Below are 567,697 nucleotides of genomic sequence, written 5' to 3'. Positions count from 1 at the left end.
GGTTAGAACAATAATGACATTGCTAAAATTTTGTTTCAAAATAATAACAAATATATAAGATTTGTCAAATTGACAAGTAAAAGACAGGTAAAATTCCATTCCCGTTTATTCTGAAGCCAACTGTATCATACATGTTTTTTTATATTTTAAGATGAAATCGACAAAGTAGCGGTCTCTCCGAGAAATTGCGTTAATAAACAGAGTATAGTATATTATACAGGGTGTTTCTTTCATTTGATACAAACTAAACCTGTTAGTTCTTTGAGAAAATTTGTATCATTTTAAAAGATCTATCTTATTTTTTTATGGTACACAAGGTATATTTTTTCATAAGTGGAAATTTATTCACATAAGTGATATTTTAAAATGATACAAATTTGCTCACTATGGTTATCTGTAAAAATAAAACAGTTACAGGGGTTGTATCAAATAAAACAAACACTATACAGGGTGAGTCACTAAGCGCGTGTTTCTCGATATCTCAATAATTATTGAAAATAGAACAATAACTTACGTACTAAACAAAATTGTACCGTTTTTGAGTATCATACAGTGAAATTATTTGCAACTATACATAGTGTTCTGTTTTTGAGACATAACACAGAGCAGAACTGAGTTTTTTTTTAAATAGAAGACCCTATATATTTTTTAATATTTTTATTTGCGTTTTTCTAGGCTTTAAGACTATAGTTTAGTTTTGAAACTCCGATGCCATGTTGCCACGTTATTCCAATTTTTTCGAAATTTTTTGCAATGGAATGCCATAAGTTGAGTTAAAAAAAACTGCATTAGAATATTTTATGGAGAAATAAACAAAGGTACGTGCTTTGTTGTGGTCTAAATTATATTGAGTCTTAATATACAGAGTGTTTATAAAAAAGAAAAATATTACAATTTTCTAATATCGATATATCAGTTTTTTTTTTAAAAAAAAACATCCTGTATTTTTGTGAAGTTGTTCTGTATCTAAAGTTAATAGTTTTTTGCGACTTTTTACTTCTTTAAAAGAATTAGTATTAAACTAAATTATAATTTAAAAATTTTTTATAATCACTCGGTATATTAAAATTCAAAATAACTAATACTATAACGAAGCAAGTACCTCTGTTAACTTCTCCATAAAATACTGTAACACACATTTTAAAAATAATCCAACGATTTTACTGTATTTTAATAAAATATTTAAAAATTAAAAATAAAAAACAAATAATACATTTTTTGACCACGTACGTAGCATAGTGCTTAATTATTTTAAATTTCAAAAGTCTCAAGACCAAAATGAGAAAATTTTAATTTATAAAAATTTTGTTTTTTTTTCTTATTAATGCATTTTCTAATGAATTTTAAATAAAAAATTGATGTTTTTTTTTTAATTTAACATACCTCGTATTTTTTACAGTTTCTAAGGTTACAATAAGTTTGAAAATTTTGTATGATTTGATTAAAAAATACGTCTTTTTACGGGCTGGAAATACTAGTAACTCAGATGCCGTTATTTGCAACTGTGGGGTTTGTCAAAAATTTTAAGCAGTTAAAGCTTCTCACTGCTACACTTTTATAAGTAAAATACTGTGCGTTTATTGCAGTTTTCTATTATTTTATATAATTGTTAAACAGCTGTAATGCTAACATCATTATTTAAAACTAAATTTCATGGCCCACTAGATTTGTTTTCGATCTTATTGTAAATATTCTTAAAAATTGGTACGCCAGTAGTAAAACCAATAAAAGGAAATATATACAAGATTTTCGCGTATTAACTACACATTTGACGTTTGTAATCGTAAATTCAGTTCACTGTAGACCGAAATGATGATCGATTTTTCTAGATAAATAATTCCAAGTCAGCACAAAATACATATTACACAATGACATTACATTATGGTGTTTCATTTTCCACTTTACCTTCAGGAAAATAAATAAATTGGACATACCTGTTATTACATTGAACATAGTAATTTGAGTGTGTGCGTCACAAATTGCCATGGACAGAAGAAAACGTACGATAAAGTTGAGATTTTCGATGGATAAAAACGAGTGTATTACCAGTTTTTAATGTCAATAGATAATCACTATTACGCACGACTTTTTTTCTTAGGTAAGTACTGCATTGATTAGGGTTAGTTTAAACAGGCTTAGTGTCGCCATAATTTCGAGACAAATTCACTTCTAATCCAATTCATTTGCCATTACGACAAATATTACCATCATTTAAAAGACGCCAGTTAATTTGTAATTATTATATAAGTATGAGACGCAGTAGGTAAGTATACAACGAGTTCTTTTATTGGCTGTATGTTAGACTTTCTTTTCGTGTAGGTGTCAATTAAACACTTAAAAAATCAATATCAACCATAGTAAATATCCACCCCGAGCACAAAAATCATTTCCACCCAATAAGAAAAACAAACACTCTAAAACAAAACTCCCATTACGTGTCGACCACTTTGACCCATTTCATGTCCATTTCATATCGCACTCTAATTACACCTCGCTACATTCTAATCTCTCAGAAATAATTATCCCTTTGTACTTTTCCTTTGACAACTGAAAAGTATTACAGCTATAAATGTTTTGATCAATATTAGTCCAACCATTGTGATAGCTTTCATTGAAACTGTAATTGCAAGCGGCAATTTATCAAGTTTCGTTTGCTGCGTGATGTTGGTGATATTATCAAGCGCGGCCGATGTGTTAGCTGTCAACTTGCTTCCTAATGAACGGCCTCGATATTGCCATTGTAATTACCATTACAAAATGATAGCGCTTTGTACTTTGATATGGCGGCGCAAATGCGTCACATCAAAGTATAGTTCTTGGCGATTAATAAATAGTGCTTGATTGATGGTTGTTCCGCGAAGCATGGAAAATGGGGCGATGTGAGTTTTCACGGCATGCAAAGATTTTCGGGATTTTCATAGCCAGAAGAGACACGTTTTTCTTTTACTTTTCCACTTTCATTTTTTGACTTATTTCTTTTTCATTCACTTTTTTTCAGTCATATTCTTCACTTACATAAATTTTTGTACAAAAAAATCGGTTAATATAGGTATTGCAAGAAAATAATTTGCTTCGATTGATTCAGTTGTTATTCAGTTTATATTCGTGTGTTTTATATGTCAAATAGGCGTTGTAAAGTAGAGTCCGCCAAATACTGAACATTGACTTTGTGTCGATTGGAAACCGCCAATAAATCGCTTAGGATTATGGTAACGATAATTTACAGCGAGGTCACACCTTAAAAGTTTATTGGACGCTTCTAATAAGCACTTTTGGAAACAGGAAGTCAATGTTCACTATTTGGTGGGCCCTACTTTAACTATACATTTGAAATAGACATATGTATTTGTTTTAACAAATACTAAAGTTATGTACGGTCTGTTCATAAAAATTCTTTAAAAAAAATTGAATCTAACTATACAAGGTGTTCATAAAAAATTCTAAAATCTCACTATTTTCGTTTTTTGTCTAATAGTACAGTACACTTGAATTTAATTACTACATATCGGTCTGCTTTTTAATTTTTTTTTCAACATATTTTGCATGTTGAGAAATGAAAAAGACGAAGAATAAAGACACTAAAAGATAGTAAAAAAATGTATGTGAAAAAAGCTAAAATATGCAAATAAATATACTATTATTGTTTTAGTGTGATTTTTTTGTGGAATTTCAAAAATATAACGCACGGGAGTTTTTTAACAGTGCATTGTCATATTTTTAGTTTAATTTTGGTAAAATTTCTTGTAGATAATTTTAAAAAATCAATATCTCAATTATTTATCGAAGTTTCGGAACGCGGTGCTCACCACATTGTGTGGATTTGTGTGGATTTTTTTGTCGCAAGTGAGACACAGTTGAAAGCAGCTTCTTAGGCACAATTTGCTTTAACTGGATTTCATCTTCAAAAAAAAGTCGATAACGTTTTTAATACGATTTATAGTTTTTATAAGCTGAAAACAAGGGTGAAAATCGCGTTCCGAAATTTCCATAAATAATTGGGACATTGATTTTTAAATATATGTACCTACATGATGAAAAATTTCCCCAAAATTAAAAAAAGGCGATAAATTAAAAAAAAAATGTATTGGCAACGCCATCAAGGCATTTCAAATTATCTAAAATGTTGGATTCAATTTAGATTTTTCAACAAATGCAAAGTAGAGATTTTTCCATTATTAACCGACTTATTCTTATAAAATTTTAAATATAACTTGGCCACAACTTTCTCTATTTAATACAGTGCGTTATCATGTACTTTTTAAAATTCTGGTGAAATGTTTCGTGACACATTTTTAAAATCAATATTTCAATTATTTAAGACAATTTTGGAACGCGGTTTTCACCACTGTTTTCAGTTTATAAAATTTTGAAAATCGTACTAAAAAAATTGACGATTTGATTGTCGGAAATGAGGCGGAGTAAAAAGCAGTGTTTGACACAACCAGCTTTTACTGTATTTTATTTCCGAAACAAGTCCACAATGTTTTTAGCACGATTTATAGAGTTTGTTAAGCTGAAAATGGTGGTGAAAACCGCGTTCCGAAATTTCAATAAATAATCGAGTTATTGATTTTTAAAAAAACGAGATGAAAAATTTCACCAACATTAAAAAAAATTATGATAATAGAAAAAAAATTGGTCGAAAGCTGTTTCGACAGAACTTCTCTCGCACCTAAACTACAGTGAAATATATACTTTTTGAGTTGAGTTTTTAAGATTAATAGGGACAAAATCAGTTTTATCTTAACAAATACTAGGCCCGCCCACCCGCCCCCTATTTTCCCAGAGGATGTCATTTGCCGAAATAAGTCTTATCTTAGCCCTGTCTACTCACCCTTTACTTTCTTGGAGGGTATATCATTTGCCAAAATTAGTCTTATCTTACTAAGTACTAGCCCCACCCACCCGCCCGCTATTTTCTCAGAGAATATGTGATTTGCCAAAATAAGACTTATCTTACCAAGTACTAGCCCCGCCCACCCGCCCGCTATTTTCTCAGAGGATATAGCGTCTGCCAAAATTGCTCTTATGTTATCAAGTACTAACCCCGCCCACCCGCCCATTTTTTTCTCATAGGGGAGTACTTGCTAGTACTTGCTAAGATATGTCTTATTTTGGCAAATGACATATCCTCTGAAAAAACAGGGGCGGATGGGTGGGGTTAACACTTGCTCCGATAAGAATGATTATGGCAAACGCCATACTCTCTAAGAAAATGGAGGGCGGGTGGGCGGGGCTAGTACTTGCCAAGATAAGAGTGATTTTGGCAGACGCCATATCCTCTGAGAAAATAGAGGGTGGGAGGGCGGGGCTAGTATTTGATAACATAAGAGTGATTTTGGCAGACCCCATATCCTCTGAGAAAATAGAGGGTGGGCGGGCGGAGCTAGTACTTGCGAAGATAAGAGTGATTTTGGCAGACGCCATATCCTTTGAGAAAATAGAGGGTGGGTGGGCGGGGCTAGTACTTGATAACATAAGAGTGATTTTGGCAGACGCCATACCTTCTGAGAAAATAGAGGGTGGGTGGGCGGGGCTAGTACTTGATAACGTAAGAGTGATTTTGGCAGACGCCATATCCTCTGAGAAAATAGAGGGTGGACGGGCGGGGCTAGTACTTGATAAAATAAGACTGATTTTGGCAGACGCCATACCTTCGGAGAAAATAGAGGGTGGGTGGGCGGGGCTAGTACTTGATAACATAAGACTGATTTTGGCATACGTCATATCCTCTGAGAAAATAGAGGGTAGTTGGGCGGGGCTAGTACTTGATAACATAGGAGTGATTTTGGCAGACGCCATACCTTCTGAGAAAATAGAGAGTGGGTGGGCGGGGCTAGTACTTGATAACATAAGAGTGATTTTGGCAGACGCCATATCCTCTGAGAAAATAGAGGGTGGGTGGGCGGGGCTAGTACTTGATAAGATAAGACTGATTTTGGCAGACGCCATACCTTCTGAGAAAATAGAGGGCGGGTGGGGGGAGCTAGCACTTGTTAAGATAACACCGATTTTGCCCCTATTAAACTCGTAAAAACTTGTTAAATTTAAAAGGTGTTAAATTTCATATTTCCATAGTAACGAGTTAAATTCTAAATCTGATTGGTTATTTATTTTTTAACAACTCAGTCATTAATTTTTCTGAGACACACAATTAAAACCCATTTTTTATGTAAAATTTTGAAATGACGTCATCACATTATTGGTGAAGATGATTAGACAAAGTTTGGTTAGTGTTTTACCATCTACATGATATTCCTAATATAAATACAAAATTTGACAACAATCGGCCCAGTACTTTCGGAGATTATCTCTCTAATAAAAATCAGGACGGCAGACAGACGGACAGAGGGACAAATAGACAGAAACGGAAGACCTACTTCTTCGTACTCTAGGACGCATGAAAGATCGAGAAAACGTAAAAGTAGAGAGTCGGCCGACGGGTTCGATTACAATACTTCCTTCGCTTACGCTCGGAAAGTAATAAAATTTTCTTTACATTAGATTTAAAAAATTAAAACAATATTAATTGCCGGGTGATTATTTAAAACTTCTGATCTAGTTTTCGCTGTCTATTACGTCACCAAATTACGTAGGTCGTCTTTTAAAACATACAACTTATGTTGTGACAAGTTCACGTCTGAATACAACTTAAATTGAGATCTGTTTTAAAGAAATTCTTGGGCAACTAGATCAGAAATTATTATTACATTTATTTGTTAAATAGATAGGTCTAATATACAAAAAAAAAACGATAACTAAATACTGCGAAATCAATAAATAACAATCAAAGACAGCCAAAAATTGTTGAAAGTTTGTCTTTTATCGTAGAATTTGCAGCTCAAACTTTCAAACTGACGTTAATCTAACATGACGAAAATTCTATAAAAAACAAATTTTCACATTTTCCCAAATTCATGGCTGCCTTTGATTTTTATTACTCTTTCGATATAAATCCTACAGAACAGAAAAAATTAAAATACACATATAAAAAAAAAATAAAGTAGTACTTGCTAAGAAAATACCTACCTACTGATTTTTCTAAATGACATCCCCTAAAAAAATAAAGGGCGGGTGGGCGAGGCTAGTACTTGCCAAAATAAGACTGATTTTGGGAAATAACCTACTTTCTAAGAAAATAAAGGGTGGGTGGGCGGGGCTAGCACTTGCTAAGATAAGACTAGTTTTGTGAAATAAATAAACAAAACAAAACTGATAGAACGACTAGAATAATACGAATCCGATAATTAAATCTCACATATTCCTGTAGAATCTGATAACAGAGCATTTACTATTTTATACAGGTGACTCGCTAAGCGCGTTCTTCGAAAAAAAGTTTAAGACTAAAGTTGTACGGTTCTTTGAAGACTAGGTATGTTCTAAAATTATTTGTAACTATTCTGTTTGTGAGGCGTTACACAACTTACTTTTGTTTTAATGAAACAGCCTATATATTTTTACATATTTCGATTGACTTTTTTTAGCTTTACTAAGGGTTCACAAAAGATCGCAATAGGGTTATTTTTAAAATCTGTGTTGCGATATTTTGAAGAGGGATAAATAAAGCTAACGAATTTTTCTGTGATATAAATAGATATATTTTTATTTAAACTATGAGTCAATTGGTTTACAATGGAATTTGTGTGTCTGAAAAATTGACTATTACGTTTATATACAGGGTGAGCCACTAAGCGCGATATTTTTAACTATACAGAGTATTCTGTTTTTAAAGCATAATACACAATTCAGTTTTTTTACATGGAACATCCGCAAGTAGACGTTATACTATAAATATCTTCCGCACTTTATAACTGTCGAAATTTCCCTAACAACTATTTCATTTCCGAAATTACCTTAATGTTTCGAAATTTGCGAAAAAAACAAGGTCAAAATGCGTGAATTCGTCCATCGTGGCGCCGATCTGTGTAAATTAGTACACGTAAAAGCTCGCATTTTTGTTAATGCCCCACACCTGGTCAAAGCAGCTGTCCCTTTTCACCCAAAGTGTTATTGTAAGTAAATGTATTTTATCTCTTATGTTTATCTAACACCTCAAACCACTCCGAGCCCGCAACATGTTCTTAATAACAGCGTTCCCCCTGCAATTCATCTACGATAGATTTAATTAATATATTCACCACATTAAAAGTCAATATATCTCTCCTCTCCGTTGCTGGAAAAGCAATTCAATCAAGCCCAAAACCAACGTCCATCACAGTCCGCTGCCCTAATCCTCCCAACCTCAGACAAATCGGCTACTGTTCTCACCTATCGTTGGTATCTCTCCAGAACCCATTCCCCACAATGGACCCGTTCAGAAGAGAAAAAAGTCGAGGTGTCACTAACGCTTCACCTGAAGAACCCGAGAAGCATTAAGAAGATTCAAGATACCGAGCTAATGTGGCTGTCAATGGATAGCCCCGATAAGGAGGATGATGTTTAGAAGAATGTTGCTGCTTCATTGTTTAGTTTTATTTGACTTGTTGTTCTAGCGAGTGGTTTGGAAACCTCTTTAGCCCGAAAACAAACGCAGCACCGGCGAAAAACCGAAACCGGTTTCCGGCGCGGGTTTTCCTCGAAACGGGTTTATTCCGACAGGTTTTGCTCGGCTAAATCGGAAATTGATCTTCGGGTGTGTCTCACTATCCGCGGTCTTGCGCCGGCCGCGAAGCCAACCGAGGTATCAGTTTCATTGGGTGCTAAACTAGGATCGTGATTGGCCCTTGCTGTTGAATACGTCACGCCCCTGTTTGTCATCACTCACGGAGGAATTCACAACGGGTTACTTAACTAGATTAGTTAAACTCTATTTGCTCCAATTAGGTTAACCGGCGGTTAATTGCGCTCAATTATTTTTTCGGGCAGATTTCCACTATGGGAATGGATCGTGTCCTAGGAGAATTCGAGACCAGTTTTTACGAGTTAATTTAAATAAATAATAAAAAAATAAAATAAAAGCATTCACACAATCATCATTAGACTACTTAAGTTTCCTTAACGATAAAACATTATTTCCACTAATTGGAAATGTATTTTTAATCTGATAAATTTACTTTTAACTTAAAACTGAAAAACAATAATATTGTACTGGTTGCCAAAGAAAATAACACTCTTGTTTTGTAAGAGAAATTTAAATGCATTGGACTGGGACAGGAACACGGAATGGGACTATCTGGCGCGGCCGACTTGGCGCGGCCAACTTGGCGCGGCCGACTTGGCGCGAGCCATTTTGGCGCAAAGCCAACTTGGCGCAGGGACACTTTGGCGCAAGCCATCTTGGCGCGAGCCATCTTGGCGCGAGTACGTCTGTATATAATATAAAAAATCGTTATTGTTCGTACTGTGGTTGGCACCCCGTTATTTATGTCAAGTGTAGGGAACCAAATACACAGTTTCATCCGCACAAATTCCAATAACTAAATGATCCACGGAGCAAGAAGTTCCACGTTTAGGAGTATGTTTATAATGGGGTGCCGGGCGCGAAGCGCCCGTGTGTCCATTAAAAAGTCGACATTACCCCTCCACGCGTTGGTGACTATAAAAATTAGGTTATGCTAACAACGGATGCAATTTTTGTATATTTATATCTATTTTTCTTGGTGCGAGTTCATTCGCGCCAAGATGGCCCGCGCCAAGATGGCTTGCGCCAAAGTGTCCCTGCGCCAAGTTGGCTTTGCGCCAAAATGTCTCGCGCCAAGTCGGCCGCGCCAAGTTGGCCGCGCCAAGTCGGCCGCGCCAAATTGTCCTAGACCGACAGGAACAGTATTACAATGGTTTTCTTAAGCAATCGTACTCAAATCCTAATTGTAAGACGAGAAAAATCTAAGCCAACTGTGAATACTTACTCTCAGAGTTCCACAAGGAAGTGTCCTTGGCCCATTGATTTTCCTCTTGTATGTTAATGACATAATTAAATATTAATTGCGACTTTCTAATTTTATTCGTTGATGATACGTTGTTGGCTTTTTTACCTACTTTAAAATTAATATAATTTAAAAATTATTAAAATTTCACGAAGTTATATAAACGTTTATTTTTTTTGGAAATATGAGTTTGCATATTAGTCATTAATTTTTAAGCTACAGTATTATGTGCAATTTTTACCCGTGTTCTAGATTTTATACTTTTATATTGTAATTCCTCCAAAATTTTTGAATTTCGTAAATGACCATATTTGTGAAGATTTTAAATTGACATTTTAATGCATCCTCGTATTTTTATGCAAATAATTTGATTTCACACGAAAAAAAAAATACGGGGAACCTTTAGAACACACAATACGTAACTATTTGAATAATTTTAATCTTAATTTAATTTGTTAAATATAGATTGGCTAGAAATATTCAAAAATTAGTCTAAAGTTATTTAGACAGAACTTGAAAAACAGTTTTTTGACTTTGAGAAACATTCAACGAATATGAAGACAACTTTTCTTAACAAAAATATGATATTAAGTATTAAATTATTAGAAAGAGAACATAATATACGTATCTACAAATCTGAATAGCTACAGTCTAATACTTAATACCTAATAAGTAATAACAGCACCGTATTCCCAAAATTTCTGAAAAATTGGAGCAACCGTTACTGATTAATTAATAATTTTTATTGAATAAACTGTCTCATTCATTAATTTTTTGTGTCATCGTGTATAAGCAATTCTAAAACTATTCGTCGAAGGCTATTTCGACAGAACTTCCCTTGTCCCTGAAGTACAACAAAACCCATCCCGCTTTTTCGAAATTCTCAATATAGGATTTATTAAGCACAATTTTGAAATCACGTCATCAATTTTTTGGAGGGGATAAGCAGATACATTTTGATTACTATAATGTGTACGATCACTTTAAAATGTCTGCAAGATTTCAAAGCATTCGGTTTTGCGGATTAAATTAAATTCAAAATGTTGTTATATATCGACAATTTTGATTTTTTTCGAAAAATTTTGATGTCTTGGTTAAAAAACTAAAAACTCAACACGGATTCATAAACTACACGTGTATGAGTATGTTATTTTATATAATTTGAAACCCATTTAATTAGTATGTACAATTTTGAGGTGACGTCATCACATTGTTGTTGCCTAACAAAAATCGACACAAAAGCGAACCTATTTTTTCGTACCCTAAGGGTCATGATACATCGACAAAATAGGAAATTAGTCAGTCGCCCGATGGACTAGATTACAATACTTCCTTAATTTACGCAAGGGAAGTAAAATCTAACAACTACAATTTGGATGTGTATGGTAAAAATCAAGGCGAATTCATAAGACACAAGTACAAGAATATGTTATTTTATGACATTTAAGTAGCATTTATTATGCAAAGTTTTGAGATGACGTCATCAAATTGAACCATAGATACACAACGGTACGCGCTTTATTAAATGATCATTAGATTGAATATAGTAGTATACAGAGTGTTTATAAAAAATATGAAAATTATAATTATGTTACCCTTTTTTTGTGAATCTGCGTTGTCAAAATTTTGAGGAAATTGGGAATAACTTGACAACAGAGTGTCGGAATTTCAAAAATAAAATATGTGAAGAAATTTAAAAATCTGTGGTGTTAGATTTAAAAAATTTACTGTATGTTATGGTAGAAAAAACAAAACACTCTATAGTTGAATATAATTAATTGATTATTAACAAAATATAAATTATAAGTTGCAAAACACAAGCACTTAAATTTTTTCTTAATATGTGTAGTCATCTTTTCACAACAAGAAATTTAAAACATGTCTAAAATGATAAATTTGTATAAGGAAATATCAATTTTGCAATTAGACTCCGCCCCTAGGTCTGACAACGAATAAAAAAATCATTAGAATGGAGGTAGGGCGGTTGGGTGGTGCCCATGTTTTACCTTTTTTTCTTAATATACACAGCCATCTTTTCACAACAAGAAACTAAGAACATTATTGAAATGGTAGATTTTTGCAAGGAAACATAGATTTTGGAATTATGGGGCGGAGCCTAAATGCAAAATTGATATTTCCTTATACAAATTTTCCATTTTAAACATATTTTAAGTGTCATGTTATGAAAAGAATTCTACACATATTAAAATAAAAAGGCAAAATGTCAGCCCGCCCACCCGCCCTATCTCTATTCAGATTATTTTTCTTATTTGCCTTGAACATTTTAGTCCTTATTACATGTATGTATGAAATAGCGAGGTCTAAAAAGAAACAAAAATTAAACCCTACCCACCCGCCTCGATCTCAATTGTGATTTGATGTTCATTTCTAATCAGACCGAAGGGCGGAGTTTAATTGCAAAATCCTCATTTCTGTACAAGAAATTCCCATATGAAATATTTTTTACATCAATATTTCTCTAAAAAATTCTACCCTTTTAAAAACATTTCATATGGCAATTTCTTGTAGAGAAATGAGGATGTTTCAAACTAAACTTCGCCCTTCAGCCCATGATGAATAAAACATTCATAACAATTGAGAAGGGGTGGGTGGGCGGGGCTTATATTTGTCCATTTTTTTCTTAATATACGAAGACTTCTTTTCCCAACAAGAAACTGAAAACATGTTTAACTTTCCTGTTGTTGAAAGAAATATATATATATGTATTTAAAAAGAACGGATAATTAGCCAAGTTCTGGCTAGCATTTAACCGTCTACATGATATTTCTAACATACAAACAAAATTTGACAACACTCGGTCCAGCAGTTTTGGAGATTAGGTGTCTAATAAAAATGGATACAGACAGACAGACAGACAGACAGACAGACAAACAGACGGACGAACGGAAACGGGAGACTACTTCTTTCGTACTCTAGGGGTCATAAAACGTCGAGAAAACATAAAACCGGCAATTCGTCCGATGGACTCGATTACAATACTTCCTTAGCTTACGCTCGGTAAGTAAAAAACGAAAAAACAACAAAACAATAAATAAAAACCAATTAAAAAACGACAACGTATTGACAAAAAAGTTACCAAAAAAGGGAACAAAAAAAAACGAAAAAATGCGTTAAAAAATATTAAAACACTGATCAACCACAAAAATCTAGTAAATACAGTTTTCTGTAAAATTTATCTTCATTGTTTATACAATAAATACCGTCAAAATCAAGCAACCTTACACCGGATCGGTCATGAAACTAACTGAAACGTCTATAGGAAGATTCAAACAAAAACCACAACTAAATTGAGAAAACTCGGTAATTTTCCATTAGATTTTCGAGAGATTTAGGTAACAAAATAAAGCAAAAAGTCGAAAAAGAGACGAGAAAGGGTGGAAAAAACGACAGTGTGCCTGAAAGGAATGAAATAAAAAAAATGAGGGAAAGCCACAAAAAAGGTGAGGAAAAAAGTCACTGGAAAAAGGGAATCAAAAATGCTGAAATAAAGCGACAAAACGTTAAACAAAAAAAAAATCAAAAAAACAGACAAAATGCTTTAAAAAGACAACAAAGTCACAATTGGGATAGGGCGGGTGGGTGGGGCTTATATTTTGCGTTTTTTTTTTCTTAATATACATAACCATCTTTTCGCAACAAGATACCTAAAACATGGTTAAAATGGTACATTTTTGTAAGGAAATATGGATTGTGGAGTGGAACTTAATTACAAAATCGATATTTCCGTATACAAATTTTACATTTTATACATATTTTAACTTTCATGTTGTGAAAATAAGTCTTCACATATTAAAACAAAAAACCAAAATGTCAGCCCGCCCACCCGCCCTATCTCAATTCTGATTATTTTTCTTATTTGCCTTGAACATTTTAGTTCTTATTACATGTATTTATGAAATAGCGAGGTCTATTTACGAAATACCGAAAGTGCAATAAAATTAAAATAAAAGTGTAAAATGTTGTTATACAACTGTTATTTTTTTCCCAAAAATCTGAATGTCTAAGGTAAAAAATCGAGGCGGATTCATAAATCACAAGTACAGGAATATATTATTTTATCGAATTTGATAGTGTTTTGTATGGAATGGTTTGAGATGACGTTATCAAATTGTTGGTGGGGAGGATCAGACAAATTTTGGTTACCGTTTCATCTTCTTAAAATATATACATATAAAATTTAACAACAATCAATCTAGTAGTTTCGAAGATTGTCTGTCCAATAGATCACCAACAGGTAGACGGAACCTTGCACACATATTTTTTCATACAATAATTTCACAGCTGACATAAATGAATAAAGATATACATCATATGCTTGGTCATAGGTTACCTAGACAGAACTTCCCTCACGCCTGAAATGCAGTTCAACAAATCCAGTTATACTTAAAAAATGATAAAATTTTATTTATTTTAAAGCTATAAGTACGTTAAAAAATATCGATAAAACCAGTCGCAATTTAAGCAAAAAACCAAGGCGGATTCATAAATCACAATTATAGAAGTAAGGTATTTTATAAAATTTAAATAGCATTTACAACAGGGAGACTTCTGACTCAAAAAATTGATGAAGCACATTATACTGGGTGTCTGTAGATTACGAAAAAAACGTTATTTTATAAAAGTAAAGTTGGCAACACTGCGCGCACTTAATGCTTACTTCCTGATATCTTCAGTACTTGCTAAGATAAAACTGATTTTGGTAACGACATATCCTCTAAGAGTAGAGAGGGTGGGTGGGCGTGGCTAGTACCTGCTAAGATAAGCCTGATTTTGGCAAATGAAGTACCCTCTAAGAAAAGAGAGGACAAAAAAATCCCAAAATTAACTCAAAATCAGGTCAAGTCAAAATTTTCCAAAAATAGAACACCAAAGTCCTCCAAAATTATTTTAAATAATTTACAAAAAAAAAATCTCCATGGACTCAAAATAATACATCATGGTTACCCAACAGTCTCTCGAATTAAAAAAAAAAACACAAATTTTGCAAAAAAGCGGTTTTGCTACAATTGGGTATAGCGGCAGGATGCGGCAGGTCTTTTGGATAAGGAGTTGTGGTTATGTGTTGTCCCTGCGAATAGCGTAAATTATCGAGGGGTGATAGACCAGAATTCCAACAAAAAACTTTGAGATGACTTCATCAAATTGATCGTAGTTTCGGAGATTATCTGACAGGCAGATAGACAAAAACGGAGGACCTATTTTTTCATACTATAGGAATCACGAAATGTCGAGAAAACATATTAATATTAGCCATTCTATACGTTTATTTTTAATTAAGGCATAACTGTAAAATTTATCACCCCTTGAAAAAGCTTCATTATAATTAGTGATAGAATTATACAGTGTGTTTTAAATTTTCAGTAACACTTTATTAGTTCAGATATATCGTTATATGTTAAAAGTTAATTTTAATAAAAAGTCAATTGAAAAAAAAAACAATATACCTAGTATTTTTGTTCAACGATAAAAATCACATTAATTTTTTTGGTAAATTATCTGTATTGTTGCTTTCTAACTTTTTATAACGCTGCGAGAGGAATGTAAAGGCAGATTTAAATTATTTTTTTATATTTTGTTTTTCTTTGCTCAGACAACGCTGTATAAAATCACCAAAAATCTTTAAATGGCTATTATTACTAATCTTTTTCAAAATACCTACTAAGTCAAGTTTTATTTGTAACTGAAAAAAAAAGAAACAGGGTTGGATAATATGGTTTTCAGCAGTATTTAGTTTTGTAAATGTCATGTGTACGAACGTGGAGGCTGAAGTTTGTTGTCAAAAATGTGAAACAGTCTTAAACTCACAGTTGAATGACGGTCTGAAACGACCTTTACAATGCAGAGTTGTTAGCAGTAACTATAATTTGCTTTTTTCCAGACAATAAAAATAAATTTGTCATGTCACACTAACAGACCCGAATTACTAATCCATTTAAATTTAATAAAATTTAAACTCCCATAAATTAAGAAACGTTATTAAAAGTTTCGACTGACGTGAAAACCTCGAACATAAAAACATCCTCTCTCCTGTGTGCAATCTCTAATACGAGTATAAAATCCGCAAATCCCATTGTGCAAAATCAGCCAATTCCCTGCATCTCTCATGCCGTGTATATTACAGAGGACAATATATGGAACACCTTTATGGCGTATAATAGGCATGAGTCGATCTAGTGCGGGTCTGTTTGAGTCTGTTGGTAGAGATATTGTGTTAATGGAGGCTGCAGTTGTCATCCATTTCAGTATATCGACATATCGGTGGTTAGGTAAACAGTGATTATGCAGAGGCAATGTGCCGTACATAATCCATCCTAATGCCATTGCTGAACGGATTAGGACCACAGTTCGCACCTCCGAAGGTAGACTGAATGAACGCGAATAATGGACTGGTCTTGACAATGCAGGACCGGAAGAGGTTTAGCTATGGTAATTTGTGTTTTGTGGATTGTTAGTGGTAAAGTACTGAAAACGAGTATCGCTTTTGGAAAGCAAAACGGGTGATTAGAGGATGTCGGAATTCTGGTTTTTTAACAAGTGGAAACGTAACGGACGTTTACCAATCCTCAAACTAAATTTGTTTCATTTTTTAAATAAAATTTTGTTTATTTGTTACCGTAATTTTTTCTTCGTTCTTCGTGTCTTACTTTATTATAATATTCCAATTTATCATTTCGGATATTTTTGGAAAAACTGTATAATTAGCGAAGAAATGATGGCGTGTGAACCTTCTAGAACTTAAAATTACTATGGTAAGTTTTTTTGGTAATTTTTGACGGTGCTCGGGAAAAGTAAAAATTTGAATACCGGTCTAAAAAATTTTAATTTTGTCAAAGTTGCTCAAACATGGACAAAAAAGTCTGGGAGATAGATTTCTACGAGTTGAATAGAATAATGGCATATTTAATGATAGTCTCCGATCAAAATTGCAAGCGAAAATCGAAAATTCCAGAGTAATACTAGCATATTTAGTAAAATTTTGAATAAACTTGGAGGTCAAAAAATATGACAAAATCGTGTTTGTGAAAGAATACATTTTTGGAAATTTTAGACGGGATTCGAAGAACTGTCAAATATTTTCAACTGAAAATTTGAACTTGAGGTAAAGTTAGCTAAAAATACCCAAAAAATTTTAGAGATACCTAGATTCGAGAAAAATAGTATTTGTGAAAGAATGATATTTGACTCCAAATTAAAAATTTTTAGTAATTAGAGAAAAAGTGATGACGTAGAAAACTTCTGGAAGTTCAAACTAACAAGGGTAAATTTTTGGAAATTTTAGAGGATGCTTGAAGAATAGTCAAAAATTTGCAACTGAAAATTTGAGCTTGAGGCAAACTTTAAAGACATAGGTACTTACGGCAATTTTTGGAAAAACTTGATGGTCAAAAATTATGGAAAAAATAGTATTTGTGAAAGAATGAATCATTTACGTGGAAAAATAATCCAAAGTTCATCCGACAACTGATTCTCGAGATATTTGACTCCAAATTAAAATTTTTTAACAATCTCAAAATTTGTCATATTTTATTTTTTTTTTAGAGAAAAAGTGATGACGTAGAAAACTTCTGGAAGTGCAAACTAACAAGGGTACATTTTTGTAAATTTTAGAGGGTGCTTGAAGAATAGTCAAAAATTTTCAACTGAAAATTTGAGCTTGAAGCAAAGTTGTCTAAAAATCCCCAAAAAATTCTGAACGATAGATTTGGAATTCTTGAATCGATAAACATACCGTGTTGATGGTTCTGGAACAAGATTACCAGTGGACATCAAAAAGCCCGGAACAATCGTTGTAATTTTGTTATAGACACACTTTGGGCAATTTTGGAAAAACTTGGAAGTTAAAAATTATGAAAAAAATTGTGCTTATGAAGAAATGATACGTCTATCAGGAAAAATATTCCAAAGTCGATACGACAACTGGTTTCCTTGAAGTTCGGCTTTAAATTCGAGATTTTAATCAATTTCAAAATTTGTTACATTTCATTTGGGCTATTATGGAAAAATGTTAGCAATTAGAGAAAAAATGATGATCTAGAAAATTTCTGCATAGTTAAACTAATAAGAGTACAATTTTGGAAATTTTAGAAGGTGCTTGAAGAAAGTCAAAAATTTCGAACTGAAAATTTGAGCTTGAGGTGAAGTTGATTAAAAATCTCCAAAAATTCTGAGAGATATATTTGGAAAACTTGAATCGAAAAACATAGTGGTTGTTGGTCCTGGAACAATATTGCCAGTGGATATCAAAAACCCCAGAACAATTGTTGCATTTTTATTAAGGAGATACTTAGGGCAATTTTGGAAAAACTTCGTGGTCAAAAATTAAGAAAAAAATAATATTTGTGAAAGAATGAATCATCTATCTGGAAAAATAATCCAAAGTTCATATGACAACCGATTCTCGAGATATTTGACTCCAAATTAAAATTTTTTACAATCTCAAAATTTGTCATATTTTATTTGGGTGATTCTGGGAAAATGGTAGTAATTAGAGAAAAAGTGATGACGTAGAAAACTTTTGGAAGTTCAAACTAACAAGTGGAAATTTTTGGAAATTTTAGATGATGCTTCAAACGGAAAATTTTTGCTTGAGGCAAAGTTGCCCAAAAATCCGGAAAAAATTCTGAGAGATAGACTTGGATACATTGAATAGAAAAACACAGTGTGTTGATGGTCCTGGAATAAGATTCCCAGTGAACATCAAAAACCCGGAACAATCAATCGTTGTATTTTTATTAAGTACATGCTTAAGGCAATTTTGGAAAACCTTGAAAGTCAAAAATCATGAAAAAAATCGTGCTTATTAAAAAATGATACATCTATCAGGAAAATTAAAACAAAGATGATACCGCAACTGGTTCTCGAGATATTTGATTGCAAATTAAAATTTTTAAACAATCTGAAAATTTGTCACATTTTATTTGAGCTATTATGGAAAAATGTTAGCAATTAGAGAAAAAATAATGACGCAAAGAACTTCTGTAGGTTCAAACTAACAAGGGTAAATTTTTGGAAAATTTGGACAGTGCTTGAAGAATAGTAAAAAATTTCGAGCTGCAGTGAATTTGATTGTGAAGTCAAGTTGCCTAAAAATCCCCAAAAAATTCTGAGAGATAGATTTGGAAAACTTAAGTCGAAAAACATAGCATGTCGTATTTTATTTCGGTGATTCTGGAAAAATGGTACAATCAGAGAAGAAATGATGATGTAGAAAACTTCTGGAGGTTCAAACTAATACGGGTAAATTTTTGGAAATTTTAGACGGTACTTGAATAATAGTAAAAAATTTCCTACTAAAATTTGAGCTTGAGGCGAAGTTGCCTAAAAATTCACAAGAAATTCTGAGACATAGATTCGGAAAACTTGGTGATCAAAAATTATGAAAAAAATCGTGCTCGTGAAAGAATGACGCATCTATCGGGAAAAATAATCCAAAGTTGATATCACAACTGGTTCTCGAAATAATTGGCTTCAATTTAAAATGTTTAAACAATTTCAAAATTTGTCCCATTTTATTTGGGTGATTCTGGAAAAATGGTAGTAATTAGAGAAAAAATGATAACTTAGAAAACTTCTGGAGGTTCAAAGTAACAATGGTAAATTTTTTGAAAATTTTAGACGAATAGTCAAAAGTTTCGATCTAAAAATTTGAAGTTGAGGCGAAATGGCCAAAAAATCTCCAAAAAATTCTGAGAAATAGATTTGGAAAAATTAAATCTAAAAACATAGCGTGTTTATAGTCCTGGACCAAGATCTCCAGTGCACATCAAGAACCCCGGAGCAATTGTTGTATTTGTATTAAGGACATACTTAGGGTAATTTTGAAAAAACTTGGGGGTCAAACATTATGAAAAAAATTGTGCTTCTGAAAGAATGAGATATCTATCATAAAAAATTATCCAAAGTTAATATGACAACTAGTTCTCGGAATCTTTGGCTTCAAATTGAAATTATTAAGAATCTCAAAATTTGTCATATTTTATTTGGGTAATTCTGGGAAAATGATAACAATTAGAGAAAAAATATTGACGTAAAAAACTTGTGGTAGTTCAAGTTAACAAGAGTACACTTTTGGAAATTTCAGAAGGCGCTTGAAGAATTGTCAAAAATTTCGAATTTAAAAATTGCCAAAAAATTCTAAGAGATAAATTCGGAACACTTAAATCGAAAAACACCGAACGTTGGGTCCTGGAACAAAATTATCAATGAACATCAAAAACCCCGGAACAATCTTTGGATTTTTGTTAAGTACATATTTTTGTAGATACTTAAGACAATTTTTGAAAAACTTGGAGGTCAAAAATTATGAAAAAAATCGTGCTTGTGAAAAAATAATACATCTATCAGGAAAAATAATCCAAAGTTGATACAACAACTGGTTTCCGAGCAATTCGGCTTTAAATTCAAAATTTTAAGCAATTTCAAAATTTGTCACATTTCATTTGGGCTATTATGGAAAAATGACGACGAAAAACTTCTGGATGTTCAAACTAACAAGAGTAAATTTTTGGAAATTTTAGATGGTGATTAAAAGATAATCAAAAATTTCGAACTGAAAATTTGAGCTTGAGGCGAAGTTGCCTCAAAAAATTTTGAGATAAAATTAAATCGAAAAACATAACTTGTTGATGGTCCTGGAATAAGATTGTCCATGGATATCAAAAACCCCGCTACACTCGTATTTTTGTTAAGGACACACTTTGGACAATTTTAGAAAAACTTGATTGATTTTTTAAACAATCTCAAAATTTGTCATATTTTATTTGAGTGATTCTGGAAAAATGGTAGTAATTAGATAAAAAGTATTGATATAGAAAACTTCTCGAGATTCAAACTAACAAGCGTAAATTTTTAGAAATTTTAGACGGTGTTCGAAGTATAATTGTCAAAATTTTCGAATTGAAAATTTGAGCTTAATGCGAAGTTGCCTAAAAATCTACAAAAAATTCTGAGACATACATTTTGAAAACTTGGATCGAAAAATATAGCCTCTTGATGGTCATGGAACAAGATTACCAGTGAACATATAAAACCCGGGAACAATAGTCCGATTTTTGTTAAGGACATACTTAGGGCAATTTTGGAAAAAATTGGTGGTCAAAAATTATTAAAAAAATCGTACTCGTGAAAGAATGATACATCTAGCAGAAAAAATAATCCAAAGTTGATACGACAACTGGTTCTCGAGATATTTGGGTTCAAATTAGAATTTTTATACAATCTCAAAATTTGTCACAACTTATTTGGAAAAACTTACAGATCAAAAATTAAGAAAAAAATCTTGTTTGGCAAAGAATGATAGATTTGTCAAGAAAAATAATCCAAAGTTGATACAAGAATTGGTTCTTGAGTTATTTGGCCTCAAATTGAAAATTTCAAACAATGTCAAAATTTGTGACATTTTATTTGGATGCTTCTGGAAAAATGGTAGAATTAGAGAATAAATGATGGCGTAGAAAACTTCTGGATGTTCAAACTAACAAGGGTAAAAGATGCTTAAAAATCCACAAAAAGTTCTGGAGCATAGATTTCCTAAAGCTGAATCGAAAAACATAGGATGTTGATGGTCCTGAACCAAAATCGACGGTAACCATAAAAAATTCGGAACAATCTTTTTTTAAGGAGATAAATATGTATTTAGTGTAGTTATGGAATTATGGAAAAATCGTGGTTGTTTAGAAATAATACGTCTATCAATAAAACCAAATAAAACTAATCCAAAGTCAATATGACAGCTACGTTTTGGCGATAATCGGCTTTGAATTCCAGTTTTTCAATAATCTCAAAATTTGTCACATTTCATTTGGACTATTCTGGAAAAATGGTAGGAGTTAGAGAAGAAATGAGGACGTAGAAAACTTCTGGTGTGGAAACTAACAAGAGTAATTTTTTGGAAATTTTCAACCCTGTTTGGAAAATAATCAAAAATTTCGAATTAAAAATTGAGCTTTTGGTGAAGTTGCTTAAGAATCCACAAAACTTATGGGATTTGGATTTCAACGATCCATGTTGTTATGTTGACCATTCCGGAGCAAAACTGGAGGCAATTATCAAAGTGTTAATTTAGTGTTAAGGCCATATTTTTCTTTGATACATTTATATTTATTTTCTGAGAAATGGAAATAAATGTCTTAATGCCGTGTTTTTTTATTATGAAAATCTTCTCTCTACCAATTCCTTGACCGACCCACACTTTGGGAACCGCTGTCTTAGAATACAGCAATTCGCATCAGTTTTGACTGATTCCCTCCTCGAAATCCGCCCGATCTCCTGAGAACCACATGCGCTTAAGCAACATCTACTTAAATATGTTGAAAGCCCCAACAGAAACAACTAAATGAACATAATTAGCTTTCAGGTTGTAATGTCAAAGGTCAGCCAGAAGCATTATCGGCAGCTCACATACGGTAATTAGTTCTCAGTGTGATACATCTGTGACGTGATAGACAAGCATTAAGATCTACCCACGATTTGTTATTTCATGGGCTTATTAATGACCACGAGGTCCAAAAGTCGGCACCTAAACAATACCGTGGAATTAAAACCAAAAGGTTTCATTTCAAATTTGAAAAATTCACGCCGACTGTAATCTAAGCTGAAGAATCTGTGACCTAATGACAGCGGGAAGCCCCCCATGGACCTGTCCATTGCTCATTAGAACAACTCTATTACATGGGCTGATTCCAGCATTGTGGGCAGCAGCAGGGGGCGCGGATTACAACATACTTACACCGAACTTTTACCATCACGGAAATCGCCTCGAAAGAGTTATTTTCGTAGCGAAAGCCAAAAAAATACCGAACAGTTTTATTTTAATCATGATTTTGTCAATTTACGGCGAAATTTTCCGGTCACGGGGACACCTCGAAGCATTTTTCCGTGCATTCTAAATTTATCACAGTACAACAATACACCCTGGGCGTGCCTGAGCCGGATTGGTTGTAGTGACCGGATCCTCCGGATCAATATCACAGCGCCCGGACTCTCCCGGATATCAACTTACCGCAATACAGGATCACTGATTTTCTGCACGATTAAAAATGTTAATTTAAAATTGCAGTCATCCGCTTAAGCTTTTAAATTCGTTAGCTTTTGTTGGCCGCTTTTTCTCTCTATTCGTCGAATCGGTGTAAATATAATTTAAAAATTTATCTTCATTAAAGCACATTAGAGGCGCAAGTGAACAACAATGCTTTTGTTGTTGAATTAAAAATGCTTTCCGAGAATCGCGCATTCCTCTTTGTTGGGAGGATTTAATAATGTTGGGATAATAATAATAATCATCATAATATATCATCATGTCCGTTTGCTCATTCATCGGGTTTTATTCTAAATAAAAAATAAAAGAAAAGAAAATGGAAATAATAAGTGGCGGACTGTAAATGATGGTAATTATGATATTTGCTTAAAGTGTGGAACAGGCAGTTGTGTGGGTTTGTATGCAAATTAATAATAATAATTATTGAAGAATGACGGTGCACACTGGAAAGTAACTACGGTTTAAGAAAACGCGACTAAAAACATGTTATTAGTAATTATTTATAGGAAGTTGGTGATTGTTCGTTGACAACAAATAAAAATTTATGCATTGCTGTCGTAAAAGTTGTTGCGTAAGAAATTTGTATGTTTTAATGCGAATAAAAATAATTTCGGAGTAGATATTTCAGTCGTTTTAAATTATTTCAGAAGATATGAATGCTCAATTAAAGTTAAATTTAATGATATGCTAAGGTCATTAAACTCACAATTTCTACTCAACTTGATAATGTAAACAAGGATCATAAAATAACATAATTGTTATGTATGAAACACTATTTTATAATGTAATCATCTACTTAGTTATTTCAGTAAAGAAATCTGCACTTTCATTGGTAGATCTCAACTGGCTGGTCGCAACCAATAACAATAGGCTAGTACTCATTACGTCAAAAAGTGCGAATTTTAAAATAGAGTTTATTTGTTCCTAACGTAGGTAAGCTTGGGTGGCTTCCTCGATGTACAAATTTCCTTAAAAAAAAAAAAATGTAAACAATGCTTCCTATGTCATTATATGATTATATTATAATTTACATCCTAGTTTTTATTTTCAACTACCTTGATATAACCCACTAGGGGCAAGTCTTTAGATCTATGTTTCTGATGACAAGTTTCTTCATGCTGACCACTACATTACAAAGTCAGATCATACAGATTTAATCAGGTCAAGGCAGACGTAGTCAAGTCAGGTCAGGTATGATCAGGTTAGCTCAAGTACGACTAGTCATGTCAGGGCAGTTCAAGGTAGGTATATATTTTTGGTCATATTTTTCTGTGTGATTACCATTACATTACAAAGTTTGGTCAAAACTGATTAAGTCAACTTAAGTCAGGCAAGGTCAAGACAAGGCAGGTCAGATCACGTCGGTTCAGTTCACTTCAGGGCAGGTCAATTAAGGCGAGGCCACATCAGCCAGGTTTGGTCAGGTCAGGTCAGGTCAGGTCAGGTCAGGTCAGGTTTTATACTGGGTGTGATTTTTTCTCTTTTAGATCGTTCAAGTAAATATCCTCTTGCTGTGTCAGGAGGTCCCTAGAGAATCGGGAGATAAGAACCGAGGTTCCGCAGGGCTCAGTCCTTGGTCCGCTTCTCTGGATCATCTTCAAGATTTCCCTCACTTATTGGTATTCAGTGTCTATATTACAAAAAGAATAAAATTATCATCCTGTATACCGCCAACAGCGCACTTAATAGAGTGGTTAAAGGGATGGAAGAAAGGAAACTGGAATTTGTTTATCAGAAAACAAAGGGTCTAATCCTGAGTGGTCCTAGTTAAAGAAATGACGAGCCCTCTAGGGACCTTCTGACACAGCAAGAGGATACCTACTTGAACGATCTAAGCGAGAAAAGATCACACCCAGTATAAAACCTGACCTGACCTGATCTGACCTGACCTGACCTGACTTGATCTGTATGTAACAAATGGGAGTCCAGAAAGGAGGTAAAAATTAGTATCAGAACAAAAATAAATTGTGATAATATAACGGAAACAATGTTGGCATCTGAGGAAAATGCGGAAAACAGTTCCGGAGGACTCGAGAGAATGGAGAGGAGTTTTAGTGAGATAAAAAGGGATTTCAAAAATTCCGAAGATTTCACAGATTCCAAATATTTAAAAATTGAAAAGATGATAAAAATCCTAAAGATCTAAAAATATTTAAAATTCTAGAAATACTGGAGTATCTAAAAATAATGGAAATCTGAAAGCTCTAAAGATTATAGAAATTCTAGTAATTCTAGTTTCTAGAGATTCTAAAGATTCCAAAATTTCCAGTGGTTTGAAAGATTCAAAAAGGAAAAAAGGTTTCACGGATTACATATACTAGGGAAAATGTTAATTGTAAGATTCTAAATAAAGTAAAGTTCTAATGTTCTAAATATAAAAAAGATTCAACAAAATCTTAAACATTTTAAAGAACCTGGGGTTACTAATGATCCTACGAATTGCAGAAATTTTAGGTTTTATAAAACTCCTAGTAATTCCGAAAGTGTTCAAAATTTTCATAGATTGGAAAGGTTCTAAAGGGTCTAAAGACTCTAAGAACTCTAAGCGGTCAAAAGCTAAAATTCTGTTTCGAATACATACTTCAAAGATTCTAAAAGTTCTACAGAAATTCCAAAAAGCCAAAATTTCTAAAATTCGTAAAAATCGCGTGAACTCAAAGATTTTAAAAATTCCAAAGCCTTTAAAGAAAACAAAAATCTCAAAGACGTAAAAATCGTAAAGATCGAAAAAATACTTTCTTCAATTTTTATAAATCCTAAAAGCATTGAAGGCCTTGAACACCCTAATTATTATCTTATAAATCTTGGAGACTGTAAAGATTCCAGAGATTCCAAAAATTCCACAGATTCCAAATATTTAAAAATTGAAAAAAATCCTAAAGATCTAAAAATATTTAAAATTCTAGAAATACTGAAGTATCTAAAAATAATAGAAAACTGAAAGCTCTAAAGATTATAGAAATTCTAGTAATTCTAGTTTCTAGAGATTCTAAAGATTCCAAAATTTCCAGTGGTTTGAAAGATTCAAAAAGGAAAAAAGGTTTCACGGATTACATATACTATAGAAATTGCTAATTGTAAGATTCTAAATAAAGTAAAGTTCTAGTGTTCTAAATATAAAAAAGATCCAACAAAATCTTAAACATTTTAAAGAACCTGGGGTTACTAATGATCCTACGAATTGCAGAAATTTTAGGTTTTATAAAACTCCTAGTAATTCCCAAAGTGTTCAAAATTTCCATAGATTGGAAAGGTTCTAAAGGGTCTAACGACTCTAAGGACTCTAAGGGGTCAAAAGCTAAAATTCTGTTTCGAATACTTGAAAGATTCTAAAAGTTCTATAGAAATTCCAAAAAGCCAAAATTTCTAAAATTTGTAAAAATCGCGTGAACTCAAAGATTTTAAAAAATCCAAAGACTTTAAAGAAAACAAAAATTTCAAAGACGTAAAAATCGTAAAGATCGAAAAAATACTTTCTTCAATTTTTATAAATCCTAAAAGCATTGAAGGCCTTGAACACCCTAATTATTATCTTATAAATCTTGGAGACTGTAAAGATTCCAGAGATTCCAAAAATTCCACAGATTCCAAATATTTAAAAATTGAAAAAAATCCTAAAGATCTAAAAATGTTTAAAATTCTAGAAATACTGAAGTATCTAAAAATAATGGAAATCTGAAAGCTCTAAAGATTATAGAAATTCTAGTAATTCTAGTTTCTAGAGATTCTAAAGATTCCAGAATTTCCAGTGGTTTGAAAGATTCAAAAAGGAAAAAAGGTTTCACGGATTACATATACTATAGAAATTGCTAATTGTAAGATTCTAAATAAAGTAAAGTTCTAGTGTTCTAAATATAAAAAAGATCCAACAAAATCTTAAACATTTTAAAGAACCTGGGGTTACTAATGATCCTACGAATTGCAGAAATTTTAGGTTTTATAAAACTCCTAGTAATTCCCAAAGTGTTCAAAATTTCCATAGATTGGAAAGGTTCTAAAGGGTCTAACGACTCTAAGGACTCTAAGGGGTCAAAAGCTAAAATTCTGTTTCGAATACTTGAAAGATTCTAAAAGTTCTATAGAAATTCCAAAAAGCCAAAATTTCTAAAATTTGTAAAAATCGCGTGAACTCAAAGATTTTAAAAAATCCAAAGACTTTAAAGAAAACAAAAATTTCAAAGACCTAAAAATCGTAAAGATCGAAAAAATACTTTCTTCAATTTTTATAAATCCTAAAAGCATTGAAGGCCTTGAACACCCTAATTATTATCTTATAAATCTTGGAGACTGTAAAGATTCCAGAGATTCCAAAAATTCCACAGATTCCAAATATTTAAAAATTGAAAAAAATCCTAAAGATCTAAAAATATTTAAAATTCTAGAAATACTGAAGTATCTAAAAATAATGGAAATCTGAAAGCTCTAAAGATTATAGAAATTCTAGTAATTCTAGTTTCTAGAGATTCTAAAGATTCAAAAATTTCCAGTGGTTTGAAAGATTCATAAAGGGAAAAAGGTTTCACGGATTACATATACTATAGAAATTGCTAATTGTAAGATTCTAAATAAAGTAAAGTTCTAATGTTCTAAATATAAAAAAGATCCAACAAAATCTTAAACATTTTAAAGAACCTGGGGTTACTAATGATCCTACGAATTGCAGAAATTTTAGGTTTTATAAAACTCCTAGTAATTCCCAAAGTGTTCAAAATTTCCATAGATTGGAAAGGTTCTAAAGGGTCTAAAGACTCTAAGGACTCTAAGGGGTCAAAAGCTAAAATTCTGTTTCGAATACTTGAAAGATTCTAAAAGTTCTATAGAAATTCCAAAAAGCCAAAATTTCTAAAATTCGTAAAAATCTCGTGAACTAAAAGATTTTAAAAATTCCAAAGACCTTAAAGAAAACAAAAAAATTAAAGGCCTAAAAACCGTAAAGATCGAAAAAATGCTTTCTTCAATTTTTATAAATCCTTAAAGCACTGAAGACCTCGAACACCCTAATTATTATCTTATAAATCTTGGAGATTGTAAAGATTCCAGAGATTCCAAAAATTCCCAAGATTTAGACTCTTGAGATCTATAAATTTTAGAAAATCTATAAAAATTTAGAAAGTGCAAAAAATGTGGCAGACCAAGAAATTTTGAAAATATTAGAAAAGGTTGAATTTCAAAATTCTGGCACAACTGGAGCGTGATAATTTTAGAAATTTTGGAAAATGTGGAAATTCTGGTCATTTTGTTTACTTTGGAAAATTTGAAAAATTGGGCGAATCTAGAAAATCTGAAAATTCTGAACATTTTGAAAATTTAGCAAATTACGAAAATTTCCAAAAATTAAGAGAAAATAAAAAAATATTAAATTTCAAAATTTCAAAAGTTTGCACAATCTTAAGATTGTACATATTCTAAAAATTGCAAAGTTTCCAAATGTTTGAAATCTTTAAAAGGTTTCAAACCTTTCAAAAATTCTAAAGACTCCACACATTCTAAAAATCTCAAAGTTTTCATACACTGGAATTTGCGAATTGTAAAGACACTATAAAGACGCTAAATAAACTAAAGTTTTAGGTTCTAAATAGATGAAACATCCAACAAAATCTTAGAAATTCTAAAGATCTTGGAAGTATTAATGTTCTTAGAAATTATAAAAAGTCTAAACTTTATAAAATTTCTAATAATTCTGAAGTATCCAAAATTTACAAAGATGGTTAAGACTCCAAGGACTCAAACGTTAAAAAGGTTTTTAAAATTCTGTTCCAAATAAACACTTAACATGATAAAAATTTTAAAGATTCCAAAGACTCTAAACAAAACAAAATCCTAAAAATCTAAAAATCGTCAAAATCTGAAGAATGCTTTCTTTAATTTTTATAAATCCTAGAAGTATTTGGGGTCTGGAACACCACCATAATGATTATCTTATACATCTCAGAGATTCTAAAGATTCCAGAGATGTCAAATATTTCAAAGCTTTAAAGACTCTTGGAGTCTATTAATTTTAGAAAATCTGGAAATATTTAGAAAGTGTGAAAAATCTAGAAGATATAAAAATCTTGGAAACTGAGGAAAATGTTGAATTCTGGCACATCCGAAGACTGATATTTTTTTAACATTTAGAAAATCTGGAACTTTGGAAATTTCAAAAATTTACTCAAATATAAATTCTAAACAAATTACCGAATTTGTGAAAAAATACTTTGAAAGTTCAAAATTTTCTCTAAATTTTAAAGATTTCGAGGATTCTAAGGGTGCCAAAAGTTGAAGGAGTCTATTAATACTAAATTGATATATGTGCCTTTGGTAAAATCTTATTGACAATATAAAAACAAAATTACATGGAAAAACTGACTATAAAGATGCAGAAAAAAAGAATTCTTAAAGTTAAAGTTGATAACAATTTTTCGAAGTTGTATTTGTTCGACTGTACTTTAGGGGCTAGGGAAGTTCTGTCGAAACAACTTTCAACCAATTTTTGTTGTTGGCATTACTTTCCTTAAGTGCAACTCACGCATTTATCAACAAATCTAACGTTAAACTAAACTTTATACTTATTAAAAAACTAACAATCCTCTCGAATTTTTCGGCACAGTTCTCCCGATTGCCCCTTCTCGGAAGGACCGAAACCTGTTCTCCCAAATCCGCTGTTTGTTGAGCAAATCACTAATTGATTTTTTGAACTCCCAGCGGTGTTTGGACAGCCCTATAATGTGCACCGTCTCACGGCTCAGATACACGATCCGATATACTCGAATAATCGATTCGTGTTAAATTTCTGCTAGTCATTGGACAGCTACATGCCGAGGTGAATGTTACAACATTATATGTCAGCCCTGCTTGGTTCTTAGGCATGATGACTTAATCTACCAATCCCGGCATGTTTAAGAATTAATGACGTGGTCAAGATTGATAGGCTCTTCGTACAGTTTAACGTGTACCTGAAACTGTAAAAAATCCAACCACTGAAAAATTTGTCGAGTTTGTAGCTGCAAAAAGGCATTCTTGAAAACTCCACAGACATTTAAAGATATCAAAAATAAGAGCTCATTAAACTACAACTAACAAAAATGTTGCTTTGTCGTATGTTAATTACAAACAGAGTTAAGTTGTGTCAGGTTACGTCAGTTATGTCAGTGAACTTTTAAAACGAAAACCAGACAGGAAAAAGTACGCACTAATGCGCCTCGTAAATGTAATGTTTTTTCCTGGAGGCATAAACATACTTCATTGCTTTAAATAAGTGTTCAAATTTAAAAAAAGGTTAGTGGCATTCAAAATTCGTGTATCATCTTCACCTATTCTTGCAGATATTAATCTTTGCAGAGAAATTATCACCAAAGGAAAATTGTTTGGGAGAAAAGCCGGCCACCACCCCGTCACCTAATTAAATTAGTCGCTTTCATTATCTTAACGATAGTTTAATGACACCACAGGTGTCATTAGTTAGTTCCTGTGCCAAATTTCTGCCTCGTGCTAAAACTCGGGTAAAAATATCGAATCAATCATATACTTGTCACGTTCTAGAGTAGTTCGTAAATTTCCATTAATAAACTGGCAGCACGCGACCTAAACCATCCTTTTGTTCCCCAGACATAATCCACTTGCGCGTTTTTTCATCAAAACCGACCGATAGCTAACACAGACGACGTTTTATTAATTAGTCGATTTATTAAAAAAAAAGACAACTCACCAAGAACAGCCGTTGGAGAGGATTATTAATGTGTTTTCGCTGCGCTCGCACACAAAAAACATATTAGTTCCTGCCACGCGTTGATATCTCGGAGAAAATAATTTCAAATTTATTTCTTAGAGATAGGATCGCCGTGTCGTTTACTGATTTATCAACAGGGGCTACACCCTTGAGACTACTCAGTATTTTTTGAAGTAATGGATTGGTTATCTAGACTTCGACTCGAAGATCTAAGAAGACTTGTTTGCACATGCTAAAAATAAAGAGCTTGTCGTGACCAAAAACTATGAACAGTCAATGGAAATACGCCTTTACAATTCTAGTAAACTTTGAAACATAAATTTAAATTAGTTGCACAAACAAAATGGTGTTAAACTGTGCTTTAAATGAGAAGCTAATATTTATCAAACTGACAGCGTCTTTTGTAAATTTTACAAGTTTAAATGTGATTTCTACCCCCCTATTATTAATACCAATTTTGTGGCATATTATGTTCTGAAGTGGTATTCATCTTCCAAAAGGGTTCGTCTCAACGTGTATAGAAGGAGAATAGAGTGAAAATACTACGAGAAGGTCATGTCGAATCACACTTCTCACCAAATTCGCAAGTGGACTCGTCTGGATGATTTGACGTCTACTACGGTGTTTCATTAGTATTAGTATTTCCACTCTAGTGGCCCGAGATGGCATTTTTTACACAAAAATGTACTTACTTCCTTTTGAGGCAGATGTTCCCACAGAAACAAAGTTATAATTACAACTAATTATCATTTTATTAAAAAGAATTAACAGGTAAATAGTATTGATAAAAAATGCCCGCTCTCTAGGTGGTCTGTTCTCTTTAGGTTCAACTCGAAACCCAGAAATATCAGCAGTGTCAACATATTTCACAAAGTGGCAAAACTTTGGACAGATGTTTTCTAGTTAAAACCATAGTTGGACAAATAGAAATTTAACAACAGAGGTCTGGTTAGGTCACGTCACGACAAGAGGATCAGGTTAGGTCAGATTCAATAAATTATGTTTTATTCACAAAAAAAAAAGAATTACAGGATTTTCTTTATAATTTTTGCACACTCAGTAAATTCGGAATTGCCTTAAATAAGTATTTAACAAAAATGCTACGATTGTTATACACAGCTACGTTTTTCGACGTAGCACCACCTCCAATAAAATTTGGACCCTTTCTGTGACATTGAAAATTATCAAAAGAATTTTATCTATTGATTTCTACCCCTGCAAGTTTTTACAGCTTCATTTCTTTTAAAATCCTCCCATTTTCCAGAATCGCCAAACGAAATATGACGAATTTTGGGTTTTTTTAGGCTTTGTCGAAAATTGCCAAAGGAGTTTCTTTTGTTCATTTGGATTTTAAAAATTTCTTTAGGCTTAATTTCTTCAAAAATATTTTGCAGAATCTCCAAAATGAAGAATGACAAATTCTGAAATATTCTGAAAATCTGAATTTGAATTCGATTATTTCGAAGTCCCCGTCGCGTCGTAGGGATTTGTTTTTTTTTTTGCAAACTTTCTCCGTAAATAAGATGGTTTTTTGTCCTAATGTTTTGTCATTCAGTTTTTCTAAAACCTCCAAGAACCATCAACCCTGTATTTTTTTTGATTCAGCTTGTCGAAATCTATGTCCCAGAACTTTTTGTGGATGTTTGGGCAACTTTGTCAAACATTTAATTGGTGAAATTTTTGACTTTTTCTCGAGCACTGTCGACAATTGCGAAGAGAATTTTTTATCGATTGGGCGTAAAAAAATATTTTTGGGCTTCGTTTCTTCAAAAATTGTTACCATTTTTTCAGGGTCGCCAAAATAAAGCCTGAAAAATTTGGAAATATTTTGAAAATTTGAGTTTAAACTCGGTTATTTCGGAAAGGAGTCGTCATACCAACTTTGGTTTCTTTTTTTTTTTGATGACGTATCATAAACATGGAGTTTTATTTATGTTTTGTCATCCATTTTTCCAATATGTCCTTAATAAAATTACAACGATTTCTTCGGAATTTTTAATGTTCGATTGTAATCTTAGTTCAGAACTGTGAATATTTTTCGGTTCATCTCATGAAAATCTTTGTCCCAGAATTTTGTATACATTTTTTAGCCAACTTCATAAAAGTCTTAAATTGTCCGTATGAATTTTTTTCGTTTTCTCAAGACAAAATTGCCAATATACTATTGTCGATTTGAACATACAAACATTTTTGGACTTCTTTTCTTGCCATTTTTTCAGAATTGCCAAATTTTGAAATAAGTATTTTGAAAATCTGAATTTGGATTATATTATTTCGAAAAGCAGTCGTCAGCGTCGTACCGACTTTGGTTGCTTTTCTTTGATAAACTTCCTCCATAAACAAGATTATTTTTTTGTCTTAATGTTTCGTCGTGCAGTTTTTCCAATATGTCTTAAAGAAGAATGCTACAATTTCCCGGAATTTTCGCTGTACACCTACAATCTTCAACCCTCTATTTTTTCCATTCAGCTCGTCGAAATCTCTCCCGGTTTTTTTACTGAATTTTTAAGCAACTTCCCTAAAGATTTAATTTGTGGAATTTTTGTCCCTTTTTTGAGCACAGCCCACAATTGCGAAGAGAATTTTTTAACGATTTAGATCTAAACAATTTTCTTGGGCTTCAGTTCTTCAAAGATGTTTACCATTTTTCCCGGATCGCCAAAATAAAACCTGAAAAATTTGTAAATATTTTGAAAAATTGAATTTAAACTTTGTTATTTCGAAAACGAGTCGTCGTACCGACTTTAGTTTCTTTTCCTTGATAGACGTAAATATGATGATTTTTTCTTTCATGCGTTGTCATCCAGTTCTCGAACACATACATCCTTAAAAAAATTATAACGATTTTTCCGGAATTTTTGATGTTTCTTTGCAATCTTAAGTCCAGAACCATGAATCCGCTATGCTTTTCGATTCAGAACATCAAATTCTTTCACCCTGAATGTTTTAGTGGTTTTTAGACAACTTCACCAAAGTCTTAAATTTTCAGTATGAAATTTTTTACCTTTTCCCAATCGAAAATTACCAAAAGATTTTTTTTTGTCGATTTGGACGTAAACAAATTTTTGGGTTTTCTTTCTTCGACAATAATTCTTACCACAATCGACAAATTTTGAGATATTTTGAGAATCTAAATCGTCCAGTTTTTCCAATATGACTTAAAGAAAATTGCTACATCTCTCCGAAACTTCGCTGTTCGTATGGAACCTTGCTACAGAATCATTAACCCTCTATATTTTTTTTATTCACTTTATCGAAATCTGTCTTCCAGATTTTTTTGTGGATTTTTAGCCAAAGACTTAATTTGTGAAATTTTTTACCTTTTCTCGATCACTATCCACAATTGTGAAGAGAATAATTTTTTAGCGATTTGGATATACTTACAACATTATTTTGGGTCTCATTTTTTCAAAAATTCTTACCATTTTTTTTAAGATCGCCAAAATAAAGCCCGAAAAATTGGGAAGTATCTTGAAAATTTGAATTTAAACTCGATTATTTCGAAAACGAATCGTCATACTGACTTTGGTTTCTTTTAATTGACGTAAACATGGTGTTTTTTTTCGTGTTTTGTCATCCAGTTTTCCAATATGTCCTTAATAAGACATTTCTCAGGAATTTTTGATGTTCCCTTGCAATTTCAGTCCAGAATTATGAACTCGCTATTCAGCTCATCAAAATCTTTTTCCCAGAATTTTTATGGACTTTTAGGCAACTTCGCCAAAGTTTCAAATTTTCACTAAGAAATTTTTTACCTTTTCCCGAAAATTGACAAAAGAATTGTTTTGTCGATTTGGATGTAAAACATTTTTGGATTTTGATTCGTCGACAATTATAATTTTTGCCATTTTTCCAAAATCACCAAAATGAAGAATGACAAATTATGAAGTATTTTGAATCTGAATTTGGATTCGATTATTTCTACCTGTTTAGTTGTTTCAAAAGTGTCTTTAAGAAAAATGTTACTAGTGCCCCGAAATTTTTAATATTCGTCTATAGGTAATCTTAACGCAGGAACATCAACTCTCCATATTTTTTGAAATCTATCTCTCAGAATTTTTTTTTTGATTTTTTGACACTTCGCCAAAGACTCAATTTTTCAATATGAAAGTTCTATACTTTTTCAGTATGGAATTGTTTATCTTTTCCCGATCATTGTCGAAAATTGCCAAAAGATTTTTTTGTCGATTTGGACGTAAAACATTTTTGGATTTTGATTCGTCGACAATTATAATTTTTGCCATTTTTCCAGAATCGCCAAAATGAAGAAAGATAAATTTTGAAATATTTTGAAAATCTGAATTTGGACTCGATTATTTCGAAAAACAACAGTCGTACCGACTTTGGTTTCTTTTCCTTGACAAACTTTCTTCGTGAACAAGATGATTTTTTTGTCCCAATGTTTTGTCGTCCAGTTTTTCCCATATGCCCCAAAGAAGAATACTAGGATTGCCTGGAATTTTCACTGTCTGCTTATAATCTTGAGATAGGACTTTCAACCTTCTACTTTTTTCCAATCAGCTCGTCGAAATCCATTTCCCAGATTTTTTAAAGGATTTTTAGGCACCTTCAATAAACAAAATTTGTGAAATTTTTTACCTTTTCGGCTTCATTTCCCCAAAAATTATTACCATTTTTTCAGAATCGGCAAAATAAAGCCTGAAAAATTTTGAAATATTTTGAAAATTTTAATTTAAACTCGTCATTTCTAAAACTAGTTGTCATACTGACTTTGGTTCCTTTTCGTTGATAGACATAACATTCCTTCGTCAACATGGGTTTTTTTTATGTTTTGTCATTCAGGTTTCCAATATGTCCTTAATAAAATTTGATTTTTTTTTGTCGATTTGAACGTAAAAACATTTTTGGGCTTCATTTCTTCGACAATATTTTTTCTTTTTTCAGAATCGCCAAATTTTGAAATATTTTGAAAATTTGAATTTCGACTCTGTTATGTTAAAAGTAGTAGCCGTACCGACTTTGGTTTCTTTTCATTGATAAACTTCCTCCGTTAACAAGATGATTTTTTTGTCCTAATGTTTTGTCCAGTTTTTCCAATATATCCTAAAGAAGAATGGTAGGATATGTATGGAAACCTCTATTTTTTTCGATTTAGCTTGTCGAAATCTACCTCTCGGATTTTTTTATAAATTTTTAGGCAACTTCGCCAAAGACTTAATTTGTGAGATTTTTGACCTTTTTTCGAGCACTGTCCAAAATAAGGAAGAAATTTTTTTATCGATTTGGAAGTAGAAAAACTGTTTGGGCTTCATTTCTTCAAAAATTCTTTCCAGTTTTTCAGGATCGCCAAAATAAATAATGAATAATTTTGAAATGCATATTTTACAAATTTGAATTCAAACCCGGTTATTTCGAACACGAGTCCTCGTATCAATTTTGATGTTTTTTGTTATGCTTTGTCATCCAGTTTTCCAATAAGTCCTTAATAAAATTACATATATTTTTCGATTCAGCTTGTCAAAATCGTTCGCCCAGAATTTTTAATGGATTTTTAGGCAACTTCGTCAAAGACTCATCTTTTTAATATGAAATTTTTTACCTCTTCCTGATGACTGTCGAAAATTGCCAAAAGAATGTTTTTGATGATTCGAACCTAAAAACATTTTGGGGCCTCATTTATTCGACAATAATTTTTTTGTCATTTTTCCAGAACCGCCAAAATGAAGAATGACAAAGTTTGAAGTATTTTGAAAATCTAAATTTGTTGTTTTTTTTTGATAAACTTCCTCTGTAAATAAAATGGCTCTTTGTTGTAATGTTTTGTCGTCCAGTTTTTCCAGTATGTCCTAAAGCAAAATGCTACAATTTTCCCTGCACTGTTGAGATAGAAACTTCAATCTTCTATTTTGTGCGATTCAGTCCGTCAAAATCTATCTCTCCGATTTTTTTGTGGATTTTTAGGCAAGTTCGCCAGACTTAATTTGTGAAATTTTTTACTTTTTCTGGAGCACTGTCTACAATTGCGAAGAGAATTTTGTATCGATTTGGATGCAAACAATTTTTTTGGGCTTTATTTCTTCAAAAATTTTTAACATATTTTAGGATTAGCAAGGGTGAAAATTTGGATGCCTATATGTATCTTCAAAATTTGAATCTGAACTTGATTATTTCGAAAAGGAGCCGTCGTACCGACTTTGGTTTCTTGCCCTTGATACATGCATCATTTCCTCGTAAACCTGATGATTTTTTTTTCATGTGTTGTCATCCAGTTTTTCAATATGTCCTTAACAAAAATTACAACGAGTTCTCTGGAATGTTTGATGTTGCCTTGCAATCTTAGTCCACGACCATGAACCCGCTTTATTTTTCGATTAGCAACTTCGCTAAAGAGTAAATTTTTCAATATGGAATTTTTTACCTTTTCCAGATCACTGTCGAAAGTTGCCAAAGGAAACATAAAAACATTTTTGAGATTCGATTTTTCGACAAGAATTCTTGCCATTTTTCCAGAATATCCAAAATGAAGAATGACAAATTTTGAAATATTTTGAAAATCTGAATTTGGACTCGATTATTTCGAAACGCAGTCTCTCTCTGAATTTGGTTTCTTTTCTTTGGCAAACTTCCTCCCTAAAAATGTAAGATGGTTTTTTGTCTTAATGTTTACGATTGTTCCTGAATTTTTGCTCTTCGTCTGGAACCTTGATGCAGAACCATCGACCCTCTATTTTTTTTTTATTCAGTTTATCGAAATTTTTGATGTTCCCTTGTAATCTCAGTACAAGACCATGAAACTCACTATATTTTTCGATTCAACTCATCAAAATCTTTTTCTCAACATTTTTTATAGATTTTTAGGCAACTTCGCCAAAGTCTTAAATTTTCAGTATGAAATGTTTTAACTTTTCACAATCGAAAATTGTCAAAAATTTTTTTTTGTCGTTTTGGACGTAAATACATCTTTGGGTGTTTCCAATATGGCCTAAAGAAGAATGGTAGGATTGCTACGGAATTTTCAATCTATCTCCCAGAATTTTTTGTGGATTTTTAGGCAACTTCGCTAAAGACCTGATTTGCGAAATTTTTGACCTTTTCTCGAGCACTGTCTATAATTGCGAAGAAAAGTTTTTTGGGCTTCAATTCGTCAAAAATTCTTACCAGCTCTTCAGGATCGTCAAAATATAGCATGAAAAATTTTGAGATATTTTAAAAATATGAATTTGAATCCGGAAACATGATGGTTTTTTTTTTCATGTTTTGTCATCTAGTTTTCCAATATGTCCTTAATAAAATTACAACGATTTATCCGGAATTTTTTATGTTCCCTTACAATTTTAGTTCAGAACCATTAACCCGCTATATTTTTCGTTTCAGCTCATCAAAATCTTTCTCCCAGAATTTTATATGGATTTTTAGGCTACTTCACCAGTCTTAAATTTTCAATATGACATTTTTTACCTTTTCCCAATCGAAAATTGACAAAAGATTCTTTTTGTCGATTTGTACATAAAAACATTATTGGGTTTCATTTCGTCGACAATAATTCTTCCCATTTATTCCAAAATCGCCAAATTTTGAAATATTTTGAAAATCTGAACTTGAACTCGATTATCTCTCTCTAATGTTTTGTCATTCGACTTTTTCAATATGTCCTATAGAAAAATGCTATGATTGCTCCGGAATTTTCCTTGTCCTCTTCAATCTTGAGGTAACCATCAATCTCCCATGACTGATGACTGTCGAAAATTGCCAAACGAATTTTTTTTGATGATTTGGACCTAAAAACATTTTTGGATCTCATTTATTCGACAATAATTTTTGTTATTTTTCCAAAAACGCCAAAATGAAGAATGACCAAGTTTGAAGTATTTTGAAAATCTAAATTTGTTTTTTTTTTATATAAACTTCCTCTGTAAATAAAATAGCTCTTTCTCCTAATGTTTTGTCGTCCAGTTTTTCCAATATGTCCTAAAGGAAAATGCTACAATTGATCCGGAATTTTCGTTGTTTCCCTGCAATCTTGAGTTAGAAACTTCAATTCTCTATTTTGTTCGATTCAGCCCGTCGAAATCTATCTCCCAGATTTTTTTATGCAATTTTAGACAACTTCGTCAGACTTAATTTGTGAAATTTAACTTTTCTGGAGCACTGTCTACAATTGCGAAGAGAATTTTTTATCGATTTGGATGCAAACAATTTTTTTGGCCTTCAGTTCTTCAAAAATTCTTACCATATTTTAGGATCCTCAAAATAAAAGGTGAAGATTTGGAGGTATCTTGAAAATTTGAATCTGAACTTGGTTATTTCGAAAATGAGCCGTCGTATCGACTTTGGTTTCTTTTCCTCCGTAAACCTGATGTTTTTTTTCGTGTTTTGCCATCCAGTTTTCCAAGAATTTTTGATGTTCCCGTGTAATCATAGTCCAATACCATCAACCCGTTATATTTTTCGAATCAGCCCACCAAAATCTTTCTCCAAAAATTTTTAATGGATTTTTAGGCAATTTCACCAAAGATTCAGGTTTTTCACTATTTTTGTCTTTTCCTGATCACTGTCGAAAGAAATTTTTTTGTCGATTTGGACCCAAAAACATTTTTGGGCTTCGATTCTTGGAAAATAATTCTCATCATTTTTACAGAATCGCCAAAATGAAGCCTGGTAAATTTTGAAATAATTTGAATTTTGGTTTCTTTTCCTCTTGAAAAACTTCCTGCGTAAACAAGATGATTTTTTATCCTAATGTTTTGTCGTTCAGTTTTTCCAAAATGTCCTAAAGAAAAATGCTACGATTGCTTCGGAATTTTCGCTGTTCGCCTATAATCTTGAGATCGGACCTTAATTTTCAATTTTATCAAACATTTAATTTGTGAAATTTTTGCCCTTCGCAAAAATTTTTTGTGGACTTCATTTCTTTAACAAATTCTTGCATTTTTTCAAGATCGCCAAAATCAAGCATGAAAAATTTGGAAATATTTTGAAAATTTGAACTGAAACTCCACAGGATTGTTTTGTCGATTTGGACGTAAAAACATTTTCGGACTTCATTTCTTCGACAATAATTCTTGCCATTTTTCGAAATCACTAAGAACGATAAATTTTGAAATATTTTGACTCTGAATTTGGATTCGATTATTGCTCTTTCTCATACCGACTTTGATTTTTTTCCTCCCGTTTTCCCATATGTCTTAGAGAAGATTCCTACGATTGCTCCGAAATTTTCACTGTTCACCTACAATCTTGAGGTAAGTAGGACCGAGATAGGACCTCCAACACTGTATTTTTTCGATTCAGCTCGTCGAAATCTATCTCCCAGAATTTTTGTGGATTTTTAGGCAACTTCGTACACTTAATAATAATAAATTTTTGACCTTTTCTCGACCACTGTCGACAATTGCGAAGAGAATTAGGCGATTTGGATATACAAAATTTTTTTGGGTTTCATTTTTTCAAGAATTCTTACCAGAATTTTAAGGATTTTGAAAATCTGAATTTGGATTCGATTATTTCGGAAAGCAGAGGTCCTACCGACTTTGGTTTTTTTCCTTGATAAATTTCTTCTATAAACAAGATGATTTTTTTGTCCTAATGTTTAATACTACGATTGCTCCAGAATTTTTGATGTTCGTCTCCAATGTTGAACAGAAGCTTTAACCCTCTATTTTTTCGATTCAGCTCGTCGAAATCTATCTTCCAGATTTTTTTGTGGATTTTTTGGCAAACACTTATTTTGTGAAATTTTTTATCTTTTCTCGGCCACTGTCACTTCAAAAATTCTTACCGGTTTTTCAGGATCGTCAAAATAAAGCATAAAAAATTTAGAGATATTTTGGAAATTTGAATTTAAATTCTGTTATTTCAAAAACCAGCCATGGTACAGACTTTGGTTTCTTTTCCTTGTTCTTTTCGATGTTCCCCTGCAATCTTGAAACAGGACCAACAAAATGTTTCAATTCAACTTATCAAAATCTAGCTCTCAGATTTTTTTGTGGATTTTTCTTACCACTGTTCAATTTTTTTTTTCTTTTGCTGATTTGGGTCAAATGTTTTTGGGTTTCATTTCTTCGATAATTCTCAGCATTTTTCAGAATCGCCAAAATAAAGAATGACAAATTTTGAGATATTTTGACGACCTGGATTTGAACTCGGGTATTTCGAAAACTATCCGCCGCATAGGTAGACTTGTGATAGTTTTTACTGCTAGACGTTAGCATGATTTTAGTTCTTTGGAATAATCTTTAACTGGTCATTTTTACTTTGCAATCGTACGCTGAAAAAATACTGTAATTTCATGTTTTCTCGACCTTTGCCAGCTTATAGAGAACGAAACTGTTGGTCCTCCGTTTCCGTCTGTCTGTCACTTATTGCAGACAAATCATTTTCGGAACTATTCAACTAATCACTCTGAAATTTCAGAAGTTTTATTAATCTTAAAATCTTGTCGCCTTGATGGTAAAATGCTAAGCAAGTATAAATCCCGGTTGAAATTTATATTATGACATGCGTCTCTTTATATAATTAGTTTTATAACGTATCGATATTTTTAAAATTATGTCTACATGTTATGGTGAAAAAAAGAGAAATAATTTTTTTTTATTTTGCTAAGGTAATTACTTTAAAATAATATAGTGAATAAATTACAGGGCACCAATTAAAATTTATTTATTCATTTTCTCCAGAAAATTAAAGATTAATTAACGAAGAACCTAGAAATAACTTTGGACCAATTTTTTGAGAACAAAACTTTTTTTTTTTAATTATCATTATTTTTACGCAGGTTTTACGAAATATTGCACATTGTTCAGTAATAACGAGATCTGCAATATTTTACCGAATTCCGGCAACGGAAGATTTCTTAACACCCCTATTTTATATTCCAATAAAGTTGTGTCAAATGATTCAATTAGATTAGATTGGATTAGGAATTCCTCTAATGCAATCGTAATGGACATATTTGCAATAGTTGAGATAACTTCTACAATTTAACGGCTGAAATTGGTGGCAATTAATTTGAGTTTGGCAGTGAAATCACACTGTCCGCAATTTATGGAAGCGGTTAGCCTCTCGGTGAAAAGCACTCGACTTTCCGGGTAGAACTGCCTTGTCATCCACTCGAAGAGTTGGCGCCACGTCTAGGACTACACCTCACGGTAAAACACTAGGAGACACTGAAACAATGCTTAAATATGCTCCAAACTGCACTTATTCGGGATTTCGAAGAAGAGCAAATAATCGAATTGACGGTTTTCAAACAAGCATCGGCCACTCGAGTACTTGTTTGCTCCGGAATAAATGCCACCGCTGAATGGAAGCTTTTAGGTATGGCGAGCTTTAGAAATTGCTCTATAGGTGGAAATTTAACTCTATGTTAGCACACTTTCAGGTGCTTTAATAGATTTACTTAGCTCGCAAAGGGGCATTTTTGTCACCCCGCATTAAACTAGATTCGTCGATTGATGTTAAACCAGTTTAATGGAGCGGATGCTGCTTTGACGATGACCATGGACCCGATGCAACTCTTTCATTCAGCTGTCATTTATTTTTTCAGGTGATCTTACTGGAAAATGAATGGATTGTTCGAATTATGTAAACATTATTGCCGGACGCGTTGCGCAAAATTACGCATCTGCCGGTTGCGGGTAATAGAATTTTTAGATGATTAAAATAATAAGGAACGGGCACTGGAATTGATACAGGCTTTACAATGACGAACCATAAATCATCTAAAATAAAAATTCGATTTAATTTCAAATTGCATTCATTGCCACCTGACTAAAAAACTCATTCGTCTCCGCCAACAATTTGATGACGTCATTTTCAAAATTTACAACAGTAAATTTGTTCTTATTTTTATAAAATAAGATACTCTTGCACTTGCTGTGTATGAATCCGTATTGAGTTTTCCCCCTAGACAGACAGATTTTTGGAAAAAAAATCGAAATTGTTTAACAATGCTCTGATATCTTGTAAACGTTTTAAGGTTATCGCCAATCAAAACTGGTTTCTTTACCCCCTCCAAAAAATTGATGACGTTATCTCAAAATTTTGCGGAATAAATTCCATATGAAATATGTAGAATATTATGACTATATCTGTGGTTTATGAATGCACTCAGAGTTTTAGAATCGCATATACAGGTGACTCAAAAAAATTAAGGAATGAGGCAAAGTATTGTATTGATATTGTATATAATTAAGAACGACTCACTCCATTTTCCCAAAAATTTGGAAATATAGTACTGTTATTACTAGTATTACTTTGCGTCTAGCAAAATTTATATTGTATATGTCCTTGCAAACACGTTAATGACGTACCTATCCATAAAATTGTGTTATGGAAAAACTCACTTGAAACAAACGCATTTTATGTTTCTTTACATTTACTTTAACATTACAAATATACAAATATTAACTTATATAATCAAAAATTAAAGTTTCTAAAATCAAATCTTAATAGTTTTTGGAGAAATCTGGATTTATTTACCTTAGACCAATTTTTTTGATTTCACAATTTTTCGTTTTTTCCTTTTTGTTAGTTTTTAAAATTTTTCCATTTTTCAGTATTTCGGTTTCATTTGCAATTTTGCAATTTTTCGATATAGAATTTTTGATTTTTCGATTTTTCAATTTTTCATTGCCTCAGTTTTTCAAGTGTTTGATTTTTATTTTCCATTTTCTCGATTTTTTAATCTTTGTTTTCTCGATTTTATGTCACTGTTTTTTGTTTTTTTCATTTTCTTTATTTGTTCAATGTTTCTTGCGATTTTATAATTTTCGTTTACTCAGTTCATGTTTTCAAAAAGTTCTGCAATTTTGCAATTTTTGGATTTCTCATTTATCCGACTTTCCGATTTCTTTAATTTTCAATATTCCGATTTTACAATATTTCGTTTTTTCGATTTAGCACTTTTTTGATTTTTGAGTTTCTCAATCTTTAATCAATCGTTCCATTTTTCAATTTTTTGTTTCTTCAATGTCATGTTAGTTATTTCCAATTTTTAGATTTTTCGAACTTTCATTTTATACGTTTTTTTTTCATTTTTGGTTTTTCAATTTCATACTTACACAATTTTCCATTTTAAGTTAAAAAATCGAAAAATTGCATGCCAAAGAACACTAAAAATTGAGAAACTTAAAAATCGAACAAATTAGTGAATCGAAAAATTGGAAAAAAGAAAAAAACAAATCGAACTGAAAACTTGGAATATCCAAAAATTATAAAATCGGAAAATTATAGGGTCGTCAAAATTTTAAAATCGAAAAGCTGTATCATTGCAAGGTTTAAAAATTAAAAAAATTAATATCGAAAAATTGAAAAATTAAGAAATGGAAAACTGAAATATCGAATGAGTAACAAAGTTTTAAATTCCAATAATTGAAAAATTTAAAGATTCTGAAATCGTAAAATTGAAAAAGTGAAAAATTTTAAGTTATTTTTTTACACACATATTTAAAATGAAAACTAGAAACATTACAAATCAAAAATTGAAGAAACAAAAACTCCAAAACCGAAAAATTGCAAATCGAAAAGTTGGAAAATCTCCAACTGAAGAAACAAAAGTAAAAACTGAAGTAACAAAAAATTCAAAAAATGAAAATTGAAAAAACAAAAAATCATAAAATCTGAACATTAAAAAGCTGAATAGTTGAGAAAATAAAGAAAATAAAAAACCGAACCGAAAAATTGCAAATTGAGAAATTGAAAAATCCAAAAATTGAAAAATTTCACATTGAAAAAAAGAAAAATTATAAAACCAGAACCTTGAAACATCGAATAATTGAAAAAATTAAGGAAACAAAAAATTGAAATCACTAATTTCAAAACAAAAAATTGAAAAATATAAAAATCGAAAAAGTGAAAGCTGAAGCTTGAGAAATTGTTAATCTAAAAATTGTTAAATTTAAAAATTGAAGTATCCAAAATTTGGAGAATCGAAAAACTGAAACATTTGGAAATGAAAATCCGAAGAATTTTATATCGTAAAATTGAAGAAACAAAAAAATGAAAAACTGAAAAAATGCAAATCGAAAATTCGAAGAAATGGAAAATGTATAAAATTGAAACTGAAAAAACAAAAAATGATAAAAACAGAACACTGTGAAATTGAAACATTGTGAAATTCATGAAAAGAAAAAAACCGAAACGAAAAATTCCAAATCGAAAATTTGAAGAAATGAAAAAATAAAGAATTGAAAAGTTGAAAAACGAAAATTGAAAAGTGGTGAAATTTTAAATCGAAAAATTGCAAAATCTAAAACTGAAGAAACAAAAAATGAAAATAAAAAAATCACAAAGAGAAAACTGAAGAAAACGAAAATTTGAAGAAACGAAAAATCGAAAAAATATAAAAATTGGAAAATTGAAAAAGTGAAAAATGAAAAATTGAAAACTCGAGAAATTTTAAACGGTAAAATTGCAAAATATAAAATTGAAGAAACAAAAAAAAATGAAAAATGGAAAATCACAAAGAGAAATCTGAAAAACAAAAAATTAATAAAATTAAAATTGAAATTACAAATTTCAAATCGAAAAATTGAAAACTATAAAAATCGAAAAATTAAAAAATTTGAAGAAAAGAAAAATTGAAAAAATCGAATCTGAAATCAAAAATGATGAAATCAGAACCTTGAAAAATAGAAAAATTGTAAAAATCATGAAAATAAAAAATCGAAACGAAAAATTACAAATTGAAAATTTGAAGAAATGAAAAATTAATAAATCGAAAAACTAAAACGTGAAGAATTGAAAAGTAGAGAAATTTTAAATCGAAAAATTGCAAATTGAGAAATTGAAAAATTCAAAAATTGAAAAATTTCACATTGAAAAAAATAAAAATGATAAAATCAGAACATTGAAAAACCGAAAAATTTAAAAAAACAAGGAAACAAAAAATCGAAATTACAAATTTCAAATCGAAAAATCGAAGAAACATAAATTTAAAGAAAATAAAAAACCGAAACGAAAATTTGAAGAAATGAAAAATCTAAGAATCAAAAAATTCAAAAATCAAAATTCAAAACTCCAGAAATTTTAAATCGAAAAATCGAATCGAAAAATTGGAAAATCCAAAAATTGTAAAATCCAAAGATTGTAGAATCGTCAAAATTGTAAATTTGAAAAACTGTGATATTGGAAGATCGAAAAATTAAATTAAATATCGAGAAATTGAAGGACCAAAAATGAAAAACTGAAAAATCGAAAAATTGAAAAGTGAAAAATTTTAGAAGTTACAATTTTTTACACACATATTTAAAATGAAAACTAGAAACATTACAAATCAAAAACTGAAGAAAGAACAGTTGTAAAATCGAGAATAAGAAAAATCTAAAATTGAAAAAAACCAAAAAAAATCTAAAAACTGAAAACCTAAAAATTGCAAATCGAAAAACTGAGAAGTTTCACATTGAAAATACGTAAAATCAGAAATTGAAAAATTGCAAATCGGAAAATTGAAGAAACGAAAATTAAAAAACACGACATTGAAAAATCGAAAAATCGTCAAAATTGTAGAGCTGAAAAATTGTAACATTGGAGGATCGAAAAATTGAAAAATTAAATATCGAGAAATTGAAAAATCGAAAAGTTGAAGAAGTGAAAATTGTTTAAAAATATAGTTATTATACATACATCAGCAAATCAAAAAATGAAGAAACGAACAGTTGAAAGATCAAGAATGTAAAAAATCTGAATTTGAAAATCCAAAAAAATCTAAAAGTTGGAAAATCGAAAAACTGAAAACTGAAAATTTAAAAAATCAGAAAATTGAAAAATTATGTAATCAGAATATTGGAAGATTGAAAAAATAAAGAAAACAAAAAATCGCAAATAAAAATTGCAAAACGAAAAATTGCAAAATTTAAAAATTGGAACATCTAGAAGTTGGAAAATTTTTAAATGAAACCTAGAAGTTGCATATTGTGAAATTGAAGAAACAAAAAAAAATAGAAAAATCTAAAAGTGGCAAATCGAAAAATCGAAGAAATAAAAAATTCAATAAAATTGAGAATGAAAAAATTAAAAAAACTATAAAATAGCAACATTGAAAGAATGAAAAATTGTAAAAATAATGAAAATAAAAAACTCAAAACGAAAAACTGTCAACCGAAAATTTGAAGAAATGAAAAATTACAGAATCGAAAAATTGCAAATTCTAAAATTGAAGAAACAAAAAATATGGAAACTGAAAAATCGCAAAGCGAAAAAATGAAGAAACGAACAATTGAAGAAACGAAAAATTGAATAAACGAAAAAATGAAGAGACGAAAAATTGAAGAAGTTAAAATTGAAAAAACAAAAAATTATTAAACTGGATTATTGAAAAATCCAATTTTTAAAAAAATTAACAAAATAAAAAACCCAAACGAAAAATTGTGAACGAAAAATTGAAAAATGAAAAATTCGAAACTTGAGAAATTTTAAATCGAAAAATTGCAAAATCTAAAATTGAAGAAATAAAAAATATGAAAATTGAAAAATCGTTAGGTGAAAAATTGAAGATAAACGAAAAATTGATGAAACGAAAAATTGAAGAAACGAAAAATAAAGAAACGAAAAATTTAAGAAATTAAAATTGAAAAAACAAAAAATTATTATTAAATTGGAACATTGAAAAATCCAATATTTAAAAAAATAAAGAAAGTAAAAAGCCCAAACGAAAAATTGCAGATCGAAAAATTGAAAAATTAAAAACTGAAACATCGCGAAACTCAAATCGAAAAATTACAAAATCTAGAAATTAAAAAATTGAAAAATTTAATATTGAAAATTCGAAAAATTGCAAATCGAAAAACTGAAGAACAATAAAAAGAAAGAGAACATTGAAGAATTGCAAAAAAAAAACTGTCTATGTAGAGGTTATCAAAAAACGAAAATCGCCAAATCTTTTTATCATTTTTCAAGGACGCGGGATTTATTGGGCTGCACTTCAGGGGTAAGGGATGTTCCGTTAAAATAACCTTCGACCATTTTTTTAGTTTACTATTCACAGCAATAAAAATTTGATGACGCCATCTTAAAATCGTGCTAAGTAATAATTTTTGAATGCGTGTTTATTTTTCCCAGCGTGTGCAAAACACTTCCCAGAACCCCAAAATTCCTCCGATAAACAATAAGTCCATAAGTAGCGGTAACAAAGCGTCGAATTGAATTACACAGTGATTAACCTCTCGATTTTCGCCGCCAAAGTCCTCGGCGCAAAGAATTCAAAGAAATAATTACAGGGAAAAATTAGTTGCGGGTTGTGTTCATGGCGGAATTGAATTAACATTCGGCCATTTAGTGGACGGTTTAATAGTTTGAATAACTGCCCACAGGATGATCCAATCATGATATTGTCGAGGAGGCGAGACAAAGCATATTGCCAGCGACTGTCGTTTATAAAAGACCACAAATGACGTGTTCCTATTTCGGAACCATTGGGGAATTTAAATGAGCCTACACATTGATTAGTTGATGAAAAAATTCATTCTTTTAATGGAACGGGATGGTGGGGAGGAAGCCAGCAATGTGACGCAGAGACTTTTTTCTTACACTGATGCCATTTTAAAATTTCGCTCGGTGTATCACATCAATAAATTTTACTGTCATCAAGTGATCAAACAAACTGTTCTAACGCAGCAATAGCGAACCCAGCAGGAGTTAAATAATACTTTCATAAATTAATATGAAGAAATGATTAATGCTGATATGAGCATTATATTAAAAATCTCTTCCTGATAGCATCAGGATTCTGACATACACTAACTAAGTGATCTCCAGGCTGTTACTTCATTCTGAAGGAATTCCAGCGGATGAACAAAACATTGTCAATGTAGCACCTCAACCTCCGGCTGTTAATAACATTAGTCAGTCGAGCTTAATTACCGTATACATACCTGAAAAAAAAACAAACAACCACTTTATGCAACAAGTCATATCTAGCTTAATATAATTTCCACATTAATTATTAATGATATTAAAACAAGCCTCGAGTCATGATCTATACACAAGTTAATTAATTTTTTCTGTTTGTTCTTGTGAACTGGTACAGTTGAGCAAAGTCATTTCCGTCGAACGTTTCAATTTCCGTACTAAAATCGAGCAAAGAGCGAGTTTTCTTTACAGGGAGAGATGATTAGATGAGTTTTATTCATGCAGGCATTCATTGATAGGTACTTCACACGTTCGAAAAACATTCTGCATTTTAATATAGTGGTTTGACGGGAAACTGGTCCGTTTTGTTGACGTCCAGTGGACTAATACGACTCATTATTAGACTTGACGGTTGCAAATGCCCCTTGTGAAAACATTCAATGAGCGGTAAATAGAAGGGTGGTAGAGGGTAGACCGAAACTCGAATTTCACCCATTTTAAGGGAGATGGATTCTGGCAAATTTTGCTAAAAATGTGTTTGCTAGACTAAGTTAAAAAATTAAATCTGTTTCATTTTTTCCGTCGTAAATTTTTGTTGTGGTGAATTTTGATGCATATTTATTAATAAATATTTTTCAGGTTGTTGTAATAATGAGAATTTCGTGTCCGTGCAAGGACGAATTATGTAAAGTAAGGAGGGATTTCATTCAAGATAAGAATTCTGTAATAATAATGAACACATCAAATTAAAATGTACCTTCCGTTTACAGTAGAGTAATTCCGCGTAACACAAGTAGTTTGTTGTTTCAGTATTTTTTGATTCGTTATGGTATCGGACAGTTCATGTTTTTGGACATGATTTGAAATTCCATGTACTTAACAATGACTTTTTTCATTTCAATCCATATGATATTACTAAATAAAATCTTCAACTTATGATTTTAAAATAATTAAAGTCATAAAAGTGTTCAATATTTCATCAATACTTATTATTAGAAAAAGAAAAAAACCAAAAGTGCCGTTGACAAGCAAAATCTTTTTGATAGGTATTTGAACTCCACCTTTCCTGAATATGACGGTACCAATTTTTATAACCTCAAAACCACTGTCATAAGTCATAACTAATTATTTTTCTGTATGGTTGCACAAAAAACGTTGTATGTACCTCGGCCAAAGAGAATTCTCGGCTACGGCTCCGCCTCAAACTTCAGATTATGGTCTTGATACAGAACTAACTATGAGAGGTCGAAATCTACAAACAAATTTTTTAGGTGATTTTCAAAGGTGCTCAAAATAAAGTAAAAAATTTCGTACTAACAAATTGAGAAATCTTTTTTTAATCCTAAAAATTACAATATTTCATTTGGGAGTTCTAGAAATAAATATTGTAGGAAATTTCAAAGAAATGAAAGCAGAAATGACTTCCGGAAGTTGAAATCTACAAAAAATCTCTTTAGGTGATTTCGAAGGGACTCGAAAAAACGTCAAAAATTTCATAAGGCGGAAAGTATTAAGAATTTGAATTTTTAAGAAAGTACATAAAAAATAATTGAAATTTTAGAAGAAGTAAAACCGAAAAACACTTGAGAAGGTCAGCAAAATATACTCTTTCCGTAATTTTCAAAATGCTCGGGAAAATATTGAAAATATTAGGAAAATTGACTAACAATCCACAAAAAAATCTGAAACATATACCTACTTATTTTGAGAAGTTGATTCCAAAAATATAGCACATTGACGATCCCGAACCAAGATTTTAAAAATACGCAGTTTCAAAGTCGAATTTTTAGAATATCTCAAGAATAATTTTTTTTGACGATTCTGGAAAAATTATTGAAATTTTCGCAGAAATGAAACCGAAAAACACTTGACGAGACGAAATCAGCAATATGAACTCCTGCAATAATTTTCAAAAATACTCGTGAAAGTGTCAAAAATTTCGTACAGGAGGGTGGATTTTGAAAACTTGAATTTTTCGAAAAATTTGACCAAAAAATTTGGGAAATATTAGATTTCAAAGTCAAATTTTTTAAATATCTCAAACAACGTGATACTTCATTTTGACAATTCTGAAGAATAGTTGAAATTTTAGACGAAATATAAAGCCAGAAAACACTTAAGGAAGTCGAAATTTTGAAAAGGAGCTCTTTCGGCAATTTTCGAAGCTGCTCGGAGAAACGTCAAAAATTTCATAGGTACTGGAGAGTATTGAAAAATTGAATTTTTAGGAGAATTGACTAAAAATCCACAAAAAAATGTGAGACATAGATTTTGAGAAGTCCAATTGAAAAATATAGAATATTGACGATCCCGAAACAATATTTTCAAAATATGCAATTTCAAAGTCGAATTTGTAGAATGTGTATCTCAAGAATTAAGATTTTTTGTTTATTTTGACGCATCTTGAAAAATTATTGAAAATTTCCCTGAAATGAAGTCGAAAAACACTTGTGGAGGTCGAAATCACCAAAATGAACTCCTTCTATAATTTTCAAAAATACTCGGGAAAATGTCAAAAATTTCATACAGGAGAGTTTAGATTTTGAAAAGATGAATTTTTCGAAAAATTTGACCAAAAAATCTGGGGAAGATTCGATTTCTTCAAAGTCAAATTTTTAAAATATCTCAAAAATCGTATTATTTTATTGTGACAATTCTGGAAGAACAATTGAGGTTTTAGACGAAATATAAAACCAAAAAAGACTTAAGGGAGTCGAAATTTGGAAAATGATACTCGGAGAAACGTCAAAAAAGGTACTGGAGAGTATTGAAAAATTTAACTTTTAAGAGAATTGACTAAAAATCCACAAAAAAATCTGATACATAGATTTTGAGTAGTTGAATGGAATAATATAGCATATTGACGATCCTGAACCAAGGTTTTCAAAATATGGAATTTTTAGAATATCTCAAGAATTATAATTTTTCATTTTGACGATTCTGGAAAATTGAAGAAATAAAGAAAACAAAAACCGCAACTACAAATTACATATTGTGAAATTGAAGAAACAAAAAAGTGGAAAACTGAAAAATTGTAAATCGAAAAGTCGAGGAAACGAAAAATTCAAAAACAGAACATAGAAAAATCCAAAATATATAAAAATAAAGAAATAAAAAAACCGAAACGAAAACTGCAAATCGAAAATTTAAAGAAACGAAAAATTTAAGTACCGAAAAATTGAAAAATGAAAAATCCAAAACTCGATAAATTTGAAATCGAAAAATCGATTCGAAAATTGGGACATCCAAAAATTATAAAACTGAAAAATTGTAGAATCGTCAAAGTTATAAATTCGAAAAACTATAACATTGTAACATCGAAAAATTGGAAAATTAAATATCGAGAAATTGAAGAATTAAAAATTGAAAAATTGAAAAATCGAAAAATTCTGAAATCGTAAAAATGAAGAAGTGCAACATTTTTAAAATTATAGTTATTATTAAGTGCATATACATTTAAAATTAGAAACATTGCAAAACAAAAACTGAAGAAGCAAACAGTTGACAAATCGAGAATGTAAAAAATCTGAAACTGAAAAAAAACAAAAAAAAATCGAAAAACCGAAAAAATGAAAAATCAAAACATTGAAAAATCTCAAAATTGAAAAAATAAAGAAAACAAATAACTTCAAACCTCAACTGAAATTTACAAATCGAAAAAATCTGGGAAAGATTCGATTTCATCAAAGTCAAATTTTTAAAATATCTCAAAAATCGTATTATTTTATTGGGACAATTCTGGAATAACAATTGAGATTTTAGACGAAATATAAAACCAAAAAATACTTAAGGAAGTCAAAATTTGGACAATGAGCTCTTTCGGTAATTTTCGAAGATAGTCGGAGAAACGTCAAAAATTTTATAGGTACTGGAGAGTATTGAAAAATTTAACTTTTGAGAGAATTGACTAAAAACCCACAAAAAAAATCTGATACATAGATTTTGAGTAGTTGAATCGAATAATATAGCATATTGACGATCCTGAACCAAGGTTTTCAAAATATGGAGTTTCAAACTCGAATTTTTAGAATATCTCAAGAATTATAATTTTTTATTTTGACGATTCTGGAAAAATAAATGAAATTTTTGCAGAAATGAAGCCGAAAAACACTTGAGGAGGTCGACGTCAGCCAAACGAGCTTTTTAGGTTATTGTCGAAAAAACCTACTATGGAAAATGTCAAAAATTTCATACAAGAGGGTATTGAAAAATTTAATTTTTCGAAAAATGTGCCTAAAATCTAGGAAATAAATATTCGATTTCGAAGTCAAATTTTTAAAATATCTCAAAAAACGTGATATTTCATGTTGACGGTTGTGGAGCAATAATTGAAATTTTAAACGAAATATAAATCCAAAAAACACTTAAGGATGTCGAAATTTCGAAAAGAGCTCTTTCGGTAATTTTCGAAACTACTCGGAGGAACGTCAAAAGAGTATTAAAAAATTGAACTTTTAGGAAAATTGACTAAAAATCCACAAAAAAATCTGAGACATGGATTTTAAGAAGTTGAATCGAAAATAGCATATTGGCGATTCCGAACCAAAATTTTCCAAATATGCAGTTTCAAAGTGGAATTTTTAGAATATATAAAGATTTATAATTTTTGATTTTGACGATTCTGGAAAAATTGTTGAAATTTTCACGAAATGAAGCCGAAAAATACTTGAAGAGGTCGAAATTGGCAAAACAAGTTCTTTAGGTAATTATCGAAAACACCTACTGGGGAAAATGTCAAAAATTTCATACACGAAAAATTGCGTTTTTGGGAAAATTGGGAAAAATAGATTTCGATAAGCTGATTGAAAAACGTACCGTGTTTATGGTCCCGAAATACACTTGAACTATACTTGAAACATTCGGTTTGAAAAAAAAAAATATTTTTTTTTATTCTTAAAAATTGCTAATTTTCATTTAGCGATTCTAGAAAAACGGTAGCTATTATTCAAAGATATAAAGCCGGAATTTCTGAAAATCGAAATCTACAAAAAAATGTCTTTCGATGATTTTCAAAGGTGCTCGAAAAAAGATCAAAAATTCTCTCAACGGCAAAAAAGATTTGAAAAATTTAACTTTTAGGAGAATTGACTAAAAATCCACAAAAAAACCGAAACATAGATATTGAGAAGTTGAATTGAAAGTATAGCATATTGACGATCCCGAACCAAGATTTTCAAAATAAGAGTTTCAAAGTCAAAAAGTTAGAATATCTCGAGAATTACAATTTTTCATTTTGACGATTCTGGAAAAATGGTTGAAATGTTTGCAGAAATGAAGTTGAAAAACACTTAAAGAAGGCGAAATCGGTAAAAGAAGCTCTTTAGTTAATTATCGAAAACACGTAGTCGCGAAAATGTCAATAATTTCATACAAATTGGGAAAATTCTGGAGTATAGATTTCGACAACCTGATTGAAAAACATAGCGTGTTTATGGTCCCGAAATAGTGAAATTGAAATATTCGGTTTGAAAATATATATATTTTTAATCCCAAAAATGTCAGCTGTATTTTCAAAAATATAAAACTCGAGCTAACTTCTGGAAGTCCAGATATAAAAAAAATGACTTCAGAAGATTTTCGAAGGTGCTCAAAAAAAGATAAAAAATTTCATCAGGGGAAAAGTATTGAAAAATTGAATTTTTCGCAGACTACATAAAAAATGGTTGAAATTTTAGAAGAAATAAAACCGAAAAAAACTTGGGAAGGTCGACATCAGCAAAATTAACTCATTCGGTAATTTTCAAAAATGCTCGGGGAAATGTTAAAAATTCCATACAAGACGGTGTTCACAAATAAAATTTTTCGAAAATTTTGCCTAAAAATCTGGGAAATATTCTGTTTCAAGTCAGATTTTTAAAATATGTCAAAAAACGTAATAAGCATTTCATTTTGACGATTCTGGAAGAATAGTTGAAATTTTAGACGAAATATAAAGCCAAAAACTTATGGAAGTCGAAATCAAAAATTTCATAGACACTGGAGCGTACTGAAAGCTTGAACTTTGAGGAGAATTCACTAAATTTCCATAAAAAAAAATCTGGAACATGGATTTAGAGAAGTTGAATCGAACAATATAGAATATTGACAATTCCGAACCCCGATTTTCAAAATATGCAGTTTCCAAGCCGAATATTTAGAATATATCAAGAATTACAATTTTTCAATTTGTCGATTCTGGAAAAATGCAATAATTTTCAAAATTTCAATAAATTTTCGCACAAATGAAGCCGAAAAATACATGAGGAGGTCGAAATCGGCAAAAGGAGCTTTTTAGGTAATTATCGAAGATACTCGAGAAAATGTCGAAAATTTCATACAGGAGGTATTTAAAAATTGAGCTTTTGGGAAAATTGGAAAATTTCTAGGGTATAGATTTCGACAAGCTCATATAGGTATAGCCCGTTTATAGTCCCGAAATACTATTTAATATTTTTTTTTTATCCTAAAAATTATCATATTTCATTTACCGATTCTAGAAAAATGTCTTTAGATGATTTTCGAAGGTGCTCGAAAAAAGCAAAAAATTTCCTGAAGTGGGAAAAAAATCTGAAACCTGAATTTTTCGCAAAATACTGAAACATAGATCTCGATGTGTTCAAGCGAAAAACATAGGTCCCGGACTAAGATTTTTTAAATATTCGGTTTTAATCTCATTTTTTAAATCCTAGAAATTGCCAAAAACAGTCAATATGAATCGTTTATTTTTATATTCGTGCTATCTTATCTCTTTAAGAAAAACATCACTCCCATACTAATTTAAATCTCTGTCTCCAGTCTCCACAGACGTATAAAATGTAAGACTGAGTAACGTATTCCTGCTATTGAGTATAGCGAGTAGTGTGTTAATCTGATGCATAATAAAATAAGAAAAACCGGTCGAAATTTATTTCGACGGAACTTCTTTCCCGTCTTTGAAAAATTATAAAATTACATTTTGCTATGTTTGTTTTGCGATATAAACAAGCACTTCAAATTGCTTACTTTTTCGTACTGTAGGGGTCATGAAACGTCGAGAAAATATAGAAGTGACCATTCGTCTGAGGGACTCGATTACTATTCTTCCTTAGCGTACGCTCGGGAAGCAATAATACTTAATACATACATAATCAAGAGTCAGAGTTTAATTGTAAAGTATAGTTTATAGTGTTATCATAAAATATCCCTTGTGTAAGAATATATTAGCTGATTATTGACCTCTCCGTCGATAAAAGCGCCCAACTTCCTACACTTAAAAAAAATCATTTCGCCCAAGTCCGGCGATGCCGCTTCGGGATAGATCCCCGGCAGAAAGGGAATGATTAAACAAAATGCTAATTAAAGACAATATGCAGCGTACATAAATATGTATGAGATGTAGCCGGGTTTAATCCATCATCGGTCTGAGTTAGCGTCAAAAGTCACGAAGGAGGCGGTGAAATGACTAGCGATCTGTCCATGAGATGTTTTCATTATGGGTTCCATGACTTGTCAAATATTACCTGGCCTTCATAAATCATTGCTCCTTTTTCTCGAACCCTACCACGGATGAAACAACCATCGCATTTATTAATATCATCGTGGTCAATTATCGAAAGAACACAAGCAAGGGAAGAGAGAGGAAGGCAAAAAGCGAGCATCGACGGGATCGTCATGCACAAAAACTACAACTAATAATAAACGTTTATGACAGGAGCATCAAAACAGTTGAATGACAATTTCCGGCTGCAGTTATGACAGTCTCTGATTGAAGCAAATGAGCACGGAGGATCCAACAAATGTCGGACACAACGTACTGAGCACACGCTTTGTTTGTTTTCACAATGTGCGGGTAAATTATTATCCAATGAAATTTGATTCGACACATCATAACATCTAGACTTGGGTTAATCAACATGAGGGCTCTAAATAATGTGAATACATGTGGTTTAATTGCGTTACGCAGATGGATTCGACACAAATAGGAGCTCCCGGTTATTAAAAATTTCGGGCCCCGATGAGATTTATTTACGAGAGGGAGTTTTTAATATCTCACTCTAAATACATAGCTGTCTCACGATACTACTGTTGAGAAATGTTACAACTAACACTGGTGAGTAAAGAGCGGATTTTAGGCTCAAAAAAGTCAAAATAATCCCTAAAGTAGGAGAAAAAAATTGGTCCAAGGTTACTTCGACAGAACTTCCCTCGCCATTAAAGTACAGTCAAACAAAATCCGCCTTCAAAAATTATAGAAAATTTATGTTTTCTGATAACCCTTTTACAATGAAAACCGGTGGTATCAATGACACCTCGAACCCCCTGCGCAGACAAGATGAAATGTATGCAAAGCAAATAACCAACGGAAAAAAGTGTATTATTATCACTGTACATGCTTAACTTCGATTGTTTATGTTTATACATCGAAAGAATGTCACGTAGAAATTTGTTTAATTTGAATAAGTTGTCTCCTCAAAACAGAAGACTAAAATTATTAATTAAGCGACAATGGTACAAAATGTTTTGAATATAATTATTATTATTCTTATTTCATTACAATTAAACAAAACGTGGATATTCTCATTCTCACATATTCTAGAAAATTTGATCAATAAAAAATTGTTCGAAGGATATAAGTACAATCCGACATATCCAACTCTTTAAAAATTTTACGATTTTCGTTTTATGATAACCGCTGTAAAGTAAAAACGAGAGGCATAAATAACACCCCTTGTCCTTCAGCACTAGGTAATAGCAATCTGAAGCTCAAATGTTTATTTATGTTTATACATCTAAAGAATTTCGCATAGAAATTAATTTAATTTTAATGAGTTTGTATTCTCAAAAGAGGACTAAAATTGTTAATTAAACTACAATCGAAAAAAATGTTCTTACTATTATAATTCTTATTTTATCATTTTCGAGAAAATGGGGTAACTCGTTTTTAATTTGAGTAATAAAAATTTGTAATGACGCCAACAACATGGATAATTCTAGTCACAGCACAAAATAAAAGTAGTCGCAGCATTATACCAGTGCAAGACAAAAAAAGGAAAGGACCAAGTTAGGCATTGAACCCACAATCCAGTCCCGTTCTCTCCGATACACCCACTGCGTCACGGAGACGTACAAACCATGTTGGGAATAAAACGTTATTATACCTTGCAAATGATTTTTCTAAATACCAAAAGTTATTTTCTACAAGCAAAAACGTAATGTATCACAGTAATAAGCAGAGAAATAAAAAAATGATCTAAATTTATATCCTTCCTCGCCCCTGAAGTACAGACGAACAAACACAGACTCTTCGAAAAAGTATAATATTCATTTTTGCGAATTTTATTATTTTTGTTATGATAACCAATATAAGTTAAAAAAAAGATAGGTGTGATATGTTAAAGTACATGTAAAGAAATGTGATATGGGTGTATTTGAAAACAAAATTTTGTGATAACGTGACAAGGACACGTAAATCAATTTGAACAGGTGGAATTTAATATGTACTATGTACTGATAATAATAATACTGTATACTGAAATTATCGGAAAAATGAGGTGAGCCGTTCTTGACTTATCAGTAAAATAGATGTTTTTATTCATTAATTTTTTGAATCATCCTGTATAAGTAATTCTAAAAATTATAAATGCTAAACCACAAATACAACATGATCATATTTTGCACATTTTAAGTAAGATTTATTTGGAAAATTTTGATATGACGTCATCACTTTGTTGGAGAGGATAAGCTGATAAATTTTAACTCACGCTTTCCACGCTTCCGATAACCTTAAAACGTTTGCAAAATTTGAGACCGTTTGGTTTGGAGTTTCAAAATTATTAAAATGTGTAATGTTGTTATACAATTATTATACTTATATGTCAAGGGAAAAACTCAACACGGATTCATAAACTACAAGTATCTGATTTTATAAAATTTAAATAAGATTTATTATTCTAATTCTGGAGATATGTATAAATAATAAATATATATATAAAATAAATATAATATAATATAAATACGTAATAAAATTCCAGACAAACGAGAGGTGATAGACCAATATTTTCGTACTTTAGGGCTCATAAAAAAATCGAGAAAACATTAAAGTAGTCAGTCGCCCGGTAACTCGGTTAAATATTGTCTGGCTTACGTTCGAGAAGCAAAAATACCACAAAAAGACAACAAGTAAAGGACAAAAAACCCACAAAAAGTGACCAAAAATAAGGAAATAGAGGACAAAACAAATCCATAAAAAATGAGAAAAAAAGTCACTACTAAAAAAATGTCACAAAAAGAATATAAAACCGACAAAAAAATCAACAAAAAAGGAGTCACAAAAGTCTAAAAAAAAATAAGAAAAACACAAGAAAAAGGGACCAGAAAAAAGCGAAACAAAAAGACAACAAAAGAGCAGCTCTACAAAAAAGTGGCAGAAAAAAAAAGCCAAAAAAAAGGAATGAAAAACGAACAAAAAGTATGAAAATACAGCAAAATAATAAACAAAAAGTGAAAAAAGGTCACCACAAAAAGTTGCTAAAAAGAGGGGAAAGAAAAACATAACAAAATTACGATCAGAAGAAGTAAGTTAAAGAAAAAAGACAAAAAAGATCACAAAAATGGCGACAAAAAAAATAGGGCAAAACAAGGAAAAACCGACAAAAACTTCACAAAAAAAGCTACAAATAGGGAAAAAGAATAGAATACAAAAAAAGCGAATGCAAAAAGTGACAAAAAAAAGACGACACAAAAAAGGCAACAAGAAACAGTAACAAAAAATTTCACATAAAAAATACAACAAAAATAATCGTACTAAGAAAATAAAAAAATGTTACTACAAGAAACGGCTACAAAAGCGTCAACAATGTCTCAAAAATGACAACAAAACAAAAAGGTAGGTATAGAAGTACGTTATTTTAAGAAATTTAAATAAGACTTACTGTGCAAAATTTTCAAGTGACGTCATCTATCAAATTGTTGGTGGGGATAAACATTGATCAGATAAATTTTGGTTATAAAATACATATACAATTTGACAACAATCAGCCCGGCAGCTTCGGTGAGAAAAATCGACAGAAATAGACAAAGAGCTAGACAGACAGACAGACATACGACAGATAATGGAAATGGAAGACCACTTTTTTCATATTCTAAGAGTCATGAAACGTTGAGAAAACATAAAAGCTAGCTTGCACCCGGGAAGTAAAAATTTGTGAACTTTGATATTGTTCTTCATATTGTTAAGAAAAAACCCATACGCCGCCCCCGTACGACGCCTATAGTTCTATTATGTACGGCGATGATGACTCATCGTCGGTGACGGCGGCCGGTTCACTAAAGAAAAGCCTGGAAGCGGAATTCGCGATGGGTATTGCAGAAAAACCCCGATTGCCGGACATCTAGAAGGAAGTATGGGTTTAAATAGAGGCCATTTTTGGAAACGATGATTATTCAGGCAACGAGTTGAGTTCAGTGCCGAAATTATTTTGTACATAATCGCTGCGCAATTAGTAGTGTAAATTTTGAGTTACTAAGAATAAGAAATAAATTGTTGAGTTTTACCCACGCCGATTTTTAAATTACCGAATATTTTTAAATTACGGTAACTCTAATCTTGAAGTAGCTATCTAACTTGACTTAGCCTGACTTGACTTGACCTGACTTAACCGGACTTGACCTGGTTTGATCTGACCTGACCTGACTCGACTTAACCTGACTTGACTTGACCTGATCCGATTCAATCCGACCTGGCTTGAGTCGATCGTCTAAAGCAGTTTAGTTTTTAATCCGAAACGATGACAGCTTCGACACTTTATTGAAAGTTTACTATCGTGAAACATCTAAACACCATGTAAGGATGTAAGGATACTCAGGGGATCTCACAGCGTGATAATCTGTAGCAATCTCGACATCGAAAATTTTATGTCGTTCTGATAATCTCCTGTCCAGTAAGTTAAAAAATAAAACTGTAAATTCGTCTATTCCCTGTCGAATTTTCCCGAAGCGACTTAACCCCTAGGGATCAAATTCGTGTATCGGGGTTGTTCCATAAAACAAACAGCTTCCGATAATGCGAACTCTTTGATATTCCAGTGTATTCCAAAGCGCTGGGAACATCCAGGTGTCTACAAACGGAGTTAATACTAAACCATAACATCATACGCGAACTCTACTTTTATAATCAGATTTAGCTGGATTATTTGAATATTTATATACATAAAATGTGAATAGTCCGCCGCCTGATGCATTAACAACTTTTCAAACAGATTTTGTAATGGAAATATGCATCCAACTTTTACATACCCGTCGAATGCACAATTAATGATACGCAAACAGAGGATTTTCGGATTAGCGGTTTACGTAAAGTTTAAACTTAAAATGTGCTTCCACTTCGGCATAAGAAGCGTCGATCTCGTTGGACGTGTGAGAAATTAATCACGGGCTTATGACACACATCCTATTCAGAAATGTGAACGCTCCTAACACAGAGCAGGATACAAAAAATTCTTTTCAAAATATTCTATTCACACGGATTCCGGTAGCCAATTAGCCGCAGACTATCCTTCAATTAAAGAATTCCAGAAGGCTCAATATTGTCTTGCCTGAAGTTGCTTACGATCTGCTTGTTGTGACAGTTAGATAAAGCACACTGACGAATCTTAAAAGTGCAAGTCAACACTGCGCCACTGGAGAATATTGTTTATGTTCGATAATAATAAGTATTGTTTGAGAGGATAGAAAAAACACGTGGGAATACACTCGGTTTACAAATCAAACTAAAACTTACTTAACGTGAAGATAAATCCTAATTTGTCACTTGCACAATTTATTTCAAACCTGAGTGCAAATCTGCACACTAACGACCTCTTTTTGCTGAATTCAGCTACTCACCGTCTTACAAAATAACAAGAAACAGGATACACAATTACAAAAGTGCATACGATTATATGAAGGATCATTAGTTTTCAACGACAAAGCTCCAAACATCAACGTCGTTTAGTATTTCAGGTGTTTTATTCGTTCTTTTCATGGACTCATTTGAAGACATTATAATGAATGGTGTAAAATACTGCCGCCTTTCAAACCTGACGGTGAGAAATATTGCCGACTTTTTTACGTTTAATGATAACAGGTGAAAATAAACGTGTTTTTTTCGTCGCGTTATTCCGAAGCAACAGACGTGAATGTCTCATTATATTTGTGATTATCCGTAGACTGTGAAAAAGTAGGTCCTCCTTTTCCGTTTGTCAAAAATCGCATGACCTCACAGTTATTTTTTTTTAATTCAATCTAGGTGTGACTTTGACTTGAACTTTCCCATCTCCATTTGTCTCTATTGAGCGCCTTCCATCCAAGTCCCTTTGTTGGTCCCATTCCAGCGGGAGTCAAAATACCATCGCTGGTATTCCTAACGCGTACATGAATACGAAATTAATTTCCATGACGGTTGTTGTATAGAGAGGGAGGGGATGGGTTATGATACGACTGCAGAGGTGTCATTATAAAACTGCTGGTCATGTCAGCAAATGGCTTCAACCTGCTACTTAGCCAGTAGCCAGTCAGTCGGACTCTAACTATTGTTAGTCTATTAACAATAATTCTTCACAGAAATCCAGCCGTCTCTATCTCGTCCACAGAAAAGTCCTGTCACCGTGTCCGAAAAAAAGAACAGATAAAGACGAGGCCTTTTTAACGACCTAGAAGACAGAATAAATAAAAATATAAATCCGCAGCAGATATTTATGTCTTTGTTAAAAAGAATACTTTTCGTATCCGGTAGCACGATAATGGGATACCGTGTGTGCATGTAGGTACAGTTAACAGTATTCAAAAGTTATTGCTCTTGGAGATAAATGAGCCTCATTAGATCTTTTTGAGCAATTGACCTCAAAATGGACGCTGAGTGCTACAATTATAAAGCACGAAAAAAGTAGGCGGACTTTCACTATGCGAGCGAAATTTTTTATTAAAGCGCAGTGGAGTCTAAATCCAATGTACCTTTATCATGACTAATGAAAAAAATTAAATAGTGTTGAAAATGATCCACAATACGGAATACTCAACTTCTGAATAATAGTAACAGTAGTTATATAATGAGGTTTCTGGCTCACTTTTGATTTCGTGCGCATGCTTGGCTTAACCAAACTCTGATGACGATAATAATATAATAGAAACATAACATCGCTCATCAATAAGACAATTTCATGTTAATAAATCTGATGGTGGAAGTTTTCTAATTGATCTTAGTATAAAATTCAAATTTCAGCTGGTACCATTTTTTCCTTGTTGTTTTGTATATAGGTACCCCCGAATTTATCATCTAATGACTTTGAAATTTTCTTTGAAGCACTTGAAATGTTTCTTGCTAGTAAATCAACTATGTGCACAAAAATGTTTGTGAAGTAACTGTGATAAAAATCAAGGCAGACTCCTAAACCACGAATATAGGAGTATGTTATGGTATAAAGTGCAAATATGAGTTACTGAACACTGCATTATGCATATAAACTAATCTCGTAATGTTTCCAAATTTTTTGAAATACTTGCTAAGATAAAACTGATTTTAGCAATGACATAGCCTCTAAGAAAAGAGAGGGTGGGTGGGCGGGCTTGGTACCTGCTAAGATAAAACTGATTTTGGCAAATGATATACCCTCTAAGAGAAGAGAGGGTGGGTGGGCGGGGCTAGTATCGGTTAAACAAAAATGATTTTAGCAAATGACGTATCCTCTAAGAAATTTAATTAAATTATTATAAGAAAAGATACTAGGGGCTCCAAACCACTTTCAAATTCTTTCCAAACAGGAATACCTAGAACCTCAAGATTGTTTTGATTTTTTCAAGAGAAAAAAACGGGGTCCCAAAATTAATCCAAAAACAGGTCAGGTCAGAAATAGTACACAAAGTCTCGTAAAATTGTTTTAAATAATAATGTACAAAAAAAAAATTGCATGGGTTTCCAAAATAATACACCAAGAGTCTCTCGAATTAAAAAAACACCGCGGATTTCTAGGCTTTTTCAAATTCGTAAAAAATAAAACACTAAAAGTTGAAAAGATTTTTTTGCCTAATAAGTCTATTACGATAGGCAATCGCTACTAATAATGAAATAAAAAATATTTTCTGCCAACTGTCGTGAAAATAACCACATTTTGAATTTGCTGCGCTTTTATGAAAAAGGGGCAAAGTGCAAAAAATACTGTATGATACTCGTTTATAAGACATTTTGTCGAAATCGGCCGCTTATCCTAAGCCTTTCTTAGAAGTATTTGAACCGGGCTTGACAATTCGTGCAACTGTCATTATACTTTAATAAGGGACTCGTATAAGGTTAGGTAAGTTTTAAGTAATCCTGGTGCAACTGGCCATAAGCCGCCGAAATCGGCCGATTATCTTAAGCCTTTCTTAGAAGTATTTGAGCCGGGCTTGACAGTTCATGAAACTGTCATTCCACTTTAAGGAACTCTCATTCCTTTGCATTTATCCCAAAATAAAACACCGGGGGTCCTAAAATTAACTCGGAACATTTTAAATGTAGGGTTTGGAAACTTTGACAATTTGTCAAATGGAATTTTATCAAATTATTACAAAAACAACACAACCATATCTTTGTACATTCTATCTGAAATGGTGATTAAACATGGGAGAGAAAAATATTAACTAACCGTTTTATTACTACCTAGTTATTGTAATAATGAATGGGTTATTTAGTTGTTAAACGTAGCAAAAGAACTAATTTTAAAATCATTATAACTTCACGAAAATGTGAGAAGGAATTTTTTTACCATTTTTCCCAGACTCACCAGTTGATTGTAAAGAGCGTGGCGGAAAGTTAATCCGCCATTTTTAGACACCCGGTATAATGAAAAGAATGATAAATCGTCATTTCTTTCCCCTGCATGAAAAATCGAAAGGAAAAAATTGTCTGAACATACGCACATAAGAAAAAGAGTGCGTTAAAAATAGAATAAACTGCAAAATATGTAATAAAAAGATGTCAAAAAATTTTTGATAAAACAAAAATAAGACAAAATTATCGATCAAACTAACTTCTTGGGTACCCATGGTGTATTATTTTGGGAACCCATGGAATGTCTTTTCTTATAATAATTTAATTAAATTTGTTAGAGGATACGTCATTTGCTAAAATCAGTTTTATCTTAGCAGGTACTAGCCCCACCCACCCACCCTCTTTTTTTTATAGGGTATCTCATGTGCCCAAAATCAATCTTATCTTAGTAGCTACCAGCCCCGCCCGCCCACCCTCTCTTATCTTAGAGAGTATATCAAAAAATGATCAAAATTTGTTGGTTATACTGCGTGCAGTGTTGCCAATTTTACTTTTATAAAATTACGTTTTTTTTTTGTAATTTACATCATAAGGAATTTTTTATTTATTTTTTATTTGGAAAAACGGCCCAAGATTCTCTTGATTAAAAAAATTCGACGGACAGTCAAAATTGTCAATTTAAAAAATACCCAAGACTCTCAAGATTCTATTAATTCAAGAGAAAATACTAGAGGCTATCAGGATTCTTTGAAATCATCAGACGCCCTTAAGACTTTTTCAGTTTTCAAAAATAAAACACCTAGAGCTCTTCAAAATCTTTCAATTAAAAAACATGCCAGAGACTCTCAAGATTTTTTCAGGTTTTACGAAAATAAAACACTTCAAGACTGTTTTGATTAAAATACCTCAACATTCTTTTAAAATATCAAAGATTCTATCAATTAAAAATAAAACACCAAAGGTTATCAAGATTCTTTCAAAACATCAAAGGTGCTTAAAATGTTTTCAACTGTTACGAAAATAAAATAATAAAGAATCTTTCAATTAAAATATAAAATACTAGAGGCCTCCAAGATTGTCAATTTAAGAAAAACACCAAAGACCCTCCAGATTGTCTCAGTTAAAAAGATAACACTAAAAACCATCAGGATTCTTTCGCGACATCAGAGGTCCTTAAGATTATTTTCAGTTATTTTCAGAAACAAAATATTCCAGGTGTTTTGTTTTTGAAGGCTCTTGAAGATTATTTCAGCTGTTACGAAAATAAAACACTAGGGGTTCTTCAAGATACTTTCAATTAAAAAAAGAAAAAACACCATGGCTCCCAAGAATATTTCAATTAATTAATAATAAAACACTAGCCGCCCTTAAGATTGTTTTCAGTTTTCGAAAACAAAACACCTAGTGCTCTTCAAAATTCATTCAATTAAAAAACAAACCAGAAGCTCTCAAGATTCTTTCAGGTTTTACGAAAATAAAACACTTGGGGTCCTCCAATATACATTAAATTAAAAAAAAAACAGAAGCTTTCAAGATTGTTTCCATCCAATTCAACATTCTTTTAAAATACCAAGGATTTTATCAATTAAAAATAAAACACCAAAGGCCATCAAAATTCTTTCAAAACATCAAAGGTGCTTAAAATATTTCCAACTGTTACGAGAATAAAATAATAAAGAATCTTTCAATTAAAATATAAAACACTAGCGGCCATCAAGATTCGCATGATTAAAAAGATCCCATGGGTCACCAAGACTCTTTTAAAATACTAGAGGTCCCCAAGATTGTCAATTTAAGAAAAGCACCAAAGACCCTCCAGATTCTCTCAGTTAAAAAGAAAACACTAAAAACCATCAGGATTCTTTCGCGACATCACAAGTCTTTAAGATTGTTTTCAGTTATTTTCTGAAACAAAACCCTCCAGGTGTTTTATTTTTGAAGGCTCTTCAAGATTATTTCAGCTGTTACGAAAATAAAACACTAGGGGTCCTCCAAGATACTTTCAATTAAAAAAAGAAAAATCACCAGGGCCCCAAAGATTCTTTCAATTAATTAATAATAAAACACCAGCCGCCCTTAAGATTTTTTTCAGTTTTCAAAAACAAAACACCTAGAACTCTTCAAAATTCATTCAATTAAAAAACACACCAGAAGCTCTCAAGATTCTTTCAGGTTTTACGAAAATAAAACACTTGGGGTCTTCCAAAATATGTTCATTAAATTTAAAAAAAAAACACCAGAAGTCTTCAAGATTGTTTCCATTCAATTCAACATTCTTTTAAAATACCAAGGATTTTATCAATTAAAAATAAAACACCAAAAGCCATCAAGATTCTTTCAATACATCAAAGGTGCTTAAAATGTTATCAACTGTTCCGAAAATAAAATAATAAAGAATCTTTCAATTAAAATATAAAACACTAGCGGCCCTCAAGATTCGCATGATTGAAAAGATCCCACGGGCCACCAAGACTCTTTTAAAATACTAGAGGCCCCCAAGATTGTCAATTTAAGAAAAGCACCAGAGACCCTCCAGATTGTCTCAGTTAAAAAGAAAACACTAAAAATCGTCAGGGTTCTTTCGCGATATCAGAGGTCCTTAAGATTGTTTTCAGTTATTTTCAGAAACAAAACACTCCAGGTATTTTATTTTTGAAGGCTCTTCAAGATTCTTTCAGCTGTTGCGAAAATAAAACGCTAGGGTTCTCCAAGATACTTTCAATTAAAAAAAGAAAAAACACCAGGTCTCCCAAGATTCTTTTGAATTAATTAATAATAAAACACCAGCCGCCCTTAAGATTTTTTCAGTTTTCAAAAACAGAACACCTAGAGCTCTTCAAAATTCTTTCAATTAAAAAACACACCAGAAGCTCTCAAAATTCTTTCAGGTATTACGAAAATAAAACACTTGGGGTCATCCAATATACATTAAATTAAAAAAAAGGAAAAAACAGAAGCCTTCAAGATTGTTTCCATTCAATTCAACATTCTTTTAAAATACCAAGTATTTTATCAATTAAAAATAAAACACTAAAGGCCATCAAGATTCTTTCAAAACATCAAAGGTGCTTAAAATGTTTTCAACTGTTCCGAAAATAATATAATAAAGAATCTTTTGATTAAAATATAAAACACTAGCGGCCCTCAAGATTCGCATGATTAAAAAGATCCCACGGGCCACCAATACTCTTTTAAAATACTAGAGGCTCCCAAGATTGTCAGTTTAAGAAAAACACCAAAGACCTTCCAGATTCTATCAGTTAAAAAGAAAACACTAAAAACCATCAGGATTCTTTCGCGATATCAGAGGTCCTTAAGATTGTTTTCAGTTATTTTCAGAAACAAAACACTCCAGGTGTTTTATTTTTGAAGGCTCTTCAAGATTCTTTCAGCTGTTACGAAAATAAAACACTAGGGTTCTCCAAGATACTTTCAATTAAAAAAAGAAAAAACACCAGGGCCCTCAAGAATCTTACAATTAATTAATAATAAAACACCAGCCGCCCTTACGATTTTTTCAGTTTTCAAAAAGAAAACACCTAGAGCTTTTCAAAATTCATTCAATTAAAAAACACACCAGAAGCTCTCAAGATTCTTTCAGGTTTTACGAAAATAAAACACTTGGAGTCCTCCAGTATACATTAAATTATAAAAAAAAAGAAGCCTTCAAGATTATTTCCATTCAGTTCAACATTCTTTTAAAATACCAAGGGTTTTATCAATTGAAAATAAAACATCAAAGGCCATCAAGATTCTTTCAAAACATCAAAGGTGCTTAAAATGTTTTCAACTGTTCCGAAAATAAAATAGTAAAGTATCTTTCAATCAAAATATAATACACTAGCGGCCTTCAAAATTCGCATGATTAAAAAGATCCCACGGGCCACCAAGACTCTTTTAAAATACTAGAGGCCCCCAAGATTGTCAATTTAAGAAAAACACCACAGACCCTCCAGATTGTCTCAGTTAAAAAGAAAACACTAAAAACCCTCAGGATTCTTTCGCGATATCAGAGGTCCTTAAGATTGTTTTCAGTTATTTTCTGAAACAAAACACTCCAGGTGTTTTGTTTTTGAAGGCTCTTCAAGATTCTCTCAGCTGTTACGAAAATAAAACACTAGGGATTCTCCAAGATACTTTCAATTAAAAAAAGAAAAAACACCAGGGCCCCCAAGAATCTTTCAATTAAATAATAATAAAACACCAGCTGCCCTTAAGATTTTTTGCAGTTTTCAAAAACAAAACACCTAGAGCTCTTCAAAATTCTTTCAATTAAAAAACACACCAGAAGCTCTCAAGATTCTTTCAGGTATTACAAAAATAAAACACTTGGGGTCCTCCAATATACATTAAATTAAAAAAAAACAGAAGCCTTCAAGATTGTTTCCATTCAATTCAACATTCTTTTAAAATACCAAGGATCTTATCAATTAAAATTAAAACACCAAAGGCCATCAAGATTATTTCAAAACATCAAAGGTGCTTAAAATATTTTCAATTGTTACGAAAATAAAATAATAAAGAATCTTTCAAATAAAATATAAAACACTAGCGGCCCTCAAGATTTGCATGATTAAAAAAATCCCATCACGGGCCACCAAGACTCTTTTAAAATACTAGAGGCCCCCAAGATTGTCAATTTAAGAAAAACACCAGAGACCCTCCAGATTCTATCAGTTAAAAAGAAAACACTAAAAACGATCAGGATTTTTTCGCGATATCAGAGGTCCTTAAGATTGTTTTCAGTTATTTTCTGAAACAAAACACTCCAGGTGTTTTATTTTTCAAGGGTCTTCAAGATTCTTTCAGCTGTTGCGAAAATAAAACACTAGGGGTTCTCTCTAAAATACTTTCAATTAAAAAAAGAAAAAACACCAGGGCCCCTAAGATTCTTTCAATTAATTAATAATAAAACACCAGCCCCCCTCAAGATTTGTTTGATTAAAAAAAAAACACCAGTGCCATCAAGATTCTTTCAGTTGTTGCGTAAATATAACATCACGGGTCCTAAAGATTCTTTCAATTTAAAAAAAAGCACCAGAGGCTACCGAGACTCTCTTGATTAAAAAATCACCAGATACCATCAAGATTCTTTGGACTTGACTTGACCTTACCATCAGGGTACATTTAATTTCAAAAGTACATACATACAGGAATTTTCAAAAATATATAAAATTCAAAATCTCCCGGTGCTTCCAAAATAAACTTATTTGAGAAATTTCATTATGTTAAGACAGATCTACATCAAGGAATTTTTTGGAAAAATTTTGGAAGATTCAAAATCTAAAACGAAATTCGAGAACACAAAAGTAGGTAACAACATTTGGATCTCAGAGCGGGAACTGCTGTTAGAGAGGAATTTTTTCACCATTTCTGCCAAAATACTCATGTGAAATATATTCATACAGAGTGTTCCAACGGTGAAAAAATTCTTCAACACAGTCTAAATAATAAAGCTGTAATTTAAATGTATCCTCAAACATATAGAGTGTTCCCTTTCACTTATACAATAAAGTATGTTTACTTTCGGAACGTAAGTTAGAAAAGTATTGTTATAGAATCCATTTGGCTACTTTCATGTTTTATCAACGTTTCATAATCATAACACCCAGAATATAAAAAATTGGTCGATTGTTTATTGTTAAAAATTTTGACGGGATGGCATCACATGGTAGGTGGGGATGATTAGACAAATTTGACAACAATCGTTCCGGTAGTTTTCGAATATTACGTGTCTATCTTTAACCATTACATAGAACGGATGTAGGTAACGCTAAATCAAAACTTTATTTTACCTTTGTGAGAAGACAATAAAAAGTTCCCTTTCAACTGTCACCTGTCAAGTTAAAATTTGGCAACACCACAACCGTATCACAGGCTGGCGTCTTCGCTAAAAATAAAATCATTTTCCACAAAGCGATGATTTCAAGTCCTCGGATTAGATTTGCGGATAAGGTAAACTCAAGTTAGAACCAAATGGGGTAGATACAGGGTAGAAACGCCGGCTCTTGTTAATATTCATCAAGCGTCCATATGCAAAACGTCTGCTGATTCGCTTCCGTCCAAGATCGATTCACACAGGAGCACGCCATTCTGTTCCAAATTAGACCATTCCCGCAATTCCCCATTCTCCAGATCCACGACCCAGTACCATCTGGACACCACCCACGCACAATGTAAGTCGCCGCCGCTGAAACCGCCGTGTCCGACTTCCAAAAAACTCCCTCTACGTGTGCTAGGTTTGACTAAAGTGCGTATTGTTTTTAAGAGTGAGGGTAGTTTTTTGGTTGTTGTGGCGGTTATGGGATGGCCTTTTAGTGGTGTGAATCCGGCGGTGGCGGCGCTGCGGCCGTGGATCACTTAATTCCGGCAGCGCGGTGCTGTGTCAACTGTGCGCCCGCTGATTACTTATGTAAACATGATCTCGGGGGTGTAATTGGGCATGCAATCAATGGCGTTTGCAGCCCGGCCACGTTTAGCATCACAAATGAACTGCAATCACACCGACGAAACTCACCACCGAACCGCAACGACACCAAAAACGGATAAGCTAAGGGAAAAAATGGTTCGGGAATTTCGGATTTGCTGATCTATACGAAAGGAGAGTTTACTGATTCGGTTTATTTTTGTCTGAGACATTCTAGGCACATACTTTAGTATTAAGAGAATAATACACTGTAAATATATAAGTTAAAAATTATTTCTCGTTTTTGTTCTTTTGTTGTATTTTTTCTTGTACCGAGAATTTCTTGTCCTCTGCGTTCATTTCTGTTGTTCGTTTCTTTCGACCTCAGGTTTCAGTATCATTTGTTCCCATAGTTCTGTTATTAAGATTATTAAATATGTCTTGTATGATTCAGGCAACAACAAAAGTTATATTTGGGGTATTTTATTTTTGAACACATTTGAAAGACTCCCTCAGTCCCTTCTGTTTAACAGAGTTTTGTGTTTTACTTTAAAAATGTGAAAAAATCTTCGAGGTCTCCTATGGCTTTTATTTTTGAATGAATTTGAAAACATCCTTCGTGTTTTGTTTTTGAAAGAATTTGCACAAATCTCTAGGGTTTTTTTTGTTGACAAAGTTTGAAAGAATCTGTAGAGCTCCTTGAGTTTTGTTTGAATTTGAAAACATTTGATTCTGAAAAATTTTCAGTAGCCTCTGTTGTTTGGCTTTTGAAAGAAGTTGAAAAAATCTCGGAACCCCTAGTGTTTTGATTTTGAAAGATATTGAAAAAATTTCCAGAGTAACTTAAGCTTTGTGTGAATTTGAAAAATTCTCTGGTATTTTTAAAAAAGTTGCAAAAATATTGAGCGTACCTAGTGGCTTTTTTTAATTAGTAAAAGACTATTGGTGTTTAGTTTTAGAAAGAGTTTGAAAAAAGTTAGGGGTCAATTGTAAGGAATTTTTGAAACTCCTGGTGTTTTATGTTTGAAAGATATTGAATAAAGTTGGGGCCAGTTAGGTCATATTTTTGAAAGAATTTGAAAAAATCTCTGGGACTCCTTTTGTTTTGTTTTTGAAAGAGTTTGAAAGAATCTCTAGAACTCCATGAGCTTTGCTTGAATAAAAAAAAAAAGAAATTTACTTTCAGAAAGGATTTGAAAAAAATCTCGGGGACCTCTATTGTTTTTTGAAAAAATCTTTAGAGCTCCTCGAGATTTGTTTAAATTTCAAAAAATTTGGTAGTCTCTGGTGTTTGGCTTTTGAAAGAATTTGAAAAATCTCGGAGACCCCTAGTGGTTTGATTTTGAAAGAGATTGAAAGAATCTTTAGAGTTACTTGAGTTTTGTTTGAATTTGAAAAATTCTCTGGTGTTTTTGAAAAGATTTGCAAAAATATTGAGCGTATCTCGTGTCTTTTTTTTAATAAAAAGACTGTTGGTGTTTAGATTTGGAAAAAGTTTGAATAAAATGAGGAACCAATTACGAAAAAAATCTTGAAGACCCCCTGATGTTTTATGTTTGAAAGAGTTTGAATAAAGTTGGGGACAGTTTTGTCATATTTTTGAAAGAGTTTGAAGGAATCTCCAGAACTCCTTGAGCTTTGTTTGAATAAAAAAAGAAAAAAAAAAATTTGGTTTCCGAAAAAATTTGAAAAAATGTCGGGGACTTCTAGTGTTATTGTGTTTGAAAGAGTCTGAAAGAATGTCTAGAGCTCCTCGAGTTCTGAAAAATTCTCGAGGGCCTTTGGTGTTAGGTTTTTGAAAAAGTTTACACAAATATTGAGAGTATATATTGTTCTTTTTTAATATGTGAGATACTCTTGGTATTTTGTTTTTGAAAGAGTTTGAAAAAAATTAGAAGCCAATTGTGAATTGTGTTGGATATTTAAACGAATTTGAAAAAAATCTCAGAGACACTTAGTTTCTTGTCCCTGAAAAAATTTGAAAGAATCTTTGGAGCTCCCTGATTTTTATTTGAATTTGAAAAACATTCAATTTTATTTTTGAAAGAATTTGGAAAAATCTCGGAAACCCTTGGTGTTTCATTTTTTAAAGAGTTTAAAAACATCTCTAAAACTCCTTGAGATTTGTTTGAGTTAAAAAAAAAATGGCCTCTGGTGTTTGATTTCTGAAACAATTTGAAAAAATCTCAGAGACCTCTAGTGTTTTATTTTTGAAACAATTTGAAAGAATCTTTAGAGCTCATTGAGTTTTGTTTGAATTTGAAAAAAAATGGATTTAAAAAATTCTCGAGGACCTGTGGTGTTCGGTTTTTGAAAGAGTTTGAAAAAAATTAGAGACCAATTGTGTTGGATTTTTAAACGTATTTGAAAAGATCTCAGGGATAACTATTTTCCTGTTCTTGAAAAAGTTGTAAAGAATCTTTGGAATTCCTTAAGTTTTATTTGAATGGTGTTTTATATTTAAAAGAATTTGAAAAGGTCTGGGGAACCCCTGGTGTTTTGTATTTGAAAGAATTTGAAAAGAAATTCTAGAACTTCTTGAGCTTTGTTCGAAATTAAAAAATAAAAAACTTGAAAAACTCTCGATCGGTTTTGATGTTTCGGTTTCTGAAAGATTTTGAAAAAATCTCGGGGATCTGTAGTGTTTTGGTTTTGAAAGAATTTGAAATAATTTTTAGAGCTCCTCGAATTTTGCTTGAATTTGAAAAAAACTGAATTTGAAAAATTCTCCAGGGGTCTGGTGTTTGATTTTTGAAAGAATTTGAAAGAATCTCGGGAACCTTTATTGTTTTGTTTTTGAAAGAATTGGAAAGAATCTCTAGAAGTTCTTGAGCTTTGTTTAAATTAAAAAATTAAATTTGAAAAGCTCTCGATGGCTTCTTGTATTTTAGTTTCTGAAAAAATTTGGAAGAATTTTGGGACCTCTAGTGTTTTGTTTTTGAAAGAGTTTGAAAGAATCTAAAACTCTAAAGATTTAGAGCTCCTCTAGTTTCTCTGAATTTGAAAAAATTTAAACTTGAAAAATTCTCGAGGGCTTCTGGTGTTGGCTTTTTAAACAAATTTGAAAAAATATCAGGGACACCTTGTATCTCATTCTTGAAAGAATCTTTGGAGCTTTTTTACTTTTATTTGAATTTGAAAAAAAATTAATGGTGTTTTATTTTTGAAAGAATTTGAAAGAATCTCTAGAACTCCTTGAGCTTTGTTGAAATTTAAAAAAAATTGCACATTTAAAAAAACTCTCAATGGCCTCAGGTGTTTGATTTTCGAAAAAAATTTAAAAAAAAACTCGTGGACTTCTAGTATTTTTGTTTTTGGAAGAATTTAAGCGAATCTTCAAAGCTCCTCGAGTTTTGTTTAAATTTGAAAAAAATTTAATCTGAAAAATTTTCGAGGACCTCTGGTGTTTGGTTTTTGAAAGAGTTAGCACAAATTTCTAGGGTACTTGGTGTTTTGGTGTTTTTTCTTAATATGTGAGATACTCTTGGTGTTTGGTTTTTGAAAGAGTTTGAAAAAAATTAAGAGGTCAATTGTGTTGAATTTTTAGTTGCATTTGAAAAAATCTCAGGGGCACCTAGTCTCTTGTTGAAAAAGTTTGAAAGAATATTTGCAGCTCCTTAACTTTCATTTGAATTTGAAAAAATTTGAAAGAAATTGTGGATTTTGTTGTACTGCTTTTTGGTTTTTTAAGAATATGAAAAAATTGTTTAAGTTTCTGGTGTCTTTATATCTTTAAAGAATATGAAAGAATCTTAGAAGAGCTCTCTTGTGTTTAGTTTTTGAAACGATTTCAATAATCTTAGGGTCTTAGATTAGATGCCTTATTTTTGAAATAGTTTGAACAAGTTTTAAGAACCCTTCGTTTTATTTTCAAAAATGTAAATCTTGAAGGACCCTGATGTCTTTTTTTAATATGAAATAACTTTTGACATTCCACGTGTTTTGTTTATGAAAGAATTTGAAAAAAAATTATCTTATGCCTTTTTTAAGAGCATGAAAAAATCTTGGAGGCTTCTTGGGTTTAGTTTTTAAAACGGTTTAAAGTGATCTTGAAGGCTCCTATGTTTTGTTCTTGAAAGTGTTTGAAAAAATATCTTAAAGATTCCTAGTGTCTTTTTTAGTGATTGATTTTATCCGATCTGAATCAAATAAATGATCTTATACTTAACATAAGTAAAATTAGTCCTTAGAATTAGAAGAGGTGGGGGGCTAGTACTTACTAAGATAAGGCTGATTTTGGCAAATCAAATACCTTCCAAAAAAACAGAGGGTGGGTGGGCGGGGCTAATATTTGATGAGATAAAACTGAGGTTAAAAAAGGAAATTTTTATTAATTTTTGTTTGACAAAATACAATTACTTTAAGAATGTATTTTGTGGTTTTTATAGGTATTTTCACAGAAATGTTTAAAATTTGTTTGTTTATTTAAGAGAATAGAGAAGTCAGGACAAGTCAGGTCATGTTAGGTCAAGTCAAGTCAGATGCATGATACATAGAAGAAATAAATTTTATAACAAATAGTATAACAAAAAAAAATACGATTAGCGTTTTTTTTTTACTTTTTTCATTCGACTATTCTAGATTCTATTACTAGTTTCCAGTCCCACTCGACTGAAGAACATAACTAGCCCCGCCCACCCGCCCTGCCTCTTTTACAGTGATTGATATTATCCGATCTGAATCAAATAAATGATCTTATACTGTACAGAAGTAAAATTAGTCCTTAGAATTAGAAGAGGGGGGGGGGGTAGTACTTACTAAGATCAGGCTGATTTTGGCAAATCAAATATCTTGCAAAAAAACAAAGGGTGGGTGGGCGGGGCTAATATTTGATGAGATAAAACTGATTTTGGCACTTTTGACATTTCAGACTATTTTTCTAACTAGAAGAGGTCAGGTGACGGTAGGTCAAGTCTGGTCAGATGCATGAAATAAGAAATAAATTTTATAGCAAATAGTAGGTATAACAAAAGAAGTTATAGTTTAGCAATTTTATTACTTTTCACATCCTAGATTTTATTATTAGTTTCCACTACCACTCGACAGAAAAAGATAATTAGCCCCGCCCACCCACCCGGGCTCCATTTCGGTGACTGCTTTTGTCCGCTCTGAATGGGTGGAATGATCTTATACTGAAGAGAAATAAAATTAGTCGTTAGAATGAAAAGAGTGGGTGGGCGGGCAGGGCCAATATTTGCCAAGATAAGACAGATTTTGGCAAATGACATACCCTGCAAGAAAATAGAGGGTGGGTGGGCGGGGCTAGTATTTGATAAGATAAGACTGATTTTGGCACTTTTGACATATTCGTAAAAAAAGTTACAATTAGCATTTTTTTACTTTTTCACATTCTACATTCTATTATCAGTTTCCACTCCCACTCGGCAGAAGAACATCATTAGTTTTTGAAACGAGAGTTTTTCAAATTTTTTATTTTTTAATTTCATGATTTTGAAAGAATTTGAAAAAAAATAGAGACTAATTGTGTTGGATTTTTAAACCAATGTGAAAAAATCTCAGTTTCTTATTCTTAAAAGAAACTGTGCATTTAAATTTTTAAGGAGGGTGGAAGAATCTCGAGAGTCTCTAGTATGTTTTTTTTATCGGAAAGAATTTTGGGGCCCCTTATGTTTTGCTCTTCATAGTATTTGAAAGAGCCTTAGGGAGCACTTCCGTTTTTTTACGAATGTAAGAGAATATTCTGGACTTCTTTTGTTTTTTTTTTTTTTTTTGAAAGAGTTGAAAGGAGTTTCTAAGATTTTTTTAACGTGGAAAAATCTAGGAATTCTGATGTTTTTAAATTTTTTAAACATATGAAACAATTCCTAATGCATTTGTTTAAGAATGAAAAAGAATTTAGGGGGCTCTTGACGCTTTTATTATTATTATTTTATTGTGAAAAAATCTTGGGGTTTCTGATGATTTTTTAAGAGTTTGAAATACTCTTGAGACTTTCTGGTAGCTTTTTCTTTTTAAAGAAAACGAAAGCATCTTGAAAGTTTCTGGTGTCTTCATTTTTTTTTTTTAAATATAAAAGAATCTTAGGGGCTCCTTATGCCGTATTTTTGAAACAGTTTAAAAGAGTAAATTCAACCCTCGGCCTCGCCTCGGGTAAAACTAACATTTGCTCCACATGAGAAAATAAAAATTAATTTTCTCTTTAAGTCAATGTTTCCCACAATGTAACTATTTTGGATCGAAATTAGACTCTACAATTAAGAAATTTCCTCTCTAGGCAAAGCTGAGAGTTGAAGAATATGTAATTACCGGACAGATATTTTTAATTTTTGCTATTACTGGATGATTAAATTCAACGCTCGGCTTCGCCTCGGGTGAAATTAAGACTTACATTCCTAAGAAGATAAAAAATAATTTTTTTTCGTATCATAATTATTGTTTTAAATCGAAATTATACAAGAAATTTTCAGGCGAGGCGAAGCCGAGAATTCCAGATTGTGAATTATATAGTTTTTAGAGCCCATTTTTTATTCAAAAATATGTATATGATAACCCTAAAATACAAGATCGAAAAATGTTTCAGTAATTTTCCTATGAATCTCAGTTTTGGGAGCAAATATTTATATTATCCAAGTCACTAAGTAAGTTCAACCCTCGGCTTCGCCTCGGGTAAAATTAAAATTACGTACTAAATGTAAGAATATGAAAAATATTTTTTTTAAGTAAATATTTCCGCACTTCAACTCATTTAGAACGAATTTAGAGTTCTTTAGACAAGAAATTTCTACGCGAGGCGTAGGCGAGAGTTGTGGAATATGCAATATTTTTCAACATATCAATTTTTCAATAATTTTCTTATAATTCAGTAAATGCTTTGAAGTTATCCTAACAAAGTCACTGAGTAAATTCATTCTTCGACTTCGTTGCTAACTATAAATATAAAAATATAAAAATAGAGTTCTATAGTCAAAAACTTTCACTCGAGGCAAAGCCAAGAGCTAAAAATATGCAATACACACGTTTTTTCACAAAAATCGTTTTTATAAAAAAAATAGAATTAAAATAGGTAGAAGATGAAACTAATTTTTCAATAGTTCTCTAATCATACAATCAAAATTTAAACCCCGCCCACCCACCCTGTCTCAATTCTGATGATTTTCTTTATTCGTCGTAAATTACCATGTGAAATATGATCTTAAGTAATCGTGTTATACAAAGAAAGCTAAATGCATTAATTAAAAAAAAAAAAAAAACAAAAGAAGCCCCACCTATCCGTCTCGATCTCAATCGTATTGAAGTTTCCATTCGTTGTCAGACCGAGGGGCGGAGCCTAACTGCTAAATCGATATTTCCCTACACGAAGTCTACACATATCAAAACAAAGAGGCAAAATATATAGTATTTTCCTTTTTTATTTCTTAATGTACATAGTATTCTTTGAACAACACGAACTCAAAAACATGTTTATAATTTCTTGTAAAGAAATAAGTATTTAGCAGTTAAGCTCCGCCCCCGAGGTTCACGGCGAAAAAAAAATCATCAGAATTGCGATAGGGCGGGTGGGCGGGGTTTATATTTTCCTTTTTTTTATGTACATAGAATTCTTTGAACAACACGAACTCAAAAACATGTTTATAATTTCTGGTAAAGAAATTAGTATTTTGCAGTTAAAAATCATCACAATTGAGATAGGGCGGGTGGGCGGGCCTACATTTTGTCTTTTTGTTTTAATATGTGTAGACTTCTTTTCACAATATGAAACTTAAAACACGTTAAAATGGAAAATTTGTATAAGGAAACATCGATTTTACAATTAGACTCGGCCTCATAATTGCAAAATCCATATTTCCTTGCAAAAATGTAAATGTCTGTTTTTACGAATATGAATTAATCTTTGAAATCTCATGTGTTCGTTTTTGAAAAAATTTGAAAAAACCTTGTGTCTTTTTTAAAAGCATGAAAAAATCTTGGAGGCTTCTATGTTTTGTTCATGAAAGCGTTTGAAAGTGTCTTGAAAACTCCTAGTGCTTTTTTAGGAATGTGAATGTGTGAGATCATAGTGTCACTTTTTACTGAGATGTGAAAATCTGCGAAGAAAATAGTGATGAGAAGGAAACCATCTCTAATGAATAATCTAAAAGAGATTCAAGAAATTAGGCGTAAATTGAGAGGAGTGACTATAATGACAAAAAAGTCGGAATGTTAACGATGTTATGAAAAAAAAAAGTAATTTTTAGTTTGTTATACGCACCATAGAACATCGACGGTCAGCCACTCTTCGAAATAAAAAGGCTGAAAAAATTGTTTAGGTTTCTGATATCTTTATCTCTTTAAAGAATATGAAAGAAACTTAGAAGAGGTTTTTGTGTTTAGTTTTTGAACGATTTCTTAGGATCTGATTGAAGAGTGGGTGGGCGGGCGGGGTTAATATTTGCCAAGGTAAGACAGAATTTGGCAAATGACATATCCTACAAGAAAATAGAGGGTGAGTGGGCGGGGCTAATATTTGATAAGATAAGACTGATTTTGGCACTTTTGACATATTCGTAAAAAAATTTACAATTAGCACTTTTTTTTACTTTTTTCACATTCTAGATTCGATTAGTTTCCAGTCTCACTCGACAGAAGAACATAATTAGCCCCGCCCACCCACCCGGGCTCTATTTCGGTGATTGGGTTTATCCGCTCTGAATGGGTGGAATGATCTTATACTGAACAAAAATAAAATTAGTCATTAGAATGCGAAGAGGGGGTGGGCGAGCGGGACTAGTATTTGATAATATAAAACTAATTTTGCCAAATTGCATACTCTGTAAGAAAATAAAGGGCGGGTGAGCGGGGCTAATACTTGGCAATATAAGACTGATTTCGGCAAAAGATGTACTTTCTAAGAAAATAGAGGGTGGGTGGGTGCTACTAGTCTTCTCCCACTCGGGAGAAGAACATCATTAGTTTTTGAAACCAGAGGTTTTCAAATTTTTTATTTTTTAATTTCATGATTTTGAAAGAATTTGAAAAAAATTAGAGGCTAATTGTGTTGGATTTTTAAACCAATTTGAAAAAATCTCAGTTTCTTATTCTTGAAAAAGTTTGAAAGAATCTTTGGATCTCCTTACCTTTTATTTGAATTTGAAAAAAAAATTAAAGAAACTGTGCATTTAAATTTTTAAAGAGGGTGGAAGAATCTCGAGAGTCTCTAGTATGTTTTTCTTATCGGAATGAATTTTGGGGCCCCTTATGATTAGCTTTTCAAAGTATTTGAAAGACCCTTAGAGAGCACTTCCATTTTTTTACGAATGTAAGAGAATATTCTGGACTTCTTTTGTTTTTTTTTTTTGAAAGATTTGAAAATAGTTTCAAAGATTTTTTTAACGTGGAAAAATCTAGGAATTCTGATGTTTTTAAATTTTTTAAACATATGAAACAATTCCTAATGTATTTGTTTAAGAATGGAAAAGAATTTAGGCCCTTTTATTATTATTAATATTTTATTGTGAAAAAATCTTGGGGTTTCTGATGATTTTTTAAGAGTTTAAAGAAAACGAAAGCATCTTGAAAATTTCCGGTGTCTTCATCTTTTTAAAAAATATGAAAGAATCTTAGGGGCTCTTAACGCCGTATTTTTGAAACAGTTTGAGAGAGTCTTAAGAATCCTTCGTATTATTTTCAAAAATGTAGATCTGGAAGGACCCCAATGTGTTTTTACGAATATGAAATAATTTTTGAAATCCTATGTGTTTTGTTTTTGAAAAAATTTGAAAAAACCTTGTGTCTTTTTTAAAAGCATGAAAAATTCTTGGGGGCTTCTATGTTTTGTTTATGAAAGCTTTTGAAAGTGTCTTGAAAACTCCTAGTGGTTTTTTAGTAATGTGAATGTGTGAGATCATAGTGTCACTTTTTACTCAGATGTGAAGATCTGGGAAGAAAATAGTGATGAGAAGAAAACCATCTCTAACAATCTAAAAGAGATTCAAGAAATTAGGCGTAAATTGAGAGGAGTGACTATACTTACAAAAAAGCCGGAATGTTAACTATGTTATAAAAAAAAGTAATTTTTAGTTTGTTATACGCACCATAGAACATCGACGGTCAGCTACTCTTCGAAATAAAAACACAGAAAAAATGAAACAAGTACTTGAAAACAAAACCAGCAGTAAAATCTCGCTTTTTTAACGTCGAAACCGCAACATTTGGACAGTTGTTACGCTACACCGCAATAAAAATTTCCAATTAGAATTTCGCATACCTTGGCAAAGGATTGATGATCTTCTTCAATTTATGGCACCACTAGCAACCTGGCATATCTCCTTCAGTGCATCTGCCGCGATTCGTCTCGGACATTAGTAGAGTGAAAGGCAACCTGTCCCGTATACAAGATGTGTATTTTTTCCCATTCCTTGATTACTTCAATAAAAGTCATTTATTGAGTTAACGATAATCCCTGGCCGAATAGCGGTCAAGCGTCCGAAAAGGTCAAGAGCATCTCGCTTTTGGCACCTGTAGGGATTTAATTGAAGCAATAGCGACTTAATTTCCTTAATTACCGCGTTGTATCGTCTACCTACAAATAAAAGAGTTTTTTATGGACGGACCTCACTCTGATTGAAATACTGACCAAAAAGCTCGCTACTATATAATTGCTACCGTGCACTGGGCAGTTCCACACCTCTAATAGCCCTGTCACGATGCTTTTATCCGCCTCGGATGAGTCCCATTGTGGGAAATCACCAAGTTCCTGACGCAGCCTCGTTACGCCACAATCGAATTTACAAAAATAATTTCAATACTCGCTGTCGAAAAAACCGAGACGCCGCCAGGCTATCATTAAAACAATCTAGCAACATTTAGATGTCTGCTAGTCATTGTTACCGCAGTCAGTTGTTTATTCAGGGCCAACTGCCAGTCATCGGTAAGCGAGAGCTTAATTTGGCCTCTTCATCCGACGATGATTCCAGCTGAAACTGACAACGGTATTTAACGTCGTTGTTTCCATAATGCAAATTGAAAGTTTTGCTACCGATATCGAGAAGAAAGCGTCGATGAATTGCAGAATGGATGCAGCATTTGGAACACGCCGTAAATTATAGTCGTCACGGGTCGAGACGTGATACTTATCAGATCAAGCCAAATCTGGATATGTATGGGTTTCAAAGAAATGCTAAATTAATTAATGTGTGTAATCTCTCGGAGGTGTTAAAGCGATTTCTATTTCACGAGGCTATTGTGTTGGGTATTAATTTACTAGCGGAAACTGTCTTGTTATAGTTTTAATACTTAACCAAGCATGTATTGCCGTCTACCTTCATTTAGGAAATGACTAGCTGTAATATTTCAGTGCCATTAATAATTAGAAACCGTTGGCCAACTGTCAAAGGTAAATAATTCAAGTGCCGGATAGCTGTTTATGGATCGTTTACTCGACTCTTGGAATACTTATAACACCAACAATAACAACAGATCTACGATTTTGACGAAATTGTTACCACATTCAAACATTTTAACAATTTTCTTCCTTCAAAATTTGTCAAGTGCTTACTTTTGTAAAATCCTTTCCTCTGTATTTTTAAAATTATATTGTAAGGTGCACTTTGATAAAGAAGATTTCGTCTACGACCTAAAGTTAAAAGAAAACGTTTTCCCTAAATATTTTCGTGTTCAAGATTTTAAAGTTGATTAAAATTGTTAATCGGGAACAAACAATTAATGAATAAAATATCAAAATTCAAAATTTAATAGCCACTGAAAAAGAGTCATTAGCGCAAATCGAGTGTTTAGGAAAGTACTAGCAAAATTTGTTGCAGCAGAAAGAAGAGGAAAGTTGTTGTTCAAAAGAAAAAATTAACATTTTGAATTTTAAAAAATTAAAAATTAATTACAAACTGGTGATTGCACGTAAATTTGGAGTAAACAAAGAAGTAATTACAAATGCACTTAAAGAAAAAAATTGAGGAGGTGCAGTCTCGAGGCTGTAGAAAAAGCACTGGCCATTAAATTTTCTTGTATTTATTGCCATCTTTGCGTACATTACGTCGGAAAATACAGCATTTCAAATTCTACCCAGGTATATTACACGAAATTTTTTATTATTTAAATTTAAAAGTTAAAGATTTTATAGACAATGAAAAAGACTGTTGTTGATATTTAGATGAGCTTCTAGCGAGCTTTTAGGATATGAAACCCTGGAAAACTTTTCATAAATAACAAGTAATGAGGTTAACATTAAATTCATTGAGGCCTTTGCGGAATTTCAAAAAAAATTCGAATTACAATTAGCACCAAAATTAAGTGTAATCTGTACAATCTGAATCATTTCATCAAAATGAAAGTTTCTTTGGCATGTAATTTAATAAATTTTGATGTGAGTGCGGGGCTCGAATTTTTGTGTAACACAAACGTAGCTATTGTTGACCGTGATGCTTATACTACTGCTTGGTTTATCAAAAATGTATGTTTGTAGTCCCTATGTGACATTTCGGCTGTTAGCAAATACATATAATTTCCGTGAATACAAAAACACTTTGAAATTTTTGCAAGAAATTATTGTTTTATTTAAAAATATGAATATTGGGAAGGGGGTTATTGGAAACCAGTACAAACAGATTTAATTTTGTCAACAAAAACTATTTTTTCTACCGCGCACGTTTTTTGGTTTTCTAATAGAGCTATTAAAGCACCCAAATGACGTCAAAGCGGTTCGTTAATAGTGGAAAGGGGTTCTGAAAATAGATCTGGTGTAATTTAGATCGGTAAGATTGGTAGCCATGACGAGAAATGCCAGGTGAATGTCAGTGGCAAATGTCAAATTAAAATTTCCCGTATTTCGGGAGGCGTAAGGACTTCACTAACTTCTTCACAAGACATTTTAACCAATTTTAACTTACAAAAACTCCAATTGATTCGAATTACAGTTGTTGTTGCGAAAATTCGAACTTCAAATATTTCGTGGTTAGTGTCAGACGTTGATCTGACCACGACAACCACGACAAAATTCCTCAGATTTAAAAAAACACAAATTTCAATTAAATTTTGCGAAAAAACGTGCCCGTAGAAAAAATAGTATAAATAACTAGTTCATAAGGCTATTGTGGTATACTATTAGATGTTTAGGAATACTTTTTAAATGTTAGAGGTTATAAATTTTTGTGTACATCAAGATTTTCACAAGATGCGTTAGAAAACATTTTTAGTCGAATAAGTCTAAGACAAGAAATACGAAATGCACGTCAGTTTAGGTCACTTCTTAAAAATGTATGTGTAATTCAATGCCTCAAAAGTACCTACAGTACCGCGGAAGTTATACAGTATCAAATGATCAAAATTTATTAGGGATAAGAGACAAGCTTCAAGTAATGCCGTTACTTGTGCAATCTTTGTATTGTGACACAAAATTGTTTGTATAAAGTTGCTGGCTACATTTTGGTAAGAATTAGACGAAATTTAAAGTGTGTTAATTGTTTACAAGCAATTATTACCAACAATTTTTCTAGACCTTATACGAAATTCGTTTGTTTAAGAGAATTTAAAGTTAATTCGTTAACATATCCAACATAACTTGTATTTAACTTGTTTTTAACTATAGAAAAATTTTTTGAAAATTTAAAGAAGGTAATTCCTGAACAAAATGTTGATTTAAAAACTCTGGATTTACAGGAAATGAAGCTTGATCACCAAATAATGAGCAGACCAAATTTTGTACACTGACACGATTTCTCCGCATAATTATTTAAAACTATTTGAAGACTTCCTCATAAATGTAAAACATGATTTTCATAATGATTTATCACTACATATTTAATTGAAACCTGAAAGTTGATGTATAATTTTGTTTTTCGGTAACATAATCTACTGGTTCATGCCTTAAAACATAGAACTGGAGCATAATTTGAAACTCGTATCTCTTACCAGTCATTCACAGGGTCAACCTAGTTTAGTGACGAAGTTATTCCCAATCATTTTCATTGTACGTACCGCCACTGAAAATTTGGCTGACAGAGACAGAAAACTAAAATCTATATCTATACTCTTCTCAAGGCTAGCAAAGGAAGTCATGTCCACACTCTTAAAAACGACATATTCTTTTAAGGCACTCTAGGCCCACCCAATCACCCTCTCTTTTCTTAGAGGTTACTCATTTGCCAAAATTAGTTTTATCTTAGCAGGTGCTAGGCCCGCCCACCCACCCTCTCTTTTCTTAGAGGGTATGTTATGTGCCAAAATCAATTTTATCTTAGCAGGTACTAGGCCCACCCACCCACCCTCTCTTTTCTTAGAGAGTATGTTATGTGCCAAAATCAGTTCTATCTTAGCAGGTACTAGGGCCACCCACCCACCCCCTCTTTTCTTAGAGGGTATGTTATGTGCCAAAATCAGTCTTATCTTATCAAATACTAGCCCCGCCCACCCACCCTCTCTTTTCTTAGAGGGTATGTTATGTGCCAAAATCAGTTTTATCTTAGCAGGTACTAGGGCCGCCCACCCACCCCCTCTTTTCTTAGAGGGTATGTTATGTGCCAAAATCAGTCTTATCTTATCAAATACCAGCCCCGCCCACCCACCCTCTCTTTTCTTAGAGGGTATGTTATGTGCCAAAATCAGTTTTATCTTAGCAGGTACTAGGCCCGCCCACCCACCCTCTCTTTTCTTAGAGGGTATGTTATGTGCCAAAATCAGTCTTATCTTATCAAATACTAGCCCCGCCCACCCACCCTCTCTTTTCTTAGCGGGTATGTTATGTGCCAAAATCAATTTTATCTTAGCAGGTACTAGGCCCGCTCACCCACCCTCTCTTTTCTTAGAGGGTATGTTATGTGCCAAAATCAGTCTTATGTTATCAAATACTAGCCCCGCACACCCACCCTCTCTTTTCTTAGAGGGTATGTTATGTGCCAAAATCAATGTTATCTTAGCAGGTACTAGGCCCACCCACCCACCCTCTCTTTTCTTAGAGAGTATGTTATGTGCCAAAATCAGTTCTATCTTAGCAGGTACTAGGGCCGCCCACCCACCCCCTCTTTTCTTAGAGGGTATGTTATGTGCCAAAATCAGTCTTATCTTATCAAATACTAGCCCCGCCCACCCACCCTCTCTTTTCTTAGAGGGTATGTTATGTGCCAAAATCAGTTTTATCTTAGCAGGTACTAGGCCCGCCCACCCACCCTCTCTTTTCTTAGGGGATATGTTATTTGCCAAAATCAGTCTAATCTTAGCAGTTAACATTTTTATCTTAGCAAGTACTGATGACCAACTTTTACAACAGATGATCAAAATTTGGAAACATTACGAGCTTACTATATTTTTGTTTATAATTTATAATTGTCTTATTAATTTTTTTTTGTTTATTTATTAGTGAAAAATAACAACTTGTTTTATTAATAATAATGCACAACGATTAATGGTTACTGATTGTTACAGTTATTGACCTAAAAAAAATAAAGCGTGGATTTCAGTCGTCATCGTTATTAAGACATTAGATGCGTGCAGTGTTGACAATTTTACTTCTATAAAATTACGTTTTTTTCGTAATCTACATTATAAAGATTTTTTTATTATGTTTTTGGGACTCCCGAAACCCCCGTACATAACGTGCTGAGGAGTTAATCCGCCATTTTCTAGACACCCGGTATAGCAGGACCCATTGATAAGGTGAATTTGAATTTTTTTCTTAAAGTTTGGATTGATAATAGTTCTTCTGATATCGAAGATTCGGTTTTGCATTGATACAAACGCATTATTCTAAGAAACCATAAATTCAGAACAGGAAGCTGAGACGGTCTTCGGTCGCAATATACCTACGATTGTTTCAGTTTGTTTGATATCTTGCCTAATTTTTGTAATGTGAAAAAAATATTTCTTAGCATTTTCTAATTAAAGAAACACGAGATCTTCATAACAGAAAAAAGTTGGCCCGATGTTATTTAACCCCCTGGAGTTCAGTCCAACACATTTAGCTTTTTCCAAAAATAAAGAAAAGAAAATCTGGATAGGTCAAGTTGGTTTCGTAAAATTTAGATAACGTTAACTACGCAAAATGATGGGGAGGACGTCATCAAATTCTTGGTGGGGATGACTAGAGAAATATTGGTTGGCATTTTATCGTCTACACGATATTCCTAAAACATGTGAATGTATCTATAAAATTTGACAACAAATAAGTCCGTTAGCTACCGAGATCATTGTCTAATAAAAAAAAACTCGGACCACGGAGACCCAAAGATGCAACATACTATGTAAGAAAGTGTGTACTAAATTAAATTTCACCCTGGCTAAAAGCAATGGTGTTTACAGAATTTGAATATCTATGATCGCTCTTAAGATATATACGGCCGCGAGGTTTTATCTGGCACAGCCTCTATATTAATTTTTTTAATTACCCTACCGTGTTTGTCGTACCTACTTTAGAGCCAAATAAAGATTTTACTTTTTTTTTTATTCTCGAAATGATGGTTGAGGGAAACACATATTACACAAGATTATTTCGACGAATGTCTTATTAAATAGATTATTGCACTCACATGTCACATGATGTCAACTGACCAATCAAACGCGTCAATATTTGTAAATTCAACCAATCAGCATACAATTACGTGATAATTGCACACTGTGCAATTACCACTACCGATAATTATCACTAGCCAGATGTGCCAACTATAAGATAAGCAAGTACCAGTTAATTGCAAAAAAAAACAAGAGGTTACTAACCAAATATTTAATTATGAAACTAAGAATTGTAATTAATTATGGTACAGTTGTAGTAATTTACAGGGGTTTGTGTGCTTGGTGAAGTAGTAACTATATTTTTAGACATTTGTACCAAAGCAGACGGTGCGCAATTTGTGGATTTGTTATTAGACTCTTCCATAGCCGTTGAGTTGGCGCGTAATTTGTCAATCATTTGATAATGATGATCTCCATCGAGCTGAAGGTATGGTTTGATGGAGAAAGTATTGGCATGACCGGTAATCTTTATAAGCTGTTCTTCACCGACTCCCGCTTTTGCAAGTTGCGACACTGCAGTTGACCGTAATGAATGATTACTAATCTTCTTTTTCTTTATGTCGATGCCTATTTCTTCTGCGGCGGTTCTTGTCCATTTCCCCATTTCATTCCTTCCAACGGGTGAATTTTTGAACCATCCTACAGAACTAGGTTCTCTCCATGCAGGATTTGGCGTTAAAAATAAACGATCGGTGGTTATATGTTTACCTCTCTTGCTCAGCATTTTTTTGTAGAGCCTTAAATAATAAAATAATTATTATTTTGTATTTGAAACAGTATTTAATTACCTAACAGGGCAAATTCTAGGATCTGTGGTGTTTGTTGCAAGCCATTTGCTGTCTGTTAATTTATGGCTACCTCCTTGAGCTGTTTTGGAAAAAATACAATTGTATTCTATTCGCCCCGTAGGCAAACCACAATTATCACTTTCTTCCTTAAAATGTTTGATAGTAACGTTAACACCTTCACATCCCCTCCAAGCTAATTCTAATCCAGCCACATAAAAAAACATTTTCTGTAAACCATCTGGCGTGTCTTCGTTATAAATCTTTAGAATCTTGTTGTATTCTTCTAGAGTCAAAATTGAGGAACTAGTTTTGCGTTTTTCCGGTTGTATTTGTAGGTTCCGGCGTTTTGCGTCGCGTGCATTTCTACTACCCTTGAATTCCAGGTCAACAAAAGGATCAAACTTTATACCAAATTTATTGAAATACAGTTCTTGCAACTGCTTTGCCGTTACATTCCACATCGTTTTTATTACTGCTTCTTTGTAGTCATTACCATCGACTTTTTTCATATTGTACCCCCAATCTTTGAGGATGAATGCTAGTTTTTCCGTGGAAGTGTTTCCATCAAAAACATATTTGCGTTCACCGCAAAACTTCTCAAATTGCCTCTAGATTGAATTTCGTGAGTTCTTCGTATTTAGCGGCGTAATGTTTGTAATAGAATCATCAATTTCTTTTGGCGTGTTACGACCAAAACGAAAATTGGACATGGTTTTTTAAACCCACACAAATTTTGCAAAATGGCTGTTCTTATTTACTTGCGTCGCCATAGTATCGCACACCAAACTACTTCGTAAATCATTATAAAATTATTTTTAAAATGTTTGTTCTTGCAATAATCTGTTGAATATATTGCGTGCATCACAATGAAATCGATAATTTTGAACAACAATAATCTCTCATGCTTGTTGCCTAAGAAAAATGCACTCGTGCTAAAGCACTCGTGCGTTTTCAATGCAACAAGCATTCGAGTTATTGTTGCTCAAAATTATCGATAACATTGCGATGCACTTAATATATTATAACTGATAATTTCTAAAACTACTGAACCGATCTCCTCAAAATTTTAGATGTTTTAGTATTATTTTGAAAATAGGTGAACACAACTTTTTCATCCATTTCAAGTCAAATTCAACTGAAATATATACAAGCTACTTTAAAAAAATGCCGACCATTAAATTTTATAGTTTATATAAGAATAATAAAAAATTTTGAAATATTTCTTTGGAGCTCCTTAACTTTTACATATTTGAATTTGAAAAAATTTTAACGAATCTTGTGTATTTTGTGTATTTCTGAACAACTTTTTCAAAAATTAAATTTTCCCTTTTGCAAATTTTGACCAATTTCCGACCATTTTCGAAATTTAACTACATACATTTTCTTGTTGATTTACGGCCGCAGAAGTCAGTTCCGGCCTCATTTCTTCGATGACTCCAAGCGTTTCTCCAGAATCGCCCATTGAAATATCACAATTTTTAAAAATTTCAAAAAATTTAAATTCACTCAGAATTTTTCGAAAATGTTACTCAGTGACCCTAAACACGCTATATTTTTAGAATTGAATTTTTCACTGTGTACTTACACAACAATATTAGGAGTAGTCTCTGGAAAAATCAAACTTAGCCCCGCCCGCCCCCTGTTTTTTATTTTTTTCTTCTGAAATAAAAAATAAATCTTATAGCAGATAGTATACCGTAAAAATTACGATTAGCACCGATTAGAGATTTTCATTTTTTTTTTTAACAGCCTACGTTCTATTAGTTCCCTTTCCCACTATACAAAAGAACATATAATTAATCCCGTCCACCCTCCTGGTCTCCATTTCAGTGATTCATTTTATCTAGTCTGAATGAAAGGTGGTCTTATAGTAAACAGAAATAAAATCGTTATAATAAGAACAGGGTGGGTGGGCGGTGCTAGTACTTGCTAAGATAAGAGCGATTGTGGCAAATGACCTACCCTCTAAGAAAATAGAGGAAGGGTGGTTGGAGGGCGTAGTACTTGGTAAAATAAGACTAATTTTGGTAAATGATATATACCTTCTAAGAAAATATGGGCGGGTGGGCGGGGCTGCAACTTGCTAGTGTAAAACCAAAGACGCTATATTTTTAGAATCAGCACTTTAAGATCTATAACTTTAAATTTTTTAAGAATTTTTAGACGACTTTTTCAGGAATGAAAATTTTCACTATGAATAATGCAAATTTCGACCCATTTTCGACGATTTGCGAATTTAACTAATCACATTTTTTTCTAAATTTCGGGCCCTAGAAGTCACCCCCTCCCTCATTTCTTTGATAACTCCAACCATTTTTTCACATTTGCACTTTAAAATACAGCAATTTTTAAAAATTTCTAAAAATTCGAATTTTAGTACGAATATTTCGAAAATATTGTTCGATGACCCTAAACACGCTATATTTTTCAATCAGCACGTCAAAATCTATCTTTGAATTTTTTGGGAATTTTTAGATGAGTTTTTAAAAATTAAATTTTCCAGTATACAAATTTTGACCCATTTTTGACGATTTTCGAAATTTAACTAATTCCACTTGCTTGTAGATTTCGGGCCGCAGAAGTCACTTCCGGCCTCATTTCTCCGATAACTCCAATCGTTTTTTCAGAATCGCCCATTGAAATATCGCAATTTTAAAAAATTTCAAAAAATTCGAATTTTTCGATAAATATTGCGCGGTGACCCTAAACACGCTATACTTTTGAAATCAGGACGTCAAAATTTATAACGCTAAATAGCAAGTCGAAAATTTACTCTTCAAAATGTGAAAAATAATTTTTTTCGGACATTTAATTTTTTGCAGAATCGTCGGTCACCCCTTTAAAATATAATTCGTCATATTAACATGATCTGCAACAAATGATAACTGTTGGTAATTACTATTTATATACAAGTAATTTAATTAAATGTCATGGCCGCCACTAATAAAATAACTACCGTCTTTTTTAAATATTGTTCTAACAGAAAATTAAATCCTTTTTGATCAGTTTTTGCAGAATGATTATAAAGTAAAAGGCAAAAATTCTCTGCAATTAATTAACTTACAATTTTTATTTACTTACAAATAGATTATTTATTTGTTCTTTTTGCTTCGATGACGATACATCATTTTCAATTTTTATTTGTAGTCCAGTGTTTACATAAATGCCAAGTTTAATCATAGAAAACTGGCTTTAATGTGAACATTATTCCGACAACGTATGTAATAATATTTGATGGGTTTATTCAATATCCAGACAAGCCTATCAGAAATCCTTCGTTCATATTCACTATTTCAAAACAGGAATTATACAGTTATACAGCAACGCACAGTTTTATTTTTTATTGTATCTGCCGAACTGTTTTATTCATTTATTATTAATTTAACCCTTACTACTTTAAAAATTAACATAAATTTTGCCAAAAAATGTACTTTATAATCACACGCCATGAACAGCAAGTTTCTTAACTAAGCCCCCATCTAATAAAACATAACTTGAGAACGGTACCTCAAGAAACCCCATAAAGAAGGAACAAACCATGGATAAAATAATTACAGCTTGTCAATCCTCGAACAGTGAATTAATATCACCCACTATGTAGATACAGCACACTCCTGACAAATTAATTAGATAAGTATATAGGAAATTATCGAGTGTTACTAATGAGACCGGCTCACAATCCATGCTACAAATTATATTTATTCTATCACTTTTAACGTATTATGATATTCACATGCGTTCACGGTTCGCTTATTCAATAACAACCAGCAGGTGTCAAATTTATTTAAGGGCATTTCCCACCTATCAAGCCTCCTAAGAGACAGCTAAGAGGTACAAATTACAATTAAATTAACATTATGGCGATTTAAGACGGGAAGTCGCACAAAAGCGCCTCGAAATGTTTATGCTGGGGCGATGCTCCACAGATGGCACGAAAAAACAAGGTTTTATTTTGAGAGGGAAAAAGAACACCCGAAAATTATTATTTTTTGAATAGTTGAAAGTATCGGTTACGCTGTTATTAAACGGAGAAGTGGTTTCTGCTCGCTTGGTCCACCATCAGCTTGGCTCGTCTGGTCCACAGCGCGCTAGTTCTGTTATCCGCTATATCGACCGTCAGGATAATGATAAGTGTTTAATGGCCTCCAGATAAACAGATACGCACAGTAGGAATGTCCGTACCACAATACAATTTCCCCAGCATCCCTCCGACCTCTGGTAATAAACTAGCAATTAAAATTGCAAGGTAATTTCGGGTTGCGAGGATAATATAACTCCATGTTGTCATCTTAAGTTTATCGTTCTTTAATTTAGTGTCTGTAATTGGGGGAATCAGGAGTACTCTCGCCCCCGAGGTGTGAACCGAACCAACGTACACCAGTGATACATTGATATTTTAGTATAATTATTTCAGTCACACCCATTTAACACTCGATTCTGTTGAGATACCGCACTAATAACCGGTAAGGAAATCTCGCCATAATAAATTTTTTATTTATGCACATATTAATTCCGAGAGGATACTGCGGAGACGACAAAGCTCCGAAAGCCGAGGCCACCGGGAGTACTGTAATTATATGAAAGTTATATTTTGGGGTGGGAAACAAACGGTTGGATTTTTGCTAACACTCCAAATGAATATATCATAATCGGTTTTTGAGAGGTGGAGTTGTTTTGGCAATTTTATTATGCAGATAATTTTCTGAACTACCGGACCGATTGTTGTCAAATTTGTATGTGCATTAAGAATATTCTACAGATGCAACCCTTATTTGATCATGCCCACCAACAGTGTGATTACGTCACCTCCAAATTGTACATAGAAAATGAGAATTTTATAAAACAAAATACTCCTACACGTGTAGTTTATGAATCCGTGCTGACTTTTTAGTTGAGACATCAATATTTTTATATAAAAAAATGAAATATAATAACGTTTTGCAATTTAATTTTGATACTACAAAAACAATGTTTCGATTTCTCAATTGTCCGATTTTTCAGTTGTTTGATATTTAAATTTTAGAATTTTGTGGTTTCAAAATTTTTCGATGTTTCAATTTTTGATTGTACAGTTATCAGATTTTTCAATTTCTTGATTTTTTAAATTAATGATATTTTCGCTTCCACAATTACCGATTTTCTATTCTTCCAATTTTACAAATTTACAATTTTTTCAATTTTAATTTTTCAAAATTTCAAAATTTTTTATAATTGTTTGAAAAATTAAACACCGACTGTTTCCGAGATTCTTCAAAATTATATCAAAAATAGCACATCCGGACTACTAAGATTCCTTCAAATTTATTCTAAAACAAAAAACCAAGTACCGCTAAAATGTTTTCAAACTCAAAAACAAAACACCTGGGTCTACCAAAATTCCTTCAATAAAAAGAAAAACTCCAGGGCTCCAAAATCTTTTCAGTTTCGTTCTATTATAAAACATTGTGCCACTGAGATTCTTTCAAGTTCGTTCAAAAATAAAACACTGAGATCCCCTAAATCTTTTCAAATTCGATGAAAATAAATCCAAATATGCCGCCGAAATTTGTTCACACAGATAATTTTTTGTGGAATTTTAAGCAACTTTTTTTACAGTTCAGTTTTTCAATACTTTCTCTACTTAATCAAACTTCGACCTATTTTAAACCACTTTCGAAAATTATAGAAAGATTTTTTTTTTATGAAATGTGGCAATTTTTATAATTAAAAAAAAATAAGTTTCAAACCGAATATGTATTTATAAAATCCTGTTTAGTCTAAAATTTGATCTATACATTCATGGTAAGTATAAGTTTAAGTTTTTCATTTTTCAGTTTAATTATTTTACAATTTTTCGCTTTTAAAGGTATCCGATTTTTCAATTTTTAATTTTTTTATTATTTTAATTTCATTGTGTTTTTTGATTTATAATGCATATTTCAAAGTTTAGATTACCAATTTTCCACTTCAATTTCATCATTTTACATTTTTACAGTTTAAAATATTCGAGTTTACAATTATCAAATTTTTCACTTTTGTAATTTTAGAGTTTTTTAATTTTTCGATTTTTAATTGTCGAAAATTTCAATTTTAATCATCCAGGTTTATGATTTTTCAGTTTAATTATTTTACAAGTTTTTCTTTTTTTAATGTACCTATTCGATTTTTCAACTTTTCAGTTTTACACTTTTTAGATTTATCAATTTTACATTTTTATAATTTTCGGTTTTTCTCAATTTTTGATTTTATAATTCTTCGTTTTTAAAATTGTCGTTTTTTAATTATTCAGTTATCCGAATTTCATTGTTTAGAGTTTCAAATTTTTGATTTTTACTTTTTCAAAACTTCAGTTCTCAGTTCTTCAAGTTTTTAATTTTTCAGTTTCATAATTTTGCAATTTTTCGATTTTTCAATTATGTAATCTTTTCAATTTTAAAACTGTTTGATTTTCAATTTTATTTTTTGCGATTTTTCAGATTTACAGTTTAATCAGTTTTCAATTTTAGAATTGTTCAATTTTTCAAATATGTAATTTTTTTTTCAGTGTTATATTTTTACAAAATTTTGATTTCTCAATTGCTCGATTTTTAATGATTAACTTTTCAACTTTTGAATTTATAATTCTTCGTTTTGAAAATTTTTCGTTTTTTCAATTATTCAATTTTTGATTCCTCAATTATCCGAATTTCAACGTTTCGATTTTCCAATTTTTGATCTTTAATTTTTCAAAATTTAATTTTCTATTTTGCAATTTTTCAGATTTTACAGTTTAATAATGTTCGATTTTGCTATTTTTCTTTTCTTCAGTTTTTCGATTTTTCAACTTTTTCCAATCTTTTAGTTTGTCGATTTTTCAATTTTTCGATTTGTAATACCTCGATTTTTCAATTTTTTGTTTTTCAATTTTTTAAAAATTTTCCAAAAACTGGTTAAAATTGATTCAATCGACTGAAAATTCCAGATAATTCTCCTCCAATTATAAATCCAAAATCACCTTCGCGACATCTATTGCTATAAAGGCAAATTATGATTTCAAAATTTTCAAAATTTTTCAAAAAAATGGTTAAAATTGGCTCAATCCACTGAAAATTTGTACCAAATTGTTGACCATCTTTCGTCAGTTACAAATCTGAAATCGCCGTCACGATATCTGGTTCAATTAAAACGAAAAGTGAATTCAAAATTTCCAAAAATTTTCCAAAAAAATGATTTAAATTGCTTCACTCGACCGAAAACTGGTTTTAAATTGTAGATAATCCTTTTTCAGTTACAAGCCCGAAATCACCTTCATGACATCTTTTGAAAAAAAGTCAAATATGATTCCAACATTTTTAAAAATTTTCCAAAAAAATGGTTAAAGTTGGTTCCTTCGACTAAAAATTGGTACCAAATTGTAGATAACGTTTCGCCATTAATAAATCTGACTTCGCCGTCAGGATATCTATTCCAATTAACACGAAAAATGAATTCAAAATTTCCAAAAACTTTCCAAAAAATGGCTAAAATTGGTTTAATCGACCGAAAATTGGTGTCAAATTGTAGAAACTCTTCCGTCAATCACAGATCCGAAACTGTCTTTACATCTATTCAAAAAAAGTAAAAATCTGATTCCAAAATTTTCTAATATTTTTCAAAAAAATATTTAAAATTTGCTCAATCCACTAAAAATTGGTGTCAAAATGAGGATAATCTTCCGCCAGTTACAAATCTAGAATCGCCTTCACGATATCTGTTCTAATAAGCACGAAAAGTGAATTCAAAATTTCGAAAAATTTTCCGAAAAAATGATTAAAATTGGTTCAATCGACCGAAAATTGGTTCAATCGACTGAAAATTGGTGTCAAATTGTAGATAATTTTCCGCTAGTTACGAATCTGAAATCGCCGTCACGATATCTGTTCCAATAAACACGAAAAGTGAATTCAATGTTTCCAAAAATTTTTCAAAAAAAAGGTTAAAGTTGGTTCAATCAACCGAACATTGGCTTCAAAGTGTAGACAATTTCTCTCTAGTAATTAATTTGAAAGCGCCGTTACGATATCTGTTCCAATAAACATGAAAAGTGAATTCAAAATTTCCAAAAATTTTCCAAAAAAGTGGTTAAAATTGGTTCAATCGATCGAAAATTGGTGTCAAATTGTAGATAACCTTCCGTTAGTTACAAATCTGAAATCACCGTCACGATATCCATTTCAATAAACACGAAAAGTGAGTCCAAAATTTCCAAAAATTTTCCAAAAAAGTGGTTAAAATTGGTTCAATCAACCGAAAATCGGTGTCAAATTGGAGACAATTTCCCACTAATTACGAATTTGAAATCACCGTCACGATATCTATTCCAATAAGCACGAAAAGTGAATTCAAAGTTTCCAAAAATTTTCCAAAAAAGTGGTTTAAATTGGTTCAATCGACCGAAAATTGTTGTCAAATTGTAGACAATTTCACGCAAGTTACGAATCTGAAATCGCCGTCACGATATCTGTTCCTATAAACACGAAAAATGACTTAAAAATTTCCAAAAATTTTCCAAAAAAAGTGGTTAAAATTGGTTCAATCAACCGAAAATTGGTGTCAAATTGTAGATAATCTTCCCGTACTTACGAATCTGAAATCGCCGTCACGATATCTGTTCCAATAAACACGAAAAGTGAATTTAAAGTTTCCAAAAATTTTCCAAAAAAGTGGTTAAAATTGGATCAATCGACCGAAAATTGGTGCCAACTTCTAGACAATTTCCCGCTAATTACGAATCTAAAATCGCCGTCCTGATATCTGTTCAAATAAACACGTAGAGTGAATCAAAAATTTTTAAAAATTTTCCAAAAAAGTGGTTAAAATTGGTTCAATCGACCGAAGATTGGTGTCAAATTGTAGATAATCTTCCGTTAGTTACGAATCTGAAATCGCCGTCGCGATATCTGTTCCAATAAACACGAAAAATTAATCCAAAATTTCCAAAAAGGGGCTAGAATTTGTTCAATCGACCGAAAATTGGTGTCAAACTGTAGACAATTTCCCGTTGGTTACGAATCTGAAATCGTCGTCCGGATATCTGTTCCAATAAACACGAAAAGTGAGTACAAAATTTCCAAAAATTTTTCAAAAAAATGGTTAAAATTGTTTCATTCGACCGAAAACTGGTTTTAAATTGTAGATAATCCTCCGCCAGTTGCAAGCCCGAAATCACCTTCACGACATCTTTTGAAAAAAAGTAAAATTAGATTCCAAAATTTTTTAAAATTTTCCAAAAAAATGGTTAAACTTGGTTTCTTCGACTAAATATTGGTGCCAAATTGTAGATAACGTTTCGCCAGTTATAAATCTGACCTCACCGTCAGGATATCTGTTCCAATAAACACGAAAAGTGAATTCAAAATTTAAAAAAAAAAATCCAAAAAATGGCTAAAATGGGTTCAATCGACCGAAAATTGGTGCCAAATTATAGAAACTCTTCCATCAATTACAAATCCGAAACCGTCTTCACATCTATTAAAAAAAAAAGTAAAAATTTGATTCCAAAATTTTCTAAAATTTTTCAAAACAATGGTTAAAATTTGCTCAATCCACTGAAAATTGGTGTCAAATTGTAGATAATCTTCCGCCAGTTATAAATCTGGAATCACCATCACGATATCTGTTCCAATAAGCACGAAAAGTGAATTCAAAATTTCGAAAAATTTTCCAAAAAAAATTGAAATTTTAGCGAAGAAAGGAGTATATTTTTGTATAACATTAAAAAATCATTTTAAAAAACGGTTCATTGAAATTTACATGATACTTCTACAAAAATGGGTACAGACAGACAGACAGACAGGCAGAACAGACGAAAACCAGAGACTACTTTTTTCGTACTCTGGAGGTCATGAAAGGTCGAGAAAACATAAAAGTGGCAATTCGTCCAATGGACTCGATTACAATACTTCCTTAGCTTACTCTCGGGAAGCAAAAAGGCACTAGTGCTCGAACGACTCTTCCAAACTCTTTTAAAATATTATGACTCCCCAAGATCTTTTCAAATTCTTTCAAAATTAAATCATAGAGACCCCCAAGACTCTTTCACACTCGTTCAAAAAACAATTCACATTGGACATCAAAAACTTTTTTAAGCTTTTTCAGGAGCCCTCAAGATTCTCTCAAAGCGTTTGAAAAATTAAACAGGAAATTTGTTTATATTCTTTAAAAAGATAAAACGCAAGATTCCTTTTATATTCTCTAAGTCATGTTAAAAAAAAAGGTAGTCGGGATTCCCACGATTCATTCAAACTTTTTCAAAAACAAAACACACGAACTCTTCAGATCTTTTTTCAAAAAGAAAATATAGGGCATTCACCTGAGACGTCAAAGACTCTTTCAAACTTTTTCAGGAACTCTTCCAAGATTTGTATTGATCAAGCTTCCATAACATTTTTTAGCCTCAAAATTCGCTTATCAGGGCGGATTAATAAACCACAAGTATACAAACATGTCATTTTGTACAACTGCTAGCGTATATCTACGTTCGGGAAGTGGAAATATTGAAAATTGTTAAATAAAAATAAATTAATAAATAAAAAATCGTCGACGTTCGTATTTAAAATAAGTTTAAGCAGAAAGCGCAGTGCGGATTTTATTTGTGTTGAGCGATGATGCGGCGATTTCCTGTACTATCCAGGCCAGACTGGGTGGTTCTTTCCATAAAAATGTAAATCTCCCCGCTTGTTCAATCAGATAGGAAGAACATAAAACTGGCAGGCGAGTAAGTTCTGTACATCTTATAATTTGATTCCTTTTCGCGCTACCGTGATAATAATGTTAATGCAGCGTTAGATGATCGAAGCGGCAGATCCTCCAGTAATCCAATCAAACAACTCCAATAGCTTCTCAGATGCTTCCGATTTTTCAGCTGTTTGCTTCGGATTTACAATTTAATGCACATGAAAAATGTATTCTTGCAAAATTTCTGTTCGCCAAACAAAAATTCGCCGCTCCTTTAACTCCCTCTTTGCTTTTTCACACATAGAGAAGCGAAGGGAAAACCCTAATTGGAATTTTCGCCCTGCACAAAGCCGATTTTTAATTGGCAAAGTTCAATTACCGAACAGGCGCCGGCTCTGACATCGATTTCAGTTTTCAACAGCTCAGTTTTCAGAGACGTGTAGGTGCAATTAAACTTGGGATCGGAGTGAATGTGGAGGAAATTAAAGGGTGTAGGTAGAGGAGAGGTGTAGCTCGTAGCAGCCAGTTAGACGCGATACGACAGATTACAGGGTTGCAGCACGTGCTGATCACAGATCAGAAAACACCCTTCGAGAGAGAATTTTGCCAAGAAGTGGAAGAACGACGGGGATTTCACGTATAATACACGTCGACGATTATAGAGACGGCACGGCACGGTTATTACAAACTGACAAATCTAAAGATCAGGCTCAGACAGAGGGAAATTAAAGCTAAAATAGTTAGAAATAAAACAAACAGACGATATAAAAATTGGTCTCCTTCACTTTTGAAATACAGTCGAACTAATTCCTCTGGTTTTTAGCGAATTTTTATTTATAATAAAGTCTCTATACATTAAAACAAATATAGACAATACCAGTAACAGTGTAAGAATCTAAATGAACCTATAAATGAGTCTGACAAATCATTTTTTATTTGTCTACGACCGAGAAGTTGAAAAATCCAGAAATTTGGAAGCTATATATAATCTAAAAATTTTGAGAATGAAAATATCCTATAATTTAATTACCGAGCCACTGAAAAATGAAAATACGAAAAACTGGAAAATCTGATAATTGGGAAAATTTGATATTGGAAATGTAAATTCGGAAAACGATTTAATTGTAAAACTGAAAAATTGGATAAATCGAAAATTGAAAGTAGAATAAATTTAAAAATCGAAAATTTGAAATATATTTGTGACATAGAAAAATTACAAAATTGAAAAATCGAAAAATTGCAAAAAACTATAAAATTCAAAAATTAAAGTGAAAATCGAGATTTTAAAAACTTAAAAAATCGAAAATCAAATACCTGGGAAATAGAAACAATGAAATTCGGACAAATGAGGAATCAAAAACTGAATATGTAATTAGAAAAACGTAACGTTTTAAAAACGAAGAATTATAAAATTGAAAATTGACAAAATTGATTGATTACAAAGCAGACAATTGAAAATTCGAAAAATTGTAAAAATATAAAAGTGAAAAATCAAGAATTGCAAAATTGGAAATCCGAAAAATTGGATAATTGTGAAATCGGAAAATTATTAATTTGAAAAATTACAGAAATATAAAATTGAAAATCGAACAATTAAAAAAAAAGCGTCTTAGAGGCCTTTCCTTTATATTTTTAAAGACATGGAAGAATTCATGGGGTCTTTGCTTTTTAAAAATGTAAAAAAATTTGAAAACTTCTGGTGTCTTGTTTTTAAACTTTTTGAAACACTTCTTAGAGGTTTCTGATGATTTAATTGTGAAAGAGTTTTTTAAGAGTCTTAGTGACCCTTTGTGTTTTTTCAAAAATGTAAAAGAATCTTGAGGGACTCTGGTGCCTCTTTTTTTAAAATATGAGAACATTTTGAGGGTTCCTTTTTTAAAAGAGTTTGATTTTTCAAATAACTTAAAAATATCTTAAAATTTCCTTTGTTTTTGTTTTTGAAAGAGTTTGAAAGATCTCAGGCCCCCCTAGTGTTTCTTTTAATGAGAAAAATTTAGCTGACTTTCGATGACTTTTTATTTTCATAGAATATGAAAGAATCTTATGGACCCCTAGTGTTTTTTTTTTAAGAATATAAAATAATTTTGAGGATTTCTCGTGCTTTATCTGTTTAAAGAACAAAGAAGAACCTAGGGGCACTTGGTGTTCTTTTTGAAAGAATCTTAGAGCCATATGATATCTTCTTTTTTTTTTAAGAATAAGAAAGAACCTTGGAGACTTCTGGTGTCTTTATGAAAACATTTTGAAAGTTTCTTTTTTAAAAGAATTTGATTTTTGAAATACTTTAAAAACATCTTAAAATATCTTAATGTTCTGTTTTTGAAAGAGTTTGAAAGAATCTCAGGGTCCCCTAGTGTTTTTTTAATGCGAAAAATTTAGCTGACTTCCGGTGACTTTTTATATTTTGATAGATCATGAAACAATCTTTTGGACCCCTAGTGTTTTTTTTAAGAACATAAAATAATTTTGAGTTTTTCTCGTGCTTTATCTGTTTAAATAACAAAGAAGAATCTAGGTGCATTTGATGTTTTTTTTTGAAAGAATCTTAGAGGTATCTGATATCTTCTTTTTTTTTAAGAATAAGAACGAATCTTGGGGACTTCTGTTATTTATGATTTTAAAGAAAATGAAAAAAAAATCTTGAAATACCCTTGCATTTAGTTTTTGAAACGCTTTGAGTTTGAAAGAGTCTTATTAGGGACCTTGGTGTCTTTTTCATAAATGTAGTAAAATCTTGAGGGACTCTGATGCCCCTTTTTTAAAATATGAAAACACTTTGAGGGTTTCTTTTTTAAAAGACTTTGATTTTTAAAATAGTTTAAAAAGATCTTAAAATCTCTTAATTTTCTGTTTTTGAAAGACTTTGAAAGAATCTCAGGGACCCTAGTGTTTTTTTAATGCGAAAAATTTAGCTGACTCCCGGTGAGTTTTTATTTTGAAAGAATATCAAAGAATCTATTGGACCCCTAGTGTTTTTTTAAGAACATAAAATAATTTTGAGAATTTCTCTTGCTTTATATGTTTAAATAACAAAGTAGAATCTAGGGGCACTTGGTGTTCTTTTTGAAAGAATCTTAGTGGTATCTGAAATCTCCTTTTTTTTTAAAGAATAAGAACCAATCTTGGGTAGTTCTGTTGTGTTTATGATTATAAAGAATATGAAAAATAAATCTTGAAATGCCCTTGTATTTAGTTTTTGAAACGCTTTGGGTTTGAAAGTGTCTTATTAGGAACCTCAGTGTCTTTTTCACAAATGTGGTACAATCTTGAGGGACTCTGGTGCCTCTTTTTTTAAAATATGAAAATATTTTTAGGGTTTCTTTTCTAAAAGAATTTGATTTTTGAACTAGTTTAAAAAGATCTTAAAATCTCTAAATGTTCTGTTTTTGAAAGAGTTTGAAAGAATGTCAGGGTCCCCTAATGTATTTCTTAATGCGAAAAATTTAGCTGATTCCCGGCGAATTTTTATTTTGATAGAACCTGAAAGAATCTTATGGACGCCTAGTGTTTTTTTTTAAGAAGAATCTAGGGACACTTGGTGTTCTTTTTGAAAGAATCTTAGAAGTATCTGATATCTTCTTTATTTTAAAGAATAAGAACGAATCTTGGGGAGTTCTGTTGTCTTTATGATTATAAAGAATATGAAAAAAGTCTTAGTGTCTTTTTCACAAATGTGGTAGAATCTTGAAGGACTCTGGTGCCTCTTTTTTAACATATGTAGACATTTTGAAGGTTTCTTTTTTAAAAGAGTTTGATTTTTGAAATAGTTTAAAAAGATCTTAAAATCTCTGAATGTTTTGTTCTTGACAGAGTTTGAAAGAATCTCAAGGCTCCCTAGGATTTTTTTTAATGTGAAAAATTTAGCTGACTCCCGGTGACATTTTATTTTGAAAGAATATGAAAAACTCTAATGCATCCCTGGTGTTTTTTTAAGGACGTAAAATAATTTTGAGGGTTTGTCGTGCTATAATATATTTAAAGAACAAAAAATAATCTAGGAGCTCTTGGTGTTCTTCCTTTTAAAGGATATGAAAGAATCTTAGAGGCATCTGATATCTTCTTTTTTTTAAGAATAAGGAAGAATCTTGGAGACTTCTCGTATCTTTATTATTTAAAGAATATGAAAAAGGTCTTGAAATGCCTTTGTATTTAGTTTTTGAAACGCTTTGAGTTTGAAAGAATCTTATTAGCCACCTTAGTGTCTTTTTCACAAATGTGATAGAATCTTGAAGGACTCTGGTGCCTCTTTTTTGAAATATGAAGACATTTTGAAGGTTTCTTTTTTAAAAGAGTTTGATTTTTGAAATAGTTCAAAAAGATCTTAAAATCTCTTAAGATTTTGTTTTTGAAATAGTTTGAAAGAATCCCAGGGCCTCCTAGGATTTTTTTAATGTGAAAGATTTAGTTGACTCCCGGTGACATTTGATTTTGAAAGAATATGAAAAAATCTAATGAATCCCTGGTGTTTTTTTAAGGACGTAAAATAATTTTGAGGATTTCTCGTGCTTTAATATATTTAAAGAACAAAAAATAATCTAGGAGCTCTTGGTATTCTTTCTTTTAAAGGATATGAAAGAATCTTAGAGGCATCTGATATCTTCCTTTTTTTTTTAAGAATAAGAAAGAATCTTGGGGACTTCTCGTATCTTTATTATTTAAAGAATATGAAAAAGGTCTTGAAATGCCTTTGTATTTAGTTTTTGGAACGCTTTGAGTTTGAAAGAATCTTAGTAGCGACCTTAGTGTCTTTTTCACAAATGTGGTAGAATCTTGAAGAACTCTGGTGCCTCTTTTTTGAAATATGAAGACATTTTGAAGGTTTCTTTTTTAAAAGAGTTCGATTTTTGAAATAGTTTAAAAAGATCTTAAAATCTCTTAATGTTTTGTTTTTGAAAGAGTAAGAAAGAATCTCAGGCCCTCCTGGGATTTTTTTTTAATGTGAAAGATTTAGCTGACTCCCGGTGACATTTTATTTTAATAGAATATGAAAAAATCTAATGAATCCCTGGTGTTTTTTTAAGGACTTAAAATAATTTTGAGGGTTTCTCGTACTTTAATATATTTAAAGAACAAAAGATAATCTAGGAGCTCTTGGTGTTCTTCCTTTTAAAGGATATGAAAGAATCTTAGAGGCATCTGATATCTTCTTTTTTTTTAAGAATAAGGAAGAATCTTGGGGACTTCTCGTATCCTTATGATTTAAAGAATATGAAAAAGGTCTTGAAATGCTTTTGTATTTAATTTTTGAACCGCTTTGAGTTTGAAAGTGTTTTATTAGCGACCTTAGTGTCTTTTTCACAAATGTAATAGAATCTTGAGGGACTCTGGTACCTCTTTTTTGAAATATGAAGACATTTTGAAGGTTTCTTTTTTAAAGGAGTTTGATTTTTGAATTAGTTTAAAAAGATCTTAAAATCTCTTAATGTTTTGTTTTTGAAAGGGTTTGAAAGAATGTCAGGGCCCCCTAGGATTTTTTTTAATGTGAAAGATTTAGTTGACTCCCGGTGACATTTTATTTTGAAAGAATATGAAAAACTCTAATGAATCTCTGGTGTTTTTTTAAGGACGTAAAATAATTTTGAGGGTTTCTCGTGCTTTAATATATTTAAAGAACAAAAAAGAATCTAGGAGCTCTTGGTGTTCTTCCTTTTAAATGATATGAAAGAATCTTAGAGGCATCTGATTTCTTCTTTTTTTTTAAGAATAAGGAAGCATCTTGGGGATTTCTCGTATCTTTATTATTTAAAGAATATGAAAAAGGTCTTGAAATGACTTTGTATTTAGTTTTTGAAACGCTTTGAGTTTGCAAGAGTCTTATAAGCGACCTTAGTGTCTTTTTCACAAACGTGATAGAATCTTGAAGGACTCTGGTGCCTCTTTTTTGAAATATGAAGAAATTTTGAAGGTTTCTTTTTTAAAAGAGTTTGATTTTTGAAATAGTTTAAAAAGATCTTAAAATCTCTAAATGTTCTGTTTTCTGAAAGAGTTTGAAAGAATCTCAGGGTCCCCTAGTGTTTTTTTAATGCGAAAAATTTAGCTGACTCCCGGTGCCTTTTTATTTTCATAGTATATAAAAGAATCTTATGGACCCCTGGGGTTTTTTTGAAAGAATCTTAGAGGCATCTGATATCTTCTTTTTTTTAAGAATAAGAAAGAACCTTGGGGAGTTCTGTTGTCTTTATGATTATAAAGAATATGAAAATGTGGTAGAATCTTGAAGGACTCTGGTGCTTCTTTTTTAAAGCGTATAAAAGAATCTTTGAAATCTCAAGTGTTTTGTTTTTGAAAGAATTTGAAAATCCTGGGTAAAATCCTGTTGTGCTTTTTTAAATATGAAAATATTTTGAGGGTTTAAAAAAATCTGCCAAACTCCTGATGTTTTGAGTTTTAAAGAAAGACCCTAGAGTTTTTTTCTTTTAATGTGAAAGATTCTAGTTGACTCCTCGTGGCTACTGGTGTCTTTATCTTTTTAAAGAATATGAAAAAAATCTTGAGGAGTCCTTGTGTTTTGTTTTTGACACGCTTTGAAGGAATCTTAGGAACTCCTGATGGCTTATTTTTGAAAAAGTTTGAAAGAGTCTTAGGATCTCCTAGGGTATTTTTACAATGTCAAAGAATCTTGAGAGCTCCTGATGTTAATTTCTGAAGGAGTTTGAAGGAATCTTACGCAATCTTTTTTTAAAGAATTTGAAAGAATATTGGGGCTTCTTGTGATTTTTTTTTTTGAAAGAGTTTGAAATGATCTTGAAGCCTTCATTCAAATGTTCATTTCTGAAAGAATTTGAAGGCGTCTTAGGGGTCCCTAGTGGATTTTTAGAATGTGAAAGAATCTAGGGGACCCTTGTTTTTTTTAAGAATATGGTAGAATATTGGGGTCTTTGGTCTCTTTTTACATTAACTTATAGAAATATTCATATATTAAAAAATAAAATTCAAATAATCAAAAATGTGAAAGAAGCTTGAGGGACCCAGTTGCCTTTTTTTTAAGGATAATATTCCTATTTCTTCTTTTTATATGAAAAAATCTTGAGGGCTTTTTATTCTAAACAGGTTCGTTTTTGAAAAGGTTTGAAACTACTTTTTTAAATGATTAAACAAATTTTTTTCAACTATAATCAAAATATGTTCAAAAACATTGCTGAAGGAACTGACGTAAATCCAAAATTTGGTCTAAAGCTATTTGGACAGAACTTTCCTAGCATCTGAAGCACAATATATCTAGTTTCTTAGATAAATTATAAAATTTTATTCGTCAAATTTTATTTTTTGCTAACTGCTTACATTGAATTAAAAAATTATGCCGTGTTCAAAAATTTTGGAAAAATTAGTTGAACTATTCTTGACTCAAATCAACTTTTTTAATTGAAAATTTTTGCGATGACATCATTAACTTTCTACAGAGTGTAAATAAAAAAGTCATAATCGAAAATTAATAAAAAAATTTAATCGGTTGCGGTAATAAAAACTTAAATCTCAATCTTCTATATTATCCTGTTCTTTTAATTACACCCGACTTACAGCCGTGTTGCTACCAACCCGACAAAAATTAATTAAAACCGACCACTTTTCCTCGGACTGTGCGCACCTGTCTGTCCAAGTCAAATATACTTAGCCAAAATAATTACACGTTATTACCAATCCAGCGCACTATAACGATCCTCGGCGATACTTAACTCCATTTTCCACATTATTACTTAACATTTGAAGTAACATATGAAGAGTGAATAAGCGCCAAATGAGCAAATTAAATTAGTCGAATTCAGATTAATCGCTGTCATTATCTAAATCGCACTTGAAAGTATACATACGAGGAGAAGAAATGAAGCAATCACGTGTGACCCCGGCAAATTAAAAGATTATAACATCAATCAGAAAGGACGTAGATGTACTGCGAGGCAGGAGTGTCGGCGGTCAGCGGCGGTCTACCGACACATCAGTCAATGTCGCCCTGGGGGCCCTGTGACAGACACGAACACGGCGATAATGGATCACCACCGTTAGCCCACCGGCAATACTTAATTTCATTTTTTAATCCAGTAACTGCACTCCTTTTCTCACATGGAACATTATACTGGATGAGATTGCCATCAACAGCCTACGTTTGATTACGTTTTTGGGTAATTTAATTAAAGGAATCTGTAAGGTGAGACGGCGGCGGTGCCTTAGGGCTCATACTGGCAGTAGTATTTTCCATTTTCTCGTGTCAGACTTGATTTCACACTAAACAGCAAGTCTTGGATGGCCAACTCAATCTAGCTCCGCTGGGCTTCATGCAGCCGTGACAAAATGGGTTATAATTAAAAAATAAATAGATACCTAATAATTTTCTCTTGTTAAAAATTTTAGATGTAGCTGTAGATTTTGACGAATAAATCTTATTTAAATTTACTGGAATAATATACATTTGCACTTGTGGTTTATAGATACGTGTTGAGTTCTTACGCTAGAGATCCAGATTTCTGGAAAAAAAACTTAAAATTGTGTAACAATATTTTTATACTCCTGTAGTTGTGGTTTATGAGCCTGTGTTCAGTATTTGCCTTTGGCATCCAGAATTTTCGAAAAAGAAATCAAAACTATATAGCAACATTTGATTAAATTTAACTTTGAAATTGCAAAACCCAATGCTCTGGAATCTTACAAACGGTTTAAAGGTAAACAGAAACAGGGTAAATTGTTCAACAAAATTTTCATGAGAAAAAAATCATGTTCCCCTATGAAACAAACTTGTTTTAGACGAGAGCATTGGCAAAAAAAAATCGCTAAAAAAATTTCTCGAAAATTGGAGGAAGTTCTGTAAAATTCAAAACTCTCCTCACAGTCCTCACCCAATAAATTTCGCTTTTCTGAGAAATTATAAAAAAAAATTGCAATTTTTGTTTTCTGATAATCTCTATAAAGTAAAAATCGGTGGCTTAAATAACATTCTCACATTTATCAATTCTTTTTTTATTTATTTTTCTTTTGTTTTTTCGGTGTTTCTATTTGCAATTTTTTGAATTTCCAACATTTAAATTTTTCAGTTTTTGGATTTAGTAATTTTTTGTTTTGGCTCTTTATTTTCTTTATTTTTTGTCAAATATTCCGTGTTTCAATGATTTTTGTTTTCTCAATTTCAATTGTTGCGGTTTTTCTGTTTTTCATGTTTTTTTCTTTAATTTTACGGTATGCAACTCTTCGAGTTTTCAGTTTTAAATTTACAGTTTTTCTGTTTCCCTTGCGTTTGAGTTCTTCTGAATCTTTATTTTTTCGGTTTTTCAGTGTTCTGATTTTATAATTTTTCTTTTGTCCAATGTGGAAATTTTAAATTTTTGTATTTTTCAGTGTTTCAATTTGCAGTTTTTCGGTTTTCAATTTTTCGATTTTTCAGTTTTTTATTTGCAAATTTTCAAGTTCTAAATATGTAATAATAAGAGTTTTAAAAAAATTTTTGTTTTTCAATTTTACGATTTTAGAATTTTTCCATTTGTATGATTTTTAATTTTTCAATTTATCGTTATTTAATTTTTCAATTTTTGATCTTTCGATCTTACAATTTCTCAACTTTACAATTTTGACAATTCTATAATTTTTAAATTTTACAATTTGTGAGTTTTCGAATTTTTCGCTTCCGCGCTTTTTTTTCTTTCCAATTTTTCTATTCATTTTTTTCGATTTTTAAGTTTCTTGATTTTTAGTTTTTCAAAATTTACAAATTTTCGATATCCACTTTTTCGATTTTGCAATTTTTGGTTTTTCAATTTTTCGATTATCCAACTTTTCGAAAAAAAATTGAAAAATTGCAAAACGGTAAATTCAAAGATAGAAAATCTGAAAAGCTGAACAAACTAAAATTTACAAAATCTAAAGAAACACTGGAAAAATAAAGGAAATTTAAAAACGAAAAATTTTAATACGTAATCGAAAAAATAAAAATTCGAAAATCGGGAAAATGAAAAATTGTAATATCGAAAAATTGCAAATGGCGAAATTGAAGAAATGACAAACTGAAAAATTTGGAAGCCGAGAAAAAAGAAAAACTATAAAACTGAAACACTAAAATTCCAAAATCTGAAAAAAATTGAGAAAATGAAAAATTGAAAATCAAAAAATTGAAAAAAAATTACGAAAAACAAGATGAAGACTTTGTAGAAACGAAAAAAGAAAATTCGAGAAAAAAATAGAGAATCTAAAAAATCGAGAAACGAAAAAACCAAAAAATTTTTGGATTTTTTCAATTTTTAATATTTCAGTTTTTAAATTTTTCGTTTTTTGAATTTTTCGATTTGCAATTTTTGATTTCGGTTTTTCGATTTATTATTTTTTGAGTTTTTCGATTTTCAGTGTTCTGATTTTATAATTTTTTTTTATCGATGTGACTTTTTTAATTTTTCGATTTTTTTCAATATTAAATTTTTCAGCTACTGGATTTTTCAATTTTTCATTTGTTTAATTGGTGACTTGTAATGTTTCTAATTTTCATTTTAAATATGTATCTAGTAATAATTAAAGTTTTAAAATTGTTCAATTTTACAACATTACGATTTTAGAATTTTTCGATTTTTCAATTTTTTGATCTTTATTTTTCAATTTTTCGATCTTTCAGTGTTACAGTTTTTCATTTTAAAATTTTTGGGGGTTTTATAATTTTCGATTTTCTAATTTTTGGATTTTCCAATTTTTCGATTCGATTCGTTTTTTCTTGTTTCCAATTTTTCGATTCATATTTTTTTTCGACTTTAAATTGTCTCGATTTTTAGGTTTTCAGTTTTTCGGTTTTACAATTTTTCGTCTTTTTAATTTTTAGATTTTTCGATTTTTTAACTTTTCGAACCATAAAATTGTAAAAATTGCACAAATGTAAAATTAAAAATGAAAAACGAATAAACATTTACAATTTTTGGGTTTTCCAATTATTCGCTTTCGCGTGTTTTCTTCTTTCCAATTTTTTTCCGATTTTTAAATTTCTCCATTTTTTGTTTTTCTATATTTCAATTTTTCCTTTCTTCGGTTCTTGGATTTACAATTTTTCCATTGTCCACTTTTTCGATTTTGCAATTTTTCGATTTTCCAATTTTTCGAATAAAAAAAATTGAAAAAATGCGAATTGTAAAATTGAAAAATGAAAAAGTATAAAATGAAAACTTGGAAAAATCTAAAAACTGAAGATACGAAAAACTGAAAAATAGAAAGAAAGAAGAAAATTTGAAAAACTTAGAAATCGAAAAAAACGAAATATTGCAAAATCGAAATATTGGACTTAAAGAAATCGGAAAATCGGAAAATTGAAAGTCTGAAAAACTGAACAAACGTAAAATTACAGAATGGGAAGAAACATTGGAAAAATAAAGGAAATGAAAATACGAAAAATTTTGATACATTATTGAGAAAATAAAAATTTATAAATCGGGAAAATGAAAAATTGTAATATCGAAAAAGTGCAAATGGAAAAATTGAAAAAACGAAAATCTGAAAAATTGGAAGACAAGAAACTGAAAAATTCGAAAAATTATAGTTGAAAAAGTTGAAAAAAGTATAAGAAAAAGTATGAACCCAAAAATGAAAAAAGAAAAACTGTAATAACAAAAAATTATAAAATCGAAAAATTGAAAAAAAATTGAGAAAATGAAAAATTCAAAAATCAAAAAATTGGAAAATTGAGAAATTCAACAGTCACGAAATCGAAAAATAAAAATTCAAGAACTTGAAAAATTGGACGAACGAAAAAAGTAAAATCGAAAAATTAAAAATTAAGGAGCTAAAAAATCGAAAAAATTTTGGAGTGTTTCGATTTGCATTTCCACGAGTTTTTAGTTTTTAAAATTTCAATTTTAAAATTTTTCAATTCTTCAATTTTTTGATTTACAATTTTTTGTTTCAGTTTTTGTATTCTTTATTTTTTCAATTTTTCGATTTTTCAATGTTCTGATTTTATAATTTTTCTTTTTCAATGTGAAATTTTTTAAATTTCGATTAGCAATTTTTCGGTTTTCAATTTTTCGTTTTTTTTTCAATAATAAATTTTTCAGCTTCTTGATCTTTCAATTTTTTTAATTTTTGATTGGTAATATTTTCATTTTAAATATATATCTGGTAATAATTAAGTATAATTTTTAAAATTGTTCACTTTTACAATTTTATGATTTTAGAATTTTTCGATTTTTCAATTTTCCGATCGTTTTTCTACTTTGAAATTTTTAAGGATTCTATAATTTTTCGATTTCACAATTTTTGTATTTTCCAGTTTTTCGATTTGATTCGTTTTTTCTTGTTTCCAGTTTTTAGATTCTTTTTTTTTCAATTTTTAGTTCTTTCAATGTTTCAGTTGTTCGTTTCTTCAGTTCTTCGATTTGCAATTTTTCGATTTTCCACAAAAGTATAAAATGAAAACTTTGAAATATCTACAAACTGGAATCAGGAACATAAGAGATTGAAAAAACGAAAAACTGAAAAATCGAATGATAAAAAATTAAGAAACCTAAAAATCGAAAAAGGGCAAAATTAAAAAACAAAGTATTATAAAATCGAAATATTGTAAATTAAAGAAACCGGAAAGTCGGATAATTGGGAAATCCAAAAATTGCAAAATGGAAAAATTTAAATGTTCGAAAATCGAAGTATTGAAAAATCAGAAATTAAAAATTTGAAAAATTCAATAAATCAAAAATTGTAAAATCGAAATGAACATGAAAACATAAATAAAATGAAAAAATGAAACATTGTAATATAAATCGAGGAAATGAAAATTAAAAATCAAGAACTTGAATTAAAAATTGATAGATTGTAATAAGGAAAAATAGCAAATTTGAAAAATTGCAAATCGAAAAATTGAAAAAATGAAAAATTATGAAACCGAAACATTGAAAACAAATTTACTATTGTAAATTTTGAAAATGACGTCATTGTTGGTGGGAATGATTAACCAAAAAAGATAGGTAGATAGGTATAATTTATGATTATTTTGGTGATTTTACTGTTTATTATGTTCATTCAAATTATATATTTTTTGACAGACGTCTCTAAAACGTCAGTCAAAATTATACGAACTTTTATCGATAGATGGAGTCAATCACCGTACAAATTTTTGAGGTTAGCACTATCACTATCACCTTCAATTTCAACAATGAAAACGATAGAGTTGGCCATGCTCTTTGTTGGTTACCTGCGCCATCTGTCATCACATAACTCAATTTCTTTCTATATATTATACAACACAACCTCTCTCCCATTGACCGAAAAAACAAAGAAAGCTAGAAAAATAGAAAAAGAAAGGATAACCCATCCAAGTATATTCCATACCCAAGAAACCGCATCTTAGTTTTGCTTACGCCTCGTCCGACATCTGCTGCATTATCACCAGCCGTTGTAATGACGTTTTTATTACGTCATTAAGAACTAAACAGCGACAGTTTAATTAAAACCGTCGCCTTTGTGTTACAGCGTAACCTGCACCACGATATTTACTGTAAAACATTAAAATAAAACAAAAAGTTCCGTTTCTGTGCTAGAAAGACCCATTAGCCCATCACGCCTTCACTCGCCTCATTACGACCACCGAAAAATTAACCCAACCCCAAAATTATCCTCTTGTCAGTCGACATCTTTAGAAACTATTAATCAATTCATTAGTATCCGTATTTACAGTAGCGTGGCATGGAGGGATAAACCGTCGTTCCAGTCGTTATATTACAAAGTTAGGGGTGTATTATTGGTAACGTTATAAACTCAAGTGCGAACTTAGCTAAAAGCTCCTACTTGAGAAGCTGGCGGTATTGAAGGTAATTACATTACCGACCGATCCGTCAGCTCCACAAACTCCGGGTTATGGGATCTGGACTCGAGGGGAGTTTTTCATTTTTTCTTTTCCTGATTCAGATTGAAAATTTATACTTTATATCCGGGTTTAAAGGCCTCCGGCGGATTTGTGTGCATATGCAAAGATTTTTAACTTAGTCTAAACCTAGTAGAATTTTGCATCACTTGATTTTCCAGAGGTTGAATAGTGTGATGTTCCCCAAAAAAATAGGTTTACACTTGACCCTTCCGAATACCTACTATCGTTTTTATCCACCAGATATCGGACCCTTCTTAATAATAGATAGCTGAAAGGAATAGTATTCTGCGCGTCTAACTAATAATTATAACCCTTCTGTTGCCGAGGGCTCTCTGACGAAGAGATTCTCTGTTTGAACATGGTCTTATAGTAATCCCTGTTCGCAGTTGCTAATCAAATACTGCTGACAGGTTAGGTCCTTGACATTGTCTGGAATATGTGCTTCGAGATTTTATTTTCTGGTTGGGCTTTCGATTCGAAAAAAAAATTTAACAATATAAAATTTCAAAGCAAAGCAGTGTTTTATTTCTCGAAGAATTTGTTTATCGTTTATATAAAAAACAATTTATTAGCAAATTGTACCGTTCTTAAGCCAGATTTTTTCCAGATTTATAAATAAACATTTTAATGGTGTTGTTACGTCTAGCTTCTTTTTGTGTTGTGGATTCTCAGTAATAGTACATTTTTATTAAAATTATTACCATATTTTTTTGTACGTGCTCCATAAAGTTAAATTTAACAATGAGAAACGTTAAACATATAAGTCTTTGAATCCAGTTTTTAAATGTCCTGATGATGCTAACCTTTTCAGCAAAGGATCTCTTTTTTGTCACATTTCAGTAATCCAGTAAACAAAATTTTATACTGAATCCTTTTGGAATACATAAATTTGCATAAATAAATAAGAAATACTGTTAAGAATTTATTGGCGTTGTTGACTTGAGTTTTTTTTTTCAAAAGTATAAAAAATACGAGCTATTGATAGTTTAGCAAAATATTTTACTGATTAAAATTGAATAGAATATAGTGTCAGATTCAAGCGCCATAGGCATCTCTTGCGATGTAAATGCCTACATTATAGACAGTGGAATTCTTATAATTATAAATATAATATAAATAATTATATAAATTTTCAGTATTTTTTACTTTACATATTTCCATCTTTACTTCCCGAGCGTAAGGGAAGGCAGTATTGTAATAGAGTCCGTTGTCCGACTCTCTACTTTTACGTTTTTTCGGCCCCAAGAGTACAAAGAAATAGATTGCCCATTTCCGTCTGTCTGTCTGTACGTCTCTCTGTCGTTCTGTCTGCCGTCCTGCATTTCATTAGACAGGATAATCTCCGAAAGTACTGGACCGATTGTTGTCAAATTTTGAATTTATATGAGGAATATTATGTGGATGGTTAAAATGGTAAATTCTTGTAGACAAATATGAATTTTGCAATTATGCTCCGCCCCTGGATCTGACAACGAATGAAAAATTCATCACGATTGAGATCGAGACGGATAGGTGGGGCTTCTCTTTTGTTTTTTTTTTTTTTTTTTAAATTAATAGCTACGATTACTTAAGAACATATCTCATATAGTAATTTCTAGTAGAAAAATAAGGATTTTACAATTAAGCTCCTCCCCTCGGCTTACGACGAATAAAAAAAATCATCAAGATTGAGACAGGGCGGGTGGACGGGGCTTATATTTTACCTTTTTTTTCTTAATATACATAATCATCTTTTCCCAACAAGAAACTTAAAACATGCTTAAAATGGTTTTTTAAAGGAAATATGGATTTTGTATAAGGAAACATCGATTTTGCAATTAGGCTCCGCCCCATAATTGCAAAATCGATGTTTCCTTATACAAAATTTACATTTTAAACATGTTTTTAGTTTGATGTTGTGAAAAGAAGTCTACACATATTAAAACAAAAAGGCAAAATGTAAGCCCGCCCGCCCGCCCTGTCTCTATTGTAATGATTTTTTTTATTCGCATTCACATACATAGTCACTGGTGAGATCTTTTGATGTAAAACTAACTTACCTCAAAAATGTCAATATACACACTTGAACAAGCAAAATTTTGAGGTAATGTCATCAGACTGGTGGTGGGGATAATCAAACAAATTTTAGTTTTAGCGTTTTAGAATCTACATGTGTTACTAAAATTTGACAACAATCAATTCAATAGTTTCAGAGATTATTTGTCGACGAACGACAAACGCCAGACTAACACAAATTTACACGTAATAACAGGGTAATAAAAGAGGCGAGTTCTTAAAAAAAAAATGCTTTCCACAACTAAGAATGATAATTTTATATTACTTTAATAAGTCAAAGTAAACGTAACCCAGATTTTATTAACATTTAGCAATCCTAAAATCCGTATAATACTGAGCATACATGTCCACATTCCGCTGGAGGCACCGAAGTTTCATTGCACCTCCGGATGAGTGGCGGAGGTTGAGCAAATTAAATGTTACAAAATACATAAATCATCCTCAACAAAATAAGTGACATTTATTGAATATGACAACGGCAGTTCCATACAAAGTAAAAACAAAGTTTCATTAATATCCTCAAAACGGTTAAACTACGTCTGTAAAAAGCCTATTATAATGGTTATGTCTTTGCCTATTACATCCGCACTTACTCGCCCGCTAAACGCCCATACAACCTCGAAAAAAATTCAATTTCGACATATAATTGCCCCAAGAAAATAAATTTAAGCATACCGTAATTTCAGGTCGGGTTCAGCTGCATTACGGCTTAAGAATTTATTTAAGTCGAATCACATTACACGAACCACCTAACATGTCATATTATGGTAGTAAAATGATGGATGCACTTTGTTTTTATAGCGGAAAGCTGCAGCAGGTTTATATATCTCATAATTAAGGTGCGCATGTTTTATGTACAAATTAATGACCTAAGTGGACGTAACATAAAACTGGTCGTTGTCTGAGCAGAGCTACCTTTCATTGATTGTTTCGCAGAGAAGGCTGTAAAGGTTTTGCGCAAATTGCTGGATAATTTCTGTGTTTCGAGCTTTTACCGCTTTCAACCGTGTAAATAGTATTTTTAAAAATAAACTTTGCAAATTTTATTGTTAAATGTTGCGCTGTGACAAAAAAGCCGAATTACAGTTGGCTATAACTATAAAGTGATGTTGCAATTTTGTTACAGTATGGTTATGAATGAAATTTGAATTTAAAGGATTAAAAATGTGTCGAAAATAAATATAATACTCACGTCTAGTATACATATGTATTTAACACCAGCTTAATACTTTCAAGATACTTCGTTTAACAATAACTGATCTATTTTCTCAGCAACGGTTATTAAATGGATTTGCCTAAGATTCTAATAAAATAATAATGTTGTCATTCATGAACAGTATTAAAAATAGTCACTAGAACGAAAAGGGGGTGGGTGGGCGAGTTACAGTTAGCCCCGCCCGCCCACCCGTCCGTTCTCTTTTTTTCTTCTGAAATAAGAAATAAATTATGATTAGCGCTTTTTTTGAGTTTTCACATTCTAGGGTCTATTAGTTTCCACTCCCATTTTTTTTTAAATATACGCAGTCCTCTTTTCCCACCAAGAAATATAAAACATGTTTAAAAAGGTAAATTTTGTAGTGAAATATGGATTTTGCAGTTGAGGTCTGCCCCTGATTCACGACGAATAGAAAAATATCATTCCAATTGAGACCGGGTGGGTGGGCGGGGCTATATTTTGTTTCTGCCTTTTTAATAATATACGTAGTCTTCTTTTCACAAGAATAAACTTAAAACATGTTCAAGATGGTAAACACTCCTCGGTCTGACAGTTACAGTTGCACATTGACAGGATCGAGATGATTAAAAGAAATGTATTTCTTTTATTTACTGGTTATTACTTAACGCTTGTAAGGACAACTACCCTAAATTATTTTGGTTTGTTACTTACTTAAAACTAAGAAGGTCATATCTTGCCTTATGTTTTGTTTTTAAAGCCTTAAATAATCTGATAGATTATATTTAAATTCCAAGTACCTATGTATATACATAACGCTGCAGCCCGCTTAATATCACAGTTGTTAAAATGCTTTACTAATACCGTGAAGGTCGGGGATTCGAGCCCCTCATAGTTCACTTTTTTTTTCTTATACTGTGACAGGTACTTACTATTTTTTCCCAAAAAAAAAGAATTCGTTTGATTGTATTTCAGGGGTGACGTCGGTTAACACTTCTTTTTTTAATATCATATTTGTGTTCTAAAAATTTTGTTTGGATTATTAAAAGGTACTTTGGGCGGACGTTTTTGGTCCCTTGTTTTTGTCGCCTCTTGTGTCGTTTTTTTTTTCGTTGATTTTTATCTTTTTGTCATCCTTTTTTTGGTGATATTATTGTCTTTTATTTAGCTTTTTTATCGTCATTTTTTTGTCGATTTTTCTTCAATTTATTTTGAGTTTCTTCTTCTCTTCCCTGTCCTCTTTTCTTATCGTCCATTTTTGTTTCCTTGTTTGTTTATTTTTGTTGTTTTTTGGCTGCTTTTTTGGGTTTTGTAGCCGTTTTTTGTCGTCTTTTTTGTACCCTTTCCCCTACCCGTGGTTTATGAATCCTCTTTGCTTTTTATTCCAGGAATCCAGATTTTGGCAAAATTGTATTAGACTACATTCTATATTAATATGTATGACGTTGAAACCCGCTTACTATTTCAGTTGGTAGAACATTCTACTAATACCGCTAAGGTTGTGGGTTCGAACTCCTCTTGGGCAACCTTTTTTTTCTTACACTCTGACTGGTACTTTTTTTCCCAAAAAACTGAATTTATTTGTTTGTATTTCAGGAGTTCTGTCTAATAACGGGAGACCAATTTTTTTAAATCTTAATTTTTTCAAGTCTGGAAGCCAGATTCAAACGAAAATTTGTTCATTTGTTCACTGAAGAAATTGTAGACATCTGTTAACAGTGTACTTCTATTTTTTTTTTATACTTATATTATTATATTAAAAGTTTTATTTGGATTATTAAAATCTACCTTACGAAGACTTTTTTCATTCGTTGGGAGTGTTTTAAGTTTCTAACAATAAAAAAAATCATCACAATTAAGAAAGGGTGGGTCGGCGGTGTGTATATTTTGCCTTTTTTTTTCTTAATATACAATGTACTCGTATTCTTTGAATAACACGATACTCAAAAATATGTTTATAATTTCCTGTAAAAAAATTAGTGTTTTGTAGTTAAGCTCCGTCCCCTTGGTTCACGGTGAATAAAAAAAATCATCACATTTGAGATAGGGAGGGTGGGCGGGCTTACATTTTGTTTTTTTGTTTTAATATGTGTAGACTTCTTTTCACAACATGACACTTGAAACATAGTTTAAAATGGAAATTTTGTATTAGGAAATATGGATTTTGCAATTAGGCTCTGCCCCATAAAATCCATATTTCCTTGGAAAAATCGTTTTAACCATGTTTCAAGTCTCCTGTTATGAAAAAATGACTATGTATATTAAGAAAATAGAGGCAAAATATAAACCCCGCCCACCCACCCTATCTCAATTGTGATGATTTTTTTTATTCATCGTAGTCAAGAGGGCGGAACTTAACTGCAAAATCCTTATTTCTCTACAAGAATTTGAAAATATGTTTTTGAACCTCGTATTGTTCAAAGATGCTATGTATATTAAGAATAAAATAAAGCCAAAGATTAAACCCCACCCTGCCCTGATCTAAATAATAATGCAGTTTTCATTTGTTTGCAGTGTTTTAAGTTTCTAACAATAAAAAAATCATCACAATTGAGAAAGGGTGGGTGGGCGGTGTGTATATTTTGCTTTTTTCTTCTTAACATACATAGTACTCGTATTCTTTGAATAACACGATACTCAAAAACGTGTTTTAACTTCCTGTAAAAAATAAGTATTTTATAGTTAAGCTCCATCCCCTTGATTCACGGCGAATAAAAAAAATCATCACAATAGAGATAGGGCGGGTGGGCGGGCTTACATTTTGCCTTTTTGTTTTAATATGAATAGACTTCTTTTCACAGCATTAAACTTAAAACATGATTTAAAATTAAAATTTTGTGTAAGTAAATATCGATTTTGCAATTAGGCTCCGCCCCATAATTACAAATTCCATATTTCCTTGGAAAAACCATTTTAACCATGTTTTAAGTTTTGTGTTATGAAAGATGGATATCTACATATATTAAGAAAAAAGAGGCAAAATATAAGCCCCACCCACCCGCCCTGTCTCAATTGTGATGATTTTTTTAATTCGTCGTAAGCCGAGGGGAGCAGCTTATTGTAAAATCCTTGTTTTTCTACTAGAAATTACTATGTGAGATGTGTTCTTAAGTAATCGTATTATACAAAGAAGTAATTGTACTTATTAATTAAAAAAAAAATTCCAAAGAGAAGCCCCACCTATCCGTCTCGATCTCAATCGTGACGAGTTTTTCATTAGTTGACACATCCAGGGGCGGGGCGTAATTGCAAGATCCTTGTATATTAAGAAAAAATTAAAGCCAAAGATTAAGCCCCACCCATACCTGTCCTGATCTAAATAGTAATGAAATTTTTATTGGTTGACACTGTTTTAAGTTTCTAACAATAAAAAAAAATCATCACAATTGAGATAGGGTTAGTGGACGGGGTGTATATTTTGCTTTTTTTTCTTGATATAAGTACATAGTATTCTTTGAACAACACGATACTCAAAAACATGTTTTTAATTTCCTCTAAAAAATAAATATTTTGTAGTTAAGCTCCCTCCCTTTGGTTCACGGTGAATAAAAATAATCATCACATTTGAGATAGGGTGGGTGGGCGGGCTTACATTATGCCTTTTTGTTTTAATATGTGTAGACTTCTTTTCACAACATGAAAGTTTAAAATGGAAATTTTGTATAAGTAAATATCGATTTTGCAATTAGGCTCCGCCCTATAATTGCAACATTCATATTTCCTTGGAAAAAACATTTTAACCATATTTTAAGTTTCTTGTTATGAAAAGATGGCTATGTATACTAAGAAAAAAGAGGTAAAATATAAACCCCACCCACCCACCCTGTCTCAACTCTGATGATTTTTTTTATTCGTAGTAAGTCGTGGGGAGGAGCTTAATTGTAAAATCCTTATTTTTCTACTGGAAATTACTACATGAAATATGTTCTTAAGTGCCTAATCGTATTATACAAAGAAGTAAATGTACTTATTAATAAAAAAAAACAAAAACAAAACAGAAGCCCCACCTATCCGTCTCGATCTCAATCGTGATGAATTTTTCATTAGTTGACAGACAAAGATTAAGCCCCACCCATACCTCCCTGATCTAAATAGTAATGAAATTTTTATTGGTTGGCAGTGTTTTAAGTTTCTAACAATAAAAAAAAAATCATCACAATTGAGATAGGGTGGGTGGGCGGGGTGTATATTTTGTTTTATTTTCTTCATATACATAGTATTCTTTGAACAACACGATGTTCAAAAACATGTTTTTAATTCCCTGTAAAAAATAAGTATTTTGTAGTTAAGCTCCGTCCCCTTGGTTCACGGTGAATAAAAAAAATCATCACATTTGAGATAGGGCGGGTGGGCGGGCTTATATTTTGCCTTTTTGTTTTAATATATGTAGACTTCTTTTCACAACATGACACTTGAAACAGTTTAAAATGGAAATTTTGTATAAGGAAATATCGAATAAGCGACCTTTCATGACCACCCCTAGAGTACGAAGAAATAGGTCTTCCGTTTACGTCTGTCTGTCTGTCTGTCTGTCTATCTGTCTGTCCCGATTTTTTTTGTATGTTTTTGCAGAGTGGTTCTTCTGTAAATATTCTCAAGCTGTGCAAGTGACTTGTTGTTGTCACCCCTTGGTGGTTGGTACTCGGACTGAACTGCCCCCACCGCCCCCTCTTTACGCCGCCACTGATCATTAGGGGTATCAAGACAAAATAATAAACTAGTTGTGCTAACCTATTCTGATTAACATGATCAGACTGTTCGCCAAAATTATATATAATGTGACATGTTTACAACAGAACAGCGTTTTCTATTATTGGCCACTAAGTTTCTTGAATGATTGTTATTGTTGTTATGTTAAGAAATTATAAACAAAATAGTTCAAATTTACAACCAGGACCAAATGAGTTTTTAAAAGATCTTTTTTTTGTATAAAATGAATGTTTGTATTTTCAAAGGATGATATCTGATCTTGAAAATTAATTAAAGCAAAAAAATGTACACTTTTCTCTACTGCATAATTTATTTCACACGCAGCCGGCAATTTCGACATAATTTTCTCCTTCAGTTAGAATGGAACACCCGACACGTACACACTGTTTCAACTTGAAGGATTAATTTGCATGTAAAACATGAAGAAAGCGTCATTATCCCACTCAAACAGAAAATTATGCACGATTTACTATAACTAAGTAAAAATTTTCCATCTGCTAGCGACTGAAGCAAAAACAACTCCAAAAAATCCATCCTCATTAACTTTACCGTTCCATCGATTTTTTCGATTTCCACTCTTTCTCACCACCTCCATTCCGCTCAAATTATAAAACCATCGCACAGAGGAAATGTGCACAAACCAAACGAGCCCACATCATTTTCAATTGTCCAGATCTTACATTAATAATAATTATTATCCCATTATTACAATATCATTTCAGTACAGTTTTTATCGTGCAGGTGTCCGTAAGACATCCAACACCGAAGCAATTCGTCACACAGAAAACAATTTCGAACGAATCATCAACAAAGCAACAAAAATACCGTTGTTTCCGAACGCTCTGTATATTCAATAAGTCCGTCTGGAGATTGTTAAATCTTACCCGACAAAGAACAAATCTGTCTGCTGGAAAGAGCAGAATTCTCGGCGGGTACTAAATTCGGTAACACGGATCTAGCCGGCCACGAGATGAATCACTCTATCAAATCAACCTGACAGCTGACAGCTCGTCTCGCACTCACACTAGCTGAGGTAAGGAAAATCTTATTTTATTTGCGAGGAGAAACGCTTCGTTTCACGGGGAAAATGATAAAATGTGAGTTGTATTTTGCGGATTTGGCGACGGTGGCGCATTTTAATCTAGTCTCCCCTAGTGTGGTAATTCCAGTTATCGGAATTATAATTATGCACTTAAGTCTAGTTGTTGTTGTCGAAGCGGCACATTTATTTGTTGTTATTTCTGGCCAAATAAAGTTGAAGAGCTAATCTAGAACTCTAATTACCATCCTTAAATATTTATGACTCGAAATGAGCAGTAGCTTTAAAACATACATTCCATTAGCACTTTGACGTATGCACCTCTGTAATAACAAGGGTAGCTCCCTCTACCCGACACTACCCTGCATTTATATAAAGCTTGCACAAAAAATAACGAGCAAAGCAAACAACACTTGTACATTTTACAAGCTAGCTAAGTGATAATTCCATTACGTCGTTCCAGGGAACACAAAACTTTGTCTGGAGGTGTTTTATTGGAAATGTTTTTACATGGAACACAGGACGGTCTGTCTGGTTTAATGTGTTTAAAAGTACGAGTTTAATGGTGTGTTGTATCGATTGTTTCGATTTTCTAGACTCAACGGATAATAAATGCATTAGGACAGTGTACGATGTTTAACTACATTGCATATTCTGTCATAGCATTAAAACAGTGCGATCAGACTGTAATATTAACAGCACCAACAGTAAGCCGAAATAAAGAAAAAATGGAAGCGCAAAAACAACTGTTTCTTATTCAGGTTTCGAGTGTTTTGAGCGTTCACCCGATTTCCCCGCATTCCGCGCCAGACCAAAAATAAACAAGTTAAAAAGGGTGTGTTTCCGTAACATAATGCATTCCAGTCAAAGGCAGTGGCGAATTGTGAGTGATAAAAATATGATACATTAATGAATTCAGAAAACTCCAAAAATTTTTTAAAAAATACAAACAGCTAAAATGACAAAGTTTTCGTAGTAAATTTCCATCAAGCGTACTTTTTAGATTATTGGAAATTTTGTTATAAAAAATGTTGTTACAGCAAATTTTAAAAAGTGGTAAAAATGTGAAAATTGTCGTATTTTAATATGAATTACAATTTTGTTGTCAATTTTGTGCTCAAATTTGTTGATTATAAATTTTTGCAAATAAAAAAATTGTTTTTATCATTATTATTTTATTTTCTTATTTTTTGTTAAAATATTTTGTGTGTATGATTTTATATTTTCTTGTCATACGCAGTCATTTAATTTCTTATAGGCAATATACAATACAGTTGTGCGTTATTGATGATCTAATCGACCATAAAGTCGGTAATTTACCCGCATCGTTAAATTTCATTCAGTAAAATAACTAATTAATTAATCAATTAAAACCTCATATACATAAAAGACTTTTACAAATCGGGGCCATTAATTCTTTATCTACATTAAGCTCTAGGGGACAATATTTTACACTGACTTTAATTTGTATAACACTAAATATGAATTACTGTGTCGTTGAAATATCCGATCAATTGATAACATATTTTATCAAAAATATCAAAAAATCAAATCATACATCATTTTCTTAAGGCATCTTTTGCAAGCAGTTTTTAAAAATTGAAGCATTTTACTGATTTTCACTGTAAATTTTTCGGTCAAGGTTTAAGAAATTTTTGACTATGACGTTATTAACTTTTTTTTGGAAATAACTAAAAATTTTCCTCATATTCCTCAATACAATCAGAATTTTAAACCAGAATTTAATTAATTTTCGAAATCAGGTCATTAATGGATACTTTTATTTGTTCATTTTTACATTTCCAACAGACGACAAATGAAAAAATAGACAGACAAACTGAAATAAATGGAAAGCCTACAATTTTGGTATTTTCTCGAGAAACATGAAATTAAATACTTGTCAAAGTGACCCGGCTACATAAGAATGTCCGGCTTCATTTCTTCGAAAATTCCAACAATTTTTTCCGGAATCGACTAAAAGAAAATGACAATTTTCGAAATATAAAAAAAATCAAACCGAATTTTTCAAAAATCTTGCACCGGAACCATTAACACGTTATTCGAATCAGTTTATCGATTCCAGGATTTTTTGAAGATTTTTAGTAAATTTTTCAAAATTCTCAATTTTTCAAGTAGGAATTTTTTTACTATTTTTTGAGCATCATTCTAAAATTATCTAAAGACATTTTCTTGTAGATTTCGACTCGTGGAAGTTATTTTCGCCTCCGTTTCTTGGAATTTTGCAACAATTTTTACAAAATCAATAAAATGAAAAATGACAATTTTCGAAATACTAAAAAAAACATTTTCGGACTACTTTTTCTAAAATCTTGGTCCGACACCATTTTTTTAGGTTTTTTAAGCAACTTTTCAACACCCCCTGTGAGTTTTTTACAATTTTGGAGCACCACTGGAAATTTTACAAATGACATTTTGTTGTATGTAGAAACAAATTTCGTCAAAATCAATAAAATGAAAAATGACATCACAATTTTTGAGATAAGTCTGGTATTTGAAAAATTTTATTATCAAACCGAATTTTTCAAAAATCTTGACGGGGAACATTAACACGTTATGTTTTTCGAATCAGCTCGATATTTAGGCCACTTTTCAAAAATCTGAATTTTTTAATGCCCACCGAAAATTACTCAGAGGCAGTTTCTTGTAGATTTCGACTAGTATTAGCTATTTTCGGCTTCAGTTTTTAGAATATTGTAACAAGTTTTGCAGAATCGATTTAATGAAAAAATTACAATTTTCAGAATATTAAACTCTGTAGTAGAGTTGTAAGCTAGCAATTATATTTTTCTGGTGGAAATTTAAAGTTAAAATCTGAATTATTCATTCCTTATATTTTATAAACAAACCACATTTTTCCAAGTGTCGTTAAAACTTGTGGAGGTTCGTGTCTCATCGGTCCTAATGTCAATAATAAGAGAACAAGACGCAGGATACGAGATAAACATTTTCGTATTTTGTCGAAAAATTAGACACGCCTGAAACTGACCTTACAGAAGTTATGTTCGGTGTCATTTTTTCGAAAATTCCGACAGTTTTTCCAAAATCGGTAAAATGAAACATGACTATTTTAGAAATATAAAAAAATATTTTCAAACTAAATTTTTCGAAAATCTTGTCTGGAACGATTAATTTGTATGTTTTTCCAATTGGCTCGTGGAAATCTTCATCCCAGAATTTTTTGAGGATTTTTCAAAACATTTCAATTTTTCCCGTATGATTTTTTTGACCGTTATCAAAGACATTTTCATGTAGATTTCGAGTTTTAGCCATTATTTTTGCTTAATTTTTTCGAAAATTCCAACATTTTTTTTCAGACTCTACAAAATGAAAAATGATAATTTTCGAAATATAAAAAAAATCAAACCGAATTATTTTTAAATCTTGCTTCTGAACTATTATCACGTTAACGTTTTTCGAATCAGTTTATCGAAATCTATATTCCAGAATTTTTTGAAGATTTTTAACTAATTTTTTAAAAATCTGAATTTTTCAGTAATAGTGTGAATTAATATTTTTTGAGCATTATTCGAAAATTATCTAAAGACATTTTCTTGTAGATTTCAAGTTGTAGAAGTTATTTTCGCTTTGGTTTCTAAAAATTTTTTAACAATTTTTCAAATCGATAAAATGAAAACGACAATTTTCGAGACTGAATTTTTCGAAAAACTATCAATTTTTTAATACCCCCTATGAATTTTTTAGTTTTAGTTATAGAGCACCATTCGAAAATTTCCTATAGACATTTTCCTGTATGTAAAAATAATTTTCGCCAAAATCGATAAAACGAAAAATGACATGACAATTTTTGAGATAGATCTGGTATTCGAAAAATTTTATTATCAAACAAGATTTTCCGAAAATCTTGACAGGGGACCATTAACACCTTGTTTTTCGAATCAGCTTGTGCAGAATTTTTTAAAGATTTTAAAGCCTCTTTTCAAAAATTTGAATTTTTTATTGACCACCGAAATTTTTCACCGCTTTTCGAGCACAATTCGAAAATTATCAGATACATTTTCTTGTAGATTTCGACTTCTAACAGTTATTTCCTGCTTCATTTTTTCAAAATTCTAACAATTTTTGCAGAATCGATCAAATAAAAAATTACTATTTCCGAAATATATATAAAAAAACATTTTCAAACTAAATTTTTCGAAAATATTGTCCGGATTTACTAGCTTGTATGTTTTACCAATTAAGTCGTGGAAATCTTCATCCTAGAATTTTTTGAGGATTTTTAAGCATTTTTCAAAATTTCAGTTTTTTTCGTATGAATTTTTTGACCGTTATCAAAGACATTTTCATGTAGATTTCGAGTTGTAGACATTAATTTTGGGTTCATTTTTTCGAAAATTCCAACATTTTTTCCAGAATCGGCAAAATGAAAAATATTAATTTTCGAAATATAAAAAAATATCAAACCGAATTTTTACCGTTAACATGTTATGTTTTTCGAATCAGTTTATCGAAATCTATATCCTAGAATTTTTTGAAGATATTTAGGCAATTTTTTTTAAATCTCAATTTTTCAGTAATAAGTGTCATTTTTTTTACTATTTTTTGAGCATTGTTGGAAAATTATCTAAAGACATTTTCTTGTAGATTTCGACTTGTGGAAGTTGTTTTCGCCTTGGTTTCTACAAATGTTCTAGCAATTTTTTCAAATCGATAAAATGAAAAACGACAATTTTCGAGATATTAAAAAAAGCCATCTTCGGACTGAATTTTGGTCCGGGATCATTCTTTCAAAAATATCAATTTTCAATCCCCCTATGAATTTTTTAGTTTTACTTTAGAGCACCATTCAAAAATTTCCTAAAGACATTTTCCGGTATGAAGAAATAATTTTCGCCAAAATCGATAAAATGAAAAATGACATGACAATTTTTGAGGTTGAAAAATTTTATTATCAAACCGGTTTTTCGAAAATTTTGACACGTGGCTATTAACACGTCGTTTTTCGAATCAAAAATCTGAATTTTTTAGTGACCACCGAAATTTTTGACCGCTTTTCGAGCACCATTCGAAAATTATCAAATACATTTTCTTGTAGATTTCGACTTGTAGAGGTTATTTTCGCCTTCGATTTTCAAAATCGATAAAATGAAAAATGACAATTTTCAAAAAAAAAAATTATTTTCGAACTGAATTTTTCGAAAATCTTGGTCCGGGACCGTTATGTAAATTTTTCCAATCAGTTCGTCGAGATCTTCATCCCAGAGTTTCTTGAGGATTTTTACACAACTTTTCAACTAAACTAAAAAAAAATTATATTTTTGAAAATCTATCAAATTTTTCAGTTTTGGAGCATCATTCAAAAATTTCTCTAAGACATTTGCTTGTACATATGTGGAAGTAATTTTCGCTAAAATCTAAAAAATGAATCGAGATAGGTCAGAATTTTTTAAGGATTTTTAGGCCAGTTTTCCAAAATCTGAATTTTTGAGTTTCCACCGAAATTTTTAACCGCTTTTCGAGTATCATTCGAAAACTACTCAGACATTTTCTTGTAGATTTTGACTTGAAAGAATTATTTCTGGCTTCGTTTTTTCGAAAATTGTAATAATTTTTGCAGAATCGATAAAATGAAAAAATTACAATTTTCAGAATTATAAATTGGGTACACTAGCGATTATATTTTTCTTGCGAATATTTAAAATCTGAATACATTCATTATATTTTACAAACAAACCACATTTTTGTAAGTTTAGTCAAAACGTGTGGATGTTCGAGCCTCGTTGGTCCTAATGTCAATAATAAGAGAACAAGGCGCACGATACGAGATACAAATTTTCGTATTTTGTCACAAAATTAGACAGAAGTTGTGTTCGGCTTTTTTTTTTGGAAAATTCCAACAGAAAATTCCAGAATCGATAAAATAACAAATTAAAATTTTCGAAACATAATAAAAATCATTTTCAAACTAAACTTTTAGAAAATCTTGGTCCGGGACCATTAACACGTATGTTTTTCTAATCAGCTGGTCGAAATCTTCATCCAACTTTTCAAAAAGCTCAGATCTTCCCCTATGAATCTTTTTTCCGTTACCGAAGAGATTTTCATGTAGATTTCGAGTTGTAGACTATTTTCGGATTTATTTTTTCGAAAATTCCAACAATTTTTCCAGAATCGATAAAATAAAAAATGACAACTATCAGGCATATATCAATATATTTATTTTTTATTTATCACTCGCAAAGAAATATATTCCAGTAATTATATTTTTCTGGTGAAAATTAAAAATTAAAATTTGAATTCATTCGCGCTATCTCTTATAAACAAACAGTATTTTTCCAAGTGTCATAAAATCTTGACGATGTTCCTGTCTCATCGATCCTAATATCAATAATAGGTAAGTCAACACATTATCATTTTTCTTGCGGTAATAATAATTTCTCTAGTAAAAATTCTATATGAATATGACCAATATATTAAACCAAAAATCATGGTGTCACTTTGAAAATTTTAAAACCCGAAAACCAAAATTTCGCAAAAGTATTTTTGCTTGTATGGAGAACGATATTTGTGTTAGACCAATAGGTATTGTTAAATTTTCATCCCATTTTTTTTAATAGATTTTTCCCGTGTGTAATTTCTTTATAAAATAATTACTACAATAAAAAAGTGGATACCTACCTATTTATTTTCATTTCGCGGTGAATTCCAACTGCGCCGAATAAAATAATTTACCTAATGACGAGAGCTAAACTGCGCCGCTAGGAGCCTTGTAGTTTTATAAGCTCGACAGAACAAATACTTACAATGAAAATCAAAAATATAATTTAAAAGAAACATACCAAACTTCTTTTTGCACAAATTAGATTATAAAAATTTGAAAGATTCTGGCCATAGCTGCTAAATTATGACGTCAGTATTATATCCAAGAAAACAAGAAAATATTTTATTTGGAAAACCAAGTTTGAAATAAAATTATGCCAATCAGTATGTTAAAAAAAATCGGCAGATTCTGATTTAATAATAACAATAATAATAGTAATAATAATTTATTCGTGTTAATATTATACAAGATTTACACAAGTCAGATCTACAGATTTAACAATTAACGACTTTTTTAGACGCCACCAATAAACCTCTGCGGACTAGGGTATTAATAGTCCACAGCCCTGACCTCCTCTCCGATTATTTGCTCGAAAGGAATAAAGGTTCTATGAATCAGATGTACTTGAACACATTTTAGGTTATAATGGTCCGATTCGCAAAACTTTTATCTATCGGTCGTGTGTGTCGACATTTTCAGTCTTAGAAACTACTGGACCGATTGTTATCAAATTTTATGTGGATTTCAGGAATATAGGACGAAAACACGCTAACTAAAATTTATCTTATCATGCTATCAACAATTTGATGACGTCACGTCAAAATTTTGCATTGTAGGTGCTAATTACAACTTTACAGAATAATATATTCCTGTACTTGCGGCTTATGAATCCGCCTTGCTTTTTTATCCTAGGCATCCTTATTTTTGGAAAAAAAATCAAAATTGCATAATAGTGTCACACTAATAACGCGAAAACTGCCGATTCGATCTCTTTATGGGCCATTTTTTCTGACATTGTAACTGGTATTATCTTTTTTTTTTTCTAAAAATGTTATTTAGGAGCCTCGCTCGTTCTTTTTAAAGTTACTTGTTTTATGGTTTTATAGTATAATTAGACTTTTTTTTTCTTAAATTGGTACCAGAATGCAAAAACACAAAATGAACTTCATCTGCTTAAACAAATAAACGTTTGAACAACCGAAAACCAACATTTTGGTTGCCTCTGTTTAAATCAGTGCCAGCGAAGCAGCCAGCGGTAAAATTTAACATGTGGATTACATCGCACCAATTAGTTAAGTCACGTTTAATCTTGCGTGCACCTAAATATGTACGTATTTGTGTATTTTGCATTTTGTTCCATCCAGCCGGAGACGGAAGTGGAAGTAGAGTCGTAATTGCCGAGATATTTTTAAATTAAATTTAGGTTCCATCTCCACCGTAATTCCATTACATTGTTCCCGTTGCACCTGCTCGGACATCGGCGCTCCAGAATTTTAGATAATAAGCCGCGATTTCGTGCGGTTGGCTTGGTCGAAAGCTAAAAATAAAATGTGTTGAATAAATTTTGGCGTATGGGAGCCCCTATAAACTTCAAAGCGAATTTTCCCACTGCGTCTGTGTGTTCGAAGGAAACGTCTACGCTTTTCTTTGATGTGATTTACTTTGATATGAAAAGTACGAAACATGAATATTCCACTTTAAATAAAACAAAATCACTCGCAGCTTTGCAGTGGTAAGCTGGGATGAAGTAGACCATACTCGGGAGAGTTTAAATCAATATGAGAAATCAAAACACGACTAGACGAGCTTTCGGTGCCAAAGCACCCTGATACGTGCATTAACACCGCTTCGCGACGTCTTATTTACCGATTTTTTCACCAGTTCGCGTTTTTTTCTCTACATCTATTTGAACAAAACGACTTTAAAAATTTTTTTTCAGCTACAGGAAAAAATGTTCAAAACGCGAAATAAAAAGTATGATTTACTAATTCACACTTTATTGTGAAGTTTGGAAGATCGCGCGAGCTAAAGCTTCTGCCATCTGTGTGCCAAAGCTCGAACTGTTTGGCGGGGGGCGTGCACGGTTTAAGCTCCTCCCGTTTCCCCTCCAGAAAAGAGCTTTCAGGGATAGAAGAGGTGGAGATTTATTACAAATTAGCATAGTGGGGGGAGTGTAATGGCTGCCGAGCTCTGTCAGATATTGAGACAGATAATAAGAGATATCTTATTATCCTTGAGCTCCTGGTTTAGTAATGCTTCTAATTTGATCCCATGGGAAGTTGATTTGAACAGTCGACTTGATGTGTGCAATGTACGGATTTAGCGATGCTCTCTCCTCAATATAACAAAAAATAAAAGCTGAGGGTTTTATTGTTTTTGTGTTTCTTTTTTAAGGCGGAGATTTTATTTTGGTAGGAATTGTAGGGTATGGTAATTCTTCTTTGTACGATTCGGAGGAATGAGGGAATAAATATTTATTTATTTTTTGTTGTTATCATTTAGAAGAAATAAAACCTAATTGTGTAGTAAAATATTTCCATATATATTTTTTTTAATTCGTGTTCATATCGTTTATAACTTTTTATCATTTTTCAAACCGTATTTAAGTTTTATAAATAATTTTGTCTAGTTTTTTTTTTTAATTGTTTCACTTACCTAAATTGTATTTCATTTTCTCTGTTTGGCAAAATGGCCATCAAATAACGAAGGGGAAATACAATTTAAGTACATAGTTTGACTAAAAATATGAAGACGTCCGCCGAGTTAGCAGAAACGTCGTTTTGGAAGCAAATGTGTTTGATTTCGTTGACTGTACTGAAGCTAGTGACATCTAACGATGATTAATGCAATAAAAGACGTTTGTTCTTCCACTGCTCATCTGAATAACAGCAGTTCCCAGTTCTATTGCAATAATCTTATTGAATTTACCTAAATTAAAATTAAACTTTTCTTGCATGTTTTTACTTTTCTTGTGGCTTATACATAAACATAAATTAAAACTTTTCTGGCGTAATTGTGTACGTTCACGCCACAAATACCAAGATTTATCAATTATCAGCAACAGTGTGATTATTTTGGCTTAACTTTGTATTAATTTTAAAATAATAAATAAATACAGAAGATGGTACTTTAACCTTTCTTAATTATTTACATCATGAAACAAAAATTTGTAAATTTTTGTCTTTGCTATCTTGTAATCGAAAATACTTTAAAATAGGCAGTTCTTGTTTGTATTTTTTTTTAATTCTTTAGAAACTTCTTCTAAGAAAAAGAACTAATGCAGAGAAAAGTTTTTTATGCACTAGACACACAAAAATCTCCTTATTATATTTCTATTATTTTTTTAATGAACTACGTTTTTTGAAGAACGAAACTATTTTAATATCATATTTATGTTGTTAAAGATAACAAATTCCCCTATAAATAGATAAAGTTATATCTATTATACATTATGTATGAATGTCTTTTTTCTATAAAAAGGATTGGTCGAAATTTAGTTTTAAGAATGTTTTGTTTGTTTTTAAGATGACCTCTATAAGCTAAAATAAATATATGCATGCTGTTAAAGTGCAGGGAAAGAAGCATCGTATGCTATCTTTCTAGTGAGTTTTTCCATATTAAAATTTTTTATGACGTCGCCAACATTTTAGCAATATTATCAATTTTAATAGTGCAGTATAATACTAAATATTAATAACAATATTGTATCTTTAAATGTTTATGAAAATAGGATGGATAATAAAACATGTCTCCACATTCATTAATTTTTTGAATCACCTTGTATAAGCAATTAAAAAAAAATATGAATGCTCTGATAATTCAACAACTACAGACTCTTAGTATTGTGCACACCTTAGATTTATCAACAAAAGTTTGAAATTACATCACCATTTTTTTTGGGAATGGGATAAACTGATAAATTTTGATTAACGATTTACCATGCTTACGATAACCGTTAAACGTTTGCAAGATTTCAAAATTAAACGTAAAATGTTGTTATACAATTTTTATAAAAATCTAGGTGCCTAGGGTAAAAACTCAGCATGGATGCATAAACTACAAGGAGTATGTTATTTTATAAAATTTAAGTAACGTTGTTATATATAGTTATAGTCTTCAAAAATAAAAGCTTTTTATGCATTAAGTACGTTCAGCGTTGCCAAATTTTTAAAAATATAATTTTCTTGTAATTGACATCGAAACAAATACATTTTTTTACTATTTTTTAGTACCTAAGGGTGTTCATGACATTCCGGATAGTCTGTATTTCTTAGCATTATGTACCTACTACCAAAATGCAGTTCACTATGTTTATAACTAATGTAGAGCGCTTTTGTATGATGCAATTAAATAAAACAAAAATATTTAGAACTATGGAAAGAAAACCGCAAAATTATGATACAAGGTGCTGTATTTCTTTTAAATATAGCATCAACAATTTCTCCATATAAAGACAATTTTTGTTTTTAAAATTACAATTCCCTTTTCCTATTTTTCTATGTAAAATAAGATTATTTTCTAATGATAATATCTATAACAAGAAAAATTCCGTTCTTTTTTCGCAGGAACAATAATTAATGTAGATACTAAAATTGCTCCTGCAAATGATGTAAATTTTATATTATTGTTTTTTTTTTCTCAAAAAACATTAATATTCTATATTAACATTAAAATATGTATAGTTTTGGAAATTTCATTCTATCCTATAAAATTTTATTGGTAATAACGAGAGGGACAGTAGTACAATTAGCAAGAGATATTTACAACTTAAAATTGTCGCGTGCCGGTAATCTCCAGATGTTGGAAAGCAAAATAATCCAGGGTCGGACAGGGATCATCGTTGCGAAATATCATTATTTTATGAGCACAACTAGCTGCTAAATGTTCTCCGACAATTTCGGGTAAACTGGTGTGAGCCATAAATATTTCTTACCATTGTATTAGTGTCCGTGTCGTTATTGTCAATAAAATTTTATAGGCTAGAATGAAATTTCCAAAACTATACATTCATACATACATTATCAAACAAAACTGAAATGTTTGGCGTATTCCAAGTTCATATATGTATACGTCATTTGCTAAAATCAGTCTTATTTTAGCAGGTACTAGCCCCGCCCACCCACCCTCTGTTTTCTTAGAAGGTATGTCATTTGCCAAAACCGGTCTTATTTTAGCAGGTACTAGCTATTACTATCCTTCATTGGTTACTACAGAGAAATAAAAAAAATAGGATCAAAGAAAAACAAATGGTACTGGATGCTTTTCAAAGAGTATTATGTACCTAATAATTATAATATATAAGTATAAAATTTTGCGATTTTTGTTTTGTAATAATCCGTATAAAATAGAAACCAGTGCAGTGCCGTAAATAACAAACCCGCAGCACAAGTGCGAAAAATGTGAAATATATTTTAAAACATATAACCAACTGGAAAAAATATATTATCAGTACATGCTTAACTTGGATTGTGTATGATTAATTCTGCATTGCGTGACTACATTACGTAGGTGGTTTCTTAGAACATACAACTTGTGTTGTAGTTGGATTGCCTTATGCTAAATTGTGCTTTATTTCCATTTTCTGTGTGTCATTACGACTTATTTTTCGCCTAAATTTGTTGTGGCTTCAAAATCGGAATTTAAAAAAATAGCCGTTACTTAAAAACATAATGTGTTGCCTAATTTTCTAATTATTAATTAAAACACCACTTACTTAGTGTTATTATGATGATTCTTATTTTAGTATTATTAAATATAAGCCAGCGCAATATTACTGTATTCTCAAATTTTCCAGAAAATCGGGTGAACTTTTTTATTAATAAAAACAACTGTGACCCGTAAGTCAATCGAACCAGCGACCTTAACGTTCGTTGGTAATTCAACATTTTTATATCGCGAGCACCAAATTCGGATTTTTTTTTGCGAAAATTTGAAGAGTAAAAATCAGGATGGATTCATAAACCACCAGTACAATGGTTATATGTTGTATTGTAAAATTTAAATGGCGCTAATTAAATTAACTAGCTACTAGTAGCTAGTACCTACTAAAATAAGACCGATTTTGGCAAATGACATACTTTCTAGGAAAAGAGAAGGTGAGTGGGCGAGGCTAGTACCTGCTAAGATAAGAGGTATTTTGGCAAATGAGATACCCTCTAAGAAAAGAGACAGCGGGTGGGCGGGGCTAGTACCTGCTAAGATAAAACTGATTTTGGCAAATGAGACACCCTCTAAGAAAAGAGAAGGCGGGTGGGCGGGACTAGTACCTGGTAAGACAAAACTGATTTTGGCAAATAACATACACTCTAAGAAAAGAGAGGGCGGGTGGGTGGGGCTAGTACCTGCTAAGATAAGACTGATGTTAGCAAATGACGTATCCTCTAAGAAATTTAATTAAATTATTATAAGAAAAGACAACAGAGGCTCCAAAAATAGAACACTAAAGTCCCCAAAATAATTGTTCTAAATAATTTACAAAAAAATCTCCATTGGCCCTCAAAATAATACACCATGGGTACCCAAGAGTCTCCCGAATTAAAAAAAAAACATTGCGGCACACAAGATTTTTCACCTAGTAAAAAATAAAACACGAAAAGCTCAAAACAAAACACCAGATTCCTTTAAATTTATTCGAAAATAAATCACCAGGGGACCTAAAATTAACTGCGAAGATTTTAAACGTAGGGTTTTGAAAACTTTTTAACTCAGTTGATTGTTAAGATTGTTAATTCGCCATTTTTCAGACACCCAGTATAGCTATGATTGCGAAAACCAAAAATAATTCTAAAGAAAAAGAATGTGCTTCAAAAGTATACTAAAATTCGAAGAAATACAGAATATAATATTTAAGAGCAATTTAGAATGTTTGTCATAAAAATATATTGGTAAAGCAGCTGCAACCTAAAGTAATTTGATAGGTCATCGGTTTAAAATAATAGTTAGGACGAACTGAGCGTTAACGAATACAAGAAACTTTCTTGGAATAATAGTGAAACTGCCAAAAAAACTTTATTGAAATATAGGTATAATTTCTTATTTCTAAAGAAATACAAATTGTCTTCCAAGTGCCACCAATATACACATAACAAGAAATTAATTTGTTTTATGTTTTATTTCATTAATTTAAAATTAAATACACCCACTTAAAGCAGAATCCTTTTAATTTTGGCAAGATGTTGTAAAACGGCTTATATTTTGCCATTTTTTCTTAATATACATATAACATGGTTAAAATGGTACATTTTTGCAAGGAAATATGGATTGTAATTAGGGTAAATGTGTACAAGAGTGCGAATATGTATAAGAGTACGCACTAATGATTTCTGCTTATTAGTGCCATCTGGGTAAGATGAAGTTATACCATTCAGAATTTAATGCTAAACCTGAGATAAAGGTGCAAAAGTGACCTGAATATAGTTTATAGTTTGGTCGTACTGACGATTTTATGTGCACACGTTGTGTGGATGTAATTTTTACCGCTCATAGTTTTAGTTTTTTGTAATGTACGTACCAGTTCTTTTATTTTACAGTAATAATTTTCATTAGTTGTAACGTTTAAGGTCTCGTTATACACTAACAGTTTTATACTTTCTATCCATCAAAAGCTTTTAACTTTGAAAACATTAGGTTATGTACAAATGTACAAGAGTGCGCATCGAGGTATTGTATAAGAGTGCGCATTGCTTGCGATACATAGTCAAATAGTCTTGGAGATACATATCATACGATAATGAATTATTTAACTGTACTACTTTGTACTGCTTCTCAAGTTGTGCGGTGGTGGTTATTGTGATCTTTTTTTTATTTTTACTTCCTGAGTGTGTTGTAATCGAGTCCGTCCACCGACTCTCTATTTTTACGTTTTCTAGACTTTTCAAAACCCCTAGAGTACGAAGAAATAGGTCTTTCGTTTTATGTGTAGTCTGTAGTCACTTATTCCCATTTATTTTCACCTTAGAAACAAATATTTTTTCATAAAATGTAATGCGCACTCATAAGCGTTCAAATGCGCACTCTTGTGCAATGAACTGTCTAAGAGTGCGCATTTACACATCTTGACAAAAATTGAAATTACTCTTAAAATATAGTGGTCTTGAGACGTACAATTAAATATATCTGATCTCTAAACATGTATACAACGAACGCATATCATAAAATTTGTCGATCCAAAAAAATTAAAAAGTTATTGACAGTTTTACACTAAGTGCGTACTCTTGTACACATTTACCCTATGGGGCGAAGCCTAATTGCAAAATCGATATTTTTTAGACAAACTTTCCATTTTAAACTTGTTTTAAGTTTCATGTTGTAAAAAGAAATCGACATATATTGAAAGAAAAAGGCAAAATGTAAGCCCGCCCACCCGCCCAATCTCAATTGTGACGATTTTTTTATTCGCCGTGAACCAGGAAGGCGGAGATTTACTGAAAAATACTTATTTCTTTACAAAAAATTAAAAACATGTTTTTGAGGATCGGGTTGTTCAAAGAATACTATGCATACCTATTAAGAAAAAAAAGGCAAAATATAAACCCCGCCCACCCACCCCATCTCGATTGTGATGATTTTTTATTTTCAGAAAGTTAAAAGACGTTTAAAATGGTAAATTTTTGTATAGAAATATGGATTTTGCAATTAGGCTCCGCCCCTAGGTTTGCCAACGAATGAAAACTTTATTAAGAAATAATAAGGATTTTGCAATTAAATTCGGCTCCTTTGGCTCTCGATGATTAACAAAAAATCATCACGATTGAGACAGGGTGGGTGGGCGGGGCTTAAATTTTGCCTTTTTCTTAATATACGTACTCGTCTTTTCAGAACAAGAAACTTAAAACTTGTTGCAATTAAACCCCACCCCTCGATCTGAGAACGAATGAATCACAATTGAGAATTGAGATCGGGGCGTGTATGGATAGGGCCTAATCTTAAATACTTAGAAACATGTTTTTAAGTTCTCGTAGAAAAATAAGGATTTTGCAATTAAGCTCCGCCTTCTTGACCCACGACGAATAAAAAAAACATTACAATTGAGATAGGGCGGGTGGGCGGGGCTAAATTTTGTTTTGTTTTTTTTTTAATATATGTAGACTTATTTGCTGATTTCGACAAGAAACTTAAAACATGTCTAAAATGGTAAATTTTTGTGGTACCTAATCAACTTAAATAACCTATTTATGTTTCTGTTTTAACCGAAATACTCTATTCACGCAGAATACGTTTCCGTACCTGTGTAAATACAGTGTGTCGGAGGAAGACAAAAAAAATTATAGCAAACGTCGAAATTGGTACATTTTTACAACACTTTGCCAAAATTAAAAGAATTCTACCGTAATTAATTCCTATTCGTATTAAAACACTGTTTTATACTTATCTAAAAATTTGTAAAATCTGGACAATGACAAATAATAACTAACAAAATTCTGTAATATTATTAATACCTACTTACATAACTTAGCTTATTCACAATCACTATCGCTATCACACGCACCTCAAGAAAGATTTTTTTCAGTACAGATTTATATATTTCTACCAGGTGACGATGACGTCAGCAACTTTTTGCAGGAGATAAATATATAAAATTTTGATATACTTTTGTCTACAGCGTAACGCTCTCTGAATACTATTCACGTATTGTGAAAAGAAATTATGAAAATTATACCGGGTGTCCCACGTAACACTTTCGGGCGCAATAACTCAGCTATTTTTGATGGGATTTTTTTGAAATTTAAAACAGGTGTAATAAGTATAATAGGTAAAGATTAGGCTGATAACAAAAAAACTATTTTATCGTACAAAAAACGAATTTTACCTCAGCTTCCTGTTGTTAAAAATTATTCAAAATTGTGTTATAACTTTAAGCAACTAAAATAACGCCTGTGAGCGAAAAATTAATGAAATCATGTAATGTTTTTGTTTAAAAGAATTACGTTAATACGCAAAAATTAATTAATTTGTTTTTTTAATTTTAATAGTGCTGTCGGTGCAAAACAATTGCCTGCGTCGCCGAGTTTAATTTTGTACAACCCTGACATTTTTGTCAAAATCTGACAAGTTATTGAAAATGGTTCTATTTTCTTTAATTATTAAAACAGAAATCATTTTAACCTACGGAGAATGCCGTACAGACCTAGATGAAACAATCAGGACTGTTATCGAACGGTGACGAATTTACTAAATTCAAATCACAGAGAATAATAAAATTATTTGAAGATACGGGAAATCTACAAAACCTAAAACGAGTGAAAAAAAGAAGATCTTAAATACACCTAACAAAATTATTTCAATTCAAGTTAGAATTAATTCCTGAACCTAAAGCAATTTTGCGCCTTCGAAAAGGTTGTAGCCGAGCAACTGCAAATTAGTATTTCCTTCAAATTCATAAAATAACGCTTGGCAAACAGGTATCAAATTCCCGCAAGGGTGTCCAAAATGCGAGGAATGCAGTTTTTTGTTTCATAGCTACTTATCCTTAAATACTTTTTGGAATTATTTGCGCAATAATTGATCGTTTTTTGTCTAACCAGACGTATTTCGGAGATGCATTTTTGCATACAGTATTTATTTTTCATATTTAATCAAGTGATGGAAAATTTACTTTTTTAAGATAATGATTATTTTCACCGGTTCATATTAATCCTCACCTATCAAAATACCTACACGTCAAATTTCATAACAATCCGTTCAAAAATACCTGAGTTATTGCGCCCCAAAGTGTTACGTGGTACACCCGGTATACCTAATGAATAAAACAGACTGGAACTGATATGTAAGCAATTTCACAAATTTTTAAATGTTTGGCGATGTTTTTTTTTTTTTAATAGATATACTAACTTTTTAAGTTAACAATTTTCTGGACAGCTTGATGAAATAAAATTTAAGCAATGGCTGCAATAATTGAACTAAAGCTAGTGCTTTACCAAAATTTTAAAAACTCCGATAAGCTGTCAGTGGTAATTTCATTACTATTTTATTTTTTAGTGAACTGTTTTTCTAAAGCAAAAATGGGAAAATGGCTTTTGTTTTTTTTTTAAGAATTTCGATAAATTCGCGACTTAAATCTGCAAATAGGGTAGCAAATTTATGGCTTCAAACCATTGTACATCTGGCAAATGGCAAAATTTTTTTTCGCCGGTTGGAAAAAACATTTGGAAAATTTATAATACGAAATTATTTATTCTCTTTATAACAGTTCATTATCATCTTTTCTTAAATTTGAAGATGTGTCTTCATCTGTCATCTTGTAATAGCTTTAAATTGAAGTAAGCCTAGTTCTTTTGGTGATTATAGCTTTGTAAACAACCCTTACACATTTTCATAATAACATATCTTGGAATTTTATATAAATTTAAACTTGCAGCAACACTCCACCTATTTATTAGTGAACAAATTATTACCTAACCCCAAATGTCTATAATTTAATTCACAAAAGCATCAGCATATCCTATATATCAGTAATTTTATCTTGGAACTGTCCAACAGTAGCAAACTCTGAACAAACAGAAGAAAACAGATAATATCACATTTCCTCAGAAACACTCAGCAAATGTTCTGCCTGCTTTGTCCGGTTATAACAATATAATGACACGCCAGCCTGTCTCAAGTGGAAGAAGACGCCATTCATCCGAATGTTTCGATACCACACTACACTGTAAAAAAGCATTATCAACTTATAACCAACGAACAAACGTCGGTATCGACTAAAAATGCACATGACAAAACAACTAAAACACTAGTAATTATCACATTCAGACCAGAAACTCATAACGAACTAGAATACAAATCGCAAAAGCGACATTTTTGCCTAAAATCATATTTCGACTCTTAGTGAATGTCTCCCGAAACCACACATCTCTGTTAACAGCGTACAGGAATGAACAATAGGAGCTAATAAGAGCCAAAACTGTGACTTGAAAGATCCAAACATCAAACTCGTTATGACAAGTGATTCAGCATTCTACATGGATCTCGACGAGAGAAATTAGCCATTAAAATAATATTTAGACATGGAGGATGTAGATGATATTTAAGCCAATTGCTATGCAATTCAGTATTTTCAGCAGCTTTCAGATGAAAACGTGTGACGTCATTTCCGCGAGGTGCACAATTCAAATTGTTACGGGTATATGCAGCGTGACCGGAGTTGTTGGTAATTGGTCGCATTGAGTTGTAACGAGTTTGCCAACACCAGAATAATAACATACGATGGAACATAAAAAGGAGATTATTTTACTTATTTATTTATTTATTTATTCTTGTTGAAATTAACGAAGAATTAAAATTTTTACATAATTATTATAGATCCAAGGAAATGAAATAAGAACGTTCTTTGTAGTATAAGAAATAAACAAGAATAAACCTCATTTTAATTAAACGAGAGTGAAAAGCAACAAAATTACGTGTTTACCACGATCAGAATATATCTAATCCAATTCTCATTAATTAAATAAAAGCTGAGGTTATATTTCTGTCGCCGTTTTATAAACGTATGTATACGTCAGGTAAATAACACTCCTTCACACAACCCGTATGTTATGTGAAGCCCATTCATCGAAAATTCACAGGGCCTCACATTGGAATTGCACAAAGCACCCTTGTAAAGTCAAGGGCGGTCCTGTACGACTGATTGGCTAGAAGTTAGGAGGGTGTCGTTGCATAACGGCCTTTCGATGTTATGTTACCCTTCTCTAGAGTCGCATGTTATACTTCAATTTATACTTTAATTATTTCTGAATTGGAATGGAACACATCCAGCGCCATTGTTAGTTACGTGAAATGAAAGGGAAACGGAATATTGATCCTTTGGAATAATGTTATTATTGTGAAAAGGATATTACATATGCGCCACTCGAGCACAGACCAGGATAATAGGCAATATGGCGGTAAGGCAAGAACGAAATAATTTTAAACTGAATGGGTTCGTGAAAGAAATATTGTGTATTGTGTGTACAGACGCAAATAAGCGGTTAGAAGGTTATTCTATCAGTTGTTATTAGCTTTTCAAAAATTGTATCGATTCTGTTTCGAAAATAATTTCCCATGGGCTGTGAAAACCGCGTTTAATGGGATTACACTTCCATTGTGCAAATAATCGGTAAAACTACACAATTCATTCTGCTGATGATGTAGGGAAATGAATCTGGATGAATTGTTGTTGGCAGGGTTGTCAAAGCTCGAATGTAACCGAATTTTTTCGATTAGAGTGTGTTCAGCGTGTGGTGTGATAAAACTACCCCGGTCTTCTAGCAACAATATTTTACAGAGCTCTCATGGGTTTAATTTCTTATTTTTAGGATACGATTTCTTCCTGGGATTTACACCGTTCGAGTTCTTGAAGTTTTGTAATCCCGACTAATCAAACCAAAATTTAAAAACAATTCAAGAAACTGCGGAGATATTTCTTGAAGTTGAATTTTTGTTATGAAAGTTCAAATTAGTAAAAAGAGCAGTTTTGAAAAAGATAATGAATAGATCACTGAAACGAGATATTTTGACATGTTCGAAATACTGAAATTTTCCGTTTTCATTTATTGAAAGGGCATAAGTCTAAAAGGTATTTAGACTACGGCTTGGTGTTTACCCCGTTCGATTTCTTGCAGTTTTCTAGTTCCGCTAGTAAGTTTTTAGGCCGGAGAATCAATCCATTCAATCTTAAGAAACGAATATATAATTTTCCGGAATAATGGACCACTCAAAAATTAAACAGAAACATGAGGGAGAAACCACTAAAAAAAGATACATTGATATTTTCGAAATGTTGAAATTTTACATTTCCATTAATTAAAACGGCATAACTCCAAAACCGCTTTAGACTCAGTGTTGAGATTTACACCGTTTGATTCCCTGAAGTTTTTTAGTTCGGCAGTAAATTGTCAGGTCAGATAATAATCGATCGGTTTAGTATCAAAAAACAGATATAATGAGGTGGTGCCATTTTCCGTAATAATGGACCATTCAAAAATTAAAAAAAAAATCAGGAAACTGTGGAGACATTTCTTGAGGTCGAATTCCTGTTGCGAAAGTTCCAATTAGTAAAGAGAGAAGTTTTCAGAAAGATGAGGAAAAGATCACTGAAACGAGATATTTTGACTTGTTCGAAACACTGAAATTTTCCATTTTCACTTATTTAAAGCGTATAATTCCAAAGGGGATTTAGGCTAGACCATCGGGTTTATTTTTAATACATTATTCGATTCCTTATGTCCTTTTCCGAAAAAGTCAACCACTCAAAAATCTAAAAAAAAAAATTGGTCGCAAGTCATTTATAGAAATATTCAAACAAATTCAATGTGCTACAAAAAAAAAACGTAGACAAGGATGCGATCGAACTAAAGCGAACAGAGTTCTAAGAAATCAAACGTCCACCGGCAGGCAGTTGTTATGCACGTAACCCAAATATCTGCTATGCGCACAAAAAAATTTCTAAAGTAATTGTGATAAAAATCAGGGCAGACTCATAAACCACCAATTACTACAAAAAAAAAAGAGTTTAGGTCATTTAATTATTGATGATTAGATAAAGTTCGGTTAGCACGATATTCTTAACTAAATAAGGCAATTTATTTTATTGATTAAATCAAATTGATATGTGTCTTTGCAAAAATGTTGATGACATCATCACAAACTTTTGCACTGGAAAAACTCACTTTTAAATATTTAACATATATCTAGCACCTTTTTTACATTTACTTATCACTGCATCCATATCTTTATTTTGACCTATAAAGAAATAAGATTCGCAAAATGAAATTTTGTAAATTTTCGAAAAAGCTAGGTATTTTTATATTTTATTGTATCTCAGGGGCGAAGAAATAATAATACCAGAGAGGAAAAAATAGATAATAAAATTCTTCCCTTAATTTATTAACTAATAAAAAAGAAATATCTTTTATTATTATATTTTATTTATCATATTTATGAAATAAGATTTTTTATTAAAGATAAAAAAATGTGTTAAAATTTGGACCCCAGAGCAGGTATTAATGTGGAGACAAAAATGGAATAATTCAAGAAACGAAATTTTCTGGAAAATTGAATTCCAAAACGAGTTTATCCTAAAAAAGGATACCAGATTGGCGTTTAAATAAAAAAAAAAGAAAACCGTTAGTTGTAGATTGTGCACAGAATCAAACACTAATTAAAACGGTTTATAAACAATAACATAAAATTTAAATATCCTTGAGAAAAAAATTAAAAAAAACGTCATTTTCTCCTGCACGAAAAATCGAAAGGAAAAAATATCCTGAACTTACGCACATATGAAAAAGGGTGCATGAAAAATAAAATAAAATACTTACAAAATATACCGGGTGTCTGGAAAATGGCGGATTAACTCTCCGCTACACCCCTAACAATCCACTGGTGAGTCTCGGAAAATTGGGAAAAAAAATCCTTCTCATATTTTGGTGGAGTTATAATGATTTTAAAATTGTTTTTTTTTGCTACTTTTAACAACTAAATAACACATGCATTACTAGGATCAGGACATAAATTTCAAATTCACTCACTTTGTTAATATTATTTCTCATTATATTCAGTTATGTTTTCCAGAAAAAAAAAATAAAAAAAAAGTTAATCAAAACTGTATAAAATGGTTTGATAATGACCTTAAAAAACTGCAAGAAGCTTTACAACATATACAAAATAACATTTTATAAAAAAAGTTATACAGAAGTAAATTAAAAGAAAAACAAATTTATTATAACAAAAAAATTATTGATAATGCCTGTAATAAAAGAAGCTTATTTTCTCAGGTATCTAGTATATCACTTCGAGATTTAATTAACAAGTTAAAGAACAACAATATCATGGACACTTATAATATATTAATGTAAATATCTTAAAATTTGTAATTGATATAATAATAATTAGTCCACTACTTGTAAAATTAATAAACTTGTGTATTTCATTGTCATGTAATTCCAGTCCATAAAAACGGTTCCAAAAACGATGTGAACAATTATCGGCCAATCTCTATCTTACCGATTTTCTCAAATATTTTTGAGAAGATTTTACATTTTTATTATTTATTTATTGCCGCAATGTTCCTAGACCTATCAAAAGCATTCGATTGTGTTTCCCGTAGCATCCTGATTAGGAAGCTGGAAAAATATCATTTAAATCAGCCGACAGTTGCGATCCTTTTTAGAGAATAGGTGTCAGTTTGTAGACTGGAAAAAGTTAAACTCAAAAATTCTGCCCTTACATCATAGAGTGTCACAAGGTTCAGTCTTGGGGCCTCTTCTCTTTCTAGTGTATATAAATGAGTTTTCCTCGAATGTATCCTGACTTGTGTAAAACATGTTTTATGTAATATATGTAAAGTTCAATTCATTCAATTCAATTCAATTCAATACTTTTTACGAATTTGAAAAAGTCTTGAGTGCTCCAGTGTTTGGGTACCCATGGTGTATTATTTTGGAAGCCCATGGAGATTTTTTTTGTAAATTAAGTATTTAAAAAGATTTCAGGGGACTTTGGTGTTTTATTTTTGGAAAATTCTGACCTGACCTGTTTTTGAGTTAATTTTGGGACCCCCTTTTTTTTTGAAAAATTAAAAAAATGTTTGAGGTTCTAAGTATTCCTGTTTGGAAAGAATTTGAAAGTGCTTTGAGCCTCTAGTGTCTTTTCTTACAATAATTTAATTAAATTTCTTAGAGAATACGTCATTTGCCAAAATCGGTCTTATCTTAGCAGCTACTAGCCCCGCCCATCCACCCTCTCTTTTTTTAGAGGGTATGTAATTTGCCAAAATTAGTTTTTATCTTAGCAACTACTAGCCCCACCCACCCACCCTCTCTTTTCTTAGAGGGTGTCATTTGCTAAAATCAGTTTTATTTTAGGAAGCACTGATTAAGTGATTACTAACTTTTATAAAAAATCATCAAAATTTGGAAACATTACAAGGTCACTTATATGCACAAGGCAGAAATTTTGAACATCTCTTCCAGTGTTTAGTTGATTATGCTTTAATGGATTTTTCTTTTGTTAGTTTTGTTTTTGTTTATAATTTATAAATGCCTTATTAAATGTTTTTTTGGTTTATTTATTAATGAAAAATATACGTAGTTTTCTTTCAACAATTTTTTGGCGCAAAGAAGAAGAGATATTATAATAAAAAACATTAAGTCAATCTATTATTCAAATATTTTGGACTGTACTCCTACTGTAAGTCACCTAGAATAACTTGTACTTTCTCGTTTTTCTCGAAAAACTGAAGGAATGAAAAACTTCAAATTCTAAAATTTTAAACGTTCAAAAGTTGGAAAATCGGAAAACAGGAAAATTTAAAAATGAAAACTTTACGAGACATCGTAAAATTAAAGAAAAAAAAACGAAAAATTGAAAGATTGCAAATCGAAAAACTGATGAAAGGAATAATTGAAAAAAAGTGAAACTGAAAAACAAACAATTATAAAATCGGAACATTGAAAAACTGTAAAACTAAAAAAAAATAAAAATTGGAACGAAAAATTGCCAATAGAAAAATTAAAAATTGAAAACTCGAGAAACTCAAATCGAAAAATTGCAAAATCTAGAAGTTGAATGGAAAAGTTGAAAAATTGAAAAATTTAAACTTGAAAACTCGAAAAAATTAAGGAACAAAAAAAAATGAAAAATTGAAGAAAAAATTCAAGTCAAATAAACTGTGGGAGCGTTATTTACGCCACTGGTTTTTACTTTATAGAGGTTATCAGAAAACAAAAAAAAAAAAACGAAGATAATTTGGCTGTACTTTAGGGGTGAGGGAAGTTCTGCTGAAATAACCTTGGACCAATTTTTTTATTAAAAAATCTAAAAGATTATGGTGTTTTATTTCTCTTCGTATTTGTTTTAAGATTTGCAACCAATTTTGGAGCCCCCGGTGTTTTTTTATTAAAAAATCTGGATGAATATTTAGGTTTCTGGTAGTTTATTTCTGAACAAAATGAAAGATTTTTTATGGCCACCCGTGTTTTTTTAAAGAATTCAGTACATTCCTGGACGCCAACAGCTGATTTATTTTTGACAAAATTTGAAAAAATTTTGAGACCTCTCGGGGTTTTTTAAGATTTTTAAATAATTTAAAGACTCGAGGAATATCTTAGTGCTTTTTACTACAGTATCTGAAAGATTCTTAAAGATCCTTGCTGTTTTATTTCCAAAAGAATTGAAAGGTTCTTGGGAGTCCCTTGTTTTTCTTTTAAGAGTTTGATACTTTTCTGAAGGTCGTCTGCTGTTTTATTTTTGAAAACATTTCAAAGAGTCTCAAGTTCTCTTCGTGTTTTTTTTTAAGATTTTAAAATAATTTTGGAGTCCGTTGTAGTTTTTTCTATGAATTTGTAAGAATCCTGGGGACCCCTGCTGGTCTTTTATTAAAAAGTCTGAAAGAACTTTGAGGGTTCAGGTATTTTATTTGTTTTTGGAGGCCCTCTGCTGATTTATTTTTGAAAAAATTGGGAAGATTTCTGAGGTATGAAATATGTATTTTGCAATTACGCTCCGCCCCTCGGTCTAACAAAGACTGAAAAATTCATCACAATTGAGATCGGGGTGGGTGGGTGGGGTTTAATCTTTGTTTTTTAATATAACAGAGTTTTCTTTTAAGAACAGGATAGTTAAACATGTTTTCAGTTTCTTGTTGGTAAAACAAGACTTCGTATATTAAGAAAAAATGGACAGAATATAGCAAAAAGACGTCAACAAATTTTTGATAAAACAAAAATAAGACAAAATTACCTATCAAAACAGCCTTCATAAAAGAAAATGTAAAAAATAACACCCAATTTAAAATTAATGCAAAATTCTAACCTTTAGGCTTCTTCTTCTGCTACAATTTAGCGAATCCTCTCATCTTCATTTACGAACCCACTGCAACAAAAAACACATGAAATTTTTGTAAACATAACCAAACAATTCAACATCATACATTATTATAACAAACAAAAGTATAAAACATAGTAGACAAGATTTAAAAAATACTAATCAGAAAAAGTTTTGAAATCACAATATAAATACTAAGCAAAATTTTACATTAACATCATGCGATTCTTGGTGAAGATAAACAGAAAAAAAATCTACAAATCAGACTCAAAATACACCAAAATAAAAGAGTTTCAGGGAATATTTGTCTAAAAATTCGCTAACAAACAGATAGACGAAAACGGAAAATTGATGTTTTCACTCCATAAACTGGGAAATGTTCAGAAAACAAGAAATGAAAGTAAACAGTTGTAGTTAAATATGTCCCAAATACAAAAATATTTTCAAAGCAATTCTGAAATTTAAAAAAAGAATAACGATAATTGCAATGAATAATACTTAGATATTAATTGCAGTGATGCGTAAAACGTAAAGACCGTCCGTAATGAGATAAAAATCAAAATGGGATTAATTTTTAAATAATTAAATAAGATAAAAACCTATTAGATAGGTATTCCGACTTATTTCAGCCGAAAAGGCCAGTTTTAAAGAATAAATATCTGACGAGGAATTAACGTTTGAGTTCTTGTTCAAACAAACATATTTATTAAGTCGTTAAGTAACGATTTGTACAATACAACTACTTCACCCTTAACATCCGTATTTTTATATCAATTCAAAATCAAAGAACTGAAGAAATAAGACACAATACATTGAATAATAGACCGATATATAAAGCCTTATAAAAACACTTACCCTTTAAATCCTGATTTGTTTTCCTTCCGCGCCGATCCTTGCAGACTCCTTCCTCATGGACACATCACAACACTCACCTTTCACATTAAGCGCGAAACCAAATTATTTTTAACAAAATAAACCACTGAAACAAACTAATTTACTGACTGCACACGCGTCCAACAAAGACAAAACCGACAGAACTCCTTTGCATGCGTAACACGAAAAACGAGCAAAAAATTCTCGCCGACACCTTATCAGACATTTTTTGCAGAGTTTTTTTTCGTCGATGCATCGCACAGTAAATGAATGAATTAAAATACTGCAACATTTTTCATTTTAGCAGAACATAATTTTCGCGCTGTGTGAATGACTGTGTGAATTGTATGAAGAAATTACGAATTTTACATACAATTCGCCAAAAACAAATTCAAAAATGCGTCTTTCGAAAATATTTTATTTTTCGACAGTTGACACAATTCATCAACAACTGCCAGTTATAAATATAAACATAAAATTCAATTTGCAAACAATAAAGCTGCAATAAAGGTGACAATAAAATAAGTATGAAATTTTTAATAGTTGCTTGTGCTAAGACAGCGAAGAGCAGTTTTTATTACAAATTAAGTATTACTTACTAAAGCGACGCCAAGCGAATAAGTATCAATAAAAAATCTTTAGTGACTTCTTCACATTAATTTTTTTTTTAATCTGCGGAATCTACACAAAATTTACCACATCGACGAAGAAAAAATCCAACAATAAATCCAGTGAATCTACTAGTTAGAACTAATATGTTTGTGGTGTGTAAAACCAGAGCTCATTGTTCCAAAAATGCAAATTTTCGTTATCCCGAATGCCCCTAAAGCAGCCACGCCAGCAACATGGCTGCCAACTGCCATAAAACAATTTCCTCCTTTGTCGCATTCGCATTTGAGTCACGTTTCTCGATGACATACACAAAATTGAGCCCAGAGAATAGAGTATGAAATGTGCCGTCCCCTCGTGTTCGTGTTAGAGAGCGTTAACGCCTCTATGAATCTTTGCGTAGGGTCCCTTTTGTGTCCGTGCAGCTACATAACGATATAACGTGGGGATTATTCTATGATATTATGTGCAGAAACTGGAGCCATTCCACAAGGTGTAAATTCGGGAAAGATTTCCCTTTGTGTTGGCTTTTGAAATAGGTGAGGTTTTGTGATACACTTACACTGTTATATTTGTCTGGGAATCAAATTACATCCCTCTCATTTAGGACACGATTTGGGTTCCATTAAAATGAGAGGCAGCTGAGAAAAGGATCTTGTCTTGGAGGGCTTTCATACAAATTACATGTTAAAACGATATTCGGATTTTGGGATCGTTGTTTCATACAACAACAAATATAAGCTTGTTTTTGCGATATATTTTTTAAGGAAAAGTTTCAGTTTAACTAAAATAGAATATAAGTCCAAATAATAACCATAAGAATTTATAATTTTTGCTAATTCACCGTACACTAAGAAAAATATTTTCACGTTGTACCAAATTAATTTCTAGATATTTGTTTTGATATGTTTTAAATTCTAATATTTATTTACTACTTACGATTTTATCCAGTTGAGCCATATATATTTTTTAAATTGTAATACCTGCCCAGTAAAATTACAGGATATATCATATACTTCAGTCTGCATCTAAAATGCAATCTTGCTTCTAATAGAAGTGGATCCAGTCAAAAGTCAAAAATAAAGTCTAACAGAAATATGAGCTGATTTTTTAAAACGGACATACAAAAAAGTAAAACTTTAGATTTGATTGTCAAAATTAAAATGTCACTATATTTTTTACTGAGAATAACATTTTTTAGTCCACGTTTAAAAAAATGTGTATATATTTATGTGCACAGTGTTGTATATTTCCTTATTTTCTGAATAAATTTTTTTGATGACGTCATCAAATTTTTAGTGGGGACAGATTTATCAATTTTAGTGCTTACAGACATGGTAACTCACTACACTTTGGACATTTGTCCTTTAAACCTTAAAAGCGCATTCCTATGAGAGTAATAATAATTATGATCGTGTGTTTTTCTTCTTTTTTTGTTTTCTTTCTCTTTTTCTCCGTTTTCTTTATCTTTTTAGCGTAAGTTAGCCACTTTTAACTGCTTTCTTCTTTCTTTTTTTAACCGTTGATCTACCAAGAGAGCAATAAAAAGTACGATCAAAGACAGCAGTGGATTTGTAAAGATTTATCTTGGATCGCTGTATTTTCAAGTCAAACTTTCAGATTGACGGTAATCTGACAAAACGAAAATTGTATCAAAAACAAATTCCCAAAAATCCATGGCTATCTTTGATTTGTGCTTTAATTTCAGAGTAATCTATTGTGTAGTTTTAAGATAAATTCTAAAGTTATTTGTTAAAATTTAATAATTTTTTCCCAAAAAAACCATATCCATGGTGTCAAAAATTAGGGTGGATCAATGAACGACTAAGCATTACTTGGTATTTTACGTTTCATTTCTTTTTGAGAAATAACAGATATATTTTAGTTAGTGTTTTGCCTCTAGAATTTTATAGTTCGAATATTACTCATTTAATAAAATCGCCAAGAGACGGACAAAATACTTTCAAGAGATGGAAGCAAATGGAAAACCTGAATTTTTGTACTCCATGAGTTGTGGAACTTCCAGAACAAGGTATTTCAAATGTTGCTCGGAAAGTTAAAAATTTTATCTTTGTTTTTAAAATGAACGTAAAAAAAATTAACCCTCATGTTAATGTATGAGGAAAATAATCTAATATAAACAATACGAATATAAAAATGGGAATAAAAGTGGAAAGAAAATAAAAAGTTAATTTCCATATTAAAAATTGGTTTAGAATTATTAGACATTTAGATTTCTTAAAAAAAAAAATTATAAAATAAAATTTGATTTAATCAATAAAATAAATTGCTTTCAATTTTTTAATTTATTCAATCATCCTGTATAAACAACTGTGAAAAATAAGAGTGGAAACAACATGCACATGGACATGCCGGCATACTATGTTACACATTTCAAGAGAGATTTATGTCGCAAAATTTTCAAGTGACGTCATGAAATTTTTGGAAGAAATGAACAGATTAATTTCTAATTAGTGACTTATAATGTTTGTAATACAATAACATTAAACTGGCTACAAAAATTTCGTGTATTCTTTGTTAGTTTCTGAGAAATTCTCAACCATATAGGTACTAGTTTTGTTAAAAAAATTTAAAAAATAATATTTATATTAACAAACTTACATATGGGTGAAAATAAGAACAAATTATTAAATCACAGATCTTGAATGATTTTTAAAGCTTTAAACAGGATTTACTCAGCAAAATTTTGAGATGACGTCATCAAAATTGTAGTAAGGATAAACAGTCAAATTCTGGCTAGGTTTTTCCAGTCACACGGTAGTCTTAAAGTACACGTAGGATTCTACAATGATTTGTTGAGTAGTTCTGATGATAATTTTTCTATTGAAAGTATATACATATAAGTATAAATATTTTCATGCCCTATTTTATTTATTTTTAAATTAAAATACAAAAATAATAAAACAAAATGACCTACAGACAGACGAAAAAGGGAGAGCTAATTTTTAACATTCTATGAAGAAAGTGCTATGAAACTTCTATCTCTGGAAGAAAACTTAACGAAATTAAATTTTACAACCACAAAAGGGGAAAAATTGCATACACAGGATTTTTAATATACGAATAAATGTTGAAAAAAACTGTATTTCAATAAAAAATTGGTCTAAGGTTATTTAGACAGAACTTCCCTCGTCCCTGAAGTGCAGTCCATTAAATCCAGCTTCTTAAAAAAATTATAAAATTTATTTTTGCGAAATTTTAATTATTTTATGATAACCCCTACGAATTAAAACATATAGATAACACCAGTTGGCCCATAAATGGATCGAACCCGCAAACTTCGCGTCACGGGCTGAGCTAGTTAACCATTGTTCCTCTTACACTGTTATAAAATTTGGATGCCTAGGAGGATTCATAGACCACAAATACAGGAATCTGTTATCTTATAACATTTAATAGCACGGTAGTCTTAGAATACACATACAATTTGTTCAGTACTTTTAATTATTTTTCTAAAGAAATTAAATGTTTTCATGGCCGACTTAACTTTTCAATAAAATAAATAAAGCGTCAGACAGACGAAAATGGGCGAGCTAATTTTTCATATTTAATAAAAAATATGCTATGAAACCGCGAAGAAGCATTCAAAATCTCGAGAAATGAATAGCGAAATTTACCATTCATTAAAAGGAGTATCGGGAAGTAAAAACTGCTACAAAATAAACAACGTAATTATAATTGTACAGAAAATTTTTTAGTTATAAATATTGAAAGAGATTTGAATTTAACAGAAAAAAATTCGTCCAAGGTTATTTAGACAAAACTTTCCTCGCCCCTGAAGTAAATCCATCAAACCCAGCTCATTATAGACTTCAAAAAATTATAAAAATTATTTTTCCGAAATATTATTTATTTTTGATAACCTCTATAAGTTATCGCCATCTTTATTTCAAGATCTGACTCCACTATTGCCTGTATTTCTCTTATACTTTTAAAAAAATATTATACAATTTGTTTTCTTTCTGCGAAAATTTGAAAGCCTAAAATAAAAAATCAAGGCGGATTCATAAACCAAAAGTACAGAAGTAAGTTATTTTATAAAATTGAAGTAGCATTTATCATGAAAATTTTGAGATGACGTCATCAAATTTGTGGTGAGTATGAACAAAAAAATTCTGAAGTGTTTTACCATTTCCACGGTAGTCTTAAAATACTTCTAGAATTTCGCAATGATTTGTTCAGTTAATATTGATTGTTTTTCTAAAGAAACTACTTAAATGTTTTCATGGCCGACTACATTTTTAGACAAAAATAAGTAGACCGACAGACAAATGCAAAATGGGAAAAAAAATGAAAAATATGCTATGAAGGCTCGAAGAAACATTCTAAATCTCGAGAAGTAAAAAATGTTATACAACTACAAAATAAACAACGTAATTAGAGTTTTATAGGAAAATTTTTAAATGGAAATATTGAAAGGTCTTTCACTTCAGTTGAAAAATTGATCTAAGGTTGTTTAGACGGAACTTTCCTCATCGCTGAAGTAAGTTCATCAAGTCCAGCTTCTTCAAAAAAATACAAAATTTATTTTTGCGAAATTTTGCTTATTTTATGATATAAGTTAAAAAATATAGATATTACCTGTCACAGTCTAAGAAATAAAGTGGCCCATAAAAGGGATCGAACACGTGCTGTTTATTTCAAGAACTGATCTAGTCGACCATTGCATGTATTTCTCTTATACTTTTAGAAAAATATTATACAATTTGTTTTCTTCTTGCGAAAATTTGAAAGCCTAAAATAAAAAATCAAGGCGGATTCATAAACCACAAGTACAGAAGTAAGTTATTTTATAAAATTGAAGTAGCATTTACCATGAAAATTTTAAGATGACGTCATCAAATTTGTGATGGCTATGAACACACAAATTCTGAAGTGTTTTACCATTTGCACGGCAGTCTTAAAATACTCCTAAAATTTCGCAATTATTTGTTCAGTAGTTTTGAATGTTTTTCTAAGGAAATTAAATGTTTTCATGGCCGACTTCATTTTTAAATAAAAATAACTAGACCGACAGACAGACGAAAATGGGAGGGTTAATTTTTCATATTCTATGAAAAAAATGCTATGAAACCTAGAAGTTTCGAAAATTCCAAATTTTTAGAAAACAATAAAGAAATTTACCATTCATTAACAACTAGCCTTGGGAAGAAAAACCTAATTAAAATTTTACAATCACAAAACGAGAAAAATTGAGTAATATTATATCTCAATAAAAAAAAATAGGTCTAAGGTTATTTAGACAGAACTTCCCTCCCCCCTGAAGTACAGGCCATCAAATCCGGTTCCTTCAAAAAATTATACTTAAAATTTAGTATTGCAATTTTTTTTATTATAATCTCTATAACTCACAAAAAATATAGATAATACCGGTCACAGGTTAAGAAAAAAAGTTACCCATGAAAGGGATCAAACCTGCGATATTTAATTCAAGAACTTATCTAGTCGGTCACTGTTCTATTTCTCTTATACTGCTAGGAAATATTTATTATACAATTTATTTTCCTTTTGCGAAAATTTAAATGCCCAAGATAACCAATCAAGGTGCATTCATAAACCACAAGTATAAAACTACGTTATTTTATAAAATTGAAATAGCATTTAGCATGAAAAATTTTGAAATGACGGTATCAAATTTGTGGTGAGAATAAACCGAAAAATTCCGAAGTGGTTTACGGTTTTACGATAGTCTTAAAATACATCTAGAATTTAGCAATTCAGTGGTTTTGATTATTTTTTTAATGAAACTAAATGTTTTCATGGCCGACTTCATTTTTAAATAAAAATAACTAGACCGCCACACAGACGAAAATGGGGGAGCTAATTTTTCATATTCTATGAAGAAAATGTTATGAAACCTCGAAGTTCCCAAAAATTCTAAATCTTTAGAAAACAATAATGAAATTTACCATTCATTAACGAGTCTCAGGAAGAAAAATTAACGTAAATAAAATTTTACAATCACTAAAGGAGAAAAATTGAGCACACAATACATATTTTAGATGTCCCCGTTTTTTTTTTTAATGTACAAGTAAATATTGAAAGTGACTTTATTTCAATAAAAAAAAAATAGATCTAAGGTTATTTAGACAGAACTTCCCTCATCCCTCAAGTAGAGTCAATCAAATCCAGCAGGCTTCTTCAAAAAATTATACTTAAAATTTATTTTTGCGTTTATTTTTACTTCCCGAACGTAAGTGAAGGAAGTATTGTAATCGAATCCGTTGGCCGACTCTCTACTTTTACGTTTTCTCGGCCTTTCATGACCCCTACAGGACGAAAAAATAGGTATCTCGTTTCCGTCTGTCTGTCCGTCTGTCTGCTGTCACGGATTTTTATTACATCCCCACCACAAATGCGATGACGTCACTTCAAAATTGTACATAGCAAATGGGTTTTGAATTGTATAAAATAACAGTCCTAAACATGTAGTGTTTGACTCCGAATAGAGTTTTTACCCGAAACGTCCAGATTTTTGGAAAAAAAATCAAAATTATAAAACAACATTTTGCAATTTAATTTTGAATCTGCTAAACCGAATGCTTTCAAATATTGCAGATGTTTTAAGGTTATAAAGAGCAAAATAAATTTTAAGTCAAAATATATTTGCCTATCCGCTCCAAAAAATTAATGGGTTCAGCTCAAAAGTTTGCCGAATAAATCATATCTAAAATGTAGAAAATGTGATGAGTCTGTACTTGTAATTTATCATTCCATTCATATTTTTTTGATTTCTATATACCTACAGGGTGACTCAAAAAAATTAATGATTAAAATTTATTTTATTGATTTAATCAGAAACTACAAAACCGAATCCTTTGAAATCTTGGAGATGTTTTAAAGTTATGATAAGCATGGTAAATTTTGGATCAAAATGTTGCTCATCCTCCCTAAAAAATTGATGACGTCACTCCAAAATTTTGCTGAATAAATCCTATCTAAAATGTAGAAAATATGATCAGTCTGTATTTGTGATTTATCGTTCATTTAATATTTTTTGGATTTGAGTATACAGGGTAGCTCAAAAAAATTATCATTGTATTTCAGGAGCGAGAGAAGTTCTGTCGAAACAACTTAATCATAATAATAATAATAATAGGACTTTATTAAATAATAATAGGCGAAGTCTAACCATAGGCTATTCCACTTAACCTTAGATTTACAAGAAAATAAAACTAACCAAACAGTTTGTACAGAAAAACGGATTAAATATCTAGATAGGATTCAGCTAGGTAATGATCAAATTAAACAAATTAAACTAATTAAATCTAAATTAAATAATCCATAATTAGAAACTAAATTTATACAAATAATAATAATAATAATAACAAAAAATTAACAACAAGCAAGAGAACCACAATAATAAACTTAAACCTAAGTATTAACCAAACATTTTTTAATTTTTTTCCTAAAACAATTAATGGAAGAACTTGAATTAAACTATAATAAAAATTTATTTTAAACTTTGATAATATTGTACGTGAAAGATCTCTGAAAGATAGATGTATAATGCTTTGGCATTGACAGTTCTTTAAGATTCCTTAATGGAAGACTTGAGTTTAACATACTTTTTCTTGTATGAAATTTACAACGCAAGTACGGCGGAGAGTTAAAAGAAAATAACTTGAAAGCAAAGATAGATAAGTGATACTGAAACAATTTGTCAATTTTCATCCAACCGAGCTCACAGATTTTCTGAGACACATGATCAAATTTCCTTAAACCAAAAATGAAACGACAACAATTATTTTGGATTTTTTGAAGACGGTATTTATCAATACTATCAAGACATGGGTAATATATTACTAGGCAATAATTTATATATGACAAGACAAGAGAATCACATAATTTCTTCCTCAATTTAAAATTGAGTAAAAGGTAATTTGAATGAAGAAGTTTTAATGCTACATAAGATTTTTTAGTAATGTTAGAAATATGGGTCTTAAAACGAATATCGTCATCAATCACCAATCCCAAATTTCTTACAGTATGTAAAACTGGTAATTTTATATTATCAAATTTAACATTAATATTGTCAAAAAGAACATTTTTAAATTTTCGGGGAGCGAAGCAAATAACTTTGCATTTATTCACTTGCGACTATTTTTTTTATTTTATGATAACCTCAATAACTAAAAACAAAAAAAATATAGATAATATTTGAATGCCCAAAATAAGCAATCAAGGTGCATTCATAATCTACAAGTATATATAGAAGTACGCCATTTTATAAAATTGAAATAGCATTTAGCACGCAAAATTTTGAAGTAACGTCTTCAAATTTGTGGTGAGGATGAACCGAAAAATTCTAAAGTGGTTTACGGTAGTCTTAAAATACATACATCTAGAATTTAACAATTATTTATTAAGTGGTTTTGATTATTTTTCTAAAAAAAACTAAATGTTTGGATGGCCGACTTTATTTTGAAAGAAAAATAACTAGACCGACAAACAGACGAAAATGGGAGAGGTAATTCTTCATATTCTATAAAAAATATTCTATAAAAACAATAACAAAATTTACTATTCATTACAATGAGTATCGGGATGAAAAAATTGTTGTACAAAATAAACAACTTAATTACAATTTTACGGTAAGCCAAGGAGACAGATTTTTAAATATGTATATAAATTGAAAGTTTTCAATTCAATAAAAAAAAAACTTAATCGAAGGTTTCTTTTATTTATTTTATAACAATATCTGTAAAGTAAACAATACAGACAATAGCAGTCGCAGTGTAAGAAATAAAGTAACCCATGAAAGGGATTAAATTCTATTTTCCTTGCGAAAATCTGGGTAAGCAAGGTAAACAATCAAGGCGCATTCATAAACCACATGTACAGGAGTTCTTTTATAAAACTTAAATAACATTTACTATGCAAAATTTTGAGGTGACATCATCAAATTGTTGGTAAGGACGATCAAGCAAATTTTTATTAGTGTTTTACCATTTACCTACACAGACGACAGACAGACAAACAAAAATGGGAGACACTATTTTTTCATTAAATGTCGAAAAAACATTCTCGAACAGCTTTAAAAGCTCTAAATTTTTCGACTTTCCAGATGTTTTAAACTTGGCATAAGAACATTAAAGCAGCTTTTATAGATTTACCGACATTAGAAAAATCAAATCTCTCTTATCCCTAGAGAGAAGAATTTAAATATTTCAGCCAGCAACAAGCAATTTATTTTAAATAAAACTTGAATTTTCAACAAGAGGAGCCAGAATTTCATTAACCTAAAATTCAAGTGAAACTAAAATCCTTATGAAGTGGCATACAATTTTGCTATATAAAAATAATAACAATAATAATAATAACACAATTGTCGTTTGGACGTTAATTTTGTAACAACTCTTCATTAACATCCGGTTTTTTTGTAATAAAAAGTCCACTTCACGTAGAGACACAAATTTATTTCAATTCCAAGCGAGTGAATTCCCCGTCAAAATCAAATAATGAACTTTGATTGTAATTTAGAAGCAGGGTTGGTGGCTGGGTAGGTGGTAGACGAGCTGCTCCAAGTGATGAAAAGTCAAACCAGCGAATTCATCAAACAAATGATCGGCACGTTTCAAGAGCCTCTTCATGTAGTCAAGAGCTTGGAGGGCTCGCGAAATACAACTCGGATGAGAGTTGGGGTAAAATAACAGTACAAACCATTGACACTACGGTGCGGGCACCTCTATTATCAAACACGAGTGTGGCACCAACAATTTTAAAACCTATTCATCACCGACGACACTGTTGTCAAACTACGAAAAAAAATCGGGCGACACTTCCAAAACACATCAAAACAAAAGCATAATTTTGCATCCCGAGTGTTTCGTAATTGGCTCATTTTCGACGACTTCGTTCCGGTGTTTTCTTTCGTGTGCTGCCAGAAACAAAAAACTGGAGTTATAGTGGAATCTTGATCGTGAGCCGTTTCGTGGTTGGAGTGGTACGAATTACTCTCAATGTTCCGGAGTTGAAGTCTCATCCGGATTGTTCCGGAGTTGCAAGATGTCAGCTGCCACTCAGTTCACTCGAGAGGATTGTGTAGAATTCAAGATTGTAAAAGATAAAGCACGATAATACATATTCTGAACGGTCTAGACGGAATTTGTGAATGCTATGAAGCCAGTAATTGAGAGCTGGGGGAATCAATAAAATCACTAAATTGTAAGTGTGTTTAAATAAACACACACTAGCGCAAAAAATTACGACTTTTACAATTAAAATTGAAGAGTGTACACAAGATTTTAATTATCCACCTCGGCTTTGGTGAAAACATAGATACCAAGAAAGATAAGACAAAAATCGATAATTAGAAAAGATGACTTAACGAAACATTGAAATAACTTCTAACTGTGTTTAGGTTATTTACACAGCAGCAAGTCAAAAGGTATCATTATGGTTTCTTAAGTATAGCTATTTCACATCTCGTCTAAAGTTTATTTACACCTGCCTCTGTAATTGCCGCAACATTTACATTCATTTTCTAGTCTATAAACATTTCAGCGCATACAAACAATGGCTTCTTTTCTTTATCTTCATCGCGATAACCCGACTATTGATAATTCGAAAGCAAACATTAAGAATGGGTGATAAAATTTCGGCGATAACTCGTCACGAGTGACATTTATTCATTGTCGTCTAATGAACGAATAATTGGAAAAAATATAACGTGCATTATTAGGTTATTCTCTAACTCATTTATCGATTCTCCATAAACGACTTTATTAAAATTCTGGGGTGTGTTAGCGTTGATAGCAGATTATATTGCTCGTGACAGACGCGTTTTCATTCACTCTCCCCTTGCATAATACGTTGTAAAAACCCCACTGACATCGCTCCCTCTAGACTCATTTTGAACAAAGGAAGACTGGATATTTCACTATCGGCCATCTTGTTGACACATGTTACGTTTAGCTCAAAATGAAACGCTAGATGGGCGGAATTATTAACTTATAATTTGTATGTAAAGTAAGCGTTCATTATTTATGAGAAAATGCATAGCGGGCAGACAGACACAGACAGTGCTTTTAATTATTTAGAGAGATTTTGATCTAGGAAAACTTCCGGGTTTGTGAGTTTGTTAGCGTAAATAAACTGTAGGATCGTTTTCGCACTAACAAAAGAAAACATAAAAAAAATGGAATCTCTGAATCAGAAATGTTTCTGCTTTTTAAATAAATCGTATTACCACGGGACGACGTAGTAGATTAATTGGCATTTCCGTAAAAAATATATAATAATGCGGTTTAACATATGAGAAACTAATAGTAGTAAGTAAAAGTACTAGATTAATTAAACTGCTACTCAGTATTTTCTTTAAACTATTCGTGATATCGCAAACCATGAGATACCAAGATTTTTTTTCAAGAGGTGATTTGTTAAGAACAACAAAACAAGAAAAGAAGGTTATAAATATGCTGAATTATTAATAAGAATGCAAAAATAAAAAACTCTAAAGGAAAGAAAAAAATTTCTAGATATGTTTTGGACAGAACATTTTATTCAGAAGTACAACAGTATTTTTGTAACAAAAATGATTTATGTAATTATTAGATAAATTAAATTTCTTAATAACATTATACTGGTAGGTATATTTATTAAGCTGTCAGACAATGGAAATGTGCTATCTCTAACATTGTTGCAACCTCTTAAAAAAAATAAATTACCAGTAGCTCCCGAGATTCTTAATAAAAACAACGCCAGCAGTTCTCAAAATTCTCTGGACTTCTTTAAGAAAATAATTGACCATCAGGGGTTCCCGAGATTTTTTCGACTTGTTTAAAAATATCAGGAATCCCCGAGATTATTTGGACTTTTTAAAAAAAACATTTTTTGAGGTTCTTAAAAAAATAATAAAAGACCAAGGATTCCCGATATTCTTCGGACTTCTTTAAAAATAAAATATCAGCAACCTCCGAGACTCTTTCGGCTTTTTAAAAAAAATAAAGCACCTGGAGTTCCCGAGATTCTTTGGAATTTATTGAAAAAATAAAATATCAGGAATTCTAGAGATTCTTTCAAGTTCTTTAAAAATAAATAAATAAAAAATCACCAGAGTCAAGAGTATTTTCAGTTCGTTATACAAATGAAACGATACGGATCCTCGAGCTTTTTTGGCTTTTTTAAAGAAATAAATCTCAAGGAATTCCTAAGATCCTTTCAATTTCTTTAAAAGAAAACGATTCTTTCAAGTTCCGAAAAAAATTAAACAACAAGGATTCCCGAGATACTTTGGACTTTTTTAACAATATAAAATATCAGGGATCCCAGGGACTATTTCGGTTTCTTTAAAAAAATAAGTCACCAGGAGTTCCAGAAATTCTCTCAAGTTCTTTAAAGAAAAACACCAGGGATCTTCGAGAGTTGACTTATACAAAGAAATAAAGCACCAAGTGTCCCCGAGATTCTTTCCACGTCTTTAAAAAAATAATACATCAGGTATCCTTGAGATTCCTTCGGTTTCTTTAATAAAATAAATCACCAAGGGTTCCTGACACTCCTTGGACTTCTTTAAAAAGTGAAACACAACAAGTTTCTTTAGACTTCTTTACAAAAATAAAACACCAGGAGTTTCCAAAACTCTTTCGGCTTTTTAAAGAAAAATACAATATCCTGGATTCCCGAGATTATTTGGAATTTATTGAAAAAATAAAATATTAGGAATTCTAGAGATTCTTTCAAGTTCTTTAAAAATAAATAAATAAAAAATCACCAGAGTCAAGAGTATTTCCAGTTCGTTATACAAATGAAACGATACGGATTCTCGAGCTTCTTTTGGCTTTTTTAAAAAAATAAATCTCAAGGAATTTCTAAGATCCTTTCAATTTCTTTAAAAGAAAACGATTATTTCAAGTTCCAAAAAAAATTAAACAACAAGGATTCCCGAGATACTTTGGACTTCTTTAAAAATATAAAATATCAGGGATCCCAGGGACTATTTCGGTTTCTCTAAAAAAATAAGTCACCAGGAGTTCCCGAAATTCTTTCAAGTTCTTTAAAGAAAAACACCAGGGATCTTTAAGAGTTGACTTATACAAAGAAATAAAGCACCATGTGTCTCCGAGATTCTTTCCACGTCTTAAAAAATATAATATATCAGGTATCCTTGAGATTCCTTCGGTTTCTTTAATAAAATAAATCACCAAGGGTTCCTGACACTCTTTGGACTTCTTTAAAAAGTGAAACACAACAAGTTTCTTTAGACTTCTTTACAAAAATAAAACACCAGGAGTTTCCAAAACTCTTTCGGCTTTTTAAAGAAAAATACAATATTCTGGATTCCCGAGATTATTTGGAATTTATTGAAAAAATAAAATATCAGGAATTCTAGAGATTCTTTCAAGTTCTTTAAAAATAAATAAATAAATAAATCACCAGAGTCAAGAGTATTTCCAGTTCGTTATACAAATGAAACGATACGGATCCTCGAGCTTCTTTTGGCTTTTTCAAAGAAATAAATCTCAAGGAATTCCTAAGATTCTTTCAATTTCTTTAAAAGAAAACGATTCTTTCAAGTTCCGAAAAAAATTAAACAACAAGGATTCCCGAGATACTTTGGACTTCTTTAAAAATATAAAATATCAGGGATCCCAGGGACTATTTCGGTTTCTTTAAAAAAATAATTCACCAGGAGTTCCCGAAATTCTCTCAAGTTCTTTAAAGAAAAACACCAGGGATCTTCGAGAGTTGACTTATACAAAGAAATAAAGCACCAAGTGTCCCCGAGATTCTTTCCTTTCTTTAAAAAATAATATATCAGGTATCCTTGAAATTTCTTCGGTTTCTTTAATAAAATAAATCACCAAGGGTTCCTGACACTCCTTGGACTTCTTTAAAAAGTGAAACACAACAAGTTTCTTTAAACTTCTTTACAAAAATAAAACACCAGGAGTTTCCAAAACTCTTTCGGCTTTTTAAAGAAAAACACAATATCCTGGATTTCCGAGATTATTTGGAATTTATTGAAAAAATAAAATATCAGGAATTCTAGGGATTCTTTCAAGTTCTTTAAAAATAAATAAATAAAAAATCACCAGAGTCAAGAGTATTTACAGTTCGTTATACAAGTCAAACGATACGGATCCTCGAGCTTCTTTTGGCTTTTTTAAACAAATAAATCTCAAGGAATTTCTAAGATCCGTTCAATTTCTTTAAAAGAAAACGATTCTTTCAAGTTCCGAAAAAAATTAAACAACAAGGATTCCCGAGATACTTTGGACTTCTTTAAAAATATAAAATATCAGGGATCCCAGGGACTATTTCGGTTTCTTTAAAAAAATAAGTCACCAGAAGTTCCCGAAATTTTTTCAAGTTCTTTAAAGAAAAACACCAGGGATCTTCTAGAGTTGACTTATACAAAGAAATAAAGCACCAAGTGTCCCCGAGATTCTTTCCACATCTTTAAAAAAATAATATATCAGGTATCCTTGAGATTCCTTCGGTTTCTTTAATAAAATAAATCACCAAGGGTTCCTGACACTCTTTGGACTTCTTTAAAAAGTGAAACACAACAAGTTTCTTTAGACTTCTTTACAAAAATAAAACACCAGAAGTTTCCAAAACTCTTTCGGCTTTTTAAAGAAAAATACAATATCATGGATCCCTGAGATTATTTGGACTTATTTAAAAGTATAGGACATCAGAAACCCTCAAACTTTTTGTACTTCTTTAAAAAAAATTAAATAACAGGAATTCTCGAGTTTCTATTAAGTTCTTTAAAAAAAATAAAATAAAATACCAGAGGCCGTCAAGATTATTTCCGGTTCGTTATATAAATAAAACACCGATGATTCTTGAGATTGTTTTGACTTCTTTAAAGAAATAAAATTTTAGGAATCCCCAAAATTCTTGGAAGTTCTCAAAAAAATAAAACACCAAAAATTCTCGAAATTCTTTAGAGTTCTTTAAAAATATAAAATATCAGGGATCTCAAAGACTCTTTCTTTAAAAAAATAAGTCACCAGAGGTCTCCGGGATTCGTTCAAGTTCTTAAAGAGAAAACACTAGGGATCTTCGAGATTCTGTTGAGTTATGTAAAGAACTAAAACACCATACATCCCCAATATTCTTTGGACTTCTTTAAAAAATAAATTATCAGGGATCCCTGAGATTCCTTCGGTTTCTTTAATAAAATAAATCACCAGAGGTTCCCGAGATTCTTTTAAGTGCTTAAAAAAACACCGAGGATTCCCGAGATTATTTCGGGTTTGTTTAAAAAAATAATAATAATAATAAAATATCAAGGATTCCCAAAATTCTTTCAAGTTCTTAAAGAAATAAAACATCAGGGATTCCCTAGTTTTTGTGGACTTCTTTAAAAAAATAAAGCACAACACGTCTCCAAAATTTTTTCCAGGTCTTTAAACAAATTAAAACACCAGTAATCCTGGAAATTCTTTGGAATTCTTTAAAAAATTAAATATCAAAGAGCCCCGAGAATGTTACAAGTTCTTAAAAAAATGAAACACTAGGGATTCCGGAGGTTCTTTAGATTTCTTTAAAAAAAATAATAATATAAACCCCAAGACTCTTTCAAGTTTTTAAAATATAATCAGACATCAAGGATTCCCGAGATTTTTTGAAATTCTTTGAAAAAATAAATATCGTGGATCCCCTAGATAATTTGGAGTTCTGTAAAAATATAAAACACCAGGGATCTCCAAGGTTCTTTAGACTCCTTTCAAAAATAAAATGTAATCCCTGCGACTTTTTTGGGTTATTTAACAAAATAAGTCACCAGGTTTTTCCGAGATTCTTTGGACTTCTTTGAAATTATAAAACACCAGGGACGCCTATTTCTTTTGACTTCTTTAGAAAAATATTAGAAATTCCTGAGATTCCTTTGGCTTCTTTAATAAAATAAATCCCTGAGACTATTTCAAGTTCTTAAAAAAATAATAACACATCAAGGATTCCCGAGATTTTTTGAACTTCTGTAAAAAAATAAAAACAACATGCCCTAGATAAATTTGGACTTCTTTAAAAACACAAGACACCAGGGATCCCTAAGTTTTTTTGGACTTCTATAAAATAATTAAGTAAATAGAAGAGATCCCCGAGACTCTTTCGGCTTGTTTAATTAAACAAGTCCATAGGTGTTCCCGCAATGCTTTCAAGTTCTTAAAAAAAAAAAAAATTAAACACCGGGAGTCCCTGAGATTCTTTCGAGTTCTTTCAACCAGGGATCCCTGAAATTCTTCTGAAAATATCAAGAATCCGTGAGATTCTTTGCAATTCTTTAAAAAATAAAATATGAAGGATCAGCGAGATTCTTTTGAGTTCTTGAAAGTAATAAAACACCATTGGTCTCCGAGATTTCTTCGACTTCTTTAAAAAATAAAAAGATTCTTTCCAATTATTGAAAAAACAATAAAACACCAGGGATTCCCAAAATTCTTTCAAGTTCTTAAAAAAATAAAACACTATGGATTCCCACGATTCTGTAGACTTCTTTCAAAAATAAAACATCATGGATCCCGAGATAATTTGGAATTCTTTAAAAATATAAAATACCAGGGATTTCCAAGGTTCTTTAGATTTCTTTCAAAAATAAAATGTAAGGGATTCCTGAGACTTTTTTGGCTTATTTAACAAAATAAGTCACCAGGTGTTTCCGAGATTCTTTCGACTTCCCTAAAAAAATAAAACACCAAATATTTTCGAGATTCTTTGGACTTCTTTGAAATTATAAAACACCAGAGACGCCTGTTACTTTTGACTTCTTTGGAAAAATATCAGAAACTCCTGAGATTCCTTCGGCTTCTTTAATACAATGAATCCCTAAGATTATTTCAAGTTCTTAAAAAAATAAAACACCAGATATTCTGGAAGTTCTTTAAATTCCCTTTAAAAAAATTAACTCCACAGATTCTTTCAAGTTCTTAAAAAAATAATAAAACATCAAGGATTCCCGACATTTTTTGAACTTCTGTGAAAAAATAAAAACATCATACCCTGGATAAATTTGGACTTCATTAAAAATATAAGACACCAGGGATCCCTAAGGTTTTTTGGACTTCTATAAAATAATTAAGTAAATATAAGAGATCCCCGAGACTCTTTCGGTTTGTTTAATAAAATAAGCCCATAGGTGTTCCCACAATGCTTTCAAGTTCTTAAAAAAAAATAAACCACCGGGAGTAATAAAACACCATTTGTCTCCGAGATTCTTTCGACTTCTTTAAAAAATAAAAAGATTCTTTCCAATTATTAAAAAAAAATCACCAGAGATTCCTGCAATTCTTCCGAATTCTTTAAAAAATAAAAAGATTCTTTCCAGTCATTGAAAAAAAACAATAAAACATCAAGGATTCTCAAAATTTTTCCAAGTTCTTAAAAAAATAAAACATCATGAATCCCGAGACAATTTGGACTTCTTTAAAAATAAAAGATTCTTTCCAATTATTAAAAAAAAATAAATCACCAGAGATTCCTGAAATTCTTTCGAATTCTTTAAAAAATAAAAATATTCTTTCCAGTTATTGAAAAAACAACAAAACACCAGGGATTCCCAAAGTTCTTTCAAGTTCTTAAAAAAATAAAACATTAGGGATTCCCAAGATTCTGTGAACTTCTTTCAAAAATAAAACATTATGGATCCCGAGATAATTTGGACTTCTTTAAAAATATAAAATACCAGAGATCCTAAGGTTCTTTACACTTCTTTAAAAAAATAAAATATAAGGGATCCCTGAGACTCTTTTGGTTGATTTAATAAAAAGTGTTCCCGAAATTCTTTCAAGTTCTTAAAAAAATAAAACACCAGGAGTCTCCGACATTCTTGCGACTTCCCTAAAAAAAATAAAACACCAAATATTTCCGAGATTCTTTGGACTTCTTAAAAAAATATTTTATATCAGGGATCCTTGAGATTTTTTTTGGCTTCTTTAATGAAAGATTCTTTTAGCTTCTTTAATAAAATAAATCTCAAAGATTCTTTTAAGTTCTTATAAAAAACACATAGGGAGTCTTCGAGATTCCTTAGACTTCTTTTAAAAAAAGTAAAACAAAGTAGGTCCCCAACATTATTTCAAGTTTAAAAAAAAATTACACATCAAAAATTTTCATGATTCTTTAGACTTCTTTGAAATTATAAAAAACCAGGGACGCCCATTCCTTTGGACTTCTTAAAAGATATATCAGAGATCCGTGAGATTCTTTTGGCTTCTTTAATAAAATAAACCCCCAAGATTCTTTCAAATTCTCAAAAAAAAAAAATAGAATATCAAGTAACCCTGAAATTCTTTTGAAAATATCAAAAATCCGTGAATATTTTCTTTTTGGCTTCTTTAATGAAATAAATCACCAAAAATTTCCGAGATTCTTTGGACTTTGTTAAAATCTCAAGCACCAGGAACCCCAAGATTCTTTGGAAATCTTAAAAAAAAAGCACCAGAAGTCTCTGAGATTCTTTCGACTTCTTGCAAAAATAATAAAACAGCAAGGATTTCCGAGATACTTTGGACTCCTTTGAAAAATATAAAACACCAGGGATCCCCAAGATTATTTTATTAAAAAAAAAAATTATAAAACATAAGGGATCTTCGAAACTCTTTCGGCTTGTGTAATAAAATGAGTCACCAGGTGTTCCCGAGATTCTTTCAAAAAAAAATAAAACACAATAGATCCTAAAGATCCTTTCAAGTTAAAAAAAATACCAAATATTTCCGAGATTCTTTGGAGTTCTTTGAAAATATAAAACATCAAGGACGTCCGTTTTTTGGACTTCTTAAAAAATATATCAGGGAGCCCTGAGATTTTTCTGGCTTCTTTAATAAAATAAATCACCAAGGATTCCCGAGATTCTTTGAACTTTTTTAAAATATAAAGTATCAATGGTCCCAAATTTCTTTGAAATTCTTGAAAAAATAAAAAAAAACAGAAGCCCCCATATTTTCACTGGTTCTTAAAAAAAATAAAACACCAGGCATTCTCGAGATTCTATGCACTTCTTGAAAGCAATAAAACACTAGAGGCCTCCGAGATTCATTCTCTTTCTTTAAAAAAATTAACTCCCAATATTCTTAAAAAATAAAACACCAGGAGTCCCCGAGATTCTTTTGACTTCTCTAAAAACAAAAAAATAAAACACCATAGGTCCCCAAGATTTTTTCAAGCTCTTAAAAAATAAAACACCAAATATTTCTGCGATTCTTTCGACTTCTTTGAAAAATATAACACATCAGGGATTCCCAAGATTCTTTGGATTTCTTAATAGTATATTAAAGAACGAGTTTCATAAGGCAAATATTGAGGCACGAATCCAAGTTTATAGAACGAGCGGCGAAGCCGCGAGTTATATAAAGGATGAGTGCCTCAATGGCCTTATGAACGAGTTATTTATACTATTTTTTTTACCGCACACGTTTTTTCCCAAAATTTAATTGAAATTTGCATTTTTTTTAATCTGGGGACTTTTGTCGTGGTTGGTGATGAGTTGGTCTGACACTAACCACGAAATATTTGAGGTTCGAATTTTCACAACAACAATTGTAATTCGAATCAATTCGAGTTTTTGTAATTTAAAATTGGTTAAAATGTCTTGCGAAGAAGTTACGCGTCCGGAAACGTGGGAAATTTTAAGTTTAGATTTGCCACTGACATTCACCTGACATTTCTTGTCATTGCTACCAATCTTACCGATCTAAATTACACCAGATCTATTAAAGAACTCCTTTCCGCTATTAACGAACTGCTGTGACGTCATTTGCGTGCGTTAATAGCTCTATTAGAAAACCAAAAAACGTGGGCTGTAGAAAAAAAAAATTAATCACCACAGGTTTCCAAAATTCTTTCGGCGTCTTTAAAAACAAAAAAATAAAACACCATAGGTCCGCAAGATTTTTTCAAGCTCTTAAAAAATAAAACACAAAAGATTTCCGAGATTCTTTGGACTTCTTTGAAAATGTAAAACAACAAGGAGACGCAAGGTGCTCTGAAATTCTTAAAAACAATAGAAAATCAAGGATCCCTAAGACTCTTTGGACTTCTTAAAAATAATAAAACACCAGGAATCTCTGAGATTCATTCGATTTCTTGAAAAAATAATAAATTAGCAAGAATTTCCGCGATTCTTTGGACTTCTTTGAAAAATATAACACATCAGGGATCCCCAAGATTCTTTGGACTTTAAAAAAAATAAAATATCTGAGATCATCAAGATTATTTCGACTTGTTTAATAAAATAAGCACCAGGTGTTACCGAGATTCTTTCTAATTAAAAAAATAAATAAATAAAACACCAAAGATTTCCCAGATTCTTTGGATTTCTTAAAAAAAAAATTAATCACCACAGGTTTCCAAAATTCTTTCGGATTCTTAAAAAACAAAAAATAAAACACCATAGGTCCCCAAGATTTTTTCAAGCTCTTAAAAAATAAAACACCAAGTACCGCCAAGCTTCTTTCCAATTAAAAAAAAAATACCGGGGTCCCTAAGATTCTAAAAAAATAAATCACCAGAGGCCGTCAAGATTCTTTTCAGTTTTTTTTAATAAAACACCATGCGCCTCCAATATTCTTTCCAAGTGTTAAAAAATTATAAAACATCAAGGATTCCGGACATTCCTTGAATTTCTTTGAAAAAATAGAACACCAGGAACCCCCATAATTCTTACGGTTTCTTTAAAAAAATAAAATAGCAGGGAGTCCCGAGATTCTCTGGCCTTCTTTAAAAATGTTAAAAAAAGAAGATACTGGTTCTATAGTTGAATATGTATATATAAATGAAATAGTTCTCCGCTTTTCACTCTGGAAAACATCAATGTGTTCATTTCTTTCACTCAAAATAAAGATTCGAATAGATTCAGTATCGACGAAAGAATATTCAAGAAAAAAATGTTCACGTTATGTTGCCTTTTAGACAAAAATATTTTAAATGAGATTGAGAATACACTTATTAAAGATTAAGAATTCAAATGGTAAAAAAATGCCTTTAGTATTATGTATCGGGGGCGCCATATCCTCCTAATAGGATCAAACTGACACATCCACAATCACTTGAATCTGATAGGTAAGCCACACCTTTTCAAAGTGCATTAAACACACTACATCTCCTATTAATCCCCTAATGGTTCCCTGTGGAAGTCACGCACACAAACAAAAGCTTCAGTAAGCTATTAGGGAGTTATGTTAATCTGACCATCATCTAAAACTCTTCCACATCTTTCAACCTGTCAATATATTCCGATCTCCAGATAACACAAATTCGGAGAATCCTCCAATTTCCACGAAACCCATCACGAAGAAAGCCCACCCTTATTCGGAAACACACACTTTCAAAAATTATCAAAAAAAAAAAAACGCAAAGGATTTAGTAAGAGATTATAAATATGTACATTTTGTGTGCTAGCCCTACTCCAGCGCAATTTTTCCGAAGGTACCTCGCACATCTCGCGTAGGTAAGACCTTCTAATTTGCGAAAGTCTTGTTTTGTTCCATTGTTTCTGTCGCCATGACAGGCTCGGCCAATCAGGAGCCAGCGTAAGGGTGTATTGTTATTGTGATGAAAAGGACCCTCGCATTGTGTCGCCCCCTTTGTGAGCCAGATTATTCTGTCGTTTTTTACGTCATTTTAATGGAACGTCAGGGGTGCATAAGCCAACGCGCTGATTGGAGTATGTTTTGTTAAAACATGGCTCCAGGGAACGTGCGAAAAATTCACTTTTTTAATTAGCATTCAGAGTAGCTTCCAGACTTATTTGGGTTCAATCGATCGGGTGTGTTTTTACTTTTCGGGGATGAAATTGCGACGCAGAGGTGTTTTTAACAGCTGCAGCGGACAGGAAACTACGTTTCTAATTTAGGGGCTTTGTTGGGATTTGACAGAGCTTAGACTGATATGTAGATTATGGTCGGAGGACGGGATTGGATGTAATGTGACAAAGTCGGGGTGTATTATACACAATTTGGGAAGAATTGTGGGGAGATTATTTGATAGGAATCTGTGGTGAGTGTAAGGTGAGACTTGACCGAAATCCTATTATGAGGTATCAAAAAGGTGCACTTTTAGTGTAGGTAGTAACAGATTTTTAGAAATGTGGTGATGGATTTAACCAACAACATAAAATATGATCCCACATAGGTATTTTGCGGGTTTTCAGTTTTGTTCTCTGATAGATGCTATTTGTAGTATTTCAAAATTTGTATTTTAATTCATTTTAATAAATGGCGCCTATGAGGTAGACAACCAGTAATTCGTATTCTAGAAAAATGGATATTACTACTATTTTTAAAAAGCAACAATTTTTCATTGCGGCATTTTTAGAACCCACTTGATATATTAACGTTTCTTTTTCTTTTCTACAATATTTTTTTATAAAGTTATTGTTTCCGCAGTAAAAAATTACAGTATATGTTACATAACAAAATTTTCGAACACCAATTAACAATGACTCATGTGAAGATACATAAGAGCAAAAAAAAACAAAAATATGCACTATATAAAGCAAAAAAAAAAACACTTGGCAGCGGTGGGATTCGAACCCACGCCTCCGAAGAGACTGGTGCCTTAAACCAGCGCCTTAGACCGCTCGGCCACGCTACCTGTTGTTCTCTGTGGGGTTCTATATCGTTATCCTGTCACAACAATGAGATAAATTTATAATTATTTCATATTTTCCTTATCAGTAGATATTGACAATAAATTTTTTCTCTAGGATATCCTCGGCACAAAGGGCAAAAATTACATCAATAAGGATCTTTTTATCGCAAGTAAAAATAAGTTAAAAAACAAAATACTCATGTGATAAGAAATGTGGCATGTAGTAATGTAGCAATCACTGAATCACTGAATGCAAAGTCAAATATAGTTCTAATCTTAAAAAAGTAATCACATGGAATACTGGAATTCGTAAATATTTAGAGATCACTCCAATTTTTTTTCATAGTTTATCACAGAACTAAATAAATTTGGTATCTACGGTGGCGGCGATTGTGGTTGTAGTCAGAGTCAGAGGCGAATAGAACTAGTGTACATACTTAAATTAGAAAATATAGAAATAAAAGTAGGGCAAATGATGACACATAACGGCAATTTATTATTCAAAATTCCGTCCAGCAAATGTAAAAAAAACAAAGCAAATTCGCGTATTTCTCATACTCCTGACAACATAACCAGTACAATTGTAAAACGCGTTTTTTAGCTCTTCTAGAAAGTTCTATTCTATTTACGTTCCATTCCGAAAATTTCTTACGTCAATTTGTCGATCAGATAAAAAAGAAAACATCGATTATATCTGTCTATAACTTACTTTTTGTTTGTCCTTTTTTTCACTCTTTTATTGTTGTTTTTTGTCGTCTTTGTTGGTCGCTTTTTGAGCCTCTTTTTATTATCCTTCCTTTTATATTTTGACGCCTTTTTTGTTTGTCCACTATTTTTGTCATTTCTCGTCGCTTTTTTTAAGTTGTATCGCTTTTTTCGATCACTTTATTTGTTTGTTGCTAGTTTTCTCCCTGTTGTGGCGGTTTTTCTGGAACTTTTCTCGGCGTTTTTTGACGCCTTTTTCGTTGGTTTTCTTTTTTTTCGCTCTTTTTGTTTTTTGTCATCTTTTTGGTCGCATATCCGCTTTTTTGGACCTTTTTTTTAAATGACAATTTTCATCTTTTTTTTTTATTATTTTTCGCCTTTTTGTTTTTTCGCATTCTTTTTACCTTCCTTTTTTTTTGGCATTTTTTTTGTCGTCTTCTTTTCCACCACTTTTTTAATGTTTATTAATTTAAAAGAATCTGTTTTTGGCGAATTGTAATGATTCTCGGAAGACTCTTACGGGTTTTTTTTAAGAATTTCTTTAAAAATTCTCTGAGGGAATCCAAGTGTTTTTTAAAGAATTTAAATGAATCGTGGGAGCCCTATTGGTTTTTTTTTTTTTTTTGAAGACTTTACAAGAACCTCCAGACCCTCCTGATTTTTTTAATCAAAATGAATCTCCTAACCCTGTTTTTCAATAATTTAAAAAAAAGTTTCTTTTTTATTATTATTTAAAGAATGTCGAGGGACTATTTAGTGTTTTTTTTTTTGAAGAATTTTGAAGAATCTGAAAGAATCCTTATGTTTTTTAAGCATTTAAAAAAATCCCCGGGACTCCCTAGTGATTCTTTAATTTAAAAAAATCTGTTTTTGGAGAATTGTAAAGAATCTCGGAGGATTCTGGAGGTTTTTTGTAAGCATTTTGAAGAATTTACAAGAATCTCCGGGACTCCCTAGTGATTATTTAATTTAAAAGAATCTGTTTTTGGAGAATTGTAAAGAATGTCGGAGGATTCTTAAGTTTTTTTAGAATTTATAAAAAATCTGAGGAATCTATTTTTTTTCTTTTTTTGAAGAATTTACAAGAATCTCCGGATCTTCCTACTAATTTTTTTTAAATCTAAATGAATCTCGTAACCCCTTAATTTTTTTTAATAATTTAAAAGAAGTTCGGGAGTCCCTAGTCTTTTTTTTATAGAATGTCGGGGGACTCTTGTTTTTAAGAATTTTGAAGAATATGAGGGAAATTTCGTGTTTTTTTTTCTGAAGCATTTAAAAAAATCTCCGGGTCTCCCTAGTGATTTTTTTAATTTAAAACTATCTGTTTTTGGAGAATTGTAAAGAATCTCGAAGGATTCCTAAGGTTTTTTTTTAAGAATTTTTAAAGAATCTGGTGGAATCCAAATGTTTTTGAAGAATTGAAATGAATCTCGGGGGACCCTAATATACTTTTTTTTGAAGGATTGACAAGAATGTCCGGACCCTACTCCTGATTTTTTTCAATCTAAATGAATTTCGTAACCCCTTAGTGTCTTTTTATTTTTTAATAATCATTTAAAAAAAGTTCGGGCGTTCCCATTTTTTTTTTATTATTTAAAATAATGTCAGGGGACTCATTAAATGTTTTTTTTTTAAGAATTTTGAAGAATCTGAGGGAATCCTCGTATTTTTTTTAAGCTTTTAAAAGAATCTCCAGAGTCTCCTTGTGACTTTTTAATTTCAAAGAATCTGTCTTTGGAGAATTGTAAAGAATTTCGGAGGATTCTTAAGGTTTTTTTTAAGAATTTTAAAGAATCTGAGGGAATCTAAGTGTTTTTTAAAGAATTTAAATGCATCTCGAGGGATCCTAATGTTTTTTTTTTGAAGAATTTACAAGAATATGCAGTGTTTTTTTATTATTTGAAAGAATATCTGGGGACTCCCTAGTGATTTTTTAATTTAAAACAATCTGTTTTTGGAGAATTGTAAAGAATCTCGAAGGATCATAAAGTTTTTTTTTTAAGAATTTTAAAGAATCTGGTGGAATCTAAATGTTTTCAAAGAATTTAAATGAATATCGGGGGACCCTAATATACTTTTTTTTTGAAGGATTGACAAGAATCTTCGGACCCTACTTCTGATTTTTTTCAATCTAAATGAATCTCGTAACCCCTTAGTGTTTTTTAATTTTTAATAATTTAAAAGAAGTTCGGGCGTTCCCAGTGTTTTTTTTTTATTATTTAAAAGAATGTCGGGGGACTCTTAAGTGTTTTTTTTAAGACTTTTGAAGAATCTGAGGGAATCGTCGTATTTTTTTAAGCATTTAAAAGAATCTCCTGAGTCTCCTTGTGACTTTTTAATTTCATAGAATCTATCTTTGGAGAATTGTAAAGAATTTCGGAGGATTCTTAAGGTTTTTTTTAAGAATTTTAAAGAATCTGGGGGACTCTAAGTGTTTTTTAAAGAATTTAAATGCATCTCGAGGGCTAATAATAATAATAGGACTTTATTAAATAATAACACAGGCCTGCGATGGTTTTCCCCCAACAAAATCAAGTAGTAATTTCGGTAGGTCTTAGATACTCATGTATAAAAAAAAATGCAAAAATTTCTATCACGTACAGTTTCTGCAAAAAATATTTTTTTCAATTTTGTTCTTAGTACCATAAAAATTAACTTCTAGATTTTGTGGTAATAATATGTATGGATAATGGTGTTGATATTTCATTTGCTGTTTAGCTTAGTAAGAGTTATTTGTGTCGACTATGCGTTTACTACCCTGAATTTAAACAAAAATTACTAATGTCTTCTCGGAAATGGATTAATTCTTCACATAACTTCTGTTACATTTGTAGAAGTTATTTAATCAAAAAACAACAACAAATAATTTCTAAATTTATCGAACAACTATGCGAAAGTTATTTTAAAGTTAATATAAAAAACCAAGACAAAAAATGGGTGCCTCATAAAATGTGTCCATGCACCTCGCAAATGGTCAAAAGGAAAAAAAAAATCTTTAAGTTTGCTGACACCAATGATGTGGATGGAGCCACAAAATCATACAAACGATTGTTACTTTTGCTGTTCAAATATAAAAAGATATAATGCGAAAAATGTAACAGCAATAACATATCCTATCGTGAATACAAGAAAAAACGCTTAAATCAGAGCTTTGAAGAAAGAAAAAAAGAAGCTTCTTAATTTATTTGTTTTTTTAAGTCTTGTTTATAACTAATTTAGTTCATTTAATAAATAAATATTCAATTTTATATTTTTTATATTTTATTTTTTCATAAAAATTGTTTGAAAAACTATGAATATTTAGGCCTACATAAAAATAAATCCCGATGTGCTACAAAAAAACTAGAGTTATATTTTAATTCGGCATACATAAATACCTAAAAAAAAACAATATTATTTAAAAGGGAAATTAAAAGTTATATTTCGCAGGCCTGTGTAATAGGCAAAGTCTAGCCATAGGGATCCTAATGTTTTTTTTTTTTTTTTGAAGAATTTACAAGAATCTGCAGTGTTTTTTTATTGTTTGAAAGAATGTGGGGGGACTCTTAAGTGTTTTTTTTTTTTAATTTTGAAAATCGGAGGGAATCCTGGTGTTGTTTTTTTTAAGCATTTAAAGAATCTGTTTTTTGGAGAATTGTAAAGAATCTCGGGGGATTCTGAAGATTTTTTTTTAAGAATTTTGAAGTATCTTGGGAATCCAAGTGTTTTTTACAGAATTTAAATGTATCTCGAGAAACCCTGGTGTTTTTTTTTTTGTGAAGAATTGACAAGAATTTTCGGACTCTTCGCCTGATTTTTTTTTTTTTACTTTAAATGAATGTCGTAAAACCTTAGAGTTTTCTTAATACTTTAAAAGAATTTCGAGTGTCCCTAGTGTTTTATTTTATTATATTTAAAATGTCGGGGGACTCCCTAGTGATTTTGTAATTTAAAATAATCTGTTTTTGGAGAATTGTAAAGAATCTCGAAGGATTCCTAAGGTTTTTTTTTTAAGAATTTTAAGAATCTGGTGGAATCCAAATGTTTTTGAGAATTTAAATGAATCTCGGGGGACCCTAATATACTTTTTTTTTTGAAGGATTGACAAAAATCTTCGGACCCTACTTCTGATTTTTTTCAATCCAAATTAAAGTCGTAACGCCTTAGTGTTTTTCAATTTTTAATAATTTAAAAGAAGTTCGGGAGTGCCCAGTGTTTTTTTTTTATTATTTAAAAGAATGTTGGGGGACTCTTAAGTGTTTTTTTTAAGAATTTTGAAGAATTTGAGGGAATCCTAGTATTTATTTAAGCATTTAAAAGAATCTCCGGAGTCTCCTTGTGATTTTTTAATTTCAAAGAATCTATCTTTGGAGAATTGTAAAGAATTTCGGAGGATTCTTAAGGTTTTTTTAAGAATTTTAAAGAATCTGGGGAATCTAAGTGTTTTTTAAAGAATTTGAATGCATCTCGGGGGATCCTAATGTTTTTTTTTTTGAAGAATTTACAAGAATCTCCAGCGTTTTTTTATTATTTGAAAGAATGTCGGGGGACTCTTAAGTGTTTTTTTTTTAACAATTTTGAAGAATCTGAGGGAACCGTCGTATTTATTTAAGCATTTAAAAGAATCTTCGGAGTCTCCTTGTGATTTTTTAATTTCAAAGAATCTATCTTTGGAGAATTGTAAAGAATTTCGGAGGATTCTTAAGGTTTTTTTTAAGAATTTTAAAGAATCTGGGGAATCTAAGTGTTTTTTAAAGAATTTAAATGCATCTCGGGGGATCCTAATGTTTTTTTTTTTTTGAAGAATTTACAAGAATCTCCAGTGTTTTTTATTATTTTAAAGAATATTGGGGGACTCTTTAGTGTTTTTTTTTTTTGAAAAATTTTGAAAATCCTGGTGTTTTTTTTAGGCATTTAAAAGAATCTCCGGAGTCTCGTAGTGATTTTTTAATTTAAAACAATCCGTTTTTGGAGAATTGTAAAGAATCTCGGGGGGCTATAAAGATTTTTTTTAAGGAATTTCAAAGACTCTGGAGGAATCCAAGTGATTTTTACAGAATTTAAATGTATCTCGAGAAATCCTGTATCTGGTTTTTGAAGAAATTCGAAAACATCTCGAAGACCTCTTATGTTTTGTTTTTGAAGTAGCTTGAAAGAATCTCGGGGAGCCCTTGTCTTGTTTTTCAAGTAGTTGGAAAGAATCACGGGGACCCCTTATGTATTATTTTTGAAGTACCTATTTTGAAATAATCTCAAGATTCCCTTTCTTGTTTTTGAAATAATTTGAAAGAATCTCAGAAACCCCTTATGTTTTATTTTTGAAGTACCTAGTTTGAAAGAATCTCGGGATCCCCTTCTTGTTTTTAAAGTAAATCACATAACCACATGTTCACAATTTTGTTATATTTTACATAGATGATGAATGATGATCATTTACTTTTTCAAACAAGTCGGTGAAAATAAGAACAGTGTTCAAGTTGGTATAAAATTTTATTTAAGTAGCAAATTAATAAAAAACGATGTAACATATAAATAAACTTAGCACATAATATTAAAGCAGACATGAAGATCACAACATCTAAACAAATTTTTTTCAAAAACTGTGAGTACACCGGTTACATTCTAAAATATTCATACTATAGGAACTACAGAATCTCACTTTCATTCTTCGTCTATTTTTTATTATCGTAGATGTTTCAAAATTTTTGACAAACCATAAACAACCACAATAATAAAAAAAGAAACAAAACAATTTAAAAATATAACATATACATGCAAGTTCCATGTTTGATGATACAGTATATTCAGTCTTGATTTTATATGGAACATTCAGCACGAAATAGAACACCAAAGGGAAGTACATAATTATTACCAGATCTATGTTAAAGGGATAAAAGTTTAAGTCCTACCCTTACAACAAAACTACTGTTATAAAATATCACTGGATTAACCACGAAATCCACTTTACACTACCTTCATTACAGAAATCAACCCTCACCGTGCTCGTAAATGTGAGTATAGTTTAAAATATTCATGCTAGGTATACTCCCAACCACCCCATTAGTCCTTTTATGGACACTATCCAGCACAGAATTCCCGTATTTGACAGTGTTACTGACAGCCCCAAACATCCTATTCATAATACCTCTCCCAGCCGACTTATCCAAATCCCTCTCACTTATAACATGTTTCTTCTTGACTAAATGCTTCAAAAGAATCTCGTTAAACTGCCCGTGTCTCTCTTGGTGCGGAAAATGCCTAGCCCCATCCACGATCTTCACATGAAACTTCTCACAATAGTCCGTCGACTTGACAATATTCTCCAACTTGACACACTTATCCTGATCCCCCGTTATCAAAACCACCGGACTCTGAATAGTCCTGCTACTCCCAGCCACCTCCACATACAACAAGTTACGAAAATAGTTCAAAGGACCAGTCCAGTCCTCCTTGCGACAAAACGCATACTTATACCCTTCCAAATACCTGTCATCTGATTGCAAATGCTTGTGAAACCTACTCACAATCTGCACGTCTTCTCTCAAAGCATCCAGCTCTGGAAAGTACGGCAGTTGGACAAAACTCAACCAGCGGTAGTACGACGACGTGTATCTAGTGGTTTTACAGACGTTGGGGTGGGGGCAGGAAACTGCCACTAGTTTGTCCACGACTTGTGGGTACTGGTGAGCGAGGTACCACCCGAGGAGGGCTCCGATGTCGTGCCCTACCACAATGCAGCTGGAAACCCCCAAGGAGATGATCAGTTGGTGGAGTTCCTCCAGGATCATGTCGATCTTGTAGGTTTTGCGAGATGATGGTTTGTCCGAGTCGCCGAAACCTTTGAGGTCGAGGGCCACCACGCGGAAGTGCTCGGAGAGCACGGGGATTTGGTACCTCCAGCTGAGCCAGCAGTCGGGGAAGCCGTGGAGGAGGAGGACGAGGGGTTTATCCTTCGAGCCGGATTCGACGTAGTGGAATTTGACACCCTAAAATTTAAAAAAGATGAAGATATAGGTCATTAATTATGGACTTCGGTTTTTTAAAGCCATTGGGTCATAATAATTAACAGTAAACATTTTTGTTTACAGTCTGGTGGAAATGTACAACGAGTAAAATGCTCTTAACCAGACTATAAAGATAAAATAGCTTGTAATTATAATGTCTCTTGTAATTAATTGCTATTGACTAGAATAAACAATAGATGTACCGGATATAGTTGGAGGTCTTTCTTTTTTTTGTAAGAAATATTTTTATCAATAAATTAATGATTTTTACAAATTTGGTGTGATTTACAAGTTCAAGCAATTAGATGTAACCTCAACTTGTACAAATATTCGATTTAAAAGAGTTGACGATAATAATTGACCTTTCTATTGTAACTTATTGATAAACGATCATAAGCAGACACTCATGACTAATAGTACCAAAGTACCTAACCACCAGCTATCTATCTATAACGTATGTAAAAAAAATTGTAAACAATTTCCTCTCCTACACGACTTGACCCAAATACCTTTTCAAAAATCATTTTTTTGGTACTAAGCAACAACACTTTCTCCTAACACACTACATCTCAAACACTAATAACCCTACTTTTTTTTTATGGATCTACAAATCAAAACCCTTTAACACCACATATCAAAAAATATACTGACCTTCAACTTTACGTATTTGTGTTGACCTAGGGCAGAATCGACAAGAAACGCCGGTGGACTGTCACGCTGTTGCACTGTGACAAAACTTTTGGGGTCCCAGATCCACTTCACCAACATCTTGCAGATAATCCAGACGCCGAAAATGAAGGTAAAAAAGTGTATTTTTACGACTTCCCACAAAGGGACGTTCACAATCCGGATGTCTTTGGCCATCTTCATCGTGCATCACGTACGTGTGCTGTGGTTGTACTGAATCGGATATCAGAGAAATCCAAGGATAGTGGAGATAGAAACCGTACGAACAAAGGTCATCATACGATATAGATTAGGGCACGCACCAGGTTATCGGAGCACATTTAGGGAAATGCCGTAGGTGAGCATTAGTCACCTGTTTGACGAAGCTTAATCAGGGGTTTTTGTGAAGATTGGTAAGTGGTTCCGGTGAAAGGTGACTGAGAACGGAACTAAGAATGATGAGGAAAAATTTTGATTTTTCTTTTAGCTTGTAATATTGTGGGTAATGTAATAATGGTGCTGTTACATAATGCATGCATAATTCCAGACACCTATGTTATCAAATGATAATGAAGTGACCTTATCAATTTGGTTATTTTTATGAGTGCACGTTTTTTGATTTGAAAGTGTTGTAGAAGTGCGAAATTCAAACCTAGAAGTAAACATCGTCTCACGGGTCCAAGGTTTTAAATTGTAAATTTCTGGTTTCCGTTGGTTTGTCTGTCGGAAACTGTGAATCGTGTATGTATGACGTAACAGATCGTAATTTTAAGTCCTAGGAAACAATGACCTCTTTAAAAATTTCCGGTCACACTATAAGTGAGTCATAAACTCAAATATAAAAATATAAATACCACAAAATTCGCAACCTAATTAATTTTAATGTGTAATATTATCACACTAACCATAATAATGATTAGACGATTATGGACTATTGAATTTTGAATTTAATTAACGCCGATAATGTACTTATACTAACTACAAGAAAAGCAAAAGTGAAGAATTTTTCAAGGAAGATCACGAAAATATCTTCAGAAACTTTTAGTTTTACCCGCAGTTAATGAGTGTGTAGGCCACATTTTTTGTTTTGGCGGAAAATCAAGTAACAAAATGAAACTCTTTAAATCTGCTGAAATTAAGTTTCCAAGCCAATTTTGGATTTCAGAATTTATTTCTACCATAGTTGTTGAATATTGTTACGAAAGAAACCCGTACGCCACCCCGGTACGACGCCTATGGGCCGTCGAGAGCTTTCTCGTGACAGGTGATTCATCGTTGATGACGCGGCCGAGCGGCGTTCGAAAAGCCTGGAAGTGGAAGTCGCGATGGGTATTCGAGAAAGACCTCGCTGCAGAAGCATGGGTTTAAATAGAGGCCAGCGAGTGTCGAGAAAATCCAAACAAGTTACGCCGGAATTATTGTGTACATAGTCGCTCTGTAATTAGTCGTGTAAATTGGAGTTGCTGAGAAATAAAATTGTTGAATTTTACCCACGTCGATTTTATTCATCCGCTCAACGTAACAATATTAATTCGATTTCAACTGAAATCGCGTTTTAGTTAATCTCAAAAATATTTTTCGCGATTTCAAAATGGTTCAAGATTCCGACTTCCCGTTCCTACCATTCAATTCCTTGTAGTTTTTAGTAGCAGCAAATGGTTGTTGGGACTTTGTGAGTTAGCCATTCGGGCCTGAGAGACCGAAACAGTGCAATATCAGGTTATTAACGACTTTCTAATCTGACATGAATAACTTTGACTATTCCATCAACACGTATTATGTTTGTTTTATTTGTAAATTAAATTTAACTACAATCAAGTAAATGTTCATATAAAAACACGTGACGGAAATTCACTTATTCAGCCCCAATTAATTTTTTTGGAATGATGTGTAATTGTCCACACTTCTTAACTTCTCACTCGAGAGCTAAAATGGTTCTTTTATGACATTTTGAGAGAAAGTTATCATTAATTAAATTAATGTCATTGTGGATTCGAAATGGGACGCGCACTTATCTTTATCTTGCATTAATGTGTTATTTTCTTACATTCGTTTTATTTTATTAATCTTACGGCTTGAATTTGAGCATTTATTCCCGAATTATTATTTTGATTGATTTAATCTGTGCCTTATTCTGTTTACTTCATGTACGCTTTATTTTACGTTGTGTGAACTCTTGAGTTCACATATAACCTTGTTGACCTCGTTCTTGATTTAATTTGCTACAGTGTGGCGTAACGAAGATTAATACGGTCACCTAGTCACCTAAAAGGGATGTCGACGCGACAACCAACTTCTCAACTCAGCAACCAACAATAACAATGTGAACAAGTTGAAGTTCATCAGATTTTTAGCGAAAGTTATCCAGCCATAACGACGAAAACTGAGGAACTCGATCGCCTTGATTAGAGCCATCGATCCTATAAGCGTGATCAATAAGTTGGACTCTCATTCAATACCATCCATTTATTTTATTCAAAATTTCTCTTTTTGTGTGTTTAAATATGTGATATTTAAATATTTGTATCGATCGTAACATTTGATTTCATTTTTAAAAACTGGAGATGGTTTTTGCAGCTAGTTTCCAGATTTTCCTTCTTCAAAATGGAGAAATAAACGATTTGTCTTGCATATTTTGCATTCTGATTTAAGGACGCTTTTCCAACTTTGGGTTCACTATAGCATTTGAACATAATCGGCGATTAAAAACTAACAAGACAAAAAATACGACGTAGGGTTCCATTTTGTTTGAAAATTTTGGGCATATTTCTCAATTTTGTCGGGATGTTCATGTCACCACTTACCAACCTGATTTTTTTCGTAAATCGCATAAAACACTTAGCGAAAAAAAAATGAATAACTAAAAATAACTTGACTATTCCCTGAACACGTGTAATTTTTATTTAATTCAGTAACAATAATGGAAAATGTTCCTGTAAAACACGTGGCAAGACATTCACTTATTCAAACTTAATTTTTTTTATAACGATAGATAAAGTACTGGTTGTTTTTACTTAAGTTATTACATTATCTACACTTAAAACTTCTCACTCGAGATTAAAACTAGTTCATTTATGACATTTAAACTAATCTTCAACGTTGGTCTAGTTTGAATTTGAAAATTATCATCAGTTAAATTAATATCATCCTAAATTAGATATGACGATATGAGATGCGTATTTATGTTTACATTGTTACCAAATAAACCCATACGGCGCCTATGGGTCTTCTAGTAGGTATGCGTTTCTTCTAGTGTGTAGTATGACTCATCGATGACAGCGGCCGGCGCTCGCTAGAGAAAGGCTTGGAAACGGAAGTCGCGATGGATTCCAGAAAGACCTGGATCACGAAACTTCTAGAGGAGAGTCTGGCTTTAAATAGAGGCCACCGTCGGGAACGGGATCCTTCAGTCGAACCCCGAGTCCAGCGAATGTTAAGAAGAGCGTCCACTGAAATTCGCCGGAATAATTTTTGTAGTTGTGTAAGTACGAGTTATTAAGAAATAAATTATTGAGTTTACCCACACCAGTTTTATTCGCCCCTACAACGTAACAATATTGTCCTATATCAATGTGTTATTTTCTTACAGCTAATTTAATTCATTTGTTAGTATATAAATTTAACAATATTTTGTTGTTTAAACTAGTAATATTATATTGAAAGTTGACACGCCGTTGGGCTACTAATATTAAGCCATTTAATCACCTGTTCACCGAAACCTTCATATTTTATTTTAAACAGCTGCCACCATTTTCTACACTGTAGCTTTCTGTCAGTACCTTCTTATTTATGAATTGTTAAAGACAGTTCTCGAGGTTTAAATCAATAAATTTGTTGCTATTCGTCTCAAAAACAGATTAGGTATTATAACTACAAGCGCTTACATTTTGCCCCTTTTCGTAATATGTGTAAGGTAAAACATATTTAAAATAGTATATTTTTGTAGGAAAGTATCGATTCTGCAATTAGGCTCCGCCCCTCGGTCTGACAACGAATGAAAAATTCATCACAATTGAGCTTGGAATGGATATGGGTAGGGCTTCATTTTTGGCTTATTTGTTTCTTAATATACATAGTATTCTTTGAATAAATGATACTCAAAAGCGTGTTTTTTATTTACAATAAAAATTTTGCAATTAAGCTCCACCCCTCTGACTCACGACGAAAAAAAATCATCACAATTGAGATAGGGTGCGTGGGCGAATCTTACATTTTGCCTTTTTTTTCTTAATATGGGTAGTCATCTTTTCATAACAAGAAACTTAAAACATGTTTAAAATGGCAAATTTATATAGGGAAATATCAATTTTGCAATTCCGCTCCGCCCCTCGATGTGACAACGAATGAAAAATTCATCACGATTGAGACCGAGACGGGTGGGTGGGGCTTCTCCTTTGGTTTTCTTTATTAATTAATACGTTTAGTTTTCTTTGTATAGCATGATTACTTAAGAACATATTTCACATGGTAATTTCTCGTAGAAAAATAAGGATTTTACAATAAGCACCGCACCTAGGTTTACGACGAATAAAAAAAATCATCAGAATTGAGATAGGGCGGGTGGGCGGGGCTTATATCTTGCCTTTTTTTTCTTAATATACATAGCCATCTTGTCACAACAAGGAACTTAAAACATGGCTAAAATGGTACATTTTTGCAAGGAAATATGGATTTTGCAATTATGGGGCTGAGCCGATTTACAAAATCGATATTTCCTTACAAAAATTTTCCATTTTAAACATGTTTTAAGTTAAAAAGTCAAAATGTCAGCCCGCCCACCCACCCTCTGTCAATTGTGATGTTTTTTTTATTCGCCGTGAACCAAGGAGGCGGAGCGTAACTGCAAAATACTTATTTCTCTGCGAGAAATTAAAAACATGTTTTTGAGTATCGTGTAGTTCAAAGAACACTATGTATATTAAGAAAAAAAAAATAGGGTGAATCTTTGTTATTAATAAGAACAGTTGTAATCTATGTGTCAATTGAACCAACGATCTTAGCGTTAGTAATTCAACATTTTGATATTTTACTAGATGTCAGCTTCTCCTGTTACCAATACAGATATGATGAGGATTTTTTTTGCGAAAATTTGAAAGGTAAAAATCAGAGCGAATTCATAAACCACTAGTATAGAAGTATGTTATATTATAAGATTTAAATGGCGTTAACTAAATTAACTAGTAGCTAGTACCTGCTAAAATAAGACCGATTTTGGCAAATGACATACCTTCCAAGAAAAGTGAGGGTGGGTGGGCGGGGCTCTAGTGCCTGCTAAGATAAGAGTGATTTTGTCAGATGAGATACCCTCTAAGAAAAGAGAGGGCGGGGGGCAGACACCCAGTATAGATATGATTGTGAAAATCAAAAATAATTCTAAATAAAAAGAATATGCTTCAAAAGAATACTAAAATTTTCAAGAAATATAAAATATAATATTGAGGAACAACTGTAGAATGTTGTCAGAAGAATATATTTAAAAAAAAATACCTACGACATATAAAAGCAGCGAGCAACCTAAAATAATTTGATAAGTCATCGGTTTGGCTAGCGGAAAAATATCCGCACATTTAAAATTTCAAAATATATAATAGTTGGGACGAACTGACAGTTAATGAATACAAGAAACCTTTTTGGAATAATAGTGAAACTGCCAAAAACACATTATTGAAATATAGGTATAATTTGTTATTTTTCAAGAAGTAGAAATGTCTTCTAAATGGTATTAGGTATACACATAACAAGAAATTAATTTGTTTTACATTTTATTTCCTTAATTTAAAATTAAATACAACCACTTATGGCAGAATCCTTTTAATTTTGACAAGATGTTGTAAAACGCCTTATATGTTGCCTTTTTTTTTAGTATACATGGCCATCTTTTCAAAACAAGAAGCTTAAAACATGGTTAAAATGGTACATTTTTGCAAGGAAATATGGATTTTGCAATTATGGGGCGGAGCCTAACTCCAAAATCGATATTTTCTTATACAAATTTTCGTTTTTAAACATGTCTTAAGTTTTATATTGTGAAAATTAGTCTACATATATTAAAACAAAAAGGCAACATGTGAGCCCGCCCACCCACCCTCTCTCAATTGTGATGATTTTTTTTTATTCGCCATGAATCGAGGGGGCGAAGCGTAACTGTAAAATTCTTATTTCTTTACAAGATATTAAAATCATGTTTTTTAGTATCGTGTTGTTCAAAGAATAAGGTATATTAAGAAAAAAAGGCAAAATATAAAACCCGCCCACCCACCCTATCTCAATTGTGATGACGTTTTTTTTTTTTTAGAAACTTAAGACACGTTTAAAATGGTAAATTTTTGTAAGGAAATATGAATTTTGCAATTAGGCTCCGCCCCTAGGCCTGTCAACGAATCAAAACTTTATTATTATTTAAATCAGGGCAGGTATGGGTGGGCCTTAATCTTTGGCTTTAATTTTTTCTTAATTACACAGTATTCTTTGAATAACATAATACTCAAAAACATATCTTGCATTTTATTATTTTATGTATTGATTTTGCTTAGTTTCTGAATTTGTAAGTTAATTTCTTGTAGAGAAATAATAACGATTTTGCAATTAAATTCCGCTCCTTTGGCTCTCAAAGATTAAAAAAAAATCATCGCAATTGAGGTAGGGTGGGTGGGCGGGGCTTATATTTTATCTTTTTTCTTAATATACATAGTCGTCTTTTCAGAACACGAAACTTAAAACATGTTTCAAAAGGTAAATTCTTGTAGATAAATATGGATCTTGCAATTAAGTCCCGCCCCTCGATCTGACAACGAATGAAAAATCCATGACAATTGAGAATTGAGATCGGGGCGGGTATGAGTGGAACCTAATCTTGTGTTGATGTTTTTAAGTTCTCGAAGAGAAATAAGAATGTTGCAGTTAAGCTCCGCCTTCTTGGCTCACGACGAATAAAAAAAATCATCATAATTGAGACAGGGTGGGTGGGCGGGGCTACATTTTGCCTCTTTTTCTTAATGTGTAGACTTATTTAGACAACAAGAAACTTAAAACATGTCCAAAATGGTAAACTACGGTAAAAGTTGAACATCAAAGTTCTTTATTTATTAAATCCCTTAAGAATAAATAAAAGAACGCCAACTCGGATCTTAAAATTGCGAATCTATTAGAAACTCGGATTCCGTAGCTACTCAGAATTTTCAGAGTTTAAAAATATAAATAAAAAATAAGAAAATACGTATGGAAATTAGTTACCTACCTTTTTGTTAGCAAAACAGCAACACTGTCCTGGACTTCATTAGTTTACACAAAAATATGACTAAAACGTTAATTTAAACACAATATGATGAAACAAAAAATTAAAAAGCACCAACACCGGAATGTTTTCGTTTGCAAAATCGCAAACCAAAAACAAAACACAACAACAATAAATCTAGCACAAAATAAATCGAATTTAGTGCAAACGCCAAGGCAACCGATAGAGTTGCAACCTCAGCTTTTTCACCATCTTATTTAAACGTTGCAGTTTTAATTAGAACGAAAGTAACATCAGTGCGATATGTACACCAAAAACGTATTTTTCTGGCTGTTATTATTATTTTTCTTAGGTAAGTAGGTATTCGTGTTTGTACTACAACCACTATATTGTTTTTTAGGCCAAAGTTTCCCCCACATTGTAGAAAAAAATGTCACCGAATCCGACTGCGAAAATATTTGTAAAGCATGGCAAACCCAAAATGAATTTAACGCAGACACGAAAACATGTAAATGCTTTTTACCTAAATACTTAGACGGTAAGATAACAATCACAACAGTACGCACTAAATTTAATTATTAATTTTTAGCTGTAGACCTCACTCTTTTAACCAAAAACGCTAAACTCTTAGAACTGTCAGTAAATAACGAAACAAAAATGATTAGAAAAAGGGACACTTCTGAAGTGACCACTCAAGCAGTGGAAACCCCTGAAGAACTTGGTACCACCGTAACTGTAGCCACCGACATCAATACAACACCACCCGTAAACCCCGAAGGAATCGTCGGTCAAGCGGCCCCTCCTAGACGCGGCCTCCCACGCCCCTCACCATCCAGACGCCCACGAGAACCCAGACCCATCTCGCCGGAACAACAGCGCCTAATCACCCAACAAATCAACGACCATTTGGACCGCCTCAACCTAATTTCTGATTCAAGAATGCGAGATAGAGAAATAGAAGCCATCAGACTCAATCTGCGACAAATAATGCACACTACTTTAGCCCAAATTCCAAGATCGCGGATGCGAACCGTCGTTGAAGAAACCAGAAGGCGCCAAAGTAGACCCAGAACGCTGCACTCTCGCGTCGTTGGGGCCCCTTTTCCCAACTTCAACGAAAACTCTAGCGAAAAAAACGAAGTAGAGAGCGCAATGAAGGAAATTTTCAGGGGGAAAAAGCACCGTTTTGACGTCGTCACGCAAGACCCTAGCTTAATTGATGAGTAATTCAACGTTTTGTATTTTTTATTTTGGTCAATACTTTTTGTTACATATAAAAAAAAAATCAACTCTTATAGTACGAAATTTCACCTCTATCTTCGCCCCTTGCCCTTTCCTTTACCCTTGCCGGAACTGGGGTTGGACTGCGGCTGCTCTCCCCCTGATTTATTTTGTCGTGTCTTCAGTTTGGGAATCATCTCACATAAGTGCAACATCACGCTATCCCTAGTTGGAATGTCTTTGTTAATTGGGGTGCCGTCATTATTTTTTAGCTGGACGCGTAATCGACCTCTGTATAAAAGCTCCTTGCTTCGTTCCCTGCTGTAAAGTTTGTTCTCGACTCCTACCTTAAAACCAGCAGCTACGAGAACGTCACGCATTTCTTGGTAAGTGGGGTTTTCGACACATTTTTCTTTGGCGATTCGTCTGCCCTGTGCAACGGTCTTTTTGTTGTTAATGTATGCCGGATACACGCAAATCCAACTAAAATAGTAAAATGGAAACATATGTCAAAGTTAGGTTATGTTGTACCGTTCAGCGTCGGAGTGCTTTTTGTCGGGGCTCCACTGTAAAAGCGGGGCGCTGCTTGAAGACTGCATTACGTGAAAACCGTTTTTTGGAAACTCGTGCACGTTTTCAGTATATTCTTATTTACAAAAATTACAACTTGACAGTTGTTTCTGTCAACTGTCAAAATTAGTAATCATAGAATAACATAAACATAAACGTGTACTGCCACTGCATGTTTTGTTGGACACAGAATAACACAAACACGATCATTCTAGTGCTGCCACTTTACAGAAATCTGTACAATAAAATTAATAAATCTCGCGGCGCCAAATTTAATTTAATAATTATATAACCAAATACTAAACAGGTACATATATTTTACTCGTAGAATATCACATCTCTATTGTTAGCATTCTGCACAGGCCTTGTGTTAGTCAATATGGGTCCACAGAAACCCATCAGTTTACGAAACTGGCGAACTTGATAGACGCTCACAGACAACGGTTCTGGTTGGATAATCCACCGCACCCCTTCAGTACAAGGTGGATGTGTAAGAGACCCCAAATACGAAAAATATCTCCTAGTGAACATAGGAGCAATCAAGCTAATTGGTAGCGGTTTCATGCTGTAGCTCTTGCAAGGGGTTTGAATGTACCTCAGCGCGTACATGATCGTTTCAAGAAAAGGGTTGTCGGCGTTCGTTATCTAAACAAACTTATTAGATGAAGTAACACCCACGCAGTTACCTTTTTTACCTCAAACATGTAACTTATTATCACCACAGCACAGCTACGAACCGACTTGGATATATCAGTGCATCTACAAGAACACTTGTTGAAAGTGACTTGCAACTCCATTGCGTATCGTCGCATGTCTATCATGTGTTCGGAACCTTCTTCGTCGTTGGGACCCCAGCGGAACCTCATACTAAATAATTTGTACTCGTCACATAAAGGACCTCCACATATAATGGGCTTTCGGCCACCGCTCCACGAGCTATATATAACAACTAAAAACGAGCATTAAATCGTTGTATAAGCTACATTCAGAGTAGTACCAGTGTGGCCATCGTTCACAATTTTCATCTCCTGAGGAGTGGTGTGGTACTCCACGGTGAAATCCAAGGGAGCCACGGTTTCGGAAGGTATGACGATTGAACACACGGATAAAATGTTTATGGGCGACTGGTTTTCGCCTCGGATTTGGAAGCGGTATTTCCAAGTGTGGGGACCTGAAATTAATGCGTTAGTGGTTTGGGTAACACGATTGGGGGATTCTTGCCGTCAGTATCGCCATAGGTGTACGAACAGTACTGTTTTTCGTTAGTGTTACATCGACAAAACCAGTTAAAAAAAAAGTATATTAGGATTGCTAACAAAAGGACAAATATAATTTCGGGGAGATAATTTTCCAACATAATTTACTTTATTACTGACATTTTTCTTAACTGAAGTCAAATGACAAGCGACGGATCTGTCATTGCTAGGTGACTATTGCTGTAGAGACCTAGGGAAAATTCGAAAATACCACATAGTCCATCTTGTGAGGTAAGCATTAGTAGAAAACTCCCTTTATTAGTATGACTGAAGCATTATTTTTTTTTAAAGACATGTCACATATCAGTATTTAACTCTGTAATAACTAAATGAAGAAAAAAACTGTTTAAAGTTATCATATCAAACTAAAATGTTGGACAGTGAGAAATATTTTGCTTCAACGAGCTTTCACTATTCTTTCACTTTAACAAGAAATGTGGCACTCTAAAAACGAAAAATCTAAAAATATAAGTTTTTTTGAAAAATAAAATAAAAAATACACTAAGATTCTTCCACATTCTTAATCAAATGAAAATGGAGGCCCCCAAGATTACTCAAAAATCGTGACTTTAGTTCATACAACTAATATTTTTTCAGTCAAATCAGGTCAGGTCAAGTCAGATTAAGACACTTTAACAAATAAAACAGCAGAGGCCCCCAAGTCTTTTTCATCATATTGATTCAAAACGAAAACACAAAGAATCGCCAAAATTCTCCCACATTTCAAAGATTACACCAATTATTTTTAAAACCCTTTCAAACACTGTCACGCACAAAATACCAGAGCCCTTAAGACTTTTTCAAATTGTTTCAAAACCAATACATCGTCTAGAGTTCTAGACTCTTTATCACATAAAAAAGAAACACCAAGAGGCCCTAAAACCCCTTCAAAGTCTTTCACAAACGAACGAAAATACGAGAAATCCCCTAGATTCTTTCACATTACAAAAACACCAGGGATAGGAATTATTTCAAATTTTCAATTCTAAAATCCCTAAGACCCCTTGAAACTCTTTCACAAACAAAATACCAGATGTCTCTAAGACTTTTTCAAATTACTGCAGAACAAAAACACGAGGAATCGCTTAGATTTGTTCACATTACAAAAAACACCAGAGGTCCTTAAGATCCCATCACACTCTTTCACAACCAAAATACCAGAGACCCTCAAGACTCTTTTCAAATTTTTTTCAGGACCAAAACGTAAGGAATCGTTAAGATTCTTTTACATTTCAAAAAAAGAAAAAGAAAAAACACCAAGGGTACCTAAAACTCTTTGAAACTCTTTCACAAACAATATCTGAGACTCTCAACCACCAGATTATCGGCAGTTTTCGTCTTAACCATCAGTTGAAATACGCGTTTTGATATTTAACTACAGGTTACTGCCTAACCTTTAGTTAACCATCAATTAAAAAACCGGGCCTCAAAGGCATTCCAAGACTTTTCCACATACTTTGAAACGATTATTCCTAATTTTAAACTCTAAAGTCCAAAATACCAGAGACTTTCAAGACTTTTTCAAGTTGTTTCAGAACGAGAACATAACCAATCAACAAGATTCTTTCACATTTCAAAAAAAAGGCTCTAAGATCCTTTCAAACTCTTTCATAAACAAAGTACCAGAGGTCCCCAAGATCATTTTCCAATTGTTTCAAAACCAAAACACAAGGAATCTCAAAGATTCTTCCACATTAAGAAAACACCAGTGGTCCTTAAGACTCCATCAAACTATTTCACAAAACAAAATACCAGAAATCTTTAAGGCTTTATTAAATTGTTTCAAAACGAAAACAAAAAACACCATCAAGGGTTCCTAAGATCCAAAGGCCCCTATGATCCCATCAAACTCTTTCACAACCAAACTACCAGAGACTTTTAAGACTCTTTTCAAATTGTTTCAGGACCATAACACAAGGAATCGCTAAGATTTTTTTACATTTCAAAAAATATATACAATAATAACACCAAGGATACTTAAAACCCTTTGAAATTCTTTTACAAACAATATCAGAAACTCTCAAAGGAACCCCAAGACTCTTCCATAGTATTTGAAAAGGTTACTCCAAAATTTAAAGTCTAAAGTCCCTAAAGCACCTTGAAACTTTTTCACAAACAAAATACCAGAGACTCTCAAGACTTTTTCAAGTTGTTTCAGAACGAGTTCACAACGAATCACCAAGACATTTCAAAAAAAGACTCTAAGATACTTTTAAAGTTTTTCATAAACAAAGTACTAGAGGTCCCCAAGATTATTTTCCAATTATTTCAACACCAAAACACAAGGAATTTCAAATTTTCTTCCAAATTAAAAAAACGCCAGGAATCCTTAAGACCATATCAAACTCTTTCACAAACAAAATACCAGAGATCTTTAAGATTTTATCAAAGTGTTTCAGAACAAAAACACAAGAAATCGCCTAAATTTCTTCACATTAAAAAAAACACCAGGAGTCCCTAAGATCCCATCAAACTCTTTAATAACCAAAATGCTAGAGGCTCTCAAGACTCTTTTTAACTTTTTTCAGGACCAAAATACAGAGGATTATCAAGATTCTTCTACATTTCAAAAAAAAAAAAACACCAAGGGTAACTAAAACCCTTTGAAACTATTTCTCAAACAAAATCAGAGACTCTCAAAGGGACCCCAAGACTCTTCCACATTCTTTGAAAAGATTACTCCTAATTTATTTTAAACTCTAAAGTCCCTAGACCTCTTGAAACTCTTTCACAAACAAAATACCAAAAACCCTCAAAACTCTTCTCAAACTGTTTCAGAACCAAAACACAAGAAATCATCAAGATTCTTTTACATTAAAAAAACACACCTGGGGTACCTAAAATCCTTTGAAATACTTTCATAAACAATACCAGAGATTCTCGAAGGGACCCCAAGGCGTTTCCACATTCTTTGAAAAGATTATTCGAAATTTTAATTTTTAAAATCCCTAAGACCCCTTGAAATTCTTTCACAAACAAAATACCAGAGACTTCCAAGATTTTTTTTCAAATTATTTCAGAAGGAGAACATAACGAATCACCAAGAGTAAGATCCTTTCAAAGTCTTTCATAAACAAAGTATCAGAGGTCCCCAAGATTATTTCCCAATTGTTTCAAAACCAAAACACAAGGAATCTCAAAGATTCTTCCATATTAAAAAAACATCACGGGTCCCTAAGACACCATCAAAGTCTTTCACAAACAAAATACCAGAGATCTTTAAGACTCTTTTCAAATTTTTTCAGGACCAAAACACAAAGAATCATCAAAATTCTTTTACATAAAAAAAAAAGAAAAAATACCAACGGTACCTGAAACCCATTGAAACTCTTTCAAAAACAAGACCAGAGACTCTCAAAGGGATTTCAAGACTCTTCCACATTCTTTGAAAAGATTATTCCTAATTTTAAAGTCTAAAGTCCCTAAGACCCCTTGAAATTCTTTCACAAACAAAATACCAGAGACTCTCAAGATTTTTTTCCAATTCTTTCAAAACCAAAACACAAGGAATCTCAAAGATTCTTCTACATTAAAAAAACACCAGGAGTCCCTAAGATCCAAGGGTCCCTAACATCCCATCGTACTCTTTCACAGCCAAAATACCAGAAACCCTCAAAACTCTTCTCAAATTGTTTCAAAACCAAAACACAAGGAATCGTCAAGATTCTTTTACATTAAAAAAACACGCCAGGGGTACCTAAAATCCTTTGAAATACTTTCATAAACAATACCAGAGATTCTCGAAGGGTATTGTTTCCGTTTCCACATTCTTTGAAAAGTTTATTCCAAATTTTAAATTCTAAAATCCCTAAAACCACTTGAAACTCTTTCACAAACAAAATACCAGAGACTCTCAAGATTTTTTCAAATTGTTTCAGAACGAGAACATAACGAATCACCAAGAGTATTTCACGTTTCAAAATGACACTAAGAGCCTCTCAAAGTCTTTCATAAACAAAGTACTAGAGATCCCCAAGATTTTTTTCCAATTGTTTCAAAACCAAAATACTCAAAATCTCCAAGATACTTCCACATATGGCAGCACGGTAATAGGTTAGTAAGCGAAGAAAGATACGGCGCTCTGTAGTCTAGTGGTCAGGGCACCTGCCCGGCAAGCGGGAAATGTGTGGTTCGATTCCCACCGGGGCACCAACATTTTTCTTCGCTTACCTACACACATAAAAAAACACCAAGGGTCCCTAAGATCCCATCACACTTTTTAACAAATAAAATACAAAAAGCCCTTAAGACTCTTTTTAAATTGTTTCAAAACCAAAACACAAGGAATGGTCAAGTTTCTTCACCATTCAAAAAAACATCAAGGGTCTCTAAGGCCCTTTCAAACTCTTTTGCAAGCATAATATCCTCAAAACTTTTTCAAGTTGTTTCAAAGAGAAAACACAAAGAATCGCTAAGATTCATTCGCATTAAAAAAAAAACACCAGGGGTCCTTAAGATCATCAAACTCTTTCACAAACACCCTTTTTAAATTGTTTCAAAACCAAAACACAAAGAATGGCCAAGATTCTTTCACATTTCAAAAAAGACATCAATTATCTTTAAGACTCTTCCAAATTCTTTCATAAACAAAATATCAGTGGCCCTCAAGACTTTGTCAAATTATTTCAGAACGAGTTCAAAACGAGATTTAAAAAAACACCAAGGGTCCCTATGACCATCAAATTCTTTCATTCACAAACACTTCTTCTTTCATATTCCAAAAAAAGATCCTTTCAAACTCTTTCACAAACAAAATACCAGAGACCCTCAAAACTTTTTCAAATTGTTTCCAAATAAAACACAAAGGGACCACAAGACTCTTCCACATTCTTTGAATAGATTATTCAAAAAATTAAAGTCTAAAGTCCCTAAGACCCCTTGAAACTCTTTCACAAACAAAATATCAAAGACTTTCAAGACTTTTCCAAATTCTTTCAGAACGAATTCACAAAAATCAACAAGATTTTTTTACATTAAAAAAAAAGACATCAGAGATCCCCAAGATTATTTTCCAGTTGTTTGAAAACCAAAACACAAGGAATCTCCAAGATTCTTCCGCATTAAAAAAAAAACTAGAATACCAGATGTCTTTAAGACCTTTTTTAAATTGTTTCAAAACCGAAACACAAGGAATAGCCAAGATTTTATCACATTTCAAAAAAAAGCCACCAAGGGTCCCTAAAGCCCTTTCAGAACGAGTTCACAATGAAATTAAAAAAAAAAAAAACACCAAGGGTCCCTAGGACCATAAAACTCTTTCATTGACAAACACTTCTTCTTTCATATTTCAAAAAAAAGACCCTTTCAAACCTTTTCATGAATAAAATACCAGAGACCCTCAAGACTCTTCCAAATGGTTTCAAAGCACACAACAACCCCAAGATTCTTCCATATTCTTTGAAAAAATGTTTCTAAAGTTATTCCGGAAGAACTTTCTTTGCTTCTACAGCACAAATAAACAAATCCAGATTATAACACAAATTATAAAATTTGTCACACAAGGGAACATAACGTCCATATGTATGAAGTAAAATTTTCGCAACAAAATTTTGAGATGATGTCATCACGTTTTTGGAGGGGTTTAACCAATGAACTCTAATTGACATGTTAGCATAATGTGTTTAAGTTTCTAAGTTAAATCGAAAAATGTTATTATACAATTCTGATTCTTTCTAAAAATCTAGAAGATTAAATCATAAGTTTTATAAAGTATGGATATTACCATACGTGTCTGATTAAATCGCTTACAGACGACCAACAGCCGGAACAGGGACCTACTTTTTCGTGTTCTAGAAATTACGAAACGTCGAGAAATTAGCTAGTCGTCAAATGGACCCTACCTTCCAAACAAAAAATAAAAATGGTAATCTTGGGAATCAATAAATGTTAAGCTGAGATAAAGTAAGATAGTCTGAGCCTTATCTTTTAAAGAAACATGTAGAATCGAAAAATTACAAAAATCACAATAAATAAATAAAATTTCGAATTTAAGACAAACTTTGAAAAAATAAAACAAACAAAAAATGAGGCGACAAATTATTTTCTAATGACGTAACAAGAATTTATCCACACTCTGTATTATAAAAATAAACACTGTAATTATCTACCCACCACATATATTTATGACAATATTAATAACTTACACGACCATTATCATTAGACAAAACGTATTATGAGTACTGAAATACATATCTCCTTGGTTTATTTTCAGAATAAGCGCATGAAATGTGGGGCAATTTAGGTTATTTTCTCTTTAAAAAAAATTTCTTCACCTGTTAAATTTTCCGCTTCAAAACCCCAGTTTCCACAATTATTCCACTCGGATTCTCAGAAGTCTCGGAAAATTTTATAAGCTATAATCTATATAAAATCATGACATCTAGACAAACAAATTAGCTATTTCACACAAGTTTATTTTGCAGAATGTTTTTAAAAATTAACTTAACGCCATAAATTACTGGGGTACGTAAAACTCCACGTACACATTTTATTTGTTTTGTAATTTTTTTAAGCCTCCAGGATTTTCTCGAGATAGTTAAATAACGACCAGATAAAAGTTTTAGGCGGCGACTGAATAATTTACAACCGGCAATGGACACATATAATTTCATTTTATCGATTGATAGCATTAGTTTCCGTTGTACTAAGTCGAGAAACAACACACACTGAGCAAACACTACTCGGAAATAAAATGTCGAAATCCACCGTGAGTAATGTAAATAAAGTGTCACTTAAAAGTAGGCAGATACGTAAGAAAAGAAAAACAGTGATTCATGTACCGGGTGAGTATTAATTTAGTCTAGCAAGATGATAATAATGATACAAAAAAAGCTGAAAGAAGCAACTGTGAAATCTTAGCGGTTTTCCTCAATTAACTTTTCTCTCATTAGAGGAACGAACTTTGCATAGTCTTATTGTTCGTTATTAATTTGGCTAATAACAAGTTGCTACGCTTCATTTAATATTCCGCTTAACACCATTCGTACGACTTTTTAACCTTCAGTTTTCAAAGTTATTACAATTTATTAATATCAGTGTTTCCCGTGTCACGTGAATCTACTTAGTTGCAAAATATCTATTATATAATTTCCGCGTGTTGTTAGAGACTACATTAATTCTATGATTCATCTAATAACACGTGTCGTACTTTAACACCAGCTTTTTAAAACGCGCTTTTAAAATAATCATTATTGTTGTTGATAAATAAACATTACCAAGCCGTCCTTCAAAACCTTATCTCTGTGATAGAAAAAGCAATACATATAAATAATAGTTCCACCGCTCCTTAGCTTCATTTTTTAGTTAAAATATTTTCTACCAAAACAAAATTATTTACTGTAGGGTATGTGTAAGTGTTTGCATGCGTCTGTTTAAGTAATAATGTAAAAACTAATTTGAACAGTGATAATTGTTCCAAATTTTTACGCAAAATCGTAATCACCGTTATGCCTGTCTCAGATTTGAAAAACCAAATATTTGCCAAGTTTATTGGTGTCTTTTTTACCGGCATGCCAACTTGAACCCAAACACCTACAGGATCTTCACGATTGCGTAAATACCACGTAATTTTGTTTATTTATTAATCCGCGGCATTTGCAAACGTACGAAGTAAATCTGTTTATCTGAATCTTATTGCTCTAATAAATCTGGTTTTTATTTGGTTTATTTACTGCAAAAATGCGGTGGTTAGTGCGCAGACGCGACTAAGCGTGGCGACGGCTTATAAAACTCAACTTTGTAGTGGTCAGTGTAGAGTTAAGCCTGACATTAGTGTGCACATTTTTTTACCACAAAGTTGTCTTGGTTACTTATAATGACCGGTCCCATGGTTGCAGGTTTGTCCAAAAGCGAGTGCCTCTGTGAGCCCCCAGCAGACACCAATGTTAATCAAAATGGTAATTATTTCATGCTTTTTGGTCTCATTTTAATTGACGCACGCTATGATTTCTTACGTCAGAACGATAGAGTTTTTTTTTAAATTGTAAGTAGCGTAACGATGTCTAGTAGAGCTTTTCGTATAAGTTTCAAATTATCATTATTATTTACCATATTCATAAAATTTATCGTATCTTTTCATGAACACATGCATTTGTTGATACTTTTTTTATTGATACATTTATGAATATGCGACAACGTAAATAAACCGTTGTACCGATACTTTGATAATGTTATCAAAGATAAAAAACTTATGTGGGTGCCGACAATTTACATGACAATTCGTTCAAGAGACGCAGTCTGCTTTTTATCGTGTTTTCAGTTTCATTTTATGATCACAATCATTTAATCGATTATTTTAATGGTGATTGTCCAAGGATAATATTTTTAGTGGCACTTGGAACATTACCTACGTTTGCTATACATATATACAGGTGTCCCTAAACATTCTAGCGACTACATGTTTTTAGAAATTTAGATTCCTTTGATTTGATAGAAAAAAGCAGTTCCCCTAATTTTTTTGTGTCACCCTGTATAAGTAATATTAAAAACTATGATAAACCACGAGTGAAGAGTCCTAATATTTTAAGCATTCTAGATAAGATTTATTCAGATAAATTTTGAGATGACGTCAGCGATTTTTTTGGAGATTTGGAATTTTGATTACGGATTCACCATGTTTACGTCAACTGTAACATCTAGATTTCAGATAATTCGGTTTTGCAATTTCAAAGTTTTAAATCGTAAAACGTTGTTATACGACAATTGTGATTTTTTCCAAAAATTTACATGTCTAGGACAATATCTCAACACATATTCATAAATTACACATCAAGGAGCACGTTGCTACATAAAATTTATTCGGCAAAATTGCAAGATGACTCATCATTTTTGGGGAGGGTTAAAAGGGATACGTTTGATTAATTATTAATAAATTCCGAGAAAGAAAAACTACGAATTTATGTACAAAGGACACATTTTTCAATAGATCTGTTAAAAATTTTCGGAATGATCTAAAATATTTGATGAGCATGCTGATTTTGTTGTGTACAATGTAACACTAATTATACAGGGTGCTGAACAAATGGTGTACCAACTCTATGACACGTGGTTGAGGACTGTTTACAGAACAGAGAAAAAATAATTTAAAAAATTCTTGGCCCCAAATGTAGAAAATATAGCCCTTCAAAATTTAACTTTCATTTTCAAAATTTTTAATTTTGGTGGTATCTTGTTTTCATTCACAGTTTTCTTCATTTTATAATGTAACAAAAAACTTAAAAATTATTTAGGATGAATTGGACAAGTGTGGGTAATTTTCACAATTTTTTAATTTATCAGTCTAAATCCATATTTTGGTTCTGTAAGTAAACGTCAAATTGACGTAAGGAATTTTTTTAATGATTTTTTCTGAACTTAAACTTGTGAACTTAATAATGTACCGTTGAGTTGGAGCGCTATTTTTCAGCACCCTGTATACAGGTGTTCTAACATTCTGGCGGCGGAAGATTAGACATTTTTTAAATGTAACGCCTATATGTCTTTCAAAATTTGGATTGCGTTAAAAAAATGTTCCAAGGTTAGATAGACAAAATTTTTCTTTGTTCCCTAATTCATTAATTATTTTGTGTCACCCTGTGTAAGTAATATTAAAGACTATGATAACCCACCTGTGAAAAGTCCTAATATTTTAAGCATTTCAGATAAGATTTATTCAGCTTGATTTCAGAGCTTGGAAGAGCAGAAAGATTGGAAAAATCAAAAATTTAAAAATTTGGAAAATTGAAAAATTGAAATATGCATAACTCGAGAACTCGAAAATTTTAAAAATTGAAAACTTGAAAAATTGAGAAATCGAAGTATAAAATAGTCGAAAAATTGAAAAATGTAAAGTTGAAAAAACGAAAAATTGAAAATCCAAAAAGTAAAAAGTCGAAAAATCGCAAAATCCAGAACTCGAAAAATCGAAAAGTCGAAATACTAAAAAATCCCAAAATTGAAATATCGAAAAATGTATCACACGAAATATCCAAAAATTGGGAAATTAAAAAATTGAAAAATTTGAAAATCGAAAAGTCAAAAAAACAAAGTCGAAAAATCGCAAAATTAAAAAATCGAAAAAGTGAAGGATCAAAAACACTGAAAAATCGAAACTTTGGGAAATCGAGAAATGGGAAAATCAAAAAATAGATTAATTGGGAATGCGGAAAACTGAAAGTTCGGAAACGTCAAAATTTGAAAAATTAAAGTACATTGAAGACCTGAAAAATCTAAAATTTAAAACACTGAAAAATTAAAATATCGTAAAATTGAAAAATGAGGAAATCCAAACATCAAAAAATCAAAAAAATAAAATTTCGAAAATCCAAAATTTAAAAATCGAAAAACTGAAAGATCAACAAATCGAGAAATCGAAAATCGAAAAGTGAAAAAAACCGGAAAATTGAAAAATCGGATAATTCAAAAATCGAAAAATCGAAACATCGAAAAATTAAAAAACTGAAACATCGAGAAATCGAAAAATCAAAAGATCGAGAAATCGAGGAGTCGAACAGTCGAGAAGTCAAAACATCGAAAAAAAAACAAGAAACCGAAATAGGCCTAAATCGAAAAATTCAAAAGTTAAAAATCGAAAAATTGATAAATCGAGAGATTGAACAATCAAAACATCCGAATCTCGATAAATCGAGATCTCAAAAAATTGAAAAATCGAAGATTTAAAAATTCGGACAATTGAAACATTAAAATATCCAAAAATTGAAAAATTGAGAAATCGAAATATGAAACAGTCGAAAAATTGAAAAATCTAAAGTTTAAAAAACGAAAAACTGAAAATCCAAAATATAAAAAATCGAAAAATCCGGAAGTGGAAAAATCGAAAAGTCGGAGAATGAAAATATTGGAAAATCTCAAAACTGAAAGAAATATCAAAAAATTGAGAAATTAAAAAACTGAAAAATTGAAAAATTGAAAAATCGAAAAACCAAAAAAGCAAAGTTGAAAAATCAAAGAATTGAAAAACTGAAAGGCGAAACTTCGAGAAGTCCAGAAATTGCAAAATCAAAAATAGATTAATTGAGAAATCAGGAAACTGAAAATTTAGCAACGTCAAAATTTGAAAAATTGAAAAATAGAAATACCAAAGAACTGAAAGTCGAAAAATCGAAAAGTCGGAGAATTAAAATATTGGAAAATCCCAAAACTGAAAGAAATATTCAAAAATTGAGAACTTAAAAAACTGAAAAATTGAGAAATCGAAAAAACAAAAAAGCAAAATCGAAAAATCAAAGAATTGAAGAACTAAAGTCGAAGATTCGAGATGTCGAGAAATGGGAAAATCAAAAATAGATCAACTGATAAATCGGAAAACTGAAAATTTAGCAGCGTCAAAAATTGAAAAATTGAAAAATAAGAAATACCGAAGAACTGAAAAATCAAAAAATCGCCAAATCGAGAAATCGAAACTCCAGAATTTAAAAAATTGAAACATCGAAGAATTGGAAAATCGAAAAATTGAAAAGCCCAAAAGTAAAAAATTGAAAAACTGAGAAACAAAAAATTCAAAAACTGAGACATGGAGAAATCGAAAAATCGGAGGATCGAGAAATCGAGGAGTGGAAAGCCGAGAAGAAAAGTTAAAAGTTGAAAAATTGATAAATCAAGAATTCGAACAATCAAATCATCGAAACATCTGAATTCGATAAATCGAGAAATCAGAAAATTGAAAAATGGGAAAATTTTAAAAATGAAAGATTGGAAAAACGAAAATTTAAAAATTCGGAAAATTGAAAAAAGAATTCAAAACTCGAGAAATCGAAAGACCTAGAATTTTAAAAATTGAAAAATTAAAACATCGTAAAGTTGAAAAATTGAGAAATCGAAAAACAGTCAAAATTGAAAAGTCTACATTCTAACGAAAAATTGACAATTCTAAAAATAAAAAATCGAAAATTCAAAGAATCTAGGAGACCAAAAATATTGAAAAATCCCAAAACTGAAAGAAATATAAAAAAAATTGGAAAAGTGAGAATCGAAAAACTAAAAGATCGAAAAATTGAAAAGTCAAAGACCTGAAAAATTGAAAAATCAAAAACCTGAAAAATCGAAAAATTGAAGAATTGAAGAAGCGAAAAATCGAAACTTTGGGAAGTCGAGAAGTGGGAAAATAAAAAAAATAGAAATAGAAATCGGAAAACCGAAAATTTAAAAAGGCCAAAATTTGAAAAATTGAAAAATCGAAATATTTAAAAATCGTGAAATCGAAGGAGACAAAAATTTAAAAATTCTATAATTGAAACATCGGAAAATTCAGAAATGGAAAAATAAAAAAATCGAGAAATCGAAAATTTGAAGAACGGAAAAATTTTAAAAACCCATAAAATCATTATTTAACCTAACGATACGATCAGTACGGTTTTTTCGCCTTAGATTCATAAATGGACATTTCTACATCGACTGATCATTTCATCAGAGTATCCTTCTCCCAGTATTTCCACTCTATGCCATATTCTTGAAATGGAATAAATAAAAAGTTCGTCGTTTTATTGAGATTAAGTTAATCACGCACTTAATGAGGCATTTAGCGACGTCTGGTACTTTAATGCCTCATTAAGAATTTAATTACAACCAAATATTGAATTGAGCTTCTATAAATCCGCACTTAAACTACAGATAAATAAAAACGTATGTTATACTTTAAAAATAAGTTTCACTCATCCCACAGATTTTAAAACACTGTTTATCATTTTTCTGAAGATAAAAAACACGCGATTTCATTTAAAATTTCATTTTTGACTTTAAATTTTAAATACTCCTAAAGTCAATAAAGTGCAATGTCAAAATGTTGCTGGCTAAAAAAACTAAAAATATTAAAAACTGATTTTAAACATGATTGTTAAGCTAACAAATTGTAAACAACTACAGTTTTAAGCATTTAAGAAATTAAGGAAATAAAAAGCGCTAAAACCCATACAACTGCCAGTACTATTAGTCATTAATTACCATACAGTGTGGTGAAATAACACACCCATACAATAACCGATTTATGACCAATGATAACAAGAAATGATGAAAACAACTTCAAATTACAATTTTTTTTCTCGTTTCTCATTTCATAGACGAGGAAGATGCGCACATCACTGTCCCCGAATGGCGATTACATAAAGTCCAATCTCCCATTGTCCTCAAACATGACGAAACCAATCAATACGACCACTTCGAGCCTTTGGAATTCCACGGCCATTGGGACGAAGGCGGCGACGCCACGTTAAGCAACAATGGATTTACCGGTACTCACCGATTACCCAACCCGACAAACCATTAATTTTCCCATTTCGCAGCTACGCTTCGCTTCCAAAATCGCGAACCCCCAGTACTACTCGGCGGCCCGCTCCACGACGACCAGTATGTTTTCGAACAATTGCACTTCCACTGGGGCGGCGACGACCACAGCGGATGTGAGCACATTTTCGAAGGACAAGCGTGAGTATAAAAAGCAGACAATGCCGACTATGAATAATGGATAATAGGTACTCGATGGAAGCGCATGCAGTTCATTTCAACAAAAAGTACGCCAGTTTCAAGGCCGCGGCGGACAAGCACGACGGACTGGCGGTGGTTGCGTTCTTCTTGAAGGCGACTGATGACGATGAACATCCGTGTTTTAATAAGATGACGGAGGCGGTGAAGAAGATCGTCAAAGTTGACAGCACGACGAGCGTACCGAGTGGTACTGGAGATATTTTTAGTTGAGTTGAGGTGTGGTAACGTTGTGGTTGCAGACTGTCTGACTTGGATCAAGGAGGAGGCGCAGTGTAAAGGGTACTACACGTACCAAGGGTCGTTAACCACGGAGCCGTACACCGAGAGCGTCACGTGGATTCTTTACACCACGCCGATACACGTGTCCAGGCAGCAGGTACTACTCAATTCTAGTACGAATAGATGTGGAACTACTTGGTGTTTATGTAGGTTTCAGAATTCCGGAATATGAAATCGACAGCTTGCGAGCAACACAACATCGTTAAAAACGTACGACCAATCCAGACACCCCCAGTCCATAAAAAACTTGATATCATCTACGCCAGATCGCACCGAAAATCCAGCGAATAAAATTTCGCTACTTATCTATATTTACAATAAAACACAAGTTTTTATTTATTTATTACAGCTGTAAAAAATATGATGAAATACATATAAAACAATAAACACTATACCCTGTTTATTTGACTTCTTTTCGTTCCACAAGATCTTCAATCTTTGGTGGTTCGCCACCACAAGATTCTGTTTCTGGTTTTTTGACCGGCTCTGGACCGTCGTGTGGAAACTGGGATTGGATAACATCTATGGTAGGATACGGTACCACGCATTCGAAAGATTCCAAGGTGTCGACAAGAGCATCTACCGCATGCCCCAAACACGAGTAAACTATAAGGTACTGATTATACTGGTAATCTTCCTCTTCTGCCTTCAACAGAACCACGTCTTCACCTGGTTTGAACTCCTCCTCCGGTTCATTCTCCGCAACATATTGAAAATCCTCACCATATGGGTTAAAACTCACGATGGACACTTCCTTCCTGACCAACTTTTCTTTCGACTGTTTGCCCTTCTTCCCGGAGGGTATCGAGCTTTTTTTACTAGATTTAGACTTTTTGTCGTCTTTTTTCTTCTTTTTACCTTTGTCACCTTTCTTCTTCTTTTTATCCCCTGTGTCGCTCTTTTTCGGCAGCGGCTTGTTGAAATAAGCGACATAAGTAGCCTCCACGTCCTCGCTCGGGATGTCCCTCAACTTCTTCGGTTTCTTCTTCGTTTCGAACGGGTAATAGTCGTCATACTCGTGCGCAGGAACGTAGTTCTGCTCGAAGTATTCGTAGACCTTGCGCTCCGGGTACGCACTTAAATGAACTAGTTTATTTTTGGCAACTGGATAAAAACTCGTTTTTGGAATATTTTTTCGGATTTCGAGATCACTCAACTCGTGACACATTTTGTTAAAGTAGGCGCCCAGTACGTGGAAACAAGCGGCGAATTTTTCCCGGTCCGTGTTAATAATGACGGGGGAGTCGAATTTTCGCAACGTGTTTTGAAGTTGTAGCTGGTTGGAGTACTCGTATGGCTGTTCAGGTCTAAGCTCTTTGGGTTCTGTTATTTCAGGCTCTTTTTCAGACGACTCGCTTTTTTTCGCCTTTTTGTCCTTTTTTGACTTACTGCTCTTTGACGACTTGCTGCCTTTCTTCTCTTCCTTCGACTGCTTGGTCGCACCCGCAGGCTTCTCTTTTAGTTCCTTTTCTATTCTTAGTAGCTTGTCTAATATAGCAGACAGGATTTTCTCGCCGTACATCGTCACGTCTTTCTCATGGGTTAACATCTGCAGCTGCTTGATGGAATAATTCCACCCACAAGCGCAATCGTCAATCTTCACACTATCATAAATGAGTTTCATATAAAACAGTCGATAAATCGAAAAACCTAGAGTTTAAAAAACGAAAAATTGGAAATCCAAAAAGTAAAAAGTCGAAAAATCGAAAAGTCAAAATACCAAAAAATCCCAAAATTGAAATATCGAAAAATTCAAAAATAGAAGAAAAATTGAAGAATCGAAAAACTGAAAAATTACAAAATGTATCACACGAAATATCCAAAAATTGGGAAATTAAAAAATTAAAAAATTGAAAAATTGGGAAATGGAAAAGTCAAAAAATCAAAGTCGAAAAATCGTAAAGAAGAACTGAAGAACTGAAAAATCGAAACTTTGGGAAGTCGAGAAATGGAAAAATCAAAAAATAGATTAATTGAGAAATCGGAAAACTGAAAATTCGGGAACGTGAAAATTTGAAAAATTAAAATATATTGAAGAACTGAAAAATGTAAAATTTAAAACAGTGAAAAATTAAAATATCGTAAAATTGAAAAATGGAGAAATCCAAACATCAAAAAATCAAAAAAATAAAAATTCGAAAATCTAAAATTTAAAAATCGAAAAACTGAAAAATCATCAAATTCAATTGGAAAATTGAAAAATCGGATAATTCAAAAATCGAAACATGGAAAAATCGAAAAGCCAAATAGTAAAAAATGGAAAAACCGACAAATCAAAAAATCGAAACATCGAAAAATTCAACAACTGAGACATGGAGAAATTGAAAAATCAAGATATCGAGAAATTGAAGAGTCGAGAAGTCGAGAAGTCGAAATAGGCCAAAGTCGAAGAACTAATAAGTCGAAACTTCGAGAAGTCGAGAAATGGGAAAATCAAAAATAGATTAAATGAGAAATCGGAAAACTGAAAATTTAGCAGCGTCAAAATTTGAAAAATTGAAAAATAGAAAGACTGAACAACTGGAATCGAAAAATCTAAAATTTAAAACATCAAAAAATCAAAAAATAAAATTTCGAAAATCTAAAAGTTAAAAATCGAAAAACTAAAAAATCGCCAAATCGAGAAATCCAAACTCCAGAATTTAAAGAATTGAAAAATTGAAAAATCGCATAACTGAAAAATCGAAATATCCAAAAATTGGTAAATCGAAAAATTGAAAAGCCCGAAAGTAAAAAATAAAAAAACCGAGAAATCCAAAAATCGAAACATCGAAAAATTCTAAAACTGAGGTGATGATGATGATGGAGAGAAATCGAAAAATCAGAGGATCGAAAAATCGAGGAGTGGAAAGTCTAGAAGAAAAGTTAATAATTGAAAAATTAATAAATCGAGAAATTTTAAAAAAGAAAGATTGGAAAAATCAAAAATTGAAAAATTTGGAAAATTGAAAACTTGAAAAATTGAGAAATCGAAGTATAAAACAGTCGAAAAATTGAAAAATGTAAAGTTGAAAAAACGAAAAATTGAAAATCCAAAAAGTAAAAGTCGAAATACTAAAAAATCCCAAAACTGAAATATCGAAAAATGTATCACACGAAATATCCAAAAATTGGGAAATTAAAAAATTGAAAAATTGGAAAATCGAAAAGTCAAAAAAGCAAAGTCGAAAAATCGCAAACTTAAAAAATCGAAAAAGTGAAGAATCAAGAACACTGAAAAAGCGAAACTTGGGAAATCGAGAAATGGGAAAATCAAAAAATAGAAACCCATTACTGCCCACCGTATGATTTTTCATACCATATGAACGGGACTGTTTGAGGTTAGGTACTTAAAACAAAAGACAACGAACCGGCTTTTGAAATATATCAAACTCTACCTTTTTTAATGGTCTTTCGAGTGCTTATTCATTGGAGATTGTTTAAAACAAAGTTACATTATCATATTGGTTTTTGCAAAACGGTGTCCTTCATTTTTTGCAGAATGAGTAAGAGGTAAGTTTACAATTTTTTATTTTTTCTACAAGAGAAAAATCCATGCATGTTTCTTGCGATATATATAAAATAAAGTCTTTAGATTTTGTTTATGATTTTTTTTCACATGTTTTGCATTTTTTTTTACCTAAAATTGAATTCAATATCTTGCGTATGAAAAATCATACCTTGGGCGGTAGAAGGTAAGACAGTTTTTTTTTTACGGTTTATCTAGATAACTTTTTTAATTCCCTTTCATTGCTCCATAATCTTCGAGCTTATGATATAAATTGCGTTGGTACAATTCGAGCAGACAGAATTGATAAAGCGCCTCTCAAAGATCTGAAGAAAGAAAAACGTGGAAGTTCTTATGTGTTACAAGAAAAGGAAGGTAGTATTACACTGGTGAGATGGCATGATAATAATCAAGTTAATATAGCAACAAACCTAATCAACAATGACATATGCTTATCTAAGGGTTCGTGCAAGCGATGGTCTAGAAAGGATAAAAGTACAGTGTCAATTGAACAACCATCTTTGGTCAGCATATATAACCAAGGAATGGGGGGAGTTGATTTGTTTGATAAAATGAGAGGCTTATATCGCATTCGCATACGTTCCAAAAAGTGGTATTGGCCATATGTAAGATTTTGTTTTAACAGAGCAGTTGTAAATATGTGGATGCTGTATAGATTTGCACATCCAAAAGTTGGTTTACTAGAATTCGTTCGCAGAATAGTTTTAGCTTTGCTTTCATCGCCTCCACATTTGGGTGGACCAAAACTAAAATGTACTAGAGCCGTTTTGCCCGAAATTAGATACGATGGCGTGGATCACCTGGTAGATAGCAACAGTACTCAACGAAAATGCGGCTTTTGTGGGAAATGTGCTAAGTTTGTATCTGTTAAGTGCAATGTAGGCCTCCATCCAGCACATTGTTTTAGAGCCTACCACACACCATAATAAATATTTTGTGAAAAAAGTAGTATTTTTTTATTAATTTTTCAATAAAAGTTTTTTACACATACACTCTTTTGACCAGCGTATGAAATATCATACGATAAAATAAACATAGTTAACAAAAAAAAAAGTTGTTTTTTTTGGTAGTTTGTGTTTAGAAGGGCTACTGCATTAAGTTTTGCAAATTTTTATCAAAATAATAATAAAAAAATTACTCGGGCATTAATGGGTTAATTGGGAAAGCGGAAAACTGAAAGTTCGGAAACGTCAAAATTTGAAAAATTAAAATACATTGAAGACCTGAAAAATCTAAAATTTAAAACACTGAAAAATTAAAATATCGTAAAATTGAAAAATGGAAAAATCCAAACATCAAAAAATCAAAAAAATAAAAATTCGAAAATCTAAAATTTAAAACTCGAAAAACTGAAAGATCAACAAATCGAGAAATCGAAACTCGAAAAGTGAAAAAAATTGGAAAATTGAAAAATCGGATAATTCAAAATTGAAAACTCGGATAATTCAAAATTCGAAAAATCGAAACATCGAAAAATTCAAAAACTGAAACATCGAAAAATCAAAAAATCGAGAAATCAAGGAGTAGAAAAGTCGAGAAGTCAAAATATCGAAAAAAAAAACAAGAAACTGAAATAGGCCAAAACCGAAAAATTCAAAAGTTACAAATGGAAAAATTGATAAATGGAGAGATTGAACAATCAAAACATCCGAATCTCGATAAATCGAGATCTCAAAAAATTTAAAAATTCGGGCAATTGAAAAATTAAAATATAGAAGAACTGAAAATCCAAAAAATTAAAATTCGAAAAATCGAAAAATCCGGAAGTCGAAAAGTCGGAGAATCAAAATATTGGAAAATCCCAAAACTGAAAGAAATATCCAAAAATTGAGAAATTAAAAACCTAAAAAATTGAGAAATAGAAAAAACAAAAAAATCAAAGTCGAAAAATCAAAGAATTGATGAACTGAAAAATCGAAACTTCGAGAAGTCGAGAAATCGGAAAATCAAAAATAGATTAATTGAGAAATCGGAAAACTGAAAATTTAGCAACGTCAAAATTTAAAAAATTGGAAAATATAAATACTGAAAAACTGAAAAATCAAAACATCGCCAAATTGAGAAATCGAAAGTCCAGAATTTAAAAAATTGAAAAATCGAAAAGTCGCACAACTGAAAAATCAGAGCATCGGAGAATTGGAAAATTGGAAAATCGAAAAATTGAAAAGCCCAAAAGTAAAAAATCGAAAAACCGAGAAATCCAAAAATCGAAAGAATGAAAAATTCAAAAATTGAGACATTGAAAAATTGAAAAATCAGAGGATCGAGAAATCGAGGAATGGAAAGCCGTGAAGAAAAATTAAAAATTGAAAAATTGATAAATCGAGAAACTGAACAATCAAAACATCGAAACATCTGAATTCGATAAATCGAGAAATCAGAAAATTTTAAAAAAGAGAGATTGGAAAAATCGAAAATTTAAAAATTCGGAACATTGAAAAAAGAACTGAAAATTCGAGAAATCGAAAAACCTAGAATTTTAAAAATTGAAAAATTAAAGCATCGTAAAGTTGAAAAATTGAGAAATCGAAGTATAAAACAGTCGAAATTGAAAAATCTAAATTCTAACGAAAAATTTACAATTCTAAAAATAAAAAATCGAGAATTCAAAGAATCCAGGAGTCCAAAAATATTGAAAAATCCCAAAACTGAAAGAAATATCAAAAAAATTGGAAAAGTGAGAATCGAAAAACTAAAAGATCGAAAAATTGAAAAGTCAAAGACCTGAAAAATTGAACTGATGACGATGAACATCCGTGTTTTAATAAGATGACGGAGGCGGTGAAGAAGATCGTCAAAGTTGACACCACGACGAGCGTACCGAGTGATACTAGAGATATTTTTAGTTGAGTTGAGGTGTGGTAACGTTGTGGTTGCAGACTGTCTGACTTGGATCAAGGAGGAGGCGCAGTGTAAAGGGTACTACACGTACATACCAGGGGTCCTTAACCACGGAGCCGTACACCGAGAGCGTCACGTGGATTCTTTACACCACGCCGATACACGTGTCCAGGCAGCAGGTACTACTCAATTCTAGTACGAATAGATGTGGAACTACTTGGTGTTTATGTAGGTTTCAGAATTCCGGAATATGAAATCAACAGCTTGCGAGCAACACAACATCGTTAAAAACGTACGACCAATTCAGACACCCCCAGTCCATAAAAAACTCGATATCATCTACGCCAGATCGCACCGAAAATCCAGCGAATGAAATGTTGCTACTTATCTATATTTACAATAGAACACAAGTTTTTATTTATTTATTACAGCTGTAAAAATATGATGACATACATATAAAACAATAAACACTATATCCTGTTTATGTGACTTCTTTTCGTTCCACTAGATCTTCAATCTTTGGTGGTTCGCCACCACAAGATTCTGTTTCTGGTTTTTTGACCGGTTCTGGACCGTCGTGTGGAAACTGGGATTGGATAACATCTATGGTAGGATATGGTACCACGCACTCGAAAGATTCCAAGGTGTCAACAAGAGCATCTACCGCATGCCCCAAACACGAATAAACTATAAGGTACTGATTATACTGCTAATCTTCCTCTTCTGCCTTCAACAGAACCACATCTTCACCTGGTTTGAACTCCTCCTCCAGTTCATTCTCCGCAACATATTGAAAATCCTCACCATATGGGTTAAAACTCACGATGGACACTTCCTTCCTGACCAACTTTTCTTTAGACTGCTTGCCCTTCTTCCCGGAGGGTGTCGAGCTTTTTTTACTAGATTTAGACTTTTTGTCGTCTTTTTTCTTCTTTTTACCTTTGTCACCTTTCTTCTTCGTTTTATCCTCTTTGTCGACCTTTTTCCGCAGCGGCTTGTTGAAATAAGCGACGTAAGTAGCTTCCACGTCCTCGCTCGGGATATCTCTCAACTTCTTCGGTTTCTTATTCGTTTCAAACGGGTAATAGTCGTCATACTCGTGAACAGGAACGTAGTTGTGCTCGAAGTATTCGTAGACTTTGCGCTCCGGCTACGCACTTAAATGAACTAGTTTATTTTTGGCAACTGGATAAAATCTCGTTTTTGCGATATTTTTGCGGATTTCGAGATCACTCAACTCGTGACACATTTTGTTAAAGTAGGCGCCCAGTACGTGGAAACAAGCGGCGAATTTTTCCCGGTCCGTGTTAATAATGACGGGGGAGTCGAATTTTCGCAACGTGTTTTGAAGTTGTAATTGATTCGAGTATTCGTATGGCTGTTCAGGTCTAATTTCTTTGGTTTCTGTTATTTCAGGCTCTTTTTCAGACGACTCGCTTTTTTTCGCCTTTTTGCCCTTTTTTGATTTACTGCTCTTTGACGACTTGCTGCCTTTCTTCTCTTCCTTCGACTGCTTGGTCGCACCCGCAGGCTTCTCTTTTAGTTCCTTTTCTATTCTTAGTAGCTTGTCAAATATAGCAGACAGGATTTTCTCGCCATACATCGTCACGTCTTTCTCATGGGTTAACATCTGCAGCTGCTTGATGGAATAATTCCACCCACAAGCGCAATCGTCAATCTTCACACTATCATAAATGAGTTTCATATAAAACAGTCGATAAATTGAAAAACCTAGAGTTTAAAAAACGAAAAATTGGAAATCCTAAAAGTAAAAAGTCGAAAAATCGAAAAGTCAAAATACTAAAAAATCCCAAAATTGAAATATCGAAAAATTCAAAAATAGAAGAAAAATTGAAGAATCGAAAAACTGAAAAATTACAAAATGTATCACACGAAATATCCAAAAATTGGGAAATTAAAAAATTAAAAAATTGAAAAATTGGGAAATGGAAAAGTCAAAAAATCAAAGTCGAAAAATCGTAAAGAAGAACTGAAGAACTGAAAAATCGAAACTTTGGGAAGTCGAGAAATGGAAAAATCAAAAAATAGATTAATTGAGAAATCGGAAAACTGAAAATTCGGGAACGTGAAAATTTGAAAAATTAAAATACATAAACTGGTCGAAATAAGTTAAGGATATTATTTAATTTTTTTTTCCACTGGCGAAAAAGTATCAAAGGTAGCGTGGATATGTGTCTTATGGCTTTGTGTAACACCTCCGTGAGTAATAAAGTTTTTGGACGAATGCGTAAAAAGTTATCGAAGAAATTACAAAATTATCACAAGAGGCAGTACATTCAAATGTTTATTTCCTTGCATTTTGGTGACAGTATAGCGAGTAATTGTCAAAATTAAGCTTTCTAAAATGCAAAGAAGACATTTATCACCAGATGCTGCCAATAGAGCCATAGGAATGTTAGAAGCTGGTGCCCGCCAAGTAGATGTGGCTCAAATGTTAAATGTGAGTCAAAGTGTGGTCTCACGATTAAGTAATCGGTACCAAGAAACTGGATCTGTAATTGAACGACAAAGGCAAGGTAGACCCAGGGCTACAACAATACGTGAAGATCGTTTATTGATTCGAGAAGCCCGGAGAAATCCCAGATCTCACTGTACTTTACTCAGGCAGGAGCTTTTACACGCCACTGGTTTTTTGTAACGCCAAGAACTGTTCTGAATCGAATCAATGAGACAGAGTTACGATGTAGGAGACCTTTAAGAACGGTTCCTTTAACTCATGAACATAAACGTGCCAGATTGGCATGGTGTGAAGAAAGGCTAAATTGGCAAAATGAATGGTCAACTGTAATGTTTACAGATGAGAGCAGAATTGGTCTTTATAGCGACCGACGTACTGTTCGAGTATGGAGAGCCCCAGGCAGACGAGTTGATGACCGGTATGTCCAAGAAGTACATCCCTTTAAAGGGGGAACAATTATGGTATGGGGAGGCATTTTTCTTGGAGGTCGTACGGAGCTGTACGTTTGCGAACGCAATATGACGTCCCAAATTTATGAGGCTGACATTATAGACGATATTGTTGACAATTATCGCTATAATTTGGAGCCCCATTTTCGATTTCTGGACGATAACGCAACTCCACATCGAGCCCGCCGTGTGACGCAGCGCCTGCAGACTCTCGATATTGAACGTTTACCGCTTCCAGCACGTTCACCAGATCTTAACCCTATCGAACATGCTTGGGATATGCTTGGCCGAGCATTCATTGAGCACCAACCACCTCCTGGTCACTTAAGAGATATGCGTCCTCTTCTTCCCACATTATGGGACAATTTAGATCAAGAGATGTTGGATCGCTTGATACTCAGTATGCCCAGACGTGTACAGGAGTGTGCCCAAAATCGCGGTGGTGTAACACATTATTAAGGCCCTGATTAAGGCTATTTTACGCCTACCTGTTTGCCCGGTGGTGTTAGGATTTTGCTTTCTTTTTAATTCTTGTGGTGTTGCAGATATATTTTTCGAATAAAACCTTATAAACATACTCAACATACCGCTCTTCATTAATTTATGTTATAAAATCGCCAGATTTTTTTTTGGATTAGTTGACTTTTTAATATCCTTAACTTATTTCGACCAGTTTATATTGAAGAACTGAAAAATGTAAAATTTAAAACAGTGAAAAATTAAAATATCGTAAAATTGAAAAATGGAGAAATCCAAACATCAAAAAATCAAAAAAATAAAAATTCGAAAATCTAAAATTTAAAAATCGAAAAACTGAAAAATCATCAAATTCAATTGGAAAATTGAAAAATCGGATAATTCAAAAATCGAAACATGGAAAAGTCGAAAAGCCAAATAGTAAAAAATGGAAAAACCGACAAATCAAAAAATCGAAACATCGAAAAATTCAACAACTGAGACATGGAGAAATTGAAAAATCAAGATATCGAGAAATCGAGGAGTCGAGAAGTCGAGAAGTCGAAATAGGCCAAAGTCGAAGAGCTAATAAGTCGAAACTTCGAGAAGTCGAGAAATGGGAAAATCAAAAATAGATTAAATGAGAAATCGGAAAACTGAAAATTTAGCAGCGTCAAAATTTGAAAAATTGAAAAATAGAAAGACTGAACAACTGGAATCGAAAAATCTAAAATTTAAAACATCAAAAAATCAAAAAATAAAATTTCGAAAATCTAAAAGTTAAAAATCGAAAAACTAAAAAATCGCCAAATCGAGAAATCCAAACTCCAGAATTTAAAGAATTGAAAAATTGAAAAATCGCATAACTGAAAAATCGAAATATCCAAAAATTGGTAAATCGAAAAATTGAAAAGCCCGAAAGTAAAAAATAAAAAAACCGAGAAATCCAAAAATCGAAACATCGAAAAATTCTAAAACTGAGGTGATGATGATGATGGAGAGAAATCGAAAAATCAGAGGATCGAAAAATCGAGGAGTGGAAAGTCTAGAAGAAAAGTTAATAACTGAAAAATTAATAAATCGAGAAATTTTAAAAAAGAAAGATTGGAAAAATCAAAAATTTCAAAATTTGGAAAATTGAAAAATTGAAATATGTATAGAAGAACCGAAAACTCGAGAAATCGAAAATTTTAAAAATTGAAAACTTGAAAAATTGAGAAATCGATGTATAAAACAGTCGAAAAATTGAAAAATGTAAAGTTGGAAAAACGAAAAATTGAAAATCCAAAAAGTAAAAAGTCGAAATACTAAAAAATCCCAAAACTGAAATATCGAAAAATGTATCACACGAAATATCCAAAAATTGGGAAATTAAAAAATTGACAAATTGGAAAATCGAAGTCAAAAAAGCAAAGTCGAAAAATCGCAAACTTAAAAAATCGAAAAAGTGAAGAATCAAGAACACTGAAAAATCGAAACTTGGGAAAATCGAGAAATGGGAAAATCAAAAAATAGATTAATTGGGAAAGCGGAAAACTGAAAGTTCGGAAACGTCAAAATTTGAAAAATTAAAATACATTGAAGACCTGAAAAATCTAAAATTTAAAACACTGAAAAATTAAAATATCGTAAAATTGAAAAATGGAAAAATCGAAAAACTGAAAGATCAACAAATCGAGAAATCGAAACTCGAAAAGTGAAAAAAATTGGAAAATTGAAAATCGGATAATTCAAAATTCGAAAAATCGAAACATCGAAAAATTCAAAAACTGAAACATCGAAAAATCAAAAAATCGAGAAATCAAGGAGTAGAAAAGTCGAGAAGTCAAAATATCGAAAAAAAAAACAAGAAACCGAAATAGGCCAAAACCGAAAAATTCAAAAGTTACAAATGGAAAAATTGATAAATGGAGAGATTGAACAATCAAAACATCCGAATCTCGATAAATCGAGATCTCAAAAAATTTAAAAATTCGGGCAATTGAAAAATTAAAATATAGAAGAACTGAAAATCCAAAAAATTAAAATTCGAAAAATCGAAAAATCCGGAAGTCGAAAAGTCGGAGAATCAAAATATTGGAAAATCCCAAAACTGAAAGAAATATCCAAAAATTGAGAAATTAAAAACCTAAAAAATTGAGAAATAGAAAAAACAAAAAAATCAAAGTCGAAAAATCAAAGAATTGATGAACTGAAAAATCGAAATTTCGAGAAGTCGAGAAATCGGAAAATCAAAAATAAATTAATTGAGAAATCGGAAAACTGAAAATTTAGCAACGTCAAAATTTGAAAAATTGAAAAATATAAATACTGAAAAACTGAAAAATCAAAAAATCGCCAAATTGAGAAATCCAAAGTCCAGAATTTAAAAAATTGAAAAATCGAAAAGTCGCACAACTGAAAAATCAGAGCATCGGAGAATTGGAAAATCGAAAAATTGAAAAGCCCAAAAGTAAAAAATCGAAAAACCGAGAAATCCAAAAATCGAAAGAACGAAAAATTCAAAAATTGAGACATTGAAAATTTGAAAAATCAGAGGATCGAGAAATCGAGGAATGGAAAGCCGTGAAGAAAAGTTAAAAATTGAAAAATTGATAAATCCAGAAACTGAACAATCAAAACATCGAAACATCTGAATTCGATAAATCGAGAAATCAGAAAATTTTAAAAAAGAGAGATTGGAAAAATCGAAAATTTAAAAATTCGGAACATTGAAAAAAGAACTGAAAATTCGAGAAATCGAAAAACCTAGAATTTTAAAAATTGAAAAATTAAAGCATCGTGAAGTTGAAAAATTGAGAAATCGAAGTATAAAACAGTCGAAATTGAAAAATCTAAATTCTAACGAAAAATTGACAATTTTAAAAATAAAAAATCGAGAATTCAAAGAATCCAGGAGTCCAAAAATATTGAAAAATCTCAAAACTGAAAGAAATATCAAAAAAATTGGAAAAGTGAGAATCGAAAAACTAAAAGATTGAAAAATTGAAAAGTCAAAGACCTGAAAAATTGAACTGATGACGATGAACATCCGTGTTTTAATAAGATGACGGAGGCGGTGAAGAAGATCGTCAAAGTTGACACCACGACGAGCGTACCAAGTGGTACTGGAGATATTTTTAGTTGAATTGAGGTGTGGTAACGTTGTGGTTGCAGACTGTCTGACTTGGATCAAGGAGGAGGCGCAGCGTAAAGGGTACTACACGTACCAGGGGTCGTTAAACACGGAGCCGTACACCGAGAGCGTCACGTGGATTCTTTACACCACGCCGATACACGTGTCCAGGCAGCAGGTACTACTCAATTCTAGTACGAATAGATGTGGAACTACTTGGTGTTTATGTAGGTTTCAGAATTCCGAAATATGAAATCAACAGCTTGCGAGCAACACAACATCGTGAAAAACGTACGACCAATCCAGACACCTCCAGTCCATAAAAAACTTGATATCATCTACGCCAGATCGCACCGAAAATCCAGCGAATAAAATTTCGCTACTTATCTATATTTACAATAAAACACAAGTTTTTATTTATTTATTACAGCTGTAAAAAATATGATGACACATATAAAAGAATAAACACTATATCCTGTTTATTTGACTTCTTTTCGTTCTACAAGATCTTCTATCTTTGGTGGTTCGCCACCACAAGATTCTGTTTCTGGTTTTTTGACCGGTTCTGGACCGTCGTGTGGAAACTGGGATTGGATAACATCTACGGTAGGATACGGTACCACGCACTCGAAAGATTCCAAGGTGTCGACAAGAGCATCTACCGCATGCCCCAAACACGAGTAAACTATAAGGTACTGATTATATTGGTAATCTTCCTCTTCTGCCTTCAACAGAACCACATCTTCACCTGGTTTGAACTCCTCATCCGGTTCATTCTCCGCAACATATTGAAAATCCTCACCATATGGGTTAAAACTCACGATGGACACTTCTTTCCTGACCAACTTTTCTTTAGACTGTTTGCTCCTCTTCCCGGAGGGTATCGAGCTTTTTTTACTAGATTTAGACTTTTTGTCGTCTTTTTTCTTCTTTTTACCTTTGTCACCTTTCTTCTTCGTTTTATCCTCTTTGTCGCCCTTTTTCGGCAGCGGCTTGTTGAAATAAGCGACGTAAGTAGCCTCCACGTCCTCGCTCGGGATATCTCTCAACTTCTTCGGTTTCTTATTCGTTTCAAACGGGTAAAAGTCGTCATACTCGTGCGCAGGAACGTAGTTGTGCTCGAAGTATTCGTAGACCTTGCGCTCCGGGTACGCACTTAAAGCAACTAGTTTATTTTTGGCAACTGGATAAAAACTCGTTTTTGGAATATTTTTTCGGATTTCGAGATCACTCAACTCGTGACACATTTTGTTAAAGTAGGCGCCCAGTACGTGGAAACAAGCGGCGAATTTTTCCCGGTTCGTGTTAATAATGACGCGGGAGTCGAATTTTCGCAACGTTTGAAGTTGTAGCTGGTTGGAGTACTCGTATGGTTGTTCAGGTCTAAGCTCTTTGGTTTCTGTTATTTCAGGCTCTTTTTCAGACGACTCGCTTTTTTTCGCCTTTTTGCCCTTTTTTGACTTACTGCTCTTTGACGACTTGTTGCCTTTCTTCTCTTCCTTCGACTGCTTGGTCGCACCCGCAGGCTTCTCTTTTAGTTCCTTTTCTATTCTTAGTAGCTTGTCTAATATAGCAGACAGGATTTTCTCGCCGTACATCGTCACGTCTTTCTCATGGGTCAACATCTGCAGCTGCTTGATGGAATAATTCCACCCACAAGCGCAATCGTCAATCTTCACACTATCATAAATGAGTTTCATATAAAACAGTCGATAAATTGAAAAACCTAGAGAAAAATTGGAAATCCAAAAAGTAAAAAGTCGAAAAATCGAAAAGTCAAAATACTAAAAAATCCCAAAATTGAAATATCGAAAAATTCAAAAATTGAAGAAAAATTGAAGAATCGAAAAACTGAAAAATTACAAAATGTATCACACGAAATATCCAAAAATTGGGAAATTAAAAAATTAAAAAATTGAAAAATTGGGAAATGGAAAAATCAAAAAATCAAAGTCGAAAAATCGTAAAGAAGAACTGAAGAACTGAAAAATCGAAACTTTGGGAAGTCGAGAAATGGAAAAATCAAAAAATAGATTAATTGAGAAATCGGAAAACTGAAAATTCGGGAACGTGAAAATTTGAAACATTAAAATATATTGAAGAACTGAAAAATATAAAATTTAAAACAGTGAAAAATTAAAATATCGTAAAATTGAAAAATGGAGAAATCCAAACATCAAAAAGTCAAAAAAATAAAAATTCGAAAATAAAATTTAAAAATCGAAAAACTGAAAAATCATCAAATTCAATTGGAAAATTGAAAAATCGGATAATTCAAAAATCGAAACATGGAAAAATCGAAAAGCCAAATAGTAAAAAATGGAAAAACCGACAAATCAAAAAATCGAAACATCGAAAAATTCAACAACTGAGACATGGAGAAATTGAAAAATCAAGATATCGAGAAATCGAGGAGTCGAGAAGTCGAGAAGTCGAAATAGGCCAAAGTCGAAGAACTAATAAGTCGAAACTTCGAGAAGTCGAGAAATGGAAAAATTAAAAATAGATTAAATGAGAAATCGGAAAACTGAAAATTTAGCAGCGTCAAAATTTGAAAAATTGAAAAATAGAAAGACTGAACAACTGGAATCGAAAAATCTAAAATTTAAAACATCAAAAAATCAAAAAATAAAATTTCGAAAATCTAAAAGTTAAAAATCGAAAAACTAAAAAATCGCCAAATCGAGAAATCCAAACTTCAGACTTTAAAAAATTGAAAAATTGAAAAATCGCATAACTGAAAAATCGAAATATCCAAAAATTGGTAAATCGAAAAATTGAAAAGCCCGAAAGTAAAAAATAAAAAAACCGAGAAATCCAAAAATCGAAACATCGAAAAATTCTAAAACTGAGGTGATGATGATGATGGAGAGAAATCGAAAAATCAGAGGATCGAAAAATCCAGGAGTGGAAAGTCTAGAAGAAAAGTTAATAACTGAAAAATTAATAAATCGAGAAATTTTAAAAAAGAAAGATTGGAAAAATCAAAAATTTCAAAATTTGGAAAATTGAAAAATTGAAATATGTATAGAAGAACCGAAAACTCGAGAAATCGAAAATTTTAAAAATTGAAAAATGTAAAGTTGAAAAAACGAAAAATTGAAAATCCAAAAAGTAAAAAGTCGAAATACTAAAAAATCCCAAAACTGAAATATCGAAAAATGTATCACACGAAATATCCAAAAATTGGGAAATTAAAAAATTGACAAATTGGAAAATCGAAAAGTCAAAAAAGCAAAGTCGAAAAATCGCAAACTTAAAAAATCGAGAAAGTGAAGAATCAAGAACACTGAAAAATCGAAACTTGGGAAAATCGAGAAATGGGAAAATCAAAAAATAGATTAATTGGGAAAGCGGAAAACTGAAAGTTCGGAAACGTCAAAATTTGAAAAATTAAAATACATTGAAGACCTGAAAAATCTAAAATTTAAAACACTGAAAAATTAAAATATCGTAAAATGGAAAAATGGAAAAATCCAAACATCAAAAAATCAAAAAAATAAAAATTCGAAAATCTAAAATTTAAAAATCGAAAAACTGAAAGAACAACAAATCGAGAAATCGAAACTCGAAAAGTGAAAAAAATTGGAAAATTGAAAAATCGGATAATTCAAAATTCGAAAAATCGAAACATCGAAAAATTCAAAAACTGAAACATCGAAAAATCAAAAAATCGAGAAATCAAGGAGTAGAAAAGTCGAGAAGTCAAAATATCGAAAAAAAAAACAAGAAACCGAAATAGGCCAAAACCGAAAAATTCAAAAGTTACAAATGGAAAAATTGATAAATGGAGAGACTGAACAATCAAAACATCCGAATCTCGATAAATCGAGATCTCAAAAAATTTAAAAATTCGGGCAATTGAAAAATTAAAATATAGAAGAACTGAAAATCCAAAAAATTAAAATTCGAAAAATCGAAAAATCCGGAAGTCGAAAAGTCGAAAAGTCGGAGAATCAAAATATTGGAAAATCCCAAAACTGAAAGAAATATCCAAAAATTGAGAAATTAAAAAACTGGAAAATTGAGAAATAGAAAAAACAAAAAAATCAAAGTCGAAAAATCAAAGAATTGATGAACTGAAAAATCGAAACTTCGAGAAGTCGAGAAATGGGAAAATCAAAAATAGATTAATTGACAAATCGGAAAACTGAAAATTTAGCAACGTCAAAATTTGAAAAATTGAAAAATATAAATACTGAAAAACTGAAAAATCAAAAAATCGCCAAATTGAGAAATCGAAAGTCCAGAATTTAAAAAATTGAAAAATCGAAAAGTCGCACAACTGAAAAATCAGAGCATCGAAGAATTGGAAAATCGAAAAATTGAAAAGCCCAAAAGTAAAAAATCGAAAAACCGAGAAATCCAAAAATCGAAAGAACGAAAAATTCAAAAATTGAGACATTGAAAAATTGAAAAATCAGAGGATCGAGAAATCGAGGAGTGGAAAGCCGTGAAGAAAAGTTAAAAATTGAAAAATTGATAAATCGAGAAACTGAACAATCAAAACATCGAAACATCTGAATTCGATAAATCGAGAAATCAGAAAATTTTAAAAAAGAGAGATTGGAAAAATCGAAAATTTAAAAATTCGGAACATTGAAAAAAGAACTGAAAATTCGAGAAATCGAAAACCTAGAATTTTAAAAATTGAAAAATTAAAGCATCGTGAAGTTGAAAAATTGAGAAATCGAAGTATAAAACAGTCGAAATTGAAAAATCTAAATTCTAACGAAAAATTGACAATTCTAAAAATAAAAAATCGAGAATTCAAAGAATCCAGGAGTCCAAAAATATTGAAAAATCCCAAAACTGAAAGAAATATCAAAAAAATTGGAAAAGTGAGAATCGAAAAACTAAAAGATCGAAAAATTGAAAAGTCAAAGACCTGAAAAATTGAACTGATGACGATGAACATCCGTGTTTTAATAAGATGACGGAGGCGATGAAGAAGATCGTCAAAGTTGACACCACGACGAGCGTACCGAGTGATACTAGAGATATTTTTAGTTGAGTTGAGGTGTGGTAACGTTGTGGTTGCAGACTGTCTGACTTGGATCAAAGAGGAGGCGCAGTGTAAAGGGTACTACACGTACCAGGGGTCGTTAACCACGGAGCCGTACACCGAGAGCGTCACGTGGATTCTTTACACCACGCCGATACACGTGTCCAGGCAGCAGGTACTACTCAATTCTAGCACGAATAGATATGGAACTACTTGGTGTTTACGTAGGTTTCAGAATTCCGGAAGATGAAATCAACGGCTTGCGAGCAACACAACATCGTTAAAAACGTACGACCAATCCAGACACCCCCAGTCCATAAAAAACTCGATATCATCTACGCCAGATCGCACCGAAAATCCAGCGAATAAAATTTCGCTATTTATCTATATTTACAATAAAACACAAGTTTTTATTTATTTATTATTTATACAGCTGTAAAAAATATGATGAAATACATATAAAACAATAAACACTATATCCTGTTTATTTGACTTCTTTTCGTTCTACAAGATCTTCAATCTTTGGTGGTTCGCCACCACAAGATTCTGTTTCTGTTTTTTTGACCGGTTCTGGACCGTCGTGTGGAAACTGGGATTGGATAACATCTATGGTAGGATACGGTACCACGCACTCGAAAGATTCTAAGGTGTCGACAAGAGCATCTACCGCATGCCCCAAACACGAGTAAACTATAAGGTACTGATTATACTGGTAATCTTCCTCTTCTGCCTTCAACAGAACCACATCTTCACCTGGTTTGAACTCCTCCTCCGGTTCATTCTCCGCAACATATTGAAAATCCTCAGCATATGGGTTAAAACTCACGATGGACACTTCCTTCCTGACCAATTTTTCTTTAGACTGTTTGCCCTTCTTCCCGGAGGGTATCGAGCTTTTTTTACTAGATTTAGACTTTTTGTCGTCTTTTTTCTTCTTTTTACCTTTGTCACCTTTCTTCTTCGTTTTATCCTCTTTGTCGCCCTTTTTCGGCAGCGGCTTGTTGAAATAAGCGACGTAAGTAGCTTCCACGTCCTCGCTCGGGATATCTCTCAACTTCTTCGGTTTCTTATTCGTTTCAAACGGGTAATAGTCGTCATACTCGTGAGCAGGAACGTAGTTGTGCTCGAAGTATTCGTAGACCTTGCGCTCCGGGTACGCACTTAAATGAACTAGTTTATTTTTTGCAGCTGGATAAAAACTCGTTTTTGGAATATTTTTGCGGATTTCGAGATCACTCAACTCGTGACACATTTTGTTAAAGTAGGCGCCCAGTACGTGGAAACAAGCGGCGAATTTTTCCCGGTCCGTGTTAATAATGACGGGGGAGTCGAATTTTCGCAACGTGTTTTGAAGTTGTAATTGATTCGAGTATTCGTATGGCTGTTCAGGTCTAAGTTCTTTGGTTTCTGTTATTTCAGGCTCTTTTTCAGACGACTCGCTTTTTTTCGCCTTTTTGCCCTTTTTTGACTTACTGCTCTTTGACGACTTGCTGCCTTTCTTGTCTTCCTTCGACTGCTTAGTCGCACCCGCAGGCTTCTCTTTTAGTTCCTTTTCTATTCTTAGTAGCTTGTCTAATATAGCAGACAGGATTTTCTCGCCGTACATCGTCACGTCTTTCTCATGGGTCAACATCTGCAGCTGCTTGATGGAATAATTCCAACCACAAGTGCAATCGTCAATCTTCACACTGTCATAAATGAGCTTCAACTCTTCGACCATTTTTTCGTTGAACAGAAATAAAGGTCGCCCGTTGACTAAATTAGCAATTTCGAACAAGTGCGGTTCTCCATAATAGCACGTCACAGTTGGCGTTTCCGTGTACTTTACACTCTCCAACAACTCGTCTAAGATATCTTTCATGACGATATTTTTCGCCTCCATGTCTATATACTTGACAATCAAATCCACCTCCTTTTGGAGATTTTTGAAGTACGCGTAACTCTCCAGCACCAATATCACTTGATAGTCTTCACTCCACATTCTAGGAGCGGTAACCAACTCCCAGCTCTCCGAATAGTTTCCAGCATTTCTAGTTTTGAACCAGAAGGGAAGATTAACTCTAGTTCCAGGCAGCAGTACCAACTCCTGTCTGCTGAAGTAAAATCCGTGCTGTTCCCAGGGTTCGTTCGTGAAGTTTCGGAACAGTCGGAATTTTTCCAGTTTTTTCCAAGAGATTCTCAATGTGGCGGTACCGCGGTTTTCAAAATTGAGGAAGTCCACCATTATGTCGGAGGAGCAAATGTCGTACTCGAAGAAGAGTCGGAATTTCTTGATGCCTTCATGTTCGCAGAACTCCATCGGGATCCCGTTTATGTCCAGGCTTAATTTGTACTGGTGGAATAAACCGGAAGATGAACTCTGGATTTTTAATCGGTCTTCAACGGATGCCGCCTTTTCTGGTTCTTTTTGGTCGGGTTCTTGGGGTTCGCTGATTTTCGTGCCCACGACTGCTAGGTGTTCCATGTTTGGCCAGTGGGGTACGATGTTTTTGATTTGGTGGGACCATTTGTGCATTTGTTGTTGACGGTATTTGCCCTGTTGCCACTTCTTGTAGATGTTCCTGTGTAATGAAATTAGCACCTTAGTTAACTTTAGGTTTGGATTTTTAGCCACTTTTCTATATTGGTACCTAACCTTGAAGTATTCTTTTTCATTAACATATATTCATTTCAAGTGTCACGCGTCTATTATTTGACTGCAAATTGACCCCAGTTTAGGTCATCAAAACCGGCATACAAATTCATGTCTGAAGCCAACTTCAACCACATTATTAAAAAAATTTACGATTCTAATTTCTTATATTAGTTTTCATTATGCCAATTAAGAATAAACCGCAGTCAGGTGATTTAAATTCATGAAGTAATTTATTTGTACGTGATCGCAGCAAAAGTTATGTATTTCGTTGACTGTCAAACCATAAGATTCGATGAAAAACGGTGTAATCGAAAATGAATTAAATTAGAGTTGGCGTTGTCTCTATTAACATAATGGTAATTTCGACACAATTTTAAATTTTCTCAGTTAAAAACTCACTTTCTTAATTTAACTATGAAATTTTATTCTGGATTTTTTTTTTAATTGTAACCTCCAAAGTGTAGGCTATTTCTATCGGTCCACTTAATAATAAGTAAGGTTGGTTACACTGCTCTGCTTGCGTTTTTTGCTGAATACGGTTGACAGCGTCCAGATTTCATTAAAGTGTTTATAGGAAAAAATAAAAAAAAAAAACAATTTTACTTAAGGTTACTATGTACTTAAGTAACCCTGATTTTTACGTGTCATTGCATTCTAACCTCACTCAAGTTTTTGCCAGTGATTTTTAATTATTTTTTTTTCCTTTTTAATTTTTGAGTTTCTCATTTTTTAATATTTCGATTTACAATTTTTATCAATTCGACTTGCAAATTGTCGCGTTTTCAGATTTAAATTTTTCAGTTTTTCCATTTTTTTTAATTTTTTGATTTTATAATTCTTCAATTTTTCGTTAGTTATATATTTTAGTTCTTCATTTTTTTCTTTTTTCTGATTTATCAGTTTCTCAGTTTTTTATTTTTTGAATCTTGTTACAATTTTTGGATTTGCAATTTTTCGGGTTTTTAATTTTCCCATTTTCCAGCTTTTGAATTTTTCGATGTTCTGATGTTTCGTTTCTTTAATTTTTAGATTTTTTAGTTTCCCAAATTTGAATATTTGAGCCTTTCTATTTGCAATTTTTAATTTTTAATTTTTAGTTTTACAATTTTCCCATTTTTAGATATTTTAAATTTTTGTTTTTTCAATGCTTCAGTGTTTCAGTTTTTCGATTTTTTATGTTTGGACTTCTTTTCAATTTTTTGATGTTCTACTTTTTCATTTATTTAAATTTTCCATTTCTCAGTTTCTCACTTTATTTTTTGATTTTTCATTCTTCAACTTTCCGTTTTCCAATTTTTTGATCTTTCAAATTTTCTCGATTTTTTATTGTTTAACTTTTCAATTTTATAATTTTTAGAATTTTCAGATTCTTAATTTTGAATTTTTCGCTTCTTTCTTTTCTTTTTTTGGTTTACAATTTTTCATTTTTTCATTTCAATTTTTCGATCTTTCAACTTTTCAATTTTTCGTTTCCTCAATTTTTTGATTTCCAAATTTTCGATTTTTCAGTTTCTCGATTTTCAATTGTTTAACTTTTCAATTTTTCGATTTTTCAGTTTCTCAGTTTTTGATTTTTTGATTTGCAATTTTTCGATTTTTCAGTTTTTTGGTTTTTAATTTTTCAATTTTACGATTTACAATTTTCAATTTAATTTTTCGGCTTCACAATTTTTCTATATGTCAATTTTTGTGTATTTTAATTTTTTTTTCAATGTTTCAATTTTTCAATTTTTCCATTGCTTAATTTTTAAATATTTTAATCTTTCGTTTCTTCAATTTCTCTGTTTGCACTTTTTAGATTTTACCATTTTTCGAAGCGCTACTTTTTGTGTTTTTAAGTTTTCGCTTTTTCAATATTTCGATTTTTAATTTTTCGATTTTTCAATTTTTCGCTTTATCAGTTTTTAATATATTTTTTTTCGTTTCTTTAATTTTTCGATATGTAATTTGTCTGCTTTACAATTTGATAATTTTCGAGTTTCCCTTTTCGAAATTTTTCACATTCGCGATTTTACAATTTTTGAATTTTTCATTCAATTTTTTGGAAATTCAACTCTTCAATTTTCAAATTTTCTGCTTCTTCAATCTTGCGATTTGTAATTTTTCTATTTTCCAGTTTCTCAATTCTTAATTTTTCGTTTCTACAATATTTTCATTTTTAAATTTTACAATTTTACGTCTTTGCAATTTTTCGATACGTATTTTTTCTGTTTTACACACTTATTGAGTTTTTATTTTTGAGATTTTTCGATTTTTAGGTATTTTAATTTTTGCGTTATTCTAAATTTTTTCATTTTTGAATTTTTCATTAAATTTTTCGATTCCTCAGTTTTGCTTTTTTCAATTTTTGGATAATTCAAGTTTCTAATTTTCAAATTTTTTTATTCTTCAATTTTTAGATTTGCAATTTTTCGATTATTCAATTTTTAGATATTTTAATTTTTGGGTTAGTTCATTTTTTCGATTTTTCAGTTCTCGATTTTTAATTTTTCAGTTTTCAATTTTTCAAACAACAAATTTTGAATTCTCCATTCAATTTTTTGTTTTTTAAATTATTATTGATATTTTGAGGATTTTGGCGTTTTGAGGATTTGAGAATATTGGTGTTTTGAGAATTTGAGAATTTTGATGTTCTGAGGATTTGAGAATTATGGTGTTTTGAGGATATGAATATTATGGTGTATTGAGGATTTGAGGATTATTATGTATTGGGGATTTGAGGATTATGGCGTTCTGAAAATTTGCGTATTACGATGTTTTGAGGATTTGAAGATTTGAGGATTTAGGTGTTTTAAGAATTTGAGGATTTTGGTGTTCTGAGGACTTGAGGTTTATTATGTTTGAGTATTTGAGAATTATGGTGTTTTGAGATTTGAGGATTATGTTTTGAGGATTTGAGGAGAATGGGGTCTGAGGATTTGAGGATTATGGTGTTCTAAGGATTTGGAGATTATGGTGTTCTGAGGATTCAAGGATTATAGTGTTTTGAGAATTTAAGTATTACGGTGTTCTGAGGGTTTGAGGATTATGGTGTTTTGAGGATTCGAGGATTATGGTGTATTGAGGATTACCGTGTTCTAAGAATTTGAGTATTATGGTGTTTTGAGAAGGGGGAAATTGTTGTGTATTGAGGATTTGAGGATAACGGTGTTTTGAGGATTTCAGGATTATGGTTATTCGAGAATTTGAGTATTACGGTGTTTTGAGGATCTGAGGATTTTGGTGTTTTGAGAATTTGAGAATTATTGTGTTTTGAGGATTATGGTGTTTTGCGGATTTGAGGATTTTGATGTTTTGAGAATTTGAGGATTTTGGTGTTCTGAGAATTTGAGGGTTATGATGTTTTGAGGATTATGATGTTCTGAGGATTTGAAGATTATGGTGTTCTGAGAATTTGAATATTACGGTGTTTTGAGGATTTTAGGATTTTGGTGTTTTGAGGATTTGAGGATTATGGTGTATTGAGGATTATCGTGTTCTAAGAATTTGAGTATTATGGTGTTTTGAGAAGATGGGGATTGTTGTGTATTGAGGATTTGAGGATAACGGTGTTTTGAGCATTTCAGGATTATGGTTATCTGAGAATTTGAGTATTACGGTGTTTTGAGGATTTGAGGATTTTGGTGTTTTGAGAATTTGAGAATTATTATGTTTTGAGGATTATGGTGTTTTGCGGATTTGAGGATTTTGATGTTTTGAGAATTTGAGGATTTTGGTGTTCTGAGGATTTGAGGATTATGATGTTTTGAGGATTAGGGGATTTAGGTGTTTTGAGAATTTGCGGATTTTGAGGATCAGAGGATATTGTGTATGTGAGGATTTGGGGATTATGGTGTATTGAGGATTAGAAGATTATGGTATTCTGAGGATTTGAGGATTATGGTGCTCTGAGGATTTAAGGATTATGGTGTTCTGAGGATTCAAGGATCACGGTGTTCTGAGGATTTGAATATTTTGGTATATTGAGGGTTTGAGGATTATGGTGTTCTGAGGATTTGAGAATTATGATGTTTGGTTAAATTTTTTGCTTCTTCAGTTTTTCGATTTTTCAGTTTTTCGATTTGTGAGGTTCACAATTTTCTTTTTTCGTTGTTATATATTTTTATTTTTTAAATTATTGTTTTTTATTTTCCAATTTTTCCTATTTTCCTTTTTTCACTTTTTTGAGCAATTTTTGCAATACAACTTTTGATTTTCAATTTTTTGTTTTTAGTTTTATATTTTTCAAATTTTCGGTTTTTCAGTTTTGAATATCGCAAACACGGAGATTTTAAATTATTTTGGCTGATAACACTGCATTTCTACGCAAATATAATATTGCTCTGATATATTATAATACGTTCTATCGTCGAAACAAAAAATTGTAGATCAAAAAATTGAAAAATTTTGAAAATGAAAACTCGGAGAATGGCAAATAAAAGAAAAAGTAAAAACAAAAAATTAAAATATCAATCAAAAATTTGAAACGGTAAAAGTTTGAAAAATTAAAATTCAAAAATAGAACAATAATTGAAAAATTGTAAAATCCAAAATTTCAGTTCGAAAACTGAAAAAACGACAAATCAAAATATAAAAAAAATGAGAAACTGAAAAATCGAAAAACTCAAAAATGTAAATTAAAATGATCTAAAAATCGAAAAATCGACAAATTTTAAAACCAAAAATTTGAAAAATCAAAAATTGAAAAATATAAAGCTGAAAACGCGAGAAATTGCAAATCGAAGAATGATAAAATAAAAAAATTACATATCGAAAGATTGACTAACTGAAAAATCAAAAAAATGAAAAAACCAAAAACTGAAATATCTAAAAATTGAAAAATACTAAATCAATCGATAAACACACAACAAGCTAAGACAATATTATTTTAACAATCACCTGCTTCCATTCAAAATGTTCTTCCCATCCCGAACCGCGTCTGGTGTTCCCACCAACCGGACTTCCGGAACAACAAACTGTTCCGGTTTGCTTTTCACAAAGAAATACGTCGGCTCATTGCTGTAGCAGCAACACTTGACTTTCTTCACCTTCCTTCCACAATAACACTGACACCTCGCTTCCTCCTTCGCACAACACTCCATCCACCGTTTAGGCAAAGCCTCTGGAAGCTCGAAGAAGTCGGGCTTCCCCCGATACTTATCAAACTCGGTAGGTATCTTCACATACTCCAAAACCTCCTTCTCCTCCACCACTTGCCGAATCCCCTCCGCATAATTCATGACGAGATCCCCCGGCTTCCGGTCCAATTTCTGCCCAATCCGCCCTTGAACCTTCTCCCATTCCTTCTCCCACGTCGTCCATCCTTTCAGCACCCCTTCCTTGTCGCAAAAATCCGCGTTTTTGTCTCCTGACATGTCGCACTAGTGACAGCGTCACTCTGACTGGACTCACACTCACCAAATTTACCGTTTATCTCGATCAATGGCCAGCGGCTCCCCAGGATGTAAGTCCAAGTGTTCCCAACCGCAACTTGTAACCGTTATTTCAGTAGTGCCGTCCGCTCAAGAGGCCGCCCGATACATCCAGAACCTCGCAGACACCGAGCCCGTCTACGAATCCCCGATTAACATAAACATCGCGAAAACCATCGAGATCGAGCTGCCGCCACTAATCTGGCACAACCTGGAACTGCCCCCGAAAAAAATGAAAATCACTAACACGGGATACACATGTAAAGAAATGGGGTTGTTAACCGATGTATTATTTTTTCATAGGTTGCCCTCTTAGTAATACTGAGCGCCAAATGGCACCAGGAAAGGCCGTATATTTCCGAAGGACCGCTGCTTGGGAATTATGTTTTTTCACAGTTGCACTTTCACTGGGGGAAGAACGACTCGGAGGGGAGTGAGCACACGATTGATGGGGCGAAGTACCCGGTGGAAATGCACGCTGTGTTTTTTAAGGCTAATTATTTGACACAAGAGTCGGCCCTGAAGGAGAAGGACGGGATTGTGGTGCTGGTTTACATTTTTAAGGTTAGTTAGCTACAGGGTTTGAACTCCTACAGCCATATGTTTGCTAAAAATGCTAAAGATATATTTTTTTCAAGTTGTAGCATTAATATTAAAACACTAAAACTGTTTTTCCGGAATCGGCCCTTGAAATATCGAAATTTTTAGAAATTTTCAAAAATTCGCATTTCGTACCGATTCTTTCGAAAATTTTGTTCCGTGACCATCAACACGCTGTATTTTTGGAATCAGCAAGTCGAGATCTACGTTCCTGAATTTTTTCACAATTTTTAGAGAACTTTTTTAAAAGTGACATTTTTTCAATGGTCCCCCCTTCTTTAAATTTCGGCTAATTTTTGACATTTTCGAAAGTTAATGAAATACATTCTCTTGTAGATTTCGAACTCTAGAACGGGCTCGATTCTTTGCCAGCTGCAACCGTTTTTCCGGAATCGACCGCTGAAATATCGATATTTTTAGATATTTTCAAAAATTAGCGTTTCGTACCGATTCTTTCGAAAATTTTGCTTCGTGACCATCAACACGCTATATTTTTGGAATCAACATGTCGAGATCTACGTCCCTGAATTTTTTCACAATTTTTAGACAACTTTTTTAAAACTGAAATTTATTTCAATGGTCAATCAAATTTCGGCCAATTTTTGACATTTTCGAAACTTAACTAAATACATTTTCTTGTGGATTTCGGGTTCTAGAACTCACTTCCAACATCGTTTTTTTGATAAGTGCAACCGTTTTTCCAGAATGGACCGTTGAAATATCGAAATTTTTAGAAATTTTCAAAAATTCGGATTTCGTACCAATTCTTTCGAAAATGTTGCTCCGTGACCATCAACACGCTATATTTTTGGAATCAGCATGTCGAGATCTACGTTAATGATTTTTTTCACAATTTTTAAACAACTTTTTTAAAAGTGCCTTCTTCAAATTTCAGCCAATTTTTGACATTTTTGAAACTTTACTAAATTTATTTTTTTGCAGATTTCGAGTCTAGAACTCACTTCGGGTCGGTTTTTAAAATAGTTTGAAAGAATCTCGGGGGGCACTTATTGCTGGTTTTTGAAGTAGTTTGAAAAAAATTTAAGAACCCCTAATTTTGTTTTTGAAGTAGGTAGTTCGAAAGAATCTTAGGTATCCCTTGTACCTCGTTTTTGAAACAGTTTGAAAGAAAATTTGGGACTTCTTGTGTCTGATTTTTTAAGTAGTTTGAAAAAATTTTAAGGACTCCAGGTTTTGTTTTTGAAGTACACAGTAGTTCTAAAGAATCTTGGGATTCCATTGTCTTGTTTCTGAACTACTTTAAAAGAATTTTACGGATCCCTTGTGCCTGGATTTTGAAGTTTTTTGAAAGAATTTACAGGATCGCTTGTATTTTCTTTTTGAAGTAGTTTGAAAAAAATCTCGGGGATTCCTTGTGTCGGATATTTGAAGTAGTTCTCAAGAATGTTGGGGACCTGTTTCGTTTTTTAAGTACTTTGAAAGATTCTCAGTGACCTCTTGTGCTTGTTTTATGAAGTACTTTAAAAGAATCTCGGGGAGTCCTTTCATTTGGTTGTGAAGTAGTAGTAGTAGTAGAAATAATAATCTCAGGGAATCCTTATGCTTGGTTTTTGAAGTAGTTTGAAAAAATCTGTAGGACTTCTTGTATTTTGTTTTTGAAGTAGTTTGAAAGGATTTCAGGGACTTGTTTTGTTTTGCTTTTCAAGTAGTTTGAAGGAATTTCGGAGTCCTCTTATGTCCGATTTTTGAAATAGTTTGATAAAATCTCTGGGAGCATGTATGTCTGGTTTTGAAGCAGTTTGAAAAAATTATAAGGACCCCTGGTTTTGTTTATGAAGTAATTCTAAAGAATCATAGGATTCCCTTGTTTTTTTTTTAACTACTTTGAAAGAATTTTACGAATCCCTTTGTGTTTTGTTTTTGAAGTAGTTCTCAAGAATGTTGGGGACATGTTTTGTTTTGTGTATGAAGTACTTCGAAAGAATCTCAGGGATCTCTTGTGCTTGGTTTTTGAAATAGTTTGAAAGAATCACGGGGACCCCTTTTCTTTTGGTTTTGAAGTAATCTGAAATACTCTCGGGGATGCCTTATGCCTAGTTTTTGAAGTGGTTTGAAAGAACTGATTCCATGTACCTGGTTTTTGCAGTACAAAGTTGGAAAAAATATGAAAGACTTCTTGTGTCTGATTTTTGAAGTAGTTTGAAAGAATACCTGGAACCCATTTTGTTTAGGTTTTGAAATAATTTTTAAAAATCTCTACTACAAGTGTTTTGTTTTTGAAGTAATTTGAAAGAATTTCAGGAACTTGTCTTGTTTTGCTTTTCAAGTAGTTTGAAAGAGTTTCGGAGTCTACTTATGTCCGGTTTTTGAAATAGTTTGAAAGAATCTCGGGGAGCACTTATTTCTGATTTTTGAAGTACTTTTTTACGAATCCTTTGTGCCTGGTTTTTGAATTAGTTTGAAAGAATCTCGGGGATACCTTTTGTTTGGTTTTTGAAGTAGTTCTCAAGAATGTTGGGGACCTGCTTTATTTTGTTTTTGAAGTACTTTAAAAGAATTCTCTCTCCTTTCTTTTGGTTCTGAAGTAGTCTCAAAGAAGGGATTCCTTGTACCTGGTTTTTGAACTAGATAGTTTGAAAAAATCTGGAGGACCTATTGTGTTTTGTTTTTGAAGTAGTTTGAAAGGATTTCAGGGACCTGTTTTGTTTTGATTTTCAAGCAGTTTGAAGAAATTTCGGGGTCCTTTTATGTCCGGTTTTTGCAATAGTTTGAAAGAATCTCAGGGAGCATTTATGTCTGGTTTTTGAAGTAGTTTGAAAAAATTTTGAGGACCTCTAGTTTTATTTTTGAAGTAGGCAGTTCGAAATAATCTTGGATATCTCTTGTGCCTGGTTTTTGAAACAGTTTGAAAGAAAATCTGGGACTTCTTGTGTCTGATTGTTGAAGTAGTTTGAAAAAATTTTGAGCACCCCAGGTTTTGTTTTTGAAGTACAGAGCTCTAAAGAATCTTGGGATTCTATTGTCTTGATTTTGAACTACTTTAAAAGGAATTTTACGGATCATTTGTGCCTGGTTTTTGAAGTTGTCTGAAAGAATTTACAGGATCGCATATGTGTTTTGTTTTTGAAGTAGTTTGAAAGAATCTCGGGTATCCCTTTTGTTTTGTTTTTGAAGTACTTTGAACCCGGGGACTCCTTTCTTTTGGTTCTGAAGTAGTCTGAAATAATAACCCCGGGGACTCCTTATGCCTAGTTTTTGAAGTTGTTTGAAAGAAGGGATTCCTTGTACCTGGTTTTTGAACTAGATAGTTTGAAAAAATCTGGAGGACCTCTTGTCCTTTGTTTTTTGAAATAGTTTGAATGAATTTCAGGGATCTGTTTTGTTTTCTTTTCAAGTAGTTTGAAGAAATTTCGGAGTCCTCTTACGTCCGGTTTTTGGAATAGTTTGGAAGAATCTCAGGAAGCACTAATGTCTGGTTTTTGAGGACCTCTAGTTTTATTTTTGAAGTAGGCAGTTCGAAAGAATCTTGGGTATTCCTTGTGCCTGGTTTTTGAAACAGTTTGAAAGAAAACATGGGACTTCTTGTGTCCGGTTTTTGAAGTAGTTTGCAAAAATTTTGAGGACCCTAGGTTTAGTTTCTGAAGTTCACAGTTCTAAAGAATCTTGGGATTCCCTTGTCTTGTTTCTGAACTACACTAAAAGAATTTTACGGATCCTTTGTGGCTGGTTTTTGAAGTTGTTTGAAAGAATTTACAGGATCGCTTGTGATTTGTTTTTGAAGTAGTTTGAAAGAATCTCGGCGATCCCTTTTGTTTTTGTTTTTGTAGTAGTTCTCAATTTTGAAGTACTTTGAAAGAATCTCAGGGACGTCTTGTGCTTTATTTTTGAAGTAGTGTGAAAAAATCCCCGAGACTCCTTTTCTTTGGTTCTGAAGTAATCTGAAATAATCTCGGGAATTCCCTATGCTTAGTTTTTGAAGCAGTTTGAAAGAAGGGATTCCTTGTACCTGGTTTTTGTAGTAGTTTGAAAGTATCTCGGGAACCACTAGTGTTCTGTTTTTGAAGTAATTTGAAAGGATTTCAGGGACTTGTCTTGTTTTGCTTTTCAAGTAGTTTGAAAGAATTTCGGGGTCCTCTTATGTCCGGTTTTTGAAATAGTTTGAAAGAATCTCGGGGAGCACTTATCTCCGGTTTTTGAAGTAGAATCTAGGGGTATCCCTCATGCCTGGTTCTTCGAAACAGTTTGAAAGAAAATCCGGGGCTTCTTGTGTTTGGTTTTTGAAGTATTTTGGAAAAACTTTGAGGACCCCAGGTTTTGTTTTTAAAGTACACATATCTAAAGAATCTTGGGATTCCATTGTCTGGTTTTTGAACTACTTTAAAAGAATTTTATGGATCCTTTATGCCTGTTTTTTGAAGTTATTTGAAAGAATTTACAGGATCGCTTTTGTTTATGAAGTACTTTTAAAGAATCTCAGGGACCTTTTGTGCTTTGTTTTTGAAGTACTGTGAAAGAAATATTTCTTTTGGTTCTGAAGTAATTTGAAATAACAATCTCGGGGACTCCTTATGCCTAGTTTTTGAAGTAGTTTGAAAGAAGGGATTCCTTGTACTTGGTTTTTGAACCAGATAGTTTGAAAAAATCTGGAGGACCTCTTGTGTTTTGTTTTTGAAGTAGTTTGAAATGATTTCAAGGATCTGTTTTGTTTTGCTTTTCAAGTAGTTTGAAGGAATTTCGGGGTTCTGTTATGTCCGGTGTTTGAAATAGTTTGAAAGAATCTGAGAGAGCACGTCTGGTTTTTGAAGTAGTTTGAAAAATTTTTGAGAAATCCTGGTTCTGTTTTTGAAGTAGTTCTAAAGAATCTTGAGATTCCATTGTCTTGTGTTTGAACTTCTTTAAAAGAATTTTACGGCTCTTTTATGTCTGGTGTTTGAAGTAGTCTGAAAGAATCTCGGGAATCCCTTTAATTTATTTTTTTTGAAGTAGTTCTCAAGAATGTTGGGGACTTGTTTTGTTTTTAAAGTACTTTCAAAGAATCTCAGGGACCTCTTGTGCTTGATTTTTGAAATAGTTTGGAAGAATCCCTGAGATTCCTTTTTTTTTATTCTAAAGTAATCTGAAATAGTCTCGAGGATTCCTTATGCCTCTTATGTCCGGTTTTTGAAATAGTTTGAAAGAATCTCGGGGAGCACTTATCTCCGGTTTTTGAAGTAGTTTGAAAGAATTTCGCGAGTCATTTGTGTCTGGTTTTTGAAATAGTTTGATAGAATCTTGGGGACACTTTATGCCTGTTTTTTTCAAATAATTTGTAAGAATCTCGGGGACCCCTTTTGTTTTGGTTTTAAAGTAGTTTGAAAGAATTTTAGGTTTTTGAAGTACCTACCTAATTTGAAAAAATCTCGGGGACATCTTTTATTTTATTTTTGAAGTAGTAGAAGAATTTCGGAGATCGCTTGTCTAGTTTTTGAGGTAATTTGAAAAAATCTCAGAGTCCCGTAATCTATAGAATTTTTAGATGTATCAAAGGGATGGAAAAATATTGTTTGTGGTGTGGTGGTGTGGAGGGTGGGAAATTTTTTAACCTTTGCAACATTTCATTTCATTGTATTAAGTATTATGTACAGTGTGTCTCACTTCAAATAACAACGACTTTTTTTCTGTTAATAAAATTTCTTCATATTTCTAACCAAAAAAAAAACTCAAATTTATTTAGACAAAATTTCCCATACAATTCCTAAAACAAGTTCGGTTTTTCGCACAAATTACAAAATTTGACGTTCATTTCTATAAGATAAAATAAAAGTAAGAGTGAATGATTGAAACTGCAGGGAAAATAGAGTGCTTAAACCACTGTAGTGGATGTAGGTACAATTCCCGTCATAACTTCTACAAAATTAATTACAATTTGTGACATCTGGTACTTTAACGTTACACACATACCTTTATTTTTACTTGGAAGAGTTGTGGTAAAAAAAATAAAAATCGCAAAATCTAATCTTATAATTTTTCGCAAAATCTGGTTTCATTGTACTTCAGAGACGAAGGAAGTTCTGTCCAAATAACCTATTCGAATATTTTATTTACGTTTCAATACATGATATTACTGAGTCAAGGTTTCGAGACGAAAAAGTCGCCAGGACAATTATTTTGTCAGGTTGGCACCATATTTAAAATTTTGTGGTGGCACACCTACCTGTCAAATTGAAACCACGTTACCGTGCACGTTATCAAAACTGACAACCTTGAACTGTCACAGTAGCACTGCTGCCAATAACTTAGAACTGCCAACACTCAATCATTAATAGTCACTTACTTACCCCACCCAGCTGCAGAGCGGCAAAAACTCCGCCTTCCAAGTCCTCATCAATGACGTGCTCTCCGTCCAGAAAGCCCACTCGTCCCTAAAAATGAACCCTTTGCCCCTCCACCACTTCATGAAGAAATTCGAAAAAGACTACTTCCTATACTGGGGCTCAGTCACCACCACCGTCTGCCTGCACTACGTCCTGTGGCTGGTCTCCCGAGAACCTGTCGGGATTTCCACCGAACAGGTAACCCCAGCTCCCGGAATTCGCTCCCTAAATCTGTTTTAGGTGGAGGAGCTGCGCTCCATGCTGGACGCCAACGACGAACCCCTCCAGGGTAACTTCCGGGACGTCCAAACCGAACCCAGGAAAGTCTTTCACGCCTGTCCCTCGGGTTCAAAGTACGCGACTCTGCTAGCTTTGCCGTGAATGAAGACCGTTTAAACTGTATTTATCTCTCTTTATTTAGACATGTGTAAATTCTCTAATATGAAGTCTAATATATACACTATATTGCATTATACAATTCCTTTTTTGTACATAAATAAAGATTACATTAATCAGGTAGTGCTTCTCTTTTAAATACAAATTATGCTACATAGTAAGTGATTGTCACCTTCCTAATTTATAAACCGACGAACGCTAAAAAAATTGCAACAATAACCGGTGTACAATCCAAATCAATATTGCATTTCTAGTGGTAGTGTAGAACCAAATAAATCCAACATCAAACTTTTATTGTCCTAGTATCTCTTTTAATTACAAAAATCATTTTCACATTTGCAGATTAGAAAATATATACAAAAAAAAAAACATTAAATAGTAAAGTAACAACAATAGACTTATAGTCCCAATAAAAGTAACTACAATCTGTAATTTACAATGCGTCAAATTAAAAAAAATAATAATAAAGTAAGCGCACACAAGATGCTTCAAACTCATTCATATTGCACGGCAATCTAAAGAATATAAATACACGCAGCGAATACGTGCGAAGAAAATAATCACAGTTTGAAGTGACGACAATGTCATTATTCTCCCCGCAGACCGACTCTAGTTGCTGCAAAATTATAACTTACCTTAATGAATAAATTAATCTAACGACTTAATAAACGAACAACAATCTTCTATACAATAAATAATGCGAAATTAATTCTTCAAGCAAGATAAACTCGGATAAAATCGCTCAATTACCAAACACAGTGGATCATGATGAAAATAAAACGAATAAATTATCTTTTTGATCTACGTATGTACAAAAATTTTCTATAAGGTCGGGGAAACAACGGTATCAATTTGGTCCCTAACCCTAAGCCACTGTCCTCATTACGACACTATGTAACAAAATATATAAATGCACATTTATCCTACGTTATTCAAAGGTTATAGCTTATCAAACATAAAACTATGGAATGTATTTTTATAAAATGTGAGATAGGTAATGGCACTGCAAACAGTCTGCTTTAGTTCTGTTTTCTGTCAACGGTAAACAATATGTACATAAGAAACAGATTACCACCCAAATACACAAATGCTAAATAAATTAATTCATCCACTTTCGGCAATTCGGGGCTCCACACATGCAAGATATTTTGTGTTGGTCGTCTTCTATGTCGAACTTGTAGTCGTACGCCAGCTAAAACAAAATCGCGTTGTAGCACCCTCTCACTCCCACGATCGAAAACGTTTTGGCTCAGAGTTGGCCACAAAAACGTTTTCGCGCAAATCTCACCTCTTCGCCTCTTTGGATTCGTCGTTTCGCAAAAATAATGATGCGACAATCTCTGTCAACCTCGACGGTTTCTGCGACACAATTCGGATTGCAAGAGTGGTTGATGTACCTCGCTAAGCCTCCACAAAGAGTCGCATCAACCACTCGCTCTTCGTCTAATCTGAACATGTAAATCCCTCGGTTCTGCAAATAATTAAAAATATATCTACATCCGTTTCTCCGGCTCTAAGAAACACACCTTTGCTTCGTATTTTTTCTCTCGAGTTTCAGCGAGCTCAGTCCTAATTATTTCCCCAATATACTCAATAACCATAGTGTGTTTTTCTAAATCGCGCGCTGCGTACAAGCCTAGGCCTTGTATTTTTGACCTAAAATACATCTTTTTTTCAAAATAGCGGTACGCTTGATGTGTCTCATGTTTGTCACACCAGCACGACATGCTTAAATCGTACTTTTTCCAGAAATTAATCATATTGTGTCATGTTGTGCTCGTGCTGCGACATGGACGAAGGTACTTAAAGCATGCTATTATTTACTGCAAGAGCAGGTAGAAACCCCTCCGGACGAAGCTATCACCGACACGAAAAGTAGTTCACCGAAAAGTTCTACGTTTTAATCTTTATTTTTTTAATTAGATTTACATGTTTTTCAAAACAATAAAAAAATGGTTAGTAGAAAAAATCTATACTCACATGCATATATTTTGTTCAATCTGTTTTATAACAAACCGATCGGATTTTATTGAAACGTACTGTATTAAAATATTTTTCACTTTCGCATTTCAATTAGTTCAAAGTAAAAAAAATATACAGAATGTCCCACATCCCTCACGGCCGACCCGAACATATATTTTATTTTCAAATTAAACTTTAGCAAACTTTCCAAGGTCTACTGGATGCATTAAGTGTGTTATTTTTGTCGCAGTAAGAATGGTGTGCTAGATAGTTTTTAAATAGTAAATAATGAAAATAAGCGAAAAAGAAATACAACTTCATACATATTAACATAACCTAAAATATAAATTGTCATCACAGGATCTCGATTTTTTCCTAGTAACAGCTCCTTCGATCCCACAATAATTGCCACCAAAATAAATATACAATAATCATATACAACCGAAAATTGTGTAAAAGAATGTCAAAATAAGCTACCGAAGACAAATAATACGATGCAAATCTACACAGGCATTATTCGAGGAGTACTGACCTGGCCAAATAAACGTTATTCCGCCACTCCTGCTTCATTTTCTTGTATTGGGAACTTTTTGAGTGCACGAACTGCTTGGTATAGGGACAAGCGCCCTCTGCTAGCGTGTTATTATTAGTCATGGCCGGGGTTGGCCCGAAAAGGGGTCTAACGGACGACCCGCTTGTACGCTGCGTGTGCGGTCTTTTCCAGTGGAGTTGGCTTCTGGATCTTGGTTCGGTTCTCGCGGATCCCGAGGGATTTATCGCTAATGGAAGTTCCAATAGTGGATTTCTGCCGTACTTGAATTTGTAGTCAGTCAAAGTTTCGATTCCTGGAAATTGAGCGTTAGATGGTGGTGCGTGGAATTTTCGCGGGGGCCCACACTCAAGTTTGACGAAAAAGTAGGGAAAGTGGGGATAGAAATGGGTGAAATGAGGGATAGAGTGTTGAATGCAGATGCTCGTCCTAATTAGACTACAAAACGTTATAGCACTCTATCGTTGCGAAATAGAAAGTGTTACGAGTAAGATTGATAGATAAATAGATTAAAATTTTTGAGTATTTTTTAAATTTTAGGATTTCTCAGTTTTTTTAATTTACCAATGTTTAATTTTTCAAAGAAACAGCGTGTTATAATGTTTACGCAGGCGGTGGTCCAAAATACTGGATCAACTTGAAAAATTTATGTTTTTTACAATTTGTCAAAATTTTGGCTGTAATAAATTTATTTTTGTCGAAAAATTGAAAACATGAAATAATCAAACTCGAAAATTTGCAAAACTGAAAAAACGAAATACTGGAGAATGGAAAAATTAAAAGGAAAAAATAAAAAATTGAAAAGTCCAAAAATTATAAAAGTGAAAAATCGAAAATCTACAATTTGAAAATTTAGAAAAATTGAGGAAATGATGAACTGAATAATCGAAAAATTGAACAAATGAGAAGGTAAACAATTCAAAAGTTGAAAATTCGAAGAAACGGAAATGTGAAAAGTCGAAAAATTGCAAACTGAAAAATTCTAAAGTTAAAAAATCGAAAATAAAAACGGCAAACCCGAAAAATTGAAGAAAAGAAAAAATTAAAAATTTTAAAACTTAAAATTGGGAAACTGAAAAATGGAAAAAATGAAAAACAAGTGAAAAACGGTAAAATTGAAATTAAAAATTGGAAAACTGAAAAATGTGAATGAAACGAAACGAAAAACAGGAAAATAAAAAAAAAATTAAACGAAAAAGTAAAAAATCAGTAGAATTGAAGAAACAGAAAATTGAAAAATTGAAGAAACGATAAACTGAAGAAATAAAAAACCGAAAATGGAAAAATAAAGGTAAAACGCGAAAAATTGGAAATCGACAAGTTGAAGAATTGAAGATACGAACATTTGAAAAATCGAAAAATTGAAACGCTAAATTGAATAATAGAAAAATTGAAGAAACAAAAAAGTGGAAAATTCAAAAGTTGAAAAATTGTAGAAATGAAAAAATGAAAATCCGAAAAATTGCAAATCGAAAAATTAAAAATTGAGAAACTGAAAAATTAGACACTAAAAAATGAAAAAATTAAAAAGTGAAAACTGAAAATTGCAAATCGCCAAACTGAAGAAAAGCTTAAAATTGAAAAAATTGAAGGATTGAAAAATTGAAGCAACGAAAATAGGAAAAATTTAAAAGTAAAAACTCGATAAATTCAAAATCGACAAAGAAGAAACGAAAAATTCAAAGGAAAAAGTGAAAATTTCACGTTTAAAAAATGGAAATGAAAAAAAAAATGGAAAACTCCAAATTAACCAAGAAACGAAACACTGGAAAATGGAACTTGAAAAAATCGGAACACTTTAGATGGAAAAACTTCACGCCATAAAAGCAGAAAAATTTTAGAAACGAAAAATGGACAAATTTGAAAGTGAAATGTAAAAAAAAGGAAATCGACAAATTGAAAACCCGAAAATCTGAAGAAACAAAAAAGTGAAAGTCAAAATCTGAAGAACTAAGGACGAAAAATGGAAACATTTAATGGTGAAAATGGGAAAAATCGGAAATCAACAAATTGAAAAAACGGAGAATTGAAAAATCGAAAAGTTGAAGAAACATCGAAAAGAAAATAAAAACGAAAAAGTGAAAAATTTTCAAGTTGAAAAATCACAAAAATGGAAGAAACAAAAAACTAAAAATTGAGAAACCAAAAAGTCGAATAATTGAGAAATTGAAAAATGAAAAAGTAAAAAACGGAAAAATTGAAATTTCAAAAAATTAAAAAATTGGGAAACTGAAAAATTGAAGAAACGATAAACTGAAGAAACGAAAAATTGAAGAAATGAAAACTTGAAAAACCGAAAAATGGAAATGATAATTTGAATAATCGACCTACTAAACAATTGAAAAAGTGAAAAATTCAGAAGTTAAAAAATTGAAAGTAACGAAAATAAAAAATTTAGGAAACGAAAAATTGAAAAAAATTAAAAGTGAATCTCGAAAAAATTGGCAATCAACAAATTGAAGAAACAAAAATGGAAAACTTAAAAGTGAAAATTCGAAAAATCGGAAATCAACAAACTGAAGAAACGAAAATTTGAAAAGAAGCAATGAAAATTGGGAAATTTGAAAATTGAAACGAAAAAGTGAAAAATTTGAAGGTCGAAAAATCACAAAAATTGAAGAAACAAAAAGTAAAAATTTAGAAACCGAAACATCGAAAAAATGAAAAATGAATAAACTGAAAATTCGAAAAATGAAAAACTGAGAAATTGAAAAATCGAAAAAGTAAAAAACGGAAACATTGGAAATTCAAAAAAACTAAAAATTGGGAAATTGAAAAATCTGAACGAAATGAAACAAAAACTGGAAAGTAAAAAATTTTAAAGGGAAGACTGAAAATGGTAGAAATGGTAAAATCAGTAGAATTGAACAAACGAAAAACTGAAGAATTGAAAAAACGATAAACTAAAGAAACGAAAAATTGAAGAAATCAAAGAGCTGAAAACTTGAAAAACCGAAAATGTACAAAAAAAAAAACAACCGAAAAACTCGAAAATTTGAAAATGAAAATTACAAATTTAGAAAGCGAAAAATTGAAAAAAATTAGAAATCCACAAACCTAAGAAACAAAAAAGTGAAATCCAAAATCCGAAAAACTGAAGAAAGAAAAATAGAAACATTCAAAGGTGAAAATTCGAAAACCGCAAACTGATGAAAAATGGAAGAAACGAAAAATTTAAAAGAAAATAAAAATTGAGAAATGAAAAATTGAAACCCAAAAGTGAAAAATTTTAAAGTTGAACATTCACAAAAATTGACGAAACAAAAAAGTAAAAGTTTGAGAAACCGAAAAATCGAAAGAATGAAAAACGGATAAACCGAAAATTAGAAAAATGAAAAACGAAAAAAATTGAAAATTTTAAAAATTAAAAAATGGGAATCTGAAAAATCTGAACGAAACGAAACACTGAAAAATAAAAAATTTTAAACGAAAAAGTGAAAAACAAGGTAGAAATCATAAAATCAGTAGAAAAATTAAAAAGTAAAAAATGCGAGAAATTGGAAATCGAGAAGTTGAAGAAATGATAAACTGAATAACCGAAAAACGGGAAAATTTGAAAAATCAAAAAATTAAAGAAATGAAACTGAAAAATTCAAAAGATGAAAAATTGAAGAAATGACAAATTGAAAAATTGCAAATCGATACAGTGAAGATACGAAAATTAAAAATTTAGAAACCGAAAAATGGAAAAAATAATAAGGAAATGAACAAATTGAAAGAACAAAAATTGAAAAAAAAACTATTCAAGAAACGAAAAATTGAATAATCAAAATATTGAATAAACAAAAATATGAAAAATTAAAAAGCTGAAAAACAAAAAATTGCAAAACAATAAATTGAAGACCCGAAAAATTGAACAATCGAAAAATTAAAGCGAAAAAGAGAAAAATTTTAAAGTCAAAAATTACAAAAATTGAAGAAACAAAAAAATAAAAATTGAGAAACCGAAAAATCGCAAAAATGAATAACGGATAAACTGAAAATTCAAAAAGTGAAAGACCGAAAAATTGAAAATTCAAAAAATTTAAAAACTAGGTAGAAATCGTAAAATCAATAGAATTGAAGAAACGAAAAACTGCAACATTGAAGAAACGAAAAATTGAAGAAATGAAAAAGCTCAAAGCTTGAAAACCGAAAAATTAAAAATAAAATATCCGAAAAATTGGAAAAATTGAAAATTTGAAACGATAATTTAAATAATCGAAAAATTGAAAAATGAAAAAGTGAAAAATTCAGAAGTTGAAAAATTGAAGATACAAAAATTAAATATGTATTTAGAAAGCTAAAATTGAAAAAATTAAAAGTGAAATCTCGATACAATTGGAAATTAACAAATTGAAGAAACATAAAAGTGAAAAAATTTGAAAAACTGAAGAAAGAAAAATGGAAACATTTAAGAGTGGAAATTAGAAAAATCGGAAATCCACAAATTGAAAAAATGGAGAATTGAAAAACCGAAAAATTAAGACGGAAAAGTGAAAAATCACAAAAATTAAAGAACCAAAAAAAGTAAAAATTGAAAAACGGATAAACTGAAAATTGGAAAAATGAGAAACGAAAAACTGAAAATTTTAAAAGTTAACAATTGGGAAACTTAAAATCTGAACGAAACGCAAAACTGGAAAATAAAAAAATTTAAACGAAAAAGTGAGAAATTGAAGAAACGAAAAATTGAAGAATAAAAACGGTGAAAACCGAAAATGGAAGAATTAAAAAGTGAAAAAACCGAAAAATTGAAGAAATGAAAATGTGAAAAATTCAAAGTTGAAAAATTGAAGATACGAAAATTAAAAATTTAGAAAGCGAAAAATTGAAAATAATTAAAAGTGAAATCTCGAAAAACTTGAAAATCAACAAACTGAAGAAACAAAAATTGAAAACAAAAAATAGAAGAACCGAAAATTTGAATAATTCAAAAATTTAAGAAATAAACATGTGAAAAATTCAAAAGTTGAAAAACGAAAAATTGCAAAACGATAAATCGAAGAAGCGAAAAATGGAAAAATCCAAAATTTAAAAATTGAGAAACTAAAAAATTGCAAAAATGAAAAACGGATAAACTGAAAATTCAAAAAGTGAAATACCGAAAAATTGAAAATTCAAAAAATTTAAAAACTAGGTAGAAATCGTAAATCAATAGAATTGAAGAAACGAAAAATCTCAAAGCTTGAAAACCGAAAAATTAAAAATAAAATATCCGAAAAATTGGAAAATTTGAAAAATCGAAAAATTGAAACGATAATTTGAAAAATCGAAAAATTGAAAAATGAAAGTGAAAAATTCAGAAGTTGAAAAATTGAAGATACAAAAATTAAATATGTATTTAGAAAGCTAAAATTGAAAAAAATTAAAAGTGAAATCTCGATAAAATTGGAAATCACCAATTTAAGAAACAAAAAAGTGAAATTAAAAATCTGAAAAACTGAAGAAAGGAAAATGGAAACATTTCAAGGTGGAAATTAGAAAAATCGGAAATCCACAAATTGAAAAAATGGAGAATTGAAAAACCGAAAAATTAAGACGGAAAAGTGAAAAATTTTAAAGTTGAAAAATCACAAAAATTGTAGAACCAAGAAAAGTAAAAATTGTAAAACGGACAAACTGAAAATTTAAAAAATTAAAAATTGGGAAACTGAAAAATCTGAACGAAACGAAAAACTGGAAAAATTTAAATGAAAAATTGAGAAATTGAAGAAACGAAAATTAAAAATTTAGAAAGCGAAAAATTGAAAATAATCAAAAGTGAAATCTCGAAAAACTTGAAAATCAACAAACTGAAGAAACAACAATTGAAAACAAAAAATAGAAGAACCGAAAATTTGAATAATCCAAAAATTTAAGAAATGAAAATGTGAAAAATTCAAAAGTTGAAAAACGAAAAATTGCAAAACGATAAATTGAAGAACCGAAAAATAGAAAAATCTAAAAATTAAAAAAATCGAAAAATAGAAAAAACGAAAAATGGAAAAAATCGAAAAAGTGAAGAAAAGGAAAAAATACAAAATTAATTTGAATATTCGAAAAATTGAAAGTCAAAAATGAAAAAAGTCGAAAAACTGAGAAATCGTAAAACCGAAAAAATGAATCGTTTAAAAATCCAAAAATCGGTGGTAATTAAAAAAAAGACGACAACCGCAGATAAACAAGACGAAAATAATGATATTCAAATTTGCGCCAGTTTAAATTTTCACATCGAGAAGCTTTGTTTTGATTGGTTGATAACTCTTTATGTCAATATGTATACATTTTTACATTTTTCAACGCGTTGTTTTTTGTTGCACACTTACATTAATGTAACACTTATAAAAATCCTTAAACAAAATTAGTGTGGGCCCCCGCCTCCCCCGACTCACCTGGAAGACTCTCTAGCACCCTCACGACCGCCGGCTCGGTCAACCCAAACAAATCCTCCCCGCTGACGAACTGCGGGAAAACCTGCACGCACTGATTCTCGCGCCTCATCGACGCAATCTGGTCCAAAATCCTGTGCCACAGCGCCTTCGGACTGCTATCCTTGAACTCCACATCATCGTCGACGCCCTCCTGGATCACAACCCGGAACTCCGGCTTGCCGAACGACTCGTGAATCGAACATATATATTTACACCGCTTATTCAAATGGCGCATGCTCCAATAAAACCGAATGATCTTGTACCCAATCGGATAAATAAAGTTTTGATTATGGAAATTTTGCAGTTGGTGCGGAAGCAGCTGCCCCACGCTCAGGAAAATCAAACTACCCACCCTCAACAGGTTATTCGTGTCCGAGTGGTGCATCACAGCCGCGACTTGCCGATTTTCGTCCCTATTGACGTACACCCGCCGGGACACCGAAAGTGTCGTCAGTTCGTTGTCTTTCTCGTTCTTAGGGACGTGCACCGTACAATAAGTGGTCTTGTTCTTGTAGAAGACGCAGCCGTCTTTCACTGCGCAAGTCAAGTGGTAGACGTTAGAGCACCGGGTTTTGAAGCACCGAATCGTGGCACCCAACTTATTGCAATGGACGCAGATCTGGGTGAGGCTCTGCTGGATGGCGTTTTCCAAATTCATGAGGGCCCCATTCACGGTTTCGTACACCCCATCGGACCACAAACCGCAATTCAAATGCACCCATTTGTCCACGTCGAAGTTCAACAACCGCGCAGGACCATCAGCCACCCCATCCCCAATTCCTTGACAGAACATACACCTGCGGAAATCCTCAGGCATTTTAATCGGGGTTACCGTGATCCCCATCCTGTACAACAACTCCATGGTCTCTTTATCGGTGGGCTTCTTGTGTTTGTGCGGGGGTTGCAGACACCCCGGCGTCCAACTCTTATACCTAACCCCCTTCCACACCCTCGGCGTCAAATGGGAGTCGTCGAACCTCTTCAACTTGATGGTTTCCCCCTGTTTCGTGAACAGCGAGTACGCTCTGATTTCGTTCACGTCCATGGGTTCGACTTCTCGCTTGAAATGGCGCAGATCCAAGTCGACGCCGTCCATGAAGTTCTTTTTGTGGTCGAGGGAGTCGATGAGGGGGCGCTTGCCTTTGAGGTCGTGCTTGTCTTTGTGGCAGAGGTGGTCGATGATGGCGGCGGCTTTGTCTTCGGGGATGGAGGGCGAGCGGTGCATTAGGGCGAACTGCATGTAGCAGGTCGTGCTGCAGAAGAAGAGCTCGTCGCCGTCGCTTAGGAGTTCGGAGTCTTTGGAGAGGAACGGGAGTTCGGAGACTTTCTTGCGTATCATGTTGTTGAGGATGACGACGTCGCAGTGCTTGCAGAATTTGGCGGCGCCGTTGAGGATGCTCTGGATGTCGATTGGAGCTGGAAAAAATTGGTTTGTTATTTGGGGGATTTTTGTTTTGTTTTGTTGACGGTGATGTTGGCTGCTCAGTTTTTAGTGATTTACAAAAAAATTCGGTCCAAATATACAAAATACCTCGTTTTAATAAAGAACACAAAGAAAAAATATCGAAAATTTACTCCCTTAATTATATTTATTGGTCTCAACATTTTCCTATTTTCACAAAATTTTAAAACGACGTATTCTATTAACCCAACAAACACCATAAAGGCATCTCTTTACTCAACATTCTTCGGTACCAAGTATACAAATTGTGGAAAAGATCCACAACCCGAAAAACAAATTCTAAAATATGCAAAATATTGCAGATATTAAAGTGCAAAAAAATTTTTGAAATATTTATGAAAAAAATGATCAAGTTCACTCGACAGTACTGTTTTTTTCTTTTAATTATGAAAAAAATTTCACTATTTTTTAAGCACAACTGAAAAATCAAGAACTTGAAAATTAAAAAAAAAAAAAATGGAATTTCAAAAGTTGAAAATTCGAAAAAATTAAAATTGCAACTTGGAAAAATTGAAAATTCGAAAAAGTACAAATTGAGAACCTGAAAAATCGAAAAAATTAAAAATCCCAAAGTTCAAAATATTAAAAATTCAAATGAAAGTGAAAAATTCGAAAATTAAAGAAGTCGAAAAAATACAAAAGAATGAAAAGGAAAAATTTTAAAGTGAAATTTCGAAAAATTGGAAATCGATACATTAAAGAAACGAAAAATAGAAGAAGCCAAAGATTTAAAATTCGAAATATGAAAAATTGAGACACTGAAAAATCTAAAAAACCAAAACTGGAAAAATCTTAAGCTGAAAATATTAAAAACTGAAAAAGTGGAAAATCGAAAAAATGAAAGACAAAAAAACTGAAGAAAAAAAAAGTGAAAAACTAAAAAATCGGAAAATGACAAAATCGAAAAAAAAACAGAAAAATGGAAGAAACAAAACACTGAAAAATGTAAAAAACCGAAATCTCGAAAAATTGGAAATCGATATTTTGAAGAAACGCAAAAGTGAAAAATTCCAATTTTGAATAATCGAAAAACTGAAAATTCGAAAAATTGAAAGCTTTAAAAATTGCAGACACAAAACACTGAACAACTGAAAATCAAAAACTGAGAAGCTACAAAATTGAAAAAACGAAAAGTGAAGAAACGATAAATAAAAAAATGTCGAAAAATGGCAAATCAATAAATTGAAGAATCAAAAAGTGATACATCCAAAAAATGAAAAATCAAAAAATTGAGGAAACAAAAATTGAAATCTCGGAAAATTGAAGAAACAAAGTGGAAGACGAAAATGTAAAAGACTCAAAAGTTGAAAAATAGGACAATGTATAATCGAAAAATTGCAAATCGAGAAACTAAATCGAAATGAAAAAATCAAGAAACAACAAAGTGAAAAATTGGAGAAAAGAAAAATTGAAAAATTCAAAAGGTGAAAAATTGAACGACTGAAAAATTGTAAAATTGAAAAAGAAAACAGAAAAATTGAAGAAACAAAACACTGAAAAATTTAGAACTGAAATTTCCGAAATTTGGAAATCGAAATTTTAAAGTAACGCAAAAGTGAAAAATTCAAATTTTGAATAATCGAAAAACTGCAAAATTGAAAAAACAAAAATTGAAAACTTTAAAAATTAAGAGGCGATAAACGGAACACTGAACAACTAAAAATTAAAAATTGTGAAACTGAAAAATCGAAAAAACCAAAAATAAAAAAGGGAAATTTGGAAAAATTAAAAATTGAACAGTCGAAAAAGTAAACATCGAAAAACTGAAAATCGAAAAATCCACACATTCAATGAAAAATTGAAGCTAAAAGTGGAAAATTCAAAAATTGAAGAACTGAAAAATCGTAAAATTGAAAAAAACAAAAATTAAAGTAACAAACACAGAAAAATTTAAAACCTGAATTTCTAAAAAAAATCAAAGATTGAGATACTGAAAAATCGAAAAAACCAAGAATGGAAAAATCGTAAGTTGGAAAAATTAAAAACTGAAAAAGTGGAAAATCGAAAAAGGGAATAACGAAAAACTGAAGACAAAAAAAGTGAAAAATTCAAAAGTTGAAAAATTGAAAAATCGGAAAATGTCAAAATCGAACAATTAAAAATTGGGAAATTGAAGAAACGGAAATTTGAACACTCGAAAAAGTAGAAATTGAGAAACTGAAAATCGACCAATTCAATCATGTAAAATTGAAGAAAAGGAAAAGTGGAAAATTCAAAACGTGAAAAATCGAAAAATTTGAAAATGGAAAAATCGAAAAATTAAAGCGAAAAAGTGGAAAATTCAAAAATTCAAGAACTAGAAAATTACAAATACAAAAGAAAAAACAAAAAAAAAAACTGAAGAAACGAAAGACAGAAAAATTTAAAACTTAATAAAAACTGGAAATTTTGAAGAAAAGCAAATGCGGAAAATTCAAGTTTTGAATACTCGAAAAGCTAAAAAAAACAAAAATTGGAAAGTTCAAAAATTAAGAGTCGATAAATTGAAGAAACTGAAAAATTGAAAAAAAAAAATGGAAAAATCTTAAATTGGAAAAATTGAAAATTGTTAAAAATTAAAAAATCGAAAAATGGTAAAATCGAAAATTGAAGCGAAAAAGTGGAAAATTAAAAAATTGAAGAATTGGAAAATTGTAAAATCGAAAAAAAGCAGAAACGTTGAAGAAACGAAACACTGAACAACTAAAAATTAAAAATTGAGAAGCTGAAAAATTGAAAAATCGAAAAGTGAAGAAACGAAAAAGTAATAAATTCAAAACATGAAAAATAAAAAAAAATGAGGAAACAAAAATTGAAAAATCGGAAAATTGAAGAAATAAACTGGAAAACTTAAACATTGAAATGAAAATGTGAAAGACCCAAAAGTTAAAAAATTGGAAAATGTAGAATCGGAAAACTGAAAAAACGAAAAATCGACAAGTTCAATGATAAAAAATTTAAGAAAAAAAGTGAAAAATTCAAATGGTGAAAAATTGACGAATCGGAAAGTGGTATAATCGAAAAATTGAAGCGAAAAGTGGAAAATTAAAAAATTGAACTGAAAAATTTAATGCTGAAATTTCGAAAAATTGGAAATCGATGATTTGAAGAAACGCAAAAGTGAAGAATTCGAATTTTGAATAATCGAAAAATTGAAAAATCAAAAAGTGAAGAAACGATAAATAAAAAAAAAAAAGTGAAAAAGTCGAAAATGGCAAATCAATAAACTGAAGAATCGAAAAAGTGATAAATGCAAAAGATGAAAAATTCAAAAATTAAGGAAGCAAAAATTTTAAAAATAGGAAAACGTGAAATCGAAAAACTGAATGAAAAAGTGGATATTTGAAACGAAAAAGTGAAAAATTAAAAAAATTAAAAACCGACAAATTCAATGATGAAAAATTGTAGAAAAGAAGGACAGAAAAATTCAAAAGGTGAAAAACTGAAAAATCAGAAAACGGTAAAATAACAAAATTGGAAAGAAAAGTGGAAAATTCAAATGTCGAAAAAGTGGAGACTTGTAAAATCGAAAAGAAAAAACAGCATAACTGAAGAAACAAAACACTGAAAAATTTAGAATTTGAATAATCCAAAAATTGAAAACTTAAACTTAAAAATTAAGAGTCGATAAATTGAAGAAGCGAAACACTGAACAACCAAGAATCAAAAATTCAGACGCTGAAAAACCGAAACAGTAAAAAATGGAAAAAAACGAAAAATTGGAAGATCTGAAAATTAAAAATTGAAAAATCAGAAAACTGAAGACATTAACTGAAAAACCTAAAAATTGAATAATCGAAATGAAAAAATGGAAAATTGAAACAAAAAAGTAAAAAATTATAAAAACGAAAAATGATAAAATCGAAAAATTGTAAGATCCGAAAATCAAAAATTGAAGATACGAAAAACTGAAAAATTCACAAGTTGAAAAATCGGACTATTAAAAAAAGAGAAAAATCGAAAAATCTAGGAAGAGAAAATAAAAAAAAAATTAAAAGTGAAAAGTGAAGAATTGAAAAATTGAAAAACAAAAATTGAATAATCGAAAAAGTGAAAAATTCAAGCTCAAAAATCGAAAAACTGGAGAAATGAAAAATTCAAAGTTGGAAATTCGATACATTAAAGAAAAAGCGAAAAATCGAAAAACGAAAGGAACGAAAAATGGAAAAATTTAAAAGTTAAAAACTTCAAAAATTGGAAATGAAAAATTGAAGAAACGAAAAATTGAATAATTGAGAAATTGAAGAAACGAAAAGCTGAAAAATTGTAAAACCGAAACAATGTAGAAACGGAAAAGTGAAACAATCAAAAGTTGAAAATGGAATAACTGGAAAAAAATTGAAAAATGTACAAGAGAAAAGTTGAGAAATTGCAAATCGATGAACTGAAGAAAAGAAAAATTGAAAAATGGGAAAATCTAAAGACTGTAAAAACGAAAAATGAGATATTTTTGAACACCAAAAGGATTATGTATTATCATTTGAAAAAAATCTTTTAAAGATGAATATTTTTTTCCGTTAATAAACATTATTATTAAGACCCACCACTGACCCGGAAATGACGGCATTCAGGCAAGACTTCTATCATTACGGGTACTAAGACCAAGTAATGATATGCATTGTTTATTATTAATAGAAAAAAGAAAGTTGTATTAACTTTTATTACAATTATTATGTTGATATGAGGAAAAGAAAAAAATCAAGAACCTGAAAATTCTAAATTCAAAAAAATTTAAAAATATATACATACAATCAAAAGTTGAAAAAATTGTATTATTACGTTATACTCAATCATGTTTTTTATATTTTGGTAACCTAAACGTTTACTATTTGAAAACATTTTTTTCAGAAATAAAAAATGAAAACGGAAGATAATTTACTAAAACTCTTTTTTTATTATTGTTATTTCATGACATTCTCACTATTGTTTGTTAACACCTTACTTACAACAATTTAATTATTTTAAACGTACTAAAGTGATTATACTTTTGTAAACTATTTTGTATCTGAAAAATAACTGTATTCATGATTCAACTGCAAAATTTTATTGCAAGATTAATTTCATCGTTAAATTGGATTATAATCGTTAATTTGTTTTTTTTTTGTCAATAGATTATTGTTTGTTTTTGGTATTTATTTTAATTTTTCTATGGTCATTTCTGTAAAAATTCTGATTTTATCATTATTTCTTATTAACTGTTGGGCGAAAACCATTGAACGAAAATCGAGCAATATACCAACATACCCTTAAGCAAAAACCAAATGGCGCAACTCACTCAGTTCAAACGAACCTCACAGTTTAGCTACTCATCACGCCATCAACTCACCTCCTTCCTTCCCATCTTTGCCCTTCGTCCTATACAGCCCCAATTTCTGACTCGGCGGAGTACTCGTCCGCTCCACAATCTGGTAACTCGTAGGAGCCGGAATATGCAAAATGTTAGCCAAATCGCGCAAAACACCCATTATATCTTCAGCAGCCGACGACGTCAACGTTAACGTAACCGTCACATTCCCGGAATCCTTCAATGGTGCAGCAGACGTAGACCCAAATTTCGACTTCAAGCAAACCTCACGTCCCACGTTTTCTTTATCCTGAAAACACACACAGAGAAATCAGAAAAATCATACAACTCGTGTTTACCATAATCGCTACAACTTTCGTCAACTCGATTAAGCATTTATCAGTTTTTTTTTATGTTTTACGATAATGTGGCAAAAACTCACCTCTGTGTAATCCTTCAAGTACGGCCCCGTCGGCTTCAACCTGATCGGTATTGGCGCGACAATCGGAACAACCGGCGACAACCTCATCTTCGACATATCGTCGTCTTCCTCGTCATCATCCTCGTTAATCAGCTTAAGCCCTAGGAACTTATGAGGAGGTTCAGTAACGGGACATTCAGGAGAGGAACTACTAATGATAGAATCGGGGGAGTCCTCACGGCAGAACATATCGAACCTCTTCTCTTCCTCTGCGTCAAACTTAATGAGTGGAAACTCCTGGTCGTAGAAACCTCGTTGTGTGGACGCCGGCGGCTTCTCGGGCAGCGGCTCGTGGTCTCCGTACGGCTGCGTATTATAGAAATCGGAGTACCCAGGCATGTACGCATTCCCGTACTCCCCCTTCAGCTCCCCGAAGCGAGAATCGTAGTCGTTCGCCGCTAGCTTGCTCATGTCGCTCCCGAAAACCGGACATATGTTAAAATTGCGGTTCAACACGGGCTCGGAAACCACCATCGGGGGTAGCGTTCGCAACTGAGCCAACACCCCGTCGATGTAAGTATCGTAGTCTTCGTCAACTTTCGAGCTTTTCCGTGGCCGCTTCTTCGGCTGACCCACCGCTTCTTTGTTCATGATTTGGTTCTGGCGACGTTTTTGTTGGTACATCCGACGTTTCTGTTTTTTTAGTTCCTCTTTGTCTAGGAGCATCTTCTCGGTGATGGGGTCCAACGAATCGATTTCTTCTTTCATGGGTACGTCGGAACGACTCTGATCTGACACTTCCGAGTGCTGCGACGTCTCATCGACGATTTCTTTTTTGACTTCTTGTTGCAGGAGTGGTTGTTGGGGTTCTTTTTTAATGAGAGGGGGTGTCTGCAGGCTGGAGTCTTGGCTGCATGATGAGCGTGGAGTGGGGGGTGATAGTAAGTCGTCTCTGCTCGGGGTGCGGCTCGGTGGTAGGCACTTTTTAATATCGATGTGCAGCTGTTGGGTGGGCACTGGAGTGGGGGGTTGTTGGATCACGGGGCTTGACACAAACGACGTTTCGCGGCTCATTATAGGCGCCCTAGGTGGCGCTTTGGTTTGTGGTGGGGTCACCGATTCTTTGACTACTGGAGACAATATAGACGCTTTTAGTTGGTTTTCGAGACTAGAAGGGAACTGAGTTGACGACGCTACGGTTATGGAAGATGGCGCTGAAGTCGGCGGTGGCGTCTGGGTACTAGCACAAGCCGTATTTTGCAGCAGTTTCTTTAAGAGTGCATTCTGCGAATCGTCGTTTCTGCTAATAGGTGGCGTGGGGATCGTCGAGAACTTACACCCCGACTGCGACTGACCCGGTTCGGTTTTAATTTTATCCTCGCTAATTTCCATTGGTTCTACTTTCTCTTCCTTGATAGTTTCACTCAAAGTCTCTTCCAAACTCTTGTGTCGAATGACTTTGGTCAATTGGGTGTGCAACAAGTTAGTACCCGACGTCACAGTTTTAAAAACCGACGTACTAACCGAACTTGTCGTGTGTCCAAAAGTACTAGTTTGTAACATCGTTGTGGTCACCGGTGACACAACAACATTGGGTTGTGCTTGCACAAGCGACGTACTAAACCCAGATCGCGACAAACTAATCGAAGTACCCAATAAACTCGCCGCCGTGATCGTATCAGCACTGGTTTTAGTACTCGGTACTGCGGCCGGATGCGACTGTAACATCTCCGTCAAAGAACACGTCGTCTTCCGGGTTGTAGTTTCCGTAGTCTCGGACGTCGTAGTCACCGCTGGCTTTTGCACCGTATTCGTGGGCGTTAAAGTCACCGACGTCGCCGTCGAATTGACCGCAGTCACTCTCGGCAACTTCGGGTGTTCCGGCATTAACTGTATCCCTCCACTCCGCGCCGGCAAGAAATTAATCCCCGACGTCGTAATCTGCACACTCTGCGCCACCGTGCTCTGAATCGTAGTACTTTGGGTACGAATCGGCGGCACCACGGTCTTCGGTTTCACATTGGGTACTATCACAGTACTGGAACTGGCTTGTTGGATGACCCGTGACGTGACCACAGGCGCCGGCGTCACGACGGACCCAGTACTCACAACCTTGCTTTTTACGACGCTCTCCACGTTATTCGAGCTCGTCGCAGTCGTGGTATGCAACGACAACAAAGTTCGAAGTTGTTGCGACGCATTGGCCATGTTCGTCGTCAGGTCCGTGGGCTGAGAAAGCGGTGACAGTTGCGGAACGACCGACGGCTTTGTAATTTTAGTTTCGATTTTCGTCACAGGCACGCTCTCTTTAGTCGGTTCGGGTTCCACGCGACTGACTTTAGTAGTTTTTTGATAATCGGGAGCGTCATTAATTTTATCTTTGATGTTATCTTCGAGGACTGCGGGCGGTTCGGCCGTGATGTTTTCGATCATGTCGAGGACGTCTTCGAACGACTCGAACTCCCCGGGCATGCCGTTTCCGTCGCGACGACGATTCTCAAAAGCTTGAAGGGCTATATTATCTAGGATTTGTTCTTGCGATGGGGTTGGCGACGGTATTGAAATGACCACGGATTTCGTGTCGTCGCCTGTAGCACCCTCGAAGCCGTCTACGGTTTCGGCGCGAGCGGTGATCTGAATACCCGATTGTGGCTCTTGAATGACCTGCGCAGTCATTTTTAACTCCGGGGTACTATGAATAATCACAGGTGACGTGGTTTTCGCTATAATCGGGCTAGGCACTCTTTGGTTGTGTACTTTAATGCTAGTGACGTGCACGTTTTCGACTTTCTTAACGTCTGATTCGCTAGTCGTTTGTACTTTGACTTCCTCCTTGGTGGTTTCGTTCGAAGGGGCGGCTACCTCAGACACGGTTTTCACGGGCTCTTCGACAGGCACTCGCGTCGGTTCCGAAACCAACTTCAACGGACTCTGCTTGACGAAATCGGCAGGTGGAGAATCCGTCTTCGACTTTTCGTCCGACGAGTCCTTAGACTTGTCGTCTTCGCAGTTCGAACTATCCGGCGACACTGAGTCGTCTTCGAAGATCTTTTTGGGTAAGCAGGTGTCGTGCGTGGTTAACGAAATCGACGACGACGGTTTATCTATGACTTTGACGTTGGGTAGTTGTCTGACGGCGCTTGCGCTGATCACCGGCACGGTGAACCCTGAAGGCAAAATCGAAGCGATGGGTGACGTGTTGGCACTGACTATGGTAATCGCAGGAGACCCGCTGGTCACGAGTTTCGGCACACTCAGAACGTTGCTGCGCACCGCATTGTGTAGAATGATGTTAGTCAGCTTGGAGGTGGCAGTCGTGTTCACGAGTTTCGTGGTCTGGGCGACCACATCGGTCGACTTTTGTGCGTCGGTTCGTGAAATAGTCATCACTGGGGTGGTAATGAGTGAAAATTTCGGACCCAATTTTGAGGTTATCAAATTGGTGACCCTCGTGTTTGAGGCAGACGTTTCCGTTTTCGGCGGGAAACTATAAACATTTGCGGCGTATTTATGGATTTCGTTGATGTGTTTAGCCGTGATTACTTCCTGCTTCAACATTTTGTCCTTCCGGGACCCTTCGTCAATCAACTCTTCGAAATCTTCTTTGGTGGAAATCTGTTCATCGGGCGATTTAATCGAAGGGTCGATGATCACGATTTCTGATTCTTCGTAGTTGCTTATGGCGTCTTCGTCGCCTGCGTCGGGTGACGGGTCGGTGTGCATTTCCTCACCTTCGGGCGAATCCGTAGCTTCTAGAAGATGATTCGACGGTAATCGTCTGATATTGTACTTTTTTCCTTTGTTCTGCATGATGAACTCGTCGTCGCTGGTCGTGGGGCTTCGGATCACCACGTGCATGTTCTCCCCTCCGTAGTCTTCTTCTTCCGCTTCCTCTTTATCTGAATAATGAGTTTCGCCGTCCCCAGAAAGGTCCACGACCATGTTACCCGGGAAAAGTAAATACTCGTCTGCGATTTGGTCCGATTCGAGTGGACTAGACATAGCTTCCCCCAAATCGCTCTGCGAAAACGTCTCCATGACCCCGACGTCGTCCACATCGTTCTGCTGCGCAGCCGAACTCAACGACACCTCCCCCGAAATCACAGTATTGTTATCATCATCGTAGTCCATAATATCGTCACAGCGCAGTTGTTTTTCGTCCGGACTGTGCACTATAAGTACCTCTTTATTTTCCTCGGGGATTTTTTTCCCGATGGTTTTTTGCACGGCCGCCACTCGACTCGTCGACGTTAGGGCCATCGGGGGCGGCGTGACCGGGGGCGTGCACGAACTATCATCGAACTCGTTATAGTCGCTACTAACCAAAGATCCGACTTTACTCATCGCTAGTGATTGCAAATTCGTCTTCGCCGGCGACTTCCTCTTCAAAATCGAAACTTTACTCAAATGTGACTCTTTCTTTGGCTTGATCGGATTCGAAGATGTCGAAGATTCGGCTTTTTCGAGTTCTTTATTCGCTCCTGGGGGCGTCGGGATTCTCTTAGCACCTCGACCGAAGCTCCACATGGGCGAGCCGCCCCTCAAACCTAGCTTAAAGTAGCCGAAGCGTCCGAAATTCGGCGGTAGCGGTATAGGGTTATTCGGATTATGCGGATTACCACCACCTTGATCCATCATCGAGGAATTATCGACGCTATTTTGACTCGAAAACGATCTCGAGTGGTTTTCGACGCTTCTGGGTCGATCGGGCATCGCCGGACTACTAGGTGGTCTCCTCATCCCCATGGGTGATTGAATCATGGGGCTCCTAGGCATCGGAGAGCTCGGAGGCTGGTATTGCGAATGGGTCATCGGACTCGGTGGTTGGTTAAAATTTCTCGTGACGGGAGAATTCGGAGTCTGATTGCCACTAAACGACATCATGGGACTCTTGGGGGGCATCGGACTCGGAGGCATCGAATGCGGCGACATGATATGCTGACCGATCAACGGACTCTTCGGAGGCATCGGTGACGCAGGAGCCGCATTCTGCTGTTGACTCAACCGTTGTTGTTGAGCCTGCAGCTGCGCTTGCATTTGCGCTATCTGCAACTGCTGTTGCTTAGCCAACTGTTGTTGTTGTTGCACCATCATCTGGTGTTGTTGAGGCGTGAGCGGCGGCGGCTGCGCCACCCCTTGCTGTTGTTGTTGTTGCCTCACCAGATTCCTCTGTTGTATCAACTGAGCGGCCCTCGCTGAGTTCAAAATCGACTCTGGCCCCTCCTGTAGCTGTTTCTGTATCAACTGTTGGTTGATGACCATGGCTTGCGGCGGTGGACTACTCAGAGGTGACGGGGTTCCCGGTTTCTGTTGGTACGCCGCCATGGGTGACGACAGACGCCGCTGCAACCCCCCTCCATGGTCCATGGGTGTTCGTACGAACCTCATCTGCGGAGTCCCTGGTCTCAAATCAGCCGTGTATCCCACAGGACTGGTGACGACTCTCTTGTGCTGCGGCGACGTCATTCTCGGAGCTGGGGGCGGTAAGCATACTTGTGACGGCGAAGGGGCCGGGCCTGGACTGCTGTCACCCTGCGAGTGCGGCGTCCCGATGCGCGGTGACGGTTGCATCGGTGACATCCCGTTGGGACTCTGCAGGATGTTGGTGACCGAGCCTGGACCGGGAGAATGGGATATCATGGGACTGGGACTGTGCAATGGTGAGCTGTGTTGGGTGAGGGGCGATGCCGACGGTGACATCATGGGTGACTGAGACGTGTTTGAGTGGTGGATTGGTGAAGACGAGGGTGGTCCCAGTGGTGAGTGGTTTTGTTGGAGTAAAAGGGGCGATTGAACCGGCCGCTGTTTCGCCTGTTGTTTGTTCCGGTATTCCTTCATATAGACCAATTGGGGTAATACAAAATTATATAATATAATAATAATTTATTATAGACATTGCTACTTTTTTGCCACAAATAGCTACCAATCTACAATGTGCCGTTTGTAAAGATTTGTCGGTGTATGTGTGTGTGTGGGTTTGTTTGGCTGAACACCGTGTATTGATTGGCACACACAGAGAAAGAAACTATTAAGCAAAAACACATTTTATATCTTAAAAATCAAAAGCGATTTTGGACTTCGAGATCGGTTAATTATCTCCACTGAATTTCAAATCGGTTTAGTTTTTAAAATGTGTTGGTAGATGCACACACAGTCTAACAACGTGCTTTGTCTCGTCGGTCTAGAACTGATTTGCTAGATAGACCAGCGCGGTGGTAAGCAATTTTCGCCTCTCAGCGTACGATTAGTAAACACGAACATCAGTAATTGTTACACAAAAAAAAAATGTCGAAGGTTATTTCGATAGAACTTTCCTCGCCCCTGAAGTGCACCTCAGCAAATCGTGCTTCTTTGGAAAATTATAAAAAAATGTGATTTTTTTTTCTGATAACCTCTATAAAGTAAAAAGTGGCGTAAATAACATTCCCGTAGCTTTTTTGACTTGAATTGTTCAATGCATTTTTTCGAGTTTTCAAGTTCAAATTTTTAAGTTTTTCAACTTTCCAATTTTTGAATCTTTCAATTTTTACATTTTGCAAATTTTTGGTTTTGCTTTTTCTTTATTTTTTCAAATTTAGTTTTTCCAACTCTCCGTTTCTCCCGTTTTTTGATTTACAATTTTTCAATTTTTAATTTTTCGTTTCTTCAAACTTTCGATTTGCACTTTTTCGTTTCGGTTTATTTTATTATTTTTACAATTTTCGATTTTTCAGTTTCTCTGATGTATTCAATTTTTCCATTTGTAATTTTTGGTTTTGGTTTTTTATTTTCTTTATTTTTCTAATTTTTCGGTTTTCCAATGTTCTGATTTTATTTATAATTTTATTAATTTTGCTTTTTCTTAATGTGAGACTTTTAAAATTTTCGATTTTTCAGTTTCATGATTTTTCAGTTTTTCATTTCTTCATTTTCTGATTTGCAATGTTTCTAGTTTTCATTTTAAATACGTAATAACTACAATTTTAAAAATTTTTCACTTTTTCAATTTCAAGAATTTAGAATTTTTCTATTTTTCAATAATTGGATTTTAAAACTTTTTCATTTATTCCGCTTTTCAATTTTTCTATTTTTAATTATTGGATTCTAATTTTTTTAATTGTTCATCTTTCGGAATTAAAAAAAAGGAAACATTGCAAAATTGTAAAATCAAAAATGAAAAATTATAAAAAGAAAAATCTAAGAACTGGAAATCAAGAACTTCAAAAATTGAAGAAATTTTGTTTTTTCAATGTGAGATTTTTAAATTTTTCGATTTTTCAGTTTCATGATTTTTAAGTTTTTCATTTTTCCATTTTCTGATTTACACTTTTTCTAGTTTTCATTTTAAATTGTAATAACTACAGTTTTAAAAATGTTTCACTTTTTCAATTTCACGAATTTAGAATTTTTCCATTTTTCAATTATTGGCTTTTAAAACTTTTTCATTTATTCTGCTTTTCAATTTTTCTATTTTCAATTATTAGATTCTAATTTTTTTAATTGTTCATCTTTTGGAATTAAAAAAAGGGACTATTGCAAAATTGTAAAATTGAAAAATCAAAAATGAAAAATCATAAAAAGAAAAATCTAAAAATTGGAATTCAAGAACTTCAAAAATTGAAGAAATTTTGTTTTTTCAACGTGACATTTTGAAATTTTTCGATTTTTCAAATTTTCAGTTTGCAATTTTTGCGTTTTCAATTTTAGATTTTTCAGTTTCATGATTTTTAAGTTTTTCATTTTTCCATTTTCTGATTTGCATTTTTTCTAGTTTTCATTTTAAATATGTAATAACTACAATTTAAAAAAATTTTCACTTTTTCAATTTCAAGAATTTAGAATTTTTCCATTTTTCAATTATTGGCTTTTAAAACTTTTTCATTTATTCCGCTTTTCAATTTTTCAATTTTTAATTATTAGATTCTAAATTTTTTAATTGTTCATCTTTTGGAATTAAAAAAAAAGGAATCATTGCAAAATTGTAAAATCAAAAATGAAAAATTATAAAAAGAAAAATCTAAAAATTGGAATTCAAGAACTTCAAAAATTGAAGAAATTTTGTTTTTTCAACGTGACATTTTGAAATTTTTCGATTTTTCAAATTATCGGTTTGCAATTTTTGCGTTTTCAATTTTAGATTTTTCAGTTTCATGATTTTTAAGTTTTTCATTTTTCCATTTTCTGATTTGCATATTTTCTAGTTTTAATTTTAAATATGTAATTACTACAATTTTAAAAATTTTTCACTTTTTCAATTTCACGAATTTAGAATTTCTCCATTTTTCAATTATTGGATTTTAAAACTTTTTCATTTATTCCACTTTTCAATTTTTCTATTTTTAATTATTGGACTCTTATTTTTTTTAATTGTTCATCTTTTGGAATAAAAAAAGGAAACATTGCAAAATTGTAAAATTATAAAAAGAAAAATCTAAAAATTGGAAATAAAGAACTTCAAAAATTGAAGAAATTTTGTTTTTTCAATGTAAGATCTTTAAATTTTTCGATTTTTAAGTTTTTCGTTTCTACATTTTCTGATTAGCAATTTTACTAGTTTTCATTTTCAATATGTAATTAAATTTTTCACTTTTTCAATTTAACGATTTTAGAATTTTTTCATTTTTCAATTATTGGATTTTAACACTTTTTTTGTCCTGTTTTTCAATTATGCTATTATTTATTATTGGATTCTTAATTATTGAACTTTTAGAATTAAAAAAAATGAAAAAATTGCAAAATTGTAAAATTGAAAAATCAGAAATCAAAAATTACAAAATGATAACTTCGGAAAATCTAAAAATTGGAAATCAAGAACTTCAATATTGAAGAATTTTTGTTTTCAATGTGAGATTTTTAAATTTTCGAATTGCAATTTTTGGGTTTTCAATTTTAGATTTTTCAGTTTCATGATTTTTCAATTTTTCGTTTCTTCATTTACAATTTAAATTTTTTTTCACTTTTTCAATTTCACGATTTTAGGATTTTTCCATTTTTCAATTATTGGTTTTTAAAACTTTCATTTATTCCTCTTTTAAATATTTCTATTTTTAATTATTGTATTCTTAATTTTTTAATTTTTCAACTTTTAGAATTGAAAAAAATGGAAAAATTGCAAAATTGTAAAATCAAAAATGAAAAAGTATAAATTGAAAACTTTGAAAAATCTAAAAATTGGAAATCAAGAACTTCAAAAATTTCTTTAGATTTGCAATTTTTGGGTTTTCAATTCTTCATTTTCTGATTTGCAAATTTTCTAGTTTTCATTTTAAATATGTAATAACTACAATTTTTAAAAATTTTCAATTTTTCAATTTGTATTGGATTTTAAACCTTTTCATTTATTCCATTTTTCAATTTTTCTATTTTTAATTATTGGACTCTTATTTTTTTTAATTGTTCATCTTTTGGAATAAAAAAAGGAAACATTGCAAAATTGTAAAATTATAAAAAGAAAAATCTAAAAATTGGAAATAAAGAACTTCAAAAATTGAAGAAATTTTGTTTTTTCAATGTAAGATCTTTAAATTTTTCGATTTTTAAGTTTTTCGTTTCTACATTTTCTGATTAGCAATTTTACTAGTTTTCATTTTCAATATGTAATTAAATTTTTCACTTTTTCAATTTAACGATTTTAGAATTTTTTCATTTTTCAATTATTGGATTTTAACACTTTTTTTGTCCTGTTTTTCAATTATGCTATTATTTATTATTGGATTCTTAATTATTGAACTTTTAGAATTAAAAAAAATGAAAAAATTGCAAAATTGTAAAATTGAAAAATCAGAAATCAAAAATTACAAAATGATAACTTCGGAAAATCTAAAAATTGGAAATCAAGAACTTCAATATTGAAGAATTTTTGTTTTCAATGTGAGATTTTTAAATTTTCGAATTGCAATTTTTGGGTTTTCAATTTTAGATTTTTCAGTTTCATGATTTTTCAATTTTTCGTTTCTTCATTTACAATTTAAATTTTTTTTCACTTTTTCAATTTCACGATTTTAGGATTTTTCCATTTTTCAATTATTGGTTTTTAAAACTTTCATTTATTCCTCTTTTAAATATTTCTATTTTTAATTATTGTATTCTTAATTTTTTAATTTTTCAACTTTTAGAATTGAAAAAAATGGAAAAATTGCAAAATTGTAAAATCAAAAATGAAAAAGTATAAATTGAAAACTTTGAAAAATCTAAAAATTGGAAATCAAGAACTTCAAAAATTTCTTTAGATTTGCAATTTTTGGGTTTTCAATTCTTCATTTTCTGATTTGCAAATTTTCTAGTTTTCATTTTAAATATGTAATAACTACAATTTTTAAAAATTTTCAATTTTTCAATTTGTATTGGATTTTAAACCTTTTCATTTATTCCATTTTTCAATTTTTCTATTTTTAATTATTGCATTCTTATTAATTTTTTTATTTTTCAACTTTTAGAATAAAAAAAAAATGAAAAAATTGCAAAATTGAAAAAACAAAAATGAAAAGGAATAAAATAAAAACTTTGAAAAATCTAAAAATTGGAAATCAAGTACTTCAAAATTTGAAGAAAAAAAAATGAAAAATCGAAAAATGTATTTTAAAATCGAAATATTGAAAATTAAACAACTCGGAAAAATCGGACAATTGAGAATCCAAAAAGTGCAAAGTTGAAAAATTTTAAAAATGGAAAATCGAGGAATTAAAAAATTGAAAATTTGGAAAATTGAATAAACGGAAAATTGTGTTATAAAATCAAGAAAATGAAAATTAAAAAATCGGGAAAATGAAAAATAAAAATCAAGAACTTGAAAAATTGAGTAAGCAAAAAATTGGTCGAAGGTAATTAAATGCAATTTTTTGAAAAACTGTAAGATTTGATTTTGCGAATTTTATTTTTTTATAACCCTTATAAGTTAAAATAAAGACTTTATATACATATCATTCATTTTTTTTAAGTCACCTGTATAAGCAATTCTAAAACTATGAGTACAATAACAATAGAGTCATAATGTTTTGCATATTTCAGGGAGGATTTAAATATTAAGCAAAATTTTGATATGACGTCATCAATTGTTTGAGAGATAAAGAATAAATTTTTATTTACCATGATTACAATAACCTTAAAACGTTTGCAAGATTTCAGAGCATTAGGTTTTGCAGTTTCAAAAAATAAAAATCAAACAGAAGATTCGTTTATAAACATAGTGCACGAGATCTAAACATAACAAAGAAACAAAATCTAAATTTAAAGTTTAAAGTTACTAACATCATAAAACTGACCGTGAAAATAAAAATGTGTAAACAACATTGTACTGACCAGATACAAATTCCAGTTTCATAAAAATTAGAGGGAAAAATTGCTTACCGCCGCGCCGGTCCACGCGTCAAACCGATTCCAGAACGACGACTAAAAAGAGCAGTGCCTATAAATTTATAGATAGATACCTGCACTAATAATCCGTGCTGGCGACTCAACTTCCGACTGGACTCCAAGTGCTTCTGGAAAATCGCCTGCTCCGCGGTGATCCGCTGCAACTCATTGGCATCAGCATCGGACAACTGACCCCCGGTTTTCCTCAGCTGCCTCTGTTTACTATTCAACGATTTCCGCATCTTCCTCAACTTATTCACTTCGGTTTCGTAATATTTCAGTTGCTGATTGAGCGTAGTTTCCTGATGACTGAGCCACTGCTCGTACACCAACTGTTTTTGTTTATCTTGCTCCGTGACTATGTTTTCGGGCGGCAGAGGCGGAGGTGTCAATAAATTGGCGTTGAAAGTTTGCACTCGGATTTCGGTCGGCGGCTGAGGTGTCGGTGTCGGTTTGGGTCTGTTCTGGGTTTGCTGCCACGTTACTTGAGACGTCGTGGTTGTCGCTACTGAATATTTTTATTAATGACTTATTTCTGTCGTTACTTAAGTCGACTTACCTTGAGCCTGTCTTGCGTTGGCGTTGATACCGACAGCGGGCGCACCTAATACATCTGTGATTCTTTCAAAGTCCTGGTCTGTGAGTAAAGGTGCCGATTCTTGCTCAGTGTTAGAAGACGTCGATGATGCGATTTCTTGATTCACCACCGTCTGACTATTCTGATTTTGTTTCTCTTGTTCGCGCTTCTCTTGCTCTAGTAAATCTTCCAGCAACAAAGGCTGCTCCTGCACGTAACGACACATAGCTAGCTTTTTAATTTTCGAAAAAATATCAATGAAAACGACCGTGCAAATAAAAATATCTAGGTTTGAGAATGAGGAAAGACTAACTCTGGTTTGGAAACAAATCTATATCTATATGTAACTTCTCTGAAGGATTCAAGCATGACAAAAATAAGCGTAAATAGGTGTTACATTAGTGTAAGCTCGTAGTAACGATGGAGGTCACATGTGAGGATTGACACCGACGTGACATGCGAATAAATGGAAGCTACGAGGTATAAAAATGAGTGACTAGGTGAGAATCCTCATTAAGTTAACAAATCTACATGTGAAGACGTTAACTACGTACTCGATTCCACCGAGTGAAATCTCGTGATGTTTTTAGTTTATGTCAAGGGAAGTGTGACAGGTACGTTTCTTAAGGGTTTTAATCTCACCTCCAACAATAAAGGTCTTCGTTGCAAGTGTGGATGCAAAGGCAAACCCTGCGGTCGCATAGGATGTATGTGTCCCAGCGGAAGATGAACAGGCCCCATTCTCAATCCCATCTACCACACACATGCAAGCAACAACACCGTACCTCAACCAAAGTTAGTACTACCAATCCCGATAATAAGAATAAGAACGCCGGTTCATCATTTATAACACTACTAGAATTTCCATCGAGCGTAAGGTCTACAAACAGCGCCAACTCGAACCAAAAAACTTAAAAAAAGCACGTTTTACTCTTGAAGGTAACATTAAAACCCCATTTTTTTATTCTAGACAAAATCACTAACAAAAATCGAAAAGAGCAACGACGTCAGAATCCTTGAGGAACACCTACACAAACACAAAAGCAGGAATTGAAAAAACATAAACACGAGTTCGGTATTGAGGATAAATAAAATAAAAACGCTGTGCTTGTAGACCTTAGACTCCCGCTACCACCGATCCAAATTTCAGAAAAATTAAGAGCGCTGTTAAATAAAATGTACATCCAAAAACTGAACCAAATAAAACCATGCTAGCAAATTAAAAACCTTCGTACCTGCTGTTGTGGGGTCGCTGAGCCGGGGTAAGGCGGCGGCGGTCCGGGGTAAGGAGGCGGCGGTGGGGGCGGCGCTGCTAATCTCGGACCGGCGTTCAAGCCCACGGGTGTGTTATGTATGGCTTGCTGTACCGGAGCGACCGACATTATCCGGGGTACGTTTTGGCCCAAACGCATTTGTAGTTTTTGGTTATTGTGCACTATAAAATAATAACAAAAAATTCAATTTTGTATATCATGGTGTAACATATATAAAACCTAAAGATGATGACACATCAAATTCATCGAAATATGACCTAGCACGTATTTATAATTTACAAAATACCAACCCACAAAGAATGTTATGTCAACAAGACTTCTCGTTTCTTTGAAAAATTATTTAAAAAAATCTCTAAACATTGAAACACAAGATCGAAAATGTTGTTTGTCAACGACCAAGCCGTTGAAAAATCAAAAACTTCGAAACTCGGATAATCTAAAAATTTTGGAAACGAAAAAATTCTATAATTTAAATTTCGAATTGAAAAATAAAAAATCGAAAAATTGAAAACAGAATAATTTTGAAATCGAAAAGTTGAAATATAATTATGAAATAGAAAAATTACAAAACTGAAAAATGGAAAAATTGCAAAATTCAAAAACTTGAAAAATTGAAAATCGATATTTTGAAAAATTAAAAATTGAATAATGCTATAAAACGAGACATTTCAAACACTAAGAATTATAAAATAGAAAAATTGATTCATTAAAAAGCGGATAATTGGTAAGTCGAAAATTGTAATCATATAAAAATGAAAAATTGTAAAACTCCATATAAAACTGAGAAATCAGATAATTGTAAAATGGAAAAATTACAGAATTTAAAAATCGAAAAACTAGAAAATTGTGAAATTCAAAAATCAAAACATTGGAAAATCGAAACAGCGAAATTCGGATAATTGGGAAATCAAAAATCGATTAATTGAAAAAATGAAAAATTTTAAAAACGAAAGTATAAAATTGAAAATTGAAAAATTAATTTATTAAAAACCGGACAACTGGGAAATCGAAAAATTGTAAAAATCTAAAACAGAAACATAAAAAAATTTGCAAAATTACAAATTTGAAAAATTGGATAATTGGAAAGTCGAAAAATTGAAAATGAGATAATTTAAAATACAAAATTACAAAATTTAAAAATCGAAAATCTGCGAAATTATGAAATGCAAAAATCAAACACTTGATAAACTGAAAACCGAAATTTTGAGAAATTAAAAATTGAATAATTGGATAATACGAAAAATTTTCAAAACGAAGAATTATTCAAATGAAAAATTGATTCTTCAAAAAGTGGAAAATTGAGAAAACGAAAAATTGTAAAAATATAGAAATGAGAAATTAAAAAAAAATGTAAAATTACATACTTGGATAATTGTAAAATCGAAGAGTTTTGAAATCGAAAAATTGAAAAATTAGATCATTGTAAAATGGAAAAATTATAAAACTCAAAAATCGAAAAACTGCGAAATTATGAAGGTAAAAAATCAAGAACTTGAAAAACTGAAAATCCAAATTTTGAAAAATTAAAAATAAAAAATGGAAAATCGAAACAATGAAATTCGGATAATTAAGAAATCAAAAATTGAAAATTGAGATCAAAAATTGTGACAACGTAAAATTGAAAAATCGAAAAGTTAAAAAAAAAACGTAAATTATAAAATAACCGAACTGAAAAATCAAAAACTGGGAAAATTACAATTGAAATTTTGAACAATTAAAAATCATAAAATTGAAAAATTACAAAATTGAGCAATTGGATAATTGTAAACTCGAAAATTTCTGAAGCTCTAAAAATGAAAAATTGCAAAATTATTAAATTCAAAAATCAAAAACTTAACTGAAAATGGAAGTTTTAAAAAATGAAAAATTGATTCTTTAAAAAGTCGACAATCGAGCAAACGAAAAATTGTAAAAATATAAAAATGAATAATTAAAATAAAAATGTAAAATTACACAATTGGATAATTGTAAAATCGAAAAATTATTAAACTATAAATCTGAAAAACTGCAAAAATACTTCCATATAAAATTGAAAATAGGACAGTTTTGAAATCAAAAAATTGAAAAATTAGATCATCGTAAAATTGAAAAATTATAAAATTCAAAAATCGAAAAACTGAAAAATTATGAAATTCAAAAATTAAAACATTGGAAAATCGTAACAACGAAATTCGGATAATCGGTAAATCAATAACAGAATATATAATATGGAAAAATGGAAACATTTTGAAAACGAAGAAGGAAAGGAAAAACTGATTCATTAAAAAGCGGACAATTGAGAAATCGAAAATTGTAAAATGATAAAAATAAAAAATTAAGAAATTGCAAAATTAGAAAATTGAAAAATTTGATAATTGGAAATGAGGTAATATGTTTAAAAGACAAAAATTACAAAATTTAAAAATCGAAAATTTGCGAAATTATGAAATCAAATCAAAAATCAAAAATTTTTAACTGAAAATCGAAATTTTGAAAAAGTAAAAATTGAATTATTGGATAATATGAAAAATTTTAAAGACGAACAAGTATTCAAATGAAAAACTGATTTTTTAAAAAGTCGACAATTAAGAAAACGAAAAATTGTAAAAATATAAAAATGGAAAATTAAAAAAAAATGTATGATTACATACTTGATAATTGTAAAACCGAAAAATTATTAAACTGTTAATCTGAAAAACTGCAAAAATACTTACATATAAATTTGAAAATCGAACAGTTTTGAAATCCAAAAATCGAAAAACTGCGAAATTATGAAATTAAAAAATCCAAAACTTGAAAAACTGAAAATCCAAATTTTGAAAAATTAAAAATGAAAAATCGAAACAATGAAATTCGAATAATTAAGAAATCAAAAATTGAATAATTGAAAAGATGAATATTTAAAAAATCGACGAATATAAAATTGAAAATTGAGATCTCCAAAAATTGTGACAAGGTAAAATTGAAAAAGCAAAAATGCGTAAAGTCAAAAAGTTAAAAAATAGGATAAAAACGGGATATAATATCAAACACTTGGAAAATTGAAACTGAAATTTTGAATAATTATAAATCATAAAATTGAAAAATTGTAAAATTACAAAATTGAACAATTGGATAATTGTAAACAGGAAAATTTCTTAAACTCTAAAAACGAAAAATTGCAAAATTATTAAATTGAAAAATCGAACAATTGGAAAATGAAATCGAAGGATTCCAAAATCAAAAATTGAAAAATTAAGAAATTGGAAAATCTGTTAATTGAAAAACGGATTCAATAAAAACTGAACAATCCAGAATTTGAAAAATTGTAAAAATATAAAACTAAAAAATCAAAAAATTGCAAAATGAGACAATTCTAAAATAAACAATCACAAAATTAAAAAATGGAAACACTGCAAAATTATGAAACTGAAAAATCAAAAACTTTTAAAATATGAAATCGACATTTTGAAATTAGAAAAATAAAAAAATTAGAAAATCCAAACAATGAAAAATTGTAAAATACATAATTCAACTGAAAAATTAAAATAGAAATTTTTTCGAAAAATTGAAAACTGTAAAATCGAAAATTGGGAAATGTAAAAATTTTGAAACCGAAAAAACTCTAAAATTAAACAAATGAAAAATGAAAAAATCAAAAAATGGAAAATCGAAACAACGAAATTCGGATAATTAAGAAATCAAAAATTGAATAACTGAAAAGATGACAATTTTAAAAAGCGAAGAATTATAAAATTGAGATATTCATTAATTAAAAACTCAATTATAGAGATCAGAAAAAATTGTAAAAATATAAAATTAAAAAATCAAAAACACGTAAAATGGAAAACTTTAAAAATAGGATAACTTTAAAAACGGAAAATCGTAAAATAATTAAACTTAAAAAGCACAAACTTGGAAAAATAAAATTGCCATTTTGAACAATTATAAACCATAAAATTGAAAAATTGTTCAATTGAAAAATCGAACAAGTGAAAAGTCGGATTCCAAAATTGTGAAAAATCGAGAAATTGGAAATTGAATAATTAATTCATTAAAAACTGAACAATCGCGACATTGAAAAAATGACAAAACTGAAAAATTCTATCATTTTAAAATTGAAAAATGGGACAATTGTAAAATAAAAAATTACAAAATTGAAAAATCAAAACACTGCAAAATTATGAAATTGAAAAATCAAAAACTTAGAAAATTGGAAATCGACATTTTGAAATAAGAAAAATCAAGAAATTAGAAAATCGAAACAATGAACTTCCGATAATTGAAAAATAAAAAAAAAATGAAAAATCGGATACCTTTAAAAATGAAAATTTGTAAAATAATTAAACTTCAAAATAAAAAAAATGGAAATTTGTAAAAGTCCAAAATTGAAAGATTGGATAATAACTAGACAGCGGATTTCTGTCGGGCTACGTCACGATTATAGGTCCGGACGCGCTGGATCGCTGGGACTCAGTAGCGGGTGATAGAGAATCACTAAATTAAATCGTCACTTATTCCATAAATACAATTAACGATTTATTAATCAAACGGCTAAGTAAATGAGAGCTGGAATTAACAGCAGAGTGCAACGAAGCAGCGTTATTCTGATCTCAAATAAACGTAGTGCAGCCTGTAATTGCAATGAATTCCCATCCCGTACGAGCCGTACCGAGTTTGGCCTTGCCTAGCCCGACAGAAATCCGCTCTCTAATAATAACAGTACAATCGAATAACGGTAAAATCGAAAAATTGAAACACTGCGTTGAAAAATCTGATAACTGTAAAATCAAAAATTGATCTGATAATTAAATAATTTTGATAGAAAGATATCCTGTTGTTTGTCAGTTTCTCGAACACTCTGATCATGTGATTTTAAAATCAAATCATGAATTTTGACGCACTGTGAAATCAGAAGGTACTTACACTGAGTCACTAGTAATCTTTGGTGGTAACCCTGCGGTAACTGCAACTGTACGTTATTGTTGGGGGTAACAATTCCGACGAACCCATCGGGTGTTTGTAGTCTGGAACCCGGCGGCATGGGTTTCCCATGGGCGGCCGCTTGCTGCACCTGATGCAACATCTGTTGGTGGATTTGCTGCGGAGTTAAATGCGTAGTGATGCCAGTACCCAACGGATGGTTAGTCTGAGCTTGAGAAATAGCAAGAGGCGGCGGATGAATATTATTAGCTAACGACTGTGGTGCCGAAATGACGGAGGTAACCGGAGGCACCGCTTCCTTTTTCAGTTGATTAGCAATGTTGGGTTTGCCGGGCGCTTTTGGTAACTCTACTTTGACTTTCTTTTCGTTCTTGATGGGTTCTTCTTCTAATTCTATATCCAAAATGTTGGTTTTCTCGCCTGGTAGAGCTTCCGGGTCTGCGTACTCCAGAATGTTGAAGTCGGCACCCATTTCAGCTACGAGAAATATATACACACAATAATAACAAACTCAAGTTATAAAAGGGAAAAAGTACCTAGAAGCTCGTCGTCGTCGTCACCTAGCCCTCCTAGAATATCTCCAACACCCTGCAGCTCCGCCATCGTCCCAGTTTCCTGTTCCAGCTTTTCAAGCTCAGCGGTCACATTATCCGGGATTTCTTGATCACTAACGGCATTCTCAGCCTGATTGGTGGCTGGAGCAGAAACGGCCGGAGTTTGACTCAACGGTGGCCTCTGGATATTCGCGATCTGACTAACAGGCAATCGAGGTGGACCCTGTGGATCGGCGGCTCTTGGTTGAAAAGTAGGCTGTTGTCTTGGCAACAGCTGCTCGTACTGCTCAACACTAGTAGGTCGCACTATACTTGTAAATCGAACCGTACCACCGGAGAACACTTGTGGAGGCGGTTGCGCAGACTGCGTCTGTTGCTGCTGTTGTTGTTGCTGCTGCTGCTGATTTACCACTGTTTGTTGTAGTATTCTCTGCACGACAAAAATGATAATTGATAACATATTAAAATTTTTTTAACTCCACTTACTTGTTGCTGCTGTTGCAGAAGCAACCTCATCCTCGGGTCCAACCCTTGTATTCTCGGATCCAGCTGCATTCGCAGCCCCAGGTGGCTCCCCGGTTGTCTCGGAATCCCTGACACCGGCACCGGCATCCTCGGCCGCACTATACTCGGCGGCAGCGGCTGCCTGAACGTCGCATCTCCCGTGCTCACCGAGTTCGTCGAGACCACTGGAGTCTCCACCTCTTGACTAGCTTCCGTCGGCGGCCAGACGCGCTGCTGCCCCTTGCCCGCCAACAACTGATCGTCCAACTTCTTGAATTGCTGCCTCTGCAGCAAATCCCTCAGCTGCCTGTTCAGCTCCGGGGCTTCAGCAGCCCGGACCGGAGCACTCAGGGCCTGCAAAGGAGGACGAATTTGGAACTGGGGTCTAGGAGTAGAAGGTTGGTGGGCGTAAGGATCTGCCGGTAACCTGTTGTTTTGGAAAGTGGGTTGTGGTAACTTTGGCGTCGACGGGGCTTTAGCGTAGGGGTCGCTGTCGGGTGTACTGAAGTCTAGAGGTGCCTGTGTTGGAGGAATCGGGCGCATAGGCGCCGGCTGCGCTGGGTGTGTGAAAGTGGGTGATTTTATACCCATCGAGAGGATCTGTCGGGGATTCGGGGAAGGTGAGGCGACGGGACTGAGTTCCTGCGGGGTTTGTTCCTGTTGGAACGAAAACGGCGTAGGGTCGGAGATTTGTCTCTGCACACGTGCTATAGCTGAAAAAACATACGAGATTATGTTGTTGTGGAAGTTGGGGGTTGAGGATTTACTACATTGGACGCGCTGCTCGTGGATGATGTTTTGTTGTTGTTGGGCTTGCTGCTGTCGAGTGGCTTGAAGCTGTTTCCACTGACGCTCCTGTTCGGCTTCACGGGCTGATTTATGCTGATGCGCGACTTTTTCTTGGTCCTAAAATAAATCGGGGATGTTAGAAGTGAAAAGATCAGGGTGTTCGAAATGTGAAAGTACGAACTACATTGAAACGATACAACAACGTGACAAAACAACAAAGAAAAGCCATGCTAATCAAAAGAATAAAATTGTTAAATAGAAAGACAACTATCACATTATGTACGTTTTTTTAAGTACCTAATCTACTCGATTACGATTAGAATCAAAACAGCAACATTAATTACCATCACCACAATTGGTTTTATTCACGTTTTTAGTTATTAAATACTACGTTGCTCTGATACTTATCCGTGTAATTTAGGACTAGGAGAAGCGGGACTTTTGGACTGGACGAACACTTTTTCAATAAAGATTTGTTAATTCGATTAACAAGTCTGAATTACAAAAATGCTAAAAATGACAGTTTTATAAACTGAGTGGTACCCTTATAAAATTATTTCGTGTGAAATTTATTTCAGTCGTGCATGCGTTAACACAATGACGTTCCTCAATAAAATGCGGTTGAATGTAATGCAATCGAAAGTGAAAAGAATTCTAATCTGATAATTTTCATTGCAGAAAATTTGTATTACGAGTTGGTGATTATAACACAATGTGGCACTTTTTAGTTTAGCACACTTGAAGTACACTGTTTAATTTTTACTTCCTGTTGTTTGTTTAAACTTGAAACTTAACTAAAGCAATAAAAACAGCAGCACAACTGGCAGGAAATTGTAATCATAAAATCTGAAAAGTGAAAGTTGTTAAAATTTTATTGAATTATTTAGGTGGCCTATACTAGAAAATCAACATACGAAAAAATTAAATCGAACTTTCCTCGCCCCTGAAGCATAAACAATACTGCGTGTATGGCAATTCGAATTTTTAATTTTTAATAGGGATTTTTTTAAGTTTTTCAATCGCACTTGATACGTAATGCGTTTAACTTAATGCTTAAAAAAATAGATCGTACGTGTTTCTAACAGATATACCGAAATTTTCGAATTTTACACACATTTTTTAAAAACATCATTGGCTTTTACGAAAATCAAAAGATCTATTTCTGAAAAAAAAAAAAAACAACTAGTTCATACAAGTACCAGTAAAATGATCATATATTTTTAATATATTTTTAATGACGTCATCAATTTTTTATAAGGGATGAATAATAAAGTTTTGTTAATGTTCTGTAATCACTACAACAATTTTAGTCACTTACCATAAATAAAAAAAAAAGTCCATTATGTAGTTCCTGAGATAAATTGTAACATTTGATCTCTATTCTTTATCTTCGTTTACATATTCCTTGCATATTAAATAAAAAAAAATGGTAGCAAATTATTACGAGAAAACTTCCCTCGCCCCGGACGTATAGTAAAACATCTAGCTTTTTCGAAAATTATAAAATTTGATTTTTTTTTTTTTTTAGAAGCCCCCTATAAGTTAAAATAAATATATGTATGTAATGTTAAAGTAAATGCAAATAAGCGTGCTATGGGTATGTTTAAAATAAACACTGGATATGTCGAGTAAAACTCAAAACGGATTCATAAACTAAACGTGTAGGACTGTTATCTTTACAATTTTGGGGTGACGTCATCACATTGTTGGTAAGGATGTTTAGGAAAATTTTGGTTAGCGTTTCACTATCTACATGATATTCATAATTATAATACACACATATAATTTGACAACAATCGGTTCGGAAGTTTCCAAGATCATCTGTCTAACAAAAACCGGCACAGACCGCGGCGGGCAGACAGACAGACGGAAACGGAAGACCTGTGTTTTTGTACTCTAGGGGTACTGACACGTCGTGAAAATATGAAACTAACCAGTTCCCCGATTGACTCGATTACAATACTTCCATAGCTATGACCGGAAAGTGATTATTAAAGTATCCCAAAATTTAATTATGTCGCAAATAAATAAAAGCTTCAAAAACATCTGCATTATTAAAACCTGAAATCAGAATCAGTCCTGACAACATACAAGCTTTTCACGTTCTATGAAAAAAAAAGGGCCTAGGGATGTCTATATTTAACAAATTGCATGCTGTTTTCGTGTGCGTTTTAAAATTCTCTATTATTACAGTGGGTAGTATTTACTTTTATTTTTATCTTGTTTATGTGCCTTTTGTTAACAAAATCAACCAGTAATTATCAAATTATACCATACACATAACAAAAACATCTAAACTGTGCATGCTAAAATAAGTTTAAAAATTTACATTCTCTGCCAACTGTAACCCCAAATTTTCCGATAGCATTCTCAAAAAATTATATACATTTTTTTTAAAATCCGACTCTCCAAGCGCATTTCGAAACTCAGCAACAAGAGACAACACAGACCAAACAAAACGACGTAAAAACAAAAAAACGCATATGAATCACCATAAAACAAAAAAGTAGTAAAAAATAGGAAACTGAAAAAAGCTGGATAAAATCGTCCACACTGAATACAGGTTCTCACCGGCGGTTGAGGTTCATAGTTTTCCTGACAGAGGGAGGGAAGAGTGCGCATGATCTCTGAGGGAGTCAAGACGCGGATCTGTTGGTCGCTTGCGGGTGGTGTGGTGGTTTGTTGTTGGATATTATTGGTCCTTAGTAACGGGAGGGTGGGACTCTGCTCATTAACGACATTCGGTTGGTAGAGCGGATTGACCGTGACATTCGGGGCGGGGCCGCAGTGGTCGCCCGGCCCGAGGAACTGACCGTGCACGGTGAACTGTTGCTGGGTGGAGGGCGAGGGCGTCAGTGAGGGGGGGCAGGGCGTTAGTGAGGTGGGGCGGGGTGTTACTGGTGGGGAGACAGACACAGAGCTAGTGGAAGCGGTGGTTAGTGGTGGCGCAGGCCGCGACTGTTGGGTGCACACCTCTGACACTGGAGCGACGATGGCGGGGACCTGGGTTGAGGGAATGACGTTGTTGCTGACGGGGGCGGCTGCGGGAGGCGGCGCCTTCGTCGTCGTTGCCGACGTCGCGCTCGATGCTTCCTTGCTTATCTGTGACTGGGAGGTAAACACACATACAGAACTAGCGGGCGGCGGTGGTTCGGACTACTAGCAAGCAATGCTATGTCACGGAGGCGGACACAGAGTACATTGATTTGGAACGCATACGGTTAGTCACAACCCACAGCACCGGTTTATGCTGAAGCGTGGAGAATCAAAATCGATAAATAATGGGTTTTTAAGGGCGACACTCGGACCACGGTTGCTTTGGTTCTTGCCATAGTCCGGAACTAACGTGATTGACGTATAATATTAACTATAAACAACTAAATTTGAGACTGAAGTTATGTATTATATGGAAAACAAAAGTCGACATTACGAATATTTGTCAAAACTTTCTACTTAAAATACAAGTATAAGTTGATATATAGTGTGTTCATCAAATCTAAGATAAATTTAGGAACAAAATTTGACAAAAACGCTCGAACAGATTATTTAGCACTACATGGACCATATGTCTTTGCACTTTTCGTTTTATAAAGATATACATTATTTTAGTTTTACCTAGTAAACTATTTTATTAATAATAACAAATAAAAAAAATGGACAAGATGAGTTTTTAATAAAATAGTACCTACTTTATTACTCGTTCAAGATGTTTTTAGACAAAAGTGAGCCAAAATTAGTAAAAGTGAAGGATCAAGATTTACAATTCCACAAGCAGGAAGTCGATTTGGGTTTTTAGATTGTTGTAAATTTTTATTAAATTCGAAATACAATGATAGAGATTATTACGAAACAATGGACAGGACACTTTTTCAAAATTATTCCTGCTTTGGCTAAGTTGAACAAAAAATGTGTAGTGTTTATGGACAACGCATCATATCATCAGTCCAGTTGGAAGCCAGTAATATTTTCTAGTGAAAAAATTAATTTAATTTAATTTAAAAAAACACTTGGGTCCCCCCACAAGGTTTCGCCTTCTTTAAAAAAGGACAATTGGTACCCCCGACAAGGTTTCATATTCTTAAAAAAAAGACATTTGGGGCCCCCGAGAAGCTTTTACATTAAAAAAAAACAGTTTGAACCCCCGAGAAGGTTTTCCATTATTAAAAAGAGATTTGGCACCCCTGAGAAGGTTTTACATTTTTAAAAAAGACAGTTGGGATCCCCGAGAAGGTTTTACATTTTTAAAAAAGACAGTTAAGATCCCTGAGAGGGTTTTACATTTTTAAAAAAGACACTTGGCGCCCCCGAGAAGGTTTTACATTTTTAAAAAAGACAGTTGGGACCCCCGAGTAAGTTTTACATTTTTAAAAAAGGCAATTGAGACCCCCGAGAAGGTTTCATCTTCTTAAAAAAAGACATTTGGGGACCCCGAGAAGGTTTTTATATTTTTAAAAAAAGACAGTTGGAACCCCCGAGAAGGTTTCATACTCTTAAAAAAAGATACTTGGCGTCCCCGAGAAGGTTTTACATTTTTAAAAGATAGTTGGGACCCTCGAGAAGGTATCACATTCTAAAAAAAAACATTTGGCGCCCCCGAGAAGGTTTTAGATTTTTAAAAAAGGCAATTGGGACCTTCGAGAAGGTTTCATCTTCTTAAAAAAAAAAAATTTGCGACCCCCGAGAAAGTTTTACATTTTTAAAAAAGACAGTTGGGACCCCCGAGAAGGTTTAGATCCTTAAAAAAAGACACTTGGCGCTCCTGAGAAGATTTTACATTTTTAAAAAAGACAGTTGGGACCCCCGAGAAGGTTTTACATTTTAAAAAAAGACAGTTGGGACCCCCGAGAAGGTTTTACATTTTTAAAAAAGACAGTTGAGATCCCTGAGAAGGTTTTACATTTTTAAAAAAGATAGTTGGGACCCCTGAGACGGTTTAGTTTCTAAAAAAAGACACTTGGCGGCCCCGAGGTTTTACATCTAAAAAAAAAAGACAGTTGGGGCCCCCGAGGTTTTACATTTTTAAAACGAACAGTTGGGACCCCCGAGAAGGTTTTACATTTTTAAAAAAGATAGTTGGGACCCCCGAGAAGGTTTTATATTTTTAAAAAAGACAGTTGGGACCCCCGAGAAGGTTTTACATTTTTAAAAGACAGTTGGGACCCCCCAGAATGTTTCATATTCTTAAAAAAAGACATTTGGGGCTCCCGAGAAGGTTTTACATTTTTAAAAAAGACAATTGAGACCCCCGAGAAGGTTTTACATCTTTAAAAAAGACAGTTGGGACCTCCGAGGTTTTATATTTTTAAAAAAGATAGTTGGGACTCCCGAGGTTTTACATTAAAAAAAAAGAACAGTTGGGACCCCCGAGGTTTTACATTTTTAAAAAAGACAGTTGGGACCCCCGAGAAGGTTTCATATTCTTAAAAAAAAGACATTTGGGGCTCCCGACAAGGTTTTACATTCTTAAAAAGACACTTGGCGCCCCCGAGACGGTTTTACATTTTTAAAAGACAGTTGGGACCCCCGAGAGTTTTACATTAAAAAAAAAAAAAAACAATTGGGACCCCCGAGAAGGTTTTTACATTTTTAAATAAAGAGGGGCGTATTCTCACCTTTTCAAGAACGGGGGGTAATGTCATCAATACAATATTATTTTGTTATGACGCCATAAACATAGATAATCCACAATGCGAGAGAAAGAGATAAAAAAAAACAAAAAAAGCGATAGGCCAAGTTTGGAATCGAACGCGCGACTTCCGGTCTCCATTCCTGACTCGTAACGACTAGACCACGACCGGGATCCCTTACGCTTATGGTAAACTGTTATTATAGGGTGCATTGTTTTTACAAAAATTTGAATGGTTAGGGAAAAACTCAAAGCGGATTCGTACACCACATTTACAGGTCCATATTGTTGTATAACAGTTAAATCTAATAAACATAGAATTCTTTGAAATGACGCCATCAAATTGTTGGTGGGGATGATTAGCAAAATTTTGGTTAGCATTTAACCATCTACATCTACAGAAAAATGGGTACAGACACCAGACAGACAAACGGAAACGGGAGACTACTTTTTTCGTACTCTAGGGTCATGAAAAGTCCGATGGACTCGATTACTGTACTTCCTTAGCTCAGGAAGCAAATTTTTTTGATTATATTGACTATGCTTTAAAGTCTGAAATAATAATTGTCACTTCAGTGCTTTAAATCGTACTTATGGAATGGAAAATAGAAAGTGTAAAATTACTGGCAACAGTGTCAAATTTTCTAACCTTACATTAAAAATAACTTAACCTAATCTGATAAATTCGATTTTTCATTAGGGATTTTTGCATATACGAAATTGGTTACCAACAAAATTACTAGATTTACATGGCCTACTTTGCCTAAAAACATCTGGAACAGTAAATAGCTACACTAGTTTTACCCAAACCCGGCGCTATTAAAGATTCTCCACAAAACAATAAAAAAAATGTTTCGTGCTGAGGTGTGATATAAACCGTATTACAAAATATTACACAATAACTTGACCGGTAAAATTCGATACGAGAATGAATCTACCTGGAATGAAAACGTAAAAAGATACAAATTCCTCTGACGCTATCACGTAATTAAAGAATTTACGTATTAATGACATCTCGACAATGTCAAATCGGTTGTTCTAAATCCAGAAATATCCCAGACAGTAGAATATTGATTTTTTTAATAACAGCTAAATCGTGGATTCCAAAAACACGGTAGCATTAAACACCCGATTCAAATAAAACAATTCATTCACCGCGCACCTTTTGTTTTCCATAACTTCCTCCAGCCTCAAACTTAGCCTCCTATAAACCAAACACGTTAAACCCGGACCACAATATCAACAAAAAATAACGAAAAACACGCCCCAAAATAACCGCCCCAACGACTACATACCTGCTGCTGCTTCTTCATCCTCAAAGCAGACCTATTATCCCTAGCTTGCTGCAAATACGGCGCCTTCTGCTCCGAGCTAAGCGTCCTCCACTTCTTCAGTATCTGCTTATACCTGTCGCTCCAATTCGGGAACTCCGTCTTCCACTCCGGTTGGTTTATATTCGCGTACAACACAGCGGAGATCGTGGCGCCGTTGCCCAGACCCTCGTCCGCCTTCATTTTTTCCGACGATCTTTGGTTATAGGTTGACTGAGCCCCAGCCGGAGGCGTGTCCATGTCGGCGTTGTCGTTGACCGACACCCAAGGACTAGGAGGTTCGGAGAACGCCGGACTAAACTGTGGGCTACTGTAAAACGGGGTTAGAGGCAACAGTCGAATTCGGCGACGAATAACGTACTTGCTGTACTCTGACTGGTATGGGGACGGCGGAGGGAAGTTCAACGGAGAGTTTAAGTTGCTCTGGTTGACCGCTGGTAGAGCTGTCGGGCGTACAGGTGGCGCTGTAACGGGGTGTGGAGGTATGGTTTGAGGTGTGGTGGTGTTGAATGAGTTGGGGTTTTGGATGGGGAAAACGTTGCTTTCTTGAGATTCCTGAGAATCGTCGGTTAACACTCCCTGTAATTGTAACTTTTAACAACAATTTTACACGTTGTTGATAACTTACTTTAAATATGTCCTCCACGTCCTTACTATTAATACTTGGCATGGTTTCGAGGTTAAAATTGGGTCCCAATATATCGGTAAGTTCATCTTTGGTATCTTTGGAAGTACTTGCGCTTGCTAATGTGTTAGTTATATCAGTTTCGTCAGCTAAATTGGTGGCTACAAGAAAAGTGGCGATTTGTATCTGTAGTAGGTCTTGTAGGTATTAGTAAGCGGTATAAATTCGTGAGCAAAATTCTGATTAGTGATTGTAGACGACGTAATCATTCTGATTTTTTTAGTTTTGTGTACATTTTTCTTAAATATGTCAACACAATTTTCAGATTCTTCGTTATAAACCATGTTGTCTGGTTGTCAGTACTGTACAACAAAATACAATTTACTTTAGCGACTAATTCGATTTTTAACACAATTCAACAGTATTTTTTTTAAATTGAGTTAAGACCTCGATTACAGTGAAACTTTCTGAATTAATAACAATAACAATTTGCAGACAATGCGTATTAGCTATGTTCAATTTTTCCGTTGAAAAATACATTTTCTTCTAAAACTACATTGAAACGATGATACTATAAATCAATGGAATCATAGTTGTCAAGTCAAGAGTATTACGACATATCTTTCTACGAATTCTAGATTAAATTTTTTAATTTAATACCAACAAAAATAGCAAGTAATTATTTTCAATTGTGCGATAAATCGAACGTAAAAATGCACTTTGGCACTAAAAGTGTGTCCATTACTCACTCTTTATTCGACAGGATTTAAGTGTCACTTTTAATACAACTGGGATTAAAAAGTAAATTTAATCCTCCTAGTCAGTCGAAGACACAAATAAACAAACGCTACTACAATAACATGTTTTCTTTTATTTTGTTGCAACGTCAACATTTGTATGGACAATGGGGAAATTGTCGATATGAATAAACAATGTGTTCAATTTTCTATTTGTTGTAAAATATTATCGTATATAAATTGAGTTTTTATGTTAAAAAGATTTGAAGATAAATTCATTAACTGATCAATAAAAAGTTGAATTCAGACAAGTTATCTTTGTACCACGCATTATTTGTTTTTTTTTCCTACATCCGAACTCCGTCTGCTCTGTATTGGATTGTGCATAGGAAAATGGATGAAACAATATTGAATTTTGAAAAAAAAAACCTGAAAAATGATGTGGACGTTGATTTTAAGTTAAATATTTATAAAATAACGCGTAATTTTTCTAGTCCAGAAGCGGCTGAGGATTACGAAATAATTTTATAAGTTACCCAAAGCGTACTTAATACTTGGTAACATCCCAATGCTAAGTAATGAACCTTGTGATTTTTTTTTTTTTTTGATTTGTGACCTAGTTTTCGTTTATTATTTTTACAATTTTCGACAAAAATCAGTCTTTTTAAAGACTATTCCTTTATTTCGGAGTGAATTATCACGATCCAGGTGTGTTTTGACACAGAAGAAAAATTTTCACCCCAAGAAAAATGTTGCCGGATTTCTGAAAAAATGTCTAAAAATCTTCCAAAGATTCGAGAATATAGAAGTTGACAAGCTGATTCGAAAAACAGATCAATTGTCCCCGAACAAAATTTTCTAAAAATTCGGTTTGATTTTTTTTTAATATCTGTAAAACTCGAAACAGGTCAAAAAATTCGTGGAGGGCATTGAAAAATTGAGATATTTGAAAAACTGGCCTAAAAGTCCTCAAAAAATTTGACAGAAAAACAAATTGTTAGTGGTCCCTAAGAAGATTTTCGAAAACTTCGGCTTAAAGCAAAATTTTTTCAGTAAAAAAATTTATATGAAGGCTACTTATTTTTTTTTGAAAATTTGCCTAAAAATCTCAATATATGTAGATACTACATAGTGTTTTTGTGAACAACACAATAGTTCAGCATGTTTTCAGTTTCTTGTTGGGAAAAGAAGACTTCGTTTATTAAGAAAAAATGTACAAAATATAAGCCCCGCCCACCCACCCTCTCTCAATTGTGATGATTTTTTTATTCATCGTGAGCCGAGGGCGGAGCTTAGTTGCAAAATCCTCATTTCTCTACAAGAAATTACCATGTGAAATATGTATTTTGCAATTAAACTCCGGCGCTGGGTCTGCCAACGAATAAAAAAAATCATTACACCTGAGACAGGGTGGGTGGGTGGGGCTTAAATTCTGCTCTTACTTTTTAATATACGTAGTCTTCTTAAAAAAAAAATCATTACAACTGAGACAGGGTGGGTGGGTGGGGCTTATATTCTGCTCTTACTTCTTAATATACGTAACGACAACGAATAAAAAATTCATAATAATTGAGATCGGGACTTTTTTTTAGTTACTTAAGTTTTAATTGAACAACACGATAGTTAAAGGTTTTAGTTTCTTGTTGGGAAAAGAAGATTTCGTTTAAAAAAAAAAATACAAAATATAAAAATGTTCCTCGTTCAAGATTTTCTAAAACTCCGATTTCAAATCCAGAAAGGACGGAGGCATTAAAAAATTGAGATTTTTGAAAAGTTGCCAAAAAGTCTTTAAAAAATTTGATAGAAAAATGAATTGTTGTGGTCCCCTGACAAGATTTTCGAAAACTTCGGCTTATTTAAAATTTTTTGAAAAGTTGCCTAAAAATGTTCAAAAAATTCTGCTACATAGAGTTGATTCGAAACATGTAACATATAGTCCCTGATCAAGATATTCGGAAAATTTGGTCTGAAAATATTTGTTTTTTAAATCTCCAAAACTCGAAAAATTGTCAAAAAGTTCGGTGATATAGATCTCGACGAGCTGAAAAACATAAAAATGGTCCTTGTTCAAGAATTTCATGAGGGTTATTTAAAATTTTTTGAAAAGTTGCCTAAAAATGTTCAAAAAATTCTGCTACATAGAGTTGGTTCGAAACACGTAACGTATTAGTCCCTGCTGATCAAGACACTCGGAAAATTTGGTCTGAAAATATTTGTTTTTTAAATATCGAAAACTCGAAAAATGGTCAAAAAATTCGGTGAAATAAATCTCGACGAGCTGAAAAACGTATAAATGGTTCTTGTTCTAGAATTTCTAAAACGCCGATTTCAAATCCTGAGAAGAGGGCATTAAAAATTGAGATTTTTGAAAACTTGCCAAAAAGTCCTCAAAAAATTTGCTAGAAAAATAAATTGTTAGTGATCCTCTGACAAGATTTTCGAAAACTTCGGCTTGAATAAAAATTTTTTCAGTATCGCTAGAGCTCGAAAAACTATCAAAAATTGCATATGAGGGTTATTTAAAATTTTTTGAAAAGTTGCCTAAAAATGTTCAAAAAATTCTGCTACACAGAGTTGATTCGAAACATGTAACACATAGTCCCTGCTGATCAAGATACTCGGAAAAGTTGGTCTGAAAATATTTTTTTTTAAATCTCGAAAACTCAAAAAATTCGGTGAAATAAATCTCGACAAGCTGAAAAACATAAAAATGGTCCTTGTCCAAGAATTTCTAAAACGCCGATTTCAAATCCGGGGAGGAGGGCAATAAAAAATTGAGATTTTGAAAACTTGCCAAAAAGTCCTCAAAAAATTTGATAGAAAAATAAATTCTAAGTGGTCCCCTGACAAGATTTTCGAAAACTTCGGCTTCAAGTAAAATGTTTTCAGTATCTCTAGAGCGCGAAAAACGATTAAAAAATTCATATGAGGGCTATTTAAATTTTTTTCAAAAGTTGCCTAAAAATGTTCAAAAAATTCTGCTACACAGAGTTGATTCGAAACATGTAACACATAGTCCCTGCTGATCAAGATACTCGGAAAAGTTGGTCTGAAAATATTTTTTTTTAAATCTCGAAAACTCAAAAAATTCGGTGAAATAAATCTCGACAAGCTGAAAAACATAAAAATGGTCCTTGTCCAAGAATTTCTAAAACGCCGATTTCAAATCCGGGGAGGAGGGCAATAAAAAATTGAGATTTTGAAAACTTGCCAAAAAGTCCTCAAAAAATTTGATAGAAAAATAAATTCTAAGTGGTCCCCTGACAAGATTTTCGAAAACTTCGGCTTCAAGTAAAATGTTTTCAGTATCTCTAGAGCGCGAAAAACGATTAAAAAATTCATATGAGGGCTATTTAAAATTTTTTCAAAAGTTGCCTAAAAATGTTCAAAAAATTCTGCTACATAAAGTTGATTCGAAAACATATAGTCCCTACTGGTCAAGATACTCGGAAAATTTGGTCTGAAAATATTTTTTTTTAATCTCGAAACCTCGAAAAATGGTCAAAAAATTCGTTGATATAGATCTCGACGAGCTGTAAAATATGATGAGGAAGAAAAATTGAAGTTTGGGCCCATTTTCTTCGAGGAATCAGTTACAACTGCGAGGTATCGGGACATGCTGCAGGAATTTAATGACCAGCTTGATCCTAAAGAATTGCAGAATGGATATTTTCAACATGACGGCGCAACAGCTCATACAAGTTTGAACTTTCTAAGAGAATTTTATGACAACCGTGTAATTAACACACAGACTATATCTACCCACCTCGATCACCTGATTTGACACGTTTAGATTTCTTGTTGCCGACTTTAAAAAACACTATTTTACATTTTTTTTAAATTAAACTGTATCAAGTTACAACCTATTTTTTGATCCAATTTCTGAAGTAACTAGATTACAAATCAAAAATCACCCGGTCATTCAATTATTCACTTTTATTTACTTAATTATATTCAAGTTAATTTTAAATCAAATCTCTCAATCAAAACAAAAAAACAACAAATAGTACTTCGAATACCATTTGATTTAGAATTTTAACACCAGACCTTTCATGGTCGTGTTGTATTTTTTTAAATTAATACGAGTAAAGTATATTTTAAAAAATGAGATAACACCTTCACCATTCTTATTATTATTACTTAAGCCGGCTACTTAATTAAAAATTAAACCAGTTACAGAGGTTATTTAAAACCATAAAAATATTAACTTTAATAATATATTTAAAAATTTAATATTCGTAAACAAAAAAAAATCCTTCCACGAATGAGACTCGCCAAAAAAATCTTATCTTGACTACGAAAAAATCGCACATCATCTTCCAGATCGATTACAATTAAGGAATTTCTGGATGATAAATTGGTCTAAATATTTTATTAATTTTTCAGTGTGTAAGACGTAGTTATTGTGACGTGTGCAAAACATGTGATATTGTTAGCATTATTAAAAGTATTAGTATTATTAGTTAGATGGAAAAATAATAAAAAATAATGTGATCGATATTTAGCCATAGGTCGTAATTGAAAATTATTAAAAACTTTTGTGGACAACTTCACAGTTCTATAGACAGAAAAACACCTCAACTTAAAAAAATCCGAACCTTGCCACTATTTCTCTCACCCTGTATTAAATTAAAAAATCATAAAAAAACGGCCAATTACATCACAAGCTCCGTCGTCTACAACCAATACGTAATATACCGCCCACTACACCTTAAATCGGACGTACTTAAAACCAACCCACCTGTGAGAGCATCAAGCGACTCCGCATTCTTATTAAGCTCCGCATCGCCTTCGTTCATGATCGTATTAACGAGCTCCGTATCGAGAAGATCCCCGGGGATAGCCAAAACGTCTTTCAAATCCTCCGTGTTCTCCTCCTCCTCTTCCTCCTTAGGCACAATCGGCGCCTTACTCTTATCCAGCGTGTGTTTCCCGTCACCCCCTTCATGTTTCCCGCTCACCGCCGCCACCGCCTTAATCTCATCCTGCGTCAACTGGATAGTCTTATCCATATCCGAGTACCCCTTTTCTTCGTCACTACTAGAACTATCGACCTCTTTGGTCGAATCCAGGAGCTCCTTCCCGAAAAAAGCCTCCTGCAGATACGGCGGAAACGTCTCAGCTAGTTTACTCTTCGGTTTCCTCCTCACCGGTTTCCGTCTCGGTTTTTCGCCCTCAGGTGGTACCAAAGGGATTTGCATCTCGGAGCTGGTGGGAAGAAGCTGACCCGGAAGCACGTCGATGTCGTCGTTGTCTTGGCCAGTTCTCACACCACGCATGCGCACTAAAAATCCACCGATTCCGAGTTTCTGGAGGTTGCGTTGGCGCTTCCTGCGCAAGACGCTGACGCCGTTTTCCATGGTAAAGAGGGTGAAGCCTTCAGGTGGTGGTCCGTCTTCTTTCATCCATATCATCCCCTCTTTGTAGATTTCTTGGGGTTCCTCTTTGACGTCGACGAGCTCGAGCTTGGCGCTGTCCTCTAGCATGTTGTCGGTGCTTCCACCGGCCACCACGCTCTCTATAGTGGCCATGATCCCGGCTTCCTTGTCTTGAACCGTGGCGATTTTCTTGCGCTTTTTTCGCGTACCGTTTTGTTCGACTGATAGGGATTTGATTAGGTTGAAACCGACTTCGCTGAGGTAGACGCCGTCGACGTAGTAGTTGTTGTTTGATTTGACTTCGGGGCTTTTAGTAGGTGTGGGGGGCTTAAGGGTGGTGGCCGACGGTATGAGGTGTGGTGGGGGGACGTCCCGCGGTCTGCACAGCAGACAGTTATAGCCTTCCTCGGCACACTTTTCTGCGTCATCTTCGGTTTTGATTGCGTCACAGGTTCCATGCAGCCACCTTTCACACTGTACACATTGGATGATTAAGTCACCTTCGCTATAGGGTTCCGAGCAACTTGGACACGTCACGTGCGACGCACAAGGCCCACACACCGTGAAACTGTTCATCCACGTGCAGTTAAACCCAGGGTCCGTGGCCCCACACGACTGACAAATCGCACACCACTTACACTTCCAATTGCCATGTGGTACGTAATCCAGAGGTGGATCCATACAATAAATATGATATGATATATCACAATCGTCACAGAGTATCAGTCTGGCTTCATCATTCCTCTGCCCGCACCCCTCGCACACCGTACAGTCCAAACACCGCCACCCCTTCTGCAGTATGACCTTGGTGACTTTCACGTTGACGCAGTACGGGTGGTAGCACTGGCCGCACTGCACGCAAGCTATCAAACACCCCTCCTGATCCGTCCCCAGGGCGCCGCACATGACGCAGATGTCCTGCGTCAGGACGAACTTGTCCTTCGCCGAGCACAGGACGAGTCGGTTCTCGACGCCCGGCTCCTCGTCGTTCTTCCCGTCGGAGACTGGCCGCTGGAGGCCGACGCCCGGGACGCCGAAGACGCCTCGCATCTTCGCCTTGGCGCCGCGCTTCCGACCGAAGTCGGTGAGACGTTGGCGCTTCATGAAGCCCACCTTGCCGGGGACGCCCTTGCCTACCCCCTTGGGGCGGCCGGAGGCGCCCACGCTGCCCAGGCCGAGCCGCTTCTTCGCGATCTTACTGGCGCTGTAGGGCTTGCCCTTACCCAGGCCCATGTTGCGGATGGCGTCCACAGGGTAGGGGCTGTCGAACTCGGCATTTTCATCGTAGGGGGACTCCTGGGGAGGCGCCACGCATTCGCTCGGATCGTCGAGACCTGCGACGGAAAGAGCTTACTTTTCGGTTTGGATACACATATTGGGTTTTCTACTATGTATGTATAATACGAGGGTAACTCGAAAATTACATTTCGTAAATGTCTCAGCATCTCAGTTTCTTACTGCGCATGCACGGTTTATTTCTCTATGCACTCAAACACGAATACATTAAAATTTGATTGTGTGTTTTTTTATACTCAACGTTAAACTTGCTGATGTCACAGAGTCATCGTGAAAGTGTCAAGTTTAATAACGTGATAAATGAGATCTATTTTAAAACTTTTTTAAAATACTTCTTTTGTAATACGTTTAGAAACTATATGAAAATAAAACTAATGCCCTGCTGAACTTGAAAAATTGCAGACAGATATCATCGTATTTTTCATTTGCACATTTGCATAAACAGTTATAAATTTACAAACACTGGACGTAATTTGAGAGGCAGTTACAGATATTTGACCCTAAATACCATAATGACCATGTAAAAATTGTAATGCGTACTTTAACGTATAAATATATTGATAAAGCAGACGTCGTAAGATTATGCAATTCATTCAAGCCAAAACTTTTCTGTACTATAAAAAAATCAAGTTCCATCCTTGACCCAATTAAAGGAAAACTTGCGAAATTCAATGACGATCTTAGCTTTAATATTTCATGTCTTCGTGATTCTAGAACGAAACACAATTAATCCAAAAAACTCTATGCAGTATCAGTTACAATATCTTCTCAAGTGATTCCATAGAATTACTTTTTATTTTATTAACTTGTAGACACTAAATCTTTCCCTTTTTTTTAAATACTGTCACATTTTTATCAGTATTATTATATTGCGATATTCGCTATTATTAATATTGATAATATACGTATCAACAACATTAACGTCGACATGATAATCACGTAAATATTAGCTGTTCCTACCGACTTTTTTGATACACGTAAAAGCAAACAGCCACTAGGTAATTAGTTATCATAAACCATATAGATCCACCCGAGCTGGAAATAGTCATAGGTTATGTCATATTCGTAGTTCAAAAGTCATCAATATTTACAAGCTATTATTAAATAATTGTACGTCGAGTTATCAAATTAAAAAATTATAATAAATTACGAGATTATTAAGGTCACATTTCTTCAGGAAAATAGCGACCTTTGTAGCTGTGTTGAAACAGGCTCTAAAAAATTAATCAAACTCTGAACAGCCAATTGAAATTTCGATCTGGAAATTTTCGTATGGTTATAATTTTGAAACCAGGAGTTCATCGGCTCCTGATTTATATTTATATATTATATCACACATATTTTTAGTTGTTTAACAAACATCCAAACAAATGCATGTAAACACCTGCTTGATAAAAGTCAGATAACTTTGGTTTGAAGGCTCTTATCTGTCGAAATCACTTTCCTACGTCAATGTTGCAAAATGCAAAAAAAATGACCGTCGATTGTTGGGTTTTTCTAGTTATAAAATACTTTCAGCTATGGTTTTGTTCAACTCCACGATGTCAAAATGAATTATTATTTTGAATATCGCGCGCCTTTTTCGAACATCGACTCAGCGCAGGCTGTTCATGCGACTTTCACGTGATCGACAATTCTAGTCTGGTAATTTTATCCAAATAGTGGCACTTGAATAAGCGGATTATTCAATAGTTTGGTCGTGGAACAAGGCCACGGTAATAACTATCAATATAATATTGATACATTTTTAAGGGATCCTATTGTTTAGTGATAAACATGGTATTACTAGGCATTAACTGATACGAGAAATTCAATTTTCACATAAATCATTCTTACGTTAACAGTCTAGCATTTTTCTGATTAAACTTACGTAATTAACCTAGAAGCTATATATATCTGAACTTTAAGCCATGAGTGTTTCTACCTTATTTCTATGACTTGATAACAATTGCAGACATATATTTGTGTTCTTGTACTATTTTTAATTTCCTATGATGAATATATAGAAACGATTGAAAAAAAGTCGTCTGGTATTGTATGACATTGAACAAATGAGTGAATAGTATTAGATGGTACAAATTAGGGATACTTCGTAATGTTAGCTTATCAATTTTTTATGGAAAGCGTAATAGTCATGCAATAGGAATTGTCAGTGAGTGTTAAAAAAGAAATGCCTGTTAATATCTATTGTGAAAAGACTACGAACATTTAAGCACAGAAATAAGGAACGCTACAACTTTCGAGAAAATTTTGTTCGTATTTTTTATTTACATTCTGAAAAATCATACAGAATCAATTCCAACAATACGTTGCCGACGACCTGATCAAATATACAGGATGTTCCATTTAAAGTTCAACCCCGAATCAGTATTTTTTAAGCGGAACACCTATATATTTTTACAGATTCAGACTATTTATGAAGAGAACAAAAACGTTATTTGACATAAGAGTTTTTTAATCAACAGTTTTCAAGAAATTTGCATTTTTATACATAAGAAAAATAGTCATATTGAAAAATTCACAGCTCCGCCATTTCTAAAGACGAATATTTAGAAAGAACTTGATGCAGTTGACCTTATTTGACCTGTCTTAGAACCCTTTGGACCTGTATTAGGACCCCATCATTTTCTTGTCGATCAATTTGATCTGGCTTATATTTTTTGTCGACTAGTTTGACCCGTCTTAGAACCGACATCACTTTCGGTCGACCATTTAGACGTGTTTTAGAACCCCCATCATTTTTTGTCGATCAATTTTGACCTGACTTAGGACCCCCTTCATTTTTTGTCAATCAATTTGATCTGTCTTAGGACTGCCATAATTTTCTGTCGACTAATTTGGCTTGTCTCAGAAACAGCATCATTTTCTGTAGACCATTTGGACCTGTCTTAGGACCCCATAATTTTTTGTCGATCAATTTGACCTGGCTTAGGATAGTCAGTATTTTTGTCGACTAGTTTGACCCGCGTTAGAACTGAGTTCATTTTCGGTCGACCATTTAGACCTGCTTTAGGACCACTATCATTTTTGTCGATCAATTTTGACCTGTCTTAGGACCCCATCATTTTTTGTCGATCAATTTGGTCCTGTCTTAGGTAGTATCGATCAATTTGACGTGGCTTAGGACCACCATTATTTTTTGTCGACTAGTTTGGCCTGTCTTAGAAACAGCATCATTTTATGTCGACAATTTGGACCTGTCTTAAGACCCCATCATTTTTTATCGACCAATTTGACCTGACTTAGAACCCCAATCATTTTTTGTCAATCAATTTGACCTGTCCTAGAAACGACATCATTCTCTGTAGACTACTTGGTCCTGTCTTAGGACCCGATCATTTTTTATCGACCATTTACGCTATCTTAAAACCTGTATCACTTTTTGTCAACCAATCTGACTTGTCTTAGGACCCCATCACTTTTTGTCGATCAATTTGGCCGATCTTAGAACCCACATCATTTTTTATTGAGTCAAAGCAGTCAACAGAAAAACAAAAAAAAACCGGTATCGTATCATATAAATTAAACAATTATATATACAGGGTGATTAAATTTGCAAATTGTCAAGTTTTCAAATGTTTTTCAAATGCAACACCTCAATTTTTTTATAGAGAGTACGTCATTTGAGAAAATCAGTCGTATCTTAGCAAGTACTTGCCCCATCCACCCGCTCTTTATTTTCTTGGAAAGTATGTCATTTGCCGAAATTAGTCTTATCTTAGCAAGTCCTAGCCCCGCCCACCCGCCCTTTATTTTTTTGGAAGGTATGTCATTTGCCAAAACCAGTCTTATCTTAGTAGGTACAAGCCCCTCCCACCCACCCTTTACTTCTTGGAGAATATGTCATTTGCCGAAATCAGTCTTATCTTAGCAGGTACTTTAGAATTTTCCAAAAACTCTGTAGTCATCTAACCTTAACATTCAGATAACAAGTTGAATAAGATTTAAACTTTTACAAAGTGGTGGAATTTGCGAATTGTCAGTTTTGTCATGTTTTCGAAATGGGACACCTGAATTTTTATATTTTCGAACTTATTTCCAAGTAGGCTGTCTTTTGATATCAGGTTTATTCAGGTTTATCCTATCAATAATTCCAAGAAGCTATTAGGATAAATCTACACAAAATTGGTATCAAAGCAAGCTTACCTACAGATAAGCCCGAAAATGTTTTAATACCTCAGGGTGTTCCTTTTTAAATATGAGAAAATTTCCACTAAACACACTTAAAAATCAGATAAAATACTCAATACCTAAAGAATTCTGCAAAAAATTCCAGGCCTCCATCTTTAATATGGCGAAGTTTTACATCAAAATACGATGTTGAATGTTGAAAACTCTTGATGAAAAAACAAAAACTATTGTAACTTTGTTAAAATATACTGGGTGTTCCAGTTTAGCGTTTCCACTTTAATAATTGAGAAATCATTTAAAAAGACCGAAGTTTAAAATTCCGACTGGTTAATTCACCCACAGAAATCTATAAAATGAAATATATCACCTTCGATTTTTTACGGAAATGACATCAACTTTCACAACGTGTTTTTAAGTTAAAAAAAAAATCAAATCACGGCATTCTTTTCGACTTGTTCAACTCAATACCTCACAGTATGTGAAAAAAAAAATAGAACCTTGAAAATTGCAACCGTTAATTGAGAAAAAAACTACAAGTGGCTATATCGGAGTATTATACAGGGTGTTTCCCCCCCCTGTAGCTTCTTTACTCTTAAAGATAAACCAGTAGACATCGTGCACTCTAAGATCGACGCAGCTGTAAAACTGTGTTATCGTTTGCGATTAAAAAAAAATAATTCAAAAAACCACCCCCTTCTGAAGTGTTATTGTTACGCTACTGACTGACACTCCGTTGTCAGATTCTGATCACTCACCATGTTGAACTGAAAATAATCGATCTCTAGTTCTTTGAGTAAATTTGTATCATTTTAAAAGATCTATGTGATGGCAACCTCGCATTTTTATTATCACTTCCCGTAGAACCGGAAATAACGTCAACTTTATTTTTTTTATGAAATACTAAGTATTTTTTCATAAATGGAAAGATTGTTTTTTTTCGAAAAAAACAACCAATATTCTAAAATCAATACTTAAAAAGTTATTCAATAAAATAGGCGAAAAATTCATATTTATTGATGACAAACTATAGCTTGAAAAATTTGCACTCATGTCATTTATTCATACAAGTGATCTTTTAAAATGACACAAATTTGGTCAAAGAACTGTAATTATGTTTATCTTTAAAAATAAAAAAGTTACTGAGGTTCTATCAAATAAAAGAAACATGTGGTATACGTCATGTTTTTTCTGAAAATGAAATCAACTTTTTATTTCAAATAAAACCGGAAACGTTTTTTAAATGTTGCATTTTTTATGAGTAATTTAGCACCTTCCTGAGATGTTATTTATTCATTTGTAAATAATTTAAATTGTAGAAGATTAGTAATTTAGTAAGAAAATGATTGCTGTTTAAAGACAGAACCTCCCTCGCCTCTGAAGTACAATCAAACAAATCCAATTTCTTTTTTGGGAATTTTATACATTTTGTTTACTATAACCCTCATAAATTTAAATAATCCGCTATTAAAACTAGTTAAAGAAACTTGCTATGCGTATGTTTTAAGTGAGTTATTTAATAATTTTGGCAATTCTAAAAAATATGAATGCATTGATAAATTACAAGTATAGACTCAACATTTTAGATAGACTTAATCGAGCAAAATTTTGAGGTGACGTCATCGAGTTTTAGAGGGGATAAACAGATAAATTTTGGAAAGCATTCAGTTTTATAGTTTTTAATTTAAATTGTAAAATACCATTTTAAAAGTAGAAAATGAGGACGGAGTTGTAAACTTCAAGCCTGAAAGTGTGTTATTGTACGTATTTATCTAAATCAGCAACTAGACTACAGACAGACGGAAACGGTGGACCTAATTTTTCATATTGTAAGAGTTGTGAAACGTCGAGAAAATTGAGATGAGAAATATGTTATAAACAAATTGAAAACATTGTAAGTACAATTAAAAATTATTACCACTGATGATATATTTTTTTTTTATTCAATAATGCTCCTATAACCTCATTTCTAGCACTTTTGAGTGCTTCCTTTGGCCATTATGTGTTGTTTAATTATTAATATTTTGCGATAAGAAAAATTTTTCGTGGCGATAATTATGGTAGAATTGACTTGCAAACTATCGTGAGAAGTAATAAAAACGTTCGAGGTGGGTACTCATGTCCGGTCAACCCGTCTCTACGCCCACGCAAACCAAACATAACCTCAACAAGCCATCCCATGACTTAAGTCAGAAAGTGCCACCAGCGCCACAACATCATTCCCCCCCAAAGAAAGGTCTTCTCATGCAGGAAACAAACCACTCCAAACTCAGTTTCGCAACAATCAATTATCTCAATCGCACTTACTGTTTCGTTTCGAAAGTAATGCCGCCGGCTGCGTCAAATTCTTGCACATCAAACAAGCATACTCGTACTCCGGATGAGCCTCCTTCCTCTGGTGATATGTAACAAGATCAGCTTCGGGGTCGCACGTTCCATGGACGAACCTGCAACAGACATGTCCCCTCACAAATTTGACAGCTCGACTGTCAAATCGCGGCTCGTTTTACGACGCGTTTATCTTATCAGCACTCGTCCGCATTTTTGCCGTCGTTTTACGATCGATCGAAAAGGTAAAAAACCAGTCTATTTATACTGACTTGCGACATAAGGTGCACTGCACCATCTCCCTGTGTGCATGAGCGCGGTAGGCGCGGTGGCAGAGCGGGCAGGAGAACCCCTTGTTGCGCTGCTGATAGCAGGAATCACAAACGGTGTAGTGAGCGTGCCAGCGCGAGGACAGGCCAGCACCGGGAGTCCGCGAGCCGCAGTCGCCGCAGACCCTGCAACACTGAGACGGGGATTAGCTTAAGAAAACGGTGAGTTTTGCGCTCCTACTCTGCACTTCCAGCCGTACTTGGGGATGGAGGTGACGATGGGCCGCTGACATGTCGAATGGTAGATCTTATCGCATTGTTCGCATGTCATCAGCTTGGTCTCGTCGCCGGTCATCCGACATACTTGGCAGATGCGGCATTTTCTGCACTGCCATCCGGCTCGGACGCCTGAAAATTTAGTAGAGGTTGGGACACCGACCCTTGCGACCATTCATAATCGTAAAGTACATTGTGTGGCTTTCATCACTGTGATAAGATTTTTCATTTGCGGACTTAACTACTAGGTAAATATTTCGTGGTATTTAAACGAAAACGTACAAATAATTATAATGCTAAGGTCAACATGAGTGGTTCGTTTTGTAATGTTCACTAAACAGCTTGTTTGTTGCGTAATTTGTTTACCGATTGTCAATCATTAAGTTGGCTTTTGGAGAATCACTCGCTATTGAAAACAATGGTAATTAACAGCGATATTTGAGAAGTTGAATAAACAATTCTAAGAACTCGAAAACGTCTACAAGTAAGTAAATAAAGACACTCATTGGTTTTACTATCGGAAGTCGTAAATTACTGCACGATTTTCCTATCATTAATGAGATACTGTTCACACAAATGAAAAACGATAAACAGTTTTAAGTCACGTTAAAAACCAACTTTTTTAGTCGAAAAACTTTATCTGACCTAATTATTAAATACATAAATACAACTTTTACTTTCGGATAGGCTAAAGAGATAAAGGCAAATTTTTTGCTCTCATTCTCGAAACTTGTAAGTCGCTACTATTTTTACTTTAGCTTTTTTCACCAAGTTCGACAATTTCTTATTTATAAAGGTTTTTTTCCGCAAAAAATGCATAATACTGTAATTAAAAGTGAAAACAGATTCCCAACTAACTTCAGTTCCAACACCGACAACGTCATCTCAATTGACGTCATCAAATTTGTGGGAGGGATGAATATGTAAATTCTGATCTTTTAAAAAATCGTCCTTCAGACATATTAATTGTGCCATCGTATGCAACAATTTCATGTTAATACAAAATTTTGGAATACAAAAAGCACGTTTAAAATTTATTTTCAAGAAAAATATTTAGCTGATTTGATGACAAATCTCGAGTTCTTTGATTTCTTACAAGCTGGATTTTCAACATTTTCTATTTTGATTTTTTTTACTACAAAATTCCGTTTATGAATAAAATAATAAATCTTTGTTGACAAATCTGGAAAACCGAAATATCACATTTGGTAAACATATTTTTTTAATGTTTACTATTTTTATCTCTTATATCAAACATCATACACAATTTAAAATGAACTATTACACTGACGATAGTTTTAATTAAGAGTTCAGGGTTTTTCATACCTTGTCAGGAATTAATTAAAACGTCATCGTGTGAAGTAGGTCGTTTTAATTTTTAATTTTATAATGTTAATTATCTGTCATACAGATTAAAAAATTGGTCGAAGGTTATTTCGACAGAATTTCTCTCTCCATTGATGTACAGTCCAACAAATCGCGCTTCTTTGAAAAATGATAAAATTTGCCAAAATCAGCCTTATCTTAGCAGGTACTAGCCCCGCCCACCCACCCTCTCTTTTCTTAGAGGGTGTGTCATCTGCCAAAATCAGGCTTAACTTGACAGCTAGTAGCCCCACCCTCGCTTTTCTTAGAGGATAGAAAATTTGAACATCTTTAGTTTTTAATTGGTTATGCTTTAATGGATTTATTGGTTTTGTGTTTGTTTATAATTTATAAATGTCTTATTAAATATTATTTATAAAATTAGGTTTTTTTCGTATTCTGCATTATAACGAATATTTTTTTTATTTTTTTGGTACTCCCGAAACCCCCGTACATAACGTACTGAAGAGTTAATCCGCCATTTTCCAGACACCCGGTATTGTTACCATAAAAAAATTAAGAATTCCAATTAAATTCCTACTCAAAATTATCGCACCACCCAGTTTTTTGGTATATTTTCATGGTTAATAAAATAAGGAAATTATACTACAAGTCATTGTCATTATTTATAATAAACTTTAGTAATTCTTGTGCATTGTTTGTGTAGCAAGTGTCCAAGAATTGCTGCAGAAATCTAATTACGGGCATTGATCAGTTGCGCGCCACGGTCAGAAAAATCTGTAGGTGGTCCTAATACCACCGCACAGTTGCGCGCACACTGCCTGAGAAGTTAAGGGACAGTTGTGCGCAGTAGTCAGAAAAATATACATATAATTTTACGGTTTAATACCGAAATAGTTGTTGCCTGCTGTGGTAGTTTGCGTAGGTGTTAGTCAGATTAAAATAAATAAGTACTCGGAGAAATAATTTAACTTTCACACAACTACACACGTATTTATTAATCATTAAAAACGTCATTAGAGCTTAAAATATTTTTATTGGTTAAATTTTCCACCAATAGGTTCATCCTATAAAAAATAAAACGATTGAGAAATCCAAAAACAGATCCGCTGATCTTTTTATCCCTGTAGTACTAGACTTACTATGAATGAAACTCATTGAATGTAGAGGGTTTCATGGTACCTGTAGGTAATGACTACTCGTATAATCCACTATTTGTGGGAAAGTGTGCTATGACACCTTTGGGGATTAGACCTCCCACATGGGGTAAATTAACCGTGGCGCACAAATGACCAACACCCCTAATTGCAAATCAGGTTGTTGACGCATTTTGGTAGTGATGCGATTATTTCGAACAGGAGTTTATTGTCTTATTTTATTAATATCCTTCATGGTATATGTTGGTTATTATTTTTAACATAATTATGTTGGTATTGCAACTACTTGACTCTTTATTTGACAGCTATTTCACATTACTGTCAAACTAACAAAGGAAATTGTAAGTAGTTTTTAATAAGATAAGACTGATTTTGGCTTTTTGACATTTTCGACAATTTTTCAACTATTTTCGAAAATTAGTTGAAGCTATTTTCTTGTACAATTTGATATATAGAAGTTATTTACGACTTTGTTTATTCGGAAATTCCTAGCGTTTTTCCAAAATCGCTAATTGAAATGCAGCAATTTTTACAGATGGGTATACAAATTTTGTAGACAAAAAGGTTGTTGTTATTAATTTTTATTTCACAAAATACAATTGTTCCAAGAGTGTACTTTGTAGGTTTTATATATTTATATTTTGCTTTTTTTAAACATACGTAGCCTTCTTTTCACAAACTTAAAAACTGTCCAAAACAGTAAATTTCTGTATGGAAATATAGATTTTGTAATTACACTTCACCCCCCAGACTAACAACAAATGAAAAATTCATCACAATTGAGATTGGGTTTTTTTTTTAACATAGTTTTCTTTGAACAATACGATAGTTGAACATGTTTTTAGTGTTTTGTAACGAAAAGAAGGCTACGTATATTAAGAAAACATGGACAAAATATAAGCCCCGCCCACCCACCCGATCCCAAACGTGATGATTTTTTTTTATACATCGTGAGCCCAGGGGCGGAGCTTAGTTGCAAAACCCTCATTTCTCCACAAGAAATTACCATGTGAAATATGGTTTTAAAAGGGCAAAATTTTGTAGAAAAGTATAGATTTTGCAGTTAAACTCCGCCCCTCCTTCTGATTACGAATGAAAAATTCATTACAATTGAGACAGGGGTGGGTGGGTGGGGCTTAATCTTTGGCTTTTTTTTCTTAATATACATGGTTTTCTTTCAACGATCTTGTGACAACATAAAGTCAATGTATTATTCAATAATTTTGGACTATACTGCTATTTTAAGCCGCGTAGAACAACTTGGTGTTGCCAAAATTATTTTAAAAATAAATTTCATGGCCTACTAGAGAACTTTTTTTTTCAATGATATAGAAAATGTTGTTACGAGTTGTGTTGGCACTTTCCTACTTTTTTTTTTTATTTTAACAAATATCTCGAATTTGAGCTTATAAAATTGTGCTACTTTATCTAACGTGATTTGAAATGTTGTACATTTACATAATGCCGAATTTTATTAAGTATAGAAATTATTTCTCCTATGAAACTTAATATTTTTATCTTAATTTGTTTCTTCTTGATCAATCAAGATAATGGTTATTAGCTGCAAATTTCAACCTTTTGGAACAGTTTCGTCAAAATAGCTGGGTTTATAAATTTTGCAGATACAAAACGGAAATTATTAATTTTTGTTTCACAAAATACAATTGTTTCAAGAGTGTACTTTGTAGCTTTAATATATTTATATTTTGCTTTTTTTTAACATACGTAGCCTTCTTTTCACAAACTTAAAACTTGTCCAAAATAGTAAATTTTTGTAGGGAAATATAGATTTTGTATTTTACACTTCACCCCTCGGACTAACAACGAATGAAAAATTCATCATAATTGAGATTGGTACTTTTTTTAACATAGTTTTCTTTGAACAATACGATAGTTAAACGAAAAGAAGACTACGTATATTAAGAAAACATGGACAAAATATAAGCACCGCCCACCCACCCGATCTCAAACGTGATGATTTTTTTTTATTCATCGTGAGCCCAGGGGCGGAGCTTAGTTACAAAACCGTCATTTCTTCACAAGAAATTACCATGTGAAATATTGTTTTAAAAGGGCAAAATTTTGTAGAAAAGTATGGATTCCTTCTGATTACGACTGAAAAGCTCATTACAATTGAGATAGGGGCGGGTGGGTGGGACTTAATCTTTGTTTTTTTTTTTTTCTTAATATACATAGTTTTTTTTCAACGATCTTGCGACACAAAGAACAAGAGATATTATAATAAAACACATAAAGTCAATGTATTAGTCAATAATTTTGGACTGTACTGCTAATGTAAGCCACGCAGAACAACTTGGTGTTGCCAACATTATTTTAAAAGTAAATTTCATGGCTTACTAGAGAACTTTTTTTTCGATCATAATGCAGAAAATGTTATTACGAGTTGTGTCGACTTTCCTTCGATTTTTTTTTTTAATTTTCAAAAATATCTCTAATTTGACCTTAGAAAATTGTGCTACTTTATTTAACGTGATTTGAAATGTTTTACATTTTCAAGGTGTATTGCAATGTCGAATTTTATTAAAAATAGAAATTAATTTTCCTATGAAACTTAATATTTTTATCTTAATTTGTTTTTCCTTGAACAATCAAAATAAATGTTATTAGCTGCAAATTTCGACCGTTTGCAACATGCATGCACTTAGTCATTTTCTTGGGAATATTTCCACAATTTTTTTTACTTGAAACGGAACTTATTTCCTTTCCAACAAATTATTTTTTCGAAGGTTCCTGTTTTAATATAATTTTCTTTGAACAATACGATAATTAAACATGTTTTTAGTGTCTTGTAAGGAAAAGAAGACTACGTATATTAAGAAAAAATGGACAAAATATAACGTGATAATTTTTTTTATTTATCGTGAGCCGTGGGGCGGAGCTTAGTTGCAAAACCCTCATTTCTCCACAATAAAATTATCATGTGAAATATGGTTTTAAAAGGGCAAAATTTTGTATAGAAATATGGATTTTGCAGTTAAACTCCGCCCCTCCAACTGATTACGAATGAAAAACTCATCACAATTGAGAATTTGGGGCTTAATCTTTAGTTTTTTTTTTCCTTAATATACATAGTTTTCTTTCAACGATTTTTTGGCACAACTAACAAGAGATATTATAATAAAAAGATAGAGTCAATCATTATTCAATAATTTTGGACTGTACTGCTAATGTAAGCCATGTAGAACAACTTGGTGTTGCCACCATTATTTTAAAAATAAATTTCACGGCTTACTAGACATTTATTTTCGATCATATTATAGAAAGGGTTATTACGAGTTGTGTTCACACTTTCCTTCGGTTTTCTTTTTATTTTCACAAATATCTCGAATTTGACCTTAGGAAATTGTACTACTTTATCTAATGTGATTTGAAATGTTTTACATTTTCAGGGTGCATTGCAATGGCGAATTTTATTAAATATAGAAATTAATTCTCCTATGAAACTTAATATAGTTTTCTTGGGAACATTTCCATAATTTCTTTATTTGATTTGTTGCTAAATTATTTCTTACAAAAAAAAGATTTAGGTCTTTCAAATTTTAATTAACTAGTCTATTCACAGGCACAATTTGGAAAAAATGTTACCACATATTTCAATGCACCAAGTGTCCAACGGAAGTTTTTTTTTTTTTGTTGCTTGTAATATTTAAATTCTCATTATTTATTACGAATAGCGAAGACATAAAACTCAAACAAAACTTTGGTGGTTACGTCAAAAAATCCCATCTTTTAATACATATTTATATTTCACGTAATTCTTTATACTAAGAAAAAAAAAACAACTAAGATTCGGAACACCTGGGGATTACTTAATAAAGAATATTACAGTATTATGAAATATTTGGTGGTACATCATTGCATAATTGACTTTCATCTAAAGACATGGTATGAAAAAAAAAGTGGATAGCTCTTTTGAAATTACTAAAAAACAAGTGATTCTTCTTAATTGAAAAATGATAAACAAGGGTTCAGGTGGTATCCAGCATAACTGAATGAATGTTTTCAAAAGTAGAAAAAATTGTACTCAGCCAATTAAAATTTTTCGGAACTTAAGCGGAATTTGCTTTTTGTTAGACATACAGTGACTCATTAGAAATAGTTGTAACACAATAGATAAGAAAAAATTGTGGAGACTAACAAATAATAATAGTAATAATACCTGGTAGCTGCGCCAATCCCACACATATACCGTGATAGTGTTCCCCACATGATGAACAGTACATTAGATTAGCAATATCCCCTAAAGTTTTGCATGTATAACACACAGCATCTAAAATAATAAATTCCATTAACATTTAAATGAATAAAAAAATAATAAAAATATTACTTTCACACTCCAAAGAAGCTTGTCCAATATGATTACTGCAAAATAACGTAAGCGAATTTAACACTTGGAAGGCACCAGAAGCAGTTGCACATGGAAAATGAAAAACTTTTGTACATCCCTCCACTTTACACAATATACTTGCTCCATAATGATTACAAAATGAACACTTCCTGGAAGAACTTTGTAAGACGGCGGGACCCACGTTTTCCAATGCGGAATTTTCTACACAAACAAAAAAAAAATTAGCGAACGAAAATCTCAAAACAGTCAAAAATACCATTTCTGACTACACCATTAGACCACAACGCACAGCTCCTATGTGTATAAAAATACCCCGTCGAATCGAACAAGGTCGAGACGTGGGGCTCCTCCGTGTACCCGATGATGGTTAACTCATCCACATACTCGCTAGTCAACGACGGATGCCTACATTTGTTAAAACTCTTCTGCCTCCGACACGTCACCGGCCCGCGCGGGCTCTTATCGCCTGAATCCCTCTCCGGAGTGGGAATGGTGTTACTCAGATTCTCCGGCGTATCAGGCGTAGTCCTTTGGGGGATAAAACCGTCCGGACAAAGCAATCGCATCATCTCCCCCTGCCCCAGCTGACTCCGCTCCCCTAAATTACAGAACGCGCAAACTTTCCCCGGCCACTGCTCCGGAAAATACGGTAACTCCTCGAAAACCGGCGCCGGCTTTTCCCTTTCAGCGAAAATCAGAGCCCCAGTTTCCGGATCGACTAGAGGGATTTCGTCGCCCGGTGACTGCGTAATGCACGCCAAATCGAAGTCCAGACTCTTGGGCTTCTTCCGCTGCGACAGCCCCGGCGGCTTCGGCTTCCTGATCCTGTTGGCGGCGGGTTGCCGCCGCTGCGCCGGCTTACCTGTCAGCGCCCCGGTCAACCTGGCTAGCGCGTCCGGCTCGAAGGCGCGCCTGTCCATCTCGAAGGGCCTCTTGTCCGACTCGAAGGAGCGCCTGTCCGGCTCGAAGTCGCGGCGGGGACGACCGCGGCCGCGCCGCAAGCTGCTGAACGGCTTGCCCGAGAAGCCGAAGGGCAGCGGGAAGTCGTCGTTCGGGGGCGAGGAGGCGGCGGAGGTGGCGGCGGAGCCCGACGACGGGAACTGGAAGGGCGAGGGCAGGGCGTCGTCGATCAGCTCGTCCTCCTCCTCGTCGAGGTCCGAGCCTTCGTCCAGGTCCATCAGGTCGTCTGGGTCGAGTCCCTGGGCGATTTCGTCCATCTTCAGAAACTGAAACAGGCTTATGTAAAGTTGCGTTCAAGGTTAGGCGACGGGCGGCGGCGGCGGCGCTACGGGCGCTGGAAAACGGGAAAAGCGCGCTTTTCTCGGGAAAACTGCCCCCGCCGCAGGGGCCGAAACACCCAAATCATTTCCGTGGAAATCACAATGAACCCCAGCGCCATGTCAATTGTGTACATGGAAGCGATGCCGCGGCCAAAACAAACACGACGGGAACGCGTCGGAGGAGGGCCGAATTATGGCGGGGTTTGGAGGTTGAGGCGATTTTAACATACTTTAACTTACATTAAACTAATTTTTACATGTTAAAGTTGTGTACACGGAACAACACAAAAAAATGTCACTAGCTAAAGGAAAGTGGGAGAGACCATCTCGCCGGAACGCTGGCGGACGGAGCCGAACGGACACGATTGAGGCTGCAGCCAACATAACAGGCGCAAAAATTCAAAATGGAAGGTGCACGGTTCGAAAGTTTGGTGCGAATTTTTTATTTTTTACTAGTTAATTTTTCAAAAGTGATACTAACACGGACAAATTTTAAACTTTTCATTAAAACGATTTGATTTTTAGTTCTAGTTTTAAGAACCAATGGGTTTTTTCGAAACCATCTGGCGATGCTCCAGACACCAAAGGTATATCCACAATCCTTCTTCGTAAATTATCGTTTACGTCCCTTGTGCGTTTTAAGTAGTTTTTTAGTATAACATGACTCTGCAAAAAATCGTGTTTGTCACTATACTGAGGGCGCCACTCTATTGAATTTTATGTATTCACGACTTCCTGCTTTAATATTACTTCCACACTAGTTTCAATAGTTATTTTTAAACTTTTTTTTTTGTAAATTTATTCACAAACAACTTACCGTCCTTCTAAAACACAGCCAATATCACATGCATCCCAGGAATATTTTAATTAAAAATAATTTTTTGAAGTAAACCGAACTAATATGGAATTATTAAAGATGACGTCATTAACTTGGCAGAGGGGTGGAGGCGGAATCAATAAAACGCTATGTAACATATAAATCAATATTGTCTATTATTTTACTACAGTGTCTAAAACAATTTTTTGTATAATATGTACATACAAACTTTAAATAAATTGTATATTTTAGGACATACTTTGGCTAGTCTTTCTGATAATCTTAGATGAGGCACACCTAAAGTTAAAGTAATTGGTAACCCTTGACCCCTCATGAAGTCATGTCCTGTTCTGCCCCTTTTACTTTCTCTTCTAGTGAATACTAATTTTTTATCGCCGTCTATAATTTAAAATTTTTCGATTCTCCAAGATCTATGTACTACGTTATTATGACAAATTTGATTACGAGAAAACTTCCATCAACATGTCATACACCTAGTGACCTCTGAAATTTGCCACTTCTTAGTAATGGTAATACTTTTAAAGTTTTAATTTCGCTATTTGTAGTTTCGTTACCATTATCAGTTGCACAGTCAGAAAGAGGCGGCACAAAGCAGTGCCCACTTGGATGTACGAATCATTTATGAAAGCCGTGTACTTGTAATTACCATTATTAATACGCTACAGGCGTTGAATAAATAACAATCATTAAGGCACCTGTTTTTGTCCCAGCATATAAAACTGTCAAACATTTTATTAGCTTATATTTTCAATAAATCTTTAATTATGAACAAATTACTTTCCTATTTCGTTTTCGATAAGCAAAAATTATGTTTTATATTTTCCTATCACTGAAGGAAATTACCATGCAGTTTTTTATTAATTCTTATTACTTGTATTATTTTTTAATATTTTTAAAAATAGAAAATAATTTTTTTGTGGAATTTCACTGCGACACCAACGATAAACTTCATTCATTACTGGCGAAGCAAATTTTTGGGTTGGTAGTTTCGAATTATTGGCAGCATGTCAGTTCAGTGCCCAAAATTTAAATCTGATATCAGATATGCCGTCATAAAATTTTAAATATGTCGCCAACCTGGCAAAAAAAGTGTAGGATGAAAATTTACAATTTATTGAATAAATTACATTGAAGATTGTATACATTTTTTATTTTTATTATTTAAATCAAAATTAAAGCAATCTGTTCGGCAGTTCCAAAATTACCTGTGTAATAATCAGGCCAATAAACGATCGACAAGTGGAAAGAGAACCTGCATGTTTTATTTTATGAGCTGTGACACCTTAAGAAGATCCGAAATTCGACATTCGTTACAGTAATTATCATAATGAATGGTTTGAAAACAGCAAAAAGGGTGTTTTTTGTTAATATATTATTGAAGAAGTTCTCAATCCTAGCGAAGTAAAAATTCTGACGTCAGGGAAAAGAAATAAACCGTCATACATTTAATCTATTTATTGATCAATACATTAAATTTATGTATAGAATAAAGATCAGTTATTAGCTTTAATCACTTTGTTTTACAACTTAGTTTCAAAGAATGAGCAAGTGAAATAGAGCCATTACTTTGTTAACAATTAATCTGTATAATACACGTTGAGTAAAAACATTTTATCCTAAAACTAACTTAAAGTGTAATCAGCCTCGACATATATCTCTAAATATACAATACATATCACTTTAAAATCGTCCTACAAAATACGTAAACGATTTTTATTAATTTCATTATTTGGAGATACGAATTAATTTCGTAAATGTCCAAATTAAGACTTTAATAAAAACAATCATACCACATAACAGGATATTGTATGTACAGAAAAATTGCAATGAGATGAATGAGCATGCTGCTATAACAGAAATCACAAGTTAGTACGTAAAGTAAGTAAAAACCAACCAAAAATACGTTTCTTTTCTGCTGAATGAATTTTGGCACTCAGGGACGGATAAACACAATTTTTCAGTAAAATCGTAACGAAAGCGCAGAAAGCATCTCATTGCAAATTAAAACATGACGAGTACATTGTAGAAACTATAAGTACGGGTCTAAACAATTATCACAAAAGAAATATTTACTTCTTTAATTTACTACTTGATATGTTGATCACCTAATAAAAAAATAAAATTATGTATTGTTCAAACAAATCAGTCTTAAACGTGCTCTTCTGCAGTCGGTTTCACCCGACTTCACGCTCAAATGTACAACGAAAACCGCGATGAACTAATCTCTGTCAACGAACCTCAAAGAAATAAATATTTCTTCGTGCGAAATTATAGTAAAGCACTAGTATAACATCTCAAACTTTGTACATAAAATGGAAAATAAATTACATAATATCACTGACTTAAATGTCTAAAGTGATTCAGAAGGGTTTTAAAGCACTCAGATAGGTAATGCAGGAAATAAAATAATCAAATATTGTTACAATATTTGACGAACAAACAACTCATTTATCTTAAATTATTATATTTGCATAATGGCTATACTGAGTAAGAAGCAGTTTCTAACACAAGCGATTGCAAAATAATTAGTTTTGCTTGACGTACATGAAAAGTTGTATAGTGACATGATCTACGAAAAATGCATATCAAATTTCATGTACCATCAAACTCCACATATACGTAAACACTACGTATAGATACCGATCAACATTTTCTGAATCACAGTACGTTCTGACACGTTGTCAATGTACGTTTGCGAAACGTTATTTTAAAAATTAAAACGAACCAGAATTTATTGGATCAAATTTCAAAACTGTGTATATGAGGACTAGGGCGAATTAAATCATTATTCTAGAAAGTTCAGCACGCGAATTGATTGCGCGTTTATGGGCAATAGGCCAATCTTGCTTAATCAGCATGCAGCATTTAAAATAAAAAATACATTGACAAGTGTCGCTTAAAACACGGTTTCAGTCTAATACATTGCCATTCATGACGACCAGTTACATTTCTAATAAACATGCTAACATATACACAAAACTATCATAACATAACAAATGTCGTTAAAAAATTGCGTGACGATGTCTTTGTCTATAGTCTTTTAATGCGTTTTTGCTCTTAATATAAGAAAATTTAGTGAACAAACACTAAATTGATTTTGGTTCCGCGAATGTCTAAGTAATAAATAGAAGTTAATTCTACTCATCCATGAGTCACCCTTTTTCTTCAGCAGGTAAAACGATCGAAACTGATTTCCTGGGGCCGTTCCTGTGCACTCTGTCGTAATTCGAATCCACGAGCTTTTCTTCGTCTGGAACCTGGACTAGATTCGGACTTCCCATTCTGAAAACAAAGCAACTTTATGTGAGTTTTAGTACCTTTTAACACAACTTGGGAAATTCACGCGTCTGAACTAATGTTAGGTTTCAGGTGAAACATTCAAGTTAGTCAGAATGGGGCCTGGACTAGATGCGGACTTCGCATTCTGAAAACAAAGCGAAATGAGTGTTTAGTGGGTTTTCAAAGAGCTCGGAAAATTCACGTGTCGGAACTTAATGTAGTTTCAGGTGAAAAATGAGTTAGTCATAAAGGTGGGGTAATTTTAGACTGATAGCCCTGATCTCATTTTACGCGAAAAAATTGTGGGTAGGTGAAAATCGCGAACCCCATCCAAAACAAACACGACTAATTGCTTTGTGTCTGCTTGTACGTCGTTGGAACTTTAAAAATAGGTACCTAAGAGTCATATTGTTGGGCTAGAACTAAGCACAAAGGGCGAAACTCTGTAAGAATTCAAGTTTTTGTGTTCAGTATTAAATATTTGTAATAAAATTATACAGCTTCAAAAATTTAATGATCTAAAAACCCAAACTTCTCACATCATAAATCTTTAGGTAGCTGAAAACACGTCAGATCTTTTATGTAAAGTAGCAGTGCACTGCCCTGAAAACTGTGTTACTTGTTGATGGCAATGGGCCAGTTCACAGCGGTAGTCGATTTTCTATTATATGCACCGTATTTTAAGGAGCTTTAGGCTAAATTCAGCTTCAAAAACTGTAATATCTGGGCTTCAGTCAGCGGAATTTTCAAATTTCCAATTCGCGCTAGTTCTGGAGATTTTTCAAATTTTGGGGAATTTTGTGACGGTTGGTTGACAAATGTCAGATCGAAATATCTGAGGGTTAAATTTTCATAGTGATAAATTATTCTTAACAATGTGGGGCAGCTGAAGACAATTTTGCGTCCCCCGAAATACGAGAAATCGTCCAAAGTAGTAGAATGCAGAATTTATACCCACAAAAGGAAGAAAGTTAGGTTATATTTGACATTTGTGACAGATGACGACTTTTTAAACATAGCGCGAAAGTTCCGTTCACATTCAAATCATTTCTGTTGATCGCCCCATAATTCAAATATTTAGAAGCTTAGTTTTCTGGTGTTTAGACATTCCCCAGCTGTAAATAAACCCTGATATAATTCTAACAGTAGAAAACTTTAACAGAGATATTTAAAACATTTCAGTTGTATACACACATCTCTGACGCCCTTCACCGCCACTAACAACCTAAAATTAAAATAATTATTTTCTCTACCTGAGGACAACCTTAAATACTCAACTCGTGGACTTGACACGCAGTATAAATAAAAAACCACAAAAAATTTTCGTTTCCGCACAATTTCCTCGATATAATTAGCCCCAGACCAAAACTCAGCCAAATTTAAAATAGCCCCACTACTTAGCTTAATCAAGCTCCTCGCAATCGATCGAATTTTTACAACAGCTTAGGCCGACAAGGTAAATAACCCTTAAGCAAATATTAGGAAGTTAAATTAGGAATCGCCTCGTCTGTGCGCCACTAGAGTCGAGTATTGAATTTCACGTGAGCGCGTAGGCGCTAACTTAGGATAAGTTTAAATGAGATCGTGCTCGATGGTGCTAAATTTGGTGAAGGATCCTTTGTGCTGTGCTCGTCCCGTCTGATAATTTTTTTGTCGGCTCTGTGATGAATGTCGTAATGAAGTGTGAAGTTCTGACCCAAATTTGCGTCAGAGTACCTACCTCTCAAATGACGAGGGGGGCGGCGTAGGCGTTCGTGATAAGGGGAAGCTGGCCACCTCTCGACTGGCCGCCAACGAGCGGATCGAACCGAAGGGCTGATCGGGCGACAGCTGGGCCGTAACCGGGACTAGGCCGCTGGAATTAAAAGAGATTTTTTTAATTTAAAGCAGAGGAAATTTTTTCTTTATTCCTACAAGTTTTCGTAACAAGAATATTGGATTTTGCACTTTATCCTATAGGAGATAAACCAAAAAAAAATGAAGATACATATCTCATTTTTTATTTTCCTATTTATTTAATTTGTGTAAGTTTAACTTAGAAGAAAAGTTATTGCAAAATCAAAAATCTACCAACACCGCAAAAAACCAGTTGGCAACGTTGTCATTGTCAGTTTTAGTGATTTATTCTAGTGTAAAATAATTCAAGGTTATGTTTAATTTCCTTCTCATTGCCAATAGTTTCTTCTCATTTTTAAATTTCAATCTGACAATCCGTGGCAAATTCCCAATTTTTTCAAACTGAATTGAACAAGTGGTGGATCGAAATTCTTTGAAATTACTTCAAAAACAAGAAAAGTGTCCTGAAATTTTTTCAAACTTCATAAAAACCAAAATGAAAAGGATCTCCGAAATTCTTTCAAACTACTTCAAAAACCAGCCATAAAGAGTCCCCGATATTCTTTCAAACTACTTCAAAAATCACACACAAGCGGTCCACGCGATTCTTACAAAGTACTTCAAAAACCAGACACAAGCGGTCCCCGACATTCTTTCTAATTACTTCAAAAACTAGATACAAGGGGTCTCCGAGATTCTTTTAAATTACTTCAAATACCAGACACATAGGTTTCCCGAGATTCTTTAAAACTACTTCAAAAACGAACCACAAGGGATCCCCGAGATTCTTTCAAACTACTTCAAGAACAAAATATAAGATGTCCCCAAGATTCTTTCAAATTATTTTAAAAACTAGACACAATGGGTCCCCGAAATTCTTTCAAATTACTTCAAAAACCAGACATAAAGGATCCCCGAGCTTCTTTCAAACTACTTAAAAAATTCGAAATACGAGGGGTCTTCGAGATTCTTTCAGATTAGTTTAAGTACAAATCACAAGGGATCCTAGAGATACTTTCAAACTACTTCAAAAACCAGACACAAGGGATTCCCTAGATTCTTTAAAACTAAGTACTTCAAAAATCAAACACAAAGGACCCCCTAAATTCTTTCAAATTAGTTCAAAAACCGAACACAAGGGATTCTCGAGATTCTTTTAAATTACTACAAGCACAAATCACACGGGATCTTCGAGATTCTTTCAGATTACTTGAAGCACAAATCACAAGGGATTCTGGAGATACTTTCAAACTACTTCAAAACCAGACACAAGGGATTCCCGAGATTCTTTAAAACTACACTTCAAAAACAAACCACAAGGGATCCCCGAGATTCTTTCAAACTACTTCAAAAACAAAATATAAGAGGTCCCCAAGATTCTTTCAAATTATTTTAAAAACTAGACACAATGGGTCCCCTAAATTCTTTCAAATTACTTCAAAAACCAGACATAAAGGATTCACTAGATTCTTTCAAACTACTTCAAAAATTTGAAATACGAGGGATCTTCGAGATTCTTTCAGATTACTTCACGCACAAATCACAAGGGATTCCCGAGATTCTTTAAAACTGCTTCAAAAAAGAAAACAAGGAATCCCCAAGATATTTTCAAACTACCTACTTCAAAAACCAAACACAAGAGATTTCCGAGATTCTTTAAAACTACCTACTTCAAAAACAAAACATAAGGGACCCCCAATATTCTTTCAAACTACTTCAAAAACCAGACAAAAAGGATCCCCGAGATTCTTTTAATCTGCTTCAAAAATTTGAAATACGAGGGATCTTCGAGATTCTTTCAGATTACTTCTAACACAAATCACAAGGGACCCTTGAGATACTTTCAAAATATTTCAAATACCAGACACATAGGTTTCCCGAAATCCTTTAAAACTACTTCAAAAATAAACCACAAGAGATCCCCGAGATTCTTTCAAACTACTTCAAAAACTTGAAGTACGAGGGATCTTCGAGATTCTTTCAGATTACTTCAAGCACAAATCACAAGGGATCTTCGAAATACTTTTAAACTACTTGAAAAACAAAACATAAGAGATTCCCGAGTTTCTTTAAAACTACTTGAGAAACAAAACATAAGAGGTTTCCAATTTTCTTTGAAACTACTTCAAAAATTTGAAATACGAGGAATCTTCGAGATTCTTTCAGATTACTTGAAGCACAAATCACAAGGGATCCTGGAGATACTTTTAAACTACTTCAAAAACCAGACACAAGAGATTCCTGAGATTCTTTAAAACTACTTGAAATACAAAACATAAGAGTCTCCAATTTTCTTTGAAACTACTTCAAAAACCAGACATAAAGGATCCCCGAGATTCTTTCAAACTACTTCAAAAATTCGAAATACCAGGTATCTTCGAGATTCTTTCAGATTACTTCACGCACAAATCACAAGGGATTCCAGAGATTCTTTAAAACTACTTAAAAAAAAACACAAGGAATCCCTAAGATATTTTCAAACTATGTACCTACTTCAAAAACCAAACACAAGAGATTTCCGAGATTCTTTAAAACTACTTCAAAAACAAAACATAAGGGACCCCCAATCTTTCAAACTACTTCAAAAACCAGACAAAAAGGATCCCCGAGATTCTTTCAAACTACTTCAAAAATTTGAAATACGAAGGATCTTCGAGATTCGTTCAGATTACTTCACGCTCAAATCACAAGGGATTCCAGAGATTCTTTAAAAGTACTTAAAAAAAACACAAGGAATCCTCAAGATATTTTCAAACTACCTACTTCAAAAACCAAACACAAGAGATTTCAGAGATTCTTTAAAACTACTTCAAAAACAAAACATAAGGGACCCCCAATATTCTTTAAAACTACTTCAAAAACCAGACAAAAAGGATCCCCGAGATTCTTTCAAACTACTTCAAAAATTTGAAATACGAAGGATCTTCGAGATTCTTTCAGATTACTTCACGCACAAATCACAAGGGATTCCAGAGATTCTTTAAAAGTACTTAAAAAAAAACACAAGGAATCCCCAAGATATTTTCAAACTACCTACTTCAAAAACCAAACACAAGAGATTTCCGAGATTCTTTAAAAGTACCTACTTCAAAAACAAAAGAAAAAGGACCCCCAATATTCTTTAAAACTACTTCAAAAACCAGACAAAAAGGATCCCCGAGATTCTTTCAAACTACTTCAAAAATTTGAAATACGAGGGATCTTCGAGATTCTTTCAGATTACTTCAGGCACATATTACACGGGATCCCCGAGATTCTTTAAAACTACTTGAAAAACAAAACATAAGAGGTCTCCAATTTTCTTTGAAACTACTTCAAAAACCAGACATAAAGGATCCCCGAGATTCTTTCAAACTACTTCAAAAATTTGATATACGAAGGGTCTTGGAGATTCTCTCAGATTACTTCTAACACAAATCACAAGGGATCCTCCAGATACTTTCAAAATACTTCAAATACCAGACACATAGATTTCCCGAAATCCTTTAAAACTACTTCAAAAACAAACCACAAGTGATCCCCGAGATTCTTTCAAACTACTTCAAAAACTTGAAGTACGAGGGATCTTCGAGATTCTTTCAAATTACTTCAGGCACATATTACACGGGATCCCCGAGATTCTTTAAAACTACTTGAAAAACAAAAATAAGAGGTCTCCAATTTTCCTTGAAACTATTTCAAAAACCAGACATAAAGGATCCCCGAGATTCTTTCAAACTACTTCAAAAATTTGAAATACGAAGGGTCTTCGAGGTTCTCTCAGATTTTTCACGCATAAATCACAAAAGATTCCAAAGATGCTTGAAAACTACTTCAAAAAAAAAAAAACACCAAGAATCCCCAAGATATTTTCAAACTACCGACTTCAAAAACCAAACACAAGCGATTTTCGAGATTCTTTAAAATTACCTACTTCAAAAACAAAAGATAAGGGACCCCCAATATTCTTTCAAACTACTTCAAAAACCAGACAAAAAGGATCCCCAAGATTCTTTCAAACTACATACTTCAAAAATTTGAAATACGAGGGATCTTCGAGATTCTTTCAGATTACTTCTGACACAAATCACAAGGCATCCTCCAGATACTTTCAAAATACTTCAAATACCAGACACATAGGTTTCCCGAAATCCTTTAAAACTACTTGAAAAATTTTAATTACGAGGGATCTTCGAGATTCTTTCAAATTACTTGAAGCACAAATCACCAGGGATCCTGGAGATACTTTCAAACTATGTACTTCAAAAACCAGACACAAGAGATTCCCGAGATTCTTTAAAACTACTTCAAAAATTTGAATTACGAGGGATCTTCGAGATTCTTTCAGATTACTTATAACACAAATCACAAGGGATCTTCGAGATACTTTTAAAATACTTCAAATACCAGACACATAGTTTTCCCGAAATCCTTTAAAACTACTTCAAAAACAAACCACAAGAGATCCCCGAGATTCTTTCAAACTATTTCAAAAACTTGAAATACGGAGGATCTTCGAGATTCTTTCAGATTACTTCAAGCACAAATCACAAGGGATCCTCGAGATACTTTCAAACTACTTCAAAAACCAGACACAAGAGATTCCCGAGATTCTTTAAATCTACTTCAAAAACACGACAAGGGTTCCCCGAGATTCTTTCAAACTTCAAAAACAAAACTCACGGGACCCATGAGATTCTTTCAAACTACTTCAAAATCGAAACACAAGGGGTGTTCAAAATTCTGTCAAATTACTGCAAAAACAAGTCCCACAGGAGTCCCCGAGATTCATATTGCTTCAAAAACAATACACATGGAAATCGGGAGTTTTCCAGAGGTGCCAATGGCCGTGGTACTCCAGAGTCCAGAGCACCGGTGCCCGAATCCAAATTTTATATACCGCGAAATGACTGAATCTGTTGGCAATCCTGGATTTTTAGTTGAAATTGGTATCATGATGTTTTCTCTAATTTCCGGTTGTCAGCTGCCAAGATTGATAGGTTGTTGACATTTTTAATTTGCAAAATCCAGGACATAACCTAAATTTATCGCATATCACGACTGACGTATCTGTCACACAATTACTTCCATTATGCCAACATAAAAGCAAGCAAAATTCACCTTTTTGTTTAAAAATTACTCCCAACAGACTCAATTATTTCTGATCACGCAGTACTTTTAATATGAATTAAAATTTCGGGCTTTCAGGTGCTGACCTAAATTTTTCCCGCGCTGGTTCCGCCCCTGCCGCTTTGTTATAGCACCAATAAAATGTAGCCTTAGTATACAGAGTGTTTATAAAAAATCGAGAATTAACAGAACTGTCCCCCACTTTATTTTCTGTTGTCAACTTTGATAAGGTTGATAGTGACATTTATTGTATATAGCGACAAGCATTTGGATCAGGTTCGGCAACAGTAGCACAAAAAAAAACGAAAAACCCAATTTTAAACTAAACTTGTATGGATCCTGTATTATCTAATTATATAATATTTTGAATATTTATTTTAATTAATTATGGCTGCACATATTCTTATGTATATCTACACGATATAGCCATTAATTGTGGCATGCTAGAATGTACAAAATTAATATGAACACAATAAATGAAAGTTTTTTCGCAGACTTTTACTTTTCATAAAATTCACCATTTCACCTAGTAACATATTACATAAAAAAGTGTGATGGACCTAGAATTTGGATATTTAAACTGGTAAGTACATACATTCAATTCTTCAATATGTGTAATATGGGTTGCATACATTTATTAAAATAAATTCTTTAAATAATTATGACAAAAATTGTATTCATACTTTTAGTAAGAAATTTTGTTGCCTACGAAGTGCTACAAGTTTAACCCAATTCCTTCTTCTCTTGACAAACTAATACTCAAAATCGTTGAAAGTATTTCCTGGAAATATTAACAGTCACATTCATTTACAACTCCACTTTCACGCATTACCAAGGTAGCACGGTCACACTCAAAACATAAGTTTTCCCATGGGCTTCGGACTTAATTGTGTTCATTATCGAATATTGAAAACCATTTTAACCCCACAAAAATTTTCAATGAACACGATCGTGCCGAAACCATCCTTACGATAAAGACTTTATAATAAATGAGATATTTTCTTAGTTTGACCTAAAAAACCACATGTTTGTTAATACGACACTTTGTTATTACACTGTATTAATCATCTCTACAAAATAATCACTCCTTCATTTACACATAAATTGGATCTTTCAGTGTAATTAAAGGAAAATTTACAAACAAAGCGTAGCTCAGTTTTTAAGAACTCGGTGTGAATTTCTTTAATTAATTGCGACTTTGAAACATCAAATGCGGGTTTGGACAAGAATGTTGCAAAGATCAGCACAGTTGAATCCCGCTCTGGTAGTGTTTTTGCACTTCCTGTCATAATTTTCTTTAAATAAACAAAGTGCGTCTTTATAGTGTGTTGTCTGTATTTTTTTAATTCTTGAAAGCTTATACAGTTCGCCTGTTGACTTTGTGTTCAGCAGCTGCTTTTATTATTTATCTTCAGCTGATATTATTTTCTTCTTTACTACTGAAATGACTTAAGTACTCTATTTCATGTAATATTATAATTCTTTGATTGATAACAGCTTCTATTTTTGCTACCTCCACTACACAAACACACCTTGATGTTCACCGCATGTTTACCAAGACTTATTAAAAGTAAAAGCCAATTTAGTGGACCAATAAAACAAATCAAACAAAATATTTACACTTGTAGACAGCCCGAAGCGCGATTTACTACGATTTCATGGTTTTTAATTCGATTTACAAGAACTCAAGTACATTTAAAAAACAATAATACATCGAACTTTATAAACAAACATTTAAATGGAGCAAAGCTCGTTTTTTACCGCAAACGTGCTGAAACAAATAAACACGTGAGTGATAAAAACTTTAGGCCATATTTTTTTCTAGAACGGGTAGAAGAAACAAAATTTGAAAAAATATAAATAGTTTGAGGTTAAGGTAAGCGCTAAATTTATGATTTCGTGTACACAACAGGAAAATCAATCTTATTATTCCTATATATAATCCGTGACAGTGGCGTCCCACACACTTAGGTAAATCGATTCAAACGCAATTTAATTCCTCCCTTTGTCATCGTGATGCAAACCATCTGAAATCATCGTATGATGAGATCGTAGTTATTACACAACAACAAAATCTGATTTATTCGTTCTCTGCGAAAAATTTATGACGTCACTTTGGAAAGTGGTGGCGAAGGTGGTTTATAAATTTGTGTGTACGTACATCAGTGACCCAATTAGGGTTGTGTTGTGTCCCAAAAAGCCAAGTTTGCACTTTTAATAATTAAAACAAAATATTCCGGCCCTCTTTAGCCTAATCTCGTAGTAACCCATGAACTTTATTCCCCACTTTGCGAGTACAATTTAAATAATTAACCCCCATAATGTTTTCTTAGTAATTTCCTCGCTGGCAAAGTGGGTGGGTAGTAGCTAAGTACGGAATAACCTAGTGAATAATAGAACATCGCGTCTGTTTTTGTCCCGTTTCTTCTTACGCTGAATTATTGAAACCTGACAGATGGTCCCCGATACAGGGTGTTGGAAAATGTCACCGATTTTAGCTCGTGAAACTTGGCACAACCGCGCGACATTCGCATTTTTGCTTTATAAATAACTGTTGTAACATTGCGTCCATTTGTACCTGCGCTTGCATAAATAGCCCGGACATTTTCAGCTCGAGTGTGCAGGATGCAAGTGCATTTAATGGCAGGATATTAACCTCATGTGCTGAAATGAATTAACATAGAATAGTCGGTGCAGTGCGATTGCTAATGGATTAAAGCACAGACTGTAGATAAGAGTGGAAATTACTATGGATAAGGCAGGTGCAGTTAAGTTAATCAAGAAACGATAAACGTAGGACTTCCTGTCGCACTAAAAATAATAAAAATCCGAGAACAAACGACACGTGTTCGACAGTGCGACAAATTGTGACGCACGAGAAAGTTTACCCTTAAGTGACGTCAATAGGGATAATTATTTATTTATTGGCACGATTATCAAACCTTCAGTAAAAGTTCGGGGCTATTTTCAACCGCCAGGTTAACGATCTAAACATTTAATACGAAAATGGGCTATTTTTAGAATATGGGTCTTGGATATCGTGGTGATATCAATTACTGAGTAATGTTGACGCTATAAAACGGACTTTACGAGATTTCACAAAGCACTTAGAAGCCGGGAATTGCACATTTTAGAATCTGTTGTCAACCTGCTTGTAGCAACCTCATGCCAAACAAAATTTCCATTTTTTTGACGAAAATGTGACCAATAAACAAGCAGATGTTCCGACTGACAGGCTGCTGAAATTTGCGTTTCAGAAAATGAAAAATGCGAGAGGCGCTCTCGCTTTAATAACTTCCCCCGAATCCTGCCTATGCGGATAATTCCACCAACACTGATAATATCAGTAAACAACATTAAATAGTCATTTCGGAAGCGGCAGATCAGCAAATCCCGTACTTTGAGCAAACCTCAAACCACATTACTCATCTTGTTTGTGTGCACCTACTCAGGTTTCGTCCAAAATACAAAAGCGATCTAGTTTAGCGCTTACGACGTCACGATCGCTACAATTCGCCATAATTGAGGGAATCCAAGACGAGCTCCATAAAATAAACGAGTAAAAATAAAAATAAATTGAACGTGCAGAAGTGGGTGGCGAAAATATGACGAAAGTTAGAAAACACGGTATTACACAAGAGCTCGCCCGACTTTTCCTCCTGGTATTGATTCATATCTCGCTATCCACGCTCTGAATCGGAAAAACATCTGTACTTATCATATTTCAAGAGCTTATGAAATTTTCCCCACGCTGGTATATTCAAAGCGTTTTTATGGAAGACGGTGCCCGAGGTGGAGTAAGAGCGATAAGTTCTTTTACATATTCAGTGTTTCCGGTGCTAACTGTAAATTTACAACAGAGCGTAAAGGGTATTGACTTTTAATTGGTTTTAAGCATGATATAAATGTAGATAATTGTTTGTTAACGGCGGGCTTACGATTTTTACGATTTTTTTTATAGTCAAGGTAGCTGGTAATTTCAAAATGACACAGTGACACCATTACGAGGTTTTTCGATGGGTGTCTGATTTCTTACTTAATTACAGGATTCTTACTCTTAATTTATTACTCCATTTTCATTTTTTTTTCTTAAATTAGAAAACCTAATATTTCCGGCTTCAAGCAAGCGATACTTCATTGGAGTGCGTAGAAACTATGTTAGAAAATATTTATTTTATAATTTACAACACGAAAATCCACTTAACGTGTGTTACAGTTAATTGTCAACGAAGTAATTAAAGTAGAGTGTAAATGCTTTGAGAAGATCAGCATAACAAAGCGCCGCAGTGGACGTAAAAGTGTCTGGACAGGTCCATCTGCAAAAAAATTTAGGGGGCGGAAACTGTAATAGTAAGGTCCGAGACGTTCCATGGTTTATGAATATTTTGCACTAGTAGGCTTTTGGTGTTTTTTTTTAAGAATCTTGGTGCTTCCTTGTCTGTTTTCAAGAATATGAAAAAATCTTGCGAGGCTCTTGGTATTTTGTTTTAGAAAAAATTTAAAGAAACTCTGATGTTTTATTTTTGAAAGGGTTTAGAAGAATAAGAATAATGAGGCTCTCTTGGATATTTTTTTTTTAAGAAAGTGAAGTGATCTAGGGGATCTTTGGTATTTCTTTTAGATAAAATATTAAGAATCTCAGAGAAAGAGTTTAAAAGAATCTTGTGTTTTTTTAAAGGAATCTTGGTTCATCCTTGTATTTTTTTTTTTAAGAATATGAAAACATTTTGGAAACTCATGGTACTTTGTTTTAGAAAACTTTTTTAAGAAGGTAGGAAATGCCTGGTGTTTTATTTTTGAAAATTTGGAAGAATCATGAGGCTCCCTAAGATTTTTTTTTTAAGAAAGTGAAATAATCTTAGGATCCTTGATGCTCCGTTTTACAGAACATTTTTAAAAATCTGGAAAGCCCCTGGTGTTTTATTTTTGAAAGAATGTTGGAGATCTTTAGAATTTATTTTAGGAAAAAATACTAAGAATGTCGGAGGCTTCTGACATTTTATTTTTGAGAGTTTAAAATAATCTTGTGGCCCCTTGTCTTTTTTTTTTTAAGAAATTGAAAAAATATTGGAGGATCTTGGTTTTTGTTTTAGATTTTTTAAAGATATCGGGAACCCCTCTTGTTGTAATTTTTAAAGAGTTCGGAAGAATCATGGGTCTCCCTACGATCTTTTTTTTTTAAGTGAAAGAGTCTTAGGATCTCTGGTCTTTTGGCCTACAAAACGTTTTAAAGAACCTCGAAGGCCCCTGGTGTTTAATTTTTGAAAAAGTCTGAAATAATCTTGAGGATCTTTGCTATTTCTTTTCCCAAAAATTTTTAAGAATCTCGGAGGCCTCTGATATTTTACTTTTAAAAGAGTTTAAAAGAATCTTGTGGGTCTCCTTGTCTTTTTTAAGAATTTGAAAAAAATTTAGAGGCTCTTGGTATTGTGCTTTCGAAAAAAATTTATAAAGAATCTCGGGGTTCCTTGGCGTTTTTTTTCGAAAGAGTTTAGAATCAAGGTCTCCCTAGGATCTTTTTTTTTAAGAAAGTGAAAGAATCTTACGGAGCTTTGATATTTCTTTTGGAAAAAAAAAAATTGAGAATCTCGGAGGTCTCTGACATTTTATTTTTGGTGTTTTCTTTTTTAGAATTTTGCTGCCCCCTTGTGTTTTTTTTTTCAGAATACGAAAAAATCTTAGAGGATCTTGGTATTTTGTTTTAGATTTTTTGAAGATATCGGGGATCCTTGGTGTTTTATTTTTGAAAAAGTCTGAAATAATATTAAAGATCTTTGGTATTTCTTTTCCCAAAAATTTTTAAGAATCTCGGAGGCCTCTGATACTTTGCTTTTAAAAGAATCTTGTGGGTTTCCTTGTCTTTTTTAAGAACATGAAAAAATTTTGGAGGCTCTTGGTATTGTGCTTCCGAAAAAAATTTATTAAGAATCTCGAGGTTCCTTGGTGTTTTATTTTCGAAAGAGTTTAGAATCAAGGTCTCCCTAGGATCTTTTTTTTTAAGAAAGTGAAAGAATCTTACGGAGCTTTGGTATTTATTTTGGGAAAAAAATTGAGAATCTCGGAGACCTTTGACATTTTACTTTTGGTGTTTTCTTTTTTAGAATTTTGCTGCCCCTTGTGTTTTTTTTTCAGAATACGAAAAAATCTTGGAGGATCTTGGTATTTTGTTTTAGATTTTTTGAAGATATCGGGGATCCTTGGTGTTTTATTTTTGAAAAAGTTTGAAATAATCTTGAGGATCTTTGGTATTTCTTTTCCCAAATTTTTTTAAGAATCTAGGAAGCTTGTGACATTTTATTTTTGAAAGAGTTTTAAAGAAATTTGTGGGCCTTTGGTGTTTTGTTAAACAATTTTGATGCCCTGTTTGTCTTTTTTAAGAATATGAAAACATCTTGGAAGCTCTTGGTATTGTTCTTTCGAAAAAAGTTTAAAAAATCTCGGGGACCTATGGTGTTTTATTTTTGAAAGAGTTTAAAAGAATCTTGTGTGCCCTTGATGTTTTTTTTTAAGAACCTTAGGGCCTTTTTCTTTTTTTAATAATATAAAAAATTCTTGGAGGTTCCAGGTATTTTGTTTTAGAAAAAAAAATTAAAGCATCTCGGGGACCACTGGTGTTTTATTTTTAAAAGAGTTAAAAGAGTCATGGGGCTCTCTAGGATTTTTTCAGGAATATTAGGTTGCCTGATGTTTTGTTTTACAAAACGTTTTAAAGAATATCGAAGCCTTTGGTGTTTTATTTTTGACAAAATCTGAAAGAACCTTGCTGCTTCTTATAGTGTTTTTTTAGCAATACGAAAGAATCTTTCGGATCTTTGGTGTGTCTTTTAGAAGAAGGAAAAAAAAATCGGAAGCCTCTGACATTTTATTTTTGAAAGAATTTAGAAGTTTGTGGGCCCTTGGTGTCTTTTTTAAGAATCTTGGTGCCCCTTGTCTTTTTTTAAGAATATGGAAAAAATCTTGGAAGCTCTTGGCGTTTTGTTTTAGAAAAAAAATTGAAGAATCTCGAAGGCCCCTGCTGTTTTATTTTTGAAAAAGTTTGAAAGAATCTTGCTACTCCCTAAGGTTTTTTTAGCAATACCAGAGAATCTTGGGATCTTTGGATTGTTTTGTTAGCAATATGTTTAACAATCTCGGAAGCCTCTGCCATTTTTTTTGTGAAAAAATTGTAAAGACTCTTGCGGGTCCTTGGTGTCTTTATTTAAGAATGTGAAATAATCTTACAGATCCCTGGTTTTGTTTTACAAAAAAAATTAAAAAAATTCGGAAGTCACTGATCTTTTGTTTTTGAAAAAGTTCAAAATAATCTTGGTGCCCCCTAGTCGTTTTTTTAAGAAGATGAAAAAAATTTTGCAGGCTCTTGGCATTTCTTTTGGAAAAAATGTTAAAGAATCTCGGGGGCCTACGGTGTTTTATTTTTGAAAGAGAAATCATAGTTTTTTTTTAAATAAATATTTTAAAGTAGTTAAAATTCATCTCGTAGTATTTCCACTCTAACAACCGTTTTTATCCAGATACACTTGGTTTAAACCGGTGCAACTAGCTCTAAAACAAAAACTGTTAATCAGGGGCACTCCAGGGATCAATCACAGGTCCTTTTCCTCTCTTGTTATTTATAAATGACCTTCAAATGCCCCGTTTGGTTTAGAAATTTTCAAATCAAACTCGACCGGAAGTTATTTCCATATCAAACTGCCACTAAATCGAACCGCGGTCGCATAAAACGCCACCAAACTCCAATAACATCAAAATATTGCCGCTAATTGATAAAATAACCAGCGCATTTATCGACGCAATATTCTCGACCGCATCGTACACGCTCTATTGTTTATTTGGATTTCCGTAATTCTGTGCGGTTGAGATAAACTTGGCTGAATAATCAATAAACAACGTTTTGTACGGCAGCACGTAAAGCATACTTAATGACTAAATCTTGAGCGGTTTTTGTTACACTCACCCCACTGATCCTGAAGTGACAAGAAAGGGTAAGGGCGTAGGGCACTGGCTGTGCGGCGAGCTAGCCAAGGAGCTCCGGGTGCTGGAGACCTGGCTGTGAGGGCATTGCGGAGGGCCCACGGCGATGGCGCCCGGACCTCTCTTCCGGGGCCAGCATATCATGCACGTGCCGCCGCCCTTTTCGATAGCAGCTGAAAGGAACGAGAGTTAAATGTAATCAAAATTTACAATTGGGGGAGTTGTTTACGCAGTCTTTGTTCTGCCACGGAATTCAGGTTGTGGGGAAAAAGTAGTTTAATGTTGGTGTTTGCCGACGAGAAACAATAAGAACATTGCGGGAAAGTAGAAAAAGGTAATTAGAATTAAATAAACAATTAAATATATTCAATTAAAATAAACACTTCAATGTTTTTACTGTAATCACAATTTTCAACGCAATCGCTAACAGTGTAGTGGAAAATGAGTTAAATTTTTTTATTGAAAAATTCAAAAGTATTCGATTAAAAATAAAAAGATGTCTATCTAATAACCCAAATATATTTTCAGGGGGTTTGTAACAATTTAAACGATTAAATTAAAGTTGAATGACTTTAATTTGAGCATTATTTTCGTAACATCGAGCTACTTCCTGTCAAAATAGGTTATTAGAGACTTTGAAAGACATTGTCGCCGTTTCTGAGATCATCTAACTCAAATGTCAAAAAGTAAAAAAATATTTCATCATTTTGTAGTGGGAGTAAATGTATTAATTTTGGTATGAACAATATAACACTAATTATGTTTTTAGAATTTTCAGGAAAAAAAAGTCAAAAATAAAACCGTGTTATTGCCATAACTAATGTCACAAGTCAAGCTACATTTACTTTTACAGAACTGAACATACTTATTTAATAATTTTTTACTTAACAATAAATACCGGGCGATTTTTTTAAATTTTTTTGTTAGTACTTGGCAAATCACATACCCTCTAAAAAGATAGAGGGCGGGTGGGCAGGGCTAGTACATGCTAAGATAAAACTAATTTTGGCAAATCGCATACCCTGTAAGAAAATAGAGGGTGGGTGGGCGGGGCAAGTACTGGCCAAGATAAGATTAAGAGTAGTCACTGGAATGAGGAGGGGGTCGCTGGGCGGGGCTACTCTTTGCTTATAAGACTCTTTAGAAAACCTAAACTCAGCTCCGCCCATTTCTTATCTCCATTTCACTGACTTATTATAATATAATTCGTAAAATCGGACCCAGATACACATACTTTATATGATGGACCTACGGAGAAAGAGAACCTCAATTTTTATTTTTCTAGTTAAGAAAGTATTGTAATCGAGTTCATCGGCCAGTTGGTTACTTTCATGTTTTCTCGACGTTTCATGACCCCTAGAGGAACAAGAGGTCTTTCGTTTTTGTATGTCTATCTAATTTTATTGACAAACTATGAAACTACAGGACCGATTGTTGTCAAATTTCATATTTACGTTAGGAATATCATGTAGACGGTAAAAAGGTAACCAGAATTTGCCTAGACATCCCTATCAACGGTGTCATGAAATCCCCTTAAATTTTATTCCTATAATTGTTGTTTATGAATCCGCCTTGAGATTTTTGTCGCAGCATCCAAATTACATACAGGCTGAGTCACTAAGCGCACGTTTCTCGAAATGTCATTGATTATTAAAAATAGAAGAAATAGTCAAAGGTCAAAGTTGTACGGTTGTACTATACTGAGTGTTCTATTTTTAAATGAAAGGTCGTATATATTTTTATATATTTTGATCGACCTCTTCGTAGACTTTGCAAATACAATTTATTTTTGAAATACTGATGTGATGTTGCCAAGTTATTCAAATTTTCTTGAAATGGAATCGCTGTAGGGTTATTTCTAACAACTGTATTGGATTACTTTGTGCAGACATAAATCAAGGTACGCGTTTTGTTCAGGTATAACTGAAATTAAATTTTCATATACAGAGTGTTTATACCGGGTGTCTGGAAAACGATGGAAAAAACTCTTCATGATGTAGGTACATTACAAAAAAAAAAGTAATTTTATAAAAGTAAAATTGGCAACAACTGATTCCTTAGAACCTACTAAAAAAATAGAGGGTGGATGGGCGGGGCTAGTACTTGCTAAGATAGAAGTGATTTTGACAAATGAGATACCTTCTAAGAAAAGAAAGGGTAGGTAGGCGCGGCTAGTCCTGCTAAGATACGACTGCTTTTGGCAAATGAGATTTCCCTAAGAAAATAGAGGGGGTGGGGGGTGGGCGGGGTTAGTACCTGCTGAAATAAGATCGATTTTGGCAAATCACATACCCCCTAAGAAAATAAAGGGTGGGTGGGCGGGGCTAGTACTTGCTAAGATACGACTGCTTTTGACAAATGAGATACCTTCTAAGAAAAGAAAGGGTAGGTAGGCGCGGCTAGTCCTGCTAAGATACCACTGCTTTCGGCAAATGAGATTTCCCTAAGAAAATAGGGGGGGGGGGGGGGTTAGTACCTGCTGAAATAAGATCGATTTTGGCAAATCACATACCCCCTAAGAGAATAGAGGGTGGGCGGGCGGGTCTAGTACTTGCTAAGATGAAAGTGATTTTGACAAATGAGATACCCTCTAATAAAAGAAAGGGTGAGTGGGCGGGGGTAGTCCTACTAAGATAAGACTGCTTTTAGCAAATGAGATTTCCCTAAGAAAATAGAGAGGGCGGATGGGCGGGTTAAAATAAGATCGATTTTGGTAAATCACATACTCCCTAAGAAAATAGAGAGTGGGTGGGCGGGGATAGTACTTTCTAAGATAAAAGTGATTTTGACAAATGAGATACCCTCAAAGAAAAAAAAAGGTTTGGTGGGCGGGGTTAGTCCTGCTAAGATACGACTACTTTTGGCAAATGAGATTTTCCTAAGAAAATAGAGGGCGGGTGGGCGGGGTTAGTACCTGCTAAAATAAGATCGATATTGGCAAATGACATAACTTGTAGTAAAACAGAGGGTGGGTGAGCGGGGAAGTAGCTGCTAACCTAAAACTGCTTTCGGCTGATCAGATACCTTCTAAGAAAAGAGAGGATGGGTGGGCAGTACTAGTACCTATTAGAATAAGACTAATTTTGGTATTCATGCATTAGGTGCGTGCAGTGTTGCCAATTTTACTTTTATAAAATTACGTATGTCATTTGCCAAAATCGGTCTTATTTAAGCAGGTATTAACCACGCTTACCCATCCTCTCTTTTCTTAGAGGGTATCTCATTTGCCAAAATCAGCTTTATCTTAGCAGGTACTGGCTCCACCCACCAACCCTCTCTTTTCTTAGAGAGTATCTCATTTGCCAAAATCAGTCTTATCTTAGCAGCTACTAGCCCCGCCCACCCACCCTCTCTTTTCTTGGAGGGAATCTCATTTGCCAAAATCAGCTTTATCTTAGTAGGTACTGGCTCCACCCACCCACCCTCTCTTTTCTTAGAGGGGATCTCATTTGCCAAAATCAGTCTTATCCTAGCAGCTACTAGCCCCGCCCACCCACCCTCTCTTTTCTTGGAGGGAATCTCATTCGCCAAAATCAGTTTTATCGTAGCAAGTACTAGCCCCACCCACCCACCCTCTCTTCTTAGAGGGTATCTGATTTGCCAAAATTACTCTTATCTTAGTAAGAACTAGCCCCGCCCATCCTCTCTTTTCTTAGAGGGTGTCATTTACAAAAATCGCTCTCTTATTAGCAAGTACTAAACCCCGCCCACCCGCCCTCTATTTTCTTAGATGCTATGTCATTTGCCAAAATCAGTCTTATCTTGGCAGCTACTAGCCCCGCCCACCCACCCTCTCTTTTCTTAGAGGGTATCTGATTTGCCAAAATCAGTTTTATCTTACCAGGTACTAGCCCCACCCACCCACCCTCTCTTCTTAGAGGGTATCTGATTTGCCAAGATCTCTCTTATCTTAGCTACTAGCCCCGCCCATCCTCTCTTTTCTTAGAGGGTATGTGATTTTGGCAAATCAGATACCCCCTACGAAAATAGAGGGTGGGTGGGAGGGGCTAGTACTTGTTAAGATAAAAGTGATTTTGACAAATCAAATACCCTCTAGGAAAAGAAAGGGTGAGTGGGCGGGGCTAGTCCTACTAAGATAAGACTGGTTTTAGCAAATGAGATTTCCCTAAGAAAATAGAGAGGGCGGGTGGGCGGGTTTAGTGCCTGTTAAAATAAGATCGATTTTGGCAAATCACATACGCCCTAAGAAAATAGAGGGTGGGTGGGCGGGGATAGTACTTGCTAAGATAAGACTGCTTTTAGCAATGAGATTGCCCTAAGAAAATAGAGGGCGGGTGGGCGGGGTTAGTACCTGCTGAAATAAGATCGATTTTGGCAAATCACACCCCCTAAGAAAATAGAGGGTGGGTGGGCGGGGCTAGTACTTACTAAGATAAAAGTGATTTTGACAAATGAAATACCCTCTAAGTAAAGATAGGGATGCTAGTAGAATTTTTAAACTAATTTTAAAATCATTATAATTCCACCAAAATGTGAGAAGGAATTTTTTTCCCAATTTTCCCAAAATCGCCAGTTGATTGTTAAGAACATAGCGGAGAGTTAATCCACCATTTTCCAGACACCTGGTATATAAGTTTCAATTGTTACAATTTTCAAATAGTGATATTTCATTTTTTTTTTTTTCAAATAAAAACACCTTTCCTATTGCATCGTATTCTACTCTTTGTTCTGTTTCTTTTTTGTTAAGTATTTTCTATATTTAAAGTTGGCAGTTACTGCGATTTTTTACTTTGTTAACAGACACATCAACTAAGTACAAGAATGAGAACAAAAAACTGTGTTCTATTTGAAAACATCTATAATATCGATATTTGTAAGACATACTTTAAGAAAATTGGAATAACGTGGCAACGTCGCATCAGAATTTCAAAAATAGTTCTAAAGCCTGAGAAGGGGCCAATCAAAATATGTAGAAGTATATAGGGTATGTCATTAAAAAAACTAAGTTAAAAACAAAACACTCTGTACAATTAGAAGTAATTTTAAAGTATACTTCTTAAAAAACCATACAACTTTCATCTTTACCAAAGAGCAGGTCAGGACTGTAAATCATTAATACAAATTCAATAATCAATACTTCACAATTGAAAGTATTATTTACTCATTAGTTACTATTTATTGTTGTCAGTAAGTTTGCAATGTGCTCACAAATATACGATATACTAGGGCTTTCAATATTTTATAACAAATAGTTTAAGAAAAATTGATTTAAGAACACATTTAAATTTATCTGTTTGCACAGACTATCTCAAATATATGAACAATTTTCTTAATCTCCTCCGAAAAATTAATGACGTCATCTCACAGTCATTTGACGTACTTTAAGCTTTTCATTAAGTACATCTACGTTGCAAACACCAATTATTTTTTAAATTTTAAATATACTTATTATAAATTTTCAAGTACACATTTTGTGAAATCGTAATCTGAGCTTTAATAAATGCACGTAAAATTTGAATTTTCGATAACCATCTAGGTTATTATATTTTGTGCATATGTAATTAGTGCTTTAACCTATAAATTATATTTGCCAGCATAATATGAGTACTGTGGAATATATTGATCCATAAGACCGAACAAGTCATCATAAAGATTGACAAACAACTTTCCATCGTTAAAAGAGCAATTTGAAGCAGCTCATTGTAAACAGCCACATAAACCCATTGGAAATCAGTATAACAAGACATAGAATTAGTTGCTAAAAAAGCGAAAACTCATTAACCCTACACGCTTGTTTTTTTCTTATAAGTAGTTTCGGACATGTGTTATCAGTGAAAGCTGAAAGTTTACGTAGTTCGTTTCAACAGGATGGCGCTACACCGCACTGCATAAATCAATTGTTGCATTTTCGAGCAATTTTGCCCTCTTTAAGCAAATACAGAGTAAGAAAACCGTTAAAATTCCTTTTTCGGTATAAAGAATTCAAACCAGTTGGCGATCCTCCGAGGCTATCAGTGAGTCGACATTTAATTTAAAATTGTGAATAAGTTCCTGCAGATATGTAGGCTAAACGCGCTGTTTGTAGCCGCCGAGTGAATTATCTGGCATCCAACGTATAATTTTGTCGCTTGTTTTTATTATTTAAATAAAAAATAAAGGTATTTATAGCTGAAACGCCGCAGTTTCTCGCTTGGAGGTTCCTTAGAATTTGAATGCATGCCGTTTGGGTGATACCGGAAGCCTGAAAAATATAAATGAAGGCTTGGCATGTTGAATGCCTATTTATGTTGTTGCATGTGGATATTTCACCAGAGCCGAAATATATTACAATATCGCTGTTAAAGGTTAAACTCGGACTATAAAGCATACCGAACCTTGTAGAGAAGATAGCGATTTTCGTGACCGGGGAATTTTAATATTTGGTACCTGGCTGTACGAGCCTGTTGTTGTAAATTCGCCTGTTATTATTATCACCATTATGTGGTAATTGTGCGGCTGGTAATAAAAGCTGTCAATTATTCCATCGAGATAGTTAATACCGATTTTCAATTACCGCATTTTCATAGGGCTTTGTCAATCAAGGACGTGGTGTTAGTGTAAAAACCGTCATTTACATTCCTTCGCACTCTATAGTATTAGGTTTCGTCTAAGTGTAGCTAGTTCTTACGCAAATGAAAAATATCGATTAGTCCAATTATATAAGTTTTCGTAGTTGGAAGTTCCGAGTGTTTTTAATTAAAAGTGTCTGAATAAAAAGACCGCAGTGCCACTAAATCATTCCGTACATAGCAATCTTAGGGTTTTTGCTAATGTCGGAATTATACGGTCCTGCTGTATTTTAAATTAAGAGACCGGACAAAAAACAACATGCTGGGAATGTTAAGGTGGAAGTTCCAATTTATGCAATGAGACAATACTAAATTATTAAGGTCGCAGTGTTAGTCTCAATGACATTTTATTTGATAAACACTAGTTAGTGTTAACGAATTTAGAGGAGTGCTCAAAAATAGCGCAATGGAAATTTCTCACAGTTATAAATTGTTTGGGAGCTCGTAATAACGGAATGCTAAAAGGGTTGTCGTTCATAAAAACGGAGCAAGATGGAAATATAGTGAAGAATTATTAAAATAACACCGTTGGAACAAACAATGCTGTTATTTTTTTTCACGGGTAATTTTTCAACGCTTGGTGGCGCCAAGGATGCCAAAAAGTAGGTCCCCGTTTCCGTTTGTCTGTCTGTTGACAATTTTGATTTACTACTCCGAAACCAGTGAGCAAATACGGGGAAATTTTAATTCTAAACTAAATTTGCTCCATAATCTCTACCAGAAATCTGAGTACGTCAAATTCAAAATGATGCAAAAATAAATTATATACTTAATTCTGTACATTCAATTTTCCGTTGTTTGGAAAACATTGGAGTTATTGACATTATTTTTCCATCGCTAGCTGATAAGTAATAATGTATAAACCGATGAAATTTATTTTTAAAATAATGATGTTGGCGTTCCTTGTTAAGTTTGACAGTTGTGGTCAAATAACTGTCAATAAAGCGCAATGCCAACGTCATTATTTTAAAAATAAATTTCATGGTCTACTAGGACGTTTTTTTTTTCGATCATATAGCACCGAGAGAGCAATAAAAATACGATCAAAGGCAGCCATAAATTTTTGAAGATTTATCTTTGACGATCAAAGACAAATTTTCAAAAATACATGGTCGTCAATAATACTATTAAAATTATATTAATTATACTAAACAATCCTGTTTGAGGACTTTATCTAAATCATAAAATATAAACCCCACCCCGGTCTCATTTCTTAATCGTGATGAATTTTCCATTCGTTGCCAGACTGAGGGGCGGAGCGTAATTACAAAATCCATATTTACTGTTTTAAACATGTTTTAAGTTTTCTGTTGCGAAAAGAAGATTACGAACAAGAAAAAAAAGGGAAAAGATTTTGGCTTAAATGTAGACTTCTTTTCGCGAATTTCTAATTTATTATTAATAAATATTAATGAAAATGTGTTGTGTTAGTACCGTGAATACGAACGAAAGTGGATATTTTTCCGAAAAGGACCGAAAACGGGGAAGTACGACTTCAGTTTTAATTTATGAAGTTCCATGATTCGTTTACTCGACAATGTTTAAATTTTGGAAAAAATTTCGAAACGAGTGAAGTTGATCGGTCAAAGCTATACATTTTCACGATATAAGTAAATAAAAGTTAGACATAGTTAATATTATTTATAATGTTCAAATATGGTAAAATATGAAAAATGATTTTTGCAATCGCATCGTGACGTGCGATGACGTCACTGTCACGTGAGCTACCTGTCCAAAGGTCACGTTTTTCGGTCCTTTGTGTTCAGTTTTAATTTCTGTTTGATGGCGACAAGATCGTCGCGTCCTTTTGGCATAAAAGTAGAGCAATTTCACGAATTTCTAATTTATTATTAACAAAATTAGGGAAAATGTGTTGTGTTATTACTGTCAAAACGGAAGAAAATGGATATTTTTCCGAAAAGGACCGAAAACAGGGTAAGTACGACTTCAGTTTTAATTTATCAGTGAATCGTTTCCTCGACAAAGTTTAAATTTTGGGGAAATTTTCAAAACGATTGAAATTGGTCGATCAAAGCTATAAATTTTCACGATATAATTAAATAATATTTAAACATAATTAATATTATTTACAATGTTTAAATACGATAAGTATTAATATATGATAATTAAATCGAACACCGTTTTCTTAAAAACATAAAGTTATTAAAAACAAAGCAATTTGTTTAAATATTATTAAATTAACCCCGAAAATGTGCAATTTTCCGGCCGAAATATGAAAAATAATTTTAACGTTAATTTTAAAATCCGGAACGGCAGACAGACGGACGGAAACGGGAGACCTATTTCTTCGTGTTCTAGGGGTCATGATACGTCGAGAAAATGCAAAAGTAGAGAGTCGGCTGACGGACTCGATTACGCTCGGGAAGTAAAAATAGAAAACTTACAACACAGAAAAAATATATACAGGGTGAATCACTAAGCACGTGTTGCACGATATCTCAACAATTATTAGATATAGAAACAAAGAACTAGACGCTCCAATTATTTTTAACTACACAGAGTTCTGTTTTTGGGGCGTAACATACAACTTTGTGTTTTTAAATGAAACATCCTACATATGTATATTTACTTACTTTAATTGACCTCTTTTTAAACTTTACAATCACAATTTATTTTTGAAATTACGAAGCAACGTTGCCACGTTATTCTAATTTTCCTGAAATTTTTTAACAATGGAAGCGTTCACATAAAATCACAATAAGATTATTTTTAAAGTGTGTCTTACAATATTTTGTGGAACGATAAAGAAAGGTGCGCGCTTTGTTATGGTATAAATGAGATTAAATTTTCATATACAAAGTGTTTATAAAAAATCTTTTCCTTATTACAATTTTCAAAAATCGGTATTTCAATTTTTTCAAACAGAACACTCTATATTTATTATTATTATTATTATTATTATTATTATTATGTGTGTAAGTTGGTCAACAGGTAATACCCAATTATAGACCAACGGTTAGCGGATCATCAAATTATATATTTGATTACGCATCTTAATATATCTTTTGTTCCCTTTCTTTTTTACTTCCCGAGAGTAAGCAAAGAAAGTATTGTAATCGAGTCCATCGGATGATTTGCTACTTTTATAATCCCTCAATGTTTCGTCCGTCTGCCTGTCTGCCGTCTGTCTTTTTTTGTTAAACAGATAATCTTCAAAACTACCGAGCCGTTTGTTGTCAAACTTTATATGTGTATTATGAATATCATGTAGATGAGAGAAATTAATTACACGTCTTAGCTAATAATAAGATACAAAAAAAGAAAAACTGAGAAAAATATATTTAATAGATTTATATTAACCTGAGTTTAATTCGAATGTTTCAAAAAAATTCATCAAATTTAAGCTTAGGATGGTTATGGGTGGGGCTTAATTTTTGACTTTTTTTTCTTAATATACATAGTATTCTTTGAACAACACGATACTCAAAAACATGTTCTTTATTTCTTGTAGAGATATAAGGATTTTGCAATTAAGCTCCGCCCCCTTAGCTCACGACGAATAAAAAAATCATAACAATTGCTATAGGGCGGGTGGGCGGCGCTTACAGTTTGCCTTGTTTTCTTAATATGTGTAGTCATAAAAATCATCAGAATTGAGATAGGGCGGGTGGGCGGGGCTTATATTTTGCCTTTTTTTCTTAATATGTGCAGTCATCTTTTCACAACAAGAAACTTAAAATGAGAATTATTTATACAGCGTGACTCAAAAAAATTAACAAAGAGGCAATTTATTGCACTGATTAAATCAAGAACGACTCACTCCATTTTCCCGAAAAAAATGCGAATACATTATTATTAATATTACACTGCACTTATGCAAATTGATATATGTGTTCTTGCAAAACTTATAAGGGCCTTCAAAAAAATAAAATAAAATAAAATTCGTAAAATCAAATATTATAATTTTCCGAAACCGCTAGATTTTTTGTATTGTACGGAGCGAGGGAAGTTCTAAATGGCCTTCAACCAATTCTTTACGAAATACATCTAGTTTTCTTTGAACAACACTGTTGTTGAAGAACATATTTCACATGGTAATTTCTTGTAGAAAAATGAGCAAATAAGTTCCGCCCTCTGCTCACGATGAATAAGAAAATATCACAATTGAGATAGGGCGGGTGGACGGGGTTTATATTTTGTCTTTTTTTTAAATATACATTGCCATCTTTTCAGAACAAGAAACTTAAAACCTGGTTAAAATATTAAATTTTGGCAAGGAAATATGAATTTTGCAATTACGGGGCGGAGCCTAATTGCAAAATCGATATTCCCTTATCCAAATTTTACATGTTTTAAGCTTCATGTTGTGAAAAGAAGTCTACACATATTAAAACAAAAAGGTAAAATGTAAGCCCGCCCACCCGCCCTATCTCAATTGTGATGATCTTTTTTATTCGCTGTGAACCAAGAGGGCGGAGCTTAACTGCAAAATACTTCATTCTTTACAAAAAAATAAATACATGTTTTTAAGTATCGGATTGTTCAAAGAATACAATGTATATTAAGAAATAAAGCCAAAATATAACGTTCTGCGTTTTTTTTTGTGAACCCATTGCTAAAAAAAATTCAGGAAAATTGGAATAACGTGGCCACGCTGTATCGGTATTTCAAAACTAAAAATATATAGTGCGTTTCATTAAAAAAAAAACTAAGTTGTGTAACTTTAAAGTATAGTTCTCAAAGAACCGTTCAACTTTGGTCTTTGACTTTTTCTTGTATTTCTAATAATTAATGAGATATCGAGGACCGTGGGCGTAGTGACTCACCCTGTATATAAAAAATAATTATAGCTTTCTTTTTTAATTTTACAGAGCATATAACTTAAATAAACGAAATGCTTAAGGTACAAAAAAATATTTAAATTTAGCGTATCCTCAGAAAATTGTCTTTTCAACTTTACCGTTAAGTAAATTCCTGATTCTGTATATACAATTTGCCCTTGTTTGGAAAGAGTAGGAATTATTTACATTATTTTGCTCCCTGATATCTTAAATAAATGATTGTATAAGCCAAAAAAAATCCAATTTTTAGGAAAATTTACTCCTCAACGTAAAGAGATCGGCCCATAATTGAGCATTTGTTTTTATATTATTATTATTATTATTATTAGTTTATTACGGAATAACTCCAATTACAAAAAGTAAGAAAATTAAACTTACAAATACATAAGGTATATGATTAACTTAATTAATTATCTTTATAACAATGATCATACAATAAACACAAAAAGAAACAATTTTAAATTATCCGAATTATACAAGATTATTTATCATTCTCTTAAATACAACAAGGTTTGAGTTAAAAATATCAAATTTTACAAAATTAGATAGTTCGTTTGCTTGTTTCATCATTCTTCGCAATGGGTGGTTAGTTGACATATTAGTAGATGCTTTGTTAATTCTGAAAATTTTACAAGATCTAGTAGTTCTGCAGTTTTTATTTGGAACCCTAAACATTAGTTTGGCTAATAAGTCATTACTATCTATATGGTTGTTAATAATGGCGTGAAGAACACATAAATCCGTTATATCTCTACGTATCTCCAAGGATTTAATATTGAGGAAGCTCATGACCCATTCATATTCACCTTGTTGATGTAGATGATGTTCTTTAAATTCAATAGACCTCAAAAACTTTTTTTGAACACGCTCTAACAATGAAATATGAGTGTCGCATGTTGGATGCCAAACTGAAGAAGCATATTCCAGAACAGAACGCACGAGAGAGCAATATAGCACTTTAAGTGCATGAGAGCTCATATCCTTGCAATGGCGCCAAATCAATCCCCACATCTGCAGAGCCTTGTTAAATATGTATCGATAATGACTTTTGAAAGAGAGTTTATTATCAAAAAGTATGCCGAGATCTCTAATTTCACTAACAGGCTTGAGCAAACTTTTCCCAATATAATAATCATAATCGATCATATTTTTTTTGTTAGAAAATGTAATTTTATGACATTTATTTAAATTCAGTTTTAAAAAATTTGTTTCACACCATTCATATATATTATTTAAATCCTTTTGTAATTCCTGACAATCAGTTATGGATGAAACTTGTTTATATATCTTTAGATCATCTGCATAGAATAGAAATTTTGAAGATTTAATACAATAACTCAAGTCATTTATAAAAAGAAGAAATAAAATTGGACCACAATGTGAGCCCTGGGGTACTCCAGATGTAACTTCAAAATAATCAGAAATGTGGTTGCCAATTTTAACCTGTTGCCACCTATTAGTAAGAAACGATTTAACCCATTTTATGGAATATTCTCTAAAACCAAGTCTATTAAGCTTTGAAATTAATACATTGTGATCCACTCGATCAAATGCTTTTGCGAAATCTGTATAAACAGCGTCCACTTGACATTTATTCGCAAATGATTCATTGAGAAACGAATAATATTCCAAAAGGTTGGATAATGTTGACTTATTTTTACAAAAACCATGCTGTTGATTAGTAAGTAATTTTGAAACTGCCCACTGTAACTGCTTAGCTATGATGGAATCGAAAATTTTAGGGATAACCGATTGATTGGAAACACCTCTATAGTTGTCAACTTTGTTCCTTTGACCAGATTTAAAAATAGGTTTAACATAACTCAGTTTCCAAACATCAGGAAATACACCAGTATCCAAGGACTTGCTGAATAACATAAATAGTGGTATTGATAAAGTACATATACACTTTTTTAAGAATACATTGCTTAAACCGTCTGGTCCAGCATTTGTAGAGTCATTCAACGAAGAAATAGTGTTAAATATATCCTTAATCGTTATTATAAAACCCGTATCAATAACTTCATCTTTAAATTGACTATCAATTATCTTAGAAGAATCATTAACCATATAGACCGATGAGAAAAATTCTGCGAACAAATTGGCAACTTCTTTACCACCATTCACCACTCTATTTAAATAAGACATTTCTTCTGGAATATTGTTAGGGACTTTCCTTTCTCGAATAAATTTCCAAAAGACATTAGGATTGTTAATAATGGAAACGCTGACAGTATCCACATACGATCTATAAAGACTTTTCGATAGTAGTTTACATTTTGATCTCAAACTCTTAAAATAAACGTAATCTTGAAGTTCATTCATACATATATAACAGACATTAAAGTAAATTCCTAAGTCAAATTAAAAATCTCAGGAATTATTTACGTTATTTTGTCACCGCTCTCTGAGATTTTATTTTTATTCATTTTATTAATTTGCAGAGAATAAAACTTAAATAAATCAATGCATGAGCGAAAACATTGTTTTACAATTTTTAGTTGGGTTAGAAATTTTACTGTCTATTGTAAAAAAATTAGTGAACTGAGGATTTGTTGTGATATAACTTAATTATACATCAAATTCTTGACATCCAATTTTCCATTTTTTGGCAAAAGTTGAAATTATATATTTTTTCTATCGCTATCTGATTAACTGTCAAATACCTGCAATGCCTACGTAATTATTTTATAAAATACCATGGCCTACTGGAGCACTTTTTTCTGATCATATGGAACCGAAAGAGCAATAAAAACACAATCAAGACAGCCATGAATTTTTGAAGATAAAAAAAATAATGATACGTTTAGTTTGAATCTAAAACGAAACGTAACGAAACGCATGAGCGCGAACAATGTTATTAGTGTATATTTTACCGTATCCTCATAAAATTAACTTTCTAATATCAAGAATTTAATGCACAACTGAGCATTTGTTGTGATATAATAGAAACTTAATGAAACCCGACTCCGCGCATCCAATTTTCCCTTATTTAGAAAACACACGAATTATTTACTTTATTTCTCCACCGGTCTCATATCTTCTTTTATTAATCCCCCAGACCACAAACCCAAATAAATGAAACCCACCAGCCAGAAAATTGTATCAAAAACAGCTACTTATCGCGTCTCGATCCCGAAACACAGCAACACCGTGTGGGAAGAGCTTATCAAGAACCTTATCATCGATCACTCAACAGAGACACCTCCACCCACACTGATTCATCCTCCAATTTCCCCAACACGAAATTGATTCGCCCCAACAAATTGTTTTTTAATCGCAATTAAAACACACAAACTGAAAAATATTTACCTATTGTTCTTGAGCTAGTTACTGGACTAAGGGGGTAAAAATCACCATGAAGGGGGCAGTGAAATCCGATAGTCTGTTCTCGTCTTCGTGCCCTTCTCGTTAAAACACAAAGCACGAAACCAGCCACTAACATTAGCACACCAACAACAATACAAGTTGGTCCTAAGATTCGAGAATTACCCGTAAACGCGATTCTTGCTGCATAGTGCTCGGGTTCTTCGCCTTCGCTGGGACCTCGATAAGATGCAGCTGGAACAATAGAAACTGTTAGAACTTTCATCGGCGAATTTTACAGGCAGATTTATTTTATTTTATTGTTAGTGTAGGTGTTGTTTCGCAACGATTTGAAAGTAATTATTTTAGATGGGTACTAAATGAAACGGAAATCGTTTCCCACACGAATTTAGATGTTTAAGCGATTGTGCAACGGCTTTGCTTTAACTCCAAGAATAACAAATTCTGTGAGTGTAAACGGGTATTTTTCTCGTTATCAGGAACTGTTCGTGTGGACTTTGACACAAATGCCTTTCTTTTGTTCCTTAAGCTTTTGTATACAGAGATGTCAGTTTGTTTGTAGAGCTGTAATTAAAGGAAATTTTATGTTAAATTAGAGGAAATCGTCACGCGTTGTAAATGCACGGAAATAGACGAGGGTTGCTTACGAAAGAATTTATAAACGTTAAATCAGACACTTCATTTTAGATTGCACTCACTTAACGTACTTATTACCCATGTAAAGTGGGAAATTAACATTATCGATCTTGTGAAATCGATAATTGCAGCCAACTGCTGAACACTCAAATTGGCTTTTTGTAGTTGTTTGTCGATGTTGAGTAGCTACCAAAAAACTATATAATTGGATTAATTGATAACTAAAGGTCAAATCTAATACCAACTTGTCAAAAATAACAGAAAGCGAAATATGAAAGTACTTATCCAGAAATAGTAAATTCGTACATTCGTATAGTAGAGAAAGCTACCTATCTTTACTAATTAAATAAAGAAGAATGTGTATTATACAAAGCATAAAAGAAACTAAATTCCTAGAAATAACAGTGTACAAACATATCCATTCTAAAAACACAGTTATTTGATCAACGTGTGTTTAATTGCAGTTTTGTTGATAATTAAATAATTTAAATTTTTTATGGTTTGTCGCACTGCCTGTCACTCAAGATGGGTTGGCAACAGTGAATTACAATTAAAGAAATTAGAAAACATTTTAAGTAATAAGAATTTTTCGCACATAAAGTCCTGAGTGAGTAATCAACGCTCACCCTAAACTCCTGGACCTAGAAATGTGTAACTTTAGGGTGGCTTCCCCTTGTGACGTAGGTACCCCTTTAGAAACAAGTCCAAACTTGGGGGGTGAAAAAAAACTAGGTATTTTTAATTTCTTTAAAAACTTCCGGTCAGTGACTAACATTTATCTCTATAAAGGTTAAGTATAAAAATGCCTCAGCGTATTTTGGATTGCTTTTAATTATATCCCTACTGAGATGAAAACTCTGAAAAAAAAACTAACATTTGAAATTGTAGCTACTTAAATAATAAAAAAAATAAACTCTATGGTGGCTAATCCCTGTTCCAGTTTATGTAACTTCCATTGTTGAGGTTGTTATTCTCTTTTGTTTCAAAGTTTCTAACTCGGTTCTATGTTGTTTTCATTTCTTGCTTTTGAACTAGTTCTCTAAAGCTGAGTTTTTATTTTTATTGTCTTTTTTGGGGTCAGTTCTTGATGTCTTTGTTTTCTGTTATAAAGTGCCAGTCGTTGCCAATTAATATAGGAGTTTCTTACAATCTTGGGCGCCTATTTCCTCTTTTACTTAGTTTTCACTTTACAGTTTTACTCTTTCAAAATTACTTCTTCTGTTACTTTAAAGTCTTTTCAAGTTATTTTTCTGTAAATAAATTTTAATTCTTTAATAGCTGAACCCTAGAGTACGAAAAACTATGGCTACTATTTCCGTCTGTATGTCTGTCTGTTTGCCGTCTGTCCGGATTTTTATTACTTTGTTGTCAAATATTATATGTGCGTTAGATCACGTAAACTGCAACGCTAACCAAAATTTGGCTAATCATAAAAAATTTGCATTAGTAAATGTTACTTAAATTTTATAAAATAAGATACTTCTGCGAATGCTCTTCCGATTTTCAGTTTTTCGTTTGTATAAGTATTTTTCTAAAGCCAAATTTTCAATTTTTTTAATTTTCGTTTTTTCAATTTCTCGATTTTGCTATTTGTCGACTTTCCGAATTTTCAAATATTAGATTCATCAAATTTTCGATTTTTCGAAATCTCAGTTTTCCGATTTTTCGGATTTTCAATTTCTCAATTTTTCAATTCTTAAATTCGATTTTTCCATTTTTAGATCTTTGATTTTTTGAATTTTGATTTTTAAATTATTCCATTTTTCATTTTTCGATATTAAAATTTTGAATTTTTTATATTTCAATTTTGAATTTTTACATTCTTCAGTTTTTCGATTTTTCAATTTTTTTGCATTCCAATTTTTTCATTCATCACTTTTCCGATTTTTATATCACTCGATTTTCGATTTCTTGAGTTTTTTTCAATTTTTGTAATTTCTGATTTTTCGATTTTCAGTTATTCGTTTTGTATATTTTTCTAAAACCGAATTTTCAATTTCTTTAATTCCCGCTTTTTCAATTTCCCGATTTTGCAATTTTCGACTTTCAGAAATAATTATTTTTTTTAATTTTCGATTTTACAAATATTAGGTTCATGGAATTTTCGATTTTTCGATATTCGAATTTTCAATTTTTCGAGTTTTGAATTTTTGGCTTTTCGTTTTTTCTAAAATTGGATTCTTGGATTTTTCGAAATCTCGGTTTTCCGATTTTTCGGATTTTTGTAGATTCGATTTTTCCAATTTTCGGTTTTTGATTTTTTGAATTTCGATTTTTCAATTATTCCATTCTTCATTTTTCTATAACCAAATTTTCAATTTTTTATATTTCAATTTTCAATTTTTCCATTCTTCACTTTTTCGATTTTTCAATTTTTTACTGTTGGGTTTTCAATTCTTCTATTCTTCAGTTTTTCGATTTTTCAATTTTCTTTTCCTTTTCCAATTTGTTAATTTTTCTATTTTTTAACTTTCCGATTTTTCGAATTTTCAGTTCTTCGAAATTTCAAATGTTCGATTTTTCTATGATCGAATTTTCATTTTTGTCGATTTCTGGATTTTTCAATTTTTCCATCTTTTGATTTTTCGAATCTTCAATTTTTCGATTTTAGAATTTTCGACTTTTTGTTGTTTCGAACATTTGATTCATTGAATTTTCAATTTCTCAATTTTTCAATTTTTAAATTCGATTTTCCCAGTTTTCAATTTTTGTTTTTTTAAATTGTGATTTTTCAATTTTTCCATTCTTAAGTTTTTAGACGATCCAATTTTTTTACTTTTGGATTTTTCGATATTAAATCTTCAATTTTTTAGTTTTCAATTTTCAAATTTTCCATTCTCCAGTTTTGCGATTTTTGATTTCTCGAACTTCCGATGTTTTAATTTTTCCATTCTTCAGTTTTTAGACTTTTCAATTTAATTTTCTTTCTCCAATTTCTCGATTTTTCAACTTTCCGATTTTTCGAATTTTTGAATTCTTAATATTTCGAACTTTAGATTATTCAAATTTTCAGTTTTTCGAAATTTCGAATGTTCGATTTTTTGGTATTCTGTTTTTCATTTTTTTTTGTCCATTTCTCGATTTTTCAATTTTTTCATCATTCGATTTTTCTGTTCGATTCTTGGATGTTTCCTCGGTTTTCCGATTTTTCGGATTTTCGTTTTCTCGAATGATTATTCATTGAATTTTTCATTTTTCAATATTCGAATTTTCAGTTTGTTTCCTTTTCAATTTCTCAATTTATAAATTCGATGTATTTCCAATTTTCGATTTTTTGAATTTTGATTTTTCAATTTTCCATTCCAGTTTTTAGACGATCCAATTTTTTTAGTTTTGGATTTTTCGATATTCGAACTTTCATTTTTTTTATTTTTCGATTTTCAATTTTTCCATTCTTCAGTTTTTCGATTTTTCAACTATTTTACATTCCGATTTTTCGATTTTTGATTTTTCCAATTTTCGATGTTTCAACTGTTGGGTTTTCAATTTTTTTCTTTCTTTACTTTTCGATTTTGACATTTTTTTACTATTGAGTTTTCAATTTTTCCATTCTTCAGTTTTTCGATTTTCAATTTCTCAATTTTTCAATTTTTAAATCCGATTTTTCCAATTTTCGATTTTGAATTTTTTGAATTTTGGTTTTTCAATTTTTTCATTCTTAAATTTTTAGACGAACCATTTTTTACTTTTCGATATTCGAATTTTCATTTTTTGTCGATTTCTTGATTTCAATTTTTCCATCTTTTGACTTTTCGATTTTTCAATTTTAGGATTATCGATGTGTCGACTTTTGCCATTTCTTTTTTTCTGTATATCAACGGTTGGATTTTTCGAAATTTTGATTTTCGAATTTTCGTTTTCGGATATTCCGGATTTTCGTTGTTTCGAACTTTGATTAATCGCATTTTCAATTTATTTTCTTTTCGATTTCTAGATCCTCCGGTTTTTCGAATTTTCGATTTTTCAATTTTAGAATTTTTGAGTTTTTTCTGTATTGCGATGCTTGGATTTTTCAAAATCCCGATTTTCGAATTTTTGATTTTTCGGCTTTTCGATGTTCGATTTTTAAACTTTTGAAATTTCGGTTTTCGGATTGTCGTTGTTTTGAACTTTCAACTTTTTTGCATACCGATTCATCGAATTTTCGATGTGTCAACTTTTACATTCTTCAGTTCTTACACTTTTTCCATTTCCAAATTTTTCAATTTTTTACTATTAGGTTTTCAATTTTTCCGTTCTTCAGTTTTCGGATTTTCAATTTTTTTTTCCAATTTAGCGATTTTTCAATTTTTCAACTTTTCGATATTCGAATTTTCATTTTTTTTGTCGATTTCTTGATTTTTCAATTTTTCTATCTTTTCGATTTTTCAATTTTAGAATCTTCGATTTATCGACTTTTGATATTCAGTTTTTTTCTGTATTTGGATGCTTGGATTTTTCGACGTCGAATTTTTACACTTTTTGGTTTTTTGATGTTCGATTTTAGATTTGCGAATTTTCGATATTAGAATTTTCAATTTCTGAATTTTTCAATTTTTAAATTCGATTTTTCCAATTTTCGATTTTGAATTGTTTTAAATTTGATTTATCAATTTTTTTCATTCTTAAGTTATTAAACGAACCAATTGTTTTTACTTTTCGATTTTCAATTTTTGCATTCTTCAATTTTTGCGATTTTTCAACTTTTTGCATATCGATTTTTCGAATTTTCGATGTTTCAACTTTTACATTCTTCAGTTGTTAGACTTTTCAGTTTTTAATCTCGAAATTGAACAAATTTATCCATCTTTCGACTTTTCGATTTGTCGACTTTTGATATTTAGTTTTTTGTGTATTTCAATGCTTGTATTTTTCGGTTTTTCGATGTTGAATTTTTAGATTTTCGGTTTTCGGATTTTCCGGATTTTCGTTGTTTCGAACTTTTCAATTTTTCTATTCCTCACTTTTCGATTTTTCAATTTTTTACTGTCGGATTCTCAGTTCTTCACTTTTTCGAATTCTCAATTTACTTTTCCTTTTACAATTTCTCGATTTTTCAATTTTTCGACTTTTCGATATTAGAATTTTCATTTTGTTGTCGATTTCTTGATTTCAATTTGTTGACTTCGGATATTTCGTTTGTTCTGTATTTCGATGCTTGGATTTTTCAAATTTTTGGTTTTTGGATTTTCCGGATTTTCGTTTTTTTGATATTCGAATTTTCAACTTTTTACTTTTCGATTTTTCGATTTCTCGAGTTTCAACTTTTTCATATTCCAGTTTTCCGATTTTTTAATTTTTCGACTTTCCGATTTTTCGGATTTTCACTTTTGTAATTTTCGATTTTGTGGCGAATATTTGATTCATCGAATCTTCGACCTGTTGACTTTCGATTTTTCGATAATTGAATGTGTAATTTTTTTTAATTTATGGATTTTCAATTTTTTCCATTTCTAGACTTTTCGATTTATGAATTTTTGATTTTTCGACTTTCAATATTCCGATTCTGGATTCTTCGAATTTTCAGTTTTTCGATTTTTTGGATTCTCGTTTTTTTAGAATATTTGATTCACTGAATTGTCGATTTTTCGATATTCTCCCAAAATAAAATTTTATAATCGAACAAGCGATTTGTTGGACTTAGTTCTTATCCTCTGAAACCCAACTTCTAGTTCTAACTTTTCATAAGCCGGAAATGTAAACTCACAAAATCCACAAAGCTTTTTATATAGCTATAATAATATAATATAATCGTGACAGAAATAGCTTTCTGTCACTTTCACGATTATCAGTCTTATTACGCATTCGTTCTATTGTTCTATCACTCAATTCGACACTATCCCGGTTAAGCTCCCAAAATTACAGATTTTTTATTACTTAATTTGACACAACTCTTTCATTGTTTGTTGTTCTCATAGTAGTGTTACTGTAATGGACAATGCAAGGAACCACTTTCAATAGAATACAAAAATTCCGAACAAATCAAGCAATGAAAGTGAAATTTTAGCACCTTTATTCCAAAATAGTTTATATTTTAAAGAAACATTCACAAAAAGTCAAAATGCTATATTTCCAGATGTCTATTTACACCGGACATAGTTTTTGTCGAATTTCACTACACATCAATAAAGTACACATTTTTGTGATCGTTTGCAGCACGATCCAAGGGCGAATGTTACAAAACATGCACGTAAAAAACGAGTAGATTGTAGACAGCCATTTGGCAGTCGCGTAGTTTTGAACATCTTGGCATCAAAGTGCTCGAGAACAGGCACATTCGTGACCGGAGTTTCCGAAAAAATCGTAATTAAAAGTCAGTATTGAAATAAAAGTTGTTTCAAGGACTATCACTTCTTTAAATCTATAAATTACTGATACGCCACACGCACAATGAAGCCATTTTTCAACCACAATAGTTATTTCTCACGTTTGAGTTTCAGTCCGTGTGAAATGAGTTTGAAACGTGAGTCACATTACAATTTTCCCACAACCCTCATTTCGCCTTTTAATCCCGCAATTTCCGCGAACGAGACACAATATAACGATCGCATTATCTAACCGTGTTAAAAAAAGCGTTTTTCTTACCAGTAAGAACACAGCCAACTAAGAGGAATAAGAAACCGAAAATAGGTAAAATGATCTGACAGTTCGCCGCCACCACGACGCCGGCCACCATGAGGCCGCCCTCGATCTTCTCCACCCTGAGACGGGATATCGGAGCTGGACACTTCAATTTGCTGCCCTCCAGTGTTTTAGCGGCGTAAGTTTCTTCGTTAGGCCTGGAACAAGAATGGTCGGTGTTAGCGGTCACATGAACTTTGCTTACTCAAGGTTTGATAATGATAAGTATGCGCCTGTGTGCGGCGTCGCATCCTTGTGTATTTGCGTTGAAAATCTTATTGTTTTAAATAAATATTATTGCGCGTATTTTGATAAGTGATAAGGGAATTCGTTCGTGGAATTTGCCGGATTTTGGTTACCTTTGTTGCGTGAGGGGTTGTGGGATTTATCGTGAGCGATAAGAGGTGGAACAAAGACATTCGAAATAGAAAAGCGATTTTCAAACTCGCGGCGAAAAGCTCGTTCTATTGTTGAAGTTCGTGCCGGAAATAATGCCAGATAAAATGGACCAGGGAGGGAGATTAGGTTTAATGGTGGTGTTTCTGATTGTAATCGGATACATATTGCGCAAAAACGGCCGAGATTTGGGGGAGAGAAGATTACTGGGTAAAATTGTGATACATACGGGATGGTCAATATTTTCTCTGCTATACATAGTTCTAGTAAGGTTTATAGTTTCGTCATTTGTACTAATCGAGCAATGTAAATGGTCGTAAATGGAAACTAAATATTTGACGAAGTCACAAAGCGTTTTGCAAATTTAACTAACACGTTAAAATTGATTTTTTGTCGTTTAATTTAAACATTTGTGTGTCAGGCTTTGAGTAGACAATTAGAGCTGACAATTTGCGTTAATTGTCTAACTGGAACTGTTGACAAATATTTTTATCTTGCTAGGTGACATACAATTATTAAAAAATACCTTCATGCTTTATTCGCATGTTTACTAAACACAAAAGCGTTCCCTGAAAACTGTTGTGCAGGAAATAAATCTCCGGGAACGTAACAATAAAATTTATGGATATCATAAAGTGGATCGTAACGCTTCCGGTTTTGCCGGAAATGAAAGCGAAGTCTCTTTCAAACAAAAGTGCCCTCTACTTTTTTTAAATTTTTATTTGAAGCATAAAATTGTTTAAACTGAACTTTCTTTGTGGAATTACCCTATACACATTTGAAGTATAACACGCAGAACATCATCATAGCTGAAATGTAAGGTTTGAAATTGAAACATCAAGAAAACGTAAAATTTTATAACCCTTAAAATCTATTCCTTAAATAACAATTTCAATTTTTTTGCGCTTAATTTTCAAAATAAAATTAGTAACTACAATAAAATCAAGACTAAAGCCTTAGAAACTTGATTTTAAAAAATAAAAAACGCGATAGTAAGAAAACCAAAATTTTGCTTAGCAACGATACGGTTTTGCTTGTTGTTAAAACTAAAGGAAGTTTTGTAATATTGAATAGGGTCATTTCGTCTTTTTTGGAGTTTAATAGCTTGTAGAGTATGAAAATGCTGGTTTTCCGTTTATTGGCGACTTTAGTATACAATTTTCGAAAGTATTTTATAATTAATATTTATATTTTAAAATACTGACTAATATTTACACATTCTAATAATAATAATAATAAATGTCAAATGTCAAAAATCTTGGTATAGGACCATGTTAATGTTTTTAGAATCAACTCCTCGAAATGTATTTTTTGAGGATTTTTGGGCAATTTTTCAAATATCTCAATTTTTCAATGACTAATTTTTTGACTGGTTTCTCTAGCACCATTTGAAACTTTATCCAAAAATATTTTCTTGTAGAAGTTATTTTCGACTTCGTTTGTACAATCATCACATTAGGTTTTCCGAATCAGCTCGCCGAAACTTATTTCTCAGAATTTTTTGAGGACTTTCAGGCAAATTTTTCAAAAATCTCATTTTTTGATATTTGACGTTTTTCGAGCGTCATTTGAAAATCAGGTGTCTAAAGACAATTTCTTGTATATGGTATCTGTGGCTTCACAGAATTCCAACACTTTTTTCAAAATCGATAAAATGGAAAAACGACGATTTTCAAAAAGAATTTTTCCAAAATTCTGGTCCTGGGACTGGGACACGTTGTGTATTTATTAGAATTTTTTTAAATTTTTTAGGCGATTTTCCAGAAATCTCAATTTTTCAATTATGCATTTTTTGACCGTTTTTCGAACACCGTTCCAAAATTACCTAAAGCTACATTCGCGTCTAGTAGAAGTATTTTCGGATTGATTTCTTCGAAAATTCCAACAATTTTTCGAAAATCGGTAAAATGAAAAATGATCATCTTTGAGGTACATTTGAAAATTCACAACTCTTCTATGATTAATTTTTTTATGATTTTTCGGGCATCTTTCGAAAATTGCCCATAGATATTTTTTGTAGATTTCCACTTGCAGAAGTCATTTCCAGCTTCATTTCTTCGAAAATGTCAACTTTTTCAAAATCGATAAGATGAAAAAGTACCATTTTCGAGTTACATATTTAAAAATTTCATTTCAAAACGAATTTCTCCCAAATTTTGGTCCGAGACACGTTATATTTTTCGAATCAGCTCGTTGAAATATCTTTCTTTGAATTTTTTGAAGATTTTTAGGCAACTCTTCAAAAAACTTAAATTTTATCGTTCTTTGAGCACTTTTCGAAAATTACTGAAAGACATTTTTTTGCAGATTTCGACTTCATTTCATCGAAAATTTTAACAATTGTCGAATATCGATAAAATGAAAAATCGCCATTTCCGAGATATTTCAATAATTCCATTTTCAAAGCGAATTTTTCAAAAATTTTGATTCGGGACTTATCAACACGTTGTTTTTCGAATCAGCTGGTCGCAGTGTTTCTTAAAATTTTTGAGGATTTTTAGGCAACTCTTCAAAAATATCAAATTTTCAATCAAGAATTGTTGACCGTTTTTCAAGCACTTTTCGAAAATTACTTGTAGAAATTATTTTCGGTTTCATTTTTTGAAAATTTCAACAACTTGTTGAAAATCTATACAATGAAAAATTACCAAATTCGAGATATTTCAAAAACCTTGTTTTCAAATTCAATTTCTGGAAAACTTGAGTCCGGTGCCAGGTTATTTTTTAGAATCACCTGAAAATATCTTTTTGTAAGTTATTTTCTCTTGAGTTCTTCGAAAATTCCAACAAAATTTCCAAAATCGATACAATGAAAAATGTCAATTTTCGGGACATTTAAAAATACGTAATATTCCTTCGGGATCATCAACACGTATGTATTTATGAATTTTTTGAAGATTTTTAGGCAACTTTCCAAAAATCTCAATTTTTCAATAATACATTTTTTGACTGTTTTGAGCACTCCTCGAAAATTACCCAAAGATATTACCTTAAAGATTACAACTTTTAGAAGTTGTTTTTAGCTTCATTTCTTTGAAAATCCCAACCATTTTTCCAATTCGAAAAAATTTAAATGACCATTTTTGAGATACATATTTAGAAAATTCCATTTTCAAACCGAATTTTTCCAAAAATTTGGGCCCTGGACTGTCAAAACGTAATTTTTTTGAATCAGCTCCTGCAAATCTGTTTTTCAAAATTTTTTGAGACTCTTGAAGACTTTTAAAAATCACAATTTTTCAATGATGATTTTTTTTGCCGTTTTTCGAGCACTTTTCGAAAATTATCTAAAGATATTTTCTTGTAGATTTCGAACTGTAGAAATTATTTTTGCTTCATTTTTTTGAAAAATTTCAACAACTAATGAAAAATCACCATTTTCGAAATATTTATTTCAAAATCTCACTTTCAAACCGAATTTTTATAATATGATGTATATACATATACGTAATAATACGTTATGATTTTCGAATCATCTCGTCGACTACATTTCTTAAAATTTTTTGAGGACTTTAAGGCAACTCTTCAAAAATCTCAAATTTTTAGTCAAGAATTTTTGACCATTTTTCGAGCACTTTTATAAAATTACCTAGACATTTTCTTGTTGACTTCGACTTGTAAAAGTTAATTTCGGCTTCATTTCTTTGAAAATTCCAACCAATTTTCCGAAATCCAAAAAAATAAAAATTACCATTTTTGATATACTATACATATTTAGAAAATTCCATTTTCAAACCAAATTTTTCCAAAAATTTTGGCCGTGGACTATCAAAACATTATTTTTTCGAATCAGCTCGTGGAAATCGACTTCCCAGAATTTTTTGAGAATTTTTAGGCAACTTTTAAAAAATCTTAATTTTTTAGTGATGAATTTTTTGGCCATTTTTCGAGCACTTCGAAAAATATCTCTTTGGTATTTTTTGTACATTTCCACTTGTAGATGTTATTTTCAGCCACATTTCTTCGAAAATTTCAACAGCTTTTTCAAAATCGATAAAATCACCATTTTCGAGTTACATATTTCAAAAATTTCATTTTAAGCCGAATTTTTCATTCAAGCCGAATTTTTTCCAAATTTTGGTCCCGGACTATCACGTTGTTTTTCGAATCAGTGATTGAATTTGAATTTTTTGAAGATTTTTTGGGAACTTTTCAAAAATCTCAAATTTTCAATCAAGAATTTTTGACCGTTTTTCCACCACTTTTTTTTAAATTACTGAAAGGCATCTTCTTGTAGATTTCCACTGTAGAACTCATTTTCAATTTCAATTCTTCGAAAATTTCCATAATTTTTTCAAAATCGATAAAATGAAAAATGGCCATTTCAAACTGAATTTTTCCAGAAATTTTGTTCCTGGACTATATTACGTTACGTTTTCGAATCAGTTCCTGGAAATCTATTTCTCAGATTTCTTTGAGGTTTCTAAGGCGCTTTTTAAAAAATCTAAATTTTTCAATGATGAATCGTTTTTCGAACACATTTCGAAAATTACCTAAAGATATATTCTAGTAGGTTTCGACTTGTAGATGTTATTTTCTGTTTCATTTCTTTGACAATTTCAACAACTTGTCCAAAATCGATAAACAGAAAAATCACCGTTTTCGAGATACATATTTGAAAAATCTCATTTTCAAACCGAATTTTTAAAAAAATTTTATCGCGCACTATCAACACGTTATGTTTTTGTATCAGCTAGTCGAAATATATTTCTCTAAATTTTTTGAGGATTTTTAGGCAACTCTTCAAAAATCCCAAATTTTCAGTCAAAACTTTTTGACTGTTTTGCGAGCACTTTTCGAAAATTACCTAAAGACATTTTCTTGTTGATTTCGACTTGTAAAAGTTAATTTCGGCTTCATTTCTTTGAAAATTCCAACCATTTTTTCAAAATCCAAAATAAAATGACCACTTTGAGACACATATTCAGAAAATTCCATTTTCAAACCGAATTTTTCCAAAACTTTTGGTCGTGGACTATCAAAACATTATTTTTTCGATTCAGCTCGTGGAAATCTACTTCCCAGAATTTTTTGAGACTTTTTGGGCAACTTTTAAAAAATCTCAATTTTTTTTTTAATGATGAATTTTTTTACACTTTTCGAAAATTACATAATGATATTTTCTTGTAAATTTCCACTGGTCGAAGTTATTTTCGGGTCATTTCTTGGAAAATTTCAACAAATTTCAAAATCGGCAAAATGGAAAATTACAATTTACGAGATATTTCCAAAATCTCAATTTTAAACCGAATTTTTCCAAAATTTTGATCAGGGACTAGCGACACGTCATGTTTTTCAAATCAGCTAGTCGAAATACATTTCTTCGAATTTTTTGAGGACTTTAAGGTAACTCTTCAAAAATCTCAAATTTTCAAACAGGAATTTTTGACCGTTTTTCGAGCGTTTTCCAAAAATTACCTAAACACATTTCGTGAAGATTTTGACTTGTGGAAGTAATTTTCGGCTTCATTTCTTCGAAAATTCCAACAATTTTGTTTAAAGCAATTAAATGAAAAATGCCAAATTTTTAGGTACATATTTAAAAAAAATTATTTTCAAACAGAAATTGTCGAAAAACATGGTCCGTAATCAGCAACACCTTATGTTTTTTTTTTTTTTGGAGTATATTTCTCAAATTTTTTTGGAGATTTTTGAGCATTTTTCGGCAACTTTTCAAGTCTCAATTTTTCAATTATTAATTTTTCGATGATTTTTTAAGAAGCCTTCGAAGATAACCTAAAGACATTTTCTTGTAGATTTCTACTTGTAAAAAAATATTTTCGGCTTCATTGCTTCAAAAATTCGAATGTTGACTGTTTAACACTTTCGAGATAAAAAAAACACATCAGCCCGTTAAAATGTTTTTCCCAGAATTTTTTGATGATTTTTAAGCAACTTTTCAGACATCTGAAAAGTTTAGTTTCGTTTTGACAAGACATAAATTTACTTCATTAAGAGGAAACAAAGATCTTTTTTAACGTTAAAAATAAGTATGTTGCGTTTTTTTACTATTTATAGAGTCAAATTAGGTTTCTGGAAAGTCTATTTTCCATTTTTTCTTGCAAATACAAAAAATGACTCAAACGCAATTTCGAGTGGCCTTCATAATGCCACATCGCTATAAATCAGAATATACCCTAAGTTTATATTTTCCCAGAATAGCACCTTTGTTTGTGCAAGTGCAGCAAACTCTATATCACTCACTACCATATCACCCGACAAAGTAAAATAATCAGTAATAAGACGCAACACCGAAATTGTTCTCTTTAATCAAAAATTAATTCAACATTAAAACCTAACTTAATAAAATAACACATTCTCTTTGATTAATTAAGAAATCAATATACTCGCCTTAAAATAGATCAGACACTCAAAAGAAAAGGTTAGTCACAGATTATTAACGAGTGACGAATTCTTCAAGTCAGAGCACTTCCTAGCACGCCGAAAATAAATTCAATTTTGAAATGTCTCATCCGACTTTAGAATTCAGCTCCGTACTAATTTAACAACAAGATTCATTCCTGATTCACCTCCAATACAATACGTGATGAGCCTCCGTATGAAAAATTCCATCCCCAAAAGGTCGCGTAAGTACATCGTCGAGAAACAATAAATCTCATTAGAACCCAGCTCATACAAAGCCAATTTGAGCAGCAACGAACTCGGCTTAAGTTAATTAGTGCAAAGGTAAGTAATTCAATACGCCAGCATGATTACTGCTCCTTTGTTGTAAGTCGTCGGAATCATAAAAGTACTCAAACGAACTAAATTACATTGTTAATCATAAGAAGCGACCTTAGAACCGTTACGTGCTGTGGCCACTCGCATTGTTCCAGTGGGTTTTCAAACATGTTGGTCAATGCACCTAACAAAGAAGTATTGTTAATTTCTGCTTTATTTAATTATAAAAAGGAAAGTATATTGAAGGAGCGATTCGATCGAGGCCATTGCTTACACCGACTGTGGATTAAAATATTTTTTACTTTCTCTAATAATAAGTCGCGTGGAAGTTATTAAGGCCGAAGGGAAATCGCCAAGCAGATGCTTTTCGGATTTCGAGGACAAAAAATACAAGAACTGGGAGTGGAGGTAGATCGGGAGAAATAGAAAAGGCTAAATATAAAGTCTGGGTGCTCCACATTTCGGTTAACAAATGGTTCGCTGTTCTTTCCAAAATCAAGAAATTTGACGCGCTTTCACTATTAAAGCGGTACGATTTCATCAAAATACTTACTAAAATTTATAGTGTGATAACCAGTAATCACTAATCACGTTTACTTCCTCCCTTCGTTAATTTAATCACGTGATAATTAAAAGCACCCATTAAACCCTCCAATAAAGTGCTTTAACGTCCCCATATCAACACTATTAAGGACGTATCACATTTTTAATTCCTCGCCGGGAAAGTTATTAGAATGAGGTAAACAATTGGTCTGTTTTTGTGTAGATTTGATTTTTTTCCAAATTTTATTGAACTGAAAGCAAATTTTGTGCTGAAAATATAACAATATTTACACCTGATTAGGTTTTGATGGTCAGAAATGTCATTAAATTTATTGAATTTAACAAAAAAACTTTTTTATATTTAGGTTTTTAATTAATATTGTTTTTACTCTTCCTATTAACATTATTTCTTCCATTATTTTTTGTAGTGTTTAATTTATTTGTAGTTGTATGCATCAGTAAATATTATTATTTCCATAACCATTAACAATTTTTTAAGCTTTATTATTTCATGACGGAACACAGAGAAACTTAGTTAGGGTGGTGGGGGTTTCTCCAAATCACTCCATACCCCAGAAAATTATTTCTTGTTTTTTTTTAATCAAACATTTGAACACCCTGTATATTAAATTTATCGCATTCAGAACAAACACTTTCATAACTCTAAAAAATGTAGCATATTGCAGATCAAAATGCGTCAATTTTTCCAAAATAAAGTTCCAGTTTTGTAAATATCTTTAATTTTAATTGACGTTTTTGGTTTTACCAATTTGGAAAAATTGTTGCAATTTTCAAAGAAACGAAGCAGAAAATAATTTACACAAATCGAAATCTACAAAAAATATCTTACGTGATTCTAAAAAAAATACGTGTTGATAGCACCGAACCCAAATTTTCGAAAATTTTCTTCAATATCTCGAAAATGACCATTTTTGCTTTTATGGAATTTGAAAAAAATGTTGGAATTTTCCAGGAAATGAAGCTGAAAGTAACTTCTACAAGTCGAAATCTACAAGAAAATTGGATAATTTTCGAAGATTGCCCGAAAAACGGTCAAAATTCATCATTGAAAAATTGACAGTTTTTAAAAGTCACCTAAAGATTCTCAAAGAATTCTGAGATACAGATTTCCACAAGCTGATGTGAAAAAATAACCTTTTTCTAGTTGAGGACTAAAATTTTTGGAAAAATATGGTCTGAAAATGGAATTTTCTAAATACTTATGTAGAATCTCAAAAATGGTCGTTTTTCATTTTTTTGATTTAAAAAAAATGGTTGAAATTTTCAAAGAAATGAAGCCGAAAACAACTTCTACAAGTCGAAATCAACAAGAAAATGTCTTTAGATAATTTTCGAAAAGTGCTCGAAAAACGGTCAAAAATTCATTATAAAACAACTTCTACAAATTGAAATCTACAAGAAAATGTCTTTGGCTAATTTTCAAAAATTCTTAACTGAAAATTTGAGAGTTTTGTTGCCTAAGAATCCTCAAAAAATACTAAAAAATATATATCAACGAGCTGATTCGGAAAACATAACGTGCTGATAAGTCTCGGATCAAACTTTTCGAAAAATTCGGTTTGAAAATCAGATTTTTGAAATATCTCCAAAATGGTGATTTTTCTATTAATTGATTGTGGACAAGTGGAAAAAACGAGATTTTTTCAAAGTCGCTCAAAAATTCTCAAAAAATGCTAAGAAATAGAGTTCCACAAACTCATTCGAAAAAGCAACGTTCTGATAGGTCCGGACCAAAATTTTTGGAAAAAGTCGGTTTGAAAATGAATTTTTCTAAATATATAACTCAAAAATCGGTGGAATTTCAAAGAAAGGAAGCCGAAAGTAACTTCTACTCTACAAGTCGAAATCAACAAGAAAATGTGTTTAGGTAATTTTCGAAAAATGCTCGAAAAACTCAAAAATTCTTCATCGAAAACTTGAGATTTTTGAAGAGTTGCCTAAAAATCCCCAAAAAATTCTAAGGAGTATATTTCGATGAGATGATTCAAAAAACATAACGTGCCGATAGTCCCGGAAAAAACTTTTCGAAAAATTCGGTTTGAAAATGGTGATTTTTCATTTTATCGATTGTGGACAAGTTGTTGAAATTTTCGATGAAATGAAGCCGAAAATAACTTCTACAAGTCGAAATCTACAAGAAAATTTCTTTAGATAATTTTCGAAGAGTGCTCGAAAAACGATCAAAAATTCATTATTGGAAAATTGAGATTTTTTAAAAGGCGCCTAAAAATTTTCAAAAAATTCTAGAAATAGATCTCCAAGAACTGATTAAAAAAATATGTTTTGATATTCCCGTACCAAAATTTTTGGAAAAATTCGGTTTGAAAATGGAATTTTCTAAATGTACTCGTATCACAGAAACAGTGGTTTTACGTTTTTTGATTTTGAAGAAATGGTTGTAATTTTCAAAGAAATGAAGCCGAAAATATCTTCAGGTATTTTTCGAAGGGCTCGAAAAACTATCAAAAAAATAATATTGACAAATTGAGATTTTTTTTTCCAACACTGATTCGAAAAAAATTTTTTGGAAAAATTCGGTTTGAAAATGGAATTTTCTAAATATGTAGCTCAGAAACAGTCATTTTTCATTTTTTCGATATGAAAAAATGCTTGGAATTCTCGAAGAAATGAAGCCGAAAATAATTTCTACAAGTCGAAATCTATAAGAAAATGTTTTTCAGTAATTATCGAAAAGTGCTCGAAAAATCGTTAAAAATTCTTGATTGAAAATTTGAGATTTTTGAAGACTTGCCTAAAAATTTGAGACTTTTAAAAGTCAAAAAATTCTGAGAAACAGATTTCCAGGAGCTGATTCGAAAAAGTAACGTTTTGATAGTCCAGGACCAAAATTTTGGAAAAATTCGGTTTGATATGAAATTTTTTAAATATGTACATATCTCAAAAATTATCATTTTTCATTTTTTTGACTTTGAAAAATTGTTGGAATTTTCCAAGAAATGAAGGTGAAAATAACAGCTACAAGTCGGAATCTACAAGATAATGTCATTAGGTAATTTTCGATGAGTGCTCAAAAAATGATAAAAAAATCGATCAATTGAGATTTTTGGAAAATTGCCCAAAAATCTTCAAACAATTCGGATAAATACATTTCTACGAGCTTATTCGAAGAACATATCGTGTTGATGGTCTCGAAGCTAGATTTTCCAAAAATTCGGTTTGAAAATACATTTTTTTAAACACATATCTCGAAAATTAATATTTTTCGTTTTATCATTTTAAAAAAATTGTTGAAATTTTCGAAGACACGCAGAAAATAACTTCCACAAGTCGAAATCTACAAAAAAATATCTTTAGGCCACTTTTCGTTTTATCGATTTTGAAAAAATTGTCGGAATTTTGGAAGAAATAAAGTCGAAAATGACTTCTACATCTCTCTACATGAAAATGTCTTTAGGTAATCTACCAAAATAACTTTTGCAAATCGAAATCTATAAGAAGATAAGGTAATTTTCGAAGGGTACAGGACAACGGTCAAAAAATTGGTCATTCAAAAGTTAAGATTTCTGAAAAGTTGAGTACAAATTCCAAAAAAATTCTGCGAAATACATTTCGACGAGCTACGTGTCGATGGGTCTGGACTAAGATTACCAAAAAATTTGCTTTGAATATGAAATTCTAGAACGACATTTCGTCGAGCTGATTCGAAAAACATTATGAGTTGATAATCTTGGAACAATATTTTCGAAAAATTCGGTTTGAAAACACATTTTTTAAAATATTTCGAAAATTGACAGATGTTCACTATTTCAGAGCAGGAAGTATAAGTTTAAAATAATTGTTTCACGTTAATAAATTAACAAAATTTTTTTTTTCCAATTCACGACAACGAAAAGACGAAAAGACAAAACTTTTCTAATCTATTAAAAAAAAATTATTCAATAAAAAAATTAATGTTTGATATTCAAAAAAGCTTTTAAATTGGCAATTGAATTTGGTTTATAAATTCTTCACAATTTCATTTAATTGAGCAAAAATGTAACTTCTTTTTGTGAAAAATGAAACAAATCAATTTAAAAAAAAAGGTCCATAATTCTTCAATTTTGTTAAGATTAAAAGATTTAAATCACAGTTTTGAAAAGGTGAACTATTGACTTCTGATGATTTTAGGCGGAGACTCCAAGAGACTTAACTTAAGTCTACTAATTTACAGTTCTAATCTATTATTAGGCAATTTATTTGCAAATATCAGACGAGTTTTCAAACTGATAACACCCTAATCAAAAATTTCGTTTAACTGAATATGAATGTGGCTCCTTTTTATAAAAAAATCTGAAGGCGGATTCATAAACCACAGTACAGGAGTATGTTATATTATAACATTTAAATAGCATTTTCGATGCCAAATTTTGAGATAATCAAACAAATTTTGGTTATAGTTTCACCATGGGCACGATATTTCTAAAATATGTACCTATAAAGTTCAACAACAACAATCAGTTACAATATTTCGCTAGAGGAAAAAAAACCGATGAAATAAAAAATTAATTAAGTCAATTTTCAAAAAAAAGTAGTCTAACTTACTTTCAAACGGATTTCAAGACCATAAGAACACTAGAAATCACACTAAATTTCGAACATGTTGCTCCCATACAAAATTTTGTAGGTTAATGCCAGTCAAATTTATGAGATTATTTATAACCACACTGGAACGCGTAAATTTTCAGGTGGAACGTAGAAATTCATATCAAAACACCGTGCACTCAAATTCAATATAGGTTTTGGTGTTTATTACATGTAAAACATAAAGACCAAGGAATTTCACATCGCATGTTTCACAATAAAAAGAACGGAATTGAATTTGAAGCACTGATACCCCAAAAAGGAAGCACACAAAATTCAAATCCTCAAACTTGTCGTTTCGGTATACAGTTATACACTAACAAATTATTTTATTATTATCCAGCTACTTTTAATTGTTTAGTTATGATATAAGTTATGACAATATTGGCTGTTCAGAGTGTCAATAAAGAAAAGAAACCTACACAAATACGAATCTGCACTCCGGATATCCGTACCACTTTGCTAATTGTGTTTGTCCACGTTAAATAAAATTAAAATATTTCAAATCCCGGTCCAACAATTCGCTTTTTCCTCCAAAAATACGTTCTTTGTTCGGCGATTTATGAAACCATTGCGTGTAATTGTTTATAGTCGAGAATAAGGTCACACTGTCACCCAGAGAAAGACATTTGGCGAACCCGACTAGAAACTTGGCTGTACCTCTGGTTTACGCATTTATTTCTGGTTTTAAGTAATGTGGTTGCGGTTCCCTGACTAAAAGCCAACAGGATCCCTGCTTGGGGCTGGTTTGCCGGAACGTCACCGAGAAAGCAGTAAGTCAAGTCGGGTGACTTTTACTGCAGGATTATTCGGATAAAATATAGAGTAAGTTTAGCTTTCTATTCTCCAATAATGATTTCATGGTAGGAAGTGCGAAATATATCACGACGAAGTGGCAAACGTGAAAAATGAAAATAGTAATGCACTCGCCGAGTGCATAATAGAGCGCTTTTTGCGAATTATGAACCGCGCTGTAATTTATTACATCCAGAGCTTCATGCGAAAATTCTACATGTGTTCGTAATTCAAACTCTTTGAAACCGGAGTTCATTGAACTGTTGAGAATTGTAAGACATTGTGAAGATAATTCCCATTCACATGTGTCGGAGAATTTATTTCAACCAACAAAGAGTCAAAAATTAATTATAAAGCTCTTAAGCTCGCATTGTGTAAAATAAATGGGTTCGACAAAGGGTGATGTGTATATCATGAGGGTTACATAATTCAATGTTGGTTATTAAACCCAGACTATTACTGAAGTATAAAGAATCGTATTAGCTACTCGTACGATTAAAAAATAATAATCATAATTAGTATAATTATCCACTCAGCCGACGAAATACGGTTTCAACCCACTTGAATTAATAGACTGTTACGTAAGTGCTGATAAGTCTTAGTGTGAAATCTGCTTCTGATTCTTGTCCAACAGCAGCTCAAAAAAATAAACAATACACACAAAAACACGTGCTACATAAAATTAACATCAGCGCTGCGAGCATAAAATGGTAAAACAATATTCAAAGCAACACTTTAGATAAAGCAAACATAAACAGTGAAATGTGAGACTCAAAGAGTTTGTTTGTATTTTGTTTTAATCTACTTGCTCAGCGGGGTGGACACTGATACCAAAATCGAAAATATAATTGTAATTATCATAATCAGAGCAATAAAACGAATTCATGTGCGTTGTAATAAAATTCATCTACTGGAGGCTTAACAATTCCTATTTCTGTGTTATTGCGGTATTGGGTATATGATAAAATTCTAATCAGTTTTCGAATTTTGTATTTATGAGGAAAGTTCGTTCGCCGATTTTTATTTTTTTGTTCAGTCTATTATTATGTGAATTATTTTACAAATCTGTTAATACAGTCCAGTAAAAAATATGTTTACGGGCAGATGTGTCTAATGAGTATTTTTTGTTGGCACGGGTTTGCCATGCAAATAAAATAAAACCCAAATAAAAAAAGAACGGAATTTATAAATTTAACCCTGGTTTCAATTTAATACTAGATGATCGATTTTCTCACAAAATCAAAAATTAAAGGCATATTTACACCGTGATTATGATTCAAACGCTATTTTTTCCGCATTCAAAAAAATTACGAAAATACTATGAAAAGCGTTATTTCTTCAACTCTCAGGACAAATAATTGAATGATAACAAGTTTCATATTTAAATACTAATAATAATAGTACTGTATTCATTCCCATTTTTTCGGGAAAACAGAATGAGTCGTTTTTTATTTAATTCGTTAATTTTTTTGAGTCATCCTGCATAAATAATTCTCATTTTAAGTGTCTTGTTCTGAAAAGATGACTGCACATATTTAGAAAAAAAAGGCAAAATATAAGCCCCGCCCACCCACCCTATCTCATTTGTGATGATTTTTTCCTTATTCATCGTGAGCATGGGGAGCGGAGCTTATTTAAAAAATCCCCATTTTTCTACAAGAAATAATATATATGTATTACATAAAAAATTGGTCGACAGAACTTCTCTTGCTCCTAAAGTACAATACAAAAATCTAGTTTTTTCGAAAAATTATTATAAGACTTGATTTTACGAATCTTATTTTTATTTTATTTTTCTTTTTTATAAACCCTTATAAGGGTTATCAAAAAAATTTGGATAAACGCAGTGTAATACTAATAATAACAGTGCTGTATTCTCATTTTTTCGGGAAACTGGGATGAGTCGTTTTTGATTTAATTGTTTAATTTTTTTGAGTCACCTGTACAAATAATTCTCGTTTTAAGTTTCTTGTTGTGAAAACATGACTACACATATTAAGAAAAGAAAAGGCAAAATATAAGCCCCGCCCACCCACCCTATCTCATTTGTGATGATTTTTTCTTATTCATCGTGAGCAGGGGGGGCGAAGCTTATTTAAAAAATCCACATTTTTATACAAGAAATTAAGAGTTGTTCTTGATTTGATCAGTACAATAAATTGCCTCTTGGTTATTTTTTTTGAGTCACCCTGTATAAATGATTCTCATTTTACGTTTCTTGTTGTGAAAATATGACTACACATATTAAGAAAAAAAAAAACGCAAAATATAAGCCCCCCCCCACCCACCCTATCTCATTTGTGCCACCCTATATAAATTATTCTCATTTTACGTTTCCTGTTGTGAAAAGATGACTGCACATATTAAGAAAAAAAAACGGCAAAATATAAGCCCCGCCCACCCGCTCTATCTCAATTGTGATGATCTTTTTCTTATTCATCGTCAGCAGGAGGGGCGCCGGGGCTTATTTAAAAAATCCCCATTTTTCTACGAGAAATTAGCATATGAAATATGTTCTTCAGAAATATTGTTGTTCAAAGAAAACAATTATGTATTACGTAAAAAATTGGTCAACAGAACTTCTCTCGCTCCAGAAGTACAATACAAAATCCAAGAGAACAAAAAGGCAAAATATAAGCCCCGCCCACCCACCCTATTTCATTTGTGATAATTTTTTCGGGAAAATGAAGTAAGTCGTTCTTGCATTAATTAATAAAATAAATTGCCTCATTCATTATTTTTTTTTATTCACCCTGTACAAGAATTCTAAAAAGTATGAGTACATTGATCATAATATTTTGAATATTTCAGAGAGGATTTATTCGGCAAAATTTTGAGATTACGTCAAAAATTTTTTTAGAGAAAACAAACGAATAAATTTTGATTAACCATTTACCATGATTACGATAATCTTCAAACGTCTGCAAGATTTGAGAGCATTCGGTTTTGCAGTTTCAAAGTTAAATTGCAAAATATTGTTATATGATTTTGATTTTTTTTTTCCCAAAAATCTGGATGTCTTGGGTGAAAACTCAACACGGATTCATACACCACAAGTTCAGAAGTACCTTATTTTATACAATTTTAAAAAATTGTGTCGTGAATTTTGGAGATGACGTCATCTCATTGGTGGTGTCAATGATTAGCTAAATTTTGGTTGGCGTTTTATGATCTAAATGATATTCCTAATTTAGACACAAAATTTAACAACAATCGGTCCAGTAGTTTCGAAGATTATCGTCTAATAAAAATTGATACAGACGACAAGCAGAAAGATCAACAGATGGAAACGGAAGACCAATTTTTTCGTACTTTAGGGGTCATAAAACGTCGAAAAAACCTGAAAGCAACGATTCGTCGGAATGTATACATCTACTATACTTCCTGAGGAAGTAAAAAATTATGTTGGTAACGAAACAGTAATTTCATGTTTCTTCGGTTGTCAGCTTGCTAATTGTCATCAAGATTGACTTTTAAAACTCATACATACAAGAATTATTTCCTCGCCTCGTGTTATTGAAAGAGAACTATATACATATACCAAAAAAAGGAAGTAATGATCTCAGTCGTGATGAATTTTTCATTGAGTGTCAGTTCGAAAGGTGGAGCTTAATACTGCAAAATCCATGTTTTTGTACAAAAAAAATTAAACATGTTTTAAGTTCCTTGTTGTGAAAAAATGACTGCATTTAAAAAAAAAAAGGCAAAATATAAGCCCCGCCCACCCGCCCTATCTCAATTATGATTACTTTTTCTCATTCGTCGTGAGCTAGGGGGCGGAGCTTATTTGCAAAATATTCATTTTTCTAGAAGAAATTATGTTCTTAAGTAATAGTGTTGTTCAAAGGAAAACTATGTGTATTAAGTAAAAAAGTATAAGATGTAAAAAAAATCATTCTAAAAAAATAATAATCTCCGCCTAAAAACCTAAAATAAAAAAATCTCAAAAAATAAATTGATAAGAATACAGAAATAGAGAATCAACAGCCCAAAAATATTATTATTTAAAAAAATATACTAAACATTCTAAAACCAACAATTCTATATAAAATTTGATTTTGCGATTTTTTTTTATGTCGAAGTAATGGCAGTTTTAAAGTTAAATTTGGCAATGTTGTTAAGTTGTTATATAATTTTTTTTTCCAAAAATCTGGATGCCTTCGGAAAGCTCAACACGGATTCATACACCACAAGCTCAGGATTATCTTATTTTATACGATAAAAAAAACACTGTTGCAAATTTTGGAGATGACGTCACCCAGTTGGTGGTAGGGATGATTAGTAGAATTTTGGTTATCGTTTTATCATCTACATGATATTCCTAACGTACACACAAAATTTGACAGTAACCGGGCCAGTAGTTTCGGAGATTATATGTCTAATAAAAATTAACACAGACGACAAACACACAGACCAACAGACGGAAACGGGAGATCAATTTTTTCGTGTTCTCGGGGTCATAAAACGTCGAGAAAACCTAAAAGCAAGGAATCGTCGGATGGGCCCTATTACCTCTAAAAGTAAAAAATCATGTTGGTAACGGAACAGTAATGTCAGTTTGCTAATTGTCGTTAAGGTTGAGATTTGCGTTTTAAAAGTCTAGAGGTAAAAGTTATTCCCTCGCCTCGAGTTGTCGAAAGAAAACTATATATACCAAGAAAAAGAAGCCAATGATTAAGCCCCACCCACCCGCCCTGTCTCAATTACGATGATTTTTTTATTCGTCCTGAGCATCGGGGCGGAGCTTATTTGCAAATCTCATTTTTCTACAAGAAATCACCACGTGAAATATGTTTTAAGTAATCGCATTGTTCAAAGAAAACTTTTGTATTAAGTAAAAAATTAAGCTCCACCTACAGCCACTCCGATCTCAATTGTGATGAATTTTTCATTCGTTCTCAGATCAAGGGGAGGAGCGTAATTGCAAAATCCACATTTCCTTACAAAAATGTACCTTTTTAAACATATTTTGAGTTTCTTTTTTTTTGTGCCAAACCTGAATGGCAAGCGCCAATTTACAAAACAAAAAAAAAATAGCAACTAATATTGTCTACGAAATTTTATCTTTATTTCAACACCAAAGACCTGTCCTGAAAAAGCCTCATTATTTCATCAAGTTAAATCTCTCGGCATTCAGACTTGTTTGTTTGTGAACGTTCAACAATATCAAAGACACAGTAAAGGTAAAAATATTTAATCTTAAGTATAATCTCACTTTCCATTCCACCCAAAGCGAGAATCAGATTCAGATGAATAATAACTCAAGTGTTTTTATGAGTAGAGCGAACGATCCAAATTGAAATGTTTTAAAACGTGATTAGAGTAATTCGTGTAAAACTTAATAAGCTTCAGCAGCGACGGCGTCGCACTAATTGTCGGTGGTGGCGGCACTCACTTCTATTTAAAAACGATATTTCAGCTAGATCTTAGTGTTCTGACTCCTAAACGCTTTCTAGAAAAAGAAATGCTGTAAAGCGCCGCTTGTACAACTGCAGGTTCGTCAAGCTTGGCACCAGTGCAGCGGTGTAACGGTGCCTTAACCCAGCAACGATTATCACCAGTATTTAGGATACTGTTAAAAATGCATTGTTGGCTGAAACAATTAAAACCACTGGTGGCTTTTTTGGCGAAACGATAAACAGGACAAGGATTCCGCCACTTTTGGTTAAAACGGCTAATTTTCCCTAAAATGCAAAATCTTACTATTACAAGCGTGAATCGCGTCCCTGATTAAAAACCGCTATTGTTAATTAAGACCTATTTACGATTTTATCTCAAGCAGAGCCCGGAAATTGCGATTACAATAATTCATGAACTTATTACTAATATCAAGGTCCTGGTTTTCATAACTGGCGCCCACCTATTCCATAAACTACCACTGGAATTAATTCAGTTACTCGTAATGCCGCACTTAGCACACAAACAGGAAAAGAGAATTAAATAATTTCAATTGTTGCTGGGCAAGCATTAAATTGCTAAAGCAGTTAGGTGTTTAATTTTTGGAAACAATCAGTGTTGTAGTAAAACAATAAACTACTAAAATAGCTCATTTCTTATTAGAGTATGAATGTTTAAACGAAGTTAGTGGAAAGTGCAGCTGCTTTTCATCGATGTGTCTTCACTAGAGTAACATCTGCGTGAGAAGACAACATGTGCTTAGAAAGTTAAGGTCATAAAACTAATTGTTAAGGGTGCTTCGGCTGTAAAATTGTTGTTATAACACAGGAAGTAAATATTTTGGTTTAGAAAAGTTCATTATATGATTTTCATGTAATACCGAGGGAAAGTGGTATTATGCGCAAAATTGATAATTTTAGCAGGAGTGGAAGGACTTCAAAGGACGAAAAATGTATATGTTATGTCCATGAAAGCACAAGCGACGTACGAAATCCTATACATATTTTATTTGCACAGGCTGTACCAAATATTTCATGTCAGGTCCCTGAAGTATAATTCATATCCATACAACTCCCAGAGAGATTCAGCATAAATTCGCGTTTCTAAAAATCGTTACAATCCGTTCTTTTAATACCAAAACGGGAATATTTCTTCGTTACTTTGTTTAACGGTCTACAAGACAATGCCTCTACGCACAAAGTCAAAGACGTGGAATTAAAACAGACAAAGCAGATGCGAAAAAACGCATAAAAGGCTCCGTGGGCGGCTTTGTGGCCACCGCCGCCAATTACACTAAGGCCAAAACGCTTACATAAAACAACATTTGTAGCACACTCAATTAAACTCTTTGTCTCAATTGCTTTAGCGTAAGTCGCGAGATTCGTTTCAACGTTTCTGAATTTTCATGGACTAGAATAATAGAGGTGAACAACCATCCAAAACCGCTCTGTTAAATTTGCAGGTAACCAACCGGTTGAACACTTGGATCGGTCGTTAACCGTCGTAAAAAGTAGAACGGCGAAGATGAAAGCCAATGTTAGGTGAAGGACTCAAGTTGCAGAATCTGCGAAGCTTTCTAGGGCCGCAGGATCAGGACTGCATGCACTTTCAGGACAAAGAGCGTCGATACCTACATTTTAACATACCATGCTGGCTTAACAGTACAGGCTCCAAGAGGGACCGGAACGGAAACTTTGCTTTTTTCGCACTTGGACATAAACGTCATATTCTGACAACACTGCACGGTTAGAACAGATCACTGCTTGTTAGACTGTGACGGACAGTGAGGGTCGATCATTTTTTTCATTCATTACCGTAACAAAGAGGTCTGCTCCATAGTGGACTGTCACAGCGCCAGGTGTGTGACCGCCTGCACAGCAACCACGCGAACGACTGACTCGGCAGGAAAGCAGCAGGAAAGTTGCCTGCTGAATAGCGAGACCGCTCGATGCAGGGAGTGACGACGAGCTTTTATTTTACACGTCAGATGAGGCAGATGCATCTATCGATCGGGATCGGTGATGTCGCAAAAATCTGCACTGAACGAGGCGAAATCGATGGTGCTCACCTCGTTGAGGGAAAATTTTAGTCATTTGGTAAAGATAGAACTGATCAATTTTAGGACTGTGACTCAACGGAAGGGTTTTCCTTGTATTTTCAGTCTAGAAGTGCATTATCAGTGCGTTATTCATCGCCAGCTTAAAATAGATTAATCTCGTTTTGATTACAATGCTATATTGTACGACCACTGACATTTCAAAAAATATCGTTCCAGGGGATTTTTTGCTTTAAACTACTTTTAGATTCGTATGCAGCGATAATACTGCTACCTGCATTATGTCAACAAGGTTATTTTTCATTCTCCTTTCTTTATTATTTAACCTGGTGCTTTACCTTCACCTTGTCATTTAAAAAATTTAAAGCACGCATATTTTTTGTTGTTTTTGGTTACAAGTTGACTGTTTTGTAACACACGATTTAAAAAATCAAAACTCAGTCCTTACCAAGTTTTCTAAGCGTGGGCTCTTTCTCCCCACTGTTAAATTATTCACTTCAGGAAAAGTAGGAATAAGAATACGTAAAAAATTCGAGTAATGTTGAGCTCTGCACAAGTTATTAACTCACAACACACTGAAAATTGGAATACGTTTGCTTGCAAAAAATTGTGTTTTTTTTTTCAAAGGGGAGTTCCTTGTGTTTCAAAAACAAAAATAAAAATGACACTTCCAAAGAACTACTCAGGTTTGAGCCAAGTATATTGTTGAACTCTGTAGGTTTTATTTATAAGTAAAAAGCAAATTGTACATGTGAAAAGTCTGATTTAAATTTCGGTGTAAAGTCCTTCTCAGTCCTGCAAGACACCGGATTTACGTAGCAGCTGCACAGTTTATTTTAATGAAACATTCTTTACGCTTACACATGTTAAAATCTTTACAATAAAGAGAAACAAATGATGCAGATTTATTTTTGAAATGATGTACTATTTAAAACTTCGTCCTTTCGAAATTTTAAAATTTAATTTAACATTTTAATTACGTTACTAATTAAAGTATTAAAACTTGTCCATTACCCACTAGTGACTAACTTTTAAAATTGTGGTTTAGTATTTTTTTGTTCAAATTAAATTCCCCGAATTTTACAAATGCTTCAAATTTGTCTTGAGTAATCTTAAATCTATAAAATTAAAAATTAGTCGAATGTTATTTGATAGAACTTCCCTAGCGCCTGAAATACATAGCATAACAAAGCTACTTAAAAAAATGGAATACCAGTCACAGCGTAAGAAAAAAACATATATAATACAAATGGTCGCCGAAGATTGTTCACGTCCTTTCAGAAATTAGACATAGAGAGCTCTAAAGGTTCTTTCAGATTCTTAAAAAAAAGACATTAGGGATCATCAAGATTGTCTCAAACTCGTTAAAACAATTACAAAAAGCCACAAGATTTTTTCAATTTTTTTCAGAAATAAAACACAAGGGGTATCGAAAAGAAGCTCTACAGAACTCCTGAGATTCCTGCGGACAATTCAAGTTCTTTCAGAAATAAAACAACCTCGAAGATTCTTTTAAATTCTTTATAAAAAAAGATACTAGGAATCGCAAAACTTCTTTCAAAGAAGAAGCACCAAAGACCTCATCAATAAAAATTTTCTTAAAAATAAAACACCAAGCACCCAAGAATCCTTTCAAACTTTTTTGACAACAACACCAGAAGTGTCCGAGGATTTTTCAAGTTCCTTCAGAAATAAAATAAAAGATAGCTCGAAGATTCTTTCACATTCTTAAAAAAAAGACACTAGGGGCCCTCATGATTCTTTCAAAAATAAAACAGAAAAAAGAAAAAACCATACGTTCAGTACTTCAAGTACTGTCAGGATTATCTGAAATATTTAAACCATAATCGTTTTCAGGACAAAGGAAGCGATATATTTTTTACGAATACTCTATCTATTTGCTCTATAGACGAATTCCCTTAAAACGTTTGTAATTAATTAATAACACTTAAAAATAATTACTAGAATGAAGAGGGGACTTGCTTATAAAAGACTCTGCAAGAAAAAGTTAAACTTAGCCCCGCCCACCCACCCGTTCTCTAATTTTTTTTCTAAAATAAGAAATAAATCTTGTGGTAAATAAAATAACAAAAAAATTACGATTAGCCCTTTTTTTTCTTCTTTAACAACCCCACTTCCACTCTACAGAAGAACATATAATTAACCCCGCCCACCCACCCCGCCTCCATTTCAGTTGTTCATTTTATTTGGTCTAAATTAAAGTGGATCCCATATACTGACTAAAAATAAAATTAGTCCTTAGAATGAGAACAGCGTGGGTGGGTGGGTGGGCAGGGTTTAGTACTTACGATAAGACTGATTTTGGCAAATCATGTACACTCTAAGAAAATAGAGGGCGGGTGGGCGGGCTAGCCTTTCCTTAAATAAGACTGAACAATATTAAGACTAGTCACTAGAATGAAGAGGGGATGGATGGGCGGGGCTATTGCTTGCTTATAAAAAACTCTGCTGGAAAAAGTTAAAGTTAGCCCCACCCACCCACCCGTTCTTTCATTTTTTCTTCTAAAATAAGAGATAAATCTTATAGTAAATAATATAACGAAATTACGGTTAGCCTTTTTTTTTTCTTCTTTAACAGCCCCATTCCCATTCTACAGAAGAACATATAATTAATTAACTCCGCCCACCCAGCCCGCCTCCATGTCAGTGATTCATTTTATCTGGTCTAAATGAAAGTAGATCCCATACTGAATAAAAATAAAATTAGTCCTTAGAATGAGAACAGCGTGGGTGGGTGGGCAGGGTTAATACTTGCTACGATAAGACTGATTTTGGCAAATGATGTACACTCTAAGAAAATAGAGGGCGGGTGGGCGGGGCTAGGTTTTCCTAAGATACGACTGAACAATATTAAGAGTAGTCACTAGAATGAAGAGGGGATGGATGGGCGGGGCTATTGCTTGCTTATAAAAGACTCTGCAGGAAAAAGTTAAACTTATCCCCACCCACCCACCCGTTCTCTCATTTTTTTCTTCTAAAATAAGAGATAATTCTTGTAGTAAATAATATAACGAAATTACGGTTAGCCCTTTTTTTGTTTCTTTAACAGCCCCACTCCCATTCTAAAGAAGAACATATAATTAAGACCGCCCACCCACCCCTCCTCCATTTCAGTGATTCATTTTATCTGGTTTGAATGAAAGTGGATCCCATACTGAATAAAAATAAAATTAGTCCTTAGAATGAGAAGAGTGAGGGTGAGTGGGCGGGGTTAAAATAAGACTGATTTTGACGAATGGCGTACCCTGTAAGAAAATAGAGGGCGCGTGGGTTGGGCTAATACTTGCTACGATAAGACTGATTTTGGCAAATGACATACCTTCTAAGAAAATTCAGGGCGGGTGGGCGGGGCTAGTACCTGCTAAGATAAGACTAATTTTGGCGAATGACACCCATTAAAAAAAGAGAGGCCGGGTGGGTGACGCTAGTACTTGCTAAGATAAAAAAGGAAAAAGTTAAACTTAGCACCGCCCACCCACTCGTTCGCTGATTTTTTCTTCTAAAATAAGAAATCTTGTAGTAAATAGTATAACAAAAAAATTAGGGTTAGCCCTCAGCTTCGAAGATTCTTTCAAGTTCTTTAAATAAGAAATATCAGAAGTCGCTAAGATCTTTAAAACTTTAAAAGAGAGCACCAAAGACCCCGTGATATCTTAAAATTTTCTTAAAAATAAAATACAAGGCGCCGGAAAATTTTTTTCATATTTTTTAAAAGAAAGAACACCACGCGGCCCGAATTATTTCAAACTTTTTAAAAAAGCAACACGAATTGAGGTTCCAGAGGATTTTTCAAGTTCTTTCAGAAATAAAACAAAAACAGATCTCGAAGTCTTTTTCACATTTTTTACTAGGAATCGCTAAGAATCTTTGAAACTATAGTAAAAAATAAGCACCCGAAAATTTTTCAAATTCTTTCAGAACTAAAATTTAAAGGACACCAAAGAATCCAAAATTCTTTCATTTTCTTAAACAAGAATATTAGGAGCTATTTCAAACTCTTTCATAAACAAAGTATCTGAGGTCCCTGGGGATGATTAAAGTTTTTTCAGAAATAAAACATAACCTAGAAGATTCTTTCAAGTTCCCTAAAAAAGTTATCCCTAAGATTCTTTCAAACTTTAAAATAAAAAAAAAACAAAGATCTCTTATAATTTTCTTAAAAATAAAATACGAAGAGCCCGGAAGAATACCAAGTGCCCCAGAATTATTTCAAACTTTTTCAAAAACAACACCAGACATTCCGGACGATTTTTCAAGTTATTTCAGAAATAAAACACAAGGGATGTAGAAGAGTCTTTTACATTCTTTACTAGGAAACGCTAAAAATCTTTCAAGCTCTAAAAAAATAACCACTCGAAAATTTCCTCAAATTCTTTCAAAAAAACAAAATATCAGTAGTCGCCGAAGATTTTTCAAATTCTTACAGAAATTAAACACAAAGAGCTCTGAAGGTTCTTTCATAGTCTTAAAAAAACAGACACTAGGATCCTCAAGATTCTTTCAAACTCTTAAAAAAAATCACAAAAGGCCACGAGATTCTTTTATATTCTTTTAAAAATAGAACACGATTGTTTTCAAAATTTCTTCATATTAAAACAAAAAGAACACTAGATACCCCAGAATTGTTTTAAAAACTGAAGACTTCAAATTCTTTCAGAAATAAAACACAAGGGGCACCGAAGAATCCGAAGATTCTTTCATTTCCCTAAAAAAGAACACTAGGCTCTCCAGAACTCTTTCAAATTTTAAAAGAAACAGCACCAAAGACACCGAGATACTTATCTTAAAATTTTCATAAAAATAAAACACTAGTGGCCCCGAAGATTTTCATCTTTTTTAAAAGAAAGAGAACACCAAGCACTCCAGAATTCTTCCAAACTTTTTGAAAAACAATATCAGGAATCGCTAAGATTGTTTCTAATTCTTAAAAAAATGCCACGAGATTTTTCATATTATAAAACAAAAAGAATACAGAACACTAAATGCCCTTGGATTCTTTCCAACTCTTAAAAAAAAACACCAATGGTCCCCGAGATTTCTTCAAATTTTAAAAATATTCGCCTTGTCAGTATTTTTTTTTATTTCAAAAATTGCTGTATTTGATCTACTTAGTTATTCTGAAAAAATTGTACTCCTAGGAGATTTTGAAAAAATAAGGCCGAAAGTAACTTCTTGAGGTCGAAATCGACAAAAAAATCTCTCAAAGTAATTTTCGAAGGTGGTAAAAAAGTCAAAAAGTATTCAAAAATTAAACTTTTGGAAAGTTGCTTAAATTGGAGTGTTCTAAAGAAAAATAAATACAACTTTGATGAGCAACTTTGAAGTCAATGTATTGTGTACTATTTATTTGAAAATAATTTCGATGTTGAATTCACGGGAAATGAAGATTTGCCACCATCAGGCTCTTGGAACACCCTGTATATTAAATACTGGAAAAGCTCTTCGACAAATGTGTTTCATCATATTCTTTTTGGTTTCAGTGTGACATTTTAATTTTGATATGCAGGGTGAGTCACTATGCGACTAAACAGTGTGTTCTCTTTTGTAGCGTGACAATGTTTTTTTTTACCACTATATATTTTTATGTATTCTCATTGGTTCTTTCCTAGTCTTTAAAACCGTAGTTTATTTTTGAAATTTTGATGCAACGTTGCCACGTTATTCCAATTTTCTTCTTAAAATTTTATAGCAATGGAATGGTTCAGAAGAAAAACTACAATTTTATTTTTAAAATTTACTTTTTTTTGTTTTACAATTTTATTTGGTATATTAAACTCCATACATAAAAGATATAGTGTATTCTGTTTAAAAAAAGTTAGTTGTACGTTACATCTAAAAAATAGAACGCTTTGTATAGTTGACAGTAATTTTAAAAATATGGTCCTCAAAAACCGTATAATTTTAATCTATAATTTTTTTTCTATCTTTAGTGCCCTTTTTGGTGATTCACCCGTATACAGTGGAACACTAATTAAATCTGCTTAAATTTTTATTCTGAATTTCAGGAAAACTGGATGAGTTTATTTTGAAATCGTAAATTGAACAGGCAATTATTTTTACATACATCAATATTATTATTTATTTTAAACAACCTATGTGTTACATATACAGAGTGATTTTTTAAATTTCTGGTCAGTTGGCTATGACGCGTACGTCAGCGACCCAACTGAAACAGCTTGTTTAAGCGTTAGGGCCAACTAGAGCAGAAATTTTAGAAAATCACCCTATATTTGAAGAAATGGAATTTTATTTTTGAAACAGATTTCATTTTTTTTTAGGATGACGACAATAACTTTCTGAGGGGAAGAAAAGCTCATTTTTAATTGATCAAAATAAATAAAAAAAAAATAAAATCTATGAATTTTTCAAAGCTTCCAGAACTGTAAAATCCTTGACAGTTTTTTAAAACACTAGAAGCTCTGTAAGTGACTCCAACATTATTAAGATTATAAAAACCTTGAACAATTTCGGGATAAAAATTAGCACTTCTAGCATGAACAAGATTTAAAATAAGGACTTCAAAGTAGTAAACAAGTTAAATCTAAAATAAGACTTCTTCATAAAGCAAACAAGACTAAAAATTAGACCAAAAAATTTTCAAAATCTTTAATTAGTTGAAAGAAAAAGCGGTAAGAATACAATTATAAGAATGGTAACAAACAAGATATTAAGAAAAGAACAAACAAAAAGAAACGCTTTGAAACTTTTAACGACATATTGATTTGGATCAAGGATGTCTAACTCACTAAAAAATAAAAACAACAAATCAATTATTGTTAAAAATATTATCTTTCACAAAAAAAAAAACAACAAATCCCATATCTACATTACGTATTCATGTTTTTAATGGTAGCATCATCACCTTGGATTTAATCATCTTGTAATAAGAAAAGTTCAGACAAAATGAGTCACATTTTGTGAATCTTCGCCACATCAAATCACTTAACGATTCTAAAAAGAATGTTAAGTGTTATTTTATTTTATTTCACGGAATAGAAATTTGAGGGGAATACCTCAATATTTTGCAGATTTTTAATACAACAAACATAGAACCAATGAAAACATCGCAAATTCAAAGTGTGTCATAATTTGTTTGTTTGACGAGTGAGATATTTTTGTGGCCGTCTACAAAATTATCTATAAAAAGTCGTAAACCCAGCTTATCTGATTTATTATTTCTCAAGCTTGCTTGGCACACTTACAACTGTATAATCGCCTCTTTAGCTTTCTCAAGTAACTAAATTGCATTTTATTATCAAGCCTCGAGTCCACAAAAAGCAATCCCACTGAAGTCCGTCCAGTTATAAAATTAGTTTTGTACATAAATCGCAACCTTGCTCCAGTAAATCATCAAGACCTCTATTATCCTGGACACTTCCTTCGACATGTTAAATGTATCATAAACCCCTAACACGTCGTCACAGCGTGACGACAAACTTACGTATACCTGCCAATTTATTAAAACCACAGGAGGAAACGCCTATTTGAAATAATAATGCGTCACATCGCCAAATATAACAAGGACCTAATAAAAAAGGGGACATGTTTTACATTTATTTATATGGAAGGAGGTGTCCAATCGAGGTAACAACGAATATCAATTATTATAACGTCCAAATAATAAAAAAAGACGCAATTCTACTACAAAAACAGTCTTTATTGTAAATCTAGTACATCTCTAGCATTATAATACTGTCCATCAATACTCCGCGTCTCGGCCGTGTAAAACCCTATCGCAAAAAGAAAAATTACAAGTTGCACTTAAGCAAATTGTGCCATAAATTTTGTTTACCTTTCTCGCTCCAAGCTCTATAAACTTTTGAAAGCCTGTCGAATCGTCCGTGCGATAATAAACATACACAGAACTTGATTCATGTCGGTAACCGCCGACAGAATTCCGAGTTTCGAAATGGCTGTAGATTTTGCTAAACTCGTGCATCTTGAGAAAATCGCCATGGCTAAGCAGCCGTCAGATCGAAACTGAATCGAACGAGACCATTGAAAACTTGTGATGCAAGACCTTACATAAACACGTGGATGTGGGCCAAACATTTTCTGCAGTTAAAAATGACGAAGGTCTCGAAGGCATCCATCACGCGCTGACAGAAAACAAAGAGTTCCAAAGAAATTTGCGGAGAGGTTGGACAATTTGATCTGGGAAAATTAAGTCGGGCAAACTCGCGAAGTTTCTACAAGTCAAGGCTCAAAGGAAGCCGTATCGACTTTGTGTCATTCTCATCCCACTTCCTTTTTTTTATATAGGGGAATGTACATGGACTGTGGATTTTATCTGGTGGTGTTGAATGGGGAATGACAGCTTGAATGCAGTTCGCCGTGGTACATTCTAGCACGTAGGTATTATTTTAGTTGTCACAACATGAATAAATGCGTGCCAGCTCCATAAAAATAGTCTATTTATATACTGTTCGAAAATACTGCCAACATATAAAAGTACGTAATTAATATCAACGACACGGTAGAAATCGTTTGTGCGATATGTAAGAGCTTTTTTTTGTTTAGTGACTTATCGTCCAAAAATTCCAAGTTAAACTTTTTCGAAAGTGTTAATACCGTTTATAGACCGGCGGCACCTTAGACACTAATAATAGTAATAAAAAACCTTCACCTTCATTCTGCGGGATGTTCTTGTAACCAAGCTGTTTATTGTCGAACGAATATTACAAGCGGACGTCCTTGATTATTTTGCTTTGGCATGACTTTAGTAATAAAGCAAAATTATTAGCAGGTAGATGTTTTGGCACTTTGATTTAAAGATAAGTTGTTATATAATATATACGCTTTCTTTTTACATGTGTGGCTATTTTTTGCTTTTGTTGCGTGTGTCCTTCGGGTGTCCTTTACAATTTTTAAATACTTAAAGTGTGGCATAATGATCTTCTATTTAACAAACAAAAAATGTTTCTAGTTGTCCTTCAAGAAAATATCCCGGTTATGAGTTGAACGGTTATCGACATGACGATGAATTGTTTATGTACAGTAGTCAAATTATCTGTTTGATGAACTAGTATACTTAACGTAATTTATAAAAAGAGTAGTTGTTTCTGGTCGTTAATATAAATAGATCTATTAATTTATAATTTGTACCTGAACTACTTCAGCAGGAAAAAATATGGTCTATAATTTAGTTGTATGTAGTAAGTTAGTTTGCGTTAATTAAATAAAATTAAGCCACTGTTTGCCCTGTCCACTTAGCAAATTTATGTGGCAAAACACTGATAAGATTTGAATTAAAAAGTTCTTTTGACCCCTTCTAGGTGATAACTGATAACTGACGTGATTAGTTAATCCATGTCAGTCATTCTCTAGAAACTTTAGCTTACTAATGTTGAATACCAACCAAGTTACTAGATTTCCATGGCTTGCTGTGGTTTAAAAAGGTTTTTTAAAATCATCCATACTGAATCGATCTTAGTATCCAGGTAGCAATGTTTCTAAATACTAACATAACAATCATTATTAAAAAATAACTACATTATTAATTATGCAAACAACAATACTGTTCTAACAATTAATTAGGTACAAGTGAAACACGAATGACAGAAATATTACACGCATAACCTGCCTATCCTTGTAAAAAAATGCAACTACAGATTGAGAAAATAAAGCATAAATTACCTGGAATTCCAAAAAAAATCGTATATAAAACTGAAACAGAAAGCAAATTAATAAAAACACCCACGCCTCTAAAAACTAACATAAATTTCGAGCATTTGTAAACAGTTTATTTTCTATTCTACTTGACTGTGTAGATTAAATTTATCGTCCACATAAAGTAAGAAAATGTCCGAAGTTTTGCAAACTTCATCACACTTTAGTAGTCATTGTAGTCATAATCGTGCACCTACGGGCCAACTCCAAGATGAAAATTCTAGGGTTACTGCGGTCTGTAAATGAGTGTCATAACAAAGTAGGCGTTGACGTTTGCCGCCTTGTCGAAATAAGAGTTATAGCCAAGTTGTCAAAGTGACATTAATGGGTCTTATATACATAAGGCGTTTCATTTCTACTGTTGTTTGTTACAGCTACCTTAAAATGTCTACCTGCATAAGAAATAAGTTTAGTACTAGTGGGTCTCAAAAACAAAATTATTTGAAAGTAATAGGTTTCAATTAATTTTGGACAGACGAATTGAAGTGAAAATTTTGTATACAGGGTGATTAAATTTGCACATTGTCAGTTTTCCCCTGTTTCTCACATGGGGCACATCTATTTTCTTGGAAGGTACATTATTTGCCAAAATCAGTATTACCTTAGCAGACACTAACCCCGCCCACCCGCCCTGTTTTTTCTTAGAGGGTATGTCATCTGCCAATGTCAGTCTTATCTTAGCAAGTTCTAGCCCCACCCACCCTCCCCCTTCTCATTCTAACGACGAATTTTATTTTTGTTCAGTATAAAATCCACCTTTCATTCAGGGCAGATAAAACCAATCAGTGAAATAGAGGCGGGGTGAGTGGGCGGGGCTAAGTTTAAATTCTCCTACAGTTTTTTTATAACAAAGCAATAACCCCCTCTTCTACTACTCTTAATACTGCGATAACTTTACTATCACATTAGAATCTTAGCAAATCTGAAAGACAACATAGATAAATTAAACAACTAACCTAGAAAGTACTAAGATGGTGTTCAATAAGCATACCAGACGTGAGAATCACATTTAAAAAACAATATTGCCGATGCTCCTCCCTCTAGCATAAGCTCCACCTTCGTAAATCATTTTATTGGAGCGGCGTTCTCATTCTATCTACTTTATGTATGTTTTATTATTTAAGTGTAAACGCAAAATTGTTTTTCGCAAAATAATTAAAAATGTGAAATTGAGGTGGGGTGGGTGGGCGGGGTTAATTATATGTTCTTCTGTAGAGTGAAAGTGGGAACTAATAGAAGTAACAAAACCTATACTGTAAAAAAAGTAAGAAAAGCAATAATGGGAACTTTTATGGTAAACTATTTCCTGTAAGATTTATTTCTTATTTCAGAAGAAAAATGAAAGAAATAATAATCCTGCCCACTTGCCCTTTATTTTCTTAGAAGGTATGTCATTTGCCAATATCAATCTAATCTTAGCAGGCACTAGCCCCACCCACCCGCCCGCTTTTCATTCTAACAAATATTTTTATTTCTGTTCAGTATAAAATCCATCTTTCATTCAGAGCAGATAAAACCAATCAGCAAAATGGAGCCAAGGTGGGTGGGCGGGGTTAATTATATGTTCTTCTGTAAAGTCGAAGAGGGAACTAATAAAATCCAGACTGTTAAAAAAAAGTAAAAAAGCACTAACTGGAACTTTTTTGGTATACTATTTGCTATAAGATTTATTTCTTATTTTAGAAGAAAAATGTAGGACGGGGGGCGGGCGGGGCTAAGTTTAACTTTTTCCTTTAGTAAAAATTAAATTTTATTAAAAAAAAATGTAATCCTAGATCCTACAGCGTGATCAACAAGTAGTGTTTCAGTTGGCATCAATGAACTTTGCTTGAAGTTGTTAGACCTGTCACTCCACGTTACTTCCTGATGTCAAAATTGACATGGTTGACAGTGACATTTAAATTTTGTGAAAATTTGTTATTGGTTGTTATTAAAATGTCATTACCAAAGTTTCTTTAGCGCTCAAAAATGACATAGCGCTAAATATTTGATTCAGGTTCGACTAGACTTGAGAATCTTACTTAAAAAGCAATATTGCTGATGCTCCTCCCTCTCGCACAAGCTCCACCTTAATAAATCATTTTATTGGCCAGGAGAAGAGGGGTGGTATTTACAATTGTACCTCATTATGTCTATTTCATGTGATTTTTAGTTATTTAAGTGTTAACGCTTACGACAAATTAGTTTTTCGATTAAAAATTAAAAGTGATATAACCAATCAAATTTTATGAAAAAAAATTGGAATCCCTAGATCTATTATTTGTCAATATAAAATCCAACTTCCATCTCAGAGCAAAAATGAGTAATCAAAACCGAATAGGGGTGCGTTGTCAAAACATAATTCAATTCCCATTGTACAGTAAATAAAGTAAGTCAGTGAAATGGGGAAAGGAGGTGGGCACTCGGGCAGCGCTAAAGTTAACGTTTTCTAGAGTTCTATAAGCAAGAAACAGCCCCGCCCACCCGCCCCTCTATTTTTCTAGAGGATATATCACTTGCCAAAATCAGTATTACTTTAGCAGGCACTAGCCCCGCCCACCCACCCTCTATTTTCTTACAGGAAATGTGATTTGCCAATATCCGTCATATCTTATCAAATGCTACCCCCGCCCACCCGCCCCATTCTCATTCGAACCATTAATTTTATTTCTGTTCAATGTAAAATCCGCCTTTCATGCAGAGCAGATGAAACCAATCAGTGAAATTGAGGTGGGGTGGGTGGGCGGGGTTAATTATATGTTCTTCTGTAGAGTAGGTGTGGGAACTAATAGAACCTAGACTGTTAAAACAAATAAAAAAAGCACTAATTAGAATTTTTTTGGTACACTATTTGCTATTATATTTATGTCTTACTTCAGAAGAAAAATAAAAGAACGGGAGGGTGGGCGGAGCTAAGTTTAAATTTATCCTGCAGTTTTTTATAAGCAAGCAATAACCCCGCCCACCAAACCCCTTCTTCTTCCTAGTGACTACCTACTATTAATAACGTTACTATCACATTAGAATCTTACGCAAATCTGAGAGACAAAATAGATAATGAATTAAACAATTAATCTAGAAAGATGGTGTTTCATGGTACCAGAAGTGAGAATCACACTTAAAAAGCAATATTGCTGATGCTCCTCCCTCTCGCACAAGTTCCACCTTAATAAATCATTTCATTGGCCAAGAGAAGAGGGGCGGCGTTTAGAGTTGTACCTGATTGTGCCTACTTCATGTGATTTTTAATTATTTAGTGGAAACACCGACCGCAAACTTGTTTTGCAATAATTAAAAATTAAAATTCATAAAAAAAATAAAATTGTATTTAAAAACATTGGAATCCTAGATTCTATTATTTGTCAATATAAAATCCAACTTCCGGCTCAGGGCAAAAATGAGTAATCAAAATGGAATAGGGGTGGGTGGGCGGGGTTACATTTGACATTTTTTTTAATCTTAGATTCTACCGCTTGTCAAAACATAATTCAATTCCCACTTTACAGTAAATAAAATAAGTCAGTGAAATGGAGAAAGGAGGTGGGCAAGGCTAAGTTTAACTTTTCCTAGAGTTTTATAAGCAAGCAATAGCTCCGCCCACCCGCCCTCTATTTTCTTACAGGATATGTCATTTGCCAATATCAGTCTTATCTTAGCAAATACTAGCCCCGCTCGCCCCATTCTCATTCTAACGACTAATTTGATTTCTGTTCAGTATAAAATCCACCTTTCATTCAAAGCAGATAAACCAATCAGTGAAATTGAGGCGGGGTGGGTGGGCGGGGTTAATTATATGTTCTTCTGCAGAATAGGAGTGGAAACTAAAAGAACCGAGACTGGTAAAAAAAGTAAAAAAAGCACTAATTAGAACGTTTTTGGTATACTATTTGCTATTACATATATGTCTTACTTCAGAAGAAAAATAAAAGAACGGGAGAGTAGGCGGGGCTAAGTTTAAATTTTTCCTACAGTTTTTTATAAGCAAGCAATTACCCCGCCTACCAACCTCCCTCTTCTTCCTAGTGACTACCTACTCTTAATACTGCGATAACGTTACTATCACATTAGAATCTTACGCAAATCTGAGACAAAATAGATAAATTAAACAATTAATCTAGAAAGTACTAAGATGGTGTTTCATAATCATACCAGAAGTGCGAATCATACTTAAAAAGCAATATTGCTGATGCTCTTCCCTCTCGCACAAGCTCCACCTTAATAAATCATTTCATTGGCCAGGAGAAGAGGGGCGGCGTTTAGAGTTGTACCTCATTGTGTCTCCTTCATGTGATTTTTAATTATTTAGTGTAAACACTGACCGCAAACTCGTTTTTCGATTATAAATTAAAATTTATATAAAAAATAATATTGTATTAAAAAAAAAATTGGAATTCTAGATTCTATTATTTGTCAATATAAAATCCAAATTCCATCTCGGCAAAAATGACTAATCAAAACGGAATAGGGGTGGGTGGGCGGGGTTACATTTGACATTTTTTTAAATCTATCGCTTGTCAAAACATAATTCAATTCCCATTTTACAGTAAATAAAATAAGTCATTGAAATGGAGAAAGGAGGTAGCCAGGGCTAAGTTTAACTTTTCCTATAGTTTTATAAGCAAGAAATAGCCCCGCCCACCTACCCTCTATTTTCTTACAGGATATGTCATTTGCCAATATCTGTCTTATCTTAACAAATACTAGCCCCGCCCACCCGCCCCATTCTCATTCCAACGATTAATTTTATTTATGTTCAGTATAAAATCTACCTTTCATTCAGAGCAGATAAAACCAATCAGTGAAATGAAGGCGGGGTGGGTGGGCGGGTTTAATTATATGTTCTTAAAGCTATCTCACTTCAAGCGTAGTCTAACTGAAAAACTTAATGAAATTAATTTGTTAATTATGTAGAGATATATAAGACCAGAATGTGATTGTTAAGTTTTTATGTTTAAGTTAATTTAGTTGAAATTATTTCTTTTGTTAGTTTAAGCGTTTTAGGCTTTGTGAGAGAAAATAGATAAATTATTAAACAATTAGTCTAGAAAGTACTAAAATGGTGTTAAATATGCATACCAGACGTGAGAATCACATTTAAAAAACAATGTTGCCGATGCCCCTCCCTCTAGCACAAGCTCCACCTTAATAAATCATTTCATTGGCAAAACGGAATAGGGGTGGGTGGGGCTACAAGTGATATTTTTTTAAATTTTAGATTATCTACCGCTTGTCAAAACAGAATTCAATTTCCATTTTACAGTAAATAGTCAGTGAAATGGAGAAAGGAGGTGGACCGGGATAAGTTTATCTTTTTCTCCGCCCCTCTATTGTTTTAGAGAGTATATCACTTGCCAAAATCAGTATTACCTTAGCGGCCACTAGCCCCGCCCACCCGCCCCTATTTTCTTACAGGATATGTTATTTGCCAATATGAGTCTTATCTTAGCAAATACTATCCGCCTTTCATTCAGAGCAGATAAAACGAATCAGCGAAATGGAGGCAGGGTGGGTGGGCGGGATTAACTATATGTTCTTCTGTAGAGTCGAAGTGGGAACTAATAAAATCAAAACTGTTAAAAAAAGTAAAAAAAAAGCACTAACTGGAACTTTTTGATATACTATTTGCTGTAGTCTCTTAGAGGGTATATCACTTGCCAAAATCAGCATTTTCTTAGCAGGCACTAGCCCCGCCCACCCGCCCTCGATTGTTTTACAAGATATGTCATTTGCCAATATCAGTCTTATCTTAGCAAATACTAGCTGCTACTGTTCAATATAAAATCCACATTTCATTCAGAGCAGATAAACAGTGAAATTGAGGCGGGGTGGGTGGGCGGGGTTAATTAAATGTTCTTCATAGAGTGGGAGTGGGAATTAATAGAAATAATAGAACCTAGACTGTTAAAAAAAGTAAAAAAGCTATAATTAGAACTTTTTTGGTAAACTATCTGCTATAAGATTTATTTCTTATTTCAGAAGAAAAAAAATGAAAGAACGAGAGGGTGGGTGGAGCTAATTTTAACTTTTTCCTGCAGTCAATATAAGAAAGCAACAACCCCACTCCCTTTCGTTCTAGTGACTATTCTTAATACTGTTAATTAATGACAACATTACCATCATATTCGAATCTTAAGCAAATTTGTGAGAAAAAATAGATCAATTACCAACGCTCCTCCCTTTGGCACAAGCTCCACCTTAGTAAATTATTTCATTGGCCCGGTGAAGAGGGGCGGCGTCTACATATAGCTGTAGATCATTGTGTCTACTTCATGTGATTTTTAATTATTTAAGTGTAAACACTGATGCAAACTCCTTTTTCGATAAAAAATTCAAATTGACATTTGATATTGTTTTAAATTTTATTTCTAGAGTTTCATAAGCAAGCAATAGCACCGCCCACCCACCCCTTCTTCATTCCAGCTCTTAATATAGTTACTGAATGACAACATGTTATCTTAGGCAATTATTTAAATTTAAAAAGGAAAAAAACTGTAATATATGGAAATATATCATGTTGTCTATACGAAACAGAAATGTTATTTCGCAACACGAATTTCAAATTTTATTGCAATGTAAACAGATATAGATTTTTTTCCCAGAAAAAATTGGTGAGCTTGAGTAAAATAGCAAAGGAATAAAGTATTCAGATTTAAAGCAAGATTTATTGGTCCTGGGGATATAAACACGGCACACGACAACAAAATCCGACTTGTAAGGCAATAAAGTGTCAACTTTTCGTATCCCTCATTTAGGTGGACTCAAATAAACCCTAACATGTGATTGTAAACCAAATTACTATTAAAATAACACATTTTTTAAAAAAGACTACATATTCAGTGTAACTAGAGCAACGCTCACAAGGTTAATGTTCAGAAACTGTAGTGTTGTTTTTAAAAAACCCGTTAAGTTTTAACCCAAACGTAACCAACATCATTTAATTATAATTACAAATGAGAAAACACCCGGAAAAGTACACACAATTCAAACAAATTAAAATATCCAAACCGGTGTAATAGCTACCACTCGAAAGCAAATACCACAACTTGGGTATTTTATAACATCCAAATTAAATACGTAATAATAACGTACAGAGGCCAAAGTTTACACAACCAATTACCAACATACAATAATATCACCTTTCGTCCTTATTATTACAAGCTTGTATAACTCCTTTAAACTCCTACCCACGTCAAACCTGACGCTCCTACGTAATTCAACAGAAATCTGATCAAATTTAAATTTGTTTTAAACCATTTTGTGTTACAAGTTTTTCGGGAACTAAACTTCCACAGAAACAGGTTTTGTAACAAAAATTCAAGGGGACCGAGACATTAAAATTCTGTAAGCGCCACAGCTTTTAGTTTTAAGGGAGAAGTTTAATTTGATACGAAGTGTCTACAGCGCCAGTATGTTAATACGGCTTTTTAAACAAACAAAAAATGGAATTTAGAACAACACAATTTTTTTTTATTCCCGTGGGAAAATCGTACGTCAGTTCAAATTAATGAACAAAAGGCTTTTTGGTGAGTGTTGTGTAGAAATTTGGGTTCCCCAATACAATATCTCGATCCGCTCTCGAAATACATGCCCGCAGAGTTTTCATTCTGTTGAAATTGTACAAACTCAAAACAAGCATCAACCAACCCTTAAACAATGAACAGATTCAATTCCATTCGTGAATTATTTAATGTAAATACGAGATACTCCGACTCCACATATTATTTTTCAATTATAATGTTATAAATTTCGAATTTCTATGTATTTAGTTTACATTTAGTAATTCAAACTGTGTTCGCAAGAATGAAATAACTCACAAGGTTAACATCACCAGGACGTTTTGTGTAACTATATATTAGTTGTGTCAAACAGTGCTAGCGACACCTTTCCCTCCACTGTGATTTTATAAATCGACTTTTTCTTTCGCCCTCACTTTGAAAACTTTCTAATCCCTTGGTGAGTGAAGAGGGAAATGAAACTGTGACCGAAATTGTTTTCTCCAACTTTATTTTCTACGTTAAAGTGGAATATTCACGGAACTGTTTCAAATCCACTTGTACTAAAATTTATAAAGCAGGTAAATCGATGAGTCCAACTATCTTGGCACCTCCTTCCAAGGCTTCGAAGAGATTAGCCAACAAATTTAATAACCGAGTAGTTAAGCAACATAATTTTCCCAGCGGAGATTCATTACAGTTTATTAATAAGTCAAAGAAGTGTTACCAGTTTCATTTTGTGTTATTTCTTGTCTTCCAGTGCTGACTCATCGCAAAAGAAAGACTTTGTAGGTTTTAAATTCATGTCTAAATATTCCGCGTTTGAAGACGATTTTCGAGGGCTTAGAAAAAATATTTAAAGAAGCGTTACGAAAGTATTTTAGTTTGTCTATCGAGGTCATAAAGCCTCGAAGAATAAACTAGAGCTAAAGAAAAAGTCGGGGATTTATGAAATTAACTGTAAAGATTGTCATCAAAAAGATATTGGACAAATAAGAGGGTCAGTCGTCACAAGCTTCGAAGATTACATGGTTCAGTTAAGATTTAGTTGATCGAGAAAAACTTGTGGTTACCCAACATATCCATAAAGACGACCACAAAATGACAAATGTTTCAAACGGTTAATATATTACACAATTGTTAAGTTTGATGCTTAAGAATCTGTTAAAACAAGGATAGTTGGCTGGACCGAAAAAGAGATTGCAAAACTTCAACATTCAAAGAATTCTGGATGGACTACGGTGAAAACATACGGTGAATTCATAAACCACAAATACAGCAGTACGCTATTTTAAATAGTATTTGACAAAATTTTGAGGTGACGTCATCAAATTATGCTGGGGATGATCAGACAAGTTTTGATTAGCGTTTTACCATTCAGACGATATTCCTAACATACATCTAAAATTTGGCAGTATTCGGTCCGGTAGTTTCGGAGATTATCTCCCAAACAAAAATTGGAAAATACATACAGTATAATAACCTCGACAATCCGAATTAATTGGGGAAATGTGTGTTCGGATTAGCGATTTGTTTCGATCAGCGAATTTGCCAAAAAACTGAATTGAATAACAACTTCATACACTGCTGAAAACAAATTTCAAGAAATAAACCTTAATTTTATTAAACAGAAATAAAGTATTCTTTAATATATTTTTGGAATCAACACGTCGGGATGTATATTCCTGAATTTAATCAGAATTTCTAGATGACATTTTCAAAAATTAAATTTCCCATTATGTATTCGTATTACTTCCCTTATGCAAATTTCGACCCATTCTCGACGATTTTCGAAATTTAACTGCATATTGCGATAACTTAAACCGTTTTTTCAGAATCGTCCATTGAAATATCGCAATTTTCAAACATTTCAAAAAATCCGAATTTCACACCGAATTTTCCGAAAATATTGCTGCGTTACCATAAGCATGCTATATTTTTGGAGTCAGCACGTCGGGATATATATCTCTGAATTTTTTCAGAATTTTTGGACAACTTTTTCAAAAATGAAATTTTACACTATGGTACTAACCTACCCTCTAAGAAAATAAAAAGCGGGTGGGCCAGCTAGTATTTACCAAAATAAGACTCATTTTGACAAATGACCTACTCTTCTAAGAAAAGGTACTAGCCCCGCCCACCCACCCTTTATGTTGTTAGGTAGGTCATCTGCCAAAATCAATCTTATCTTGGCAAGTATGAAACTGATTTTTGCAAATGACATATCCTCTAAAAAATAAGGGTCAAGATAAGACTGATTTTGGCAGATGACCCACTCTTTTAAGAAAATAAAGGGTGGGTGGGCGGGTTAGTACTTGTCAAGATGAGACTGATTTTGGCAGATGACTTATTCTTCTAAGAAAATAAAGGCTGGGTGGGTGGGGCTAGTACTTGCTAAAAATAAAAAAACTTAAAAATCTAAAAATGACAAATTGAAAAATCGGATAAATGAGAAATCGGAAAATTGTGCAACTGTTTAATCGGAAAATTAAAAAATGAAATATCGAAAAAAACAAATCTTATAAAATCGAATTCGAAATTCCAGTTGTCATTTTTTTTAATTTTTAGATTTTTCAACTTTTAAATATTTCATTTTATAATTTGTTTCAAGAACAAGTTTCCAGTTTTTAATTCTAATTTTTTGATGTTTCAAGTTTTAACTTTACAATTTTGGAATTTTTTGATTTTTAATTTTTCAAGTTCTCAAGTTTAAAATGATAAATTATATATGTCTGAATTTTTTCAGAATTTTTAGACGATTTTTTCAAAAATGAAATTTTACACTATGGTAGTACTTGCCAAATAACCTACCCTCTAAGAAAATAAAAAGCGAGTGGGCCAGCTAGTGTTTACCAAAATAAGACTCATTTTGACAAATGACCTCCTCTTCTAAGAGAAGGTACTAGCCCCGCCCACCCACCCTTTATTTTCATCTGCAAAAATCAATCTTATCTTGACAAGTATGAAACTATTTTTTGCAAATGACATATCCTTTAAGAAAATAAGGGTGGGTGGGCGGAGTTAGTACTTGTCAAGATAAGACTGATTTTGCCAGATGACCCACTCTTCTAAGAAAATAAAGGGTGGGTGGGTGGGGCTAGTACTTGCTAAAAATAAAAAAAATTAAAACCTAAAAATGACAAATTGAAAAATCGAATAAATGAGAAATCGGAAAATTGTACAACTGTTTAATCGGAAAATTAAAAAATGAAATAACGAAAAAAACAAATCTTATAAAATCGAATTCGAAATTCCAGTTTTCATTTTTTTTTAGTTTTTTGATTTTTCAACTTTTAAAAACTTCATTTGATAATTTGTTTGACAATTTTCCAGTTTTTAATTCCAATCTTTTGATGTTTCAAGTTTTAACTTTTCAATTTTGGAATTTTTTGATTTTTAATTTTTCAAGTTCTCAAGTTAAAATTTTTCCTTTTCGCGATTTGTCATTTTTCGATTTTTTAACTAAGCAAGTATGAGACTGATTTTTGCAAATGACATATCTTCTAAGAAAATAAGGGTGGGTGGGCGGGGTAGTACTTGTCAAGGTGAGACTGATTTTGGCAGATGACTTATTCTTCGAAGAAAATAAAGGCTGGTTGGGTGGGGCTAGTACTTGCTAAAAATAAAAAAACTTAAAAATCTAAAAATGACAAATTGAAAAAAAACAAATCTTATAAAATCGAATTCGAAATTCCAGTTTTAATTTTTTTTTAGTTTTTAGATTTTTCAACTTTTAAATATTTCATTCGATAATTTATTTGACAATTTTCCAGATTTAATTCCAATCTTTTGATGTTTCAAGTTTTAACTTTACAATTTTGGAATTTTTTGATTTTTAATTTTTCAAGTTCTCAAGTTAAAATTTTTCCTTTTCACGATTTGTCATTTTTCGATTTTTTAACTAAGCAAGTATGAGACCGATTTTTGCAAATGACATATCTTCTAAGAAAATAAGGGTGGGTGGGCGGGGCTAGTACTTGCTAAAAATAAAAAAACTGAAACATCTAAAAATGACAAATTGAAAAATTGAAAAAAAAAACAAATCTTATAAAATCGAATTCGAAATTCCAGTTTTTTTTTTAGTTTTTAGATTTTTCAACTTTTAAATATTTCATTTGATAATTTGTGTGACAATTTTCCAGATTTAATTCCAATCTTTTGTTGTTGTTTCAAGTTTTAACTTTACAAATTTGAATTTTTTGATTTTTAGTTTTTCAAGTTCTCAAGTTAAAATTTTTCCTTTTCACGATTTGTCATTTTTCGATTTTTTAACTAAGCAAGTATGAGACCGATTTTTGCAAATGACATATCCTCTAAGAAAATAAGGGTGGGTGGACGGGGCTGATATTTGTTAAAATAAGACGGATTTTGGCAGATGACCCACTCTTCTAAGAAAATAATGGGTGGGTGGGCGGGGTAGTACTTGTCAAGGTGAGACTGATTTTGGCAGATGACTTATTCTTCGAAGAAAATAAAGGCTGGATGGATGGAGCTAGTACTTGCTAAAAATAAAAAAAAACTTAAAAATCTAAAAATGACAAATTGAAAAAAAAAATCTTATAAAATCGAATTCGAAATTCCAGTTTTAATTTTTTTTTTAGTTTTTAGATTTTTCAACTTTTAAATATTTAATTTGATAATTTGTTTGACAATTTTCCAGATTTAATTCTAATCTTTTGATGTTTCAAGTTTTAACTTTACAATTTTGGAATTTTTTGATTTTTAATTTTTCAAGTTCTCAAGTTAAAATTTTTCCTTTTCACGATTTGTCATTTTTGGATTTTTTAACTAAGCAAGTATGAGACTGATTTTTGCAGATGACATATCCTCTAAGAAAATAAGGGTAGGTGGGCGGGGCTAGTACTTGTTAAAATAAGTCGGATTTTGACGAAAGAAGACACTACTGTGGAGGTCGAAATCTATGAGAAAATGTCTTTGAATAAGTTTCTAAAATGGCCAAAACGAGAGACCTGTTTCTGAATACTCCAAGGGTCATGAAATGTCGATAAAACATGAAAGTAGTCGGTTGCCGAATGGGCTCTAGTAGAATACTTCTTGGCTTACGCTCGAGAAGTAAAAATCACTGATTTTCGACCATCATTTTTAAATATATCTACCATGATTTTAAAAGTACCATTTCACCATGGTTTTACCTAGAAGAGGTCAACAGTAAACCAATTTAGCATGCTCAGTCTAGCAGAAAATATAGACAACAAAGGCTAAGTAGGTAGCATTTGTACAGATTTCCAAAGGCGTTTGACCAAATTGATTATTATTATACATTATTAAACAGACTGAAATAATCTGGGTTTTCACCACCTCTCATTACGTTGTTTAGAGCATATTTGATTGATTGACAACAATTTTATTTTAAATGCGTAAACATTCCATCATCTGGCGTACCGAAGGGATCAAATCTCAGGCTTTTGCTGTTCCTGTTATATTTAAACGATATTGTGTCGAAATTATATCGTATCCAAAGTTACTGCTACAAGACGCAAAAGCTTTTCAAAAGGTTTTAGATTTAATTGTTAAGTGATGTATTACTAACTGCCTAAGTTTAAACATATTTAAACGAATATTGTAGCTATTTGACAGTTATTTTACCGCAACTGACAAACACGTTTTTTTAACATTAAATTTCATTGGTTGCTAGACTCTTTTTCTCGATCACATGGTGCTGTGTTCACTTATACCGAAAAAGCAAAAAAAACACGATCAAAGACAGCCATGGATTTTTAAAGATTTGCCTTGACAGAATTTTCATCTTTTCAGATTATCGTCAATTTGGAAGTTTCTCTCTTTGATCGTGTTTTTTATTCGTCTCTCAGTTTTATTAAAACTTAAATTATTAACCACTTAAAAAAGTAATCTGGATTTTTTCTTTTAAAATATGTTTTTGTTGTGTAAAAGAATATTATAGAGGCAAAGTAAAAAACGCCAAACATAATGACTTTTGTCTGTTAAATTTAGTATTTTTTATAAGCTTTTATATGTTTTGAAGTTTTGTAAACTTGATGTAAGTTAAACAAATAAATATTATCAGTTTGATTCGGGAGATATAAACAAGATATATGTATTATTAAATTTATGAAACATGAAGTAATTATTTTTGTTTTTCAATATATTTTCTTCAATTTTTTTCCAAAAACACAATCAGTGTTTTCTTAGTCTTTTATGAGCCTCAATCATAGGACTTCTAAATTTTTAAGATGGTCGAACGAAGGTCTGCTGACGTAGTAAGTAAATTTTTAACAACCCTAAATATAGGTTTGTTGGGGTTGTTAAAAATATCAAAGTTGGTACACCTGAAAATACACCTGAGCTACCCACATGTCTTTAAACATGTCAATCGTACATGAAATACAACATAATTTTCAGATTTATTTTCACATAAAACTAATCAACATCATAAATAAGTTAAACTTTTATTCACGAACACGAGACTGAGTAAACTAAAAACATCAAGCAGCTGTATTTTTCCAATTAATCCATTAATTAAATACCCAGTTCAATGAAACCTAAGAAGTTGGCAACTTCACCATTCATAATGAAAATGAATTCAAACCATTGATCTTTTTTCCATCAGAACACATTGCTCTTTTCAATACTCGTTATTATAAAACCGGCAGTTTGAACCAGACGCTTATTCAAATAAACGTCCACATTTCCAAGCAAGCTACTGTACACAAATGCCCTTTGATACTCACATTGATACGGTGGATCGATTCTACGCCAGACCAAAAATCGTACTCCTCGCAGTACACATTAGTGTCAAAAATTGCAGTCCTCAGTCGATGATTCACACTAATTATTGTTCTTCGAGGTCAACGACACATCAACTAAACCTCGTCAACAAAGCCCATCCGATTATCTCTTATCGACTCGCGATACAAAGAACTCGACATCACCCTCGTCATTATACAGTATGTTTCCACTAAACAGTATTTACGAATATACTTATGCTCCAGCTGATAGCACTGTTGACTGCCAGCTTATCGACTCCGGCCGTGTGGTGTTCCTCCGCATCGTTGTAGGTGGTGTTCGCCGAAGAAGCTATGCCAGGGCCTCTTGCACTTTTCGTTATGACAGGAGTTTGGTTGAGCAATGCGAATAATCGGCGAGAACGACGAACATGTCTAATCTCGCCTCTCGCCTCCAGCTGCACTGGTAATTCTTGCGTGAGGTGACGTCATCGGCGGCGAGCCGAACTGGCTGCTACATCTGCCGGCGGTCGGGGATGTTACCCCACGCTACCCCCGAATCGATAAACGGCCAACAGGTTTGGCACTTGTTCAAGGGGGTTTGCGGGGCACTGGAATAAATCAATAGTGCGTCAAGGATTTTGGACGATGGTTTGTTTGTGTTGATGCTGGGGGGCCGAAGAGGTGCCGTTTCTTTTGTATTAGGGGTGGTTTTATTTGTCTTCGGTAGAATAATGCGAAACGAGTTATGTAATATGAAGAAAAAAAGTTCGTTGCTGATGGTCTTGATTAAGTTTCAGGAAAATGCTTTTATTGAGTTTTTATCCACAAATTGAGAAAAGTATGGTGCTACAGTTTGTTGTATCTAAATGGCAGATTAGGGTTACAAAAGTTCTTAAAGTTGTTGATGCGCTGAAAATGAGGACGCAGCGACGGCTGAAATTCCATAGGAAGAATGGGAACTTCTTACCTTATTTTTAGTTTTGGAAATAGATAATAGGTTGATGAGCTGTCAAAAACATGCGAACGAAAGCATTATCCTTTGGATTTTTTACGCCATTTCTGGCCATTTTTTCTCAAAATCTAGGTAATAATCTAGAACAAAACATTCCCGATACAAACTTACGCTATTTTAAGTAGTTCAACAGAATTATTTCGCTGCTAAAAATTTTAATAAAAAAACGTTTTTCATGTCGATTTTTGGCCAGAAGTTTTCATACAGTAATCATGGTGTACGTTGTGAACGACAAGTCAAGTCTGATCAGATCAGGCCAGACCAGGTTAGGTCATATTAGGCCAGGTCAAATCAGGTCAGGTTAGGTCAGGTCAGGTATGATCAGGCCTTGTCACTGGAAATTTCAGAGCTTTCTAAGAAGAATGAAAAAATGCTAATATAAATCCTCATACACTGCCAATAAGACACTAACAATTCAGAATTTGCTTTATTACAATGCCGCGAGTGGGCGCAAATGTGGAAGATATATGGGAAATAAGGCTAAAAACGATAGTAAGGATGATGATGCAAACAGAGGATCAATGAGAAGATTATGAAGAAGAAAGGATATAGCAGGCGAGTTTAAGGGGACTCGCTAGACGAGGTATAACATTTTTTTGGTTTTTGTATGAAAGAATTATATTAATATAGATGTATCATACATCAAACTGCAGCTTCTTTCATATTCTAGAGCGCAGAGACCAGTTCAATCAATTAAAAAAATATGGCTGAGAAATATCGTAAAAAAAGCACCATTGTATGTTTTCTTTTCAAGTTTTTTGAATTATAACCATCATAGAATCGCTTGAAAATTCGCACATGGATAAAACATCACTTTTTACAGGGCGCAGAGTCATTAAATGTTTGTTAGTGGTACAATTTGTTTAAATAATAATGTGTTTATTAAAATCAAAATATACCACAAATTAATGAAAAATACGGAATAATTTTAACATGAATATCAGAGGAAAATTAATGATCTATTGGTTAACAGAGTTTTTAACAAAAACTAACAATTATTGAAAAAAATGGGTATCAATTCGACAGAATTTGAGCAGTTAGTTCAGTACTTTGCCGATAGGAGCGCCACTAAAATTTACGGAAGCGGCTTTCCAGGTAAAACCCTTATCGCCTGCTCTACCATAAGCTGATTGTTAGAGTTCTCGGCTGATTTTTCTAATTTATGGCAAGGAACTCAGTTTTATAACAAGTCGCCAGGACCGGCCGTAGTAATCTATTGTTAAGGAAATTAAATTTTACGCATTGAGGTACTGTCATAAAACCGAACTAAAACTGAGGAACTATAATATTTTTACTCCACTCAGGATCCTGAATTCAATACACATGATTACTAAAAATTCATTGTAATATTATTGTTAATATATATTTTGCTTTGTTAATTAATAAAACTAATAAACATATTTATAATAATAATAAAAAATATATAAAATACAGCTTTTGTTTAACACGTATAAGTAGCTAAGTGTATCTACTACTTATCCCAGAAAGGAGGTGTTTTAAAAAAGCCCTACGCCCAGTAACTTCTCCCTTCATTGTTTACTCGAAAAAAGTGCTCGTATATGTTTTCATTTGCCGAGAGATCATTTTCAAAATATATTTACAATAAAAATATGCAAGTCTTGGTGATGAAAAATGTACTCCTAATAAATTATTAAAGTACATAAAAAAATAGAAACAAATTTTTGTTTATTGTAAAAAAATCTCTCGCAAAGGCAGGTTGCTCTTTCTTCTTGAATCAATTATTTCGGGCAATAATGCGCCAAAGTAAAATCTGCCAAGTTTATCTGCCATCTTTTTACATATATTTCTTCGTCTTCATAAATTTTTCTATATTTATTCCTTTGGGTGTCCATACAACAAAATAAACTTCAAGCATTTGTCCCTGGACTTGAAGGTAGTAATCATGATTTTTTTTTTAGTTTCAATTTTCTGTCTGTCAGTGTACAAAATTTGATTATTTTTTTTCTGACCACTTCTTGCGATTTTGAAGGGCATTTAATTTCGACTAATGCACTCCTATCCTCTAGAACCCTGTCTGGACTAACAGCCAAGTAAGGAAATTGTTTTGAAATAAACAAGCCACACCGTTCAGTTTTTATATTTTTATTTATTTCAAAACACCTGACAGTTTTTTCCTCACTTTGCTGTCCATAGTACGTATGACTATTACCTCTAAATGTACTGTACAAAAGAGACTCCACAGTTTTAGCTATTGCTGTAGTCGGTCTAAGTTTGTAAATACGTCCAAAATTTGAAGCCGTAACCCTAATTTCTCTTTCTTTTGCCCAAATGTGCCTGTTGCTTAGTGTCTATTTCAGTTTGGTCTAAATTCAAAGATAATTTTCTCAAAAAAACCTCTTTGGCTGTCACAAATGTTTCTACATCCATAACAGGATTTTCTAAAAAATATTTAAACCATAATCGCAGTCGGGACCGGCATACGTAAATTTTTTTACGACATATTTTTTTACGAATACTTTGTCTAAGACGAGCTTGTTTTATAGACGAACAATATTTTGAGTTTTCAGGCTTAGATTTTTTTTGTTGTTCAATTCTTGGATTTTTAAAATTTTTGTTTTTTAAAGTGAAACCTTCTCGGGGGTACCAATTATACTTTTTGCAGAAGGTAAAACCTTCTCTCGGACCCAAACTGTTTCTTTTTGCAGAAGGTGAACCCTTCTCTGGCGTCCCAACTGTCTTTTTTTAAGAAGCAAAAATGTGAAACATTCTCGAGGGTCCCAACTGTCTTTTTGTAAGAAGGTGAAACCTTCTCGGGGGTCCCAACTGCTTTTTTAAAAGTGCGAAACCTTTTCGGGAGCCCAAACTGTTTTTTAAGAAAGTGAAATCTTCTCGGGCACCTCAACTGTCTTTTTTTAGGAAAGAAAAATGTGGAACCGGTGCGCGGTGAAATCTCCTCGGGGACACCGACTGTCTTTTTTTTAAGATTGCGAAACCTTTTCAGAGATCTCAACTTCTTTTTTTTAAGAAGATGACACCTTCTCTGGAGCCCAACTATTTTTTTAAGAAGCTGAAACCTTCTCGAGGGTCCCAACTATCTTTTTTTAAGAAGGTGAAGTCTTCTCTGGGGGAGGGGGGGGCAATTCTCTTTTTTTTAGAATGTGAAACCTTCTCGGGGGTACCAATTATACTTTTTATTCTATTTTAGAACCATAATCTTATTTATAAGCACCCAAATGCGGGCTTAAATTGGCCTTTTTAGCACAAATCTGTCAAAAATTGCTAAGCAACAATTGATTGTTCATTTACTCTAATCAATTAATTATTCAAACACGCTTCGATATTCAACGTTTTTCTTAAGTTGGAAAAACAATATTTTATCAAATCATTACCTGACCGACTTCAAATTCTTCTAAACTTTCGTTTGAATAAACGTTTTCCGCTTCTTTAAATTACATTTTGAAAAACGAATTATCAAATAATCAACGTGGTATCCATAACAACATCAAAATAATAGCCAGCTACGTATTAAAATTCGCATCGGCACAATTCACACAGTCTTGCCGAAAATACTCAATATTTCGTTAAAAATAGTTTATAAACTAAAATAGAATAAAACGTTGTATGTACCACGTGCATAATTGTCGATTGTGGCACTCAGGAAATTAAAAGCCCTCCTTCGTCGGGCTTTAAACATTCCCTCGTGCCACAATCTCCCTGATTATGCCCTTAATACATAAATAACTATTACAGAAGGTAAAACCTTCTCTGGGACCCAAACTGTCTTTTTTTAAGAAGAAAAAATGCGACACCTTCTCGAGGGTCCCAACTGTCTTTTTGTAAGTAGGTGAAACCTTCTCGGGGACCCCAATTGTTTTTTTTTTTAAGAATGTCAAACCTTCGCGAGAGCCCCAACCATGTTTTTTTAAGAGGGTGAAACCTTCTCGGGGGTCCCAACTGGTTTTTTTAAGAATGTCAAACCTTCGCGAGAGCCCCAACCATGTTTTTTTAAGAGGGTGAAACCTTCTCGGGGGTCCCAACTGGTTTTTTAAGAATGTTAAACCTTCTCGGGAGCCCCAACCGTGTTTTTTTAAAAAGGTGAAACCTTCTAGAGGGTCCCAACTGTCTTTTTTTTTAAAGATGACACCTTCTCCGGACCACAATTGTTTTTTTTTTAAGAAGATGAAACCTTCTCAGGGGCCCCAGCTGTCTTTTTCTGAGAAGGTCAACTCTTCTTGGGGGTCCCAACTGCTTTTTTAAAAATGTGAAACCTTTTCGGGAGCCCAAACTGTCTTTTTTTAAGAAAGTGAAATTTTTTCGGGCACCTCAACTGTCTTTTTTTAGGAAAGAAAAATGTGAAACCGGTGCGCGGTGAAATCTCCTCGGGGACACCAACTGTCTTTTTTTTAAGATTGCGAAACCTTTTCAGAGATCTCAACTTCTTTTTTTTAAGAAGATCACTGGAGCCCAACTATTTTTTTAAGAAGGTGAAACCTTCTCGAGGGTCCCAACTTTCTTTTTTTAAGAAGGTGAAATCTTCTCAGGGGGAGGGTGCCCAATTCTCTTTTTTTTAGAATGTGAAACCTTCTCATGGGTACCAATTATACTTTTTTACAGAAGGTAAAACCTTCTCTGAGACCCAAATTGTTTCTTTTTGCAGAAGGTGAACCGTTCTCTGGCGTCCCAACTGTCTTTTTTTTAGAAGAAAAAATGTGAAACCTTCTCGAGGGTCCCAACTGTCTTTTTGTAAGAAGGTGAAACCTTCTCGGGGGTCCCAACTGCTTTTTTAAAAATGCGAAACCTTTTCGGGAGCCCAAACTGTTTTTTAAGAAAGTGAAATCTTCTCGGGCACCTCAACTGTCTTTTTTTAGGAAAGAAAAATGTGGAACCGGTGCGCGGTGAAATCTCCTCGGGGACACCGACTGTCTTTTTTCTAAGATTGGGAAACCTTTTCAGAGATCTCAACTTCTTTTTTTTAAGAAGATGACACCCTCTCTAGAGCCCAACTATTTTTTTAAGAAGGTGAAACCTTCTCGAGGGCCCCAACTATCTTTTTTTAAGAAGGTGAAGTCTTCTCTGGGGGAGGGGGGGGCAATTCTCTTTTTTTTAGAATGTGAAACCTTCTCGGGGGTACCAATTATACTTTTTACAGAAGGTAAAACCTTCTCTGGGACCCAAACTGTTTCTTTTTGCAGAAGGTGAACCCTTCTCTGGTTTCCCAACTGTCTTTTTTTTAAGAAGGTGAAACCTTCTCAGGAGCCCCAACCGTCTTTTTTTAAAAAGGTGAAACCTTCTCGGCGGCCCCAACTGTCTTTTTTTTTAAGAAGATGACACCTTCTCTGGAGCCCAACTATTTTTTTAAGAAGGTGAAACCTTCTCAAGGGTCCCAACTATCTTTTTTTAAGAACGTGAAATCTTCTCAGGGGGAGGGGGGGCAATTCTCTTTTTTTTAGAATGTGAAACCTTCTCGGGGGTACCAATTATACATTTTCACAGAAGGTAAAACCTTCTCTGGGACCCAAACTGTTTCTTTTTGCAGAAGGTGAACCCTTCTCTGGCGTCCCAACTGTCTTTTTTTAAGAAGCAAAAATGTGAAACATTCTCGAGGGTCCCAAATATCTTTTTGTAAGAAGCTGAAACCTTCTCGGGGACCCCAATTGTTTTTTTTAAGAAGGTCAACCCTTCTCGTGGGTCCCAACTGGTTTTTTTAAGAATGTCAAACCTTCTCGGGAGCCCCAACCGTGTTTTTTTAAGAAGGTGAAACCTTCTCGGGGGTCCCAACTGGTTTTTTAAGAATGTCAAACTTTCTCGGGAGCCCCAACCGTGTTTTTTTAAAAAGGTGAAACCTTCTAGAGGGTCCCAACTATCTTTTTTTAAGAACGTGAAATCTTCTCAGGGGGAGGGGGGGCAATTCTCTTTTTTTTAGAATGTGAAACCTTCTCGGGGGTACCAATTATACTTTTTCACAGAAGGTAAAACCTTCTCTGGGACCCAAACTGTTTCTTTTTGCAGAAGGTGAACCCTTCTCTGGCGTCCCAACTGTTTTTTTTTAAGAAGCAAAAATGTGAAACATTCTCGAGGGTCCCAAATGTCTTTTTGTAAGAAGATGAAACCTTCTCGGGGACCCCAATTGTTTTTTTTAAGAAGGTCAACCCTTCTCGTGGGTCCCAACTGGTTTTTTTAAGAATGTCAAACCTTCTCGGGAGCCCCAACCGTGTTTTTTTAAGAAGGTGAAACCTTCTCGGGGGTCCCAACTGGTTTTTTAAGAATGTCAAACCTTCTCGGGAGCCCAAACCGTGTTTTTTTAAAAAGGTGAAACCTTCTAGAGGGTCCCAACTGTCTTTTTTTTTTAAAGATGACACCTTCTCCGGAGCCCAATTGTTTTTTTTTTAAGAAGATGAAACCTTCTCAGGGGCCCCAGCTGTCTTTTTCTGAGAAGGTCAACTCTTCTCGGGGGTCCCAACTGCTTTTTTAAAAATGTGAAACCTTTTCGGGAGCCCAATCTGTCTTTTTTTAAGAAAGTGAAATATTCTCGGGCACCTCAACTGTCTTTTTTTTAGGAAAGAAAAATGTGAAACCGGTGCGTGGTGAAATCTCCTCGGGGACACCGACTGTCTTTTTTTTAAGAATGCGAAACCTTTTCAGGGATCTCAAGTTCTTTTTTTAAAGAAGGTGAAACTTTCTCTGGAGCCCAACTGTTTTTTTAAGAAGGTGAAACCTTCTCGAGGGTCCCAACTGTCTTTTTTTTAAGAAGCTGAAATCTTCTCGGGGGCCCCAATTGTCTTTTTTAAGAAGGTCAACCCTTCTCGGGGGTCCCAACTCGTTTTTTTAATAATCTCAAACCTTCTAGGGACCCCCACCGTGTTTTTTTAAGAAGGCGAAACTCTCTCGCGGGTCCCAACTGTATTTTTTTTTAAGAAAATGACACCTTTTCTGGAGCCCAACTGTTTTTCTAAAAAGGTGAAACCTTGTAGAGGGTCCCAACAAACTGTCGTTTTTAAGAAGGTGAAATCTTCTCGGGGCCCCAACTGTTTTTTTTTAAGAAGGGCAGCAATTCTCGGGGTCCCATCTGTTTTTTTTAAGAATGTGAAACTTTCTCGGAAGCCATAACCGTATTTTTTTAAGAATGTGAAATTTTCTCGGGGGTCCCAACTGTTTGTTTAAGAAGGAGAAACCTTCTAGGGGATCCCAACTATTTTTTTAAGAAGGTGAAACCTTCTCGAGAGCCCCAACTGTCTTTTTTAAGAATGGGGCCTAACTGTTGAAGGTAAGCGAAGAAAAATGTTGCTGCCTCGGTGGGAATCGAACCACACGCTCCCCGCTTGCCGGGCAGGTATCCTGACCACTAAACCACGAGGCCGCTTATCTTTCTCCGCTTAACAATGTGTTATTGTGCCTCCATAGTATCCCCAAAAAAATGGAAGTGGTTCTATTAAGGAATGAAGAGCATCTGGGCAGACAGAATTTTGTCAAAATGGACTGCTCGGTGGAAAAACGGGAATATAGGTCAATTTACTAGAAGTAACAGAAAAATGCATTTATGGTACTGTCATAAGCAAGAAAACGTTGAGTGTACATTGTTTATGAGTGAAAAATATCGTCTAAAAAATGTTGAGATCACAAGACGACTGGAACGAAACAGTAAAATATATTGAAAGGATAACGAAGCAAAAAAAAAAAAAACAGAAAGATTGCGGGAATAAAGGAAAGAAGGAATTAAAAAAAAATGGAATCTACAACTTCCACTTCCTCATTGAAGAAATGCCTAGTTAGAATTCCAGTGAGGCTGATAAAGACATCGACCAGAGAGGGTATCTTTTTTGAAGATTTGCTCTCCTCTAAAAAAAAGTGGTCAGGAAGTTGGGTAAGGTCAAGCCAAGTCTGACCTGTTTAGGTCAAATCAGCTCAAAGCAAGTTAGGTCAAGTCAGATTAGTTCTGGTCAAATCAGCTCAAAGCAAGTTAGGTCAAGTCAGATTAGTTCTGGTCAGGTATGGCTAGATCATGATAGGTCAAGTCAGGTCAGGTCCTTGAAGTAGTGTGCGAGCAGTTCCGAGGAGAATGATGAAGAGGTGGAGGAATTTTTAATTGGTGGTCGATCTCCGACTATCCTGGGGTGGAAATCTAATACTACTTGGAACAACTTCCTAGGTGCCTATGAAGGGTTTCCCCTCCGCGAGAAAAAAAAAGTCTGGTCAGGTCAGGCGCCAGGCTTTCTGAGATTTTTATAATGGCGTACGAAAGACTACAATTCTTTCAAAAACAGGTAAGATTTTACGAGACATATTTTCTTCACTCGTAACCATTTTCAGTTTAGTTATGGAAAAGCACTAAAGCCGACTATTTGTCAATATCTTTTATCACATATAATATATATTACTTACATTATTCAAACGAAATTACGTCTAGTACGTCAGTCGTTGTAAAATTTTTCTTAAAATATGAATATAAAGTATTATTACTAGATACCAATAAGTGCAATAATACATTGTTGCATGACAAAAGAAGTCCCAGTGGAGGGTATTTTAAGGTTCAAGTTATAACACAATGCTTATAATTTTAAAGACATTTAAATATAATTTATTTGATGTTGTTGGACCCTACGTCTTCCATTCACCAGGTGGGTATTCTGACCACTATCCAACGTCGTGATTATCTCTCCTCACTTTCCACGTTATATTTTTCCACCACAAAATGTGTTTCAGATTTTAAAGTAAATTTTGTGTTACCGTTTAAAGCGTTCTAAGTCATTTGGAGCTTCTTCGGCGCAATACAAAAGTCCCGTTTTAATTTTTTCATTGAGCATAACATTATTAGTAAAAAAAATTGGCCGCGTGAATTATGTGTTTCTATTCAAAACAATGTTGCCGTTACAGTATCACTCAAATAAACAAATACTTAGAGAAGAATACAATACTAAAATGTCGCAGTAAACACAAAGGCGTTCGGGCGAGTCCACTTGCAACTGTAGGAACTGATGTTCGTCATTTTGTCTTGTGATTCATTGGTGTTTTAAATTAACGCTGTTTGGTTTTATCTTTTCGTGATTTACAAGTGTTTTTCGTACGTTATTCAGATTAATTAATCTATAATAGATATATGAAAACTAATTGAAAAAGTCATCAAGCTGGCTTTAATTTTTGTAAAAAATTGTAACTAAAATTTAATCGATAACAACGCGAAAATGTCAATTATACACAACAGTATAATTTTACACTTTAGAACGTAAACGATACGCCACTCGTAAAAGACGTCAGATTCTGATGACACGTTCTTCTCACAATATTTCCACTCTAAACACTTCATTGTGTATCTATAAGCTCAGTTTCAAAAAATCGATGAAAATACCGCATCCTTCTGCATTGTGTTCACAGCTAATGCAAGTATTAAACTGATAATAAATATTGCTGCAGAGGGAAAGATTATCTTCGCTTGAGACATTTGATACCCTAAGTGGTAGATGCAGTCTGGAAATTTTCAACGTTGTAATCTTGATCCTAGAATTTTTGCGTAAGTTTTCGATAAATTCAAATCTCGAACAAGTCATTTAGTCCAATTTGAGTTACATCTTTTTCAGGTGCTAAAAATTCCTGCTCTTCAAACGAAAAATATTCCATATGCTATTTTATGAGTCCAAGATTTGTTAGAATTTTTAACACCACGCCTTTTCTGCTGAAGACGTAATAATACTTTGTTTAAATTTCAGAAAGATTAAAACTTTGTAAACAACAAAAATTGTTCGGAGTGTTTACACTCTTGCGGGACTTTGTGGATAAACAAACCACTATCATTATCACAAACTGACTCAGTTTAATTTAAATTAGCCTTTTGAACCTTCTTGTATCAATACATTATCGCAAATTTACAAGTAATTGGTTTAAGAGTTTAAAAGCAAAGAGAGGGTTGTGACGCTGGAAATACTGGTTTATAGCTGTCGCACAAGTCAGGCACAATACGATTTCTTTCATTATCTTACTATGTTTGGAAATCACCCTGGAAAAGTACAAAAGAAAAAAATAAGAAAAAAAACTGTTATTGATCTGTTGTTGTTTTCTATGCTGGACCTACTCACTAACTACACTACACTGAAAAATTACAAATTCTCCTCAACAGATACTTTCCTTTGTATAAAACGTTCGAATTTTGCTTTGTTACAATTTCAAAACAAAAATAAATTGCGCGATTTCTTTATTACGTCGCGAACTTTAGGACGATTCCCTAAGGCTTCCAGAAAGAGAATCAACTGTTCTTTCAAAGCGCTGGCGAAGTTATAAAAAATCCACACTCTCGTCTTTTTAAATGTGAATAATTTAGCGCTTTCCAGGATCTTCCATCTTTATTTTTTGCAAACAATTTAAAGTGCTTGATACGTTTAGAAAAGGATTCGCCATTTCGTTGCAATACCTCTTTGATTAAGCTTTCAGGAAATGCAAAAAGGACTAAAGATTACTAATCCGCTTTTTTCGCTCTTCCCTATATTCATCAAGCGATAATGGGGTGAATAGATAACTGATTTAGTATAATGTACATTCACATAAAGCTTTTTTTGACTCATCATCAATTCAATATGTTTTTTTTTTGCATCTAATGTGAAAATAATTGTCACTATTATTATATCGGGTATCATAAAAACACGTTTTGCAAGCAATAACCCACTTGTCATTCAAGGTCCGGCATGCAGCAAAAATTATGACTTAGGGAATATGATTGATTACATTGGTCAAAACAATTAATTTTTTGTTTTACATGTAAACATCAGTACATAAAGTATTCAATAAATAAAATAAAAAACTTTAGGAGAGTCTAATTGACAGGTGAGAGACATTTGCATAAAATCTTAAATTATTAATGAAACCGAAGCGTAATACCTGAGTTTACTGTACAGATAAAAATCAATGAATTCCGCCTATGTTTTATTTACTTCTTTATTTTTAGTTCATTAGCTTGATGAGAAGAAGTATGCATATTTTATATCGATCGTGCCTTCCAAACAAATTTATTACCACATAACCACGTTTTATTTTTTAGTAAAATCGACGCGTTTCGTCAAGTATATTGGCATCTTCTCGAACAACAAAAAAACACCTATTTTACTAAAAAATATTTATTGAAGATGATACAAAATTCATGTACCTGTTTATCCTCACACAAAAATAAACCCCTGCCTATATATCATCAAATTTGTACATTCACATTTGTAACAATGAACAACTAGAACCGCCTCAAAACAGACGTTTATAGAAACCTAAAGGGCTCCGCCCGTGATTGTGTCTACACGAAAAGTCAAAACCTGATAGGAATATCACCACAACTAAACCTAGTCGTTTTTCTTGTCCGCAACCAGAAGCTCCGCTTCCTCCGATTCCGACGCTTCTTCGTTCGCCCGTTTTTCCTCTCCCTCGGGATTGGCCTCCTTGTCCTTCTGCTCCTCGGTCTGCAGATATTTCGGCAACCAAAAACAAGCACAAACAAGTTTAATCAACACCCAGGCCGCACAAGCCAAACCTAGGTACGAACAAGACGAAAACACCATTTTCCAAACATCCACACCTACTTTTTGATTCCGCATTTTGAATAAATTGTGAAAACGTGGAACGAAATTGTGGCTGTGACCAAAAAATGCACATCCTAACAACAGACAGTTCCTGAATCACAACAAAAATAAAATCGATATGTATTGAAGCAATTGCTCGCTGTGCATAACACCGTGTTGAAGGTAAAACGAGCATGAATTATTTAAAGAGCCGATAGTGCATCTGTGCGAACATGAATTTTTTAAAGTAGAAACCTGATTTATACGTTAGGTGGGCTTGATTTTTTTGTAGTGGCATGCACCTGCACTACTTAACTTAAGTAGGCAATTGTGGCTTATTTTTATTCAAACACAATAAAAACTGGTGAGTGTTGACAAAACGACATTTACCGTTTCTTCTTTGTCTTTCTTGAGCAGTTCTTCCATTAGATCTTCTAAGTTCTCGCCGTAGCCGATGCTGTTTTCTCGCTGCCTTTTCTCGATTTCTTCCTGCATCCGTTTCAGGCCGTCTTCGATCACGTGGAGGTTGTTCTTGAGCTGTCTTCGGCCTGTCATGAAGCGGCTTAAAAACCACAAGCACACGAATAAGCAAAACGATAGCCAGATGCTTATTCCGATTTTGAATTTGTCGCTGGTACCCGTTTCACTGGTTTCACTCATTTTCTTGGCACAAAAAATTGTTAATTGTACTGGATTCACTTCCAGTACAATTCAGAATGAAAGGAATAATTGACGATATCGACATAGATCCGAGGAGGAGGTACACGTGGAGAGGAATGAATATCAATACTGTTCTAAAATTTATTGTGGGAAAATAATACACCATTGGTTGGGGAAAAATGGGAGGAAATTATAGTCCTCGTTATTAACCCTAATAGGAAAGTTGTTGTGCGGGCAAGACGATGCCTCGTTAATTACGTTACGGGAAAACAAAGTGATTAGAATAGATTATTCAGGCTTTTTTCTGTGCGTATATCCCAAATGAGTCAGGGCAAAAAAAGATCTTTTATTAGTGTGTAAAATAAAAATAATTTATTCACGAGTATTTTTTACAGCCTCGTCTTTAGAGTAGCTTTGTAGCAAAGCTTGTTTTATATTTAAAAATATGAATATTTTACAACAAATAAATAAATACTGTTTTATAATACAATAAGTGGACATTGTAACTTAACAATATATATAGCACATTTACAAACATTAAGATTGAAGAATATGCAGTATATCAATAAAAATCACAAAATTATGGTATGTTTTGCAAACAATCACGTATTTGAATCCATGTCTGAAGACCCTGAAAGCAACAACTTCTTTAGATTAAAAAATATATGTCATAAATAGATACCTTTTTGGCAGTTTTCAGTTGGAGGAATGCATAGCTCGTTAAGGTTTCCCGCAAGTCATATACTTTTTGGTTCTGGAATCTTTCAATGTCTGTTAAGGCCTTTGTAGAAAATTCGCTGCAACAAAATTACAAGTTAATGAACTGTTTTAACATTTATCACGATATTTACACAAATAATAAAAATTAAAAAACAGAAAGTTTTTAAATTATGTTACACACTGTTAACATTATTTTTTCATTAAGAGAATTACAACATTTTTTAAGACTTATTTTCTATCCGTGGAAAAGTGTGAGTATCTGATGAACTAATTTTTCGATTTGACAGTTGTAATATTCGAGAAAACTGTCAAATTTGTACTCAAGTTGACGCGGGAATTATTAAAAAAAATGTTACCAATCTTTTGAACAAATTAACGCTGTACCAACCGATAAAACTGACACTATACACTCAAAAACTGCCCTTTTGAGTATCGGCTTTAATGAAGATATTCAACTTGATATTTTTCAATTCCTGGTAATGATCAAGTCTTGCGTGCTTTAAATTTATAATCTGAGTTATTAAGGCTCTATTCGCTTTCAGTTGCTTGCCTTACAAATATGTAATTTCGTAAAAAATATGTGTAATTAAGGAAAAGTTACCAACTCCAGACATTAAAATTCCATACTAAAGTACTTATAACAAGTTTTATTTTTATTTTTGAAGAATTTAATTGCGCAATTGCACGCACATTACGCAGACCGCCATAGTGCATCCAACACGAATGAAATTTATAACACAGTTTAAAAAAAATATGGTACAAAATGATGTGTTTATAGGTGATTTTTATTATTTTTAATTTTTTAAGTTGGCAATAGAGTTAACTAGTCGCTACTATTGATGAACCTGATTCAAATTTAGGCAATTTTAAACACATGAAAATGAAGTTGCCAATTTTGACATTAGGGCGCTAATAAACGTGATGAGAAGATGACAACTACTGACCTAGTGCCTAAAATTTCCATTTGATAATCAGGTGTGTCATCATAAAGTTTTAAATGTGTTGTTAACCTAACAAAAAAAATCATAAGCGATATTAAGGTGATTAATTTTGGTGGACACTATTTTGTTTTTTTTTTAATGTCAAAAAATTCTAGATTTTTCGTTTATCTCATTTTTTTGTTTGCTGCATTTCATTTACTCATTTGATTGAAGTTTTAAATTTTTAAACAATTTTGATGGTTTAACCGAAAAATCGAAAAGTCGAAAAATCGAAAAATCGAGAAATTGAAAAACTGATAAGCTGAAACATCCAGAAATGAAACATCAAAAGATTGAGAAAACAAAAAAGTTGAGAAGTCGAAAAATCGAAAAAAAAAAAAAAAATTAAAAATCGAAAGACTGAAAAACCGAAAAACCTAAAATCTAGAAGTCGAAAAATAAAAAGATCGAGAAATCGAAATGTTAAAAAACTGAATTTAAAAATTGGAAAAACTGCAAGATAGAAATATTGATGAACTGGAAAATCGAAAAATCGGAAAATCTAAAATTTTAAAAAGTAAAAAATCGAGAAATCGAAAAATTGAGGAATCAAAATGTTCAAAAATCCCAAGACTGAAATATCAAAAAATTGAAAAATCGAAAATTTTAAAAATATGTAGAGAAATCGAAGTCGAAAAATCGAAAAAATGAAAAATCAAAAAACTGAAAAATCGAAAAATTGAAGAAATGAAAAACTGAAAAATCGAAAATTCTGAATACCAAAAAATCGATTAATCGAGAAGTTAAAACATTGATAAATTGAAAAATTTAAGACTAAAAAAAATCGATAAATCGAGAAATTGAATAATCGAAAAATTAAAAATTTTAAAAATCGAAAAGTAGAAAAACCGAGAAGTCGAAAAATAAAAAGATAGAGAAATTGAAACCTCAAAAAAGTGAAAAATCCAGAAATCGAAAAATCTAAAATTTTAAAAATTGGAAAATTAAAGAATCGAAAAATTGAATCATCTAAAAGTCAAACAAGTAAAAAATCGAGAAATCTAAAAATTGAGGTACCAAAATATTCAAAAATACCAAAACTGAAATATCGAAGAAATGAAAAATTGAAGAAAATATGAAGAATCGAAAATTTGACAAATCGAGAAATCGAAGTCGAAAAATCCAAGTTGAAAATCGAAAAACTGATAAATCGAGAAGTTAAGAAATAGAAAAGTCGGAATACCAAAAAATCGATTAATCGAGAAATCGAAATAGCCCAAACTGGAAAAATCGAAAAGTTAAAAATTGATGAGTTAAAAAATTTAAGACTAAAAAACGATAAATCGAAAAATAGAAATATCGAAGAACTGAAAAACCGAGAAATTGAAAAATCTAAATTTTAAAAATGGAAAAATTAAAATTTCGAAAAATTAGAGAACCGAAAAATTGAAACATCTAAAATTTAAAAAAGTAGAAAATCGTGAAATCGAAAAATTGAGAAATGAAAAAAAAAAATTGAAAAATCTAAGAAAAATTGAAAAACCGAAAATTTGCAAAATCCAGAAATCGAAGTTGAAAAATCAAGAACCTGAAAAATTGAAAAACTGCAAATCAAGCAATCGAGAAATCGAAAAGTTAGAACATCAAAAAACTGATTAATTGAAGAATTTAAAATTTAGAAACAGAAACGTCAAAAATTGAAATACTGAAAAATCGTAAAAACTGAAACATCGGAAAATTGAGAGCTCGAAAAATCAACAAAAAACGAGAAATCGAAAATTTGAAGAATCGAAAATTGTAGAAAGTAGATAAAAGTAAAATCCCATCTGAAATATAGAAAAATATTGAAAAATTGAGAAATCGAAAATTTGTTGTATACATCCAGAATTTTGAATTTTTTCCCAAAAATCTCGTTTAATGCAAATCTGAACAAACGGGCAGACAAAAAGGAGATCTACTTTTTCGTACTCTAGAGGTGATAAAAAATCAAAAAATAGAAATATCGAGAAATCGAAACGCTAAAAAAACTGAAAAATCTAAAATTTAAAAATTGGAAGAACTGAAAAATAGAAATGAAGAACTGAAAAATCGAGAAGTCGAAAAATCTAAAATTTTAAAAATTGAAAAACCAAAATATTGAAAAATTAAAGAATCGAAAAATTGAAAAATCTAAAAATTAAAACGTCTAGAAATTGAAACATTCAAAATTTAAAGAAGTAAAAAATCCAGGAGTCCAAAAATTGAGGAATCAAGATGTTAAAAAATCCCAAAACTGAAATATGGAAAAATTGAAAAATCGAAAAAATGAAAAATCAAAAACCTGAAAAATTGAAAAACTGAAGAATTGGGTAGTCTAGAAATCGAAAAGTCAGAATACCAAAAAATTGATTAGTCGAAAAATCGAAAATTTAGAAACAGAAACGTAAAAAATTGAAAACCTGAAAAATAGAAAAATTCAAGATTTGAAAAACTGAAAAATCTAGAAGTCGATAAATCGGAAAGTCAGAATACCAAAAAAATTGAAAACCTAAAAAATTAAAAATTTTAAGAATTGAAAAACCGAGAAGTCAAAAAAAGATCGAGAATCGAAAAAATGAAAACTTAAAAACCTGAAATCGAAAAATTGAGGAATCAAAATATTCAAAAACTCAAAACTGTGATGACGAAAAATTGAAAAATCGATGAGAAACCTAAAAAATCGGAAAATTAAAGAATTGAAAACGTGAAAAATCGTGAAGTCGAGAATTCGAAAAGTAGGAATACCAAAAAATCGATACATCGAGAAATAATCCAAAATAAAATATCGAATAGTCAAAAATTGATAAATTGAATAATTAAGACTAAAACAAAACAATAGATAAATCGAAAAATTGACGAATCGAAAAATAAAAAATTTTAAAAATTGAAAAACCGAGAAGTCGAAAAATAGAAAGATCGAGAAATCGGAAGTCAAAAAACTGAAAAATCTAAAATATTGGAAAAAATGAAAAACAGAGATATTGAAGACCAGAAAAAACTAAAATTTTAGAAATTGAATTTTTAAAATTTCGAAAAATTAAAGAATCGAAAAATTGAAAAATCTAAAAATTAAAATATCTAACAATTGAAACATCTAAAATTTAAAGAAGTAAAAAATTGAGAAATGGAAAAATTGAGGAATAAAAATGTTTACAAATTCCAAAACTGAAAAGTCGAGAAATCGAAATAAAAAAATCGAAGTTGAAATATCGACAAAATAAAAAATCAAAAAACCTGAAAAATCGGAAAATTGAAGAATTGGAAAACTAAAAAAACCGAGAAGTTGATAAAGCGAAAAGTCGGAAGACCAAAAAATCAATTAATCGAGAAATCGAAAATTTAGAAACAGAAACGTAAAAAATTGAAAAAGTGAAAAATCAAAAATTTTAAAAATTGAAAAACCGAGAAGTCAAAAAGAGATCGAGAAATTAAATTGAAACGTCAAAAAACTGAAAAATCGAAAAAACAAAAATTTTAACAAGTGAAAAATTAAAATTTCCAAAATTTAAAGAATCGAAAAATTGAAAAATCTAAAAATTAAAACATTTAAAAATTGAACATCTAAAATTTTAAAACGTACAATTAAAAAATTGGGGTATCAAAATGAAAAAAATCCCAAAACTGAAATGTCGAAAAATCGAAGTCCAAAAATTGAAGTTGAAAAATCGAAAAAACCAAAAGTCAAAAACCTGAAAAATTGAAAAATTGAAAAACTGAGAAGTCAAGAAATCGAAAAATTAGAATACCAAAAAATCGATTAATCGAAAAATCGAAATTTAGAAACAGAAACGTAAAAAATTGAAAAACGGAAAAATCAAAAATTTTAAAAATCGAAAAATTGCAAAACCGAGAAGTCTCGAAATGTCCGAGTACCAAAAAATCGATTAATCGAGAATCGAAATAGCCCAAAAGAAGCGGATCTTTAATTTTTTAATTAAACGCGAAAAATTGAAAATCTAAAAATGAGAAAAGTAAAAAATCGGAAAATAATCGAGGAATCAAAATGTTTAAAAACCCTAAAACTGAAATATTGAAAAATCGTGAAATCGAAGTCGAAAATTGGAAGCTAAAAAATCGAGGAAATGAAAAACTGAAAAATCGAGAAGTCGAGAAATCGAAAAGTCGGAATACCAAACAATCGATTAATAAAGTAATCGAAAAATCGCAAATTTAGAAATAGAAACGTCAAAAATTGAAAGCCTGAAAAATTATTACATATAAAATTCCGATTTTTTTCCATAAAGGAAATCCGGACGGACGGACGCACAGACGGAAGGGAGATTTATTTTTTCGTAGTCTAGAGATGATGAAACGTCGAGAGAACATAAAAGTAGCTAGTCGCCCGATGGACTCGCGTACAATACTTCCTTAGCTTACGCTCGGAAAGTAATAAGGGTAAAAACATGAAACAAAGTTCAGTTTTGTGAAAATATTTTTGATTTTGGACTTCTAACTAGAACTATAACCTTATATTTTATAATTACGTGAATTTAATTCAAACAGCATTAAGAAAGTGCTCTAGAAATCATTAGAAACCAATGAAAATATGATCTTTTTTTTTATCAGTGTCATTACACGTTTTTTTTTTAATTAAAGGTCCATTTACTTTTTTAAATGACAAATTTCGATTTAAAGTATCACAAAATTTAAAAATGACCTTGGGTGCTAAGATAAGTACACTATGGACTTGGCTATTGGAAATCGTTGTTTAAAAAGAAGAGGTCGAAAAACTTTTTAAAGCGCCATCTGTTGAGAAATGCAGCAACTAAATCTTTAAAATTAAAAAATACACAACAATTTTTTTAAATGAAATAGGCTTTATAATATCATAACTTTCTAAATAGTATTGTAAGCCTGTTATGTGGACTGTCGATTGAAAATTTTTATATTTTGACCAGTTTTAGAGAGATTTTGTTTTGAGTAAGATTTCACAAATTTTAATCGTTTCAACGATTGTTTTTATGTTAAACAAATACATCTATTAATCTTTCTGAGAAAACGAAACTCTAATCTCGTCTATGTTTACACTAAAAAAGCGCCATTTTGTTAATCTCCGACTCGCCATTTTATGTATAAATTCGACAAAAGTAAAACACGGCCTCTAAAGGCAGTTTTCGTGGTCTTTGAAATGTATAAACCAATGTGAACTAGAAAAATCCAGTGAAGGCGAACTTGCATTAATACCATAGCTTAAGATAACGCCAATCAGCTGACCTTTCCTATTTAAAATCTAAATAAAAACTATAATTTCCACAAACTTCAAACTAATTTTGTTTTTAATAGAAACTTCCTGCTTACTTTAAACTAGTCTTTGATGTATTCACAGCTGCCGCGCCCTCTTGTATCTGCTGGTCCAACAAATTCACCTTAAGCTCCCTCACTTCATCCGTGTCCACAGCCCCAAATAACCTCGACATCAACCCCGTCTTCCCCTGCTGAGCCTTATTCCTCTCTACATTCTTACTAGCTACGTTATCTTCAGCCCCTTCTAGCTGCAACTGGTGATACTCATAATTCTTACAAACATTCTGCAACGAATTCGCAAAAAATAAATATTCTTTCAATTGATCCGCCAGCAGCTCCTCGTCCTCCAACCCCGCATCAATACTAGAAGCTAAAGAATCCAAATAGTGACCAGTTTTCTGCAACGCGTCCCCCATATCCTTCTCCACGGCGCTCCACTCGCTGAAAACCCGGCCATAGTTCGCGTGGAGTTTATGCACGTTGTATTGTTTCTCAGCCACGCGCGATCTAGCTTTAAGTAGGTTGTTTAAGTTAGTTTGGAAAATGTGACTGTAGTCTTTGATCGCGTCAAATCTGGGGTCCGAGTTGCGAAGTCTCATTGATAAGTTTAAGGCTTTGAGTTTGTTTTCTACTAGTTGTAAGTACCCTGTAACGATGAGTGGTATTATTTGTGGTGAAGTCAATAACGTGTTACCGTTGCTTTTGTAAGACTCCCTCCAGTCGTCTTCTTGCTGCAAGAATTCTACGAAGTGTTTATCCCAGCTTAGTACAGGGTGCGACGCTAGTCGTAACAGGAAATTTTCTAAGCCCGCGCGTCGCCTGTCGACGAAGTTTGGGTCAAAAGTATCACTTGAAATTTTCTGCCATCCGAACATCACACGTTTTTCCGGCAAAGGAGGCAAGACAATGTACGGATAAGTGACTTCCAGGTAGCCCCTGAGTTGCTCGAATTCCGTATACCGTCTCCACACCGTCGTCACCTTGGGAAACCGATTCTGGAACTCCGAGTCGGTTAATCTGGAAGACGTTTTTGTGAAAACAGTGAATTAAAAGTGTCACACTTACTTGGTTTCAATTAAGTAAACTGTGTAAAATTCTCGTAGGTTTAATGTTCCGTTCGCCCGTTTTTCCGACTCGGCTACGGAAATTTCTATGTGATTAAGTATTGTGTCCTGTAAAAAAAACATTAGAGGTTACGTCGACGATCGATACGGTTTACCTCTTTCTGTTGTTTGTTTTTGTCAATGTTCTTTTTTGCTTTTGTACTTTTATTCTCCATGGTCTTTATTTAAAATGTAAGTAAAATTTAAAAATAAACCCGATCAAAGAAAAATTTTTGACAACTATCACTTCTACTGTCACGAATGACAGGTTGGATCAGATGTCAAAATTACGAAATTATATTGTTCACACAAGAAGTGGTGAGTTTTAAATCGTTTGTGAGTTTCGTGGGTTTATTACGTGTTATCGCGTTAAATAAATGATAAAAATTGTTATTGTTTTTTGTTACAGGAATCTGTAAAAACGTGACCCTTACGTCACCGCCAATGTCACCGCTGTCATTTCATACTGTCAAAAGTAGTGTCAAGTCTTAACCCTTATAGCTGCATGTAGCAGGAATTTTTTAGTAAAATAGCTTTAAATTAAATAAAACGCAATACTTTTGTACTTAATAATCTAATTAAGTGATTTTCGTATGATATTAGTGTGTTTTGGGAATGGACACATTTTTAGCTAAAGCTTTTTGCCAAGAGGTGGGTAAGTCTTGTAATTTAATGTAACATAAAATTTTAACACTCGTGTTTGTTCATATTATTGTGTCTTCAGTCTTTATGGTTGAATGTTATCAGTAGTGTTTATCTCTAGATTTCAAAGACAGTCCAACGACGCCGGTGGGTGATTTAATAAGTCATTTACATAAAAGGCGAAGACATAATTATTACTTATTATCGTAGTTTGAGTTTAAAAATAAAGTCCTATTTAAAATTGTTCATGTTTGTATTGGGGACGATGATATAGTACAGAAGATATCAGTAAGTAATGAACTTATCAAAAATGTGACTTGTTATTTTTAAAGTGGTTGAGACTTAACACGTCAACGTCATTGTTACAACATTAAAATATGATACAAGAGCTTATCTCAACGTGCTCTCTATTTCATAACTTATTTATTGTTTATATCACAAGACCAAATTTTGTTTGGTTCGGGTTCAAGGTAAGGCCTCAGACACTCAAGATTTTTATTGATAATGTTGATAGAAAAATTTCCTTTGTTGTTTTTTTTTTATGTAGAAGTAGAAAATGAAGTTTCTAATTTTTATTCTATTTTATTGTTAACATGTTAAGTACACCTCAATATAACAAGAAACAAAAATATTTTGTGTGTATGCTATTTTGGAACACCTGTAGATAAATCAAAGAGATAATGCAATTTTATTAATCTTCAAATTATGGACTAGATTTTTATATCAGTTGTCTCTCAGCTTAAAGGAAGACTATCTGTTGTAATTTCCGCATATAAGTTTCTTCATAAGACCTAAATTAATACCGAGAATTAGCGCAATACATGGTTTATCAGTCACATTTTATTGTGAATACAATGATACACATATTGCAATTGACCAAAATACTATTTATAGGTAGCTTTATTGCATTGTGATAACTAGTGTAAAAATGGACGGTATACAGTTTGGTAGCTTTTTTTCAATTCCAAAGAAGCATTTATATTCAGTTAACTTAGAAGCGACTGAACAGAATATTTTGAAAGAAACGGACATTATCAAAGTGAGTTTTTAAAAGTTTAATTTTTTGTTTCCTAGTGAAATAGTGGCAGTATTTTTAAATAAAAATTCCAATATGTCACTTTTAAGGTATAATATTGCTTTTTATTATTATCCGTTCACGATCTTTATATAGTAAGGTTGGAAAACTCCCGCATTTCACATTTTTTACTAGAAAAAGTGGGACTGGAAACTAATAATAGAATCTAGAATAGTCTAATAAAAAAAGTAAAAAAAAAAAACGCTAATCGTATTTTTTTGTTATACTATTTGCTATAAAATTTATTTGTTATTTCATGCATCTGACCTGACTTTACCTACCGTGACCTCACCTCTTCTAGTTAGAAAAATAGTCGAAAATGTCAAAAGTGTCAAAATCAGTTTTATCTTATCAAATATTAGGCCCGCCCACCCACCCTCTGTTTTTTTGGAAGGTATTTGATTTGCCAAAATCAGCCTTATCTTAGTAAGTATTAGGCTCCCCCCTCTTCTATTTCTAAGGACTAATTTTATTTGTGTTAAGTATAAGGTCATTTATTTGATTCAGATCGGATAAAATCGATCACTGAAAAAGAGGCAGGGTGGGTGGGCGGGGCTAGTTATGTTGTTCTGTCGAGTGGGACTGGAAACTAATAATAGAATCTAGTCTAATGAAAAAATTAAAAAAAAAAAAACGCTAATCGTATTTTTTTGTTATACTATTTGCCATAAAATTTATTTGTTATTTCATGCATCTGACCTGACTTTACCTACCGTGACCTCACCTCTTCTAGTTAGAAAAATGGTCGAAAATGTCAAAAGTGTCAAAATTAGTTTTATCTTATCAAATATTAGGCCCGCCCACCCACCCTCGGTTTTTTTGGAAGGTATTTCATTTGCCAAAATCAGCCTTATCTTGGTAAGTATTAGGCTACCCCCCTCTTTTATTTCTAAGGACTAATTTTATTTGTGTTACGTATAAGGTCATTTATTTGATTCAGATCGGATAAAATCGATCACTGAAAAAGAGGCAGGGTGGGTGGGCGGGGCTAGTTATGTTCTTCTGTCGAGTGGGACTGGAAACTAATAATAGTTAGAATTCTAGTTCTGATAAAAAAAGTAAAAAAACGCTAACCGTATTTTTTTTTGTTATACTATTTGCTATAAAATTTATTTCTTATTTCATGCATGTGACCTGACTCGACCTACCGTGACCTTCCCTCTTCTAGTTAGAAAAATAGTCGAAAATGTCAAAACTGTCAAAATCAGTTTTATCTTATCAAATATTAGCCCCGCCCACCCACCCTCTGTTTTTTTTGGAAGGTATTTGATTTGCCAAAATCAGCCTTATCTTAGTAAGTACTAGCCTCCCCCCTCTTCAATTTATAAGGACAAATTTTACTTCTGTTAAGTATAAGGTCATTTATTTGATTCAGATCGAATAAAATCGATCACTGAAAAAGAGGCAGGGTGGGTGGGCGGGGCTAGTTATGTTCTTCTGTCGAGTGGGACTGCAAACTAATAATAGTTAGAATTCTAGTTCTAGTTCTGATAAAAAAAGTAAAAAAAAACGCTAACCGTATTTTTTTTTGTTATACTATTTGCTATAAAATTTATTTGTTATTTCATGCATCTGACCTGACTTTAACTACCGTGACCTCACCTCTTCTAGTTAGAAAAATAGTCGAAAATGTCAAAACTGTCAAAATCAGTTTTATCTTATCAAATATTAGCCCCGCCCACCCACCCTCTGTTTTTTTGGAAGGTATTTGATTTGCCAAAATCATTTTTGATTCAACTTTGCCAAAACAGGAATGAGCTGATTAACCACCCAATTTTGAAAAATTGTCCCGTCCATCGTTTTATGATAGTCTCTATCGTTATTTTTTTGATTTTTCTAATTTTTATTTTACTCAAGGTCAAATTTCTCAATTTTTGATTTTTCAGTTTTTCAATTTTCGAACTATTTGATTTTTTAATATTTCGTTTTTGCAATTTTGAATTTTCCAGTTTCTCGATTCTTCAATTTGTCTAGTTTTCATTTTAAATATGAATGATGATAATAATTTGTAAAATTTTTCGCTTTTTCAACTTTAATTTTGTACAATTTTTTCATTTGTCTATTATTGGTTTTAAAAACTTTTTGTTCGATTTTTCAATGTTCCGATATTTTATTTTTCAGTTTTTCGATTTTTAAATGTTACAGTTTTTCAACTTTACAGTTTTGACGATTCTATAATTTTTTGAGGAGGCTATAATTTTTCGATTTTACAATTTTAAGTTTTCCAATTTTTCAATCCATTAATTTTTTTCGATTTTTAAGTTTCCCAATTTTTCAAATTTTTCTGATTTTTTTTTGTTTTTCGATTTTTCAACTTTTCGAATCAAAAAAATTGTAAAATTAAAATATCAAAAATGAAAACCTTGAAAAATCTAAAAGGTGGAAATCAAGAACTTATATCAAAAATGAAAACCTTGAAAAATCTAAAAGGTGGAAATCAAGAACTTGAAAAATTGAATAAAAGAAAAACTGAAAAATCGAAATATTAAAAATTAAGAAACTTCAAAATCGAAAAAGTGCAAAATCCGAAAAGTGCAAAACCTAAAAATTGAACTACGAAAAGTCGAAAAATTGGAATATCGAGCAATAGTAACATTAGCAGTAAATTGAAAAATCCAGAAATTGAAAATTTTCCGAAATTGAAATGTTAAAACATTGAGAACTCAACAACTTAAATAATCAAGAAAGAGAAAATTCGAAAGTCGAAAATATTGAAAATCGAAAAACAGAGAAGTCGGGAAATTAAAAAAAATGTAGTAAAAAATGTTTCAATCGGGAAATCGAAACATCAAAAAATGTTAAAATCGAACAATTGTAAAAAATCGAAAAAACAAAAAATCAAAAAACTGACCTCGAGAAAGCGCAAAATTGAAATATCTAAAAACTCAAAAATCGAAAAATCGAAAAATCAAAAAATTGAAACATTTCAGAACTAAAATGTCGAAAAATTAAAAAATCCAAACATCGAAAAATTTGGATAAACGAAAAAACGAAAAGCGGAAAAGTCGAAAATCGAACAATTGAAAAATTCGCCCAAATTCGGTAAATCGAAACATCCAAAAAATGACAAATCATGAAATTGAAGTGAAGAATCGAAAAACATCCAAATCTCGAGAAATCGAATAGTTGTAAAATTGAAATATCAAAAATGAAAATAGGAAAATGCATAAAATGGAAACTATGAAAAATCTAAAAATGGAAATCAAGAACTTGAAAAATTGAAGAAATGAAAAATTGAAAAATCGAAATATTAAAAACTGAGAAACTTCAAAATCGAAAAAGTGCAAAATACGAAAAGTGCTAAATCGAAAAATAATAATAATAATAATATCGTTTATGTATAACGAAATATTGTAACATCAAAATATTGAATATTAAAGAAATGGAGAAATTCAAAATGTGCAAAATTTAAAAATAGGAAAATCGAGGAAAAAATCGAGGAAAAGATTGAATTTTCAATCTCTTATTTTTCATTTCCTCGATTTTCAAATTTTTATAGTGAAGAACTGAATAAACGAAAAATTATAAAATCGAACGAAACGTTGAAAAAACAAAGACTATGAAAAATCGAAAAATTGTGTTATAAAATCGAGAAAATTAAAATAAATAAATCGCGAAAATAAAATCGAAAAATCAAGAACTTGAAAAATCGAGGAAATGAAAAATTGAGTAATAAAAAAATAAAAAAATAAAAAACTGAAAAACCGAAAAATAAAAAATTGTAATATCGAAAAATTACTAAATTGAAAAATTGCAAATCAAAAACTGAAATAACGAAAAATGAAAAATTTGGAAGTAAGGAAATTGAGAAATTGAAATATCTAAAAATTCTAAAATCGAAAAATCAAATTGAAACATCACAAAACCAAAATGTCGAAAAACTGAAAAATCCAAACATCGAAAAATATGGAAAAACGAAAAAAGAAAAAGCCGAAAAGTCGAAAAATCGAAACATAGAACAATTGAAACATGAAAAAATCAATATATCAATAAGCTGAGAAGCCTAAAAGTTATAAAATAAGAAAATCGAATTAGCCCAAATTCGATAAATCGAAACATTGAAAATTTGAAAAATTGTTATTTTGTTACAACCATCCAAGAACCCCGTTGAACAACCCGCGTGGAGAATAGTATACCTTGATCCTTCACTTTTAATTTTGGTGGGATTGCTTTTTAGATCAGTGTCGTGCACCCAGCGACGAATGGACGAACGATTTTGATAGATCCATGTTTCATCCAAATACACGAAAGTCAAAGTTTCACAAGAATTTAGAAACTGTAAATATGTTCTCAAAAAAGTAATTTTGGCTGCAACGACATGTTATTGTTCACATAGAATTTTGCGACCATTTACTTCCCTGTGTTTATAACCCATTGACTTAAGAATTTTGTATAATGTGGTTCGCCCCCCTTTAAATTCCAACTGTTCCCTAGAATATGCCAAAAGAGTATCTACAGTGAAATATTCGTTTTTTTCATTAAGTTGCCAAATTTGTCGTTGCAGGTCTTTCCGAAACATATAATTTGTAAATAAATCCGTTGGTTTTCGCTTGCCAGATAGTCATGTTTTTAAATTTTGGTCCCCTGTTGGTAAAATTTTTGCCACAGTTGATGTTCCCACCTATGAGAAAAAAAATTAAAAAATATTTTGCAGCGTATTTTTACATTACAGAAAATATGTTCGAGACCTTCATAGTTACTTCTTCGAAAGAAAGATCGGGCCTGTCTTTTCGAAACTGCAAAAAACATCTTTTTATTGCAATTTTTTGTTATAGTAAAACTATTTTAGGCATTTTCTTTTTAAATAATGTCACAATAATCTGTGAATCTGTCACAATGAAAAATTGCGTCTAATAATTCTGATCTAATGAATGAAGTAGAAAAGTGGCAATCCAGCTCAAAGCAAATGTCAATCAGACTACTGACAGACAAAAAACTAAATCATCAAACCAGTTTATCCAACTTAAAGAAAAAATATCAAAGCCTACTTTACTATATAAAGATCGTGAATGGATAATAATCAAGTCATTGGCTGCAGACTTTGTAAATATTTATTTTATGCTCTTGCCATGATTATGTTTTTCATAGACACAAGTCTATCACTTTCACTCTCCGTGATTGGTTTCTCCTGCAAACAAATAATAAAATTTCTCAATGCACATTATGACGCAATGTTAAAATAAGCACTTAGGAAGTTAATAAGTACCGTTGATTATCTAGATCGATATATAATTTAATAATTTTTTAATAAATATGGACCGGCTGTTCGAAATCACGTTCATCAGATTAAATGTTCCCAAAATAACCAGAATTTCAGTCCACTTCAGTTTCAAAATGCTTCAGTAGATCGTGACGACGATAAAACTTTAATCAGAATGTATCAATTCATCTACGCTTTGTCGGTTTTTTTGTCTGCACCGCTTTCGCAAAATTGATGACGTCATGTCAAAGTGCACTTAAGTAAATCCCACTTGAAATGTATATCGCATTATCTATGGCTTAATCCGTTCTATTTATAACTGCGCTTACGATTGATTCGAAAAAGTTTGTGCAATTAAGTTTTGTAGTCCAAGTTTGATTAGTTTCTTGCAGAATATTAGCATGATTAGAATTATTTTATTTTAGTAGTTGTTTACATGGTATTTTCGAGAAAATAAATATGGAAATCGATTTATTTTATTATTTCAAGAATGGTGCGTGTTATATTGTAAATATCAAAATTAATGGCTCATTTCAAAGGTATGGTTGATTTAATTTCCGGCGAAAGCAGAAGTGTTACGATGAAGTTGATTGCGTTCGTGAATAGACTTATAGATTCTCGTGGGTCGTGTAGTTTGCTTGCTGTATGGATAGAAATTTTCCTTAATTTGTTGGTTTATTTGATGTGGAACATTCTGTATAAATTCGAGCCATAACAGCCACGTAACAAAACGCAGAAAGTACTATATGATCCAAAAAAAAAATCGTCTAATAGGCCATGAAATTTACGCGTCGGTTGTTCAATTTGACAGGTCAGTAACTGTCAACCGAAGTGTCAACTATTGACGAAGAAAACTGACGCAAAACTCTGGGAATAGCAAAAAAGTGTGTATCCTTATCGCAATTTTAAGTGCATGATATTTGTAAATAGAGAGTAAACTTTATTAACCTTAACTATCGATAAATTCGTTTTTACAATTATTTGTTCCAATTATCTCTCCTTGGTCCTAGAGTTATGTAAGTAATTACGAGCGAAACTGATTTTTTTAGTGATCTTAACTCTTCAGACGCAATCTGTCTAAATTTTAGTTCTTATTAAATATTTTTGTAAATTATATAGGAATTTAACAATAACGTAGGTACATGTTACGTGTTTATACGTTCTTGAAGATTTTTTTGTCCCGAAATTTTCTAATTCTACGTAGAGAACTCGATCTCATCTAGCTCATTTTGTGTCTATGTTGTAGATTACGCTTAATAAATAACCTAGAAAAACTAGATACAGTAATCACGTAAAAGCCGCATGAACAGCTTTAGACACGTGTTTGTATCCATAAAAACGGTTGATTCATTTTTCACGTGTCGATTACGTGATTTTATTATTGTATTGCAGAGATATTTTTTTCGATGTATTTCCTTAAAAATTGGCCAAGGTTAATGGTTTATTTATTAGTTCATTACGTTCAAATAAGAATTTTATTTTAGATATTTATTGTTTGCCGAAAAGATGCTTGATCACGTAAAAGTCGCATGAACCGCCTGCGCAAAAATCTATATTGAGTGGATGCTAAATTTACGGTAGTAAAATAAAGAGAAGTACGAAAAACACCTGCCGTTTTTAAAGTAATAAAGAACGAGATTCTTGAAAACGACGTAATTTGTTATCACTAATTAGAAAAAAACACAAATGATTGAAGCAAATTTTTACGTTGGCAATTCTGATTTTGATGTTAGAATATGTTGTAGAACCGGCTTCATGCCACGTGGTTTAATTTTTGACAGATGATAGAACGATTTTTGGTCAGTTGTGTAACGGGTTTCACAGCCAACTCTAATTTGTTGTATTTTCGATTGCGTGTTGATATACAGGGTGAGTCGTTAACCGCGCGTTCCTCGATGTCTCATTGGTTATTGAAAATAAAAAACAAGTGAGAGACCGACGTTAATATACGGTTTTTGAGTAGCATACATAAAAATTATTTTCTACTATACAGAGTGTTCTATTTTTGAGACACTACACAACTGAGTTTTTTTTAAAAAGGACACCCTATTTTTTGTGAATTCTCATTGGCCTTTTTCTAAGCTTTTACATACATATTACAGTTTTGTTTTCAAATATAGATATTTATTTTCATTGACTTATTTAATTTACTGTAAAATGGGAATTGAATTCTATTTTGACAAGTAGTAGAATTTAAGATTTTAAAAATATTATGCATTAAAAATACTAAAAATAACAGTCTTGTATTCCCAAAATTTTCTGCGAAAATGTAGTGAGCCGTTCCTGATTTAATCAATAAAATACTTAAATTGATACATTCATTAATTTTTTTGAGTCATTTAACTCATTACTATGGAAATTTGCAATTTAACACCTTTAAATTTCACAAGTTTTTACAAGATTAATAGGGCAAAATCAGTTTTATCTTAACAAGTACTAGGACCGCCCACCCGCCCCCTATTTTCGCAGAGGATATGTCATTTGCCGAAATAAGTCTTATCTTAGCAAGTACTAGCCCTGCCCATCCATCCTTTATTTTTTTAGAGGGTATGTCATTTGTCAAAATCAGTTTTATCTTACCAAGTACATTCCAAGTACTAGCCCCGCCCACCCGCCACCTATTTTTTCAGAGGATATGTCATTTGCCAAAATAAGACTTATTTTAGCAAGTACTAGCTCCGCCCATCCGTCCTTTATTTTCTCAGAGGATACTTGCTAAGATAAGTTTTATTTTGGCAAATGACATATCCTCTGAGAAAATAGGGGTGGGCGGGCGGAGTTAATACTTGCTCAGATAAGACAGACAGACGGACAGACAGATATCCCGAATTTCTGGCATCTCCGAAACCTTTGGATTCTTCGGAATCTTCAGATAGTTTTGAATCTTTAATTTTACAGATACTGTAAATCTTCAGAATTTTCGGAATCTTTGTAATATTTAGAGTCATCATAATTTTCAGAACCTTCAATCTCCATTCAAAATCTCTAGAATTTCCAAAATCTTCAGAATTTTTCGAATCTTTAGAATATTTAGAATCGCAGAGTATCTGGAATCTTAGAAATTTCTGAATTTCCTGGAACTTCTGGAATCTTTAGTCTTCACATTTTTAGGAATTTTCAGTATTTGGAATACACAGAATCTCTGAAATCTTTAGAACCTTCCTAATTGTCAGAATTTTTAGAATATTGAGAATCTCGAGTATCTTCAGAATTTTCCGAATCTCTAGAATCTCTGGAAGATCTGGAATCTTTATAATCTCTAGAATCTTTGGAATTTTCAAAATCTTCAGTTTTTTTTTTAATTTTCAGCCCTTTACATACTTAGAATCATAGAAATCTTTAGAATTCCTTATTAAAAGTAATCAAAATCTTCAGAAACTTTAGAATCTCCAGGATCTTTAAAATCTCTAGAATCCCTAGAACCTCTAGAATCGCTAGAGCTTCTGGAATCTTTGCAATCTCTATAATCTCTAGAATCTCTAAAATCTCTGGAATCTCTAGAATCTCTAAAATCTCTAGAATCTCTAAAATGTCTAGAATCCCTAGAATCTTTACAATCTCTAGAATCATCAGAATTTTCAGAATCTTCAGAATGTTCAGAATTATCAGGATCTTCAGAAACTTCAGAATCTTTAGAAACTTTAGAATCTCTAGAATCGCTAGAGCTTCTGGAATCTTTGCAATCCCTATAATCTTTAAATGTCTACAATATCTAGAATCTCTAGAATCGCTAGAATCTCTAAAATCTCTGGAATATCTAGAATCTCTAAAATCTCTAGAATCTGTAAAATGTCTAGAATCTCCAGAATCTTTACAATCTCTAGAATCTTTAGAACCTTCAGAATCTTCGGAAACCTCAGAATCTCTAGAATCTTTGGAATCTTTAGAATCTTTGTAATCTTTAGAATTTTTAGACTCTTTCGAATCTTTAGAATCTTTGTAATCTTTAGAATTTTTAGACTCTTTCGAATCTTTAGAATCTCTAGAATCTCTAAAATCCCTAGAATCTTTACAATCTCTAGAATCTTTAGCAATCTTCAGAATTTTCAGACTCTTCAGAATCTTCAGAATTATCAGGATCTTCAGAAACTTCCGAATTTTTAGAAACTTCAGAATCTTTAGAATCTTTAGAATCTTTAGAATTTTTAGAAGCTTTCGAATCTTTAGAATTTCTAGAACCTCTAGAACCGTTTTGCAATCTCTATAATCTCTAGATCTCTAGAATCTTTACAATCTCTAGAATCTTCAGAATTATCAGGATCTTCAGAAACTTCAGAATCTTTAGAATCTTTAGAATTTTTAGAATCTTTCGAATCTTTACAATCTCTAGAATCTCTAGAACCTCTAGAATCGCTTTGCAATCTCTAGAATCTCTAAAATCTCTAGAATCTCTAAAATGCCTAGAATCTCTAGAATCTTCAGAATCTTTAGAATCTTTTAAACCTGAATTTTTAGAATGCCCCCTATTTTCTCAGAGGATATGTCATTTGCCGAAATAAGTCTTATCTTAGCATGTACGAGCCCTCCCCACCCACCCTAAGGTAAGTTTGATTTTGGCAAATGACATATCCTCTGAGAAAAGAGGGGTGGGCGGGCGGGGCTAGTACTTGCTCAGATAAGACGGACAGACAGACGGAAACGGGAGACCTATTTCTTCGTGCTGTAGTGGTCATGAAAGATCGAATAAACTAAAATTTTGAAGTGACGTCATCAATTGTTGGTGGCGATGATTAGATAAATTTTGGTTAGCGTTTCATTATCTACACGATATTGCTGAAAAACATAAAATTTGACAACAATCAGTCCAGTAGTTTCAGAGATTATCCATCTTCTAATTAAAAGGCGATGGAACAGACGGAAATAGGAGATCTATTTTTTCATACTGTAGGGGTCATGAAACTTCGAGAAAATGTGAAAGTACTTGTAACTGTTCAAGGAATGGACTCTATTGCGTACTAAAAATTCAAGAAAATTGGAATAACGTGGCAACATCGCAACGATATTTCAAAACTAAATTGTGCTTATAAAGCCTACAACGAGGCTAGAGTATGTAAGATATATAGGGTGTTCCATCTATAAAAACTAGTTGTACAGTTGGTTGCATTAAAATCGGGACAAGAACAGACGTTTAACTGTCATTTTATCAATATTAATACTCCTTTAATATCAATATAAATTAGTAGAGTACGAAAATATAGGTCTGCCGTTTTCGTCTGTCTGTCTGTCTGTCTGTCTTTCCGAAACTGTCGAACCGATTGTTGTAAAATTTTATATGTACATATTTTAGGTAAATAGTAAAAAGTTAACTAAAATTGGTCTAATCGTCTTCACTAGTAAGGTGATGATTTCATTTCCAAAATTTATAATAGCAAATTTTATTTAAAATTTATAAAATAAGATACACATGCATTATAATAGTTTATGAATCCGTGTTGAATATTTACCCTAGATATCCAAAAAACCGAATGCTCTAAAATTCGCAAAATTAAATTTTATAACTATTTTTCGGAGAATCTGGATTTGTTTAGCTGTACTTCAAATGCGAGGAAAGTTCTGTGAAATAATTTTAGAGCATTTTTTTTTTTTCATTAAAACTCACTAACTCACAGTGGCCGGTTTAATAAATAAATTAATATGTAATAATAATCAATAAAACGTCAAATTTCGTTGCTACCAACCGTATTGAACAGAAAGCACAAGCGATTGGCAAGTGTACTCTGCAGTTTTTAAAAATGAACCGCAGCTGTGTTATAATTTATAGAGCGCTATAAAATTGTGCTTATATTTAGGAACGATTTAATAGGCAACCCAAAATACATCTACGACTACGTGCCACAGAAAAACGTAAAGCTCAACAACCAAATGTCACATTGACTTTTTTTCTATTATTTATATCGTACTCTAAGCACTCTAATGATGATTATGTTGTTAGAAACATGAACCTAACTGCTGCATTAAAACACAATGTGGTCGTTCGAGGTTAAAGTCGTCCAATTTATCATCATAACGACGGCACATCGCGACTTAATTAGTACTTTACACATAATTTTACGTTGAAGCAATTTTTGCAGCGACGTTATACAACCCATTTGCGCATGTTTATTTAGTACCAAACTCATCGTTAGAATCCACACAAATTCAACTTACGGAAATTCGCTAATTTCGGTTTTAATTATCAGCGCTCGTTTCGTCATCCTCCGTTGAATAAAATCCTGCGGTTGCCTAGAGCACTAAAAATAAGCATCCCAGTCGAAATCCGCCACCATTATACACTATTCCACAACATGATCGGCGATTTTTGCACGGTTATTTTAACGTACGTGTGTGTATACACAATGTCCGAAGTTAAAATTAAAATAACGGACAACTTGGTGGACACGTTGATCCATTCGCTCACTTCAGCATTTTGAGATTTTTCGGCCTATTTTTAAACGCCACGGTGACGTACAATTAGTGCTTAATATTTTTCAACTTTCCTATTATTCGTGTGGCGGTGAGTGCGGTCGCTTTTTCTGGAATTTCTCGGTCCAAGTTGAAATGTCGAGAATCGGTGCTACTACGTTGCTTGCAGAGGTCAGTTACAAAGGTACTATCACGAATTTTTTAAGTGTGTTGACAAACGTGCTTTTCCGTACCCTTGAAACGTCTCCTTTGGCATCAAGGGCAAGGGTTTAACCTCTTGGTTTGTTGCAGGGTGGTGGATATCTGAAGCGAGCCAATCCGGACCACTTGCGGGATATCTTCGACAAATATGCGTCCAAAGAGAAGAATGGGGAGAAGTTTATGACTGCGGAGGATTTCGTTATTAAATATCTGGGATTGTTCGGACCGGAAAATTACAATGCACACTCGGTGGGGTTGCTGGCCGGAATCGTCGACACGAGCAAAGATGGACTCATTTCGTACCCGGAGTTTCAAGCGTTCGAAGGGCTGCTGTGCTTTCCGGATGCCCTTTACAAAACTGCATTTCAATTGTTCGACACTAACGGAAATGGAATGGTTAGTTTTCGTAAGTATCGTGGGTTTTTAAGGGTTTTGAATAGGTTGTAGGACAAGTTGACGGAACTAGGTTTTAAGAACGCTAGCGACAACCAGTTAATAATGATGTAGGCTTTGTTGACTGAAGAAATTAGTAACAATATCGTACGAATTATCACACATTTAAAAATTTGTTGCAACCACTTGAGTAAATTCCACAAAAAATTGATTTTAATAATATAATTAACCGCCGCAATTACTCGTTTTCCATGTACGCACAACAGCAGAGGTCAAGTTCTTAAAACTACGTGTTAATTACGTAATGAGAAAATGTGACTAACTATATTTATTAATTTCATATGCATTGCGCATACCTACAGCTTGAAATACCTTACGTCTGTTTTTAGTTTGAACAGCAAAGTGCGAACAATCGATGACAGGATATAAGCGATTCTATCGGTTTTAATTAACTAGTTTGGCTAAAAAAATCTCAACGTTTTTATCTTCATTAACTTTAATGTCTTATTTATTTATTCATAAACCTTTTTTTCGTACTTGGTGTTTAATTAATTCAAGCCAAAATCATCAATCCATGAAACAAAATCGATAGTCACTTGCATATCTTAAAAAAATGATTGGAGCCAAAATATTTCCTTGCAGTACCCCACTGATTGCGATTATCCAAAAGCGACTGAATGAATGAAACGTTTTGTTATTTATTTACACCATAATGGTACAGAGTTTTAGGAAGCAGCTTTAAATCCGTTGGGTAATTCAACAACATTCTAAATACAATTTTTCCCCCTTTTGTAACATGATTGGCAGGAAGTTAATTACTCTGAATTTTCAAATTGGTTTTTCCAGATATACTTAATTACGGAAGTTTTCCGTGCTGCTGGAAAAACACCGTTCGATAATTGTGATTTACCAACTCAAAAAAGACTGTGGAAATCTATTTTCGTAAAAACACGTATTGTGTAAGTTTTAATTTTGCATTTAAATTATTTCATATTTTCTGAATGTAGTGTATAATATTGTGTTCTCTTGTTTGGGAAAACTGTACTAAGACCGGGTGTCTTAGTGATGTCATTTCCGAAGCAGACAAACTGGACACCCTGTATATTCGCCGGCCGCATTTCATAATAAATTTTATGTGGTCTAAATTTTATTATTCTGAGAAATTTCACTAGTTAAAAAATGTTTTACGTATGTAGGGGAATTTTTATTTGCTTCTTTCAGTGTATTATTGCATAGTTGGAAGTTTGATATGTCCTTTAAGACGTATGAAACGGGAAATCAATTATTATTACATCTATTCTGAGAAATATGTTTTACACTACACCCCACAGAATCAGCTTCTGAAAGACTATTAAAATCCGTCGAATCGATTTATAAAGACAAAAGAAGATAAATTCCAAGTACTAATAATATTTGCTAATATAAAACACAAATGAAGAATGAATATTTTACTTTATAAATAATTTAAGAAACAATTAAATCGATAAATGAATATGGAGATTAGTTCGCTGAATGTATATGCAATTGCGCGGATATTTTTGTTTATTTTATTATTTTTGTATCAATTTTGAAAAATATTTTTTCTTAAAATTAGACCATGGTTGACATATGTGCTCCAGTTTACTTGTTCTATTTTAATAGTCACACTTATTTCAAAATAATAATATAAACACTCCAATTTAGAAGTGATTCGCACAAAAAAACTATAAAATACGTACCATATGATCGAAAAAAAGAACTTGGTAAGTGTGCTTTGAAATTTATATTAAAAAAAAATGTTGGTAGAATGATTATTTTTGTCTGACGTTATTTAAATTTGATTTACATAACCTCAAAATATAAACGCGATATTTCTAATAGAAAACTGACGAAAATTGTCAATGCTGGCACACTTGACAAGTTGCACTAAATTAAGCTTAAGCTTCCGTCTTTAAGCTAAAAACAATGACGTTTACATAGTTTCAATATCTTCATCCGTTTGCAAGATATTAGGCCGCCCAGTTTTAGCTGAGACATTCTGTATATGACAGACGTTAGTATTTTATTTATTTTTTGTTCAAATCACAAAAAATACTAATCATAGTAGTTTGTAATTAAAGCACGATTTTTTAAAATTTAACATAAAGGGAGACTCTGGTAACAAAAGATATAAAAGACGTAGGGCGTAGTTTAATTTTTTTTTTTATTCAGAGCCTCCTTATGTCCAGTTTAACAAATCATACGTTGAAAGCATATCAATTTTTTCAAAGTATTTGTCGGTTGCGTATTTATTTCAAGTGTGGTGTACAACTTGCTAGAAAGCGAGAAAAATCAGCTAGAAATTAATGTCTAATAAGAGACAAAATATATACCATCGAATCAGTTTGTCCAACGTGAAAAAATATAACATGAATGGATAATACCATAATGATAAAAAATTTATCTTTGAAATAACGTGTTGGCATTGCACCTATTTGACAATTTATTTGTTGCTTGTTTCACTGTAGCTGTCAAACTGAACCGGAATGCGTTGCTATTGCCAACATCCTTATTTTAAAAATAAATTTAAACTTCTCTACTCGAAGACTTTTTTCGACCATATGGCACAAAAAAAACAACACAGAGCATCCAATTAAAAAAGTCATCACGTTGGCTTTGACTGTGCTAAAACAACAACTTAACCTCACTTTTTTGTATAATGAAATTAACATTTTTCGACAACTCGTATCAAATATCAATCAACGGTATGGTTTAATAAAGCACATGCGTTTTTCTTCTATAAAAAAAGCCAACTTCGATGATTTTTCAATTGAACGTCAGTTATTCATTTAAAAATGTAAATTATGAAATTTAAAAACAAAAAGTTCATGCCCTTTCTGAAGATGCCAACAGTGAGGTTATGGTATTAAGTATATTCATTTTATAGATTTTTTGTTCCCGAGCGTAAACTAAGGAAGTATAGTAATCGAGACCATCTGACCAATGGCCCCTTTTAAATTTTCTCGACGTTTTATGAATTCGAGACTACGAAAAAAGTAGTTCCCCGTGTCTGTCTGTCTGTCTGGTGTCTGTTTCTTTTCCTTTTTTTTTTCTTTTTCTCCCGCATTGTTTATTATCTGTTTTTATGACGTCACAATAATTTTGTATTGATGAAATTACTCCACTGGTTCGAAAAAGTGAGAATACACTCTCCTTTATTTAAAAATGCAAAATCTTCTCGGGCGTCCCAATTGTCTTTTTTAAAAATGTAAAACCTTCTCGGGGGCCCCAACTGTCTTTTTAAAAATGTGAAACCTCGGGGCTCCCAATTGTTTTTTTTTAAATAAGTAAAACCTTACCGGGGGTCCCAAGTATCTTTTTTTAAAAATGTAAAACCTTCTCGGGGGCCCAACTGTATTTTTTTTAGAATGTGAAACCTTCTCGGGGTTCCAAAGTTTTTTTAAATGTAAAACCTTCTCTGGGGCCCCAAATATATTTTTTTTAGAATGTGAAACCTTCTCGGGGCTCCCAACTGTCTTTTTTATATAAGTTAAACCTTCTCGGGGGTCCCAAGTATCTTTTTTTAAGAATGTGAAACCTTCTTGGGAGTCCCAATTGTCTTTTTTAAAAATATAAAACCTTCTCGGGGTCCCCAAATGTATTTTTTTTACAATGTGAAACCTTCTCGGGGGTCCCAACCGTCTTTTTAAAAATGTGAAACCTTCTCCGGGGCCCCAAATGTATGTTTTTTACAATGTAAAAACTTCTCGGGGGTCCCAAGTATCTTTTTTTTAAGAATGTGAAACCTTCTTGGGAGTCCCAATTGTCTTTTTTAAAAATGTAAAACCTTCTCGGGGGCCCAACTGTATTTTTTTTAGAATGTGAAACCTTCTCGGGGTTCCAAAGTTTTTTTAAATGTAAAACCTTCTCTGGGGCCCCAATTATATTTTTTTTAGAATGTGAAACCTTCTCGGGGCTCCCAACCGTCTTTTTTAAAAATGTAAAACCTTCTTGGGGCCCCAAATACATATATCTTTTTTTTTTAGAATGTGAAACCTTCTCGGGGGTCTCAACTGTCTTTTTTAAAAATATAAAACCTTCCCGGGGTCCCCAAATGTATTTTTTTCGCATGTGAAACCTTCTCGGGGGTCCCAACTGTCTTTTTTAAAAATATAAAACCTTCTCGGGGGCCCAACTGTATTTTTTTTAGAATGTGAAACTTTCTCGGGGCTCCCAACTGTCTTTTTTATATAAGTAAAACCTTCTCGGGGGCTCCAAATGTAGTTTTTTTTTAGAATGTGAAACCTTCTCGGGGTTCCAAACTGTTTTTTTTTTAATGTAAAACCTTCTGTGGGGCCCCAAATGTATTTTTTTTTAGAATGTGAAACCTTTTCGGGGCTCCCAACTGTCTTTTTTAAAAATGTAAAACCTTCTCGGGGCTCCCAACCGTCTTTTTTAAAAATGTAAAACCTTCTCGGGGCCCCAAATACAAATATCTTTTTTATTAGAATGTGAAACCTTTTCGGGGATTCCAACTGTCTTTTTTAAAAATATAAAACTTTCTCGGGGGCCCCAAATGTATTTTTTTACAATGTGAAACCTCGGGGGTCCCAACCGTCTTTTTAAAAATGTGAAACCTTCTCCGGGGCCCCAAATGTATTTTTTTTACAATATGAAACCTTCTCGGGGGTCCCAACTGTCTTTTTAAAAATGTAAAACCTTCTCCGGGGCCTCAAATGTATTTTTTTTTAGAATGTGAAACCTTTTCGAGGGTCCCAACTGTCCTTTTAAAAATGTAAAACCTTCTCGGGGGCCCCAAATGTATTTTTTTTACAATGTGAAACCTTCTCGGAGGTCCCAACTGTCTTTTTAAAAATGTGAAACCTTCTCCAGGGCCCCAAATGTATCTTTTTAGAATGTGAAACCTTCTCGGGGCTCCCAACCGTCTTTTTTAAAAATGTAAAACCTTCTCGGGGCCCCAAATACAAATTACTTTTTTTTTAGAATGTGAAACGTTCTCGGGGGTCCCAACTGTCTTTTTTAAAAATGTAAAACCTTCTCGGGGGCCCCAACTGTATTTTTTTTTAGAATGTGAAAACTTCTCGGGGTCCCCAATTGTCTTATTTAAAAATATAAAACCTTCTCCGGGTCCCTAAATATATTTTTTTAGAATGTGAAAACTTCTCGGGGGTCCCAACTGTCTTTTTAAAAATGTAAAACCTTCTCCGGGGCCTCAAATGTATTTTTTTTTAGAATGTGAAATCTTTTCGAGGGTCCCAACTGTCCTTTTAAAAATGTAAAACCTTCTCGGGGGCCCCAAATGTATTTTTTTACAATGTGAAACCTTCTCGGAGGTCCCAACTGTCTTTTTAAAAATGTGAAACCTTCTCCAGGGCCCCAAATGTATTTTTTTTAGAATGTGAAACCTTCTCGGGGCTCCCAACCGTCTTTTTTAAAAATGTAAAACCTTCTCGGGGCCCCAAATACAAATATCTTTTTTTTAGAATGTGAAACCTTCTCGGGGGTCCCAACTGTCTTTTTTGAAAATGTAAAACCTTCTCGGGGGCCCCAACTGTATTTTTTTTTAGAATGTGAAAACTTCTCGGGGTCCCCAATTGTCTTATTTAAAAATATAAAACCTTCTCCGGGTCCCTAAAAAATTTTTTTAGAATGTGAAAACTTCTCGGGGTTCTCAACTGTCTTTTTTAAAAATATAAAACCTTCTCGGGGTCCCCAAATGTATTTTTTTTCGCATGTGAAAACTTCTCGGGGTTCCCAACTGTCTTTTTTAAAAATGTAAAACCATCTTGGGGGCCCCAAATGTAGTTTTTTTTTAGAATGTGAAATCTTCTGGGGGTTTCAAACTGTTTTTTTTTAATGTAAAACTTTCTCTGGGGCCCCAAATGTATTTTTTTACAATGTGAAACCTTCTCGGAGGTCCCAACTGTCTTTTTAAAAATGTGAAACCTTCTCCAGGGCCCCAAATGTATTTTTTTAAAAATGTAAAACCTCCTCGGGAATTCCAACTGTTTTTTTTTTAAATGTAAAACCTTCTCGGGTGTCCCAAATGTTTTTTTTTACAATGTGAAACCTTCTCGGAGGTCCCAACTGTCTTTTTAAAAATGTGAAACTTTCTCCAGGATCCTAAATGTATTTTTTTTACAATGTAAAACCTTCTCGGGTGTTCCCAAATGTATTTTTTTTTAGAATGTGAAACCTTCCCGAGATTCCCAACTGCCTTTCTTAAAAATGTAAAACCTTCTCGGGGACCCCAAATGTATTTTTTGTACAATGTGAAACCTTCTCGGGGGTCCCAACTGTCTTTTTAAAAATGTGACACCTTCTCCGGGGCCCCAATGTGTTTTTTTAGAATGTGAAACCTTCTCGGGGCTCCCAACTCTCTTTTTTAAAAATGTAAAGCCTTCCCGTAGGCCCCAAAGACAAACATCTTTTTTTTAGAATGTGAAACCTTCTCGGGAGTCCCAACTGTCTTTTTTAAAAATGTAAAACCTTCTCGGGGGCCCCAAATGTATTTTTTTTACAATGTGAAACTTTCTCGAGGGCCCCAACTGTCTTTTTAAAAATGTAAAACTTTCTTGGGGATCCCAACTGTCTTTTTTAAAAATGTAAAATCTTCTCGGGGTAAAACCTCGGGGGCCCCAAATATCTTTTTTTTTCATGTGAAATCTCGGGGCTCCCAGATGTCTTTTGTAAAAATGTAAAACCCTCCCGGGTGCCCCAAATTTCTTTTTTTTTTTTTTAATGTGAAATCTCGGGGGTCCCACCTGTTTTTTTTTTAATGTAAAACCTCGTGAGTGAATGTATAATAATTTTTTTTTTGTAAAAAAGCAACATCTCAAAATATCAATCAATTAAAAAAAACTCCCTCCACCGTAGATTATTTGTTGCAATAATTTTAAATTTTGCATTAATATTATGATCACTGCAAGAATCTGCGTATCTGGTAGATACGTGTAAAGGAAACTGAAACTTCTCAAAAAAAAAGTTAGTAATCTATAGAATTACAGCGATTTTAAATTGCTGTAAGTTCGCAAAGTTTTGAGTGAATAAAAGATTGAGAATTTTTAATTTGACCTAAGAAAAGTCGATCTCTTCCGCTTCTTATTAAAAATACATAATAGGATCCAGAAATTTTGACAAAAAAAAACAACGCGCAAGTTCTGCCAATTTTTGAATAAAAAAGTAAGAAAAATGGCTTTTCTGTTGGGTTTTCTTATAAAACCCAAAGACGAAGATCTCAGAATATTTTTTGAGGGATGTTTGGAAAAAATTATTGTTCTTTAAATAATTTCAGTTGAAAATGATTTTTGGCAATAATTGTATCTGCAGAAACATGGTTGCAGTTTTTTCTCCGGACATAATTGCGAGTATTATTGAGAATCACTTTGATCATAATAAAATTATTTTAGTAGTTGATTGTAGGGCTTAATTTACCAAAACTTAATTGCCTCTCACCAATTTCCCTCGCCACCGTGATTATTTTATACTTAGCGAACTTCGCCCATTTCCGTCCGACTACTGCTTCACTTAATTGGATTTTTGCAGAGGAATTCGTTGAGGTAATGAGCAAAACCGACCTCCACCAGCGAATTCCGTTCGACATGGACTCACCCTTCGTGCAATTATACTTCGGTCGCGACAAGAAACGCACCGTTTCCTACAGCGAGTTCAGCCAGTTCCTGCACGACTTCCACGAGGAGTACGCCATCGAGGGCTTCCGAAGAGCGGATAAGGAAGGAAGCGGCTTCATATCCGTTCTGGACTTTCAGTACATAATGACCAACATCAAAAGCCATTTGCTCACTAAGCAAGTACAGTCCCACCTAATCGAGGTTATTATTTTGCCATTTCTACTCGGTTTATTATATATGTCTTGTGAATAAAAGTTTGGACAAACTCAAGGTCCCGTATGTTTTTCGGTTATTAAAATTAGGCAGCCCAAGGGTCCCAGAGCGGTCGTAGGGTCAGCTTTCCGTATTTCATTGCATTTAATTCGTTGTTAAACAACATGGAGTTGGCCAAACGTATTTACCTGAACGTGACGAATGGCCACCGAGCGCAGGAGGTGAGCAAGGAGGAGTTCATGCACTCGGCTCAAGCCATGTCGCAGATGACGCCACTGGAGGTCGACATTTTGTTTCAGCTGTGTGATGTACTTCATCAAACGGGGTAAATATCCATATGCTCTTTGTAATATTTATTCTATTTAAGATTTAAATTGTCTGTAACAAAATTGGCTTAACAGAATTGTAAGTACTTAAATTTAATTACTATGAGATGGATATTTAGTTAAAAATACGTATTGTCTTGTCTGTGCTGCTGTGGAAAGTAGACAGTTAAATAACGAAGAGAACGGTTTGTGTGACGGGTTCGTGTCTCTTCCTTATTAACCCTTCGATCGGGCGCCAGTTTTTACAAGAGTGCGTTTTTTAGGCGGATCGTGTATAACGACCTTAACGCCATTGCACCAGAGCAGTACTATAAACAGATCACCACACGATTGGCCGAGATCAGAGCCATTTCGGTAAGTACCCCATTGCACTTTTAATTTTTTTCTCATTTTGATTTATTAGAACCCAGAAGACAGAGGCATTTTTATTCAAATTTTGGAGAGCGTTTATCGATTCACTTTGGGTTCGATAGCCGGCGGTAAGTCCGACACTGCTGTTTTTATTTGTGTTATTGTTTATTTTTTTTTGTTTAGCGGTTGGTGCCACTGCGGTCTATCCCATTGATTTGGTGAAAACGCGAATGCAGAATCAGAGGACTGGTTCCTTCATTGGTGAATTGATGTACAGAAATAGCTTTGATTGTTTCAAGAAGGTCATAAGGCACGAGGGTGTGTTTGGGTTGTACAGGGGTTTGGTACCTCAGTTGATGGGCGTCGCTCCGGAGAAGGCCATCAAGCTCACGGTTAGTTAAAGTGTTTGTTCAATATTTTCGCTATTTTAAACGAAATTCTTCTTTAACTCATAAAATTCTCAGTCCGGATTCTACTTTCGTGTAGAATCGACGAATAAAAATATCGGACGGTGTAATTTTTAGGAAGTGTCGAATATTAAAAAATTAAAAAAAAATTAAAAGAGCCCGGAGACATTTTTTGAGTTCTGATTATTGTTCAAGAGGTTCAAATTAGTAAAGATAGTAATTTTCATATAAATCGAGGTTCGTTTAAGCGAGATAGCTTGACTTGGTCTAAATTTTGAAAATTTAGAAAAAATGAAGTGACAACAAAAATTTTCGATTTGACTCAAATTCGGTTTCTAGATTAATTTTGCATCGCTGACTCCGTTTCTGGTATTAGTTGTTCAATATTTTGGCTATTTTAAACGAAATCCTTGTTTAATCTATTCTCAAAAACCAAATTTAAAATTTGACGGCTCATAAGTCCGGAAGGAATAAAATTCCGGGTTCCGGTTTTCACCATTCAACTTCCTGAAGTTTTTTAGTCTCATTGGTTGATTTTCAGTCCGGATTCTACTTTCGTTTAGAATTGACGAACAAAAAATATCGAACGGTGTCATTTTTCGGAAGTGTCGAATATTAAAAAATTAAAAAAAAATCAAAAGAACCCGAAGACATTTTTTGAGTTCTGATTGTTGTTCAGGAGGTTCAAATTAGTAAAGGTAGTAATTTTCAGATAAATCGAGATTCGTTTAAGCGAGATAGCTTGACTTGGTCTAAATCTTGAAAATTTAGAAAAAATGAAGTGACAACAAAAATTTTCGATTTGATTCAAATTCGGTTTCTAGATTAATTTTGCATCGCTGACTCCGTTTTTGGTATTAGTTGTTCAATATTCTCGCTATTTTAAACGAAATCCATGTTTAATCTATTCTCAAAAACCAAATTTAAAATTTGACGGCTCATAAGTCCGGAAGGAATTAGATTCCGGGTTCCGGTTTTCACCATTCAACTTCCTGAAGTTTTTTAGTCGCGTTGGTTGATTTTCAGTCCGGATTCTACTTTCGTTTAGAATCGACGAATAAAAATATCGGACGGTGTAATTTTTAGGAAGTGTCTAATATTAAAAAATTAAAAAAAAATCGAAAGAACCCGGAGACATTTTTTGAGTTCTGATTATTGTTCAGGAGGTTCAAATTAGTAAAGGTAGTAATTTTCAGATAAATCGGCGTTCGTTTAAGCGAGATGGCTTGACTTGGTCTAAATCTTGAAAATTTAGAAAAAATGAAGTGACAACAAAAATTTTCGATTTGACTCAAATTCGGTTTCTAGATTAATTGTGCATCGCTGACTCCGTTTCTGGTATTAGTTGTTCAATATTTTCGCGATTTTAAACGAAATCCTTGTTTAATCTTTTCTCAAAAACCAAATTTAAAATTTGACGGCTCATAAGTCCGGAAGGAATAAGAGACCGGGTTCCGGTTTTCACCATTCAACTTCCTGGAGTTTTTTAGTCTCATTGGTTGATTTTCAGTCCGGATTCTACTTTTGTTTAGAATCGACGAATAAAAATATCGGACGGTGTAATTTTTAGGAAGTGTCGAATATTAAAAAATTAAAAAAAAATGAAAAGACCCCGGAGACATTTTTTGAGTTCTGATTATTGTTCAGGAGGTTCAGATTAGTGAAGAGAGTAATTTTCAGATAAATCGGGGTTCGTTTAAGGGAGATAGCTTGACTTGGTCTAAATCTTGAAAATTTAGAAAAAATGAAGTGACAACAAAAATTTTCGATTTGACTCAAATTCGGTTTCTAGATTAATTTTGCATCGCTGACTCCGTTTCTGGTATCAGTTGTTCAATATTTTCGCGATTTTAAACGAAATCCTTATTTAATCTTTTCTCAAAAACCAAATTTAAAATTTGACGGCTCATAAGTCCGGAAGGGCATAAGATTTCGGGTTCCGGTTTTCACCATTCAACTTCTTGAAGTTTTTTAGTCTCATTCGTTGATTTTCAGTCCGGATTCTACTTTCGTTTAGAATCGACGAATAAAAATATCGGACGGTGTAAGTAATTTTTAGGAAGTGTGTAATATTAAAAAATTAAAAAAAAATCAAAAGAACCCGGAGACATTTTTTGAGTTTTGATTATTGTTCAGGAGGTTCAAATTAGTAAAGCTAGTAATTTTCAGATAAATCGAGGTTCGTTTAAGCGAGATAGCTTGACTTGGTCTAAATCTTGAAAATTTAGAAAAAATGAAGTGACAACAAAAATTTTCGATTTGACTCAAATTCGGTTTCTAGATTAATTTTGCATCGCTGATTCCGTTTCTGGTATTAGTTGTTCAAAATTGTCGCTATTTTAAACGAAATTCTTGTTTAATCCATTCTCAAAAACCAAATTTAAAACTTGACGACTCATAAATCCGGAAGGGCATAAGATTCCGGGTTCCGGTTTTCACCATTCAACTTCTTTATGTTTTTTAGTCGAAGTGGTTGATTTTCAGTCCGGATTCTACTGTCGTTTAGAATCGACGAACAAAAATATCGAACGGTGACATTTTTCGGAAGTGTCGAATATTAAAAAATAAAAAAAAAATCAATAGGACCCGGAGATATTTTTTGAGTTCTGATTATTGTTCAGGAGGTTCAGATTAGTGAAGAGAGAAATATTTAGATAAATCGGGGTTCGTTTAAGGGAGATATCTCGACTTGGTCTAAATCCTGAAAATTTCACAAAACGATTCCTTCGAAAAAATGAAGTGAAAACAAAAACTTCCGATTTGACTGAAATTTGGTTTCTAGACTAATTTTGCATCGCTGACTCTGTTTTTGGTATTAGTTGTTCCAAACTGTTGCTATTTTAAACGAAATCCTTGTTTAATCCATTCTCAAAAACCAAATCTAAAATTTGACGGCTCATAAGTCCAGAAGGGCATAAGATTCTGGGTTTCGGTTTCCACCATTCGATTTTTTGGAGTTTTTTGGTCGCATTGATTGATTTTCAGTCCGGATTCTACTTTCGTTTAGTATCGACGAACAAAAATATCGGACGGTGTCATTTTTCGGAAGTGTCGAATATTAAAAAATTAAAAAAAAAAATCAAAAGGACCCGGAGAAATTTTTTGAGTTCTGATTATTGTTCAGGAGGTTCAGATTAGTGAAGAGAGTAATATTTAGATAAATCGGGGTTCGTTTAAGGGAGATATCTCGACTTGGTCTAAATCTTGAAAATTTCACAAAACGATTCTTTCGAAAAAATGAAGTGAAAACAAAAATTTCCGATTTGACTCAAATTCGGTTTCTAGACTAATTTTGCATCGCTGACTCCGTTTCTGGTATTAGTTGTTTAAAATTGTCGCTGTTTTAAACGAAATCTTTGTTAGTAATCCATTCTCATAAACCAAATTTAAAGTTTAACGGCTCATAAGTCCGGAAGGGCATAAGATTCCGGGTTCCGGTTTTCACCATTCAACTTCTTTATGTTTTTTAGTCGAAGTGGTTGATTTTCAGTCCGGATTCTACTGTCGTTTAGAATCGACGAACAAAAATATCGAACGGTCACATTTTTCGGAAGTGTCGAATATTAAAAAATAAAAAAAAAATCAATAGGACCCGGAGACATTTTTTGAGTTCTGATTATTGTTCAGGAGGTTCAGATTAGTGAAGAGAGTAATTTTCAGATAAATCGGGGTTTAAGGGAGATAGTTTGAGTTGGTCTAAATCCTAAAAATTTCACAAAACGATTCTTTCGAAAAAATGAAGTGACAACAAAAATTTTCGATTTGACTCAAATTGGGTTTCTAGACTAATTCTACTTTCGTTTAGAATCGACGAACAAAAATATCGGACGGTGTCATTTTTCGGAAGTGTCGAATATTAAAAAATTAAAAAAAAATCAATAGGACCCGAAGACATGTTTTGAGTTTTGATTCTTGTTCAGGGGGTTCACATTAGTAAATAGTGTAATTTTCAGATAAATCGAGGTTCGTTTAAGGGAGATAGCTTGACTTGGTCTAAATCCTAAAAATTTCACAAAACGATTTTTTCGAAAAAATGAAGTAAAAACAAAAATTTCCGATTTGACTCAAATTCGGTTTCTAGACTATTTTTGTATCGCTGAGCCCGTTTTTTGGTATTAGTCGTTCAAAATTGTCGCTATTTTAAACGAAATCCTTGTTTAATCCATTCTTAAAAACCAAATTTAAAATTTGACGTCTCATAAGTCCGGAAGGGCATAAGATTTCGGGTTCCGGTTTTCACCATTCACGGATTCTACTTTCGTTTAGAATCGACGAACAAAAATATCGGACGATGTCAGTTTTCGGGTGTGTGGAACATTAAAAAATTAAAAAAAAAAATGAAAGAGTCCCAGAGACATGTTTTGAACCCTGATTATTGTTTAGGAGAGTCCAATTAATAAAGATAGCAATTTTCAGACAAATCGGAGTCTGTTTAAGCGTGATATTACCTTGACGTGGTCTAAATTCTGAAAATTTCACAAATTCGAAAAAATTAATTCAAAATAAAATTTTCCAATTGGACTGAAATTCAGTTTCTAGATTAATTTCGCATCGCTGAGTCTTTTTTGGCATCAGTTTTTGAATATTTTCACTATTTTAAACGAAATCCTTCTTTAACCGAAACTCAAAAACCGAATTTAAAATTTGAATATATATAAGTCCGGAATTGCATAAGACTCTGTGTTTCGGTTTTCACCATTCGATTTTTTGGAGTTTTTTAGTCATATGGGTTGATTTTCGGACCGACTTCTACATTCGTTCGGATTCGACGGACAATAATATCAGACGGTGTCATTTTTAAGAATCGTCGAATATTTCAAATTTAAAAAAAAAATCAACGGTTTTAGGAGGCATCTTTTGATCCCTGATTCGTGTTCAGGAGGTTCAAATTAGTCGACAGAGTAATTGTCAGTTAAATCAAAATCTATTTAAGCGAGATAGCATGGTGTAAATCCTGAAAATTAAAAAAAAAGTCAAAATAATAATTGGACGTTTTCTATATTTTTTCTAGTGTTTGAAATCACGAAACACTTCATTTTTTGAGAAACCAACTTGTGTAAACGCTAGAACACGTTTACGTCTTGTTTTGGTTCTCAACTCGTCATTAAATTCAGCTTTTACCTCATTCGGAAATTTCAATTACTTAACGAATTATTCCATAATTATTACAAAATTTCAATATAGAGTTTATGTTAAAGCAATTTTTTTCAGCAACAATATTACCCTCTGTTTCGAAAAAACCCAGACAAATTTACCGTAAAATACAATAAAACAAAGGATTCTTTATCTGCCACCTAGTTTTTTTTTTGTGTAACTATTGCCATATTTGCTTTTCAATATTTTTTAAATGAAATAAATCACGACAGTCCATTGTCTTGCAGCGTCACTCTTTAAACCCCGCCCCACCGTATTTACTCATTACAACACAAGCTTAAGTCATCTCATTAAGTAAACTAACCATCCTTTTGTCTATAATTGCAGGTGAACGACTTCGTCCGCGACAAATTCTACGACAAAAACGGCAATATATCCCCCCTCGGCGAAATCATTTCCGGAGGAACCGTAAGTACACACCCACCGAAAACCACTTAAGTCACTCTCCAACTTCAAGGCCGGCGCTTCCCAAGTCATCTTCACCAACCCCCTGGAAATAGTCAAAATCCGGCTACAAGTAGCAGGCGAAATCGCCGGAGGAGCCAAAGTCCGCGCCTGGGAGGTGGTGAAAGAACTCGGCTTGTTCGGGCTATATAAGGGCGCGAAAGCCTGTTTGTTGCGAGATATACCTTTCAGTGCCATTTACTTCCCCACGTACGCTCACACGAAAGCGAAATTCGCCGACGAAAACGGCTACAACAGTCCCATATCCCTCCTAGTTTCCGGTGCCATCGCCGGCGTGCCGGCAGCAGGTCTGGTAACTCCAGCCGATGTGATCAAAACTAGGTTACAAGTAGTCGCGAGAACCGGTCAAACGACGTACAATGGCGTACTTGACGCCACGAGGAAAATATACGCGGAGGAAGGCTTCCGGGCTTTCTGGAAGGGTGCCATTGGTGCGTAAACCACAAACCTAAAATAATTCAGTATTCAATGAAGTGATTTTTTCCAGCTCGTGTTTGCCGATCGTCGCCCCAGTTCGGTGTCACCCTGTTGACGTACGAAATTCTCCAGAGGCTGCTCTATATTGATTTCGGCGGAACGTAAGTGTGAAAGTTTGTCGTGACGAGGTCTAATTCGGGTTTTAGGCGTCCTGCCGGGTCGGAATTGAAGGTGACAGCTCTGGGAGGAGAGGCTTCCAAGACACGGAACCCGGATCATGTTGGTGGTTACTCGGTGTCTATACCAGTTTTCTCAGGGATAGAAACTAAATTCGGTCTTTGCTTACCGAAGTTTAGTGTACAAAGAGTAGCCTAAGAGGGGGGATATGTTTAGTTAAATTAGGTCCAAATGCTTAGCTTCTGCCACCGGCCGGCACTTTTCGAGTTTACTCTGTACATAGATAGCTGAAGAACAGATATTGTTATAAAAACGTATGCTTTATTTTTACAACCATGTTTTTTAGTTTTGTAATGCGGAGTGAGTTGTACTTTTGACGTTATGAAAACTGTGCATTGTGTCGCTTTTCACGGGAAAGGTGTTATTGAATGCATTGTTTTTATTTTTTACTACCAGAGTTTTTACATTTCATACTCGTGATTTTCCCAACTCTCAATTTTATTAAAACACTCTTTAATATTGTATTTAATAAAGTATACAACGTTAATCTGTGGTTTCTTTGTGTCTGATATTTTATTGCCAATGAAGGGATCAATTTATACATTACAATGTATTAAAACGTTATATTTCAGACGATGCACGAGTCTTCAATGTTTTAAAAGCATTTTTATGGACTGTTACTTCATTTAATCTTAAAACTGATAAAACAGAACTTTTTATAATGCCTTCAAGCAATCACAGCTTTGTAGTCGAGACGGCTGCCGAGGGCAATAAAACGAGAGCATAAAGGATTACTTGTTCAAAAATTTTTGAAACGAGCAAGAAATAAAAAAAAGTTCATTTATAATTTAGTCAACGTAAGTAGCTTCACATTTGTTGATAGCAATTTTGTGTTTTTAAATATGCAGTGTTTTTATAAAAAAATTGCAACGTCAGCCATGTTAGTGGATGAAGGGTCAAAATACTATGAGAAGAATATGTGAGTCACCAAAGTCGTTAGTGACGCTCTCACCAGTGGCGTGACATTTACGTTTTAAAATTTAGAAATTCTAAAAAATATACTTCGACTGCGAAATTTTATTGGTGTTCTTATTAAAGTATTTTCATTCCACGTTGTCTTCGATATAAAAAAAAATTGACACTGTTGAAATTTAGAAGTTTTGTTTACATATGCGTAATTTTTGTAGTGTCACCCGTGTCATATCATCGATACTTCATTTAGTGTATAGAACGTCTGTTTACATGTTTATGAGGAGAATGAAATTAATGTATTTCTTCGTCCCGTTTTACGATTTTTGTATTATCAACACAAATATTGAACTTTATTAATTCATTTATACAATTTAGTAGTTTTTTTTATGAAAAAATTAATTTTCGCAACTATAGAATTAATCTGACTATTAATTTTTGTGATTTTTATTGTCAGATTGGCAACATATTTAAAATGTTATGATGGTACACTTGATGTCGACCGTCCCTAACTCCTATTCTAAATCTGGCAGCTCGAAAAGGAACCGCGCACTCCGCTCCCGCCAAGTGTTATTGTGTTATTTACCTCCATTACATTGTATATGCTCAATTCTTGTAACTCTAAATGTTAAACTACAACTAAACAAATGTCAAAGTTTCAAAAAAGGCAATAAACAACATTCAAATTCGCCATACAATCTTGTGAAATTTTAAACAACAAATAATTCTTATTTGAGATTAAAATTGGACACCAGATAATTTATGATGTAGCATTAATCAACAAAATATTTACATGATCAAAAACTAACAAAGATTTATAAACACAAAAGATCTGGTGTGAAGTAAACTTGTGCAGATAAAAATATTACGTGAGTTTAAAACTGCAGAGCATGGAAATTTACGTTCAATTTAAATTATACAACAAAGAAAATTACTGAGGTTAAGATTGTGAGATGATGATACGATGATAACAATGATGATAACTGCATAAGGAGAGAAATCTTTAGTTCCCCCGTCCCTCAGTCCACGATATTACGAATTTTGTTAATTTAACTGCCGTAAATGAACTATTAGCAATCTTGCGTGAAGAATTAAGAAGTGTTATAATGTATAACGTTATTCGTAGCTTTGTTAAACAAAAGACTGAATCCTGACTAAGTAAATTCCATGAAATCTTCTAGTAAGTGATTTATCTAAATAAATCTAATGTCTGTTAAATTGCGTTAGCACCAGTTAACGATTAAAATCCTAACATAAACTGTGAATTTACAAACAATGCAACGCAAGAATTAGCTGCGCGTGTTGGGGAAAACTGGCGTCGTCATCGTTACCATTAATTGTCGTTAAACAAACGTTTCCTCCCTTGTATTAACTACCAAGCCAACTAAACTTAACCTACTCATTTATCGCGTCTTTTTACCATGCTGTCACATCCAGAACCAAACCAACAATATCACTTTCACCATTATACCAAGCCGCCATCTTTTCTCCAACCAACCCTCTAAGTAAAATCCCCTAGCGAGCTACCAACTACCCAAAAAGCGTTAGCGTGCACATGGTTGCCTATGTTTACAATTTTTTTGATTGAATTTTTTTTCAAATTCAAATTATTCAAATGTGATTTCGCACCGCTGTTAATTTTCTTTCAGAGCGAAATTTTGATTCAAATTCGGTCGCCACAGTGTGGATTTTTTAACTACAAATAAAGGTTTCTAAGTTTTTCATTATAAAATTTTGTAAGATCGTTTCTACCTTTCAGCAAAGACAAGAAAAACAATTAAAAAACAAGAAAGAAAAAAGAAGAACGAAGGTGAAAAAGCATTAGAGAATTGAAGGAGAGAAATAATTGCCAAAAAATGTAACCAAAAAAAAGTAAAAAATGTGAAGACGACAAACAAAAAGGGACAAAGAAGCTACAAAAAGACGAAAAAAGGTAAAAAACGCTATAAAGAATTGAGGGGAGGCAAAAGCGACAAAAACGACGATAAAATATAACAAAAATAGTACTTAAAAGCAGTAGTTTCGGAGATTATTTCTAAGAAAATCGCCAACAGACCACAGGTAGACCAATTTTTTCATGTCTAGGGGACATGAAACATCGAGAAAACATGAAAGTGGCCATTTGCCGGATGGACGCTACTACAATACTTCCCTAGCTTACTCTCGGAAAGTATAAAATGAAAAAGAGACCACAAAAAAGAAAGGAAAAAAGGTGACGAAAAAACTAAAAATGACAAAAAATGTCAAAAACAAAAAACTACAAAAACGTGACTTAAAAAAGAAGTAAAAAAGTTGCTCCAAGGGTCTAAGGTTATTTAGACAGAACTTACCTTGCCCCTTAAAACCAATCGAACAAATCCAGTTTTTCGAAAAATTATAAAATTTCATTTTGCAAAATTTTATTTATTTAATGATAATCCGTATAAGTAAAAAATAGAAACAATGCAAGTCACAATGAAAAAAAAGCACTGAAATCAGTGGATCAACATCAGGTTCATTTATAAATGACGCGTATCAGAAAATAAGGCAATCAAAAGAAAAAACGATTTCCCGAAGAAAAGAAAAACCAAATTTTCCATCTATACAATTAGCATTTCAAACAAGGATAATAGGATACAAAATTTAAATAATGAGTTAATGACTATGCAAAATTTTGAGGTGACGTGCTGACATCATCAAATTACTGGTAGGGATGATCAGACAAATTTGACCAACGTTTATCATCGACTTGTATACGATATTCATAAAATACTTTTACAACGATTGATCCAGTAGCTGCTAAGATAAGACCGATTTTGGCAAATCACATACCTTGTAAGAAAAGAGAAGGCGGGTGGGCGGGGCTAGTACCTGCTAAGATAAAACTAATTTTGACAAAAGATATATCCTCTGAGAAAATAGAGGGCGGGTGGGCGGAGCTAGTGGCTGCTGAGATAAAAATGATTTTGGCAAATGACATACATCTAAGAAAAGAGAGGCCGGGTGGGTGGGTGAAGCAAGTGCCTGCTAAGATAAAACTAATTTGGCAAAAGACATATCCTCTGAGAAAATAGGGGGCGGGTGGGCGGGGCTAGTACCTGCTAAGAGAAAATTGATTTTGGCAACTGACATCTTCTAAGAAAAGAAAGGTTGGGCGGGTGGGTGCTAGTACCTGCTAAGAGAAAACTGTTTTTGGCAAATGACATCTTCTAAGAAAAGAGAGGGTGGGTGGGCGGGGCTAATACCTGTTAAGATAAAACTGATTTTGGCAAATGACCTACTCTCTAAGAAAGTGAAGGGTAAAGGATATATCACTTGGCAAAATCAGTCTTATCTTGGCAAATATAGGCCCCACCCATCCACCGTTTATTTTCTTCGAAAGTGTGCCATTTGCCAATATCATTTTTCTCTTAGCAAGTACTAGCCCCGTCCACCCGCCCTTTATTTTCTTAGAAAGTAGATCATTTGCCATTTGTTCTTCTGTCGAGTGGCAGTGGAAAGTACTAATGGAATAATGGAACAAAAATTAATAGCAATATCTTTTTTACCTACAAGATTTTTATAGAGAGCTGTTTTGATGAAACTCTAAAAATTGCTGGATTCTGGTTATCGAAATCTACAAGAAAATATCTTCCGCTAATTTTCAGATATGTATAGTTGAAAAATGGTCGAAAATGTCAAAAATGCCAAAATTAGTCTTATCTTATCAAATACTACTAGCCCCGCTTATCCACTCTCTATTTTCTGAAAAGTATATCATTTGCCAAAATAAGTCTTATCTTAGCAAGTACTAGCCCCGCCCACCCTCCCTTTTGTCATTCTAACGACTGATTTTGTTTCTGTTCAATATAAGATCATTCGTTTGATTGACGAATTGAAACAATCCAAACTTGAAAAATTAAAAATTGATGGATTAAAATAATAATTTCAAAAATTCTTAGATCAAAAAATCTACAAATTAAAAAATCAGGAAATTGAACGATCGAAACGTCGAAACTTCGGTAAACCAAGAAATCGAAAAACTGAAAAATTGACAAATTGGAAAACTGAAAAATCGAGCAATCGAAAAACAAAAACGCGAAAGATCTAAAATTTAAGACATCGAAAAATTCCAAAATTCCCAAAATCGGAACGTTCAAAAATTGAGAAATCGAAGTCGAAAAATTGAAAAATCAAAAAAAGCTGAACTCGAAAAATTGAAACATCGAAATGTAAAAACTCGAAAAACTGAAGAATCTAAAAATTGCAAAAATCCAAAAACTGAGATGTCGAAAAATTTCGAAAACGAAAAATTGAAACATTAACAAATTGGAAAATCGCAAACCCGAAAAATCGAAAAACCGCAAAATCGATAAATGGAAACAACGAAAAATTTAAAAATTGAAACATCGGGAAATCAAATATGAAAAATCAAGAAATCGAAATAGCCCATAATCGAAAAATTATAAATTGTAAAATAAAAAACATTATAACATAAAAAATCCTTAATTCGAAAAGGCGAATAATCCAAAAATCTCGATAACCGAGAAATCGAAAAATCATACATTTTAAATTTGGAACCGATTGAAATAGCATTTACTATTGTAAAATTTGGAGATGTCATTTCAAATTTGACAATAATCGGACTGGTAATTTTTAGAGAGACGAAAACGGGTCACCAATTTTTTCGTACTTTAGGGGTCATAAAACGCCGAGAATATATTAAAGTAACCAGTCGCCCAACGGAGTCGAATACTTCCTTGGTTTAGGTTCGAGAATATAGACAATTATCACTATCAAACCAGAATTTATGCAAATTTATACTATTTCTAAGTTTGTTTAGAGATATTTAAAGAATGACATTTAAAAACGCAGTCAAATTTATAACCCATAAACTTGCAATACCGAGAAAGATTGCCGCCGTAAATTAACTCGAAATATTTTTTTACATTTGGAATGTGACATTTACCAAAATCAATCTTATTTTGGCAAGTACTAGATTTTGGCAAATGATCTACTTTCTAAGAAAATGAAGGGTAGAGAGTATATCATTTGGCAAAATCAGTCTTATCTTGGCAAGTATTGGCTCCGCCCACCCGCCCTTTATTTTCTTAGAAAGTAGGTCATTTGCCAAAATCAGTCTTATTTTGGCAAGTACTAGTCCCGCTCATCCGCCCTTTATGTTCTTAGGGGGCTTGTACCTGCTAAGATGAGACTGATTTTGGCAAACAGATCCCTCTAAAAAAATAGAAGGCGGGTGGGAGGGGCTAGTGCCTGCTAAAATAAGACCGATTGTGGCAAATGACAATCCTTTTAAAAAAATAGAGGGTGAGTGGGCGGGGCTAGTATTTGCTAAGATAAGACTGATTTGAGATCCTTCTGATGGTCAGGTTTAGTACCCGTTAAAATAAGATAAAATAAGTGTACGACATAAAAAATGTATGTAGATTGGTCGTGTGGTACGAAATTCTTGTGCATGAATTTGTTTCATTAATTTACAAAGTTCTGAAAATGTCCATTGTGTAATCTTTTAATGTTACGATAATCTGGACGGAATTTTTCTAGTATTTTTTATAGCTTTTTTTACACTAAAATTAATAAAAGATCTTTCTCATGCTGACCACATGGTCTTAGTCTACACTAAGAGGGATTTCTTTCTATTGAATGCGAAGCATTTAATTTGACTGATTTTTCCAATATAATATGAAACGTTTGCCCAAATAAACCAAACAGAATAGAATTTTAAATTACAGTTTCAAACTTAAACTTTTTAAATCCGAATATCAGTTTCCTGTGATATTGTCCAAAACTTATTATATTTGGCTACATTTCTTCGAAAATTCCAATATCGTCAAAATTAAATATGGCAATTTTTAGACTTAAAAAAAAGATCTTTCAAACCAAATATTTTGAAAATCTTCTTTTTCAATGAAATTTTTGACTCTTTTTCGAGCACTTTCAAAAATTGCCTAACGAATTTTTTTTTGATGTTCTGCTTCATTTCTTGGAAAATTTTTACTATTTTCTCAGAATCGCCAAAGTGGAAGATGACAATTTTTAGAATTTTAAAAAATTTTACTTTCAAAACGAATATTTCAAAGATTCTGGTCCAGAACCTTCAATTCAGTTCGTTTAGATTTATCTATATTCCAAAATTTTTGGTGGATTTTCACTTCCCGAGCGTAAGCGAAGGAAGTACTGCAATCGAGTCCGTCGACCGACTCTACTTTTACGTTTTCTTGACCTTTCATAACCTCTACAGTACGAAGAAATAGTCTCCCGTTATCGTCTGTATGTCTGTCTGTCTGTCCGTCTGTCTGTCTGTCCGTCTGTCCGTCTGTCCGTCTGTCCGTCTGTTCGTCTGTCTGTCGTCACGGATTTTTGTTTATATGCAGGGAGTTCTTGTATATGAAATTTTTTTTAAGTGTATCGGATTTGAACACAATTTGAAAATATCACAGAAAAGGTTGAATTTCAAAAAAAGGCAACTTAAAGAAGATACTTAAAAAAGAACGAAGACTGAGTGAACACAGAACAAGAAAATTGGAAAAAATATAAAATTAGAACATAAAATACAAGAGAGCAAAGACTGTAGATTATGGAGTAATATGTAATATATAAAATAAAAAATATAATACTACTTTCTCCATCTAAAAATAATAAATCAAAAATCAAACAACACAGGAGAAAATAAAAGGACAATAACTAGATACAAAGACGAAAAATTGGTCTAAAGGTTTTAGACAGTACTTCCCTCGCTGTCGGAAACGTGACGACTGCATGTCTATTATGTTTTTTTTTCGCAGTAGATTTCATTATTTTTTTGAGTCACCCGGTATATGCAAATTCAAAAAATATGAATGGAATGATAAATTACAAGTACAGACTCATCATATTTTGTATATTCTAGATAGGATTTATTCGGCAAACTTTTGAGCCGACGTCATCAGTTTTTTGTAGAAGATAACCAAATATATTTTGACTAAAAATTTATTACGCTCTTTATAACCTTAAAACAATTGCAAGATTTCAAAACATTCGGTTCTGGAGTTCCTGATTAAATTAATAAAATACATTTACCCATTCATTAATTTTTTTGGGTCACCCTGTATATGCAAATCCAAAAACTATGAATGGAATGATAAATCACAAGAAAAGACTCATCATATTTTGTACATTTTAGATAGGATTTATTTAGCGAAATTTTGTGGTGACGTCATAATTTTTTTAGGGGGGATGAGCAAATACATTTTGATCAAAAACTTACCATGCTTATGATAACTTTAAAACACCTTCAAGATTTCAAAGCATTCGGTTTTGTAGTTCCTGAGTAAATAAATAAAATAAATTTACGCATTCATTAATTTTTTTGAGTCACCCTGTATATGCAAATCCAAAAAATATGAATATAGTGATAAATTACAAGTACAGACTCATCATATTTTGTACAGTTTAGATAGGATTTATTCGGCAAACTTTCGAGCTGACGTCATCAATTTTTTGGAGGGGATAAGCAAAAATATTTTGACTAAACATTTATTATGCTCTTTATAACCTTAAAACATCTGCAAGATTTCAAAGCATTCGGTTTTGTAGTTCCTGATTAACTCAATAAAATAAATTCACGCATTTATTAATTTTTTTGAGTCACCCTGTATATGGAAATCGAAAAAATTTGAATGGAATGATAAATGACAAGAAGAGACTCACCATATTTTCTACATTTTAGATAGGATTTATTCGGCAAAATTTTGTGGTGACGTCATACATTTTTTAAGGGGGATGAGCAAATACATTTTGATCAAAAACTTACCATGCTTATGATAACTTTAAAACACCTTCAAGATTTCAAAGCATTCGGCTTGTAGTTCCTGAGTAAATCAGTAAAATAAATTTACGCATTCATTAATTTTTTTGAGTCACCCTGTATATGCAGATCCAAAATATATGAATGGAGTGATATATCACAAGCACAGACTCATCATATTTTGTACATTTTACATAGAATTTATTTGGCAAACTTTTGAGCTGACGTCATCAAGTTTTTGGAGGGGATAACCAAATATATTTTGAGTAAAGATTTATGATGCGCTTTATAGCCTTAAAACATCTGCAACATTTCAAAATATTCGGATTAGCAGATTCAAAATTAAATTGCAAAATGTTGTTTTATAATTTTGATTTTTTTTCCAAAAATCTGGACGTTTCGGGTAAAAACTCAATTCGGAGTCGTAAACTACATGTTTAGGACTATATTGTTTTATACAATTTAAAACCCATTTACTATGCACAATTTTGAAGTGACGTCATCACATTAGTGGTGGGGATGATTACACAAATTTTGGTTAGCGTTTTACCATCTACATGATATTCCTAATATAACTACAGAATTTCACAACAATCTTTCGGAGATTATCTGTCTAATAAAAATCGGGGACGGCAGACAGACGGACAGACGGACGGAAATGGGAGACGTATTTCTTCGTCTTCTAGGGGTCATGAAAGATCGAGAAAACGTAAAAGTAGAGAGTCGGCCGACGGACTCGATTACAATACTTCCTTTGCTTACGCTCGGGAAGTAAAAAATGGATAACATCAATTTTTCAATGATCCCCCATTTATGAAATTTTTGACGTTTCCTCGAGCACCTTCAAAGATTACCTAATGAAATTTTTTTGCAGATTTTGACCCCCAGAATGTAAATTTTGCTTCATTTCTTTGAAAATTCTTACAATTTTTCCAAAATCGCCAAAATGAAACATGATAATTTTTAGAATTAAAAAAAAAACTTTCAAACCCGAATATTTGGAAAATTTTGGTCTAGAACTTTCAACAAGCTATGTTCTTCGATTCAGTTCGTCCAGATTTATCTTCATATATCCAAGAATTTTTGATGGATTTTTGTTCTACATAGGCAATTCCTGTATATGAACACATTTTTTGAAATGCATCGTATTTAAACACTACCACAGAAAAGATTAAATTAACCAATGAAATTTTTTTACAGGTTTTGACCTCCAGAATGTAAATTCGGCTTCATTTCTTCGAAAATTCTTATCATTTTCCCAGAAGTGCCAAAATAAAACACGACAATTTTTAGGAATTAAAAAGAAGACTTTCAAACCCGAATATTTTTAAAATTTTGGTCCAGAACTTTCAACAAACCTTGTTTTCGGATTCAGTTTGTCCAGATTTATCTTCGATATTCCAGAATTTTTGGTGGATTTTTGCTCTACACAGAGAATTCGTGTATACTGTATATGAACAAATTTTGTGAGATATGCATCGTATTTGAACACAATTTGAAAATATCACAGGAAAGATTGGATCTCAAAATTAGGAAACTTAAAGATACCTAAGAAAGAACGAAGATTGAAAAAATATAATATCAGAGCATAAAATGCAAGAAAGTTAAAATTGTACATTATGGAGGAATATGATAAAACAAAAAATGTAATATGTATTACAAAGAAGTTTATCTGATGTGATTACAAGATGGAAAACGAGAATAATGAAAAGGGAAAGATATCAATTTCAATATAATGTACGTGGAAAATGATGTCTTCATGGCGAATGTTGTAACCAGAAAAGCACAAAATATAAAGAAAAGTAACAAACCTATCAAAAGAACCAAAGTAAAGAAATAAAATGAAAGAATTTCTAAAAATAAAGAATCTAAAAATAATAAATAGAAAAACAAAAGAAAGAAATTTTCTTGTGTTTCTAAGAATAATTTCCAAAAAAATACGGGACGTTCTATTTTTAAAATACGAGAAACCCGACAATTTTCAAATTTAATTACCCTGCATAATAAATGATGTAACTCTTTAATTTTGTATACTGTCGTCAAGCCAAGGTAACCAAAAACTTTTAGGCAAAATTTCAGACCTCCATCTTTTATCAACATGACTATTAATTTTTTAACAAATTTTCTCGATAGACTAAATAATAATTTCTTTTAATTATGTTTAAGTATCTTGGACATTTTTAAGTCCTATGAGTAAATATCTATAAATTATATGATACATTTTAGTTGTGTAACTAAAAAAATAAAAGAAAAACTGTGATGGACTCTGAAGCACGGTTTTGCCTCCAGCGGTTTACAACACTCCGTTACAATTTTTATTCCAGTTTCTGCGTAATCCTTAATAACAACAAATAACAAAACGGCCATTTCGGGCTGCCGAATCCGATTCATCTCATTAGCATTACGCGTAAAACCTGACATTATAGTGTTAAATTTAATCTTTGATCTCGTGTCGCGTTGTAGCACGTGTAACACCAGCTCAGGCCCACGCAACTGAGCAACCCGAGCTTTTATATTTATGACGTGCAATTTTGCTCGCTTAGAGCGGAATGTGAATTACACAAAACATGCATAAAGATCATGATTGATGCGTGTCATCCTTTATCGGCAAACCACACGAATTCCTATGAAAACTGAACGAAAAGAATTTATTTTCGGGGGCGTGGAATTTGGCACATTTTTAATTCACCTACTTTGAACCATTGGGTCACTCGCCATTAATTCGCGAGTGAAATCCAGTTCCAGTGGCAATCAGCAGCGTTTACTTTTGTCCGCAACAAGTGCTTCCAACCGGTGATTTGCGATACATCTCATTAGTTTAATGTATCATTGGTGCAGTTGGAAGTTCCGAAAGAGCGGAGTTGAGTGCTTTTCATGCACCACATGACTTAGTCCACACCCTCTGGTGCGTTCTTGTGAAAAGCATATATAATCAACTTTACCTTACAATTGTTTCAGTCATCGGGATGCTAAATCGTAAACGAAGTGTATGTAATGTGGTGCTGTATAATTATTATTAAAGCAAATATATGTCTCAATATTCGCCCTAGCTCATTAAAATGTAAGTCATATTAGAATACACTCACTCATTAATTTCGCAGCACGAGGAATTTATTAATAATTGCACGTTGAATGTCTATAATAATTTGCATTCGGGTTTAATTGTGGATTTGAATGTCTGGGTTACGTGAAATATGTAAGCTTTGTAAAAGTTGTGGTTCAGTTTTCGTCCCCACGATCGGATTAATAATGCAGAATTAATCCAAACGTTGAAGTTCTCGGATTTTTCCTTATAATCTCTGTGTAAACGGTGATATTAATAAATCCTTCCAAAAGAAAAGCGCTTAAGGGAATCGGTTTTAATACCCGGCGTGTTTAAGTAATTAGTTTCCGAAATTAATTTCACTGGAATTATACCAAACATTTTCAAGATTATGAAGAAACTTGCGCTTAATGTGAGCATGTAAGATCGGTTTTAAGTTATATGCTGGTAAACACGATACGGGAGATAATGATCTGATCAATATTTGGAAGTGTAAGAAAGTTGCGTTGGTGGTGAAATATTAAATTTTTTGTGTCAGGCTGGAAGTTGTAATTTGTTTTTTAAGCGAGACCAAAATAAATATTGAGTGCGATATCGTTTAAACAAGTTTTATTAATGAGTATTGGGTCTTTGTAAAAAAATTGTCGAAAAAAAATATTTAAGGGACAAGTATAAATATCATGTTGTGTCTATTAAAGCAGTAGCACCCTATTTTTTATAAATATGAAATATTCGTTTCCTCTCAGAAATTGTTTTCTGGGATACCAAAATCGAGATGGAAATCAAGTATTATTCTCTAGGGAGACAATATTCAAAGAATTTCCCTAGAGAGTTTCCTTATGTATCCCTTTTTATAATAAAATTAGAAATTCAAAGGTTTATCCCCCTGCTGTAAATTACACCTCAGGAAAAATCATGCATTTCTTTCCCTCGATGTATAATAATTACGTCATTTAAATTCTAGTTTAGTCCTACGACTGAGACATTTTTGTGTGAGATATTATTTATTAATATATTTACTACGATGGTTTATGTTGATATTTTATTATGTTTAGTTTGTATGACACCAGCGTTTCAAGTTTATAAATATTTCTCTATTAGGAATTACATCATAAAAATTTTTTTCCCACCATGTTGAGTAATGCCGTTATTATGTGACTAAAATTTAAGTATAACTTGGCTAATTGCATCCATTTCTCACTCGTCTAAAAACTAGGGTTGTTTTTTTTTATACTTGTGGGAAATATACGTTTCCTCAGGGGTTTGTTTTTTTATCAAAACCTTGGCAATATTTCACTCGATACGGTGAGAAGGCTTAAATTACAAATGAGTTTTCATGCTATGTTTTGCCTCCGCAACTGTAAAATTGATGTTGAAGAAGTAGTTATTTCCGGTAGTTTACGGCGACTTGTTTTGTATCCGGTGTAGTCAGAGGTACTGTGATCGTTTTTATAATGTACTCTTTTGTAAATCCCTCTTATTTCCTGAGCGTAAGCTAAAATACGGTCCATCCGACGATTAGTTGCTTTCGGTTTTCTCGACGTTTTGTGGCCTAGAGCACGAAAAAGTAGATCTCCCTTTTCCGTCTGTTTTGTCAATTTTATTAGAAAAAAGTACTCTATCGATTGTTGTTAAATTTTAGTTAAATGTTAGGAATCGTAGATGGTGAAATGCTAACCAAAAATTGTCTAATTATTCCCACCAACAATGGCATGACGTTATCTTCAAAATTTACGGTAGTAAATTAGTACTTGTTAAGATAAGACTGATTTTGACAAATGATATAGGTACTCTCTAAGAAAATAGAAGAGTAAGTCATTTGCCAAAATCAATCTTACCTTAACAAGTTCTAGTACAATTTATTTTCTTAGAGGGTATAATACTTGAAAAAGTTATTCTTATTTTAGTAAATACTAGCCCTGCCTACCCGCCCTCAAGAAAATAGAGGACAGGTATGCTAGTACTTGCTAAGATAAGAATGATTTTGGCGATTGACGTAGCCTCTATGAAAATAAAGGACGGGTGGGCGGAGTTAGTATTTTTTAAGGTAAGGCTGGTTTTGGCAAATCATATATCTTCTAAGAAAAGAGAGGGCGGGTGGGCGGATGGACGGGTGGGCGGAGTTAGTACTTTTTAAGGTAAGGCTAGTTTTGGCAAATGATATACCTTCTAAGAAAACAGAGGGCGGGTGGGCGGGGCTCATATTTACTAAAACAAGACTGACTTTTTCAAATTATATGCCCTCTAAGAAAATAGAGGGCCGGTGGGCGGGGTTAGAACTTGTTAAGTTAAGACTGATCTTGGCAAATGGTACACCCTCTAGGAAAAAAATAATAATTCTAAAATAATTTTTAATTTTGAAATCTAAAAATTTAAAAATCGATCAAATGAAAAAGTTTTAAAGTTGAATGCTTGAAACATGGAAAAATTCTAAAACCGAAAAATTGACAAAGTGAAAAATTTAAAAGATTATAATAATAATTATTAGATACATATGTATTTAAAATGAAAACTAGAATAATTAGAAATCTAAAATTGAAAAAATGAAAAATTAAAAAATCTAAACGTTGAAAAATTTAAAAATCCTAAAACTGAAAATTTTCACCTTGAAAAGGAAAAATTAGAAAATTGTAACACTGCAAACCGAGAAATTGAAAAAATAAAGAACACAAAGAACCGAAGCCAAAATATGCAAATCGAAAAATTGAAGAAATGAAAACTTGCAAAATCGAAAATGTGCAAAATCGAAAAAATTGGTCTAAAGAGTTTAGACAGTACTTCCCTCGCTGTCGGAAACTTGACGACTGCATGCCTATTGTGTTTTTTCTCATTACATTTTTGTAGTGGGAATTTAAAAAAAAATTGCGATGACGTCATCAACATTTTTGCAAGGACACGTATATCAGTTTGGGATAGATGTAGTGTAATACTAAGAATAAAATTATTATTTTCTCAAATTTTCGGGAAAATGAATTGGGTCGTTTTGAATATTGATTTGTAATAATCAATAAAATAACGAAACAATTTACTCACGTATACGTATCCCAGGCAGCTGAAAATCGTGTATGTATAAACATTCTTAATTTAAGATGACAGGCGTAACAGCATACTTGAGAGTCAAACAGAGAAACTGTAAACAAAACGACCATCGGTTTTATTGCTTCGACTTCCGCTTATTATATAAAACATTGGGTTTTATTTTAATTCTTGACGGTGAAATTCACAATTGGTTGATTATAAACATGTCTATTTCACATTCGCGGAACCAAGTGAACGCATAAAACAAATGCAGGTCTGTAATGTTAAAGTCGATGTAAATAAGCATGCTACCCTTATGTTTCAACCGAGTTTTTCCTTTAACAAATTTTGTGTCTACCAAATTGGGTTGGTTGGGGTGTAATACTAATAATAAGTGTTGCCTTTAATTTAATCAATAAAATAAATTGACTTCATTAATTTTTTTGAACCACCTCTTAAGAAAATCTAAAAAATATGAATGGAATGATAAATCACAAGTACAAACTCATCATATTTTTTGCATTTTAGATAGGAATTATTCAGCAAAATTTAAGGGTGACGTCATCAATTTTTTTAGGAGGGATGAACAAATACATTTTGAACAAAAGTTTACCATGCTTATAATAACTTTAGAATATTCCCAAGATTTCAAAGCATTCGGTTTTATAATTCCTGATTAAATCGATAAAATAAATTCACGCCTTCATTAATTTTTTTGAGTCACCCTGCATATGCAAATCCAAAAATATGAATGGAATGATAAATCACAAGTACAGACTCATCATATTTTGTACATTTTAGATACGATTTATTCGGCAAATTTTCGAGCTGACGTCATCAAGTTTTTGGAGGGGATAAGCAAATATATTTTGACTAAACATTTATTATGCTCTTTATAACCTTAAAACATCTGCAAGATGTCAGAGGATTCCGTTTTGTAGTTCCTGATTAAATCAATAAAATATATTTACGCATTCATTAATTTTTTTGAGTCACTCTGTATATGCAAATCCAAAAAATATGAATGGAGTGATAAATGACAAGTACAGGCTCATCATATTTTGTACATTTTAGATATGATTTAATCGGCAAACTTTCGAGCTGACGTCATCAAGTTTTTGGAGGGGATAAGCAAATATATTTTGACTAAACATTTATTATGCTCTTTATAACCTTAAAATATCTGCAAGATGTCAGAGCATTCCGTTTTGTAGTTCCTGATTAAATCAATAAAATATATTTGCGCATTCATTAATTTTTTTGAGTCACTCTGTATATGCAAATCCAAAAAATATGAATGGAGTGATAAATGACAAGTACAGGCTCATCATATTTTGTACATTTTAGATATGATTTATTCGGCAAACTTTCGAGCTGACGTCATCAAGTTTTTGGAGGGGATAAGCAAATATATTTTGACTAAACATTTATTATGCTCTTTATGACCTTAAAACATCTGCAAGATTTCAGAGCATTCGGTTTTGTAGTTCCTGATTAAATCAATAAAATATATTTACGCATTCATTAATTTTTTTGAGTCACCCTGTATATGCAAATCCAAAAAATATGAATGGAGTGATAGATCACAAGTACAGACTCATCATATTTTGTACATTTTAGATATGATTTATTCCACAAACTTTTGAGCTGACGTCATCAAGTTTTTGGAGGGGATAAGCAAATATTTTTTGACTAAAGATTTATGATGCTCTTTATAGCCTTAAAACATCTGCAACATTTCAAAGCATTCTGGTTAGCAGATTAAAAATTAAATTTCAAAATGTTGTTTTATAATTTTGATTTTTTTTCCAAAAATCTGGACGTTTCGGGTGAAAAGTCGATTCAGAGTTGTAAACTACATGTGTAGGACTATGTTATTTTATACAATTGAAAACCCATTTACTATGTACAATTTTGAAGTGACGTCATCGCTTTAGTGGTGGGGATGATTAGACAAATTTTGGTTAGCGTTTTACCATCTACATGATATTCTTAATATAAGTACAAAATTTCACAACAATCGGTCGAGTACTTTCGGAGATTATCTGTCTAATAAAAATCCGGGACAACAGACGGACAGACGGACAGACGGACGGACAGACGGACAGACGGACGGACAGACGGACAGACGGACGGACAGACGGACAGACGGACAGACGGACGGACAGACGGACAGACGGACAGACGGACAGACGGACAGACAGACGGAAATGGGAGACCTATTTCTTCGTCTTCTAGGGGTCATGAAAGATCGAGAAAACGTAAAAGTAGAGAGTCGGCCGACGGACTCGATTACAATACTTCCTTTGCTTACGCTCGGGAAGTAAAAATCGAAGTAATAAATTGCTGCTGTTCCATTCATATTTTTAGTGATTGTGCAAGTAAGTAAATTCTTTCAGTCAGGTTAAAGCAATCATTTTCATATTTCACATTATCAAAATGTAAAGGATAATTTCATGAAGTATATTGGTGAAGTTATTTATTGCATACGGATTTATTAAAAAAATGACAAAAGAACATCTAAACAGGGAATTATAAAAATAAATTTTCGCATGTTTCCATTTTTTTTTTTTTTACAAAAAATAGCCTTTAAAATCAAATTTTAATAAAAGAGGGACAAAATATGTGTAGTAAGGATTCTAAAAACTATCAAGTCATTTGCCAAAATCAGTCTTATCTTAGCAGGTACTAGCCCCTCCCACCCGCCCCCTCTTTTCTTATTAGAGGGTATATCATCTGCCAAAATCACGTCTTATCTTAGCAGGTACTAGCCCCACCCACCCACCAGCTCTTTTCTTGGATGATATGTGATCTGCCAAAATCAGTCTTATCTTAGCAGGTACTAGCCCCGCCCACCCACCCTCTCTTTTCTTGGAAGATATGTGATTTGCTAAAATCAGTCTTATCTTAGCAGGTACTACTAACCCCACCCGCCCGCCCTTTATTTTCTTAGAGAATATGTCATTGACCAAACTCAGTCTTAACAGGTACTAGCCCCACCCATCCGCCTTCTCGTTTCTTAGAGGGTATGTCATGTGCCAAAATCAGTTTTATCTTAGCAAAAACAAGCCCCACCCACGCACCCTCTCTTTTCTTGGAAGATATGTGATATGCCAAAATCAGTTTTATCTTAGCAAGTACTAGCCCCGCCCATCCCCACTTTTCTCATTCTAACGACTAATTTTAATTCTGTTCAGTATAAGATCACTTATTTAATTCAGACTGGATAAATTAATTACTGAAATGAAGGGTGGGTGGGTGGTCGGGGCTGATTATTTTCTTCTGTGGGGTGGGAGTGGAAACTAATAGAATCTAGGATGTGATAAAAGTAAGAAAAAAAAACGCTAATCGTAATTTTTTGATGAATTGTTTGCTACTGGAACTGTGAAAATTGCTATATTTCAACTAGCGATTTTGGAAGAATGATAGAAAGTTTCAAAGAAACGAAGTCTAAAATGATTTCCGGATGTTGAAATCTACAAGAAAATGTTATAATGATTGAACTAAATTTTTAGGTTGGCAATTCTGAATTATTTGCTGCAATGTTAGTTTGTCAATAGTTGTCAATTTTGACATGAATGAAATGATGGCAGCTACTTAACAGCTGTTTGACATAACTTTAAATGTGTTGCCAACCTGACAAAAAAAATGATCAAAAGTTATTTTGACAACACTTCCCTTGCCTTTAAAGTATAGTCCGACAAATCCCGTTTCTTTGGAAAATTATAAAATTTGATTTTGCGATTTTCGTTTCGTGGTAACCTTTATAAAGTAAAAACCAGTGGCGGACCACAATATCCCCACAAACTTTTGCCTTTTGCTCCGTGGGAGTGACAAAATAAAGAAAAGAAAAAACTGAACCGAAAAAGTGAAGAGGTGAAAAACTGAAAAATATAAAATTGAAAACTCGTGAAATCGAAAAATTACAAAATCTAAAAATTGAAACTTCCAAAAGTTGGAAAAATTTGAAAATGAGAACTCGAAGAGAAAAGAAAAAGTGCAAATCGGAAATAAAAAATTGAAGAATAGAAATATTGAAAATCGAGAAACTGAAAAATCTAAAAAAAATTAAAATAACTAAAACTAATTGCAAAACTGAAAACCAAAAAACTGAAAAATTCAAGAATTGAAAAATCCAAAAATTGAAGTAATAAAGAAAATAAAAAACCGCAACGAAAAATTGAAAATCGAAAAACTGAGAAATTTGAAAATAAGAACTCGAAGAGTTGAACATCGTAAAAGAGAAGAAACAATAGACGTGTGGACACTTTGAAACATATTTAAAGCAGATAGCAAAAAATTTAGATATTTCCCAATTTCATAGTACATGCTTAACTTCGACTGTTTATGTTTATACTTCGAAAAAATTCGACTATTATTTTGTGCCCTCAACCTAAAGGAGAGGAGAACTAATTAATTAATTAAGCACACTAATTTTTTTTCCAAAAAAACTGGATGTCTAGCGTAAACATTCAGAAATTTGAAGAACATTCGAGAAAATTGTAAGATGACGTCATCATTTTATGCGAAGATATAAACGGACAAATTTTAATATTCACAACGCTTCCAATAATCACCTTAAAATATTTGCAAGATTTCACATTATTTAGGTTTGCAATTTCAAAATTAAATTGTAAGATGTTATATAATTTTGATTTTTTTTTTATTGAAGAATGGAAAAATTGAAAAATCGAGAAACTGAAAAACCTAAAGTCTAAAATACGAAAACTTAAAATAACTGAAATTGAAAATTGAAAACCAAAAAATTAAAAAATTTAAGAATTGAAAAGTCCAAAAATTGGAAAATCGAAAAACTGAAATTTGAAAATGAGAACATGAAGAGTTGCATATCGCAAAATAGAACAAATAATAGAAGTGCTGACAGATATATTTAAAGCAGATAGCAAATGGAAAAAAGGTAGATATTCTCAATTTCATAGTACATGCTTAACTTCGACTGTTTATGTTTATACTTCGAAAGAATTCGTTTATTAGCACGTTCAGATTTCAAGCATCAATGATTAAAAGAAAATGAAATTTGATTGATTTTGTGTTCTTAAAGCAGCGGAAAGGAGAACTAATTAATTAATAAAGCTAGCCTAAACATTCAGAAATTTGAAGAACATTCGGCAACATTCTAAGGTGACGTCATCATTTTTTGCGAGGGTATAAATGGATAAATTTTAATGGTTTACAATGCTTTCAATAGTTACCTTAAAATATTTACAAGATTTCACATCATTTAGTTTTGAAAATCAAAGTTAAATTGTAAAATGTTATACAATTTTGATTTTTTTCCCAAAATTCTGGATCTATAGGGTAAAAACTCAATGCGGATTTTTTACAAACCACAAGTACAGGATACCGTATCTTATAACAATAAAAGTTTTAGTTTAGGATTATAAATCACTGTTTTATTAAATTTAATTTAGATATTGTTGTATTTTATCTGTTCTCATTTCTATTCTTAGTTTTTCTTAATATTAACGATGATATTAGATGAATTAATCAACTATTTAGTTTGCATTCTTGTACAATTATTTTACGTTCTAGTACTGTAATTGGAGTTATCCGTCAATAAATAATAATATCAGTAATGATAATAATAATAAAATTTATAACCAAATTTTGGTTAACGTTTTACTATCTACACGATATATCTAATAGACATCAAATTTGACAACAATCGGTTCAGTAGTTTCGGAGATTATCTGTCTAACAAAGATCCGGACAAATGACAGACAGGCAGACGGAAACGGGGGACGTACTCTAGGGATCATGAAACGTCGGGAAAACATAAAAGTGGTATTAAGGCTTTTTCGTTTTTCGAGTCCACTAGAAATTAATTTAACAGATGGTCCCTTAGAGGTCCTTTCTCATAGGACACCCCAATAAATTCTGAAAAAATTACACACATCATGGTAAGGAAGGTGACTTTATTGGTTCATTTTTAAAATTTTGAGAAATTTTAATGAAACATGAAACCATCTGGGAATGAAATAATTAGTAAGGAAACCAATGGAGAACGAAATTAAAGAGATTTTACCTCGAAACTTTTAAAAAACCTATGCTTTTCATAATGTACTCGTAATTAGAACTGTCTATAGCCGAATGTTTGTACAAAGAAATATAATACTTAATAAATGGAGTTAAAAAGAGTACATTGGTATCAAGAGTTTTTTTTTTGATGCGGTTCATATTTCAGTGAGATACATTGTTTTACATTTTGCTGTAACAACATAATTTATAGTCGAAACATTGTTGGAAATTTAGCAAGTTGGTGGCGAACAATTTTGTATAAGATTTTTATTAAAATGTGTGAAATTATAAGGAAAATTCATACAAGATCAATTAATTTGGTTAAATAAATAAATAAATAAAATCCATAAAAATTTAAATCTTAAAAAACAAGTAATAATTGAATTAGAAACAATTATTGAGTTGCTTTTCTCGGATTAATTAATTATCTACAGAGATGTAGATAAATAGTAAATTTGAAAACTCAATAGTTCAATTGTTATGAAACAGTCTATATAACCAGAGATGTCGTAATACCGACATTATAATTTATTCTTTAAAATTGTAATGACGATTTTGTAATTCTAAAATGTATAAATTCGAATGGAAATAAACGATACTTTGATAAAGCTGCTGCTGTATGACTGACACATTCCATTAAAATATTCCTTCCTTTACGTTATCCTTCTCGTAATTACTTATATAAAATTTTTCAATTCCAGAATGTCACCTAATAAGCAGAACTCATTGGGGCGAATCTTATTATTCTTCTCCATAGTGCACTGCAACAAGTTGCTTACTGTAGGGAATAAAAGAGAAAATATGTGGAGGACAGCAGGAAGATTGACAGGACTATTAATTCAGAACTGTATGCCGCTAAGTTCTGATGGGCCTCAGGAACAATTCCTGCTAATCCTGCAACGATGTTTAAAGCGTGGGAGTTTGGTAGTTTTGGATAACTCGCTGAAAGCTGATGTTATTAGACTCGGAACTGCCGTAGAATTAGTTAGATACAGAGGGGAAAACGAAACGCAAGATGCCAGGTAATAAAGCAAAACTTTTTTGTTACAATCAAACTATCTTTAATTAACTAAATTGTAATTAATTTAGAAACATTTGGCGGAGGCGCCGGGTTTGTTTCAGCGGTTATCCCGTTTTAATAACCAAAGTGCTCAAAATTTATTTGAATTCCGCGTTTTCCGACCACTAAGCTGAATAAAATTCGCGAATAATTGTTCTTTTGTGAAAATAAAGCAAGCCTAAACCGAATTTAATTGAAAGCGTATTTGATCAAAGAAATAAATCAATAGCTTGACTGTATCTTGTTTCTCAAGAAAATCTTCGCTCGTTGTTCGTTATCAAATTTTATGGTTCATGAAACGTACGAGGAAATGGCAATCTTTGGATGAGCCAAGCGATTTAATAATTCTTCTATAAATCAATAATTATTACACTCGAGTATCCTCTCGTTTTTATACTTCCTTCCAAACATTGAACAATGAGAAGGAAATGTCGCCGACACAATAGGGGAAGGAGGGGTGGTTTTATGTCTGAAAAAAAAAAAAATTAGCAGTAATTAAAACTCCAGAAAAACATCGCTAACTAGGCCGATTAAAAGGTGCTTTTATATTTACGATTATTACCGACACCCTACAGTGCATAATCAATCAAAATGGAGCAATTAAAGCCGGTTCAGACGACTGAATGTTCGCTAATTTGCAGAGAAGTTGCGTTTTTCCGATCGACGGATATGGAGTCTGACTGGAAAAATGAGATTCTGCAAAGGATCGCCCACGTTCTCAATACACACGTCCTTAAAATACGTCTTAATGGCTACGAGGAACTGACGAGCATCATCAGCCAAGAGGGTAAGAATTAAGGGTATTTTTTCCACTCGATCTACGGTATAAAATTACGCAGCTAATCTCGCTTTATTCCTCTTTTATACTTAATATTGGATTATTCCGCATAAAACTCATTCGTAAAATCTTAATCACGAAAGGACCGACTGTCTTGACAGCGCTAATTTTTTTCTCACCGTTATTTGTCAAGCGAATGGATCGTGTAATTAACATGCTAATCCAAATTCGCTTAAAAAGACCGGACTTAATAAAAGTAACGTTTCTAGAATTTGTGACAGCGACGCTGTGATAATTGAAATTTAAATTTTTTTTGCATATTCAGATTAGAGGAATTTTTAAAATTCCTTTTGACACTAATATTATTAATACTACGTGTTTGAACAAGTGATTCGTGTTTTTGTAGGTAGAGGGAGAAAGAAGCAACAGAACATGTTTATGTCGCTGCTATTGTTCGGGATAGCAGCCGTGGGTTTGATTATGGTTCCTATGGGGTTCCAGTTTCTTGCGGTATTAGGCGGAAAAGCTCTCCTTTTGGCGAAAATGGCCCTTATATTGACCGCCATTCAGGGCCTTAAGAAAATCGCCACGAGTAATCTGAATTATGGTCTCTACGCCACGAATCCGGACCATCACGGACCCTGTAAGGACGACTCCTGCAGCGTAAACTATAATTCTTTAGAGGCGGATGACAGCGTTTTTGTTGCGTTCATTGCGTATATGGTAGCGACAGTACTGTTTTGCCGTGCTCTGTAGTTTTGTGGTTATTTGAAAAGAAATTGGCGTTCAATTTTTGTAAAGTTGGTCTTATTCGCAAGATCTTTACGTGGTCTTTTTGACTACATAAGTGGTTCGTCACTGGTGTAATCCCTCTTCACAGAAGGGCCGTTGTAAGTTACGATTTACTGCAATTATCTTATCGTGGCTTGTTTTTACCTCTCACCTTTGTCTAATCAGTGAATTCCCCTTCCGTGGTCCGACTGTCTCGTGTACTAAGTCACCTTGAAAGACCCCAAGGTGCATTTAATTGTGTCCCTGTGGTTGTTCCTCTAATTTTTTGAGAATCTGCCGATATGCCTGCCTCTTGCTTTCATTGTGAAGGCGCTGTAACACCTACCACCCCGTCACTTAAATGTAATGGAGCTTGTAAAAAGCACTTCCACGTAAACTGTTTGAATTTACCCGAACCCGATCTTGTAAAATTTACTGTTAATAAGGATCCATGGAGCTGTTCTAAATGCTTAATAATGACTAACATTACCTCAGCACCTATTACTTTTGCCCAAATGGAACAACTTATGAAAAATCAATTAGATGTACTTAAAGCAGAATTTTTCAATAAAATAGATGACTATTTTGGTAAACTGGATAATAGAGTTTCTGCCGTTGAAAATGATGTCAAATTGTTGAGGAATGAATTAGATACTTTTAAAAACTCTGGGACGTGCAATGTCGATAGCGTTATAGAAGAAATTGAAGATCGTAAGCAAAGAGCATCTAACATCTTATTATTCAACATTAAAGAATCGTCAGCAACAAACGTCGCCGAAAGAGTTGCCGATGACTTTAAAAAAGTTGAAGCCATTTTATCACCTTTAGGAGCATTTCCTAATCCTAAAACAATTGTTCGACTTGGAGTTTCTAAAGATAATCATAATCGTCCAATGAAAATTATTTACAACAATGAAAACGATGCAAAAGAAGTATTAAAGTCCAACAAAAATAACAAAAACCGAAATAACCATTTTTGTCCGGACTTGACGGAAAGACAAAGGAAGCATATAAATGCAGTTAAGAAAGAATTGCAAGACAGGCTTTCGAAAGGAGAAGACTTGGCTTTGAGATATAAACATAACACTCCTTATATAATTAAACGTAATTCTTCTAAAAATGTCCCAAAAAACTAATAAACTGTTACTATCATAATGTTGGGGGAATAAGATCTAAATTAGAGGAATTTTCAATTAATGTCAATAGTTGTGTTTATGATGTCGTAATAATTATAGAATCTTGGTTATGTGAAAAAATACAAAATGAGGAGTTAATGTTACATAATTTTAATATTTACCGTGCAGATCGCAACGAAATTACTAGTGCCAAATCTCGAGGAGGTGGAGTATTGATAGCCATTAACAAATGTTTGAATTCTTCGATTGTATATATTGGTGAGGTTGTTGAAAGTCTTTATGTTTCTCTGAAATTGAACGGTTCAGCTTTCATCATAGCGGGTGTCTATATTCCTCCGAATTCGCACATTAGTGCATATGAATCACATTGTAATGATATGGAAATAGTGTCAGAAAAATTTCCCGATCATAAATTCATAGTTACAGGTGACTTTAATTTACCTGATATTAAATGGACCCAAAACGGTGTTGAAGGACATGGGCATACTGTTCTTAATCAAGACTGCTACGATGTTGTACTTAGTACTTATTCATTTTTAAATTTAACTCAAGTTAATCTAATTCCGAATAATCGAAATACTTTTCTCGATCTAATCTTTACAAGTGTAACTGAAATGAAAATTTACCCTGCAATTGATCCACTAGTAGGGGATAGTATACATCATATTCCTTATTCGTGGTCGATCTGCACCGCTTCAAATCCATCTCTTGAAATAGAATACACTGTATTCGACTTTGCAAATGGTAATTACTTTCTATTTAATGATTATTTAGCTTCTGTGTGTTGGAATACATGCTTTGAAGGTTATGAGCTTGATGAAATGATAGCGATATTTTATGATATTATATATGAAGGTTTAGAAGTTTATATTCCAAAAAAGGTTATAAAAATAAAATCTTCCAAATACCCTCAATGGTTCAGTTCTGAACTGAAAACACTGTGCTACGAAAAAAGGAAAGCACACGCTATATTTAAACAATCGAATGAACTTCAAGATTACGTTTATTTTAAGAGTTTGAGATCAAAATGTAAACTACTATCGAAAAGTCTTTATAGATAGTATGTGGATACTGTCAGCGTTTCCATTATTAACAATCCTAATGTCTTTTGGAAATTTATTCGAGAAAGGAAAGTCCCTAACAATATTCCAGAAGAAATGTCTTATTTAAATAGAGTGGTGAATGGTGGTAAAGAAGTTGCCAATTTGTTCGCAGAATTTTTCTCATCGGTCTATATGGTTAATGATTCTTCTAAGATAATTGATAGTCAATTTAAAGATGAAGTTATTGATACGGGTTTTATAATAACGATTAAGGATATATTTAACACTATTTCTTCGTTGAATGACTCTACAAATGCTGGACCAGACGGTTTAAGCAATGTATTCTTAAAAAAGTGTATATGTACTTTATCAATACCACTATTTATGTTATTCAGCAAGTCCTTGGATACTGGTGTATTTCCTGATGTTTGGAAACTGAGTTATGTTAAACCTATTTTTAAATCTGGTCAAAGGAACAAAGTTGACAACTATAGAGGTGTTTCCAATCAATCGGTTATCCCTAAAATTTTCGATTCCATCATAGCTAAGCAGTTACAGTGGGCAGTTTCAAAATTACTTACTAATCAACAGCATGGTTTTTGTAAAAATAAGTCAACATTATCCAACCTTTTGGAATATTATTCGTTTCTCAATGAATCATTTGCGAATAAATGTCAAGTGGACGCTGTTTATACAGATTTCGCAAAAGCATTTGATCGAGTGGATCACAATGTATTAATTTCAAAGCTTAATAGACTTGGTTTTAGAGAATATTCCATAAAATGGGTTAAATCGTTTCTTACTAATAGGTGGCAACAGGTTAAAATTGGCAACCACATTTCTGATTATTTTGAAGTTACATCTGGAGTACCCCAGGGCTCACATTGTGGTCCAATTTTATTTCTTCTTTTTATAAATGACTTGAGTTATTGTATTAAATCTTCAAAATTTCTATTCTATGCAGATGATCTAAAGATATATAAACAAGTTTCATCCATAACTGATTGTCAGGAATTACAAAAGGATTTAAATAATATATATGAATGGTGTGAAACAAATTTTTTAAAACTGAATTTAAATAAATGTCATAAAATTACATTTTCTAACAAAAAAAATATGATCGATTATGATTATTATATTGGGAAAAGTTTGCTCAAGCCTGTTAGTGAAATTAGAGATCTCGGCATACTTTTTGATAATAAACTCTCTTTCAAAAGTCATTATCGATACATATTTAACAAGGCTCTGCAGATGTGGGGATTGATTTGGCGCCATTGCAAGGATATGAGCTCTCATGCACTTAAAGTGCTATATTGCTCTCTCGTGCGTTCTGTTCTGGAATATGCTTCTTCAGTTTGGCATCCAACATGCGACACTCATATTTCATTGTTAGAGCGTGTTCAAAAAAAGTTTTTGAGGTCTATTGAATTTAAAGAACATCATCTACATCAACAAGGTGAATATGAATGGGTCATGAGCTTCCTCAATATTAAATCCTTGGAGATACGTAGAGATATAACGGATTTATGTGTTCTTCACGCCATTATTAACAACCATATAGATAGTAATGACTTATTAGCCAAACTAATGTTTAGGGTTCCAAATAAAAACTGCAGAACTACTAGATCTTGTAAAATTTTCAGAATTAACAAAGCATCTACTAATATGTCAACTAACCACCCATTGCGAAGAATGATGAAACAAGCAAACGAACTATCTAATTTTGTAAAATTTGATATTTTTAACTCAAACCTTGTTGTATTTAAGAGAATGATAAATAATCTTGTATAATTCGGATAATTTAAAATTGTTTCTTTTTGTGTTTATTGTATGATCATTGTTATAAAGATAATTAATTAAGTTAATCATATACCTTATGTATTTGTAAGTTTAATTTTCTTACTTTTTGTAATTGGAGTTATTCCGTAATAAACTAATAATAATAATAATAATAATATCCATGATCTGTCGTTTGCGAATAATGCTTGTAGGTATTTTTGAATTTTATTCGGTCTGCGTGAACAGGTGCATTAAGGCGATATTCATACCGGGCGGGATTTATGAGACGTTAGTGAAATTAGTTTTGTAAATCGCTGTTGTTCAGCCAGTTTACGCAATATTCTCGTATCCTGTCACCGTTCTTCTAAAGTGTTTCATCCACTTAATCTAGTTACGGAAACACGCTTAATTTACAAGTTTTCAGGGCATTACGATCGACAATGGCCTTTTGAGGGCGAAAGTCACGACATGGCAGGGTCCTATAGTAATTATTATCAAATTCCAGAGCAGCACTCGGATTTGCTTCATCCCTTTCAGCCGAGGGTGGAGAATTTTAGGGACATGATGTAGATAGCTTAGCAATATAGTGTAATTTATTTAATTTTTCAGCGTATGTTTCGTAGTAAAATTTAAAAAATTTCAGCGTCTTTTTTTTACCTTCTCTTTAGCTTTTTAAAAAAATCAATTCAAAGTTAGCTCTGAGTGTTATAATAATATTTCAAAATCAAATAAAATATATATGCACTGTTGTTGAGCAACAGTGTAGCTTGAAGGCCAATTTCCATGACGCTATTGCTTGTTATTCTGTAATGATTAGTTGTTACGTTGCTATGTACTTAAATTTGATATTTGTGAGCAGCTAGTAAACAACGCCAATCTTGGAATGTAATTTGTGTTATTTAGGGATTTTTATCTTGTGTTGTTTTCTTCGGCTGAATTTTTTAACGGTTGATTGTTTCTAATAGTTATTTTAAAAAATCCTAGTTTTAAGATAGTGGATTAAAGAAATGATAAGCATGAAACTGTCGCTATTCTTTGGAATGTGTAAATATTAAAATTTATAAAAATATCTTTTTAAGAATAGAACAAGCTTAAATTAATACTTTGTATTTTGTGCGTAAAACTATGTACACTTAACTTTTCTTTAATGCAAATTTATGTAATAATTCCTTCAGATAACGTTATCAACTCTTGTTCAGTGTAGCGCTAATCGTAACGACATTATGTTCCTAAAGTTTCAGAGAAATTAACTATTTAAATGAAGAGTTCTTGAAGTAATCGATAAATAAATCTTTTTACATAGACATTCAGTTTAAAAATTGTGTATCCAATACTCTGCAAAAAAACATCGAGTATTAATTTAATACTTTCCAGAAAGACGTCATTAAATTTTTGGAAGGGATGAATAATTCAATTTTATAATTTATGTAGGTTATTGACTTTAGTTGGTCTATCAAAAATAAGGATAAACTACTACATCAATTTTCAGATGACGTCATACATTTTTTGTAGTGGCTAAGCAGCCAGATTTTACCATTGACAATACGATGGGAGGAAATTTTGGAACGTCAGAAAAATATAAAAATAATCACAGTATAACCTCTATAATCCGAACCCACGATTATCCGAACATCCACTAATCCGACATTTTTCTGTACGTTTTTTGAAATTTTTTGAAATTTTTAAAAATTGTGATACACTGGATTAATTAATTAATTCTGGAAACAAGATTGAAGTTATCGAAGAAATGAGGGCGAAAGTGACTTCTGCGACCCTCGAAGAAAATAAAAGGCGGGTGGGCCAGGCTAGTATTTGCCAAAATAAGACTCACTTTGGCAAATGACCTACTCTTCTAAGAAAAGGTACTAGCCCCGCCCACCCTCCCAATGATAAATCGTGAAAAAGAAAAATTTTAACTTGAGAACTTGAAAAATTAAAAATCAAAAAATTCCAAAATTGTAAAGTTAAAACTTGAAAAATCAAAAAATTGAAATTAAAAACTGCAAAATTGTCAAAAAAATTATCAAATGAAATAATCAAAAGTTGAAAAATCTATAAATTAAAAAAAAAATGAAGAGAGGAATTTCAAATTCGATTTTATAAGATTTGTTTTTTTTTTCAATTTTTCGATATTTTGGTTTTTGATTTTCCGATTATACAGTTGTACAATTTTCGGATTTCTTATTTATCTGATTTTTCAATTTGTCATTTTTTGATTTTTTATTTTTTTTTACCAAGTACTAGCCACACCTGCCACCCACCTAGCCTTTATTTTCCTAGAAGAATAAATCATCTAGGAAAATCAGTCTTATCTTGGCAAGGACTAGCTCCCCGCCCACCCTCCCTTATTTTCTTAGAGGATATGTTATTTGCCAAAATCAGTGTCATCTTGACAAGTACTGCCCCGCCTACCCTCCCTTATTTTCTTAGAGGATATGTCATCTGCCAAAATCAGTCTCATCTTGACAAGTACTACCCCGCCCACCCACCCTTTATTTTCTTACAAGAGTGGGTCATCTGCCAAAATCAGTCTTATCTTGACAAGTACTAGCCCCGCCCACCCACCCTTATTTTCTTAGAGGATATGTCATTTGCAAAAATCTGTTTCATACTTGCCAAAATAAGATTGATTTTAGCAGATGACCTACTCTTCCAAGAAAATAAAGGGAGGGTGGGCGAAGTTAGTACCTTTTCTTAGAAGAGTAGGTCATTTGTCAAATTGAGTCTTATTTTGGCAAATACTAGCCTGGCCCATCCGCCTTTTATTTTCTTAGACGATAGATTATTTGGCAAGTCCTACTACCACAGTGTAAAATTCCATTTTTGAAAAAGTTGTCTAAAAATTCTGAAAAAATTCAGAGATATATATATCCCAACGTGCTGATTCCAAAAATATAGCATGTTTATGATAACGCAGCAATATTTTCGGAAAATTCGGTGTGTAATTCGAATTTTTTGAAATTTTTGAAAATTGCGATATTTCAATGGACGATTCTGGAAAAGCGGTTTAAGTTATCGAAGAAGTGAAGCCAGAAGTGACTTCTGTGGCCCAAAATCTACATGGGAGTATTTAGTTAAATTTCGAAAATCGTTGAGAATGAGTCGAAATTTGCATAAGGGAGATAATACGAATACATAATGGGAAATTTTATTTTTGAAAAAGTCATCTAAAAATTCAGGGATATAGATCCCGACGTGTTGAATCCAAAAATATAACGTGGTTATGATCGCGGAGTAATATTTTTTTAGAATGTATCTATTATCTATTGTTGGTTAAGAATACTTTATTTTTGTTTAATAAAGGTTTATTTCTTGAAATTTGTTTTCAGCAGTGTATGAAGTTGTTGTTCGATTCCCTCTGAGCGCTTTTTGGGAAATTCGCTGATCCGAACAAATCGCTAATCCGAACACAATTCCCCAATTAATTCGGATTATTGCGGTATACTGTATTCATTTAAAAACCTTAATACAATATTTTCCTTTGGCTGTCTTGTAAAATTATAAAAAATGGGGTAAAATTAAAAGACAATTTATTCAATTGAGAGTAAAATTAGAACTTTTGTTTATTGATGGAAGTGAACTATTTAGAATTTTCAACTCAAAAACCATAAATGATCAGAAACTTATAAATCTTATTAAAATTATGAGAAAGTAAGAATATAAGCAACATTTTTCAGCACTTCGTGAAAATTTCGACCATTTTTCGATCGTTTTTCGATTTTTCCAGAATCCTATAATAAAATACGACAATTTCTGGAATTAACAAAAAATTGATTTTCAAACCGAATATTTCATATTATTGCTTTGACTATAAATACGTTATATTTTTCGAATTAGTGCGTAGGTCTCTATTTCGGAAGTTTTTAAGAATTTTTAGATAACTTTTTCAATAGCTCAATTTCTTAATTCTCGCCCCTTATGAAAGTTTTCCAGCTTTTTCGAGCATTTCCGAAAATTATTGAGAGACATTTTTTGTAGATTTAGACCTTCAGAAGTTGTTTTCGGCCTCATTTCTTCGAAAACCACCATTTTCCAGAATCGTCCCATGAAATAGGGTAATTTTTGAGATTTTTTTGAAAATATTGTTCTTTAAAATTTATAGATATGTATTTCTAAGTTCTTGCTCCGGGTCTATAAAGACGTTACATTTTGTTACAGTTCATCGAGATCTATATTTTAGAATTTTTTGGATCTTTGGACAGCTTTTTCAAAAGCTCATTTTTTAATACTATCCGGCAATTTTTGAGACATTTTGAAAAAATTGATTTCAAAAGCGAATATTTTTAAATTCTTAAATTCTAAATTTAGACCTCTAAAATTAACTTTCGGTGTTATTTCTTCAAACTGTGTTACCATATTTCTAGAATCGCTCAATGAAGTACAGCAACATTTTGAACTCTTTGAAAAAAAAGACTTTAAAACGAAATATTTCTAAATTTTTGAGTAGAAACTAAACACGCTATATTTTTTCAATCAGTACGTCCAGATCTGTATTTAAGATTTTTGTGGGAATTTTTAGAAAACTTTTTCAAAAGCTTAATTTTTTAATACTCACATTTATGAAAATTTCGAGCTTTTTGGAGCATTTTCGAAAATTACCAAAATATATTTTTTGTAGATTTAGACCTTCAGAAGCTATTTTCCGCCTCATTTCTTCGAAAACTACAATTTTTCAAGAATTGCTCAATGAAATACGACAATTTTTGAGACATTAAAAACAAAGATTTTCAAATCGAATATTTTCAAATGCTCACTCCAAGGCTATTATCAACAACACCTTACATTTTTCGAATCACTACGTCGAGATCTATATTTTGGAATATTTTGGGAATTTTTAGACAACTTTTTCAAAAGCTTAGTTTTTCAATACTCGCTTCGTTTTAAATTTCGATCGTTTCCACTATCTTCAAAAATTATCTATAGATTTTTTTGTAGATTAAGATCTCCAAAATTTATTTTGGGCCCATTTCTTAGAAAACTGCTACCCTTTTTACCAGAATTTTCCAATGAAGTTCAGCAACTTTTTGAACTTTTTGAAAAAAATTGACTTTAAAATGAAATATTTCTAAATTTTTGAGTAGAGACTATGAACACGCTATAATTTCAGATTTTTTTTGGGAATTTTTAGACAAATTTTTCAAAAGCTTAATTTTTTAATACTCACATTTATGAAAATTTCGAGCTTTTTGGGGTTTTTTAAAAAATTACCCAGACATTGTTTTGTAGATTTAGATCTTTAGAAGTTATTTTCGGCCTCATTTCTTCGAAAACTACAATTTTGCAAAAATTGCTCAGTGAAATACGGCAATTTTTGAGACACTAAAAAAAAAATTTTCAAATCGAATATTTTCAAATTCTCACTGCGAGGCTATTTTCAACACTTTATATTTTTCGAATCGGTACGTCGAAATCTATATTATAGAATTTTTTTGGGAATTTCTAATCAATTTTTTCAAAAGTTCAGTTTTTCAACAATTGCTTCTTTTCAACTTTCGATCGTTTCCACTACCTTCGAAAATTACCTAGAGATTTTTTTGTAGATTAAGACCTCCAAAATTGATTTTCGGCCTCATTCCTTAGATTATTGCACTCACATGTCACATGATGTCAACTGACCAATCAAACGCGTCAATATTTGTAAATTCAACCAATCAGCATACAATTACGTGATAATTGCACACTGTGCAATTACCACTACCGATAATTATCACTAGCCAGATGTGCCAACTATAAGATAAGCAAGTACCAGTTAATTGCAAAAAAAAACAAGAGGTTACTAACCAAATATTTAATTATGAAACTAAGAATTGTAATTAATTATGGTACAGTTGTAGTAATTTACAGGGGTTTGTGTGCTTGGTGAAGTAGTAACTATATTTTTAGACATTTGTACCAAAGCAGACGGTGCGCAATTTGTGGATTTGTTATTAGACTCTTCCATAGCCGTTGAGTTGGCGCGTAATTTGTCAATCATTTGATAATGATGATCTCCATCGAGCTGAAGGTATGGTTTGATGGAGAAAGTATTGGCATGACCGGTAATCTTTATAAGCTGTTCTTCACCGACTCCCGCTTTTGCAAGTTGCGACACTGCAGTTGACCGTAATGAATGATTACTAATCTTCTTTTTCTTTATGTCGATGCCTATTTCTTCTGCGGCGGTTCTTGTCCATTTCCCCATTTCATTCCTTCCAACGGGTGAATTTTTGAACCATCCTACAGAACTAGGTTCTCTCCATGCAGGATTTGGCGTTAAAAATAAACGATCGGTGGTTATATGTTTACCTCTCTTGCTCAGCATTTTTTTGTAGAGCCTTAAATAATAAAATAATTATTATTTTGTATTTGAAACAGTATTTAATTACCTAACAGGGCAAATTCTAGGATCTGTGGTGTTTGTTGCAAGCCATTTGCTGTCTGTTAATTTATGGCTACCTCCTTGAGCTGTTTTGGAAAAAATACAATTGTATTCTATTCGCCCCGTAGGCAAACCACAATTATCACTTTCTTCCTTAAAATGTTTGATAGTAACGTTAACACCTTCACATCCCCTCCAAGCTAATTCTAATCCAGCCACATAAAAAAACATTTTCTGTAAACCATCTGGCGTGTCTTCGTTATAAATCTTTAGAATCTTGTTGTATTCTTCTAGAGTCAAAATTGAGGAACTAGTTTTGCGTTTTTCCGGTTGTATTTGTAGGTTCCGGCGTTTTGCGTCGCGTGCATTTCTACTACCCTTGAATTCCAGGTCAACAAAAGGATCAAACTTTATACCAAATTTATTGAAATACAGTTCTTGCAACTGCTTTGCCGTTACATTCCACATCGTTTTTATTACTGCTTCTTTGTAGTCATTACCATCGACTTTTTTCATATTGTACCCCCAATCTTTGAGGATGAATGCTAGTTTTTCCGTGGAAGTGTTTCCATCAAAAACATATTTGCGTTCACCGCAAAACTTCTCAAATTGCCTCCAGATTGAATTTCGTGAGTTCTTCGTATTTAGCGGCGTAATGTTTGTAATAGAATCATCAATTTCTTTTGGCGTGTTACGACCAAAACGAAAATTGGACATGGTTTTTTAAACCCACACAAATTTTGCAAAATGGCTGTTCTTATTTACTTGCGTCGCCATAGTATCGCACACCAAACTACTTCGTAAATCATTATAAAATTATTTTTAAAATGTTTGTTCTTGCAATAATCTGTTGAATATATTGCGTGCATCACAATGAAATCGATAATTTTGAACAACAATAATCTCTCATGCTTGTTGCCTAAGAAAAATGCACTCGTGCTAAAGCACTCGTGCGTTTTCAATGCAACAAGCATTCGAGTTATTGTTGCTCAAAATTATCGATAACATTGCGATGCACTTAATATATTATAACTGAAAACTCCTAGCCTTTTTACCAGAATTTCCCAATGAAATCGACTTTTAAAAAAAAATCGGCTTTAAAACGAAATATTTTAGTACATGCAGGTCTATATTTTCGTAAAATTAGAGTTCTAAAATGAATTATCAGCGTGATTTCTACTAACTCTGTTCCTATGTTTCCAGAAACGCCCAATGAAGTACGGCAATTTTTTGAACTTTTTGAAAAAAAAAATTGAATTAGTACGTCCAGATCTTCATTTCAGATTTTTTTGGGGAACTTTTTTTTTAAAACCCAATTTTTCAATACTTTTTTTCGACCACCTTCAAAAATTACTTAAAATATTTTTTTGGATTATTTAGATTTTAGTCCAGAAGTTATTTTCGGCAATATTTCTGCAAAAACTACCATTTTTCCTGAATTGCTCAAAGAAATGTAATTTTTTGAACTTTTTTGAAAAAAATAATTTTAAAACGGAGTGTTTATAAATTCTTGCTCTGGCATTATAAGGACGCTATGTTTTTCGGATCAGTACGTACAGATCTTTATTTCAGAATTTTTTGGGAATTTTTAGAAAACTTTTTCAAAAGCTCAATTTCTTCAACATTCTCATCTTACGAAAATTTCGAGCTTTTTCGAACAGTTTCGAAAATACCTAAAGGGACTTTTTTGTAGATTTGGAGCTATAGAATTTACTTTCGTCCTCCTACCATTTTTTTAGAATCGCCAGTGAAATACAGCAGTTTCTGAAATTTTGTGAAAAAAAAAAATTAAACCGAATGCATATTTTTAAATTCTCGCTCCGGGTCGTTAAACACGTTATATTTTTCAAATCAGATCGTATTTCGTTTTTTTTTTGATTTTGTACTTTTGCAATTTTTAAGTTTCTCAATATTTAATCTTTCGATTTTTGAATTTTTTTTTCTTTAATTCCTTGCTCTTGGCTTCCAGTGTTTATACTTTTTTGTTTTTCTGTTTTTTTATTTTCAATTTTTTAATAGGAAAATTTGAAAAACGTAAAAATTCAAAGATTGAAAAATTAAAAACGAAAAGCCAAAAAATCGTAACAAATAAAAAATTGGAAAACTCAAATAACGGAAAATTGTAAAATCGAAAAATTACATGTCAAAGAACTGAAGAAACGAAAAATTGAAACACTGAAAAACTAAAAGTTAGGAAACTTAAAAATCGAAAAAATTAATTCATCGAAATAACGAATCAAATCGAAAAATTGGGAAACCTAAAAATTGTAACATCGAAAAATTATATATAGATTCGTCAAAATTATAAAGTCGAAAAACTCTAATACTGTAAGATCGAAAAATTGAAAAATTGAATTAATGAAAAAATTTTAAAACTTAATTAAAAAATGATTTTTTTTTTACATATTTAAACGAAAACTAGAAGAAAAACCGCAAATCAAAAATTAAGAAACGAAAAACTGAAAAAATGAAAAATCGAGAAAATGAATAATCTAAAATTGAAAAATAGAAAAATTCGAAACCGAAAATTTGCCTATCGAAAAATTGAAAAATCCAAATACTTATCGAAAAATTTCACATTGAAAAAAATACTCCCAACAGTTTTAAAATCATAACATTGAAAAATTAAGAAAATAATAAACCTATACGATAAATTACAAATCGAAAAATTGAAAACTCGTGAAACTGCAAAAGTAGAAAATCGAAAAATTGCAAATCGAAGAACTGAAAAAATGAAATATTAAAACATTCACAAACTTAAAAGTTCAAAAAATTAATGAATCAGAAAATTGGAAAGTAGAAAAAACAAACGAGTCAAAAAATTGGTAAACCCAAAAACTATAACGTCGAAAAACTGGAACATTTTGAGTTCGAAAAACTGAAAAATTAAATATATCGAGAAATTGAAAAATTAAGAATGAAAAAATTGAAGAAGCTTTAAAATTCAATAATTAAAAAATGAAGAAATTTTAAAATCGTAAAATTGAAAAAGTGAAAAAAATTTTAAATGATAATAATTATTATTGCATCTTTAAAATAAAAACTAAAAAAACTGCAAATCAAAAATTGAAAAATTGAGAAACTAAAAAATCTAAAACTGAAAACGGAAAAATTGCAAATTGAAAAATTGAAAAATCCGAAAATTAAAAATTTAGCATTGAAAAAGAGAAAAATTATAAAATCAGAACATCGAAAAACCGTAAAATTAATAAAATAAAAAAAAAAAATAAAAATCCGAAACGAAAAATTGCAAAATCGAAAAAGTCGAAAATCGAAAAATTGCAAATTGAACAACTGCAGAAACGAAAAATTGTAACAGTGAAAAATTAAAAATGTGCAAACTAAAAAATTGGAAAAAATCAATGAATCAATTGGAAAGAAAAAAAAACGAATCGAATTAAAAAATTGGAAAACCCAAAAATTGTAAAATCGAAAAATTATTATTAAATCGTCAAAACTGCATGTAACTCAAAAACTGAAAAATTTAAAAACCCAAAAATTGAAAAATTTCATGTTGAAATAAAGAAAAATTAAAAAAATGAAGAAAATGAAAACCCGAAACGGTGAATTACAAATCGAAAAGTTGAAGAAATAAAAATTGACAAATCTAAAATTTTAAACCTTCAGAAGTTGAAAAATTGAAAAATTGAAAAATTTAGAATTGAAAACTCGAAGAGTTACATGTCGAAAATCTGACAATACAAAAAAATGACAAATGGAAAAATTGCAAATCGAAAAACTGAAAAAAATTAAAATTGATAAAATAAAAAATCGAAAAACTGTTAAAATATAGAAAATAAAAAACCTAAACGAGAAATTGCAAATCAAAAATTTGAAGAAATAAAAAACTGAAGAACCCAAAACAATAGACTTGAAAACTAAAAAATTTTAAGTTGAAGACTTGAAAAGTCGAAAAATTGTAAAAACTAAAATTTGAAAAAACAAAAAAATGAAAAATCTCAAATCACAAAATTGATGAAATGAGAAACTGAAACAATTAAATTGAAAAAGAAAAAATATAAAATCGAAACATTGAAAAATAGAATAATTGAAAAAATAAAGAAAATAACGGAACGTAAAAATTGCAACTCGAAAAATTGAAAAATTAAAAATTGAAAACTCGAGAAACTCAAATCGAAAAATTGCAAAATTTGAAAGTGACTGGACTTCACGAGCGAGGGAACTTCTGACAAAATAACCTTCAACTAATTTTAAATTGTTTCCACTGCCGTTTGTATGAAATTGGATCACACTTTAGATCATACAAATTCTTCAGCGCTGGTTGTTATATTTCAGATTAAAACTCATTTCATTTTCCGCTTCAAAGTATAACGTTTCAATTTTTCCAATAAAATTTTTCCAACGATACAAGACTTGTTGACGCAAGTTTGTGTTAAGGTTTCCTCGAATTATCAAATCTTATTAATCTCATTCCGCGAAATACTTGCGTAACTTAGGCGATAATCGATCAACCGTCACTTCGTGTTTGTCTCTCAAATATTTCCCTGCTGACAATTTAACATTTTTCTGCAAACTTTGGCAATAGTTGGAACGCCAAGTGTCGATTTCCTCTACCACAAAAAACGATGATCTTATCACAAACCATGAAAGCAGGATAAAGTTTTTACAAAAGCCAACGAAACAAAAGGATTAACCGATGGATGTTACGTTTTGAGGTAGCACAACTTTTCATTGTTGTTTTTAATTTAAGAGCTCGTAATTGTGGGTGGATTAAAGCACACGAGATCACGTTACCTAATTCCTCAACATGTGCAAGCTCTTTAGCATCAAGTTTTCATGCTCGTTCAGATTTCTTCTCTCCGCAGCATTAAGTATAAATTAGAAAACTCGCTTTATCCTCAACATACACGTCCTAAAATAAAATAAAACAACATAAATAACAGCCATTGTTAAGAACCCGACATTAAACAATCCATTATCCAACGCGACTTACCTGTTGCTATCTCAAAAGCCACCCATAACCAAAACCAACAAAAACACTTTAAAACCCCATTTATCCTTTTCGTTTCACCCTCAAAACATTTTTCTTTATTTTTACATTTTACGTGGGTTTCAAATAAATCAACACAGCCAGTCGCGAGTGCAATGTCCTGCGCAAGACAGTGATTAAGCTTAAAGCTCCTTCTTATCTCTAGACTTTCCACTCACGTCCACGTTACTCTCATTCAAATAAGCAATTAAGCAATATTTCCACGCAATGTACGATTTTCTCTTTCAGCAAAGCGTCTTTGTTTGGGGCTGTCAAGCTTCGTAACTGGAACGTGACAAAGTCAACCCTTACACAGAGTCAACCCCCGAAGGCTCGAATCCATAACTTACGTAACTGGGTTTTACGTGTAAGTTATTAAACGTTTCGGTCCTGCAAACTTTAAATTTAGTGGGAAGCCAAAAAATACAATCCTGTTCGAAGTTCGGGCGAGGGCGGAATAAAAATGAGAAAATTTGTGCCAAATAAAAAAGTTAAAAAGCGTTCAGGTCCTTTTGTAGTTAGATTGATTGTTCTGTTTTTGTGTGGATGAAGTCCCGGCGCATCCACCATTTTCAGCACAAAGGGATCGTGGGTTTAGCGCTCATTTGGAGGATTACAGTATACAACGTATAATAATAACAATAATAAAACCATAATAAGCTTAGAAAGAATAATAACAGCTGAATCTTGGCTATTTTTGGCTAAACCTTCATACTTACTACTTCAATATTAGTTACATCAATAAATAAAAAAAATTTAATCGAAAATGTAGATTGCTTCTCTTATTGGTGTAAAAATTTGCTCAAAAATTGAAGGACCGAAACTTTAGTAATATTCCTATGGATATGTTTATTAAGATCGTTATTCTATCAAAAAATCCAATTAAAATTCACGGACGTTGAAAACTAAAACTTTTTCCGTTTTACTTTCTGAACGTTAATTAAACATTGGAAATTCTTTAGCAGGTAATCTCTGAAACCATCAAATCCAATTTATCTCAAACTTTAAGTGTTCCTTAAAGTGTCGTAAAATAAGTAATTCGTAATCAAAGTTTGTCTGCTTATTCCCTCAAATAGAAAGATGACGTCATTTCAAAATGGTCGAGAAATGATTGGAATTTTCTTAAAGAATTAAGTTAGAAAATGAGGCTGGAAGTAACTTCTGGAGGGCGAAATCTACAAAAAATATTTCAAGCAAGAATTTAGAAATCTTCGGTTTAAAAATAAATTTTTTCAAACAGTCTTAAAAAATGCATCTCATTAGCGATTTTGGAAAAATGATAGGAGTTTTCGGAGAAATGAGGACGAAAGTAACTTCTAGAGGTCAAAATCTGCAAAACGATGTTTTGAAAATTTTCGAAAATGGTCAAAAAAGCTCGAAATTTTTAACAAGGAGAGAACGAGAATAAAATGAGCTTTTGAAAGAGTTCCCTAAAAATTCCCAAAAAATTCTGAAATATAGGTCTCGACGCATTGATTCAAAAAATATAACGTCTTTATAGACATGGAACAGAAATTTTGAAATCTGTATTCGATGTAAAAACCAATTTTTTCAAGAAGTCTCAAAAATTACTCTATTTCATTGGGCGATTCTGGAAAAATTGTAGAAATTTTCGAATGAGGACGAAAGTAACTTCTAGAGGTCGAACTGTACAAAAAATATTTCACGCAATAATTTAGAAATATTCGGTTTAAAAATCAATTTTTTCAAAAAGTCTTAAAAAATGCATTTCGTTAGTAATTTTGGAAAAATCATAGGAGTTTTCGTGGAAATGACGACGAAAGTAAATTCTAGAGGTCGAAATCTGCAAAACGATCTGTTTTGGAAATTTTCGAAAATGTTCAAAAAAGCTCGAAATTTTTAACAAGGAGAGTACGAGTACAAAATGAGTTTTTGAAAAAGTTTTCTAAAAATTCCCACAAAATTCTAAAATACACATCTCGACGTATCGATTCAAAAAATATAACGTCTTCATAGACATGGAGTAGAAATTTTGAAATATGTATTGGATGTAAAAATCAATTTTTTCAAGAAGTCTCAAAAATTACTCTATTTCATTGGGCGATTCTGGAAAAATTGTAGAAATTTTCGAATGAGGACGAAAGTAGCTTCTAGAGGTCGAAATCTACAAAAAATATTTCAAGCAAGAATTCAGAAATATTCGGTTTAAAAATCAACTTTTTCAAAAAGTCTTAAAAAATGCATTTTATTAGCGATTTTGGAAAAATGATAGGAGTTTTCTGAGAAATGAGGACGAAAGTAACTTCTAGAGGTCGAAATCTGCAAAACGAACTGTTCTGGAAATTTTCGAAAATGTTCAAAAAAGCTCGAAATTTTAACACGGAGAGTCCGAGGACAAAATTAGCTTTTGAAAAAGTTCTCTAAAAATTGCCAAAAAATTCTGAAATATAGATCTCTACGCATTGATTAAAAAAATATAACGTCTTCATAGACATGGAGCAGGAATTTTGAAATATGTATTCGATTTAAAAACTAATTTTTTCAAGAAGTCTCAAAAATTACTCTATCTCATTGGGCGATTCTGGAAAAATTGTAGAAATTTTTGAATGAGGACGAAAATAACTTCTAGAGGTCGAAATCTACAAAAATATTTCAAGCAAGAATTTAGAAATATTCGGTTTAAAAATCTATTTTTTCAAAAAGTCTTAAAAAATGCATTTCATTAGCGATATTGGAAAAATGATAGGAGTTTTCGGAGAAATGAGGACGCAAGTAACTTCTAGAGGTCGAAATCTGCAAAACGATCTGTTTTGGAAATTTTCGAAAATGTTCAAAAAAGCTCGAAATTTTTAACAAGGTGAGTACGAGTACAAAATGAGTTTTTGAAAAAGTTTTCTAAAAATTCCCAAAAAATCCTGAAATACAGATCTCGACGCAATGATTAAAAAAATATAACGTCTTTATAGACATGGAGCAGAAATTTTGGAATATGTATTCGATCTAAAAACTAATTTTTTCAAGAAGTCCCAAAAATTACTCTATTTCATTGGGCGATTCTGGAAAAATTTTAGAAACTGTCGAATGAGGACGAAAGTAACTTCTAGAGGTCGAAATCTACACAAAATATTTCAAGCAAGAATTCAGAAATATTCGGTTTAAAAATCAATTTTTTCAAAAAGTCTTAAAAAATGCATTTCATTAGCGATTTTGGAAAAATGATAGGAGTTTTCAGAGAAATGAAAACGAAAGTAACTTCTAGAGGTCGAAATTTGCAAAACGATCTGTTTTGGAGATTTTCAAAAATGTTCAAAAAAGCTTGAAATTTTTAACAAGGAGAGTACGAGTACAAAGTTATCTTTTGAAAAAGTTCCCTAAAAATTCCCAAAAAATTCTGAAATATAGATCTCGACGCATTGATTAAAAAAATATAACGTCTTCATAGACATGGAGCAAAAATTTTAAAATATGTATTCGATGTAAAAACCAATGTTTTCAAGAAGTCTCAAAAATTACCCTATATCATTAGGCGATTCTGGAAAAATTGTAGAAATTTTCGAATGAGGACGAAAGTAACTTCTAGAGGTCGAAATCTACAAAAAATATTTCAAGCAAGAATTTAGAAATATTAGGTTTAAAAATCAATTTTTTAAAGTCTTAAAAAATGAATTTAATTAGCGATTTTGGAAAAATGATAGGAGTTTTCGGAGAAATGAGGACGAAAATAACTTCTAGAGGTCGAAATCTGCAAAACGATCTCTTTTGGAAATTTTGGAAAATGTTCAAGAAAGCTCGAAATTTTTAACAAGGAGAGTACGAGTACAAAATGAGCTTTTGAAAAAATTCCCTAAAAATTCCCAAAAAATTCTGAAATATAGGTCTCGACGCATTGATTAAAAAAATATAACGTCTTCATAGACATGGAGTAGAAATTTTGAAATATGTATTCGATGTAAAAACGTATTTTCTCAAGAAGTCTCAAAAATTACACTATTTCATTGCTCGATTCGGGAAAAATTGTAGAAATTTTCGAATTAGGACGAAAGTAACTTCTAGAGGTCAAAATCTACAAAAAATATTTCAAGCAAGAATTTAGAAATATTCGGTTTAAAAATAAATTTTTTCAAAAAGTCTTAAAAAATGCATTTCATTAGCGATTTTTAAAAAATGATAGGAGTTTTCGGAGAAATGAGAGCAAAAGTAACTTCTAGAGGTCGAAATCTGCAAAACGATCTGTTTTGGAAATTTTCGAAAATGTTCAAAAAAGCTCGAAATTTTTAACAAGGAGAGTACGAGTGCAAAATGTTCAAAAAAGCTTGAAATTTTTAACAAGGAGAGTACGAGTACAAAATGAGCTTTTGAAAAATTTCCCTAAAAATTCCCAAAAAATTCTGAAATATGGATTTCGACGCATTGATTCAAAAAATAAAACGTTTTCATAGACATGGAGCAGAAATTTTGAAATATGTATTCGATGTAAAAACCAATTTTTTCAAGAAGTCTCAAAATTGCTTTATTTCATTGGGCGATTCTATAAAAATTGTAGAACTTTTCGAATGAGGACGAAAGTAACTTCTAGAGGTCGAAATTTGCAAAACGATCTGTTTTGAAAATTTTCGAAAATGTTCAAAAAAGCTCGAAATTTTTAACAAGGAGAGTACGAGTGCAAAATGTTCAAAAAACTTGAAATTTTTAACAAGGAGAGTACGAGTACAAAATGAGCTTTTGAAAAATTTCCCTAAAAATTCCCAAAAAATTCTGAAATATGGATTTCGACGCATTGATTCAAAAAATATAAACGTTTTCATAGACATGGAGCAGAAATTTTGAAATATGTATTCGATGTAAAAACCAATTGTTTCAAGAAGTCTCAAAAATTACTCTATTTCATTGGGCGATTCTGGAAAAATTGTAAAAATTTTCGAATGAGGACGAAAGTAACTTCTAGAGGTCGTAATCTACAAAAAATATGTATTTCAAGCAAGAATTTAGAAATATTCGCTTTAAAAATCAATTTTTTCAAAAAGTCCAAAAAAATGCATTTCATTGACGATTTTGGAAAAATGATAGGAGTTTTCGGAGAAATAAGAACGAAAGTAACTTCTAGAGGGCGAAATCTGCAAAACCATCTGTTTTGGAAATTTTAGAAATTGTTCGAAAAAGTTCAAAATTTTTAACAAGGAGAGTACGAGTAAAAAATAAGCTGTTGAAAAAGTTCCTAAAAATTCCCAAAAAATTCTGAAATATAGATCTCGATGCATTGATTAAAAAATATAACGTCTTCATAGACATGGAGCAGAAATTTTGAAATATGTATTCGATGTAAAAAATCAATTTTTTCAAGAAGTCTCAAAAATTACTCAATTTCATTGGGCGATTCTGGAAAAATTGTAGAAATTTTCGAATGAGGACGAAAGAAACTTCTAGAGGTCGAAATCTACAAAAAATATTTCAAGCACGAATTTAGAAACATTCGGTTTAAAAATCTATTTTTTAAAAAGTTTTAAAAAATGCATTTCATTAGCGATTTTAGAAAAATGGTAGGAGTTTTCGGAGAAATGAGGACTAAAGTAACTTCTAGAGGTTGAAATCTGCAAAACGATCTGTTTTGGAAATTTTCGAAAATGTTCAAAAAAGCTTGAAATTTTTAACAAGAAGAGTACGAGTACAAAATGAGCTTTTGAAAAAGTTTCTTAAAAATTCGCAAAAAATTCTGAAATATAGATCTCGACGCATTGATTAAAAATATAACGTCTTCATAGACATGGAGCAGAAATTTTGAAATATGTATTCGATGTAAAAACCAATTTTTTTCAAGAAGTCTCGAAAATTATTCTATTTCATTCGGCGATTCTGGAAAAATTGTAGAAATTTTCGAATGAGGGCAAAAGTAATTTTAGAGGTCGAAATCTACAAAAAATATTTCAAGCAAGACTTTAGAAACATTCGGTTTAAAAATCTATTTTTTCAAAAAGTCTTAAAAAATGCATTTCATTAGCGATTTTGGAAAAATGATAGGAGTTTTCGGAGAAATGAGAACGAAAGTAACTTCTAGAGGTCGAAATCTACAAAACGATCTCTTTTGGAAATTTTGGAAAATGTTCAAAAAAGCTCGAAATTTTTAACAAGGAGAGTACGAGTACAAAATGAGCTTTTGAAAAATTTCCCTAAAAATTCCCAAAAAGTTCTGAAATATAGATCTCGACGCATTGATTCAAAAAATATAACGTCTTCATAGACATGGAGCAGAAATTTTGAAATATGTATTCGATGTAAAAACCAATTTTTTCCAGAAATCTCAAAAATTACTCTATTTCATTGGGCGATTCCGGAAAAATTGTAGAAATTTTCGGATGAGGACGAAAGTAACTTCTAGATTTCGAAATCCACAAAAATATTTCAAGCAAGAATTTAGAAATATTCGGTTTAAAAACATTTTTTTTTAAAAGTCTTAAAAAGGCATTTCATTAGCGATTTTGGAAAAATAATAACAGTTTTCGGAGAAATGAGGACGAAAATAACTTCTAGAGGTCGAAATCTGCAAAAAATTCCTTAAGTAATTTTCGAAATGTTCCAAAAGGTCGAAATCACGCTCAGGAAGTAATAAATCGCAACGAATTTTCAGATGAGCTGTGATAAAATTATACCGGTTTAGTTTTTTTTATCTATGTTTTAAAATATCCCACCACAACATTTTTTTTTAAAACCACGGAAATTACTGGCTACAAACGTGGGAGTTTTCCATTTTACTCGGTTAGATAAAAAGGTTTTCGTCCGAAGAATAAAAAAGAAAAACAAAAATTACATGTGCTACCGTTTTTGCCGGATGACCTTTTGTTATCCAATGTGTTATTATGTTGTATGTACGTGTGTAAGCATTGTATGTAAGAAAAAATTGAATGTGTGTTATTGTGTACGAACACAAGTTGTAACAAACTTTTATGAATCTGGACAGAAACCTTTTTCACGAAAGAGGAGGTATTTTGTGGAAAATCTGATGTCCTCTTTTATGTCTAATAATAATAAAATAAAATGCGGATGACATTTGATATTTGCTACATTTTTATGAAGCGCTTTAGTGAGTATTTTTCTGAAATCTCAAATATGGAGAGAATCTCGCCTCTGGTTTGTTCAGATCGTTTAAAGTTCATTCCTCTTTCCCATTCCTGGAAAGATATTTCTTGATTATGAGACTTACGAGTTTAGGTTCAAAATTGAAGTTAATTTTAAAGTTAAAAAAAAATAGCAATGTTTTAGTTTCCCTCGAGGCCAAGGAAAGTTGCGTGGCTAAAGGATAATTGTTTGACGAATCGTTTTTGGAATTTTTCCAAGCGTGAAACGTTTGAATTTCAATGTGGCGACCAAATCAATTTCCCATATTCCATGATACGATGAACTAAAAAGAATATAACGATACGAGTGTTGGAAAATTTTCTACGCTGACGCACTATGAAGCTTACAGTTCTGTTAGCTTTATTTATTACATGATCAATATGATCATTAAGGTCTAAATTTAAACTAAATTCAATGCCCGAGGCACTAATTAAGTTAATAGTTTTCAACTTTTGATTTTCGATAAAATGTAGGTGTACAAACATGGTATTTAATTGCCTTAAAAGCCTTTTAGCACTGTTTATTCTACAACATTTAATGTAAAAATTAGTTTTCTAAAAACACTAAACATTAACAAGTGGCAATTTAGATCATTAATAAATTACGAAAATAACAAAAATCCTTGATGAGAATAAATTACTCGTAATGAAAAATATAAAAGGAGAGAAATTGTTCATAGTTACAAATACGTAAAAGAAAATTGTCGTACTCACTCTAGTGTGTTCAGGAGTGGAATCTATTCAGAAACATTCCATATACATTTATGAACGTTTCGTTATAGTAAACAGAATTTCTTGCATATGTTGCACATCAGTTCGATTTTGTTGTAAACACTTATGTAGAACCAATATCTTTGAATTACTGCAATAAGAACACCATATGACAGCTGAATATGTAAGTTTAGAACGCATGAATGTTCGATATAATGTTTTATTGGAATATGTAGAACTTGTAAAATAGGTTTTTGGAGTGAAAACCCACTACAGATTTTTTTTGAGTCAAATACTCAAATGTTTGAGGTTGTGTCCTATTTACCAAAATAAGCAAAACAAACCTGTTTAATTTAACAATTTCTGTTTTCAACTCATTTTTACTAATAAATAATTGAGGAAAATTCAAGAAGGTTTACTAGAGCTTTTCCAAAAAAGTGTTAAAACCGAGGAAATTAGAAAATATTTTCCAGAACTTTCCAAAAAAAAAAAAAACAATATAGAACGAACTTTGTTTGGATGTAAAGAAGGAGAAATTTTTTTCATGTATTTCGAGCAATCCAGAAATGCATGAAAACGTTGACAGGTTCCGAGGAAGGTGGAAAAAAATTTCCAGAACTTTTCCAAAAAAGTGTAAAACCAACTCTGTTCGAATGTAAAACAAGACGCGCTTTTAGAAGATTTTTCATAGATTATGAATCTATACCTCGAATAATTCAAAAATATAAGTATGAAAATTGTTTTCAAAATTTTTGTAAGTTGTCAAAAGGGCTCTAATGGGATGGAAAAGGCGCTAATTTATAGAAAATTTTCTGTTGATTTCGAAACCAAGTTTCTTATACTTCATCAAATAATTGACAAAGTAGAAAACATTTTCGAAACATTTTTTCAAAAAAGAAAAAAATTTTACGCTTTTTACTGGAATGGAGTACACTAGTTTATAGGAAATTGTTCGTAAACTATGAATCTGTATTTACTATTTCTATGTCTTTAAAATTACCAAGTAAAGAGAAAAAGAATTTTCAAAAATTTTATAAAAAAATGTTAAAAGGTCTCTTAACAAAAAGTTCCGGTGAGACCTCAATACAGATTTTTTTGGGTCAACTGCTTCAATTTTTCAAGAAAAGATTTCTATTTATTCATAAACAACGCAAACTCTTTCTAAATTTAACAGTTTTGTTCATAATTCATTTTTGCTATACCTCTTCAAACAATTGAGAAAATCAAAAAATATAAGAAAAGGAGAAAATGATTTCCAAAAATTTTCCAATAAGAAAAAATGTAGAACAGAAAACTACTTACATTTTTCAGAAAAAGAATCCTGGTGTTCATGAGCAACATAAGCTTTTATTTAAATTTACATTTTTATAATTTAAACATTTTAAAGCTTTTGGAGAACTTTTCATGATAAAGAATCTGGTGTAATTTTGTTATACTTCAAACAATGCAGAAATACATTGCAGTATTTTTTTCCAAAAATTTGTTTAAAAATTCCCAAAAGGGTTATAATTGAAAGGAAAAAAAGTTGATTTTGACGAAAAAGGACGAAACGGACGAAAAATTGCGAGAAGAACGAAAAAGGACGACAAAGTACGAAAAGGACGAAAAGGACGAGTAAAACGAATAGGACGAAACAGGATGAAAATTACGAAAAGGACGGAAATGGACGACAAGAACGAAAAAGACGATATGGACGAAAAAGGACGACAAGGTCGAAAAAAAACCAAAAAGGACGAAGGACGAAAAGGACGAAAATGGACGACGAGGACGAAAGAGGATGACGAGGACGAAAAGGTCGAAAAGGACGAGAAATAACGAATAAGTATGAAAAGGGCGAAAAAGGACGAAAAGTAGGAAAAGGACGAAAAAGGACGAAGAAGTACGAAAAGGACAAAAAGGACGAAAAGGGACGAAAAAGAACGAAAAAGACGAAATGAACGAAAAAAAAGATAAAAACGAAAAGGGCGAAAAAGGACGAAAAGGACGAAAAAGACGAAAAACGACGAAAGGGACGACAAAGGACGAAAAGATTCGAAAGGACGAAGAAGGATGAAAAAGGACGAAAGAGGACGAAAGGGACGAAAAAAGCCGAAAAAGGACGAAAGGGACGAAAAAGGACGAAAAATTACGAAAAGGACGCGAAAGGACGAAAGAGGACGAAAAAGGACGTAAAGGACGAATAAGGACGAAAAGAGCAAAAAAGGATTAAAAGGACGAATAAAAAACGAAAACGACGAAAAAGGACGAACAGGACGAAAAGAACGAAAAAGGACTAAAAGAACGAAAGGGGCGAAAAAGGACGAAAATTTACGAAAAAGGACGAGAAAGGACGAACAAGGATGAAAAACTACGAAAATGGACGAGAAGGTTGAGAAGAACGAAGAAAAACGGAAAGGACGAAAAGGACGAAAAGAACGAAAAGGACGAAAAAGGACGACAGAGGACGAAAAGGACGAACAGGACGAAAAATTACGAAAAGGACGAAAAGGGACGAAAAGGACGCAATTGATGAAAAGGACGAAAAAGAACGACAAGGACGGAAAGGATGAAAGAGGATGACGAGGACGAAAAGGACGAAAAAGAACGAAAAATACGAAAAGGATGAGAAGGGACGAAAGAGGACCAAAAAGGGCGAAAAGGACGAATAAGAACGAAAAGGACGAATAAGCACGAACAGGACGAAACGTACGAAGAAGGACGAAAAAGACGAAAAGAGCAAAAAAGGATGAAAAGGACGAATAAAAAACGAAAACGACGAAAAAGGACGAAAAAGGACGAGACGGTTGAAAAGGACGAAGAAAAACGAAAAGGACGAAAAAAAGCAAAAAGGACGAAGGACGAAAAAGGACGAAAAGAGACGAGAAGGTCGAAAAGGACGAAAAAGGACGAAAACGACGAAAAGGACGAACAAGGACGAACAAGGACGAAAAAGGACGAAAAAAGGACGAAAGGGTCGAAATGGACGAAAAGGACGTAAAAGGAACGAAAAGGCGAGAAATTAGGAGATACACGAAGAAGGACGAAAAGGACGAAAATGATGAAAAAAAAAACGAATAGGACGAAAAAGGACGAACAGGACGAAAAGGGCGGAAAAGGGTGAAAAGGACGAAAGGGCGAAAAAGGACGAAGATGGATGAGAAAGGATGAAAAAGGAAGAAAAGTACGAAAAATTACGAAAAGGACGAGAAAGGACGAAAAAGGACGAAAAAGGACGAAAAGGACGAATAAAGACGAATAGGACGAATAGGACAAAAAAGAATGAAAAAGGACGAAAATGGACGATAAGAACGAATAAGGTTGAAGATTGACGAAAAGGACGAAAAGGGTCGAAAAGGACGAATAAGAACGAACAGGACCAAAAGGACGGAAAAGGACGAAAAGGACCAAAAAGAATTAGAGGGACGAAAAAAAAACAAAAAGGACGAAAAGGGACTAAAAAGAACGAAAAAGGACGAAAAAGTAAGAAAAGGACGGAAAGGACAAAAAAGAACGAAAAGTACGAAAAGGACGAAAAAGGACGAAAAAGGACTAGAAAGGACGAAAGAGGGACGAAAAAAAAACAAAAAGAGCGAAAAAAAAACGAACAGGACGAAAAGGACGAAAAAGGACGAAAAGAACGAAAGGGACCAAAAGGGACGAAAAAGGACGAAAAGCTCGAAAAGGATGAAGAAGGACGAGAAAGGATGACAAAGGACGAAAAAGGATGGAAAAAGACGAAAAGGACGAAAAATTACGAAAAGGACGAGAAAGGACGAAAAACGACGAAAAAGAACGAAAAGGACGAAAAGGACGTATAGGACGAAAAAGGACGAAAAAGGGCGAAAAAGGACGAGAAGGTTGAAAAGGTCGAAAAGGACGAAAAAGGACGAAAACGACGAAAAGGACGTAGAAGGACGAACAAGGACGAAAATGGACGAAAAAGGACGAAAGGGTCGAAAATTACGAAAAGGACGTAAAAAGAACCAAAAGGACGAGAAATTAGGAGAAGAACGAGAAAGGACGAAAAATTACGAAAAGAACGAAAAAGGACCAAGAAGACGTGAATTTAAATTTTTTACATGCCGTCAAATAATATATATACAATAGTGGGAAACATTTTCGCAAAATTTTTCAAAAAAAAAAAAGGAAACACTAACGTGTAAGGAAGTTTCCGTAAATAATATAAATCTGTAAGTTACTCTTTCAATTTTTCTTATATTACCGAGAAAAGTAGGGAAATAATTTGGAAAAAGTTTAGAAAAAAAGTCAAACGGACTCTATTCAAGTAAGAAAAAACATGTTTGTGGTAAATTTTGTAATTGCGAATCTGAAGTTACATGACATTTCAAAGAAATTGCGAAAAATGAGTAAACATTTCCAAGATAAATAAATAAATGATGCTGTGATATTTATATTTAATTATATAGCATTTTTTTTTAAATTATATTAATTTAAAGAAATTAGATTTTTGACAATGTGCAAATTTATCTACCGCACATAACTAAATCATGATAATAAATTATTATTATTTATAACAGTGTAATCAAGAGTGTTTTCTCTGAAATATGAAATATCTCACGTGTTGAATCGAAATTAAATAAAAGACAATAAAGTACGAGCTGTTGCCTATTTCTGGAAAAATATCTGTTGTGTTGAAAATAAATAATAATAATGTTAAAAATTAATATTAGATGGGTATAATAGCAAAACACAGACAATGGTGCTCTTCAGGGATCGATTTTAAGTTCATGGTTTTTCATTTCATTTAATAATGACATTACTATCGATTTTGACCAACTATTGTTTGCTCGGATGATATTAACAAATTCAGTTCTAGAGTATTCTGAACCCTTGAAATTATCTAAGTGTTTTGCGATTTCATTTCTAGAAAGAAAAATTTTCCGATGTTGAATGTTATAAATATCCTTGGTGACTTTTGTGTACATAACCTGAGTAATTCTTCAGAAAATCCAAAAATAGTAACTGACTTGACACTTTTATAGCAGTTTGGATAGCTACCTTTAATTCCCAGTAGGTTTTTTATTTGAATAATAATTGTTTAGTTTTTAGTGTGTTATTTCAGACAATTTCATTATAATGCAGTTAGCGAACTTCCAATAAGCAAGCACCAATTTTCCAACATCCCATTAGTCGTTTGAGAACGAAGCACACGCAGGAAAATTCATTGAAAACGCTTACAATTTCCATTAAAATTTCAATAGAAAACCATAGAGCCGTGACGTTATAACGCAGTAACCCCTATACAAAAATAATTAGCTTAAGATATTCCAAAAGTTGAAATTAAGAGGCAGTTGCCGTCAGGCTAAAGACTAAACCTCATTACTTAATTTCCACAAAAAAACAACTTTTTGTATACGCCGTTCGAGCAAGTAAAATTAATTTCACTTAGGAAAGCTTTTTCAACTAGAATAGAGATGCACACTTCATTAGTATGTAACTGCCACCAGTCCGGTCGAAAAAGACTACAAAGCAATCTCAGGCCCGTTTCATAATCCGAGCCTCACAAACGAAACATTTTTAATTTAGACGCTCCGAACCTTTTTGCTTTGCGAGTTTATTTACTCTCGTGCGAACGCCAAATAGAATATTTATGTAATGACAACACATCAAAAAAATTGTTTTCCAAATTACGAGCACACTATTTCTTTCAGTTCCGTTTGAAAAAAAGTGGTGTAATTGAAGCGCTATCCTGAAATTCGCACCCGGATAAATTTTCAGCTACAGATTATTGTTATCCGAACCGGATTATCCCGCACCGGTTTTCCCCTACAAATAAAATAAACTTTCTGTTGACGTCGACCCTCCGGTTCGAATTGGGTCATCGGGTCAAGTTCAAAATTTTTCAGCGCACAAAAAGCTCAAACCCTTCCATTCATTTCTACGATTGTTTTCTCTCACTATGCAAACATTCAGAAGCGATTGTGGCTGAACGCCCAGAAAATAAACATTCCATCAAAAACGATGTTATTTCTTGCATTAGATGGTCTGCTCGTTTCACCCATGACGTTTTATTAAATATGCATGTGATGTGTTTCCGCCGAAAGTTGGAACTTCCATCGTCCACCTCCGAAGGCGCAATAAATTAAAAGAAATGTGTGCGGCAAATATTTACCCGCAGCTATTTTCAACGTAATTAGTGTACGTAAATCCTTAGATAACACTCTATATCTTCATTATTTAAAAGAACAACAATGGTCTGGTGTAATTTCTGTGCAAATATTGTGTTCGAACTATAAATGAAAACTCTACTCGTTCGAGTATTAATGAAAGGAAAATCGTCGTGGGTGTAGTGAATGGGAAAATTACGTGTCAAAGATTTTTGCGTCATTTGTTGTTAAGATAATAATAATTAACCGGCTGGAATCTTGCTGGTGGAGGATGTGTTCAATTAAAATTAATTGACGGTTCGCAATATGACTGGCTTCTGTAAGGTATGTGTTTTAATTAAGTTAATTGCTTGTTAAACACTTCGGTTAAATTTAAAAATCCATCGAGCGACTGACTGTTTGATCTAATTACTATCATTTTTATCTGCTTGATTAAAATTTCAGTTACGTTTTTCAGTTTGTTTGGTTTTTATTGCGTTATCAGTTTGTTTCAGTAACAATAGTAGAAGATTACGGTTTTAAAAATTATTAAAAGTTTGTTTTAATGTAATGTTTGATTTGACATTTAGCGCTAGGCGGTGTGAGTGACAAGTGAGATATAATTGTTGGTTGTTCTTTTTTTAAACTAATTACTATTAAACTACGTAGAAGACCACGATGTCGATGATCTTGTTTCCAAAATTTTTGATAGTTTCAGCTGAAAAAATTAAAAATCATGAAAATTGACTAACATTTAAATTTGATGAATTCTAGTTCTACGGTAAGCAATTATTGTGTTTAAAAAAAATTGCTCGTTAAAGTTATAATTACATGGTTTTTCAATAAAAATAATCAACTCATATTACCATAGTAACACATGGTTGTTTTTGTTTGTTGTTAATGAATTAACCAAACATTTTACGATTGATGTTTTTGCGAAATTCACGTACGTGTGAAACTGGAATAATTTAGACCCTCCTTTCTAGAAATTTTTAAAACATGAAATTTCAAAATAAGTATTATTTTATCGATTCTTTTTGAAACAGTTTTCGTTGAAAAAATCTCATATAGTTTTAGAGACATAAATTCTTTATAGAAAGAGAAAGGGTTCGTTGAAAGTTTGCAGATGTTTATATTTTTGTAGAAAAGAAGTTATATTTAAAAATTTACACGTCACCGTCTTTGTGGACACCTGAAGAAATCCACTAAGGCTGTGTGTATTTGGTTTTTTTAAACGGAGGCTGTTTATTCTTAAAAATTTAGACAAAAAAAATGGTTTAAAGTTTATTTGGACAGAGCAATTATGAACCAAATTTACTTCATTAAATATGTAAATTATAAAATTAAATTTTGTGAAATTTTAAGTTAAAAAATATAGACAAAACCAGTCACAATGTAAGAAAAAAAGTGGCCCATGAGGGAGTCGAACAGGCAATTTTCGCGTTATTGGTATCACCCTTCTCCAACTGAGGCAAGCAACAACTTGGGTTGGACTTTTTGCGAAAATGTGGATATTTAGGGTAAAAAAATCAAAACAGATCCATAAACCACAAGTACAGGAGTATGCTGTTTTATAAAATTTAAATAGCGTTTACTATGCAAAATTTGGAGGTAACGTCATCATATTTTTGGTGGGGATGATCAGATAAATTTTTGTTTGCGTTTGATCATCTATATACATCTAAAATTTGACAACAATCGGTCCCGTAGTTTCGTAAAATGTCTGTCAAATAAAAATCGACACAGATGGGTACCTACTTTTTCGTACTCAATGGATCATGAAACGTCGAGAAAACATAATCCTGTGACAATATTTGCTCCGTGTAATTTTTTTTATTTCTGGCCAAATTTTTTTTTTCTAATATTTTAAAAATAAACGTGAAAAATTATTGGTATTGTTATCTTGGTAGATGGATATTAGCTGTTTCGAAGAGTTCAGAAGAATCTAGAAGAATCTGAAAGAGTCTGTAGGGATCTGAAATTATCTGGGAAAATTTTGAAGAATCTGAAACGATATGAAAGGTGAAAAATTCTGAAAGAATCGAAAAAATTTGAAAGAATCTGAGAGAATTTAAGATTTTTTCAAATTCTTTCATTTTCTTCACGACTCTTCTTTTCGAATTCTTTGGATTCTTTCGAACTTTTTTAGATTTTTTCAAAGGCACCATCAGAAATCCTCAAGATTCTTTAAATTTTTTTAGTTCTGTTCAGATTGTTTCAGATCCTTACAAATCCTTTCAGATTCCTGCAGTCTTCCAGATTTTTCTAGATTCTTTTATATTTTGCTAGATTTTTCGACATTTTCTCATATTTCTTGGAAGAATCCTAGGGAATCTCGAAGAATCTCGAAAAATCTAAGAGAATCTGGAAGAATCTGAATGATTTTGCATGACTCTGAAGCGATGTGGAAAAATTGAAAGCAAATATTATTATTATTATTAAAATCCAGAGAATCCTAGGAAGTCTGAGGGAACCTTACAGAATTTGACAGATTCGTAAACAAAGTGAAGGAATTTGAAGGAATATGAAAGAATCTGAGGGAATTTGTGAGAATCTGAGAGAATTTTGAAAAATTTGGAAGAATTTAGAAAAATCAAAAAGAATTAAAAAAAAAAACTGGAAAAATCTGGAAGGATTTGGAAGAATCTGCAGGCATCTGAAAGAATCTGAAACGATCTGAATAGAACTGGAAAATTTGAAAGAATCTTGAGGATTCCTGACGGTGTTTGATAGAATCTTAAAAAATTTGATTGGAAACAAATCGGAAGTATCGAAAAGCATCCGAAAGAATAAAAAAAAAATCGAAAAAATCTGAAAGAGAGAATCAGAAAGAAAATGAAAGAATCTGAAAGCATTTGTAAGAATATGGAGGAATTTGAGGGAATCTGAGAGAAATTGCGAGAACGGAAAGAATGTGAGAGATTAGAAAAGTATTCGAAGGAATCTGACGAAATCTGTGGGAGTTTGTGAGAATCTCAAAGAATCTAGAAAAGTTTGGAAGAATTTGGAAAAATCTGCAGGGATTTGAAAGTATCTGCACGGTTTTAAAACGACCTGAATAGAATTCAAAAATTTGAAAGAATGTGAAACAATCCGAAAGCATCCGGAATAATCCGAAAGAATCAAAAAGAAAAAGAATCCGAAAGGGAGAATCTTAAAAAAAGGAAAGAATCTGAAAACATCTGAAACCATCTGGAAGAAGCTGAGGAAATCCAAGAAAATCTGAAGGAATATGAAAATAAGAATCGGAAAGAATTAGAAAGATTCAGAGGCGATCGGAAAGAATATCAGGCAATCTAAACGAATCTAGTTAAACCTGGCAGAATCTGAAAGAATTTGAGAGAATCTGAAGAGATCCAAAGTCATCTTGAAAAATTCTAAGGAAATCTGAGGGAATTTTCAGGGATATTGAGAGAATCGGAAAGAATAGAAAAAAATCTGTAACAAAGTGTATTCTTTCTAGAAACTTTCATATCAATTTTTCAACATATTGATACTAAAGTTTATTGAAAACTTGATATTGATATTTTATCGTTGAGACGTCATAAACGAAGTGAAAGGAATGATAAACAGAAATTACGGCAATCTTTTCCGAAATTCTTGATGTTGAAATTAATCAAATACGAATTAGAATTTCACAGAAAAATTACGCATTTTTTACGTGCTTAATGTTTCTAAAATTTCATTTTTTCCAAAAAAATTTCTAAAAACGCAAGCACGACAATATAATTTTTTTGATATTTAGATATTGGAGCATCTTGTCCCTTGCCTGATCAACTTCTCAAGTTATGAGCTTTTAGAAAATTTTTCATAGATTATGAGTCAAAAGTTATTTTTCTCTGAAAAGCTCAGGAAAAAGGAATTATGAAAATGTTTTCGAAACATTTGCTTAACAGTCAAAATGGCTTTAATTGAGTGAAAAAACTTATAAAAAACCTTACGAATTTTAAGTCAATTTTACCATACCTCTTTAAATAATGGAAAAAAAGGGACATTTTGTAAACAAATTCCAGAAAACAAGTTACAGAACGATGCACTCTCGAGTAGAAATAGAAACACTGAATAATAATTTTATTCAGAAATAATTTTTTATATCTTTTGATATAACGTAGAAAAATGGGAAAAGAATTTTCACAAATTGCTCAAATGAACTTTACTCGCATGGAAAAAACAAGATTATGAATATCAAGTTATCTATTTTTATCTCACTTCTTCAAATAATCAGAAAAAATGGAAAATATTTAAAAAAAATTCTAGTCTGCTCGGATAGAAAAAAAAACAAAAATTTTTCGAAGAAATGTAGTCATTTTATATGTATAGAGTAGGCTATGGAAATATTGTTAATTTTTTTTTATTAAACCTTCCTCGTAAAAATTCGAACTGACTACTTCGAACGAATTAGGAATTAGAACATTTTCCAAAACATTTTTTAAGAACAGTCAAAAATGCTCTAATGAATGAAAAAGAGACTAATTTACAGAGAACCTTAAGAATTAATCAGTTTTACCATAACCGGGTAAAATGGGTCAACTTTTTTCAAATATTTGCCAGAAAACAAGTTATAGCACGACCCAATCTAGTCCAGTAGATAAAAGCACTAACTAACTTATGGAGAATTTTTATAAATAATAAATTTGAAGTTTTTTTGTATAACTTAGGAAAATGGGAAAATAAATTTCAAAAATTTTCCAGGAATTCCAGTTTGTACAGTTTATACAGAAGAATTCTGTGCAGATTATGAATATGAAGTTATTTTTACGAAACTTCTTCAATTAATCGAGAAAAATGGGAAATATTTTCCAAAAAAACATTGTTATGTAAATATTTTTATTTTTTTTTATTAAATCTTTTCGTCAAAATTCGAACCTGCGTATTATTTTCTTAAAAATAGTTAAAAAGGTTCCAATAAAATGAAAAAATTTTACCGTATCTCTTGAAAAAACCGAGTAAAAAATATAAAAAAATATAAAAATAAAAAAAGTATTTTCCAAAAAATGAACGACAGCATTATAGTTGAGTAGATAAAAACACTTTTCCAAACATTGTTAAAATCAACTTTATTTGCATGGAAAAAACACCAGTTTATTTAGAATTTTCGTCAAAATTTGAACTTACAGTACTTCGAACAACCTAGGAATTAAGAGTCAGAACATTTTCTTAAAAGCAGTCAAAAAGGCTCTAATCGAATGAAAAAGCTGTAACTTATAGAGTACCTAGCGAATTTCAAGCCAATTCCATCTCCATTTCTCTTCAAATAACTGAGGAAAATGGATCAACATTTTCCAAATACATATTTTCCAGAAAACAAGTTACAGCACGACGCATTCTAGTCGAGTAGATAAAAGCACTAATTTATGAAGAATTTTTTGTATATAATAAGTTTGTAATTATTTTTTTCTCTTTTGAAATAATCCAGAAAAATGGGAAAAAATCCAAAAATTTTCCAGAAATTGTTGAAGTGAACTTTATTTATATGGAAAAACATCAGTTTATATGTATAGAATTTTCTGTAGATAACGAATATGGATTATTTTTATCACATTTCTTCAAATAACAATAAAAAAACGGGAAATATTTTCAAAAAATTTTGGTGATCTCTGATACAAAAAAAAAACAGAAATTTTTCGAAGAAATGTTGCCATTTTATATATTTTATCTAGAGTAGGCTATGAAAATATCTTTATTTTTTTTTAAACCTTCTTCGTCAAAATTCGAACTTCGAACAACCCCAGAATTACGAAATATAACAGTTTCCAGAAATTTTCTTAATAAAACAGTCAAAAATGTTGTAATCGAATAAGAAAAAACTAACTTTAGAAAACCGTACGAATTTTAAGTAAATTTTACCGTGTCCCTTCAAATCACCGAGAAAAAGGGGCCAACATTTTCCAAAAATTTTCCAGAAAAATTACAGCACGACGAATTCTAATCAAGAAAATAAAAACTTTTCGAGAATTTTTTGTAAATAATAAGTTTGAAATAATTTTTTTTTCTCTTTTGATATAACCTCGAAAATGGGAAAGAAGTTTAAACAACTTTCGAGAAATTGTTAAAATGTACTTTACTTCCATGGAAAAACACCAGTTTATACACAATTTTCTGCCAATTACGAAAACGAAGTTATTTTGATCATACTTCTTCAAATAGTCGAGAAAAATAGAAAATATATTCCAACAATTTTGGTCTGCTCTGATGAAAAAGAAAAACAAACATTTTTCAACAAAATGTTGCCATTTTATATAGAGTAGGCTCTAGAATTATTTTTAATTTTTTTTTAATAAACCTTCGTCAAAATTCGAACTTATTATGCTTCGAACAACCCAGGAATTAGGAATTAGAACATTTTTCAAAAAATTTCTTAAAAACAGTCAAAAAGGCTTTAATGGAATGAAAAAGCACTAACTTATAGAGAATGTTACGAATTTTAAGTCAACTTTACCGTACCTCTTCAAATAACCGAAAAAAATGGGTCAACATTCTCCAAATATTTTCCAAAAAATGAATTACAACACAAAGCATTCTAGTCGAATAGATAATAACACTAACTTTTGGAGAATTTTTTGTAAAATAGAAAAATGGGAAAAGAAGTTTCGAAAATTTTTCAGAAATTGTTAAAGTGAACTTTAATTTCCACGAGTTTATAAACAATTTTTTGAAAATTACGAATATGAAGTAATTTTCATCATATTTTTTCAAATAATCGAGAAAAATAGAAAATATTTTCCAACAATTTTGGTCTAATTTGATGAATAAATAAAACTAAAATTTTTCTAAGAAATGTTCCCACTTTGTTTGTTATATACTGAACAGACAATGGAAATATTTTTATTTCTTTGATTAAATCTTACTCGTCAAAATTCAATATTGTCAAACTAAATTTCGCATGAGGTTATGTTTGTTTTCCGACTCATAGATGATGACCTGGCTAGAGTAAAGGGGCGAAAACTTCGAAGAACGAATCCACATTCCAACATTAAATCATTTGAGACGTGCCATGTCATCTTGATTTTCACAGACAGACCGTTCGAAACGGAAGACCTACTTTTTCGTACTCTAGGAATCATGGAATAATAACCCTATTACAATACTTCCTTAGCTTACGCTTGGGAAATAAAAATGGAAAATAATGTACTGATATAAGGTTTTTTGATAAAAAAAATTAAAATTTCTAAATGTGGATGTAAAATATGCATCTATGGTGTCTAGCTTCAAAGAAAACACACTGTAGATCTGAAAAATTTTTGAACTAGCCCCCTTAAACGCGTTCTTTTATTTTGCTTTAAAGATTTTGTTCGGTAATTCACAGAGATACTCAGTACATGGGAAACTAAATCTGCCAAAGCCAAAAGTTAATGACGTCATCTAAAACCATTATTAAGAAGTTTTCATTGGTGTTTATATTCTAAGGGCTCCGCTTTAGCCATAAAGGAAGAAAAATTGTAAGTGTAACTGAAGAAATCGCAGCTTTCGAGCATTAATGGTGACGTCATAGCCGCATACGACCGATTCGGGACGAAAATATTCGTGATTACGGTTTATTTCGTTTCGACTTCAGTTATTGCATTTGGTACCCGTTGCTTATTCAGATTTTAATTAAAATATTATGAATATGTTGCAGCTTTTAATCAATTTTAAGTTTTTTTTTTTTAATTTAAATCAATAATGATGTTCTCGTGTAGTCGTGTAAAGAACTTGATACAATTTAATTTTCAATAGAATTGGTGATGATGCTACAATATTATGGGTATTTTAAAAGTTCAGCTTTTTATTTTCAGCTTCGAACCAGCTCTATATTAAAAATACTGTCATTTTCTAGTGACTGACAAAATTCCTAAACCTGCATCTCCTTTGACTAACAAATATGTACTTTTACAGCATCTTTAGAAGCATCAACTTGCTTGTTTTACTCAGAAACGATAAATCTAAAGCAAGAAGGTATGCAAATTTTAATTAAGACAACGGCGCGCGATAATGTAATGCAAATGCAATTTGTACAGTCACGCTAAAAGTTAAACGAATAAAAAAGATTTAATTTGAAATTGGCTTGAAAACTGATATAGTCACGTAATTTTTTTTTTAATTGAAACTTATTTAATACTTCAAGATATACATGATTATTTCAGTTCCGTTCACTGAACATTTGAATATGTAAAGGAAGCGAATTAAAACTTAAATCGACTTTATATTGGTTTCTATTTAAAGCAGGATATGAACGAATTATAAAAGAAGAAAGAATCGCGAGAATTTTTGCAAAGTTATCTGACAAGAAGCGAAAATTATCTCGAAGGAGACATCCGCTTTTCTTTATTTTGGAGATTACAGTTAGCGGAACTGTCGATACTGACTCGAGACTCGGTGATTTGCACATTGAGACGTTTTCAGTTACGTGTTTATTCTTTTATGCTGTAAACTTCATTAATTTTTTATTTGTTTTCGCGAGCGTTGTGCACGTTTATTTTATTCAGAGGACTGTTTGCGAATAACTGAGTTAAAATTCGAGTGGCACGAATTTAAGTGCTTCTTTTAAACTATTTATCTAAGGTCTTTAGAGAAGTGTTTTTGTAAGCGACGTACGTATTGCACATTTGCAGTCAACAGGGTAGAATTATTTAATAGTGCATTGTGTTAATCAAATCATAAAAATTATGGAATTTTTTAAATATCAATAAGCTCGTTTCGCAAAGTATAAGCTCAAGGCCTTGTTACATTGATTATGTTAAATAGTTCGCATTATTAATTAATATCGTTTTTTATTGACATATGTATATCGAAGCTCAGTTTCTTACATAAAAAAATAATTAGATCTTTAACTATCTGTTTACCTTTTTTTTGTAGTTGTAGTTATAATAAATATTTTTGTCCGACCCTGTGTATATTCAGTCGAAACCTCACCCTTTATTGTCGCTGGCTAGAATTCCAGAATTTTTAGTCATGTAATCACAGATTTACATTGGTATGTATAAAAAAAACTAAAATAACTGTAAGGTACTTAAAACCTTTACCTGATGTAGTACAATTCCAACTTGGAACTCGATGTTGTGGAAAATCCTACGTTGTTTTACTTTTAAAAGTGCTAATTGTATCATCACATTGAATTACACAATATTTTATCAAAATAATTAACACAAACAAGTAAGGTTGGAATTTTTGTTGTTGTTAATGGTTTAGATATACAATGATCGTAAGATAATACACAACGTGTATTCGGTGTATTGTATATTTTGCTACTAGAACTGACGAGACATGAACAATTCCAGTGTTTTTTAATTAAATTATTATTATATTTATGAAAATATGGTCGCGAGAGTGTGTAATATAATGTAATTTCTTAGATAAATCTATTATTATGATTTATGAGATGATTTTATCACTTAACATAAGATTTATAAAGGAATTAATTGATGACGTAAAAATATTGTTAAATTTTGACGGCATTAAATTATTGTACATGTATATACAATTATTAAAACATATAGACCTATCACTCACGATCATTTACTGGTAAAAACTCAAGGTGGATTCATAAACCACAACTACAGAGCTATGTTTTTTTATAAAATTTAAATAGCATTCACTACGCAAAAGTTTGAGGTGACTTAATCAACTAGAATTTGTCATAACTGAACGTTATATAATTTTTCAACCTCAAAAGAAATTTTATCGTGATGTTCATGAAGTTTTTATAAACTCAATTCTTTGTATCAGTGTACTACTTATCTGAAATATTATCATTTTTTTTTGTAATTTTTGTTTTCTGATAACCTCTATAAAGTAAAAACCAGTGGCGTAAACAACGTTCCCGCAGCTTATTTGACTAGAATTTTTTCTTCAATTTTTAATTTTTTTTGTTCCTTCATTTTTTCGAGTTTTGAAGTTTAAATTTAATTTTTTAATTTTTCAACTTTTCAATTCAATTCTAGATTTTGCAATTTTACGATTTGGATTTCTGGAGTTTTTAGTTTTTAATTTTTCCATTTGCAATTTTTCGTTTCAATTTTTTATTTTCTTTATTTTTACAAATTTTCAATTTGTCAATGTTTTTTGATTTTTTTTTCAATTTTTCGTTTCGTCAGTTTTTCAATTTGCAATTTTTCAATTTTTCGTTTTTTTTTTTAAATTTTACGATATCTTATCGAGTTTTCATTTTTAAATTTTCCAGTTTTCTGATTTTCCAAATTTTGGACGTTTCAATTTTTAGAATCAGACGAGGAGTGGAGTTTAATTGTTACATATTAATATTATGTAATTATTTTCTCTAGAAAATTCTACTCTTTGAAAACAGATTTCATATGACAATTTCTTGTAGAGAAATAAGGATTTTGCAACTAAACTCCGCCCTTCAGCTCACGATGAATAAAGCATTCATCGCAACTGAGAAAGGGTGGGTGGGTGGGGCTTATAGTTGCTCCATTTTTTCTTAATATACGAAGTCTTCTTTTCCCAACGAGAAGCTACAAATATGTTTAACTAGCCTGTTGTTGAAAGAAAATTCTATATATAAAAAAAACAACCATTAAGCCCCACCCATTCGTCCCGATCTCAATTGTGATGAATTTTTCATTCCTTGTTCGACCGAGGGGCGGAGCGTAATTGCAAAATACATATTTCTCAATTGATTTGAATGAGTTTGTCTTCTCACAACAGAGGACCAAAATTGTTGGTGCGGATGATTAGCCAAATTTTGGCTAGCATCTACATGGTATTTCTAACATACACACAGAATTTGACAACAATCGGTCCAGCAGTGTTTAATAAAAATGGACACAGACAGGCAGACAGATAGATGGAAACGGAAGACTCCTTTTTTGTACTGAAGGGGTCATGAAACGTCGAGAAAACATAAAAGTGGCAATTCGTCCGATGGACTCGATTATTATACTTCCATAGCTTACGCTCGGGAAGTAAAAAGGTTAGGTCAGATCAAGTCGGTCCTGTTAGGTCAGCTCAGGTCACAGCAGTTCAGATCAGGTCAGGTCACATCGGGTTAGGTCAAGTTGAAATCATATTTAAAAATTTACTTGAAAAAGTTTATCTCACAAACCTGTCGATTTTTTTGTCTTGAAATGAACGTTATTAAATAAATATTGGCGTACAGTTAAAAAAAGATTTAAATCTGTATCTAGACTGGTGCTAATTCAAATGATTTTTTCAAAAATCCTAAAAATTGTCTTAATTTATTGGAGAATTCTTGAAAACTAATAGGAGTTTGAAAAAATAAGGCCGAAAGTAATTTCTGGAAGTCGAAATCTACAAGAAAATTTCTTCAGGTATTTTTCGAAGGTCGAAATTTTCATTAGGGAGAGTAGTGAAAATTTGAGCTTTTCTAAAAGTTGTATAAAAATCTACAAAGAATATTTTTGAGATATAGTCTCGAGGTGCTGAATCGAAAAATATAGCATGTTTATATTGTTTATGGTCACGGAGCAAAATTTTAGAACTATTCGATTTGAAAACCAATTTTTTTCAAAAATCCTAAAAATTGCATTAATTCGTTGGGGAATTTTGGAAAAAAGGTAGTTTTCGTAAAAATAAGCCTAAAAGTAACTTGTGGAGGTCGAAGTGTACACAGAAATTTCTTTAGGTAATTTTCAAAGGTACTCAGAAACAGTCGAAATTTTTATAAGCGAGAGTATTCAAAAATTGAGCTTTTGAAAAAGCTGTCTAAAATTCCACAAAGAATTCTCCAATATAGATCTCGAGGTGCTGATTAAAAAATATAGCATATTTATCGTCACGGAGCAAAATTTTAGAAATATTCGGTTTGAAAAGCATTTTTTTTTCAAAATCCTAAAAATTCCCTTAATTCGTTGATGAATTCTGGAAAATATGAAGAGTTTTCGAAAAAATGATGTCGAAAGTAACTGCTGGAGGTCGAAATAAAAAAAATATATATTTAGGTAATTTTCAAAGGTAGGTAGTCGAAAACAGGTCGAACTTTTCATAAGGGAGAATATTGAAAATTTGAGCTTTTAAAGTTGTTTAAAAATCCACAAAGAATATTTTTGAGATATAGTATCGAGGTGCTGATTCGAAAAATACAGCATGTTTATGGCCACGGAGCAAAATTTTCGAAATATTCGGTTTGAAAACCAATTTTTTTCAAAAATCCTAAAAATTGCCTTAATTCGTTGATGAATTCTGGAAAGTATAAAGAGTTTTCGAAAATAACTGCTAAAGGTCCAAATGAAAAAAAAATTTTTAATTAATTTTCTAAGGTAGTCGAAAACAGGTCGAAATTTGCATAAGGGAGAGTATTGAAAATTCGAGCTTTTCTTAAAGTTGTCTAAAAATCCACAAAGAATATTTCTGAGATTTCTCGAGGTGTTGATTCGAAAAATACAGCATGTTTATGGTCACGGAGCAAAATTTTCAAAATATTCGGTTTGAAAATCAATTTTTTTCAAAAATCCTAAAAATTGTCTTAATTCGTTGACGAATTCTGGAACAATATGAAGAGTTTTCGAAAAAATAGAGTCGGAAGTAACCGCTAGAGGTCGAAATGAAAAAAAATTATTTAGGTAATTTTCGAAGATAGTTAACAGGTCGAAATTTTCATAAAAGAGTATTGAAAATTTCAGCTTCTCTAAAATTTGTCTAAAAATCCAGGAAGAATATTTCTAAAATATAGTTTCGGTGTGTCGGTTCGACAAATATAGCATGTTTATAGTCACGGAGCAAAATTTTAGAAATATTCGGTTTGAAAAGCATTTTTTTTTTTTTAAATCCTAAAAATTACCTTAATTCGTTGATGAATTCTGGAAAATATGAAGAGTTTTGGCAAAAATGGAGTCGAAAGTAATTGCTGGAGGTCGAAATAAAAAAATATATTCTTAGGCAATTTTCGAAGGTAGTCGAAAACAGGTCGAAATTTTCATAAGGGAGATTATTGAAAAATTGAGCTTTTCTAAAAGTTGTCTAAAAATCCACAAAGAATATTTTTTAGATATACTCTCGAGATGCTGATTCGAAAAATATAGCATGTTTATTGTCACGGAGCAAAATTTTAGAAATATTTGGTTTGAAAAGCATTTTTCTTTTTCAAAAATCCTAAAAATTGCCTTAATTCGTTGATGAATTCTGAAGAATATCAACAATTTTCGAAAAAATAGAGTCGAAAGTAACCGCTGGGGGTCAAAATGAAAAAAAAAATTGTTTAGGTAATTTTCGAAGATAGTTGAAATCAGGTCGAAATTTTCATAAAAGAATATTGAAAATTTGAGCTTTTCTAAAATTTGTCTAAAAATCCACAAAGAATATTTCTAAAATATAGTTTCGAGGTGTTGATTCGAAAAATATAGCATTTTATAGTCACGGAGCAAAATTTTAGAAATATTGGGTTTGAAAAGTTTTTTTTTTTCAAAAATCCTAAAAATTGGCTTAATTCGTTGATGAATTCTGGAAAATATGAAGAGTTTTCGAAAAAATGGAATCGAAAGTAAATTCTGGAGGTCCAAATAAAAAAAAAATATATAATTAGGTAATTTTCGAAGGTAGGTAGTCGAAAACAGGTCGAAATTTTCATAAGGGAAAGTATTGAAAATTTGAGCTTTTTAAAAGTTGTCTAAAATCCACAAAGAATATTTCTGAGACATGATCTCGAGGTACTCATTCGAAATATATTGCATCTTTATGGTCACGGAGCAAAATTTTCGAAATATTCGGTTTGAAAATCAATTTTTTTCAAAAATCCTAAAAATTGTCTTAATTCGTTGATGAATTCTGGAAAATGTGAAGAGTTTTCGAAAAAATGGAGTCGAAAGTAACTGCTGGACGTCGAAATGAAAAAAAATATTCTTTAGGTAATTTTCGAAGGTAGTCGAAAATAGGTCGAAATTTTCATAAGGGAGAGTATTGAAAATTGGAGCTTGGCTAAAAATTGTCTAAAAATCCACAAAGAATATTCTGAGATATAGTCTCGAGGTGCTGATTCGATAAATATAGCATGTTTGTGGTCACGGAGCAAAATTTTCGAAATATTCGGTTTGAAAACCAATTTTTTTCAAAAATCCTAAAAATTGTCTTAATTCGTTGATGAATTCTGGAAAAATATGAAGAGTTTTGGCAAAAATGGAATCGAAAGTAACTGATGGAAGTCGAAATGAAAAAAAAAATCTTTTTGTACTTTTCGAAGGTAGTCGAAAACAGGTCGACATTTTCATAAGGGAGAGTATTGAAAAATTGAACTTTTGAAAAAGCTGTCTAAAATTCCACAAAGAATTCTCCAATATAGATCTCAAAGTGCTGATTCAAAAAATATAACATATTTATCGTCACGGAGCAAGATTTTAGAAACATTCGGTTTGAAAACCAATTTTTTCCAAGAATCCTAAAAATTGAATTAACTCGTTGGAGAATTTTGGAAAAATATTAAGAGTTTTCGAAAAAATGAAGTAGAAAGTAACTGCTGGAGTTCGAAATGAACAAAAAATTATTTAGATAATTCTCGAGGGTAGTCGAAAACATGTCGACATTTTCCTAAGGGAAAGTATTGAAAATTCTAGCTTTTCTAAAAGTTGTTTAAAAATCAACAAAGAATATTTCTGAGATATAGTATCGAGGTGCTGATTCGAAAAATATAGCATGTTTATGGTCACGGAGCAAAATTTTCGAAATATTCGGTTTGAAAATCATTTTTTTTCAAAAATCCTAAACATTGTCTTAATTCGTTGATGAATTCTGGAAAGTACGAAATAACTGCTAAAGGTCGAAATTAAAAAAAAAAATCTTTAGGTAATTTTCGAAGGTAGGTAGTCGAAAACAGGTCGAAATTTTCATAAGGGAAAGTATTGAAAATTTGAGCTTTTTAAAAGTTGTCTAAAAATCCACAAAGAATATTTCTGAGATAATATAGTATCGAGGTGCTGATTCGAAAAATATAGCATGTTGGCCACGGAGCAAAATTTTAGAAATATTCTGTTTGAAAACCAACTTTTTTCAAAAATCTTAAAAATTGCCTTAATTCGTTGATGAATTCTGGAAAGTATGAAGAGTTTTCGAAAATAACTGCTAAAGGTCGAAATTAAAAAAAAATCTTTAGGTAATTTTCTAAGGTAGTCGAAAACAGGTCGAAATTTTCATAAGGCAAAGTATTGAAAATTCGAGCTTTTTAAAAGTTGTCTAAAATCCACAAAAAATATTTCTGAGATACAGTCTCGAGGTGCTGATTCGAAAAATATAGCATTTTTATGGTCACGGAGCAAAATTTTCAAAATATTCGGTTTGAAAATCAATTTTTTTCAAAAATCCTAAAAAGTGTCTTAATTCGTTGACGAATTTTGGAAAAATATGAAGAGTTTTCGAAAAAATGGAGTCGGAAGTAACCGCTAGAAGTCGAAATGAAAAAAAATTATTTAGGTAATTTTCGAAGGTAGGTAGTTGAAAACAGGTCGAAATTTTCATAAGAGAAAGTATTGAAAATTTGAGCTTTTTAAAAGTTGTCTAAAAATCCGCAAAGAATATTTCTGAGATATAGTCTCGAGGTGCTGATTCGAAAAATATAGCATGTTTATAGCCACGGGGCACAATTTTAGAAATAGGTATTCGGTTTGAAAACCAATTTTACTCAACAATCTTACAAATTGTCTTAATTCGTTGATGAATTCTGGAAAAATATAAAAAGTTTTCGAAAAAATGAAGTCAAAAATAACCGCTAGAAGTCGAACTGAAAAAAAAATTGTTTAGGTAATTTTCGAAGATAACTGAAAACAGGTCGAAATTTTCTTAAAAGAATTTTGAAGATTTGAGCTTTTCCAAAATTTGTCTAAAAATTCACAAAGAATATTTCTGAGATATAGTTTCGAGGTGCTGATTCGAAAAATATAGCATGCTTATCGTCGCGGAGCAAAATTTTAGAAACATTCGGTTTGAAATCCAATTTTACTCAATAATCTTACAAATTGTCTTAATTCGTTGATGAATTCTGGGAAAATATGAAGAGTTTTCGAAAAAATGGAACGGAAAGTAACTGCTGGAGGTCGAAATGAAAAAAAATTCTTTAGGTATTTTTCGAAAGTCGTCGAAAACAGGTTAAAATTTTCATAAGGGAGAGTACTGAAAATCTGAACTTTTTTAAAAGTTGTCTAAAAATTCACAAAGAATATTTCTGAAATATAGTGTCGAGGTGCTGATTTGAAAAATATAGCATGTTTATGATCCCGGAGCAAAATGTTAGAAATATTCGGTTTGAAAATCTAATTTTTTCAAAAATCTTAAAAATTGGCTTAATTCGTTGATGAATTCTGGAAAAATATAAAGAGTTTTCGAAAAAATGGAGCCGAAAGTAACTGCTGGAGGTCGAAATGAAAAAAAAAATCTTTAGGTAATTTTCGAAGGTATTCGAAAACAGGTCGAAATTTTCATACGGGAAATTTTTTTTTGAAAAATTGAGCTTTTCTAAAAGTTGTCTGAAAATCCACAAAGAACTTTAGGATATCAGTAGATATCGATGTGCCGATTCGAAAAATTTAGCATAAATAAAATTATAAAACCGTACCATTAAACATATGAACAAAATTATTTGTTATTAATTTGAATTCAAAATTTTGAGGTTATGATAGCTGATAGCATGTTGTTAAAGTGCTCGTTGTCGTCCAAGTATTTCAAATTGAAATTTAAAGATCATAAATTTTAAAATCTATGTGATTTTTAAGAAAACTTTGACGCTTACTTAAATAATAAATACTCCCCAATTTACGGAAATAGTATATTTTAACTGCTTATTTAATTAAAATTGTTAAATGTCTATAACATTTAAAATAATAATTTTAAAATTGGTTCTTTTGTTACAATTAACAGTTACTAGCCCCGCCCACCCCCCTTCTCTTTTCTTAGAGGATATGGCATTGGCCAAAATCAGTTTTATCTTAGCAGTTACTAGCCCCACCCACCCACCCTCTCTTTTCCTAGAAGATATATCGTTGCCAAAATACTGTAAGTACTGATGACCATACGATATGTGAGTTCAACCAAATATCAATAAATTTAAAATCAAATGTTCCGAATTAATTATTTAAAAATCACAATTTTAAAAACTCAAGTTATTGCGACAGTGTGGCGGAAAATTTAAATTCTGGTAGTGGAGAAATCAGTAAGCGAGTTACAGCCGACGTTGTAACTAAAGCGGAATTTCAGTTTATCGTAGTAGTCTGTCACCCTTCGTCCGTGATTTTACTCTATAAACAGCTACAACACGTATTTCAGATTTCTATGGCAAAAAAAACCTGCCGCATATTATATTCTTTACCCAGTCTTTGCAAACAAGCCGTCTGTCAGAGGACGCTAGTCTCCCCTCAACTCAGCATCTATTTGGGCAACGACAAAACAGCAAACGTTAACTAGAAACTAGAATGGACATTAAAATTACTCTCTTAAATTAATTACACCACATTCGGTCAAGAAGTTCAACCATAAAGAATTTACAAGTTGTTAAATTAAGCCACACTTTATCAACAATTTTAAACACGGCATTTCCATTAAGATTAAATTCTGCGTTAATTCGAGCTACTGATTAAATCAAAATGCTTTCGCAGATTTCCTCGTGAACCGAAACCCCACATCACATATTAAAAAACACATACTCAGTACGATCACAATCACAATCGGAAACGCTGTGCTGTCGAGAATAAATGTTCGAATTCAAGTCGCAAAAATATTATTAAACTTGCAAAAGGATAATTAGACCTAAAAAAACGGCGATATTGGTTTGACTTGGCTTTAAGGTCAGTTTAATTGCCATAAATATATTATTAGCAGTCTCGAGTGAGAGATTAAGAAATGTGTTATAATGTAATATTTTTTAAGTAAAAATATCCAGAAACTTCGATAAAATGTAATAAACAAATGAATGAAGCATGAGTAAGTGAATTTCCACTAAATTTGGCTTTTACTCTTTGTTAATATCTTCTCAAAAAGCAAATATTTCCTGTTAAATAAAATAAATAAACTTTTCTATGTGAGGCAGACTACAAATTGTCTAAATGTTTAGGTCTTAATAGTTCATGCAGTATCAAAAACTTATCAGATAAGATTTTAAATGCGCTATGAACGTAAACGTTCATTCATTCTTTTTATAGTTAATCCCCGAATTTTATCAAAAAACATTAAGTAACACATGATAATTTAGTTTATCAGATAATGCTACCAAATACTTAGTGTCAACATGTAGTTCCAATATTGACAATAATTTGATTTATAAAAGGTTTTGTTGCCGGATATATGCTCAAAAATTCAATCTATCTATAATGGCAAGTAATTAAGGAAGTATACATTTTTTGACGAATAAACATTTTTGGTTCCAGAATCCCCTCTGATTTTTTTCTCCGTATCCGGCACCCCCGCACCATTCAAAAATGTAAGCCCCACCGCGAGCGTCGCCGCCCCCGACTGGCAATGTCTTGTTTGGAATTGACGGACAAGTGAGTCAGCAAGGCAATATCTAGTGCAGTGGTGCATTTAAGTGTAATTCAGTGCAGAAGCAAACAATTTCGATGTGGCTAGCGCAAGGGCTGTTAGGATGCCGTTCGCGTCGCGACGCTATTTAAACGGAGGGCGCGTCGGACAGCTTCACTAGTATCGCGACGTTTGGCTCGTTTTCGTACCATTAAACCACCACCTGTTAGGATGACCCCGTTGGCCGCCGCCGTAACACTGCTTTCTTGTTCGGTACTAGTGATCAGGGGACATCCAGGCTTCGAGACCCGCTTGAATTCGGAGGTAAGGGTTTTAAATTTTAGTTTATTGGTGATTGTTTTTTTTTCGTTGTGAGTTTATAAAGTAGTTTCTGTGTGTTTGGAAGTGTGAAAACTTTTGTAGTTGGCGTTTTTGAGTGATATTTTGACGTATTTTGAAAAATTATTGTAACTTGTAACAAAAAAAATGTAAGAAAAAAATCATACGTACTTGTATTTCTTTTTGAACATTCAGTTAGTTAATGTGCAACACTATGTATAGTGAAGTGTTAAAAGCTAAACTGTCAACAAAAAAAAAATTATTAAAAAAAATGTTTTCTAAAACAAAAAGCTTTTCTTAATTGTTGCACATTTTAACGTCAAGATTTTTTAAAATATGACTTCATGTGTATCTAGTTTTCAAAAGGAGCGACCAAGTGTTCGTTACATTTTTGAAAATTAACATTGCACAATATTTTGATATGACTGTAAAATTTGATACCATAGAACGATATTTATTATTCTTTCAAATTTTATTAAATGGGAATTATAGTGAAATAACTAATTTTTATGCTATATATTTTTCTGTACTTGCTACAAAGTCAAATTTACCTTAATTTAAAAAACTGTTTGAAATTTTGAGTTTTTAATTTTCTCGATATTGTATGTATCTATGAGGCATATAATAGAAAAACAACTTTAGAAATTAATGAAAGTACTAGAAAGTTTATTTTTTGTTGTAAGTTAAAAAAATTAAATAAATATTTTTCGAAAATTTGGCGTTGGATTTTTTTATTTTAAAGAAAAAAGATAAAGAAATAAAAATTTTGGCTTCATTTAAAACAACTATTTCACCCACAAAAACTTTTAATGAATGCAGATTTTTAAAATAAATAAATTTTTTATCCAGATCATTTATTAAAAAAAAAAAATGATTTTGACTGTTTATTTAAACACTCCTACTAAAGTTTTAATTGCAGAATTAGTTGTGTTGGGTGCAGAAACAATTTTTATTTCGTTGACATTTTCTTAGAAAAAACAAATATTTATTTCCTCGTGTAAACTTAAGCCGGGGACACACTGTATATGATCTGGACTAGATAAAATACAAGATGGTATTATTGTCTTAAAAAAAAAGAATAAATTAAATGACATTAAATTAAAGATTTTACATTTTTTAGTCGAATTTTTTAGTCAAAAACAAATTTTGTATGGTCTCATTCATTTGGATTTACTCGATTTTTTTTTTAAATATTGCTATATAACCTATTGTATAAACTTTACGTCACTATATCGAAGAAATAATGCTGTATTAAAAATGCTATAAATCAAGGGTAGTTTCATTTGAAAACAAAATGTGTTTTCATTTAGAGTGACAGCGAATAATATTGGAAACAGGTTTTCCTTTATAGATTTTTCACGTACAACTAATTTGTTTACTTTAAACACATGAGCTTTAAAGCAATCTTGACCACTTAACATAAGTAAAAACACAGTAAACTTCGAAAGAAAACGCTTTGTATTAAACATTTGTAGAACTAATTTACAGATTCGAGGATTTAAAACATATATAAATCCGAGGAAAAAAATTTCAGCTGGAGCGATATTAAGGTACATGTTTTTGGAAAAATTTATAACATTTTCAGTCTCACGGCAAATCCAAAATTCACGAATTTGCGAGAAAGTTGGGTTTTTTGTACTGTAATGAAGTCATTGTAATACCACGAGCTATTTTATTTTGTTGTGCATAAATTACTGATTTTATGGAGAGTTTCTACATTGTACAAACAATATTTTCGTTTTACTTTTAATTTTTATGCAAAAAGATTGGTCAAAAGTTATTTAGATAAATTTCCTGAAATACAGGCGAACAAATTTAAATTTTTTCAATTTTATTATTATTAATTTTTGGTAATAACGAAGAAGCATGCTGTGGTATGTTTCAAGTGAGTTTTACCTAACAAAATTTTGTGGTGACGTCATCAACATTTTAACAAAGACACTTATGTCAATTTGATTAAGTGCTGTGTAATACTAGTAATAATCATTAATTTTTTTTGAGCCACCTTGTATAAGTAATTAAAAAATATGGATGCATTGATAAACCACAAGTGCAAATTCATAATATTTTGCATATTTTAAATAGGATTTTGAGATGAGGTCATCAATTTTTTGGGTGGAGATAAATGTATAAATTTTGATTATAAAACGTTTAGTTCAAAAAGTAAAAATGCAAAATGTTGTCATACAATTTTTTTTTATTCCTAACGTACATATAAAATTTGACTTAAAATTTAGAAAATAAAAATTTTAAATAAAAAAAATCGAAACATCGAAATCTGGAGAAATAAAAAAATTTAAAATTGTAAAATCTAAAACCGAGTCAAAAAATCGAAACATCAAAAATTGAAAAACCTAAAATTTTAAAATTCCAAAAATTGAACAACAGAAAAATCGAAAGATTGAGACATCGAAAAAACTAAGATTTAAAAAATGGAACAATTAAAATCCTGGAAAAATTTAAAATCGAAAAAATGGAAAAATTGAAATATGGAGAAATCGAAAAATCTAAAATTGAAAATTCAAAATATGTATTGAAAATTCCCAAAGTGAAACATCAAACAATTAAAAAATCGAGAAATTGAAAAACCCCAAAACAGAAATGTCCAAAAATTGGAAAATAAAAAAATCGAAAAATCGAGAAATTGAATCGAAGCGCAAAAAGATCGAGAAATCGAAAAGTTACACAATCAAAAATCGAATACAGAAAAAAAAATTGAAATTAAAACTCAAGAAATCGGGAAATTCAATGGTAAAATTGAAAAATCAAAAATTTTAAAAACCAAAAATTTAAAACCTAGAAGTCGAAAAATGGAAGAAATATCGAAGAATTGAAAAACTGAAAAATCCCAAAACTGAACATGAAAAAATTTAAACATCGAGAAATCGAAAATTGAAAATATCGCGAAGTCGAAATAGCTCAAAATTAAAAAATTAAAAACTGGAAAAAAGAAAAATTTTATATTTAAAAAAATCGCAAAATCGAATTGAAAATTAGAAAAATTGCGAAATTGAACAATCGAAAAGTCGAAAGATCGAAATCTGGTGAAAAAAATAACACTCGAAAAATCTGAAATCGAGGGCCGAGAAATCGAAAGATCGAAACATCAAAAATTGAAAAACTTAAAATTTGAAAATTCCAGAAATTGAAAAACAGAAAAATCGAAAGACTGAGACATCGAAAAAACTAAGATTTAAAAAATGGAACAATTAAAATCTTGGAAAAATTGAAAAATCGAGAAATCGAAAAATCTAAAATTGAAAATTCAAAATATGTACTGAAAATTCCCAAACTGAAACATCAAACAATTAAAAAATCGGGAAATTGAAAACCCTAAAACAGAAATGTCCAAAAATTGGAAAATACAAAAATCGAAAAGACCAAAATATCGAAAAATCGAGAAATTGAATCTGAGTTCAAAAAGATCGAGATATCGAAAAGTTGAACAATCAAAATAGCCCAAAATCGAAACATCGAATACTGAAAAAAGAACAATTTGAAATTAAAAATCAAGAAATCGGGAAATTCAATGGTAAAATCGAAAAATTGAAAAATCGAAAAATCAAAAATTTTAAAAACCAAAAATTTAAAACCTAGAAGTCGAAAAATGGAATAAATATCAGAGAATTGAAAAACTGAAAAATCCCAAAACTGAACATGAAAAAATTGAAGAATTGAAAAACATGAGAACATGAAAACATCGCGAAGTCGAAATAGCTCAAAATTTAAAAATTAAAAACTGAAAAAAAGAAAAATTTTATATTTAAAAAAATCGCAAAATCTAATTGAAAATTAGAAAAATTGCGAAATTGAACAATCGAAAAATCGAAAGATCTAAATCTGGTGAAAAAAAATAACAATCGAGAAATCTAAAACCGAGGGCCGAGAAATCGAAAGATCGAAACATCAAAAAATAAAAAACTTAAAATTTAAAATAAAAATTCCAGAAATTGAAAAATGGAAAAATCGAAGAACAGAAATCTAGCAATCAAAAAAACTAAAATTTAAAAAACCGAGAAATTAAAACATAGAAAAATTGCAAATTGAAAATCAACATCGAAAAATCTAAACTTTAAAAAATCGAAAAACTGAAATATGGAAAACTCTAAAAATCGAAAAATCGAAAAATGTATTGAAAGATCCCAAAACATCGAACAACTGAAAACTCGAGAAATTGAAAAATCGGTCCAGTAGTTTCGGAGAAAACAGTTATTATCGGGAAGTAAATATGGCATTATCATATAAAACATTTTTTGAATCCACCGTTTTTTCATGTGCATTTTATGTTTCATAAAATATTATATAAAATAAAAACGTGAATCAGTAGAGCAAGAATAGTTATTTGTGTGTCAAGACCGTAAAGAAGAACTTTTTCGGCCGGTCTGAAGTTTGAGTTTGATCAGATGAGGCCGAAAAAGTTGTCTTTCACCGGGGTACACACAACCAGTGTCGGATTGAGGACCGGAAAATTTACAAAGTGGGGCCCTGTGGTATTGTATATAGATGTTGTTTGGGTATTATTATTACTGTTATTATATCAGTTTTGTTGACGTTTTGAAAAAAATATGTTGTGTTTGCAATTTTGATGACGCTACCAAGAAAAACAAAGCTAGAAAAAAAATTGTAGAAGGGTATTTTAACAGAACTTCCCTCGCCTTTGAAGTACGGTCCGATAAATCGGCTTCTTTAAAAAATTATAAAATTAGATTCGAACTCCTATTCGAATATGAAATATATTTAAAGCAGGTAACTAACGGGAAAAATGTAGACAATTTCAATTTCTCAGTGGATGCTTAACTTCAACTGTTTATGTTTATACTTCGATCGAATTCGACTCTAGCACAAACCTGAGCGATTAAAAGAAAATGAAATTTGGTTGATTTTGTGTCCTCAAGGCAGAAGCGAGGACTGATTGATTAACTGATTCATTCAAACTCAGACTTTTTCCCAAAAACACTAATAAATTTGAAGAAATTCGACAAAAATTTACAAATTTTGACTAACAATTTACCATGTTTCAAAAAATCTTAAAACATTTGCACAATTTCGCAGTATTCGGTTTTTGCAATTTCAAAGTTACATTGTAAAATATGGTCATACAATGTTGATTTCTTTTTTTCCAAAAATCTGGGTGCTAAGGGTAAAAACTCAACACGGATTCATAAATCACACATACAGGAATATGTTATTTTATAAAATTTAAAAAACATCATAATTTTTTGGAAAGGCTTTAAACGAACAAATTTTTATTTATCATGTTTTCTATAACCTTAAAACGTTTGCAATATTTTTCGCTTTTGCAATTTTCAAGTTAAATTGTAAAATGCAATTTTGAATTCTTTCCCAAAAATCTCGATGTCTAGGGTGAAAACTCGACACGGATTCATGAATCACACATACAGGAGTATGCAATCCTATAAAATTAAATGTATAACACTGAAAAAAGAGACAAATTAGTAGTAAGTAAAATGGTATGTTTCACCCCACATTTTGTTTTTTAATTTATTATCATTTTTAGCAGGCTAATTTTGGCTTTGCAGTATTTTTTTATTTTTTTATAAAAATCTCAATGTCAAAATTTTTAGAAACCCACAACTTTTTCAAAAATAACCTTAAAAATAGGGCGAAATGTTAAAAAAATGGATAAAAAAACCTTGACGTCAAAATTTGGCTTTTTTTATTTTGTAAAAAAGTGATAAAAAACTCCAACTTCAAAATTGGCCAGTTTGCTTAAAAACATGATAAAGTACGTTAAAATTGATGAAAAAACAGGTAAAAAAGATTAAACAAATGGAAAAAAAAGTCGGAGATTATCTGTCTAATGAAAATGCGGACATACGGTGACAGACAACGGAAACGGGGGACCTATTGTTTCGTACTAAATTTGCGCTCTGAAAGTAAAAAGATGTTCTTATTTAATATTAAGTATATTAAATTCGTAATGAAACTTTTACACAAATTCGAAAATCTCAAATTAATTAAAAAAAAAAACAAAAATGTTGAATTTATGAACAAATTAATTATGGCTTTATTTAGTGAAATACCAGGCTAGAAATGTAAACAAGTTTTAAATGCTATTGAATTGAGCAATAATTTGTTATTTGTTCAATACTATATCAACATACAAATTTATGATGTGATGTTTAATAATAATATGTCGCAGTAATATCGACAGTTCTATATTTTCTAATTATTTATTACCGTTTAACGAATATATCATTTAAAAACAACCGAATTTTTCAAACTTAAGAATTATATGGAAAACAAATATAACAAAGAATTTTTAATTTCTGGGGGGATTCACCGGTTTGTGCCAGAATTACTAAACTTGGTTCAACAGATGCGCTCAGAACTTAGAATTCCCCGCACGTGCTTTGTAGCAAACTTAGTGGACTGTAAACCAAAACGCTTGTCGTAGTTTATTTATTGGAAGACACTTCACCTCTGGTAACACTGTCCTCAGGCTGTTCATTGAAGCACTAACTTTTGATAAAATGCAACCAACTATACTAGAATTGTGCAAAAAGGTCAAAGTGTGAATAACGAATCTATCGTTCCTGTTGGCTAGAAAATACATCTGGTTCGTTTATATTAGTCTCGTAAATGACGCATACGTTGCATAGTTATAACAGTCTTTTTTGAAATATACTAATTTATACTGTGTGGGAAAACGTTGCAAAAGCACAGGTTTTAATACCCCCTTAAGTTCGGAACATTTTTATTGCTCTTTTAGTTCGCCACCGTCGTCTTATTACTGCCATTATCGTAAAATAGACTGCTATTTAGAAAATGTACCTTTGGGTTGGAACAATCATAAACAAAATATAACAGCACTTAAACGTTTCGATTTTACATGAATTTATCAAGATGTGTTATTTGTTCTAAATTACAAGAAAAAATTTCAAGTACCTACGTAATAAAAACATTTTTTTGTTTTATAGAACACTTACGTGTTTTATGATCTAAACTTTGAGTTTGAAGTTATAGACCATTTATTTTCATAAATTGGTGTGTCATAAATTCAGAGCTTGACAAATAAGTACATATTAAATTTCTAACTGTAACCTATTTACTTTTAAGTGTTTCATCTTTCACTGAGAACTACCTCGTCAAAGTAAATCAGGTGCAGATTTCCAGAAGCACTCTAAAACGAAAAAGACATTCCTTAATAAATAAATTTTCACACCGAAAGATCTTCACTGAATCAAGTTTGGCATACATTTTTCTTTACTAATAACATAATTGGAATGCAATACGCGATGCATAATTTCCGAGTTTGGCTTTTAAAAAGCTCTCAGTTTTTTAATCTTTTTAACGTGGAAACAGTCGCAAAAGTTCCTGTTTCTTTTTTTCTAATAATAATTAATTTGGGTGTCCTTTGTCGTCGATATTTCGTTCGGCTGTATAAATTAGAGCTGAAACGGGAAATTTGAACTTAAATATTCAACATGTACGCTGATATCACACACACTAATTTATTATTATTAATTTTATTGTGAACTCGACACAATGATCAATATTTAACACATTCATCGCCGTCGGAACTCTCATTATGCTTTTTTGCTTTTGTTACATTACAACCTGGATATTTTTTTTGACAACCGGAATAAACTTCATCAATTTTAACGAAATAAATTGATTCCTAAACCAGGCCAATATTTAAATATTGAAGAAAATACAAAAAAGCGACTCATTGATATTTATGGAATTTCAGTTTACCAACTGCGGTTGAAATTTATTGCACGAAGCTCATCGTGGGAGTGCGCAATAATTCGTTTTACACAATGTAATTTATATCATCTGCATCAAACCGTTTGCGAATTGTTAATTGCGACAAATGGAATTTTAACTGAAAAAACATTATCTCGATTAGCATGAAAGACGGGCGCTCGAGAATGGGTAGACGAATACGTTTCCACTTGGAAACAAGAATCAGTTTTTTTGAATTTTCATCATTAATTAGGGTTTTTTGTGTTTCATTGTGGAACATATTTTCACATTCGAGCCACCTCTGCTTCCGAAAAACCAATTAATGCTAAATAAGCGACAGCAACAGTAATTGAAAATTAGATTATGTACAGTTTCGCGGTAGGAAAGAACTGCGGAAAATTACTGTATTTTCGTTATAGAGGGAAGTTGTTAAATCATAAAGCTTATTTTTGCTTTAATTAAAAGTTGTTTTCGACACGTGAACACGTATCTAGCTGATTTTATGGTATTTTTGGGTGATACTGAGCCGGTTTCCATGATTTTGAAACGTCAACTGTAATCTCATCACGCACATAAAAAGTAAATATTATTGCATTCCAGTGCAAGTCATTTTAAATATTTTGCAATAGTCGCAGAAAAACAAATATTTAGAGCGGAAGGAAATCCAGCAAAGATAATGCGAAAAGTGTCTCTTTTAAAGTTCATTTTGTAAAATTAGCAAATCAAAGCAGGTGGAATTTAATTTTCACGTTTCTTTGTGCTTGGTTTTGGCGAGGCGACTTTAGATTGATACTTATTTACTTTGGTTTTGTGGGTTTAAGGTGGGCATACTTTGTAAAACGCGTTTGATAATTAAATGTGCTTTCATGTGTTTGTCGTATTTGACCGTATAACAATAAGATATTTCTAAACGTACTCCAACGAATAAATACATTTGCCAAAATTATATACCGTTGCTTAAATAGCCGACATGCAAACGTGGTAATTAATTACACTGAATGATAAAGGTAATACTGTGTAGGATTACAGAGATAAATTACACAAACATAATAAATAGGTCAATATTTTTTTCGTGATAACAGAAACTGTTCACTCTAATTCGTTGATTTAAAAATAAATTTTCCAGTTTCTAGCTACCTGTAATTTTTCAATTCGAGTTTCTCGAGTTCTCGATTTTTACATTTGCAATTTTTCGTTTCGGTTTTTAATTTGCTTTAATTTTTTAGTTATTTGATTTTTAAATGTTCGGTTTTAAAATTCCTTGTTTTTTGAATTTTAATTTCTTGAGTTTTTCGTTTCATCATCTCTTTTTCAATTTTTTGTTTTTGTCTTTTGAATTTTTAGATTTTGCAATTGTTCGATTAAGAATTTCAATTTGTAATTTTTCAGTTTTTCGATTCGATTTTGTGATTCTTCAATTTTTCATTGCTCAAATTTTCGATTTGGATTTTTTAGTGTTGGCTTTATTTTCGTTTCAATTTTTTGACATGTAACTTTTCAAGTTTTCATTTCTAAATTTTTTTTGAGTGTTTTGTGTTTGAATTTAATTGCTGCAGTTTATCAATTTTTAATTTTTCGGTTTATGGATTATTCAATTTTTCATTTGTTCAGTTTTTCGATTAGCAATTTTTCGTTTCGGGTTTATATTCTCTTTATTTTTTTAATTTTTCGATATTCCAAAGTTCTGATTCTATAATTTTTCTTTTTTTCAGTTTTAAATTTGTCAGTTTTACACATCTCTAATTTCTCGCTTTGTGATTTTTCAGTTTCTCATTTTTTTGTTTCTTCAATTTTTGGATTTTGCAATTTTTCGATTTAACAGTTCTGGTGTTTTCAGTTTTTAATTTTTGAGTTTTTCGATTTTCCAATTATTTGTTTCTTCAATTTTTCATTTCTTCAAATTTTCGATTTGCAATTTTTCGATTTGGCTTTTTGTTTTCATTCTAATTTTTTGAAATGCAATTCTTGAAGTTTTCATTTCTAAATTTTTCAGTTTTTCTATTTTCCAACTTGCAGATCTTACAATTTTTAGATTTTGTAATTTTTCGATTTCCAATTTCACGATTGTTTTTGTTGCTGAATTTAATTGTTGTAGTTTATCAGTTTTTAATTTTTTAATTTTGAGTTTATTCAATTTGTCTTTTTTTGGTTTTTTGATTTGTAATTTTTAGAAAAGGTTTTTTATTTCCTTTATTTTTAAAATTTTTCAGTGTTTCAATCTTCGGAGTTAAAAATTTTCTGTTTTTCAATTTTAATTTTTTCAGTTTTTCGTTTCTTCAATTTCTCGATATGCGATTTTACAATTTCTCATTTTTTTGGTTCTTCAGTTTTTGGATTTTGCCATTTTTCGATTTAAGATATTGCGTGTTTTCAGTATTCAATTTTTCAGTTTTTCGATTCTTCAATTTTTTGTTTCTTCAATTTTTCATTTCTTAAATTTTCGATTTGCAATTTTCTATTTTAGCTTTTTATTTTCATTTCTAAATTTTTTAGTTTTTCGATTTTCCAATTTTTGGATGTTTCAATTTTTCGATTTGTAATTTTTCGATTTGCAATAACAAAAACACTCGTGAAGTTTTTGTTATTGAATTTAATTGTTGCAGTTTTTCATTTTTAATTTTTCAACTTTTCGACTATTTAATTTTTCGTTTCTTCAATTTATGACTTGCAATTTTTCTAGTTTTCGTTTTAAAAATGTAAGAATAACTATAATTTGAAAAATTTGCACTTTTTCGATTTTACGATTCATAATTTCCCAATTTCTTGATATTAATTTTTCAATTTTTCGATCTCTCAATGTTAAAGGTTTTTTGACTTTACAATTTTGACAATTTTATAATATTTCGATTTAACAATTTTTGAGTTTTTCAATTTTCCCATTCGATTCATTTTTTCTTCTTTCCAGTTTTTCGATTCGTTGTTTTTTTCTATTTTCAAGTCTCTTAATTTTTAGTTTTTCAATGTTTCAAATTTTCGTTTCTTCAGTTCTTCGATTAGAAAATTTTCCATTTTCTAGTTTTTCGATTCTGCAGTTTTTCGTTGTTTCAGTTTTCTATTTTTCAACTTTACAATCAGAAAAATACAAAACTGGAAAATTAAAAACTCAAAAATGAAAAACCGGAAGGTATAAAATGATAACTTTGGAAAATTTACAAATTGGAAATCAAGAACTTAAAAACTAAATAAATGAAAAATTAAAATTTGAGGAACCTAAAAATCCAAAAAGTGCAAAATTTTTAGATTTTATAATTTTTTCAATTTTTTGTAAGTTTTCAATTCTTAATTTTTTGATTATTCGATTTTTCAGTTTTCGATTTTTCCAATTTTCGGCTTTTCATTGTTCTGATTTTATAAACTTTTCTTTTTTTCAACATAAAATTTTTCACTTTTTGGGTTTTTCAATTCTACGGATCTTAATTTTACGAGTTTAGAATTTTTTCATTTTTCAATTATGGGATTTTTCGATTCGTATTCTTTCAATTTCTCCATATTTAATTTTTCATTTTTTTTTATCTTTTAGTATTACATTTTTTTGACTTAACAATTTTGACGATTTTATAATATTACGAGTTTTTCGATTCACTGATTTTTCGATTTTCAAGTTATTCGATTTTTAGTTTATCAATGTTCCAATTTTTCATTTCTTTACTTTTTTGATTTGCAATTTTTTGATTTTCCACATTTTCGATTTTGCAATTTTTCGTTTTTTGAGTTTGTCGGTTTTTCAACTTTTCCTATGAAAAAACTGTTAAACTGAAAAATCAAAAGTGAAAAACGGGAAAGTAGAAAATGAGAACTTTAAAAAATCTATAAATTGGGAATTAAGAATTTGAAAATTGAAGAAACAAGAAATTCAGAAATGGAAATATTAAAATTTGAGAAATTTAAAAATCCAAAAAATGCAAAATTTTTAGATTTTATAATTTTTCAAATTGCAATTTTAGGAGTGTTCAATTTTGAATTTTTTTAAATTCGATTTTTCAATTTTTCATTTTTCAAATTTCTTGGTGTTTCAGTGTTTTGGTTTTATAATTTTTCTTTTTTCCAGTGTGAAAATTTTCAATTTAGGGGTTTTTAAATGTTTCGGAATTTAATTTTACGATTTTAGGGTTTTTTAGTTCTTCAATTATGGGATTTTTTCACTTATTCGATTTTTCAATTTTTAATTTTTCGATTCGTAATCTTTCAATTTCTCCATTATTTAATTTTTCAATTTTTCGATCTTTCAATGTTTTTCGACTTTCCAATTTTTCGATTCATTAATTTTTTTCGGTTTACAAGTTTTTCGATTGTTAGTTTTTCACTGTTCTAATTTTTCATTTTTGAAAAAAAGGAAAAAAATGAATAATTGTAAAATTGAAAAATTAAAAATGAAAAAAAAACGAGAAAGTATAAAATGAAAACTTTGAAAAATCTACAAACTGAAAACCAAGAACTTGAAAAATTGAAGAAATGGAAAATTCAAAAATCGGAAGATTAAAATTTGAGAAACGTAAAAATCCAAAAAGTGCAAAATTTTTAGACTTTGTAATTTTTCGATTTACAATTTCATAAGTTTTCAGTTTTTAATTTTTAAATTTTTCGATTTTTGGATTTGTAATTTTTCGTTCCGTTTTTTTATTTTCTTTGTTTTTTTCTGTTCTTAATTTTACCATTTTAGAATTTTTTCGTTTATCAATTATAGGATTTTAAAACTTTTTCATTTATACGTTTCTTCAATTTTTTGATTTTGAATTTTTCGACTTGTAATTTTCCAATTTCTCAATATTAAATTTTTCCATTTTTCGATCTGTCGCTGTCAAAGTTTTTTTACTTTAAAATTTTGACGATTTTATAATATTTCGATTTCTAATTTTCCCATCCGATTCGTTTTTTCTTCTTTCCAATTCTTTAATTCATTGATTTTTTTCGGTTTTCAAGTTTCCCGATTTTTAGTTTTTCAATGTTCTAATTTTTCGTTTCTTTAGTTCTTCGATTTGCAATTTTTCGTTTTTCCACATTTTTGATTTTGCAATTTTTCGTTTTTGCAGTTTTCCAATTTTTCAATTTTTCCAATCAAAAATGAACAACTTAAAAATTATAAAATTAAAAAATCAAAAATAAAAAAACGGGAAAGTATAAGATGAAAACTATGAAGACACAAATTGGAGATCAAGAACTTGAAAAACCAAAGAATCGAAAAATTCAAAAATTGAAATTTAAAATTTTGCGATTTTAGAATTTTTTCATTTTCCAATTACGGGATTTCAAAAGTTTTTCACTAATTCGATTTTTGAATTTTTGAATTTTTAATTTTCGATTCGTAATCTTTCAATTTCTCGACATTTAATTTCTCAATTTTTCGATCTTTCAATGTTTTTTTTCGACTTCGACGAAAAATTACAAAATTACAAATCGAAAAATTGAAGAAACGAAAAATTGAAGCATTTGGAAGTCGAGAAATTGAAAAATTTTATAAATTAAAGTCAAAAAAATTAAAAATTTTCAAGCCCAAACATTGAAAAATGGAAAAATCGAAAAATTGAATAAAATGAAAAAACGAAAAATTGTGATATTAAAAATTGTAAAATCGAAAAAAAAGAAAAACGAAAAATCGTGATGTAAAAAAAATCGTTTAAAGTTTGTGTCATGTGAGTTTTTCCAGTATAAAATTTTGTGATGACGTCATCAATTTTTTGGGAGGGTATAAACGAGTAAATTTTGATTATCCATTTACCACGATTACGATCAGCTTAAAGGATTTCAAAGCATTCGGTTTTGCAGTTTTAAAGTTAAATTGCAAAATGATTGTTGTTTAAAATATATATTAGTGTTAATTTTGATGACCACGTCATTTCATTGGTGGTGGGGATGATGAGCCCAATTTTGGTATTTTGGTTAGCGTTTTACGATCTACATGATATTGCTAAAATAAATAGAAATTTTGACAACAATCAGTCCAGTAGTTTCGAAGATTATGTGTCTGACAGAAATTGATACAGACGACAGACAGACAGTATCGTCAGTGATAACTGCGTAGTTTTCTGTAATAAGTTTCGTTTTCTCCAGCTGAGTAGCATTGTGAATATCCGCATCCAATTAAAAATTAAATTGCCAACTTTCTGGCGGAACTTTACTTTATTTGCCATTTAATTATGAGTTTGTAATGTGCTGTAGTTGCTACATCTGCTACCTTGTTTACATTTAAAATTCGACAGTTTGCACTTAGTCAGTAAAAGTTAATATCAAACCTAGCCAAATATTATTTCAACAAACCTCATTAAAAACTTTAAATTCATTCAACACCAAGTGTCAGCTACAATTCTGATCATCTCAACCATCACCAATTCAGCAACATTTCATATGACAGCACGTCAAAGCACACCCAACTTCCATCGAAAACAATTATAATAATTGTGCAAACATGTACAACTCTAAACGGTCTAAAACCCACTGAGACCGAAATTAACATGCTCGTAAATGCGCCCCTTTCTGATTCACCAATTCTGCCGACACACAGTTCGGTAAGCCCGCGATTTTTTTCAGATTGAATTATTCAGTTTTAAATGGCAAATCCTGTGGAAAGCATTTTTCGTAGGATATCGGCTCGATGCATACCTGCGCTGCAGGATGGGCAAGGATAAGACGCGTTTTCTCCATTTAGAAAGCGAGCTTACAATATGAATTTTAAACGAGCCGGTTTCCAACGTAATCCTTTATTACGCGAACTTCAAAGAATTGTGAACGGTACGGGTATTGTTTACTGCTCTAATAGAATCATGAAATGAGGAGGAAATGGTAATGCGCCAAAATTTATCGCGGAAATTATTTATAACCGAGCTAGTTGCTAATTAGACTAGACGAACAGGTGCAAATTTCGTTTCGCTGATTATATTGCAGGAGAATTGTGATATTCACCTTCGGGTCGTATATGAGAAATAATTATTTGCGTGTGTGATAAGTGGTGGGGTGGAAATGACAACTGGGTTCCAGAAAGCAATTCGGTGCGTGATCTAAACGGTGTTTTTCTTGGATTTGTAGGTCGAAAAATTCGGCAAAATGTACACATACTGGGAATAGATATTTATTTTTGGAGGTGACATTGATGCTAATTTGTACGTAAAATTATAAAATTTGTTGTGCTTCTCACAGTCCTGAAAACACCAAAATTCTAAATCGTTTGAATAATATAAGGTCATGTCAGGTTAGCTCAGGTCAGGTTAGATCAGATTGAGTCAGATCAGGATAGATCACTATATAGGGCATTCCAACGGTCTGGAGGCCGAAGATTACGTATTTATTTTGAACTATTGAAAAAAAATCCCGACAGAGGCTAATAGAAATTATTTAGGGCTACAATTTAGTAGTTATTGTTAAACAAGTTTACACACTAAAGACATGTAAAAGTGTGAGAAAACTGGTTTTGTTTTAACGATGTGTAATTTTGAAACAGTGATGGTAAGTACATAGTAGGAAAGTGGAGAATATAAAAATGTCATTATTTTTAATATTTCTGGAGACGTTGAAACATCTTGAAATCGGTATTTCTTTAATGGATAAAATGTTCCAAGCGTAAGCTAAGAAAGTAATAGAGTCCATATGGTGAAACCACTACTTTTATCTTTTTTCCGCGTTTTAGGGCCCCTGGAGTATATAAAAATAGATGTCCTGTTTTCGTTTTTCTGTCATCTGTGTCGATTTAAATTAGGCAGGTAACCTTCGAAACAAATTTTATATATCAGAATATTGTGTAGATGGTAAAACGCTAACATCAAATTTTTTAGTTAATTCCATTCAAATTTTGTAAGATAACATACTCTTGTACTTATGGTTTATGAATCTGCTGTGAGTTTTTACCGTAGGCCTCCAAATTGCTTAAACCTTGACTGGTATTATTTATGTTTTTTAATTTATTGAGGTTATCACAAAAAATACAATTTTATATTTTCTAGAGAAACGCTATCTGTTGGATTGTACTTTAGGTGCGAGGAAAGTTCTGTCTAAATAACCTTATACTAATTTTTAAGTTTTGCGATTATTTTCAACAAATTTGTTGCAGGATAATTCGGCTTCTCAAAGTTGTGTGTATATTATGTGTCATTGCCTTCTCCGTTGCCAATTACTACACACACTAAGAAATAAAGGCAAAATATAGTCCCGCCCACCCGCCCTATTGCAATGATTTTTTTTTAATCGTTGAGGGCCAAAGGAGACGAATTTAATTGCAAAAGAAAAAATTAAAGCCAAAGATTAAACTCCACCCATACCTGCCCTGATCTAAATACTAATGAAGTTTTCATTCGTTGGCAGACCTAGGGGCGGGGCCTAATTGCAAAATGCACATTTCTTTATAAAAATTTACCATTTTATTCAAAACTCACATGACATATACCTTGTAAAACTTGTATGACTTAATGAACTGAGTTGAGTTGTACAATAGCCAGTTTGACTAATAAGGGTGGTTTGGCTTAAGCAGCTTAAGTCATAAATGTCTTACAAGGTGTATGTCAAGTGAGTTTTGTATAAACGTGCTTTAACTTTCTAAAAATAAATTTTCAAATTTTTAATTATTGAGTTTCTCACTTTTTCAATTTTACGATTTTAGAATTTTTTTATTCGATTTTTTAATTTTTCGACTCGTAATTTTTCTTAATTTATCAGTTTTTCGGTCTTTCAATGTTAAAATTTTTTGACTTTAAAATTTTGACAATTTTATAATATTTCGATTTCACAATTTTTGAGTTTTACAATTTTCCGATAAGATTAATTGTTTGTTCTTTCCAATTTTTCGATTTTTGAATCTGCAATTTTTCGTTTTTTCAGTTTTTCAACTTTACAAGCAGATAAATGAAAAACTGCCAAATTTTAAAATTGAGAAGTCAAAAATGAAAATACTGGAAAGTATAAAATGAAAACTGTGAAAAATTTACAAATTGGAAATCAAGAACTTAAAAACTGAAGAAACGAAAAATTAAAATTTGAGAAACTTAAAAATCCAAAAAGTGCAAAATTTTTAGATTTTGTAATATTTTGAATTGAAATGTACGAGTTTTCAATTTTCAATTTTTTATTATTCTATTTTTCAATATTAGATTTTTCCAATTTTTCATTTTTTTATTGTTCAGATTTTATAATTTTGTTTTTTTAAGGTTTAATTTTTCAATTTTTGGGTTTTTCAATTTTACGGATTTTAATTTTACGATTTTGGATTTTTTTTTTCAATTATGGGATTACAAAATTTTTTACTTATTCGAGTTATGAATTTTTCAGTGTTTAATTTTTCGATTCGTAATCTTTCAATTTCTCCATTATTTCATTTTTCAATTTTTCGATCTTTCAATGTTTTTCGACTTTACAATTTTGACGATGTTATAATATTTCGATTTTACAGTTTTTCCAATGTCAATGTTCCAATTTTTTATTTTTCAAAAAAATGAAAAACTGCAAAGTAGTAAAATTGAAAAATCAAAAATGATAAAACGGAAAAGTATTTTATACTTGAAAAATCTACAAATTGTAAACCAAAAACTTGAAAAATTGAAAAAACGATTAATTCAAAAATGGAAAGATTAAAATTTGAGAACTTTAAAAATCGATAGATCGAAATATGAATCGTAAAATCGAAATATTTAAAATTAAAGAAATCGGAACATCGGATAAATGTAAGTTTATTATTCGATTTTTCAATTTTTCATTTTTCAAATTTCCCGGTTTTTCAGTGTTTTGATTTTATAATTTTTCTTTTTATCAGTGTGAAATTTTTCGATTTATGGGTTTTTAAAATTTTCGAATTTTAATTTTACGATGTTAGAATTTTTTAATTCTTCAATTATGGGATTATCAAAGTTTTTCACTTATTCGAGTTATCAATTTTTCAATTTTTAATTTTTCGATTTGTAATCTTTCAATTTCTCCAATATTTAATTTTTTAATTTTTCGATCTTTCAATCTTTTTCGACTTTACAATTTTGACGATGTGGTAATATTTCGATTTTACAGTTTTTCCAATGTCAATGTTCAAATTTTTTATTTTTCAAAAAAAAAACTGCAAAGTTGTAAATTTGAAAAATCAAAAATGAAAAAACGGAAAAGTATAAAATGAAAATTTTGAAAAATCTGCAAATTGTAAACCAAAAATTGAAACATTGAAAAAACGATAAAGTCAAAAATGGAAAGATTAAAATTTGAGAAACTTAATAATCGATAGAACGAAATATGTATCGTAATATCGAAATATTTAAAATTAAAGAAATCGGAAAATCGGATAGATGCAACTTTAAAAATTTTAAAATTGGAAAATTGAGGAATTGAAAAATCAGAGACTGAAAAAGTGAATAAACAAAAATATATATAAAATCAAAAATAAACATTGAACAATAATGGAAATGGAAAAACGAAAAATTGTGATATAAAGTCGAGAAAAATAAAAATCAAGAACCTGGAAAATTGGGAAACCGAAAAAATGAAAAATGGGGTGGGTGGGTGGGGTTTATATTTTGGCTTTAAGTTCTTGTTAGACTGTACTTCAGGGACCAGGGAAGTTCTGTTAAATAATTTTACCTTTTTTCCAATTATTAAGCTTTAGTGTTATGTATTTTCAAAAATGTGTTTGACAATAATTCGTGTGTTCAAAGAAAACTATATGTAGTTAAAAAAAGTTCCGATCTCAATTGTGATGAATTTTTTATTCGTCGTCAAACCGAGGGGCGGAGCGTAATCGCAAAATACATATTTCCCTACTAAAATTTTGAACATGTTTTAAATTTCTTGCTGTGAAAAGAAGACTCCGTCGTATATTAAGAAGAAAGGGCAAAATATAAGCCCCACCCACCCACCCTCCCTATCTCAGTTGTAATGATTTTTTATTCGTTGTCAGACCGAGCGGCGGAGTTTAATTGCAAAATCCATATGTTGTTTGGATTGTACTTTAGGGGCTATGAAACAGTATTTTACGAAGTTTAATAGTCTAGAATATTTGATGGTATAAAAGAAAATGTATTGAAAAATATGAATATATGAAACAATTTAGACAAATTATTATTTGCAAAAAAAACTACTTCCAGGTTTAGTAAAGTTTTGTGTCAAACTACGAAAATACGTTGGTATCGGGGTGACCTACTAGTATCTTTTCGAGGTCAAGCGACCTCAATTCATTCCGTACAGAGCGAAGTGCGCAGAAAACCGCAATTCAACTCTACTCGTGACGAGAGGACTACCTTGCACTACAGTGCAAAAAAAAAATAGTTAATTTTTGAAAAAAAAAAATTAAAGTATCATAATTCATAATTTAAGCAACAGATATATAACATACAGATTTAAAAGTAAGTAGCCATTCTAATTAAGTATAATTTTCTAAAGTCGAAAAAATTGAAGGAATAAAGCGTTTTTGGAAAAAGTGATTAAGAACTGAGAAACTCAAAATCAATTAGGAAAAACCGAGCTAGAATTACTTAGAGAGGTCTTTCAATTTCTTGATAAATTATTACAATTTATTTTTTTGTGACACTCTCTGTGCGTTAAAATAAAAATAAGTGTAGATTATTCAAGTATTGGTAAAAAAAGATGTAATCCGTGTCTCGAGTTCTTTGCTCAACAAACAACAATTACCTGCTGACAGATGACAGACGACACACAGACAGAAACGGGAAACCTACTTTTTTATATTATAGAAATTATGAAACGTCTAGGAAATATGAAACTGGTTATTCCACAAATGGATCCTATTAAGCACCAAAGCGAATTTTAAGTTAAGAAAACAAGAAACTTGTAAAGTGAAAAATGGAACAACGGCTTGTTATGCTATGAAAGTGGCCCGGAATTTTCTCACATGCAAATGGTGAAACAATTTAGAGCAAAAAATTGGCTTTTGTGAGAACTCTCTGTGTTTGAATAAATTGTAATTTCTAGTTGCATATGTCAGGAACATTTTAAAACATGTAGTTGGAAATTTCTGTTTCATCTAAAACCTTCCCGTAAGCGCATAAATGAAATCCACAAGATTTTCATAGTCGTTATGTATTTTTTTTGTATTAAGTATAAAGTTAATTTAACGAAGTACGAAATTAATCTACAGTACAGTGGTAGATCATCAAGAATTTGATCCTATAGTTTTACGTGAAAATAAATCCAACAGAAAATGTGACGTTCGTCTTTCCGTTGTAACCATTACCTACGCAGTATCGTCAACACAAAAATGCAGCAAATCATGCAAAAAGAAAAGTTATTTTGTCTTCAAGAATTTAAAGAAGGTAGAAAAGCGGGCAAGGACGCGCTGTTAAATGTGACACTGACAGAAAGGAGGCCCTTAAAACAAATAACATGTCTTTGTAAACTTGAACTGATGAGATTTCCAATAGGAGAAACAAAAGTTTGAGATATCAAACGTGCAAACTAATGAAAAGTAAATATTGAAACACCTGTTATTGTATGGGACGCTCTGCGTCATTTCACATCCATCCAGCGCAACCACGACCGTTTACAACCGTCACAACCACATTTTTAATTAAGAACGAAGAAAACAAACCAATTTTAAACAATTATTTCTTTAATGCCGTCAGACGCGTTCCTGACAACCCAGCCACAAAGAGCTTGAAGGTTTCATTCACCCACACTGTCCCAGCTATTATTTAACTTAATAAGTCAATTCGTATTTGGAAACCGCGCTTACGATTTAATACCGAATGATTGGCAGGAGTGGAACCTGGAACTACTATATTGCTGATCTCCCCCAAATGAGACCACGAATTAATTTAGTTTCGGAGACGCATCATTGCAAATACCATTTTCCTGCATGAACATATTGTTTGTTGTGGAGTTGGCGAACAAAGTTGTCTGTTTGTCTCATTATGTCATGCAGGTATTGGCTTAAAACTTGTTATTTGAGTTAGAGATAGCATGATAATTAAGTCCCGGTTACGGTAGCTGGGACGGAAAAAGCAAACATAACTCTGGTGTTTAAACTGCTTGAATGCCCATTCATACTTGATCGAATGATGTAAGAAGAGCCGTGGTCAATTAACGTCACCGTCGATGAAATTCTGGTACGTGATATTTATTTGATGAGGCTTCAGACAGCTCGACACTAACACAATGAACCTAAATTCCGCACAATAGGAATTCCATTTTTGTTTTGTTGAGTCAGGCAGAGTAGACGTTTCGGTATCATTTTTTATCCCGGGCGGACAATTAAGGTGGTATTGTCTTTTTTTGAGGGCTCTATCAATCTTTCAGTGCTAGCTGTGAGGAAACAAATTAAATTATTACGGAGGGCTTTATTCGACTCGTATGGACGTTGATGAATTTTTTTGAAATTTGTGTGTTTTTAAACCTTGAGCATTAATTATGAAGGTGCCACTCCTGCGGATGATTTGTTGTGACACTTTGTACACGCTATTTTTTATGTTATCGAATTATGGAGGGGGAGTATTTTTTATAGTCGGTTTGATGAGCTCAAACTGTATGCAATTAGGTGAAGAAGAATAAAGTAATTTTTCTCGTATCGTTTGAACTAAGTCAATTTTAGTGCAGCAATCAATTTGTGAGATCGTCGTATTTATTTTTAGACGACTGTAATATGCTGCTATACAGTGGATTTCATACTCGCATTTAGTTCTATAACACGATTTATTTAAATGAAATAGAAAAGTGTGTAATAATTTTATATTTCAGACTGAATTTGAACATTTTTCTTTCTTTTTAGGAATATTATTTCACTAAATTTACAATCATGAACTTAAATTAAGACCTTTTACCGATGCTATAGTTTAGCAGTTAACTTGAATTTCAAAGTTATGACATTGATTTTTTCATGGCTCTCATTATATGTATATCTTTTGGGACCCTAGTGTCGTTTTTAAGAATTTGAAAGAAATTAGAAGACCCTTGGTGTCTTTTTTTTAAGAATGGGGAAAAATATTCAAGGTCGCTTATTGTGATTCGATTTTGAAATACTCTTAGATAGATCTTGAAGGTTACTGATGTTTTGTACTTTAATTATATATAGTTTAAAAAGTCTTAAAGGGCTGTAGTGTCTTTTTTTTAAGAATGTGAAAGAATGTTAAGGCCTCCTGGTGTTTTTTTTTTGCACAAAAATAAAAAACTTGCAGGCCTCTGGTATCTTTTTTTTTAATGCAAAAGAATCTTGAAACTCATTTCTGTTTAATTTTTGAAACAATCGGAAAGATCTTGAAGGCTTCACTCATGTTTTGTTTTTGAAATAGTTTGACAAGCCTTAAAGGCCTGTAGTGCCTTTTTTAAGTCTATGAAAGAATATTTGGGGACCCTAAACTTATTTTTTAAGACTGTGAAATTTGGGGCCTTTTGAGGTCTTTTTTTTTAAAGAGTGTGGATGATTCTTTGGGCTCCTGGTCTTCCTTTATTCAAGAATGTGAAAAAATATTCCCTTGTGTGTCGTTCTTGAAACAGTCTGAAAAGATCTTGAAGCTTGAACTTTGATGTTGATGTAGTTTGAAAAAGCCTGTGAGTCTTTTCTTAAGAATAGTGTGAGAAAATTTTTCGAGCCCCTAGTTTTTTTTTTTCAAGAATGAAACAACTTGCACGCCTCTGGTATCTTTTTTTTTATGCGAAAGAATCTTGAAAGTCATTTGTGTTTCGTTTTTGAAACAATCGGAAAGATCTTGAAGGCTTCCCTCATGTTTTGTTTTTGAAATAGTTTGACAAGCTTTAAAGGCCTGTAGTGCCTTTTTTAAGTCTATGAAAGAATATTTGGGGACCCTAATCTTATTCTTTAAGACTGTGAACTTTGGGGCTTTTGAGGTCTTTATTTTAAAGAGTGTGGATGATTCTTTGGGCTCCTGGTCTTCCTTTTTTCAAGAATGTGAAAAAATATTCCCTTTGTGTGTCGTTCTCGAAACAGCCTGAAAAGATCTTGAAGCTTGAACTTTGATTTAATGTAGTTTGAAAAAGTCTGTGAGTCTTTTCTTAAGAATAGTGTGAGAAAATTTTTCGAGCCCCTAGTGTGTTTTTTCAAGAATGAAAACACTTGCACGCCTCTGGTATCATTTTTTTTTCGCGAAAGAATCTTGAAAGTCACTTGTGTTTCGTTTTTGAAACAATCGGAAAGATCTTGAAATCTTCTCTCATGTTTTGTTTTTGAAGTAGTTTGACAAGCCTTAAAGGCCTGTAGTGCCTTTTTTAAGTCTATGAAAGAATATTTGGGGGCCCTAATCTTATTTTTTAAGACTGTGAAATTTGGGACCTTTTGAAGTCTTTTTTTTAAAGAGTGTGGATGATTCTTTGGGCTCCTGGTCCTCCTTTTTTCAAGAATGTGAAAAAATATTCCCTTGTGTGTCGCTCTTGACACAGTCTGAAAAGATCTTGAAGCTTGAACTTTGATTATGATGTATTTTGAAAAAGTCTGTAAGTCTTTTCTTAAGAATAGTGTGAGAACATTTTTCGAGCCCCTAGTGTCTTTTTTCAAGAATGAGAAAAACTCGCACGCCTCTGGTATCTTTTTTTATGAGAAAGAATCTTGAAAGAATATTTGGGAAACCCAATCTTATTTTTTAAAACTGTGAAATTTGGGACCTTTTGAGATCTTTTTTTTAAAGAGTGCGGATGATTCTTTGAGCTCCTGGTCTTCCTTTTTTCAAGAATGTGAAAGAATATTCCCTTGTGTGTCGATTCTAATGTTATTTTTTTTACAATGCGAAAGAAATTTAGGGCTCTTGGGATCTTTTTTTAAATGCAATTGAATCTTTGGGTGCCTGGTCTTTACTTGTGTGTCGTTTTTGAAACAATCTGAAAAGATCTTGAAGGCTTCTGAGATATGATTTTGATGTGCTTTGAAAAAATCTGTGAGTCTTTTGTTAAGTGTTTGTTAAGAATATGAAAGAAAGGAATGTTAACTAATCTCGAAGGTCACTTCTGATGTTTTGTTTTTGAAATGGTTTGAACAAGTCTTAAAGGCTCGAAATGTCATTTTTAAGACTGTGAGAGAATCTTTGGGGACCCTAGTGTTAGGTTTTTAAGAATGTGAAAGGAATTTGGGTGCTCTTTGTTTTTTTTAAAGAATGTGAATGAACCTTTGAGCCCCTGGTCTTTTTTTAAGAATGCGAAAGAATATTGAGTTCACTTATGTCTTTCTGAAAAGATCTTGAAGGTTTCTGAGATATGATTTTGATGCAGTTTGAAAAAGTATTTTCTTAAGAATAATTTGATAGAATTTTGATGGCTCCTAGTGTTTTTTTTTAAGAATGTGAAAGGATCTTGGGAGTCCTCGGTGCCCTTTTTTAAAAGACTGTGAAAATATTGTGTTTTATTTCTTGAAGAATCTAAAAAATGATATGGTATCGAAGATTTTCATGGCCAGACACAATAGCAGAAAACGGGTTCCGGGTTTGTACCTTATCAAACTTGAAAAAAGTGTCTACGTTTCTCCCACTTTTTTGGAGACATCTATAGGAAATGAACGACAAAAAAAAACGAAAAGCTTTGGAGAGAAGAGTGCGACACCGAAGGAAAACGTCTTTCCATTAATATGAAAAATTGTGGGGACCTCTGGGGTTTTGTTTTTGGAACAATTTGAAAAAGATTTTGGAGGATGCCGATGTTTTGTTTTTGAAAAAGGTTGAAAGGGTCTTAGATACTTCCTAGTGTCTTTTTTTTTTAATATGAAAGGTTCTTGGGGGCCTCTGGTGTTGTTTTTTAAGACAGTGAAATAATCTTGGAAGTCTTTGGTGTCTTTTTTTAAGACTGCGGAAGAATCTGGAGAGCTCCATGTGGTTCATTTTTGAAAGAACGTAAAAAATGAAATTGAATCGAACATTTTCATGGCCAAAAACAACGATAGAGAACGGGTTACGGGTTTGCCCCTTATCAAATTTGAAAAAGGTTTCCAGGTTTCTCCCACTTTCGTTGAGGACATCGTCACAAAATAAACGACAAGAAAAGCGAAAAGTTCTGGAGACCGAAGGAAAACGTCTTTCTATTAATACGAAAAAATTGTGGGGACCTCTGGTGTTTGATTTTTTAGAACAATTTTGGAAAAGATTTTTTTAGAAACTTTCTAGTGTCCTTTTTTTAAGAATGTGAAAGGTTTATGGGGCTCTCTGTTGTTGATTTTTACGATCGTGGAAAACTCTTAGAAGTCCTTGGTGACTTTTTTTAAGACTGCGAAAGAATCTCGGGGGCTCCTCGTGGATCATTTTTGGAAGAATGTATAAAATGAAATCGAATCGAAGAAAATGTGTTCCAGGTTTGTACCCTATTAAATTTGAGAAAGGTTTCTACGTTTCTTCCACTTTCGGTGGAGATATCTTCAGGAAATGAACGACAAAAAAAAAGAAAAGTTCTGGAGAGAACAGAGCGAAACCGAAGAGAAACGTCATTCTAAATTTGAAAAGATTTTGGAAGCTGGCGATGTTTTGTTTTTGAAAAAGTTTGAAAAAGTCCTTAGACACTTCCTGGTGTCTTTTTTAAGATTGTGAAAGAATCTTGGAAGTCCTTGGTGTTTTTTTTTAAGACTACGAAAGAATCTTGGGGACTCTGTGGTTCATTTTTGAAATAAGGTAACAAACGAAATGGAATCGAAAACAGAAAAAGTGTTCCGGATTTGTACCTTATCAAATTTGAAACGGATTTCAATGTGTAAGAGTTTGAAAGAGTCCTAGGTGAAATAAAGAAAGAAACAAAGAAACGAAAAAAGAAAAAAGGAAGAAAGAAAGAAAGGCTACCGACGTTCACAGCACTTAACACAAAGCATTTTTGCTAATATTTATTAACAAATAATTAGAAATTCGCGAACCCGTGTAACTTTTAATCCAAAATGAGTTCCAGTGTTGCTGCTACCAGACCGGAGTCAAAACTGAATACAAAGGATCGAAAATGTGACCTCTTATCAGGTGGCTCACGTGACAGTGACGTCATCGTACATCACGATGAGATTGCAGAAATAATTTTTCATATTTTCGCTCAGAAATTGTACATTTTCGGGGTTAATTTAACAACTAATTTGTTTTTGCTAACCTCGTGTTCTTCGGGAAATGGTTTTCTGTTTAATTATCATATATTAATAGTTATCATATTTAAACATGATGAATTATATTAATTATGTTTAAATTTTGTTTAATTATATCGCGAAAATGTATAGCTTTGACCCACCAACTTCAATCGTTTCGAAAATTTATCCAAAATGTAACCATTGTCGAGTAAACGAATCACGGAATCCGATAAATTAAAATTGAAGTCGTAATTACCCTGTTTTCGGTCCTTTTCGGAAAAATAACACAACAAATTTTCCTTAATATGTATTAATAATAAACTTGAAATCCGCTAAAACGCTCCACTTTTACGTCAAAATGACGCGACGATCTTGCCGCCATCAAACAGAAATTAATACTGAACACAAAGGACCGCAAAACGTGACCTTTATACAGGTAGCTCACGTGACATTGACGTCATCGTACGTCACGATGAGACTGCAAAATTTATTTTTCATATTTTGGCCGGGAAAATGCACATTTTCGGGGATAATTTAACATTGTTTAAACAAATTGATTTGTTTTTAATAATTTCGGGTTTGTAGGAAAACGAGTTTCGGTTTAATTATCGTATATTGATGCTCATCATATTTAAACATTATAAATGATATTAATTATGTTTAAAATTTATTTATTTATATCGTGAAAATGCATAGCTTTGATCAACCAATTTCAATCGTTTCGAAAATCTTCCCACAATTTAAACATTGTCGAGTAAACGAATCACCGAACTCAATAAATTAAAACTGAAATCGTACTTACCCCGTTTTCGGTCCTTTTCGGAAAAATATCCATTTTCGTTCGTGTTCACAGCACTAACACAACATATTTTCCGCAATATTTGTTAATAATAAAGTAGAAAATAAAATGAAACGTATTTTGTTTTAGAAATAATAATTTAAAAGAATCTTGAGAACCCGTGGTTCTTTTAAGAACGTGAAAAAACATACGAAAGAGTCTTAGGTGAAAGAAAGAAACAAAGAATTATTGTTTTTCTTTTAAAAAGCTTTTGGACGCTGCCGAAGTTTGGTTTTTGAAATTTTTGAAAGGGTCTTAGATGTCCCAAGTGTCTTTTTTAAGCGTGTCAAAGAATCTTGGAAAACTTTGGTGTAATTTTTTGTTAAGTTTGTGAAAGAATCATGTGAGCTCTTAGGGTTTTATTTTTGGAAAAATGCGAAAAATGAAATGGAATTGAAGATTTTCACGGCCACAAACATTAACTATAAAATTTGAAAAACGTTTTAACGTTTCTCCTACTTTCGTAATGTATATCTTCAGGAAATGAATGACAAGAATAATGAGAAGTTCTGGAGGGAAGAGAGCGAAAAATTGTGTGTCTGGGTTATTTTTGAAAGAATTTAAAAGCAATTTGGGGCTCTTGGTATTTTTTTATACTAACTTGTAGATTTCACTTAAGCAATTTTTATAATTTGTCTAAGAAATTTCTTTCTAGATCGGTTTTTTACTCTTAGCTCTTATAAGTCCAGAAAAATAAGTTAGACATTTTACATTTGTGTTATTAATTACCTAAAGTAGCACACAATTTTTGAAATATCTTAGAGGGTTTTAGTCAGTTATAATATACAGTGTGTGCCATTTAACAACAAAAAATCACATGTAGTGTGTTTTCAAAAACGTTTAAAAAATTTTAACTTTTAAAGACAATTGGAAAAGCTCATAAAATCCATTTTATTAGGCTGAATTAATTCTAGTTATAGACTTTTGAAAAAGAGTAAGGAAAATTATTAAATAAAGTTTACTTTAGACAATTTTGTATTTAATTTTGATTTAATTTTCTTTATGTAAAATTTACCCAACAAGTACAAATGATGTAAAATTTTTATTGCTTAAATTAAATGTGGGTGAAGTAAATTTAGTTACAAAGATTTTGGCTACTCTTTGTCTTTAAAGTGTTAATAACTTAATCCACGGCTTCCTTATCTTAAAAGCTTTCTCCCCACGAGTCAAAAATACACAGCAAGATCATCTGACAAAGTATGAAGTTATAATATTAATCCTTGACTAGCTTATACTGTGAAAATCCTACCTCAAGAGAAAGTAAAACCTTATTTTTAAATAAATATCGCTTAAATGTACAAACGTGGGAGGCTGCTTTTATTTACTTATTTATTTTTTTCACGAATGAATGATTTAGCTTATGAACTTTTACGATTTCTTCGAAACAAATTGTCTGTTTTTCTTGGATTCTGAAATAACAATAACATTTGATTAGCATTAAATTTTACAGCCAAAGTGAATTTTCTCCTTAAAGTGCAACCCACGCTATCTTGGATTATTTTGAAGTAAATCTTTATTAAAAAAATGCCTAAATTGCTTGCTTAATAATACGAATTTATTTTTTAAAGTTACTAAAACAAATTGTCTAAAAAAAAAATATGTACGATAATTTTGCAGAGGATTTCATATACCATAAAATAAATTGGACACAACAGACACAATACACCCTCAAAAAAATGCAGCCTCCCCCGCACTGTCGGATACGCTTTTGCATGAAATTAAATTGTCAGATTTTTTGCTGCATCATGACACCTTCCAATTCCTTCCCGAACTTTCGACCCAAAAAAATTGCCTCTCTCTGATGTGTTCGGACGTTTTTATCATGTTATGTCCCTTCCAATCTCCACGCCATTTTAATTTTAGACTGCCATTATCGACGCTATTCTGATGAAAATGGAATGTTGCTTTTACGAAAACCTGAAAATAAACAGTAAACTTCGAACTGCTTCACTTTTGGTTTTGTTTCAATCATAATGAAACTACTTTGTTAATCTGTGTCAAGATGAAAGCGCTTGTTGAGATTATTATCCCCGATATTATAAGTTTTAAAGGAGTTCGGCGTGGTAATCTGAAAGAGGAAAATTTCTTCCGGCGGTTTCAGCCGTGTTGGAAAGGTTGATTACGAAGTTTTGCGTTAGTTGGTTAGGTTATATGATTTTTTTGTATTGTGATATATTTTTTTAATTGTTGCAGGTTCTTTCCAAACGCATTTTGAATTCTGCCCATTTAGAGAAACAATTAATTAGAGGACCATTAGCTCAAGCACGTTCGAAAAGGACGTCAGACCATATAATCACTGGTAAGAAACTCACTTTTCATTTGGACAGGGTAATAATAATTTCATTAGTATTAAATCGCTCCGGATTATATTAGAAGCAACACAATTTCATGTTAATCGTTATTAATAACAGTGTTTGTAGTGAACTTGGCAGGTGAGCTTTATTACGCCTACTCTCCACCTACAATGCCACATTCACGATAATAGAGAGAACCTGAAAACGCTGTTACTCCAATTACAGGTTTTTTCACAGATAAATGCTTTAAATGCTAAGAACATCAATCACGCATTTTCACCCTTAAGACCCTTATAGATATCAATTCAAAGTATCCTCATCTATTCATATATCACTTGAAAATGCGACAATCTGCACCTCAATACACATGCTGCAAATACCTGAATAAAAATATTTTTATTTGCTGAAATTCCACTTTCTGGTCGGAAATTATGGCGCTGAAATGGGATTTTTTATAAGACGATGCACGCATTAATAAAGCTCGAGGGGTTATTTGGAGATATTTTAGATGCGTTTTTGCAGGAGATGAAAAAGTTGAAAAGCAGGGGTGGGTTCAGCGGGCAAGCACTTAGGTTAATGCATTTGATAATTTTTTTTAAGGGTTTTATATTGAGCAAGATTTCTAAAAACTCGTTCAATTTACATGTTGTTGGGGTTTTCAGAAGTTTTAAATCGTATTAGTAAAGAAAAAAATTATAAGGGTGGTTTCTCACAAATTCAGGTTTTTGTAAAGCGAAATATAATCATTTGATATTATATTGTTACAAATGGAGCACTATTATTGATCGATATTAAATCGAATTAAGAACAATTTAACCTACTTTTTCAACGACTTTGCCAATACCCTTAATGATACCTTAACAGAACTTAGTTATTGATGCTTTTATTGCAAAAGATCATCCATGTACACGAAAATTGGTCGGTTTTTTTGTTTCATCAGTATTTGCAATTTTTCGGATTTTTAAGTTTGAATTTTTCGGTTTTTCAGTTTTCCAATTTTTAGATTTTGCAATTTTTCGATTTGAGTTTCTCGAGTTTCATTTTTAATTTTTAAATGTTTCGATTTGCAATGATTCGTTTCGTTTTTTCTTTATTTTTTTGAATTATTCCATTTTTCAATGTTTTGGTTTTATAATTTTTTGTTTATTTAATTTTTCTTTAATTTCTCGGTTTGCGATTTTTCAATTTTTCATGTTTTTTGTTTTCTCGAATTTGAGATTTGCAATTTTTCGATTTAAAATATCTCGAGTTTTCAATTTTTCCAATTTTTAGTTTTTCATTTCTTCAAATCTTTGATTTGCAACTTTGCGCTTCAGATTTTTTGGAATTTTTAATTAATTTTTTGTTTTCTCAATATCAGCTTTTTGTTTCTTTAATTTTTCGATTTACAATTTTTTAATTTTTATTTTTTTTCGTGTTTTCAATTTTACGATATGCAAATCTTCGAGTTTTCATTTCTATATTCTTCAGTTTTTCGATTTTCCAATTTTTCATTCCATCAATTTTTCGGATTTTCAATAATTGGGTTTTATAATTTTTTTTCAATGTGAAATTTTTCAGTTTTTGGGTTTTTCAATTTTTCGATTTTTCGACGTTTGGATTTTTTAATTTTTCGTTTATTCAGTTTTAGATTGTTCAATTTTTGATCTGTAGTATTCCTAGTTTTCAATTTTTTTTAATTACATATGAATCTAATAATTATAAAAAATTTTCGACTTTAATAAGGGCCGGTTTATAGAACAGCATATTTATAAATATTTAATCCTCGATTAGTTTAACAGAGAATTAAAATGTGGAATGAGCCCGTGATTGGTTGAAACATGCACGTTTCCTAGTAACGGACCTCAGTTAAAAGTTAATCGCGAATTAACTTTAAATTCGCTTTCTATAAATCGGATCTTAAATTTTTCGATTTTTAATTTTTCCATTTCTCGACAATTAATTTTTCAATTTTTCGATCTTTTACTTTTACAGTTTATCGATTGTATAATTTTTGGATTTTGCAATTTTTCCATTCGATTCGTTTTTTTCTTTTTTTCAATTTTTCGATTTTTAGATTTTTATTGTTTCTTCAGTTCTTCGATTGGAAAATTTTCGATTTTGCGACTTTTGCTTTTTTCAGTTTGTAGGTCTTTATATTTTTGAAACATGAAAATGGAAAAATTGCAAAATTTTAAAATTGAAAAATCAAAAATGAAAAAATAAAAAAGTATAAAGGGAAAACTTAAAGATTTAAAAATTGGAAATCAAGGACTTGACAAATTTGAGAGACAAAAATTGAAAAATCGAAAGATTAAAAATTGAGAACCTTAAAAATCGAAAAAGTGCAAAATCGAAAAATGTAAGAATTTAAAAAACCGAAAAATTGATGAATGGAAAAAAAATTGGGAAATTGAAAAATTCCAAACAGAAATCTTTCAAAATTGAAATGTTGAAACAGAAAAATTGAAAGATCAGTAAATCAAAAATGCGAAAAGTCAAAAATTGGAAAAATTACAAATTAAAACATTTGAAAATTGAGATTTAAAAATTCGAAAAATCGAGAAATTTAACAATCGAAAAATCCAAACATAAAAATCTTATATAAATCGATAAATCGAAAGATTGAAAAATTAAAAAACCGAAAAATTTAAAAACCGAAAAATTGAAAGATCGAAAAAGCAATTTTTAAAAATCGAAAAATTGAAAAATCCAAAAATCTAAAACCGAGAAGTTGAGAACAGAGAAATGGAAACATCAAAAAATTAAAAAATATGCAAAATGCAATAAATCCAAAGTTAAGATGTCGAGAAATCGAAAAATTCGAAGATCGAAAAGGTAAAAAAATAAGAAATCTAAAAATCGAGACGAAAAATTGAACAATTTGAAAATCGAAATGTTGAAACGGAAGTATCGAAAAATTAATAAATAAAATAAAACGAAAAATCGAGTAATTAAAAGTCCAAGAAAAATTGAAGCATCGAAAAACCGAAAGATCGAGAAATCGAAAATTAAAAATAAAGATTGAAAAATCAAAAACCTGTAAAATCGAAGAATTGAAAAATTGGTAAATTGAAAACTGAAAATTCGAGAAGTCGACAAACGGGCAAAATCAAAAATGGAAAAATTGAAATGTTGAAAAGTCAAAAAATCGAAAAATCGGAAAATTGAAAAAATCGATTAATCGAGAAATCAAAAATTTAGAAGCGACAAAAATTGAAAAATCGAAAAACTGAAAAATCGTTAAACAGAAATATTAGAAAACTGAGAAATCTATATTAATTTAATTTTTGAATTTTTCGATCGTTCAATGTTACATTTTTGGACATTCGTTTTTCTTCTTTACAATTTTCCAATGCATGAATTTTTTTCGAATTTTAAGTTTTTCTATTTTTAGTTTCTTAGTGTTTCAATTTTTCGTTTCTTCAGTTCTTCGATTAGAAATTTTTGGATTTTCCATTTTTTCGAATTTGAAATTTTTGGTTTTTAAGTTTTTAGGTTTTTTAATTTTCGAATCATAAAAATGAAAAAATTGCAAAATTGTAGAATTGAAAAATAAAAAATGAAAAAACGAAAAAGTATAAATATCTAAAAATTGGCAATTCAGAACTTGAAAAACTGAAGAACCGAAAAATTGGAAAATGGAAAGATAAAAATTGAAAAATTTAAAAATCAAAAAAATGCAAAATCGAGAATAGTAAGAATTTGATGAATCGAAAAATTTTAAATTCGAGAAATTCAAAAATCCCAAACTGAAATCTTGCAAAATCAGGACATCAAAATCGAAAATCCTAGGAATCACAACTGCATAAAATCGAAAATTCGAACCATTACAAAATTGAAACATTTGAAAATTTAAAATTTAAAAATCGAAAGGTTGAAAAATCAGGAAAATGAATAATCGAAAAATTGTAGCATCGAAACCTATATAAATTCAAAAATCTGAAAATTGGAAAATTGAAAAACCAAAAAATAAAAAATTTGAAAAAAAAAAATTCGAAAAAATTAAAAATTCGAAAAATTTAAAAATCGACAAATCTAAAACCGAAAAGTAGAGAAATCGAAACATTCAGAAAAATTAAAAAAATTAAAAATTAAAAATTCGAAAAATTAAAACAGAAAAATAGAAAAACTAAAAATCGGAAAAATCGAAAAATCGAAAAGTCGAAAAAGCTAAAACACGGAAAATCGAAACTTAAAATATCGAAAAATCGAAAAGGTAAAATTTTTAAAAATCCATAAATCAGGACGAAAAATCGAAAAATTTAAGAATCGAAATCTTGAAACACCCCAAAATTGAAATACATATGTAAAAACGAATAAATTGATAAATCTAAAAATCGAGATATTAAAAAGTCCAAGAAAAATTGTAGCATCGAAAAAATATCAAATTTTAAAAATCAAAAAATTGAAAAACCAAAAACTTGTAAACTCGAAGAACTGAAAAATTGATGAATTGAAAATTTGTTAAATTGAAAAATTTATGAATTGAATAATTGATAAATTGAAAATTTGAGAAACTGAAAAACCGAAAATTGCAGAAATCAATAAGCAGGCAAATTCAAAAATGGAAAAATCGAAATGTTGAAAAGTCAAAAAATCGAAAAATCTGAAAGTTGAAAAAATCGATTTATCGAGAAATAATAAATTTACAAGCGACAAAAATCGAAAAATGGAAAAATTGAAAAATCGTAGAACGGAATTATTAGAAAACTGAGAAAGCTATATTAATTTAATTTTTGAGTTTTTCGATCGTTCAGTATTACATTTTTTGGACATTATAATTTTTGGATTTTCCAATTTTCCGTTCGATTCGTTTTTTCTTTCTTATAATTTTCCAATGCATGAATTTTTTTCGAATTTCAAGTTTTTTGATATTTAGTTTTTTAGTGTTTCAATTTTTCGTTTCTTCAGTTCGTCGATTAGAAATTTTTGGATTTTCCATTTTTTCGATTTTGAAATTTTTGTTTTTTTCAGTTTTTAGGTTTTTTAATTTTCGAATCATAAAAATGAAAAAATTGCAAAATTGTAAAACTGAAAAATCAAAAATGAAAAAACGAAAAAGTATAAATATCTAAAAATTGGCAATCCAGAACTTGAGAATTGAAGAACCGAAAAATTGGAAAATGGAAAGATAAAAGTTGAAAAATTTAAAAATTAAAAAAAATGCAAAATCGAGAATAGTAAGAATTTAAAAAATCAAAAAATTGATGAATCGAAAAATTGAAAATTCTAGAAATTCAAAAATCGTAAACTGAAATCTTGCAAAATCAGGACATCAAAAACGAAAAGTCGAAGAATCGAAAACACTAGGAATCACAATTGCATAAAATCGAAAATTCGAAACATTAAAAAATTGAAACATTTGAAAATTTAAAATTTGAAGAATCGATGAATAGAAAAATCGAAAGATTGAAAAATCGGGAAAATGAACAATCGAAAAATTGTAGCATCGGAACCTACATAAATCCAAAAATCTAAAAATTGGAAAATTAAAAAACCGAAAAACTAAAAATTGAAAAAGTCAATACGCAGGCAAAATCAAAAAATGGAAAAATTGAAAAGTTGAAAAGTTAAAAAATGAGAAATCGAAAATTTTAAAAATCGATTAATCGAGAAGTCAACAATTTAGAAAGGACAAAAATTGAAAAATCGAAAAATCGAAAAATTGAAAAATTGAAAAATCGTAAAACAGAAATATCAAAAAATTGAGACATCGAAACAGAAAATTAAACAATGGAAAAACTGAAAAATAGAGATATTGAAACATCAAAAAGTCGAACATGCAAAAAAACGAAAAACCGAAAAAAAAGAAAAGTGTAAGAATGGAAATGTTCAAAAATGTCAAACTGGAAATATCAAAAATATATAAATTGATAAATCGAAAAATCGAAAAACTGATAAATGGAACAAATATTGAGGCGACGAAAAAGTGAAAGATCGATAAATCGAAAAATCGAAAATTTTAAAAATCAATAAAGTAGAAAATCAAAAACCTGTAAAATCTAAGAAATGAAAAACTGATAATTAAAAACCGAAAAACGGGCAAAATAAAAAAAAATGAAAAAAATCGGAAATATGAAAAGTGAAAAAATCGAGAAATCGGAACGTTGAAAATATCGAAAAATTGAAAAATTGTTAATCGGAAATATCAGAAAACTGAGAAATCGAAACAGAAATTTAGAAAATGGAAAAACTGAAAAATAGAGAAGCCGAAACATCAAAAAACTGAAAAGGTGAGAAAAGGAAAAATCGAAAAATGTAAGAATCGAATGTTAAAAAATTCCGAAACTGAAATATCGAAAAATAGATAAATGGATAAATCGAAACACTGATAACTGGAAAAAAATTGAGGGATCGAAAAATTGAAAGATCGAGAAATCTAAAAGTCGAAAATTCGAAAATTTTAAAAATCAAAGACTAGAAAACCCAGAAATCTGAAAAATTTAAAAACTGAAGAATCAAAAAACTGAAAAATCGAGAAATCCATAGCTCTAGCAGTGGCATTATCCTTAAAATTGAAGCACTAAAAAATTCAAAACTCGAAAAAGTTAAATATTGAAAAAAGAAACATTGAAAAATTAAAGGAACAGAAACATTGAAGAAATAAAGGAAGAGAAAAAACGAAAAACCGTGTTATAAAATTCTGAAAATAGAGTCATAGTATTTTGCGTATTTCAGAGGGGATTTATTCGACAAAATTTCGAGATGGCGACAGACATACAGACAGATAGACAGATAGACAGACGGAAACGAAAGACCTATTTTTTCGTACTCTGGCGGGTCATGAAACGTTAAAAAAAACACAAGAGTAATGAGTCGGCCAATGGGCTCGATTACAATACTTATAATTAACAACAATAAAATCACAACCAAATTTGACTTTTCCTACAATGTTCTCTGTAGATTGGAATTATTGATAAATTCTGAGAAAAATAAGTTGTTTCAAAGACTTTTATGAATGGTTTGCTAAGTTCGTATCTGCTAAAAATAACTTTTTTTTAATTTAGTTATAAATACCAGCTTTTAAAAAACTTCCGCCACCAAATTACAAACTTTATCAAAAGAAGAATGGAGGCGAGGCAACTTACTTCGTGAAGTTTTAATTTTAAAAACAGAAGAAAAATAATATACCCCGCCATTCATGGTTAATTAGAATGAAATAAAATAATTCGAATAAAGACAAGAATGGAAAAGGTTTCAAGGTTTTCTTTTCGCTATTTAAATATTTCAAAAAATCCAACAGCAGTTACACTAGCATCCATTTTTTTCTGAAAATTAGCTTCACCTCCCACACTCCCCATAAATCCATCCCACGTCCATCACACATCCCCCAGACAAAATTTGCAATAACTCCTCCATAAAACCCCCATAAACTTCCAGATTGCATATTTATGACATCGGATGAAGGCGACTTCTACCACAAATCCACCTTAGCCGATGGTACAGCCTGCGGAGCGTACATCTTCAGCGAGCCCGACGAGATCATCGAGGTCCACTTCAGCTACTTAGACGTCCCTTGCGAGAACGGAGGCTTAGTGTCGGTAAGAGCCGAAAAATCCCATTTCCTTCTCATCCAATTATTTTTCAATCAGCGGGATTTTCATTACAGCTTTTCATAACCGGCACAACAATTACATTTTTCCCTAATTTGAGTTTTCTTTCAGTTCGTGGACGGCTGGGAGCTGAATGGCGAGTTTTTCCCCAGCCCTTCGGATCATCCTCTGCCCATGAATTCGCGATTTACCGAATTCTGCGGCAAGAGGAAAGTCAAACAGACGTTTAAGAGCTCGCAGAATGTGGCGCTTATACAATATCGGATGCCAGCCAAAGGGACAAGTTTTGGCTTCAGCGTGAGGTTTATTAAAAATCCGACTCGTAAGTGCAAATTTCTTTCTTGGGTTAAGGTAAACTTTGTGGATGACTTAAATATTTAAGTCAAGTAGTGTTTATTATTAATGAAAAGGGTACTTAAAATTATATCAGAGATTATAAAAGTAATGGCAAATGTTTGTGTATTTTGGAAGAAATGGGTTGAAAGTGGCATTTGTTGTTAAGCTGGAGGGTCACAGAGGCACATGAGAGAAAGGCGAGAAATCTAGAGAATTAAACATGATTGATGACGCTCTGTTTACGACAAAGTTGAACAGATAAAATCTAAACTTTGTGTGTGTATCTTTACTTTAACAAGGGACCATTTCAAGCGAATAATTATTCTGATTATTATTAACTGTATTACATTCACGAGCTTTTTAGAAGTAAGTAGGCCATTGTTTGTTTACCACTTTTCTTCAATAATAATTCATTTAAAAAATAATTTCTAAGTTTTATATAAATCTTCAACAAAATTATAAAGTTGGAAAGTTTAATTATTAAATTTTTATAATAATGTTCATGAAGATATTTAAAATGGCAACAATGGTTAAGTTCCTGACACAATTCATAATCTTAACCTTAAATATAAACCGTTCAGAATGTTTTTTTTAATGCCGCTTTTAAATGCCAAAAAAAAAGAGTTTTTAAAAAGAAAACCGGGTGGGTGGGCGGGGCCTCACTGAAGATTTTTTAAATCGTAGATTTTTCCACTTTCTACAATTAAATCTAATTTTCTTCTGACAGTAAATAAAATAAATTGAAAAACTGAACATTCGAGAACTCGATAAACGGGCAAAATCAAAAAATAAAAAAATCGTAAAGTTGGAAAGTCAAAAAATCGAGAAATCGAAATGTTGAAAATATCGGTTAAACGAGAAATGAAATTTTAGAAATGACAAAAATTGAAAAATAGAAAAATCTAAAAATTGAAAAATCGTATAACAGGAATATTAGAAAACTGAAAAATCGAAACAGAAAATTAAAAAATGGAAAAATTGAAAAATGGAGAAATCGAAACATCAAAAACTCGAAAAGGTAAAGAAAACAAAAATTGAAAAATCAAAAATTGAAAAAATCGAGAAATCGGGAGGTCGAGCAGTCTATTTTCGACCAATAAAATGGGTGATCAAAAAGAAAACCGGGTGAGTGGGCGGGGCCACTTTGAATTTTTTTTTAATGTAGATTCTACCACTTGCTAAAATTAAATCTAATCTACATCTCAAAGTACATAAAATAAACCTCTGAAATTCAAAACCGAAGGTGGGTGGGGTTAATTTTGTCTTTTTTGTCTAGATTCTACTATTTATCGACATACCTAATACTCATTTTTCGTTCAATAAAATAAGTCATCGGGTGGGTGGGCGGGGTCACTTTGAAGGTTTGTTTAAATTGTAGATTTTACCACTTACTAAACTAAAATCCCATTTTCATCTCGTTGTAAATAAAAAAAAAAAACAATGAAATTATAAATGGATAAAGAGAAAAATCGAAAATTTCAAAAATCAATAAATTGGAAGATCAAAAACCTGTAAAATCGAAGAAATGAAAAATTGATGAATTGAAAAACTGAACATTCGAGAAGTCCATAAACGGGCAAAATTAAAAATGGAAAAATCGAAAAGTTGGAAAGTCAAAAAATCGAGAAATCGAAAAGTTGAAAGTATGGATTAAACGAGAAATCGAAATTTTAGCAACGACAAAAATTGAAAAATCGTATAACAGAAATATTAGAAAACTGAGAAATTGAAACAGAAAATTAAAACATGGAAAAAATGAAAAATAGAGAAATTGAAACATCAAAAACTCGAAAAGGTAAAAAAAACAAAAATTGAAGAATCACAAATCGAAAAGTTGAAAATATCGATTAAACGAAGAAATCGAAATTTTAGAAACGACAAAAATTGAAAAATCGCATAACTGAAATATTAGAAAACTGAGAAGTCGAAACAGAAAATTAAAAAATGGAAAAATTGAAACATAGAGAAATCGAAACATCAAAAACTCGAAAAGGTAAAAAAGACAATAATTGAAAAATCAAAAAATTGAAAAAAATCGAGAAATCGAGGGGTCGAGCAGTCTTTTTTCGACTAATAAAATGAGTGATCAAAAAGAGAACCGTGTGGGTGGGCGGAGCCACTTTGAAGTTTTTTTAAAATCTAGATTATACCATTTGCTAAAATTAAATCGAATCTACATCTCACAGTACATAAAATAAACCAATGAAATTCAAAACCGAAGGTGGGTGGGTTTAATTTTGTCTTTTTTGTCTAGATTCTACTATTTATCGACATACCTAATACTCTTTTTTCGTTCAATAAAATGAGAGATCAAAAAGAAGACCGGGTGGGTGGGCGGGGCCACTTTGAAGTTTTTTTTAAATCTAGATTCTACCACTTGCTAAAATTAAATCTAATCTACATCTCACAGTACATAAAATAAACCAATAAAATTCAAAACCGAAGGTGGGTGGGGTTAATTTTTTCTTTTTTGTCTAGATTCCACTATTTATCGACATAGCTAACACTCTTTTTTCGTTCAATAAAATGAGTGATTAAAAAGAAAACCGGGTGGGTGGGAGGGGTCACTTTGAAGTTTTTATTTTTAAATCGTAGATTGTACCACTTACTAAACTAAAATCCCATTTTCATCTCGTTGTAAATAAAAAAAAAACAACGAAATTAAAAACCGATAAATCGAAAAATCGAAAATTTCAAAAATCAATAAATTGGAAAATCAAAAACCTGTAAACTCGAAGAAATGACAAATTGATAAATTGAAAAACTGAACATTCGCGAAGTCGATAAACGGGCAAAATGAAAAAAATGGAAAAATTGAAATGTTGGAAAGTCAGAAATCCAGAAATCAAAAAGTTGAGAATATCGATTAAACGAGAAATTCCCAATTTTAGAAACGACAAAAATTGAAAAATCGAAAAATGTAAAAATTGAAAAATCGTGTAAATATTAGAAAACTGAGAAATCGAAACAGAAAATTAAAAAATGGAAAAATTGAAAAATAGAGAAATCGAAACATCAAACACTCGGAAAGATAAGAAAAAACAACAATTGAAAAATCAAAAAATTGAAAATATCGAGAAATCGAGAGGTCGAGCAGCCTTTTTTCGACCAATAAAATGAGTGATCAAAAAGAAAACTGTGTGGGTGGGCGGGGCCACTTTGAAGTTTTTTTGAAATGTAGATTCTATCACTTGCTAAAATTAAATCTAATTTGCAACTCACAGTACATAAAATAAACCAATGAAATTCAAAACCGAAGGTGGGTGGGGTTAATTTTGTCTTTTTTGTCTAGATTCTACTATTTAACGACATAGCTAATACTCTTTTTTCGTTCAATAAAATAAGTCATCGGGTGGGTGGGCGGGGTCACTTTGAAGTTTTCTTTAAATCGTAGATTTTACCACTTACTGAACTAAAATCCCATATTCATCTCGTTGTAAATAAAAAAAAAACAATGAAATTAAAAACAGATAAATCGAAAAATCGAAAATTTCAAAAATCAATAAATTATAAAATCAAAAACCTGTAAAATCGAAGAAATGAAAAATTGATAAATTGGAAAACTGAACATTCGAGAAGTCGATAAACGGGCAAAATCAAAAATTGGAAAGATCGAAAAGTTGGAAAGTCAAAAAATCCAGAAATCGAAAAGTTGAAAATACCGATTAAACGAGAAATCGAAATTTTAGAAACGACAAAAATTGAAAAATCGAATAACAGAAATATTAGAAAACTGAAAAATCGAAACAGAAAATTAAAAAATGGAGAAATTGAAAAATAGAGAAATCGAAACATCAAAAACTCGAAAAGGTAAAAAAAAAAACCAAAAATTGAAGATTCAAAAAATTGAAAAAATCGAGAAATCGGGAGGTCGAGCAGTCTTTTTTCGATCAATAAAATGAGTGATCAAAAAGAAATCAGAAAGTAAGCCGGTAAGCCGAAGGTATATATATACTTTTTCGTAATCTACAGCATAAAGAAAAAAATACTGAAGAGTTATTGCGCCATTTTCCAGACACCTAGTATTTGGTCCAAATGAAACAGCGATTGTTTTTTATTGCTACTATCTATTATATTTTTTTATTGATCAAATCTCAAGAACGGTGCTCTCCTCCGTGTTTTTTTATTAGTACTACACTGCACGTGTCGGATTTGACAGACGTGTCCTTGCTGAAATAATATTGATCGAAGAATTCTCAAACGAGGAAAGTCACTATCATAGCATAGATTCTATCTTTATCAATATATTCATAATTTTGGACAATTGTTAATCTGTTTCCTATCTTGGTCACTCCAGACTAAATATGAACAAGTGTGTTTTCGTAATATAATACACTTGAATCAGACAGTGACGGAGTATAGATGATTAAATATTCCAAAAATTTTCTTTTACAATTTTCCAGAAAAAACGGTGTTTCTTTGGCTGTACTTCAGGGGCGAGGGATTTTTTTCAATAACGTTTCTATCAATTTATGGAAATGTTAATTAAAAATGGAAAAGAATATTACAAATTTTGTCACGATAAAAAAAATTAGTAGAAGATTATTTCGACAGAACTTCCTTCAGCGACAAATCTTGTTTCTTTAAAAAATCATAAATCTGATTTTACGATTTTCGTTTTCTGATAACCCGTAAAGTAAAAACCAGTGATGTAAATAACATCCCATTTTCATTAATGATTTACATGATTCCAATCATCTCAAAAAATTTGATTTCATAACATTCGGTTTTTTCAATATTAAAATTAAATTGTAAAATACAATTTTAAATTTTTTCGAAAAAATCTAGATGTTTAGGGTAAAACTCAACGCGGATTTATAAACCACATCTGCAGGAGTTTCATATTTCGTAGAATTTAAATATTTGTTAAAGTAAATTTGGGAGATGGCGTCATCCTATTGTTGATGGGGATGATTAGCTACATTTTAGTCGTTTTACGATCTATACGACAATCCTAATACACATATTAACTTTGAAAAATAAAAAGAAAAAACATTTGCAAGCGAATCCTCTTTTAATATGTCTCTTAGCTAACGCCACCAGTTTTTTAATGGAGACAAATATATTGCAAATATATTGATACTATAACTGATAATTTCGGCAATAGTGCGTAGATAGCCGTTGTTGATTTAGTCAGTCGAACATATCCTTCAATCATTTATGACATCTGGCTTAAGTTATTTTAAGAAAATATATTGCCAAGGAACAAACAACATTGTAGGTATTTGTATTTCGTAATTTTTTTTTTATTCATTTTTTGTTAACTGGGAAATCCACGTGTTTATATTGACCCATTCTTGGTAAATTTTGAATAAATCGTAATCAACGTTCTGTATCTTTTATTTAAAAATAGTTTTCGATGACGTCATCAATGTTTTGGAGAAGATGTGCAACAAATTTTGACAGACACACGAACGACAAATAGAAATGTCAGCTTGTACTTTGGAAGAAAAAGATAAAACAGACTAGTTCAAAATCGACGTAAACCCTAGGCTACAAAATTTATTATGCAGATCGAAGGTCTGCAAAACTGTAGTTTCGAATAAACTTTGTTAATAGAGGTCCGGGCGCCATATGTTCCTGTTACTCTTTAGTTTACAAAGTAATTATGAAAATTGTTTTATACAAAAAAAAAAAAAATGCGTGGAGTTAAATTCAAAAATCGGTAATAAACAAGTGGAAAATGTTGAAATAATTAATGATGTGGGTGGAAATTGGAATCTATTCTATTTAAACTTTCCTATCTAATCTAACGTCGCTACTTGATCCCAAGTTGCCAAAATATGTAATATGTAAATATGTACACGGAAGGCAAACAGAAGGTTTGAACTTATACCGAATTTCCCACCAGTCTGACAGTAGAAGGTTCCTCATTTCCTCGAAATAATAAAAATTTTGTAGCCACAAAATTATTTTTTAATTAAAATGTGTTCCGTTTAGTAATTACACAACCAAAATTCGTTTCACGATAAAATAAAATATTTAATATATTTTTGTATTCTGAAATTTCTTACAACAACAAGAAACGAAACTTTAAACAAATACCTGTTTTATTCAGCTTTAAATCTAATCAGATAATACCAGCTCCTGAAATTTCAGCTAAACGCTTCCACAAAACCGAAAAATTTACCGCTGCTAAATTCCTCATCAGACCTGACCTTACACGTACCAAAATGTGAATTTTCCCTAGTAAGACTTAGGGTTTCGCAATTACCAACTTTCATACCCCGACCGACGTTTTTTCCAATTAATTTTGTATAAAATCGTGTCTGTAGCCGGCCGGTGTGAGTTGTTTATGAATTATGATCCATATTTTCCCGACTTTTCCCTTTGCTGTACAAATATATATTTTTCTATTTTTAGCCTGCAACGTTCTATTTCAATCCACCGAAGATATTTATACTTTGCGAAATTACGGAAAAAGATCAAACTGTAGCGTCAGCACCCTGTTTCCGGCAGCAGTAAGGGTGGCTTCTTTGAATATTGGAGTTGTCCCAAGTCTAGGACGTGGAATTGAACTCGAAACAGGCACCATCCATAAGGTGCGGTCGCAGGTATTGCATGTCAGAATAAATAGCTTAATCAGAGAGCAGTTGTTTACATATAAATAGGTAATGTTGTTGTGACGTGTCATGTACAGATGGTTGGTGGTAGGGGTGCGTTATGTAAATGATAAAGTCATGCATTGAACGACAGAGATTATTTGAAAAGCAACTGTTAAGTTATGATTTAATTTAGACTCTTCTTCTTTTTTTAAGAAATCATAAATCCGATTTTTTTAATCTCATTTGAGCTTCCATTACAGTGTCAAAAACGTGGTTTGGACGACTTTCTTCAAGTTGGAGGCTCTCGCGGCTTGGACAATGCCAATCTTCTCCTCGCAGATTCTGTTTGCGGACTGGATTCCAAACCAGGTTAGTTAGATAAAGCATCTTCTTAATTAAATTTATTGTATCGCCCGGTGTACGACCAAAATAGACCAATAAACCGCCCTAACGTAAGCATTAACCTGGAGCTTTTGTTAGATAGCGAACAGGGGGGAAATAGGCGCAGGAAATGAATATTGGACGGGGATAACTGCCACCCGCGGCAGATAAATACGTGGATCTAGATATAGATAAAATAGGAAATAACAGACAAACTTCGCTAATCAACAAGAATTAACTAAACAAATTGAATTTTTTGATCTAATTATTGATCGTTAATTTTAGGAAAACACGTCGAGATCATCGCTTGCGAAACTACAACCATCCGTTTGGTTTCGAGTGGAGCTTTCGATAATTCTGCAACAGTGGCCATCCGACAGCTGACACCAGAAGACATTAACGGTTACATGAGCGTAATCTGTCCATCCGAAGAACTAGTCGAATAGGTTAAGACATACCATCACATATCTGTAAATTAACGTGTACGCCAAGAATATTTTTTTGTGTAATGTTTGTGTAATATATCCAATGTAAGCGTTCCGTTTTTTGTTTGAAAAAGACGAACATGTGGAGCTTTCGTATTACTTTCCGAAGACTGTAGTTTCATATGTGTTTTGAACATATTTTTAGAGAATTTTTGTTGATAGTTGTTAGGGGGCTAAAGCAAATTCTAGAAGTTGTTGTCTATTTTGGACAATTTTCTTTGAAGTTGTAATATTATTTGTAAATGAATTATGAAATAAAATTTCCAAAACTGTCGGTGAGCAAAATTTTATGTATAAAATAGAAACACACCAGGGAGGGATTGTCAAACCCGTGTTTCGTATTCGTAACCGTTATTATCTACAACTTTTATTTTTATTTTGGTCTGTTTTCACCCGTATCCTTCTGTTTAAAAAGCCGGATAAAACAGCAACCTTTTTTTGTGCTGTCGAAAATTAAATTCAAATGTTTGACTCTGTTTAAGTCCATAATTAAGTGTAAAAATCTCTCTAGATGAATCATCTAACACCACAACATCAAAAAGCACGACTTTGAACATTTTACCATAAATGTTTCGTATAATAAATTATGAGCTAACAAATATGTGTTGACAGAGAATTCTTATAGATAAACAACAATTTTCAAAATGAACGAATCTGAGCTGCACTGTGTCTTTAAAAAGTACATACACAACGTAACAAAAATTCATAAATAAAGATAAATAAAATAACAGAATAATGTAAGAGTAAATTTCCAAAGTTTTCTCGACTACTTATTTCAAGTACAATTTTGGAACCAGCGCCGGGTTTGCCTTTGTGATTTTCTCGACGAAAGAGTCGAGCGTTGTATTAATTCTTGGTTTATTCAAAGTCGTAACTTCATAAATGTTTTCAATTACGCACATGTCTGGTCTCTGGGTCTATATAGGACTAGGACCACTGCTCGCATTTCTTAAACCAATTGTATTTAATAAGTGTACAATTTCTGTATTAAACTTTTTGAAAAGAGATAGAGTGACGAGCACACGATTTTATTTTTCTCTGGACTTATTCTTTTTGAGCAACCTAGGTGGCAAAATCTTTCTAGAGGTATCTGCTTTTATGATGTTGAGTGCATTCTCATGTCGCCAGTTTGCTACATTATTTTACTCCTCTAAATATTTGTAGACAATCATGATTTATTTGGGAATTGTTTGTTTTAATTTCGACTCAAAAGTGTTTAAAATCTTGATAGTAAAGTTTTCATTTGGCGAAGTTTCTTAAGCTGTTTCTCCATGTGGTTGTGCTAATGTTAAAAACTGTTGTATTCTGTAAAAAAAAATATGTGTTTTTTAAATTCCAATAACTTTCTCATGTAAGTTAAATATTTAAGAGGATAAGGATATTTTAATGGTCACAACAATTTTAATACCATCATCTATGAAAAGGCGAAAAAAGCAGTAAGATAGAACAAAAATTTACAATCAAGATTTTTATTATCAATAAGACCTGGTTACAAAAACTTTACAACAAAACGTGACTAACAGCTAAGAGGCATTTACTAGAAGTTGTCATTTATTTCGGACAATTTTGTTTAAAATTATAAATTTAAATGAATAATGAAACAAAATTGTCTCAATAATAATAATAATAATAATGCGTTTATTCCCAATGGATAAACACCCAATTACATGAAATGAAAATACAAAAGGAAGAATGATAACTTTTACAAAATACCCAATAACAATAAGCGAACAATATTAAATAAAAATAATGAATAGAAATTATGATAATTATTAAATTTATAAAAATTACCATACGACTAATTTAAAAAGTTTCCAGAACACTACTTTCGCAATTGTCAAAGTAACAAAGTATGATATGAGGAATTATTAAATTCATGGTTTGTCGTTGTTATCTTTCGCAACATTAATTTCCAAATATCCTGAAAAAACATAAATTGACTTCTTTTTTTTACTGAAAAATAGGTTAAGACTTTCGATAATTAGTTCGTCAAATAATATATTGTCGTTTCTGTTTTTGCAAATAAAATTAGTGCGGCCTGGGGTTTTACGAGAATTGATGGGTGCTGAGACCAAACATGGTGTACTGTTGTTTTTTTTTTGTTATTATTTTTCTTCTTCTTATACAATTTATAACCATGTTAGTACATCTCACTAACATGTCAGTACGATATATAAATTGAAGTTTTGCTTTTTGACGTTGCGCATCCGATTGTTGTTCCAACAACTTTATGTCATTCACAGCTTTTCCCAAAATTAAATTAGAAAGTGATATTGGTAGTATAATGATTAAAAGTAGATAGATGATTGCATCTGCTGTATTACATACAATGTTAGAGTCTGCGCCTCCAAGAAGTAGTGAAAAAATATTTACGATCGATTTCGGCAAATTTTCCGCTTCGAAATTATCAAAAATTATATTGTAAATCAATATAAGGGGTAGCAATAATATAAAAAAATACCAAAGTAGTAGTTTTGTTACGTTAATAAATGTCACTTTGAACATTTCACCATATATAGAGCACACAGTAAAAATTTGAAGCATTTCAAAGCACGACAAGGCTATAGTAAGAAATGCCGGCAGTTTGGGCCAAATTTTTGTAAGAAAGAGTAAAATCAATATTAACAACAAATTAATAGTACGTGCACATGTGGTTAAAGAAGAGTCTCTTGATATATACGTTTCGCCACATGCATATATATAATAAATAATGTGCGGAAGCAAAGAAAAATATGCTAAGGCATTTCCATTTTTCTTGAAGAAAACGATAAATAGTATTATATTAATTATTAAATAGTATTATATTATTATATATATTAATGCAGTGTTTTTGAAACTTTTAGAAATTTGCTTTTCAGAACACACTGGCAAATCAATGACAGTATTTTCAAAGCTAACTAAAATTTTCTGTTTTAGAATTTATTCATAATAAACAATGTATCATTTGCCGTTTTAGATAAAAAAATTGGTCTAAAGAGTTTAGACAGTACTTCCCTCGCTGTCGGAAACTTGACGACTGCATGCCTATTGTGTTTTTTTTCTCATTACATTTTTGTAGTGGGAATTTAAAAAAAAATTGCGATGACGTCATCAACATTTTTGCAAGGACACGTATATCAGTTGGGATAGATGTAGTGTAATACTAAGAATAAAATTATTATATTCTCAAATTTTCGGGAAAATGAATTGGGTCGTTTTGAATATTGATTTGTAATAATCAATAAAATAACGAAACAATTTACTCACGTATACGTATCAGAGGCAACTGAAAATCGTGTATGTATAAACATTCTTAATTTAAGATGACAGGCGTAACAGCATACGTGAGAGTCAAACAGAGAAACTGTAAACAAAACGACCATCGGTTTTATTGCTTCGACTTCCGCTTATTATATAAAACATTAGGTTTTATTTTAATTCTTGACGGTGAAATTCACAATTGGTTGATTATAAACATGTCTATTTCACATTCGCGGAACCAAGTGAGCAAATAAAACAAATGCAGGTCTGTAATGTTAAAGTCGATGTAAATAAGCGTGCTACCCTTATGTTTCAACCGAGTTTTTCCTTTAACAAATTTTGTGTCCACCAAATTGGGTTGGTTGCGGTGTAATACTAATAATAAGTGTTGCCTTTAATTTAATCAATAAAATAAATTGACTTCATTAATTTTTTTGAACCACCTCTTAAGAAAATCTAAAAAATATGAATGGAATGATAAATCACAAGAACAAACTCATCATATTTTTTGTATTTTAGATAGGATTTATTCAGCAAAATTTAAGGGTGACGTCATCAATTTTTTTAGGAGGGATGAACAAATACATTTTGAACAAAAGTTTACCATGCTTATAATAACTTTAAAATATTCCCAAGATTTCAAAACATTCGGTTTTGTAATTCCTGATTAAATCGATAAAATAAATTCACGCCTTCATTAATTTTTTTGAGTCAGCCTGCATATGCAAATCCAAAAATATGATTGGAATGATAAATCACAAGTACAGACTCATCATATTTTGTACATTTTAGATACGATTTATTCGGCAAACTTTTGAGCTGACGTCATCAGTTTTTTGTAGAAGATAACCAAATATATTTTGACTAAAAATTTATTATGCTCTTTATAACCTTAAAACATCTGCAAGATTTCAAAGCATTCGGTTTTGTAGTTCCTGATTAAATCAATAAAATAAATTTACGCATTCATTAATTTTTTTGAGTCACCCTGTATATGCAAATCGAAAAAATTTGAATGGAATGATAAATCACAAGAAGAGACTCACCATATTTTGTACATTTTAGATAGGATTTTTTCAGCAAAATTTTGTGGTGACATCATAAATTTTTTAGGGGGGACGACCAAATACGTTTTGATCAAAAATTTACCATGCTTATGATAATTTTAAAATATTTTCAAGATTTCGAAGCATTCGGTTTTGTAGTTCCTGAGTAAATCAGTAAAAAAATTTACGCTTTCATTTATTTTCTTGAATCACCCTGTATATGCAAATCCAAAAAATATGAATGGAGTGATATATCACAAGTACAGACTGATCATATTTTGTACATTTTAGATATGATTTATTCGGCAAATTTTCGAGCTGACGTCATCAAGTTTTTGGAGGGGATAAGCAAATATATTTTGACTAAACATTTATTATGCTCTTTATAACCTTAAAACATCTGCAAGATGTCAGAGCATTCCGTTTTGTAGTTCCTGATTAAATCAATAAAATATATTTACGCATTCATTAATTTTTTTGAGTCACTCTGTATATGCAAATCCAAAAAATATGAATGGAGTGATAAATGACAAGTACAGGCTCATCATATTTTGTACATTTTAGATATGATTTATTCGGCAAACTTTCGAGCTGACGTCATCAAGTTTTTGGAGGGGATAAGCAAATATATTTTGACTAAACATTTATTATGCTCTTTATGACCTTAAAACATCTGCAAGATTTCAGAGCATTCGGTTTTGTAGTTCCTGATTAAATCAATAAAATATATTTACGCATTCATTAATTTTTTTGAGTCACCCTGTATATGCAAATCCAAAAAATATGAATGGAGTGATAGATCACAAGTACAGACTCATCATATTTTGTACATTTTAGATATGATTTATTCCACAAACTTTTGAGCTGACGTCATCAAGTTTTTGGAGGGGATAAGCAAATATTTTTTGACTAAAGATTTATGATGCTCTTTATAGCCTTAAAACATCTGCAACATTTCAAAGCATTCTGGTTAGCAGATTAAAAATTAAATTTCAAAATGTTGTTTTATAATTTTGATTTTTTTTCCAAAAATCTGGACGTTTCGGGTGAAAAGTCGATTCAGAGTTGTAAACTACATGTGTAGGACTATGTTATTTTATACAATTGAAAACCCATTTACTATGTACAATTTTGAAGTGACGTCATCGCATTAGTGGTGGGGATGATTAGACAAATTTTGGTTAGCGTTTTACCATCTACATGATATTCTTAATATAAGTACAAAATTTCACAACAATCGGTCGAGTACTTTCGGAGATTATCTGTCTAATAAAAATCCGGGACAACAGACGGACAGACGGACGGGCAGACGGACGGACAGACGGACGGACAGACGGACAGACAGACGGAAATGGGAGACCTATTTCTTCGTCTTCTAGGGGTCATGAAAGATCGAGAAAACGTAAAAGTAGAGAGTCGGCCGACGGACTCGATTACAATACTTCCTTTGCTTACGCTCGGGAAGTAAAAAGACCCAAGAAATCCAGAAAAATGTTTTACCTTACACAATTTACCCTAAAACACTTTCATGCTCTTTAAAAAAAGTGACCTCAGAGATTCTTTCAAACTTTTTCAAAAACAGAGCATTAGGAGCCCCAAATATTTTTCACATTAAAAAAAGACACAACAGTCCCAAAGATTTTTTCATTTTTTTAAAAAGAAACGACATCCCAAACATTCCTTCACTATTTTAAAAAATTGCTGGGAAGTTGTAGGTTAGGAGTATACATGGTAAAAGGTGAACCAAAATTTGTCTAATCATCCCCACCTACACTGTGAAGACGTCAACTGAAACTTGTCATAAAAAAAATCGTTTAGGTTTTATAAATTAACATACTCCTATACTTGTGCTTTACAAATCCGCCTTTAGGTTTTCTCTTAGTCGTCCAGATTTTCCCAAAAGAATCCAAATTGAATAACAAAGTTTTATGAGAATAATGTAAGCGAAGCGTATGGGTTAGGGTCTCCTGTTAACAACGCGAAGATCGTGGGTTCGATTGGTATAATCTGTAAATTTTAACTTATACGGATTATCATTAAAAATAAAATTTCCGAAACTATAATTTTATTAGACTGTATGTCATGGGCGAGGGAAATTCTGTATAAATAATCTTAGACCAATTTTTTCGAGATTGTATTTTTTCAGAATTGAAAAATTCGTGTCCATTAACTTGGCACCACCAAGTTAATGAATTTTACTCAAAAACTAGCACCTCGTTGTTCTAACCTAGCACCAGCTAGCACCATCTAATTATTGAAATAAAAGCCTTTTACTTAATTCTCTTGAAAAATTAGTCAGAGGTAGTTTAGACCTAGTACCAGCTAGCACCATTATAGTCTCATAGCTAGCACCACTCTGCAAATATTAAAAAATTAAAAACCAAAAAAAAAGTAACCCCCACTTGTTTTTCTTTAATGGTAAAAATCAGTAGATAGTCTAGAACTAGCACTCGCTGGATCCATTAAAAAAAAGTGTGTTTTTATTCAACAAAGCCATGCAATAAGGGGTTATTTTCGGGGGCCCAATATAATTTAAAGGCAATGAAAAGCTAGTACCTCATAGTTTAGAGCTAGCACCAACTAGCAAACAAACTAAATACAAAAATTGAAAAGCTCTGAAAAAATAACTCGCATCTATTTACAAAGCATAATTCCCAATAGTGGCCGAAAATAAACTATCTTTGAAAATTAATACAATACATTACAATCATCCTTTATTTATATAGAAAGTTGTGTTTTCTGCATTGAACAGAACATTAATATCTACATTATCTACATATTTAATTAAATTACATCACTTGCGTTGAAATCACTTTTCATTTATTTCAACACACTAAAAATTAGGCCATAATAAATGTGATCATTTAATATTTTTCCGCAGTCATACAATTAATTGACTGACATTGCGTACTTAAATAACAAATTTGAAATCACAAGCGAGACTATAAAATTTAGTCATTTGTAATTTATAAATGCGAGGTTAATGACGAAAACCTTTGTAAACTCTAAATTCCTAAAAATATTATTAAAATAATTTAAAATCCTAGAAACTTAAAAAATGTGTCTAGAAGTCAAGTACAAATTATGAAGTTTTACTATTTGTAATTATAAATCTCCATTTTCGGGCAAGCGTTTTTTTTTTTGGAGCTTTTCTACTAAATAATTTACAAAAAACATATATTGTAGGCAAATATTTAAAAATAAGTTCGACTTAACTGTAACTCCATTTTCCAAAGTGTGTTTTCTTTTAAGTAAATACAAGGTCATTATTTTATCTGTTCACGCCTGAATACTTTGATGTAGGCAACATATTATACACCTTATAAGCAGCTTCATTTTCTGGCGTTGTTACTGTACGATGCCTAACTTTAGTTTTCTTAAATTGATCAACTTCTTTTAAGCTTTTTTCAAGTTTAATAAATGCTTGGTTCAAAGGAATGGTATCGCCTGGCATATAAATGAACGACAGCCTCAAAATTTCCATCACATTTTGCCAAAGTTAAAGACATACCGGTTTTTTTCGGAATTCAAAAACATTATTAGCAAAAGTTGAAAATATATAATTTGACTGCTACAATTAATTTATCATAATTTTTGTACAATCGTTGCCATCTACACGTTATTTATTATTTATCAGAAATTTAAGAGGAAATCATTTATGGAAAGTAAAATGTGTTGCCTATTCAGACTTATCCAGGTGTGAACAGATAAAATAATCACACTGTAACTTAAATTTGTTTTAGGGGAGCGATAAATTAATACAAATTTACAACTACTAAGTTCCAACATGCTCATCTAATAGAGGTTACCACTTTAATAATACTTTTGATTTAAAAAAGAGATACAAAAGAAATAGGAAAATACTGGGTACAGCATAACAAAAAAATATTGCACTTATTAAAACGACATTTGAGATTCCTTTACAAAACTATAATGTATAAAAAAAGCAACATGCAACATAATAAATGTCAAACATTTTCGTTGTGATGAAATGCATATCCTACAGAAGGTCCAGAAGAGGTGTGTTTCGACTCCCTCGGATTCCAGTAACACCGCCTAAACTATAATTTTGATTTTTGTGGGAAATTTGTTTAGGAATACCAGGTAAACGTGACGTCGGTTCATTTGTGTGAGTATGTACACTTAATGGTTCGATTAATAAATACGGACTTTTTAAATCTATCATTCTTTATAAATTTCCGGTTTTACATGAACCACATCTTTTTCGTACAATATGTTGGTCCACATAATTTGTTAGTAAATGTATGTTAGAAAATAATTTGCATTTTAACCAATAGAAAAATTAGTTTTGTAAAAACTGTAAGAAATGTCTTTAACGTTTCAGTTATCGTTAGTAATACAAATTTTGCAAGGCCAACTAAACTGTTCACAAATAATGCTATTTCGTCTAACTGAACTTATTTATTATATTACTAAGCGCGAAACTAAAGATAAGACGCTTGCCCCAAAATAGGGATTATTATTACGGATAGTAAAACTTCATAATTTGTTCTTGATTTCTAGACACATTTTTTGTTAAGTTTCAAGTATTTTAAATTATTTTAATAATATTTTTAGGAATTTAGAGTTTACAAAGGTTTTCGTCATTAACCTCGCATTTATAAATTACAAATGACTAAACTTCATAGTCTCGCTTGTGATTTCAAATTTGTTATTTAAGTACGTACTCGTAATGTTAGTCAAATGTATGACTGTGGACAAATATTAAATGATCACGTTTATCATGGCCTAATTTTTAGTGTGTTGAAATAAATGAAGAACGATTTGAACGCAAGTGATGTAATTTAATTAGACATTAATGTTCTGTTCAATGCAGAAAACATGAGTTTTTATAAGTAAAGCATGATTGTAATGTATTAATTTTCAAAGATAGTTTATTTCCGGCCACGATTGGGAATTATGCTTTGTAAATAGATGCGAGTTATTTTTTCAGGTTTTTTCAATTATTTTATTTAGTTTATTTAATGGTACTAGTTGGTGCTAGCTCTAAACTATTAGGTGCTAGCTTTTCGTTGTCTTTAAATTATATTGGGGGGCTAGCGTTAACTTAGCTCCCCCCGAAAATAACCCTTTATTACATGGCTTTGTTGAATAAAAACCCACTTTATTTTAATGGATCCAGCGAGTGCTAGCTCTAGACTATCAACCTACTGATTCTTACCATTAAAGAAAAAAAAGTGGAGGCTACTTTTTTTTTTTTTATATATATTTGCAGAATGGTGCTAGTTGCTGCTAGGTCTAAACTACCTCGGACTAACTTTTCATGAGAATTAAATAATGTCGGGTGGCTAGCGTTAACTTGGACGTAAGTAGATAGGCTTAGTTTTACTTTTTTTGTCTAGATGCCACTCTTTATTGATATAAAAGTCTTTTTTCGACCAATAAAATGAGTGATCAAAAAGAAAAGCGGGTGAATGGGGGCGGCCATATTTTGAGAACTCGTGAAGATTTTTTTTGTAAATAATTTAAAACAATTTTGAGGGATTTTGGTGTTCTATTTTTGGAAAATTCTGACCTGATGTGTTTCTGAGTTAATTTTGGGACCCCATTTTTTTTTTATTTAAAACAGTCTTGAGGTTCTAGGTATTCCTATTTGGAAAGAATTTGAAAGCGCTTTGGAGCCTCTAGTGGCTTTTCTTATAATAATTTAATTTAATTTCATAGAGGATACATCATTTGCTAAAATCAGTCTTATCTTAGCAAGTACTAGAACCACCTACCCGCCCTGTTCTCATTCCATCGATTTTATTTTTGTTCAGTATAAGATCCATCTTTCATTCGGAGCTCTTTTCTCTTTTCTTAGAGGGTATCTCATTTGTCAAAATCAGTTTTATCTTAGCAAGTACTGTTGACTAACTTTTACAAAAAATGATGAAAATTTGGAAACATTCTAAGCTTACTTATATGCATAAGGCAGGAATTTTGAATATCTTCTCTAGTGTTTAGTTGGTTATGCTTTAATGGATTTTTCTTTTGTTGGTTTTGTTTATGTTTATAATTTATACATGTCTTATTAAATGCTTTTTTTTTGGTTTATTTGTTAATGAAAAATAACAGTTTGTTTTATTAATAATAATTCACACCGATTAATGGCTACTGGTTGTTATGGTTATTATCCTAAAAAAAATTAAAGGTGGATGTCATTCACCATCTCGTACATCTCGTATATGGGTATATGATCTAGATGAAACAGTGATTTTTTTTTATTGCTATTATCTATTATATTTTTTATTGATCAAATCTCAAGAACGGTACACCTCAGTGTTTCATTATTAGTAATATACTGTACGTGTCGGAATTGACAGAAGTGTCCTTGCTGAAATAATATTGATTGAAAAATTCTCAAACGAGAAAAGCCACTAACATAGGCATATATTCTCCTTTATCAGCGCATTTATTTTGGATCAATTGTTAATCTGTTTCCTTTCTTGGTCACTGCAGACTAAATATAAACAAGTGTTGTTGCGTAATATAATACACTTGAAGCAGATAGTGGTGGGGTATGGGTGACTAAAGAATTCAGGAAAGTAAGCTCTACAAGAATCTGAAAAAAATTGGTCAAAAGTTGTTTCGAAAGAACTTCCCTCGCTGCTGAAGTACAATGAAACATATCCAGCATTACCGAGTTGAGATGTTTCTTTACACAATTTTGTGATGACGTCATCAATATTTTTACTAGGACGTGGATATCAACATTGGTGCAGTGTAATATGTACTAAAAATAATAGTATTGTATTCCAAAAATTTTCTTTTAGAATTTTCCAGAAAAAACGGTGTTTCTTGGGCTATACTTCAGGGGCGAGGGGTTTTTTCAATAACGCATCTATCAATTTATGGAAATGTTAATTAAAAATGGAAAAGGATATTTCAAATTTTGTCACTTCCTGCACTTTTGAAGTATGGTGCGACAAATCCCGTTTCTTTAAAAAATTATAAATCTGATTTTACGCTTTTCGTTTTCTGATAACCCGTAAAGTAAAAACCAGTGACGTAAATAACACCCCATATTCATTAATAATTTACATGCTTCCAATAATCTTAAAAAATTTGATTTCATAACATTCGGTTTTTTCAATTTTAAAATTAGAATTTAAATATATGTTAAAGTAAATTTGGGAGATGGCGTCATCCTATTGTTGATGAGGATGATTAGCCACATTTTAGTTAGCGTTTTACCATCTATACGACATTCCTAATACACATATTAAGTTTAAAAAATAAAAACAAAAAACATTTGCAAACGAATCAATCCTCTTTTAATATTTCTCATATATAACGCCACCATTTTTTTAATGGAGACAAATATAGGTATTGCAAATATATTGATACCATAACTGATAATTTCCGCAATAGTGTGCAGATAGCCGTTGTTGATTTAGTCAGACGAACATATCCTTGAAACATGACATATGGCTGAAGTTATTCTAAGAAAATATATTATCAAGGCGCAAACAACATTGTATTTATATTTCGAAATTTTTTATTATTTATTTTTTTGTTAATTAAAAAATCCACGTGTTTATATTGACCCATACCTGGTAAATTTTGCTGTATAGTTTTGGTTAATTTTTTTGACGACGTATTCGCCTTCTAGAGAAACCGAATGAATAAATCAACGTTCTGTATCTTTGTAAAATAAGTAAAAAAGTAACTATAACTTAGAATGAGATTTATTTAAAAATAGTTTGCGATGACGTCATTTTTGGAGAAGATGGCGCAACAAATTTTGACAGACAGACGAACGACAAACAGAAATGTCAGCTTGTACTTTGGAAGAAAAACGATAAAACAAACTGGTTCAAAGTCGATGAAAACCCTAGGCTACAAAATTTATTATGCAGATCTAAGGTCTGCAAAACAGTAGTTTCGAATAAACTTTGTTAATAGAGGTCCGGACGATATATGCTCCTGTTACTCTTGAGTTTACAAAGTAACTATGAAAATTTTTTTTACAAAAAAAATACAAAAAACCTGTGATAAACAAGTGGAAAATGTTGAAATAATTAATTATTAACGTAATACGTAATGATGTGGTTGGAAAGTGAAATCTATTTTATTTGAACTTTCCTATCTAATCTAACGTCGCTACTTGATCCCAATTTGCCAAAATGTAATATGTAAATATGTACACGGATGGCAAACAGAAGGTTTGAACTTGTACCGAATTTCCCACCAGTCTGACAGTAGGAGGTTCTTCATTTCCTCTAAATAATAAAAATTTTGTAGCCACAAAATTATTTTTTAATTAAAATATGTTCCGTTTAGTAATTACACAACCAAAATTCGTTTCACGATCAAATAAAATATTTAATGTATTTCTGTATTCTGAAATTTCTTGTAACAACAGTTTTCAAGACACGAAACTTTAAACAAATACCTGTTTTATTCAGCTTTAAATCTTTAATCCGATAATACCAGCTCCCGAAATTTCCAAGCTAAACGCTTCCACAAAACCGAAAAATTTACCGCCGCTTAATTCCTCATCAGACCTGACATTACACGTACCAAAATGTGAATTTTTCCTAGTAAGACTTAGGGTTTCGCAATTACCAACTTTCATACCCCGACCGACGTTTTTTCCAATTAATTTTGTATAAAATCGTGTCTGTAGCCGGCCGGTGTGGGTTATTTACGAATTATGATCTATATTTTCCTGACTTTTCCCTTTGCTGTACAAATATATATTTTTATATTTATAGCCTGCAAAGTTCTATTTCAATCCACCGAAGATATTTATACTTTGCGAAATTACGGAAAAAGATCAAACTGTAGGGTCAGCACCCTGTTTCCGGCAGCAGTAAGGGTGGCTTCTTTGAATATTGGAGTTGTCCCAAGTCTAGGACGTGGAATTGAACTCGAAACAGGCACCACCCATAAGGTGCGGTCGCAGGTATTGCATGTCAGAATAAATAGCTTAATCAGGGAGCAGTTGTTTACATATAAATAAGGAAAATTGTGACGGTCTAGGACAATTCGGCGCGGCCGACTTGGCGCGAGACATTTTGGCGCAAAGCCAACTTGGCGCAGGGACACTTTGGCGCAAGCCATGTTGGAACAGAGATTATTTGAAAAACAACTGTTAAGTTATGATTTAATTCAGACTCTTCTTTTTTTTTAAGAAAAAATAAATCCGATTTATTTAATGTCATTTGAGCTTCCATTACAGTGTCAAAAACGTGGTTTGGGCGACTTTCTTCAAGTTGGAGGCTCTCGCGGCTTGGACAATGCCAATCTTCTCGCAGATTCTGTTTGCGGACTGGATTCCAAACCAGGTTAGTTAGATAAAGCATCTTCTTAATTAAATTTATTGTATCGCCCGGTGTACGACCAAAATAGACCAATAAACCGCCCTAACGTAAGCATTAACCTGGAGCTTTTGTTAGATAGCGAACAGGGGGGAAATAGGCGCAGGAAATGAATATTGGGCGGGGATAACTGCCACCCGCGGTAGATAAATACGTGGATCTAGATATAGATAAAATACGAAATAACAGACAAACTTCACTAATCAGCAAGAATTAACTAAACAAATTGAATTTTTTGATCTAATTATTATTGATCGTTGATTTTAGGAAAACACGTCGAGATCAACGCTTGCGAAACTACAACTATCCGTTTGGTTTCGAGTGGAGCTTTCAATAATTCTGCAACAGTGGCCATCCGACAGCTGACACCAGAAGACATCAACGGTTACATGAGCGTAATCTGTCCATCCGAAGAACTAGTCGAATAGGTTAAGACATACCATCACATATCTGTAAATTAACGTGTACGCCAAGAACATTTTTTTGTGTAATATTTGTGTAATATATCCAATGTAAGCGTTCCGTTTTTTGTTTGAAAAAGACGAACATGGGGAGCTTTCGTATTACTTTCCGAAGACTGTAGTTTCATATGTGTTTTGAACATATTTTTAGAGAATTTTTGTTGATAGTCGTTAGGGGGCTAAAGCAAATTCTAGAACTTGTTGTCTATTTTGGACAATTTTCTTTGAAGTTGTAATATTATTTGTAAATGAATAATTATGATATAAAATTTCCAAAATTGTCGGTGAGCAAAATTTTAT

At 32.2% G+C, this 567,697-nt stretch overlaps 19 protein-coding genes, 3 long non-coding RNA genes and 1 other non-coding gene across 44 annotated transcripts; 10 read left to right on the top strand and 13 right to left on the bottom strand.

Annotated features, from left to right (window-relative positions):
* Positions 1 to 87,229: 87,229 nt before the first annotated feature.
* Positions 87,230 to 88,364, bottom strand: LOC135126577 (uncharacterized). Its single transcript, XM_064052603.1, has 2 exons — positions 87,822 to 88,364; positions 87,230 to 87,770 (listed from the first exon to the last, which is right to left on the bottom strand). The coding sequence occupies exons 1-2, from the start codon at positions 88,328 to 88,330 to the stop codon at positions 87,257 to 87,259; spliced, it is 1,023 nt and encodes a 340-aa protein (XP_063908673.1). The 5' UTR covers positions 88,331 to 88,364; the 3' UTR covers positions 87,230 to 87,256.
* Positions 88,365 to 170,630: 82,266 nt separating this feature from the next.
* On the bottom strand, positions 170,631 to 170,712 carry Trnal-aag (transfer RNA leucine (anticodon AAG)). Its single transcript has one exon. It is a non-coding gene; the product is annotated as a tRNA-Leu (tRNA).
* Positions 170,713 to 176,864: 6,152 nt separating this feature from the next.
* LOC135127233 (epoxide hydrolase 4-like) lies at positions 176,865 to 179,479 on the bottom strand. The gene is made up of 2 exons (XM_064053642.1): positions 179,049 to 179,479; positions 176,865 to 178,379 (listed from the first exon to the last, which is right to left on the bottom strand). Exons 1-2 carry the CDS (start codon positions 179,265 to 179,267, stop codon positions 177,381 to 177,383), a joined length of 1,218 nt encoding a protein of 405 aa, XP_063909712.1. The 5' UTR covers positions 179,268 to 179,479; the 3' UTR covers positions 176,865 to 177,380.
* A 7,054-nt stretch (positions 179,480 to 186,533) lies between these two features.
* On the top strand, positions 186,534 to 187,524 carry LOC135127227 (uncharacterized). The gene is made up of 3 exons (XM_064053636.1): positions 186,534 to 186,649; positions 186,698 to 186,835; positions 186,887 to 187,524. Exons 1-3 carry the CDS (start codon positions 186,601 to 186,603, stop codon positions 187,522 to 187,524), a joined length of 825 nt encoding a protein of 274 aa, XP_063909706.1. The 5' UTR covers positions 186,534 to 186,600.
* On the bottom strand, positions 187,525 to 188,222 carry LOC135127229 (signal recognition particle 19 kDa protein-like). Its single transcript, XM_064053640.1, has 2 exons — positions 188,050 to 188,222; positions 187,525 to 188,001 (listed from the first exon to the last, which is right to left on the bottom strand). The coding sequence occupies exons 1-2, from the start codon at positions 188,115 to 188,117 to the stop codon at positions 187,611 to 187,613; spliced, it is 459 nt and encodes a 152-aa protein (XP_063909710.1). The 5' UTR covers positions 188,118 to 188,222; the 3' UTR covers positions 187,525 to 187,610.
* An 85-nt stretch (positions 188,223 to 188,307) lies between these two features.
* LOC135127225 (carbonic anhydrase 1-like) lies at positions 188,308 to 202,450 on the bottom strand. Of its 2 annotated transcripts, none has more exons than XM_064053635.1 (4): positions 202,368 to 202,450; positions 189,086 to 189,259; positions 188,784 to 189,037; positions 188,308 to 188,733 (listed from the first exon to the last, which is right to left on the bottom strand). In XM_064053635.1, exons 1-4 carry the CDS (start codon positions 202,387 to 202,389, stop codon positions 188,407 to 188,409), a joined length of 777 nt encoding a protein of 258 aa, XP_063909705.1. In that variant the 5' UTR covers positions 202,390 to 202,450; the 3' UTR covers positions 188,308 to 188,406. The 2 variants fall into 2 exon arrangements, with proteins under 2 accessions (XP_063909705.1, XP_063909704.1); XM_064053634.1 differs by lacking the exon at positions 202,368 to 202,450 and adding an exon at positions 189,310 to 189,519.
* LOC135127224 (carbonic anhydrase 2-like) lies at positions 195,968 to 203,502 on the top strand. 2 transcript variants are annotated; one of them, XM_064053632.1, is made up of 7 exons: positions 195,968 to 196,126; positions 197,180 to 197,239; positions 202,397 to 202,567; positions 202,619 to 202,760; positions 202,808 to 203,007; positions 203,060 to 203,196; positions 203,250 to 203,502. In XM_064053632.1, the coding sequence occupies exons 1-7, from the start codon at positions 196,036 to 196,038 to the stop codon at positions 203,388 to 203,390; spliced, it is 942 nt and encodes a 313-aa protein (XP_063909702.1). In that variant the 5' UTR covers positions 195,968 to 196,035; the 3' UTR covers positions 203,391 to 203,502. The 2 variants fall into 2 exon arrangements, with proteins under 2 accessions (XP_063909702.1, XP_063909703.1); XM_064053633.1 differs by lacking the exon at positions 195,968 to 196,126 and having other exon boundaries at positions 197,071 to 197,239.
* Positions 203,496 to 209,592, bottom strand: LOC135127222 (uncharacterized). Its single transcript, XM_064053627.1, has 2 exons — positions 209,544 to 209,592; positions 203,496 to 204,703 (listed from the first exon to the last, which is right to left on the bottom strand). The coding sequence occupies exon 2, from the start codon at positions 204,646 to 204,648 to the stop codon at positions 203,500 to 203,502; it is 1,149 nt and encodes a 382-aa protein (XP_063909697.1). The 5' UTR covers positions 204,649 to 204,703; positions 209,544 to 209,592; the 3' UTR covers positions 203,496 to 203,499.
* Positions 209,593 to 209,943: 351 nt separating this feature from the next.
* On the top strand, positions 209,944 to 221,351 carry LOC135127232 (uncharacterized). The gene is made up of 3 exons (XR_010280182.1): positions 209,944 to 210,142; positions 220,991 to 221,127; positions 221,181 to 221,351. It is a non-coding gene; the product is annotated as an uncharacterized LOC135127232 (long non-coding RNA).
* Positions 215,794 to 216,389, top strand: LOC135127230 (carbonic anhydrase 5A, mitochondrial-like). Its single transcript, XM_064053641.1, has 3 exons — positions 215,794 to 215,936; positions 215,989 to 216,125; positions 216,179 to 216,389. Exons 1-3 carry the CDS (start codon positions 215,879 to 215,881, stop codon positions 216,317 to 216,319), a joined length of 336 nt encoding a protein of 111 aa, XP_063909711.1. The 5' UTR covers positions 215,794 to 215,878; the 3' UTR covers positions 216,320 to 216,389.
* Positions 221,352 to 221,436: 85 nt separating the features above from the next.
* Positions 221,437 to 229,145, bottom strand: LOC135127382 (uncharacterized). The gene is made up of 2 exons (XM_064053828.1): positions 228,466 to 229,145; positions 221,437 to 223,513 (listed from the first exon to the last, which is right to left on the bottom strand). Exons 1-2 carry the CDS (start codon positions 228,939 to 228,941, stop codon positions 221,437 to 221,439), a joined length of 2,553 nt encoding a protein of 850 aa, XP_063909898.1. The 5' UTR covers positions 228,942 to 229,145.
* Positions 228,879 to 236,390, top strand: LOC135127228 (carbonic anhydrase 3-like). Of its 2 annotated transcripts, none has more exons than XM_064053638.1 (5): positions 228,879 to 229,030; positions 229,079 to 229,258; positions 229,315 to 229,562; positions 235,886 to 236,110; positions 236,153 to 236,390. In XM_064053638.1, exons 1-5 carry the CDS (start codon positions 229,009 to 229,011, stop codon positions 236,291 to 236,293), a joined length of 816 nt encoding a protein of 271 aa, XP_063909708.1. In that variant the 5' UTR covers positions 228,879 to 229,008; the 3' UTR covers positions 236,294 to 236,390. The 2 variants fall into 2 exon arrangements, with proteins under 2 accessions (XP_063909708.1, XP_063909707.1); XM_064053637.1 differs by having other exon boundaries at positions 229,076 to 229,258.
* LOC135127221 (histone-lysine N-methyltransferase 2C-like) lies at positions 236,304 to 302,760 on the bottom strand. 8 transcript variants are annotated; one of them, XM_064053619.1, is made up of 27 exons: positions 302,656 to 302,759; positions 301,392 to 302,361; positions 301,115 to 301,336; positions 300,947 to 301,057; positions 294,249 to 294,415; positions 294,011 to 294,201; positions 293,718 to 293,857; positions 285,350 to 287,320; positions 279,875 to 280,032; positions 279,608 to 279,825; positions 279,211 to 279,556; positions 275,263 to 275,397; positions 272,268 to 272,406; positions 271,483 to 272,213; positions 270,979 to 271,426; positions 270,425 to 270,919; positions 265,502 to 265,701; positions 264,909 to 265,019; positions 264,249 to 264,474; positions 263,764 to 264,197; positions 252,380 to 258,190; positions 251,980 to 252,247; positions 245,174 to 246,628; positions 238,803 to 239,115; positions 237,835 to 237,964; positions 237,597 to 237,779; positions 236,304 to 237,500 (listed from the first exon to the last, which is right to left on the bottom strand). In XM_064053619.1, the coding sequence occupies exons 2-27, from the start codon at positions 302,350 to 302,352 to the stop codon at positions 237,408 to 237,410; spliced, it is 15,657 nt and encodes a 5,218-aa protein (XP_063909689.1). In that variant the 5' UTR covers positions 302,353 to 302,361; positions 302,656 to 302,759; the 3' UTR covers positions 236,304 to 237,407. The 8 variants fall into 8 exon arrangements, with proteins under 8 accessions (XP_063909689.1, XP_063909691.1, XP_063909690.1 ...); XM_064053621.1 differs by having other exon boundaries at positions 263,764 to 264,194; XM_064053620.1 differs by having other exon boundaries at positions 272,271 to 272,406.
* Positions 294,140 to 307,041, top strand: LOC135127231 (uncharacterized). 2 transcript variants are annotated; one of them, XR_010280181.1, is made up of 2 exons: positions 294,140 to 294,229; positions 306,426 to 307,041. It is a non-coding gene; the product is annotated as an uncharacterized LOC135127231 (long non-coding RNA). The 2 variants fall into 2 exon arrangements; XR_010280180.1 differs by having other exon boundaries at positions 294,142 to 294,229; positions 306,423 to 307,041.
* Positions 304,694 to 388,191, bottom strand: LOC135127223 (uncharacterized). Of its 4 annotated transcripts, none has more exons than XM_064053630.1 (6): positions 387,725 to 388,191; positions 343,347 to 343,540; positions 336,132 to 336,380; positions 321,432 to 321,621; positions 308,253 to 308,387; positions 304,694 to 306,535 (listed from the first exon to the last, which is right to left on the bottom strand). In XM_064053630.1, coding segments are annotated over exons 1-6 (900 nt in total). In that variant the 5' UTR covers positions 387,727 to 388,191; the 3' UTR covers positions 304,694 to 306,405. The 4 variants fall into 4 exon arrangements, with proteins under 4 accessions (XP_063909700.1, XP_063909699.1, XP_063909698.1 ...); XM_064053629.1 differs by lacking the exon at positions 387,725 to 388,191 and adding an exon at positions 363,443 to 363,718; XM_064053628.1 differs by lacking the exon at positions 387,725 to 388,191 and adding an exon at positions 363,431 to 363,717.
* Positions 371,510 to 372,242, bottom strand: LOC135126576 (uncharacterized). The gene is made up of 2 exons (XR_010280070.1): positions 371,666 to 372,242; positions 371,510 to 371,603 (listed from the first exon to the last, which is right to left on the bottom strand). It is a non-coding gene; the product is annotated as an uncharacterized LOC135126576 (long non-coding RNA).
* An 11,639-nt stretch (positions 388,192 to 399,830) lies between the features above and the next one.
* Positions 399,831 to 400,943, bottom strand: LOC135126575 (uncharacterized). Its single transcript, XM_064052602.1, has 2 exons — positions 400,613 to 400,943; positions 399,831 to 400,123 (listed from the first exon to the last, which is right to left on the bottom strand). Exons 1-2 carry the CDS (start codon positions 400,880 to 400,882, stop codon positions 400,007 to 400,009), a joined length of 387 nt encoding a protein of 128 aa, XP_063908672.1. The 5' UTR covers positions 400,883 to 400,943; the 3' UTR covers positions 399,831 to 400,006.
* A 312-nt stretch (positions 400,944 to 401,255) lies between these two features.
* On the bottom strand, positions 401,256 to 409,322 carry LOC135127219 (sorting nexin-4-like). Of its 2 annotated transcripts, none has more exons than XM_064053617.1 (6): positions 409,004 to 409,322; positions 408,850 to 408,956; positions 408,479 to 408,801; positions 407,839 to 408,412; positions 401,565 to 401,679; positions 401,256 to 401,513 (listed from the first exon to the last, which is right to left on the bottom strand). In XM_064053617.1, the coding sequence occupies exons 1-6, from the start codon at positions 409,061 to 409,063 to the stop codon at positions 401,463 to 401,465; spliced, it is 1,230 nt and encodes a 409-aa protein (XP_063909687.1). In that variant the 5' UTR covers positions 409,064 to 409,322; the 3' UTR covers positions 401,256 to 401,462. The 2 variants fall into 2 exon arrangements, with proteins under 2 accessions (XP_063909687.1, XP_063909686.1); XM_064053616.1 differs by having other exon boundaries at positions 401,257 to 401,513; positions 407,839 to 408,430.
* A 55-nt stretch (positions 409,323 to 409,377) lies between these two features.
* Positions 409,378 to 438,467, top strand: LOC135127218 (calcium-binding mitochondrial carrier protein Aralar1). Of its 5 annotated transcripts, none has more exons than XM_064053615.1 (12): positions 409,378 to 409,542; positions 422,498 to 422,813; positions 430,325 to 430,611; positions 430,713 to 430,948; positions 431,112 to 431,147; positions 431,213 to 431,303; positions 431,353 to 431,428; positions 431,484 to 431,692; positions 437,189 to 437,269; positions 437,319 to 437,757; positions 437,814 to 437,904; positions 437,950 to 438,467. In XM_064053615.1, exons 2-12 carry the CDS (start codon positions 422,588 to 422,590, stop codon positions 438,116 to 438,118), a joined length of 1,941 nt encoding a protein of 646 aa, XP_063909685.1. In that variant the 5' UTR covers positions 409,378 to 409,542; positions 422,498 to 422,587; the 3' UTR covers positions 438,119 to 438,467. The 5 variants fall into 5 exon arrangements, with proteins under 5 accessions (XP_063909685.1, XP_063909683.1, XP_063909681.1 ...); XM_064053613.1 differs by having other exon boundaries at positions 409,389 to 409,538; XM_064053611.1 differs by lacking the exon at positions 409,378 to 409,542 and adding an exon at positions 410,443 to 410,568.
* Positions 438,468 to 449,605: 11,138 nt separating this feature from the next.
* LOC135127381 (uncharacterized) lies at positions 449,606 to 465,891 on the top strand. Its single transcript, XM_064053827.1, has 5 exons — positions 449,606 to 449,715; positions 459,456 to 459,776; positions 460,456 to 460,601; positions 460,999 to 461,235; positions 465,746 to 465,891. The coding sequence occupies exons 2-5, from the start codon at positions 459,457 to 459,459 to the stop codon at positions 465,889 to 465,891; spliced, it is 849 nt and encodes a 282-aa protein (XP_063909897.1). The 5' UTR covers positions 449,606 to 449,715; position 459,456.
* Positions 465,892 to 471,094: 5,203 nt separating this feature from the next.
* LOC135126574 (uncharacterized) lies at positions 471,095 to 472,222 on the bottom strand. The gene is made up of 2 exons (XM_064052601.1): positions 471,687 to 472,222; positions 471,095 to 471,635 (listed from the first exon to the last, which is right to left on the bottom strand). The coding sequence occupies exons 1-2, from the start codon at positions 472,193 to 472,195 to the stop codon at positions 471,122 to 471,124; spliced, it is 1,023 nt and encodes a 340-aa protein (XP_063908671.1). The 5' UTR covers positions 472,196 to 472,222; the 3' UTR covers positions 471,095 to 471,121.
* Positions 472,223 to 490,682: 18,460 nt separating this feature from the next.
* Positions 490,683 to 553,379, top strand: LOC135127217 (corticotropin-releasing factor-binding protein-like). 3 transcript variants are annotated; one of them, XM_064053608.1, is made up of 8 exons: positions 490,685 to 490,881; positions 508,833 to 509,247; positions 537,942 to 538,047; positions 545,405 to 545,565; positions 545,689 to 545,899; positions 552,277 to 552,467; positions 552,719 to 552,827; positions 553,125 to 553,379. In XM_064053608.1, the coding sequence occupies exons 2-8, from the start codon at positions 509,155 to 509,157 to the stop codon at positions 553,283 to 553,285; spliced, it is 1,032 nt and encodes a 343-aa protein (XP_063909678.1). In that variant the 5' UTR covers positions 490,685 to 490,881; positions 508,833 to 509,154; the 3' UTR covers positions 553,286 to 553,379. The 3 variants fall into 3 exon arrangements, with proteins under 3 accessions (XP_063909680.1, XP_063909678.1, XP_063909679.1); XM_064053609.1 differs by having other exon boundaries at positions 490,686 to 490,881; positions 552,277 to 552,455; XM_064053610.1 differs by lacking the exon at positions 508,833 to 509,247 and having other exon boundaries at positions 490,683 to 490,881.
* Positions 553,380 to 554,224: 845 nt separating this feature from the next.
* Positions 554,225 to 567,458, top strand: LOC135127380 (corticotropin-releasing factor-binding protein-like). The gene is made up of 5 exons (XM_064053826.1): positions 554,225 to 554,231; positions 554,749 to 554,760; positions 566,331 to 566,521; positions 566,798 to 566,903; positions 567,204 to 567,458. Exons 1-5 carry the CDS (start codon positions 554,225 to 554,227, stop codon positions 567,362 to 567,364), a joined length of 477 nt encoding a protein of 158 aa, XP_063909896.1. The 3' UTR covers positions 567,365 to 567,458.
* Positions 567,459 to 567,697: the final 239 nt, after the last annotated feature.

This window comes from Zophobas morio, unplaced genomic scaffold (assembly GCF_036711695.1).
Source record: "Zophobas morio isolate AGI-343-1 ecotype UQ-CSIRO unplaced genomic scaffold, CSIRO_AGI_Zmor_V1 ptg000011l, whole genome shotgun sequence".
Taxonomy (NCBI): domain Eukaryota; kingdom Metazoa; phylum Arthropoda; class Insecta; order Coleoptera; family Tenebrionidae; genus Zophobas; species Zophobas morio.
This window is presented reverse-complemented; position numbering and strand designations above follow the sequence as displayed.

Excerpts from the sequence above, each read along its gene's own strand:
- LOC135126577 (XM_064052603.1), bottom strand. The coding sequence starts at position 88,330 with ATGAAAAAAGTCGATGGTAATGACTACAAAGAAGCAGTAATAAAAACG. Across the intron at positions 87,771-87,821 it reads CCTAGAATTTGCCCTGTTAG|GCTCTACAAAAAAATGCTGA; the intron begins GTAATTAAATAC and ends TTATTATTTAAG.
- LOC135127233 (XM_064053642.1), bottom strand. The coding sequence starts at position 179,267 with ATGAAGATGGCCAAAGACATCCGGATTGTGAACGTCCCTTTGTGGGAA. Across the intron at positions 178,380-179,048 it reads ACAAATACGTAAAGTTGAAG|GGTGTCAAATTCCACTACGT; the intron begins GTCAGTATATTT and ends TTTAAATTTTAG.
- LOC135127227 (XM_064053636.1), top strand. The coding sequence starts at position 186,601 with ATGTACACCAAAAACGTATTTTTCTGGCTGTTATTATTATTTTTCTTA. Across the intron at positions 186,650-186,697 it reads GTTATTATTATTTTTCTTAG|GCCAAAGTTTCCCCCACATT; the intron begins GTAAGTAGGTAT and ends ATTGTTTTTTAG. Across the intron at positions 186,836-186,886 it reads TTTACCTAAATACTTAGACG|CTGTAGACCTCACTCTTTTA; the intron begins GTAAGATAACAA and ends ATTAATTTTTAG.
- LOC135127229 (XM_064053640.1), bottom strand. The coding sequence starts at position 188,117 with ATGCAGTCTTCAAGCAGCGCCCCGCTTTTACAGTGGAGCCCCGACAAA. Across the intron at positions 188,002-188,049 it reads AAGCACTCCGACGCTGAACG|TTGGATTTGCGTGTATCCGG; the intron begins GTACAACATAAC and ends TTACTATTTTAG.
- LOC135127225 (XM_064053634.1), bottom strand. The coding sequence starts at position 189,445 with ATGTTGGAAAATTATCTCCCCGAAATTATATTTGTCCTTTTGTTAGCA. Across the intron at positions 189,260-189,309 it reads CACCTATGGCGATACTGACG|GTCCCCACACTTGGAAATAC; the intron begins GCAAGAATCCCC and ends CATTAATTTCAG. Across the intron at positions 189,038-189,085 it reads TGTGAACGATGGCCACACTG|TTGTTATATATAGCTCGTGG; the intron begins GTACTACTCTGA and ends GCTCGTTTTTAG.
- LOC135127224 (XM_064053632.1), top strand. The coding sequence starts at position 196,036 with ATGTCGAAATCCACCGTGAGTAATGTAAATAAAGTGTCACTTAAAAGT. Across the intron at positions 202,568-202,618 it reads AAGCAACAATGGATTTACCG|CTACGCTTCGCTTCCAAAAT; the intron begins GTACTCACCGAT and ends CCCATTTCGCAG. Across the intron at positions 202,761-202,807 it reads CACATTTTCGAAGGACAAGC|GTACTCGATGGAAGCGCATG; the intron begins GTGAGTATAAAA and ends AATGGATAATAG.
- LOC135127222 (XM_064053627.1), bottom strand. The coding sequence starts at position 204,648 with ATGTTAACCCATGAGAAAGACGTGACGATGTACGGCGAGAAAATCCTG.
- LOC135127230 (XM_064053641.1), top strand. The coding sequence starts at position 215,879 with ATGACGGAGGCGGTGAAGAAGATCGTCAAAGTTGACACCACGACGAGC. Across the intron at positions 215,937-215,988 it reads CACGACGAGCGTACCAAGTG|ACTGTCTGACTTGGATCAAG; the intron begins GTACTGGAGATA and ends TTGTGGTTGCAG. Across the intron at positions 216,126-216,178 it reads TACACGTGTCCAGGCAGCAG|GTTTCAGAATTCCGAAATAT; the intron begins GTACTACTCAAT and ends GTGTTTATGTAG.
- LOC135127382 (XM_064053828.1), bottom strand. The coding sequence starts at position 228,941 with ATGTCAGGAGACAAAAACGCGGATTTTTGCGACAAGGAAGGGGTGCTG. Across the intron at positions 223,514-228,465 it reads AACATTTTGAATGGAAGCAG|GAACATCTACAAGAAGTGGC; the intron begins GTGATTGTTAAA and ends TTCATTACACAG.
- LOC135127228 (XM_064053637.1), top strand. The coding sequence starts at position 229,009 with ATGGCCAGCGGCTCCCCAGGAT. Across the intron at positions 229,259-229,314 it reads CACTAACACGGGATACACAT|TAATACTGAGCGCCAAATGG; the intron begins GTAAAGAAATGG and ends TTGCCCTCTTAG. Across the intron at positions 236,111-236,152 it reads TCGGGATTTCCACCGAACAG|GTGGAGGAGCTGCGCTCCAT; the intron begins GTAACCCCAGCT and ends AATCTGTTTTAG.
- LOC135127221 (XM_064053618.1), bottom strand. The coding sequence starts at position 302,352 with ATGGACGAAATCGCCCAGGGACTCGACCCAGACGACCTGATGGACCTG. Across the intron at positions 294,416-300,946 it reads GGGATTGGCGCAGCTACCAG|GCGTCCGAGCCGGATGGCAG; the intron begins GTATTATTACTA and ends CTAAATTTTCAG. Across the intron at positions 237,780-237,834 it reads AGAAAAAATACGAAGCAAAG|AACCGAGGGATTTACATGTT; the intron begins GTGTGTTTCTTA and ends AATTATTTGCAG.
- LOC135127223 (XM_064053628.1), bottom strand. The coding sequence starts at position 363,522 with ATGACGTTTATGTCCAAGTGCGAAAAAAGCAAAGTTTCCGTTCCGGTC. Across the intron at positions 343,541-363,430 it reads CCAGCATGGTATGTTAAAAT|GCCTAACGAAGAAACTTACG; the intron begins GTAGGTATCGAC and ends TTCTTGTTCCAG. Across the intron at positions 306,536-308,252 it reads CCCCCCTCGTCATTTGAGAG|AATGGGAAGTCCGAATCTAG; the intron begins GTAGGTACTCTG and ends CTTTGTTTTCAG.
- LOC135126575 (XM_064052602.1), bottom strand. The coding sequence starts at position 400,882 with ATGAGTGAAACCAGTGAAACGGGTACCAGCGACAAATTCAAAATCGGA. Across the intron at positions 400,124-400,612 it reads AGAAAGACAAAGAAGAAACG|ACCGAGGAGCAGAAGGACAA; the intron begins GTAAATGTCGTT and ends AAATATCTGCAG.
- LOC135127219 (XM_064053616.1), bottom strand. The coding sequence starts at position 409,063 with ATGGAGAATAAAAGTACAAAAGCAAAAAAGAACATTGACAAAAACAAA. Across the intron at positions 408,957-409,003 it reads AAAACAAACAACAGAAAGAG|GACACAATACTTAATCACAT; the intron begins GTAAACCGTATC and ends TTTTTTTTACAG. Across the intron at positions 401,514-401,564 it reads AACTGAAAACTGCCAAAAAG|GGTCTTCAGACATGGATTCA; the intron begins GTATCTATTTAT and ends TGTTGCTTTCAG.
- LOC135127218 (XM_064053611.1), top strand. The coding sequence starts at position 410,458 with ATGGACGGTATACAGTTTGGTAGCTTTTTTTCAATTCCAAAGAAGCAT. Across the intron at positions 410,569-422,497 it reads AAGAAACGGACATTATCAAA|GGTGGTGGATATCTGAAGCG; the intron begins GTGAGTTTTTAA and ends GGTTTGTTGCAG. Across the intron at positions 437,758-437,813 it reads TTTCTGGAAGGGTGCCATTG|CTCGTGTTTGCCGATCGTCG; the intron begins GTGCGTAAACCA and ends GATTTTTTCCAG.
- LOC135127381 (XM_064053827.1), top strand. The coding sequence starts at position 459,457 with ATGTCACCTAATAAGCAGAACTCATTGGGGCGAATCTTATTATTCTTC. Across the intron at positions 459,777-460,455 it reads AACGAAACGCAAGATGCCAG|AGAAGTTGCGTTTTTCCGAT; the intron begins GTAATAAAGCAA and ends GCTAATTTGCAG. Across the intron at positions 461,236-465,745 it reads TCCGGACCATCACGGACCCT|GGCATTACGATCGACAATGG; the intron begins GTAAGGACGACT and ends ACAAGTTTTCAG.
- LOC135126574 (XM_064052601.1), bottom strand. The coding sequence starts at position 472,195 with ATGAAAAAAGTCGATGGTAATGACTACAAAGAAGCAGTAATAAAAACG. Across the intron at positions 471,636-471,686 it reads CCTAGAATTTGCCCTGTTAG|GCTCTACAAAAAAATGCTGA; the intron begins GTAATTAAATAC and ends TTATTATTTAAG.
- LOC135127217 (XM_064053608.1), top strand. The coding sequence starts at position 509,155 with ATGACCCCGTTGGCCGCCGCCGTAACACTGCTTTCTTGTTCGGTACTA. Across the intron at positions 509,248-537,941 it reads AGACCCGCTTGAATTCGGAG|GTTCTTTCCAAACGCATTTT; the intron begins GTAAGGGTTTTA and ends TAATTGTTGCAG. Across the intron at positions 552,828-553,124 it reads CGGACTGGATTCCAAACCAG|GAAAACACGTCGAGATCATC; the intron begins GTTAGTTAGATA and ends CGTTAATTTTAG.
- LOC135127380 (XM_064053826.1), top strand. Across the intron at positions 566,522-566,797 it reads CCCATAAGGTGCGGTCGCAG|TGTCAAAAACGTGGTTTGGG; the intron begins GTATTGCATGTC and ends CTTCCATTACAG. Across the intron at positions 566,904-567,203 it reads CGGACTGGATTCCAAACCAG|GAAAACACGTCGAGATCAAC; the intron begins GTTAGTTAGATA and ends CGTTGATTTTAG.